Source organism: Bos javanicus, chromosome 21, assembly GCF_032452875.1.
Source record: "Bos javanicus breed banteng chromosome 21, ARS-OSU_banteng_1.0, whole genome shotgun sequence".
NCBI classification, from domain to species: domain Eukaryota; kingdom Metazoa; phylum Chordata; class Mammalia; order Artiodactyla; family Bovidae; genus Bos; species Bos javanicus.
Window position 1 is genome coordinate 27,989,620 of NC_083888.1, and position 521,162 is coordinate 28,510,781.

General features: G+C 43.2%; 4 protein-coding genes, 1 non-coding gene and 1 pseudogene across 17 annotated transcripts; 3 read left to right on the top strand and 3 right to left on the bottom strand.

The window, feature by feature from the left end:
* Positions 1-11,748: 11,748 nt before the first annotated feature.
* TJP1 (tight junction protein 1) lies at positions 11,749-271,062 on the bottom strand. Of its 9 annotated transcripts, none has more exons than XM_061394640.1 (29): positions 270,860-271,044; positions 259,073-259,205; positions 95,887-95,943; positions 70,477-70,601; positions 69,439-69,541; positions 59,042-59,318; positions 55,834-55,937; positions 55,085-55,253; positions 54,735-54,882; positions 42,757-42,896; positions 41,720-41,825; positions 38,818-38,968; positions 36,247-36,355; positions 34,891-35,110; positions 34,495-34,679; positions 34,304-34,399; positions 32,063-32,145; positions 31,112-31,322; positions 30,703-30,803; positions 27,364-27,714; positions 26,798-27,037; positions 25,351-26,208; positions 25,124-25,221; positions 23,683-23,910; positions 21,346-21,521; positions 18,287-18,758; positions 16,848-17,065; positions 15,851-15,934; positions 11,749-13,228 (listed from the first exon to the last, which is right to left on the bottom strand). In XM_061394640.1, exons 1-29 carry the CDS (start codon positions 271,027-271,029, stop codon positions 13,134-13,136), a joined length of 5,508 nt encoding a protein of 1,835 aa, XP_061250624.1. In that variant the 5' UTR covers positions 271,030-271,044; the 3' UTR covers positions 11,749-13,133. The 9 variants fall into 9 exon arrangements, with proteins under 9 accessions (XP_061250624.1, XP_061250623.1, XP_061250622.1 ...); XM_061394639.1 differs by having other exon boundaries at positions 15,830-15,934; XM_061394638.1 differs by having other exon boundaries at positions 15,791-15,934.
* On the bottom strand, positions 141,356-141,434 carry LOC133234843 (U4 spliceosomal RNA; annotated as a pseudogene).
* A 70,017-nt stretch (positions 271,063-341,079) lies between the features above and the next one.
* Positions 341,080-341,152, top strand: TRNAG-GCC (transfer RNA glycine (anticodon GCC)). The gene has a single exon. It is a non-coding gene; the product is annotated as a tRNA-Gly (tRNA).
* A 19,356-nt stretch (positions 341,153-360,508) lies between these two features.
* On the bottom strand, positions 360,509-367,432 carry LOC133234288 (uncharacterized). The gene is made up of 2 exons (XM_061394651.1): positions 364,564-367,432; positions 360,509-360,900 (listed from the first exon to the last, which is right to left on the bottom strand). The coding sequence occupies exons 1-2, from the start codon at positions 365,126-365,128 to the stop codon at positions 360,695-360,697; spliced, it is 771 nt and encodes a 256-aa protein (XP_061250635.1). The 5' UTR covers positions 365,129-367,432; the 3' UTR covers positions 360,509-360,694.
* Positions 367,433-372,516: 5,084 nt separating this feature from the next.
* On the top strand, positions 372,517-416,643 carry TARS3 (threonyl-tRNA synthetase 3). Of its 3 annotated transcripts, XM_061394648.1 has the most exons (19): positions 372,523-372,908; positions 374,056-374,115; positions 375,563-375,759; positions 382,428-382,551; positions 384,069-384,190; positions 385,377-385,494; positions 387,655-387,719; positions 390,654-390,732; positions 391,604-391,750; positions 392,561-392,659; positions 394,364-394,530; positions 395,973-396,135; positions 403,602-403,739; positions 406,041-406,118; positions 406,198-406,298; positions 411,764-411,868; positions 413,995-414,067; positions 414,684-414,798; positions 416,134-416,643. In XM_061394648.1, the coding sequence occupies exons 1-19, from the start codon at positions 372,606-372,608 to the stop codon at positions 416,280-416,282; spliced, it is 2,403 nt and encodes an 800-aa protein (XP_061250632.1). In that variant the 5' UTR covers positions 372,523-372,605; the 3' UTR covers positions 416,283-416,643. The 3 variants fall into 3 exon arrangements, with proteins under 3 accessions (XP_061250634.1, XP_061250633.1, XP_061250632.1); XM_061394649.1 differs by lacking the exon at positions 414,684-414,798 and having other exon boundaries at positions 372,521-372,908; XM_061394650.1 differs by lacking the exons at positions 406,041-406,118; positions 406,198-406,298; positions 411,764-411,868; ... (1 more) ...; positions 414,684-414,798; positions 416,134-416,643 and adding an exon at positions 404,104-404,460 and having other exon boundaries at positions 372,517-372,908.
* Positions 416,644-419,034: 2,391 nt separating this feature from the next.
* TM2D3 (TM2 domain containing 3) lies at positions 419,035-439,432 on the top strand. 3 transcript variants are annotated; one of them, XM_061394658.1, is made up of 6 exons: positions 419,035-419,167; positions 419,510-419,602; positions 423,944-424,101; positions 428,659-428,833; positions 430,432-430,507; positions 436,059-439,432. In XM_061394658.1, the coding sequence occupies exons 1-6, from the start codon at positions 419,077-419,079 to the stop codon at positions 436,120-436,122; spliced, it is 657 nt and encodes a 218-aa protein (XP_061250642.1). In that variant the 5' UTR covers positions 419,035-419,076; the 3' UTR covers positions 436,123-439,432. The 3 variants fall into 3 exon arrangements, with proteins under 3 accessions (XP_061250642.1, XP_061250640.1, XP_061250641.1); XM_061394656.1 differs by lacking the exon at positions 436,059-439,432 and adding an exon at positions 432,592-433,337 and having other exon boundaries at positions 419,036-419,167; XM_061394657.1 differs by lacking the exons at positions 419,510-419,602; positions 436,059-439,432 and adding an exon at positions 432,592-433,337 and having other exon boundaries at positions 419,036-419,167.
* Positions 439,433-521,162: the final 81,730 nt, after the last annotated feature.

Consider the following 521,162-nt stretch of genomic DNA (forward strand, 5'->3'; position numbering starts at 1 on the left):
AATTCTGTCATCATCAAAAAGAGCTTGGGAGTGATCCCTCCTCAGTTTTTTGGAAAGAGTTTGAGAATGTTGGGTGTTGATTATTTTTAATGTTTGGCAGAATTCACCAGTGAATCCTTCTGGATTGGGGCATTTCTTTGTCAGGAAGTTTGTCTTTATTGTTTCAATGTATTCATTTATTATTGGTCTTCAGACTTTCTATTCATGATTCAGTCTTGGTAGGTATCATGCCTACCAATTCTGGGAATTTATTTGTTTATTTATTATAACTTATCTAATTTCTTGCTAATTGTTAAAATATGGGTTCCCAGATGGCACTAGTAGTAAAGAACCCACCTGCCAGTGCAGGAGGCGTAAGAGACATGGGTTCAGTCCTCGGGGTGAGAAGATCCTCTGGAGGAGGGCATGGGAACCCACTCCGTATTCTTGCCTGGAGAATTCCATGAACAGAGGAGCCTGGCCTTTATGGTCCCTTGTATTTCTTTGTCTCCTCTCTCATTTACCAGATATTTTGATTTCTCCTTTTTTCCCCTTTGTTAGTCTAGCTGAAAGTTTATCAGTTTGCTTTATTTTTTAAAACACTAACTCTTAGCTTGATTTTTAACTCTTGTTTTCTAGTCTCTTACTGTTAGTAGCCCCTGTTTGCTGCAATTAGAGAAAGCCCGCTCTGCAACGAAGACCCAGCTCAGTCAAAAATAAATAAAATTTAAAAATTATTTTTAAAAGATTTTTAAAAAGTAGAGCTAATGGATATACACAGAACATTTCATCTAAAGACACCAGAAAACACATTCTTCTTAAGGGCAAAAAAACCATTCCTGAGGATGTATCATTCTTGGGCCACAAAGCCAACCTTAACACATTTAAGATTAGAATCTCATGATTGCTTCCCCTTTACAATGATATAGAACTAGAATTCAGTTGGAGAAAAACGGTAACATTTTGTAAATACATGGAAATGAAACAACGCACTCCTGAATAACCAATGGATGAAAGTAGAAATGAAAGAAATTAGTATTTTTAGAGAAATAAAAATACAAAATACCACAATTTAGAGAGTACATCAAAAGTAGTTCTTATGTGATTACATTAAAAAAAAAAAAGTGAGTTTCCAAAGAAAACAACTAATCTTTACACATCAAGGAAGTAGAAAAAAAGAATTAAACAGAAAATTAGGAGAAAAAAGTAAAGAGCAAAGATTAGGGTTTTTTTTTAAGTTCTAAGTTCTGCTCAAATAGAACTAGAGAGAAGCCCGTGTGCTGCGAGTGAGCCCACACGCTCCAGAGCCCATGCTTCACAGCAGCAGCAGCCTGCACGCCTAACTAGAGAACGCCCCGGTGCCACAGCAAAGGGCCCGTTCACAGCACTGAAGACCTGGCACAGCCCCGCCCCTCCTCAAAAAAGTAAGAGCCACCCATACGCTTTCTGTGAGACATGCCCTTTGGAGTCAAAGACACAAACAGGTTTAAAGTAAAAGGATGGAACAAGAGATGTCACAGGAATAATAAGCAGAAGAGAGCTGGAGTGGCTATACTAATGTTGGTCAAAATAGATTTTCAGACCAAATAATATTGCTAAAGACAAAGGACATTTCATAATGCCCTTGTGTTAGTGTTAGTTGCTCAGTGTATCCAACTCTTTGCCACCCCATGGACTGTAGCCCACCAGGCTCCTCTGTCCACAGGATTCTCCTGGCAAGAATACTGGAAAGTGAAAGTGAAGTCGCTCAGTCGTGTCTGACTCTGTGTGACTCCATGGGCTGTAGTCTGCCAGGCTCCTCCATCCAAGGGATTTTCCAGGCAAGAATACTGGAGTGGGTTGCCATTCCCTTCTCCGGAATCATCTTCACCCATGGAATGATCCCAGGTCCCCTGCATGCAGGCAGACTCTTTACTGCGTGAGCCACCGGGGAAGCCCCTGAAAGTGTTAGTTGCTTAGTCGTGTCTGACTCTTTGTGACCCGTGGACTGTAGCCTGCCAGGCTCCTCTATCCATGGGATTCTCCTGGCAAGAATACTGGAATGGATAGCCATTCCTCCTCCAGGGAATCTTCCCCATCCAGGGATTGAACCCAGGTCTCCAGAATCACAGGCAGATTCTTTACGGTTTGAGCCACCATGGAAGCCGGAGAGACCGCAAGATAAGACTCAAAAAAGTCAAGTTCAAATCACACAAAATGTTCTTTGATCAGAATGGGATTAAGTTAGAAATCAGTAAAACAAAGTGATTGGGGAAAGCCCCAGATATTTAGAAGTTAAAGACGACACCTGTATGTTACATGAGTCACGTTGCTATGCAGCAGAGATTGGCACAATGTTGTAATCAACTATACTTCAGCAAAAAAATTTTTTTGAAATAAAAAAGAATACACTTTTAAATAACTCCAGGGTTAAATCATGGAAAATTAGAAAATATTTTCAGTCAGTCCAGTTGCTCAGTCGTGTCCGACTCTTTGTGACCCCATGGACTGCAGCACGCCAGGCCTCCCTGTCCATCACCAACTCCCGGAGTTTACCCAAACTCATGTCCATTGAGTCGGTGATGCCATCCAACCATGTCATCCTCTGTCGTCCCCTTCTCCTCCTGCCCTCAATCTTTCCCAGCATCAGGGTCTTTTCAAATGAGTCAGCTCTTTGCATCAGGTGGCCAACATATTGGAGTTTCAGCTTCAATATCAGTCCTTCCAGTGAGCACCCAGGACTGATCTCCTTTAGGATGGACTGGTTAGATCAACTGAATATAAATAAAATACAACATATCAAAATTTAAGGAATAAAGCTAAAGCCCTGTATAGAGGGAATTTATAGTTTTTAAATGCTTATATTAGAAAAGACCTCAAATTGATGAACCTCTATCTTCAAAGGCCCAAAAAGAACAAACTGAACCCAGCTAAGCAGAAGGAAAGAATAAAAACTAGAGCAGAAACCCATTTAATGAGAAACAGCTGATAGAGAAAATTCAGTGAAATAGATCAAAATTGATTATTTTACATGTTTTCTGAGGTTGGTAAGTGTACTTCAGTTATGTAGAATAGTTTGTTCTCAGGAAATACGCATCACACCTGCAACCTGTGTTCAGATGACTCAGAAAAAAAATAATCTGTGTGTCTTCTTCCTCCCCATCAATTTATATGTTGAACGCATCACCTCCAGTGTGGTATATTTGCACATGGGGTTTGCATGGGAGTGATTAAAGATTTTTTCCCAGAGAATAAAAGATAAATCCATCTTTATTTACACTTTATAATAGGAGATAATTAAGAAGCAAAAATAGATGACAGAGAACAACTATGTGGAAGAAAAATTTTAGTCATTTTATTTTTTTATATTTGAGTGTAGTGGATTTACAATGCTGTGTTATTTTCAGGTGGACAGCAGAGTGATTCAGTTATATATTTTATATAGACACACATATATCCATTCTTTTTCAGATTCTTTTCCCATATAGTTTATTACAGAGTATTGAGTAGAGTTCCCTGTGCTATACAGTAGGTCTCTTTTGATGATCTGTTTTACATATAGCAGTGTGTATATGTTAATCCCAAACTAGTAAGTTATCCCGCACCCCCTTTCACTTTGGTAACCATAGGTTTGTTTCCAAAGTGTGTGAGTCTGTTTCTGTTTTTAAAATAATTTATTTTGTAACTTTGTTTTAGATTACACATATAAGTGATAGCTATGGTAATTGTCTTTCTCTGAGTTACCTCACTCAGTATGATTATCTCTAGGCCCATCCATATTACTGCAAATGGCATTATTCCATTATTTTTAATGGCTGAGCAATATTCCTTTATATATATATATGTTGTTGTCCAGTCACTCAGTCATGTCCAACTCTGTAACCTCTTGGACTGCAGGACACCAGGCTTCCCTGTCCTTCACTGTCTCCCAGAGTTTGCTCAAACCCATGTCCATTGACTCAGTGATGCCGTCCAACCATCTCATCCTCTGTCATCCCCTTCTCCTGCTCTCAATCTTTCCTAGCATCAGGGTCTTTTCCAATGAGTTGGCTCCCATTTGCAGTCAGTCCAAAGGACTCTCAAGAGTCTTGTCCAGCACCACGTTTGAAGCATTTCTTTGGCACGCAGCCTTCTTTATGGTCCTGTTGTCACATCCATACGTGACTACTGGAAAAACCGTAGTTTCCACTATACAGATCTCTGTTGGCAAAGTGATGTCTACACTTTTTAATACACTGTCGAGGTTTGTGATAGCATTTCTTCCGAGGAGCAAGCGTCTTAATTTCATGGCTGTAGTCACCACCTGCAGTGATTTCGGAGCCCAAGAAAATAAAATCTGCCACTGTTTCCATTGTTTCCCCATCTATTTGCCATAATGTATAGGGAACGGATGCCATGATTTTAGTTTTTTGAATGTTGAATTTTAAGCCAGCTTTGTCACTCTCCACTTTCACCTTCATCAAAAGGCTCTTTAGTTCTTTGTTTTCTGCCATAAAGGTGGTGTCATCTGCATATCTGAGGTTATTGGTATTTCTCCTGGCAATCTTGATTCCAGCTTGTGCTTCATCAAGCCCAGCATTTCTCATGAAGTACTCTGCATACAAGTTAAATAAGCAGGGTGACAATATACAGTCTTGACGTACTCCTTTCCCAGTTTTAAACCAGCCTGTTCCGTGTCCAGTTCTAACTGTTGCTTCTTGACCTGCATATAGGTTTCTCAGGAGGCAGGTCAGGTGGTCTGGTATTCCCATCTCTTTAAGAATTTTCCACAGCTTGTTGTGATCCACACAGTCAAAGGCTTTAGCATAGTCAATGAAGTAGATGTTTTTCTGGAACTCTCTTGCTTTTTCTATGATACAGTGGATGTTGGCAGTTTGATCTCTGGTTCCTCTGCCTTTTCTAAATCCAGCTTGAACATCTGGAAGTTCTCAGTTCACGTACTGTTGAAGCCTGGCTTGTAGGATTTTGAGTATTACTTTGTTAGCATGTGAAATGAGCATAGTTGTGCAGTCTGAACATTTCTGGCATTGCCTTTCTTTGGGATTGGGATGAAAACTGACCTTTTCCAGTCCTGTGGCCATTGCTTATTTTCCAAATTTGCTGGTATATTGAGTGCAGCACTTCAGCAGTAGCATCTTTTAAGATTTGAAATAGTTCAGCTGGAGTTCCATCACCTCCACTAGCTTGGTAGTAATGCTTTCTAAGGCCTACTTGACTTCACGCTCCAGGAATGTCTGGCTGTTACATGTACCACCTCTTCTATATCCATTCTTCTGTCGATGGACACTTTGATCGCTTCCATGTCTTGGCTGTTGTAAATAGTGCTGCTGTGAACACAGAGGTGCATGTATCTTTTCAAATTATACTTTTTCCAGACATATGCCCAGGAGTGGGATTTCAGGATCATTTGGTAGTTTTATTTCTAGTTTTATAAGGAATCTGCCTACTGTTCTCCATAGTGGCTGTATCAATTTACATTCTTGCCTGCAATGTCAGAAGGTTCCCTTTTCTCTACATCTATTCCAGCATTTATTGCTTATAGATATTTTGATGATGGCCATTCCGACCAGTGTTAAGTGATACATCATATACTTCACTGTAGTTTTGATTTATATTTCTCTAAAAATGAACGATGTTAAGCATCTTTTCATGTGTTTATTAGCCATCTGTATGTCTTCTTTGGAGAAATGTCTATTTAGATCTTCTGTCCATTTTTTAAAATATTGACCTGCATTAGTTGGAGATTAATCATTTGGTCCCATTGCTTGCAAATGTCATCTGCAAACAATGGCAGTTTTACTACTACTTTTCCAGTGTGAATTCCTTTTATTTCTTCTGATTGCTGAGGCTAGGACTACCAGAACTATGTTGAATAAAACTGGCTAGAGTGGACATCCTTGACTTGTTCCTGATCTTAGAGGGAATGCTTTCAGTTTTTCACCATTGAGTATGATAATTAGTTGTAGGTTTGCAATATATGCCTTTTTTATTCTATTAAGCTCCCTCTATGCCCAGTTTCTCTAGTTTTTTTCATAAATGGGTGCAAATTTTGTCAAAAGCCTTTTCTGCATCTATTGCAATGATCATACGGTTTTTATTCTTCAATTTGGTTATGTGTTCTATCACACAGATTGATTTGCAGATACTGAAAAACCTTGCATCCCTGGGATAAATCCCAGTGTATCATGGTGTATGATCCTTTTAATGTCTTGCTGGATTCAGTTTGCTGTTATTTTGTTGAGGACTTTTACATTTATGTTCTTCAGTGATATTAGTCTATATTTTTTATGGTGTCTTTGTTGGTTTTGGTATCAGAGTGATGGCTGTTTCATAGAATGAATTTCACAGTGATTCCTTCTCTGCAGTTTTTTGGAATAGTTTCAAAAGGATAGGTGTTAGCTCTTCTCTCAATGTTTGATAGAGTTTGCCTGTGAAGCCACCTGGTCCTGGACTTTTGTTTGTTGGGAGTTTTTCAATCACAGGTACTTAAGATTGGTTTGTTCCTGTTTTCTGTTTCTTCCCTGTTAAGTCTTAGAAGTGTGTACCTTTCTAAGAATTTGTCAGTTTTTTCTAAGTTGTCCAGTTAATTGGCATATAGTTTCTTATAGTAGTCTCTTATAACCGATTGTATTTGTGTGGTATCCATTGTAAACTTCTTTTTTCATTCTAATTTTATTGATTTGAGTCCTCTCCCTTTTTTTAACAGGATGCATTTGGCTGAAAATTTTTCTATTTTATCTTTTCAGAGAACCAGCTTTTAGTTTTGTTGTTTATTTGTCTCTATTTCTGCTCTGCTCTTTATGATTTCTTTCCTTCTACTATGTTGGGTTTTGTTTGTTCTTCCTCTAGTTGCTTTAGGTGTGAGGTTAGATTACTTGAGATATTTCTTGTTTCCTGAGGTAAGATTGTATTGCTGTAACTTTCCTCTTTGAACAGCTTTTGCTTCTTTCTACTGGTTTTGGATAGTCATGCTTTTGTTTTCATTTCTTTGTAGGTAATTTTTTGTTCCCTATTTGATTTCTTTAGTGACATATTGTTTAGCCTCCATGTAATTCTCTTTTTCACATTTTTCTTCTTATACTCGATTTCTAATCTTATGGCATTGTGGTCAGAAAAGATGCTTGATAGGATTTCTGTTTTCTTAAATTTACTGAGGCTGGCTTTGTGGCCCATCATATGACCTCTGCTGGAGAATGTTCCCTGTGTGCTTGAGAAGAATGTGTAGTCTGCTGCTTTTAGATGGAATGCTCTGTAAATGTCAGGTCCATCTGGTCTAATGAGTCATTTAAGGCCTGTGTTTCCTTACTGATTTTCTGTCTGGGTGATCTGTCTGATGATAATAGGGGGGTGGTAAAGTCCCCTACGATTATTGTGTGAAAGCACTTTTTTCTTTTATGGCTATTAGCATTTGCCTTATATATTGATATTGAGGTGCTCCTGTGTTAGGTGCATATGTATTTATAATTGTTGTGTTTCCTTGGATTGATCCCTTGATCATTATAGTGTCCTTGTTTGTGTCTTATAATCAAGTCTTCATTTTAAAGTCTGTTTTGTCTGTTATAACTATTGCTACTCCAACTTTCTTTTGATTTCCATTCTCATGGAATGCCCTTTTCCACTTTCAGCCTGTATGTGTCCCTTTATCTGAAGTGGGTCTCTTAAAGACAGCCTATATAGGGGTCTTGTTATTTGTATCCATTCAGCCAGTCTGTGTCTTTTGATTGGCACATTTAATCCATATACATTTAAGGTAGTTATCAGTATGTTATGTTCTTACTGCAATTTCATTCTTTCAGATTTGGTTTTGCGGGTCTTGTTACTTCCCTTCCTGTTTTGCTCTTTTTTTAGCATTTTGTTTCAATTGCTGTTTCTTTTGTGTGTGTGCATCTGTTGTAGATACTTGGTTTACGGTAAGCATGAGGTTTTGGTACAGCAGTCTATATATGTACAAGATTGGTTTAAATTGCTGATTTATTTCCAGTGTGTTTCCAACATCCTGCATTTTTACTCTACTTTTCTTACAATTGCTGGTTTTGATACCACATCTATGTATGGATGATTTCTTACATTTACTATTTGATTGCATTTACCAGTGAGCTTTCCCATTTGTAATTTTCTAGTTTGTAGTTACAGGTGTTTCTTTTCCACCTAGCCAAGTTCTGTTAGCATTTGTTACAAAGCTGATTTGGTGCTGCTGAATTCTCTTAGCTTTTGCTTGTCCATAAAGCTTTTCATTTGAGTGCCTTGCTGGGTATTCTTTGTTGTAGGTTTTTTTTCATGACTTTAATGTGCCACATACTTCTGGTCTGCAGTTGTTGCTGAAAAATCAGCTGACAACCTTATGGGGATTCTTTATGTATTAGTCTTTCTTTTCTTGCTTGTAATGCTCTGTTTTTCTGTCAATTTGATTAATATGTGTTACCGGGGTCCAGCCCCGGTGGATCCAGGGAATTCGAAGGGGAGATGGCTTCGGCGATCAGGATATGATAGAATTAAAGATATAAAAAGTGGTTAAATAAGGATAGCTCAGTGAGAAAATTCAGTGGAGAAAAGAGGCTGATAACTTGGTTTATGTGGAAAGCTAGTAAAATTCCAAAATAAGGAATTTACGTCACCTACGTAGGCTGCAGGCGTCCTCCCGTTCTCCCGAAGGAGAGGAGACACTAAGGCCTCCCCAGTCAGATCTTAGAAGCCCAGGCATAATTAGTAGGCTTGACGAGCCTCCACGCTCAAGATGGGAATTCAGCCGGAAGGTGAGAGAAAGAACAACATGGGGAAACCAAGTTTCGGTGAACAAGGCCTGCACTTTATTTTCCAAAGTAGTTTTTATACCTTAGGTTGTGTATAGAGGATAATGGGGGAAGGGGTAGAGTCCGCAGTAAGCCAGGCTTTCTTCCTGCAAACTTACATGCAAAAGTTTAGGTGAATTACATCATCTTCTGGCCAAGAGGCCTGTTAACATTTTAAGATCCTTTCTTCAGAAAACTTATTTTTCTCTAAAGGTGATTATTCTAAAGTCAGGTGCCACCCTCCAAAAGCATTAGATAAAGTTGCATTCCTATAGGGCAAAGGTGTGGTGGGCTGTAACAAGCAAAGAATTAACTCAAGGGTCCAAGGTTGCAAACATTAAAGCTACTATTTACATTCCTATACACCAATTATATTAATCAACACACTGCTAGGGACACAGTAGGTAAGGGATACGGAAACTTAGCAGCAACCATTGGCCCAACAAGTGAAAAACCCTTCACCAATACAATTTCTAATCCATCTTTTAACTGCTCAAAGGAATCTGTATTTAGACAGTTTAGAACATCTCATGCCTCTCACAGTTGGGAGGCTGTGAACAATCACATGTGGCCAGAATAACCTTCAGAGGAGTTTGTAGGTTGAAACACTCTTATCACGCCCAGGAACGTTATCAACTGGAGTTATAATTTAACTCTTTTTCAGAGAGAGGTGGTGGGGGACAGCCCCCCGTAAAGTCAGAGGTGTGGGTGAGAGCACAAAGCAGTAAAGTAGGCAGACTCTGGTTTTGGGGGTAGATGCTCGAGAATTTCCAGGGGGACTCCTGAGGCTCGATCCCACCTTTGCGTATGCCGAGCCTCCTTCCTCATGACCTTTGCCACAGGTGGAGTTCCTCACGCTGGCTCCCAGCAATGTGTTATGGCATGTTCCTCCTTGGATTTATTCAGTATGGGACTCTGAACTACCTGGACTTGAGTATTTCTTTTTCCATGTTAGGGAAGTTTTCAGTTAGCATCTCTTCATGTATTTTCTCAGGCTCTTTCTCTCTCTTCTTCCTGAACCCCTGTAATATGAATGTTGCTTTGCTTAATGTTGTCCCAGAGATCTTTTATACTGTCATTTCTTTTTTTTTTTTTTTTTGGTGGTGGTGTTCTTTTGTGTTAGAATATAATTGCTTTAGAGTATTTTGCTAGTTTCTGCTGTACAGTCGAGTGGATTAGCTCTATGTATACATACATCCCCTTCCTCTTGGACTTCCCTCTAACCCACCTGCTCTAGGCCATCAGAGCACCAAGCTGAGCTCCCAGTGCTATAGAGCATCCCCACTAGCTAGCTGTTTTACACGTGGTAGTGTATATGTGTCAATCCTCATCTCCCAACTTGTCCCACCTTCCGCTTCCACCATGTCCACATGTCCATTCTGTTACCTCAAATAGGTTCATCAGAACCAATTTTTACAAATTGCACATATAAGCATTATTTTTCTCTTACTTCACTCTGTATGAGACTCTAGATCTGTCCACATCTCTACAAATAACCCAACTTCATTCTTTTTTAGAACTGAGTAATATTCCATAATACATATATGTACCACAATCTCTTTATGTGTTCATTTGTTGATGGACATCCAGGTTGCTTCCATGTCCTGGCTATTTTAAATAGTGCTGCAGTGAACACTGGGGCACATGTGACTTTTTCAGTTATGGTTTTTCTCAGGGGTAGATGCCCAGTAGTGGGATTGTGCTGTCCATATGGTAGTTTTATCCCTAGTTTTTTTAAGGAATCTCCACAGTGGCTGTTATCAGTTTGCATTCCCACGAAGGCTGCAAGAGGGCTCTCTTTTCTGCACATTCTCTCCAGCATTTGTTTGTAGGTTTTCTGATGATGGCCGTTCTGACTGGTGTGAGGTGATATACTTCACTAGTTTTGATGTGCACTGAATACATGAGAAGATGCTCAGTATTCATTGTTTATTCGCCATCTGTATGTCTTCTTTGTTTAGGTCTTTTGCCCACTTCTTGATTGGGTTATTTTTCTGATATTGAGCTGCATGATCTGCTTTGTGTATTTTGGAGATTAATCTTGTCATTTATTTGATTTGCTATTATTTTCTCCCATTCTGAGGGTTGTCTTTTCACCTTGTTTATAGTTTCCTTTGGCTGTGCAAAAGCTGAGTTTCATTAGGTCCCACTTGTTGTTTTCATTATTGTAGGAGGTATCACACATAGCTGACTATAGGTGCAGGGTTTATCTCTGGGCTTTCTGCACTGTTCGGTGTGTGTGTGTTTGCTTTTGTACCAGCACCATTCCTGTATACAAACAGAAGAAAAGGAGGAGAAATTAAGGAAAGCATCTAATTTACCACTGCAACAAAAAGAACAAAATACCCAGGAATAAATCTACATGGGGTCAGATACCACTGAGCAACTGAAAAAAGGAGGCAAAAGACCTGTATGCAGAAAACTTGTAAGATACTGATGAAAGAAGTCAAAGACAAACGTGTACACCACCCAAAGCAATCTACAGAGTCAGTGCTATTCCTATCAAATTACGAGTGGCACTTTTCACAGAACGAGAACAGAAAATTTTACAATTTGTATGGAAACACAAAAGACCCCAAATAGCCAAAGCAATCTTGAGAAGGAAAATGAGAGCTGAAGGAATCAGGCTCCCCGACTTGATAATGTACTACAAAGCTATAGTAACCAAGACAGTATGGTACTGGCACAAAAGCAATTATGGATGCAGACTGTACCTTAATTTACTTTATCTCCCCCAAAATATAGCAACATCAGAAAATGTCCATGTTATGTTTTTGGTTGGCCCTCAGGAATATGAATAAACTTAACCCATGTAGACTTATGGGCACAGTGGTAAGATGGCCTGTCCTCTGCCAGGCTACAGGGAGTTCCCCCCCCACCCACTCCCACCCAAACAAGGCCCAACAGGGCAGCAGGTGGTGACGGTGGGCTGCAGGGTTTTATATTAGGTTGTGAAGTTGCAGGACACTAGAAACAGTGGGCAAACAGACAAACAAGCACCTTATTTTAAAAAGTTTTATTCTGCAGATTTAGAAATTTGAGTTTTTAATAACTGTAAAAGAAATCCAGTCACACCTAATGATTAACAGAATGTAGTGTATTATCTAAACAGAAATTGTGCTGATGTGCCATAATAAATTGTCTATTAGTAAAAAAATACACTTTAGGGCACAGCATCGTATCACAAATTACAGTAGGGATACTTTGCAAGAATTTATTCAAACTAGAGAATTCTGAGTAACTGTGTCTTCTGAATGCAGCACTTAAAAATGTAACAACTCTGTGCATTCTTTATTCTTAAAAAAAATGACCTTGTGTGTGTCATAGAAATGCTGCTTTATTGCTGCAGAAGTCAAAGTTCAAGGCTCAAGAGGTACAGGAGAGAATACAAAGGTAGCCTTAAGAAACTTGGTTTTGTTTATGTATAAAAAAGGTAAAGTTTATAAAAGTTAATTTACAAACCAAGAACAAAAGTGGTATGCACGCTTTATGTACAAGCATCCTTAAAACATCAAAATTTATCAAATGCATTGCCAAAAGAAAAACAACCACTGCCTCTTGCCGGAAAAAAAAAACACCACCCAAAATCACACCATTATTTTCTTCTGGGTGATCACACATTTCTGAAACCACCAAATCCACAATTTACTCCATCTTTTTCATGATACAGTATCTAGATGCGCACAAAGCCATAAAACTTAGTGATACACAGACAGAATGATCTAACAAAAACATGAGGGTAAGGCATTCCTGCTGGTCAGTATGTCTGTGGTGATATGGTTAATTTATAGATCCAGAAGAGGCCACGGAACCAGTCTCATGCTTTGGTGTCCTTCCCTAAGAAAAGTGAGTTTTCGTATACAGTAAGTCATTGTCTTCACTTGACCCGCACCTCCCCCCCAACACACCACAAAGTCCCCTTGCTGTACATTTCTGTTAAATCCACTACACTGGTTATATATTCGAGGTGCATTTTTAAAATGTGTGCATATTATTTCATGCATAATAAAATAAATGTGTGTGCAGGCCAGGGCCATAAGAAAGTCTGAAACAGTGTACTTTGGAAAGACTAGAACTCAAATGCACCCCGTTCACTGGCTGGTATTTTAACGGAAATCAATTTTAAGTAAGTGACCATATAAAAGTACAAAAGTCATTACAAAGCATCTCTAAGCCTCCAGCCCACACCAGCCCCAAATGGGCAGTGGGCAGCATGTTCCCAGGGGTTGCACACTCAGCCTCCCCCACCCAAACACAGCGTGTAAAACTAACACACTGCAGGATCAACTCCAGGAAAAGGTACTACTTGATAGAGTGGTTCCATTTTAGATTTAGTAAGTTTAACCCAGTTTCACATTATTTAATCAAGTTCATATATTTTAAGGATTAAAAGTGGTCAATCAGGACAGAAACACAGTTTGCTCCAACAAGATAATTTGGATCTCCAGGAAGACACTTGTTTTGCCAGGTTTTAGGATCACCTACAAGAGAAAAAAAGTCCACATCATTTCTGGTTCTTAAACTGCTTGCAATCATGGGGCAAATAAAACACTTAGACACAATTTTCCTCTATTCCTTTAGCATACTGCACTTGCACCAAAGCTCTTAGTGCTTTTTATTTCATCGCAGACCCACTGGAATTGAATGACCCAAAAGCTGTTGCAGATTTCTGTTGTTTTTAAGTCCATGCCTTTTAAAAAATAAATACAAGTCAGGGTGATTATATGCCTGGGACAGTTCCAGTTTGCCCAAGTCCAAACACTCATTAAAAATACTCTTTTACTTTCAAAAGTCTGGATTAATTGTATGATCAGTATTACATTTCTCACACTTGGCACACCAAATGAAACCCTCAACATTCTACAGAATTTGGTTCTTAAAGACTCTCTTCCCTGGGAATTCTGGGGTGGTCCAAGTGGTTGAGACTCTGCTCCTACTGCAGGAAGTATGGATTCCATCCCTGGTCAGAGAACTAGATCCCACAGGGACCCCCCACACACACACCCCACCAAAAGACCCTCTTTCCCTCTACCCAAAATTTAAAAAGTGAGATTGGGCCAGAGTTTCTCAGCCTGCTCTGGCTGTACAGAAAAACCATCATGAAGCTTCCAAGTCAGTGAGCTGTGTGAGCCTGAAGCCAGGCCTGGGCCCTTAACCCGCTGACTTGACAGTCACAGTTGCAGCTAAGCAGCCCTGGCAGTGGACTCGGCATGAAGACGACTTGGGATGGCCTGTTGTCTCCTGTGTCCATGGTAGTGTTGGTGTTAATCACTCAAGTTGTGTCCAACTCTTGGTGACCCCACAGACTGTAGCCCACTGTCTATGGGATTCTCCAGGCAAAAATACTGGAGTGGGTTGCCATCCCCTTCTCCAGGGGATCTCCTGATGTAGGGATCAAACCTGTGTCTCTTACACATTGCAGGCAGATTCTTTAGTCTAAACCACCAGGGAAGCCTACAGTAAGTGCAGGCAGATTCTTTAGTCTAAACCACCAGGGAAGCCTACAGTAAGTCACTGTCAAAAAGTTGCAGTTGTACCCCCAGAGAATGGTGTCCAGAGGCGATTTTGGGGTCCCAGCTGGCATCTAGAAGCCAGGAGACTCTCAAACACCCGATAGAACCTTCAGACAGTAGGCTGTCCATTACCTCAGCAATGTCATGGATCCCATGAGTTCAGAGGGGTTCAATTCAAAGATACATGTAGGTTTATGTAATAGTGCAGACAACAAATTGTTCAGACACTGAGATAAGGTTTTCCTCAGAGTTGTCGTAACTATCTTTAGGTTCAAAAATTCTTTTCAATACGCTCGTTTTTCTTGGATTAAGTCAGTAACTATTGAAATCTACCCTTGAGCTTTTAAAAAAGAAATTTATAGCAGCAAAAGCATTCGAAAGTCATACAGAATTACAAAGAAGCACATTTCTCTTCCAGGTGTTAAGTACTCAAATTTAACACAGGAAAAAGTTTCAATCTAAAAATACGATGTGTTTTATGGCACAAGGCAAACTATTTGAAGCATACTGATTTTCACTTACAGTTAGGGCTCTCAACCTGTTTTGGATTCAAGGACGGTCACAGCCCATACTACAACCTGACTTGCAGGATATACATTTTAAGTGTAATTTTATTATTAATGTCAATTCACTACTTCAAACTAGGCTAATGCAATGTTCTCAGTGGAGGCCCTGAAGAAACAGTTTTAATATTTACTATGTAAAAATTAACTTTCCCTAGAAAATGGGGAACTTGTGAATATATGTAGTATTTTATGTTAGGTAGTATTAAAATATGCTCTTTACACCATAAAACTTTTACTCATACTGTTCCAAAATAAAAGTGCATAATTGGATCATCTGATTTATCAAAAATTCAGAAGGACTTTTAAATTCTAAAGTGATCTATACCAAAAATATAGAAAGTTCTAACTCACGTAGTCACCCAAGGAAGTGAGAAATGTGAAAATGCAATGGAAGCCTTGAAATTCATGATATTGACAGCAAAAAGCCATTTTAAAATAGTGTATTACAGAAGTATTTAGGGTTTTACATGGAAAAACCATGGCCAAGTATGATCACAGTAGGTCTTTTATCTTTCAGGTTTCTCTAGTGTATGTGTATACACACACACTCTCTACAAAGTAATATATACACTTTGTACATTGAGAAATTAAAGAATAGTAACCAGAAACAAGTTATTACATAAATCAAGTCCTTTTGTAAGAAGATGAAAATCCCTATGTATGCAGGACAGTATCAATTCTCCTACCACATCTTAGAAATTTTGACAGATAATTTTGTTGACCACCATGAAACTGTCCACTTTTGGCCAAATCATCCATGTTAAAAGGCAGAGGCTTCCCCACCTTGCCCTTCTCATTTACGACAGATGTGTCACAAGGGAACTCCACAACAGCACCGGTGATGCCTACAAGGCCAGAGGAATGGAGGGCAATTGGCTCACGATCAGTGTGGGTAGCGCCATCAGCCCAGGCTCAATCAATGACAGCACCCAAAGCCCCAAAGGACAGAGAGAAGACAGCGTACCCGACGAGGAGTCGGATGATTTTAGAGCAAAAGACCAACCGTCAGGAGTCATGGACGCACAGTGTGGTAGGCGCAGCTCCACGGGCTTCAGGAACTTGAGGCCATGGGGCCCACACATCACTAGGGGGCTCAGCAGGGTCTCACCTGGGGGAGGGGAGAGCAGGGAAAAGAGGTTAGACAGCTGCCTCCTTCTGGACACAATTCTTCTCACCCTTCTAACCACAGGCCTTAGGGCCAAAAGGGGGTCAGTTCTCTGAGTGGCGCTGACCAAGAGAAACCACAGACTCCAGACATAATTTAACATTTCCCAGTAGCCATGTTACAAAGTAAAAAGAAACAGGTGATGTCAATTTTAGTATTTTATAAAACCTAATATATCCAAAACATTATTTCAAAAAGTGAGCAATTTACTACATCTCCGGAATGTCTTGCCCATCTCAGTTTTAAAGCAGCCACGTGTCAAGTGCTGAAGAGCAGCACACTGCTGGTGGCTACAGGGTCCTGATGGTATGAGACACACGTAAATGTTTTACACAGGTCACTTGTACCTTATGTTTTTAATGTTGTATTTGCTACAGAGTTAAGTGAGTAAACACGACCTATTTAAGGAAACAAGCAAACATTGCTAAAATATTCTAAAATCTAAAAGAAGTTGTAACATGGTTCATTATTGTGTCATCCTGACTGACCCAGGAAGACTGTGACATAAAGAGCATTCCCAGGTTCCTGAACAGCTCAGAGGCACGAGCTGCGGCAGCCAGTGGGGATGCATCCTCCCTGTGCGGGGTCTGGGGGTGATGAGGGCTGATCCAACAGCCTTACCCGCACCAGCAGGCGGCTGCTCCAAGTGAGGCCTTTGGAGTGGGTGTTACCTATTACCTAATCCATCTCTAGAGCTGCCAAGGGTGAGGACTCACAGATGAATCTGGGGGAGGGCAGCCAGGACTGGCTGGCAGGCCCCTCCCCAGCAGAAAGAACCTGAGGGCAGCCCAAGTATCCTGTCTCGTGGCCTGATATGCCTGCAAGAGCATGCAGGCTGCTTGAGGTGCGCACCCACCCTTCTCTTTGTCCAAAGGCGGCAGGATGCTGTTGTCGCGGCAGACCTTGAAGTAGATCTCCTGTTCCACCCCCTCGGGAATGGCTCCCTGGGGGATGATGATGCTGACACCGGTCTCAATGGAGCTCAGCACCCCACCATTGCTGTTAAACACGCCGCGGGCAGTAGCCACCACTGTGTGACCGTCTTCGTCTTCATCTTCCTCCACGGCTGAGGGACTGAGTTCAGAAACAGCCAATGAAGAACACTGCTACTGACACACAGAAGCTCCCACGGCTGTTAATCGAGTGTATTTCTCCACATCATTAAGGTATTTTAGTAAGTAAAGTTTCAGTGACAGATCCTACTCACTGGAATAACTAAGCATGCACTTCTGGGACAAGTTTTGCAACCAGAACACGCAAAGCCTGATACACTGCTCACCCAACATCTTATATCCATGAAACATGTTTTAAAATTGATGGCACATCATGCTTTGATAGCTTATTTTTTCCTTCTTAGTGATAAGTAAGGCAACAGTGGCATCTTAGACATGATAGCATATACACTCACTATGCCTCCTCTCTCTCCACTGAGGATTTCCGGTGTGCACATATTTCCCTTCCCACCCAGAGCACAGACATCCAGCTCCATGAAGTCATGAAGACCCTGGTGCAGGCAGACACATGTGGAGAGGGGCCAGCCTGTTTGCATGGTCACACAAGGTGGAGAGGATGCGGTACCAATTCTCCTTCAAAAGTGCGGGCTTTTGGGATCTCCCAGAGTTAAGTTCTGAGCCAGGACTAAAGGTGAGCAGCAAGATAGCTTGTGGACAAAATGAAGCTAAGCGTGAGGGCCTGCAGCCTCACTCCTGAGCGGCCAGAGGCAGGGGTGGGCCTGCTCCTTCGGGACCCTGACTGTCCCTCTGCTCCAGGGGCAGCCTGCAGGTGGACCTGACTGTCCCTCTGTATCAGCGTCTGAGGGAGGCTGTCACGGTGCAGACAAGGGAGGGGTCCAGGGAGCCGGCCCCAGGCAGGCTGGCTTCTTCTCATCTGCTCACCATCTGACCACACCTGTTAAGAAAGCGTTTCTTTTAACCCTCGCTGAAAATGAACAGTGGGTGAGGAAATAAACTCTTTTGAGACACACTCCAGATGTGCCTCCCCAGCTGGAGGTCAGAGGTCAGACCGGGGCCGTGTCATGCTGAATGAGCTGCAGTGTCCCTCAACCTGGTTCTTACACAGCAGGGACAGTGAGTGAGGACAGCTGAGCCACATGAGCAGTAGCTTCAGGACGGCACTAGCATCATCTCTGCAGAATCCCTGCTATGGCAGTGGTTCCAGCGTTTGGCATGGCACCACTCACCTTCAAGTCTGAGCTGAGATCATCAGGCAAGTACCCCAACTACACCTGACTCACATGAGGCCGATCACCAGGCTGGGCAAAGACAAGACTCTTACCTCACGGGCACTGCTCTCGGCCCCATGCTAACACTGTTTACTTGGTATTTCAGCTTGTTGTCAGTGTGGACAGAGAGGGTCTCCACGCCACTGTCAAACTCAGGAGGCTGTGCAGACTTCAGGAGGGTTTTCGGAGAAGCGGGGGCTTTGGAGGACAGGTCAGGTTTGTGTGTGGTTTCATTCGGCAAGAGATTGTGGTTGAATTTAGGGCTTTCAAACTTGCGTTCAAATGGCCGTGCAGAGCTTGTGTATGGTTTTGGTGTGAATCGATTGTATGCTGGCGTGACGGTTTTCTGCGTCTGCTCGACCCCATTAGCTGGGGCTTTCTCTGGGAAACTCTTTTGTGGGTAGAAGCCAGACTGGACAGCATCCTCTCGAGGGGCTGGTCTGTAAGCTGCTGGCTTATTCTGAGATGGAGGTGGGTCCGGTTTGGACACTAACGAGTTCTGAAAATCCAACGACATGGCATTACCTGAAAAAAACAGTAGAGAAGTATTTCAAAAACTTCCGGAAATACTTAAATCTGTGAATACTGAATTACTATGCTGTACATCTGAAACTAAAGTCAATCAACTATACTTCATAAGAAAAAGTAAAAAGGATATTCAGTGGCATGAATAAAAACAGAATTAGAAATCCATCTCTTACTGACTATAATGGTTGGTGAGATGGAAAAGATGTTACAAGAGGCCAAGCATAAATCCACCTGGATGAACAATCAAAGTATCGACAAGTAATGTTCTGCAGAGACTATGGTATCCGTGATTCTAAACTTGGTCTCTAGGAATAAACCTTGAAACAGTTTTTCATCCAACAGAAAATAGAAACCAAAATGCCTTTCCTTCCTGAAACAAGCTTCAACACCACCACCTGCTTGTCTCTCCCACTGGCCTCAGAGGCAGTGCCAGGGCTTATTGCCAGTCTGAGGACCACATGACCCTGGTGGCCATGTGTGATCCTGAGGGAGTAGGTGAAAGCATGGTGTGATACATGGGACAGCGCTGATGCACCTGGAGTCGGGGCCGTGCCTCCAGAGACTGGCATCGGAGGAACCCGACTCCAGTGTCCGTAACAAAACTGAAGCAGAATGACAAATGTGTCTATGTTAAATCAGTACTACAAAACTTACCATAATTAAAGTCAAAAAAGAAAAGTCAGATTGGGAGAAGCTACTTATAACATGCATAATTGATAAAAATTAGGAGGAAAAAACCTGTATGTCCGTAAGAAAGAATCAATCAACAGGAACAGGCAAAAAACTGAACAGGCAAAAATACAAGTGAAAACGAGACTAAACCAGTAAATCATAGCAACATCACTATTAATTAGGAAAATTAAAAACCAAAACCAAAAAATTACAATTTCACATCTATTGAATTTGTAAAACATTTAAAGTGTGGTGATGCCAAGTCCTGGCAAAGATGTGGACTAACAAGAGTTTGCATGTACAGATCTTCTTTGATTTCCCTGGGAGTGTTACAGCAGCATGGTGAGTATCTCATGTGCTTTACTGAATGCTGTCCTGAGAGTAAAAAACAAACTGGCTGTTTGGGTGCAGGACAGCTGTAATGGTGTCAGCTGTTCACCCCTGTGGTGGGGCAGCTGACTGGGGCTCTGCTCACTGCCACTGCTCAGCATCACGAGGGATTGTACTACTCACTAACCTGGGAAAAGATCAAAATGTAAAGTACAGTTTCTACTGAGCGTGTTTTGCTTTTGCACTGAAGTGAAAGCATCATTAAGTCAGGAACCTTCTCTGCGCCTGGTGGCAGTGTAAAGTAACACCAGCTGCATTCTATGTTAGTATCAGTGTCTGACTCTTCCAGACATGAGAGAAAGAGGAAACCTGTCCCAGCTCTCAGGAGACCAGCACAACTTTGATACCAAAACCAGACAAGGACAAGAAAATTTCTTGTGAGCATAGTAATACAACTTATCATAGAACAGAATAAAGGAAATACATCATAGGATTCTCTACAGTGCATTTGGCCTTCTGTATGCTCGGATGTGCAGCCCGAGCGGAGGGTGGGCGCTGTACGGCACCAGTCCCACCAGGGACTTCTGCTCCATGGATTTCATTCAGTGTGCACACGGAGTGGGGGCGTCCTGCGGATACCGAGGACAACTGCACGTAAAGTCAGTTGATAGAATGTTTTCAGCAAACTAGAAGGAAGGGCACGCAGAGAAGTCACATACTGCCTATCTGCTCTCTCAAACTGGGAGCTGGAGCAAAAGAGGTGTGCCACTATCGCTTCTATTCACACTGCACTGCACATCGCAGCCATTGCAGAGAGGCAAAAAAACAAAAAGGCTAAGGTTTGGAGAGTAAAAAGTTAAACTTTGTCTGCAGACGTGACAGCGTGTAAAGAAAATCCTAGCATACAGTGACATCAAATCACAGCCCTGGGAGTGGACTCCTGTGACCACAGAGCAGCACCATCTGCAGCAGTGGGACGTGAGCTGTGTGTGCCCTGTGAAGGCTCCAGAGGCGGTGGGGGTGGGGCTACAGGCCCTCCCAGGGTGTCTGGGCTGCGGGCTGGAAAGATGGCGTGAGGCTCAGAAGAGGTGTACTTCTGAGATGCAGGAGAAAGCTGAAGGAAGCAGGAGGGCAGGTGGGGGGAGCTGGGAGAGGGGGGGCGGTGCCTTGGGTGAGGGTCGGCATGGGTGAGGGAGACAGTTTACTGATCACAGATGTGGAGGCCAAGACACAGGCAGCCACGCAGGGACACTCCCAAGATGGCCCTGCTGAGAGACCTTGTGTGAGGAGGGATGTCACCGTGATTTTTACAAACCACCCTTCATTTACTTTTGGACATGCTGGTAAACTTCACATATAGAAATTGAGCTGTGTTAGGCAGAATAAAATCTATCTAGCTAAAAGGCAACAGGCATGAAAAAGATGTACTTTTAACAAAATCCTTATTTTTCACTGTCCAAAGCCCATAGGTTTCAAGTGTGTCTTTCTTACATAAACCCACTTTTACTTAGAAAGCACGAGGCTAACTTTAGCCTTGTAAGTCTGACTACAACAGTCGTCTGCCCACTCCTGAGCCGTCTACCTTCACCATGCGCCCCCTTGGTGTGTGCGTGGAGGCCAAGAGCCGTGTTGGGGCTGGGTTGAGCACCCTGGCTGTACTGAACAGGCAGCGGCGGAGGGGGGGGCGTCGCCTGCAGCGGGTCATAGCGCTTCTCCCCAAATGACCTGTCCACAGCTTCGGCCTCAGCAGCCTTCCCCCTGTGAAAAAAGGAGGACAAGTCAACACCTGAAGATGGATGCACGTTACCAAAGAAGCTCCCGTTCTTCTAGGCGTCCCCAAGTTGTTTGCTTTCAATTGAGAATTTCACAATTTACTCCCCACGAGTATGTGTACTCTATCAAAATACACAAACTAAGTTAAGCCATCATCAGCACCAGAGATGTGAAGACAATACAGATACAGCAAGAATATTAATAAGACATCCAGAAGATGGCAACCAAAAGGCAGATGAAATTTCGGGTATACTAGTAATATTGAAGATGGTTGTTCACAAAAAATTGCAATGGTTGGTTAAGTATTTTGGAGAAACATTTATTGGCTCAAATCCTCCTTAGATTCCCATCTGCTTTTGCATCTAAGGCACCAGCTGGGCACTAGAGGATGAGGCAGGGGCTAGCAGGCGTTTTTGCTAAGGGCTGGGCAGGAAATGTTTCGGCTTCTTGGGCCACACACTTTCTGTCACAGCTCTTCAAACTCTGCCCAAAAGCAGCGTTTAAGGGATAGGACTCTGCTGTGTCCAGTAACATGGACACTGTGGTCTTTAAATCTGCCCTTGATTTACCAGATCCAGTCTCTGTTTAGCAATTCCTAGAGGGGCAAACATTACTTGATTTTAAGACTCATTTAAATCAAACTGTGCCGTGTATGCTTTTTTTTTTTCCCAGATTGCCAACTGTTCATATGGGAACATGTAAAATTCACAAAGAAGACATCTTTACAACAGGACCCAGAATTGCAGTGCTGCCACCTGAGCTCTGCAGAGCCCCGCTGCACCTGCTTTACGAGCACACACGGTAGCACAGAACTTGGAATGGTCAGATTCTGGTCATAGTCCAGTCGCATGGTCAGCTCAAAAAACTACACCCTTAGGATGACAGGAAGTCTGCCACATGTGCACTGCAAGGGGCCTGCACGGCATAGCTCACACTAATGTCTTACATGGATGCTCCTGGACCAGCAGTCAGAGCTAGTCCAAGAGCCAAGAAATTCAGGTGATGGCAAAGCCAGCCCAAGAGCAAAGTCAAAGAAAACAGTCAATCTAAGTTTGCCACAAACAGAGCTCTATTACTGCCTCATGTTATGTTAATGTCTCAACTTGGCTACACTGAACCAGTCCTGGTAGTTAATAGTCCTAGTTACGGAATCAAACACTGCTACTGCAGGTGTCCCAAAAGAGACTATCCAGATGGAAGCTTTTCAAGAGGACGTAACAGCCTCTCTGAGCTCAGACACAGCTCCAAATTGCCCTTTCCTGCTGACTTAGGACTTGCTCACCAACACTGTGTAAATGACTTCCTTGTAACACATCTACATCTGTCTTCATTATTGTGAGTCTGTTCTGCTCAGGTATGGGCCCACCTGTGCCTGCGTGGGATCACACTCCATTCTCAGAACCAAGTTCACCACCAGTCAGGGCTCCACCAGAGGCAGAACCAGAACACACACAATATAGGAACCCACACAGGCACAGGTGAGCTTGTAGTTTGTAACCCAGCAAAATCCACAAAAAAGAAAAGCAACCAGAGGCGCAGTAGACAAGCAAACAGAAGGGTGCAGCTCAGAACAGGAAGATGGGCAGGACCTTGGAGCTCAGTCCCCGTGTTGCCCCCTTCACAGCACCCCACGTTCACAAGTGGACCAGAAGTCACCAAGTCCCCTCAAGCTGAAACAACGATAGCAGGCAAGTCTGTTCTGGCCTTGGGAAAATACCAAACAACTCTTCACTCCCTAGAATAGCCTGCTTTTATATTTAAAGAACAAAAAACCAAGAAGAATGACGAGAAGCAGCACTGAGCGTGCCACGTGGGAAGGAGGGACTTCAAGGTCAGTCTCTTAAATGCTCACCCTCTTACCTTTGTCAAAGCACTTGGACCCTTAGAACCCTTTGACATTTAACATCTTTTCTAATATAAGAACCTCACACAGATGACGCCAGGGTCTAAGAACAAAGCTACCCCAGGCTGGATAGCATACATGCTGAACTGCTTACCACCCACAGAAATCAAGTAGGTATGACACAGCTAACATTTCCCTTCAGAACACACTGAACTTTGTGTAACTGACTGCACTTGATTGATGCAAGTGATCCTTTGTTTCATCTTAACTTTGAAAATTTACGTCTGAAATGAAGTGACTCACTTGGAAGAGTAACCGGCAAACTGTGGCTGAGATTGGGGGTGAGCCGGCCTGGTGGGCTCGGAGAGGTGGCTAGTGGGGATGTGGGTGGGGGGCTTGGCCTCAAAGCTTCTCCGATCGAAGTAGGAGAGCTGCTTCCGGTAGTACTCCTCATCCTCCTCGGGGTCATAGTGATTTGCCCGAACAATGTCTTCAGGTGGCTTCATGTGAGGCCTCTGTGGTTCAGGGATCCTGACAATGAATGATAAATGGAACAACTTTTGAGATGTTAACTTGACAGAGAGAACAGAATAGGTACCTCTGACCTTCCACTGGCACCCTGACTACTCGTGACCTAGCTGAGCGGGGCAGCCATCAAGGCCGAAACTTGGGCCCTACGTGCACACACGTCACACTCAAGAGAGCAGCCTTCTCCTAACATAACCCGTCTACTGAGCTTGACAACCAGCTGGTTAGAAGCAGAGACAGAAGGGAAGACAGGCAGTGGGGAGCTCCAGCATGTGCCCCACTGTCAGAACAACAACTGAGAATTCAAGACCTTGATGCCAGGATCAACAGATCCTCAGGTAAGGAAGGAGCTAGACAATGATGAGGGAAGCACGCGGCAAAGGAAGTCAACTATGAGCAAAGTGAAGTATTGTTACTTAGGCCCTGATGGGTAATTCAGAAACTCAGCATCAAAAACAGATAAACTAGGTTTCACACACTAAGAGGGAGGGCTAAGCTTTCAGTTATTACACATTTACTCCATGCAGAAGAGCTTGTCTGCTAATGATCCCAGCTAAAGGAAATACCGTAGTAATTTACATTTGCATGACAGCACTAGGCATCAGGAAAATCATAAGAAATTAGACAGTAGTTCTTTATTACAAGCACAAATATAAGCAAATGAAACAGGCCAGAGAACTGCTCAGATGCAGCCCATCACTCAGCAACAGCAGGGGCAGCCACAGTGAGGAGCGTGCACAGCAGGTCCCCGAAGCCTCGTTCCGCCCAGTCATCCTGGTGCTGACCGCGCTCCTGACCACGGCAGGCACGTCACAGGCTACATGCTCACTAACAGATTATGTTTGGGCTTCCCGGGGTGCAGTGGTTAGGACTCAAGAGTTCCACTGCAGGGGGCATGGACTCTGTCCCTCCTCAGGGAACTAACAGCCTGTGAGCCAACAGCACTATTAAACTAAAAACATCCTTCAGAAGTTAGGGCTCTAAAATTGTATATTAGCATATGTTAGAAATTTGCTAGAAAATTGTTTTCAGATTTGTTTATGGAAAGGATAACAAAGATGTGCTGCAGAAGATAAAATGAAGTTATTTGTCTTTCTAGGACCACCGTTTCAGTGGAGACATGGCAGATTTCAAGTGAAGACCTGCAAACCCCCTGCCTGCCCGCCCCTCCCCAGCTGGGGCTTGTTCCCCATCCACGAGGCTGCAGAGCACCCACCTATGTGCTGCTCTGTCGTGTTCACCGAGCTGACTCGGAGCAGGGGCTTTGGGACCTGGGACAGGAGCACCTGCCGGTTTTGACGTGACTTCTGGGGGCTGCAGAGAAAGAAGATACATATCCTTAGGCAGAGATCAAGAGAAAACAGGTGTTGCTTAGGCATGTTGCATGCTCATCTCTGCATGTGTTCTGCACACAAGGCAGGGAAACAGTGATCACCTCTTTACCTTGAAACTAGTGGAATGGCTCTCATCCTTCCTGTTCTCCATGGAAGCAGACCTCTTATTCTCAAACATCTTCACTCTGGTGAGCACGGATTGTGGCTTCATGGCTGGGTCTTCCTCCTCCTCGGCCGGAGCTGGGGGTGGAGGCAGGGGTTTGGTGCCTGTGGGCGGGACTTCGGGCTTGTGCTGGGACGAGGGGCCAAGTGGTGGAGCGAGCGTGGTGCTGTGAAGAGGCTCGTAGTGGCCTGGGCCTGCCCTGGAGGGGAAGCCCTGGGCTGGCGCTGGCTCGTAACTCCGAGGGTACTGGTCCAAGTACGGCTTGGGCTCAGGGGGCACCTTGGGGCCAGCAGTGGAGTAGGGCTGCACGTCAGGCCGGTACCTTCCGTGCACATCGTACCCAGGGGCAGGGGCGGGAGGCTCTTCGTGCCGCAAGGTGGAGGTCCTGGGCAGTGGGTCGTAGTGCGCTCGGCCTTCATAGGACAGGGGCACTGGCTCCTCAAAACGGGGGAAATACCCTCGTTCTGTTGGCTCCGCGGGAGGCTGACCATCAAGAGGCCGGGGCTGGTAAGGCTGCTTGTCGTCGTAGTAGGGCCACTGCTCCTCATAGGTGAGGAGGCGGTCGTCATAGCGCAGACGATGGTCATAGTTCCGAGCAAACTGCTCCGGGTAGCTAGAGGCATCGTATCTGTATGCAGGCTGCTCCAACTCCCTGCCAGCCTGTCGCTCTGTGTACGGAGGCTGCGGCTCGTAGCTCAGGCCTTGCTCCTTGTCTGGCCTCTGCCCAGGGTGAACCGCAGCCGGCTGCTTCAAGACGTGGTTCTGTCTCATCATCTCCTCAGGGTAGGGGTCCTTCCTGTACACCTGTATAAACAGCCATGCGTAAGGACACAGGCTGGCTTCAAATCCTAGTCTAGTAAGAGACAGAAACGACATGTTCTACCCTTTATTACCAGGACAGAAAGATTAGTGGAGAAAGCAAGTTTAAGTGAAAGCTCAAAATTTATAATGCAAGTAGGGACTTTTATGTTTCAGCACGTAACGACACTAAATGAAGTTTAGTAGAAAATTAATGCATTCAGCTGTTGATTCCACTTGATTTGGACACTGAAAATGAAAATCATAAAGAAAATTTATGGACATGATAGTTTAGAAAACATAAAGCAGTTTACAATGGATCTGAACGATATATTAAGAAATTTTGGAAGATTCTAAAGCCAAACATTAAAAACCTATAAAAGTATTAGGTACCAATCCCAATTAAAAGGCCTATTTAAAGAATCAGGCACCACTGGAAGCCATGCAGACTGCAGAACCAGATGACTTGTAGTGATTTGAGAACATGGTGTTGAGCCCACAGTAAAAGCAGAGGACACTTGAGGGAAAGCAGACGTGCTCATGTGGCAGGCTGACGGGGAGCGGCGGGTGAGGGCAGCCCCCGCGGCACAGGTACCTTTGCTGGGCCCACATGCGACGACAGGGACGGCTCTGGACCTTTGAGCTGCACGTGAGCGGCCTCAGTGCCTGGAGCTCGTAAAGAGTCGGCGTGTGGTGAGTCAGAGGAGGGGGGAGCTGGGCTCGGCTCCTCCAGTCTGACATTAGTTAAGTCTACGTGAGGATTAACAGCAGAGGCTGATGGTGCCGGGTTTGTTTCAGGCGAAAGGTAAGGGCCTGGAGATGAGGCTTCTGCTTTCTGTGAAGTGTTTAAAATATTTTAAATATAATGCTTTTGTTCACTGCTAACTCCCCACTTCCATTTATAGTGGTTGATAGACATACATTTTAAGTGTGCTGAGTAAAAAAACTGTGACCTCATGTCCTGAATTTTTAAATTTCAGTATACTGCTGTGTGAGATTCTAAATACACAAAGTTTAGAATTAAGTCCTTGGTATTCTTAAGTTGAAATTAGACATTAAATTTTAACCTGTGAGAAAGGACACCACATTCTTTAAGTCAGTCACCACATCTAGACTTTGATCAAGTACCTCCACCTGCAGAACATTGATGCTGCTGCTTACCTGTTGAGAGGCTGTTTTAAATCCAGGGGAGTCTATTCTATGGCCTGGCTGTGGCTGCGCTTGTGGTGAGTAGGGAGGATATGCCTGGTGGTCAGGATGCATTCCAGAGGAGTCCTCTCTGACAGGCTCAGAGGACCGGGTAATGGCAGACTCCGGGGGAGTCCCCACCTCATCATTTAGGGTCTCATCTAGTTCTTGATCAGTGTAGGCCCCGCCTTCTGTATCTGTGTCTTCATAGTCAGAAGTGTGTCTACTGTCCGTGCTATACATTGAGTATTCACTACCTGGGGCTGACAGGTAGGACAGACGATCATCATGCAAATCAAGGTCATCACTTGTAGCACCATCCGCCTGGGTCAAATAAAAGTAAATTAAAAATTTTATTCAGTAGTTTTGTAAGAGGTGGCCTTTATTTCACAAGGGGACTGAAAAGGATACTTGTCCTCGGAGAAATCACAGCTAAGTCTAGAGGCTTCTGCTGAGGAAAGGTCATGAAGACTTCACAAGCACACATGCGGACACACAAAGCACCCTCGGATATCTGAAGGGCTTGGATGAGTGAGGTCGGCCAGCCGGCCATGACAACACTGGACCCTGATGCCCAGCCCCAGAAGACAGCAAAGGAGCCCTGGCCCTCCTCTGGCTCGTGGACCCTAGTCACTCGCTAGCCTGTCAGCCCAGAGCAGGGTCAAGAGGGGGATATGGCCAGGCCAAGCTCACAGAAACAGACACACCGACTGACAGAACATCACGCATGAGACTAACTAGGAGATTAACGCCACAGTTCAAGCTGAGTAAGAGACCTTGTGTATATATAAAATCTATATATGAAGATTAAAAGTTGGTATTTGGCCCTACAGTTTTTATAAAACACGTGGAAAAGCATCAGCTAAGTGCTGGCTGCTCACTAGGAACTGCTGTTAAAACATAACTCTGCACAGATGCAGGAATGATGCTCTACGCAGGATTAAGAGCTGAGTCGGCTCCAGGCTCCACCAAGTGTCTCCTGAGCCAGTGAGAGAGAACACACAAGTATCTGAGGGAACAGGAACAACAGGCTGTCGGCGCACACTGACGTGATGCTACTGCCTGGACCACACACAACAGCCACCCCCTACCCTGGAAGACCCAGAGGTGGGGTATGGCTCGAGACCTGCAAGATGTGGAACCCAGAATTCTACCAGCACAGACTGACTGACAGACAAGGCCTGAGCCGCCTGAATGGCAGTTCCCCCCAGTCTTGATTCTGGCTCTGCAGGAGCCTGATCCTGAATGCCTCTTCCACGTGGGAAAAACCACCTGTCCCTGATCAGCGGTTTGGAAAGCCAGGGATGATGGGTGGAGTCTCTCTCACTGCAAAAATCTGCCTGCTCTCTCCACTCTAATCTCCACTCGCAGAGCCTGCAAGACTATATAACCCAGGGGCCAGTCGGGGCAGTGCTTACGGCCCTAGGGACGAGCAACTCAGAACTCTCTGATCTGCTGCAGGGTATGAAATGCAGAAGGAGCAAGAAACAAGCACTTGGAGCCAGAGATGACATATGCCTCCTGTTAAGAAAGCCCCAGGATGACTTTTCTTGGTTCAGTAGGGAACATGTAAGACCATCAGAACTGCCGAGAGGAACTCTTCCTGGAAACCAGGTGGAAGTAATTAACTTAGGGGAGTTCAGGGTGGAAATGAAGAGAAGAATCTATTTAGTTTAATAATCTCTTAACTAAATACAATCTCTTAGTTTAAGAACCTATTTGGAAAAAATATACTATAAGTCAAACGATTTAAATTGTTAACACCTTTTCTGATTTAGAGCATCAACCTATTATTCTAATAGTAAATGACTTATGAGACCTATTAATATAGGTCATTTTAATTAATTTTTATTATTTTCCTCACACAGAAAAATAGTTGGGGAGTTAAGACCTTCATTTTAAAATCCAGGAAGCACACTAATATCAGAGAAATAAAACTAAGATTTGTGGAATAAAAAAACCTCTCAGATAGGTAGGCAAGTATATTTTGTGCATTTATAAACTAATAGCTTTCTTGCTAACAGTCTAGCTGACACAGGCTGCTAGCAGAATTGTGTTGTCCTGGAATGGTTAGTATGGAGTGGAAGTGATCATACTCACCCAAGGCCACAGAGTAAATAAGTTAGTTAAGTATGTTGTGGGAAGTGCTGCAGTGAGTTGCTCCACCTCTGTCTATCAAGTTCCTGGCTGACACGTCAGTGGTCAGGGGGGTCTCATGATCGCATGTGAGTGGTACTGACATGTGACTATGGGTGGAAGCAGCCAACACCACCTCCAGATGTCAGCGTTAGGACATCTCTTCTCACAGAGGTGGTGTCTTCCAGATAGAAGCAGGGGTCCTGAGCATGCAGCATGCACTGCACTGGCCTCAGGGGCCACAGCCAGGCAGGGGAAGGGGGAGCATGCAGGGGAAAACAGCAGAAATGAGCCGACGAGGAAATACCGAAACAAAATAGAACAGACATTCTCAACTTTCCCTAGCAGCGGAAACACACTGACAATGTATTCATCCGAAGGCAAAACGCATTTATAACAAAAGCTTCTTTAACTGTGTATTCTGAGAAAAGTATTAACTCCCAACAAAATCAACATCCTGTGCCATTAAGAACTGCTAGGAGCCCAGACAGGCCAACAGCAAAAGGTAGTACAGAACACCAGAATGCAAAGCCAAAAGTCTGGGCTGCGTAACCTGACTTTTCCAGTGTGTCTCAGGGATGTTAGTTAACAGGTACTGATGCAGAAATCCTTCAGGGAGGGGCTCAGGGCCACGCTTCCAGCAGCAGCAGAGCCAAGCCCCTCACTGCAGCCCCTCCGGCCCCCACCACGCAGCTGTGTGTCCATGCTGCGCCAGGGCTGGGTCTAAGGACAGTGGGCCCTGCCCATTCCCTGCCTTTTCCTCCAGACAAGTCCTGGATCTCACATGCAGAGGACAGCACTTTGGGGACCCTCACCGAGCCCACTCAGCCCCTTATTTCCAGAGGAGGAAGGAAGCAAGGTTCACACTCATTGTCGGTCAGGTGGGTGGAGTTGGAGCTCAGCCCTGCTCTTCCACATCATTCTGAGACAGAGAACACTGCCGGATGGCAGCTCAGTGGGCAGGAAACTTCTAAATCCTTTACTACCAAAATGAATTCATAACCCCACATGCAAATTGTGAATGCCTACGAATTCCATAACCCCACATGCAAATTATGAAGGCCTAGACACTGAAGCCCCCGATTCCTCCAATATGTTGATCCAAGTAGAAAACGGTGTCTCAAAGGCTTCTCTTATGTGAGTTGTCAAATGGGTTAACAATAGGAAACTTCTTACCTTTCCCTCAGAAACCCATACCAACTGGTTCTGTTGTTGTTGGATTGCTTCTTTCAGTGCACCATACCAGCCATCATTCATTGAATTTAAGTTAATTGTAGCTGAAAACAGACAACAAAAGCATTGTTCTCTGGTTAGAACATTGCCACCAAATAAGAATTCACTCAACACTGCTTAGAGCTCAGCCTCCACCACTGAGTTCTCTGACAGATGATATCTGAGGACACACCCCTGGAAATGTCTGTTTTGGCACCAAACCATTTCTTTCCATCAATAGCAGCCATTAACACAAGAGCAAGCAAAATAGGCAAAGGTTATATGAGTTTTAATATTTAAACAACACAACATTTTTGCCCACATATTACTGCACAGAAACTGTAAGATGAAAGAAGGGCTTTCACGTACTCACTTGTAAAAAGATGGTGATTATTTTTACGAAGTTTATGAGAGCGCTCATATAACTTCCTGGCGCTTTTCCGAGATTCTGGACATAACCTCATTCGCATTGTTTTCACACCCTGCTTTGAGTCCGGGTTAAGGAACACCACGATTGGATACCACTGGGCATAGTTCAGACGGTCTACTGCATTGGGCGTTACATCCAGTAAGGCATGTTTGTCCTGAAGACAGAAGGAGAAAGCAGACACAGGTAACTGAGAATCATCACCTTTAGAAGTCCTACCCAAGACTATGTTCCAACAGGAACAGATGTTTAACTCCAAACTGTCTCAGGAGCACGCCAGGAAAAGGTGTACTCTCAAGTTAATGCTATATACTTTCTAGCTCAATATAAGGCAGAAAGTCTTAATGAGCTGTTTTTTTTTGTTTTTTTTTTTTTTTGCTTACTCAAAATGTTTATAAATTGAGTTGCACAAAGATATTTAAAACCACATATAGCAGGAAATACATTAAATTTAGAAAGATTATTCTCTCCCATTTTTATATTTTACACCACCTCTCTTGGCAGCTCACTTTTAAGACAGCCCCAATACTTGCGAGCAGAGAGTGAAAATAAGTGTAACATTGTAATGGTCCTAATAACCCTGTGACTAACACACATTCCTATCATCTGTGACTAACACACATTCCTATCATCTGAGCACCAAAGGGCAACCTGAACTGTCCCACTGGGACAGCCGCAGACTGCCTGTGTGAGGACACTGGATCCCTTTCTGTGGTGATGACAGCTTATCTTCTGAGGCAAGCACTACTTACCGTCCCTGACACCAACCGTTACAATGTCTGGCTTAATTTTCTCATGGTATGCCAGTAACAACTTGAGAAAAAATACCTCCTACTTTCAGTTTAGCCAGACTCATCCCACAGCTTATAATGAACAGGTCAACTTTCAGGAACATACCTGATCTATTATCTGCTTTATTGTGTGGAGGCGAATAATGCCAGAGCTGCGCTGGTCGGTTCCTGCATCCCGAGGTTCACTTTCTAGTCAGGAAATCAGGAGAGAAACAAAACATCAGATTTCCACTGGTGAGACCAGGCCCTCGGCTTCTGGGCACTAACGACACCGTGGGCTCCACTTGCTGGATGTCAGCAGCAGTCCCGTGTCCCTCCTGACCCACAGTGATAGAACTGAAGCCACATGTCCTCTCAGGGCTGCCCTGGCTGAGAGCGCCTGGTGACATCAGTGCTTCATACCATCAGAAGGCAGGTGGGTGCTCACCCACGATCCCAGGGGTGCCCCCACCCAGCAGCTGAGCCACACTGCATGCACTGTGCTCACAACATCAAAGTAATACTTCATAATGAACAACATTTTAATCAGGAAGCAGAACTTCAGCATCCTACTGGTCAAGAGAAATTGCCAAAATGGCAATTCTCTCAATTGAAAATCAGCTTTAAAAAAATATTGATGAACTTCCTTCCATTAAAGTCAACAAAGTAAAATTATAAATTATATGTTTGGTCCAAATATTTAAGTTTAAAGTGATGTGAGTTTTTAAGATGCATATTTTCAAAAATGTTCCAGCTATTCTGAGGCAGAGACATAGAAGTGCGGAGGTCAGGCTGAGGGATAAGGGGGACGAGGCTCTCACAAGACAGAGGGCTAGCTTCCAGTCCGCTGGACACAGGCAATGACGGGAGACCACCTGGGAATTCTGGCTGGAGAAAATGCTACCAGTTTCTAAATTCAAAGACTCTCATTTGATTCAAAGAGGGTATATAACTAAGCGATCTGAACCCCTTTTATAAGACCCTGATTGTGGAATAAACCCAATTAAAGTAACAATCAGTCCTTAAAACAGAACTCTGTAGGTCTTCACTTGTTCTTCCTAAATTTAAAAGATTTAAGCTTGGTTACGGGTGGTATCTATAACCACCAACTTCTTTAGGCAAAGTGCTGTCTATAAGCACAACCAAAAAAAGATCTCTTCTGAAAAGACTAACAAAATGAGTGGAGAATCAGAAGTGAACATTTTCTAAATTGCTCAAATTTTACTATCATTCGTCTGCATCTTCTGAGTTTCAGGACACACGTCTTCATTCAGCTTCACCAGCAAGCAAATGAAAAGTAATGTATACAATACAAATACAAAGGCAACACCCTGTTCATGTAAACCAGCCCCTGGAGCTCACGGCACCACAGGGGCAGTCAGAGCGCTACAGCAGCAGCAGGGAGCGCACCCGTCTCCAGGAATCCTAATGAACCCAGCACACACACACACACAGCTATGTACTGGAGTGTTTACACCCAGCACACAAACCGCACAGATTTATGCAACCTCTGTATTAGTAAAATATAAATTTGAAACAAACTATAAAAACAAAGGCTAATCAAATCACAGATTTTTTATAGAATAGATAATAAAATGAAAACATGAGTTATCCACTAAGAAGGAAAATGGAATATACACTTGGTGGAGGAAAATACAATAAGGTAAAACTGAGGGTGATGATGAGATATGTCAAAACTAATTTTCTAATTTTTTCCAAATACAAAATGGTGTATTTCTAATTAGAAAAAAACGTTTTTAAAGTTTTTACATATAAATTAAAGCAGGCCTAAGGGGTCGTAACTAAGTCTGTGGATTTAAACTACCATGGTAGTTAAAATAAGGAAACTGAAAGAATCTGCAAGCAAAACCTGTAAGGCATTTAGAGCACTACTTCCTCAGTATCTACACGTAACACCAAAACACTATAAATGTCTGCAGTAACCAACAGCATAACCATGCTTCTATTACCTTCTGACATTGATATTTGAGTTCTCTATTTGCTTAATGACTGATAAAGTTGGGCTGGAGCCAGAAAGCTGGGTTCAGAGCCGAGTGAGTGATTTAACCAGTAGTCCTCACGACGCCCCAACGAGGGAGGGAGGCAGTGCACCCAGCTTGCCTCGCTCAGGGTGAACATTCGACAGCTGCCCCGGGATGTTGTCAGGATTAAACGTGACTGTGGGCTGGGGGAGAGGGACCTGGCAGAGTAAGGGCACCATCACTCAGATTTCCCTCCAATTAAACACGTGGGGTCAGCGGCAAAAAGTGTTACTTCTATTAGGTGAATGGGTCAGATCTACCTTTAGAGGGTAACTAGTAAAGAAGCACCCTCAACCCCACTCAAAGTCTGCATCAAGACCACTTACTTGCGATCTGGTAAATATCTGGCTCCTCTCTTGCCAGTTTCTCCCTGGCAACATCAGCTATTGGTCCAAAGATGGTTACAGGCCTCAGGAATCCAGCTGAGAAGATTCAGATGAAAAAAAGCACAGTTTATGCTTTTTTTGTCTTAGGCAAACTGACATTAATATAGGCTGGTTGGCAGGAAATAGACTACCTTCTCGAAGAACCACCCTCTCATACGCCGGGAACTTGGTCTGGACTGGCTGGGCTGAGAGGTCTTCTCGGCTCTTGCGCAGGTTTCTCTTGGAGCTGCGCAGACCGCGGAACCTCCAGAAGTCGGCGCGGTCTCCCCCTGCTGTCTTGGGAAGTGTATACTGCACACTGGCTAACTGCTCAGCTCTACACAAGAGAACACAGAACAAAATGCACAAAGACTTGTGGCAGAACTTCACATGGAATGTAAACCTTAATGCTTAAATTAAAATAAAGGAGTTTATAAAACTAGGTCAGTCTTAGACATGGTGAGTACAGTGAAGACTCCCTGTGGGGCTGAAACCTTTTCCTCATTCCCTAACCCACTCTGCGAGACACATGAGCGGAGCGCTCATACCTGTTTTTGTTTGGGATGATGCCACGTTCCACCTCTTTATGGTTTTTGCCAATCCGAATGGCGAGCCAGGACCCCAGCTTCCCATTGTACAGAGTGTCCACGACACGGAACACCTCTCCTTTGTTAAAACTGAGTCCATAGGGAGATTCCTTCTCATATTCAAAATGGGTTCTGATATAGAAAGAATCACCCACATCGGATTCTACGATGCGACGATAAACTAAACGGAAACAAAATATAATCAATAATGAGTGGAAAAAGAAATTCATATGAATAGAATACATTAGGTGAAGATTCTATTGATAACGTTAGCAATGACAAAAACAACCGTATCCAACTAACAGTAGCTCCTTCCTACATATTCTGTCTCGTGGGCATCACCGTGAGCTCATGACACGGTGACTCGGCACCCCGCCTCCTGGATGAGGAAACTGCTGCAGACACCCAGCAGGCAACTCGTCCAGAGCCACACGTGCTTCCTGCTTCGGTCACCTAACAGTCCTGCCTCAGCCCTGCACAGACGCTCCCGCTCTCTAAACTGTGGCTCTCAAATGAGGGCAACCCCATATCTGTCAGGTGAGAGAGAGGGCTGGCATGCATGGAGACGTTTCTGATAGCAGCAACCATGTGCTGAAAGAAGGTGTGTGTACAGACACCTAGTGAGCAGAGGGAGGACATCTCAAACAGCCTGAAGCATTAATACATGGGACGGCCTTCACCACATTACTTGGTTCAAAACATCAACAGTACCAAGCTTGAGAGACCTTGTCTGTTCTAAATGAAAAGTGCATCTTCTTAATCACAGAAAATTAGTCATTCTCTTGAAATTAATGCCAACAAACATCAGAGCATACTGCTTAGAAAATATCAATACAAAATTCAGAAGCTGCCCATGTACAGTTCTTTGTGGAAGAGTATACAATTCTCCCACAGATGACACTCTAACTTAAACTGAAAGCCAGAAAGACTCTGGCTGGTCCCATTATTGTGCTGTGCTAACAAGCATAGTGTAAGATTGTTGATGTTGTTTAGGCACTAAATCGTGTCCGACTCTTTGCAACCTCATGGACTGTATAGACCACCAGGCTCCTCCATCCATGGGATTCCTTCAAGCAAGAATACCGGAGGGGGTTGCCATTTCCTCCTCCAGGCGATCTTCCTGACCCAGTGATCGAGCCTGCATCTCCCAAATTGGCAGAATTCTTTACTACTGACCCACCAGGGAAGCCCCACAGTGTAAAGGCTGTGTGCCCCTAAATGACAAAATCCGTAGTGTTAACAAGTCATTTATTACTCCCTTTTTAAGTAGTCCAGCATCTCCAGGTTTATTTTCTCAATTTCCTGAGAGTAACTCACCATCTTTCTTCTTCTGAGCCAATATGGTCACTTCTTCTCCTTTTGGGAGGTCAAGCAGGAAGAGGACGGCTTCTTCTCTTATGATATTTGTGAAATCTACATTGTTTACCTGTTAAAATAACATTTCACAAATTACTACTGGCCATATTTTAAGACAATAAAAACATTTAACTGCACAGGAAACAAATATTTCTAGAGTTTATCTACTCTAGAAATATCACATCTCCAAAAGTAAAAATATTTATTTTTGGAGAAAAGACCCTAGTTTGTAACAAGCAGAAACCAAGTAAATAAAGTGAGTTAAAGTATAAATTCCTTTAAACAGTGACAATGCCACACAATATTAGAGATCATACACTGCAAATTCCAACCAGTTCAGACCAAGAAAGCTAACATCTAATTCCAATGACTTATTGTTATAAAATCTCATGATTTAAACTTTGAAATTAAAGTCCAGACTGTACAACAGAGCCAGACTTCTTAGACTCTCTGAGAAGCAATCAGAAGGAAACAGCGTGTGCGCTGTGCCACCTAAGTAAGAGCATGTGTACAACACAGGCTGAGTCTGCCAGGTCAGTACTCACTCTATCAGATACCCCTGAGGACCTAACAGAAATGTCATCAGTGACTGTATGCAGGTAACAGGGAGATTTCCTTCTATTCATCTTCTGGAAATTTTCTACATTAAGAGAAAATGTTTTCAACAGGTACTACCTTAATGATACAATTATGAGAAAATATTTTTACATGACAATGATTACTTCAAACAGCATATGGAGTGGGTAAGAGAATAGGTCTACTTAATTATCAATGTTGTATCTGAGAAAACAGAAATATTGTAAACAAACGTCAAGTGGAAATCAGCCAGGCAGAGCCAATGAATGCCCTGACCTCCTTCCATGCAAGTGTGAAGGGGAAGGGGGACAGAGCGGCCACCACGGCCTGAGGGAGCTCACCCCACACTCAGAGGGTGGTTTCTGACTGCGAGCTGCTGCCTCAAGTGACCAAACCCAACATGAAGACAGGGAAGCAAGAGGAAAGGGGGGGTTGCTGAACATGTGCCAGGTTTTCAGAAGAATGATTAAAGAAGGTGGTGGGAAAAGAACTGAAACATTTATCGACTAGGAGGGCCAGAATGACAGTGTTATGGAATCCAAAGAAGAAAGTAATTGCTTAAGGTAAAACATGAGTAAGAAATACAGAAAAACAAGGGCTGAAGATGCCATCAGGTTGGTGGTGCCCCACGGAAATCCACCCTGAGCCGTGGTGAAGGTGGAAGGCAGGCTGGACGGCCTCATGACACAAGCAGGCAGGGAAGGGCGCCACCTTACCTGCAAGTGCAATAGCCAGAGGAGAAAGACAGACAGCACAAGGCAGATGCGGAGCCAACAGGCAGAGAAAGAGAACTCAGAACAAAGCAGTCAGACTTGGGGCAGGAGGAGAAGGAAGAAGAGAGCAGAGCAAGGTGAGGCGGGAACTCCCACTTGAGAGCTGGTCCTCCGACTAGAATGGGATGTAGTATATCCAGCAGGGGGTAAAGAATACATTTGAATCAGTTCTAATGAGGTGGATGAAACTGGAGCCTATTATACAGAGTGAAGTAAGCCAGAAGGAAAAACACCAATACAGTATACTAACGCATATATATGGAATTTAGAAAGATGATAACAATAACCCTGTGTACGAGACAGCAAAAGAGACACTGATGTATAGAACAGTCTTATGGACTCTGTGGGAGAGGGAGAGGGTGGGAAGATTTGGGAGAATGGCATTGAAACATGTAAAATATCATGTATGAAATGAAATGCCAGTCCAGGTTCGATGCACGACATTGGATGCTTGGGGCTAGTGCACTGGGATGACCCAGAGGGATGGTATGGGGAGGGAGGAGGGAGGAGGGTTCAGGATGGGGAACACATGTATACCTGTGGTGGATTCATTTTGATATATGGCAAAACTAATACAATTATGTAAAGTTTAAAAATAAAATAAAATTTAAAAAAAAAAAAAGAGAGAAGATGAATAAAGATGGTACTATGTTACTAGGTAACACTGCTTATGGAAAACAAAAAAAAAACACAAAGACCCCACTGGTACACTGCATCCAAGCTGGGCTTTCCTGGACTCTCATCTTTGTGGATGTGAAGCTTCAGAACGAGAGCTTACACGTGTACCCGATGGACACCCATCTTGGCACGCCTGAGCCATCACTGGGTAAAGGGGACCCACAGGCTGCGTACCTGATGCTGCCCTGCTGGCAGGCTGGGGCCCACAGCAGAGTCCAGCCAGCAGGAATGCTCAGCTGAACTGGAGATAACTGGGAGACATTGTGAGCTCTAAGACTTGGTTTTTCCACATTCTACAAATGAGTGATTAAAATGAAACCAAAGCCACATACTGTGCAGTCACACCTAACAGACGTGAGCAGAGCAGAGGCAGGGAGGGGAGACCTGATGGAGTCCCATGTTCTTTAACACAGATTACAAGCTCATCATAACACATCTGCTATGTCTGAGGCCTTGCTCTGGAGACCTAAGTATCTGAAACCATGTGAGCTGATCATGGACATACCCTGAGGATCTGGTCGCCCTCCTCCAAGCCTTCTTTGGCAGCAGGGCTATCTTCGAGAACACCAGCTACAAATATGCCAACATCGTTTCCACCAGCTAGTCGAAGACCCACACTATCTCCTTTCCTGAATTTTACTAACTTCATGCTGGGCCTGTTAAAACAAGTATTTCATTTGAATGAGTTAAGAGAAGCTTAAACAGTAACAGCAAACTGCTATAATGAAAACCATATTTAGAATAAAACAAATGACCATCATATCTGAAATTTCCCCCACACCACTAATTTACTTAATAAAATTTAGCATTAGAACTCAAAATCAGATTTAATGGCACTTTCTCTTAATTTCTAATTAACAAAAATAAGTTCTGAAATATCCAAATGTAATATGTTAGTACTGTTTTACATAATAACTGTAAAATTACTTCATGAAAACATGTTTTCCCAACTCTGACTCTTCGATATATATATTAACAATGGCTAAAAACTCTTCCATTTTTCCCACCCCAGTTCACATACCATATCATCTCTACCGAATAACTGAGAAGTCCTATTGTACAAAGGTAGAAACTGAAGTGTAAACTGACAAATTTCCCTAATACCAGGAGTCAAAATCAAGCTCTAGGCACTGTGCCCGACAGACAGTGCTTTTCAAACTCTGCAGCCAGGGGTTCTTGCAGTAGCTCACACAGATTACTTGCTCTGAGGCCCCTTTGAACTTTTAACCAAAAAGCTCACCATCCAGCCTTTCTGGATGAGCCCATGTTAATCTCTTCATGCTGGAAAGAATGGAGAAGAACTAATGAAGACACATTAATTCCTCTACTCTCAGTGCAGGGTCAAAACTCTTGACACTCCTGAAACAAATACTAAGAATGCCACAGAAGAATGGCTATAGTACTACAGATTACCCTTGTGGGTAATTAATAACAAATTACATACATAATTACAAATTACCCTTCTAGGTTTCCATAGCCATCCCACATTCAGAGACAAGAAGACACAAGTCTTTTACACCTATCTGGACATGAAATGAAGAAAGGTTCTTTTAAAGTAACAATGAACAAATAAGTAGAGGTTAGCAATAACTAAAAAACACAAGTCAACCAATGAATGAATGAGTTGAGGGGACACAGACAGATGCCTACTTCTTTAAACCAACTAAAGACCACCTTGGCTTTTAGGACTTATAAGGTAGTCCCACTAGATCTGGTTTCTTCACATGAGCTAACCATGAACTGGGCAGAAACCTGAGAGCATGTAGATCAGACAAGGTCACTTACTGCTGGGGCTGGTCACTTACTACTGGTGGCACAGGAGGTCCCCCGAATCTGTGGATCATAGACGGTAAGCTCCTTGCTCGTGGTGAAATCTACTTTTCCACCTGCATCAAGAGCCTCCTCTCCCAAAAGTCAACTATCCAGAGAGCTCTTTTAAGCACCCCCTTAAAGTCCTTAAGATTCCAGGGCCCTAAAATCCTCTCCTAACACTGACCAACCTAGAGGACCTCAACAGGTAACAACAGTGGACTGCAGTCTGCATCCTTCAGCAAGACCTGGCTTTTAAAAAACATCATTCAAGAACAGCTCCAGGCACCATCTCAGGGTCATGTGACCGAGACAGGTTCCTTTATTCTTGGCCCTCTGTTGTATCGACCGCACACAGCAGCAGAAGCCTCTGCCTCAAACGCATCCACAGAGAATGAACGAAAAACCCCAAATACAAACCCTGCCCACTCCTCAGTTCTCTCCGTATCTGTCCTTCAGGGCTCCTCTGGCAAACAAGTCTCTGGAATCTAACAAAGTTTTGGTAAACCTTAAAGAGTCAGGAAAGTGCTCAGGCAAGTCTTAAGAAAGGAAAAACAAGATAATTCCTTCCCGATTTATAAAATTTTGAATTATCAGTTACCTAATATTAAAATGTGTAATTTTAAACTTGTGACACTCCCACCTGTTTCAGGAGCTGTTTCTACCATGCTGGGTCTCAGGGTAACAACCCAATTTCCTTCAGCACAGAGAACAGATGAGAGCAGGGGTCTGTATCTAACCTACTTTAGGAGATTTGGTAATTTTCTATTATTCACATCCTGTCACCTCTCTTTTACCACAGAGGCATCAAAAAACTAGATGATCATGACTGTTTGAAATCTGGATATAAAATCTACATCTCAGTCTCGGTATATAAGATACAATGTAATGAAATGTTTGGAAATCAAACACTGACTGAGGTGCTGACTGATCTAGAGCAGGTTCTCAGTCAGGGTGATCCTGCCTCTGGGAACATCTGGCAGCATCTGCAGGTGTTTTTAGTTGTCACAACCAGGGTGTGTGTGTGTGCACACGTGCATACTAGCTAGTGACCACTGGTGGCTAGGGATGCTGCTCAGCACCCACAGTGTATAGGACACTCACATGATAAACAGTTATCTGGCTTCAGTCAAGGTGCTGAGAAACACTTTTTTTTTTTTAAGCTAGGGATTGAGAATGTCTGTGAAAATTCTCATGTTTAACTAGAAAGTTTTTCTTCTTTTCAGTCACACCACACAGCATGTGTGAGCTTTGTTAACCAGGGGTTAAACTCATGCTCCCTGAATTGGGAGCGTAGACTCTTAACCACTGGACCACTACGTAAGTCCAGAAAACAATTTTCTAATTTCTGATCCAAAAACTAGGTAGAAAATAGTGGTGAGAAGGAAGTAAACATCCTAAGAAGTATGTTTTCCTCTAATCTCTGATCCTATCATATAAATAATTTAAAAACTAAACAAACAAAAGTCTAATCAGAGCATTATGCAGCACACACTATGTATCAAAAGCATTTGTAATACAGGTCACAACTGAACACTCACTCTAAACCATGATCAGTAACAGGCAGAGAAAACAACACAAGTTTAAAGCCACATTACCGAAGAATGCCATCTTCATGAGTTGAGTTGGGCAGGACGCCATCAGATGGACTGACAGGTAAATCCACGTCTGGCTGTCCTACCTGTGCGTACACAGGCTTTGGTTCTGAAAGAAGAGAAAATCTAAACTGTGCAGGAAACACTGTACAAAATGGAATAACAGTGCAAGCAACCACTGCATAACCAAACAATGAAAAGTCTGCAAAATACAGTGAAAATGGAAGTTCAGAGAACCTGATCAGGGACATATATACTACATATGCATCTATCAGGGTACATTTTATAGTCAGATATTCTGATATCTTTATAACATGTATGCACATCACATGGTCACCTGTGCTTTCCATAGCTCCAGCTGTTGAAGTCTGAAAAAATCTACTTTTTAGGGAAGAATAACAGAAGAATGTATGAAGAGAGAATCCCTACATTTCTCTGCTGGGACTGTCACTTTCTTAACTATTGTAAAATTTATTTTTAAATATACACATTCCTGCGACTAAGCAAGCAGAGCAGAAAAGAGGTTTTGGGAGAAGGACCTGAGGGACAATAGAATCGGAACCTCTAGGCCTTTCAAGCAACCCTTCAGGATTTCAGAACCCTGCAGGTTTTCAGGTCTGGTCTCGTATCCAGCTCGGCAAGGTACACTTCATAAAGGGTTTCTGAAAACACTGTCCACTGGCAAGATAACTTTTAAAAGTATCTGAAGTCAATCTAATGTTTCCCTTTAATGAGCAGTGTTTGAAAAACAACCTCACTCACTGTGAACAGCTGTGAACCATGAATAATTTCTATGTAGAAAATTTGAAAAACATTCAAGAATGCCTACTCATCTACAGTGACCTCCTATCCACATAAAAATGCTGGAAATACAGAAAAATTCCATGGGTAGTTACCTACATGGGTAGTAGGTAACAACAATAGTAGCAGTAGTAATAACTGCATTTTTGTATCTCCTGTAAATATAATTCTATAAACTGTAAAACAGTTTAGTCTGACTGAATGTTTTCTGCACTTCCTATTTCATAGGCGAGGCTTACCTGGAAGATTGGGTGCTTGTTTCTCATTTCGCTCAACTACAACTTCTTCCACTGTTTTAGGTGTATGATCATCTGCATGCTTTACCGGAGTCGAGACAGCCCCTGGTTTAGAAATTCTCTCTTCCTCTCTGCTCCGGAGACTGTACATTAGTAAAACACAAAAGTTATGAGCACATGGTGAAAATCATTTGTAAAGAGCACAAGAACAGCCAAGACAATGTCAGGAAAGGGTGACAAAGGACTTGCTCTAAAAAACACCAAAATACTATAAAAAAACTCAGTAATTAAAACTAGAGTAGCACTGCCACAGATCCATGTAGAAAAACAGAAAATGGAGAGATACTTCTGCAGGACCGAAGTTTATCATGGAAGCATCAGGCCAAAGGTGCTGGAACAAAACAGTGTGTAATAAGCAGTGTCAGAACTGTTCACTAATCTAGAAAACCTAGCTGACTACGTGTATTAATGACATAGAAGTAAATCAATTTCAGATAAAGTCCTAATTTTTATTATCAAAAATACTTTTAAAGTAAGTCTCAATTAACAAAAGCCATAATATATCAAGTAAATACATAAAAAGCTTTAAAAGGTGTGAAAATAATTGGAAAAAATGTCATATGTAGAACCAAATGAATTTTAAGTTCAAACAACTGAATATTAGCAATTTGACCAAACAATATGTAACAGAAGTTCAATTTAAAACTACACATTGACCCAATAATACATATAATAAGGATTTGATATTTAGACTATATGAGAACTATACATCAGTTTAAAAGAGACAATTCAGGAAAAAAATAACTACTAGGAAGAAGAAATTCACCAGTGAAGAGTGAATAAACACAGACAATAAACAAAAAATATTCAACCTCACTAGTAATGAGAAAAATGCAAATACAAAAAACTAGAGCTCTTACTACTTGTGAGAGTTCTCCAATCATATCAAGCCGTAAGAAGGATATGGAGATACAGACATTTGGAAAAGGACAGTGGAAATAAGTGTAAACACAAAAAAAGTGTACTACTACTTGAGCAAAAATTAGGAGTTATTTATCAAAACAACAAAAATGCACATACACAAAAACCTGGAATCCTACTCTTAGATTTATCCTGAAGAAACACACACATACATGTCCAAGAAGATTTTATAAAAACATTTACTCTGATAGCAGCTCAACTAGCAATAAACAAAACTCAGTGCCCATCAACAGTTCCCCCAGAAAAATACAAACTATAAAAAGTGAACTTTATATATATATAAAGGCCAATACATATGCTTCACATAAAAAGATAAATCAAGATCTACCATTTAACGTATTGGTAGAAGATTTTATGGCTGAGTTCTCCCAACTCTGAAAAACCTAATATTTTTCTTCAATCATCCTAGATCGTAGAAAAATATAGAAAGCTCCCTAACTCACTTTTTAAAGACTTTTTATTGTAGAAAATCCCATACATACATACATAGAACAGTATCATAAAAATCTCATGTACCTATCTTTAGTATTTTTCAACTTTCTGTTGATTAGCAATTCAGCCTTAGGCTAACAGAAGCTTAACACCCAAATCTTGACAATTAACAGTACCAAATGAGAAGACAAAAATATTTTAAAAGATAAATGGAGGGGAAAATTCCAAATAAAATACTGTATTAGAGGATTATTATACTGATACAGTAGTCACAGCAGGGCTGTTTCAAGAGTGCAAGACTAGTTCAGCATTAAAAGTCTACCACATAATTCTATTCAAACATTACAGAAAAAGTTAATACTGGTCAAATGAGCATGTGAAAACAATCAACAGCCATTCCTAATAAAAGTCACAAATAAAGCAAAGATCAGGCAACATAATAATGAAATTATTTTCCGAAACCAAGAGCTATTATCATATTATGTAGTGAAACACTGAATCTATTTGCTCTAAAATCAGTAACAGCACAGTGACACCTGCCAACATTACTGTTATTTACCATTATCTGAAGACTCAGATGACAGAATCATGCAATAATGCTCCTGGAAATACTGGCAGAACACTTTAGTGAGTATAAAAGAATATTAAAAATTATTTGAATTAAAATAACTTTAATTACATTGAGAATTAAATATCCTCAATAATCAGATGGAAATGAAAATAGTAAAGTAAGTAAAAATATCTCTACAACAATAGCATTAAAAATTATACATCTATACAAACCTAGACTAGGGGAGATCTCCCTAAAATGCAAGTTAAAAATTCAAAAGCCATAAAAAACAACACCCCAGAAAAATGAGCAACAGAAATGAACCAGAAATATACTAAACAAGAAATTCGACATGGATAATATCACAAAAAGATGGTCAGTTCCACTAGTCAGGAAATCAACCGATAAGAAGAAGTCACCATTTTGCAGCCATTAGACTGGTACACATGGAATTCTGAGAAACAAACGAAAGCACTGCCACGTGTGTATCACTGAATCACTTTCCTACACACTTGAAACTAATATTCTAAATTAAATATACTTCAATTTTAAGAGCAAGAAAAAATGTAAACACTACTTTTGAAAAGTAATCTGGCACTAACCATGAAAAATTTTAAATGCCAACACATGTTTTAAGTATTTTAACAGTTAAAAAAGCCAATATATGAACCCATGGACAAAAATGAAAAAGACCTAGAAACAGACTTTCCATAATATGGAAAATTTCTGATCAAATGAAAAAGCTAAAAGGATGCTTACCTTGTGTTATGTGAAATAAGCTAACAACTGGGGAATAACGTGCAGAGCATGATATTTTAAAATTCTTTGCAAAACACACAGAAACTCTATATATGATGCTAAACATTGACCCAAGTACAGAGAAAAGCTTACTTCAAATCTGAGATCCAGATGTAGTGGAGTTGGTAGCTGTGGCCTGTGTCACTTGTTCTAATAAGCATACAATGCTTTCATAATTGAAGATAAAAAACTAAAATCTTAAACTTACAATGAAACAGTGTTGTAACTAGAGATAGGAAAATAGCCCCCAAACAAAATGTGAAGAACAAATGGCAGAATACATGTGGTGAGACACCACTGAGGTATTAAAGACCACTTTTCCCCACAGCTGCACATGCGTGTGCGCACACACACACACACACCCCATGTGCAGAATTACCAGACAGATGCGGGTGACAGCGGTTCATAAAGGGGGAAGCAGATACAACAGCAGCCCAGAGAAACCTTAGATTTATCTTGACTGTTTCAATTTTCAGGTGGCTCAGACAGTAAAGAATCTGCCTACAATGCAGTAGACATAGGAGACATGCGTTCAATCCCTGGGTGGGGAAGATGCCCTGGAGGAGGTGGCATGGCAGTATTCTTGCCTGGAAATCTCATGGACAGAGGAGACTGGTGGGCTATAGTCCATAAGGTCACATCTTCTTATGAAAGACTGAAAAGTTTTATTTTAAAATAATGATTATTTAAAGATGAAATTAAGTCTAACTTTAAAGAATTCCATAGTCCATATTATTAGCAGTCCCTTACCAGGAAAAACATTTCTTCCTGATGTTCTCCAGAAAGATTAAAACATATGCTTTTTTTTATAAGAAAAGTTTTCAGAGTTCTATTTTTAAGTTAATTTAACTACTCTGGGGAGGGGGTATTCCAGTTTTAAATAATATATATTAAAAGAGCTGCATGTAAGTAAAACAGTCTTTTAGTAAAATATACACACACACACACATGTATGCCAAGATATTTTCTAGCTCAAACCAGAATGAACTACTTTTAAATCATAAAAAGTTAAACTTTTTAGCCACTGCTTATGTAATAATGGGGTGGCTTCCTTGGTGGCTCAGATGGTAAAGAATGTGCCTGCAATATGGGAAACCCAGGTTCAGTCCCTTGGTTGGGAAGATCCCATGGAGAAGGGAATGACTACTCACTCCACTGAGCTACTCACTATTCTTGCCTGGAGAACTCTATGAACAGAGGAGCCTGGTGGGCCACAGTTCATGGGTTGCAAAGACTCAGACACTGGCTGAGGAACTGACACTATGTGTTAGTCTCACATACAATTAGTCTAAGTATAAATAAACACAATTAAGCTATCTGCAAACTGTTCTAGGTGATTCATAATAAAAAGGGCAATACAAAATAGTAAATTCTTCTTGCATTTTTTGCTCTAAAAATACAAATGTACATATGAACATTTTGAAGAGATCAAGGTTAAATAACTACATAATTTTAATAGTTCTACAAATTCTGTTGCTTTGCAACTGGCTTAAAACTATCTGTTTAATAAAGATCACATTTCTGGACTTTCCTGGTGGTCTAGTGGTTAAGAATCTGCCTACCAATGCAGGGTTTGATCCTTGGTCTGGGAAGATCCCATGTGCCACGGGGCAAATAAGCCCGTGTACCACAACTACTGAAGCCTGTACTCCAAACCAGAGAAAACTGCATTGAGAAGCCCACACACCATGACTAGAGAGTAGCTCCCACTCTCTCTAACCAGAGAAAGCTCACACGCACCAACAGATTTTTTTTTTTAAGTTGCAAGTTTAAAAAACAATTTCCAATTCCAATTGATTTTCTTCCTTTCCTTTAACTGAAAAACAAAACAAAACAAAAAAAACTTCCTGAATCTACAACATGACTAAGTAACACTGATGATAACTAAGAATCAAAGATAATATTTTAATGTGACCATCCTCCCCAGTGGTAACCAGGCCTTATAATAGGGCTCCTGCTCCATACAGCACACAAAAATTCCACAAGTATTTCATTTTTGGCTAATTTTCATTCTCTTCTGACTACCACCTTTCATTAATGTAATTACTACACCTTAACACTGCAGATCAGTGGAACTCACATCATTCTATTAAACTGTTCACACGATCAATATTTTAAAAAATCATTGTTCTTTTTAGTGCATTTCCATTATCTACCAAAAGGTGGAGGCATTATTCAATACATATAGATCTAGAGCCATGCTGTTAACAGAATCATGAAGAAAGTCACTTATGTAGCTTGAAATTTTCTAAAACTCATATTAAATAAATGAGGTGAAATCAAATAATACATTTTAACTCAATATACTTAAAATATTAAGAATCATAAACCATAAAGTAATCATAATTACAAACAAATCAGTAAGTAATCATAAATTAGGAGCTTCCCTGGTGGCTCAGATGGTAAAGCGCAGTGCCTGCAATATGGGAGACCAGGGTTCGATGGAGACCAGGGTTCGATCCCTGGGTTGAGAAGATCTCCTGGAGAAGGAAATGGCGACCCACTCCAGTATTCCTGCCTGGAGAATCCCAGGGACGGAGGAGCCTGGTAGGCTTACAGTCCATGGGGTGGCAAAGAGTCGGACACGACTGAGCGACTTCACTTCACTTCACCCATTGTTTTTTGGTGTACTCAGCCATCAAACTCCAGTGTGTATTTGCAAGTGTTAGCTGCTCAGTCGTGTCTGACTCTTTGTGACCCCATGGAGTGCAGCCCGCCAGGCTCCTTTGTCCATGGGATTCTCCAGGCAAGAATGCTGGAGTGGGTTGCCATGCCTTCCTCCAGGGGATCTTCCTGATCCAGGGATGAGAATCTTATGTCTCCTACATTGGCAGGCGGGTTCTTTACCACTAGCGCCACCTGGGAAGCCCCAAAGTTCTGTGGAAGACAACTGTTAAGACAGAGTCTCTGAGAGAGTTTTTAGTCACATAAACAAACTCAATGGAAACAGAGCCTTAAGTCTTATCCCGTCAACTCTGTGTGAGAATAGCAGATATAACACACACTCAACCAGATCAGTAACAGATGGCTTTAAGAGCAAGACTTCAGGTGTGAAGTCACAGCTGTCTGGGGCCATTTAGTGCAGGCAGAGGGCAGGCAGCTGGATCAGAGGGGCATGGAGAAATAGGGACAGGGGAAGGGGTTTTCTCCTCCGGGTCCCTTTAGTAGGCAGGCAGGCCCCAGGTGGCGCATACTGGGAAAGGGCGGCTCAGCGGCAGCAGCTTTCTGACACTTCCGAGGGTGCTCAGGCACTTGGTCTCTGACAAGACAGGTCCTCAAGCACTGCTCTCCCTGGGCCCTCAGAGGGCAGGTTCCCTGTTAAGTCCACCCAGCGACACCCCATAGTGAGCCTCAGGCACGTGGGGCGGGCTCCACCTCAGCACCACTGCTGTTAACCTCCTCACATGTGATCCTCACATTCTTCAGAGTTCTCTTTCGTTTCCTACTGGCTAATCCTCTGTCGCTTCAATCTTGTTATATTTAACCTCTCTATATTAAACCTGTTCTGCTGAAACTGTGCTGTTTCTTGGACCCTGATGAAATATACCAGACTACCAACTCTTCAAATTTTATTTCTGATTTCTAGCTCTCAAACACCTCCCAATGGACTGGTTATATCTTATTTAAAAGTAATCTGAATATAGAAAATAAACTGAGGCTGAATGTTCACTGTAATAAAACATCCTTTTATAAAGCCCATTTCCTGTTACCTAAGAAATGACTCATCCTACGAAAGCAACTTTATACTTTCCTTTCAGAAACATTTATCGCATGCAGGTTGGCAAGAACTACATAGTTTAAAATGAAAACAAAAAACCAGGTGCCCTTACCAGTGGTCTTTAAAGGGCACCTAGTTTTTGTTTTCATTTTAAACTATGTAGTTCTTGCCAACCTGCATGCGATAAATGTTTCTGAAAGGAAAGTATAAAGTTGCTTTCGTAGGATGAGTCGTATCACCGACTCGATGGACACTGAGTTTGAGTGAACTTCAGGAGTTGGTGATGGACAGGGAGGCCTCGCGTGCTGCAATTTACGGGGTCGCAAAGAGCTGGACACACCTGAGCGACTGAACTGAACGACCACTGGAGTATCTCGACCCTAATAGTAAAAAACAGAAACTCAGAAAGTAACTTAAACCAGGCTCCCAAGTTCTTCTCCACTGACAGAGTTCAGCACGGTGGGCCCCTAACACATACGAGGAAGAAAAACCAAGGTGCAATCAAGTCTGATAACTCAGAATGCTCCCACCAGTTAATCCCCTAAGTTATATATGCAAACACACAGATATTACACACTGCAGTTTCTCCTCGACAGCAACTCAAAAATTACAGCATGGCATAGTGGATTAGAGGGTGAGCAAGGCAGAGTGAGCACTATGGAGATTCTGGGTAGGTGCTCAGGCAGAGAAGCAAGAGCTGCCCCTGTGCGTGCTGAGAGAGCAAGGAATGACCACCATACATTCACTGGACTGTATCTGCAAGCTAAGCTCTCACAATTTAAAATCTGTTCTTTATACACTGCAACATTTTCTAGAAATACATGTGGTGTATGCTTTTGAAGAAATAATGCCTGTACTGCTCACTGTGACAAGCAGCTTTCATGATGCCTATCAGTCTGCACAGAGATTCTCCTCCTGCGTGTTTGTTTGGTTTGATGGTGACAACAAAGTAACCTAGCCACCTGAATTAGAAAGAAAACAGACCCATCATTCTGCAAGTGTAATTTCTGAAGAAATGAACAACTTTTAGTAAGGAATGACTGAAGAAAAACTAAGAAGGAAGGGTATCCCTCTGCACCTCGAATACTCTATAGTGATGAGCCAGCCCCCTTACTGACATTCCTGTCAATCAGAACGAGGCAGTGCCCCAGTGAGGCTCCCAGCTCCATCCTGAGCAGAGTCTCAGTCCAGAGCAGGCAGTGGAACGACACTGAATAAAATATACAGAACCTAGCAACAAGCATCAAGTGATTTAACAAAATCACTGTAATAACACTCTCTGCTGCTGCTGCTGCGTCACTTCAGTCGTGTCCGACTGTGTGTGACCCCAGAGACGGCAGCCCACCAGGCTGCCCCGTCCCTGGGATTCTCCAGGCAAGAACACTGGAGTGGGTTGCCATTTCCTTCTCCAATTAACACTCTCTACACACATATTATTTTTTAATTTACAAACAAAACTATTTTAACATCCTAGACCAGGGAGGGACTGGCAGACTTTTTCTGTAAATGGCTCCGTGGGCCAGGCACTCTCTGCCAACTTTTCACGGTTATGACACTGCAGGATGGGTTCCAACAAAACTTTATTTCCAAAACCAGGCAGCAGGCTGGATCTGGCCCACTAGCTGCAGTTTGCCAGCTGCCGTTCTAGACAACGACAAGGGTACACTGTTCATCTGATTATAAGAAGTGAGCACGTGTGCTGTGCTCAGAACTCAGCTCTCTAAGAAAAGAACGTCATGTAGAGGAATCTGGAGAAGGCAATGGCACCCCACTCCAGTACTCTTGCCTGGAAAATCCCATGGACGGAGGACCTTGGTGGGCCGCAGTCCATGGGGTCACTAAGAGTCGGACACGACTGAGCGACTTCACTTTCACTTTTCACTTTCATGCATCGGAGAAGGAAACGGCAACCCACTCCAGTGTTCTTGCCTGGAGAATCCCAGGGACGGGGGAGCCTGGTGGGCTGCTGTCTATGGGGTCACACAGAGTTGGACATGACTGAAGCGACTTAGCAGCAGCAGCAGAGGAACCTACTTAGGTCACAAGGGAAGGCTCTGAAGGTTTCTGTTCCCTTGAGTAACCTTCCCTTTCTTTCTCTACTCCAGGAAGGGCAAACACTTGAGTCTGTTTAAAGGCCAAGAGGCTTTAATTCTCTTGTCAACAACATAACCCTGGACTTTATCCTTAGCTTAAATGACTAGCCTACGGAATGAGGAAATCGTCTTAGAAATGGTCAATGTGAGCACACAGGAAAGCACATGTGGACAGTCTACAGCATGAACTGCTCCTACTACCAATCACTGTAATAAAGGAAGCTGCTAATATCTGGGCCAGGTGTTCCAATCACCTTTCACAACTTTGTGGTGTATGATGCCTTCTTTACATCAAATGAGGAAACTAAAGCTCAGAGAGGGATTCAAGGTGGTGCAAGTAACCAATGACAGGCTGGGGCTCAAACCCAGGAAAACTGGCTTCAAAGTCCAAAGAGATGACTGCATTCTGTTGCTTCTGACAACAGAAGGTTGCTCCATTTCTGACAAAATGAAGGTTACTATTCTCTGCAGGTAACTGCAGTCTTACAAACACAGAGATATTCAGAAATCCAGGGGAGGCAGTAGTGTTTCACACACTAAACAAACTTTTCTCACTTGTCTTTTTCTATCACTTTTTAAACTGCAGAATTATAACATTTGTAAAACAAAAGCATCTGTTTAAACAACACAAGGACATTCCATGGTGTTTTTTATACTAGGATTTTACTCTCATACTATATCTAAAGACGGATGAAACACATGCTGGAATCAAGACTGCCAAGAGAAATATCAATAATCTCATATATGCAGATGACACCACCATTATGTCAGAAAGCAATGAGGAACTAAAGAGCCTCTTGATGAAAGTGAAAGAGGAGAATTACAAAATTGGCTTAAAACTCAACATTCAGAAAACTAGGATCATGGCATCCGGTCCCATCACTTCATGGCCAACAGATGGGGAAACAGTGTCAGACTTTATTTTGGGGGGCTCCAAAATCACTGCAGATGGTGACTGCAACCATGAAATTAAAAGACGCTTGCTCCTTGGAAGAAAAGTTATGACCAACCTAGACAGCATATTAAAATGCAGAGACATTACTTTGCCAACAAAGGTCTGTCTAGACAAAGCTATGGTTTTCCCAATAGTCATGTATGGATGTGAGAGTTGGACTATAAAGACAGCTGAGCACCGAAGAAATGATGCTTTTGAACTGTAGTGTTGGATAAGACTCTTGAGAGTCCCTTGGACTGCAAGGAGATCCAACCAGTCCATCCTAAAGGAAATCTGTCCTGAATCTTCATCAGAAGGACTGATGCTGAAGCTGAAACTCCCAATACTTTGGCCACCAGATGCAAAGAACAGACTCGTTGGAAAAGATGCTGGGAAAGATTGAAGGCAGGAGGAGAAGGGGCCGACAGAGGATGAGATGGTTGGATGTCATCACTGACTGACGGACATGAGTCTGAGCAAACTCTGGGAGCTGGTGATGGACAGGGAAGCCTGGAGTGCTGCAGTCCCTGAGGTCGCAAAGGTCAGACATGACTGAGTGACTGAACTGATATCTAAAGTGTTTCTCAAAATGCAAGGACACTCTAAATTAAAATTGCACAGTTGTTTGGATTTTAATAGTAACTTTATGGAGGAAATAAAACCTTTAAGCAACTGGTACTATTTTTTCATCCTGCCTTTAGGCAGGTTAAAGTTTCAGGAATTATATTATCAGCACAAACATGAAAATAAATCTGCAGACTTTTTGTCTTCTGTAGCCAAAATACTGTCTTCTCCTTAGGATCTGCTATGTGGTAACATGCAGAAGAGAATGCTATTATATTAGAAACTTAAAGTATTATTCCCTGCCTCCATCCCAGATGAACTCAGAAGCAGGCCCAAGATTCTATATTTTTCAAAGATCTCATATAACTGGTGTCACCTATAAGAATACTTGAGGCTCTCAAGAGAAGTAAAACACTCCAATATAATAGGAAGACACCTAAAAAAAATTTTTTTAAACCCTGTTCAACATTTAAAGTTACAGATGCCAAATATTTAGGAAATCTAAATGAAAAAAATGTAGGTACTAAAAAGACCTATCTAAAGTTTAGAATTTGGTTACAATAGATACAAATGGCCAAAATTTTCATGAGTCTTTCTTTCTTTCTTTTTAAAGGAAAATCATGTCCAAACTGCTTGCTGCTAGCCTGGCTTCTAGGAGAGAGAACTGTGTTAGGACTGCACCACGCCCCATGACTCATCTGGGTGTCAGCTCTATTGCTGTGTATGTGCTGCGGGCAGCCGTCCTTTTCCAGGTAAGGGATGCGCCTTGTCAGCAAGACTTTCAGAATTAAGATGTTAATGTACAGCAGTTAAAATTAGTAATCGGTTATTAGTCAGTTTTGCATGTAACGTACTATAATATTCCTTAAAAAATCATTATAATGTTAATTACAAAGATCAGGGTTAATACAATTTATAGATCTAAAATCTGAAATTCAGAAAGAATCAGCTTCACAAATAGCTAAAATCAGCAGTGTGCAACAACTGTGTCAGGGTGATTTCTGAAAGTCTTCAGGAAAGCTCTCTTCCGGGAGGTACTTCTCATTTGTTTCCTCAGCATCCTTGGGAAACACTCGCTGTATCCACTTCTGGGCATTCTATCTCTTGTTTCTCTTGGCAATTTTAGTGATTTCATTGCTTAGGTGAACACCACCTTCATGCAAGTCAGTCACAAACAATCACAGTGAATATTAAACTGGTCAGCTCTGGACTTGACTAAGTGCACACAGAAGAGCTCCACGTGGACTGCTGCTAAAACCTAGGTCCACTGTTGGCCAACAGAGCCCTGAGCACGTCCAGAAATCTTACATAAAATGCTACATGTATCTGTGAATGTGCATCTTTCTGGAGAGAAAGATCATCTTTTTTTTTTTCAGATTCTCAAATGTGCATGTGACCCCCTCAGAACATAAACTCAGGTAAGTCACATAATACTAGCATGGCAGACCCTTTGACGTAAATAAATACCACACAGTGTACTTTAAAGGGAAAAACAAAAGTCCAGGTTAATCTCCACTAAAAGATACTACCATACACATTTAATTTGTCCTAAAACTTGTTAGCATCTTCTAATGCAGTAGCTAAGCAAACTGCAGCCAAGAGCCAACTGTATTTTTAAAAATAAAGTTTTACTGGAAAACAGTCATGTCCATTCATTTACATACTATCTACAGTAGTTTTGAGCCACTAAGACAGAGGTGAGTGGTGAAAAGATTTGGATCACATACCTAAAACATTTTTGACTGACTTCTATTATTCCAGGTAAGAAATACATAAACTGATGGAGAAACACAAAGCAAATTTAAGTAATCAAAAGAAAATCTATCTTCTAGTTTTATTTCTAAGCAAAACCAGAAGCATGCATCAAGCACACACACCACTGTTTTACTTTACACAACAGAGAGTGATTACCTGCCACTGCTGGGCTGCTGTGGAGAGTGTCTAGAATGGTCAGAAGGCTCGGACCGCTGGTCAGGAGACCGAGAGCGGCTGTGACGGGGAGGCCGGTCGTGGGATCGACCTGAATGGTCTGATGCCAGTGACTGGATTTCTGAAATATCTGTTAAACAAAAGGGTGCTGTTTATTTTCCCAAGATTATAGTAAAATATAAGGCACTCCAATGATAAAGGAAATAAATTACTAAATACAATTTCCCATACAATGGTGGATTTAAGCATTAACTTAAACTCAAACATGTCCGACCTTCCCACTTTAAGCAACAGATCACCTTGAGGGTCTCTAGAAACAGAACCACACTCACCGTCCCTCTCGGAGGCGTCAGCAGAGTGGATGCTGTCAGAAAGGTCAGGGACATTCAGCAGGGTAGCCCGCTCATCTCTCTGAACCACCATCTTTAACTTGCCCTTAGACCTCTCGATCAGCGTCTTCGCATCTGTCAGTGACATGTTTTCCGTCACGGTACCATTTATCTGCAACAGAAAAGAAACTGTAGTTTGAAGCTAAATGACAAAAATACAAGCATTAACTTAGACATGGACAGCAATATCTCAGCTGCTCCCAGGCTTGCTCTGAGAGCTAAAATATTCCCTTTACACTTTCCTAAACTATCAAAGTACTCCTTCCCGAAATGATAAACCTTCACTACACTCACTACACAGCTGCTCTGCCAGAGGAGCCCACATCACACCCTCTACCTCTTCCTGGTCACTTTCTGTGACTTATGAGCAAACCAATAAAGCTGACATTTCAGTAACATCTGGAGGAGTCATCAAAACCACTTAAAGTGGAACAACAGGCAAATCTGTCTACAAAGTAACTGTTAGTGAATAATATGCTTCTGGAGCTATTAATTCTCCAGGACAACACAACGCCCAAAGAAAAGCATCAGTCTTGACATGCAGTAACAGTCATGGCAGGTTATACCGTCCCCCAAATACTGATTTCTAATTCTTCTTGGAAAAATCCATTCAAATATGAAAAGGAGCTATGTGGTCACACTAGAACTTGTTTCTATTGCAGTTCATCAAAATGTTAAGAACATGACTATACCTTCAATACAACATCGCCTTCTTGAATATTGCCATCTCTTGCTGCCAAACTATCTTGTGAAATTTCCTTCACAAATATATGGCTGGCCAATCGAAGACCATATTCTGAAATAATATATTTAAATGTCTTTAGTGTAAAATCCCAAGACACTTAAATAGAGTTTAAAAGTATGAAACAAATAATCACTGCGTAAAGAAAGTTTTTAAGTACAATCAATAAGTTATTGGCCTTCCTGCAAAGAAGACATTTCCTCGTGTCATCAGAAGTTGTCACCATCAGTGTGAAAGCACAGGGCAAGTCCGTGGTCCAACAGCAGACTGACACTCATGCCCTCACTGTGCAGAGAGAGAGGACTGAAGAGAAGACCATCCCCTCTGACCTGTCAGGCTGATGCACCAGGTTCTTAGAAAGTTTAATGATAACAATTCTGAAAACAAATACCCTGGGAATCTCAATGATTTTAGTGATGACTTGTATTACCATGTGTATACAATTTTTGTTTCCCCCAGTTCCTACAGAAGAGGATTTTGGGTCCTAAACCCATCCAACTCCGAGAGGCATATGCAGAACATCAGCACGAGCCACTAGAACTAGGGCCTGGAAGGAGCCGAGCAGAGAGGGGAGCAGTTAAGGATGCCAGTCCTTCCAGCAGCCAGCAGAGCACCCAGGATGCAGCAGCAGGAACAGGACCTGTGGGCAGGGGAGCAGTCAGAACTAAAGATATTACCAGCAGAGTCCAAAAACCCATCCAGGGGCCTGCAGAGCGATGGACTATTTTTTTAAAATTAGAACAATATACAATCAGTATAATGTCTATAGGAACAAGATTGCTCCTGGTTGTGTTAGGAATCTAACTGGGAGCAAGAAAAATAGAAGGGAAATAAGTGTTATTTTTAAGGTGGGCTAAGACTTGCTACTCAGGCTTTTAGAAGCTACATCAAAGTTACAGTTTAACTTAAGGTAAATATACAAAGAGTGTTGACAAACAGAAATAACTGGGACAAAAAAAAAAAAAAAAAGACTTTACAGAATCTACACAGTCTACTCTGTGCTTCAGAAACAGTCATCATATCTCTCAGAAATAAAGTGTTGATTAAAAGACTGTCCTTATTTAGGATTTAAAAATTATAAATGGAAAAAAAATTATAAATGGCCCATACAGAGATGACTCTGAAATATTTCCTGTATATGAAAGAATCATTTATCCCAAGTATTTCTCTGGTAAATATGAAGGACGTGGGAGGCTCTACAGAGAAAAGCAGCAAGAGGCAGCCCCGTGCTCTGGCAGCAGGGAAAGGATGTCACCACAGTCCAGCTTCGGTGGAGCTCAGACCAGGCAGTACAGCACTCTGTGCCAGGGGAGGGTCACAGAGGGCACCTCCCCCTTGGCCCCGAGAAGCAAACACTAAAGCTGACGCTCCATCTAAGAAACACTGCCACTAAAGCTGAAGAGTGAGGTTGTGTGGTTGGGGGGGGGGGGCGGGCAGTGGCACAAACAGAATGGCTAAAAACAGACACAGCAGAAGGCATGAAGGAAGACGAGGCAAGTTTGATGAAGCCTAAGTGTAGGTAGAGTCAGGCACAGCAGCGCCCCAGAGGCCCTGTAACCCAAGGAGCAGAACCAACAGGAGCCCCAGGGACGAGCTCACAAGGGTGAGTGAGTCCAGTTAAGAAAGGGCGGTGTGGTGCTCCTCAGTGAGCCCCACCACCCCACCGCCAAAACCCATGTGGGTTGACTTGACAGTAGTGATCATTTTCTAGTGTGTATGCACCTCAAGCATCACACTGCACACCTCAGATATACACAACTTTACATACTAACACATACTGTTTATCACATGTCAGCAACGATGGGAGAAGAGAAGGTGCTGGTGGCCTGGATGAGGGGTGGGGGTGGAGAAGGGAGGAGCAGGACAGCAGGGCGGCTGCACACTCAGCAGACACAGGGAAGCCGAGCAGACAGCGGCGCAGGTAATCATGCCACAGTGAGTGTGGCTGGCCTGAGACACCAGGTGCAGAAGGACAATCAATGGGCTACTGTGTAAGAAACATGAGGAAACATTCCAAGAGGGACACGGGAGTTTTGCTGGAGATGTGCTGAGTCTGAGGGCCATGGAGGACGCTTCAGTGAACAGGTCTGAGCCAGCCGGGACCCTGGGGTGCACACAGGCGTGGGGAAGGAGCTGCACCATCATGAGAGCTCCTCAACACCCCAGGAAAAAATTCACAGAACACTGGAAGGTAGGATGAATATAATGAGCTTGCCAAGGCTACAGAAGGTGGGGGAAGCCCTGACACCCGCAGCATTGCAGAAGCCAAAAGAAAACATGAAAAAATGGAGTGGTGAACTATGAAATGGTGCTGAAAAGGTAAGATACAGACTGGAAATTCCTACTGGATTCAGTGTGACCAGTTCCAGGAGCAGATACCAGAGCACCCACCAGATACTGAAGTGGGGGGCAGTGACTAGTCCTGGGAGCAGGTACAGAGAGGGGGCTGAAGCGTGCGTGGTGAACGAGAAGCAGCATTTCTGAACACAGACCGTCTGACTAAGGAGTCCGTGGACAAGGGAGCAGGAGCTGTGAGGAGGGGATGCTTCAGGTTTTGGGAAAGCAAATCAAAGCCAAGCTGGAGAGACTATTGCGCCTTTTCGTCAAAGCTGTCACACAGTGCTTTCCTGTGTGGGAGAGACACACCCACAGCAGTGCTGCGAGGCCCCCACCAGACTCTTCCGGTATGGACTGTGACTACCTGAGGGCAAGCAGCCAGGCTGCAGCCACAGAGTTTTGACAGCTGCGTCCTTTCCTTAGAGTAGCATCCCAGCTCTCCATCTGGGGCAGCAGGCTGCCCCCCTCCCCAGCCAGCGCTCTCTGCGGGACGCGGATGCAGCCATGACTCAGCCCAACCCGAGCCTGACCACGAAGTCAACACTGCGCTGCAACTGGTGCAAGGACGGCAGGGCACCTCCTACTCACAGAGCTAACCTAACACTCCTACTGGACACGTTATCTGCTACAACAAAAAAGAGGAGGAAACTGACAACCCCTGAGGCCTGCAGTAACAGGATGTGCTTTTAATAAGCAAAAGGACACAAGAACAAAGATAACAAAGGACAACAGAGCAAAGATGTCAAGAGACAGCAAATTTACTTCTCATTAAAATCAGTCTTAAAATTCTCATGTGAAAAGGCTAGATTGGCAGAAAATACCTTCATTCTTCCGGGACTTCACCAGGGTGACTTTGGTGGGTCTAGCAGGCTGACTGGAGGCCACAGACCGCCTGTCAGACCGCGGGGACAGACTCCTCTCCCGACTGGCACTCCTATCTCGGCCCCAGCTCTTCTCGCTCCTCCTGTTTGCCAGGGCCCCACGGCCACTTCTCGGGTCATGCGCTTCCTCGTCGTAACTGTCCTCTTCGTTCTCAGACACAGGCTCAGGATCAGGACGATTTACTGGGATCTGAACTTTCTTCTTCCTTCGAATGGTCTACAAATAAGAAAGGGGACAGTATGAGTTGACAGATGCACCTTCAGTTCTTCGGAGAGGAAAATCACATTTTTCTGGTCTCATATTAATTATGAATAACAGACATAATAGATAAATATAACCAATTACTAAGAAACACATTTCCATACTGGTTATCTTTCCTGCTTTACTGGTAAAAGATCTGGTTAAGAAGCACATTGGAATCGAGGGCTAATAAAGTTTTTATTTAATTCAGAACACCTTCTACGTGTAATCATCACAAGCTTAAAGGGGAACTAGTAACTGCTAGTGGTCTGAATAAAGGCAGGAGTGCTGTACCCTTAACACCACTGAGCATCCCACAGAGCTACCAAACCACTGCAGGCCCAACTCCATTCCTTACAAGCTTCAGAATCCATCAGGACCAAGGACCGCAAGTGTCCTGTGGGAACTCTAAGAGGCAAATTCACTGCACCTCCACACTAACACTGGACGAGTATGCTGGAGCTAATAACTTCATGATACTTTATCAATATAAACTGCTCTCAGATTCTCTCTCCAAAATGTGTACCTTCTGGTCCAGGTATGAACCTCTTTCGGCTTTTTCTCCTGGCTGGCTCTGGTGGTGATTAAGTTTCCCTGTCCATTTCTTTCCCTCACTTTCCAGAAGATCAAGGTCTGTGTGCACTGTCTGCTCACAAAGGGGCCGCCTACTCCCTGGCCTGGACCCTGTCTCCCCACACTGTGTACACGTGCTCTCATCAGAGATCTGCAAGATCTCCTTGGGGAACACTCCTGTCTTCTACTTCTGACACCATCATCTACTAAAACTCTTACCTGTCCATCTTGTTTCTGACTCCTCCATGACCTCCTATTCTCCTAAATCCATCAACTCCCTCCTAGTTTCAACAGCCTTCTTCCCAAGTTTGACAAGATGTCAGGCTTGGGTGTTTGAATGATTTTCTGCAGCCCCAGGACCCCACAGCCCTGAGCCTGCTAAGTCAGGACCTAGCCGCTCCAGAAGGCCAGCACCAGTCCCTGTACTTTCAGGACCCTGTGGCCAGAGACCCCAGGACCAGCCTGGCTACCCTGGGCACTAGTCCTGGACACACAGGATCCTGACTCCATCTACCAGCAGGCCAACACCAGGACCCCTGGCCACACAGCCAGCCACCCAGTTCTACCCACCAGCAGGCTGACACCAGGACCCCTGGCCATGGAGCTTTTTAATAAAATCTGACATCCATGTATGATTGAAAAGAAAAAAAAAAAACAACTCAACTAAGTGCATATAGAGGGAACATAGCTCACATGAAAAAGGTCATATATAAGCTCACAGCTAACATCATATTCAGTGGTGTAAAGCTGAGAGCATTTTCTCTAAGACCAGGATCCCCACTGTCACTCTTTTACTCAAAGTACTACTGGAAGTCCTAGCTACAGTAATCAGACAAGAAAAAGAAATCCAAACTGGAAAGGAAGTAGGAACCTGTTGATGTGTGAGGATGACATGATACCACAAAGAAAATCCTAAAGACACCACCAATAAACTACCAGAGCTCATCAATAAGTTCAGCAAAGTTGCAGAATAAAAAACTAATACACAGAAATCTGTTGCATTTCTATACACTAACAACAAACTATCAGAAAGAGAAATTAAGAAAACAATCCCATTTATAAATTACATCAGAAAATAAAATTCCTGGGAGACAATCTAACTAAGGAGATAAAAGACCTAATTTGGAAAATAGAAAGACACAGATGCAAGAAACTAAAGACAAGAGGCAAACGTGGAAAGCTACAAGTTCATGGGCTGGAAGAATTAATGTTAACACAATCACACCACCCAAAGCAATCTACATACCCAATGTAATCCCTCTCAAAATACCAGTGGCATTTTCCACAGAACAAGTAACTCTAAAATGTGTATGGAAAAACAAAAGACTGAATAGAAAAACAAACCAACCAACCCAGAAATAATCCTGAAAATGAAGAATAAAGCTGGAGGCAACATGTGTCCAGATCTCAAACTACACTACATGGTTACAGCCATCAAAACAGCATGGTATTACCACCAAAACTGACACATTAATCACTAGAACAGAACAGGAAGCCCAGAAGATGAATCCAGACGGACACGGGTGATTCATCCTTGACAAAGGAGGCAAGAATATATAGCCTCCTCCATAAATGGTGCTGGGAAAACAGGACATCTACATGTACAAGGATTCCACTGGACTACTCTTTCACACCACACACAAAAAATAAACTCAAAATGGATATAAGATTTAAATATAAGATCTGAATCCATAAAACTCCTAGAAGAAAACACAGGCAGTACATGTATCTGCCTCTTCAGGCAAGGGAAAGAAGAATAAAAATAAACAAATGGAACTACATCCAACTAAAAAGCTTTTACACAGTGAAGTTAACAATCATCAAAACGAAAAGGCTGCTGACGAAATGGGAGAAGACATTTGCAAATGACATGACCCACAAGGGGTTAATATCCAAAATATACCAAAATCTTACAAAACTCAGTATCAACAAATACATAAATCAGTAACTCGATTGAAAACTGGGCAAAGGATCTGAATAGACATCTTTTGGAAGAAGACATATAGATGGCTAACAGGCACACGAAAACATGCTCAATATTACTAACACTCAGGGAAATGGCAATCAAAACCACAATGGGCTATCATCTCCCACCTGTTAGAATAGCGATTATTAAAAAAACAAGGGCAAATGACAAGCGTTGATGAGGGAGAAACTAGCACGAGTGTGGAGCAAAGGGAAGTACTCGTGGTCTGCTAGTGGGAATGTAACCTGGTGCAGCCACGACAGAAAATAGCATAACCCATCTCAAAAAATTAAAAACAGAACTACCATATGATCCAGCATATTCAACTCCTATTTATCCAAACAAAACACTGAACAGAAAAGATGTTTATGGAAACCCCCTGGTGGTCCAGTGGTTAGGGCTCCACCTTCCACACCAGGAGGCTCAAGTTCAATCCCTGGCCAGGTAACTAAGATCCCACATGCCACAAGGCCAAAATAAAGTAAGAAAAGAGAGAAGACATTTGCACTCCTATGTTCACTGCAGCATTATTTACAATATCTAAGAAACAGAGGCAATGCAAGTATCCATCAATAGATTAACTGATGAAGATTTGATACACACACACACACACACACACACACACACACACACGAATACTACTCAGCCATGAAAATAATGTGCCATTTGCAACAACATGAATGGACCTGGAGGGCATTATATTAAGTGAAATAATATGTGGAATCTAAAAAAACAGATGAACAAACCTAACAAGATAAAGATGGAGTTACAGATACAGTGAAGAAATGGGTGGTTGCCAGAGGAGGAGAGAAACAGAAGAGAGAAACCAAGAGGTACAAACTTCAGTTGCAAAATAAATGGGTCATGGGTGTGAAATGTATGGTGTGGGAAACACAGTAACTGTGCAATCCCTTTGTGCAGTGACATAATGTAGCTAGACTTATCTTGGTGACTTTGAAATGTAGAGAAATACAGAATCACTGTGTTGTTAAACAGGGACTAACACAGTGTTGTAGGTCAATTATACTCCAAAAACAAACAAATTTATAGAAAAAGAGGTCAGACTTGTGGTTATAGAGGTGGTGGGGGTGGGGGATTGGATGAAGAAAATCAGAAAGTGTTAAGCTTCCCTTTATAAGATAAATGAGTAGTAGGGGTGTCATGGACAACATAACAAATATAATTAAAGTTGATAAGACTAAATTGTAAGAGTTTTCACCTCAAAGAAAAAAAATCTTTTCTATTCCTTTAATTTTGTATCTCTATGAGGTGATGGATGCTTACTACACATACCATGGTCATCATTCCGTGAAGCCACATCAGCCTGCTGCACCCCTTCAACTTGCACAGTGTTAGCTGTCACCTGTGTCTCAATAAGGCTTGTCGTGTATGAGGACAAACTCTGATCCTGTGCTAGGTCCCCTCTGGGTGGCCGAACCCCCCCACTCTATGATGACATCATGCTCTACAAATTCATCTTACTTCAGAGAATCCTTTCATTTCTTCTGCAATCCTCTCATCTACCTCTAGCTGCCTTAGATTCTGTGGAATCGACTAACAAGGCTGCCCCAGACCATTCTCTGAGACATCATGCATCTGGACTGATTTGCAGAGATCAGTCACTTCACATCCCCTCCACGCCTACATGTTTTCAGTATTTCATTTATTTAGTCTTCCTTCCTGGTCTCAAAGACAAGTCCATCCTTCCTCCTCATGAGCAACACCCTTTCAGAAGAGCTTATTCTTATCCCTCCCCTCCTGCATGACCTTTCCTCATCATTTACCACTCCCTGCCCCAGGTACCACCCTATTTACCTCCAGCCTGTCCTCTGCCTACTAACTGGCATATGCATGTGCTACTCATTTCCAAGTCATCATCTTTTCTCTTCTTTTTGTGACTAACTTTATTCAAAGGGCTGCTCCACACTTAATACAATACCTTTTGACCACTAAGAGTGATCAGAGAAGGCCTCTCGGAGGGAATAACATTGAAGCTGAAGGTCAGCAAGGAGCAAGATGCTAGCATGCGGAAAGGACAGGCAGCTGAGGCCTGTGCTGAACACAGGAAAGGCGCCAGCACTGCTGCTCCCAGTACCGCCCTGCTGAGCCCTTCTCGGCCACATCTCCTGTAAGGCACCCCTAACGGCCTTCCTGAGTTTCGCCTCTATTTCCATCTCCTACATTTGGTATTAGAAGCTATTCTGTTAGCACTTTGATCGTCAACTGCTCCCTAGTAAGGTATAATCATATCCATCCAGCTTGTGGATGAATCACAAGCTGGAATCAAGATTGCTGGGAGAAATATCAACCACCTCAGATATGCAGATGACACCACCCTAATGACACAAAATGAAGAACTAAAGAGCCTCTTGATGAGGAGAGGAAAAAGAAGAGAGTGAGGAAGTTGGCTTAAAACTCAACATTCAAAAGACTAAGATCATGGAATCCAGTCCCATCACTTCATGGCAAATAGATGGGGAAAAATGGAAACAGTAACAGATTTTATTTTCTTGGGCTCCAAAATCACTGTAGATGGTGACTACAGCCTTGAAATTTAAAAACGTTTGCTCCTCGGAAGAAAAGCTATGGAAAACCTAGACAGCATTATTAAAAAGCAGAGATGTCACCTTGCGGACAAAGGTCCATATTGTCAAAGCTATGGTTTTTCCAGTAGTCGTATGGATGTGCAAGTTGGACCATAAAGAAGGCTGAGCACTGAAGAACTGATGCCTTTACACTGTGGTACTGGAGAAGACTCTTAAGAGTCCCTTGGAAACCAAGGAGATCAAACCAGTCAATCCTAAAGGAAATCAACCCTTAATACTTATTGAAAGGAGTGATACTGAAGCTCCAATAATTTTGCTACCTCATATGAGGAGTTGACTCACTAGAAAAGACTGTGATGCTGGGAAAGATTGAAGGCAGGAGAAAAAGAGGGTGGCAGAGGATGAGATGGTTGGATGGCATCACCGACTGGATGGACATAAGTTTGAGCAAACTCTGGGAGATGGTGAAGGACAGGAAAGCCTAGTGGGCTACAGTCCATGGGGTAGCAAAGGGTCAGACACAACTTAGCAACTGAACAACAACAATAACAAGATATCAACAGGGCTTCCCAGGTGGCTCAGTGGGTAAAGAATCTGCCTGCAATGCAGGAGATGCAGGTTCAAACCGTAGGTTAGACAGATCCCCTGGAGGAGGGCATGGCAATTCACACTAGTATGCATGCTCAGAGAATCCCATGGACAGAGGAACCTGGTGGGCTACATACAGTCCATAGGGTCACAGAGTTGGACAGGACTGAAGTTACAGAGTGCGTGCACACGCGCACACACACACACACACACAATACAAACAAAAACAAAGTAACCAATGGAGTCCTCAAAGCTTTCCCTATCATTCCCCCAGGAGAGTTGAGTGTACACCACTCCTCTGAAATCTGCGCCTGAAGCCCTCTCCATCTCTGGTTATGTGCATTATGCTGATGATTATGTGTACCGCCCCATGGAGCCTGCTGAAATTCAAGTTCCCTGAGAAGTATTTGCACCCAGTAAGTATTTAACTCACTGAAAAATATCCAATCCTGCTATGATTCTCCATTTATACTATGAATAAACCCACAAAGGCTTGCTGATCATGCCTGATTTTAACACAAATATTTTCTCAGGTTTTTTTTTTTTTTTGATGAGGACCATTTTTAAAATCTTTACTGAATTTGTTACAGTCTTGCTTCTGTTTTATGATTTGGTTTCATGGCTTCAAGGCATGTGGCATCTTAGTTCCCTGACCAAGGACTGACCCCTTCCTCACCCCCTGCACTGGAAGGCTAACAAGCCTTAATCACTGAACTGCCAGGAAGTCCCAACTGTGAAAATTTTGACAAAAAAATTGGGGGAAAATGCTTACTTCAAAACAGCCTAGCTGAATAAAAGATTTAAATATAAAATAAAATAATGAAATTTCATAGGTACCAGAATAAAACACAATATATACACTCATAACTCTGCTAAGCACCAAACGCTTAGACTTCCGTAAGCACCAAAGGCAGAGTCAAGTAAAAGTCTGACAGATAGGACCGGATAAAAATGAAAACATTTCCATGACGAAACAAGGTGACAGAAAAACAAACCAAAAAATACCATAAACTTATACACACTGAAAAAATAATTGGAAAAACAATGTATGCTGTATATACAACAAAGGCTAATCACCTTAATATAGAAACACTAGTGTGACAGCATCACGATGGAAGAGCAAAGGATAGGAACAGGCAAAGGAACATTATTGGAAATATACACACCACATGATAATCAAATCCACCTGTAATTTAAAAATCCTCATTTGACACAACGAGAGAAGCCACTGCAATGAGAAAGCTGTGCACCACAACTAGCGAGTAGCTTCCACTCACCCCAACTAGAGAAAAGCCCGCGCAGCAATGAAGATCAGGCACGGCCAAAAAAAAAAAAAAGATAAGACTCCTCATTTGATGGAAGTTTAGTCCATCAGCTTGGCAGAGACGTCAAGGGCTGATGAAACTAGACTCTCAAAACCTTACTGGTTCTCTGACTGGCAAAACAGCAACCCACGTAGCTCAAGTCATTCATGCCACCTGACTCCAAAAAGCCACTCCCAAGAAAAGGAACTGAATAAGCAGGTACAAAATAACAATTCTCAACACAACTTTTAAAAAATACCTGTGGAAAAAAAAAAAAAATACCTGTGGGAGCTGGACACTTAAATGCCCATGAGCAAGCGGGGGAGGAAGAGTAAGGTGTGCATACACTGAGACACTACACAGCCATGCATCCACACACTCGAGCGTTCACATAGCTCATCTCTGGAAAGTTTCTGCCCATTCACTTCATAATGCTTTTTTTTGGTATGTTCAGAATTTCAGTAAAAATTATACATGTTCAGTACACTATAAACACTTTTTCTATCTTCTCTTCACCTACTGTTAAACAAAATGAAGCATATTTATGGTAGTTATATTGTCAAAGGAGTTCTAAGATTTTAATTCAATGGAAAAGAAATTTACTGAGCCTAACACTCAGGGAGGGTTTTAGTTAATGGAAAGATATAAACTGACAACCATAAATATGTAAGAGAACAGGGAAGAAGGAAGACTAGCAGATCAGAAAGCAGGAGGGAAGGAGCCGGTTACTCAGAACTGGGCAAGGGTGGGGAGCATATATCACATCTGAGGTTCTTGCAATGAAAGGCCACATTGTAAGATACTATGGCTTTATCCTCAAACAGTGATGAAAAACTTGGCATCAACAGATGACATGATCCACTCTCTTTAGATGCAGAACTGAACAACTACCCTTTGGTGACTGAACAGAATTCCACCCAACCCTCTACAGCTTCTCCCTGAAGAGCGAAAATATTTGCCCAACATGAGTTCCACCTTCCCAAATGACGCAGACAAGCAGTGAGAGGAGGACTCGGGTTGCTTTGTACATGTGCTGTTTCAAATACATAACAGAAAATCATTGCTTCTTATAAATCACTGCTATGGTGAGAAAGTCTGGAGTACAAATAACAATTTTCCTGGATGTATTATTGATGTGGGGCATATACACTGAACATTCTGCATGAAAAAATAAAACAGTTCCATATTCTAGAAGAATGAAGTTGGAGCTAAAGCCCATAACTTCAGGTACAGGAGGAAAAATTCAATTTATCTAAGGTACTCAACTGGAATATGCAGCAACTCAACCAAAGAACACTTACTCAATTTATAAAAACCAACAATTATAAAAATTAGCCATTTGCTTCTGTAAACATTACAATCTCATGTTGTTATAAAAACTGTGAAAAAACTCTACCATCAACTAGCCAGTCTGCACATGAACCACACGTTAAGACAACATCAGAGTTACAGCTGTAAAAACACAACTACAATGAAAATTCTGAACACACCTACACATTAGAAGCTGCCTGTCATTTGGAATGCGGTAACTGAATACTGGGAGCGCTGCCATGAGAAAAGTAAGGACACTGCTGCAGAGTGTCCATACCAGTGGACATGGCAGCCTGCACCCAGTGACAGGGCCTCCGACTGGGGGTGAGGGCAGTCTCAGGAAGCACCCCTCTGGCTCTCAGCACAGCTCCCAGAGGTCATACCAAGGCAGGCCTCCTCACTGCTGCTCTCTCCACTCTGCTGGGTCCACTGTGGTTCAGCCAGTCTGCTGCAAAGCAGAAGGTTCTCAAGGGACAGGGCAGGACAGTCTCTGCCTTCTGCTCCATACACAGGAGCCAAGGCCTCACAGAACCTCAATCAGGCATTTCAGAGTTTAGATGAAAAAGAAAAGGGTAGCCAAGTGGCTAAGGTGCTCCTCTATGTAGAAATATACATGTATATGTATATATTTTTTTGGCCACATGCGTGCAGGCACCTAGTTCTCAGACCAGGGACTGAACCCATGCCCTGCAGTGAAAGCACAGAGTCCTAACCACTGAACAGCCAGGAAAGTCTCTATGTAGATGTAATTTTTTTAAAGTAGGATTTTAACATTAAATCCATTCTCTGTCACAACTGCCTAGTTTTAACTGTGATTTGAGGCCAGTTACTGAAAGCTGAGCGCTGAAGAATTGATGCTTTTGAACTGTGGTGTTGGAGAAGACTCCTGAGAGTCCCTTGGACTGCAATATCCAACCAGTCCATTCTAAAGGAGATCAACCCTGGGACTTCTTTGGAAGGAATGATGCTAAAGCTGAAACTCCAGTACTTTGGCCCACCTCATGCGAAGAGTTGACTCATTGGAAAAGACTCTGATGCTGAGAGGGATTGGGGGCAGGAGGAAAAGGGGACGACAGAGGATGAGATGGCTGGATGGCATCACCGACTCGATGGACGTGAGTTTGAGTGAACTCCGGGAGATGGTGATGGACAGGGAGGCCTGGCATGCTGCGGTTCAGGGGTTGCAAAGAGTCAGACACGACTGAGTGACTGGACTGACTGACTGAGAGATTACTGAACTTTATTTCTTACTAAAAACAAGAAAAACAGGGGGAAAAAAAAAACTTTAAATATGAAGTAAGAGCATAGCAAACATACGAAAAAACAACAAAAGTACCCTGAACAACTCTAACAAAACAACCCTTACCACTCTCTCTTTCCTCAAACTGTATCACAGTAACAAGGTAGCAACGCTATGTGTTTAAGGGATGACATAAACTTTACCTATTAAACAAATCCTGTAACAGAAAAATACGGCTATAGACTTTAAACGGATTATATGTCAAGATTTCACCTAATTTAAGTGTTTTTTTAAAAAAAGGAAATATTAAGCCATAAAGAAGTAATTATTTAACCAGGAATTCCTTCCTTCCTCTACAATCAAAAAAATCCTGGAATCTGAGCTTTGAGAAAATACACACCAGTAACAAAACGTACCACCAGTATCAGAAGAGGTGCTCTATGTGTAAATAACTTGAACTACTGTCCCAGATTTTATTTTCTTAAATGGGAAGAATGAAATCAAACACCAAAAACATATCAACAGTGCAGCTGGTACCTTTATAAAGTTAGAGGTAAAAAACACTTACAATTTTTGCATTTTTCCCACTTTTCCTTAGTTGCTGAACAGCAAACGCATGCTCAACATTATCCATGGAGACTCCATTAACCATTGCCACCCGGTCATTTTCCCTAAAGAAAAAAAAAGATCAAAACAACATGTTAGACAGAATCACACAGATAAGTTTATAAAGGAGTTTTCAAGATAGGATTTTAAAAAGATATTCCCATTATGGGCTAATTAATCTATCTTCAGATCAATAATTATAAACATGTACAACTATTTTCTTTCAGATCACCCACAAGAAATGTTTAGCAAGTAACTAACCACAGGTCATTTATTATTTACCTATTAATACAAAGGTTCCTGAAAGGATTGAACAGGTATACTGCTGTTGTTGGTCAGTGGCTAAGTCATGTCCAATTCTTTGCAATCCACTGGACTGTAGCACGCCAGGCTCCTCTGTTAATGGGATCTTCCAGGCAAGAATACTGGAGTGGGTTGCCATTCCCATCTCCAGGGGATCTTCCTGATTCACGGATCGAACCTGGGTCTCCTGCATTTGCAGGCAGAATCTTTACCACTTGATCCACCCTTGAAACCCTGATCAGGTACTATAGCACACAAAATGACCTCTGCTGGTACAGTTACATGCATTCAATGATACTAAGTCATAAGCCTGGAAAAAGTTATTCTATCTTTAAAGATAAAGCCTTTCTCCTTCCAGTTTTCTTTCAGTCCTCCTAATCATACTCATGTTTTTGCAAGTGCATTTTTTGCCTCTCTTCAATCTTGCTAATCTTCCTGCTTAACAAGAAATGGTAAGACTCTTAGTGAGCAGCTCCTGAAGGCTAGATTCTACTCCAAACTGAGTAACAAGTTTTATTTTCACTATCTTTATTTTTTACAGCGACCTACTTAAGGTAAGTGAAACTAGCTTTCCATTTATGACAGATAAGCATAAACACATATTAATTTAGAGGAATCACTAGCATGATGTGCTGGTGGCAGAGGGCAGGAGAGTACCTGTGACCTGGTGCCCATGAGGAGAAAGAAGCACACTTACTGCAGCTGTCCTTCCGCAGGCCCCCCCTTCAGCACATCTGAAATCACGATGGAGGTTTCCCCGCTCTGGAAATGTGGATTATCTCTTCCACCAGATATTGCAATTCCAAATCCAAATCCAGGAGCCTGAAGTAACAATTAGAGTAAAATGTCATTATCAGGTCATCGTCTACAGTCAGTCCTACACAAAACACTCCTCACTTGTCCAGACACGCACGAGGATGAGAGATCCCGGTATGGGAACACAGCTCTAATGAATGTAATGCTGGGTGGAACAGAAAACTGAAAACTGCCAACCACGCCAATGTTAAGAACTACCACACACTTAAAAATTCTCAACACTGAAATTCTCAGTTCCTTTTGGCTTATCAGGTTTCTTGAGGGAATTGGCAGTGCCCCAGTATGATCACCACAAACACTGGCAAACAATTCATAAATGACTCTTATCTGCAACAGAAAGGAGTATAGTGTTGGTATGTGCTACAAGATGGGGAACCTGGAAAACAATGCTATCTAAAGGAAGCCAACTACGAAAGACCACACACATATACAATTCCTCTTATACGAGATTCAAGACCAACACGTTTAAGACAAAGTAGACTGGTGATCTGCTGAGGGCCAGGGTGGTGGAAGGAGACCCAACCAGTCCATTCTAAAGGAGATCAACCCTGGGATTTCTTTGGAAGGAATGATGCTAAAGCTGAAACTCCAGTACTTTGGCCACCTCATGCCAAGAGTTGACTCATTGGAAAAGACTCTGATGCTGGGAGGGATTGGGGGCAGGAGGAGAAGGGGATGACAGAGGATGAGATGGTTGGATGGCATCATTGATTCGATGGACGTGAGTTTGAGTGAACTCCGGGAGATGGTGATGGACAGGGAGGCCTGGCGTGCTGCGATTCATGGGGTCGCAAAGAGTCGGACACGACTGAGCAACTGAACTGAACCGAACTGAGGGTGGTGGAGACGGATGGAGAGATGGGGGAGGAATGGTTTATGAGTACATTATTTCTTTTTAGGGTAATGAAATGTTTAAAAAGTGGTGATGGTCCTACAGCTCTGTGACTAAACTAAAAAGTCACTAAATTATACATTTTAAAGGGTGAATTGTATAGTATATGAATTACATTGCAGTAAAGCTACCGCCCACCCTCCCCAAAATAAGGCTAATGTGAAAAACAAACAGAAAAACATCTGGGTGGCCAAAGTAAAGGCAGCTGCCTGAATTTATGTTTCCAAAATAACACAAAGCAAATCACTAGGCAAAACCATACCTTTGGTATAATTCAGAAAAAGAGAATATCCAAATTTCAAAACAGCTAGACACAGGGCTCAAATTTCAAAAATAAATAAAATAGGAAATATTAGAAAGAAAACAACTATTAGTACGCAATGAGAAAACGTAAGAGACTACAGAACAAATTCAAATAAATGGGATAACTCAGATCATGGAAAATTTTGTAAGGAAATACAGATTATTGAAATCGACTCTATTAGAAATTACATTTAAACAACCCAATTTCTGGAGAAGAAACAGAGATAGTTATGAGGAAATTATCTCACAAAAAATACCAGGCACAGATATTTCACAGGGGAATTCCACCAAAACATCGATGTCCAGAGAGCCTTGGAACTCCATGAGTTGTTCCAGAGCATTCTAACATTAAAGGGAGATTTCTGAACTCTTCTCAAGAAGCAATTATAACACTGACATCTAAATGTGATAATGACTCCCCATGATCAAAATAGAGCCCCCTCCAAATAGTACAGCCTAACACCATTTTTAAAGGCCTACATCATATAAATACACCATGACAAGGTGGTTTATTTCCAAAACTGGTGTTATTAGGAAAGCCATTATATAAGAGTTATATACTAGTAAAACTAGTGGGGGGGGGGTGGAAATTCAGAGATTAAATTCATAGGCCCTGAAAAGGCCTTTGACAAAATCCAACATTCACGACCAAGGGGTGGGGTCGGGGGTGGGGGGTGGGGGGTGGCGAATTAAGAAGACGCTTTCAATCTATTTTAATATTTTTTTCCCACACACATTATTTGAAAAGGAAAGGAGTTACTTTAGGAAGTCTCTAAGGTAATGATGGATATTCACATTTCATTTTATATCGGTAAGTGACAGTTTCTTAGGAGGAGGCTGTAGTGTGCAACCTGAAACTGACACAGAGGACCTTCTGTATTTGTTGTTACACGAACACCCGTCCACTGGCCCATTCTGGACTTTGAATGGATACTTTATCCATCGTGATTTTATAATAGCATGAAACTGAAAGTCGTTTTGTCATGTCTGACTCTCTGCAAACCCATAGACTATACATACAGTCCATGGAATTCTCCAGGCCAGAATACTGGAGTGGGTAGCCTTTCCCTTCTCCAGGGGATCTTCCCAACCCAGGGATCGAACCCAGGTCTCCGGCATTGCAGGTGGATTCTTTACCAGCTGAGCCACAAGGGAAGACCAAGAATACTAGAGTGGGTAGCCTATCCCTTTTCCATCTTCCCAACCCAGGAATTGAACCAGGGTCTCCTGAATTGCAGGTAGATTCTTTACCAACTGAGCTATCAGGGAAGCCTTATAAGAGATGTCTTTAGTCATCTGGAAAATACTTCAAATGATGACACATTCCATCATTATATAACACTTTTTAAAGTTATGCTTTAATGAATATCACCACCAATGCAATCACAGTCTTAAAGTACTGCAAAGTATTGAGCTCATCTCATGGTGGCAGATACTCCAAATTTTTGTGAAAAAATTCAATTTTCCTTGCCTGGAAACAAATATTATCAGCTGTCTTCCTTAAAGGAACAAGTAGTTACTGGAGAGAAATACCTGTCAAACATTCCAGTCTGGATAATCATTCCTTCAAATAAAAACAGTGTCACATACACCAATACGCAGCTGGTTGAGCTTGCAATTCAATCAGCACATAAGTACTTCACTATAAAGCAGAAATGCCTTATGCATATTTCCCATTTCAATATATGGTAGCATGCTAGTATCTTTTAATTTTTGTATTTTTTAATACTTTTCTTTACTTTCTGACTATGCTGCATGCGTTTTCATTGCTGTGCCCGGGCTTTGCCTAATTGCAGCAAGGGAGGATTATCTCTAATTGTGTTGCATGGGCTTCTCTTGTTGCAGAGTAGGGGCTCTTGGCCACATGGGCTTCCGTAGTTGCAGCTCCTCTGGCAGATGATTTTTTAAATGTCTTTTCACAAGCTGACATAGTAAAACTAGTAACTTTTACTACTTTCAGTTACTCTGCAGCAGAACTGGAAGCGCTCTTAGGGAGCCCAGGGCTCCCTGAGGGTCTAGTGCCACACTCCTTGATCTGTCAGGGCTGAGGCCAGATTCACCTCATACCTCTGCTGCTGAAACTTCACTACAAGTATCAACACAGTGAAAAAGACAAGTGATCTTTTTGTGTTGTTATGTAAATAGTTTGTACTAAGTACAAAAAGACTTCAGAGACCTTCGGGGTCCTCAGCCCATACTTCTGAAAACACTGACATTAAAAACCACTGAAAAATGTGGGGGGAAAAAAGAGCCAATGAAACACACAATTCAAAGATATGAACTGTTAAAACTCATAATTAGAGAAATACAAATTAAAATCACATAGAGAATGGTAAAAAATTAAAGTATAACAGCACATTTTGTTGAGGAGGCTACAGCAAAAGAGGCCCCACTGCTAATGGTCACGCAAAGTGCTGCAGCTCTGTGGGGAGGAACCTGGCAATCCTAACGAAATCACAAACTGTTTACTCACACAACAGTAAGAAAACACACATGTGCACAGTCATTCACTGCAGACTGTTAGCTGCAAATACTGGAAAAAACTAATGCCCAAGGGTTATCTCCAGGGCAGGGTTGGGAGGGGTGTGTTCAGTTCAGTTCAATTTGCAACCCCATGGACTGCAGCACACCAGGCCCCCCTGTCCATCACCAACTCCCGGAGTTTACTCAAACTCATGTCCATTAAGTTGGTGGTGTCATCCAACCATCTCAATCCTGTCGTCCCCTTCTCCTCCCTCCTTCAATCTTTCCTAGCATCAGGATCTTTTCCAATGAGTCACTTCTTCACATCAGGTGGCCAAAGTATTGGAGTTTCAGCTTCAGCATCAATCCTTCTAATGAATATTCAGGACTGATTTCCTTAACGACGGACTGGCTGGATCTCCTTACCATCCAAGGGACTCTCAAGAGTTTTCTCCAAAACCACAGGTCAAAAGCATCAATTCTTCTGCGCTCAGCTTTCTTTATAGTCCAACTCTCAGATCCATATATGACTACTGAAAGAACCATAGCTTTGACTAGATGGACCTTTGTTTGCAAAGTAATGTCTCTGCTTTTTAATATGCTGTCTAGGTTGCTCATAGGAGTCTTTTAATTTCATGGTTGCATTAACCATCTGCAGTGATTTTGGAGCCCAGGAAATAAAGTCTGTAACTGCTTCCATTGTTTCTCCATCTATTTGTCATGAAGTGACAGGACCGGATGCCATGATCTTCGTTTTTTGTTTAAGACAGCTTTTTCACTCTCCGCTTTCACTTTCATCAAGAGGCTCTTTAGTTCTTTTTTGGTTTCTGCCAGAAGGATGGTATCATCTGTGTCAGTTCAGTTCAGTTGCTCAGTCGTGTCCGACTCTTTGCGACCCCATGAACCGCAGCACAACAAGTCTCCCTGTCCATCATCAACTCCCAGAGTCCACCCAAACCCATGTCCACTGAGTCAGTGACACCATCCAACCATCTCACCCTCTTCTCCTTCTCCTGCTTTCAATCTTTCCCAGCATCAGGGTCTTTTCCAATGAGTCAGCACTTTGCATCAGGTGGCCAAAGTATTGGAGTTTCAGCTTCAACATCAGTCCTTCCAATGAGCACCCAGGACTGATCTCCTTTAGGATGGACTGGTTGGATCTCCTCGCAGTCCAAGGGACTGTCAAGAGTCTTCTCCAACACCACAGTTCAAACGCATCAATTCTGCACTCAGCTTTCTTTAGTCCAACTCTCACATCCATACATGACCACTGGAAAAACCATAGCCTTGACTAGATGGACCTTTGTGGCAAGTAATGTCTCTGCATTTTAATATGCTGTCTAGGTTGGTCATAACTTTCCTTCCAAGGAGTAGGTAAGCGTCTTTTAATTTCATGGTTATAATCACCATCTGCAGTGATTTTGGAGCCCAGAAAAATACAGTCAACCACTGTTTCCCCATCTATTTGCCATGAAGTGATGGGAGCGGATGCCATGATCTTAGTTTTCTGAATGTTGAGCTTTAAGCCAACTTTTTTTACTATCCTCTTTCACTGTCATCAAGAGGCTCTTTAGTTCTTCCTCACTTTCTGCCGTAAGGGTGGTGTCATCTGCATATCTGAGGTTATTGATATTTCTCCTGGCAATCTTGAGGGATGTGTTATTCTTTGGCTTTTTTTCTTCCTTGGGAAGAAGCTAGGAGTAATCTTTTATTCTGTGTGCTTTAATGCTTACATTTATATCTTGCTTGATAGTTCTTCTTTTTCAAAAATTTAAAATGTAACACAAAAATATTAAAGAAATACCCCAAATGAAAATGTCAGGAACTCTCACGGAGAGGAGAGATGAGTAGCTACTTCTGAAGATTTGCTTGTGAACAGTGAGTGCAGTTCTGGCTGCAGGAGACAGGGCCTCAGAGCCAGCAGACCTCACACTGTGGGGCGTCATCCTGCTGTGTCAGCACTCCCTAGGCTACCTTCATGACTACCCAGGAGGTCTTTGATGCTGAGCCCTGGCTGCAGATGAGACTCACTTGGGATCAGTGTCAAAAGTGCTTGACGATTTCCAGCCCCTCAACAGATATCAATTAAACAATACTAGATGAGGGCGATGGCAGGTATTCTTTTAAAAATCTCACATCATGCAAAATGCCAAGCTGGATAATTCCCAAGCTGGAATCAAGATTGCGGGGAGAAATATCAACAACTTCAGATATGAAGATAAAACCACTCTAATGACAGAAAGTGAAGAGGAAATAAAAAGCCTCTTGATGAAGGTGAGAGAGTGAAAAAGCTGGCTTAAAACTCAACATTCAAAAAACTAAGATCATGGCACCTGGTCCCAACACTTCACAGCAGACAAGGGAAAAGTGGAAACAGTGACAGATTTTATTTTCTTGAACTCCAAAATCATTACAGTCGGTGACTGCAGCCACAAAATTAAAAGACACCTGCTCTTTGGAAGGCAAGTCATGACAAACCTAGACATATTAAAAAGCAGAGATGTCACGTTCCTGACAAAATTCCACATAGTCAAAGCCATATTTTTCCAGTAGTCATGTATGGATATGAGAGCTGGCACATAAAGAAGCTGAGCGCAAAGAATTGATGCTTTCAAACTGTGGTGCTGGAGAAGACTCTGAGAGTCCCTTGGGCTGCAAGGAGATCAAACCAGTCAATCCTAAAGGAAATCAACCCTGAACATTCACTGGCAGGACTGATGCTGACGCTCCAATCCTTTGGCCACCTAATTCGAAGAACCAACTCACTGGAAAAGACCTTGATGCTGGGAAAGAATGAGGGGAGGAGGAGGAGGAGGGGATGAGAGAGGATGAGATGGCTAGATGCCATCATTGACTGAATGGATATGAGTCTGAGCAAACTGGGAGATACTGAAGGACAGGGAAGCCTGGCATGCTAACAGCAACAAAGCGATTCTAATGGGCAGTCAGGGCTAAAAATGTCAGTCTTCAACACTGTGAACATCAGACGTGAGAGACACTCACAACTCCACAAGGCTCAGCGACCCCCCTACACTCCCTTCTCCCAGGGAAGGCCCCCTCTGAAACCTGTGCAGACTGACACTGTCACCACGGTTTCATCTGGCCTCTCCTCCATTGCACCACAATCTACTCTCCATTGGGCTGCAAGGATTATTATTCTAGAGCAAATCTGACTCTGCTGTTTCACTACCCTCCACATTTGCAGTATCCTGAAAGGCATGGCCAACACACTTCCCAGCACCGGTCCTGGCTCTGACACTCGTCACCACTGCTCCCACTTCAGTAGTCCACGCACATCAAGCTCTGAGCTTTCACATTCTTCTCTGCTTGGGATTCCTATGGCTCCTCACCCTTTGACATTCAGGTTCACTGCTGTCTCCTTCCTAAAACCATCCCAGCCCTCCACGGGCAGCAGTCCTGTCTTGAAGGCTCCCTGAGCAACCACACCCAGTCCGACCCCACACAAGCACAGTAAGTAGCCTGGATGTCAGAGCTCCACTTGGGAGGGAGCTACACATGCTTCTACAGTCCCAGCTAAGCCCAACCCTGCACCAGCCTAACACAAAGTGGCTGAACAACGTTAGTGCACTAGGGCACTATAAGTATCTGACTGACTATTCCATTTAACTCCATTTCCCTTTAGAGTTGTCTTTTTTACAACTAGCACGAATTTGAGCACTAAATACTCATTAGCAGCCATAGTAGTTTCAAGGATTTAGAATTTTCTGCATCTCCAAATAAAAACCCACAGACATTCACAACAAAACCAGGTAACCAATACACCCCATTGACGACGCAGGTGGAGAGGATCAACACCTGTTTGATGTGCATGCTCCCAACTCGAGAACCACAGGCAGCTGATGTCCCCCAAACTGGAGGAACCCCCAAATAACTGATGTAATAGCAGGTGAAATCAGTCATCAATGAGAGCAAGAGCCTGCAGAGGGCCTGAATGGTGGGAGCGGTGTCACCCCAGGACTTTGCAATACGGACCCTCCAGGCCCTGTGAAGACTGCGGGTTCAGACTCCAGGGGACAGGAGAGCAGAACATACAAGGTGCGGAGGGCACAGACCTAGAAAGCGTCCAAAAACAGTAGCTATGTTTCTTGAGCACGAGCATACACATACAAGAAGACTAAGCCAATTTCTAAAAGCTCAAGAAGGCTAATTTCCCATAAAAATGAACACAAAAGGGATTATGATAAAACCCCCAACAAAATTGCTACAGAAGATGGTGAGCAGCAGAATATCCCTAAGGAAAATGGAAGCATGGCAAAAAGAGTGCTCAAAAGAAAAATAAAGGATCAAAACTGCGACTTTTATGAAGCAAGTGAAAAGACATAAAGAAAACTTACAGGACACAACAGTACAAACAAGAATTTTCAAAAACTAAAAAATGAGGCCGACAGAATTCATACTAATTAGAAAATTTTAAAAGCAATTTTATATAGGGACACAAATAAATATACTACCATGAAAGAAAGTAAAACAGAAATCATTTTTAAAACAGAAATGATTCAGGGATTTTTTTAAAAAAGGATTTGAGAGGAAATGACAAATAATGAAGACAGGCAAAAGAAATACAACATATAAATAAAAGGAGTTCCTAAAGAACAAAACCAAAATAAAAGAAAAAATAAAACAGTAAAACTAGAATTAAATAATATTTCCTTTCCTATATACATTATATAGATAGATAAAAAACTGTACATACTCAAAGGACACAAATCCCTGTACATATCTGAGAATACCAATTCAGAGGAAACACCAAAATATATTCAAGTAAACTGACTAGATTTTAAGGCAGAAGACTCATTTGTATCTAGGAAAAATTTTAAAAGAAATAAAAATCAGATTATCATCACATTAGGGTAGTGACCCATTATGTCAAAAATACTCAAGGGAAACAGTGATTTACGGGGTTTTATGTCCCGTAAAGCTAATCTTCAAGTATAAAAGGACAGAGATAAGCTACTAAACATGTAAAAAAACCCTTAGGGAATATCAGTTTTCATGATCCCTTCCTAATAGAAAATAACTTTCTGACAATCAAAATGACAAGCATCACATGAAAAGGACTGGTGATAAAGATACACCTACTTACAATACTAAGATTAAATGAGGATTAAAGGATGAAAGGGTTAAATTTTATAATAACTATATGATCAAGATAGTTGTAAAATCATTTCTTTAAATGGGGGAGAGGAACAGTGTGAGCATTTGCTAAAAAAAACTTTTAATATTGTTTCCAGTAATCAAAATTGACAGTAGTATAATTATTACTATCCCAAGGCAATTGTATACTCTGTATTGGATTTACAAAAACACTAGCATGGTGCTTTTCAGAGGGATTTTCCAAAGAAATGGAAAATAATCCACTTTTCTCATATATGTTGACCATAAAAAAATTTAGATGCATCAAAATATAGTTGATTTTCATATCTTTACATGAGAAAATGTCCAAGATAATGATTTTTTTATTATGGTGGTGGGAGAATTGGTTTAAAACAGTATATATAATATGATCTCATTTATTTGTATGCACACACACATACATGGCTATAGTTTTTGGATGAATTAAAAGCATCAGAAGAATTTTATTTCCATCATATTTCATTCTTTCAAGACCACAGGCAGCCACAAGCAACACTAACCTGTACTTTTACCTTTGCCTGGTAGTGAAACTAATCTGATGGTAAACAGGAGACCTACAATCTGTTCAGTTACTTTCCCATTTCACTGAACACTAGATATGCCCATTCCTTTACGTTATAATTGCTTCTGCAGAGAGTAGTTACAACAGGGGCCATATGGCCAACAAAGCTGAAACTATTTACTGTCTGACCTTCTGTATCAAGAGGAATGGTTTGCTCACTCATCTGCTGAAATTCTTCTTATTTTTTAGTTGAAGGATAATTGCTTTACAGAATTTTGTTGTTTTCTGTTAAACTTCAACTTGAATCAGCTATAGGTGTACATATGACCCTTCCCTCTTGAACCTCCCTCCCATCTCCCTCCCCATCCCAGCCCTCTAGGTTGATACTGGAACACCTGTTTCAGTTCCCTGAGACCAGGCAAACTCCCACTGGCTATCTATTTTACATATGGTAATGTAAGTTTCCAAGTTACTCTCTCCATACATCTCACCCTTTCCTCCCCTCTAAGTATTTCCTGATCCCTTAAAAGACTTCTTAAAAGGGGGGAAAGAGTCCTGAAAGTTGCTGGCTGCTGAAATAGAACTGCACAATATGAACACACCCTCCTCCAAAGACTCTTCTGTCTCCTTCAAAAAATGCTCAACTCTTTGAAGATTCTTCTTGCCTTTTTTCCCTCCTGTCTTTATGCCAAATTTCTACAACTACATTTCTACACTTATTCTAAAACTTAATTCTAACTTTTCTCACCTTACACACACAGTTTACTTCTACAGTTTCTGTCGTTTGCCTCCTCTTTCCTTCTTCCAATCTACCCTCAACATTCTATGAAAACTGTTTCAGTTATATGTTTCCACAGTGAACACGGGGTCAAAAAATTTTTGGACTAAATGGATCCTTGGCAATCATTTGCTCAAGTTCCTTTTCACCAATGAATTCAGAAAGCCTGGAGTCCTATAGTCACTTCACTAACTGATAAGTAGACCACAGGTAGGAAGAGTCTCTTGACGAAAATGAAAGCAGATAGAGAAAAGGCTGGCTTAAAACTTAAAATTCAGAAAACTAAGATCATGGCATCCAGTCCCATCATTTCATAGCAAATAGATGGGGAAACAATGGAAACAGTGACAGACTTTATTTTGTTGGGTTCCAGAATCATTGCAGATGGTGACTGCAGCCATGAAATTAAAAGACACTTGCTTCTTGGAAGAAAAGCTATGAGCAACCTAGTTCAGTTCAGGCACTCGGTTGTGTCCGACTCCCTGCGACCCCGTGATCTGCAGCACGCCAAGCCTCCCTGTCCATTACCAACTCCCGGAGTTTACCCAAACTCATGTCCATTGAGTCAGTAATGCCATGTAACCATCGCATCCTCTGTTGTCCCCTTCTCCTCCTGCCTTCAATCTTTCCCAACATCAGGGTCTTTTCCAATGAGTCAGCTCTTCACATCAAGTGGCCAAAGTATTGGAGTTTCAGCTTCAACATCAGTCCTTCCAATGAACACCCAGGACTGATCTCCTTTAGGATGGACTGGTTGGATCTCCTTGCAGTCCAAGGGACTCTCAAGAGTCTTCTCCTACACCACAGTTCAAAACCATCAATTCTTCTGAGTTCAGCTTTCTTTATAGTCCAACTCTCACATCCATACATGACCACTGGAAAAACCACAGCCTTGACTAGACCGACCTTTGTTGACAAAGTAATGTCTCTGCTTTTTAATATGCTGTCTGGGTTGGTCATAACTTTCCTTCCAAGGAGTGAGCGTCTTTTAATTTCACGACTGTAATCACCATCTGCAGTGATTTTGGAGCCCAAAACATAAAGTCAGCCACTGTTTCCCCATCTGTTTGCCATGAAGTGATGGGACCAGATGTCATGATCTTAGTTTTCTGAATGTTGAGCTTTAAGCCAACTTTTTCATTCTCCTCTTTCACTTTCATCAAGAGGCTCGTTAGTTCTTCTTCACGTTCTGCCATAAGGGTGGTGTCATCCACATATCTGAGGTTACTGATATTTCTCCTGGCAATTTTGATTCCAAAAATTCCCATTTTGTGCTTCATCCAGCCCAGGGTTTCTCATGATATACTCTGCATATAAGTTAAATAAGCAGCGTGACAATATACAGCACTAACATACTCCTTTTCCTATTTGGAACCAGTCTGTTGTTCCATGTCCAGTTCTAACTGTTGCTTCCTGACCTGCATATAGGTTTCTCAAGAGGCAGGTCAGGTGGTCTGGTATTCCCACCTCTTTCAGAATTTTCCACAGTTTATTGTGATCCACACAGTCAAAGGCTTTGGCATAGTCAATAAAGCAGAAACAGATGTTTTTCTGGAACTCTCTTGCTTTTTCGATGATCCAGCAAATGTTGGCAATTTGATCTCTGGTTCCTCTTCCTTTTCTAAAACCAGCTTGAACATCTGGAAGTTTACGGTTCACGTATTGCTTAAGCCTGGCTTGGAGAATTCTGAGCATTACTTTACTAGCGTGTGAGATGAGCAACCTAGACAGCATATTAAAAAGTAGACTTTGCACAACAAAGGTCAGTCTAGTCAAAACTACGGTTTTTCCAGTAGTCACGTATGGATCTGAGAGCTGGACCATAAAGAAAGCTGAGCACCAAAGAACTGATGCTTTTGAACTGTGGTATTGGAAAAGACTTAATAAGAATCCCTGGGACCACAAAGAGATCAAACCAGTCAATCGTAAAAGAAATCAGTCCTGAATATTCATCGGAAGGACTGATGCTCAGGCTGAAGCTCCAATACTTTGGCCACCTGATGCGAAGAACTGACTCAGTGGAAAAGACCCTGATGCTGTCAAAGATTGAAGGCAGGAGGAGAAGGGGACGACAGAATATGAGATGGCTGGATGGAATCACTGACTCGATGGATATGAGTCTGAGCAAACTCTGGGAGTTGGTGATGGACAGGGAAGCCTGGCATGCTGTAGTCCAGGGAGTCACAGAGTCGGACATGACTGACTGACTGAACAGGACACCTGCAATTGGGGGTGTCCTCCTCCAAAACTGTCCTTTTCTCCACAAAACTGAACTTACCACCAATGTTCTTTAAAAAAAAAAAAAAAAGCCAAACTTTGGCCCCTTTCTTATCAATGTTACTACTTTTTATTTGATTCATTTTATTACATATACATGTAGTTTATGTGCTAGAACTACAAGAGTTTTTAATTTTAGGTATTATATTCCATAAATATCCATTATATTTAAAGTTAAATTTTACATATAAGTGAGAAGAGCATTATATGCTGAGTCCAGAGACCTGCAGTCAAGATGCTCCTCCTTGGGATCATTTCCGTAGACCTTTCTGAGACTTAGGTTTATTCCATGTGGTTACTGACACCTGTCATAATGCTGGGAAAGACTGGGGGCAGAGAGGATTAGATGGTTGGATGCCATCACTGACTCAACGGACATGAATTTGAGCAAACTCTGGGAGATAGCAAAGGACAGGGAAGATTAGCATGCTGCAGTGCATGGGGTCGTGAAGAGTCAGACATGACTCATGACTGAACACCACCACAAAGGCTCTGAAACATTCATAATGCACTCTATCAATTATACACAATGGCATCCAACCAGGTAAAACAAGGCTAGCTTAGCTTATATCCTCACCTCAGTGTAAATGCTTACTTCTACCCATCATACACTAGTTGATGCAGAATTCCACCCTCCTGGCCTCTTTTCTTAGAACAGCTTTATTGACATATAAATTCATGTCACAGCTCGTATCAGTACTTCATTTCTTGTTCAGCAATATTCCATTGCGCGGATATAAGACATTTTGCTTATTCATCATCGGTGAATGGGCATGTGGGCTATTTGTAGTTTCAGGCTACCGTGAATAATGCTGCTATGAACACTGATGTTTAAGCTATTGTGCTGGTATCCATCTTCATTTCTCTTGGGTATATGCCTAGCAGCAGAGCTGCTGGTCACATGTAATTCTGTGTTTACCTCTTGAATATCTTAGTTTATCACAGTTGGCTCCACCAGCCAACATCCACATCTTCATCAACACTTATTACTGTCTGCTTCTGTGATCACAGTCATTCCAGAGGGTGCCACTCTCACTTTTGACGTATGGTTCCCTGATGGTCAGTGCCACTGAGCACCTTTTCATATGTTTATTGAATAGTTCTGTATCTTCTTTGCAGAAATCTTATTAAAATTCTTCAGTCCATTTAAAAAACTGAATTGTCTTTTTACTTCTGAATTTCTGTATTCTGGATACAAGTCCCTTCTCATGCATCCTTTGTGCTCAGTCACTCAGTCATGTCCGAATGTTTGTGATCCCATGGACTGCAGCCCTCCAGGGTCCTCTGTCCATGGAATTCTCCAGGCAAGAATACTGGAGTGGGTTGCCATTTTCTCCTCCAGAGGATCTTCCCAACCCAGGGATCAAACCTGCCATCTCCCTTGTCTTTCTGTACTGCAGGCAGATTCTTTACTGCTGAGCCACCAGGGAAGCCCCTATCAGATACTGGATTTGCAAATATTTTCTTTCTCCCATTCTATGGGTTATCCCTTCACTTTCTTACTGAAAGTTTCTTGGTTTCCTTTGAAACACAAAAAATTTTAATTTTGATGCAGCCTTATTTTACCGGTTTACTCTTTAATTTCCTGTATTTTCATGATCTTATCTAAGAAATCAGTGCCTAATCTGAGGTCATAAAGATTTATTCCTGTGTTTTCTTCTAACTTACATTTAGGTTTTGAGCACGGAGGTTAATTATGTTCTTGGTGTAAAACAGGAGTCAAAATTCACTAGTTTTCACGTGCTCAACCAGTTATCCCAGTACCATCTAGTCAGGACTATTCCTTTTTTCATTGAATTATCCCCGCCCGTTGTTCCAAGGTTATTTATTCAACTACCTCTCTATTTGAAACACTTACCTGCTTGACCTTGTATTATCTATCTCTTAACTAGATTCCTTGCTTTCAACATATTTTCCCCATTTAATTTTTTTAGTTTTAGGTGTACAACATACTGCTTAAATTTTCTTTTTACTTACATAGAGTTGATTTATTTTCAAGTATACAATATCATGATACAAGTTTTTATAGATTATACTCCTTTTATAGTTACTATAAAAATATTGGCTATAATCCCATCCTATATAATATAACCCTATAGCTTATTTTATAAACAGTAGTCTTATCTCTTAACCCCTCTACTCCTATCTTGAACCTCCTGTTTCCTCTCTTCACTGGTAACCACTAGTTTGTTCTCTTTATCTGTGTCTGTTTCTTTTTTGTTATATTCACCAGTTTTATTTTTGATTCTGCATATCACCTAATAAGTGTAATACTCTCTAGGTCCACCCACGTTGTTGCCAATGGCCTTATTTCATTCTTCTTTATGGATGAGGAATATTCCATACTGTCTGGTGGCTCAGACAGTAAAGAATCTGCCACTCGCAATGTGGGAGAGACCTGGGTTTGATCCCTGAATTGGGAAAATCCCCGGGAGGAGAGGACGGCCACCTACTCCAATATTCTTACCTGGAGAATCCCCATGAACAGAGGAGCCTGGCAGGCTACAGTCCATGGGGTCGCTAAGAGTCAGACACAAATGAGTGACTATGCACAGCACAATATTCCACTGTGTTTATGTACCACATCTTCTTTATCCATTCACCTGCTGATGAACACTTAGGTTGCTTTAGTATCTTGGTTATTGTTAACTAGTGCTGCTATGAGCACTGAGGTGCATGTATCTTTACAAATTAGTCTTTGTTTTCTTCGAATATACAACCAAAAGTGGAACTGCCAGATTATATGGTAGCTCTATTTTTGGTTTTCTGAGGAACCGCTGTACTGTTTTCCATAGAAGCTGCACTAGTTTACATTCCCACCAGGGTACTAGGGTTCCCATTTCTCCACATGCTCACCAACACTTGTTATTTGTAGACTTTTTGATGATGGCCATTCTCAAGGTCCCAAGAGGTCCTGGGGCTGGTGTGAGTCTGCTGGCAGGTAGGGATGAGGTCCAGGGGACCATAGGGCTCATGCCCTATGAAAGAAGTAAAAAGAGGTTCTAGGGCTAGTACCAGCCAACTGGTGGGCAGAGGCAGGTCCTGGGGTCCCTGGCTGCAGGGAACCCAGGAACTGCTGGTGAGAGGGGCTGAGGCCCAAAGGGTGCTGGGCTGGTGCCTGCCCACTGGTGTGTGAAGCTGCTCACAGGGCTTGTGCCAATTCACAAGTGGATGCAGCCAGGACTCCGAGTCTCTGGCTGCAGGCCCTGGGGGTCCTGGTGCTAATGAGCTGGAAGGATGATTCCAAAATGATCCCTGCCAGCACCAGGGGCCACAGGTTAGAATGAGCTCCCCAAAATGGGCTCTGCCAGTGTCTGTATCCCCTGGGAGCCCTGTAGTTGCCTCCTGACTCTCTAGGAGGCTCTCCTAGATAAGAAGGTGGATATGATCCAGGTTCCTTTCCAATTACTGCTTGTGCCTTGGGTCCTGGACAGTGTGAGACGTTCTATGCCCCTTTAAGAGTGAAGTCTCTACTTTTCACAACCCTCCTTTAAGAGTGAAGTCTCTACTTTTCACAACCCTACTGGTGTTCAAAGCCAAGGCCTGGGGTTTCTGGGGATTCGTTTTCCTGGTGCAGGACCAGTGGGCTGGGGAGCCTGATGTGGAGCTCACACTCCACGCCTCAGGAGAACCTCTGCATTGTGATCATCCTCCCAATTTGTGGGTTGCCCACCTAAGGGTACGGGTCTTGACTGTGACTCCACCCCTCCTACCCATCTCATGTGGCTCCTTATCATCTTTAGTTGTAGATCTTTATATCCCCAAACTTGGTCATCAGTAACTGCTCTGTAAACAGATGTTCATTCTGGTATACCCACGAGACCAAGTGCGCTCAAGGTCTTTCTTCTCTGCCATCATGGCCAAGCTTCTCTCAAAGTTCTCTCAACCCGTTAATTCTTTAGTATAAAAATATCATTTAATCTTTCACATATTAATAGTACTTTTTCAGAAAATAAAAAAGTAGAGAGAACCAACTCATTCCGGAGCATTTATTCATTTCTCAAAGATCTATAAACATATACGTGTTTTCTAAGGGAGAACATCTGAAAGTAAAGAAAGCCATGGGTACATCATGGGAGGAAAGGGTGGGACACAGGGCCCCCTGGATGCACTACCATCTCAAATGACAGACCTGCACCTGCCAATACTATAGCCATTAATACACAACTACTAAGCACCCAAAACGTGGCTATTCTTACCTGAAATGTGCTGAAATTGCAAGATGTGCATCGGTTTTGTAAGACTCAGTATGGAAAAGAAAAAGCAAAGTACAGTATATCAATTTTTAAATATTAATTACATATTGAAAATGACAATATTTTGGATATACTGAATTAAATAAAGATCTATTATAAAGTCAATTCACACACAGTTTACATTTTTCAATGTTAAGACCAGGAAAATTATAATTACATTGTGGTTTTTATTATATTGCTACTGGGCAATGCTGCTATTTTATCTCTGAAAAGCGATTGTGTTGAATATATAGGCTTCCTAGGAAATTAAGCTTCATTGGGCATAACTAAGTACACCAAGCACTAAAAGGGTAATGCAAGAGGAGATGGGATAAACAACCGCCTGGGGTATATATTCATCTATCACTGAGGATAAAAAAATCCATGAGGCAAGGAATGCTGCCTATTTCTTTTCTGATAAACTTCCCAGAACTACAACAGTGCTTGGCATACACTGGAGCTAAATTACTCAGCTTTGAAGAATGAATAGGATTTCAATGGTTTCTAGTATTCTAAGAAGAGAGTTTCCTCTGAAGATGAAAACAGAAGAAGGAGGAAATACAGAAGCATATCATATATTTTTCTGGACAGTAAACAGCAGAAAATGGTAGCTTAATCCACAGGATTTTTATTCTTTTGAAAAACAAAGTTACCTTCGCTTTTCACATAACTAACATTGGATGTCAAAGAATATGGATTTGCCTTTATCTGTCAAGACACAGTGTCTACAACTCCAGGTTACTGCCAAAAGCATACAGTCTCAAATTATCTCCTTCACACTACTGTTTCAAAGGTTCACTTGACTCACCTCTAGGAGAATGACTGTCTCATTCCTTTGCCAGTGTTTCTTAAATATGTGATGCTAGAGGCCACAGCCCTCCCTTTCAAACATGTGGTTTTAAACATACACATGAGGGGTTCCATCCCAGACAGAAAGAATCCAGATCTTAAGGAGTGGGGATGATCCAGTTACTCTTCTTTACAATAAACCTAGAGGGCTACTGCTCTCCATCAGTGGTCAGCAGACCATGGCCTGCGGGCTAAATCCAGCTAGCTGCCACTGTGTAAATAAAGCTCTCCTGGAACAGAGTGACACCCATCTGTTAACCTACTCTCTATGATTGCTTCTGCAACCATAGCCGTGACAGAGATGCATGGCCTGCAAGGCCTGAAGTATTTATTAGCTGGCTCTTCACAGTAAAAGTTTGCTGACAGTGCTCTAGATAGTCCATATTTTATTCTGGATCAACTCAGAAAACCAAAGGAAAGACATCTGGAAGACAGTTCTGCAGCCTCAGAGAATGAAGTCAACTGAATTATGCTTTCTTTGGTGTTAAGTCTTACAGTGACAGGTCTATTTTTAAAAACCTTCAAAAACGTTTCCTGGAGGGATGGTTGCTGAGGATTTCCATTCTGTCCTAGTCTCTCTCTGATGAGGCCCAGGGGCACACAGCTCTGTGTTCCCAGGACAACAGTAAATGTGTCTGAAAACCAAAGAATTGTGAATTATACACACTCATCTTCTCCCCACGTTATCTTTTGCTGACATTTTTCTGGGCTGGTACCCTCCTTAAAGCAAAAGACACCTGAAGCCCAGGAAGAGAGAGAGAAGGGAATCCACACTGATCTCTCCAGACGGGAGTCCCAGACCTTTTCCTGAGCACCACCACTTCCATGAAGAGCTGGTGGGACACTTTTAAATTAACACATTCAGAAAATCAGACTCTTGTTTCTTCACCATTCAGAATCTTTTCCTACTTGGCCTAAGACAATGAGACACATCTATAGAAAATAAACTAGCATTTGCCCAAAACTGAGAAAACCTGGCAGAACAGTAAAAAAGGAGAAACATCCTTTAGCTAATTTAAGTGTCTTATTTTATTTTACTTATTTAAAAACTAAAAGGTATTAAGGGAGAAAAAATGTAATGTGGTATGTGGTTAAATTACACCCTATGGTCTCAAATGATCTAGCTTCTACCTTAAGAAATTATAAAAAGAACAGCAACTTAAACCCAATATAAGTAGAAGAAACATTAAAATAAGAGTAGAAACCAGTGAAATACAAAGCAGAAAATTTTAAATCACTAAAAAGAAAAGCAGGTATTTTGAAAAATCGATAAAATTGTTTAAACCTACAGCCAGACTGACCAAAAAATGAGAAGGCACAGATTACCAATATCAAAAATGAAAATATTATAGATCCTAAGACATTAAAATAAGGGAGTGTTATGAATAACTTTATGTCTATAAATTTGATAATTCAGATAAAAGGAAAAAAATACTTTGAAAGTTACAAACTACCAAAGCTACAAAAAAAAATCTCCTAAAGCTAACAAAGAAGAAACATATAACCTGAAGAGTCCTATACAAAATCAAAGAAAACAAATGTTTAGTTAAAAGCTTTTTCATGAAGAAAACTCCAGAACCAGACGGCTACACTGAGTCGAGAGAACTTCAGCTGCACACAGAGTCTGCCAGGGAGCACAGAAAGGAGAAAGGCAGGCTTCCTCACTCCTAAACCAGCACACATACAAGAAAAAAGTACTAGCCAATATCCTAAACCAGCACACACGTGAGGCGAAAGTACTAACCAATATCCCACATCAGTACACATACGAGAAAAAAGTACTAACCAATAACCTAAACCAGTACACACACAAGGAGAAAGTACTAACCAGTATCCTTCATGAATGCAGAAACAAGTGTCTCCACAGAACATCAGCAAAGCAATCCAGCCATATATAAAATGAGCAACACATCACAACTAGGCAGAATTTATCCTGGGAATGGAAGGCTGTTCAACTCCAAAAAGCAAGAAACTGAATATATCAACAGACTAAAAGCTTTAGAGTGATAACTTTAATCAATTTAATGATAATTTCCATCAATACTTAGGAAAAAAGCATGGGCAAAAATCCAAAATCTACTCATGACTTTAAAAAAAGGCCTTTTAGCAAAATAAGTATAAAAGGGCACTTCCTCAACCTATTAAATGGCAAAATAGAAACACAAGGCCACTTCTTTAACCTCATAAAAGGCATCTACAAAAACCTTACTGCCAACATCACACACAAGGCTGAAAAAGATGTCTGCTCACAGTACCTATTCAGCAATATCCTGGAAGTCCTAGCTAGTACAGTCAGGCAAGAAAAAGAAATGAATAGATCAAAAAAGATGAAATAAAACTGCCTCTATTCACAAATGACTGCCCACATAGAAAAATGCAAAAGAAATCTACCATGAAAGTTCCTAGAACTTCTAAGTTTAGAAGTTTCAAGTTCACTATTAAAAGAAACAAAAACTGTATTTCTACATATTAATACACAATCAAAAACTGAAATTTAAAAACTACTATTTACAACAGCATAAGGAAACATAAAACATGCTTATCAAGAAATCTTAACAAAGTGTGTGTAGAATCTCTATGCGGAAAACTACAAAACAGTACTAAGGTAAATGGAGAGATATACTACATCCGTAATTTATACTGTTGAAGAATACTCAATACTGTTAAGATACCAATTCTCCCCAAATGGATCTGCAGATTCAATGCAATCCCAATGAGAATCCTAGCAGATTTTTTTGTAATTTGACAAACATTCTAAAATTTACATAGCAAGGCAAAGGAATTAGTTAAAGTAATTAAAAAATAATAGAAAAATAAAAAATTTGGAGGAGTCACACTACCTGATTTCCACACTTAATATAAAGTTACAATTATCAAGGCAGAAACAACAAGCAAAAGGATAGACACACAGCTGAACAGAACAGACTAGGGAAAGACCCACACATACAATGGTCATTGATTTTTTTTTTTAAAAGACTGTTTTTCATGTGGACAGTTTTTAAAGTCTTTATTGCATCTGTTACAATACTGTTTCTGTTTTATGTTTGGGCTTTTTGGCTGTGAGGCACGTGGGATCTTAGTTTCCCAAAAAGGACTGAACCAGCGCTCTCTGTACTGGAAGGCCAAGTCTCAAACACTGCACCCCCAGGAGAGTTCCAGTCAATTGATTTCTGACAAAGGTAGAAAGCAACTAAATGAAGAAAGAATAACCTTTTCATAAGTGGTTGGTCAAAAAAGTGGACATCTGTATTAAAAAAAAAAAAAAATTCCCTTGCCCTTATTTTATAATACATACAAAATTTAATTAATAAAAAAAAAAACACTTCCAGAAAATAACAGGAATAATAATTGGGACCTTGGGTTTGGCAGAATTCTCAAATACAAAACTAAAAGCAAAACTGATAAAAGCAAAAACTAATAAATTAGACTTTATCAAAATTGAAAACGTAAGCTCTACAAAGGGCACTGTTAAGAGCAGGGAAAAGGCAAGTCACAGGGGAAAATATGTGCAAAACAGTATCTAGTAAAGAACTTGTATCTAGAAGATATTAAAACTTTCAAAACTCAGTAACAACTTCTGTGCAGCAAGGGACACAGTCAGCAGAATGCAAAGGTAATCCATGAAATGGGAAAAAAACATTTACAAATCATATATCTACTGATAAGGGATTAATGACCAGAATATAGAAAAACTCCTACAATTCAACAAATAAAACCCCAATTAAAAAATGGACAAAGGAACTAGAAAAAAAAAAAAAGGAACTGAACAGATAGTAAATTGTTATGTGTATTTTACCACAATTTAAAAAAACAGTAAGTGTAAAAATTAATACACAGAAACCTCAAATAAAATAGAGTTAGGTGGCCAGCAGGGGATGCGCTTGTGCACTGTGTTATTAGCAGAGCCCAACAGGAGTAACACTGACTTCCTCTTCCTGCCTGCCAGGAGCTCCACCACTGTCACAACTCAGCCAGGGAACAACCACAATACCCTGGGCTCTCCATTCCTCTGGTGGACTCACTGTTTACTTCAGCCCTCCCAACTTCCTTTTCCCCTCCATGAAAGAGTGCTCTTCTCCATTGTCTGCTGGGGTCCTGCACTGTCTCGTCATGGTTGCAGACCCTCAACTGCAATTCTTTGTTGATCCCCAGCAAACCCACTTCTGCCGGAGAAATAACTGTTACTCTATTTATTTAAGGTCAGTATAAGAAAACAAACAATTTAATTAAAAATAGGCAAAATATGTGAACACATTTTACCAAAGAATACTGGAGTGGGTAGCCTACCCCTTCTCTAGCGGACCTTCCCAACCCAGGAATTGAACTGGGGTCTCCTGCACTGCAGGCGAATTCTTTACCAACTAAGCTATCAGGGAATCCCTAAAGAAGATAGATATATAGATGACAAATAAGCACATAAACAGATATTCAACATCATTAAATCTTTAGAGAATTACAAACTAAAACCACAATGACATACCACAACATACCTATTAGAATAGATAAAAAGGAGGAGGAAAACAACACTCCAGCCCTGATACAATCAACTGTTTGTGAGGATACAAAGTAACTGGAGCCCTTATGAGCTGCTGGCTGAGATGCAGAATAGTACAGAAAGTATGACAGGTCCTTTGAAAGCTAAACATTCTCTTACCATAAAACCCACAACACTGCATTCCCAGGAGTTTACCCAAGAGAAAGGAAAAGGTATAAGCATACAAAAACCTGTGTACCAGAGCAGATTTATTCATAATTACCAAAGGTATCCAGGCTGAAGAATGAATAAGCGAATTATTCTATATTCATACAATGAAATGCTAACTCAGCAATAAGAAGAAACTAACTACTACTGATACAAGTCTATCACAGAGAAATCTCAAGTGCATTAGGTTAAGTATAAGAAGCTAGTCTCAAAAGACTACATACTATATGAGTTCCTCTCATGTCATTCTAGAAAAGGCCAATGTACAGAACAGAAAACACCAGGGGTTGCTAAGTGCTGAAGGTGAGGGCTTGAGGCTGACTACAAGCTGCACGCGGGAGAACCTCAGGGTGACCGACTGTTGTACATTGTCTGCAGTGGTGGTTATGTGACTGTCACAGGGCTAAATGCGTTTGGCAGACTCAGGACTATACGTAAGGATGAATTTTAATGTGTGTAAATTATATCAATAAAAACAATGGAAGTATTAAGAAAATTAATGAAATATGATAAAATACTATCAAATTATTCTATAAACACTAGCCAATTGACTATAAGGCATGATAATATATGTTTAATCTGATTTAAATATGTTATCTATCAGGATATTTCAAACAAATTCAGGCCATACCTTAGCTCTATAAAGTTAAGGTTAGTATTATGATTTTTTTTTTTTTTTACTATTTAGAGAGACACAAAAAAAAATTGAGTATATTTTATCTGAAATCACTGTTTCTTTTCAAAACAATTAATTCACCCGTGAAGTGATGGGACCAGATGCCATGATTTTAGTTTTCTGAGTCTTGAGTTTTAAGCCAATTTTTTCACTATCCTCTTTCGCCTTCATCAAGAGGCTCTTTAGTTCTTCTTCACTTTGTGTCATAAGGGTGGTATCATCTGTGTATCTGAGGTTATTGATATTTCTCCCAGCAATCTTGCTTCCAGCTTGTGCTTCATCCAGCCCGGCATTTTGCATGATGTACTCTGCATACAAGTTGAACAAGCAAGGTGACAATACTTGACATACTTCTTTCCCAATCTGGAACCAGTCTGTTGTTTCATGTCCAGTTCTAACTGTTGCTTCTTGACCTGCATACAGATTTCTCAGGAACCAGGTCAGGTGGTCTGATATTCCCATCTCGAAGAATTTTCCAGTTTGTTGTGATCCACATAGTCAAAGGCTTTGGCGTAGTCAATAAAGCAAAAGTAGATGTTTTTCTGGAACTCTCTTGCTTTTTTGATGATCCAGTGGATGTTGGCAATTTGATCTCTGGTTCCTCTGGCTTTTCTAAATCCAGCTTGAACATCTGGAAGTTCATAGTTCACGTACTGTTGAAGCCTGGCTTGGAGCATTTTGAGCATTACTTTGCTAGCATGTGAGATGAGTGCAGTTGTGCAGTAGTTTGAACATTTAGAAAACTAAGATCATGGCATCCGGTCCATTACTTCATGACAAATAGATGGGGAAACAATGGAAACGGGGAGAGACTATTTTCTTGGGCTTCAAAATCACTACAGATGGTGACTGTAGCCATGAAATTAAAAGACGCTTGCTCCTTGGAAAGAAAAGCTATGACCATCTTAGACAGCATATTAAAAAGCAGAGACATTACTTTATCAACAAAGGTCCATCTAGTCAAAGCTACAGTTTTTCCAGTAGTCATGTATGGATGTGAGAGTTGGGCTATAAAGAAAGCGGACCAAAGAATCGATGCTTTTGAACTGTTAGGGTCCCTAGGACTACAAGGAGATCCAACCAGTCAATCTTAAAGGAAATCAGTCCCAAATATTCATTGGAAGGACTGATGCTGAAGCTGAAACTCCAATATTTTGGCCCCTGATGTGAAGAACCAACTCATTGGAAAAGACCCTGATGCTGGGAAAGATTGAAGGCGGGAGGAGAAGGGGCCAACAGAGGATGAAATGGTTGGATGGTATCACCAACACGACGGACACGAGTTTGAGTAAACTCCGGGAGTTGGTGATGGACAGGGAAGCCCAGCGTGCTGCAGTCCATGGGGTCGCAAAGAGTCAGACATGATTGAGCAACTGAACTGAACTGAATTTACCCATTGCCTATCATGTGCAGATTCAAAGATTCACAAGATCGCAATTTAGGAACATGACTTTCCCCCTCTCTAACTTGCTAGTAATGGACACAGCGGGTAGAAACAGTATGTGTAAAACGTCTGTCTGTTCTCTCATCTCTTTCTGCACGTTCTCCAGGGAGAAGGGGAATCCGCAATCAGCTCTCTTCAGAGGGAGGAAAAGGGAGACCTATGGGCAGCATGACTTTATGCCAAGTACTATTAGGCGGCATCAGCCACATTTTACACCTGTGGAAACCGAAGTTTTAGAAGTGAGTTGGACCATGCGTGCTCATTTCTAAAGGGAAGCAGGCAGTGCTAGAATTCAAATTCCAAACAGGTTCATTTCAGACAAAGCTCTTACTTTTTTCTTTTAACATAAGTATTTTAAAGCTATCATTTACTTAATCCTCATTTCAGAATTTTCCATCTAGTTCTAGAGCCACATGGCATGTGGTATCTTAAGTTCCCTGACCAGGGATTGAACCCATGCCCTCTGCAGTGGAAGTGCAGAGTCTTAACCACTCAACCTCCAGGGAAGTACCACAAAGTTCTTAATCTTACCCAGATCACTGTAATTTGCTCTCTGACCATCTGCAAATGCTTAAGCAACAGCTTGGTTCTACATGTTTCAAAACAAGGAATATCTTTTAAGATTTTATTACTTGCATGACCTTGTTCAATTTTAAACCCCAAGCTTACAATATATACTTATATACTCAGAAACACTAACACAGTTTACACATTTACACCAGCATACGGTGTCTTTTATCTGATCACTCAAAACTTAAAATATAAACCACTTGATTTCTTAAGTCATGACTGAAAACAGCAATATACAAATAACAACCGAAAGGATATATGAAAAAGTAATCATGCTCACTTTTGACCTTAATAAAGAATTTATTGCAACTCTGATTTTAAACAAAGGATTATAGAAAAGTTCTTCCCCTTTCTTCTGGCTTCCTGACATCTGGCTTTCCTCTATTGTTTTCAGAAACTGCCAGGATCCTGAGTTACACGCAGATTATTTACTCAACAGAACTCACCCTGTGAAGTGTCACCGTGTGTTGTTCCCATATAGCTGTTTCCTCCATTGTTGTGTTCTGACAGAGGAAAAGAAAAACAGTTATCTTTTAAGAGAATGTCTTTCATAAAGTAGATGAGAACCTCTAGCAAACAATTTAGCACAGTAAAATACCAAAATCCATACTTTTAATATTAGGTACTCTGAAGAGCACTTAATAATTACAGAAGTTTTTTGCTTGCTTCTGTTTTTGTTGTAAGAGACAGGAAAGTATACACAGGAACTTCCTTTGTTTTAACTTAATTTGGACAAACGCCACTCAACACTCACTTCAGGCCAGCTGAAATCAATGCTCAAGCTAATTCTGCAAGTTAACAGTGACAGAAATTAGAACAGCATTTTTAAAGTATCTAACAACATAAAAACATTTAAAAGCTTTCCTTACACTGTGCAAAGAAAGGAAACAACAAATACCTCTTAACTCAGTACTTATACATATTACAGGAAAACAGATAAGACCATTCGATAGGTTTGGTCAGTGGTTGCTTCAGTATCAGCTGTAACACTACTGCTCAACCTAGTCTCATTTTACTACAGAATTATCTTCACATTTTGTTTATTACTCTAAAGAAAAAAAAGGGTGGGGCTTTTCCAGTATACATATCATGCACACAAGCCCATAACAAAAGAACAAACAATTCCACCCCTCTCAAAGAATCCCTGGGTAAAATAAGTGATGCGAGCGCCCAGAGTTGCTGCTGCTCAAACATCTGTATAATTCAGGTTCTTCTCCTGTCACAGCTTTTACTGAAGAGGGAAATAAATCACTATCTAAAGGATGGGCACTAAGGAATTTAGAGTAAATTTCTTGTAAATTGGGTTCATTGCTCTTGGAAGTTTAAAGTAATTCAATCTCTTTTAGTGTTATCATTCTCTGCAGCTGGGGTTGCTGAACATACACAGACATTGACAATTTGTCTAAAGGCTTTCCAGAGTTATCCAAAGGTAGGGTGGAAGGGAGAACGCTGAGCATGACACTGCCAGGCTGTCGCTGTCACCCAGAGTTATCGACGTCTGTGCCACAGGTGAGCTTTCCTAGCACACTGCTGTCATGAGCATCATGAGAAGATATCCACCATGGGGCTGTGGGCCCACTTCTTTCCACAGCAAATTTAATCGAACATTAATGCCCCCTGAGAAAATGAATCCCTATAAAGAAAGCCCACTTCCCTCAATTCAGAGCCACTAGATTAACTTTCCTGCCAGATGAACAAGAGAGGCAAAGAAAGGATCCCTCTGTCCCCAACCATAGATAAGAACTGTCCACTAACGTTTTGTTTCAATCTTGCAGTCAAGTGCAGCAAAACCTCCTTTTAATGAGACCTCTACTGGAAACAAAGCTGTTTTGTTTTTAAAAAAAATGACAGAGACACATATATTTTTAAAAAATTCCTCCATCAATGTGACACAGTGATGATAGGAGTAATTCTGCTAAACAGAAAGAGTCCTACTAAATTACACATGATAAAAATAATCTGCAACTGCCAGTTTGTCCAAGCTTAGCTGACTTATGAAAAATAAGAATTGCTTGCACGGCTCTAAGCTCATCATGCCTGGATCCACTTCTTTAATCAGCAGCACTGCTTTTAAATCCTTTCCTAACAAGGGCAAACTGAAAGTGATCTTATACCAGGAGAGATCCTCCATAACATAACCTTTGGAATGAAAATTTATTGTCCTGCATATAGTTTGAATGGCACATAGCTTTTCATTTTGTAAAAGAATATAAATCAAATGAGAAAATTCATTTAATGTGAAGGGAGGAAAAGTAAATTCTGAAACAGCTTGTATACTGTTACCTCATTTTTAACAGGATCACTTTCAAATAGAGAAAAGTTTAAACATGAATAGGAAAACAAAGGATATATAAAAGGATATACAGAATGTTAACACGATCATCTTCAAAGTGAGGGGACGATGGGGTATCTCTTCATTACGTTTTTTTTTCCTTTTCTTTCTCCATTCCCAATCAGAATAAATTGCCAAATATTTTAAGACACATTCATTAGATCCCACTTTGAACTTCAAATGTCTATTTTTAACTTTGCTTTTAGGAAAAATCAAGTAATACTCAAAAGATTACGTTACTTATAAAAATTACTGTTAGAAAGGGGTTTATACAATAACGTCTTAATGTACAAGCTGCTGCTGCTAAGTCGCTTCAGTCGTGTCCGACTTTGTGCGACCCCATAGACGGCAGCCCACTAGTCTCCTCTGTCCCTGGGATTTCCAGCCAAGAACACTGGAGCGGGTTGCCATTTCCTTCTCCAATGCATGAAAGTGAAAAGTGAAAGTAAAGTCGCTCAGTCGTGCCCGACTCTTAGCGACCCCATGGACTGTAGCCTACCAGGCTCCTCCATCCATGGGATTTTCCAGGCAAAGTACTGGAGTGGGGTGCCATTGCCTTCTCCGGTACAAGCTTCTAGATGAGTACAATAAGAGAAATTTCGATTATTTCACATAAGGGGAAAAATAAGAATTCTAAAACAATGGTTCTCAGCATTTTAATCAAAATTAGTATGTTTCTTCAGAAAAGCACACGCCTCAACCAACTCAATGGATTCCCCAGAATGGGTAACACAGCAGCTCACTTCTCTGATAAAGCCGAACACAGCTCAATTCACCAGAGGGAGACCAGTGAACAAGACAGGGCCAAGAGAGAATGAAATATGCAAAAGGATGTTCAGTTAGGCTCTTAGCCTACACACTAAACCAAGGATATCTACAACATAGGTTGTTATGCCCAGCTCATCCTTATCGTTTCAAATACACAGAGGCACACGAGCATCCCCAGTTTAAACCACTGACCATGCCACGTTTCTCCACTCTCAGGCCTCTGGCTTCTGTCACTGGCAAAAGCAGCGAAACCATCCACTGCTGTCTGTCTAGGCAGATTTTATGAAGACTTCGGAAGGCACTGAGAGGTGAGTGGATGAGAACACAGATTTGTGAGAATACAAATATAGTGAGTGAAGTACAACGGTAGACTCTTAGCTGATGAGATTCAAGTCCTCACTGTAATTCTTTCCACTTTGCTCTATTTGACCATAAAATGCTGAGGTGTGGGGAGAGCAGATTCTTAAAGTAAGTCACTCAGTTTTATGAAGGCTAAAACTGAAATAAAGCATTTTTAGTACTACTAAATTTGGTACTTCAGAAATTTTGATACTTTAGAAAAAGAAGGAAGGGGATTTTCTCCACTCCAGGATTGTCTCCTCTGGGGTAGAGAAAAAGAAACTGGGGCAGGCAGGCAGGAAAATTTATTTTCACTGTGAGCACTTCTCACTTAACAGTGTTCTGCTAAGTTCATCTACTACTTACTCAAATAAGTAATTTAAAAACATCATCCTTATTATAAAATTGCTTACTACTCATCATTTTTCTTACTGGAAAAAACCAAATGCATAATTGTGTAAGTCGCACAAGGATTTCTGGTAAAGAGTCTCATTCCCCAAATATTCAGGCTTGTGGGGAGACCACAAGTAACAAAGTGTTGCTCCAATAAGAATGATTCCAGTACTATCACCCCTGTAATTCTGAAACATGCTGTTAAACAGAAAATGAAGAGGCCATGAACACCAAGATCAGAACCCAAGTCTGCCATTAAATAGGTAAGTAACCTTAGTGTTCCCCATTTAGGGAATGGGATACATCAACTCAAGGAGAAAGCCCTGTGTAGCTCCAAAATCCTACTAGGCTGTAATTCCAATTCCAAACAAGCTGCAAATTCATTAATTAGGTAACCATGTGGGCATTAAGAACAGCGACACTCTTAGCCCCTGGGCTCTGAGTTCTACACACAACTTCAAAATCAGCATCCACTGACCAGAATTCCAATTTCTGAAGGAGCAAAAAGCTGCTTTTCAGAAAGTGCAAAGAGTTTGTTTGGTTTCTTTGTTCTAAGCTCCAACTGGCAAAGATACTACTCAGATCACCAACTGTGAAGGGCTTCCTGCCAAAACTTCAGATCCTAATTTTAGGCGGCTTCACTGTCCTTTCAGCAGATTCCAAGTGGTGGAAAGACAGGAAGTTACAAGAATGGACAGGACAAGGAGAACCTATATCTGTTGTTGTTGTTCAATCACTAAGTTGTGTCTGACTCTTTGTGATCCCAAGGACTGCAGCACACCAGGCTTCCCTGTCCTTCACAAACTCCCAGAAGATGCCCAAACTCATGTCCACTGAGTCAGTGATGCCATCCAACCATCTCATCCTCTGTCGGCCCCTTCTCCTTCTGCCTTCAATCCTTCCCAGTACCAGGGTCTTTTCCAGTGAGTCAGCTCTTCGCATCAGGTAGCCAAAGTATTGGAGCTTCAGCATCAGTCCTTCCAATGAATATTCAGAGTTGATTTCCTTAGGATGGACTGGTTTGATCTCCTTGCCATCCAAGGTACTCTCAAAGAGTCTTCTCCACCACCAAAGCTCAAAAGCGTCAATTCTTAAGCTCTCAGCCTTCTTTATGGTCCAACTCTCACATCCATACATGACTACTGGAAAAACTGTATCTTTGACTATATAGACCTCTGTTGGTAAAGTAATGTCTCTACTTTTTAACACACTGTCTATGTTTATCATAGCTTTTCTTCCAAGGAGCAAGTGTCTTTTAGCTTCATGGCTACAGTCACCATCTGCAGTGATTTCAGAGCCCAAGAAAATAAAGTCTGTTGCTGTTTCCATTGTTTCCCCATCTATCTGCCACAAAGTGATGGGACCGGATGCCATGATCTTAGTTTTTTGAATGTTGACTTTTAAGCCAGCTTTTTCACTCCCTTCTTTCACCTTCATCAAGAGGCTCTTTAGTTCCTCTTTGCTTTCTGCCATTAAGGGTGGTGTCATCTGCAATCTGAGGTTATTGATATTTCTCCTGGCAATCTTGATTCCAGCCTGAGCTTCATCCAGTCTCACATTTCACATGATGCACTCTGCTATAAGGTAAATAAGCAGGGTGACAATATACAGCCTTGACACACTCTTTTCCCAATTTGGAACCATTTCTTTGTCCAGCTCTAACTGTTGCTTCTTGACCTGCATACAGGTTTGTCAAGAGGCAGGTCAGGTGGTCTGGTATTCCCATCTCTTGAAGAATTTTCCACAGTTTGTTGTGATCCACACAGTCAAAGGTTTTAGCATAGTCAATGAAACAGAAGTAGATGTTTTTCTGGAATTCTCTTGCTTTTTCTATGATCCAACAGATGTTGGCAATTTGATCTCTGGTTTGATTCCTCTGCCTTTTCTAAATCCAGCTTGTACATCTGGAAGTTCTCGGTTCACGTACTATTGAAGCCTAGCTTGAAGGATTTTCAGCATTACCTTGCTAGCTTGTGAAATGAGTGCAATTGTGTGGTAGTTTGAATATTCTTTGGTATTGCCCTTCTTTGGGACTCTAAAGAAAACTGACCTTGTCCAGAACTGTTGTGACTGCTGAGTTTTCCAAATTTGCTGGCACACTGACTGTAGCATTTTAACAGCATCATCTTTTAGGATCTGAAATAGCTCAGCTGGAATTTCATCACCTTCACTCGCATTGTTCATAGTGAGGCTTCTTAAGGCCCACTTGACTTCGCACTCCAGGATGTCTGGTTCTAGGTGAGCGAGCACACCATCGTGGTTATCTGGGTCATTAAGATCTTTTTTGTATAGTTCTTCTGTGTGTTCTTGCCACCACTTCTTAATAACTTCTGCTTTTGTTAGGTCCATACCGTCTCCATCCTTTATTATGCCCAAGGTTGCATGAACTGTTCCCTGAGTATCTCTAATTTTCTTGAGAGATCACTAGTCTTTCCCATTCTATTGTTTTCTTCTATTTCTTTGCATTGTTCACTTAGGAAGGCTTTCTTATCTCTCCTGGCTATTCTATGGAACTCTGCATTCAGATGCTTATATCTTTCCCTTTCGCCTTTGCCTTTCGTGTGTCTTTTCTCAGCTATTTGTAAGGCCTTCTCAGACAACCATTTTGCCTTTTTGCATTTCTTTTTCTTGGGGATGGTTTTGATCACTGCATTCTATACAGTGTCACAAACCTCTGTCCAAAGTTCTTTAGGCACTCTGTCTATAAGATCTAATCCCTTAAGTCTATTTGTCACTTCCACTGTATAATCATAAGGGATTTGATTTAGTTCATACCTGAATGGTTCAGTGGTTTTCCCTACTCTCTTCAATTTAAGTCTGAATTTTGCAATAAGGAGTTTATGTCTGAGCCACAGATCATGACGACCTATATCTGGAAGAAGACCAAATCCAGGATGGACTAAATTAAAAGTCAGTGTTCCCCAAATGTAGGAAAAATCTTAACTCCTTAACATTAACTGAGACATACAACCAGTCAAAACCTACCATCCTTATGGCTGTAATTTTAAAACAATCCATTCATTTATTCAATCCAGACTTTGATGCTAAGTGCTGTGGAGGTCAAGAATAGAATCCTCTCTTCCTGAGGGGCTCAAGGAGAAGGTTTGGAACACTAGATAAATGGTGCATGAGGTGCCACAGCAGGTGGAGAGGACAAGGCTTGACTGAGAAGACAGGAGACTGAGTCCCCAAGAAAACAAAATTTGAGTTTAGGCTTGAAGGATGACCAGGAAAGAAAGTGGGAAAAGATGGTTCCAGAGAGGAATCAGCATGTCAATAGGTTGCTGCTGCTGCACACAGAGCTGCTGCCATGTGGGTAAAAGAGCCACTGGAGCAGTACACCAAAGGTCTTGTAATGTCAGGCTAGCAACAGTGAGCTCAGTGGAAAGATACTAAGGACCCATTCTGACATCGTGACATGGAAGACAGAGTTGAGGCAGGGAGACCAATTAGAAAGTGGAAGTGAAGGAAGAGAAGCTAAAGATGATGGTGAGAGGCTTCTGAATTGGACAGCTGCATGAAAAAACCAGAAGAGATGACGAATTCAGTTTTAGTCGCCTTTAAGTTGAGGTGCCTGTGGAATACTGAAGCAGAGAGACAGGCAGTAGACCGGTGGATACAGGAGATCTGGTGTAGATAAGAATCTAGGAGTAATCTACAAAGTAGTTCTGAACCCAAGGGGAAAGCTCCAATTACCAAAGCACTAAGCTGACCCTGTGCAACATGAGTACTCTAAGGGGAAAAAGCAAGAACCACAGAGACTTGAGAAGGAACAGCCAGCAAGGAACTCACACAAAAATGGCACTTGATAGTGAAGGACAGGGAAGCCTGGAGTGCTGCAGTCCATGGGGTCGCAAAGAGTTGGACACAGCTGAGAGACTGAACAACTGTCCAGAAAAGATGACAAAATAGAAAAATCAAGATATCATAAAAGAATACAATTTTCATGTATTTTTAAACTGTTGGATCTTTCCATGTCAAACATGTATTTAAAATAGTTTATTCAGGGCCATCTCTTAAATAAAGCACACTGAGCATTCTTTGCTGACGACCGTGGTCCTCACTAGGAAAACCAAGCAGTAAACAGAGCAGTCACACTCCGGTGGCTGCTACTGGGCTTCTTCCTCTCTGAGCAGAGCTGCTGCACTCAATTGTTTCTGAATTCTCCTCCCCTATAAAGTGTTGGGTTTCTCTCTCTTTTTTTTTCGGCCTTCCATCCAAAATAAAAATAGGAAGCAAGATCACCTATTGAGATAAGGTGAGCCAGAAACTTATGAAGTACAGCCTAAGTTTTAGTGAATAAAACAGATGCCCCCATCCCTCTTTGACCTTTTCTTGTTGTTGTTCAGTCGAGTCCAACTCTTTGCGACCCCATGGACTGTAGCCTGCCAGGCTCCTCTGTCCTTCGAATGCTCCAGGCAAGCATACTGGAGTGGGTAGCCAGGCCCTCCTCCAGGGGATCTTCTCGCACCAGGGATGGAACCTGTGTCTCCTATCTTGCATGCAGGTTCTTTACTGCTGAGCTACCAGGGAAGCCCCTTTGACCTTCAGTTAAGCATTTAATTTCAAATGTGATCACTGCTACACAAATGAAGTAAAAAGAAAGAGACTAGTGTACACGCTAAAAAGTGGGGAAAATATATATTTGGATTGATCTGAAGGGCTGTTATGCAAACTTTCAAAACAGAGATGTCCTGTTCAAGAGATAATAAAAAAGATAAACCTGAAGTCAAATGAAGAGCATGAGGAATTCAGCAAACCTCACAAATACAAGATAAGAACTCGCTTAAGCGTAAGAACTAAAAATAACGATCCAAGTAACCAGCAGCAACTGAACCTCAACTGAACCTCTCAACCTCAACTGAAAGTAACAAAGCATCCAATTCTGCTATTTCAACTTCAGCTAAATTTTCTAATACATTGTTGTGTACACTCCTTGGCTGAGAATTTAGGAGACATCAGATACTGTTTGATGAGACGGATATGATTAAAAAATATCAAGAGCTAGACAAAAGATGTAAGTGGACCTAGAATTTTTCTAGTTGATCAAAGTTTAAGTAAGTTTACAGATAAATTGCCTATTTGCTGCTGTCCTAAGATCCAAGTGAAAGAATATCAGCTAATTAAGTCACCATTAACCATTATAGGTACACGAAGGGATAGTTACAGCACTCCCCCAAAAATCAGTGCTTTCCAGTTATTGGCAATAAAACTTCTTAGGTTGACATTTTCTAGTGACTGAAGATGGATAAAAGACCTTTCAAACTTTTTCCAGGTAGAAAGGGAAGGGAAAGGGGCCGAAGAGATGGGGAAGTGGTATTTCTGAGTGTTCTCTGTGCACCAGTCCTGCTTTATGGTACATTATCCTCCACACACTCAAGTCCTAGAGAGAGGGATGAGTAAAAAAAGCAAACTGCTTTGTGTGTACACTAGGAGTGAATAAATGCACTGAGGATAATCAGAGGTGGGTTTCTATTGCTATAAATAAGAAAAGGAGGGAGATAAACTGAACTGTATGACGTGAGACCGGACTCTGAGGTATCAGTATAAACCCATGGTTTAAATACACATGTAGACATATACAGAAGAAACAGAGTCCTGTAGATCCACACATACACCCCTACTTCCCAGCTGTCTGCTGAGAGCCTAGCAGCACGAAAAGCCCAACAGCAATGAGCACGGCTAGCACAGAGACTTTAACTTTTAAATACTGGTCTCTAGTAAAACAAACTAGAATTTCTCAGAGAAGGGGTTGGCTGCAGGGTTGGGTCAGAGAAAATTCAGGATGAACCTGGAGTATCATGCAGCATTAGAAATGAAAGGACTGCTCAAAAAGTTATGGGAATTTGTCAAAAGAACACAGGAATCAGCAGCAAAGAGTTTCTAGAGGACAAATCTGGATAACTTGAGCAACAAAATAATGATAATAATAGATTTTTAACCCATAAAATAACCCATGAATCCATATGATGTAATCAAATATGAAAATGGGAAAGGGACAGCTCTTTGTTAAGAGTGGAACTTCAATTAACAAATGTGAAAAAAAAAAAAAGAAAGAAAAAAAAAAATGTGGAAGGAAAGGGGGCTACAGAATTACCATCAAGCAAACTCCACCAATTGCTGCAGATGAAGATCCACCCAGAGAGGATAAAACTGGTGGGTGAGTGCTTGAGGATTAACATGATTAGCACAGCCTCAAATCCTCTCCTCCAAAATATTTATAAATTAGAAATATATTAACTTTTCAGGAGAGAACATCATCGTAACCAAAGTAAACATTACCAACAGTAAGATGTATCACATTATGAACTCCTTGACATGGTGTACAACATGATATCAAGTATTTTATAGTATTCTTGCCAAAAATGCACCATCTCATCCCAGTGATGAAAACACAACAGAAACCAAACTAAAGAACGTGAAAGTCGCTCAGTTGTGTCCAACTCTTTGTGACCGCATGGACTATACAGTCTAAGGAATTCTCCAGGCCAAAATACTGGAGAGGGTAGCCGTTTCCCTTCTCCAGGGGATCTTCCCAATCTGGGATTGAACCCAGGTCTCCCACACTGCAGAGGGCTTCTTTACCAGTTGCGCCACTAGGGAAGCCCAAGAATACTGGAGTGGGTAGCCTATCCCCTCTCCAGGGATCTTCCCAACCCAGGAATTGAACCAGGGTCTCTTGCATTGCAGGGGGATTCTTTACCAACTGGGTTACCAGGGGAGCAAAACCAACCTAAAGGGCAGTCTAAAAAATAATCAGTTCTTTTCAAAAAGTCATTAACAGAGGGAAAACTGAGGATCTGTTACAGATTCAAAGACACCAAAAAGAAGTAACAACTAAACATAAAGTGGAATCCTAGAAGAGAAAAAGGATGAACTAACAAAGTTCAAATGTGGTCTGTCATTTAGTTATTATTGGATCGATGTCAATTTCTTATCCTTGATAGATGTTCTACAGTTACAGTTATGGGAAATGTAGGGTGAGTAGAATGAAAGATACAACTCTAGTATTTTTACAACTTTTCTCTAACATTAACTCAAAAGTTAAAAGTTTTTCCATAAACAGAGACAACTTACAAACCGAGAAAGAATGTACAAGCACTTAATTTCTAAAACATACAAACAACTCATGCAACTCAATATTAAAAAAAAAAAAAAAAATCCAATCAAAAAACAGGCAGAAGACCTAAACAGGCATTTCTCCAAAGACATACAGGTGGGCAACAGACACATGAAAAGATGCTCAACCTCACTAATTGTTAGAGAAATGCAAATCAAAACTACAATGAGGTATCACCTCACACCGTCAGAATGGCCATCATCAAAAAAATCTACAAACAATAATTGCGAGAGGAAGATACCTGCATGAACCCAGACTGTCATACAGTGAGGTCAAAGAAAAACAAATATATAGTATAGCTTATATGCCCAATCTAGAAAAATGATACAAATGAATTTACTCGCAAAGCAGAAATAGAAACAAAGATATAGAAAACAAACCTATGCACAGCAAAGGGGGATAGGGATGGGATGAACTGGGGGATTAGGACTGACATAGATATACTATTGATACTATGTAGATTGGTATAAAAATGACAACCCACTCCAGTGTTCTTGCCTGGAGAATCCCAGGAACAGAGGAGCCTGATGGGCTGCCGTCTATGGGGTCGCACAGAGTCCGACACGACTGAAGCAACTTAGCAGCAGCAGCAGCAGATTGGTATAAAGTAGATAACTAATGAGAACCTATTATATAGCACAGGGAACTCTACTCAATGCTCTGTGGTGACTTAAATGGGAAGGAAATCCAAAAAAGGGATATATGTGTATGTCTAGCTGAGTCACTGCGCTATACAACAGAAAGTAACACATTGTAAAGCAATTATACTCTAATAAAAATCAAACAAACATCACCCTAAAAACAGAGCTACCACATAATCCTGCAACCCCACTCTTGGGCATATATACAGGGATTAAAAGATACATGCCATTATATATTAAACAGGGGCCTACTGTATAGTACAGGGAACTGCAATAGCAGGATCAGCAATAGCTCATAGTAACCTATAATGTAAAAGAATCTGCAGCTAAACACTTGAAACTTGATATTATAAACCACTGTAGTTATATTAAAAGTAAATATTCACAGAGCTGAAAAAAAATAGAAGAAAGAAGAATGATAATGACAAGAGTTAAGGAGCTGAAGATTGCTGGTACCAAAAAAATGTCATCTTGATTACATCTGCTTTGAGCAGAACATCTAAGAAGTCACATTTTGAACTATCATATATAGGCAAATTCATCAAATTCCTAACAAAACCAAAATTATTCTTCCTTTAGATGATAAAGAAAATAATCAACTCACTGAAGGAACCTGAATGGGTAATTAATATATCAGTTTTGTGGAGTTTCTTATTATTCATTCTCCTCACTAAACCACTATTTGATTTTCAAAAAAAAAAAAATCAAAAGGTTTCAGAAAATCTTTTCAATTTCTAAATAATAAAATATATGAAAAACTATGCTATTTTTCTAACAAAGCACTTAATGATAAACAGCAAATTTGTACAAATGTGTACACTACACATTTCTTTAAAAGGTCACATCTTTAAAATCAGCCTCCTTACTCCACCTCAATCCTCAAACTAGACAAATCACAATGTCTGAGGTAAGGTCTCAGCTGCTTAGCCTCATGCAGGCTCACTCCCCTGGGCCAGACAGCTCACTAAAATTAAGGTGGAAGCAGCATATCAGGTTCAGTGAGAAGGAAGTAAATGCACCAGTTAGAATGACAGCCACTGGGTAGCTTAAGACTTCTTCCATACACAACAGAGAAGCAGCATGTTTGTTTTCACATAAAACTGGGCTTTTAAAGTAACCTCTGAAGTTTCATTTTACCTCAGACTTTCCAACCTGTGGAGCCTCTGGGCCTTCTCTTCTGTGTCAGTGGTCCCCTATCAGAAACATCCTGCCATCAAGAAGCTCATTCATCGAGCTGGACTTCCATTCCAGTAAATGCTTCATCCACTCCTTACAATCTTTTCATAACCTTATGCTCCTATTTCCAGGGCAAATCTGTATTACTTTTTAGCTATAGCCACTTGGGGCTCTTATAGGCATAGTGCCTTTTTTTCCTGCTTCACTAAGCTTGTTTCAAATATAAAAGCTTAATAAGCAAGTTTTAAATGTAGAAAAATAATCTGCAAATATCTAACACACACACACACATATATATACATATATATATAATATTCACATTCAGAAAACACAAAAGAATTCCTATCAACAAAGACAGAGCACCTAACAGAGAAGATGGACTGGGGGCTTGAGGGGAGCACGTCAAACAAGGGGACATCAAAATGGTCAGTAAACATGTGGAAAAAGTACTCTACTTCCTTACTCAACAGGGTAATACAAATTGAAAACACAACTAAATGCACACACAACCACACAGGAAGCTTAAAAAAAAAAAAAAAAAGAACAGTAATGAACACTCTAATCAGAACTCAGCACTGGTGGGAGTGCAAACTGGTACCACGGCTTTGGGAAACTGGCAAAACTAAGCATGTTGGATGATCAATCAATAGAAACATGTCCATATATGCACAAGAATTTATGTATAAGGATGTTCATAAAAGCACTATTTTTAACAGTCAAAAACCAGAAACAATCTACAATAATCTAGATGCCCACCAATGATGCAACATTCAGTCAATGGAATATTACAGCCATGAAATGAATAAACTCAACCTACACAATCCCTGGTGGCTTGGACGGTAAAGGATCTGCCTGCAATGAAGGAGACCTGGGTTCTATCCCTGGGCCGGGAAGATCCCCTGGAGAAGGACATGGCTACCCACGCCAGTATTCTTGCCTGGAGAATCCCATGTACAGAGGAGCCTGGCAGGCTACAGTACATGGAGTTGCAAGAGTCACACACAACTGAGCGATTAATACACATAAGTAAATATGGATGAACGCTGCTCAATAATGGACAAAAGAAGCCACACATAAGAACATGTTTCCATTTAAGTTTAATAACAGGTTAAAAAAAAAAAAAAAAAAACACCGCAGAAGAAAAGCTACTGGGGAAAACTATCCCTATCAAGTTATGGCCTCTGAAGTAAGACTCATCATAAGGTGCATCCACAATTAATGGTGTGACACTGAGGCATAAGTAAATAGACCAGTGGAATAATGGAAAAATTCTTAAACAGAAAGTAAAGTCGCTCAGTCGTGTTCGACTCTTTGCAACTCTGTGGACTATAGCCTACCAGGCTCCTCCGTCCATGCAATCTTCCTCCATGGAGTACTGGAGTGGGTTGCCATTTCCTTCTCCAGAGGATCTTCCTGACTCAGGGATCGAACCCAGGTCTCCCACATTGCAGGCAGATGCTTTACCATCTGAGCCACCTGGGAAACCCTACCTTCCAATAAATGGAAAATCAGTGTGTGAAAAAGGTAATGTCTCAAGTCACTGAAATAGAGATGCACTTTTTAATAAATGCTGCTAGAACATCTGGGCTGTCACTTGGAAAAAACATATATTAGATTTATATCTCACCAAGCACAAGAATAACCTTCCAATAAACTTAGAGATCTAAATGTAAAAAATGAAATGAGAGATATACTAGAAGAAAACTTGAGTGGATTCCTCTTTAATGATGGTGTAGGCAAAGGCTTTCTAAGAATAACTCAATACGTAAGGGATATAAAATAAATCTAAGTACACAAAAAATTTTTAAAGTATGCCTGACCAAAATAGAAACATGAATATTTTCATTTCTTTAATTATGACTGAGTCTGAACATTGTTTCAAACCTTAATATCCTTTTTGTGAAATATCTTTTTCCCATTTTTTAATTGAGCTTTTGTTCTTCTCCCTGCAGTTTTGGATTTCTTTATGTATTAGAGCCACTGGCTCTCATACTCGGAAGCATGGTAGCTTCTCACACTTCCAAGTGTGAGAGCCAGTATGAGCCAGTATATCTAATACATAAAGAAATCCAAAACTGCAGGGAGAAGAACAAAAATTCAATTAAAAATGGGAAAAAGGTATTTCACAAAAAGGATATTAAGGTTTGAAAAGATATTCAAACTCAGTCATAATTAGAGAAATGCAAATTAAAATAACACAAAGAATCACAAGCTAAAATCAATGTCACTGGAAGAAATATCAACAACCTCAGATATGTAGATGATACCATTCTAATGACAGAAAAAGAAGAGAAACTAAAGAGCCTCTTGATGAGGGTGAAAGAGGAGATGGAAAAAACTGGCTTAAAAACTCAACTTCAAAAAACTAAGATCATGGCATCCAGTCCAATCACTTCAAGGCAAACAGAAGGAGAAAAAGTAGAAGCAGTGACAGATTTTATTCTCCTGGGATCCCAAATCACTGTGGATGGTGACTGCAGCCATGAAATTAAAAGACACTAGTTCCTTGAAAGAAAAGCTATGACAAACCTAGACAGGGTATTAAGAAGCAGAAACATCACTTTGCTGACAAAGGTATAGTCTGTATAGTCAAAGCTATGATTTTTCCAGTAATTATGTACTGCTGTGAGAGTTGGACCACAAAGGCTGAGTGCCAGAAGAACTGATGGTAACTATCACAGAGAAAATGCAGACCCAGAAATCCTACAGGACAAACAATTCTGTTCCTCACCAGTAAGACTGCACCACAGGCGGGCAGAACAGAGCCAGATGGGGGGAGTCTTACAGTTTAGAGACAGGAGACACACCAACCACAATGGGAGGTGTTTACTTGGATCTGGATTTTTTTTAAATGTTTCAAGAGGAAATTGATACTTCAGACAAAAAAACTGCACAATGACTACATGGTGGATTTTTCTCATTCAGAAGTTATTTTTAAAGTGTGGTAACAATATTAATTTTTTCTTTAAAGAGTTCTTGGACTTCCCTGGTGGTACAGTGGATAGGAATTCTCCTGCAATGTGGGGGACACAGTCCCTGGTCTAGGAAGATCCCACATGCCTCAGGGCAACTAAGCCCATACATCACAACTACTGAGCCTGAGTGCTACAACTACTAAAGCCCACTCACCCTAGAGCCTGTGCTGTGATGAGAAGCCACCACAATGAGAAGCTGACACACCGAGACTAGAGCGTAGCCTGCCCACTGCCACGAGAGAAAGCCTGTGCATACAGTAATGAAGACCCAATGCAGTCAAAAATAATAAGTAATTTTTTTTTTAAAAAACTACCTTTAAACAGAAAGAGTTATCTTTTAGAGATAGATACTCAATGCTTTGGCCACCTGATGCAAAGAGCTGACTCACTAGAAAAGACCCTGATTCTGGGAAAGGTTGAGGGCAGGAGGAGAAGGGGATAACAGAGGATGAGATGGTCGGATGGCATCATCAACTCAATTGACACGAGTTTGAGCAAACTCCAGGAGATAGTGAAGAACAGGGAAGCCTGGTGTGCTGCAGTCAATGGGGTTGCAAAGAGTCAGACAGGACTTAGCAAGTGAACAAATTTAAGTATTAGCAGACGAAAAGACAAGTCTGGTATTTGCTTTGAAATAATGGGGGAGAGACAATACAGTGGGTAGAAGTATAGATGGAACAAGACGGCCATAACTGACAACTAGGCCTGTGATGCTAGTGTGGGGATTCATTATACTCATTTACTTTTGGATGGTCTTGAAATTTTCCACTTAAAAAAAATGGGGGTGAGGGTGGGGTGAGGGGTAATTGAGGGGACTAGAAGTTAATTACTGAATCTAGGAAAGGCCTGACCAAGAATCTTGCGACAAGATGCCAAGCAGGTAAGCCATGCTTCAGGGGGCTGGCTCCTCCAGCAGCTGTCTCCTCTTTTGTAAGGACAGGCGCACACGTTCCGGAGACGCACAGCAACTTCTGCGAGTTTCTAGGCTAAATGTAACCTGGTCTATGAGTAGTAATGAGCACCAGAGAGAAAACTGTGCCCCTGGTCTAGAAGCGGCCTCAGATTCTAATCAAATAGGCAGCAGACAAGAGGTAACACACTGTTGTGCAGGACAGGACAGGGAGAGCACAGGGTGTTTTCTGGGCTCAGAGCAAGGCTCTCGTGGAGAAGAGCTGGGCCAGAGATCTGGCCGCTCCAGCAGAGAAACAGCCACTCCCAGCTGAGGGCACACCCAGAGGAACAAGGTTGTCTGGAAGCCTAGCTTTGACCTTGCTTTTTAAAATGCAGGAAGAACCTGGCAGACTAGAAATGGCAGTTTATCGAATCACAATCATCTTCAGCAACCTCAACACTGACCTGACCAGACACACAAAGGAAAAGCACCTCAAACTGGAAGGACCGGTTTGGGTGCATACCAAGACCCTGAGAACAGCTACAAGGAAACCTGGTGGGGAAGGTCCTAAAATGTGGGGTGGCTTTCAAAAGAGGCTCCGCAGACACTCTTGACCAGCAGGTCCTTCTGAGACATAATTAAGTAGACCACCTCCACCAGGACTGGACCAGGAGTCAGGGATGAAGTCACCAATGCAGATGCTGAAATGGGCTTATTTAATAAGCTGATAATCAGTTGTTTGAAGAAAAATGAATTGGCACAAATGCTGGGTGAACGAGGGATCCTCGTTCCTTCCAGGTGGAGAAAACAGTATGTGCAATAGCCCTAGGGTACGAAAGCACTTTCTGAATTATACTTTCACAATATCTACATTTATTATGTGCTCAACACTGTGTTAAGCTCGGTGATAACGAGACACACCAAGATGACCTTTGTTCTCATGGAGCTTAAAGTCTAATGGGAGAATCGAATGATTAAGAAATGCCACAACTCAACCTATTATCACAGGCTTAAATATTATAAAGGAAAGAATGCAAGCCATGAGACGAACTAAAGACAAACAGGCAGGAAGTTCAGTACCTGCTCAAAAGGACAGCGCAGGTTGAGAACGGAGCCCAAGGTGGGGGAGATGCAAGGTGAGGCTACAGAAGTAGGCAGGGGCCAAATAATCCTGTAGGAGTTTATTGATTTTATTATGAACTTTGGTCTTTACTTGTAAAGGCAATTAAGATGCAGAGGAGTTTTAGGAGGAGCACATGTACTGGGGCCATTTAAAAAGACTCAATGGAAAAGACTCTGATGCTGGGAAAGACTGAGGGCAAAAGGAGAAGGGGTGACAGAATGAGGTGGTTGGATGGCATCACCTACTCAATGGACATAAATCTGAGCAAATTCTGGGAGACAGTGAAGGATAGGGAAGTCTGGAGTACTGCAGTCCATGGGGCTGCAGGGAGTTGGATACGACCTAGCAAGTGAACAAGAACAACAAAGGGAGAAGAGGTGTGATATATATTATATGTGTGTGCGTGCTAAGTGACCCTATGGACTGCAGCCCACCAGGCTTCTCTGTCCATGGGGATTCTCCAGATAAGAACATTGAAGTGGGTTGCCATGCCCTCCTCCAGGGGATCATCCCAATCCAGGGATCAAACCTGCATCTCTGAGGTTTCCTGCATTGCCAGATGGGTTCTTTACCACTAGCGCCATCTGGGAAGCCCCATCATGTGTTCACGTGTGTCTATGTCTGTGTGTTAGAGGAGAGGGATGTGAATGGTAGACAATACAGATGGAACAAGTGGAGAAATACAAGGTGCTCAGGTGAAAAGGAATTTGCTAATTGGTCATTCACCATACTGGACATGTAATCCAACTGGACTGGGTGCACTGAAGTAGGGATAGTTCTTCATCTCTAATCCCTAATTCATCAGAATAAAGACTGCAATTCTTCCTCAGCGTTATTGTAAAAACATTTTCAAAAGCAACTGAGTAACTTCCTCTGGAACCGCAGCACATCTTACTGGTCTGGGGCTCAACCAACCTCCATCCCATATTAAATAAACAAGTACACACACACACGAATATACAGAATAAGTAGATGTTTGTGTGAGTGTACACACACAGAAATATCGTAATTCCCATACGCCTCTTCCCTGCTATTAAGACGGGCTCCACTGAGAATGCCAGCTAACAGGATAGTGCCCCTGCTTCAGGCACTAAGTGGAGTGTCCAGCACCCTGACTGTGCGCACTGGGACCACGCTCTCCCCTATAAGAGGAGAACACAGTGTTAACTGGTGGACTCAAGATGCCGATTCCAGAGCCTGAACTCAGGATACAGGGACAAACACACAAGGTTATTCAATGACAACCTTCTCAGTTCTTACACTGCCTGACCCCTCTCTGCGCAGGTGTGGTCTGGAGACAGATCCCTCTCTGGTCCCCTACTGGTCTCTCTCTGTGCCTCGACTCTCGGACCACATGCAAATTAAGCGCTTCATCAAAAGACCATCAGGAGAACCATCACATTGGAAAATACACCTACAACACATATAATCAACTAGCTTTTACCCAAAAATAAAAAATGAAGCAAGCCAGTAAGAAGATAATTCTAAAGAAAAATAGGCAAAAGACTCAAACAGGCCATTAACATGAAAAGTTGCTCAACTTCATCTCGTCAAAAAAATAAAAAGAAAATGAAAACTTCAGTGAGATTTACTAAAGACCAACCAGAAGGACTAAAATTAAAGTGTCTGATAATACCAAGTCTTTGTGAAAATGCAGAGCAACAGAAAGTCTCATTCACTGATGATGATGAGTATAAACCGGTATAATCTCTCTAGAGAAGACACTGTCTACTAAAATTAAAGACACACTAAACAATCCAGGAGCAATTCCATCTCTAAATACATCTTAGAGAAATATGTTCACATGTTCACCAAGAGAGCGATCCAAGTGTTCATGGGAGCATTATTCTTAATACTCCAAATTAGAAAACACCCCAAATGTCCATCAACAGTAAAATAAACTGTAGTACAGTTACACAATAGAATACTAAACAGATATGAAGATGAATGAATTCATAATGCCACAACACACAAATCTTTAAACCATAGAACACTGCCTGTCTTGGGGAAAGAATGCAGTTGGCAGGAAGAGCCTAACACAGGGGTCTTAGGGTCAGGACAGCAGCTCTGTTGGCAGGATAATGCTGCCAGGTAGGGATGCTGTCAGGTAGGGGCGAGGGAGGAAGTGAGGAGCCTGCAATGTTGTATGCCCTGACCTGGGTGGTGTTTACATGGGCATTCACTTTGTGGTAATTCACTTATGTACACATGCTTTCTGTGCTTTTACTAGATATTAAGTTTCACAATAAAAAAGTATTAAAAAAAAAAAAAAATGAAGTCAGCTGGCAACATGTAAGTCAAAGTAATTTACATAAAATCTGGGTTTCCGACCTGTCCTGAAAAACCAGACAATTTGGGCCTGCCTTCCTCCAGGCCAGTAACAATCTGCTGGGGTTGCGCAAACACCCTTCCTTCAGAGCAGCTCCTGCGGTCTCTGACTGCACTGCACCCTCTCTTCCACCCTCTGGTCCGACTCCTATGAGTCACAATGCACCTAACACCATTCCCTCCTCCTCTCCCTGACACTCCTTACAACACAGGAACGTAATAGCACGTGCATGTGTGAATTACAAAGCCTAGAATCAAGTATGCCATTAGCCAGAGCAGTAAGTTAACCTCAGATTCCTCACCTATGAAACAGAGGTCCTCGGAGTGCCTACAATTGCTAAGATCAGATGAGACAATGCACATAAAACAGTTAGCTTAGTACTGTCATGGAAACAGCACTCAGTATTAGGCGGCTTTTATTTATTATTAATACACATTTCTCATATTTATGCCTAGAATGTAAATCTGCTTGCCATGGCCACTATCTTCTGACTATACAGGAAATACAGTATCAAAATATGGGTTGGTCTATGTTTAATTAAATATCCCTACATGTATCACTATTTAAAAAAGAAAAACAACATATAAATCTTCCAAAGTTCCTTTACATGACACCACTGGGAAAGACTTCCTATGATTATACTTTGAAAAGTACACTTGTGTGTACTTGTTTTTGCCAAAGCACATATTTCTCCCCGTCAGGGCTTTTACTGGTCTCATCTGCGTCAGGTGAATGGATACTTCCAAAAATACACTTTAATGGATTTTAAGACCTAGTCATAAAATGCCCTCAAAATTAAAACTGACTTTTCAAAGTAACATCCTCTGAACACCAAAAGCAGCTTATTTTTCACATACTTTTTGTGTCCTAGCCAAAGTATAGGCAAGTATATTGTGCCTAGCCAATATACTTATCTAATTCTTGCCCTTTAGTAAACTACACATTTTTCTTCAAAACCCCACAGAAGTCGAATTCAAACTGCTCTTTCCAGAAACCAATCTGGCAGTAAGTCCTCCCTAAAAAGGAACACTATGAATTTTATCCACAACTACAATGAAAGCTAATGAACTAGTCACCCTCAACACCCATCAACTAACAGACACCACACTGAGCAAGAGAAGCCATACACAATAGAATCCACACCGGAAGAGTCTGTTTGTATAAAGTTCACAGGCAAAACCACAGTGTTTACAGAATGTTTAAGTGGTAAAATTATAAAGGAAAACTAGAAAATAAGTACTCTGGAAGATTCTTGCGATCTCTGGAGAAAGCAGGTTATGACAGAAATGGCCTGCTGGGGATGCCAGTGCCCACCATCATTTATAGCATTAAAACAGCCCGTTAAGTACAGCACAGTGATGTCACTGCTCTACTTCTACCACTCACAACAGTGCCTGGTACACACTAGGCTAGCAGAGAATACCTGCTGAATATAGAAAACAGTTTCCCAACTCCAAACTGTTAGTATTTCAGAGCTGGCTAGACCCTAAACAACAGTGACAGACAGCTTACTGTCCATTTTCCATTTCAGTACATTCAACATATAAATAAATTAGAATTGCTTTGTAATTCTTAACCTTTTTGTCCTATTCAGACTTTCACCAAATGCATGCATACAATACATACCTGAATGTATCTAGAGTGAACTGAAATTGTTTTTTAATTAACAAAAGAAAATGCAAAAGCTCATGTGTTACACCAAGTCCAAGCTCTAGATAGGATTCCATGATATTCCCCAACCAAAAAAGCACACCAGAGAGCTATGCTATTGTATCAGTAAGAAGACCTCAAGTGTGTTTAGAGAGAAAAACGCAAAATTATTTTGCTCTTAAAAATGACATATTTCACAACTGATTATGACAATATAGACCAACTAGAAACTATAAGCCTTTAGAGGACAGGGATATAAAACAAACTGTGCTCATCTAATGCTCACTGAACTAACAAAAAAGAACACCATTACTGAGGGCCTCCTAAATTTTAGCATTATGTACTGAATTGGAGAAGACTCTTGAGAGTCCCTTGCACTGCAAGGAGATCCAACCAGTCCATCCTAAAGGAGATCAGTCCTGGGTGTTCATTGGTAGGACTGATGTTGAAGCTGAAACTCCAATACTTTGGCCACCTGATGTGAAGAGCTGACTCATTGGAAAAGACCCTGATGCTGGGAAAGACTGAGGGCAGGAGGAGAAGGGGACGACAGAGGATGAGATGGTTGGATGGCATCATCGACTCGATGGACATGGGTTTGGGTGAACTCCGGGAGTTGGTGATGGACAGGGAGAACTGGCATGCTGCAGTTCATGTGGTCGCAAAGAGTCAGACATGACTGGGCGACTGAACTGAACTGAACTGAGAGGACAATCATAAATCAAGTTTAATTCACTTATCAAAACTGTGCACAAATTCAAAAGATCACTAATGACAATTTGAAAAGAGTGAAAATTCCTAAAACAGCCAAGAAATAAAATGAACTTTCACTCTTAGGGATGTAGACTATTTTAAAAAACAAAAAATATTTCACATAATAAAAAAAACAATTTAAAATTAAACCAGATATATGGTAATCTTATGTTCCTAATTAGTATCCAAGTAATATTCATTCCAATTTTCAGCTCCCTCTGGGCACGATACACTAGAATGATTGAGACCACTCATCAATCAACTCATTTCCCAGCATGCTACCAACGTTAAGTGAGTTAGGGTGTTCTGACATATACTGAAATGCACCTACACACAAATAAAAACCTGTCTTCTGATACATCCCAAAGTTAAGGGCTTTCTGAGATTCAGTATTTAACACATTAAATCTCAAATGATATTTTATGGTACATATTTTGGCAACATTGGTTTTATCATGTTAAAACAGTGCTCTGAGTCACTATTTTCATCCACTTCTAGGATATAAAATGGAATTCTCTACCCCTGTAGTCACCACACACATCTTATTACTAAGGATTTGTTTAAGAAGGCATGGAAATCAAGCACCTGGCTAGCCCATCAAGGAGCAACTTGAACCCACTCTTGGCTGCAATAAATAAATTAGGAAGTACTCTAGGTCACGAATAGCAAAAGGCCTGTTTTTATTGCTGACTTGTATTAGAAATACTGTACTGAAACAGGCCCATCTTAGATTCAAAACTTGGTGAACTGTTCTAATGTCTCTTTCTACAAGATTTAAAAGTTAAGCTACAGGGATTTTTCAAGATTACCTTCCAAAATTCAGAGATGCAAAGCAAGTTCAAGGCAAATATTTCAGAAATATCATAATAGAAATTATCTTTTAATCTTAACATTTGATCAAAAACTCTACTAATAAAAAAGAAATCTGCTCGTCCCCCAGCTAGTCTCCAGCCCCAGGAGGCTCAGTAAGTGTTGGCCGTTGAGTGGGTGACCACACAGGGCCTGCGGTGAGCGGTGGCTAGGCAGCCAGGGACCAGTGGCACCACACTTAAGATTTACAGTCCTACTCCGGGTCTTTCATTAGATTTAATTTTTATCATGCCAGAGCTACATCAATAAATAGGATTACATTTCCAAATTTTTCACCAAAATTATTATTTTTAATGACATTTTCCTTAGCAGCATACTGCTGTCTTGTTTATACTCAGTTCTATTCTTAGAATGACACTGAGTTTACATTTGGTCTCTAATAGAAAAAAGATTAAAGAGCAAGTAAAAGTCAGAGCCAGTACATTGTTAACAGGATTGAAAAAAAGAAGTGAAACTACTGTAAACTTTTTCCTTCAAACCAAACAGGAAAGGGGACTCCATCTACTAGCCCACAGCTTTGAGAACTACAGATGGGTCTTAACCGCATGACTTGTAGGTGTGGATGGCTGACTTCTGTCACTTACTGACAGTCACCAAAACACAGCATCGGTCTTTCTTAAATACCAAATTAAAGTTTTCAAGTCCCTAAAATGAAATCATCACCGTTCTCAAAAAGGAAACGAAAAATGGGTCTTTCCTAACAGCACAGAGCAATTTCTGCTACTGAACAATCTGGGGGGGCAGCACTGCGCAATCTGAAAAGCACCTATCTAATGGAACTGTCCTAAAATGAACTGGAGAGCTGTAAATGTGGTCAGGGATTATCAACCAAGGATATAAAGGACAATTCTAACCATAAGCGTCTACAATGTCAAACACACTAACATAAAAATTAAACATCTTTCCCTTAGATACTATAAAAATATTTCTAGTTAAAAACAGGACACATGTATACCTATGGCTGATTCATGTTGGTATTTGATAAAAAACAACAAAATCTTGTAAAGCAATTATCTTTCAATTAAAAATAAATTATACAAACTTGATAGGTACAGAAAAATATTACCACAGTGAAGCTCAATAAACACTGAAAGACACAATCAAGTGAATTTTCATAAAGCAAGGTGCGTTTTCAGTTTACCTTTAAAGTAGCAAGAGGGCTTCCCCAAAGCAAATACACACCAATCACAAAGTACCAAAACTAAAACTATGTCATAACAGCCACTCAAGACAATTCCTATCTACAAGGATTAATTTTGTAATTATTTTCATTCATTTAGCTATATTCTACAGTTTTTAACTTTCAAATGATCAGCTATTAAGGATACAATAAATCAATTCCTACTAAGTGGCGAAAATAATTTCCATAGTAAAGTACACAAAAATTTTGGAAAATTCTGGGAAAAAAATTCTTTTGGAGACAAAATGGAAACTTTTAAGCAGCAAAATCTGTAACAGAACAATGCTACATTTTATTGTTTCCTCTGGAGTGAACAGCTTGAGTCCACAAGCTGAACTTCCTTCACACTCCATGATTCAACCAATAGAAATGTCTCTAACTATTCCTGTCATTTTCTCACATAATTAAACAATTCCTTGGTGAGACAGAACTACCCTCAAATTCCTGGTTTCAACTTTTGAATCATTTGCATCAGGTACACTAGTGATTCTGTTTGCAAATTCAAATATATATCACAGATTAAAACTTTTCCTTTATTTCTGAAGTTAATATGCACAGAGAAGCCCTTTCCACTGAGGGCTTTTTTTAAGCCTCCTACACTTTCTTCTAGTGTTTTATGATTTATCTTCTCTGCATATTTTTCAAACGGATTTTTTTTTGGGGGGGTGGGGATGGCCTAAGGGCAGAAACAACATATATATTTTCAAAGGATAGTCAACAGTCCCAGCACCCTATACTAATCCATCCTTTCTCCAGAAATCTACGATGATATTTTTATCACAGTCTCAATTTCCTCTCCTGTAGGCTAGGTGAATTTAGGGAAGTTACCTTATCTGTTTCAATTTCCACATCCATAAACAGGGGATAACAGCAGTGCTCATTTCATAGGGATACTATGAGAATTAAATCAGTTAATTCATATTAAGCACTTAGAACAATAGCTAACACACAGTAAATGCTGATGACCATAATCACTAAAAACTCGTAAACACACAGATATTTCTGGACTCTGCGATTCCAATGTCCATTCCTGAACTAAAAGACTGCTTCAATGACTCTGAATTTATAACACATTAGATTTTCTAATAAGGCTTCTTTTTTTGAACTTTGACAGTTATTATCCATTTATTTTATCAGATAAACTTTCTCATCAACACATTAAGTTTTCTAGAATACCACACTGGAATTTTATTTGGAATTGTATTAACATTTATATACCAACTCTAGGAAATGTGATCTTTTCTACAATATCCTCCCCATTCAGAGTCCGTATTTTCTCATTTCACTTACTGAAATTTTATGTCCTTTAAAGTTACCAACAATCGCTGTATTTTTCCTAGGTACAACCTTTTTGGAGAAAGATTTAGTGGTATATATCAGAATTTTAAATGCACATACATACCCTTTGATTCAGAAATTCCATTTTTAACAACGTGACACACAGTACTACTACACACATGCAGAAAAATATAAGGCTATTTATTACAAAATCCTGGAAACAAGTTAAATGTGTATCAGTAACCATCTGCAGCCTATTCATGGAATGGAAAAATATTCAATCATTACAAAGAATATAGAATCAAAGATACTGACTGAGAGTTCTACAAACTATTATGCTAAAAGCAAGAAAAGCAAGCTGCAAATTCATGGTTTTTTTTTTTTTTAAACAGAAGTAGGGGAAACAAAAATATCACATGTAAACTACTGAGTACATACACAGCCTGGTTCTTATTAAGCATTTTAATCATCTTAGAAAATTAAATGTGACTTGGTTGGTTATTATTTCATTTCCCCCATCTTTTATGGCCTTTCTCTATATAAGATTTAACGGTGGTCCCAAAACACAGCATTTTAGAAAAATAAGCTTTCAACTGACATTCTACTCAAATATTTAAGAATGCAAACGTCCAAAAACGTAATGTTTAACTAGTGATACTTGTTAATATGCCATAAAATCTCAACACCATAATTCATGAGGAAAAGTATGACTCTTTCTAAAGCATCATTCTACTATGGCAATCCACTGAAAACTTATTTCTCTCCGTAAGTGAAATATCCTTTTTGGATATCAAGTGCCAGAGAGCACACTACAGGAACACAGTGACGTTCTCTATAATATGGCAACAAAGCCTCTCCTCCCCGAAAAGGAAGTCCCAGGAAAGTAAATAGTGTAAGACTATTTTAAAATTATGCGAAAATTTGCCTTTTATTCTAAGTCTTTAGATCAAGTTTTACCTTTAGATTGGTGTTTATCAATGTAGAGCAATAAAAGTACACATAAAAGTTTTCTTAAAGAGAGAACACTAAATTCCTTACAAGAATTTACTCACTGCTAAACGTAACCGCTAACTTCCAGCCAAAAAACAGTCTTGAGTTCAGAAACTTTAGGGCCTCATTATGCCTGGTCCAAGATGCTATGAATAAAACATCTCAAACAGAAAAGAAAAAAACCAAGCAAAAACATGAAGCCAGCACCCGCTTAAGCACCTGATACTACTTAAAGTAATAAACTGATTTTAAGCGAGATTTTTACTCTTCATATTTCTGCATTCCCGCAACCGTTTACGATGGAAAAGATTAAGCTGTACAAAAGGAGAGGAGAATATTAACTGATTTTTAGGAACTTCAGCTTTTTCATGTAACATACGAACTGGCTTGAAAGCAATGAGAAAATGGCACAGTACTTCAAAGGATATGAAAAAACTGACAGGAAAACGTTACTTTTTTAACGAACCCACGGATCTTTGCCAACTTTTATTTTTTAAAGTTCACTGTCCATTTTTAAGTGCAGTGTGCGGTACTTTTGAAAGTGTAACTCGAATTAAACTCTTAAAAAGTGTTAGGAAGTTAGTTTTTCAAATGTCACCTTAAATAAATAAAACAGCGAAAAGAACCAACATACTCCACAGAGGCTGAGTGCCGTCCCAAAGCCGTGTCGCGGGCGCGCGCATACCAGCGACAGTGACATCAGACCGAAACCACACGGTTTCACCAGGGACCAACCACTCCCGCAAAGACTGCAGCCGCCGGGGTGGCCCCGGCCCGCCCGCCGCGCCCCGCGCCCGGCTTCCCGGCGGGACCTGTTGCGCGTCCCCGCCCGCCCTGCTCCCTCCCGCCGCGGGCCGGGGCTGGAGTCGGGACCGGGCAGCGACGCCGCCGCAGTGCACCTGCCCGGGCCCCGGCCGGCCCCGGCCCCGCCGCCCGCCCCCTCCACGCCAGCCCGGCAGCCCGCGGGCAGAGGAAGAAAGGCCCCCAGCGGACGCTCCCCGCGGCGCTCACCTTGGCGGCCGCGGCCCTGGCGGACATCTTGTCTCTCCCGCGCCGCGCAACGATCCTCGGACCCGAGACTCCCCGCCGCCAGCCGCCGGCTCCTCACGCCGCGGCCCAGATAAACATCTCCCGGGAGCGAGCGGGGCGGGGGCTGGGGCGCCGGAGAGGCCCAGCCCACAGGGAGGGGACTGAACTCGGACAAAAGTCCGCGCCGCGCCCGCCCCGCCCGGGGCTCCCCGCGGAGTGCGCCCGGCCGGCGCCTCCTTCCGAGCGCTACGCCCGCAGCCAAGCCGCGGGCACGTCGGCCCACCGCTCGGCCGCCTCTCGGCCGCCGCCGCCACAGCCGCCCGCAATCCGCCCGCCGGCTCTTCGGGGGACGCTTTAGTACGTAACTTTCCGGGTACGAGCCGCAGCAACGGGACGTGGCGTCGGCGGGTTGAGCCGGCGCCGGCAACCGCGGACGACCACGCAAACCTGCCGGCCCGGCCCGGCCCGGCCCACTGAGCATGCCCGGCCTGGGGGTGGGGGCTGGGGCGGTGCGATCGACGGGGGCGGGGCCGTAGCAGGAGGGGCGGGGCCACGAGGGCGCGGGGCGAGCGGCCGGTCCGCTTCCTGTCCGGATGCGACCCCTGTCGCGGAAGGAAAAGCCCAGTTTCCGAAGTAACTTGGAGACGGAGTTTCCTGTTTGTTCGCTGCACGGTCCGGCGGAAAGCGCCCCGGAGGAGCGAGCCCCCCCATACCCAGCCCTTGCGACTTGGAGAGAGACGCCCCTGGCCACGACCCCCGCTGCCCGCCTGCCTGAGCCTCGCTGGGAAGTGCTTCCAGGCTGTCGTAGTGGACGGACCGACTGCCCCGCGAACGCTGGTCACGGGATCATGGGCACCCGAGGGCCCACCCACATGAGGCCTTTATAGAGATCCAGCATCACCTTCAACAGCCCATGTAGACAGGGATCCCAAACGCATATTTTGGGCATCAAAAATCCTAGGATTCTCAGTGGCAAGGGAAGGGGTCGCGCCGGGCAGAGCCGCGAGGACGTTGGGTCCACAGTCCAGGGGACCGGCCCGCAATGCAGACGGCCTCGCTAGACACCAAGGAGTATTTCAGAAACCTCTCCTGCCCTCGTTGTTCTGCACTCTGTAAAACGTGAAGCTCTCAAATGGTAACCTAAAGAACCTAGTATAGTGCCGCAAAAGGTACACAAGAAATGGAAAAAAGCAGAAACGATGGTTTCCTCTTTAGAATTCAACTGTAGGGAAAATCTAACTTAACGAAGAAATACCTGCCTATCATACATAAAAATGAATTAAAATTTCAAACTAAAATACCATACATTTTGCAACCTGAAGCTACAGAACTAAAGTGAAAGTTGTTCAGCCGTGTCTGACTCTTTGCGATCCCATGGACTATACATTCCATGGAATTCTCCAGGCCAGAATACTGGAGTGGGTGACCGTTCCCTTCTCCGGGGGATCTTCCCAACCCAGGGATCGAACCCAGATCTCCCGCTTTTATGGAATTTAAAGCATTCTGCAAATCAAATCCTTTCTCTTTTCTCTTCCTCTCCCTGCCCTCCCCCCACAGAAATGATTACAGTCATTTTTGTTTTAAAGTCATGTTGGATGTGACTTTTGTTTTATTCACTTCAGAACTGTAATGAAAAATTTCTTATGAACATTTTTTCACTGTGGCGTTTCATTTTTTATTTTCAAAGGTGACTGTGGAAAAACCTTCCACATTATTAATCTACCCATTTAATAAGATGTGCAGTCAGCATGACCTGCCCAGAACCAGATACCATTCCTTTAACAGACCTAAACCTGGAAATGTTTAGAATAAACGCAGAGACCTTTCCTCTTTCCTCGTTTGTCACTTTTCACCAGGCCTACTGTACCTAAGTTAAATGCTAGATTACATAATGATATGTCAAAGATCTAATATATCTGATGACAGTTTTAGTTTATTTTATTTTTGCCATGGTTTTAAAAATAATGAAATTAAGCAAGAAATTTAAGCTTGAGAATACTATGCTTTAAAAATTACATTAATAAAAACATTTCAATAATTGTATGCTTTAAAATTTTTTCTAGTGGTATTTATAATATCTAAATTAAGCTGTACAATTTTTTTAATGTATCTCCAATTCTCTAAAGAATGAAGAGAAAGTTTTTGTCATTTGTAAAAATAAAGGTAAAACCTAGTTGTCAATTTAAAACCTATCTCCATTCCTACAGTTTATTTCTTAGAAAATGCTTTGATAAGTGGAAAGCATAAAGCATAATTTCAGATAGTTGCCCCTTTAACAATGAAGAGTTAGTTTATCCACTAAACATCAAAAAAAAAAAAAGTTTCACACTATACCACAACTTTAATGTCTATGTATGGATCTTGTTATAGCTCCTCTGGATCAACTACATAAGAAGAAATACAAGCAAATTTGAGAGTCTCCTTCAGAATTACAATAAGCTTTAACCAAGAATCCCTTTTGACTGCACAGACTATTTCTGGTCATCTAATGCAGACTGAATAGGAAACTAAAAAACCGCAACACTTAAAAGACAACTTCCTGTGGGATTTTTGGTGTCTGTGGCTCAGAGTGAAAAAAAAAAAACTATGTGTACAAAATCTTTATTAATCTTTTAGAACCATTTATTAATACGGCTTTGACCAAGTGAACAACTATATCCATACCCACGTTTTATATATGTGTATTTATGTTTCTATTACCAAAAATAGCCTTAGAAAACTGTTATGTGTTATAGTATGAGCGGTGAGTTTACACATGAAATACAAAAGGAAAATATTATGGCACTGCGGAAGAAAAGGAGACAGTCTTGATGATGTCACAAAAGAGGATATATACACAAAATACTAGAATTAGGAGAACTTTATCAGAGCATCAGAAGAGCAATATAAAATAAATACTTCTACTCTTATTCTTACAGTGTATCTTAAAAATTCTAAAAAGTGCTTCAGAGATTTCCTCCACCAATAAGAGTTGTATAACACTTAACAGAGAAATGCTTTGTGAGGCTCATAGCATTTCTTCATTTCACAGACCAGTAAAATTTCACACCCACACACACACAAAACCACTGGGGTACAATATAGGATGACCAATTTTTAATCTTACTTTATTTTGCAAAGTGAAAACATTTTAAAATAAACATTATGAACTGTACACTTAAAGATGGTTAAAATTGTAAGTTTTATATAGATTTTGCCGCAGTAAAAAAAAAAATACCAAAAGAACATTACATGATATCACCAATACCATTTCATTTTTTAAAAGGACATAGAAACACTAAAAACGGGACTTTTTAAATTCAATTCAGAATAAAGGACAATCCTTCGTAGGAAGAGCTCCTCCTAAGAAAGAGTGGGGCCGTACTTCTCTGAGCAGGACAAGACAGGGTCTCTCTTTTTAGGTTCCTGAATGTCACACAGCCAAGCCCACTGTGCACTCCATAATCCCATGGAGTCCAGGACTACAATCTCTCCTTCACAGCTCAGTTCCCCGCCTTCTACATTCTCCCAGTATCATGATCACTGAAATCCCCGTCCCCTCCAAGCCCAAGCACATATTTCACAGAGAAAACAGAAACAGAGGAATGGAAACTCCCTTATCTTCCTGCCAAATATGACACACCGACCCTAACACCGGGCTTCCCAGGAGGCAATGTGGTAAAGACCCTGCCACCAAATGCAGGAGACACAAGAGATGTGGGTTCAATCACTGGGTAGGGAAGATCCCCCGAGAAGGAAATGGCAACCCACTCCAGTATTCTTGGGCTTCCCTGGTGGCTCAGATGGTAAAGACTCCGCCTACAATGCAGGAGATCTGGGTTCGATTCCTGGGTTGGGAAGATCCCCTGGAGGAGGGTATGACAACCAACTCCTGGTGAGCTACAGTCCATGGGGTCTCAAAGAGTTGGACATGACTGAGCATGTGCGCACGCGCGCACACACACACACACACACACACACACACACACACACACACTCTAACACCTGCTTTTCTCCTCGCTCCCTCCCGATGGGTTAGGAATCCCATTTGGGGGGCTGGCCCTATCAGTTCTCCCACCATCACCTTTGTCCTCCCTCAGCTAAAGGATTCTACCTCTCAAAATTCATGCTTCCCCTAATGTCTCCCATCTTAAAAACAAAACCCTCTGACCCACCCAGGCTACCTTCCTTGGTGTGCCAGCGCTGCAGCTATACAACCCGGCGCTGGGAGGACCCTGCACCTGGGTTTAATGCTCTGACTCTGAACAATTTTCATTTTGGATTTGTGTTTAGTAATTGAAGGTTGAGGGACAATGCAAGGCATACTGGAGACCTGGGGCCTCAGCTCACACTGGCCCTGGCTCCTGTGGCCTCTGGGGAGGGCTTCGCCGGGCAGTCTGTGCCTCCCTGACTGACAGGGATAGGCAAGTGCTGGTATCACAGCATCCTGCGTAAGCAAAGCCATCACTCACCTTGGTGGGAGGGGAGCCTCTTGATCAGCCCCTACTGGGGCTACTGGGGTACCCGGGCTTCCCAGCTTGGAGATTTAAGGATCCTTGCTGGGTGCTGTCTACTGTGGACGTGGCAGCTTGGCTCCCCTAGACTTTGTGACCAGCCCGGCTGTTTCAGTCAGGTGTTTGATGAGAAGGAGGTTCTGGTAGGCCCAGCAGACAAATGGGATCCCCAGGGTCCATGAGGGTCTGTCCTGGCTGTGATTGTCCCCAGGCCCAGGGGTGCCCCCCGGTGCCTGTGAGTGGGGAGTGGGGTCCTCTTTCTCCTCAACCATTCTGACTTGGCTGAGGCTGGTCTCTTCTACTGGCTTGAGAGACAACTCCAGGAACAAGCCCCGACATATCACGTGTGTAATTCAGCTAAGTCCTCATATGAGTTCTGATGTCTGCATCTAAAACCAGCCCAATACAAAGATACATGATAAATCATATGCACCTTTAATGATACTTTGTCCTGCATTTTGAGCAAAGGATCCCACATTTTTACTCTGCACTGGACCCCACAGGGACACAAGCAGCTCAGAGTCCACCCCTGCTAGACAGCATTCTCTCTGTTCACGACAAGCTGCCTGAGACATTCCCCACCCTGCCCCACTCCTGTGTCTCTGTGATCAATTATGTAAAAGCCTTGAGTTATAGACAGATGTTAAAAGTCCATCTGGACCACATTGCCCATTCCCACTACCCAGGAATAACAGTATTTAAATCTAACTAGAGAGTATATACCAGATCGCTTTCTGCATATTTATTTATGCATATACATGGAAAAAGAGAAAGAGAGAAACATGTAGATATATAGCAATGCCTGTTTTCTTTAAACAAATGATAGACTACATTTACTATCTTCCAATTTATTTTTTCACTTAATATTTTTGTCTTGGAGATGATGTCAAACAACAGAAATCTATCTCATGATTTTTAAATGGCTGTGTAGCATTCCACAGTATGGATGTACCATAGTGTATCTAGGGTTTCACCAGTGGCTTAGAGGGTAAAGAATCCACTTGCAATGCGGAGACCCAGGCTTGATCCCCAGGCAGGTAAGATCCTCTAGAGAAGGGAATGACAACTCACTCAAGTATTCATGCCTGGGAAATCCCATGGAAGGAGGGGCCTGGTGGCTAGTCCATGGGGTCGCAAAGAGTCGGACACAACTGAGCACACACATGCACATACTTAGTTAAAATAAACATTTTAAACTGATACTGTCAACTTGCCAACCAAGAATATTAGGTCAACCTATCCTGCCTCCCTGTTAATATCCTGTGAGACAGGATATCAACCTTATATTAACACTTGATATTAACCTTATATATTTTGCCTGTGTGGTAAACAAAAATGGTATATTACTTGGCATGCATTTCATTTAATCCTTTTTTCTGTTGGGTTACTTCTCTTACCACTTTGTTGAAGTTCTCTAAGGATCCCTTTGTATTTCATGCATTCTAAGTCTTTTTGTGTATCTAAGTGTGTGTGTATGTGTGTGTGTGTGAAATAAAATTTCCTTTGGAACAATTTTAGCTTTATATAAGAGTTCAAAAGATGGTACAAAGTATTCCCTTATACCCTTCATCCAAGTTGCCCAATGTCAACATTTTATGTAACTCTGGTATATGTGTTAAAACCAAATAATAACAACAATTTTCTAATATTACTAACAAAAGTGCATTAAGTTCTACCAATTTCAACTCTAATTTATCTGATATTCTCCTAATTTTGCGAAGCCTCCTTCTTTCCAAATGTTATGAACACAATTTTGGCCATGTTCATTTTGAGGCTCTAGAATTTCTCAAGTTCACGCCTATGAGCATGACTATGAAGGAAGCAGAGAATGAATTAAAAAGTCAACAGAGGACAACACACAGGGGACACCTGGAGTTTCATGGTTCTTAATACCTTTTAAAAAAATGTCTTTCTCATCTTGCTGTTTATACACCAGGGCTTCTCTGCTGGCTCAGAAAGTAAAGAATCCGCCTGCAGTGAGGGATACCTGGGTTCAATCCCCAGGTTGGGAAGATCCCCTGGAGAAGGGAATAGCGACCCACGTCAGTATTGTGGCCTGGAGAATTTCATGGAATGCACAGTCCATGGGGTTGCAAAGAGTTGGGGACATGACTGAATGACTTTCACTTCACATAATTAATTTACAGTATTGTGTTAGTTTCTGCTATACAGCAAAGATATTCAGGTATATATAAACACACACATATGTATTCTATTTCATATTATTTTTCATTATGGTTTAATTCAAGGAATTTTTTTCTCAGACTCATCTTTGTAAAATAACTTCTGTTAGATATTTTCTCAGCCTCAGACAACAAATGGAAATTAGAAGAAATCTTTCTATTTCACTTTAGTTTGCAGTCTGTTTCCCGAATGTACCAAACTCATTGAAGAGGGAGATACATTTCTTAAAAGAAGCTAAACAGTGTCATCTGCCAAAGAATGTTTGGATTGTTCTTTTACGCTTGACACAGGTAGGTATGATAAAACCTTTATAATACTAGTCTTTTAAAACAAATAATAACCAAAAAATGTAGAAAAGCTAGTGGAACTTCATTGAAAAAGATGTTAAGTTTTTTTCTATTTAACATAATTTCTAAAAGGAAATATATTTGCAAAAGAAACACTGGAAGGAAAATTAAGAACAAATGAAAGGACTTGCCTTCAGAGAAGGGAGGTAACACGAGACTTTTCTAGGCAGACTCTATACTGTGGTTTTGACTTTGGAAACAAAAATGTTTTACATATTTTTAAAAAATGAAATCAAGAAGAAAAAAGGCATCTGTAAAAACTGAAAACCAACTGGGGTGAGAATATATAGATTAATTTGGTGCCCTAACCATACAAAGAAAAGAATGGTTTTCAGTGACTTGTCCAAAGTACTTTGATGGAATTCTCAGTGGAATATTTTCTAAGGAAAAGGGGACTACAGAGAAAACTTAAATTTCATCCAGTCAGAAAAGACCCTGATGCTGGGAAAGATTGAGGGCAGGAGAAGGGGGCAAAAGAGGACGAGATGGTTGGATGGCATCACCAACTCAACGGACATGAGTTTGAGCAAGCTCTGGGAGATAGTGAAGGACAGGAAAACGTGGTGTGCTGCAGTTCATGGGGTTGCAAAGAGTCAGACAGGACTCAGCAAATGAACAAGTCTGTTACTAATGATATCAGCACTATTATTTCGAAACATTTATGTGTGTGTGTGCATTAACTAATCTAAAACTGTTACAAACTCACTAGTTTACTAATACATGATAATGAGCTGTTTTATTTGTGTATTATCTAATATATTAGTATACTTAATATATCTTAGTTATTATTTACAATTTATATATTAGCATTATCACATTATATATACAGTAGTTCAAAGTTAAATGTAAATACATAACAATTTCAAAGTAATAATGCTGATACAATATATTATTAGCATTAGTGTATGCTAATAATAGTAATATTACATGTTTTCACACATTAGTTAATATATCAATACATATTAGTGTATGTTAACATACACTAACCAAAACTTTTCATTGAAAAAGGAAAGAGTATGAAAAGCAAAGAAGTTAAATGAAAATTCTGCAGTTCTAATTTAAGTTAAAAAATCAATTATACTTGATTTTTAAAACATACTTAAGAGAAAAAGAAACATATATGTATTTATATGTACCAGGACTCCCTGCAGATACCAAAATTCATGGAGGTCCCCTATAAAAAATGGTGCAGTATTTGCATATAAACTGATGCACATCTTCCCATACGCTTTAAATCACCTCTCAGTTCAGTTCAGTTCAGTTGCTCAGTCATGTCCGACTCTTTGAGACCCCATGAACCACAGCAGGCCAGGCCTCCCTGTCCATCACCAACTCCTGGAGTTTATCCAAACTTATGGGATGCCATCCAACCATCTCATCCTCTGTTGTCCTCTTCTCCTCCTACCTTCAATCTTTCCCAACATCAGGGTCTTTTCACATGAGTCACCTGTTCACATCAGGTGGCCAAAATATTGGAGTTTCGGCTTCAACATCAGTCCTTCCAATGAACACCCAGGACTCATTTCCTTTAGGATGAAGTGGTTGGATCTCCTTGCAGTCCAAGGGACTCTCAAGAGTCTTCTCCAACACCACAGTTCAAAAGCATCAATTCTGCAGCACTCAGCTTTCTTTATAGTCCAACTCTCACATCCATACATGACTACTGGAAAAATCCTAGCCTTGACTAGACGGACCTTTGTAGACAAAGTAATGTCTCTGCTTTTTAATATGCCATCTAGGTTGGTCATAACTTTCCTTCCAAGGAGTGTCTTTTAGTTTCATGGCTGCAATCACCATCTGCAGTGATTTTGGAGCCCAGAAAAATAAAATCAGCCACTGTTTCCACTGTTTCCCCATCTATGTGCCAAGAAGTGATGGGACCAGATGCCATAATCTTAGTTTTCTGAATGTTGAGCTTTAAGCCAACTTTTTCACTCTTCAATTTTCATCAAGAGGCTCTTTAGTTCTTCTTCACTTTCTGCCATAAGGGTGGTGTCATCTGCATATCTGAGGTGATTGATATTTCTCCCAGCAATCTTGATTCCAGCTTGTGCTTCCTCCACCCCAGCATCTCTCGTGATGTACTCTGCATATAAGTTAAATAAGCAGGGTGACAATATACAGCCCTGACGTACTCCTTTTCCTATTTGGAACCAGTCTGTTGTTCCATGTCCAGTTCTAACTGTTGCTTCCTGACCTGCATACAGGTTTCTCAGGAGGCAGGTCAGGTGGTCTGGTATTCCCATCTCTTTCAAAATTTTCCACAGTTTATTGTGATCCACACAGTCAAAGGCTTTGGCATAGTCAATAAAGCAGAAATAGATGCTTATAATACCTGATACAATGTAAATGCTATGTAAATAACTGCCAGTGTGCAGCAAATTCAAGTTTTGCTTTTTGGAACTTTCTGGAATTTTTTTCTGAGTATTTTTCATGGTTGGTTGAATACACGAAGAGTCCACAGATACAGAAGGCTGACTATATAGATCTGTCTTCCAGCTCTTGCCAGAGAAAGGACTAAAAACAATAAAAACTCAATAGTAATGAGTCCAACCACTGCCTACACTGTAATCGCCAACCAGGAATGGATGATTACAAGAAACATACAAGATAGGCTTCCCTGGTGGCACAGATGGTAGAGAATCTACCTGCAATTCAGTAGATGTGGGTTCAATCCCTAGGTCAAGAAGATCCCCTGGAGGAGGGTGGCTACCCACTACAATATTCTTGCCTGGAGAATCCCATGGACAGAGGAGCCTGGCAGGCTATGGTCCATGGGGTCGCAGAGTCGGACATGACTGAAAGACTAACGCTTACTTACTCCCCCATATATCCTGAGATATACTGTGCTGGAAAGCAAGGGCACTCTCAAGGGATAATGGTGCCAAGGGAGACAGAAGCCAACAAGTAGCTCCCAAGGCCCAAAGATGAAACAATCTGAGCCTCAAAAAAATGCAAATGATTGAAACACACTGAATATCTAAAACCCATGATGATTTCATAATACAAGCATACCTCATGTTATTGTACTTTGCATTTTCCATAAACTGAAGGCTGTCAAGGATGGCTAGCATTTTTTTAGTAACCAACTACTTTTAAAGTAAGGTATACACATGTTTTTTCAGACACAATGCTATTATTGCACACAGACTACAGTATAGTGTAAACATATCTCTTGTATGCACTGGGAAATAAAATAATTTGTCTGACTCTACTATGATATTCACTTTATTGCAGTGGTGTGGATTAGAACCTTTCATATCTTCGAAGTCTGGCTGTAATATCAAAAACGAGGGGAAAAAAGAAAGAGATACCCCAAACCACTATGAATTGAGTAGCTCTGGATATAACTAGTGCACCAACTCCTTATTCTGTAAGCCATCAATGAAAAGGGTCAGCTGTCCGAACACGCTGCAGATAACTAAATGACTCTAATTGATGAGGGAAAGTTCCTTGTAAAAGAAACTCCAGCTAACAAAATCTGGAAGAAACAGTTAGGAAATCACTGCCTTATAATAATTGAAATAACAGATTCGTGTAATGATCATCAAAGGGTCAGCCCACCCATCAACATTAGCATCAGTGAAAGTAAGACAAGCCTCCGAACGACGAGACTGGAAGCATGGGGGACCTCTTTAAAAAGGACACCTGCTCCAGGAGTGGCACTGAATGAAATTCACCCACTAGGCAACTTTCACAAACAGAAGTACAGGAGCTAGAGATGCATGTCAAATGATCCCAAAAGGAAGCAGCCACACAAATGCAGACTGCGGGAGGTTCTTTGTAGGAAAACAGACCAGTCTTCAAAGCAGATCAATAGGGCAAAAAGAAAAGAAAGGCAAGTTGGGACTGCTATGGACTTTATGTGGGCGGAATCCTTTCCAAATCTACCTGCTGCAAAGAGACAACTGGGAAAATTTAATTATGGACTAAGTGCTGACAATACCACGACATGACCATGGCTGGCAGCTACCTAAGCAAGGTCTCCTTTTTCAGGGGAGGCATATTGAAACATGCAGAGCTGAAACAGCACCATGGGACTTGCTTGAAAATACTTCAGCAAAGAGAAAACTTTTAAAACAGAGGCCAAAAAAAAGGCAGCAAAATACTGAAAATTGTTGAATCCAAATGATGGGCATTTAAGAGGTTTAATGCATTATTCTTTCTACTTCAGGGTAGGTTTGAATGGTGGTATGCATTTGAAATTTGTTATGAAAATACACCCGTCAGCACAGGTAGATACATTGCAAATAACTGTCATAAATTCCCGCAAAACCCCTTTGGATGTCCCACTGCAATGTGATGTGACAGCTCTTCTTGGCATGAGGGAGAGTCCTTCTTTTCCCCTCCTTGAATCTGGGCAGCAGCATGACTTGTTTCAAAGGGCGAACACAGCACAAGCAGAGGCCTGAAAAGCACCTGGCTTGCTCTCTTTCATTGCAGACACCCCTGTGACCCCCAGGAAGGAACCCAGGTTAGCCTGCAGGAGCAGTCACAGGGGAAAGAAATGAGATGCTCGGGCTGACAGTCTGCCGGCCTCCAGACATACGAGCAAGGAAATTCTAGATCCACAGTCCCTGCCAAGTCGCAGGCTGATGGCATCTGTGTGAGTGAGCCCAGGTGAGTCTAGCAAAAGGAACCACTCAGCTCATCTGAGCCCAAACAGCCAGCCCACAGAACCATGATTACGTTTAAAGATGCTAAGTATGGGGGTGCCTGTTACAAAGCAAGGACAAACTGATATGTAAACTAAACCTGTAGGAGTACTACAAAAACATATGCAAAACATCATCAGCTTCTTAGAACTGTGGGGCAAAGGCACGTACCCGGTCAGGGTATCTGAATGGGAGTTTCAGGGCACTGGAAAATGATGCACTGAAACTGCTCTAGAGACAGGGCCGGCTTGAGTAGTCTGCCTCCTTTTGTATGTATAATGAGAGCTAAAAAACCAATCAGTCCCTCCACAGATAGAGGCAAGTATGCCAGATAAACTTAAGGGAACATTTTTTTTTCTTTTCAGAACTAAAAAGGTCTGGCTGTGACCCTGGTCACCGTGATCAGACGTGACACAAAAGCCTTTGGGATGGTTGGTGGATGGCCCTGCCTGTCTCCTCAGACACACCCCAACTAGCCAGTGCTAGAGAGAGCCTGGCTGACCCTCCCTCCCCCTAGGGCCGCACTGGGGCTGCCTGGCACCCAGGAACACATCTGGGCCACCTTCCAACAGGGCAGATTTCACCCTGTGAACCCCAAGAACAAATCATGTCTCCTCTTTACGACAGATGTTCACCAGCGGATGATGGATTCCTGGGATTAGAGAGTGCTCAGGGTGTCACGGATAAACTAGGCAAAGTCACTGAGGTACACAGGGATGCTTCAGCTAAGGTATTTTTACTAAAAGAAAATATGAAAAGATTTTAAACTATGATCAATTTAGCTGATTTACACAGCTTTAAAATGATCTTCGTAAGGACTGTGTAGCTCATCTTAGTGTCATTAGCGAAATATTGTACTTGTAAAAGAAAATTTCAACATAGTTAAATATTTCTCCAAATTATTTCTCCATAATAGCTATTTATTTGGAAATATTTGAAAGTTAATTTGCTCCTTTAATTTTTGATGAATATGACCATTTTCAGTAAACTAGAATTACTTTTCACACCCCTGCCACCACATTTACATGCTAATTTATCCAGTCTCTTCATTTATATTTTTAAAGGTGCAGTATGGTTTTTTGGAAGTACATTTTTTGTTTGTTTGTTTGTTTCCTTTATTTATTTTTGGCTGTGTTGGGTCTTCGTTGCCATGTGGACTTTTCTCTAGTTGCAGTTATCCAGGGCTATTCTCTAGTTGCAGTGCCCAGGTTTCTGATTGCAGTGGGTTCTCTGTTGCTGAACACAGACTCTAGATGCACAGGCTTCAGTAGTTGTGGCACTTGGCCTCAGCAGTTGTGGTTCCCAGGCCCCAGAGTACAGGCTCAATAGTTGTGGCGCACAGGTTTAGTTGCTCCATGGCAAGTGGGATCTTCCTGGATCAGGGATCGAACCCGTGTCTCCTGCATTGGCAGGCAAATTATTTACCACTGAGCCACTAGGGAAGGTCCCTATAAGTACATTTTTTTTAAAGCACAAGAATCTTGAAAGTAAATAACCATATTTTATACTATTTTGAATTAGCAAATTATTATTCAGTAAATGCTATAAACCACGCGGGAGACCTGGGTTCGATTCCTGGGTTGGGAAGATCTCCTGGAGAAGGAAATGGCAACCCACTCCAGAACTCTTGCCTGGAAAATCCCATGGACAGAGGAGCCTGGTAGGCTACAGTCCACTGGGTCGCAAAGAGTTGGACATGACTGAGCAACTTCACTCACTCACTCAAATGCTGTAAAAGCTTTTTTGGACTATGGATTTGGATTAACATTATGCAACAAGGTTTAACAATATTTTGGGGAAGAACGGACTTAAAAAAAATTTTTTTTAAGTGGTGGCTGCTTTGTTATCTGTGAAACTACACTTACAGAGGATACATGGAAATCTGAGGCTGAGCTGAAGGTACACCAGGAACTAAGGGCCCCAGACACATCCCTCACCTGGGAGAGGCTTTGAGCTCCTGGCAGCTCTGCCTTCTCTTCTGGAAAGGGCCACACAAAGGGCTAGGAAAAGCCATTAACTCATTATCTTTCTACTTAAAACTAAAACAAATGTTCTCTTTGGCTAACAAAGTGTGGACACACATGCTGAAAGCATTAAAGAGAACGTGATGGAAATATCTGGAAAAGGTCTTCTGGGACTAAAGTTTCCTTATCTACACAGCAGTGGGGGTGGGAGATGGGGGCTGACTCCGAGGGATTTGTGTGGGTGGGGCCGGGCTGGATTAATTCTAAGACCCTTTCCAGCCGTGACTTTCAGTGATCTGAACAGTCAAAAACTGAAGATCCTTTTCATTCCTGAGGCCATGAGGCCACTGTGGGATGTGGTTATTTGGAGGTCTTACAAGTTTGGGAAATATACATATTATAAAACTATATACTTTGTTTCTATGAAAAGCTAACATTAGACCAGTTCAATCTTAAATGTGATTAATATTTCCACAAGAGAGTACATATTTATATAAAATGAAAAGCTTTATAACAACTGGGCAAATTAAAAAACACATAAAAATCCAACTTAATTTAAATCTGTGTGTGAGAGTTATGTTTTGAAAGGGTGTGGTTTCCTGGCTGGGTTGTTTGGAAACATTCTGACAAAGCCAAATTCACTTTTCTGATATCCTAAATCAGCAAGGAACAGGCACCTAAAATAGCACAGAAATGGATATTCCTATACATATAATTAATTTAAATCAACTAAGAACAGTGATTTTTAAAAGATTTGTAATCTGTATTCTCCTAATTCCCTTTTAGAGATAGTCTACACAATTAGCTGGATTGGAAAATGTAGCAACATTTCGCATACTTTTCACTCATTCACTCATTAATCCTCAGCAAATATTTCTTCCTTGGTGGCTCAGACAGTAAAGAATTGCCTGCAACACAGGAGAGCCAGCCAGGTTCTATCCCTAGGCCACGAAGATTCCCTAGAGAAGGGAATGGCAACCCACTCCAGTATTCCTGCTTGGGAAATCCTATGGACAGATGAACCTGGTGGGGTCGCACGACTGAGTGACTAACACTTAATTTTTTACAAATATTTATATATCTCTTAGTATGTGCCAGAAGTAATGTCTGTTAATTTTTTTTCCAGTTTTTCTTTTTCATACTCCTGCTTTTGCTAGGTATGAGGCCATATTCAGATGACTCAAGCATACTTATAAAATTGAAATATAGTTGATTTACAACACTGTGTTAATTTCTGCTAAATAAATAAATAATTTTAAAAGAATACCTTTAAAATATGGTACTAAAACCAGAATGCTTTCTTACTAAGGGAGAAACACACCCCTCAGGGTCACCCCTCACATTGCAGTGTCAGCAGGAACAAAGAGATATTCAAGTACTTTCTTACTGTTCACCATCCCCATCCCCCACAAGGGAAGCACAGTTCCGGATGGACTTAACTTGTGCTTCTCCGACTATTGTTAAGAGAAGTTATTCTTGTAATGACCAACTTTTAGAGAGTCAATCCAGGACACAGCAATAACAGACAAAAAAACATAATAATATAACATTTAGCAAGTAATTATACACATATTATTGCTTTAACCTAAAAAATAGGTACTGATGGAAATTATATTATTCTGCATTATTTCTCTGTTATATAAATGTTATTATTTAAATAAAACAACAACAGAATTTGTTGAGTGGCAATCAGTAGTAATTAACAGGAGAAAAATGATGCATGAGAAATATATAACAATATTTTTAAATGTTTCTTGTGTCCTCTGATACAGCAATTTAGTTCATTTAAAATCATTTATTAGATATTTAGATTTTGTAGACTGTAATGGTACAACTATTCTGTGTCATACTGTAATGGTGCATACATGACTATGAGCTTGTCAGAACACACAGAACTGTACAACACAAAGAATGAACTCTTAATGTTAGCTATGGGCATTGAGTGAGTGAGTGAAGTGAGTGAAAGTCGCTCAGTTGTGTCTGACCCCTTGCGACCCCATGGACTATACAGTCCATGGAATTCTCCAACCCATAATATTGGAATGGGTAGCCTTTCCCTTCTCCTGGGGATCTTCCCAACCCAGGGATCGAACCCAGGTCTCCCAATTTGCAGGCGAATTCTTTACCCGCTGAGCCACAAGGGAAGCCCAGCTATGGACATTAGTTATTTTAAATGTTAAGTCCCTCTGCATTTAATAACTTTTTTTCCTTCAGCACATTTTGTCTTGTATTAGTATGCCACTGTGGCTCTCTTACAGTCACTGCATGATATGTCTTTCCCATTCTTTTACTTTCAACCCCTGTGAATCTAATGGACTTTTAAAAAAATCCAGCCTGACAATCTGTGAATTTTGATTGGAGTCTTTAATCCATGCACATTTAGTTTTATAACTTATCTAGTTGGAAGTATCTCTACCATCTGGATATTTATTTTCTATACGACTCTGTGTTTTGTTCCTCTATTCCTCCTCTATTGCCTCTTTTTCAGTAAGTAGATGTTTTGTTATGTATCATTTTCATTTTTTCATGGACCTTTGGACTATTTTTGGTTTCAGTTATCTTCCTGCATGCTAGGTCACTTCAGTCATGTCTGACTCTTTGCAATCCCATGGACTGTAGCCCGCCAGGTTCCTCTGTCCATGAGCTTCTCCAGGCAAGAATACTGGAGTGGGTTGCCTTTTCCTTCTGCAGGGGATCTTCCTGACCCAGGAATCAAACCTGGGTCTCCTGCATTGCAGTCAGATACTTTACCGTCTGAGCCACTATTATTTAACTATGATACACACACACACAAATGTCCTGTTCCTTTCTGCTCCACAACACCATAGGGTATTAGTATCATTACTCTGTTTCCTTTCCCTATAATACCTGCCTGCCTTTATCAAGCCCACAGGACAATGATGCCTGGTGTCAGTCCAGTGCGATGACATCAAGCTAAATATCCTCTCAACAAAAATGAGCAGGTTTTCAGACTTGTAGTAATTCATTTCCACCTCTCCAAAAATGTCCACCCACTTCATATCTACAGGCTTGTTAAGCAGGTTGTCTGCATCTATAAATTCATCAAATGAGCTACATCTAAAAGATCCACTGCTTTATAAAAACTCTTCATTTTGAAACAATTACAGATTCAGGAGAAACTGCAAAGCAATGTACAGGGAAGTTGCATGTTGCCTTCACCGTGACTACACTGAGGTCAGCACCAAACACATCCCCAGGACAACGCTGCTACCAAAAATGTACACTGGACAACCAGAGACTGTCTGGATTTCATGAGCTGTCTGTGCATGGGTGCCTGCTCTATGCTGCTCTTTTTAACCACAATCACCACCCCCTCCCAAGACATTCACTCACACTCGGCCTTTCCCACAGGGCTCCCTCCTATCAGCCCCTCATAACCACACCCATCCTGTCCCCCATTCCCTGACCCAGCAACTAGTGATCTGATCTTCATCTCTGTAATTACATTGCTTCACAAATATTACATACATGTAATCACAAGGTATGTAAACTTTCAGAACTGGCTTTTTTCACTTGGCACAGTTTCCCTGAGATTTCCACAAGCTGCTGCACATCCCAGTGGCTCGTTCCCTCTTGGTGCTGAGTGGTGTCCAGGGTACGGATGGATCAAAGTCTGCTCAACCCTCACTCACTGAAGGATACCGTCATGGGCAAACCCTATGAGTGTCTGTGTACCGATCCCAGCATGGAAATAACTCCTTACTTCTCTGGGATAAATGCCCAAGAATTCAAAAGCTGAGTCCCTACAGTGAATCCATGTTTAGTTCTGAAAGGAACTGCCCACCTATTTTCCAGGAAAGCTGTACCACTTTACATCCTCACAGCAAGGACTGAGGGATCCAGATGCTCTGCGTCTTCGGTATTGTCCATAGGTTACCCTTTAGCCACTCTGATGACTAAGTGTGTAATGATATCTGAGATGGTTTTAGTCTGCATTTCCCTAATGGCTAATGATATTGAACAGCTTGCCAGGTGTGGGTTTTCTTTTTTTTTTGGCACACCACAAGATCTTCATCCAGAGCCCAGGAACTGAACCCAGGCTCTTGGCCCTGAAACTGCAAAGTCCTAACCACTGAACTGCCAGGAAATTCCCCCATTTTCCCAACAAATTTTTCTTTACTGTTATTTTGAGAATTCTTTAAACAGTTTAGATATAAGCTGTTTGGATTTGTTGGATTCCTGGTTTGCAAACACTTTTTTCTGGTAAATAGCTTCTCTGAATCCTTTCAATAGACTCTTTCCCAGAGCAAAGGCTGTTTTGATGAATTCGAACTTATCAATTTTTCCCTCTTATGAATCACACTTTTGGTATCAAGTCTAAGAGTTCCCAGCCCTCTTCTAAGTCCTGAAGATCTTTTCATACATTGTTTTCTAGAAGTTCTATAGTTTTACGTTTTACATTTAAGTTTGTCTATCTTTTTTTTTTTTTTCAATTAGCAATAATCACACCTCATAAACCTCACTGGTTATGATACTGCCACTATGCAAAGCTTGTCTATCATTCTTCAGCTCAATTCAGTCCCTCGGTTGTGTCTGACTCTTTGCGAACCCATGGACTGCATCACACCAGGCTTCCCTGTCCACCACCAACTCCCAGAACTGGCTCAAAGTCATGTCCATTGAGTCGGTGATGCCATCCAACCATCTCATCCTCTATTGCCCACTTCTCCTCCTGCCTTCAATCTTTCCCAGCATCAGGGTCTTTTCCAATGAGTCAGTTCTTTGCATCAGTTGGCCAAAGCATTGGAGCTTCAGCTTCAGCTTCGGTCCTTCCAATGAATATTCAGGACTGATTTCCTTTAGGATTGACTGGTTTGATCTCCTTGCTGTCCAAGGGACTCTCAAGAGTCCTCTTCAACACCTCAGTTCAAAAGCATCAATCTTCAGCACTCAGCTTTCTTTATGGTCCAACTTTCATATCCATACATGACTACTGGAAAAACCATGACTTTGACTTTGTGGGCAAAGTAATGTCTCTGATTTTTAATACGCTGAGTTTGTCATAGCCTTTCTTCCAAGGAGCAAGCGTCTTTTAATTTCATGGATGTAATCAGCAGTGATTTTGGAGCCCAAGAAAATAAAATCTGTCACTGTTTCCATTGTTTCCCCATCTATTTGCCATGAAGTGATGGGATCAGATGCCATGATCTTCATTTTTGGAACGCTGAGTTTTATGACAGCTTTTTCACTCTCCGCTTTCACTTTCATCAAGAGGTTCTTTAGTTCCTCTCTGCTTTCTGCCATAAGTGTGGTGTCATCTGCATATCTGAGGCTATTGATATTTTTCCTAGCAATTTTGATTCCAGTTTGTGCTTCATCCAGCCTGGCACTTTGCATGATGTACTCCACATATAAGTTAAATGAGCAGGGTGACAATATACAGCTTTGACATACTCTTTCCCCAATTTGGAATCAGTCTGTTATTCCATGTCCAGTACTAACTGTTGCTTCTTGACCTGCATACAGGTTTCTCAGGAGGCAGGTAATGTGGTCTGGTATTCCCATCTCTTTAAGAATTTTCCACAGTTTGTTGTGATCCACACAATCAAAAGCTTTAGTGTAGTCAATGAAGCAGAAGTAGATGTTTTCCTAGAATTCTCTTGCTTTGTCTATGATCCAACCGATGTTGGCAATTTGATCTCCAGTTCCTCTGCCTTCTCTAAATCCAGCTTGAACATCTGGAAGCTCTCAAGTTTACATACTATTGAAGCCTAGCTGGGAGAATTTTCAGCATTACTTTGTTAGTGTGTGAGATGAGTGCAATTGTGTGGTAGTTTGAACATTCTTTGGCATTGCCTTCCTTTGGGATTGGAATGAAAACTGACCTTTTCCAGTCCTGTGGCCACTGCTGAGTTTTCCAAATTTGCTGGCATATTGAGTACATCATCTTTTAGGATCTGAAATACTCAACTGGAATTCCATCACCTCTGCTAGCTTTGCCTATAGTAATGCTTTCCAAGGCCCATCATCATTTTTAAACTACCCAAATGGATAAGTTACACCTCTCTCAGAGAAAATAGTTTTAAAGCAAAAATATAATTTGAACTTGTGGAAACAAAGTTTTAGTTTAATTGAGAAAGTTGCCCTTATCTGATGACTTAACTTTTAAACAGTCATTAAAAAATGAGTCATCTTCTCACCATATGAGTTTTTGCCTCAACCTAAACATAACAGCAAACAACTTGGGTGCAGTTGCTCCATCTTTTCCTAGGTTTCTTACACATCGTCAAAGACCATCAAGCAGTTCCGAAGAAATAGCATACAAATATTCAGACCTCTTTTCTCCATTCTCATCTTCAGCGTGTATCCACTTCAGAGAAGGACATGCCTTTTATCTGCACTTTGGAAAAAGGATTTGGGGGGTGAGAGTGTAGGGAATACCATTTTATGTCAGGTCAAAGGTTTAATATCACATGATGCCTGAGAACACCACCAGCCACTGGGTCGACAATCTCTTTGCATTTCTATAAATGCAAACATTGCATTAAGTGCTTCTAAACATTCTGAGGGAGAAGGCAATGGCACCCCACTCCAGTACTGCTGCCCGGAAAATTCCATAGATGGAGGAGCCTGGTGGGCTGCAGTCCATGGGGTCGCTAAGAGTCAGACACGACTGACTGACTTCACTTTCACTTTCCACTTTCATGCACTGGAGAAGGAAATGGCAACCCCTCCAGTGTTCTTGCCTGGAGAATCCCATGGACGGAGAAGCCTGGTAGGCTGCAGTCCATGGGGTCGCACAGAGTTGGACACGACTGAAGCGACTTGGCAGCAAACATTCTGAGGAAGCTGAAAAGTAACCAAACACTTACATTAGGAAAGCATCTCAGGTGAATCTTTTTAGGAGTGTTGTGTATGAGGTGTGCAGGCATGTAGCATGTGAGACCAATTCAGTTTCTTCACTCAGACTAACTGGGATTCACATTTGCTCTGTCTGCTAAACAGACAGATAAAGAGAGTAGGACAAGATATCAACAACCTTGCACTGTTTGCTTACTGAGGTATCATTTAAACCTTCACAGAAACGAAAGAAAGTGTTAGTTGCTCAGTCATGCCTGACTCGCCCAGCCCATGGACTATAGTCTGCCAGGCTCCTCCACCTCTGGGATTTTCCAGGCAAGAATATTGGAGTGGGTTGCCATTTCCTTCTCCAGGGAATCTTCCTGACACAGGGCTCAAACCCGGGTCTCCTGCATTGCAGGCAGACTCTTTATGGTTTGAGCCACAGAAATGAAGATGATCTGAAATGTCAATTTACAAATCAAAACACCTCACAGCTGGGTAGAACACTTCTGCTGCCCCGAACTGACGCACCCCTGACCTACTGCAGAAGCAGAATGTTGGACATGCCCTGACAGGATCAGATCTAAGCCACACAGCCCAAAACGTCTGCCAGGGAGATTTCCTCTTTCTTGCCCAGGTGGCACATTACTGCAACTTCTGGATCAGGAAATGTAACCTTCCTCAGTTTCATAGAGTAGTCAAACAATAAGGTCATATTGCATTCCTATGGCCTGCCAGAGATTCTTCCACACCAGCTAGTCTCAATTGCATACTGGTGTCTTTAGCAGAGATAGAGGACTTTTGATCGACTGGGAAATACCTGCCTATCTCAGCCCCAGTTGGTGGGCTCCCCTCTGAACTTCCACAGCCCCCTCCCCATGCCCTGCCCCCGCTCCGTTCTGGGTGCTGCACTCTAGGCTCTGTTTGGGTCACCTGCTCTTCCTGATCCAGTCCTCCTGGTCCCCGTGCATCTTTTTATCTGTTGTTAAAATTTCATGGTCATTCTGCCTTTTTCAGGAGGTCTGGGCGATGCTGCCACTGCTATTGCAATTGTTTTCATTTTAATTATCTGAATCCTTAGAAAGCATGATCAGAATGTTCACAATGTTTAACACTCTAACCAGCACTATCTCAACACAAAGCACACAGTTAACCAACAGTCAACACCGAATTCTTAATACTTGGGTTGCATCACCCTTAATTACACACTTAAACCTCCCCGGCTTGGTGATGCAACAATGGTGCATTTACTGTGACCTGCAAATCGTGGTGCCACCAGCGGTCAGCGCAGAAAGAGTGACAACTGGCACAGAAGGTAAACAACCCACACAGGACCCATGAAACACTAAAATGGTGTTATTTCCAGCCCCTATTTGGGGGGAGGGGACCATCTTATGGGCTGTGTACTCCCCTTCACCCAACCTTCAGTACCCATCACCAGAAGCCAGGGTTTCATGTCCCAGGGTGTGATTTCTTGGGACACAGGATATTGAATGCTAGAATGAGGACACTCCGTGCCAAAGAAGTCAGTGAATCCCTCAGGGACACCACAGAAGAGCCTTCTAGGGGGCTCTGGGCCAGGATGACCCCACTCTCTGGTTCCGGTGGAATCTTTCTGGACAATCGGGGGAGACGGCTCAGAGAGCAGATAAACGGGCACACCTCCCCTCCTTCTCAGCTGCATCCCCACTTCATAACTAGACCAAAAGTTATAACTGTCCACAGCCTCCTCACTCCCCAAAAGGAAGAGGGGCAGGCTCTGAACCGGAGAGCACAGCGTACAGACTTCCTCAGACATCACTACTCAAGGCAAACAAGAGAGCTGCCCGCAGCAGCACCTGCCATGAACACAAAGCACTGGTCTTCACCAACCACTATATTTCTCTATTAGATGCCACACACCATTCTGCATGTTTGGGATACAAGAAAGAATAGAGAGAATGTCTCTCTCCTCAAAGAATCTCTCCTCCTAGAGAAGGAGACGATATATGAAAAAAGAACTAGAGAACGAGGGCTGAGAGCAGGTGGAGACAAGGGAAGCAGAGAACAAGGAGGTTTGCTTGGATGGGGGCTTGGGGAAGGCATGCCCAGGAGGCAGGTCAGTGGGAGGGTAACATCTGACACAGAAAAACATGACCCCGAGAATAAGTCCCTGTATTTCAAAGTTCTTGGACATTTCAAAGGGTGCCACCACTTTGAGGGCAGGAGCTGGCATTTCCCATGAGCAGCAAGGAGACCCCACCAAGGGTGCACGTGACTGCATGCAGTTGACAAGAAGGGGAGGCAAGCCTGGCAGCATTCCTGCCAGCCTAGAGGGCTGGGTTTCTCCGTGATGGGATGGTAGGGGCGCTGATCCCCACACCCCATGCAGTCCTGACTGGAGTCGGGTCTGGCAAGTCCATGACAAAGAGCTGACCAGGCAGAAGGGTAGGCGGAAAATATTTCAGCAAAAATATTTAACCCACTGAAGATAATTTATATCTGTGTACAAACAACCTGCTGGTTAAAATGGATCCTTAACTGCTCATTAAAAGAAGGTCTGTCCTCCAGGACCTATACTTTGGAGCACTTAGTTACCACTGAATTGTAGTCACAGTATCAGCAAAGTAGAGAAAGGCTGCATTTATTTATATGCTATAACTTTACTTCTTTGACTAAGTAAATTTATACCATACACGTCAGTGGAGATGCTGTCCATTGATTCCACGTAGGGTCTGCTGGCAGAGCCCACAGGATGTGCTGAGAGAAGAGACGCCAGAACAGAGCAAGAGAGGAGCCAAGGAAAATGCTAAGATTTTTTTATCTAAGCTACTGAAAGTGTGGAGCCTCCAGCAAATAAGACCATATACTGTGTGGAAAACTAGGTTTTGGTGGCTGACGTCAGCACCTAGTTTTGGCATGTTGTGCAAGAGGCTCGTGTGGATGTCCATGGAGAAACACTGGGTCAGTGTGGGAAATGCGATTGGACTTGAGGTCCAGGGTGAATACAGAGATCATCAGTGTGAGGTTCTCTCTGAAGCCATTGGTGGTGAGCTCACATAGCAGGGGCTGTGAATGCACAGAAGAGACCCAGGATGGAGCATGTCAGGGTCAGAAGTCAGGGAGAAGCGGCCCAGGTGACTACGAATGAGGAACCAACAAGACGGAGGACAGTGTCTTAGAAGTCAAGTGAGGCTGATGTTTGAAGGAGGAGGGACTGATCAACTGTGAACCATGGCAAATGCTGTCACCTGGCTAAGAAGGAGAACTGACCAAATGGACACCCCAAATCCTCACAAAAGGTACGTTAAACCAGTTTGTAATCTTTTAATAAGTCCTTATAATTAAACATGACATTTACAGACATGTTTATCTCCTTTCCTAAATCTCACTGAAATGACACCAAGTTATAAACACACAAGGACAAAGAGACAGCACTGGTCAGGAAGTGTCTCCTTCCTCTACCTCTCCCCTAAAACCTTAATCAGACCCTGGAATCTATTCCAGACAACATCCCAACAGACCCTCAAAATGCATGAAGCAAAAACTGACAAAGATGAAAAGCCCCTCCTTGCAGTTAGGAACTGCAGGCTCCTCTCAGCAGGTCTGATTAAAAGTGTATAGCACTAAATACTTGAATGGAAAATGCTGGAAGGTCTCAAATTAATAACCTAACTTCCTACCTCAACAAACTGGGGGTGGGGGTAGGGAGAGCAAAATCAAGCCAAAGTGAACAGAAGGAAGTAATACAGATAAGACTAAAACCCAGCAAAATTAAAAACAGAAAAATAAAAGATAAAAGCAAAAATCAGAAGGCTGGTTCTTGGGGGAGGAGGATCAATAAAATTGAACAAAAGTCTAATGAGACTGACAAATATAAAAAGAGAGAAAACACAAAAGACCATTATCAGGAATGAAATAAGGGACATCAGTACAAATCCCATAGTCAATGATAAAATAACAAGGAAATCCCATGAACAACCTTTTCAGAAATTTGAAAATTCAAAAGAAATGGACTAAATACCTCAAACCCCACAAACTACCAAAACTCAACCAAGATCAAATAATCAATCTGAATAGTCTTGTCACCTTTAAAAAATGCATATCTAACTTTAAAGCTTCCAAAAGATAAATTTCCAGGGCCAAAAGGATTCACTGGAGAATTCTACCAAGCATTTAAGTGAGAATTAACACTAATCAAGGGCGACCCTGGTGGCTCAGCAGTAAAGAATCCGTCTGCCAATGCAGGAGACAAGGGTTCAACCTCTGGGTCAGCCAGATCCCCTGGAGGAGGAAATGGCAACTCACTCCACTATTCTCGCCTAGAGAATCTCATGAACAGAGAAGCCTGGCAGGCTAAAGTCCATGGATTAGCACAGAGTCAGCTGTGACTGAGTGACTAAACACTACCACCACCACTAACAAAAATCCCTATAAGATATTTATTGATACAATATTATTTCAAAGTATATATAGGAAGAAGTATATATTAAGAAGAGGTGGCAAGAATACATACAACTATACAAAAAAGATCTTCAAGACCCAGATAATTATGATGTGACCCAGATCACTCACCTAGAGCTAGACATTCTGGAGTGCGAAGTCAAATGGGCCTTAGGAAGCATCACTACAAGCAAAGCTAGTGGAGGCAATAGAATTCCAGTTGAGCTATTTCAAATCCTAAAAGCTGATGCTGTGAAATTGCTCCACTCAATATGCCAGCACATTTGGAAAACTCAGCAGTGGCCACAGGACTGGAAAAGGTCAGTTTTCATTCCAATCCCAAAGAAAGGTAATGCCAAAGAATGCTCAAGCTACCACACAATTGCATTCATCTCACATGCTAGCAAAATAATGCCCAAAATTCTCCAAGCCAGGCTTCAACAGTACATCAACCATGAACTTCCAGATGATCAAACTGGATTTAGAAAAGGCAGAGGAACCAGAGATCAAATTGTCAACATCCGCAGGGTCATCAAAAAAGCAAGAGAGTTCCAGAAAAACATCTACTTCTGCTTTATTGACTATGCATGCCAAAGCCTTTGACTGTGTGGATGACAACAAACTGCGGAGAATTCTTAAAGAGATGGGAATATCAGACCACCTTACCTGCCTCCTGAGAAATCTGTATGCAGGTCAGGAAGCAACAGTCAGAACTGGACATGGAACAACAGACTGGTTCCAAACTGGGAAAAAGAGTATGTCAAGGCTGTATATTGTCACCCTGCTTATTTAACTTAGATGCAGAGTACATCATGTGAAATGCCAGGCTGGATGAAGCACAAGCTGGAATCAAAATTGCTGGGAGAAATATCAATAACCTCAGATATACAGATGACACCGTCCTTCTGGCAGGAACAGAAAAAGAACTAAAGAGCCTCTTGATGAAAGTGAAAGTGGAGAGTGAAAAAGCTGTCTTAAAACTCAACATTCAAAAAATGAAGATCATGGTATCTGATCCTTCACTTCATGTCAAATAGATGGAGAAACAATGGTAACAGTGACAGACTTTATTTCCTGGGCTCCAAAATCACTGCAGATGGTTAATGCAGCCATGAAATCAAAGGACTCTCGCTCCTTGGAAGAAAAAATATGACCAACCTAGACAGCATATTAAAAAGCAGAGACATTACTTTGCCCACAAAGGTCTATCTAGTCAAAACTATGGTTTTTCCAGTAGTCATGTATGGATGTGAGAGTTGGACTATAAAGAAAGCTGAATGCTGAAGAATTGATGCTTTTTAACTGTGGTGTTGGAGAAGACTCTCCAGAGTCCCTTGGACTGCAAGGGGATCAAACCTGTCAATCCTAGAGGAAATCAGTCCTGAATATTCATTGGAAGGACTGATGCTGAAGCTAAAGCTCCAATACTTTGGCCATCTGATGCAAAGAACTGACTCACTGGAAAAGACCCTGATGGTGGGAAAGATTGAAGGCAGGAGGAGAAGGGGACGACAGAGGATGAGATGGTTGGATGGCATCACCGACTCAATGGATATGAATTTGAGCCAGCTCTGGGAGTTGGTGATGGACAGGGAAGCCTGGCATGCTACAGTCCATGGGGTTGCAGAGTCGGACATGACTGAGTGACTGAAGTGAACTGAATACATAGGAAGGCAAAGAAATTAGAGTAGGTAGATTCATTTTGAAAAAATAAATTAAATGGGAGGAATCAAGTCTATGTGGTCTCAGGAATCAAGTCTGTGTGGTTTATTACACATCTACAGTAACCAAGACTATGTGGTATGGACAAAGATCGGTATTACCAATACAGACATGCCCGGTTCGTCTTGACAAAGGTGCAATTCCAAGGAAGGACAGCTTTTCGAACAAGCAGTGCTCTAGCAATTAGACATTCATTGGCCAAAAAAAAAAAGAATATGGACCAAAATCTCACATCCTATACATAAACTAATTCAAAACTGATCAGACACTTAAATGCAAAACGTTTAGTGGAAAAAAAGAGAAAATCTTCAGGATCTCAGGTTAGGTAAATATTCATTGGAAGGACTGATGCTAAAGCTGAAGCTCCAATACTTTGGCCACCTGATGCAAAGAACTGACTCATTGGGAAAAACCCTGATGCTGGGAATTATTGAGGGCAAAGGGAGAAGGGGGAGACAGAGGATGAGATGGTTGGATGGCATCACCGACTCAACGAACATGAGCTTGAGCAAACTCCAGAAGATAGTGAAGCACAGGGAAACCTGGCATGCTGCCATTCATGGGGTCAAAAGAGCTGGACATGACTGAGTGAATGAACAACAAGAACAAAGATTTCCGAAACTCAACATCGAAAGGACAACCCACCGGAGGAAATAGTGAAGAACTGCACATCATCAAACTTAAACACTTTTGCTCTGCCAAGGACCCTGTTAAGACGATGGAAAAGACAAGCCACAGACTTGAAGAAAATAATCGCAAACCACATACCTAACAGAGAGACTAAAATATATAAGTAACAGACGTTTCACTGAAGGGAATATTCACATGGTTATTAGCATGAAAAGATGTTCAACGTCCTGAGCCCTCAGGGAAATGCACATGCAGTGAGGTACCACTGCACATATATCAGTCAGAATCTGCTTTGTGACAATACCAAATGCCCAGAAAGGACCTAGGAAAACTGGGTCACTCATACATTGCTGGGCTGCCCAGCTGGTGCTAGTGGTAAAGAACCTGCCTCCAGATGCAGGAGACGCAGGTTCCACCCCTGGGTCCGGAAGATCCCCTGAAGCAGGACATAGCAACCCACTACCATATTCTTGCCTGGAGAATCCACAGAGGATCCTGACGGACTATAGTCCATAGGGTCACAAAGAGCCGGACGTTACTAAAGTGATTTAGTACACACGCATACGTTGTTGGTGGAAACTCGGTTTGGTAAAGCCACTCTAAAAATGTTTGGCAGTTTCTTATGAAAGTAAACATGCAATTAGTACACCCAGAAATTTCATTCTTGGGCATTTATCTCAGCAAAATTAAAACTGATATGCACACAAGAACTTGCACATGAATGTTCACAGTAGCTTTACTTATAAGAGTCCCAGACTAGAGTCAGTCCAGGTGTTCTTCAGCTGGTGAGTTACACTGGGGTCCAGCTATACCAGGGAATACTATTTGTCAATAAAAAGGAAAAACCAAGTTAAATCTGTAACAATTTGGCTGAATCCCCAGGAAATCCTATTGAGTGAAATAAGCCAATCCCAAAAGGTTCAGTCTGCACCGAATGCTTGATTCCATTTATATGACATTTGAAATTATAGTATCTTATAAACAAAGAATTAGCTGTTGTCAGGAGTTAGGGACCTGCCAGGGGAAGGGAAAAAGTTGCACGTGGTTATAAAAAAGCGACATATGAGAGCTTATTGTGGTCTTGGAAATAGTATTTTGACTGTAGTGGGAGATACACACAAACCTACACATGTTGCACAAGTGATGAAACTGTACAGAACTTAACACACACATACAAATAAAACTAAGGAAATATCAATAAGATCAGTGGACTGTATCAATGTCAATAACCTGGTTGTGATATTAAACTGTCCTTCTATAAAATGTTATAAATGGGGAAACTGAACAAAGTATTCAAGGGACTTCTCTGTATTGATTTTCATAACTTCATGTGAAATTACAACTATCTGAATAAAATTTTAATTAAAAATATAAAAGCCTACATAAACAGATATATTCAGATCAAAGTGGTTTCATTTTTTTCTACAAACTTCATATTTAACACAATGGCCACGCTATAAAAACTGAATAAGAGGAACGGATACCCTGTGGTTATTTATCAACATATCAAAACTAAAATAAATACAAGTACATTCTAAAAATATATTCAAAGCTCTGTAAAATGTAATCAGACAAGGTTACTAAATGTTCTTGTTTTCCGGATCATGACAATGATTTCCTTACATCAAAACCTAGAAATGAATATCCTTTGTTGACTGACTTTTGCAATGAATGCTGTTCTACCACGATAACAATACCAAGGCAATGGTGGTTTTTTCATGAGCGGCTCCCTCATGGAGGGAGCAACCGTGCATTTGCATCTCCAGCAGGCGGTTGCAGGACCTTCTCCACATCACCACCAGGCTCCCACGAAGCAGGGAGAAGAAAGTGGATGCATCTCAGTACTTCCCCTCTAATAATACATGGAGACATGACCAGTCAGTCCATTCTTGTGCCATGACATTTTCAAAAGAAATCATGTAATTACTCGGAAAAAAAATACGTATTTACCAAATATGTATTTACCATGTGCAGGAAGTTAGGTGAGCAATGAAAGGTGGCCCCTTTAGCTAACTGACCAATAGCCACCTAATCCCACCGAACAGTTTATCAGTCCCACCCATGATACACCCACCAGTCCTCCAAAAATTGGGGGCCGAAAAGAACCCCTTACTGCCTTGTTGCTGTTCAGCTGCTCAGTCATGTCCGACTCTTTGTGACCCCTTGGACTGCAGCATGCCATATCCTTCTACCATCTCCCAGAGTTTGCTCCATTTTGTCAGTGATGCCATCCAACCAACTCATCCTCTGTCTACTGGTGGGACTATCCCTACTCTGGAACATGTTTTATACTGAAGTAACCTTTGGTGGTCACTGGACTCATTAGCTGCTCATAAATACTCCATGAATACATACATCTAATTAGAGTAGACTGAATTATGAGAAAAACTGGAGGATAGAGAATCTTGTTATATAACCTGCAGCTGTCAATCAACAACCCCCCTGGATTATGCAAATAGCCCTGCCTTAAAAATTCTGTACTGCAGCCCTCTGGGGCCATTGCCTCCCCGGCATGGCCCATCTCTCCCTTGAAGTGTCCTCTCTGTTCTTCCTTTCTGTGTGCTCAGTCATGTCCATCTCTTCAAGACCTGTTCTTTCTTTCCTTATTGTTAATAAGCTTTCTTGCAACAGATAAGAACTTATTCTTCTCTGTGTCCTTACCAGGAACTGAGGTCCACGTGAGGAAGGGTCTCCAGACTCTACTACACTAACATAGATACAAAAAAGATAGAGAAGCACCAAAAAGCTATAAACAAGACAGCCAGCCTCTGTGCTGGCAACTGGGGGGTGGTGTCCACAGTAGGGTGGATGGTGGCCCATGAGACAAGTCCACACCCTGATCCACAGGAGCTGGAAAATGTGACCTTGTTTGGAAAAATGGGTCTTTACAGATAAGGATTCTGAGACAGGCGGCTGTAAATCCCGTAAGCGTCTTTCCTTTCACGAGGGAGGCAGAGGAGTTGTGAGGGAAACAGGGAGAAGGGTGTGAAGCCCAGCAGAGGCTGGAGAGCAGAGGCTGCCAGCCTGGCACATCTAGCACTGCCCAGGAACACCAGGCAGCCACCCAGACTGGAAGGGACAAGGGTCAGTCTCTCCTGGCCTCCTGCAGGGAGCGTGGCCATGCCAAATTCTGGACTTCCAGCCTCCAGGACTGTGTGCTAATTTGTTAGAGCAGTCTCCCTTCAGCAGGAATATAATCCACATACCTGCCAATCAGAGGAAAACATGAAAACCACTATCTTTCAAATTCAGGATAAAATAGTCTCAAGAATACCATAGGGTGGTTTCCTCGGTGGTGAAGAATCTGCCTGCCAATAAAAGAGACATGGGTTTGATCACTAGTCTGGGAAGACCCTACATGCCTTGGAGTGACTAAGCCTGTGGGCCGCAAGTACTGAGCCTGTGCTCTAGAGCCTGGAAGTCACAACTACTGAGCCCACGCACTGCAACTACTGAAACTCGAGCACCTAGAGCCTGTGCTCTGCAACAAGAGAAGCCACCTCAGTGAGAAGACAGCACACCGCAACCAGAGAGTAACCCCTGCTCACTGCAACTACAGAAAAGCCCGCACAGCACAAAGACCCAGCACAGCCAAAACTAGATTTTTTTAAAAAAGAATACCTTAGAGCTCTAGCTCACAAAAGTGTGAAAATATGAAACACAGTATCAAGGAATAACTTTAGCCAACTATGCATGGACCTATATGAAAACAAAGAAAAAAGTTAATTACTATTTTCTTAATTATTATTTATACTTGTTTATTTATTTAAGTCAAGAAGTGGGACATGCCCAGCTGCTGAGCGAAGGACTAAACACTGTAAGATGGAAGTTAGTCTCAAGTTTGTTTGACACAATGAGAAAAAAAAAATCCCAAATATATTTTTCAAAGGAATATAAATGACCCCAAAGTACAAATGATATAAAAATCTAGTGATAAAAAAGATTTATGAGGTAAACTGACAGATATGATGATAACAAGACCTGCTGGATACTAGACATGACATAAAGGTATAACTAATAAAACATAAGGAAGAAGCTAAATGGAGCAGAACAGATAACAGAGAAATAAATCCTGTTATATAAGAGAATTAATCTATGGTAAAGCCAGTAACAGGAAAGAGAGTATCAAATCAGTAAGCTTTACAAGGACGAAGGCTGGACCCAGGTAGGGTAGGGTGGGGATGGGGAAGGATTCCTATCCTTGTATCATACAGTATGTGACAATGAACTACACAGGAATTGAAGACAAATTAAACAAGCCAGAAAGAGTGGGCTTCCTGGGCGGCTCAGCGGCAAAGATTTCGCCTACCAGTGTAGGAGACATAGTCAGACATGAGTGATCCCTGGGTCGGGAAGATCCCCTGGAGAAGGAAATGGCAACTCACTCCAGTATTCTTGCCTGGAGAAACCCACGGACAGAGAAGCCTGGTGGACTACAGTCATTAGGAAAATGCAAATGAAAACCATGATGACACACCCCTTCACAACCACGAGGATGGCTATAATCAAAAAGACCAATAGAAACAAAAGTGGGAGGACACAGAGAAGCTGGACTTCCATGTATCACTGATGGGGATGTAAAATGGCTCAGCTGCTTTAGAGAAAAGTCTAGGAGTTCCTCAAAATGTCAAACACAGAGTTACCAGCAATCCCACGCCCAAGAGAATTGAAAACATACACCTCGATAAAAACTTGTAAACAGTTAGAGCAGCATTATGTCACAATAACTGAAGAGCAGAAACAGCACAAACATCCACCAACTGATGACTGAAAAAACTGTGGTCTGTTCACACAGAGCAGCCCTAAGAAGGAGCAAAGTGTGGCTGCCACACGAATAAGCCTTGACGACATCATGTTAAATGAAAGAAGCATGACATGAAAGGCCACATATTGCATTAGCTCATCTGTATGAAACACTGGGAAAAGGCAAATCCATAGACTGGTGCTGACAGAGGCTCAAGGGAGGGTAACTCGGGGTGACTGCTAATCACCACGAAGTTCTTTTGGAGTGAAGGAATCCTCCTGGTATTATGAAGTTGTATTTTGATCTTAAACCACGTCATGAAATAAATGTGGGAGCAAAAATTTTAAAATAAAAAGAACAGAAGAATATTTCAACAATCTTTCACTAGGAGAGGTCACCCTTCTAAGCATGACATGGATTAAAGAAATTTTAAAGGATAGATGAATTTAAGTTAATAAAATTTACAAACTTTTACAATACAAGAGACTTCCTGAATGGTTACCGTTGGACTGAAAAGAGGTGGTTACAATTAAAGTTTTTAAAAGGCCAGAGCAGGTGACACCTGAAGGTCTGTCTCCTTCACACGTGGACCCACCCTTGGGACCTGGCCGTGTTTTTCTGCCACATGGACAAGAAAAGCAGAGGAGGCCTTTCTTCAGCCAAACAGAATGAAAGATAGAGGACGGTGTTCAAGTGCCCTGCTCCAGGGGCCTCTGGCCAACATACAGCCTGCCTGTGGCAGCTGGGAGATAATTACGACTGTTTTTTTTGTTTGTTTGTTTGTTTTTTTCTTTGGTCACACCACGAAGCCTGTGGGATCTTAACTCCTAACCAGGAATCAAACTCACACCTCCAAGCACCCCCAGCAGCGGAAGCACAGAGTCTTCACCACTAGACTACAAGGGAAGTCCCCATACTGGGTACTCTTAAATAAACAAGCCTGTATTTTCAGTTAGTGGCTTGTAACAAACACTGCCTCATTTCCAAGATTATTATTATTAGAAAGTGTTCTATTATTAAAAGAATGGCCTTATTTCTTTTGTTTATTTTTTGGCTGTGCTGATTCTTAGTCACAGGACACAGAATCTTTAGTTGTGGCATGTGAACTCTTAGTTATGGTGGGGTCTAGTTCCTTGACCAGGAATCAAACCCGGGCCCTCTGCAATGGGAGACTGGAGTCTTAGCCACTGGACCACCAGAAAAATCCTCATTTGTTTTAAAATCTTCTAAGTGTTTACACCTTTGGGGTTTTGTCCAGTGTTTCTGTATTAACATTCCAATTTTAACATTAACAGTGTCATCTTCCTGAAGTCCAACCAGGAAGTCAGCTTTAACATCACACTTGAAAGCACACCAGCTTGCTTCTGGATGGTCTTGTCCGTGGGTCTGTCTTATTTACAGGACCATCTTATTTAGAAAGTCAACTGTTTTGTGCCATACATTTCTCTGTATGGTGGAAATTAATTTTTGGTTGGTTTTTATTTTTACATCTGTGCTCAATCATTTCATGACTTTTTAAAATGTAGTTGAGTTAGTTTCCACTGTACACCAAAGTGATTCAGTTATGTGTGTATGGATATATTTTTTTTGTTCAGTCAGTCGCATCCAAGTCTTTGAGACTCCATGGACTGCAGCACGCCAAGCTTCCCTGTCTTTCACTATCTCCTACAGTTTGCTCAAACTCATGTCCATTGAGCTGATGATACAATCCAATCATCTCATCCTCTGTCATCCCCTTCTCCTCGTGCCCTCAATCTTTCCCAGCATCAGGGTCTTTTCCAGTTAGTCAGCTTTTCACATCAGGTGGCCAAAGGATTGAAGCTTCAGCATCAGTCCCTGCAATGAGTATTCGGGGTTGATTTCCTTTAGGATCGACTGGTTTGATCTCCTTGCAGTCCAAGGGACTCTCAAGAGTTTTCTTCAACACCAGAGTTCGGAGAAGGCATCAGTTCTTCGACGCTCAGCCTTGTTTATGGTCCAACTCTCACATCCATACATGACTACTGGAAAAACCACAGCTTTGACTATATGGACCTTTGTTAGCAAAGTGATGTCTCTGCTTTTTAATACACTGTCTAGGCTTGTCATAGCTCTTCTCCCAAGGAGCAAGCATCTTTTAATTTCATATATATATATATATATACACACACACACACACATATATACACATATGCACATGTATACACACATATACATATATATATACATGCAACATTTATATCTATTCTTTTCCAGATTCTTTTCCTTATATGTAATAACAAAATACTGAGTGCACTTCCCTTTGCTACAATGATTTTATAACTTGACAAGAAAATATCTCGGGGAGAAAAACTGATTGCAGGACCTCTTCAAAGATATGCTGGCCACCACCGGAATGAAACCACAAGGACGTGTGTCCCGCTGACACACCCTCTGTCTCTGCCCTGCCTCCAGACCCCTGTCAAGGAGAGGATGACCTCACACCACATCCCCGCCCTGGGGACTGCATCACTCTCCTGGGGACTGTGTCCCTCCCCTGGAGGATCACATCCCACTTTCTGGCCTCACTCTTCCCGGGAGTCCTTCGTACCCTCAGCTCACTGCCCTCCTCTCCTCCTGTCCCTGTTGCCTGGATCCGGACAGCAGGCTGGAATCACAGGCTCTCCTTTCCACTCATCTTAAGGTCATCCAAGGCACTGTCAGACTTGCACAGCTATACTCACCTACTGAGAGAACATGCCACACTTGCTCCAGGGTAACCCAAGTGTGTGCACTGCAGACAGGACTACTGTTTACTATGAGTCTTGTGGGTGGAACCCTACACATGTTCCAGTCCTGCTGAAGCTGAACCAGGATATGAGAACAGAAGATGCTATATGTACTTTAGAAAAGCTCTCACAGGGATTGAACAAAACAGCTTTCTTGAGATTTGTGTAATTCACATACAAAGACACTGTTTGAAAGTGTACAAACTCGGTGGTTTTTAGTATATTCACAAAGAAGTGCAACTATCACCAGTATCTAATTTCTGAACAATTTCAGGACCCCGTTAAGGACCTCGTTCCAAGTAATCGTCACACCCTACTCTGCTCCCCTTCCCAATCTTCTGCTGCTGCTGCTGCTAAGTCGCTTCAGTCGTGTCCAACTCTGTGCGACCCCATAGACGGCAGCCCACCAGGCTCCCCCATCCCTGGGATTCTCCAGGCAAGAATACTGGAATGGGTTGCCATTTCCTTTTCCATCCCAACCTTCTAGTCCCTGGCAACTACTAATCTATCTTCTGCCTCTGAATTTGCCTACTCTGAGTATTTCATATGCATGGAAGGATAGAATATGTGGCCTTTTGTGACTGGCTTCTTTCTCTCACACACACAATGTTTTCAAGGTTCACCCATGTTGCAGCATGTGTCAGTATTCCATTTATTTTCATGTCTGAGTAATATTTTATCATATGGATGTACCACAATCTGTTTACCCATATATCAGCTGATGGACATTGGGGTTATTATGAAATAAAGTTGCTACATGTCTATGTACAAGTTCTTGAGTGAACGTACATTTTCAACTCTTTTATATACATACCCTTAGGAATGGAATTGTTGGGTCACATGGTGACTCTCCCCTTCACGGATCACAGTCTTGTCATGGTAAAGGGACTTATATAATTCAATGCAGCTATGAGCCACGCCGTGCATGGCTACCCAAGAAAGACGGGTCACAGTAAAGAGTTCTGACAAAACGTGGTCCACTGGAGGAGGGAATGGCAAACCACTTCAGTATTCTTGCCATGACTTAGTGACAGTTTTCAGACACAACTTAGCAACTGAACAACAACAACAAAAAAATGGTAACTATACCATGTGATCTATATTAACATTTTTAGGAACTGTAAACTTTTTTACATAGCAGTTGCACTGTTTTACGTTCATACCAGCATCCACAGGGGTTCCAGTTTCTCCACTTTTTAGTCAACATTTGTGACTATTTATCTTGATTATAGCCGACCCAGTGGTGTGAAGTGGCATCTAATGTGATATTGATTTGTGTTTCCCTGACAGCCAGTAATGCTGAGCGTCACATGCTTGTTGGCCATTTGAATACTTTCCTTGGAGAACTGTTTATTCAAGTCTCCTGTCATTGCTTCTTCATAGCTGACTTGTAAGAGTCTTTTATACTTTCTGGACACCAAGCCCTTAGGAGATGTGTGACATGCACGTATTTCCTTCCATTTCGTGAGTTGTTCTTTCACTTTACTAATGGCGTCCTCTGAAGCACAGAAGTTTATAACACTGATGAGGTCTAACACATCTGTTTTTTCTTTGGTCACTTGTGATTTTGTTGTCGTATCTAAGAATCCACTGCTTGTTCCAATGTCAGAAAGGTTTAGCCTTGGGTTCTCTTCTCATGATTTAGGTCTGTGATCCACTCTGAGTCAATTTTAGTGTCTGGAGCAAAACAGGGGCCCCAGTTCATGACTCTATATGGGACGTCCATGTGTTGTCCAGCACACACATGGGACTCTAGGTGACCTTGATGGGTACCTCCAGTCAAGAACCACGAAATTCTGGTGGTGGTAGACACCTCTAGTACCTTCATTTCATAGATGAGAAATTTTAGGCCCAGACAGACTGAGGTAAAACTGCTCTGTATTTGGAAAAAAGGAAGTTACAGGAAGAAAGAGAACCTGGTTCCCACTGTTTAGAATTTCACAAACATTGCCATGTTGGAATATAAATACAATGAATCAGAAATAAGCACAGAAACAGGAAGAATGGCACGGGATGGCAACAAAGAGACTGAGTTAATGGGTGATGTAAGCTAAGATGCACCATGCGGCAAGGGTCATTCCAGCAGAAGAAAACTCACTCAGGAAACCACTAGGCTGGGCTGTCACAGCACACACACATAGTCACCTGAGAGGTGGGGCCTTAAACCAGGGCCAACAGGACAGGGAGTGAGAGCAGACAGGATGAAGCCCGGGCAGCTGTGGAGCATTGCATGTCCACGCGGAAGAGGCTCCAGCAGACCAGATCAGGAATCAGCGGCTGGCAACAGGGGTGGTGGGTGCCAGGCAACAGTAGTGGTGGGTCCTAGGCAACAGGAGGCCCTGGAACAGCTCCTGACAGGGGCCCAGTGCAGAGTCCTCAGCCCACCCCCAGGTTTCTGATGCAGCTGGCAGAGAAGTGCTGTTTGGCACCTTTAACACATCTTGACCTCAAATGCCTGCTGGGGGTTAAGGGTGAGGAGAAGCTCTCCGTGGGGCGCTAGAAGCCAGCGCTCCCTCCTCAGGCCTGCCTGGCAGGAGAATCAAGGATGCAGCTGGTCAGGCCCTGTGAGCCTTTCAGTTCACCACCTGGGTCTAGTCTAGAGAGAAATAAGCTGAGGTGGCTCTCGGGGGAAAGTGAGAAAGCAGCTGCTGCCAGTCCTCTGGGGGTGTAGAACCGAACAGTAAGGCTGGCCTCAGGACCTGGGTGTGTCCCACCCACCCTCCCACCCACCACCTGCTCTCAGGAGAAGGACAAAACCTTTGTTGAATCTGCTGCTTGCAACAGTTTGCACTGCTGGCTCCCAGCCTCCATGGCCAGTCCTTCAAGATGGCGAGTCAACTGTGGTTTCTATTTTCCTGCTGAAGGAAAGTTTCTGTCGTTTCCTTACGACAGAAAACTGCGGAAAGTTCTTACCTGTCATTCCCTGAGCAGCGCAGGCTCTTTTAAACTACAGGCTTCAGCTTTTCCAAGGCTGCCTGGACATTTCGAGGGGTTGGTCAGTGATACACTGTTCACTTCCTTTGTCTTCAATTGGTACCTCTCCAAAGATTTCTCTCTCAAGATGAGAAGACGTTCTCTTCTGAAGTCTGCTCACCGCTTCCTTCTTTCAGATCTTTCAGAGCGTAAGCTCCTTGAGGGGAGGGACTGTACCCGGCTTAGGTGCTAAGTCGTGAGTTTAGCAAGGTCCCAGTCTCAGGCCGTGGTCACTACTGAGAACTGCACGGGACACCCACTGTCAGGATAGTTATCTGCAAGTTCTTTTCTGGTCCAGTTGCCTGGAGGCCTCTGGGTCAGGTTCAAGTCAACAGAGCTTTCAACCCAAATCAGGGACACAAAAGACAAGCAACCTAGCATCTGACCCTGAGGTCTCCAGGACTGAGGGGCTGAAGCTCCAGCTGGAGGGGCTGGAGTGAGTCCTGCTCCATCATCGCCATCCCCACTGCACTTATCCGCTGGCCACACAGGCGCTTTCTCTTCAGTTTACATCTGGCTTCCTTTTTCTTTGTCTTACTGGGCACTGAGTGGTAAACACGTCTGCTACTTATCATTCCTTTCAACTTTTTGCTTTACAAACACCTGTATTTTGCTTGTAAATCTCTTCTTTAAAATTGAAACAAAAGTTCTATGATAAGAAGCAAACATTAACTAAATTTAGAAGGCTTAAATTTAAGCCTTTTTTCCTCCTCCTCCAGGAGATATAAGATGGCCTGGCCCTTCCAGGTCTGATGTCAACATTCAGGAAACCATGAGAGCTCACATGAGCTAGGATCTTCCTAATTCACTTGAGCTAGAATCTGCAACTGAGTTTTAACAGGATGAGCAAGATGTAACAGGACCAGGAAACTATTCGAGGACAAGATCAGATGGCTGTTCCTGGTTTTAGCTACATAAGTCAATACCAATCCTCCTGACAGGATAAGAACCACTCTTTCTGCAGCTACCGACAGCAGCAAATGGTAAGATGCTAACCAAGGGCATCTGTGTACAGCCCCGGTGCCCGTCAGACGAAGCGGACAAGCTGCGCATGTTAACCTGAGCTCTGCCTCTCACTCTTCTCCATCCTGTTGAAGATTCTACTCTGCCGGGTCTGGTGCAGCCTCAACACACACTTCTCCCCACAGAGTAGGCTGTGGCTTCCCTCAGCTTCAGGGTGACTGTAACATGGAAAGAAACTTGCAATATCCATAAGAACTGGGGGCCTTTCATAATATGATCATCTTTAGCAGTACATCTGTATTTGTAAAAAGTATTGTAATAGATATTTGACAGATGAATGAAGGTACACAGACATGGTGAAGAATCTGGAGCCACGCTGCACACCTAGAGGAAGACCAATCTGCATCTGTCAGTTAGCGGGGCGAGAGAAGATGTACACACACCCGGCAGCACCTCACATGAGGCCTGAGCCAGGTACCATCACCAACACCAGACAAGAGGTGGATCTGGCCCTCCAGAGCCTTAACAGCTGCTGCAGAACGTAGAAGAGGAGTGAAGGAGCAGACAAGAGAGACAAACAGGGAAGCTAAAAAGGCAGAAGCAGCTTGTTGAAGGGGGCCTTCCCACGTAGCCCAGTGGTAAAAACCCACCTGCCAATGCAGGAGACATAGGTTTGATCCCTGGGTCAGGACGATCCCCTGGAGGAGGCAATGGAAATCCACTTCAGTATTTTTGCCTGGGAAATCCCACGGACAGGGGAGCACGGCAGGCCGCAGTCCATGGGGTTGCACAGAGTCGGACACCACCGAGCGTGCACACACACACAGGGATCTAGTCTCATGACCAGGCTCTGCCGAGTGGGAGGCACACACGGTCTCCGAGAGAAGTCCCTGCCCTTGGCTGTTAGTGACACAGAAACAAACCTGCAGATAACAACTGCAGACGCATTCTTCCATCACAGGCCCTCAGAAGAAAGGAAACACAGAGCCGACATAAACTTGATGTAAACACAGCTTTAAGAATTTTTTTCTTCTCCTTTTGGTGATGTGACACCTTCTCCTTTTCAAAAATAGCAGCATATTAATTCTCTGTTACCTCTACTCTGTGGAATCTGCCTGTATGTCTGGCATGACTTTCTCCCATGCACCCGAGTCTTGCCCCCTACCTCCCTGCCCCTTCTGTAACACCCACCTGAATTTCAACACATTTTTCCCTCACAAATGGAGCATTAGCTTAAGTCACTGACTATATTTAGAGCCCATCTTCACCCTCACTGAACATACAGGGTAGTTGCCATAATGGTTCTGGTTGTTTATGAAGAGAAACCATCCATTTCCATCAGTACGTTTAACTACATCATTTGTGTGCTGCAACACGGCTTTGACAGATGCAAGGGGAGGGGGGTGAAATGTCCAGGCCAGTGGGAACACAAATGACCAGCATTCTTCACCTTATTATGTGAACTCCCTGCACAGCAGGCTATGTGGAATTCGTGTGGGATCTTATTTACTATATTACAAAAGCTGCCCTTAGCGTATGTTTTCTGCGGGACAAAAACAAACAGGCTGCTCTCATAGAAGTCAAATGTCAGATTAGAAAATAGTCTGGAATGTTTGGAAAGCATTCCAGTGCTTTGGATCCACTGAAGACTACAGCGTGTCCTTTACGACAATAAACTGATGGAGGGGAAAGGCACGTTCAGTAAACACAGATGCCTCTGGTTGGGAGTGAGCCATCAGGAGGAGAGGTCCAGTGGCTGTCCTCAGCCGAGCCTGCCAGGGAGGCTGTGGGCTGGGGGCATGGGACCTCAGGGAGGCAGCATCAGGAGCCCCCAGCCTCACAAGGAAGGAGAAGAAAAGGGGGAAGGAGGGAGGAGGAGGAGGACAGGTCACTAGGGTCCTGTCCTGTCTGTGTGGGGACCCAGAGTTGCCTGTGTGTCTGTGCTCCCTGAGACCTTCCCAAAAGACCAACCAAACTAGACTCAAGACATTTATTCAGAACACTTAAGATCAATTCTGTGGGGCTTCCCCTGGCTCATCAGTGAAGAATCCACCTGGAATGCAGGCGATTCAGGAGATGTGGGTTTGATCCCTGGGTCAGGCAGATCCTCTGGAGGAGGAAATGGCAACCCACTCCAGTATTCTTACCTGAAGAATCCCACGGACAGAGGAGAGGAGTCTGGCAGGCTACAGACCATGGGGTCACAAAGAGTCAGACATGCCTGAAGCAACTGAACACACACGCACACAAAATCAATCATGTACCACATCAACCGTATGAAGTGGAACGAGTGATTCCTGATGGGCACCAAAGCTGTCCTGGACACAAGAAACCTCTGCCATCTAAGCTGAGCAATGCCCAGATAAGTCGTGCTGGCTGTCTGGCCCATATTAGAACCTGGTCTTTAAGTGTAAAAGCCAAGGGCAACAATGAACAAGAAACCAACTGAAAAAATGAATGACCTACCTGACGACCATCACAAGAGGGGACAAAGGCAAAACTGTAAAGGCACCTGTTGGATGTCCAAGCATGGTCCCTGGAGAAAAGGCCTGCCTGCCTCCACACCCGCTCAGCCCACGCACTTGGGCAGGAGAACAGCACTTCCTTCCCTCCCAAGGTAGGCTCAGAACGCGGCCCTCCACTCCTCCCACAGGAGAAGGAGAGGGCATGTACTCCCTTGAGACTGTCTTAGTGTGTAAAATATGTGTTTTGAAAACATTTCCAAGTAGAATTAGTAGAATTTTTGAGTGCCAGCTCCTAGCTGCTTCTCTGTGATTTTCTAGGCATTCAGCATCAGCGGTCAGTTCTAAGAACCACTGGTCAGTCATAAGGCTGCTAGCCCAGCATGGGGGCTGTACGGAGGCTCAGAACAGGACATAGGAATGGTTGAGGGGAGGCTTCACTCCCTTCTTTGCCTTTCCCGGTGTTCTAGAGTCTACACAAGCTCTGAGACCAGGCCCTGCATGTGTCCAGTCCTGAGGTCGAGGCCCAGCTCCAGGGGCGCCATCAGTGAAACAGAGTCTGGTGCTCCTCTGTGTCTCCCACCAAGTTCAGTGTTCGCACAGACCATCACCCTATAAACACTGAAAGAGAGAAGGAAAGAGGGGAAGAAAATCGAGAGAATGAAACAGCCAATCGAGTCTGGCATCAACAGACAGTAGCTTCCCCAATATTTGTTGAAAAAATGAATCCCCTAATAAGGTAAACAGCCCAAATTCAATTTTTTAAAACTTCCTTTATAGACTGGTTCTGAGGACCTAAGAGAAAGATTTTGCTACTGCTAACAAACTTTGCAAAAAGAAAAGTTTTCACAATGGGAAAACAAAATTTTGGGGGAAAAAAAGTAATGAGTAGGAACTAGCTCTAGCAGATAATAAAACATATTATGAAGTTTCAATATCAATACAGTTTGGAGTTGAAAAAGAAACAAAACAGATGACTGGATCACAAAAAGGATTAACATACATGAGAGAATTTAATTTATGATAAAGGTGCATGCGTACATGTAAGTTGCTTCAGTTGTGTCCAAGTCTTTGCAACCTCATGGACTGTAGCCCACCAGACTCCTCTGTCCATGGGATTCTCCAGGCAAGAATACTGGTGTGGGTTGTCTTGTCCTTCTCTAGGGGATCTGCCTGATCCAGAGGTCAAACCCATGTCTCCTGCGGCTCCTGCACTACAGGCAGATTCTTTACTGCTGAGCTACCAGGGAAGCCCATGATAAGGGTCTATCATTATAAATATAGGATTTCAAGAAAAGAGATCACTTAGGACTTCCGTGGTAGTACAGTGGCTAAGACTCTCACTCCTAATGCAGGGGGCTTGGGTTGACCCCTGGTCAGGGAACTACCACCCACATGCCACAACTAAGACCCCATGCAGTCAAATAAATAAATAAAAGATCACTCAATCAACGTGTGTAAATGTAACCAGGAAGCTATCTGGAAAAAACAAAGCCAGACTCCCTCATGCTTTACACCACAATTAATCTTAGACAAATCAAAGGTTCTAATGATGCAAACACGAAGCATAAGAGGAAGCCTGGGAGAACAGTGAGGATGTGCATCATCTCAAGGCCGGAAGAATGATCTCTTTTTGGGCAGGACATAACCTCAGAACCAAACAACAAACAGGGAAGACATTAGTGACAAGACACAAAGGGTAACTTCCTTATTTTAGAAAGTGCTCATATGGACAAAAATAAATAAAGCAACAGAATAATGGGGAAGGTATCAGAAAATTCATGGGAAGAGAAATACACATCTCAAAAACAAAAATCAGAAGATGCTTGACTTCACACATATTTAAAGAGGTAAAACAAATAATGAGATGCTGTTCATTTTACCCTTCACACTGCAAACAGTGGAGAGGGCCTGGAATGAAGCAGAGAGACACCATGGAGGGGAGTACACATTAAATGCAGTGTTTCTGGGGACTGTGGCAATGTTTACCCAAATGTAGAGAACATCCATCTCAGCACGCCTGGGCCACAAAGAATCTGCCCTACACACACATCCCCTCAGAGAGCTGCTCTAGGGCCAAGGGTGCAGCAGCAGCAGTACTGTCCCCTGGAGACACCCTGCACTCAGGTTCAGCCCCATGACCGCGGACACCGTCGGGGCCCTCCCGACAGTCCCAGACACCCTGTGCAGACAGGTCGCCAGGCTCCAGTGCCCCATCTTTCCTATCTAATATTACACAGCCCACACCAGGCATACAAAGTAACATTTGTTGAATAAATGAACAAACGGGTGAGTGAACGTATCAATAAGGCAAATTAAATTAGCTAGCTAGAAATACAAGTGGGCAGATGAGAGACAGGACTGAAACACAGGGGAGAGGCTAAAAAGTAAGAACTTTACAACAGTTCTCTAACGAATTTAACATGACTGGTGTGTAAAGCAACTTTTATATTAAGGGTGCAAAACCATGTTACAATAATATTCAGAGCAGCAAGAGTAGACAGTAACGGTCTCACACAAGGGGCAGGCTGGGCGAGATGGGGGTGAAAACAGACTCAAGCTCTGGAGACGAGTTTGTTAAATAACCATGTTTCTGTAAACAGGCTGCTAGATTTATCGAGCCCCCGGGAAACTCTCTGGAATGAGCACAGAAAATGCTGCTGCTGATTAGCCCTCCTAGCTGGCGGCGGAATGCTGACCTACAAGGGAAAGGCTTGCCCTCCAGATTTTACATAACATGCCCTTATCAACTCCCAGCCAGGACTGTCCCCCCAGGACATGAGGAAGGGGACCCTCCTTCTGAGCAAAAGCCTGTTCTCTCAGAGCCTGCTGCCCACCAGAAACTGGTCATCCACACTTGCCTGCTGATCAGAACGGATCACTTTACACTGAGGGCAAGGAAAAGGACAAGGAAGGATGGGGAAATTAACACAATAAAGGGAGGAAATCAGGGCCGTGCGTGTGTGACCACCTGCCCCAGGTCACAGGGGACCTCGGGGCAGCAAGGCAGGTCCTCTACCCACAGCAGGGCCTTCTCCAGCCACCTGAGGGCTAGTAGCTCCAGCGGCAGGGAGGCGCCGTGCCCAGCAGGTCCCACTGAATCCTGCTCAGTGTCTTCACTTGACAAAGGAAAGGAAAGCAGTTCCTACAAAGAGGACACTGCCCTCACTCAGAGCTAATAACTGAAGCATCCAGCTACGACTCCAGGCTCAGGTTAACCAGCTCTGGGGCTGTTTCCCTGACAGTTCTGAAAAAGAACTCAAAGCAGGAAATGGAGTCAGAGAGAGATGGAACTTCCAGTCTTGTGAGAGTAACAGTAAAATGAGCAGACTGTAATGACCTTAAGGAGCACTGTGAAATAGGGAAGTGTCTGCCGCTGGTTTTCTGGCTGTGGTGGCCAATCTCCAAGGGCAACACCCACACGACCCCCACGTTCTTCCCACAGGGATACCCCCACCTCCTGAATGCAGTGACGTGGAGCCCTATGACCTCTGAGGCTGAATTCTGAAGAAGCCTGGCAGCTTCCATCTCTGGGGCACCTGCCCTGGGAGGAAGCCTGACACTCAACCCAGAGGGCACTCGAGAGGCATCGTGGACACCCAGCCCAGGTCCACAGGAGCCCTGCCACACCCCAGCTGACCACCAGCCCAGGGCAGACTCTGGGGAGAACCGAGGTGAACAAGAGACAAGTCAGCAAGGTCTGGGGTGGGTTCCTATCCAACAACAATCACACAACGGCAGGTACCCATGGTGTGATAAGCCCAGAAGTAGACTTCATGCTCTAAGACGTGAGAAATGCAAACCAAATAGGTTAATAAACAATGACTGTGCTTTTACACTGCTTCTTTGAATGGAAGACCTCAGAAATGCTTCTCTATTTCTGAGGTCTTTCGAAGGAGCGCAGGTCTGAACACAACAGCAGCACCAAAGCGGGGAGGAAGGCTGGGGGCCGAGTGGACCGCGACAGTGACCACAGGGGACCCAGGAGGCCGCAGCTGAAGGGCACAGGACAACACTTAACTTTCCATCGGAAACACCTCAGCCCTGCTGGTTACTTCTCTTACAAATTCTGGACTGTTCTAGGGTTAGAGAGGAATTTATACTGTGAGCATAAGTGTGCTTGCACTGTCCAACTATGGGACAAAATCTTTTTTTCTGTACTTTCTCAAGAGTTCTACCTCTTTTTTTTAGACTTACACCTTACTGTGTTTCAAAGAGAGATGATTATGAAGGACTGTAAATTCACATTCAGATTTAAAATAGAAAACAAAGATGAAAGCACAGACTAGAACAGAAAAAATAAACAAAGCACAATTCAAGGATAGAGTAACCAAAACACGTTTCAGACCCTGGAGAAAGTAGGTACTTTGGGTCAGGTTCTAGGGGTATCTCACCCTCCATAAGCAATTGAGTCCCCCAGTTCCTGAGCCAAGTCCCTCCTGCCACTCAAACTGAAATGGGCCTCACAGGATGCGTGGGGCCTGGAAGAAAGCTGTGCAAGAGCAGGTGCCCATGAAGCCACAGGCACACACACTTGGGGCCCTGGCAGGGAGGGGCAAGGCCCCAAGCCCAGGAACTTCCAGCAGCTTTGAGTTTTTCTTTTCATGTCTATTTGGCAAAGGAATTTCTTTTACAAACAGACCAACCCACTGTGTTTTTGCCAATGATACTAAACACGTGTGTGACATTTTCTCGGTCTTTCAGGCTTAAAACATTAACTGCGGATATTAGTGGTTCCCAGATTCAAAGGAGACATCATTTGATGTTAAAACCTAATTTAGAAGCTAGAAACACCTAGGGGAAGATCAAACAGGTAGATCCTGCTCCCAGGCCCAGTGGCCACCACCCATCCTGTGTGAAAGCAAACTACTCTGTTTGGGGAGTTGGCCCCTCTCATGAATCAAATTGGGCTTCCCTGGTAGCTCAGCTAGTAAAGAATCTAATGTCAAATTAGAGACAAAGAATCTAATAAATCAAATTAGAGACATAGACAGAATATAGAAGACTATTCACTTATGATGAAGGCAATGTTTGCTAGTCCCGTGGACAGCAAGGAGATCAAACCAGTCAATCCTAAAGGAAAGCAACCCTGAATATTCATTGGAAGGACTGATGCTGAAGCTGAAGCTCCAATGTTTTGGCCACCTGACATGAAGATCCAACTTCTAGAAAAGACCCCGATGTTAGTAAAGACTGAGGGAGGAGGAGGAGAAGGGGACGACAACAGAGGATGAGATGGTTGGTTAGATGTCACAATGGATAAGAGTGTGAGCAAACTCTGAGAGACAGGGAAAGACAGGTAAGCCTGGCATGCTGCAGTCCATGGGATTTCGAAGAGTCAGACATGACTTAGTGAACAACAACATTTGCCATGCTTGGTATGCTTCCTCAGTGTCACGCTTCCATGTTCTCATGGAGCAGATATCAAGCTCGGGTCTCCCTTTCTCTCAGCAGGGTGTAAAGGTGACTCCACCTGCCTAGCGAGACCCTGGCCACTTCCTAGGGGATGGACCACAAAGGTATGCTGCTCCAGATAAACCTAGAAGGCCTGTACCGTAAATGCAACTGCCGATCATCAGAGAATGTTTTGCTGAGAACAGAAATATATCAGTGCTGCACACAGTGCAGCAATGGACAAGCTCCCACCCCTGAGGCTCAAAGTCCATATCAGAACAAAACAAGAGACCGAAAGGAGGGCAGCTTTCCCCGGCCACCTCCTCCTCTCCCCCAAAATGTGCCACCCATAGGGATGTTCTGGTCATGAAGCTTAATGCACAGACAGGGATGACAGGCCACATTCTCCTTGGGTCCCCATCTCAGTGTCACCACCATCACAGCAGTGACAGAGAGGGGGTGCAGCCACATGAATAAAACAAGAAGGGCCTGTTCTGAGGCCACATGGGGCCTGCATCCTGGCTCCTCTCTGGGAAGGAGGGTGATGGGTGAGAATGGCCTGCAGGGTGGGTGGGCCTTGTGTCACCGATGGGGTTGCAGGGCCCAGCGAAGTCCCCACTCTGCGCTGTCGGAACCAATCAGGCCCTCAGCTCACTGGAAGCTGCTCGAAGAGCAGTAGGGGGAGGAGGGGGACCCCACCAGCATGCCCCAGTCACGGGGCGCAATTGTCGACAGCCCTGACACAGCCTGCAGCAGCCAGAGACAATGCCAGGGCATGGCAGGAATGTACCCAATTATGAAAGAGGAGAAACCTCAGCAAATTGTTGTCTATGCTCTTTCTGAGCTGACAGAATGGCGTTACAATGAGCCAGGAATGGCCAGTCTCTCAAAATCCAAGTTAATGAAATTTTCTAAAACCAGTAAAAACTAGTAAAATCATCCTTTTCAACAAATGTAGGATTAAGCATTCTTATTTGTTGGCAAATCTGATCGTTGAGCTTTTGAGGCAAAAAGTCCAATTCAGCTCCTTATTAAATGAGGAATGGCTTTTAAACATGACTGCTTAACGAGCTGCTGTATCAGAAATGGCAACCCACGCCAGTATTCTTGCCTGGAGAACCCGATGCACAGAGGGAGGGCTATAGTCCATGGGCTCACAAAGAGTCGGACACAACACTTTTCACCAGTATTACAGCTATTAATATACTTGCTGCTTCTAACAACATGTGTATGTATTACACACACAAACATCATATAAAAGTACTACCTACTTGATTCTGACATGCATATGTATAAAACAGGACCATTTTACGATCACAAAAAGCAAATACACCCATAAGAACGACATTAAAGGGAGTTGGATTTCCACTCCCTTTCTTGGTGGTAAGCAGCATTCACTGCTGTCTATTCCTCACTGGGGCTGCAGCCCAAAACCTTGTCCAGACTGAAGGGATCTGTTACTTAAGAAACTCTTCCTTAAAGTGGATGCCCCCCAAAGTGCCCACCTGTCAGGCACTCGCAGACCCTCACAAGAGGCAAGGAGTGCCACAACTAAGTCCAGCCAACCACTGTGGAACTGAAGCTGACCTTCCACTCCGGCCCAGTAAGCGTGTGCCCCAGGGGAACTGGGCCTCCAGAGAACTCAGCACAATCCTGACACCCAGCGTACCTGTGGATACAAATGTGAGAACCCCTCATACCTGCTCTGAGGGGTCAGGACCCTGCTAGGGGCAGAGCCACACATTTATGAGGACAGAAACACATGAGAGGCCCAAGGAGCCAGTGCACTCACAAAGCTGGAGTTTCAGTTCATTCAAGTTACCTCACTCATCCCTTCCTTCTGCTGCTTTTCTGTACAGTACATCCATTCCCCCTCTGCTTCAGTGTGGCACACTCAACCCTGACCTTAACTAGCTCAGGACCTTCCTCTCATCAAGGTTCACTGTTTTTACTGTTTCATGTAAAGTAATAACAGGCGTAGAAGATTTTAGAGGATTTGACTTCACATTTGACTCCAGGACATAAAACTGGAAGATCATTTCTTTTAAAAACAAATCCTTTCACTTTTTAAATTAAAATTTGCCTGTTTTACCTAAAAGTATGGTTTCTTAAGAGCCAGTAAATTGTGACTTATTGAGAGCAATGTAAACTGACTTGATCTCCACGGGCAGCCAGGACTTGCCCAGATCCACGAACTCCTGGAAGGAGTTGAGATGGAGGCTCAGATGAGTACTTTGCTCTTAAGGTACTGATACACTCTCATCTCACACAACAGGTCATAGTTGAGTCTACAACCACCACCTGTCCTTAGAGCAGAGATGAGCACTTAGAGGAAGTCTCTGCAGGCATCTTCTGAAAGGTCCCCACAATTACAGAGTCCACAGCATGAGTGATTTCTGATCACGCACGTCAGTGGCTGAAATGAAAAACAGTCTCCCTTTTGTATGTCTCTGTTTCCGCATTTGTTTGCACAACATTCCTGTTCGGCCTGGGCCAGCAGGGAAACTGGTGTGGGAGGAGGGCTGGCTGGGGGTTCGTGCACGCACCGGAGCAAGTGACCTGCACGTTGACTAGTGCCCTGGCCTCCCCAGCACCCTCTCCCCCACACATTCCTACACAAGGGTTACAGCAGGATAAAGAGAACAACAAATACCATGTTAGCAGGCGAGCAGCATCTCAGAAAGGCAGGAAGACAAGCCCTGGGGCTGATCTGTGTCCCCTCCTGCTCTCATGCTGCACACCCGCCGCCCCCCCCCCCCACCTCCTCAAGGTGTCTCCAGGACTCACCACCTCCCCTAGGGCCAACACATTGGGGCCAGATTCTCCACCGCCTTTTTTTCCTCTCTTGAGTATTTTCCTTAGATGTGTATTTCTCATGGGCTTCCCAGGTGTCTCAGTGGTAAAGGATCTGCCTGCCAATGCAGGAAACACTGGAGACATGGGTTTGATCTCTGGTCAAGAAGATCCCCTGGAGAAGGAAATGGCAACCCACTCTCCAGTATTCTTGCCTGGAGAACCTCACAGACAGAGGAGCCTGGTGAGCTACAGTCAACGGGGTCACAAAGAGTTGGACATGACAGAGTGACTAAGTGCACACCCACAGATTTCTAATGCTACATTAATGATTTAATTAGGCCAATCAATTTTCAGTGATTTAAAACTAAATCTTGGTGTTCTAGGAAATGTGTCTCTGGGCAAAGCCATCTGGTCATCAGCATCAACACCAGTCCTCTTCCTACTGGTATTTCAGGGACAGGACCCCAATATCCGCATGTGATCTGGACCAAGTGACAAAGTCAGCCCCTGTATCACAAACACATTCATCTTGTTAGCTACTCTGAAACATGTTAAATATTGTTTTAAGAAAACAATTGTTTCTCATTAATAGAGTTAATTTCAAAATTACACAAGCTTTTACTACAGAGTTACGCTGAAACACATTGTTTATTGTTTTAAGAAAACAATCACATCTCATTAATACAGAGTCAATTTCAAAATTACACAAGCTTTTACTACATTTATTGCTTTCGTCTCCACCACATTCTCAACTATTTCTTTCTTGGTGCAATTAACTGCAACAGTTGATTCAACCATTTCTCTGTGTGTATGTACATTCAGGTTTTTTTGTCTTTAATAACAAAGCAATAATACTAGTTGTAATAATAAAAACAGCAGTGACCTTGTCCATGGTCTTTTGCATCCTTTGCAGCCAGGTAGTCCAATGCAGTGGGTAAGGAGGTAAAGCTTTAGAGCTCCATTACCTGCGCTCACATCCTTCCAGCATCACTGCTGAACCAAGGACAAGCAACAGACTTTCTGCTTGGTTTCCTTCTCTGCTCACCTGCGGTGATACAAACTGACAGACACAGCATCTCATCTACAAAGGCTTTATCCAGCCAGAATTCATCTCCTGTTGTGAGAGCAGATGCAGATTTGACCTACAACTTGCATACCTTTCACCCCTATTCAGGAAGCTTTGGATATTTAGTAGTAATTCCCAGATAAATCAGTGAGATTTAAAAAGTGTTTCTGGACAGTAAAGTCTGACACCCTTGCCTCAGCCCAAGCCGGCCTGAAGCTGCCCCAGAGCACCGACCAACAGACCAAGGAAGTGAGCCCTTGCATCGGGCCAAGTCCCACCATATGCTCTGCTTGTCTGTCTGTGTTGTGGTTTGGGGGAGGGGAAAGAGGTGTCAGCGGACTCACAGATACACCACAGCACAGACCTTGAACATGACATGACTCTCCGGTCCCCATCCCCAGCATTAGCAAGAAAAGACTTCCTGGTCGAACCTGGAGAACCTTTCCAAGCTGACTTTGTGACGTTCATCCTAAATCATTAGGTAACAACGCACTCAACAGGCTGCAGGAAAGGGGCCACACAGTGACCAGGAGGCACGTGGTTATCAGGCACAGAGGATGGGAGGGGGACCACAGTTAAAGTTGTAACTGGGCTTAAATACAAAATCCCCAAGAGATTTAGGTGGTGGATTAAAGCTGAAGAGCAACCATCCACAAAGTTCCACCTCCGCCCCACCCCCCACCCCACCTAACCACCTTCCCCACAATCACAATCACAGGTACAATTCATGTGACCAATAAAGGTTAAAACGCTAACCACAAGGAAACCTGTTGGATCAATCTGGTGGAGGGATTTTAAGTCACTAGGAAAAGCAAACAGACCCAAGATCAGACCAACCTCCTTGTCCAGTGGCGACGTCATCACTGTGGAATGCCTCCTGACTGCTGTCGGGGCTTCTTTCAGCTTTCTGATGCTGCCACTCCTAGGGCTTCAGTGGGAGGAGTGCTCACATGACTAAGGCACTCAAACTCTTTCAAAATGGTTCTGAAAGAACTGATGTAATTAATGAAAAGACATGCCTCTCCTTGAGTTCCAGGACTTCTGCTCCCGCTGGGAAAGACAGTCTGGTAAATCTGCTTCCAATGCTAAGATGCAGAGACCCCAGCATGTGGAATACAGTCTACAGCCCACTGAAGTCTACCTGCTTCCTCCAACTAATGTCAAAGAAATTCAACTTAGAATCTCATAAAAGCAAAAACATCTCTTTCAAGCGGTGGGCTTGCCTGAGGACTTAAGAGAATGCTGGGTCCACTTCCTGTGGCCCTGGACAGCCTGCAAGGGCAACTCTCAGGGCGGGGCTTGAGGCGGCTTGTGCACAATGCCTGAGAATGCAGGGAATGCAGACCGTCCCTCTCTGTGTTCTCTGTCATTCTGAACTGTTCATATTACTAAACAACCTCTATTTTCTTTTCAGTCCAGGACAACTTGTGATTCATGACTGAGGCATAAGATGACACAACAATCTCACACATTCCTTGCAGCAACCCATCTCCTTACAGCCCCCACACACAACTTTTCAGTGGTACAATGGTGGGGTTTTCCCTTTTAATCCTGACATCATTTATTCTATCAGTGCCATTTAATACAATGACCATGTAACACAGAAGAAAAAGAGGTACTTTGAGAAAGGGTTTCATTTCTGCCTCTAAATATAAGGCTTTTTCTTCCTTTCTTTTCCAGAGGAAAAAACCTAGTGATAAAAGAATTGCATTTTAAAGAACAGTGACTATATAAATCTTTTAGAATTTGTGCATATATTCTATTCATCAAATATTTACAGCTCAATGAAATGAAGGACAAGACAAATTATACATGAAGCTTGATTGCCTCATATGTTTGGGGGTGAAATTATTAAAACCGTGGTCCATGGCTATATTTGTAAAGTCCCCTATACGTGAATGAGTTCCATTCTGAGAGCACAATCGTCCTAAGTCCAACAAAGTTAGCCTAGGTACCCAACTAACATAATCGGCTCTATAGTACAGTACTGTAATAGTTTATAATACTTTCCACACAAATAATACATAATAAAGAAACAAACACAAAAAATAAAACATTTTTAATCCTACAGTACAGTACATTGAAAAGTACAGGAGTACAGTACAGCAGCTGGCACACAGGGGCTGGCATTGAGTGAACAGGCAAGAAGAGTTACTGACTGGAGGAGGGAGAGGAGGTAGGAGATGGTGGAGCTGAAGGGTCGTCAGCAACAGGAGATGGAGGGCAAGCTGCAGTTTCACTCACATCTGACACTGATGGAATGCACATTCGCATCTTTCAAAGTTCACAACTTGAAGGTTCATAGGTAGGGGACTTGCTGTAATGTGTTAATAAAGTGAACAGATGATAAATATGGAAACTCTTGAAAGGTAAAGTTCTCGGGAAAAAGCCTTTAGGCCAAAAGCTACATGGGGTTTCCTTGCTGCAACGGCCACCCTACTGACTGCTCCCTCCTTGCAGAGGATCTGAAAACATGCCTTTTCTACTAAATGAGGCACACGCTCATTATCTGTGCTTGTGACTGCACCCAACTCACAAAAGGGAAAGGAAATTAAACATCCGATGATAGAAAGTAACTTCACAGAGCTGTCCATCCTATCTAAGTGTCCTTTAAAAACAGAGCTGGAGACACCACAGAGGTCACCTTGCTCAGTGGTTCTCCTCACATGTGGCTGGGGTGGGGAAGTGGATGTACTTACACGGCTCAGCCCTGTAGCCCGACAAGTCTCAGAGGGCAGAGTCCAGGTGTCCACAATTTTAATAAGTACCTATTTCATTCTTTTCTACACTGAATTTTGAGGACCTTTTCAAACACAGAAACTCCAATCCAGGCTGTCCAAGGTTAGAGTGGTGAGTTGAGCAGAATGTAATCCAATAATCACAACACCACACCAACTCTGAACTAGAACACTCATGTCATGCATACGCCTCTGTGCTCAGTGTCCAACTCTTTGCGACCCCAGGGACTGAGGCCCACCAGGGTCCTCCGTCCATGGAATTCTCCAGGCAAGAATACTAGATTAGGTTACCATTTCCTACTCCAGAGGATCTTTCCAAACCAGGAGTTGAATCCGCGTCTCCTGAGTCTCTTGCATTGGCAGGCGGGCTCTTTACACTAAGTCACCTGGGAAGCCCTACTAGAACACTCACTAAACACCAAACGTAGACAGGAGAACAGACATGTACCTTCTCTTCACTGCCTCACAGGGACATCCAGGCTTTTCTCGTTCCACAAACTTTACTGAATACCCAGATGTTACAGGCACCACTGTCACAGCAGTGCCCTCAAGGAGTTTACAACTGAGCAGAGAGGAGATATTTACACATAGAAGCACAATTCCCATAGCCTGCAATAAACACAGCAGGAGCAGGCTGACTACAGGGACCTAGGGCTTCTAGGCAGCTCGCTCTCCTCCTGATTCAGGTGATCAAGAAAGACTTCACACACGGAGGCCCTGCTGGCCAGGGCAGCAGGATGGCTGGCCAGCAAGGGCAGCGAGAACTCAGCTCACCAGCTCACGCACTGCCCAGTGTGGACATCATGGGGCTGCAGCTTTTGGACAAAGTGAACTGAATGAGAGGTGGGGGTGGGCATCGGGGGACAAGACCCTGCCTGTGAAAAAATACTGAAAAGAGTTTGCTGGATCAGGATTTTCTAAGACTGGATTGAATTCAGTTGGGTAAATGGATTCTGTTGGAAATAAGGTAAAGTAAGACTTCGGTTTGATTTTCTTTCTGGTAAGAGAATAAAGTTTTCTCGGAATGCTGTTTTTGATAACCGATTGTGTGGACTTTCTTTGCCTTTAAATGATCTGAATTTACTTTTGAGATGTCCTGTAACTTTGGTTAAGAAATAAGTATTGTCTCAAAGTGACCGTGGTCTTTGATCAAGTGTTTCAAATTTTTGACAAACTTTCCAAATACAAATTTTATTCAAACTTATTTGACTTTCAACTAACTTTGGGATGCTTCCAAGGGCCCCTGAGGCATCTCAGAGAAATATTTAAGTAGTATTATATTTGGTATGTTAAATTACATGGAGAGCATTATCACAGGAGCGAAAAACCTACCTAAAAATACACTGTAGGAAACAGAGACTCACAGACTTAGAGAATGAACTTATGGTTGCTCAGGAGAAGAATGGGGGAGGAAACAATTAGGGAGTTTAGGATGGACATGTCCACATAGTTATATTTAAAATGGACAATCAACAAGCACCTACAGTGCAGCACAAGGAACTCTGCTCAGTGTTATATGGCAGCCTGGATGGGAGGGGAGTTTGGGGGAGAATGGATACATGTACACATATAGCTGAGTCTCTTTGCTGTCCAACTGAAACTATCATAACACTGTTAATCAGCTATACTCCAACGCAAAATAAAAAGTTCAGAAAAAAATACTGTATGGATGAATATTATTAATATGGTCTTTCCAAAAATTATATGAGGTTTCTAAAATTTGAATATGTCCTGGTATAATGCTAGAGTTCTAGTTGTTATCTTAAAATGCTGTCACATTAGTAATCAGGGTTCTTTATCGATTACACTGTAGTCAAATATTTAATCGTGACTTTTAAGTCTTTTTGTCATTTACAGACAGTTATTGTGCTGTGATGCTGTTACAGAAAGGGCTTCATCATCAAGAAGACCCATAGGAAGGCTACTGAGATAGATAACATCCAGATAACAATGATGTGGGGATTCCAGCCCATATGGATTAAAACAAGGAGCTACCCTGCCCCTAAGGCCCCTAGATCAGACATTCAGATTTTTACTTCCTGACAGGCAGGGTCAACGCTCCTACTCAGCCTGGAAAAAATCTCTGAGTAGAGAATGAGACAGGAAGGGGGCCAAGCAAAACCTTTAAAACGGGTTCCCGACCCCGACCCCACCCTAGGCCTCACAGCAGGAGGTGAGCCTCGGGAAACAGAGCAAAGCTTCATCTGTATGTACAGCTGCCCCCCACCACATTCGAGTTAGTGCCTGAGCCTCCGCCTCCTCTCAGACCAGTGGTGACAGCATTAGGTTCTCCTAGGAGCATGAACTCCACTGCACTTTGGAAAAACTGTCTTACACAAAACTGGTCCCTGTGCCAGAATGGTTGGGGCCTGCTGCTCTAAAAGAATGACATAGCCCAAGGACATGACATAAACGGATTAGAACCTGCTAGGTCCAAGATGGCAGGCCAGCTGACTCTCAGTGTACGCTCACTGTAACACATCAGCTAAGTGACACACGCACCAGCACCATAGTCCATGATAAACAACTAGGATTAGGATGAGGGTTGACTGGTTGGATCTCCTTGGAGCCCAAGGGACTCTCTCCAGCACCACAACTCAAAAGCTCAGTTTTCTTTATGGTCCAACTCTCACATCCATACATGACTATTAGAAAAACCATAGGTTTGACTCTATGGACCTTTGTCAGCAAAGTGATGTCTCTGCTTCTTAATACACTATCTAGATTTGTCATATCTTTCCTTCCAAGGAGCAAGCATCTTTTAATTTCATGGCTGTAGTCACGGTCTGCAATGATTTGGGGGTCCAAGAAAATAAAAAGTCACTACTTCCACTTTTTCCCCTTCTATTTACCATAAAGTGATGGATGCAGATGCCATGATCTTAGTTTTTTGAATGTTGAGTTTCAAGCCAGCTTTTTCACTCTCCTCTTTCACCCTCATCAAGAGGCTCTTTAATTCCTCTTCCCTTTCTGTCATTAGAGTGGTATCATCTGCAAATCTTAGGTTGTTGGTATTTCTTCCAGCATCTTGATTCCAGCTTGTAGCTGATCCAGCCCGGCATTTTGTATGATGTACTCTGCATACAATTTAAATAAGCATGGTAACAATATAAACACTTGATATATTCCTTTCCTAATTTTGAACCAGTCAGTTGTTTCATGTCTGGTTCCAACTGTTGCTTCTTCACTTGCATACAGGTTTCTCAGGAGACGGATAAGATGGTCTGGTATTCTCATCTCTAAGAATTTTCCAGTTTTTTCCACTATCTTCTGCCATTTTTCAAGCAACTTCATAATTCCACCTTCCCCAAACTTTTTATCTTTTTAAGCAAAGAACCATTCCAGGTGATTTACAGTCTTCCAGGGAATTGAAATTTTTTCCATTAGGAGAATTCTGTAAAGACTGAAATTAGTGGGCATCAAAGGTACAACATCTGGTGAATAAGGCAAACGAATCAGAACTTCCCAGTCAAGCTGTAACAGTTTTTGCCTGGTCATCAAAGGAACACATGATCTTGTGTTATCCTGATGGAAGACTATGCATTCTCTGTTGACTAATTCTGGATGCTTTTTGTCCAGTGCTGCTTCCAGTTGGTTTAAGTGGGAGCAGTACTTGTTGGAATTAATCATTTGGTTTTCTAGGAGCTCATAAGAAAACTCCCTCCCAATCCCACCATATACACATCACCTTCTTTGGATGAAGACTGGCCTTGTTGTGGTTGGTGGTGGTTCATTTCACTTGCCCCACAATCTCTTCCATTCCACATTATTGTACAGTATCCACTTTCTATTGCCTGTGACAATTTGTTTTTTAAAATGGAACGGTTTCGTTAAGTTTAAGCAGAGAATTGCATGTAGAAATATGGTCAAGGGTTTTTCCTGCTTATGTGGAAATCAAACATCAAAGTGATAAACATAACCAAGCTGGTGCGAGTAATTTTTAACATTTAATTTGAGTATTTTGAGTATGTCAACTATCTCCTCTGTGGTATAATGTTGATTGTTCTCAATTAATGTCTCAATTTGATCTCTATCAACTTCAATCGGTCTACCTGACCATGGAGTATCACCCACGAGCAGTCTCCAGCATGAAACTTCACAAACCACTTTGGACACTTTCTCCACACACTGCACATTTGTTTTTTGTGTTTACCTTTTTGTTTTTAATTACTTACTTAATTTTTGACTGAGCTGGGTCTTTGCTGCTACACACAGGCTTTCTTTACTTACAGCAATCAGGGGCTGTTCATTGCAGTGTACAGGCTTCTCAGTGCAGAGGATATGGGAAATAGTGCACTTATGCTTCAATAGTTGCACCTCATGGGCTCCAGAGTTCAGGCTCAGTAGTTGTGGCACACAGGCTTAGCTGTTTCAAGGCATGTGGGATCTTCCCGGACCAGGGATCAAACCCATGTCCCTTGCATTGGTAGGTAAACTCTTAACCACTGGACCACCAGGGAAGTCCTATACCTCTCTTGAAATAATTAAGCATAATATGCTGAAAATGTTGCTTTTTTCTTCCATTTTCACTATTAAAATGGTTACACAAAAATTCACCAATTTTGATAAGTTTTTTAAAAAATGCATATTAATATGACAGCTCACAGAATACAATCTAAAAAACTATTTCAAATGAAGTTAAAGACAAAAGCACTACTAGAGCACCTCATGGAAAAAATGGAACCTTTTGGCCCACCCAATACATTCCATAACGAACTATTCTAGTCCAGCGTGCCCAGAATTCCAACACCACCTGTGTGCGTTTTCACTCCTGTCATTAGAGTGACACCCCGACAGAAACACTAGAAGAAGATCAAATGCAATGGGATGCTACTGAAAGGACTAAACATGGGGCTAAAAGCCTGACAAGAAAGCAGGAGAATGGGGAAGCCAGGGAGGGAGCAGAAGGAACTGAAAAATGGCCAGAAAACGTGCTCACCAAAGCCAAGCACTCCTGCTCCTTGGGACCAAGAGGGAGCAAATCCACTTCTCGGGCTAGGTAATCAGTCCCAAGAAAGAAATGAGATTTGGCGACAATGGCCATTCTGACTGGTGTGAGTTGATTCCTCACTGTAGTATTGACTTGCATTTCTCTAATAATGAGCAAGGTTGAGTACCTTTTCATGTGTTTATTGGCCATCTGTATGTCTTCTTTGGAAAAATGTCTGTTCAGGTCTTCCGCCTGTTTTTTTTTAAATTGAGAAAATCTAGAAACAATAATGGAGAAGGAAATGGCAACCCACTCCAGTATTCTTGCCTAAAGAATCCTGTGGACAGAGGAACCTGATGGGCTGCTGTCCATAGGGTCACACAGAGTCGGACACGACTGAAGCGACTTAGCATGTGTGCATGCATTGGAGAAGGAAATGGCAACCCATTCCATTGTTCTTGCCTGGAGAATCCCAGGGACAGGGGAGCCTGGTGGGCTGCCGTCTATGGGGTCGCACAGAGTCGGACACGACTGAAGTGACTTAGCAGCAGCAGCAGCAGCAGCAGAAACAATAAATGCTGGAGAGGATGTGGAGAAAGGGGACCTGTTTGCATTGTTGGTAGGAATGTAAATTGATACAGACATTATGGAGAACACTATGGAGATTCCTTAAAAAACTAGGAATAAAACTACCATATGACCCAGCAATCCCACTACTGGGCATATACTCTGAGAAAATCATAATCAGAAAAGATACATGTACTCCAATGTTCACTGCAGAAGTATTTATAATAGTTAGAACATGGACGCAAGCTAGATGTCCATCAACAGATGAATGGATAAAGATGTGGTACATACAATGGAATATTACTCGGTCATAAAAGGGAACAAGTCTGAATCAGCTGAACTGAGGTGAATGAACCCAGAACTTGTTACACAGAATGAACTAAGAAAGAGAAAAACAAACATTTTATATTCATACCTATATATAGAATCTAGAAAAGTGGTACTGATGAACCCACTGGGAAAATTGTAACAAACTAGACAGCATATTAAAAAGCAGAGACGTCAGTCTGCCGACAAAGTGACACAGAGCCAAAGCTATGGCTTTTCCAGTAGTCATATGCAGATGTGAGAGTTGGACCATACAGAAGGCTGAGTGTTGAAGAAATGATGCTTTCAAACTGTGATGCTAGAAAAGACTCTTGAGAGTCCCTGGGACAGCAACGACATCAAACCAGTCAATCCTAAAGAAAATCAACCCTGAATATTCGTTGGAAGGACTGATGCTGAAGCTAAAGCTCCAATACTTTGACCATGTTATGTGAAGAGCCAACTCATTGGAAAAGACCCTGATGCTGGGAAAGATTGAGGGCAAAAGAAGAGGGCAGCAGAGGATGAGATGGTTAGATAGTACCACCAACTCAATGGACATGAATTTGAGCAATCTCCAGGAGATAGTAAAGGACAGGGATGCCAGGCATGCTACAGTCCACGGGGTCACAAAGTGTCAGGTATGACTTGGCAAGTGAACAACACCACAATGAGTAAGAATCCACCTGTCAATTCAAGGGGCATGGGTTCAATCTCTGGTCTGGGAAAATTCCACATACCATGGGGCAAGTAAGCCTGTGTGTCACAATGACTGAGCCCATGTGTTGCAATTACTGAAGCCCACATGCCTAAGGCTGGTACTCTGCAACAAGAGAAGCCACTGCAATGAGAAGCCTGCACACTGCAACTTGAGATTAGTCTCCTCTTTCCAACTAGAGAAAGCCTGCACAGCAATAAAGATCCAGCACAGCCAAAATAAATAAATAATTTTTAAATGTTTGATATTTTAGAAGACCTGTCAAATGGTCTTGTCATCTGTAAACTATTAGGTTTATAAATAACACTGTTATGTTTGAGATAACCTGATTACTGCACTAATAGTTTATCATATTATGTTAGCTTGAGATTTGTTTTTCTATTGGGATTGTAAATTTGCCTGTCACACATTTTAAAGGCTTAAAAATAAAATATACTAAACCCACAAATGTAGTATAAAATACTGGAGGGAAAGACCATTTAACGAAAATTAATTGAAAGGTGAAAGTGTTAGTCCTTCAGTCATGCCCGACTCTTTGCGACCCCATGGACTGCAGCCCACCAGGCTCCCCTGTGCATGGGATTTTCCAGGCAAGGATACTGGAGTGGGTTGCTATGTCCTTCTCCAGGGGATCTTCCCGACCCAGGGACAGAACATGGGTCTCCTGCACTGCAGGCAGATTCCTGACTGACTAAGCTACGAGGGAAGCCCTAAAAAATTAATTGACAACTAGTCTAATGTTATGCAAAATACTGAGTTCATTAATGAAATAAGATTTTTAAACTGAAAAGGAAAAGGAAAACTAGCTTTTAAAAGTATAACCTCCATAAACTGGATGTCATCTATAAACACAAGTAACTGCAAAAGTCCCGTGAGGACAGCAGTCCCTCTGGACATGGGGACTCTCACTGTCTACTCTCTCCCCAGGCCCTCCTGCAGCTGCAGCCACGGAGGCTTTCTGGGAAAGCAGCCAGGCCAGCCCCTCCTGCTCTGAGGTGACACAGAGTAACTCATCTCATCCTCCAGGGAGACCTGGCACCACAAGGCATTATCAAGTCATAGTCATTTTACCAAAGATTTCACAGGGAAAAGGTCAGCAAAATTAACACTTTTTCCATATACCGTGTAGCACAAAATTTTAATTTCTTCTGTTAAATATCTCCTTCTCCTCAAAAGTTCCTGCCAATTTCATTATCTCTTTTGGCCTCTCCCATGACGTCTCTTCACATACATTTCTCTTTTTTTCCCTAAATATTTATTTGGCTGCAGTGGCTCTTTGTTGTGGCACTTGGGCTCTCTAGTTGTGGCATGCAAGCTTAGTTGCCCCACAGAATGTGGGATCTTGGTTCCTCAACCAGGGATCAAGCCTGTGCACCCTGCATTGGAAGGTGGTTCTTAACCACTGGACCACCAGCAAAGTCCCTAGACATACCTGCATTCCCTATTTAGGAGAACAAAAGCTCCACAGTGGGTTACACAGTGGCCCTGATCCCCTGCCCACCCTGAGTCCCCCACTCCATGTAAAAACCAACAACACGACAGCATTCTACTGCCAAGGAAATGAAACCTTTCTCATATCATTTAAAATAAAATAACTGTGACAAGCCAGCTGAGACAAAATGAGAATTAAGGAGAACAGGCCATCATAAGGGGCTTCCCTGGGTGCAAGGACAGTAAAGAATCTGCCTGCAATGTGGAGACCCAGTTTCGATCCCTGTGTGGGAAAGATCCCCTGGAGAGGGAATTAGCAACCCACTCCAGTATTCTTGCCTGGGAAATCCCATGAAGAGAGGAGCTTGGAGGGCTACAGTCCATGGGGTTGCAAAAGAGTCAGATACGACTGAGCAACTAACACTTTCACAGGCCATCATAAAGGAATACAAGTACAGCCTCTCCACTATTTGCTTACTTTTTAATGCCATCAGTTAGATCTTTGTGCCACTGAAAGCAATCTATTAACATTACCAATGCATTGTTCACACAACTAGAACAAAACATTTTTTTCTTTGTATGGAAACACAAGGACCCCCAAATAGCCAAAACAATCTTGAGGAAGAAAAACAGAGCTGCAGGAATCAAGCTCCCTGACTTCAGTCTATACTGCAAAGCTACAGTCATCAAAACAGTATGGTACTGGCACAAAAGCAGACACATAGATCAATGGAACAGGACAGAAAGCCTAGAAATAAACCCATGCATCTAGCATCCTTTCAAACTACAATTAAAAGAATTAAACTGGTCAATTAAACTACAAAAAGGAGGCAAGAATATACAGTGGAGAAAAGACAGTCTCTTCAATAAGTGGTGCTGGGAGAACTCGACAGCTACATGTAAAAGAATGGAATTAGAACAATCTCTAACACTATACACAAAAATAAACTCAAAATGGATTAAAGTCCTAAATGTAAGATGAGACACATCTTATGAGATACTATAAAATTCCTAGAGAAAAACATAGGCAGAACATTCTTTGACATAAACTGCAGCAATATTATTTTTGGATCTGTCTCCTAGATTAATGGAAAGAATAATAAAAGTAAACAAATGAACTAATTGAACTTACAAGCTTCTGTACAGCACAGGAAACCATAAACAAAATGAAAAGAGAACCTACAACCTGGAAGAAAATATTTGTAAATTATGTGACCAAAAAGGGCTTAATTTCTAAAATATATCAATGGGCTTCCCTAGTGGCTCAGAGGTTAAAGCATCTGCCTCCAATGCAGGAGACCGGGGTTCGATCCCTGGGTCGGGAAGATCCCCTGGAGAAGGAAATGGTAACCCACTCCGGTATTCTTGCCTGGAGAATCCCATGGACGGAGAAGCCTGGTAGGCTACAGTCCATGGGGTCGCAAAGAGTCAGACATGACTGAGCGATATATCAATGTTCAGTATGAAAAGAACAAACAGTCCAATGAAAAAAAAATGGGCAGAAGACCTAAGTAGACATTCTCCAAAGAAGACATACAGATGGCTGGCAGGCAAATAAAACATGCTTAACTTCGCTAATCATTAGTGAAACGCAAATCAAAACTATAATGAGGTATCACCTCACATTGTTCAAAATGGCTACCATCAAAAAATCTACAAATAATAAATGCTGGAGAGGGTGTGGAGAAAAGGGAACCTCCCACACTACTGGTGGGAGTGTAAGTTGGTACAACCACTATGGAGAAGAGTATGAAGGCTCCACAGAAAACTAAAAACAGAATTACCATGTGATCCAGCAATCCCACTCCTGGGCATATATCCAGAAAAGACTACTGCTGCTGCTGCTGCTGCTAAGTTGCTACAGTCATATCTGACCCCATAGATGGCAGCCCACCAGGCTCCCCCGTCCCTGGGATTCTCCAGGCAAGAACACTGGAGTGGGTTGCCATTTCCTTCTCCAATGCATGAAAGTGAAAAGTGAAGTCGCTCAGTCATGTCCGACTCCTATCAAACCCCATGGACTGCAGCCCACCAGGCTCCTCTGCCCATGGGATTTTCCAGGCAAGAGCACTGGAGTGGGGCGCCATTGCCTTCTTCACCAGAAAAGACTAAACTCTAATTTTATTTTATTTTTTTAAACTCTAATTTTAAAAGACACACGTACCCCAATGTTTACAGCAGCATTATTTACAATAGCCAAGACATGGAAGCAACCTCAGAGTCCATCAACAGGTGAACGGATAAAGAAGATGTGGTACATATATACTATGGAGTATTACCTATAAGAAAAGAGAGAAAGAAGTCATTTGCAACCAACTTGGTTGGTTGTCCATCACCAATTCCTGGAGTCTACCCAAACCCACGTCCATTGAGTCAGTGATGCCATCCAATCATCTCATCCTCCGTCATCCCCTTCTCCTTCTGCCCTCAATCTTTCCCAGCATCAGGGTCTTTTCAAATGAGTCAGCTCTTCACATCAGGTGGCCAAAGTATTGGAGTTTCAGCTTCAGCATCAGTCCTTCCAATGAACACCCAGGACTGATCTCCTTTAGGATGGACTGCTTGGATCTCCTTGCAGTCCAAGGGACTCTCAAGAGTCTTCTCCAACACCACAGTTCAAAAGCATCAATTCTTCAGCACTCAGCTTTCTTTATAGTCCAGCTCTCACATCTATACATGACCACTGGAAAAACCATAGCCTTAACTAGACAGACCTTTGTTGACTAAGTAATGTCTCTGCTTTTTAATATGCTGTCTAGGTTGGTCATAACTTTCCTTCCAAGGAGTAAGCGTCTTTTAACTTCATGGCTGCAATCACCATTTGGAGTGATTCTGGAGCCCAGAAAAATAAAGTCAGCCACTGTTTCCCCATCTATCTGCCATGAAGTGATGGGACCGGATGCCATGATCTTAGTTTTCTGAATGTTGAGCTTTAAGTCAACTTTTTCACTCTCCTCTTTCACTTTCATCAAGAGGCTCTTTAGTTCTTCTTCACTTTCTGCCATAAGGGTGGTGTTGCCTACATATCTGACAGTGAAAGTGAAGTCACTCAGTCATGTCCAACTAGTTGCGACCTGTGGGCTGTAGCCCACCAAGCCCCTCTGTTCATGGGATTCTCCAGGCAAGAATACTGGAGTGGGTTGCCATTTTGGTTATTGATATTTCTTCTGGCAATCTTGATTCCAGCTTGTGCTTCATCCAGCCCAGTGTTTCTCATGATGTACTCTGCCGCTAAGTCACTTCAGTCGTGTCCGACTCTGTGTGACCCCATAGACGGCAGCCCACCAGGCTCCCCTGTCCCTGGGATTCTCCAGGCAAGAACACTGGAGTGGGTTGCCATTTCCTTCTCCAATGCATGAAAGTGAAAAGTGAAAGTGAAGTTGCTCAGTCGTGTCCGACTCTTAGCGACCCCATGGACTGCAGCCTACCAGGCTCCTCCATCCATGGGATTTTCCAGGCAGGAGTACTGGAGTGGGGTGCCATTGCCTTCTCCGATGTACTCTGCATATAAGTTAAATAAGCAGGGTGACAATATATAGCCTTGACATACTCCTTTTCCTATTTGGAACCAGTCTGTTGTTCCATGTCCAGTTCTAACTGGTGCTTCCTGACCTGCATACAGAGAAAATACTGCTCCATTAATATGAAATGCTGCTGCTGCTGCTAAGTCACTTCAGTCGTGTCTGACTCTGTGCGACCCCATAGATGGCAGCCCACCAGGCTCCCCCATCCCTGGGATTCTCCAGGCAAGAGTACTGGAGTGGTGGAAACCAATAAATCTACAGAGATGGAAAATAGATTAATGGTTCTGCAGGGTAAAGTCAGACATGAGCGATTAAGTACAGCACAGCAAGTAACGTCTCACCTTCTCTGAAGGTTGTTTTTGGGCTTCCCAGGTGGTGGTAAAGAATCCATCTGCCAATCCAGGAGACAAGAGATTCGGGTTGGATTCCTAAATTGGAAAGATGCCTGGAGGAGGAAATGGCAACCCACTCCAGTACTCTTCCTAGGGAAATCCCATGGACAGAGAAGTCTAGTGGGCTACAGTCCATGGTGTCACAAGTGGAGGGCACAACTGAGCAGTATTTGGGGGGCTGGCAGAGGCAAACAGGGAGGTTAGTGGGTAGTGACTACTGATGAGGCAGGTGATGAAAAAGATTTTAAAATCAGACTGAAGTGGGAGCTGCATAACTCTGTCAGAATGTTAAAAACCACTGAAATGTATACTTTAAACAGGTGAACTGTATTTTATGTCAATATCGCAATAAAGTTGCCATATAAAAAAACAATAATCATCTCTAACCTACTCTACATTAAATAATCCTAATTTTTTAAAACTTTAATTACTACTTGTTAGTTTCTATGATCCATTTTTCTTTTTTTTTTCTTCATATTCTTTAAGAGATGATAGCTGAATTACAGAACTCTTTTAATCTAGAACAGGGGGTCAGCAAACTACAAGCTGAGAACCAGAGCTCAGAATGGTGTTTTATTATTTTAAAGGGTTAATTAAAAAAAAGAATATACTACAGACACCATGCTTGGTTCACAAAGCCTAAAGTATATGCTGTCTGTTCGTTACAGAGGTTTGCTGACGCGTGACCTAGAACAACAGTGAATCTGCACAGTACGCTCATCATAAAACATACAGAAACATGTTCACTTTGATCCACATTAATGTTGTGATTATGTTTAATGGGCAGAGGAAGAATAAAGGGACTGTTGTTAAACTCCTAATACACTAATATAACCCATTTTAAATGCTTGTATTCCAGGGTATGAATCACCATAGGTGACCTGGCAAAACTGGTGACTACATACACAACTGCCTCGTCCTGAAGGGGGAAGAGGTGCTGACTCAGGCAGGTGCTCCACTCAGAGTCTCTTAGAGGTTATTTTGCGAAATCCGTCAGGTTTTGGCCAAATCATTTCACAGCAATAGAGTCAAGGATTTACCATCAGGACTGTGAACATGTGTAAAGGAAATCTTACTCAGAACTGCAGTCAGGAAACCAGGAAGGAGGGCGCTGGCCCAGCCCGCAAGGTCCCCGGCCTGTGGCCCTGGGGAAGCCCCTCACGCTGCACTCCGGTTTCCCTGCAGTGACCTCTGTTTCAAACAGCCCCTCCCAGCCTCCTCCTTTCCTCCACAGAGAACACTCTCCTCCTCTGCTCCCTGCACTTGTCTCAGGGCCACCAGGGTGCTTGTTGCAAAAGGTGATTCCACTGCTGTTTTGAATAACCTCATCTCTGCTGAAATAAAATGGCTCTTTGCTCTGCTGCTGCTGCTAAGTCGCTTCAGTCATGTCGGACTCTGTGTGACCCTATAGACGGCAACCCACCAGGGTCCCCCATCCCTGGGATTCTCCAGGCAAGAACACTGGACTGGAGTGGGTTGCCATTTCCTTCTCCAATGCATCAAAGTGAAAAGGGAAAGTGAAGTCGCTCAGTCATGTCCAATTCTTTGTGACCCCATGGACTGCAGCCTACCAGGCTCCTCTGTCCATGGGATTTTCTAGGCAAGAGTACTGGAGTGGGGTGCCATCACCTTCTCCGCTTTGCTCTGCTAGAGGCTGACAATACCTGAACCGTGCAAGTCCTCATCATTCCATCCCCACCCGTTAGTCCCCACCCATCCTTCTATCCCCATCCTACTAGCAGAGGCAGACAGAACTCGGGCTCTGCTGACGAGCCACCCAGCCTGCACCTGTGACGTCATTCCTGACCCTGGGATCAGATGAGCAGTGAACACAGATAAGCACACAGCCCGATGCCGGAACAGAAGGCCCTCAGGTTACATTTGGAGCCAAGACATTCAACAAGCCCTGCTGAATGTCTGCTCTGGGCCTAGTCCAGAGATACAAATGGGGAAGGTGTGGAACCCCCTCCAGAAGTTCAGGATCTAGAGAGAGAAAGAAGCCTTCCTCGGCAGCGCAAGGGTCCACAGGAGTGCAAGTAAGACAAGAAGACAGGATGGGCAGGTGGGGGTGTCTCAGACAGCTTCTAAGAGGAGGTGTCAGCAGAGGAGAGGGATGAGAGCTAGCACACCCAGGAAATGGCTGGAGAGAGGAGGGACAGGGCACCGAGCGCCCACCACTGAGAACCTGAGAACAGGCGGCTCCCCTCTACGCTCCACAGTGTGGTGGGGTCAGTCACCCATCCTGGAGATCACAACATGAACACGGATCCCTCTGAACAACCCCTGACCGGCAGGAGGTTGCCATTTGGTTTGGCCATTCTTGCTTTCATAATCACATCATGTCCTCTTGACCATTACAGTCAGATCTTTTTTTTTTAAGTTGACATGTTGTATTTTCATTTTTATTCAGTTCAAGAAATTTTCTTTTCCTTTTTTTTTTTTTCGGCCATGAGGCATGTACGATCTTACTTCCTCAACCGGGGAGCAAGGGTTCGAACCCTGCAGTGGAAACATGCAGTCTTACCACCTGACCACCAGGGAAGTCCCAGTCAGATCCTCTTATACTGTTCACATATTAAGTACCAGCCTATAAGTCCATATTTAATTTGATTTTTCTTAATAACATGAAATTTAAAAAAAACTATAAACATCTTAAATAATATGGGAAAATAAGCGATGAGTTTCTGATGGAACCCCCGAGTTCACATTATCAATTCCAAAAACAACTCCACTTTCAAGAGTTAGAAGATAAATAGGAAAAAAATCCAAATGGTAAATAAAAATTTTTAACTGTCACATTGGATTCTTTAATTAAATCATTGAGATCTTTGAAATTTTATTTTGTAAGAAAATCAGAAAATGGGAAACAAATAGGCCATTAAAAAATGCAATTTAAAAAACCTTTTCACTGAAAGAAATGCAACATTTTATTTTTTTCCCTTGCTGGGCATTTGACAGTTATAGGTGCAACTGAGTGAGAAAATGTGAATTAATACTTCAACGTCATTAGTTTGTATTTGGTTCTAACAGTCCAAATGGTAGAAGCAATCATTAGTAAAGTAAGGATAAAACAAACTCAGTTAATTACATGGAAACAATCAAGAGTCAGGTTTAATTTAATTTTATCTAATAAAAATTTACAATGCAGCTCTACCAATACTAAACTTTTAAAAACATTAATTTATCTATTTAGTTTTGGCTGAGCTGGGTCTTCGTTGCTACATGCAAGCGCTTTCTTTGCAGTGGTGGCTTCTTTGGTGAAAAGAGCACGGGCGCTAGAGCATGGGCTCAGTAGTTGCATTTCACAGGTTTAGCTGCCCCATGGCATGTGGAGTCTTCCTGGACCAGGGATCCAACATGTGTCCCCTACACTGGCAGGTGAATTATTAATCATTGAAATACCAGGGAAGTCCCGGGTCAGGCTTGATTTTTAAAAGAACCTTTCTAGAATATTAAAAATCAATGTTACTTAAATTAAAAAATGTTCTTAATAAAAAATAAAGAAAAAGAAACTTTCTATACATTCACAGTACTCGTGTAGGTCAGATGCCTAGTCCCATATACAAACACCTTTGAAAACTGCTGAGGACCAAGGGAACTGTTTTTCATTAGTGCTTCTTTTTGGCCATAAAACAGTTCTGTTAAGACAGAAATCCTCCACTCAATAAATTATACTAATGTACCACTTGCCCTGCCCTAGAGGAATTAGTTTGATCCAAAGGAAACTGATAAGAAACAGAGCATGTGAAAACCAACAGTTTAACAAGTTAACATCGGTGACATGCCCTTCATTCACATCCAAGGAATAAAACAACACACTGCCAACCCTATCTACGAAAAGTACCTGCTGCATCTTACAGGCCTAGTTTTGACCTGAGTGATTCACAGGCAAACCAAGCCTCAGTGAACACGTCCAGGCTTCTCACAGACACACCTGTCCAGTCCCTAGTACCTTTCACACTCGTCTCCTGGTGACCTCTGATTCCGGGAAGGGTGAGTCTGAATGAAGCAAAACTTTTCAACTTGTGTACTGTCCTCCCCACGCTGTGAACTTTTTACAAAGGCACAGAACACGCATACCAAAAAAATGTTTAGTTTCCTTCCATGGTGATCAAATGTACCTATTGTGTAATATTAGTAGTTACTTAGAAATATCTCCGTGACATCTGGCAAAAGAGTAGATAAAGATTAAGGCCTTAATCATTGAGAAATTATTAAGTGTTCACTCTTACATGTTTAATCCTACCAAGTTTCAAAACACTAAAAAATCAGAAAACTTCCTTCTGCAGTCTTCAAGACATTTGTTCTTTCTTTTTCAGACACCAGAGGAGAGCTTTCATGAAAAGCATCAATCTCAGCAGGTCATCTGAAGAAGAGCATGGCAACCCACTCCGATATTCTTGCCTGGAGAATCCCATGGACAAAGGAGACTAGAGGGCTACAGTCCATGGGTTTGTGAAGAGTCAGACACAACTGAGCGACAGCACTAGCAAGAAGCAGATCATAGCAATGGGAAATTCCTCTATGGGAATTTAAACACTCCAAATAAAAATATGTATTTGTAGTAGGCAACTTGAAGACAAAACACCACACTCAAACTGCAGAGCGGGTGAAGGATGAGCTGGCGGGGGGGGGGGGGGGGGGGGGGCGACCCCAGGTGTTATCAAGTTTTGACCTCTCTGAGCCTAAAATAAGCAGGCGGATTTCAGCAGAGTTGCCTGAAGGCCTGTCTGGATAAACCAGAGGGAGGGAGCGGCAAGGGGCAGGGGGTGGGGGGGTGGGGGGATGGGGGGGGGGAGCGGCAGGAGAGGAGGTGGGGAAGGCGCAGGCCCAGCGCCACAAGCAGGCCTCAGGCTTTTGTTCAGAAGTGAGCAGAGCCACTGAAGGGCTTTGAGCTGCAGGGTCTGATTTACATTTGAAAAGGGCTGTTCTGGCTGCTGGTTGAGATCAAACTGGGTGGAGCCAGAGAAAGCACTGCCAGGCCCCTGCAAGGATCCCTGAGAAACAAAGGATGGCTCTGGCCTCGCAGGCGGTAGAGGAGGAGGTGAGACGTGATGGAATACAGGATGTATTCAGAAGGAAGACACGAGATCTAAGAAGGCAAAGGTCCCTCTCTGCCTCTTTTCATAAATAAAAATAAATTCCAGATTGTTTGATGAGTTAAGATGAACCACTGAATTGAAAACTAAGAGCTGATTCATTGGAAAAGACCCTGATGCTGGGAAAGATTGAGGGCAGAAGGGGACGACAGAGGATGAGATGGTTGGATGGCATCACCGACTCAATGGACATGAGTTTGAGCAAACTCCAGGAGATAGTGAAGGACAGAGAAACCTGGCATGCTGCAATCCATGGGGTCGCAAAGAGTCAGACATGACTGAGCAAACTGAACAACAAGAAATTGAACTGAAAACCAGGTAAGGGCTACAAACAAGAAATACACACAAACAACCACATCAAAAGATTTCAACACCACTAGTAAAGCGAATTACATTACATAAATACAAACTAAAACAAAACCAGGATGCTTTCCCCTCTGTTTCGATTAGAAAAAAAATTTAAAGGTAACTGTGGTGGCTTCCCTGGTAGCTCAGATGGTAAAGCGTCTGCCCGAAATGCGGGAGACCCGGGTTCAATTCCTGGGTCGGGAAGATCCCCTGGAGAAGGAAATGGCAATCCACTCCAGCACTCTTGCCTGGAAAATCCCACGGATGGAGGAGCCTGATAGGCTACAGTCCATGGGGTCGCAAAGAGTTGGACACGACTGAGTGACTTCACTTCAGGTGGTGGTTTGGATGGTTTCCCAAAGTCTCATTCACCAGGAGCCTCAAGGAAGGAACTTGTTTGGAAATAGGGTCTTGGAGTGTGTGATAATGAGTTAGGATGAGATCATACTGGACTAGGTGGGCCCTAGACCCAGTGGCTGGGGTCCTTCTAGGAAAAGGAGATACATGCAGAGACACAGGCCTGGGACGAGGCCGTATGAGATGGAGGCAAGACTGCAATGATGCAGCCATCAGTCAGTGGATATCCCGGATGACAGAGCCATAGATGCTGAGGAAGTCTGGAGGCTCCTTCCCAGAGCTCTTGGGAGGCAGCGCGGCCTGCTGACACCTGACTCTGACTTCTGGGCCCCGAATGGAGAGAATACATTTCTGGGTTGTTGTGTATGTGTGTGTGTGTGTGTGTGTGTTTGTGTTTAAATTATTTATTTATTTATTTGGCTGCACCAGGTCTTAATTGTAGCATGTGGGATCTTTAGCTGGGGCATGTGGGATCTAGTTCCCTGACCAGGGATTGAACATAGGACCACTGCACTGGGAGCTCAGAATCTTAGACACTAGACCATCAGGAAAGTCTCAGTTTCTGTTGTTTTTAAGCCACCAAATCTGCGTTTATTTGTTACGGCAGCCCTGGAAAACGAATACAATAACTGATGATGTTACCAAGAACATGAGAGGTGGTCAGTCTCGCTCCCTGCTGGCAGAGCCTGTCAGTGGCACAACCTTTGGGAGACACGATGTCACAGAACTTACACAATTCTAAAAAACCATATCCCTGGGACTAGGAATTCCAATCTGAGCAATATATATTCAGAAAATAATTAGAAATGTGTGCAAAGACTGGAAATGAAGAATGTTCATCCTAGGATTACAATGGGAAAGACTATAATGTTGTTGTAAACTTTGCATTGGGATGAGAGTGAGGTGGATATCAGTTCACCAGTTTTAAGAAATGCAGTGCCCTGAGGGGACGCTGAAAATGGGGGATGAACATGCATGAGGACGGGGTACACGGAACTGCACTTCCTGCTGTGTCACTGTGAACCCAACACAGCTCTAAAAAATAAAGTCTATTCATTTTTTTAAAGTTCAAAAGAAAAAAATGATCTTGAAAAAATATTTAGAGCTAAAAATATTCAAAACATGTGATGCATTGTTAACTGGAAAATGAATATAAAAGCAACCTATAGTAGGATTCTATTTGTTTTTAAGAAGGAATACATATTCATATATTCATGTACTATTAGAGACAGCACAGAAAACACTCAAATATTAATCATGGTTATCTCTGAGTGGTGGGATTCACACAATCTTTATGTTTTTCTTTGTGAGTTCTTGTTATTTTCCAAATTTCTACAATAAACATGTATTACTTTTGTAGTCAGGAATGTAGTTAATGTCATTTAAAAGTAATAATAAATGTAAGGGTCTGAGAAACCTAAGAACATTAATCTGAGAAAAAACAAACCTCCTTCAAATTCCTTTTCTTTTACTAAGCAACCTGCCCACTTCTTCATAGATACTGAAATGCACGGAATATGAACAACCTCTGACTCCCTCGCTCACACAAAGAAGCTTCCTAGAGTATTCTTCCCCTGCATCTCCCACTCCTCTGTCACTCTGCTCTTTAAAAACAGAACGGGGAACGAACATGCTCTTGAAAACTAAAAATATGAGAGAAGGGGGAGAAAAAAATCAATGGAAATTTGGAAGATAAAGTTGTGAAATTATCTCATAAAGCAGGATTAAAAGCGGGAGTTAAAGGAGGTAAACAGGAGGATAAATAGAGGTAAAAAGAGATGGAAATTAAAAAACAGTCCCACGGTCCCAACTAGAGAGGAAGAAAATGCCACTTAACAACTTCCCAAAGTCTAGAAGATATTTCTGGTTTCAAGCTTCTACTTGTAAGTTGCAAGTGCCCATCACAACGAATAAGAAAAGACCCACTTCACAGCACATTGGAACACCAGGGATAAAGAGGATTTCCTAAAAATGTCCACAGAGGGAGGGAGGAACAGGAGCACACAAAGGGCTGAGGATGAAAACGCCCTATAGGGAAACTGGAAGGCAATTAAGTGGCAGCTGCAGAAAGAGGAGAATGTGGTCTCTACCCTGGAATCCTACCCCAGCCACCTGTCCAGCACATGGGCCACGCAAAGATGCCCTGGACATTCCACGTACGAATCCTTCGACACCACAGTGGCCACTGCTGACAGGCAACCCAACAGCCACCCTCTTCCTCTCACTGAGAAACCCTGACTTTATTCTTCTGTTATGTGGTCATCCATGTTGTGGGGGTGGGGGCGTGGGGGGAGGGTGTTAATCCTTTCTAGAATCCAGTTACAGCCCCTTCAACTCTGGTCCTGGGGCCTGAGGGGGATGTGAACTGAGGCTGGCAGAAAGGTCTCGACAAGAGCATCTTCTGGCCTTTGAAGAGAGCCTCACCAGAGAGGACGGTTCACCTTTTGTTCCTGGATATTGCTGCCTGAACAGGGCACCCAAAACACAGCAGCCACCTCACACACAGCCTGTGAGTCCAGACCCTACGTGGAAGCCCAAGGGGTCGAAAGTGAAAGAATCTATGTTTGAAGATGTCAGTAAGCCAGCCCTGTACCATCCTAGCTCCTGATTTCCCTAATATGATAAAGTCCTTTCTGTTTAAGTCACTATTAGCTGGCTCCTACCTGTAGGTGAAAGCACCATAAACTGAGATGTCCCCATTCTCAGAACACCAATAGAGGCGGCTTTGCTGGAGCCATGGAACAGGAGCATAAGGGAAGCCCTGGGATGACAATGAACTGATGCCCAAGGAAAACAGCCATGTGAAGGCTGAGGGACACACGTGTGCCTGGTGCCAGAGGACGGGCCACAGGAGGGTCTCCAGGAAAAACCAGCAGATGTGTGGCTAGTCACCAAATGGAGAATAACACGAAGAAGGGCTCCACAAATTGATAGTTTAAGAAGACATAATAATAGCTGCTTAGAAAATAAGCAAATAGATGAGGCAAGTTTTAAGTCCAAGGAAAATGAAAATTTGCACAAGAAAGGAGAAAATGGTCATAATATATACTCTTTGGCTCAGCAGAGAATAATATTTATACAGTCACACTACCTCAGCTCTGAATTCTGAGATGGGGGGAAGGAGAGGGAGGGGGTCCAGGGAGTGAGCTTTCCCCCTCATCTTCAGCAACAAGAAGTCAATGGGGAAAGCTTCACGTGGTCACACCAAGAGACTTTGGAGAAGGTCTGTTACCTAGCAATGAGGAGGTAAGCAAGAGCTGCAGAGGAGTCTCTGAGTGCTTCTGAAAGCTGGAGAAACTCAATCTCTGAGAACCATGTGTCACATTAACCACGTGACTGCGCTGCTGTGGTATACCAAAGAACCCATCTGGGCTCCTGGTCTCTGGCGGAGCACCTACAGCCTAAGCTTTCCTGAGTGACAGGAGCATTTCTGTTACCTAACAAGAAAACTCCCCCGTTGGCTTCCCACCGAGGGCCGGGCCTTGGGAGGACCAGGAGGACCTATTCTGTGAGAGCGGAGCTAGGGGGCTTTCTACTGCCTGACCTCCATGGAGAGGCTCCATGGAGGGAGACAGGGGTGAAGGCCGACTTCAATCACATGCCTGTGACTCAGTGAATCCCCAGTAAAATCCCTGGACTACAGAGTTCAGTGGAGCTTCCTGGCTGTGAGCACAGGGCGATGCTCCTGGCTCTGGGGCGGGGTGGGGTGGGAAGGAGGGGAGACAGGGAGCAGAAATCCCATAGTCCCCCTAGAGCGCACCCTCTGTGTCTCCTCATTGGCTTCTCCTCCTGATCTGTGTCCTTTTATAGGAATAAGACTGCAACTGTAAGTACAGAGCATTCTGGGTGTTGAGCATTGTTCTGGTTAGTTCTCTAGCCTGAGAGGATCAGGGGAAGTCCCTCATTAACAGCTGCTTGGTCAGAAGTGAAAGAAGTCCTGTTGGGACCCAGCCTAATAACTTGTGGGGTCTGAGCTAATGCTAGGTGGTTAATGCCTAAATGGAAAAGCAGGAGACCCAGTTGGGGTTGGCACAGAATAGCTACTTTGCTAAATTAATTTTAACAAGAAAGAGAGAGTAAACCTCATCACCTTAACCATGGGAGGGTGCTGAGGCACAGGTCTGAGGGCCCCCGAGGAGGAGCACAGCTGGGAGAGCGCAGCCCACTATGGCCTGTGAGGGCCCCTGGGGGGTGGGGGGGTGCTTCCTTCCTCCTGCCTTCGGAGACCCTGGCATCGTCTGCGCGGAGCCTCTCTGGGTACCCCCGAGCTGCTTTCTCTCTCTTCCAGGGTCTCCCCTCCCCTGCCATCCTGCTCCCATTAAACCTCAGAGGCCTGGTTTTGACGACTTCGAGAAACAGATTCATTAATTCACAAATGAAAGCAAGTGACTGCTTTGTATAGGAGTGAAGTTTTTAAAGGAGAAGACTGGATAATTTAAAAGTGAAATTTCAATGTGATAAACCACAGAAAAGGGATTGTGAAGATGGACAAGCTGCTTAGGAGCTAACAGCAAAGTCACCCTTCCTGGTTTGACAATCACAGCAGCTTTGGGGCAAGTCTGGCTGCGGCTCCCAGGACACTGTGCCCATGGGGTCTCTGCTCATGCACCATGCACACACAAGGTTCTGAGGGCAGCCGAGCACCCCTTCTCCCCAAACACGACATCTCTGCACTGGTGCTGAACTGAGGTCTGCAGACTAGAACCCAGGTCCCCGGGCCGCAGGGCAGCCATGGCTGTCAGGGGCCTGGGAGGCCTCAGCATCACATGGAAGCCATCCTCGGGGTACGCCGCAGCAGGCAAAGGTGGGAAATGTACGCTGCAACAGGCAGAGGTAGGAAATGGTCAGCTCTTTGACAGTTCTTCATGTCTCCATTGCTGATCTGGTCAAAGCAGAGTTTCCAGAAGGATCCAGTTCATGCTCCACAAAGGGCTAAGATATGGGCACTGAAATCGGAAAATACTCTGAGAGGCAACGTGATATTTGCTTGTTTGTACTGCTAGAAACCACTGGAGAAAACGCCTTATTTATCTGCAGAAACAATCTGAACCTTTACTCACCTCCCCATATCTAGATTAATATCTAACACCCACTTTCCTCCCAAAACAATGGCAGGCAGTGGGGGCAGAGCCTTCATACTGAGAAAGGTTACAATGTCATAGAAACCTGATACGATATAAATAACGGGACTTATTTTCTGCCCACTCACTTTCTCCCTCATATACAAGCCCCTGTTGTCAACAGCACAGTGGAAAGAGTGATCATAGATGTCCAGGACACCCAGGTCCACTGCTACAATGCCTGAACCTCTGCCAAAGCGCCCGCCCATCGCTAGGGAGCCACACACACAGCCTGTTGTGAACACTTCACCACTCCCTTAACCTTTCCACTTTCAAAATATTTTCCGATATTTTGTTTACTTTTCTATTCCAAACACTGTTTATCTGAAGCAAAGTATTTTAATTAAATCGAGCAACAGAGCTTATGCTTACCACCTGCATGCAGATGATTCTACAGTATGTTGTTAAAGTTGAAAAGAGTTACATATACTCTAACAGCTCTGCTAATAATGCTAGTGACGCAAACGGACTTACGAGTTCGTTTTCAAGAAGCCCTGCTATGCAGAGTGACCAATGGCAACCCCACCCACCCCAACAGCTCTGAAGACATGAGGCTCAGCAGCCCCTCTCCTGCAAACAGAAGCACAGAAGGCACATCCCCTGTGACACGTAAGGGCTGCATGGAAGGAGACAGGACGTGCCCTGCACCAAGGGAGGAGGGTGAGGAGGCACATCTGGGCCGGGGGAGGGACACCTGAGAGCAGGGGTGCCCAGCACTGGTCACCAGCTGCCCCCTGCCGTCCCAGGTGGCTCTGCTGTTCTCAGAGCACGTGAGGCAAGGAAGCACGCCATGAGCAACTCAAGGAGTGCTGAGGCAAACAGACTGAAGAGAGGGGACACACTCTCAGTCCTTTACCTACAGAGGTGTCTCCTGAAATCCAGCAGGTACCTGCCGCCTCCAAGAAGCTGACTCCACATCCAGTGCACCTGACCCACCTGCCCACATAGCTCAATTCCAAAACCCAAAACTGGGCAGGGCACGGGGAACCTGGGAGGAGATTCAGCTGAAGGAGGAAAAGGCAGGAAAATGAGGGTGAGGGAAGTTCAATCTCATAATTAACGCAAGCCTTATAATTAGTTGTGTCAACCATGATTTCACATGTTAACTCAGCTAAGACTCACGCCCCGGGAACGTAAAACACACCAGGTTCTGTGGTAGCAACAACTGGGAAACCGAAAAATGAGATGGGGTTTCGTTACAGCCTGATGAGGAGAAACAAACAACTATTTAGTTATAAATTAAATATGAGATTGAACCACACAAAATTACATTAAAAAACAGAACCCTACAGAGGGTAGCATGAAGGAACGTACTGGGGCAGGGGAGGTGATGGAACTGTCCCATATCTTGAGCATGGCGGTGGTGACACCACTCAAAGCACCTGTGAAGGTTCTCAGAATGGGACACCAAGAAGAGGGAACTCAACTTTTCTAAATTAAATGACACATTTTACAAGCAATGGATATCAGCAGTTGCATGTAGTGCAACCCCATGTACGCTCCAGTGCAGGAGCACAGGGCACAGAGATGAGCAGAGACTAACAGTCATCTCACCAGAGCTCTGAACAAGCAGAGGCTGTAGACAGACAGACACAGAAGGAAGGGGCGCTGGTGAGCACTGTAGGTACAGGAACAGAATGAGCAGGCAAAAAGTTACGCAAACTCAGCATGTCAGGCAGGAGAAAGTTCCTGAAAGTGGGGAAACAACAACAGCAAAAAAAAAAAAATGGGGTAGAATTAGATGATGGAGGGCCTTCTAGACAATTCAGAAGAGATCAGAATTTATTCTACAGAGACAATCAAATTATGGGAGGGATATTATTACATCTAGTTTGGAAAGAAAACCTCGGTGAAGATGTGGAGAATATGTATTGCAGGAGCTATTAGAGACCAGAAAATGGCCCTGATGAGGTTTTCTGTACCAGGATCTGCAAATCTCTCCAGATGATTGTGTGTGGTTGTGAGTGTGTTGTGTGTGTGCTGTGTGTATCTGTGGGGTGTGTGTGTGCACGCGTATGTGCCCATGAGCACAAGCACTTTCTCAGCAAGAGGGCCTATGCCTTCATCAGACACCCAAGGGTTCGTAACCTCAAAAAAGAATTGCACGGGTAACGCTCCGTGCACAGAGTGGGGCATGGGCCATGCGTGTGCAGAGAACCGCGTACTTCATGAGACCCTTGGTGATGACTGCATTTCTGGACCTGCAGTCAGCCAGTGAGCGAGAGTGAGAGGAGAGTGGAACGATGACAGCAGAGATTCTAGCTTGGTGATCCGGAACGTACGAGGAGGAGAGAGACAGGGGGGTATCCTTACACCAAAAGCAAAAATAATAACAACTGCACTTCAAAGAATCAAATATTTAACCTTTTCACTTCGCTGGTGGGTTTGGCCCATTTTTATGGGCACAAGTATTTCTGGCTGAAGGCAAAGATAAGGTGAACTACAGAGGATCCTGTTTGCATATAAAAATAAAAGGCAGATGAGAAAACAATCTTCAAAGTCTTTGTCAGGGAGGTTTCTCTTTCCACATTCTCAAGGCATCAGCAAACCTCAGGGAAACAGCAAGGAATTTAACACACATAAGTAAAGCAAGCTGAAGACAGCAATGCAGAGTGTTATTTTTTTATGTATAGAACATTTCATATTATCTGAGGTTTTCACAAATTAGGGACTAGACGCTCTAGGGTGGATTATCCCTTAGATGGACATAGCTTCACCCTTCCTGTTCTTACACACACACACAACATGTAACGGACAACTCACACATTTTCAGCACAACTTTCTTAAGAGGAGCCTGAAGGCCCTTTTCAGCATCCCCTTCTCCACATCCTGACCTCCAAAGTCAAAACAGTGACTGACACAGAGCAGGTGTTCAGAGCTGGGTCCAGAACAATGTGACTGCTCACCTCTAGCTTTCCAATTTTTAAGTAAAACAAAAATTTCTGTGGATTTAGAAACCAACTGCAAAAATATTTGCTTTTATTACATGCTGCTGCTGCTGCTGCTGCTAAGTCACTTCAGTAGTGTCCGACTCTGTGCGATCCCATAGACGGCGGCCCACCAGGCTCCCCGTCCCTGGGATTCTCCAGGCAAGAACACTGGAGTGGGTTGCCATTTCCTTCTCCAATGCATGAAAGGGAAAAGTGAAAGTGAAGTCGCTCAGTCGTATCTGACTCTTCTCGACCCCATGGTCTGCAGCCTACCAGCCTCCTCCGTCCATGGGATTTTCCAGGCAAGAGTACTGGAGTGAGGTGCCATTGCCTTCTCCATTTATTACATAAACAAGACATGAAAGAACTCCAACTGTGAAATAAACCCCCATTAGCCAGTATGGGTTCGATTACAAGAGCCAGAAAAGTGGTCCATAGACCATGGAGGCACACTGTCCAGGTGCATGTGTTAAAATCCAGGTTCCCAGGCCCCACTAGCCAACTAAGTCAAACTCCCCGCCGTGGGGTGGGGTGTGAACATTTCAGTCCTTGCTCATAGTCTGAAAGCCACTGGCCTGAGAAACTAGTGGTGGGGAGAGAGAGATGGGGGTGAGGATCAGCAGGACAAACCAGAATGTCTAGGGAAGAGATAGAAAGACCACAGAGAAAATCCGCCTGTGTGTCTCGAAGGAGGTGCTGGGACTGGAGCGCTACGAACTTCGACCTTGGCAAATGTCAAGGCAACTGGTCCCACAGATTTCCTTTCCGGCTGTTCTTAAAAGAAACAACTTGTCTGTCACTTTCTCTGATTCCACCACCCTTGAACCAGCTCTGATGTCCGAAAACCTGTGAGTTGAGGGCTGTAAGGGCCCCACCCCCCCACCCCCATGGAGCCCAAGCCAGTACGTCTCCCCCGTCCCCTGATAGGCTGGGGGCTAGAAATGCACGCACCTCCTGCCCTGCACCCGCTGAACCAGGGCCCCAGCTTCTCCTGCAGAGGCCCGCAGGGGCCACATGTCTGGCTAGAAAGGGGCTTGAAGCCGAGCGTACCAAGAACTTCACATGGTCTGGGAAACACTAATTAAAACCAGGAGAGTAGAGCCCTCATCCCCTCTGCCAGTGGTTCTCAAACTTCAGCCTTGGGGCTCAGCAGGTCTGGGTGGGCCAGGACCCTGTGTTTCCGACCAGCTCCAATGTGGTCGGTGCCACTGGAGCAGGGCTGGCCGGCTGAGAACTGCTGGGTCACACTGTCATCTCTGCCGCCACCTCCCCTTCACCACCGAGCAGCCTGTGTAACAGGCAGATTTCTGGCACACTCAGGGAAAATGCAGATCAAGAGCCAAAACCACTCTTCAGCCCTCGGGCTGGAGGAGTGAGCAGGGGTCTCCAGGCACAGGAAAGAGGGAAAAAGACGAGGGGTACAGGTGTGCAGGTCCAAAAGGGAGAAGGCGGATTCCAGAAGAGGAGGATGAGCCCCGGACAAGCCTGAACTGCACAGACCTGCATAGATGGCTTCAGGTTTCTGTGTACCTTCCCTGAAAGGTGCATGGACTCTCCAGGTCTGCCCCCAGAGTGGCCTGTGATCTTGTGCCCTGAGCCGAGTGTTCCCAGCACGGGCCAAAAACTGACTCAGTCCAGCAGTCGGCCAGTGAGCCATCTGCCTGCCCTCGCTCTGGGCAAACCAGACCACCCCAGCAGAGAGGGAGGCCCATCAGAGACCCACCACTGTGGCCCTCAGAGGCACTGATGTAATGTGTGGCCAGCCTTGCTTTTCAGAGCTCTGCCAGCCCTCAGGGATTCACAGGCCCCAAGGGCGCTCTACAGAGAGCTCTCAATCGCTCTGTCTGCTGTCTGACCCTGGGTCCAGGGAGCCAAGACACAGCCTCAGGAAGCCTGGAGAGAGTCAGACAGCGAAGGCCGGCGAGTCCGCGTGCAGCAGGCAGGACGATGCCATGACCATATCGAGATGCACGGCCATGCGGGGCTCACTGCTGGTGGAGCCAGCTCAGCCATGAAGGGCAGCCCCAGAGGAGGAGCTTGCTTGGCTGGGAGGCTGGAAAGGCTGCTGCTGCAAGAAGCCAGTTGCCACACGGCCCTGAGTGGGGCACCTGATGCCCCTGTCCACACTGGACAGCAGGGCACTCTGACCCAGACTCCATGCCACAGCTCCACTGGGTCAACCACTGCCCTCGCTTCCTCAGTGAAGCATCACAGATACCAGGGCCATGAGGTATGGGGCCTTCAGGCCTCCTGGCTGCCCACAACACACGCAAGCCAAGGATGCTCACACATGCAGACAAAGGCACCCGCACACTCGCAACTTATGCTCTCACCAACTGAGCTCTGTGAACAATACAACCTCAGCCTATTCACTGTTACAGTTGTACTTATTATTGTAACTGGTGAATGGGTTCAGTGAATGCTTTGAAAGCACCTCATAAAGGCAAATTACTATAAAAAATAGCTGGAAAATTTAGCATGGAAGAGATTAACTGTAAAAAGGAGGAAGGGAAATTATTAAAACCCATGGGGGCTTCCCAAGTGGTCCAGTGGTAAAGAATCTCCTTGCCAATATAGGAGAGGCAGGTTCGATCCCTGGTCTGGGAAGATCTGACATACCACAGGCCAACCAAGCCCGTGTGCCATAACTACTTAAGCTCAAAGCCTAGAGCCCATGCTCCACAATAAGAGAAGCCACTGCAATGAGAAGCCCACGCACCACAACTAAAGAGCAGCCACTGTTAACTGAAACTAAAGGGAATCCTGGGTAGCAGCGAAGACCCAGCTCAGTCATAAATAAATAAAATTATAAAAAAGATAACAGTAAAAAAATTACATTTACTTCATGTGATAGGCAGCCAAAATGGAATCTACAGACTGCTGTGAATTTTAAACCATACACAAACGCAGTCACACAAACTCACTTTCTTCTGTTCTTCACAGTGTTGCCCAAGCTCACAAGTCAGCTCCTGCACACCTAGGTTCTGCTCTACAATGGCTGCTGTCAATTCAAAGAGGGGATCCCTGTCTAAGGACCACAATTAAAAGGGCAGATGTCCCTAAAAAGTGTTACTATATGGCTGTCACAAGTTAGTTTGGAAATGAACTCACTGAATTTTAGTGTATCAGTCTACAGAATCCATTGAGCAATTGGTATCAAGCATTTTAAAAGCAATTCATGGCGTCACATGCCTTAACAACTGAACAACAATTTTGAAACCAACAACAAACCAGTAAGTGGTGATGTCACAGACACATTCCTTTAAGCCCTCCCCTCTAATCCACTTTTCCAACAGCCACTACAACACACACACAGTGTACACATACACCTCAAAGTTTTGTGGCAACACATGCCAATCTTTCATGGATATATTTATGTTTTTAGTTGTAGAGTCATGTCTGACTCTTTGCAACCCCATGGACTACAGCATGCCACGCTTCCCTGTCCTTCACCATCTCCCAGAGTTTGCTCAAACCATGCCCACTGAGTCAGTGATGCTATCTAACCATCTCATTCTCTATCACTCCCTTTTCCTCTTGCCCTCAATCTTTCCCAGCATCAGAGTCTTTTTCAATGAGTTGGCTCTTTGCCATCAGGTGGCCAAAGTATTGGAGCTTCAGCTTCAGCCTCAGTCTTTCCAGTGAATATTCAGGGTTGATCTCCGTTAGGATGAACTGGTTTGATCTCCTTGCAGCCCAAAGGACTCTCAAGAGTCTTCTCCAGCACCACAATTCAAAAGCATCAATTCTTTGGTGTTCTGCCTTCTTTATGTTATGGTTCAACTCTCACATCCATACATGACTACTGGAAAAACCATAGCTTCGACTAGATGGACCTTTATGAGTGGACTTCCCTGGTGGCTCAGACGGTAAAGCGTCTGCCTATAACCTGGGAGACCCGAGTTCAATCCCTGGGTCAGGAAGATCTCCTGGAGAAGGAAATGGCAACCCACTCCAGTATTCTTGCCTGGAAAATCCCATGGACAGAGGAGCCTGGTAGGCTACAGTCCATGGGGTTGCAAAGAGTCAGACACGACTGAGCGACTTCACTTACACTTGCTTACACCTTTATGAGCAAAGTGATTTATGGTTTAACTTCAGCCAATCTTTAAAAATTTTTTATTGAAGTATAGTTGATTTGCAATGTTGTGTTAATTTCTTCTGTACAGCAAAGAAATTTAGCCCAATTAATATTAATTTCTTCTGAAAGCTTTCAAGTATTTTTCAACCCTGTTTAGACAAATGACAATAAGACTTTTAGGACTCAGCTCTATGAAGGTATCTTTGTTATTACCACTGTTTTCTGTCCTCTCTGGGGAACGTCTCATGCTATCGGGCACAGAGCTGTCACTCAGCCATGAGGAATGGATGTTGCCTCGCGGGGCCTGTCAATCAGCAGAGCCTGGGTTTAGAAGCTGACTCTGCACTGTGACCCCAGCTCCCAGAGGACGGCCGTCCTGATGTGGACAATGACAACTGAAGAGCTGGCTGAAATAGTACTTTCAGTTTTCATTTGTATGTGAGAAGATTAAAGAGATTAAAGTGGTATATCCATAATTATATGATTAGAGCTATTAAAAAATAGCTATGCCGACTTCTGATTAAAAAGGTAGATAGTACATGTATGATATGTTATTTCCTCTCTCCCCTGAATCATAGCCCCTCCATAAAAAAAGATATAAAGCCGCAGGATAAAGATCCAAGTGAACGGGAGCTGGCAACATGCTGTGAAAGAGGGAAAGGGGTGCAGGAGCGGTTTCGAACTAGAAGGAGCAAAGGCCATAGCCCAGCCTGCAGAGCACAAAGCACAGAGAAACTGAATTGTTCTGAGACCTCAAGAGGGCTCCTGGAGCAATTACCCAGGGCAGGGGCACAGGGAAGCCTTGTGGCTCAGGGAGCAGCCACACAGGGCAGGGCTGGGCAAGAGGGGTGACAAGGCTGAAGACAGGCCCCTGAAGGCCAAGATGCAAGGACTTCATCCCCAGGTCTGCCCTGCTGCCGTTCAGCCTGCTCAACCACTTCAAGTGCTTGTCAGTGAGTCACTCCTTCATATAAACTGATAACTAAAGATTAGAGAGCTTTCAGGAAAACTTTCCAACGTTAATGAGAGAAAACCAACAGAAATGAGGACGGAGTCTTGAGCATTTAAAATAGCACAATAAACAGTTTTTAGAAGAGTTGTGCAAAAAGAGAGATCAGACGCTGCAGACGAAAGAGAAGAATCAATATTGTCTAACATCAAACTAATAGAGAAGAAAGGTGTTTATCAAGAAACAAAAGAAGACATTTCCAGTTACATGTTGTTAATTCCTGTAAAGATGTTCATCTCAGTTACTGTTGATCTATTAGGAAATGTTACGTTGAGTTACATTAGATTTCCTACATCTTTAAAGACAGTATTCACATGTTGGTTAATGTAAGTTTCATTATTAAAACTTTAGCAATTAAAAAAAAAATTAAAAATGCCAAAGGGCTTTCCAGGCTTCCTAGGTGGTGCTAGTGTTAGAGAGCTTGCTAAGTCACTTCAGTCATGTCTGACTCTTTGCAAACCCATAGACTGTAGCCCACCAAACTCCTCTCTCCACAGGATTCTCCAGGCAAGAATACTGGAGTGGGTTGCCATGCTCTCCTCCAGGGGATCTTCCCGACCCAGGGAACGAACCCATGTCTCTTATGTCTCCTGCATTGGCAGGCGCGTTCTTTACCACTAGTGCCATCTGGCAAGCCCTAACCCATGTGTTAATGCAGGAGATGTGAGAGATGCAGGTTCGATCCCTGGGTAGGGAAGATCCCCTACTGAAGAGCAGGGCAACCCATTCCAGTATTCCTGCCTGGAGAATTCCATAGACATAGTAGCCTGGCAGGCTACAGTCCATAGGGTTGCAAAGAGTTGGACATGACTGAAGTGACTTACCAAGCAAAAGGCCTTCTGAGAGCTGGGAAAAGATGAAAACAGACCGTTTAGGGCACATCATAGTGGAACTGCAATACAAACAAAGATGCTAGAAAGCTTTCATGGAAAACAGCAGATCACTTCAAGGCTTAGGAAACGGAATGGCACCACTTGAGCTGGGCCAGAGAAGAACAATGGTTTTCAAGTTAGGAGGAAAACAGTTTTCAAGCTAGAATTCTGTAACTAAGCAAACCATCAATCAGGAAAGAGGCATGAAGGGCCTGGTTCCCATCAGAGTGGCAGAGGAGCTGGCCATCAGGAGCTCGGTGGTTAGGCCTGAGCATGGAACAGTCCCACAACCCGGAGTGTGGGGGTCGGGGCTGGACATGGAGGCCTCCCCGGTGCCCTGGCCATGTTCCTGAGGGTCTCCTCCATCAGGGCTGTTGGTCTGTTCAGAGATGGCCAGAGCTCTGGTTCGCACCAAGTGTTCCTTCCACGGCTGGAAGGACAGCTAAAAAACAAACATACCCAGTGAGCTAAAGAACTGAGGAAAATGAGCCGGGTGAGGGTCAGAGTGTGGCCAGTGGACAGAGCCCTGGGGGTCAACAAGCAGCAAGGAAGGGGGATGCCGGGACTCTGTCCCCATCAAGGACGAGGTTTCCACGAGTCTCCAGCCATCTCAGCTCTTTTCACTCCTCTAGGAAGCTTGGCCTGGAGCCCAGCAGCCAGGTCAGGCGGCCACAGTCACCCCACATCCGGGCCCTGCCAGGCCGACCCTCTGTCCCTGCCCTGGGCAGTGGGGACCTTGCAAGGGAGACGGAGCCCAGACAGAAAGGGCACAGTACTTGAGTCTGAAGCAGGAAGTCCAGGCCTACATGGGTTCAGGCGACAGGCCACTCTCTACTTCTGCAGCTCTTTCTGTGTGTCTCCACAGGCAGGTATCCTCCTTGACATTGAGACCAGAGACCAAGGCCCCCAGGCAAGGAGTTTGTCCTGGGTCACAGATCACACCTACAGGCCCCAAACTACAGCCTGGACCTGCTTCAGAGACCAGTCAACACCAGGTGTAAAAACGTTTTCCCCATCACTTTTCACTTTCTTCATACAGGTAAAAAACAAAGCTCAAGCTGTAGGTGGTTTGTAAGACCAACAGAACTCCCCATTCATTGCTGAATAAACTATAAATCTGCTCCTCCAGTCACTTCTCCTGGAGCTACCATGGTAAGAGATAGCAACCAGAACCAGGTGAGACTTACTCCACCTCAGATCAGAAATAACTGCTAAATTCAGGAGGAAAAACTGCTAAGGGCTGGAAAAAAGACAGCCTGGAAGAAAGGTGTGTCCATGTTTGTTCCTTCACCTGAGTCCCCCCTGGAGCCCATGACCTTGGCCTTCCAAACCTCCCACGTCCTTCTCTCCCTGCCTGTGGGCTGCAGCCAAACCCTGTCCAGCGTCCTGTGAGCATCAGAGGGTACAGGGTGGGAGGGGGTGCAGGAAACTCCAAGCAGCCCCCATCTTTGGGGAGCTTATTCCAGATGTCCAGCAACTGTGTTACCTAGGGGACGGGGCAGCCTGGCTCCCCCTCACCCCACAGGCCCCAGCCACACACGCCCCTCTGGTGGTGAATCTCCTCTCTCCTCCACGGTCCAGATCTTACCAGAGAGCTCAGTTTACTCTCATTTTGACGCAGCATGCCTTTCAACAGCTTAAATACTTCTTTAAAAGAAATTTTTAAAATATACTCAAAAGTAGAAAGAAATGTATAATAAACCCATCCCTCACACTCAACGTCATCAAGATTTTGACATATCTGCTTTACTATTCCTTTTTTTCTTTTTATTTTCTTTGCTGAGTACTTTAGAGGAACTCTCAGTTCTTTAATACACCTCTCTAAAAATGTGGAATTGGAAAACCAATACCCCAATGTCACTAACACATATAACAAAATTAAATATAACTTCTCGCTAGCATGTAATAACTTAGTCCACAATAAAAATATCCTGATTGTCTGAAAATGACTTTTAATCAAACAAGTTTTAATCAGGATCCACGCAGGGGGCCCGTACCTGCTCCCTGTAGATACATGTCTCCTGGGGCCTCGGAATCCAGAAGTCAACCCCCGGCCCCCACCTTTGTTTATTTAACACCATTAACTCGTTGTGTTTGTTCCAGCTGACCCACATTTTGGACTTGTCTGCTTGTTTCCTCATGGTGTTATTTGTTTCATTTCTTCCTTTCTCTCTCACAACAGAATTTAGCTCCAGCAGCATGATTATTCTCAGGCTATGGTCTTCAGCAGGCAGGATTCCAGGAGCGCTCTTTGCTTCCTATTGCGTCTAGCTGGGAGCCCCGGGTTGTGGCGGGCGCCTGTCTCAGGACCGGGCAGTAGATGAGCAGGTGACCACCTGAATGCTTTACTGTGAAGTCCCTTCAACTTGTCACCCAGTGCTCTCACCACCTCCATCGGTCTCCTCACCAAGGGCGGTGTCAATACAAGGACCATCTTCTAAGTCTAGCATCCTTCCACAGCTCCTAGCTGGAATTTTCTATAAAGAACAACTTGTCCTTATTAGTTACAGCTGTGAGTTCACCTGTATTACAGTTCATAACACAAAAGGCAGGACAACGGAATAATTCTTTCCTTTTAACTGCTAACTTTCAGAGGAGGACTCCGGCCCTAATTCTGAAATAATCCAATAGGGCCCAAAGAATTGTTTGTTTGACTTTCTCTTTTAAAGTTTTCTTATGAACTCACAGGATTTTACAAGTTCTTTGTGTTTTAATTAACTGCATTTTTCCTCCTGTGTTTGACTTTCCCCATCTCTCCCATCTCTCTCCAGTGAGAGTTCTTTCACATTGGGTAGAGGGTGTATTGACACGCCCCATTAGCCTTGAGTAACTTCTTTGCTTTCTGGCACAATAAAATGTTCCAGGCTCATTATGAATATTTCCTGCCTAAACAGGAACTGGCCATTTCTCAAGAAGTCAGGGCTAGATGCTACAGTCTGTGTGCTGGATGTGTTCCCTGCTACAGTCATCATCGCCCCTAGAACTTACCATCTAAAGAGAGCTGGGAGAACAATTTTAACTTTTTAAAAAAATCAGTTCATACTGATATTCCCAATTAAGATTCCACATCACAGATTTTTTACTTAAGATCTACCAACAGAGAAGATTTTTAACTCTCTTTCCAGGTTGCAGGCCTCTAACTTTCCTGACTTTAAAAGGAAGGCCTCTGCAAGAGTACACAATGTTGGAAAGACAGTCTCTTCAACAAATGGTGCTCGGAAAACTGGACAACCACATATAAAGAAAAGAAATTAGATCATTCTTAACTCCACACACAAAAATAAGCTCAAAATGGATTAAAGATTTAAATATGAGATCAGATATTATAAAACTGCTAGAGGAAAACATAGGCAGAATACTCTCTGAAATAAACTGCAGCAATATCTTTTTCAATCTGTATTCCAGAATGGAAATAAAAACAAAAATAAACAAATGGACTTAAACTTGTAAGCTTTTGTACAGCAAGGGAAACAATAAAGAAAACAAAAAGACAACCCACAGACTGGGAGAAAAGATTTGCAAATGTTATTGATCATTGCAAATGACTGATAAGGGATTAGTCTCCAAAATTTACAAACAGCTCATAATGCTTAACAGCACCAAAACAAACAACCCACTCAAAAAATGGGCAGAAGCCCTGAATAGACATTTCTCCAAAGAAGACATAGAGATGGCCAAGATGCACATGAAAAGATGTTCAACACTGCTAATTATTAGAAAAATGTAAATCAAAACCACAGTGAGATATCACCTCATACCATCCAGAATGGTCATCATCAAATAATCCACAAACAACAAATGCTGGAGAGAGTGTGGAGAGAAGGGAATCCTCCTATACTGTTGGTGGGAATGTAAACTGGTTCAGCCACTATGAAGAGCAGTATGGAGTTTCCTTAAAAAACTAAAAACAGAGCTACCATATGACCCTGTAATCCCACTCCAGGGCATATATCCAGAGAAACACATGATCTAAAAAGATACATGCACCCCAATGTTCACTGCAGCACTGTTTACAATAACCAAGATACGGAAGCAACCTAAATGTCCATCGACAGAGGGATGGATAAAGAAGATGTGGTACATACATAAGTGTGTCCGTGTGTGTGTGTGTGTGTGTGTGTGTGTGTGCGCGCGCGCGCGCATGCTCATTAGCTCAGTCATATCTGACTCTTTGAGGCACCATGGACTGTAGCCCACTGGACTCCTCTGTTCATGTGACTTCCCAGGCAAAAATTCTAGAGTGGGTTGCCATTTCCTTCTCCAAGGGATCTTCCTAACCCAGGGGTCAAACCTGCATCTCTTGCATCTCCTGCATTGGCTGCCAGATTCCTTACTACTGTGTCACCTGCAAAGCCCCCATGGTACACACACACAATGGAATTATTACTCAGCCATTAAAAAGAATGACATAATGTCATTTGAAGCAACATGAATGGACCTAGAGATTGTTATACTGGGTGAAGTAAGTCAGACAGAGAAGGAGAAATATCATATGTCATCCCTTAAATGTGAAATCTAAAAAGAAATGATACAAATGAACTTACAAAATAGAGACTCACAGACTTAGAGAATGAGCTTAACGGCTGCTGGGGGAAGGGATAGTTAGGGAATTGGGGAAGGACATGTACACAGTGTTGTATTTAAAATGGATAACCAACAAGGATCTACTCTATAGCACATGGAACTCTGCTTAATGTATTGTGGCAGCCTGGGTGGGAGGGGAGTTTGGGGGAGAATGGACACGTGTATATATATATGGCTGAGTCCCTTTGCTGTGCACCCTAAACTGTCACACTTTGTTAATTGGCAATACCCCAATATAAAATAAAAATTTTTTAAAAAGGAAGGCCTCTAGCGTCCCTCCACTATATAAGGTGCTGACTTTGGGGGGTGTGTATATGTCTTCATGTGAAAATGTTTCAGGCCAGCTTATACACACTGAGTCCTGTTTTATTGAGCATTTTTTTAAAGGGTGACTGTTCAATGTTGTTAATGCCCTGTGGTATCTATGGAGATGACCACATAATTTTTTTCCTTAAATCTACTGACCTAATCTGACAAACTATATAAATGGATTCATCAATCACATTTGAATTCCTGGAGTAAACTTTACTTGATCATGATCTTTTTTATGTACCATGAGATTGTTATATTTGTCAGCATTCTACTTAACATTTTTACATAAATCTTACCAGATTTTATTATTAGTTATATTCACTTCATTAAAAGAGTTCAGACTTACCCTTCTTTTTCTGTGCTCTAGAACAGGTTAAGAAGTACTGAGATTATCAGGGTTTGAAGCTTTGACAAAATTCCCCTGTGAGACCATCAGGGCGTGGTAGTTAAGTTCTGCAATTTTTCCAACCTCCAGATAATCACGATGGTGTGATCACTCACCTAGAGCCAGACATCCTGGAATTCAAAGCCAAGTGGGCCTTAGGAAACATCACTATGAACAAAGCTAGTGGAGGTGATGGAATTCCAGTTGAGCTATTTCAAAACCTGAAAGATGATGCTGTGAAAGTGCTGCACTCAATATGCCAGCAAATTTGGAAAGCTCAGCAGTAGCCACAGGATGGAAAAGATCAGTTTTCATTCTAATCCCAAAGAAAGGCAATGCCAAAGAATGCTCAAACTACCGCACAATTGCACTCATCTCACATGATAGTAAAGTAATGCTGAAAATTCTCCAAGCCAGGCTTCAGCAGTACATGAACCATGAACTTCCAGATGTTCAAGTTTGTTTTAGAAAAGGCAGAGGAACCAGAGATCAAATTGCCAACATCCACCAAATCATGGAAAAAGCAAGGGAATTCCAGAAAAACATCTATTTCTGCTTTATTGACTATGCCAAAGCCTTTGACTATGCAGATCACAATAAACTGTGGAAAATTCTGAAAGAGATGGGAATATCGGACCACCTGACCTTCCTCTTGAGAAACCTGTATGCAGGTCAGGAAGCAACAGTTAGAACTGGACATGGAACAACAGACTGGTTCCAAATAGGAAAAGGAGTACGTCAAGGCCGTATATTGTCACTCTGCTTATTTAACTTATATGCAGAGTACATCATGGGAAACGCTGGGCTGAAGGAAGCACAAGCTGGAATCAAAATTGCCGGGAGAAATATCAATAACCTCAGATATGTACATGATGCCACCCTTATGGCAGAAAGTGAAGAACTAAAGAGCCTCTTGATGAAAGTGAAAGAGGAGAGTGAAAAAGTTGGCTTAAAGCTCAACATTCAGAAAACTAAGATCATGGCATCCGGTCCCATCACTTCATGGCAAATAGATGGAGAAACAATGGCTGACTTTATTTTTCTGGGCTCCAGAATCACTGCAGATGGTGATTGCAGCCATGAAATTAAAAGACGCTTACTCTTTGGAAGGAAAGTTATGACCAACCTAGACAGCATATTAAAAAGCAGAGACATTACTTAGTCAACAAAGGTCCGTCTAGTCAAGGCTATAGTTTTTCCAGTGGTCATGCATGGATGTGAGAGCAGGACTATAAAGAAAGCTGAGCGCCAAAGAATTGATGCTTTTGAACTCTGGTGTTGGAGAAGACTCTTGAGAGTCCCTTGGACTGCAAGGAGATCCAAGCAGTCCATCCTAAAGGAGATCAGTCCTGGGTGTTCATTGGTAGGACTGATGCTGAAGCTGAAACTCCAATACTTTGGCCACCTGATATGAAGAGCTGATGCTGGGAAAGATTGAGGGCAGGAGGAGAAGGGGATGACAGAGGATGAGATGGTTGGATGGCATCACTGACTCAATGGACATGGGTTTGGGTGGACTCCAGGAGTTGGTGATGGACAAGGAGGCCTGGCGTGCTACAGTTCATGGGGTCTCAAAGAGTTGGATACGACTGAGTGACTGAACTGAACATGTATCCTGGGCCCTTGAGCTTCTCTGTTTCTACTGGTAAAGTTTATCTTCATAACACACTGCCCATTTTATCTAGGGTTTCAAATATATTTGGATGGATCTGTGCAAAGTAATCTCTTGTTTCAGTTTAAATTTCTTCAGTTTGATGGTTATTTCTCCCTTGTTCTATCTTATTTGACATATATGGTTTTCTTATACAACTTTTTTTTTAATTAGGAGTGGCTAGTGGTTTTTATCTTTTCTTGATTTTTATCTTAAGAACCAGATTCTTGATTTAGTAATTACTCTGTTTTTCTATGTACTAACCAGTTAATTTCGGAGAAGGCAATGGCGACCCACTCCAGTACTCTTGCCTGGAAAATCCCATGGACGGAGGAGCCTGGTAGGCTGCGGTCCATGGGGTCGCGAAGAGTTGGACATGACTGATCGACTTCACTTTCACTTTTCACTTTCATGCACTGGAGAATGAAATGGCAACCCACTCCAGTATTCTTGCTTGGAGAATCCCAGGGACAGAGAAGCCTGTCTGTGGGGTCACACAGAATTGGACACGACTGAAGTGACTTAGCAGCAGCAGCAACCAGTTAATTTCAGTTTTTATATTTATTAATGCCTTCTTCCCATTTTTTTTACTTTGTCATTTATTGCCCCAGAGTTTTTCTCAGTTCATTGTAGTCATTTTATGTTTTGATTTTTATTTATGTAGACATTTACGCTATGAATCTTCCTAAGCATTGCTTCATTCACACTGACCCTGATACAGCATGGTTTTAATATTGCTACTTTCTCAGCACTCTGTTCATGTTTCCCTTGTGATCCAAGAATTACTGAATAGAGCTTTAAGTGTTCCAGACTAAAGAGCCTTCATTTTAAATGAATAGAACAACTGTTATTTAAAACTGCACCTTGGAGCAGATGGGCATTTTTACTCCACCCTAAAAATTTCCACATAAAGCAGGTTTTATTTTTATTTGTACTTGCATTACTTTTTTGTGTGTTGTTATCCCTCTTCTTCTGGCCCTATTAGTTTTACTCCAAAGATGTGCTTCCAGTGTACACTCCCAACACAAAACGAAGTCAGACCCTGGGTCCACCACTAACCACTAAAGGAGACACTAAAGGAAGCAACGAACCTCTGTGGGCTTCACTATCACCCCCTGTTTAGGTACAGTGCCCTTGCTTCCAAGGCTTGTTCTGGGTCTAAGTTCTTGGTAAGTACTTCCATTTTCTATCTGGAATAAACCAGCGGTCCAGTAAAACACTCCTCCTCACCTGTCCATGAACTTTAAAGCAGTGGGAGTTGGAGATTCGTGTGATCACTTTCTGGATTTTCCTCTGACAATCAGGTCCAGTATCTTCTCTAAATGTTAACGGAAGTAATGAGTTCACATCGAGACTGCTAATCATTAGTTCACTTCACGGGAACTATTTTAATGCCAAAAACTCTAAAGGAAGAACACCATCACTTTTTAAAAAACTTGAATTTGTCAGGAATTCATCACAAATTTTAAGTAAATCTTCACGCTAAAGGTAAGTGATATTACCTAGTTGAAAACTGGGGAAGCAACTTGCCAAGCTGACTGTTTTTCTTGGACCTCAAGATGCTGGAAGGTCCCTGAATTGAACCTAGCTCTATGGGATGGCAGAGTCTCCCCCATTTCATACTCATCTGCTCTAGGTCAACCATGTGTTCTTTCTGGTTCTATCAAGTCACTGGGTGTTTTTGTTTTTAGGCTTTAAAGAAACTGTGGTAAAATACACATAACACAAAAATTACCATAATAACCATTTTAAGGGTATAATTCAGTAGCATTAAGTACATTCACACTGCTGTGAAACTATACTTTTGTTTTCATTACTTTCTAACTTTCTTTGGAACCAGTCTGTTGTTCCATGTCCAGTTCTAACTGTTGCTTCCTGACCTGCATACAAATTTCTCAAGAGGCAGATTAGGTGGTCTGGTATTCCCATCTCTTTCAGAATTTTCCACAGTTTATTGTGATCCACACAGTCAAAGGCTTTGGCATAGTCAATAAGGCAGAAATAGATGTTTTTCTGGAACTCTCGCTTTTTCCATGATCCAGGGGATGTTGGCAATTTGGTCTCTGGTTCCTCTGACTTTTCTAAAACCAGCTTGAACATCAGGAAGTTCACGGTTCACATATTGCTGAAGCCTGGCTTGGAGAATTTTGAGCATTACTTTACTAGCATGTGAGATGAGTGCAATTGTGCGGTAGTTTGAGCATGCTTTGGCATTGCCTTTCTTTGGGATTGGAATGAAAACTGACCTTTTCCAGTCCTGTGGCCACTGCTGAGTTTTCCAAATTTGCTGGCATTTTGAGTGCAGCACTTTCACAGCATCATCTTTCAGGATTTGAAATAGCTCAACTGGCATTCCATCACCTCCACTAGCTTTGTTCATAGTGATGCTTTCTAAGGCCCACTTGACTTCACATTCCAGGATGTCTGGCTCTAGGTGAGTGAGCACACCATCGTGATTATCTGGGTCGTGAAGATTTTTTTTGTACAGTTCTGTGTATTCTTGCCATCTCTTCTTAATATCTTCTGCTTCCGTTAGGTCCATACCATTTCTGTCCTTTATCGAGCCCATCTTTGCACAAAATGTTCCCTTGGTATCTCTAATTTTCTTGAAGAGATCTCTAGTCTTTTCCATTCTGTTGTTTTCCTTCATTTCTTTGCACTGATCGCTGAAGAAGGCTTTCTTATCTCTTCTTGCTATTCTTTGGAACTTTGCATTCAGATGCTTATATCTTTCCTTTGCTTTTCGCTTCTCTTCATTGTCACCCTGCTTATTTAACTTATATGCAGAGTACATCATGAGAAATGCTGGACTGGAAGAAACACAAGCTGGAATCAAGATTGCTGGGAGAAATATCAATAACCTCAGATATGCAGATGACACCACCCTTATGGCAGAAAGTGAAGAAGAACTAAAAAGCCTCTTGATGAAAGTGAAAGTGGAGAGTGAAAAAGTTGGCTTAAAGCTCAACATTCAGAAAACGAAGATCATGGCATCGGTCCCATCACTTCATGGGAAATAGATGGGGAAACAGTGGAAACAGTGTCAGACTTTATTTTTTGGGGCTCCAAAGGAGTAAGCGTCTTTTAATTTTATGGCTGCAGTCATGCAGATGGTGACTGCAGCCATGAAATTAAAAGACGCTTACTCCTTGGAAGGAAAGTTATGACCAAACTAGATAGCATATTCAAAAGCAGAGATATTACTTTGCCAACAAAGGTTCGTCTAGTCAAGGCTATGGTTTTTCCTGTGGTCATGTATGGATGTGAGAGTTGGACTGTGAAGAAGGCTGAGAGCCGAAGAATTGATGCTTTTGAACTGTGGTGTTGGAGAAGACTCTTGAGAGTCCCTTGGACTGCAAGGAGATCTAACCAGTCCATTCTGAAGGAGATCAGCGCTGGGATTTCTTTGGAAGGAATGATGCTAAAGGTGAAACTCCAGTACGTTGGCCACCTCATGCGAAGAGTTGACTCACTGGAAAAGACTCTGATGCTGGGAGGGATTGGGGGCAGGAGGAGAAGGGGACAACAGAGGATGAGATGGCTGGATGGCATCACTGACTCGATGGACGTGAGTCTGGGTGAACTCCGGGAGTTGGTGATGGACAGGGAGGCCTGGCGTGCTGTGATTCATGGGGTTGCAACGAGTCGGACACGACTGAGTGACTGAACTGAACTGAACTTTATTTGGAATATGTTGATTTATTTCTCTTTTTCAAAATTATTTGAACTTTTTTTACAATCAGCTGATATAAGGCCAGCTGGTATCAGTGGTACAGTCTCTGTCCAGGGGTACATAGTTCAGCGAGTGTCAGGTCTCTTTGCTGGTCACTTCCTTGGGCATCTAGGCCCCCACGCACATCTGCACCTCATCTGTGTCATCAGAGAGCACGTCAGAAGTCCCTACTTAGTGGTATGTGCTACTCCTCCTCACAGCTACAGTTTCTGCTTTAGGAACATTGTTCCTGTGTTAATAAAAGCACAGATATTAAAAACTGTCATTTTTTAAAATCTGAAATCATAGCCTTTAGCATTAGATAGTATCTGTGTCTTAAATCTTCTCTCCACCATCCCCCCACCGCCCCCAGTATTTATGTCTTTATTTGGCTGCACTGGGTCTTAGTTGCAACATGTGGGATCCAGTTCCCCAACCAGGGACTGAGCCCAGGCCCCCATATTTGGTGCAGAGTCTTAGCCACTGGACCACCAGATTACAAGTCACTCATATAATCTTTTTTAGCCTAAATTCTACTTCATCTGATATCGAGACTTTCCTTTTTGTTTATTTATTTTGGTTGGGCTGGGTCTTGGTTGCTGTGAGTGGGGGCCACTCGCTAGTTGTGCTGCACAGGCTTCTCACTGTGGTGGCTTCTCTTGTTGCAGAGTGTGGGCTCTAGGGTGTGTGGGCTTCAGTCGCTGCAGCTCCTGGGCTCTAGAGGACAGGCTCAGTAGTTTCAGCACATGAGCTTAGTTGTCCTGTAGAATGTGGGATCTTTCCAGATCAGGGATCAAATTCGTGAACCTTGCATTGCCATTCGATTCCTATCCACTGGACTATCAGAGAAGTCCCTCATGTAATCTTTTTTGGCCTAAATTCTACTTTGTCTCATATCAAGACTTTCTTTTTATACACATTTTTCTGGCACATCTTTCTCAATCCTTTATTTCTCATATGTCTCAGTTGCTCTAAGTGTATCTCTGCACACAGCACAGAGTTAGGTTTTACTTTACCAACTGGAGACTCTTTAACTTTTAATAATCATTTAGATCTGCTTACATTTATCAATATGAATAATTTCTATAATATATAAAAATATATATTATGAGGTCCAATTTCTTTGCTCTGTTATTCCTTTTCCAGCATTTCTTTTGGTACTTAAGAGTGTTTTGTATTTTCTACTAGCTTCTCTATCCTAAACTTTTAAGTAACATTCTCACAGTCATCTCTTTATTCAGCTATTACCTACTGGTTTCATAATCCAGAATTGTCATTCAGAGCTAGTGATAAGCTATTTCCACTGTGATTACTCAGGACACAGTAATGCATGGAATGAAAAGTAAGATTTTCTAGGGTGCATTAAAGAATGAAGTTTTCCCTCATTCCAAAGGGAAAGGAGGGAGATTAGGAAAAATGAAGAGAGCAGTAGAGAAATTAAAAAAAAAAAGAAGCTGTATAGAAATAAAGGAAAATTAATGCAAAAAGTCAGCATAAATTAAGCCTATTAATATGATATTCAGTAACTTTGCTTTATAAATGAGCAGATTAACCCTGAGGCTACACATATACGGTATATTTGTGAAGGGCCATGCTTTTAAGTTTCTAAGAAAATCTTTAGTTAGCAGTTTAGAGTCTTCTAAAATTAAAGTAAAAAGAATTAACTGGTGTGAAAATACAAGGGTTAGCTGTGTGGGAAAATGTCTAATTGAGGGTTGTAAGTGTGTTTCATCTTGAGAAGAATAAATATTTTGAAGAGTAACACTGAAGGTGGCATTTTAAAAGACATTAAATGCTTATTAAAAACCATAGGAGAAGTAGTGGAAAGGAAACGGTAACAGAACAGTCAAAGAAAAGGATAATGGAATAATAAACAGGTTAACAGTAGAATAACGATAATTAACAGTAATAAAAAGATACTATTATAGTCTCAATGAAACATAAAGCAGTAGAAGGAAATATTGAAAATACTCAACTATATAAAAATTCTAAACTTTTACTCATAAGCTTCCAACCTTGTATGTTTTAAATGAAAAAACACAAATGGCCAAAATGTAAAGTGGCCATATCCTTTCAATCACCAAATATACTTCTAGAAATTTATCCATAGAAGATAATAGCAGAAATATCCAAAGATTTATCTGAAACAGTGTTCAGAAGAGTGAAAACTAGGAAATACTCAACTATCCACAAACAATGGCTAGGGCAAATAAACTACGGTACATCCTCAAAAAGGATTCCTGCTACAGCCACGAAAACCTAAGGGTGCTGGAGAAAGTCACGTAACAAGGAAACTTGTGTCAGCGTACATTCATGACACTGCTCCCAAACGGGCCCTGCACACTGTCTCTAACCACACTCGAGGGCCCTTCTGTGAACAGCCACAGCTCTCCTACCCACAACAGGAAGGAGTGAGTACTGACACACACTGAAGCATCGAAGACCCCTGAAAGCATCATGTGAACTGAGAAAAGTCAAGCACAAAGGACCACATGGTGTATGAAATGTACGGGGTTGGGGAGGCTGGAGTGGGGGGCAAAAGGGAGTAGGTCTGGGGCCTAATGAAAGCAATCAAAAATTGATTATGATGATGGGTGTGCAACTCCGTAAATAGATTACAAGGTGCTGAATGGTACACTTTAAATGGTAATTTGTGTGGCATGTGTATTATAGCTCAATAAATGTATTAAAAAACAGCTCTCCCATACTTTGAGTATCTCTGTGATGCCCCTATACCACCTCGGTGCTCTTACCCTTTTTTTTTTTTGAAATGGGTAAAGTGGATTAAGAGATACATATTTCCAGCCAGAAAATAAACAAATCACAGGAATGTAGTGTACACACAAGGAATAAGTCACTAATACTCTAACAAGTCTGTGTGCTGACGGATGACAACCGGACTTATCTTGGTAATCATTTCATAACATATACATACACTGAGTCACTATGCAGTACACCTGAAATGAATATAATATTTTAGGTTAATTATAAGAACAACAACAAAAAAACTGAGAAACTACTACCATACAAAGTAAAACATAGCAGGATTTCCCCAAGCGTAATGGCCAGTGGAGGGCCGAGAGGAGCTACTCCACGTTCAAGGTCAGGAGGGGTGGCTGTGAGGAGATACCCCTAGTCCAAGCTAAGGAGCAGGGGCTGTGCTTTGCTGGAGCAGCCATGAAGAGATACCCAATGTCCAAGGTAAGAGAAACCCAAGTAAGATGGTAGGTGCTGCGAGAGGGCATCAGAGGGCAGAAACACTGAAACCATAATCACAGAAAAGTAGCCAATCTGATCACACAGACCACAGCCTTGTCTAACTCAATGAAACTAAGCCATGCTGTGTGGGGCCACCCAAGACGGGCAGGTCATGGTGGAGAGGTCTGACAGAATGTGGTCCACTGGAGAAGGGAATGGCAAACCACTTGAGCATTCTTGCCTTGAGAACACCATAAACAGTATGAAAAGGCAAAATGATAGGATACTGAAAGGCGAACTCCCCAGGTCAGTAGGGGCCCAATATGCTACTGGAGATCATGGAGAAATAACTCCAGAAAGAATGAAGGGATGGAGCCAAAGCAAAAACAATACCCAGTTGTGGATGTAACTGGTGATAGAAGCAAGGTCCGATGCTGTAAAGAGCAATATTGCATAGGAACCTGGAATGTCAGGTCCATGAATCAAGGCAAATTGGAAGTGGTCAAACAGGAGATGGCAAGACTGAACGTCGACAGTCTAGGAATCAGCGAACTAAAATGGACTGGAATGGGTGAATTTACCTCAGATGACCATTATATCTACTACCGTGGGCAGGAATCCCTTAGAAGAAATGGAATAGCCAGCATGGTGAACAAAAGAGTCCGAAATGCAGTACTTGGATGCAATCTCAAAAACGACAGAATGATTTCTGTTCATTTCCAAGGTAAACCATTCAATATCACTGTTAAGTTCAGTTCAGTCACTCAGTTGTGTCCGACTCTTTGCAACCCCAAGAATCGCAGCACACCAGGCCTCCCTGTTCATCACCAACTCCCGGAGTTCACCCAAACTCATGTCCATTGAGTGAGTGATGCCATCCAGCCATCTCATCCTCTGTTGTCCCCTTCTCCTCCCACCCCCAATCCCTTCCAGCATCAGAGTCTTTTCCAATGAGTCAATTATTCGCATGAGGTGGCCAAAGTACTGGAGTTTCAGCTTTAGCATCATTCCTTCCAAAGAACAACCAGGACTGATCCTTGACTGGTTGGATCTCCTTGCAGTCCAAGGGACTCTCAAGAGTCTTCTCCAACACCACAGTTCAAAAGCATCAATTCTTTGGCGCTCAGCTTTCTTCACAGTCCAATTCTCACATCCATACATGACCACAGGAAAAACCATAGCCTTGACTAGATGGACCTTTGTTGGCAAAGTAATATCATGGTAATTCAAGCCTATGCCCCAACCAGTAACACTGAAGAAGCTCAAGTTGAATGATTCTATGAAGACCTACAAGACCTTTTAGAACTAACACCCAAAAAAGATGTCCTTTTCACTATAGGGGACTGGAAAGCAAAAGTAGGAAGTCAAGAAACACCTGGAGTAACAGGCAAATTTGGCCTTGGAGTACGGAACGAAGCAGGGCAAAGGCTAATAGAGTTTTGCTGAGAGAACACACTGGTCATAGCCAACACCCTCTTCCAACAACACAAGAGAAGACTCTACACATGGACATCACCATATGGTCAACACCAAAATCAGATTGATTATATTCTTTGCAGTCAAAGATGGAGAAGCTCTATACAGTCAGCAAAAACAAGACTGGGAGCTGACTGCCAAATTCAGACTTAAATGGAAGAAAGCAGGGAAAACCACTAGACCATTTAGGTATGACCTAAATCAAATCCCTTATGATTATACGGTGGAAGTGAGATATAGATTTAAGGGACTAGATCTGACAGAGTGCCTGATGAACTATGAACGGAGGTTCGTGACATTCTACGGGAGACAAGGATCAAGACCATCCCCATGGAAAAGAAATGCAAAAAAGCAAAATGGTTGTCTGAGGAGGCCTTCAAATAGCTGTGAAAAGAAGAAAAGTGAAAAGCAAAGGAGAAAAGGAAAGATATAAGCATCTGAATGCAGAGTTCCAAAAAATAGCAAGAAGAGATAAGAAAGCCTTCCTCAGTGATCAGTGCAAAGAAACAGAGGAAAACAACAGAATGGGAAAGACTAGAGATCTCTTCAAGAAAATTAGAGATACCAAGGGAACATTTCATGCAAAGATGGGCTCAATAAAGGACAGAAATGGTATGGACCTAACGGAAGCAGAACGGATTAAGAAGAGGTAGCAAGAATACACAGAAGAACTGTACAAAAAAGAGCTTCATGACCCAGATAATCACCATGGTATGATCACTGACCTAGAGCCAAACATCCTGGAATGTGAAGTCAAGTGGGCCTTAGAAAGCATCACTATGAACAAAGCTAGTGGAGGTGATGGAATTCCAGTTGAGCTATTTCAAATCCTGAAAGATGATGCTGTGAAAGTGCTGCACTCAATATGCCAGCAAATTTGGAAAACTCAGCAGTGGCCACAGGACTGGAAAAGGTCAGTTTTCATTCCAATCCCAAAGAAAGGCAATGCCAAAGAATGCTCAAACTACCACATAATTGCACTCATCTCACACACTAGTAAAGTAATGCTCAAAATTCTCCAAGCCAGGCTTCAGCAATATGTGAACCGTGAACTTGCTGATGTTCAAGCTGGTTTTAGAAAAGGCAGAGGAACCAGAGATCAAATTGCCAACATCTGCTGGATCATCAAAAAAGGAAGAGAGTTCCATAAAAACATCTATTTCTGCTTTATTGACTATGCCAAAGCCTTTAACTATGTGGATCACAATAAACTGTGGAAAATTCCGAAAGAGATGGGAATACCAAACACCCGACCTGCCTTTTGAGAAACCTGTATGCAGGTCAGGAAGCAACAGTTAGAACTGGACATGGAACAACAGACTGGTTCCAAATAGGAAAAGGAGTATGTCAAGGCCGTATATTGTCACCCTGCTTATTTAACTTATACGCAGAGTACATCATGAGAAATGCTGGACTGGAAGAAGCACAAGCTGGAATCAAGATTGCCAGGAGAAATATCAATAACCTCAGATACGTAGATGACACCACCCTTATGGCAGAAAGTGAAAAGGAACTAAAAAGCTTCTAGATGAAAGTGAAAGAGGAGAGTGAAAAAGTTGGCTTAAAGTTCAACATTCAGAAAACGAAGATCATGGCATCCGGTCCCATCACTTCATGGCAAATAGATGGGGAAACAGTGGAAACAGTATCAGACTTTATTTTTGGGGGGCTCCAAAATCACTGCAGATGGTGATTGCAGCCATGAAATTAAAAGACGCTTACTCCTTGGAAGGAAAGTTATGACCAACCTAGACAGCATATTAAAAAGCAGAGACATTACTTTGCCCACAAAGGTCTGTCTAGTCAAGGCTATGGTTTTCCAGTCGTCATGTATATATGTGAGTGTTAGACTGTGAAGAAAGCTGAGCGCCAAAGAATTGATGCTTTTGAACTGTGGTGTTGGAGAAGACTCTTGGGAGTCCCTTGGACTGCAATGAGGTCCAACCAGTCCATTCTGAAGGAGATCAGCACTGGGTGTTCATTGGAAGGACTGACACTAAAGCTGAAACTCCAATACTTCGGCCACCTCATGCGAAGAGCTGACTCATTGGAAAAGACTCTGATGCTGGGAGGGATTGGAGGCAGGAGAAGGGGACGACAGAGGATGAGATGGCTGGATGGCATCACTGACTCGATGGATGTGAGTTTGAGTGAACTCCGGGAGTTGGTGATGGACAGGGAGGCCTGGCGTGCTGCGATTCATGGGGTCGCAAAGAGTTGGACATGACTGAGTGACTGAACTGAACTGAACTGAATGGCCAGCAGACCTTGGGAGGTACACAGAAGAATCTATTTTTTTTTAACTTTTTATTTTGTATTGGGGTATAGCCCATTAACAATGTTGTGCTAGTTTCAGGTGAACAGCAAAGGGACCAGCCATACATACACATATATCCATTCTCCTCCAAACTCCCCTCCTATCCAGGATGGCACAAAACATTAAGCAAAGTTCCATATGATGTATAGTAGGTCCTTGCTGGTTATCCATTTAAAGTACAGCAGTGTGCACATGTCTATCCCAATCTCCCCAACTATCCCAATGCCCAGCAATCATAAGTTCGTTCTCTAAGCCTGTGAGTCTCTTTCTGTTTTGTCATTAAGTTCATATAAGGGGTGTCATGTATTTCTTCTTCTTTGTCTGACTTACTTCACTCAGTATGACAATCTTTAGGCCCATCCATGTTGCTGCTAATGGCACAAATTTTGTTCCTTTTTTGACGGTTGAGTAATATTCCATTGTATATATGTACCACATCTTCTTTATCCATTCCTCTGTGGATGGACATTTAGGTTACTACCATGTCTTGAGTGCTCTTATCCTTAAAGCTGGATATGCCTTACTTGTTTATTCCAGCATGTCTCTGTCATCATCTGTATGCACCCAGCCAGCTCTACATGCATCAGTCACTCCACTGTTCCAGAAAGCCATCTGATGACACATGCCAACAGCTAACATAACAATTCTCATCCATTGGTTCTAAGATTCTCCTTCAGAAACCTATCATAAGGAAATGTAAACTTAAGAGACTTATATTCAAAGCAGTAATTTTTTAATTTGGGGGAAAAAATGCAAGCAATCTGAATGTTTAACAATTGAGGAATCAATCAGCTGCAACATGTCCATGTAAGAAATTAAAATATCTAATTTTAAATTAAATCAAAAAGTCATTAAAATATCTCCAAAGAATATAGAATATTAAAAATGAGCAGAGCACAAATAGTACAGGCAGTAAGTATGGTTGCTCTTACGTACATGACACAGGCCTGCAACATGAACGTGGGGGATGTCCACTGTGTTTCGAGACCCCAGGCCCGCAGCCCACATCACCGTGCTAGTGCACTGTGACCTCACTGCCCGACACTGGGCCTGCGGTTATCTGAGGCATGCTGCTGGGTCCCTGCCTCAGTCCTGACACGTTGCACATGCATTCCACGTTCCTGGTGTTCACTGGGATGCAGGCTCAGGAGTGCCCAGCACACACTGGCTGGTAGGGACAGCAGAGCTCATCCCCTGGAGCACCGCTGGCCGCAGTCCACCTGTGCCAGCAGCTTCCGGCAGCTCCAGCCCACATGCTCCAACCACAGAAAGGAATCCAAGAGCCAATTCGGCTTAATCAGCAAGGGGAGTTGCGAAGAGTGAAGCTCTCTTAACCTCTCAAGTACTGTGTGGGCTGAGAGGACTGCACACTTTCGCTGGGGTCATGGTGGGACGTCATCCCAGGCTGTACTATCTCCCTTCAGTTTCCTCCTGTTCTGCGACGAGACAGCAGAAACAGCGAGAGCAGCACAGCATGAACTATGCAGGAGACCTCTCAGCCCACCCCCACTCAGCCCCCCAAGCTGAGCATTCTTCTCCAAGAGCACCAGGATCTCTGAGAACAGAGCAGCCATCCAGCCCCTGAGACCAGGCTCTGTCCTCCCCTGTGCTGGTCACTAGAGCCCCATGGTTGGCGACTCACTGGAGGCTCTTGTCAAACTGTATGCTCGTTCCTCCTCTGTGCTACCTCCTTTTCTATATATAAAAAAATTTACAAACAGAGATACCGACTTGCTGCTGTGGACATAGTAATTACAACCTGTAAATGATGGCATTCACCAAGAGCTCAGGAAGTCATTCCTGTAAACACACACACCCCTTCCCGCCTGTGTGCATGGTACTTGGAAATATCTGTCACACTGAGTCAGCAGACTTGTGGAATTCATGAGCAGGTCAGCAGTTTCTGATACATTCTCCCTTATCTCTCTGATGGCAGATCTTCCCTTTTACAGCTTGATTAAAGTATGTATCACACATCATAAAATTCACCCACTGAAAGGGTAAAGTTCGGTGGTTTTTTATTATTTGCAGGCAGATCCTGACCAGCATAGAGCAGAAGATAAAAGATATGTGTTCTCTACCACATCTTGGTCTTCTCTCCTACTCTGTTTTCATGGGCACTCTGTCTAACCAGGGCTGTCTTCAGCCCCCTGGGGGCTGGCAAGCCTGGGAGGGAGCCTGACCCAGGGCTGTGGGCTAGACTCAGCATGTCATGACCCCAAAATCCCCAAAAAGGAAACAAACTCTCAACTCAGACTGCTTGATCTTACTGAAAACCAAAGGAAAAAGGATAAAAAGGAGGTGAAAGAAACACATTTTTGTGTACTTTTAAAGTACAAAGTGCAAATTGAGAGTTTATAAATAAAAACTGAGTTTTTTTAAAAGAGGTTTTTGCATAATCTTTGTCTTTATCCCCACAAATAATTAAAATCTCACAAACAATCAGAGAGACCCATCAAATGGTAAAGAATTATTTGGTGTAACGAACAAATTCACACACGTGATGGACAAGAAAAGGCCCAAGAGAGTGAAAATCCCAGAAGAAGTAGGGTAAAGACAAAGCACAGAAAGACATGATAGAAATCCATCTAAATATATCATAAATCACAGTAAGAATACATAGAGGCAATGTGTCTAAGTAGATAAAAACTTAAGATTGTGTAAAAAAGAAAAATAAACTCTACAAAATCCACAGAGACACATAAAGAAAGGTTAAGAATAACAGGAGGAAAAAACATATCTATGGGAGGAGTTGAGACTCTGGGAGAGGTAGCCTAGTAATTGAGACTAAACCTCCACCTGAACACAACTGGAAAAACACAAATGATATTTTCTTGAAGAAATCACAGAACCAGTAAGAGAGCACAGACCTTCTAAGTAAGATCCTGGGAAAATGGAGGGCTGGGGGCATGAGTCAAGCACATGGGGGTCGCTCCCCCTGAGGGTGCCTTCTGACTCTAGAATATGGCCAAGCAGCTCTGACTCCATCATGGGTCCAAGGGACAGAAACTGGAATCCAGGCCCACCAAGTGAGAGTGCCTGGGAAATGCTCCTTAGTTTGGGATAGGTTCTGGAAAGCGTGCTCCCTTCAAATAAAGAGACCACCAGGTCTTCACAGACACCTCACAGGCTCACTTCTGAACCATCCAAGTCCTTGCAACTGGACTAAGGTGGGACAAAGATTCCAAGTGCCTGCCAGAAACAAACATAACCCATTTTGGAAGAAGACTGGACTTTAATTTCTTGTTAATTCATTTCATCTTTTGGGCACTTAGTCAATAAATATAAACAGACATACAAAAAGACAAGACTCTATGGAAAAAGCTCACAAGCAATAGAATACTGACAATCATTCTGAATATTAGAGAGTGAGACACAAAGTATAAAATAACTTGTGGTCGACAAGATAAAACACAGGATTGTTGAGACAGAGAGCCAGAAACTGCAAAGAAGAATCAAGAACCATGAAAAATGGCTCAAACTCTTTAGTTATTACAGAAATGCACACTAAAACCACAATGTGCTACTATTATACCCCAGCTTGTTGATCAGTTGCTGTACTGTGTCTGACTTTTTGTGATCCCATGAACTGTAGCACGCCAGGCTTACCTGTCCTTCACTATCTCCCAGAGTTTGCTCAAACTCATGTCCATTGAGTCGGTGATGCCACCCAACCATCTCATCCTCTGTCATCCCCTTCTTCTCCTGCGTTCAATCTTTCCTAGCATCAGGGTCTTTTTCAATGAGTCTGCTCTTCGCATCAAGTGGCCAAAGTAACAGGGCTTCAGCTTCACTATCAGTCCTTCCAATGAATATTCAGGACTGATTTCCTTTAGGATTAACTGGTTTGATCTCCTTGCAGTCCAAGGGACTCTCAAGAGCCTTCTCCAACACCACAGCTCAAAGGCATTAGTTATTTGGCGTTTAGCCGTGTCTATTGTCCAACTCTCACATCTGTACATGACCTTTGTCTGAAAAGTGATGTCTCTGCTTTTTATATACTGTCTAGGCTTGTTATAGCTTTTCTTCCAAGGAGCAAGGGTCTTTTAATTTCGTGGCTGTAGTCACTATCCACAGTCATTTTGGAGCCCAAGAAAATAAAATCTGTCACTGTTTCCACATTTTCCCCATCTATTTGCCATGAAATGATGGGACCTGATGCCATGATATTTGTTTCTCTGAATGTTGAGTTTCAAGCCAGCTTTTTCACTCTCCTCTTTTACTTTCATCAAGAGGCTCTTTAACTCCTCTTCACTTTCTGCCATTAAAGTGGTATCATCTACATATCTGAGGTTGCTGATGTGTCTCCCGGCAATCTTGATTTCAGCTTCTGCTTCATCCAGTCTGGCATTTCTCATGATGTACTCTGCATATAAGTTAAATAAGCAGGGTGACAGTATACGGCCTTGTTGTACTTCTTTCCCAATTTTGAATCAGTCCATTGTTCCATGTCTGGTTCTAACTGTTGGTTCCGTCCTGCATACAGGTTTCTCAGGAGATGGTATGGTAGTCTGATATTCCCTTCTCTTTAAGAATTTTCCAGTTTGTGGTGATCCACACAGTCAAAGGCTTTAGCATAGTCAATGAAGCAGAAGTAAAACTTCTTGGAATTCTCTTGCTTTTTCTATGATCCAACAGATATTGGCAATTTGATCTCTGGTTCCTCTGCATTTTCTAAATCCAGCTTGTACATGATAAATTCTCAGTTCATGTATTGCTAAAGCCTGGCTTGAAGGATTTTGAGCATAATCTTCCTAGCATGTGAAATGAGTGCTGCTGCTGCTGCTGCTAGGTCGCTCCAGTCGTGTCTGACTCCGCACGACGCCATAGACGGCAGCCCACCAGGCTCCCCGTCCCTGGGATTTTCCAGGCAAGAACACTGGAGCGGGTTGCCATTTCCTTCTCCAATGCACGAAAGTGAAAAGTGAGAGTGAAGTCGCTCAGTCCTGTCCGACTCTTAGCAACCCCATGGACTGCAGCCTACCAGGCTCCTCCGTCCATGGGATCTTCCAGGCAAGAGTACTGGAGTGGGTTGCTGTTGCCTTCTCCAGAAATGAGTGCAACTGTACAATAATTTGAACATTCTTTGGCATTGCCTTTCTTTGGGATTGGAATGAAAACTGACCTTTTCCAGTCCTATAGCCAATGCTGAGTCTTCCAAATTTGCTGGCATATTGAGTGCAGCACTGTTTAACAGCATCATCCTTTTGGATTTGAAATAGCTCAATTGGAAATCCATCACCTCCACTAGCTTTGTTTGTAGTAATGCTTCCTAAGGGCCACTTGACTTTACACTCCAGGACTTCACACTTACCATACTACCATCCAGGTCATTAAGACCTTTATTGTACAGTTCTGTGTATTCTTGCCATGTCTTCTAAATCTTTTTTGCTACTGTTAGGTCCTTATCGTTTCTGTCCTTTATTGTGCCCATCTTTGCATGAAATGTTTCCTTGGTATCTCCAATTTTCTTGAAGAGATCGCTAGTCTTTCCGGTTGTATTTATTTTCCTCTATTTCTTTGCACTGTTCACTAATGACGGCTTTCTTATTTCTCTTTGCTGTTCTTTGGAACTCTGCATTTAGTTGGTTATATCTTTCCCTTTCTCCTTTGCCTTTCACTTCTTTCCTTTTCTTAGCTATTTTTAAGACCTCCTTAGACAACCATTTTGTCTTTTTGCACTTCTTTTTCTTGGGGATGGTTTTGGTATTACCTCCTGTACAGTGTTATGAACCTCCATCCAGAGTTCTTCAGACACTCTTGTCTACCAAATCTAATTGCTTGAATCTATTCATCACCTCCACTGTATAATCATAAGGGATTTGATTTAGGTAATATGTAAATGGCCTAGCAGTTTTCCCTACTTCCTTCAATTTGAGCCTGAACTTTGCAGTAAGGAGTTGATCTGAGCCACACTCAGTCTCAGGTCTGTTTTTGCTGACTGTACAGAGATTCTCCATCTTCAGTAGCAAAGGATATAATCTGATTTCAGTATTGACCATCTGGTGATGTCCACATGTAGAGTCGTCTTTTGTGTTCTTGGAAGAGTGTTTGCTATGACCAGCATGTTCTCTTGGCAAAACTCTGTTAGCTTTTGCCCTGCTTTATTTTGTACTCCAAGGCCAAACTTCCTGTTACTCCAGGTATCTCCTGACTTCCTACTTGTGCATTCCAATCCCCTATGATGAAAAGGACATCTTTTTTTGGTGTTAGTTCTAGAAGGTCTTATAGGTCCTTCACAGAATCATTCAACTTCATCTTCATCTGCATTTGCGCTTAGGGCATAGGCTTGGGTTACTGTGATACTGAAAGTTTTGCCTTGGAAATGAACCAAGATCACTCTGTTGTTTTTGAGATTGCACCCAAGTACTGCATTTCAGACTCTTGTTGACTATGAGGGCTACTCCATTCCTTCTAAGGGATTCTTGTCCACAGTAGTAGATATAATGGTCATCTGAATTAAATTTGCCTATTTCCATCCATTTTAGTTCACTGATTCCTCAAATGTCGATGTTCACTCTTACCATCTCCTGCTTGACCACATTCAATTTACCTTGATTCATGGATCTAACATTCCAGGTTCCTATGCAATATTGTTCTTTACAGCATCAGACTTTACTTTCATTATCAGACACAGCCACTACTGGGCACTGTTTCAGCCTCTTTGTTCCTTCTAGAGCTATTTCACCATTCTTCTCCAGTAGCATATTAGACACCTACCAACGTGAAGGTGCATCTTCCGGTATCATATGTTTTTGCCTTTTCATTGTGTTCATGGGGTTCTCAAGACAAGAATACTGAAGTGGTTTGCCATTCCCTTCTCCAGCAGATCACGCTTTGTCAGGCCCTGACCAGGGACATGCCCTTCAGCTGGCACACCCCAGCTACAATGGCTAAAATTTAAAAAACTGACAACACCAAGTGCTGCTAAAATAGTGTAAAGGGAACTCTCATGCAGTACTCATAAGATTATAAATCATTTAAATCACTTTAGAAAACTGTGTAGTGTCATCTAATAAAACTGAACATATCTCTTTTACAAGTGGTGCTGGGAAATCTGGTCAACCACTTGTAAAAGAATGAAACTAGAACACTTTCTAACACCATACACAAAAATAAACTCAAAATGGATTAAAGATCTAAATGTAAGACCAGAAACTATAAAACTCCTAGAGGAGAACATAGGCAAAACACTCTATGACATACATCACAGCAGGATCCTCTATGACCCACCTCCCAGAATATTGGAAATAAAAGCAAAAATAAACAAATGGGACCTAATTAAGCTTAAAAGCTTCTGCACATCAAAGGAAACTATTAGCAAGGTGAAAAGACAGCCTTCAGAATGGGAGAAAATAGCAAATGAAGCAACTGACAAACAACTAATCTCAAAAATATACAAGCAACTCCTACAGCTCAACTCCAGAAAAATAAACGACCCAATCAAAAAATGGGCCAAAGAACTAAATAGACATTTCTCCAAAGAAGACATACAGATGGCTAACAAACACATGAAAAGATGCTCAACATCACTCATTATCAGAGAAATGCAAATCAAAACCACTATGAGGTACCATTTCACACCAGTCAGAATGGCTGCGATCCAAAAGTCTGCAAATAATAAATGCTGGAGAGGGTGTGGAGAAAAGGGAACCCTCTTACACTGTTGGTGGGAATGCAAACTAGTACAGCCACTATGGAGAACAGTGTGGAGATGCCTTAAAAAACTGGAAATAGAACTGCCTTATGATCCAGCAATCCCACTGCTAGGCATACACACTGAGGAAACCAGAAGGGAAAGAGACACGTGTACCCCAATGTTCATCGCAGCACTGTTTATAATAGCCAGGACATGGAAGCAACCTAGATGTCCATCAGCAGATGAATGGATAAGAAAGCTGTGGTACATATACACAATGGAGTATTACTCAGCCATTAAAAAGAATACATTTGAATCAGTTCTAATGAGGTGGATGAAACTGGAGCCTATTATACAGAGTGAAGTAAGCCAGAAGGAAAAACATCAATACAGTATACTAACGCATATATATGGAATTTAGAAAGATGGTAACAATAACCCTGTGTACAAGACAGCAAAAGAGACACTGATGTATAGAACAGTCTTATGGACTCTGTGGGAGAGGGAGAGGGTGGGAAGATTTGGGAGAATGACATTGAAACATGTAAAATATCATGTAAGAAACGAGTTGCCAGTCCAGGTTCGATGCACGATACTGGATGCTTTGGGGCTGAGCACTGGGACGACCCAGAGGGATGGTGTGGGGAGGGAGGAGGGAGGAGGGTTCAGGATGGGGAACACATGTATACCTGTGGCGGATTCATTTTGATATTTGGCAAAACTAATACAATTATGTAAAGTTTAAAAATAAAATAAAAACAAAACTGAACATATGCACAAGCTTTTTCAGTAAACCAGTCATGTCTGACTTTGCAAGCCCACGGACTGCAGCACGTCAGGCCTCGCTGTCCCTCACCACCTCCAAAGTTTGTCCAACTTCATGTCTACTGCATCAGTGATGCCATCCAGCCATCTCATCCTCTGATGCCCTCTTCTCCCTTCTGCCCTCAATCTTTCCCAGCATCAGGGACTTTTCCAATGAGTCAGCTGTTTGCATCAGGTGATCAAAATACTGGAGTATCAGCATCAGTCCTTCCAATGAGTATTCAGAGTTGATTTCTCTTAAGATTGACTGGTTTTATCTCCTTGCTGTCCAAGGGATTCTCAGAAGACTTCTCCAGCACCACAGTTCAAAGACATCAATTCTTTGGTGCTCTGCCTTCTTTGCGGTCCAGCTCTCACTATTGTACATGACCACTGGGAAAACTACAGCCTTGACTATATGGACCTTTGTCGGCAAGTAATGTTTCTGCTTTTCAACACACTGTCTAGGTCTGTCATAGCTTTCCTGCCGAGAAAGCTTTCCTTTCCTTTGATTTCAGGGCTGCAGTCACAGTCCACAGTGATTTCAAAGTCCAAAAAGAGGAACTCTGGCACTTCTTCCACCTTTTCTCCTTCTATTTGCCATGCAGTAATGTGGCCGGATGCCATGATCTTAGTTTTTTTAATATTTAGTTTTAAGCCTGCTCTTTACTCTCCTCCTTCACCCTCATCAAGCAGCTCTGAGTTCCTCTTCACTTTCTACCATTAGAGTGGTATCAACCGCATATCTGAGGTTGTTAATGTTTCTCCTGCCTATCTTGATTCCAGCTTGTAACTCATCCAGCCTAGCATTCTCATGATGTGCTCAGCACATAGGTTAAATAAACATGGTGACAGCAGACAGCCCTGTCGTATTCCTCTCTTAATCCTGAACCAATGAGTTGTTCTATACAGGGTTCTAACTGTTACTTCTTGACCTGCATCCAGGTTTCTCAGGAGATAGGTAAGATAGCCTGGTATTCCCATCTCTCTAAAAGCTTTCCACAGTTTGCTACGATCCATACAGTCCAAGGCTTTAGCACAGTCAATGAAACAGAGGTTGATGTTTTTCTGGAATTCCCTTGCTTTTTCTATGATCCAGAGAACTGTTGGCAATTTGATGCACAAGCTAATATGTAGCAATTCTACATCTAGGTTATACAACCAGCAGAAACAAATGTGCATGTACACCAAAGGACTTACACAAGTAAACATCCAACAGCAAAATTTGATCACTAGAAGGAAAAATGGAGAACTCCACTATCACAGTTGTAGGAGTGAACACATTTATTTCAGTAAATTAACTGATAAAATAGAGAAAATCGAAATAACTAGTAAGTCTAATCTAAAGTGACTGGGCTTCCCTGGTGGCTCAGATGGTAAAGAATCTGCCTGCAATGCAGGAGACCCAGGTTTAATTCCTGGGTGGGGATGATCCCCTGGAGGAGGAAATGGCAACTCAGTCCAGTAATCTTGCCTGGAGAATTCCATGGACAGAGGAGACTGGCAGGCTACAAAGAGTCGGACATGACCAAGCAACTCACGCAAAGTGACTGGAGAACTCATTGTTTTCAACCCATTGGCATCTTAAAGAAACTGACTTTATCAGGCAATATGCACATTTCAACAATTATCAAAGAAACATCATCACACAGACTGCATTATCTTACAAAAATGAAATCAGAAATCAAGGGCAGAAAGGTAACCATTTTGTGTCCTTCTTAGAAATTTATGAACACAGGTAGAAACAATCGTAGGTCAGAGAAGAAACCATAAAGGATATTAGAAAATACTTATAACTAATGACAATGAAAGCTCTAGATATTGCAATAGGACTCATCTATACCACTACTTAGACAGAAATCTGGTATTGTAAGCGTATATTAGAAAAGCAGAAAGACTGAAAAACACTAAGCTAAATGTGCAACTCAAAGATGAGGGGAAGAATGAGCAGAAGTTAAGAGTGTGTGAGGAGAATGATGAAATTAAAAACAAACGATGACAAGAAGCAACACAATCAAAAGCTGACTCCTTGACTAAAAGAAAAATACAGAAGGTACAAAGAAGAAATACTGGGATGAAAAAGAGAGTCACAGTGCAGAGATAGCTGACACTAAGAAAAAGACAGAATATAGTGAACAACTTTATGCAAATAAAAGTGAACTTTTGATGGAGAATGAAAAGTTTTTAAAAAACTGTAATGAGACCCCACTCATGATCCAGTGGTTAAGACTCCATGCCCCCAAAGCTCGGGACCCAGGTTCGATCCCTGGCCAGGGAACTAGATCTCACATGTCACAACTAAAGATCCCATGTGCCACAACAAAGACCTGGCACAAACAAATAAATAAATACTTTCTTAAAAAAGAGAGGAAAATATAACATCAAAATTAACTCAAGAAGAAATGTAAAACTTGAATAAACCTAGAAGCACTGAAGAAACTGAATCAGTAGTTCAATATCTACCCTTCAAAACATATTATTAATAGCAACAAACAAAAATCAGCCTTCAATGATACTTTTGGCAAGTTATATCAAACATCGAGATATGGATAAATTTTTGCTTACACAAACTGCCCCAGAGAACAAGAAGGGAAGGAATCAATGCCAGCTCATACCATGAAGACAGGAAAGCCCAGAAACCCAAGTAAGTAGGAACAGCACCCACACTCGGTTTCTAAGTAGATGCAAAAATCTTTCTAAAAATAACATCAACATTGTCAAGTACAATTTAAGTGACACAAAAACAGTTTTACACTATTAATAGAAAATACAACAGTAGAACTTTGTAACTCACCACATTGACATGAAGATGTCAATTAAAATTAAAAGAGAAACACTGGATTAGCTTAATAGGTATAGGAAAGGCACTCTTCAAAACTGAACACTAATGATACAAATTATTAGTAAACTGAGTCTAGGAGTTCTCTAACCTAATAAAGGTGACCTACAAAAATATGCAGCAAATACCACCCCTAAGGGCAAAGCATCACAAGCTAAGAGGACCACTATCACGGCCCTCATCCGGCCATGCACGGGGGTGGCCTGCACAGATGGAAGATGAGCAGGGTGGCATGAGGGCCCAGACAAATCCATCACAACTCGCAGGGACCAGCAGAGTCTACAGAGAATTTCCAGGAAATCTAGACACTATGAGAATTAAAATGGCAGGCTGCTGGTTCTAACACCAAAATACAAAAGTCAATTACACATCTACATATCAGCAGTTAGAAAGCAAAAATAAAATTTAAGCCATTTACAATGACAAAAAACTAACAAATCTTACAAGTCATATAAGATGCAACTTTACTTAAAGCAATTTTAGAATAGAGAGACATGCTTTGTTCAAGTATAAGGAGTACAAACTATAAAGAGATTAATTCTCCCCCATTCTAATTCTACACGTTCAATGTCATCCCAATCAAACTCCCACGGGTGTTTTGTGTGGAATCTGATGACTGATTATAAAATGCGGAAGGAAGATAGAAGGGCCAAGTGTAGTCCAGGCAGCCTTCAACAATCAGGGTGAGATGGGAAGGCACTTTTCCCACCAGCTTTCATGATTTGTTTGTGAGTTACAGTAATTAACACCACATGGTCTCAACATAGGACTAGGTAAACAGATCAGTGGAAAAGAAAACACATAAGAACCTTCTATTTGACAGATAAGGTATTACAGATCAGTACAGCAAAGATGAAACTTTTCATGAATAGCATCCATGGTGAAAATAACAAAGCAATCTCTACCTCTCACAACACCCAAAAATAAATTTCAGGATTAAAGACTCAAACGTGAAAAGCAAACGCTAAAACATTTTTTTAAATGTAAGGGAGAACATTCTCTTTATGACTTGGAGAAAGAAAGGGCTTTTTAAATAAGACATTAAGAGAATAAAAACCATAAAGAAAAAGACCAATAAACATTAAAATTAGGGTCACAAAGTAGCAAGTGAAAGGTAAATCATGGATGAGAAGACCTCTGCAATGAATATTGCCATTAGAGGACTAACAACTACAATGTATAAAAAGTTCCTACAAATCAATAACCAATCTTCTCTGCAAACAAATCAGCTCATTCTTACAACTGCAAAAAGTCTCCATTTTTGTTTCCATTTTGCAAAAGGAATATTTAGCTTCTCTGAGAGTTATTCTTCTCTTATAATTTTCAACATAGAATTCTAAAACTGATTTGAATAGTATTAGAACTATTAAAGAATATATTAAAACTAGGACTGGACTCCCCCAATGAAGGGGGTCTGAGTTGGATTCCTGGTCAGGGAACCAGATCCCACATGCCACAACTAAAGATAAAAGATCCAGATCCCAGGTGCCACAACTAACATCCAGTGCAGCCAAATAAATAAATACAATTTTAATACTAATGTATTTTAACTATTTTTATGATTAAAAATAATTCATAATTGTACAAACTTTATAAAGACATTAAAATATACATTTGAAATATTAAATACTTAAAATGTTGAAGTTAAATGGAAAAGAAACAAATTTAAAAAATTAAAATCATTAATAATCCTTGATGCATACACACACCCCTGTGAATATTTTAGAATTTTTCTCTAGACTTTCTATTAATACCTACAGACATGTCCATGTACCTTGAATACATTAACAAAACACATGCATGACCATTTCAGTTGGGTCTGAAATAAGGGCAGGTTGTTCACATGCCGACACCGTCCATCAACAGGAGATGCCAGCCCACAAGTGAGGCTCAGAGCAACAACAGTTAATGTCACTCCTAGAGGAGGAACCGTCACAGGAGCGACAGCTAAGCACCAGTTAAGGACCACATGAAGATGGTGGGTTAAAGAAGTCTTGGAAAAACAGGACGCAAAATTGGAGGGGTTAAGACGAGAATCAGTACACTGTGAAAGGACTTCAGGAAGATGATACTGTCAACTGATGGATCCTGCAAAGAAGTCAGGACAATGGCTGAAGAAAAGGCATCTGAGAAAAGGCATTTCACCTGGTGAAATATCAGATTACGAGGAACGGGAAGAATAGGAGACAAAGCTGTGTGTGGACCTCACAGTCAGCAAACTTGGCAGGAAGAGAGGGTGACACACCAGCGGAAGTTCAGCCTGGTCCACTGAGAGATGGGGATGCGGGAAGAGACAGGAAAGGAGGGCGTGGCGGCCTGTTGACAGCATCCCCACAGGGACCGGCCCAAGCTGAGGACGGACAGGTGGAGGGCCTCCAGCCAGTAACTACGGTCAGCTTCCTACCAGGGCCTAGCACTGGACAGAAGCCTAAAGCAAGACGCATCCCGGCAAGTTGTATCTGACAGCACACAGAATACAAAAAAGAGAAAAGTCTCTCATTCTGTCTTTGCTTCAAGTCACTCATGGCAGGAGAACCAAGATTTGAGAGAAATGTCACAAAAACTGATGCTGAGGGAAATTTTTATAACTAGGTATCTGATGACACAAAGGACAGATAAGCACTTGTTTCCTTAAAAGAAAGAAAGTCCTGACTTCTTCCATATTATCTTTGACTGTGTCAATCTACACTACTGGTGAATGCCATATGTAATGAATGTCTCTGTGCTATGTGGGCAACTGCATAAGTGCTAATTTAAGACACAAAATTCAAAGCCAAATAACTCACGGTGAAGCAACCCAACCCGTGTTTTCTTAAACATCTGTGATTAAAGCAGGAATGTGGTGATTCACAATCCTCTCCAGGTTACCCTGGGGCGGCGCCCAGTGGTGAGAGGGGTGCAGGCCAGCTGTGATCTCCCAGCCCCTTTGGCATCCCCTACACTCCTCCTCGAAGTGCCCTGACTGATGCTAAATGGAGATACCCCTATGCCAAGCCCCAAAACTGGAGAGACAAGGACGGTGACTGGCCGCTTTAATTACTCCTTAAAACAGATCTAAAATTCATGAGTAATAAATTTTTTTTCAAACTTTAAACTTTTTATCTTATATCAGGTATAGCCCATTAACAAACAATGCTGTGACAGTTTCAGGTAAACAGCGAAAGGACTCAGCCATACACATATATGTATCCATTCTCCTCCAAACTCCCCTCCCACCCAGGTTGCCACATAACATTGAGCAGAGTTCTCTGTGCTATACAGGAGGTCCTTGTTGGTTATCCATTTTAAATATAACACTGTGTACATGTCCATCCCAAACTCCTTAACTATCCCTTCCCCCTGGCAACCATAAGTTCATTCTCTAAGTCTGTGAGTCTCTTTCTGTTTTGAAAGTTCATTTATATCATTTCTTTTTGATTGCATATATATGGGATGTCATAAGATATTTTTCCTTCTCTGACTTACCCCAATGAGTAATACAATTTTTAAAAGAACGCTTATCTTCTAAGTGTACACATGACTGAAGCTTATGGCTGAAGTGTTTGGAACTTCTAACATGGTTTTCAGCTTCAAATACAAATATTAGAGGCAAAAGCTAATCAGCTTTATTACAGGAAGGGTGTGAAGAGCTGATGTGATTTGAGGAAGTAAATAACGCTTGCAAAGACTGTCATTTGACTGAATTTACAAAATGTTCGATAATTCTAATTTCTGAAATAGCTGTGACCTTCCTAGAAATCATTCAGCTAAGGGTGGATGTCTCAGAGGTGGTTCAAATCCACGTACGAGAGGCAAACTCTCAGAAGTACCTGGAGAGTGACCATCAGAAATGAAGTCAAAGCACCACATCCTCCCTGCTTCCAGGCACGCTTCTTCTGTTTATTACATTAATACCCTACAATACACCTGTATGTCTCCCAACACTCGGCATTTAACTCTATTAGCTGAAACCACACCATAAACCATTTCTTCTCTCTCTCTTCAGAGGGTCCTTATTCTCAAATTTCTCCTCAAATTCCACTCTTCATATTTACCTTCTCAACCTCCTCTGCTCCAGTCATCAAAAGTACTCGACTCTGCTAGCCCCCGTCACTTTTGGCATTACTGGCAGGAATTTTCTTAAAATTCTGGCATCTCGCCTGAAGTGCGGGTAGCTTTACAAGAGCCACCCAGAGCAGTGTTAACACGACCAGGAGAGAACAATTAGGAATGGGCCAAACTAGCTCCCTTTACGGAGGAAAGACCCTGGCCCCGACTCCATTCCAACTGTCCCTCCTAGAGCCACACCTGGTCTCAGTGCCACTGCTCCCCTGACAACTTCTTAAACTTCCACGCCCAGCACTCCAGCCAAAGCTCCTGAATTCTGCACTAGGCCCACCGACACTCTCTCTTCTGACTTCATGTCCTTGCATTATCACTTTGGCCCCAGGGGCCATCATCTCCATCATCCTCTCATCTAGAACTTCAATTCTCCCCACTCGATCTCTTCTGGACCGGCTAGCCTGCTGCGCCAGGCTGCAGAGCCTGTCTGGAGAGCATCACAAAGGCCCGCAGTCCCCTGCAGTCATGGTCTCTGACCTCAGGGTCCCTCAACCATGCCTGCAATCCCTGCCCACAGTCCCAGTCACTTCCCTCTCCTTTCGTCCCTCAGCAGCAACCCTGCATCATCACCTCTCCTCGGAAGCTCACCCAATCCTTCCTCCTGACTGGTGCTTTCCATGCCCTTCCAGCCCACCTTACTCTGTGCACACTATTCAGTTCTCCTCGCTGGGGCGGGGCTCCTTACTCTGTGCTGTGAATCCCACCCACCTGACCTCACCCCCTGCAGCAGCAGAGCCCTCTATCTCTGTCCCTGCTCCCCTCTCCCACCCCAATAACTCCAAAGGATCCCCCAGGCATAGAAAGATGCTCAACACTCTCCCATTTCTACAAAATGGCATATATTGAAAATGACAAACTTCCGTAGACTAGGTTTAACACTCACCAAGTGCTAACACAGCGGTATGCTCAACCTTCACCATATCGTTTTACCTGTGCTGTCAGTAGATGGCTCCCCTGCTCTTTCCTGTAGACGCTGACTATTCTCATCCCTGAGCTGCTGATCAAGCCTCCAGCCATCCTGTGGGATCAAAGGGACCATCCAGTGGCTCCCCAAATTGAGGCTTTCTTTCTCACATCAGCAGCTCTGATCACCCCACCCCCAACCTGGTTTCAGCTGGGACTTGGGCACCTGCTGGGACGGCAGGTGACCCTGGACGCCCACTGACTCCATTTGCTTCCAACCAATCTCCTGACAAAGAACCAGCTTTTTCTGCTGAGGGTCCTGACTCCATCTTAACCCTAGGAATTACTAGGGGTCCCTTCACCTCAACTTCACATCACTATACTTGGGAGCTGAATAAAAGCCTGGCCTTTAGGCAGCTCCTCCTAGGTGGACAGTTAAGACTCTGCACATGGGACATGGGCTGTCCTGCTGCAGCTCAGCTGGTCTCCTCACCCCTGGCTCCCTTGTTCCTCTTATTTTCTACCATCTCCAAGCCATCTCTCATTAAATCTATGGCAAACACCCATGCCACAACAGACAGGCATTTCATTCACTACATATTTTAAGTTCTGGTAAGTGTTACAACCAGGGCTTCCCTGGTGGCTCAGTGGTAGAGAACCCACCTGCCAATGAAGGAGACTTGGGTTCAATCCCTGGGTCGGGAAGATCCCCTGGAGCAGGGAATGGTAACCAACTCCAGTATTCTTGCCTGGGAAATTTCATGGACAGAGGAGCCTGATGGGCTATAGTCCATGGGGTCACAGAGAGTCGGACATGACTGAGCGACTACATAACAACAAAAGTGGTATAACCAGATTCTGAAATCTACACGACTCATCAGCGGTGAGCAAACGACACTATTACAGACCCCATTACATTTCATTATCATATATTATATATAACAATGAGTGCTCTATGGTTTATGCTCAGAGAAGAGCATCATTTTAAGAGCACAGAATATGTGAAACTGTTCAGCCAAAAACAAATAAGAAAAGGTTACTATCAGGTGGTCATAAACTGGAAAGTCAGATTCTGAACAAAGATTTAGGAAGTCTTAGGCTTACAAGGGGTTAACTGGTGGCTCAGCAAATTAAGAATCACCTGCAATGCAGGAGATTTAGGAGACTCGGGTTCAATCCCTGGGTTGGGAAGATCCCCTACAGAAGGAAATGGCAACTTACTCCAGTATTTTTGCCTGGGAAATTCCACGGACAGAGGAGCCTGGCGGGCTATAGTCCAATGGGGTCACAAAAGAGTTGGACATGAATGAGTACATACACACACATACACACAAACACAGGCTTACAAATATACTGGTTTCCACTGGATAAATTCTCTATTGTCTCATTTTTTACCATCCAAACAAAGGAACTGATAATGTTTTTTAAAAAAAAATGATCCAAAATAAATCTGAGAAAACACAGAGGAAGTTAGCTATAACTTTATATATTGTATCTTATGAAATTAAAATGAAGAAAAACCCAGCATGCTAAAACCCACAGGCACTATTGTACTTCATGACAGCACCACAAAGCAGAATTTAATAACTTCAAAAAGCAGGTATCTAGGACTTCCCTGGTGGTCCAGCGGTTAAGAATCTGCCTGCCAATGCAGGGACCATGGGTTCAATCCCAGTTTGGTAGGATCCCACTGACCGCAGGGCAACTAAGACCTTGCACCACAACCACTAAAGCCCACATGCCCCAGAGCCCGTGCTCCATCACAAGAAAAGCCACTGCAATGAAGAGCCTGGAACTGCAACTAGAGAACAGTCCTCACTCCCCACAACTAGAGAAAAGTCCATGCAGCAACAAAGACCTAGTGCAGCCAAAAACTTTTTTAAAAAACTAAAAAAGCAGTTATCAGATACCATCTGCATGTGATGTGCAAAGGAAACAATAAGTATATATCCTAAAACAGACAATGCTAATGCCTGACACAGTCCAAGATACAAAATGACAGAGAGAGACATGCTAAACACGCTATCATCTGGAGAGTAAGTCAGGAAACAGGACAGCCCAACTCTGTCCTCTCCTACAGGACGGTCTTGGGAATGCTACTTCTTCAGCAAGGCTGTCCTTGTGCCCTGCTCAAAATGCACCTAAACATGAGAAAGTGCACGGAAGAGCATGTCTCTTCACTAGGAAGAAATCTAATTATCAGATGCTAAATCCAAGTGTTACGCAAAAACAAAATTTAGATGAAATAAAATACGGCTGCCTCAAAGCATTAGCAGGTCTTGCCAATCTCACTGTACCTCACTAACAATTTCAAGGAGGAAAACATAAACATTTGAACCATTTAAAATTACACAGTCCACTAAACATTCTGCTGTGAACACAGAACACATGGTGTGCTTGTTTTATAGGACATGTACAAAGAACCACATTTATGTGGAAGCCAAGGTTAAGACTTTAAAAATACGAACAGTAGCAATAAGAACATGCTGAATTATATAATTTCTAAAATGTTGAAAATGAAGTCTCATGCCAAAATAGTAGGAAGATGCCAGTGATTATGAGTTATTGAAATAAGATGCAGTAACTCAAAGTATACAGTAAGAGGAAAAGGGAAAAACTAAAATATTTTAAAATCTAGTTCATGATTTTCATTTTCTAATTATAATACATCTTTAAAAATTTAATACATGATAGAGAATGGAAAAACAAAGTTAATAAATGCTTACAAAGATGGTTCCTATAATAAATGCTTACAAAAATGGAAATGACTATCAAAATATGATTTTTAAAACAACGGAAAGCTAAAATCATGTTTGGAGTACAGGTATATAGCTAGTTTCAAAGAATTTCAACTAAGTTGCTTTTTTAAAAGCAATCAAGAAAATAGTTGACTTCTTCCAGACAGCAGAGTCCCTAAAGCACTTTCAGTTTTCATCCCAAAGAAGAAAACAGAGCCACTGCTGTCATCCTGATGCTGCTGCTGCTAAGTCACTTCAGTCATCTCCGACTCTGTGCGACCCCATAGAAGGCAGCCCACCAGGCTCCCCCGTCCCTGGGATTCTCCAGGCAAGAACACTGGAGTGGGTTGCCATTTCCTTCTCCAATGCATGAAAGTGAAAAGTCAAAGTGAAGTCACTCAGTCGTGTCCGACTCTTAGCGACCTCATGGACTGCAGCCTACCAGGCTCCTCTGTCCATGGGATTCCCCAGGCAAGAGTACTGGAGTGGGTGCCATTGCCTTCTCCACATCATGCTGCAGCTATCCTCAATTATCAGAGTCCCCAGCATGTAAGTCACCTTTAGACAAGCACAGGGTGGCCCCGTACACTTCTCTGCCCTCAGCAGCACCTTCTAAATACCAAGAGCTTCCAGAGAGTCAAACAACCAAACACCTTCCAGGTGGAAAGGCCTTCCACTTTCATTTCCATCTTAAAGTCCACCAGTCACAAATTTAAGCAGAGGTGCGACAGGCAGGAAGTAGGAAGAAGGAAGCTTTCAGGCAGCAAGGCCCCAGTGGCTGGTCCTCTTGGGTGGCAGGTCACTTGCTGGGAAGCCCTGCCCCCAAGTGGCCACCAGCTATCCTGCCCAGGCAGCAGGGAGAAGGCCATGTGTTCTGTAGAGATCCGGGAATAGTCTCCTACCAGACTCTCTCTCTGCCCAGCCTCAGGCCCAGTGTCCTGGACCAGGTGACCACATGCAGGTAGCTTCCCCAAAGGGAAACAGCTGCCAGGCCCACGGCTGCCTCACGGAGAAGCCCTTGGGGGCTTCAGCCAAAGCTGACTTTCAAGATCTGAGCCCCAGTTAATGGATATCTGCCCTGCTCACACCTGTATTTCACTGCCAGTGCAATACAGAAAAGGTTGTGTGTGATATCTATGACCTTTTCATTAACAGTAAAGTTGTATGTAAAGGTCATGGATGGCTTCCTCTGATTCTGGGGCCTACAGGACGTCCCAGTGTCCTGGCCCTGCTGTGTTCCTCCTCTGCCCTGGACCAGGTCTGTGGGCTGGGACCTGCTCTTCCAGCTGCCTGGGCCTCTCCTGTCAGGCTTCAGCCTCCTCCCAAGGCAGAGCCCTCAGCCACCAACCTCTGCCCACCAGCCCCACTTCCCATCTGTCCTGTGCCTCTGTCCACCTCGGGGGCAGGCTCTCAACACCTCTGAAGGTGAGAGCCAGTTCCAAGCCGATGGGGGACTCTCAGAGCAGGGGTGGTTTCCAGAAAAACCAGGCCACGTAGAGATCAGGGAGGACTGGGTCTTGTATCTGCACCCAGACAGGCTCTGAAGAACAAGCGCTCCTATGATCTATGAAGTTACCACTGAAGAGAAGTGGCGTTACCCTCCCCCACCCGCCACCAGAAAGGACACAGTGAAAAAGCACCGAGGACATCAAAGCCCTTCTCTCCGCCTGCTGTCCTCTTAGGGCCGCCCCAGCTCAGGCCAAGAGTTGGCACCTCCTATACCAGGCCCACAGTCAACAGCCCTCACTACTGACTATCGAGTGACCACAAATGTGGGCATCCCAAAGACAGCAAACAGCAGAGACAGCAAACTACACATTCTGAATCTTTCATTTCCCCTCCTAACACTCAGCAGCTGTTGGTTGCATGCAACAAATTTGGGTAATTTCTCTTCCTTTTTATTCAGTTACAAATATTTTCTAATTTTCCTTGTTATGGTTTCTTAGACACATCCATCATTTAAAAGTAGACAATTTCCAAATATATGGGTTTTTTAAGTCTCTTTGATATTAATTTCTTATCTTAAAATGAGAAATTTTGAAATTTCAATTGAAAATGTTGCAATCTACGGGGTCACAGTAAGCAGCACACCACTTAGCAACTGAAGAACAACAGCAGCAACTCTGCAATCACTCCCTGCGCTTTTTCAGTCTTTTAATTTTACTGAAGTCTTTTGCACTTCGATGGTGGCTCAGATGGTAAAAGGTCTGCCCACAACACAGGAGACCTGGGTTCGATCCCTGGGTCGGAAAGATCCTCTGGAGAAGGAAATGGCAACCCACTCCAGTATTCTTGCCTGAAAAACCCCATGGACAGAGGAGACTTGTGGGCTACAGTCCATGGGGTTGCAAAGAATTAGACATGACTAAGTGACTAACATTCACAATTTTACTGAGGCTTTCAATGGCTAAGTCAAAGATCTCTCTTGGTAGATGTCACATTGCCCTTGAAAATATGTGGGGTATTTTCAAATAGCTTTTGATATGATTTCTAACCTAATTCCACAGTGATAAGAGAACAGATTCTGTATGATTTCAATACCTTTAGACCATGAAATTTTGGCACCTAGATTTATGTCCAGTTTCTCCTGGTTTTATAGTCTATGGGAACTTGAACAGAATTTATATCCTACTGTTGCATGAAAATCATATAAACCCTAATTACACTGAATTGGTTCATAGTGCTTTTCAGGTCTACTATAACCTTCTACTTTTCTGTCTACTTATTTTATTAATTTTTGAGAGTTTGATATTGAAACTTCAATTAAATATCTTATCTACTTAAAAAATTATTGTTATAGTAGAACTATATGTAACCTTGTTCTGTATTTTCCAAGTCTCCTGTAAATGGGTTATCATACTTTCATAATTTAAAAAATAAAAAAGAGAAAAAAAGGTCACATAATAACCAGGTAACCAATTTCTACATATCCTTGAAATTACAGTGTGTGTGCACACAGACACAGGTATACTATGTTATTATTTTTTTTCAGAGATTATTTATTCTGTTCAGCGACAAATATGGAAATCAAATGACTCAGTTACTTGAGTTAAAAGTAATAAAACAAGATCCTTTCTAAAAACCTGAAACAGATCCATTTCAGGTCAATCAGTTCAGTCACTCAGTCATGTCCAACTCTTTTCGACTCCATGGACTGCAGCACGCCAGGTTTCCCTGTCCATCACCAATTTCTAGAGCTGGCTCAAACTCATGTCCATCAAGTCATCTCAATGCCATCCAGCCATCTCATCTTCTGTCATCCCCTTCTCCTCCTGCCTTCAATCTTTCCCACCATCAGGGTCTTTTCTAACAAGTCAGTTCTTCACTTCAGGTGGCCAAAGGACTAGAAATTCAGCTTCAGCATCAGTCCTTCCAATGAATATTCAGGACTGATTTCCTTTAGGAGGGACTGGTTGGATCTCCTTGCAGACCAAGAGACTCTTGAGAGTCTTGGACTCTCTTGGACTCTTCTCCAACACCACAGTTCAAAAGCATCAATTTTTCGGTGCTCAGCTTTCTTTATGGTCCAACTCTCACATCCATACATGACTACTGGAAAAACCATAGCTTTGACTAGATGAACCTGTATCAGCAAAGTAATGTCTCTGCTTTTTAATATGCTGTCTAGGTTTATCATTGCTTTTCTTCCATTTTAGGTAAAAAAGTATTATTTCCAAAAATTTACTCATTTAGCAGACATGAAAATAATCTTTTTATTTCTATAATTTTTTCAACCTCTTTTGCCCTGCCTGCCTGTCATCCCACTGTCCTCGGCTAATGTCACTAGCAACCCCCAAACGCTCCCCTCCCTATCCTACCCGCCACTGTAAGTATAGAACCTGGAGGCTGAGTTCACTGCCCTGGGCCCTCTCATAGCCCTGGAGGAGGTGCTGTCAAGAAGATGGTACAACTGTCAGCGTCCATGACATGGCTCTTTGTTCTGTGACTATACAAAATAATTACACTGTTTCTCTTCTCAAGATAAAAAGTAAAAAAGACAAATTCTGGTTCCCACTCCTTAAATGACCCTCTCTGACCACAGGCAGGTCCTTTCCCCTCCTCCACACACCTGCAAGTCATTCACTCCTTTCTGGAAACTGTCCTCCTCAGCTAACACCCATCCACAAATGTCCTCTCCTCGCTCGCCTCCTATGCCCCACCTTTGACCTGGCCATGCTCTCTGGTTCACGCTTTAGTTCTCTTAGTTCCCAGAAGCATCCTCATAACAGAATCCTTTTCCCCCAATGAAATGGAGCCTGTTCTCCTGCCCTCCTGAAGTAGAATAGGTGAACATGGAGCTCCAGGCTGGCGGGGAGGGTAGAGCTCTGCAGAGCTCCAGGCTCAGAACAACCTGCGGTCCCTTACAGGGCCCTGGCAGCTCCCAGCTCATCCCCATACCCTAGCTCCCTCAACCTGGGGACACCCCTCACCTTCCCCCTTACAAAGTCAGATGCCTCCTTCAGGTCCAGTTCCAGGTCAGTTCTTGGTGATTCTCTTTGGCACCAGGCAGGGATGAGCATGGCCTCTACTACTGTCTGTGGTGAAGTGATGTTGTTGACATTTCTGCCTTTTCTATTAAATCAAGACCATTTAAAGGCAGACGAGATGGTGGTGGTGGTAATGGTGTGTGTGTGTGAGAGAAAGAGAGAGAGAAAGAGAAAGGTGTGGGAGAGAGGGATTCCAGATGAACCGAACACAAGGCTCAGGAGTGTTCTGCAGTGGGCTACTGTCTTGCTCTGCATGAACAGAAGTGAGGCTATGGGGCGGGCAGTGACTAGAGAGCTGGAGGGGAAAGTGGCCACAGACCTCCAGTCCTGCCCACAAAAGGAACCGGAGCCCTTGAGGGAGATGGTCAGACAAAATCCAGGAGCAGCTTTCCTGAGACTGAAATACAAACTAATGCAGAAAACTAAACTAAAGGCTTCTCCACGCTTCCCAGGTGGCACTAGTGGTAAAGAACCCGCCTGTCAAAGCACAAAACAGAACAGACAAGATTTCAATCCCTGGGTCGAGACGATCCCCTAGAAGAGGGCATGGCAACCCACAGTATTCTTGCCTGGAAAATCCCATGGACAGAGGAGCCTGGCGGGCTACAGTCCATGGCGATGCGGAAAGTTGGACATGAATGAAGAGACTTAGCATGCACATGGTCAACTCACCAGTTGGGAGTTTCTCACTGGCCAATTTCTCTGAGTCTCTGGCTTCTACCCAGTTTGCTCAAATATATACACTGTGTTCCGCTTCCCTCCATCCAAAGGTTTCTCATGCAGTGCTTGTAAATGGTATTTTTTATATATTTTCCTTAAGACCTAAATTTCTAAAAGGACCGTTTTCTCCTCAGTTCTGACAAATAAAATCCTGCCTAAAACTAGAGCCAACAAACTTTGTAACTAGCAGTTGTTAGTGAAAAGAAACTCTGAAGAGATCAGAGATATCAGCAAAGGTCCAAGATGGAGACAAAATTCTGAGTTCCAAAAGCAATCCAAAAAGCCTGCTGGATAAAGACAGGCTGACAATGTTACAAGAACAAGAGTGATTAGAGCCGCTGTGTTTATTAACCATTTACAAAGTCCTTGTAAGACTGTCTGTAAGAGTCCCTTAGAAACATCTGGACATTCATAGTTTAATGGAGAAGTGACCATTACAGACAATGCAGCTCCCACTAACTGGCTGTCAACTGACAACTGCATTCAGACTGGTCTATGGAAGTCATGAAATCACATCGGCAACCTGATTCTTTTTTTTTATTTCAATATTGAATTGGCTGTACTGGGTCTTAGTTATAGCATGGGGATCTTTAGCTGGGGCATGTGGGATCTAGTTCCCTAATCAGAGATTGAACCTGATTGAATCAGAGGGTCCCCTGCATTGGGGGCACAGAGTCTCAGCCACTGGACCACCAGGGAAGTTCCATCAGCCAGACCCTTCTGTTCCCCAAGCTGAATCCTGTGACTCTGGGAAACTGCTTTGGGTGGTGATTCTGGTGGATCTCTGTACCCTCCAGCCACGTTCCTTCCACAGAGGGCCGGGACTGGCCACAGCACATAGGCACCCAGCGATGCGGCCACTCAGGGAGCCTGGACTGGTGAGGACAGACTATTTCTGCTTGAGCACAGAACCTGAGGTTGGTCGTGAGGAAACACGGAACAGACCCCGGATGAGGATCTGTTCAAACCGCCAATAAGAGATACGACACCCAGAAACGATGCATGCTTGGATGGGAGATGTGGACTGGACAGAACTGCCCTGACAGTGCTGACTTCCTGCCTTGGTTCAATGGGCTGCATCGTGATTAGGCAGAGAAAGGCCTAGTGTGAGGGAACTAAACCCAAAAGAGTTTAGAGGCCGTGGGACATCTTATCTACAGCTTGCTCTCAAGCAGTTCAAGGGACTCTCAAGAGTCTTCTCCAACACCACAGTTCAAAAGCATCAATTCTTCGGCAGTCAGCTTTCTTTATGGTCCAACTCTCACATCTATACATGACTACTGGAAAAACCATAGCTTTGACTAGATGGACCTGTGTTGGCAAAGTAATGTCTCTGCTTTTTAATATGCTGTCTAGGTTTGTCATAGCTTTTTTACCAAGGAGCAAGTGTCTTTTAATTTCATGGCTGCAGTCACCATCGGCAGATATTTTGGAGCCCAAGAAAATAAAGTCTGTCACTGTTTCCATTGTTTCCCCATCTATTTGCCATGAAGTGATGAGACCGGATGCCATGATCTTAGTTTTTTGAATGCTGAGTTTTAGACCAGCTTTTTCACTCTCTTCTTTCACTTTCATCCAGAGTCTCTTTAGTTCCTCCTCACTTTTTGTCATAAGGGTGGTGTCACTACATATCTGAGGTTATTGATATTTCTCCTGGTCTTGATTCCAGCTTGAGCTTCACCCATTCTCACATTTTGCATGATGTACTCTGCATATAAGTTAAATAAGCAGGGTGATAATATAGAGCCTTGACATACTCCTTTCTCAATTTAGAACCAGTTCCTTGTTCCACATCTGGTTCTAACTATTGCTTCTGGATCTGCATATAGGTTTCTCAGGAGGCAAGTAAGGCAGTCTGGTATTCGCATCTCTTTAAGAATTCTCCACAGTTTGTTGTGATCCACACAGTCAAAAGGTTTAGCGTACTCAATGAAGCAGATGCATTTCTGGAACTCTCTTGCTTTTTCTATGACCCAACTGATGTTGGCAATTTGATCTCTGGCTCCTCTGCCTTTTCTAAAACCAGCTTGAACATCAGGAAGTTCTTGGTTCATGTACTGTTGAAGCTTAGCTTGGTGAATTTTGAGCATTACTTTGCTAGCATGTGAAATAAGTGCAACTGTGTGGTAGTTTGAACATTCTTTGGCATTGCCGTTCTTTGGGATTGTAATGAAAACTGACCTTTTCCAGTCCTGTGGCCACTGCTGAGTTTTCCAAATTTGCTGGCATTTTGAGTGCAGCACTTTCACAGCATCACCTTTCAGGATTTCAAATAGCTCAGCTGGAATTCCATCACCTCCACTAGCTTTGCCCATAGTGATGCTTCCTAAGGCCCAATTGACTTTGCACTCCAGGATGTCAGGCTCTAGGTGAATGATCACACCACAGTGGTTATCCGGGTTATAAAGATCTTTTTTGTACAGCTTTTCTGTGTATTCTTGCCACCTCTTCTTAGTATCTTCTGTTTTTGTTAGGTCCATACTGTCTGTCCTTTATTGTGCCCATCTTTGCATGAAATGTTCCCTTGGTATCTAATTTTCTTAAAGAGATCTCTAGTCTTTCTCATTCTATTGTTTTCCTCTATTTCTTTGCACTGATTCACTTAGGAAGGCTTTCTTATCTCTCTTGCTATTCTTTGGAATTCTGCATTCAGATGGGTGTATCTTTCCTTTTCTCCTTTGCCTGTTGTGTCTCTTCTTTTCTCAGCTACTTGTAAGGCCTCCTCAGACAGCCAGTTTGCCTTTTGCAATTTTCTTGGGGATGGTTTTGATCACCACCTCCTGTACAATGTCACGAACCGTACAGGTTTTGATTATGCTTCTCCTGGGACATCATACTGATGCTGGGGCACACACACCTTTCACAGAGCACCAGATCCATCGTAACTTAACCCCTTCAGATTTGGCTTGAATTAAGCATTAACTATCTGGTCTGTACAGTGGTGAGCTCCAGACCTGCAAGGGTATATAAGTGGATCTTGCCAGTTACTGACACAATACCCACTTCCTCCTTCTTCCTCACCAGCAGAACCTTACTTTATCCCCTATAGCCCTGTGCTACCAACACTTCCCACTTCTTCTCCTTCCTCAGAACTGGGGAGGACAACATGACACAGTTGCTGCCAAAGAGATATAGGAGGGCATCCCTAAGAGAACATGATCTCCTCTGAAATAACTGGACAAGGCTTCCTGGGGACAAAGTCTCCCCTTTAGGCTGGCTCGTGCTTCTCAAGGAAACACAAGATATGAGGGCAGTCCTGCAGCAGCCATGTGGAGGCCACAGGAGACAGGCCTGAGGACCCAGGCCTACAGACTGAGGGGGCGTGCACAGGTGGAGAGAGCTGGGTCTCATCACAGCAGAGGGCTGCTGGGCCCATGACTGCCTATCCTAGAAGCCTACTGAGAAAAATCCTTGGCAGCTGATTTTATTACTATTATAAATAACATTAATAAATTACTGTAATTCAATCACCCAACTCTTACATACATATAGCTGTTGTTTGTTTATGGATTTTTTTTTTTTTTTGCACTTCTTTGGTCAAAGAGCCCAAGCTAAGCAAATGAATACACATCATTTGCCAAATCCTGGTCCAGGAAAAGGCCTGATGAAAAAAATGGGAAGGGGTAAAGGGAGCTCCAGGGGAGGGTTTCCATGCTTGTAGGAGAGACTCCCCTCCTTCCAGACCTCATCCATGTGGATGTGAGGCCTGTGCCACACTCATCATGTGACAATCCTACTGATGAAGTCCACTGGATTCAGTGAGTTCTGAAGATCACCCCACTAGATTCTGCACCTCTAGGAATGTGACCTGATAAGCATCCTGAAAGTTCAGGCCACTCTGAGTCAGTGTTTAACATGCAATCAGGAACATTTTCACTGCCTCAAAATGTGAAGGGCATGGCAATTTTGAGAACAGAAGCTGCCATAATCATCTCTTCCACCATCATCACCACCACCACCACCACCACCACCATCTTTACCACTACCATCATCTCCATCACAATTACTGCCACCACCATTATTACCACCATCATGTCCATCACCTCTACCACCATCACACCTCCATTCCACTGCCACAACTATCGCAGCACCACCACCACAATCATCCCCATCACCACCTCCATCACCATAACACCACCTCCATCACCACACCAGTACCATCTCCACCACTGCCACGTCCACTATCACTACCAACTCCATCTCCACCACCACCTCCACTATCACTACCATCGCCACCACACCATGACCATCACCACCGTTACCATCACCTCTGCCACCACCACCACTATCACTTTCACCTCCACTATCACCAATACTACTCCACCATCTTAATCACCATGACCCTCACCACCACCTCCACCTCCAACACTTACCTCCTCTACCTCCATCAGTACCGCCACATCTACTTTGGTTATTCAAACAAAATGTTCCCCTTATTGCTTCATGTTCAGGCATATCCCCCGTAACAGGAGCCAATATATGAAGCTGCTTCCTTTTCCTGTATGTCACACGAGTGCCATTATTTTCCATGTCCTTTTGCTCCTCAGCCTCACCACTTTAACATTTAGTGGTCTCTCAGCTTTCCTCTACTCAGCTACCATAGCTATTGAAGCAAAGAGTTAACCAACACAATCAACCAACAAACACTGAATGAGCACAGACCTGTCACGCTCAGCATCTGGGGAATACAAAAGACATGCTCCCTGCCTTTGAGAAGCTGAGGCACATCATCAGTGGGGAGTAGACCATGCACTGAGAGGCGAGAATGCAGTGAGATGTGCAGATGGCCTGGGGTCAGCATCCCCAACTACACAGAGATACCCAAAGAGAAGAGAAAGATGCCACATCATTAGAGCTCAGGGTGAGAGGAGCGGAGAGGACCCACGAGGCTCACTGCTGTTTCTTCTAAACTCTTCTCGGATGAGGCAGGTGTGGGGGTCAGCAGGGAACAGGGAGCAGCAGACTCCTCCCACCAAACCAGGAAGCAGGGTTAGCTGGTGTTCAGTGTCCCGTGCATCTTCTCCCTCCACAGACTTTGCACCTTAACTGCCAGCTTGTCATTCATCTGTCAGGCACCAGTAAAGCAAACCTGACATACGGCCAAGGTCAAAGGGACATTTAGTTTCAAAATCAGGCTTCAGCATGCTGCACATCTCACAGGAGGAGGTCGTGGGGAAGGGAAGAAGGAGAAAATTTCGTCACTGAAATTCCCACAGGGGTATACAGATCCTCCAAGAGCCTACACAGATGCCCCTTTACCAGGAGAAAATGTTTCTTTTCAAATGTGAAAACTGCTGATCATTACAAAACCACAGAACTATTATTCATGCAGCAGTGAAATGTGACTTATTGGCCCCAAAATGTAACACTCCAAATAATATCTTCACATATAAATACTCCTGGAAGGGTTTGAAACATGTATCATTTTGCCTAAGGGTTCTCAGTGATGACTGAATCCTTCTTTCACTCAAGGCTAAGTGAACAGAGACATAAGTTTTTAATTAGTTCACTGTTTCCATTTATTGTGCAGAGTTTTTGTAGTATTTCTCTGTTGGAAGAAAGAGAAATTAGCAATCAAGGTTTACACCCACAAAGTAGGAAATAAATTCCTTAAGTTCACATTCAGAACAGCTTCCCAAATGGAAGAAGTCCCACCCAGCTGGCTCCTATTTTAGAGGGGAGGAATAATTAAGAAAAGCCATCAAATTCCAAGCAGTCTGTTGAATTTTTAAAGTATCACTTAAGACTCTTTGACAATACACTTCAGGATCCGAGAGGGAGGAAGGGACAGAAGTGAAAATGCAACTCGATGGCTCTAAAGTTGATGCAAGGACACTACAGTGGCATGGAAGAGCTAAGAACAGAAACACCATTAGCTAGATCTCAAGACTTCTCTTCTTCATATGGATCATCAATACATCACTCCATCACCCCAAGGGAGAAAAGGAACTTGTCACGTCGTTTATATAGCATTTTACACATGAAAGTGTTGAAGAACGGCTCAGGTTTTCTAGGTGTAACACATCTTCATAACAGACTCGTCCATTCCAGGCCTCGCCTGAGACAACTGTACCAACATCCCCGGGAGCTGTCTGAGGACCTCGGCAGACTGGATGGATTCCAGTCCCCTCAGGAAAATGGGATGTCAATCTATGATGCTGCAGGGTTTACCAAATGAACTGGGAAGACCATCTCATTAAATCCCCACAGAGAAAGCTGAAACAATCACCTCTCCCCAGGGGTGAAACGGCATCTCTCTGACGCCAGAACCAAAGCCAATGGTCTCAGCTGGAACTTGAAGCCTCTCAGCCAGAAATCAGGACCTTGACACCATGGCAAGTGGACCTGCTGCTCCACTTGCCAAGTTCTTCCAAAATCAATAAAGATTGCCTTTTTTCTCAGGCAAAGTTAAAAGCAAAGTGTAAAAATACTACATGTTCTTCTGCTGGTCACACAAATTTGATATATATCCACATGAAGTTTTAGTTCATGACCATGAACTTAGACCATGAACTAAGTTTTAGTCTTTCAATTTCAAGGCTCTCTGTTTACTATGGCAGCTGACAAAGGAAGCCATAGAGTTAATAAAAATTTTTACAATTTAAAAATTACCGTACAGTATGACAAATTTTCCAGTCTGCTTGAACTAGAAGAACATCTCTAAAGAGAGTCCTGCAATGGCTGAGCTATATCCTGACGAGAGTGAGGGTGTGTGCTCCTGTCCCATTGGAAGTCATCGTGGACCCTTTCCCAGGGAGCATCTACCTGTTAAGACTTTGTGGCAAAGGTTTTAAAATCTGGTTCTCCACAATTATATGGTAGAGCCAACTGCATTAGAGAATCAAATCTAAATACTTTTTGCCTCCCATGAAATCCTTTTCTAAACTGTTTTTTAAAAGGGTAACACTCCTTTAAAAAAAAAAAAAGATAAAATTTGAAAGTGGGGGGATAAAGTCCTTTTTCAGCCCCAGGCCAAAGAAACTCCATGTCCTAATATCTTCTGGATACTACAGTATTATCTGGCTGCAGCTTGTGGTAGAAAGTGGGAATAGCCAAGCTGGGAGAGTGTTCTTTCTATTATTTTATTGTTCAGAAAATCATCAGTTCATTGCTTTGCTAAAAATGTTACATTATGTTCATTTTAAAATTTTCTGACAATCTAAAAATGTTAAACAACAAAATATAAAATTGCTGCCCCACCAACCATAACTGCAAAAACCTGAGACAGAAAATCAAATTGCAAAAAATGCAAACTGATTGTGGTAATTACATTTCATTAATACATTCCCATCGCTGACAAGTAGATGAACTGTCAGAATGTGGCCTTTCAATGCACTCTGCAGAAAGTAGAACACCAAAGTCAGAGCCAGGACAGTGTGTGCGGCCAAGTACATCCCATACCAGTACCCACAGCTCCTCCCCAGAATCCACTTTCCTGAACTCAGCTGTAGCTCTCCTTGAACCTAATGTCAGAATCTTTCCCCAGAGAGATGTTAAAACGTTTCACCTTTGAGATAAAGTCAAACAAGAAAGATCATCACAAAGAAATAAACTAAGTCTGCACCTGGCCAGTGCTATTTTTCCCATGCTTAGACTGTAAACTATCTTCAGCCAAATCAGCTCTTTCATACACAGAATGAGACAGGAAATCTACCATCAATAATTTGTAATCATGATCATGACAATAAAAAGATAACTATTAACCAACTTTTCCTCACAGATGAAATAATCTATTATTTGAGAAACTGAAGTTACCCTTATAAGAAGTTAAGCTTTTCTCCTGTCACATTCCAGAAAAATTTTAACATCTTCCCCAACCACAAAAAATTGTTTAAGCAAGTAAGCATACTTTATGACATGCCAAATTAATCAGTTAGCTGATTATGCTTCAGTAATGATAATAACAATAAGATTTTACATCATATAAAATAATGTGATGGAATTTCAACTCTCATTTGTATATTATTCTCAAATTTGAATTAACAAATAATTAAAATTTGTTTCTCAGTTCGCTTTATTTTAGACAGACTTCTATTTTCCTCTGTCACTCTGGTAGGTCTACTCAGCAAGAATTTACCATCTTTTTACCTTTTTCAGTTATTGTTTGAACATCTTCTGATAGGTCACATTTTACCTTCTTAAGACTGACATGGTCAAGTGTACTTTTAAGTAAAATAGTTGGGTAAAATTATTTTAATGAAGATGTTGGAAAATGAAGGAAAAAAACCCAAAACATCCATTATTACTAAAACTTTTCATCAATTATAGGTAAAAGATGTTCCAGTTCTATCCTCAAAAAAGACAGGCTTTACTTCTATACTTTCTAACTGCTTTTTGAAACAATAATGGTAAGTGGTATTTTCATAATTCTGAATTTCTCAGAGCTCAAAAAGGGGAGATATTAACATATCTAGTCTAATCATCCCAAACATCCATTAATTTGCCAATGAATCCTACAGCACATACATATGAAAAAAAATCTCACAGCTGGTTTTCTCATAGAGAAAACCCTAGTGTTTCCTTTATGGCATTAAGTAGCTCTTCTAGACCAGGACAACACAATTAACAGGAAAGGACAATGGGGCCTGAACGTGGCGGTGTTCTCTAAAGACATCACAAATTTACCATATGCCTTGTGAAAACCTGTTACCTTGCCTGGTGAAAAAAGACCACTAATGTTAACCACCAAGAACGAAAAGAAATCACCACCGTTAACTGAACCAGGATCTGTCCTAATATAATAATAGCAGTGCACCTCTATTTTCCAGAACTACCAGGAAGTTGGGTGTTTGGGGTTCATCAAATACTTAGGTCTGTACCTACATTAACATGTGGATTTGTGATTTTCCAAGAAATTTACTTCATCCACTGACCTTAACTCAGTTTTTATTGTAGAGTTCAGGAAACACATCTTTATCTTGGTCTGTGAACCAGAATCATCATTATGAACCACTTATCATAAACGTAACTATGGGTACTGGTTAAGAAAGTTACACCGCTTGGTAATCTGTTGGGTAAACCAGTTTTTACTGAAAAATGCTTAACACAAAATAAGCCTGTTGCCTTTTAATGAAATTTTTTAAAATTCAATTTTTTCATATGCTTTGAAAAGGAATAAAAGTCTTAAACCATCCACTCACAGTGAGTTCACAGAAATCGATGCTATCGAGGCTCTTGCTCCTGTGCAGTCTCCCTTTAATTCGTCTTAAAGAAGGCTTTCCTTGGCTGACACTAGAAGTAGCACCACTGGGGTTTTCAGAGGACGGCGTTACCCTGCAAGAAGAGGAAAGCACTTAAGACAACAGGCTCGCAGATGAGCACATTTCTCAGTACGAGGTAGACATTTACTCGAGAACAGCTGTGGAAAAGCCATTCTTTTCCAGCTAGAGAGCTAAGAACCACAGTGGAGCTGCCTTCTATCCGGCACCTTTGTAGGTATTTCTCAGCAGCTTCTGAGTTTAGAGATCTCTAGCGACAGTTCAAATATTACAACATAGGATCCACTGAGAGTCAGTTCTGTGACCATGAGAGAAGCAATCAAGACTGGACTGAAGTTTCCTAGGTGACTGAGAAGCGCCGTTCCCTGCGGTAGTTATTCATCAAGTGCTCAGCTGGGTGCCTGGCACACCAGTGCACCAGCCGTCACGTGCACCAACACAGACACTGTTCAGGAGGCTTTTGTTAAGCATGACAATAGCCTTTAAAAATCTAACCATGACAGCTGACACTTAATTCAGTATTACTATGGAACTAAGAAAATACAGATAAGAAGAAACGGCACATGAACTAAGCCATCTACAGAACACACACTGGGCTATGTGTTCACACATACAAACACACACTCAAGACTGCCACGTGTTCTTCCATGTCTGTGCCACTGCTGGTGGCAGTCCTAAACAAGATGCCTTGGGAATCTGGGAGGAAACTGCTCAGTGGATTATGGTCTCAGCAATAATAAAGATTATAAGGTAATGAGACTGATTTGTAAGTGAGGTCTGGGAAAAACAGCATTCTAATTATACTCAGAGCTTCTATTTGTAATACATTTCATGTTCATGAATTTATCAACCTTCACAACATATTTAACTTTTGATATTTAAAATGCTGTTTTCTGGGACTTCTCTGGGTGTCCAGGCTTTATGACTCCATGCTTCCACTGGAAAGGCCATGAGTTCAATCCCTGGTTGCGGAACTAAGATTCCATATGCCTCTTGGCCCAAAAATCAAAACACAAAATATAAGCAATATTGTAACAAATTCAATAAAGACTACAAATGGTCCACATTAAAAAGAAAAAAACTTAAAAAAAATAAAATGTTTTCTGAAAAGGATAAGCTATGTCTGCTACTGCTTGAAAAGGACACAAGGATGACTACTAGCAAAACAAATTGAACTTAATAAAAATACGATAGGAGTAAATACCATAAAAGAGACTTGTTTAGGTACACCTACAGTGGGCTGGAGGAAGCACAAGCTGGAATCAAGATTGCCGGGAGAAATATCAATAACCTCAGATATGTAGATGACACCACCCTTATGGCAGAAAGTGAAGAAGAACTAAAGAGCCTCTTGATGAAAGTGAGAGAGTGAAAAAGTTGGCTTAAAGCTCAACATTCAGAAAACTAAGATCATGGCATCTGGTCCCATCATTTCATGGGAAATAGATGGGGAAACAGTAGAAACAGTGGCTGACTTTATTTTTGGGGGCTCCAAAATCACTGCAGATGGTGACTGCAGCCATGAAATTAGAAGATGCTTACTCCTTGGAAGGAAAGTTATGACTAACTAGACAGCATATTAAAAAGCAGAGACATTAATTTGTCAACAAAGGTCTGTCTAGTCAAGGCTATGGTTTTTCCTGTGGTCATGTATGGATGTGAAAGTTGGACTATAAAGAAAGCTGAGCGCCAAAGAATTGATGCTTTTGAACTGTGGTGTTGGAGAAGACTCTTGAGAGTCCCTTGGACTGCAAGGAGAGCCAACCAGTCCATCCTAAAGGAAATGAGTCCTGGGTGTTCATTGGAAGGACTGACATTGAAGCTGAAACTCCAATACTCTGGCCACCTGATGCGAAGAGCTGACTCATTTGAAAAGACCCTGATGCAGGAGGAGAAGGGGACGACAGAGGATGGGATGTTTGGATGGCATCACCAACACAATAGACATGAGTTTGGGTGGACTCCGGGAGTTGGTGATGGACAGGGAGGCCTGGCATGCTGCAGTTCACGGGGTCACAAAGAGTTGGACATGACTGAGCGACTGAACTGAACAGTTTAAAAGTACTCCGTCCACACAGTTAGAATATTTGAACAGTACAGAAAGACACAAAAATGACAAATAAAAGCCTGGTGCTTCCCTGGAAGTCCAGCAGTTAGGACTCCAAGCTTCTACTGCAGGGGTGGGAGTTCAATCCCTGGTTGGGGAACTAAGATCCAGTGTCCAGCATGGAGAGGCACAGATCAAAAAAAGGAAAAAAAAAAAAAGGCCTCCCTTATCACCCTCATGCCAAATCTCTACCATTTTTCTTAAGGACAATCATTACCAACAGTTTTCTGGAAAACCTCTCAGATGATCACATTTATCTATGTATGTTTTAATCTCCTTTTGAAAATTTTAAGGAACCAAATTGTTTATATTGCCCTGTATCTTATATTTTTCACTTAATTACCTATCTTGACACTCTTCCCATTGTAACCCATACAGATCTATTTCATTCTTTTTTAATGGTTAACCATAGCATTGTCATTGCTGTTTAGCCGCTAAGTTGTGTCCAACTCCTTGCAACCTCATGGACTGTAGCCCACCAGGCTCCTCTGTTCATGGGGATTCTCCAGGTAAGAATACTGGAGTGGGTTGCCTTTTCTTCATCCTGGGGATCTTCCCAATCCAGGGACCAAACCTGAGTCTCCTGCGTTGCAGGCAGATTCTTTACCACTGAGCTATAAGGGAAGCCCCACTTTATAGTAAAAGTATACCATATTTATTTAAACATTTCCCTGTGATGGGCATTCAGTTTAGGTTTCAAATGTTTGCTCCAAAAAAGAAGAAAAAAGAAGCTCCAATTAAGCGACTATGAAAGTGAAGTTGCTCAGTCATGTCCGACTCTTGGTGACCCCATGGACTACAGCTTACCAGGCTCCTCTGTCCATGGGATTCTCCAGGCACGAGTACTGGAGTGGGTTGCCATTTCCTTCTCCAGGGGATCTTCCCATCCCAGGGATTGAAGCCGGGTCTCCCACATTGTAGGCAGACGTTTTACCGTCTGAGCCACCAGGGAAGTGCTATCAAACCAAAAATCAATAGTTTTAGGAGCTCCTAACTTCTCTCTCTTCATCCCTTTCTTTTGTGACTCTTCAGCTTACTCCTCCAGATTTCTAATTTGCTTTTTAGTTCTGTCAATTTGTCCATTCTTTCACTTCAATGAGTAAATTTTACATTTCTAGTGTCCAGTATGTTTTTATTAACAGAATTCTCTCCTGTATCTTTCTGAAAAACATGTAGATCCAATGTTTTTTTTTCCTTCAGAGACTATAGTTTCTCTGCCTGTTGAAGATGCTAAGTAAGTCTCTAAAGACTGGCTTTTCCCAACTGCTGTGTGATCTGTACAGTCTACATCTATCTCCACTGGAGAACTTCTGTATCCCCACAGGAGCGCTTACCAGGCCTGCCCGCAGCAGCTTTGGCAGACAGGACATGCTGCCAGAAGGCATATGAGGCCATGTCTCTTCTGGTTCAGGGCACGCAGTGGCCATCTCAGGTCCAGCCCCAGTGCCCACAGTACCGCCACAGTGAGAAAGCAACATGGCTGTCCCCTCGGCGTCACATCTCAGTGAGGACAAGCGGTGTATCCGATGAACTCCCCCCATGCCCTCAGCTCCTTCCAGTCCTTGAAGCTGCCTTAAGCCATCCACCCTTAACTTTGCAGCAATCTTCTGCATTTTCTGGACAATGGTTTCAGCGAGGCTGTTCTCTCTATAGAACTACCCCTGCCTACTAACTACTCCTCAGTTGTTGTTGTTGTTCAGTTGCTAAGTCGTGTCTAACTCTTTGCACCCCCAGGACTGCAGCAAACCATGCTCCTCTGTCCTTCACTATCTCCCAGAGTTCGCTCAAATTCATATCCATTGAGTCAGTGATGTTACCCAATCATCTCAACCTCTGTCGCCCCCTTCTGCCCTCAATCTTTCCCAGCCTCAGGGTCTTTTCCAATGAGTCAGCTTTTCCCATCAGGTGGCTAAACTATTGGAGCTTCAGCTACATCTCTACTTCTCAGAGATCCCTCAAAAATGCTGGGCCATTGATGGTATTCTTCATTGTTTACCCAGACTGTTATTATTAATGCTGCAGCTTTTTTTCATTTATATTTTTGTTATTTCATTGGGTTCCAATGAGGACACCTTTCAAGTCACCTCCCAGAGTAAAATCCTGCTGATGTCCTTTTCACATGTTTGATTCTCAATACAAAGAGCAGCACCTTGTACAGTTTTGTTCTCCTTTCTGCAGGGAAGAGCTTCCACAAACACAGTGAAGAACTGCTCCAGAAGAGGGCATATGGTAAACAGAAACCGAATGGCACAATACAAGTCTTAGGATGTGGAGAAAGGGAACCCTCTTGCACCGCTGGTGAAAAAGTAAATTGGTACAGCTGCTATGGAGAACAGCATGGAGGTTTCTTAGAAAACTAAAAATAGAGCTACCATATGATTCAGCAATACCTCTCCTAGACATATACCCTGAGAAAATCACAATTCAAAAAGGCACAAGTACCCCAATGTCCACTGCAGCACTGTTTACAACAGCCAGGACATGGAAGCAACCTAAATGTCCACCAATAGAGGAATGGATAAAGAAGATGTGGTACCTATACAATGGAATATTGCTCAGCCATAAAAAGGAATGGAATTGAGTCATTTGTAGTGATGTGGATGAACCTAGAATTTGTCATACCAAGTGAAGTCAGAAAGGGAAAAACAAGTATCATATATTAATGCATATGTATGGAATCTGGAATAAGGGTACTGACAAATCTATCTGCAGGGCAGGAATAGAGACGCAGACATAAAGAATGAACTTGTAGACATAGCAGGGGAAAGGGAGGGTGGGACAACTTAAGAGAGCAGCAGTGACATATATATACTACCATGTGTAAAACAGATAGCTAGTGGGAAAGTGCTAAACAGTAAAAGCTCAGCTCAGTGTTCTGTGATGACCAAAAGGAATGTGATGGGGGGTGGGGTGGGAGGTCCAAGACGGAGGGGATATAGCTGATCCACTGTGTTGTACAGCAGAAACCAACACAAAATCATAAAGCAATTATATTCCAATTAAAAGAAATATATGTACAAGTCTTGAATTCTCTTTATTTCCTCTCTCTCACTTCATGTTGACAGCCCTGGTTAGGTGGTATGATAATATTAGAAATTAATACAAATGGAATATAAACTTTTTGACAGAAGAATATTTCCGAAAGTTTTTCTCCATCTGACTTAGAGATGCATCACTAATTTCCTCTTTTCCAAACTAAAAGCCTAAAACCTAAAGTCTTCAGTAAGAATTTATGTCCACCAAATTTTGAAAATGACTAAGAGCCAAAGGAGAAGGCAATGGCACCCCACTCCAGTACTCTTGCCTGGAAAATCCCATGGACGGAGGAGGCTGGTAGGCTGCAGTCCATGGGGTCACTAAGAGTCGGACACGACTGAGCGATTTCACTTTAACTTTTCACTTTCATGCATTGGAGAAGGAAATGGCAACCCACTCCAGTGTTCTTGCCTGGAGAATCCCAGGGATGGGGGAGCCTGGTGGGCTGCTGTCTATGGGGTCGCACAGAGTCGTACACGACTGAAGCGACTTAGCAGCAGCAGCAGCAGTAGCAGCAAGAGCCAAAAAATATATCAGGATCGCAATAAAAATCTTCAATTACCAGGAGGGCTGAGCTGGCATCCACCAGGGGAATATTGGGTAGGGCAGAACCCACCTACCCACACATTCAGCAGGAGGAGGAAGGGGTCTTATCCCAAGACTGAACCAGCTCCTGGGGAGAAATCTCAGTAACTTCACAGCTCAGACCAGATCTTTGCGAAGCTAAGAGACCAGCCATTAACAAGCACATCATTCAGTCATGGCCCCCTTTCTCTGGTGAGAGATGAAGAAAAGGAATAAAGAGGTCCAGATAAATATGTAGAATATTTATACTCTTATTTAAGTAGGAGGAGCCTTGAGATATAAGATAATTTAAAATGTTGCTTCTCTTTCATTTTAATGTTATTTTGAGAATTAATTCCAGATACAGTCATATATGGACGTGAGAGTTGAACCATAAAAAAGGCTGAGCGCCGAATACAATGCTCTTGAACTGTGGTGCTGGAAAAGACTTTTAAGAATCTCTTGGACAGCAAGGAGATCAAACCAGTCAATCCTAGAGGAAATCAACCCTGAATACTCATTGGGAGGACTGATGCTGAAGCTCCAATACTTTGGCCACCTGATGAGAAGAGCTGATTCACTGGAAAAGACCCTGATGCTGGGAAAGATTGAGGGCAGGAGGAGAAGGGGACGACAGAGGATGAAATGGCTGGATGGCATCACCAACTCAAAGGATGTGTGTTTGAACAAACTCCGGGAGTTATTGAAGGACAGGGAAGCCTGAAGTCTGCAGTCCATGGGGTTGCAAAGAGTTGGACATGACTTAGCAACTGAACAACAAACAATATTTGTGGAGATATGTGGGTCTGATAGTTCTGTGCTGGACACGCAAACACACACAAGAACACTGAGGTGCATCCACAGTTCAGGAGGGAAGCCCTGTCCACAGTGCTCCTGATGTGGAGAAGACAGCATCTGTGTTGCCCAAGGCACCCCTCTCACCCAGTCTGACCTGAATGCCTCAGACTATGGAGATGACTCCCTGAATATCAGCAGCATGGCCTCTGATGACAGGGAAGTAAAGTCAGGAACTGAGCTGTAAGCACCCTTCAACTCTGGAGTGCTTTCCCTTCAACTCTGGAAAAATCAACACTTGGCTTAAAAGGAAGTTTTTCTTTTCCTACCTCTTAATTCTATTGAATCGTCCCTAGAGGGCAATTTGGGAGAAAATGTCTGCCTCTTTCCATTCCCTTCATAACTTCTTTAACAGGGTCATGTTCTCATTTGGCTGATAGGCTTAAAAGGCATAAACTCGGGGTCCACCCTCTCATTTTGTTATAACACAGGAGATTTGGCTCACGACCACTTCTGACCACAGTTCACTTAGGACAAATAATTCCCAAGCTCATCTGCTGCTCCCACTGCTAAGAACTCAACAATAACACAGAATTGGGCAAAAACAATCGAGATGGTAAAAACAAAGCAGTTCCATCAGGACAAAACTAACAATGCTTCTACAATATACTAATTCTAAAATGTCAGCAACTGATGGCTTCAACCAAGTCAAGCTAACATGGATGAGTTAACAAGGTACCCTTTCCCGAATGTGGGTGTGAGAACAGGAGCCTTGAGGCACTGCCAAGCACAGCAGGCAGCTGACTTCAGAAGGACACTGGGTACTGTGGAAGGGTTCCTCGATAAATGCTAGTAAAATGCTAGTTTTTGTTTACAAGTATCAGACTTCAGAAACCTTACTTACTCACTGAACTGCTGTTGTCATTCAGTTGCTAAGTCATGTTCAGCTCTTTGGGACCCCAGACTGCAGCATGCCAGGATCCTCCATCCTTCATGGAGGATCACTTCTCCTCCTATCTTCTGGAGTTTGCTCAAACTCATGCCCATTGAGTCACTGATGTTATCCAACTACCTCATCCTCTGTTGCCCCCTTCTCCTCCTGCCCTCAATCTTTCCCAGTATCAAGTTTCTTAGATCACTGAAAAAGTCTGTATTAAATGGCCCTTAGTTGTACTTATAAACAATAATGTGTGTCACTGCCTATAATTTGCTCATTAAAGAAACCAAGGGGACATCCCTGGTAGTCCAGTGGCTATGACTCCACACTCCCAATGCAGGGGCGTGGGTTCCATCCCTGATTGGGGAATTAAAGCCAGAACTAAGAGTTCATGTGTTGCAACTAAGACCCACTGCAGCCAAATAAATTTTTTTTTTTTTTTTAAAGGAAAGAAACCAAGGGAGGACCTGGATATGGTCCTATCCCATCAGGGACCTCTGTGAGCCATGAAGGGGCCATGGGCCACCTGGCAGAAACAATATCATGTAAGACATGTTCCTGCCCTTTGGTTCCTGTCTTCAGTCCATCTCTCTTTTCAGACCTGCATATCCTTGCTCAAATGTGATTTTAATCCTAAGAACTGGCATAAAGCTGAGGTGTGACTCTGGACAGGCCAATGCTCTCATTTGTAAAGCTGGGGGAGACACAGCCCCCACCTTGAGGGAGATGGAGGGCCCAGCAGGGAGCAAGCTCAGTGAACGGCAGCTCTTCTTACTTTCAAAATCTGATTATGAGACGACAACTTCAGTGGTTGAATGGATACTGCGTGATCTACAATAATTATAGTCTCAACAGGGAGAAACAGACTTAGAAATATAAGAAAATGATACGACACTCTTTTCCCCTAAGATCCATGTAAATGCTCCTGAAAGCACTCAATGCAAAAATCAAAACTCTGACAACAATAAACTTATTATGAAAATACTTTTCACATTTCATCTAAAACAGACAAGAGTAACAACTCTCTGGGCCTCACACCTGCTGAGCAGATGTGGTTCCTGTGCTGGACTGAGCCTTGCCCCTCCCTGCCGCACACCCTCTAACCGAATGAATGTGATCCTGGCTAGAGAAAGAGTCTTTGCAGAGGTCACTGACTACCTAACTCTGACGACAGGTGTTCTCATAAGAGACAGAAGAGACAAGACACACAGGGAAGACCACGTGAAGGGGCGGAGACAGACTGAAGAGGTGTGTCCCACAAAGGTGCCCTGGAGCCACAGACGCAAGGGGCGACAGGAAGGCTTCTCCCCAGGGTATTTGGGGAACACAGCCCTGCCAACACTGACTTCAGACTCTGGGCCCAGAACTGGGAGAAAATAAACTTCTGTTGCTTTTGGAGATTTGCTACAGTCTTTAGGAAGCACTGTGTTCCATGGCTTCTGATCATCACTGACCTTTCACTGGAGGCCCTAGGGCAGGCAGCAGCCACACGAACTCATGTCTCCTTCGGGTAACAAGCCTGAGTCCCAGCTTTGTGAACAGTAATGATTCAGAACCAAACACTGCAAACACTCCCATGTACTAAACTTCTTGGAGAAGGAACCTCAAGAAGTAGGCTCCTGCAGGCTCCACTGACGCAGTGGAGTGTGTCCCCTTCAGGTTCCATGTAAAAGTGTCTGCAAGTGTGTACTCCTTTAAGGATGTGCAGAGCCAATCAGAAGGACAGAAGGACACTGCAGAGAGGAAAGCAGATGTGCACAAATGGCCAGACCAGAGAGGAGAGTGGGGCCAAAGCATTGGCCCTCTCAAGCCTAAGCTTTACTTGGACAGGCGTAAGCTTTGTGAGCGAGCAGTCTTCCCACATAGACTGTAAGAGTTAAGACAGAGGAATGCAGGGAGCATACATATCTTTCTAAACGTCCTCACATAAAGCTTCACACAAGCCATGATCAATGACCATGCTATGACCTCACATTTCATAAACAGACACAAGCTGGTGCATCCCAAGGTCTGAATGCACTGTCGATGTCGAATACTAGTTTCCACTCACCATTCTGAGGTCAGAACCCATATACACATCTAGACAAATAACACTGCTTTTGCCTTTCATCTCCAATTCTCCACATGCAGTTGTTAGGATACTGGCAAAACAAAATGCCATCTAGAAAATAAAATGTTACCTAGAAAATGAATTCCATAAGACATAGAGACAGAGGAACCAGATGGCACAATATTCTCTGACTTAATAAAAGATTACGCATCTGTGTTCAAAAGTACCACCCACTCCAGAGTTTCATAGAGCGTGCTCTTCACTTTGCCACTGGAGAAACTAGATGAACATTCGCAAATCCACTTAACACTAGATAGAAATTCTCAAATGCTCATTTAAGACTGGGGAAAGCTCAACAAAATCTCCCTGATCTTTTCAGGCTGTCTCTTCGTAAGACGGATTTTAATGTTGGTCCCAGGTCACTGCCTGCCTCAAATATGAATCTCTAGAGTACAAACATTACCTGGATTTCATTTTCTTTGTTCTGTCTTCACAAACTATACTCGGGACAGCAGTTTCAGAAGCAGTACTCCAGTGATGAGAAGGAATAAACCTAGTTTCCTGACCTTGTGACCAATCACTGCTAATATTCATGCAGAACAGCTCCTCAAACATTGTATCCACATCTTGGTTTTTAAATGTAACATCAAGAAAATTTCCTTGGGACTTTCCAGAGGGTCCAGTGGGTAGACTCTGTGCTTTCACTGCTGAGGGCCTGGGTTCAGTCCCTGGTCAGGGAACTAAGGTCCTGCAAGCCACTCAGAACAGCTGTAAAAAAAAAAATTTCCTCAACTTTCTTTCCCAGTTATGCATTATGAAGAATTCACCAATTCAACAAACACACATCTTCTGAGAATCTATTTGTACTGGAAACTAGTTGTAGGGAATTTAGTAATCAACTAAACAGACAAATGCCCTGGCCCCATACTACTTACATTGCGGGGGGCGGGAAGAGGGATAAAATACGCAGCATGTTCCATACTGGTAAGCACTCAGGAGGAAAGCTGAGTTGAGGGTAAGACTGTTGGTGCCAACTTTGGCTTTGTTTTCTCTTTTTCTGTAACCCATCCATCTGGAAAGTCATCTTCAAACGTTATTGCTTGTCGCTCCAGAATAATGACATATTGTTGATACATATGCTAAAGTCTTCTTCCATGGACATTTCTTAATTCAGTGACTGTCGATTTTTACCAGCCTAGTCTTCCAGGTGTTGTCACTTGCTGTTCTTCAAATTAAAATACCTTTTGCAAAAATAAACTTCTCTTTTTCTGAACAACTGGGGGCGGGGGAAGGGGTTTCACGGGAAGAAAGAGTAATATTTACTCAGCACCTACTATGCAGCTGGGAGAGTGGCACTATGCACGGACCATGGCAATTCATCTACCCACGACCCCACAAGGTAGAGAGTATCATTTCCATTTTACAGAAAAAACAGACTCTCCACTAACTTGTCTACAGTCACACAGTAAGTGGCACAGCAGAAATGTAAACTTCGCTGCTCATGTATTTTGGTCTTACCTTCAAAATTCTCCACTATTGGGACTGTTTTTCTAAGCTCTTCTTTTTTCCTGACCGCTCAATCTTTGTGTTCTTTGGATGGTTATTCCATTTTGTTTTACAAAGCTGATATGAGTTTTCTACATTGCCTAAAAGCAGCCTCTTTTCCTTTCTCTATCACCTTCAAATTAAACTGAACTATGTTCAATTGAATTGAATCAAACTCTATGGGACTGTATTAAGCACGCATTTTTTAACTGAAATGACCACCGAATCCCATGATCATCACACCTTTTTTCTACATCATCATTCTTTCTACTGAACCGTTTCCCTTGTGACAGAACCAGGCATCCAACTCTCAAGTGGATGGAACATCAGGGTGACCACCGGGATTCTTGTGACATGTTTACATGCTAACAAAACGGGATACAATCCGACGGATGATCCCGTGTGTACACGGTTCCGGGTGATCCCGGACACCTTTCTCTAGCGGCTTCCAGGTGGGCGGACCGCCCCCCTCCACCGACGATGACCCCGACCTGCAGCCGATAGATGGGAGGCGCCGCAGGAAACGCAGCGCGAGAGCTGCTGGACTTTTCAGCCAGACCCGCCGGCGCAGCCCCTCCGTCTGCAGCGGTCCGGGCCCCTCCCGGTCGCGCGGTCCGGGGGTCCCTGAGCGGACAAGCGCGCCCCCCGCCCGCGCGCGCCGGCCCCCGCCCTCACCACAGCCTCCTCTTGAGCGGCAGCAGGCTGCCGCGGTTGGACGGCGTGACGCCGATGGCCATCTGCAGCACCGTCAGGTACTTCTGGTACTTCATCTTGTCCCCGCTCCGCTCGCGGCCAGGGCCCCGCCGCCGCCGCCGCCGCAGACACAGCCCCTCCAGGCGCCGCATAAGTCAGCCCTGGGCCATCCGCCGCCGCCGCGCCCGCCGCCCGCGCCCCCTGCTGCCGCCGCCGCCGCCGCCGTGCGTCCGGCCGTGCGTGCCGCCCCGCGCCCGCGTGCGTGCGTGCCCGCCGCTCCAGCCGCCGCCGTGCGTGGCCCGCGCCCCACCGCCCCCGCGCCGCGCACCGGCCCGCGGCGTCCGCGCGCCTCCGGGCGGCCAGCTGGCAGGGCTGCGGTACCGAGCGGCGGGAGAACCCAGCGCCCGCGCCATCCGCACCGCCTCCCGCTTCACGCACCGCCCCACCCCTTGCTCTCTCCCCCACTGCCCCCGCGGCCTCGCCCCCTCCCCGCAGTGCCCCGCTCCCTCCCCGCACCGCACCGCCCCCTTTCTGCGGCCTCGTCTCCCTCAGCTCTTGGCGGGAGCTCACTCCCCACTGCCTCCCGCAGAAGCCCAATCACAACCATCCAGAGAGGAAAAGGACTATTCTGCATTTATAATCTCCCCCAGTAGCTGTCGCCGTGACTTGGGCTCCACCTTGCAGTGTGTGGACGCTCGCTGTGTAAATTGCACGCGTGTCCGTGTGCTGTACGTATGGGTGGTGCGTGTGCACACAAGCCGGCTTCGCCGGCCGTGGACAGAACCCTGAAGTACGAAACTATCTTCATCGCACGTGAGGAAAACTAGCATTGTTCCACGAGACATTCCTAACTCTTCACTGATGATTAGGAATGTGTAGAGAAATGAGAAAAATAGCAAAACTAATCACTGCTTATACTGTAAACCGTCACACACACGAAGACTTGAACTGTTTTCTTTCTGTGCAGGAAAAGCTTAACAGGAGTGGCTTGAACGGGGCTTGTCTTCTCGTGGACGTGTCGTTTTGTGCACAGAGAGCATCTTTTCCGTGTCTTGGCAGAACGTCCTGTTTGTATCACTTTCAACACGTTATCCTCTGGGCGTTCCCTGTCACAGTGCCTTGAATGCCTTGTCTGTCCTCTGGGACGTTGTACAATCCTTTTATCCAAGCCTCTTTCCTCTTTTCATTCGTGCATTCCCCTGGGGGCAAATCTGGCATCTTTGGAAAGGTGTCGAGGTCAGCATTCCCACAGTTGCCTTTTTTTAAATATAACTCCTGTTACATTGAATGCATATTTCATGTCATTTCCACCTTTATCATTTTTTTTTGTTTCTTTGCTGCACTTCCATCTTTGTCGCCCAATTCTATCTTTCAGTTACCTATTTTTGTTTTTTGCTTGTGGGGCGGGTAGGGGCGGATGGTGGGTGGAGGTTGGGTGTTCTTTTAACAAGGCTGCGTGGGTTTATCACTAGGAGAAAAGAAGGCAACACAATGACACACTTTGCTGACAGTGTCTGAGCTTAAAAATGCTCAAAATTTGTACTTGGATGAACCTAGAGAGTGTCATTCAGAGTGAAGTATGCAAGAAAGAGAAAAATATCATGTATTAACGCACGTGTGGAATCTAGGAAAACGGTACAGTGAACCTACATGCAGGGCAGGAATAGAGATGCAGATGTAGAGAAAAATGTATGGATACCAAGGGGAGGAGGGTGGGTTGAATTAGGAGATGGGGACTGATATATACACACTGTGCTTATTTGCTTAATCTGTTTGACTATTTGCCACCGCATGGACTGTAGTCTGCCAGTCTCCTCTGTTCATGGGATTTCCCAGGCAAGAATACTGGAGTGGGTTGCCATGCCCTCCTCCAGGGGATCTTCCCAACCCAGGGATTGAACCCAGATCTCCTGCATTGCAGGCAGATTCTTCACCCTGTGAGCCAGGAGGGAAGCCCAGAAGAAAGGCTTACTACTATGTATAAAACAGGTAACTAATGAGAACATATTGTACAGCACAGGGAACTCTACTTAATACACTGTGGTGACCTGAAAGGGAAGAAAGTCCAAAAAAGCGTGGCTGTACAATAGAAACTATCATAACATTGTAAAGTAAATTCAGTAAAAGTTAATTTAAAAAAAATGTTCAGAGACCAAATACTGACAGCTCTGAAGAATTGCTTCAGTTGCTCTCTGGCCATGATGTACCTGTTGTGTAGTGATTTCTGGACTAAAAAGCTGGTGTCAGCTTGGTACTAGATGAGCTGGTACTACACACATTTACTCACAGTATGCCGTGATAACTGAAATTTGAACCATATCATTGATCCGCTGGTATTATTGAATTAAACTATGGTAGCTGACTTCAGGCATATCTGAACCCTCAAAGCAAGGATTGCCTGGAAGCAGTCTATTATATGTCTGTCTATGTATATGAAGAGCACAGATAACAAGTTCACCCACCAGGCAGAATGATCAAATGTCATCCCACTGTCTCTGCAATGTCTCTCTCATGTATCTCTGCTTAAATGCTTTATTTCCAAAATAATTAGCACATAGGAAAATTAGAACAAAACAATCTCCTAGTTTAGGCTCTTAACTTAATTTCACAGCCACTTTGGTGGAAAACTAGGTCTGAATCTATTTCACTTTTGTTTATTCAGACGTTTTAGCTCTCACATAAAATGAGGGATTGGAAGATCTTTCACACTTCAAATGTATATACTAGGGAGAAGACCTTTTAAAAGACATCAGGACCTGCACTTATCTATTTACCATTTCTTACATGTGCTCGGTCTTTTGTACCACCCTGCTATATTGTTGTAAGATATTTGATGAAAATGTAAGATATAAGATATTTGATGAAAATGTAAGATGTAAGATATCTGATGAAGATACTGCACTATCAAGGATTTAGAGAACTGGAGGTTGAGGGGATCTATTCAGGATAAAGAGAGATAAAAATAAATCTGGCAGAAGCACTTCCAGAATGGCAAAAAAATCTGATTCTCTGTAAAAAAAAAAAAAAGAATACTGGCTTAAATGATCAAACCAACCTTTTCAGAACTCCGGACATTAACCAAAGGCTTCCAACCATCCAAAGACTGTTTTTCAATAAAAATGACTGAAGCCTGATAGGAACAATGACCCTGATGGCATTGTAACTTGCCCAATTCCCAACCCCTCCTATCCGGTTCTGTGGTAGCCTGGGCAACTAATAGCCTCGGCAACTAATAGCCTCATAACAATAGTAGCTTTGAAACCCAGTAGACTCGCAGCCACTGGATGGGAAGAATGGATTTAGATATTCCTAAAACCGCATCCCTGGAGAGTTGTCATTATTTGACCTGTTGGCAGCTCCATTCACAGGGCTCATCTTTATTTGACCTGCTTCAGAATTCACTGTGTGCAAACAGTCCTATCCCTAGGGCATTTGTCAAAAAATAATCAACAGCAGTTGTTCAACATCACAGCTGCCTGAGGTGGTAAAACCAATTGGGGCTAACAAGAGGTTAATCAAAAAATGAAAACAAAAATGGGGAATGAGAGTCCATAGGGTGCCTTGAAAGCTAGCTCTGACATATTTCTGGGAATCCAGAATGCCATGCACAGTGAAAGACTGTGCACACTCTTGAAATATCTGAGAAGGCCCTAATCTCTCACTTCATGTTGACTTAAAGGCTCCGAGCCAGCAGAAAGTGAAGGCAAAGGAAGAGTTGTAAGTTACCTACCAGAATATTGAAGGCATAAAAAAAAGAAAATAAACTCTGTCCCTGCTTCCACTTTTTCCCCTTCTATTTGGCATGAAGTGATGGGACCAGATGCTATGATCTTAGTTTTTTGAATGTTGAGTTTTAAGCCAGTTTTTTCACTCTCACCCTCATCAAGAGGCTCTTTAGTTCCTCTTCACTTTCTGCCATTAGAGTGGTATCATCTGCGTATCTGAGGTTGTTAATATTTCTCCCAGAAATCTTGATTCCAGCTTGTGATTCATCCAACCTGGCATTTCACATGATGTACTCTGAATATAAGTTAAATAAACAGTGTACATTTATATATGTGTACTTATATGTAATTGGAATGATAATAATACTAATAGCACAAAGGAGAAGAGCGAGAATGGAGCACAACTGGAGCTTAATTTGGGTGTACTACTGAAATTAAGCTACTATGAATAATCAGATCAGATCAGATCAGATCAGTCGCTCAGTCGTGTCCGACTCTTTGCGACCCCATGAATTGCAGCACGCCAGGCCTCCCTGTCCATCACCAACTCCCGGAGTTCACTCAGACTCATGTCCATCGAGTCAGTAATGCCATCCAGCCATCTCATCCTCTGTCGTCCCCTTCTCCTCTTGCCCTCAATCCCTCCCAGCATCAGAGTCTTTTCCAATGAGTCAACTCTTCGCATGAGGTGGCCAAAGTACTGGAGTTTCAGCTTTAGCATCATTCCTTCCAAAGAAATCCCAGGGCTGATCTCCTTCAGAATGGACTGATTAGATCTCCTTGCAGTCCAAGGGACTCTCAAGAGTCTTCTCCAACACCACAGTTCAAAAGCATCAATTCTTCAGCGCTCAGCTTTCTTCACAGTCCAACTCTCACATCCATACATGACCACAGGAAAAACCATAGCCTTGACTAGATGAACCTTTGTTGGCAAAGTAATGTCTCTGCTTTTTAATATGCTGTCTAGGCTGGTCATAACCTTCCTTCCAAGGACTAAGCGTCTTTTAATTTCATGGCTGCAGTCACCATCTGCAGTGATTTTGGAGCCCAGAAAAATAAAGTCTGACACTGTTTCCACTGTTTCTCCATCTATTTCCCATGAAGTGATGGGACCGGATGCCATGATCTTCATTTTCTGAATGTTGAACTTTAAGCCAACTTTTTCACTCTCCACTTTCACCTTCATCAAGAGACTTTTTAGTTCCTCTTCACTTTCTGCCATAAGGGTGGTGTCATCTGCATATCTGAGGTGATTGATATTTCTCCCGGCAGTCTTGATTCCAGCTTGTGTTTCTTCCAGTCCAGCGTTTCTCATGATGTACTCTGCATATAATTTAAATAAGCAGGGTGACAATATACAGCCTTGACGAACTCCTTTTCCTATTTGGAACCAGTCTGTTGTTCCATGTCCAGTTCTAACTGTTAATAATATTAAAACTGTTACTATAATATATATTAAATATATTAAACATTTATTAAAACTGTTAGTATAATATATATATAATATAATAATAATAAAACTGTTAGTATTGATAATAAATAATAATAAATAAGCTAATTCTACCTAGGTTATTTTAAGTTAATTGTAATCCCCAACACAACCATTAAAAATGACTCTTTAAAATACAGTAAAAGAAACAACAAAGAAATTAAAATACTACAGTAGAAAATATATAACACAAAAGAAGGCAATAATAAGGAAAAAGACAAACAAAAAGACATATATAGAGAACAAATAGCAAAATGGCAATCATAAATCCTGCCTTATCAGTAATTTCATTAAATGTAAATATACTAAATACTCCAATCAAAAGAGAAATTGACAAAATATATATAAAAACACGATCCAACTATATACCATCTATGAGACACTTTAAAGTCACAAATTGGTTGAAAGTAAAAGAACAGACATATACCATGTAAAAAGAAAGAAAAAAAAAAGTGGCTGTAATAATATCAGACAAACTAGACTTTCAGCTATAAATTGTTCCTAGAAATAAAGAACATTTTATACATTTATACATTTATACATTTTATACATTTATACATTTATACATGTATACATTATACATGTATACAATTTATACATTTATACAGGTCAATCCATCAAGAAAACATAACATTTAAGAAATGCCTGTGTGGCTTCCCTGCTGGCTCAGTGGTAAAGAATCTGCCTACCAATGCAGGAGACACAGGTTGGATCCCTCTCCAGGAAGATCCCACATGCCACTGGGCAACTGTTGAGCCTGTGCTCTAGAGCCTGGAAACTGCTGCTGCTGCTGCTAAGTCACTTCAGTCGTGTCCGACTCTGTGTGACCCCATAGGCGGCAGCCCATCAGGCTCCCCCATCCCTGGGATTCTCCAGGCAAGAACACTGGAGTGGGTTGCCATTTCCTTCCCCAGTGCATGAAAGTGAAAAGTGAAAGTGAAGTCGCTCAGTTGTGTTGGACTCATAGCGACCTCATGGACTGCAGCCTACCAGGCTCCTCCGTCCATGGGATTTTCCAGGCAAGAGTACTGGAGTGGGGTGCCATCACCTTCTCCGAGCCTGGAAGCTACAAGTACTGAATCCCCAGTGCCCTAGAGCCTGTGCTCCACAAGAGAAGCCACCACAATGAGAAGCCTGCAACTAGAGAAAGCCCCAAGGTGCAGCAGTGAAGACCCAGCATGGCCAAAAAGAAAGAAACATTTAAAAAAAAAGTAAATACTGATATATTTTTAAAAAGGGAAGCACTTGTGTGCATAACAGCTGAACCCCAAAATAGCAAAAACTGACAGAATCAAAGGAGAAAACTAAACAATTTAACAATAATAATTGGAGATTTCAACACCCTCACTTTCCGTAATGGATAGAATAAGGCAGATGATCAACAAGGAAAAAGAAGTCGAGAACAACACCAGTATTTAACTAGACCTAACACATCTGTGGAACATTTGTACTCAACATGGTCAAATACACATTCTTTCCAAATGCACATGGAACATTTTTCAGGATAAATCATACATTAGGCCACAAAGCAAGCTCTCAATAAATTTAAAAGTAATAAAATCATACAAAGTATGTTCTCCAACCACAATGGAATCAAATTAGGAACCAGTAATAGAAGGAAATTTGGGGAATTCAAAAACATGGAAATTAAAGCACCCCCAAACCAAATAACCCATGGAGCAAAGAAGAAATCATAAGAAAAATTAGAAAAAATTATGACTGAGATAAAAAGTATAACATAGGGCTTGGATGCAGCTAAAGCAGTGCTCTGAAGAAAATTTAAAATTGTGATCTCAATAGTTTAAAAGATGAGAGAGTTGAAATTTATAGCCTAACCTTCCATCTTAACAAATTAGAAGAGTACAGTAAACCTAAAGCAAGCAAAAGGAAAAAAAATAATATAGAGTGGAAAGAACCAAAATAGAGGATAGAAAAACAATAGAGAAAAATTAGCAAAAGGAAAAGTTGGTTCTTAGAAGAAATCGATAAAATTGACAAACCTTTAGCTAAACGCCAAGGGGGCAAAAGAGAGGAAAACGCAAATTACTGATATTTGGGATGAAAGAAAGGAAATCACTACCAATCTTATGGGAATAAAAAAGATTTGAATGGAATACTATAGTAATTGTATGCCAACAAATTAAATAACCTGGATGAAATGGGAAAGGGTCCAGAAAGACCAAACTACTGAAACTGACTCGAGAACAAACAGAAAATCTGAACAGAACTAAATCAAGTAAAGAAGTTGAATTCTAAAACTTAACCACCATTCAAAGCCCAAGTCCAGGGGAAAGGGTTTACTACTATACCTCCAAGACAAAAAGAACTGGGTCTGGTATATAGCAGGCACTCAATAAATATTTGTTGAATTTGCATGAGGGCACAAATGCAAAATGAAAGACTATGACTTTTCATAAAGTATTTCATTATCCTAGCAAATGAGGAAAAACTACCTGTGGAGTTTTGCATGCAGTGTAGATAAATACTACCGCTGGAAAACTGACATCATTCTACAAAGTCAAAGACATTAAAATGTGCTGCAGATTCTCAGAGGATAGCCAGTGCTTCAGAGGAAAATGACTTCTCCTTTCCAGTGTAGTTTTAAAAGACTTCAATGTGTCTTGCCTCTCAGTCCCCTGAGACGTGTCTTGCCTCTCAGTGCCCTGGCCTCATCTCTTCCAGTGACTTTTCCCTGTCACGTGTCACTCCTTGGGCCTGGACTCACATATCCAAAGCCAGTGGGGTGAGGCAGTCACAGCCTGAAGGTGGCTGGGGTTTGTCCACAAGGAGTGGTGGGAGCTGTGACTCACTCGCCAGGTGCTAAGGTCCTTTTGGGAAGGGACCTGTCCACAGTCATGTGGAGACGCTAGATTGTATTCCCATCCCTCCAGTTCATGTCAACAGTGATTTTCCTGGGCTGTCGCCCACGTGTTAAGTGTTACCAACAACGTGGACTTTCAGTTTTAAGGTGGTGACATTCTTTCCTCCTTTCTCTTCTCTCTTGAAAATCAGCTCAGAAGGATAAGCACAGGGACTTTTCTGGTAGTCCATAGCTAAGACTCCCATACTCTCAATGCAGGGGCTGGGTTCGATCCCTGGTCAGAAGAACTAGATCCCACATGTGGCAACTAAGAGTTCACATGCTGCAACTAAAGATTCCACATGTATACTCCAATGTAAAACAAATAAGTTTAAAAGATCCCGCATGCCTCAGTGAACACCTGGCACAGACAAAAAGAAAAAAAAGGACAAGCATAAGAAAGGGAAATAAAAATTCCATCTTCCTTGAAACCTGGAGATACCTAAAACCCCATTTCAGAAGCTGAAAGCAGGGACTTTCTTGGCAGTCCAGTGGTTAAGACTCAGCCTTTCAATCCAGGGGATACAGGTTTGATTCCTGGTTGGGGAGCTAAGATCCCACATGTCTTGGGGCCAAAAAACCTAAACAAAAACATAAGCAGTATTATAACAAATTTAGTATTAGTCCCTCAGTTGTGTCCGACTCTGCGACCCCATGGACTGTAGCCCGCCAGACTCTTCTGTCCATGGAATTCTCAAAGGCAAGATTACTGGAGTGGGTTGCCATTCCCTTCTCCAGGGGATCTTCCCAACCCAGGGATCCAACCCAGGTCTCCTATATTGCAGGCTGATTGTTTACAGTCTAAGCCACCAGGGAAGCCCAGCAAATTCAATAAGGACTTTAAAAGTGGCCCACATTAAAAAAAAAAGAAAAGGAAATCAATAACAGTGTTTTGTTCTTTTTTTTTTTTTAAAGAAGAAATTGAAAGCAGCATAAAAGCAGTAAACGTTTCAGCAGAAGGAAGGGGTTCACCCAAGAACCTACCCAGGGTGGTGTCATGAAGCAGGCTCTCTTCCCCTGCAGAGATGCTAAAGAATACCGGGGAGGCACCAGGTACCACGGAAGATGGACGAAGATGAGGGAGACAAGAAGCATGGAACACAGGGACTTCATTCAAAAGATCAAATAAGAAATGTCATTTCTTTTGGTATCCCCTCCCACCCCATCTGTTAGGCAACACTCTTCCTCTGTCCTGCAGAAATGGAGGAATGGTCCCAGGAGAGAAACTAGAGTGGAATCAGTACAGTAGGGTGGGCTGTCAGGCTGAAAGGGGGAGGAATGTGGGAAAGCCTGTACACTGAGTGCTGAGCCACTAAGCTGTCCTCCCCACCAGGCTCCTTATTACAGTGACCTCAGGCAGGAGACTCACACATCCTGCCATGTGGATCATCAACACTACTGGTTAATCTATATACTTACTTATTGGGACTATTTAAGATTGTTTAGTGGGGCTTCCCTTGGTGGCTCAGTGGTAAAAAAAAAAACCTGTTTGCAATTCAAGAGATGCAAGTTCAATCCCTGGGTTGGGAAGATCCTTTGGAGAAGGGAATGGCAACCCACTCCAGTATTCTTCCCTGGAGAATTCCAGGGACAGAGGAGCCTAGTGGACTACAGTCCATGGGGTCTGAGAGTCAGACACAACTGAGTGACTAAGCACATAAGATTGCTTAGTACTGACCATAGTATTGTACCATGATTATATTTCCTTTCTTATACAACTTTTAATTTTACCCAGAGTTGATACTTGCCTAGCTTTTCAATTTATTTAATTTTGCTAAGCATTCTTACATCTCCAGTGGGAATCTGAGATGCCTTGCAATACAGCTTTCCATGCTGTAAACCAGTGAGGCCAAAATAAATAAATATTAAAAAAAAAAAAAGTTGCTGGTGCACACCAAATTCAAGTTAAAAAAAAAAAAAAAGAAAGAACAGGATTCCCTGGTGGTCTAGCGGTTAAGAATCCTCCTTCCAGTGTAGGGGACAAGGGTTCGATCCCTGATCTGGAAAGATCCCATGTGCCATGGAGCAATAAGCCCTTGCAACAGAACAAGAGAAGCCACTGCAATAAGAAGCTGCCCCACAGCAACGAGAGAGTAGTCCCCCATCACCGCAACTAGAAAAAGCCCACACACTGCAACGGAAGACCCAGCGCAGCCAAAAATAAATAATTTTTCTTTTTTAAGAAAGGAAGCAGCAGCAGTGATTACACTGACAAGCTGGTCTATCAGGAGCAGTAACAGGAGCCAGGAGCCAGAAGCACTGAAGGAAAATAAGAGTCAGAGTTGAATTCTACAGCCACTGAAAATATCTTTTAAGAATGATGGTGAAACAAAGACATTTTCAGTCAAACAAAAATTTGTCTTGAAATTTTAGTTTGTCTTCAGCAGACTTTCAATAGAGAAAATTTGAAATAACACGTTTGTCAGAAGGAAAGTTTTCCTAGATGGTAGGTTTAAGACACAGGGATAAACAGTAAAGTGAATCTAAGCAGGTACTGATTAATAAAAGAATAATAATAATGTCTTCAAGGGTTAAACAAGAATAGCTAAAATTCATGGAAAAATGATTGTAAGTTGGGAACTGTTCTAAATTTCTTTTATTATGCAGGAAGAAATTAAGGGATTTATTCAGACTTCATTAACTTAAGTAAGCGTATTATAATTTCAAGGACAACTACTAAAAGAAATTAACAGAATGTATAACTTCTTAAACTACTTAACCAGGTGACTGTTGTTTAGTTGCTAGACTCTTTATGACCCCATAGACTGCAGCATGCCAGGCTCCCCTGTCCCTCACTATCTCTCAGAGTTTGGTAAATTCATGTCCACTGAGTTGGTGATGCTATCTAACCAACTCATCCTCTGCCACTCCCTTCTCCTTTTGCCTTCAATCTTTCCCAGCATCAGGGTCTTTCTAGTGAGTCAGCTCTTTGCATCAGGTGGCCAAAGTATTGGAGCTTCAGCTTCAGCACCAGTCCTTCCAATGAATATTCAGGACTGTTTCCTTTAGGATTGACCGGTTTGATCTCCTTGCAGTCCAAAGGACTCTCAAGAGTTTTCTCCAGCACCACAATTCAAAAGCATCAATTTTTTGGCACTCAGCCTTCTTTATGGTGCAACTCTCACATCTGTACATGACTACTAGAAAAACCACACCTTTGACTCTTCGGACCTTTGTTGTCAAAGTAATGTCTCTGTATTTAATACATTGTCTAGGTTTGCCATAGCTTTCTTTCCAAGGAGCAACATTAGAGGGGACAACATTGGAATAACTGAAATACTCAGTAAATTCAAAATAAGGTAAAAAAAAAAAAAGGACAAAAAAGTGCAACAGGTATGACAAGTAGAAAGCACAAAATAAGTTTTCAGTGCAAATATATGTACGAAGTGAACTGTGCCTTTAGGAGTGGTGCAATATCATGGCATTCATGATGTAGTACTAATTAAATTTTATATAAATGAAATAAATGCCCCAGTCAAAAAGCAAAGATTTTCAGACTTCATAAAGACAAATTCTACCTGTGTGTTATTTACAAGAAAAGTATCTTAGAAGTATAAGGATTAAGGATAGAGAAAATTTGGAAGTGACGTTATTAAATAAGACTTCCCGATACATTCTACACCAAAGAAAAATAGTATAGCTATATTAAGGGGGAAAATATTTTTAAAGAAAATAAAATTGCAGCAGTAAAGGAGGTCAAGGTTTTCCCAGGTGGTGCTAGTGGTAAAGAACCTGACTGCCAATGCAGGAGACATAAGACACGTGGGTTCCATCCCTGGGTCAGGAAGATCCCCTGGAGGATGGCATGGCTACCCACTCATGGACAGAGGATCCTAGCAAGCTCCAGTTCATAGTGTCGTAAAGAGTCGGACACAACTGAAGCAACTTAGCATGCATAGCATGCATACATACAAAGAATATTGATTCATGGTTAATAAAAGGTTCCATTGCTGAAACTATAGGACAATCTTCAATTTGTATATTTTTCAACATATACCCTCAGGATATGCAAAGAAATAGAAAAAAAAAAAAAAAACAACAATAGAATGGGAAAGACTAGAGATCTCTTCAAGAAAATTAGAGAAAAATTCCAAGGAAACATTTCATGCAATGATGGCCACAATAAAGGAGAGAAACAGTATGGACCTAAGAGAAGCAGAAGATATTAAGAAGAGGTGTCAAGAATACACAGAACTATACAAAAAAGATCTTAATAACCCAGAAAACCATGGTGTGATCACTCACCTAGAGCCAGACATCCTGGAATTCGAAGCCAAGTGGGCCTTAGGAAGCATCACTACAAAAAAGCTAGTGGAGGTGATGGAATTCCAGTTGAGCTATTTCAACTCCTAAAAGATGATGCTGTGAAAGGGCTGCACGCAATATGCCAGAAACTTTGGAAAACTCAGCAGTGGCCATAGGACTGGAAAAGGTCAGTTTTCATTCCAATCCCAAAGGAAGGCAATGCCAAAGAATGTTCAGACTACTGCACAATTGCACTCATCTCACACACTAGCAAAGTAATGCTCAAAATTCTCCAAGCGAAGCTCCAACAGTACATGAACCAAGCACTTCCAAATGTTCAATCTGGATTTAGAGAAGGAAGAGGAAGCAGAGATCAAATTGCCAACATTCTTTGGATCATAGGAAAAGCAAGACAGTTTCAGAAAAACACATATTTCTGTTTTATTGACTACACCAAAGCTTTTGTATGGATCACACAAAAACTGTGGAAAATTCTTAAAGAGATAGGAATACCAGACCACCTTACCTGCCTCCTGAGAAATCTGTGTTTAGGTCAAGAAGCAACCATTAGAACCAGACATGGAGCAATAGACTGGTTCCAAATTGGGAAAGGAGTATGTCAAGGCTGTATATATGTCACCTTACTTATTTAACTTATATGCAGAGTACATCATGCAAAATGCCAAGCTGGATGAAGCACAAGCTGGAATCAAGATTGCTGGGAGAAATATCAATAACCTCAGATATGCAGATGACACCACCCTAATGGCAGAAAGGAAAGAGAGACTAAAGAGCCTCTTAATGAAAGTGAAAGAGGAGAGTGAAAAAGCTAGCTTAAAACTCAACATTAAAAAAAGGCACATCATGGCATCCAGTCCCATCACTTCATGGCAAATAGATGGAGAAACAATGAAAACCGTGAGAGACTTTATTTTCTTGGGCTCCAAAATAAATGACAACCCACTCCAGTATTCTTGCCTGGAGAATCCCATGGACAGAGGAGCCTGGCGGGCTACAGTCCACCGGGTTGAAAAGAGTCGGACATGACTGAGCTACAGTCCAAGTCCAAAATCACTGCAAATGGTGACGTCAGCCATGAAATTAAGACACTTGCTCCTTGGAAGAAAAACTATGACTAACCCAGCATATTAAAAAGCATATCAGAAAGCAGAGACATTACTTTGCCAACAAAGGCCCGTCTAGTCAAAGCTATATGGTTTTTCCAGTAGTCATGTACTGATATGAGAGTTGGACCACAAAGAAAGCTGAGTGCCGAAGAATTGATGCTTTTGAACTGTGGTGTCGGAGAAGGCTCTTGAGAGTCTCTTGGACTGCAAGGAGATCCAAACAGTCCATCCTGAAGGAAATCAGTCCTGAATATTCATTGGAAGGACTGATGCTGAAGCTGAAGCTCTAATACTGTGGCCACCTGATACGAAGAACTGACTCATTGGAAAAGTCCCTGGTGATGGGAAAGATTGAAGGCAGGAGGAGAAGGGGGTGACAGAGGATGAGACGGTTGGATGGTATCACTGACTCGATGGATATGAGTTTGAGCAAGCTCTGGGAGTTGGTGATGGACAGGGAAGCCTGGTGTGCTGCAGTCCATGGAGTTGCAACAAGTTGGACATGACTGAGTTACTGAACTGAACTGAATTCAGGATATGTAACACTGACAGAACTTCGAGGCTGCTGCTGCTAAGTTGCTTCAGTCGTGTCCGACTCTGTGCGACCCCATAGACAGCAGCCCACCAGGCTCCTCTGTCCATGGGATTCTCTAGGCAAGAACACTGGAGTGGGTTGCCATTTCCTCCTCCAATGCATGAAAGTGAAAAGTCAAAGTGAAGTCGCTCAGTCATGTCCGACTCCGAGTGACCCCACGGACTGCAGCCCACCAGGCTCCTCCGTCCATGGGATTTTCCAGGCAAGAGTACTGGAGTGGGGTGCCATCGCTTGCTCCAAGAACTTCGAGGAGAAACAGACAAATCTATAAGGATAGAAGGAGTGCTGCTTTTGGCACTACATCTCTTAGTTACTAACAGAAAAAACAAACAAAAATGAGTAGACACGAAAAAGTTTGAATAAAATAATAAAATTGACATACTGAGATCTCTACATAACTACTGTAGAATACATTATTTTTTCGTGCATACAGAACATTTACAAAACATAAATATTTCAACAGTTCAAAACCATACAGAGCATGGTTGTACCATAAGACAAACTAAAAATCAGAAAAATTAGAAAGAGGAAAAAACAAACCCCAGATGCTAGAGACCTAAAATGACCATGCATCAAAACAAAATTAAGAAAACATTAGAAAATATGTTGAGCAGAATAATAAAATATTTCATGTCAAAATTTATGAATGCAGTACAGAAAGAGTAACACACAATCCCAAAGTGAGTTGCCTTCAGACGGTCTGAAACCTAAGTAATAAATACTCATCTGAAGAAGTTAGAGCTGTATCAGCAAGAAAGAAGTAATGAAGATAAAAAGGAGACACTTTAAAAACAGAAAACAATTACATAGCAGAGATGTTCAACAAAGCCAAAAGTTGCTTGTTGATTTTCACAAATAACAGTATCTCTATCAAGAGTGATCAAGAAACTAAGGCACAAATAAGCATATCCAGAAGCAAAAAAGAGACACACTTATAGATGTCACAAATATAAATAAGACAATGTAAGATTAACATGGTCCTCAGTAAAGCTGGTATGTGTGTGTTGGGGGAGGAACATGTTAAATAAAAAGAAGATTGATATGAAATCTCTGTACCAATACACTTGAAAAATTTAGACAAATTGGACAGTTTTTGAAAAAAAATACTTAACTTATTTTTTTCAGAAAGAAATAGGAAACATATAAGAAGAAATAGGAAATCTTACTATTGTGATATCCATAAATCTCACTTTGCCCAAAACAGTCCCAGTTTATGCCCATCATTGATTAATATCTATTCATTGTTTTAATAACCCTTTTAATTCTCAGAAGTGTTACATTTTGGAGGATAAGCCATATGTTCATCCTTCCTACTTCTAATAATTAAGAGAAATGAAATCCATAGCCCAAAATGCTCATCCTGAAAGAGTTCCAGGCTCAAATTCACCAGCAAGTTCTACCGAACACTCATGAAAAAAATACTATTAATCTTAAATTCTTTCAGAAAATAGAAAAAGAGGAATCACCAGCTCTTGAGACTAGTATAACCTTGATACTAAAACCTGGCAAACACAGTTCATGAAAAGAAAATTATAGGCAATCTCCTAGATGAACATAGGCACAAAAATCTTAAATATCTGCAAGGTGAATCTAGCAGTATATAAAAAGGATAACACATCATTATCAAGTTGGTTATATCCCAGGCATTCAAGGTCGTTTTACACTAGAAGATGAAATAATATAATCTACCGTGCTACCATATTAAAGAAGAAAATCATAACATCTTCTCAGTAAATGTAGAAAAATCATTTAATAAAATCCAACATACTTTCATGATTAAAAAAAATTCTTCTCAAAGTGAGAATGAAAGGGTACATTCTTGAAAGTTATCTTCAAAAATCATACAGCAAATATTCTTAATGGTGATATTTTGAGAACAGGACAAGACAAGAATTTCTACTATCCTCATCACTATTTGCATTGTAGCAGTGGTCCTAGCCAATGAAGTAAGTAAGTATAAGAAAAAAAAAAGTTGTGTAAGAACTATAAAGGAAAGAACAAAACTATTATTATTAGAATATAATGTTCATATGTAATAGATAATTCAAAATAAAACTAAAGATATATTTTATTAGACTTAATAAAAGAGTTAAACAAGTTTACTGGATACAAAAAAATCAATTGCATTTCTATATATTAGCATCAAAAATTTGCAAAATGAAAGAAAGTAAAGGATACTATTTACAATGGTACCAAAATATACAAAGGATCTAGGAAGAAAATCTAACAACAGATGTTATAGAGAAAATTATAAAATCTTATTGAGAGATATCAAAGAAGATATAGAGAAGTATAATAAATAATTGATGCTTTTGAACTGTGGTATTGGAGAAGACTCTTGAGAGTCCCTTGGACTGCAAGGAGATCCAACCAGTCCATTCTAAAGGAGATCAGTTCTGGGTGTTCTTTGGAAGGACTGATGCTAAAGCTGAAACTCCAGTACTTTGGCCACCTCATGCGAGGAGTTGACTCATTGGAAAAGACTCTGAATCTGGGAGGGATTGGGGGCAGGAGGAGAAGGGGACGATAGAGGATGAGATGGCTGGATGGCATCACCAACTTGATGGACATGAGTTTGCGTGAACTCCAGGAGTTGGTGATGGACAGGGAAGCCTGGCGTGCTGCAACTCATGGTGTTGCAAAGAGTTGGACACAACTGAGTGACTGAACTGAACTGAACTGAACTGAATTGATGGGTTAGAAGGTTGACTATTATATATATATCAGTTTTCCTCAAATTAATATATGGATACAATGTAATCACAATAAAAACAATAGTTTATGTGGTTGTTACACTAGGCTAACATTTTAAAGTTTATATGGAACTGGAAAGGGTTTACAAAACTGTAACAAACTAGATGGGCATATTTGCCCCCTAAGATGTCAAGACTTAAAACAACACTGTAATAACTAAGAAGCTGTTTATTGGTTCAGGGACAGACAATTAGATCAGTGGGCCAGAGGGAGCACACAAACATAAACCTACACACCTACGGACACTTGATAAGTCAACGGAGCTGCCATTGCAAGTAAGTGACAAAAGGATGGCTTTTCATTAACCAGTCCCAGAACAATTGGGATTTCATATGAGAAAAACCCTGAATATGATGGTCCTGTATCTTTCATTACACATAAAAATCAGTTATAAGCAAATATACATGAAAACCAAAACTATAGTACTTTAAATAGATCAGGTGCTAAGCCACTTTAGTCGTGTCCAACTCTGTGCGACCCTTTGGACTGTAGCCTGCCAGGCTCCTCTGTCCATGGGATTCTCCAGGCAAGAATACTGGAGTGGGCTGCCATGCCCTCTTCAGAGGATCTTCCCAACCCAAGAATTGAACCTGGATCTCTTACATCTACCTGCATTGGCAGGCAGATACTTTACCACTAGCGCCACCTGGGAAGACCTCAACAGAATATACAGGAGGATATCTTCAAGACCTGGGAGTAAGGAAAGCTTTCTTAAATATTACATAAAATGTATTTCAACATAAAGAAAAAGATGAATAAGTAAGACAACATTAAAATTAAGAGCTCATCAATAAGACATCTTCCCCATCATCATAAGGCTGAAGACTAGAGACATTTGTAATGAAATAACTGACAAAGGATTCATATCAAGAATATATAAAATTTTTAATGCCTACCAGTGAGAAAAAGGCAGATAACTCATTAGAAAAATGCACAAAGGACTTGAACAGGAAGCTGCTCCAAATGGGTAATTGTTGGTGTTGTTCAGTTACTCAGTCATGTCCGACTCTTCGCAACCCCATGGACTGCAGCACACCAGGCTTCCCTGTCCTTCACCATCTCCCAGAGCTTGCTCAGACTCATGTCCATTGAGTAGGTGATGCCAACCAACAATCTTGTCCTCTGTTGTCCTCTTCACCTCCTGCCTTCAATCTTTCCCAGCATCAGGGTCTTTTTTAATGAGTCAGTCTTTGCATCAGGTGGCCAAAGGATTGGAGCTTTGGCCAAAGAATTGGCCAAAGAATCAGCCCTTCCAATGAATATTCAGGATTGATTTCCTTTAGGATTGACTGGTTGTATCTCCTTGCAGTCCAAGGGACTCTCAAGAGTCTTCTCCAACACCACAGTTCAAAAGCAGCAATTCTTCGGCACTCAGCCTTCTTTATGGTCCAACTCTCACATCCATACATGACTACTGGAAAAACCAAAAAAATGTGTAATAAACACATCAAAGATGTTTAGCCTGCTTTGTATTCATGGAAATGCACCTTAAAACCACAATGAGACCCTCTACAGTCCTATCAGACTGGTCAAAATTATAAATGTAAAATAAGTGAGAAATCTGTATGCAGGTCAGGAAGCAACAGTTAGAACTGGACATGGAACAACAGACTGGTTCTAAATCAGGAAAGGAGTACGTCAAGGCTGTATATTGTCACCCTGCTTATTTAATTTATATGCAGAGTACATCATGAGAAACCCTGGACTGGAAGAAGCACAAGCTGGAATCAAGATTGCCGGGAGAAATATCAATAACCTCAGATATGCAGATGACACCACCCTTATGGCAGAAAGTGAAGAGGAACTAAAAAGCCCCTTGATGAAAGTGAAAGTGGAGAGTGAAAAAGTTGGCTTAAAGCTCAACATTCAGAAAATGAAGATCATGGCATCCGGTCCCATCACTTCATGGGAAATAGATGGAGAAACAGTGGAAACAGTGTCAGACTTTATTTTTCTGGGCTCCAAAATCACTGCAGATGGTGACTGCAGCCATGAAATTAAAAGACGCTTACTCCTTGGAAGGAAGGTTATGACCAACCTAGATAGCATATTAAAAAGCAGAGACATTACTTTGCCAACAAAGGTTCATCTAGTCAAGGCTATGGTTTTTCCCGTGTTCATGTATGGATGTGAGAGTTGGACTGTGAAGAAACCTGAGTGCCGAAGAATTGATGCTTTTGAACTGTGGTATTGGAGAAGACTCCTGAGAGTCCTTTGGACTGCAAGGAGATCCAACCAGTCCATTCTGAAGGAGATCAGCCCTGGGATTTCTTTGGAAGGAATGATGCTAAAGCTGAAACTCCAGTACTTTGGCCACCTCATGTGAAGAGTTGACTCATTGGAAAAGACTCGGATGCTGGGAGGGATTGGGGGTAGGAGATGAAGGGGATGACAGAGGATGAGATGGCTGAATGGTATCACTGACTGGATGGATGTGAGTCTGAGTGAACTCCGGGAGTTGGTGATGGACAGGGAGGCCTGGCGTGCTGCGATTCATGGGGTCGCAAAGAGTCGGACATGACTGAGTGACTCAACTGAACTGAACTGAAGTTTGGTAGAGGCTATGAAGACTATTTTCATACACAGTAACAGGAGGAAGGCAATGGCAACTGCTGGGGTCCAGCCCCGGTGGATCCAGGGAATTCAAAGGGGAGACGGCATCGGTGATCAGGAAACAACAGCTTATTTAAATGTTAATTAAAGATATAAAGAGTGGTTAAATAAGGATAGCTCAGTGAGAAAATTTAGTGGAGAAAAGCAGCTGAATAATTCAGCCAAAAGGTGAGAGAAAGAACGACATGGGGAGACCAAGCTTTGGTGAACAAGGCCCGCACTTTATTTTCCAAAGTAGTTTTTATACCTTAAGTTATGCATAGAGGATAATGGGGGAAGGGGTAGAGTAATGCAGTAAGCCAGGTTTTCTTCCTGCAAACTTATCATATGCAAAAGTTTAGGTGATTTGCATCATCTTCTGGCCCCAAGGCCTGTTAACATTTAAGACACTTTCTTCAGAAAACTTATTTTTCTCTAAAGGTGATTAGTCAGGCGCCACCCTCCAAAAGCATTAGATAACGTTGCATTCCTATAGGGCAAAGGTGTGGTGGGCTTTAACAAGAAAAGAATTAACTCAAGGGTCCAACGTTACAAACATTAAAGCTACTACTTACACCAATTATATTAATCAATACACTGCCAGAGACACAGCAGGTAAGGGATATGGAAACTTAGCAGCAAACACTGGCCCAACAAGTGAAAAACCCTTCACCAATACAATTTCTAATCAATCTTAACTGCTCAAAGGAATCTGTATTTAGACAGTTTAGAACATCTCATGCCTCTCACAGTTGGGAGGCTCTGAGCAATCACATGTGGCCGGAAAAACCTATTCAGGCAGGCTAGAGGACTTCCAATCAGAGAAGGCAACGGCACCCTACTCCAGTACTTTTGCCTGGAAAATCCCATGGACAAAGGAGCCTGGTAGGCTGCAATCCATGGGGTCGCTAAGAGTTGGGCACGACTGAGCGATTTCACTTTCACTTTTTACTTTCATGCATTAGAGAAGGAGATGGCAACCCACTCCAGTGTTCTTGCCTGGAGAATCCCAGGGACAGAGGAGCCTGGTGGGCTGCCATCTATGGGGTCGCACAGAGTCGGACACGACTGAAGCGACTTAGCAGCAGCAGCAGCAGCAGCAGAGGACTTCCAAAGGAGTTTGTAGGTTGAAACACTATCACACCCAGGAACTTTATTAACTGGAGCTGTAAGTTAACTCTTTTTTCAGAGAGAGGTAGTAGGGGACAGCCCCCCATAAAGTCAGAGGTGTAGGTGAGAGCACAAAGCAGAAAGTAGGCAGACTGGTTTTGGGGGTAGATGCTCGAGAATTTCCAGGGGGACTCCTGAGGCTCAATCCTGCCTTTGCATATGCTGAGCCTCCTTCCTCATGACCTTTGCCACGGGCAGAGCTCCTGCTCCCGGCAGGCAACACAATCCAGTACTCTTGCCTGGAAAATACCATGGACCGAGGAGCCTGGTAGGCTGAGGTCCATGGGGTTGCTAAGAGTCTGATAGGACTGAGAGACTTCACTTTCAATTTTCACTTTCATGCATTGGAGAAGAAATGGCAACCCACTCCAGTGTTCTTGCCTGGAAAATCCCAGGGACGGGGGAGCCTGTTGGGCTGCCATCTATGAGGTCGCACAGAGTCGGACACGACTGAAGCGATTCAGCAGCAGCAGCAACAGGGGGAAATGCTCTCTGTATTATAAAAACAGCAACTGAGTGTAGGAGAAGAACCCAGGGACTCTGGGGAGTGCCAGGATGCACACCTGCTCACTTCCTGCATTGTTGGATTTGATGAACGGCCAGGCAATCAATTCTGGCTCTTGTCAGTCCCAGGGCTAAATGGTTCAGCTACCACTTAGTGGAAGTAACAGCTGTCATATTGCTTCAATAGTTTCCTTCCTCTGACATGAGATGAGGAATTTCTTCCACGGGAATGCTCAAGAGTTGGCAAAACTCCTAATGGCATTCTTGTTTTGACCTCTACTGGCTCTTATATTCAACTAAATTGTGTAGAAAATAGTTAGAAAGAAGGAATTATCAATCATATTCCTCTCTTAAGGAAATGAGACATTTTCTTCTTCTCTTCTGTAGTCTGATGGCATTTTTTTTTTCAAGCTTGCTTTGTTTGAAACCTACATACCTCACCTTCTTCAGGATGTTCTTCTAAACTGATGTCTTATTGCCAGCTCCCCTTTCATCCTCTTCAGTCTCTATTAATCTCTTGTATCACTACTGTAGGGAGGACATGCCTTAGCTGTTTTAGTAGACAGCAACTTTGTGACAGACAGGATCTTTGTCTGATCCATTTTTGAGCTCCCTACAGAGAAACTTTCCCAGTTTACTACACATAGTAGGTGGTTAGTAAAAGTCTGTCTTATGATCTTCAGATTGTTAGGTAGTAAACATGCAGAGTTATAGGATGTATCAGTTAGGAAGGGTGTTGGTGTTAGTACTGAGAACATGTTGCAGCGGCTTGAACAAATGAAAACTTAAAAATCCATTGGGCTGCAGTATGGAGTTGGTAAGGTGGTTCCACAAAGTTATGAGAGATCCAGGCACTTTAAAATTTCTGCTCTGCATTCTTTAGTATATTGCTTCCATTTTCAAAGTCACAAGATGGCTGCCAGGGCTCCATCCAGTACATCTGCATTTTGGGAAAATAGGGAAACAAGGGACAAAACAGGCTCTTCTCTCATCCAGGACAGGCCCTCTTTAAAGAGAATTTCAGAAAACATGAACCAAAGACTTCTACGTAAATTTCAATGAATACTCCCTTAACTGCAAGGGAGGCTGGGAAAAAAATGTTTTAGCTTGGCACACTGACCTTCTGAACAAAATCTGAGTTATGTTGTTGTTGTTACTTAGTAACTTTAGTCATGTCCGCCTCTTTTGCGACTCCATGCACCGCAGCCCACCAGGCTCCTCTGTCTATGGGATTCTCCAGGCAAGAATACTGGAGTGGGTTGCCATTTCCTTCTCCAAGAGTTATGTTACTAAGGAAGAAAGAGAGTTTACATATTGGGCAAGCAGCCTGCAATCTTTGCCATAGGAGTCTTAATCACTCATCCATAAGTGTTATCATTTTTTCCATAAGTATTAATTGTTTCCTCAGGATTTTTAAGTTTCTCTTCAAAATCTGTAGGTAAGTTATTGAAATTTATCCAGACTCCATCATTCACACTCAGAGTTTTAATGTCATACAACCTGCTTGATATTCTCCCCTCCTCAAATTAACCTTGTTTTTCCTATATCCCCAGGTAGACATGATACAATCTGGTGTTTTCTGCTTTTGACCCAAAGCCACAGCTGGTATCATCTAATTAATCAGGAGCTGGGAAGGGACAGTGTCAGGAAGGGGTTAGTCTCACAAATCACTTGGTAATTTAAAAACCCTTGGTTATAATGTTTGCTCTCCATAATAAAATATACATTGCAGGATTTTGATAAAATTGTTTTATATTAAATGAGAAACTGAAAGGTCAAGGTATAAGTCTAATTGATGCCACAGCTGATATGAAGTATTAAGTTTCAAAAACACAAATGGAGAGGCAGTTAAACATTTCTTGCAGACTTCCCTGGTGGTCCAGTGGTTAAGACTTCGCCTTCCAGTGCAAGGGGTGTGGGTTTGATCCCTGGTCAAGGAGCTAAGATCCCATAGGCCTCAGTTGCCCAAAATACCAAAACATAAAATGGAAGCAATATTGTAACAAATTCAATAAAGACTTTTTAAAAGGTCCACATCAAAAAAAAATCTTTTTTAAAAAAGAGAAACATTTCATATGTGTTAAATTTCTCCTAAAAGTAACCTGGATGACTGAGGTACAAGTGACTAAAGATAATAGTTGATCTACTTATCATCCATTTCATTCAATCAATAATTGTTCAGTACACACTATTTGATAAGCATTGTGCTAGTTCCTAGATTTTTTAATGTAGACATTTCAGAGATAAAGATATGTAGAAAGACTGTAATAGACAGCAGAAAACTGAAATAAGTAATCTGAAATCAGCTTCCACAGACTAGCATTAATAATTCCAGAAAGCCTACCAGGAAATTAATAGCAGAAACCGAGCTTGGACATTTTGTAATTCTTTTTTAGCCACATGAAATTAAATTAGAAATTCTCAGAAGACTCAGGCACAAATTGCTAATGTAAGATTTTGACGCCTACAAATCAGTCTACCTTAATGAATAAAGAAAAGAAATGCAGCTGCTTATATGGCATAATATAGGGGGGAAAAAAGAGGTGTCCTAGATTGTCTTTTCAAAGAATGTGTACTCCACTGTTATTGATTGGAGGGGTCTATAACTGTCTATTCAGAGAAGGCATGGCACGCCACTCCAGTACTCTTGCCTGGAAAATCCCATGGACGGAGGAGCCTGGTAGGCTGCAGTCCATGAGGTCGCTAAGAGTCGGACACGAATGAGCAAATTCACTTTGACTTTTCACTTTCATGCATTGGAGAAGGAAATGGCAACCCACTCCAGTATTCTTGCCTGGAGAATCCCAGGGATGGGGGAGCCTGGTGGGCTGCCATCTATGGGGTTGCACAGAGTTGGACACAACTGAAGCAACTTAGCAGCAGCAGCAGTAGATTGCCAACTATTCTGCTTGAAAGATAAAAAGAAGTTCTAAAAGGTTACAGCTGAGTGAGTGGCTCAACATTCCATTAGAGTATTCTTAGCTTTAGTATCAAAGTTTACACAAGAATTACAGAAAATGGAATTTAAAACCAAGACCTGGAAAGCACTCATTAACTTAAGGGCAGGTTGCTTTTTGAGGAGAAAAATCACTGGGTTGTCAAAAATTGAAATAGGTTAATTTCAGTTGCATACAGTTGGTCAAATCTTTGAAAGTCATGAACTGAGAAGCTGCTGATGCTATGGAAGACCAAATCTGTCCATAAGAAGGTGTTCAAACAGTAGCTGCTAGGTGTCCTCCGGTTTCCAGTATATTTCACTTGGAACTCAGGCCACTGTCTTAAGTTTTTGACCTTGGGACATCAGTTGGTCTGACATGCTTGTTTTGTTCCTGTTAGTAGTATGAATAATTTATAATCTCTAAAACTCAGTGTACTCTTATATAAGTTGTGTTTAAATATAACCATTATGATGTCCTGTACATACTCTTGTTAATTTTCTTAATGATTTTTGAAAGGCTTGAAAGGATTTTATCCACAAAATTTATAAGGCTGATTTCATAGATTGATAAGAGTGGCTTAAACGCTTAGGAAGATTTTGTTTCTTATATTTTTAATCCTCTTGGTATATCTGAAATGTTTGAGAGGGTCAATTGTATTAAAACTGTACTTTGAAGCAGCCAAGGGAATTTGATTAAAGTTAAATACCTAAATATGTTAAGTGTATGAATTAACTGAAAAAGCACAAGTGAAAAATGACTTATTTTTTATTAAAATTATAAAATTTGTAAATGAAAAAGAAGTTGTAAATGTTTAAGGAAAACAAGGTTTTTACCTTTATAGCTATAATAATATAATACAGATTAAAACAAGTTAATTATAAGGATTCTTTTCTGTGCACAAGAGCCCAACTAGGAAAGTAAAAGCCCCAAACTCAGAGATTACCAAGAAGAGAAATGGGAGTAGGCCATGGGTGTGGGCTGTGGATCAGTCATTTAAGACTCCCATTCCTAGCAGCAGGGTCAGTGGGCTCCGCAGCTCATACACAGGTTCCAAGTGAAAGGATGAAAGAAGGTATTCCATGCCAGTGGAATTTAAAAGAGATAAGGGTAACTATACTTATATCAGACAAAATAGATTATAACTCAAAAGCTGTAACAAGAGACAAAGAAAGTTATTACATAATGATAAAGAATTCAGCATGGAGAGGATATGTGCTGGGGCTTCCCAGGTGGCACTAGGGTAAAGAACCTGGCTGCCAGTGAATGAGAGGCAAGAGATGAGAGGGTCACAGAGAGTCAGACTTGACTGAGCAGCTGAGCACACTGATAAAGAATTAAATGCTTCAAGACAATACAACAATCGTAAATATACATGCACCTATTTGGAGATCTGATGAGGGTCCAGAAATAAACCTTCATATTTATAGTCAACTAATATTTGATAATGGAGTCAAGAATACCCAGTGGGGAAAAGACAGTCTCTTCAGTAAATGGTGCTGGGGAAAGTGGATATGCACATGAAAGGGAATGAAACTAGCAACTCACAAAAATTAACTTGAAATGGATTAAAGACCTAATGTGAGACCTGCAGCCATAGAACTCCAATGATTGTTTATGTATGTCACCTAAAAAACAAGTAACAGGAACAAAAATAAACAAATAGGACCACAACAAACTAAAAAGCTCTTCAGAGCAAAAGAAACCATCAATGAAATGAAAAGGCAACCTATGATGTGGGGAAAAATACTTTCAAATCATCTGTGTAATAGAGCTTAATATCTAAAATATATGCAATTTGGGACTTCCCTGGTAGTCCAGTGGCTGGGACTTCACCTTCCAATGAAGGGGGTGCATGTTCTACCCCTGGTTTGGGAAGCTGGGATCCCACATGCCTTGAGGTGGAAAAACCAAAAGATGAAACAGGAACAATCTGCAATATATTCAATAAAGACTTTAAAATATATGCAACTCAATGCAAAAAAAAAAAAAAAAATCCAATATAAAAATGGGCAGAAGATCTGTACAGACATTTTTTTCCCCAAAGAAGCTATTCAGATGGCCAGCAGATACACAAAAAGGGTCCTCAATATCACTAATCATCAGGGGAATGCAAATCCAAATCACAATAAATTATCACCTCATACCTGTCAGAATGGCTATTATCAAAAAGATAAGAAATAACTGCTGGTGAGGATGAGGAGAAAAGAGAATGCTTTGGTATGCTATTGGTTTTTGTTGTTCAATCACCAAGTCTTATCCAACTCTTTGTGACCCCATGGACTGCAGCACACCAGGCTTCCCTCTCTAACACCAACTCCTGGAGCTTGCTCAAACTCCTGTCCACTGAGTAGGTGATGCCATCCAACCACCTCATCCTTTGTTGCCCCCTTCTCCTGTCTTCAATCTTTCCCAGCATCAGGGTCTTTTCCAATGAGTCAGTTCTTTGCATCAGGTGGCCAAAGGACTGGAGCTTCAGCTTCAGCATCAGTCCTTCCAATGAATTATCAGGGTTGATGTCCCTTAGGATTGACTGGTTTAATCACCTGCTATCCAAGGGACTCTCAAGAGTCTTCTCCACTACCATAGTTCAAAAGCATATCAATTCTGCAGCACTGAGCCTTCTTTACCGTTCAACACTCACATCCATACATGACTACTGGAAAAATCATAGCTTTGAGTATATGGATCTTTTTTATCAAAGTGATATGACTGCTTTTTAAATATGCTGTGTAGGTTTGTCATACCTTTTTTTCCAAGGAACAAACATCTTTTAATTTCATGGTTGCAGTCACCATCTGCAGTGATTCTGGAGCCCAAGAAAATAGTTGTCACTGTTTCCATTTTTTCCCTTCTATTTGCTATGAAGTGATAGGACCAGATCCCATGATCTTTATTTTTTGAATGTTGAGTTTTAAGCCAGCTTTTTCACTCTTCTCTTTCACCTTCATCAAGAGGCTCTTTAATTCCTCTTGCTTTCTGCCATTAGGGTGGTATCATCTGCATATCTGAGGTTATTGATATTCCTCCCAGCAATCTTGATTCCAGCTTGTGCTTCATCCAGCCCAGCATTTCACAGGATATACAGTGCATATAAATTAAATAAGCAGAGTGACAATATACAGCCCTGACATATTGCTTTCCTAATTTGGAACCAGTCCATTGTTCCATGTGCAGTTCTAACTGTTGCTTCTTGACCTGCATACAGATTTCTCAGGAGGCAGGTAAGGTGGTCTGGTATTCCCATCTCTTTAAGAATTTTCCACAGTTTACTGTGAGCCACACAGTCAAAGTGAGGTCAATAAAGCAGAAGTAGATGTTTTTCTGAAATTCCTTTGCTTTTTCTATAATCCAGTGGATGTTGGCAATTTGATATCTGTTTCCTCTGCCTTTTCTAAATTCAGCCTCTACATCTGGAAGTTTTCACTTCATGCACTCTGAAGCCTAACTTGAAGGATTTTGAGCATTACCTCGCTAGCATGGGAAATGAGTACAATTGTGTGGTAATTTGAACATTCTTCAGCATTGCCCTTCTTTGGGATTGGAATGAAAACTGACCTTTTCCAGTCCTGTGGCCACTGCTGAGTTTTCCAAATTTGCTGGCATATTGAGTACAGCACTCTAATAGCATCATCTTTTAGGATTTGATATAGCTCAGCTGGAATTCTATCAGCTCCACTAGCTTTATTGGTAGTAATGCTTCCTAAGGCCTAATGACTTCACATTCCAAGATGTGTGGCTGTAGGTGACTGACCACATTATCATGGTTATCTGGGTCATTAAGACCTTTATGTACAGTTCTTCTGTGAATGCTATTGGTGAGAATGTAAATCGGTGCAGACACTACAGAAAACAGTGTGGAGGTTCCTGAAAATACTAGAACCGGAAACAATATGATCCAGTAGTTCCACTTCTGGGGAGGTTCCTGAAGGAAATTCAATCATGATCTTCAAGAGATGCCTACACCTGTATGTTCACTGCAGCATTTTTTACAACAGTCAAGACATGAAAACAACCTGTGTCCATCAACAAATGAATGTATAAAGAAGATGAAATATATATATACTTATTTATACATATATACACACAATGGGATATTATTATTTCACCCATGAGAAAGAAGGAAATTCTGTCATTTATGACAACATGGATGGACCCGGAGGGTATTATGCTAAATGAAGTAAGTCGGACAAAGATAAATACTGTATGATTGTGGAATCTAAAAAAAAACCAAAAAGTACAACTTTCCAAAACTGAACCAGGAAGAAATAGAAAATCTTAACAGACCCATCACAAGCATGGAAATTGAAACTGTAATCAGAAATCTTCCAACAAATAAAAGCCCAGGTCCAGACGGCTTCACAGCTGAATTCTACCAAAAATTTAGAGAAGAGCTAACACCTATCCTACTCAAACGCTTCCAGAAAATTGCAGAGGAAGGTAAACTTCCAAACTCATTCTATGAGGCCACCATCACCCTAATACCAAAACCTGATAAAGATGCCACAAAAAAAGAAAACTACAGGCCAATATCACTGATGAACATAGATGCAAAAACCCTTAACAAAATTCTAGCAATCAGAATCCAACAACACATTAAAAAGATCATACACCATGACCAAGTGGGCTTTATCCCAGGGATGCAAGGATTCTTCAATATCCACAAGTCAATCAATGTAATACACCACATTAACAAATTGAAAAATAAAAACCATATGATTATCTCAATAGATGCAGAGAAAGCCTTTGACAAAATTCAACACCCATTTATGATAAAAACTCTCCAGAAAGCAGGAATAGAAGGAACATACCTCAACATAATAAAAGCTATATATGACAAACCCACAGCAAACATTATCCTCAATGGTGAAAAATTGAAAGCATTTCCCCTAAAGTCAGGAACAAGACAAGGGTGCCCACTTTCACCATTACTATTCAACATAGTTTTGGAAGTTTTAGCCACAGCAATCAGAGCAGAAAAAGAAATAAAAGGAATCCAAATTGGAAAAGAAGAAGTAAAACTCTCACTGTTTGCAGATGACATGATCCTCTACATAGAAAACCCTAAAGACTCCACCAGAAAATTACTAGAACTAATCAATGATTATAGTAAAGTTGCAGGATATAAAATCAACACACAGAAATCCCTTGCATTCCTATACACTAATAATGAGAAACTAGAAAGAGAAATTAAGGAAACAATTCCATTCACCATTGCAACGAAAAGAATAAAATACTTAGAAATATATCTACCTAAAGAAACTAAAGACCTATATATAGAAAACTATAAAACACTGGTGAAAGAAATCAAAGAGGACACTAATAGATGGAGAAACATACCATGTTCATGGATTGGAAGAATCAATATAGTGAAAATGAGTATACTACCCAAAGCAATTTATAGATTCAATGCAATCCCTATCAAGCTACCAACGGTATTCTTCACAGAGCTAGAACAAATAATTTCACAATTTGTATGGAAATACAAAAACCTCGAATAGCCAAAGCAATCTTGAGAAAGAAGAATGGAACTGGAGGAATCAACCTGCCTGACTTCAGGCTCTACTACAAAGCCACAGTCATCAAGACAGTATGGTACTGGCACAAAGACAGAAATATAGATCAATGGAACAAAATAGAAAGCCCAGAGATAAATCCACACACCTATGGACACCTTATCTTTGACAAAGGAAGCAAGAATATACAATGGATTAAAGACAATCTCTTCAACAAGTGCTGCTGGGAAAACTGGTCAACCACTTGTAAAAGAATGAAACTAGAACACTTTCTAACACCATACACAAAAATAAACTCAAAATGGATTAAAGATCTAAATGTAAGACCAGAAACTATAAAACTCCTAGAGGAGAATATAGACAAAACACTCTCCGACATACATCACAGCAGGATCCTCTATGACCCGCCTCCCAGAATATTGGAAATAAAAGCAAAAATAAACAAATGGGACCCAATTAAGCTTAAAAGCTTCTGCACAACAAAGGAAACTATAAGCAAGGTGAAAAGACAGCCTTCAGAATGGGAGAAAATAATAGCAAATGAAGCAACTGACAAACAACTAATCTCAAAAATATACAAGCAACTCCTACAGCTCAATTCCAGAAAAATAAATGATCCAATCAAAAAATGGGCCAAAGAACTAAACAGACATTTCTCCAAAGAAGACACAGATGGCTAACAAACACATGAAAAGATGCTCAACATCACTCATTATCAGAGAAATGCAAATCAAAACCACTATGAGGTACCATTTCACACCAGTCAGAATGGCTGCGATCCAAAAGTCTACAAGCAATAAATGCTGGAGAGGGTGTGGAGAAAAGGGAACCCTCTTACACTGTTGGTGGGAATGCACACTAGTACAGCCACTGTGGAGAACAGTGTGGAGATTCCTTAAAAAACTGGAAATAGAACTGCCATATGACCCAGCAATCCCACTGCTGGGCACACACACCGAGGAAACCAGAATTGAAAGAGACACGTGTACCCCAATGTTCATTGCAGCACTGTTTACAATAGCCAGGACATGGAAGCAACCTAGATGTCCATCAGCAGATGAATGGATAAGAAAGCTGTGGTACATATACACAATGGAGTGTTACTCAGCCATTAAAAAGAATACATTTGAATCAGTTCTAATGAGGTGGATGAAACTGGAGCCTATTATACAGAGTGAAGTAAGCCAGAAAGAAAAACACCAATACAGTATACTAATGCATATATATGGAATTTAGAAAGATGTTAACAATAACCCTGTATATGAGACAGCAAAAGAGACACTGATGTATAGAACAGTCTTTTGGACTCTGTGGGAGAGGGAGAGGGTGGGATGATTTGGGAGAATGGCATTGAAACATGTATAATATCATATATGAAATGAGTCACCAGTCCAGGTTCGATGCACGATACTGGATGCTTGGGGCTGAGCACTGGGACGACCCAGAGGGATGGTACGGGGAGGGAGGAGGGTGGAGGGTTCAGGATGGGGAACATATGTATACCTGTGGCGGATTCATGTTGATATATGGCAAAACCAATACAATATGTAAAGTTAAAAAATAAAATAAATTTAAAAAAAAACAAACAAACTTACAGAAACAGAGAACAGATTAGATTGGTAGTTACTAGAAGTGTGAATTGTGGGGTGAGGGAATGGGTGAAGATGGTCAAAAGGTGAAACTTCCAGTTATGAGATAAATTAGTTCTGGGATGAAATGTACAGTATGATAACTATAGTTAAGAATACTGTGTTGTGTATTTGAAAGTTTTTAAGAGAGTAGATCTTAAAAGTTCTCATCACAATAAAAATGTTAACTATGTGAGGTTATTCAGTCTTGAATATTCAATGGAGGGACTAATGCTGAAGCTGAAGCTCCAATCCTTTGGCCACCTGATGCAAAGAACTGACTCCTTGGAAAAGACCCTGATGCTGGGAAAGATTGAAGGCAGGAGGAGAAGGGGGTGACAGAGGATGAGATGGTTGGATGGCATCATCAACTCAATGGACATGAGTTTCAGCAAGCTCCGGGAGTTGGTGATAGACAGGGAGGCTAGTGAGCTGCAGTCCATGGGGTCACAAAGAGTGGGACACGACTGAGTGACTGAACTGCTGATGTGAGGTTATAAATTTTAACTAAATATATTGTAGTAATTATTTTGTAATATATACTTATATCAAATCATGTTGTATGCCCTAAACTCATATATTTCAATAAAACTGGGAAAAAGAAAATTTTAATTTACTGAATCCATATTTTCCTCTACATTCTTTAACATATTCATACTAATGATTTGAAGTCCGTTTTTGGCCAACTCAAATATAGGATATTTGTGGATCTATTTCTTTATCTATTTTTTCACCTCAGTCAGTCATGTTTCTCTGTTTTTTCTTATGTCTCTTACTTTTATTCTGTGCTGGATATTGTGTATAAAATAACCACAGAGACTGAAGTTGACGTTTATTTTTTTCAGGAGGCGGTCCCCACTGCCTCCATGAGTCAGAGGGCTGAGAGGCCCAACACTTCACTCTGCTCAGGGAGTGTGCTGGTCTGGGCTACACAGGTTTGCTCTTGTGGGTGTCTGAGTCACTAGGGTTCTTTTAGAGACAATACCTAGCACATACAATCATGGCTGGTCTTCCATACTGCATGATATTGATATTACATAACTTGCAACAACAGTCATTGGAAAATGGATTTGACCACGTTTGTCCTGTCTGCTCTCTAAGCATAATATTTGCTGTTAACCTTGAGACCATCCTTGGAAATACAGTGATCTGTCCCAGTTTTTACAGGATGCTGTGATGTTCTTTAGTTTTACCTTTTCTCCTTTAGAGGCAGTTTGTCAAGTTTGTGCTGAAAAGCATTATTTGTTTTGTAAAACTTTCATTGCTCAGGCAGAAGCTCACTGTGCTGTCCTTGAAAATTACATAAAACATTGATGGATTGTGCCGTTATTTGTCAAATTTATATAACGGGGAATTATTAGAGGAATAGGTTGCTGGTCCTCAAATCCTCAGTTTTCAGAAATTGATCTTTGTGCTTCCTATTCAGTGGTTCATATATTTATATTTATTTTAGACACTTATTTGAATTATCTACCCTGGTAGATATCTAGCCTGAGCATACGTTGATTTCTGATCTAATTTACACAGGAGTCCTATTCAACATTTAACCTTACATTTTAAAGGTATATATTTTTTTCTATCTCAAAACTACTTTGAAGCTTAATTAACAACCCTGAGCAACTGGTCCACTTGGAGAATTAAGGTTGTATTACAATACAATAATAGTAAGAAGAAAAACATAGAAAAATGTTCAGTGTAAAAATTAGCAAAATTGGGAATGTTAATAAGACAAATTATCCAATGAAGAAATACCAACAAAATTAAAATAAACAAGGAATGCTTATTTTTGGATACTAAACAGTCATTGGAGTGATTTAATGATTCCTGCAAACTCATGTGTGTGTTAAGTCGCTTCAGTCATGTCTGACTCTTTGTGACCCTGGTGGACTGTAGCCTGCCAGGCTCTTCTATCCATTGGATTCTCCAGGCAAAAATACTGGAGTGGGTTGCCATGCCCTCCTTCAGGGAATCTTCCCAACCCAGGGATTGAATCCATGTCTCCTGCATCTCCTGCATTGCAGGTGGATTCTTTACCACTGAGCTACCTGCGAAGCCCTGCAACCTCACAGAAGGAGAGAACTGAAAACCCTGCAGCACAGTAATGGGCTCATTCTCCTTTAGGAACAGGAATAGAGCCTTGCTCATGGAGGAAACATTTTTCTTCCAATTTGGCAAATTCATGGCCTAGGATCTATATTAGATCACAGACATCTTTGTTTGGCCTGCATAGTACTTTTTAAATCAGGAATTCCCTATAAAGATCTGGCACCTCTGGAACAATCAGCCCTTTAGTCAGCAGCTGGAGCTGATTAGAGGTGGTTCTCTGTTGACACGTGCATCTCTGATTTGCTCCAGTTGCCATCACTTCCTGTTTTGAAACACTTGCCTTGCATTACCTGCCTGGCTTCCGTAAACATTTTCGTTTTCGACTATTGACTAAACTATTCCCAAAGTGGGGGAAATATGTCTTATAGGGAAGGAAGGATGCAGCAGACCAGGCTCCTGCTGCAGGAAAGACTAGAAAAGAAACCCAAGGCCAGGATTTCGAAAGCCTAGACTTTCTCTCTAGACTGCAGAACTCAGAAAGCCTGAGAGAGCTGTACCTCTTCTTTGGAAACTGATGAATATTTCAGTTTCTAGGGAGAGGAAAGTGGAATTGTGGATTGAAAAACTTGAGAAAAGGAGGTAATTACTTATTCACTGTAGGCATAAATCTGAGGGTGGGTAAATCCCATTCGGGCTAGATGGAGCCCCAGTCAGATAACAAGTAATTAAAAATTTTTTTCAAACTTCAAAAATATACTGACTGTACTAGTTTTTTTTTTTTCTTTCATTAAAGTAAATTTTTTACAAAGGTTAAAAGGACCCTTATGTCTGAGTCTAGGAGTAAAATTGCTGGGTCATGAAATGTGTATGTCTCCAAAGTTGGACGGAAAGTTTCAAACTGTTCTGCACATGCTCCCACTGGAATGAACCCAAACACACATTGTTCTGCAGCTAGCCAGTCCTTGATGGTGTGATGCTCTCTCTGTACTTGGTGCCAGTCTGATGATTATAAAATTATATCTTTTTGTGGTTTTAACCTGCATTTTCCCGATTATTACTGGAAGTGAGCCGTTCCCATTTTCTTCTGTCTGAATTGTCTATTTGTCTAATAATTTTCCTATTGTGTTGTCTCTTTCTTTTTGATATACATATATTCTGAATTAATCCCTTGAGGGTGATGTGTATTGCAAATGTTTTCTCCCAGTTTACACTGACCTTTCTTTTCTTTTTTTTTTTAGTGTGTCTTTCACTGAGCAGTTTTATATTCTCATTTAGTTCGGTCTGTTAATCTTCGCTTTTATAGTTTTATAGTTGGTGCTTAGTTTTTGAAAATCAAAATCAATTCTGGCAATATTTCAACAGTTTTGCCTATAAGACACAATGTATTTTATATGTACATACACAAATATGCCAAAATAACAGCTCTGCCTAAATTATACAGCTCTAACTAGCTTTAAATATTATAATTAAAAGTGTATTATTAAAATAAGCAAGGCAGCCAATGGTTTAAAAAAAGTTTCACTCCAATTTGGTATTTATTTAGCTTTTGAGCTGCTGTAATCAATGGCCAGAGAAAAGCAATTATCTGATGCTTGTGGGTGGCAACCTTGGAGAATCTCAGCCTCTTCTTCCATCTCATCCTATTTTCGTCCTTAATAGTAGGTATTTACCTCAATTTTAGATTCTATTATTTTTTATAATCATAATCTAAAAATGTTTAAATGGTACTAAATTTCATGTGGAATGAAACTTCAGATTCTCAGCAATTTATCTTTCTTAGTGATTTCTACTCTAGCCCCCAATATTATTATATACTAACTCTTACATAAACTGTGGCTTTTATTTAGTATTATCTAAAAGAAAGGGGAATTGGAGAAGGAAATGGCAACCCACTCCAGTGTTCTTTCCTGGAGAATCCCAGTGATGGTAGAGCCTGGTGGGCTGCCGTCTATGGGGTCGCACAGTCAGACAGTACTGAAGCAACTTAGCAGCAGCAGCAGCAAAAGAAAGGGGAAAGGGAAACATAGAAATTATTTTTATCCATTATTTCCTCTGCCTTCTAAGGAAGGCAACATAATTTATACCACTGAAGAGAGAAATCTCTTTGTGGCTTTATTCTCCTGACATGAACCAGTCGGAGAAAAGAAGACATGAGACCCCAGTTCAGTAGAGCCTTTGGGTATTGAGTGGAGACTCAGAGCTGAGTTCTCCACAGGAATGGACTGAAATGGAGGTGAACAGAGAAGGATGGGGAGGGAAAGAGAGGGCTCAATATGTTAGTGAAAGGCTGGATCCTGAGCTGGCAGATATGGTCAAAAAAGAGTTAATTAAGTATACAAATTAGAGATTTGAGGTGACCCCACTTTCCCTATTTACCTTAGGTTCTTCATCTAGTCTACTTTATTATTTTTTTAAGTATTTATTTGGCTGTACCAGGCCTTAGTTGAGGCATGTGAACTCTTTAGTTGTGGCACATGGAATTTAGTTCCCTGAGCAGGGATTGAACCCACACCCCTTCCATTGGGAATGTGGGGTCTGAGCCACTGGACCACCAGGGAAGTCCCTAGTCTACTTTATATGTTGTGTGAACAATGCTTTTGAGGAAAGGTAATCTATGTTTTACGTGATGCAAAGTATGAAAGGAACAGGATGTATGGATGGTGAGATTATCTCCTGTTTAACCGACTCAGCCATGGAAGATGATCAGAGCAGAAAGAACCGGGCTGCTTTCTGGTCCTCAAAAATGTTAAAAAGGATGTATGTCTTTGATCACCCACAGCAAGGGAATCAGGCAATTTTATTAGTATCTCCTGTCATCTCAGTTATACAAACTAAGAAGAATGAGACATACATAGCAGTCACTGGTCCATTATAATTCCAAAGTCCAGCCAGGCACATATGTACCAGCGGCAAAAAACGTTCCTTAATTAGGGTCCATTTTCTGCTCCCTGGCAGTGGTTCCCTGGTCATTATGTTTTGGGGCTCCTGAATTCATCCTCTCTGCTCATGGCTCTGCCTTCTTAATTGTCCTTCCTTTTCTTTGGGAGCTTCTCTCTCAATCCTCTTCTTGCCTTCCCAAAACTGGGGGCCTGCTGAGCTCTTTTCATCTTGAATTGTCTCTGCTCCTTTTAGTGAAAGCTCATGGTGCTTTCACAAGTATAATCTTCTTTAAAGCATTTTGGGTTCCCTATGGATTTTATTGGAGACCACACCATGACCAACAAAAAAAAGCATCCATAATTATTTCTAAGTTAGGCTTCTTTTTATTTGGGGCTACATGGGAGGCAGCTATGGGAAAATACGGCCTTAATATTCTTAGCAGTCCAGTGTCTAGTTGAGAGGCTCTGCAGCCTTAAGTTTTAATGGGGTTTTAACCAGGGATCTTACAGCCAAGCCCGTGATTTAATCTTTGCTGCTGCTGCTAAGTTGCTTCAGTCGTGTCCAACACTGTTCAACCCCCTTGACGGCAGCCCACCAGGCTCCGCCATCCCTGGGATTCTCCAGGCAAGAACACTGGAGTGGGTTGCCATTTCCTTCTCCAATGCATGAAAGTGAAAAGTGAAAGTGAAGTCGCTCAGTTGAATCCGACTCTGTGTGACCCCATGAACTGCAGCCCACCAGGCTCCTCCGTCCATGGGATTTTCCAGGCAAGAGTACTGGAGTGGGTTGCCATTGCCTTCTCCAATGCATGAAAGTGAAAAGTGAAAGTGAAGCCGCTCAGTTGAATCCAACTCTGTGTGACCCCATGAACTGCAGCCCACCAGGCTCCTCCGTCCATGGGATTTTCCAGGCAAGAGTACTGGAGTGGGTTGCCATTGCCTTCTCCAATTTAATCTTTACTCCAAGGCTATTTCTTTTTCTTTTATTTATTTATTTAATTTTTATTAAACTTTTTATTTTATATTGGACTATAATGGCACCCCACTCCAGTACTCTTGCCTGGAAAATCCCAGGGACGGGGGAGACTGGTGGGCTGCCATCTCTGGGGTCGCACAGAGTCGGACACGACTGAAGCAACTTAGCAGCAGTAGCAGCATAGCCGAGAAAAATATTGTGATACTTTCAGGTGAACAGTGAAGGGACTCAGCCATACATATACATGTATCCATTCTCCCCCAAACTCCTCTCCCATCCAGGCTGCCACGTAATATTGAGCAGAGTTCCCTGTGCTGTACAGTAGATCCTTGTTGGTGACCCATTTTAAATATGCAGTGTAAGGCTATTTCTTATTTTGAGAATGTTTTGCTGGCCAGAGAGGCTATGTGAGGCCCTCTGTATTTCTTCGTTATCCCACCTAAGAGCTAAATACCTCCTTCGTTAGTTAATCGCTCTCTTCCTGCATTTTATAAATGCAGCTAAAAGAAGCCAGTTGCATTTTCTTTTCCTTTTTATAATACTGAGTTGGCCAACAGGTTCATTCGGGTTGAAAAACCTGTAAGAACCTGTTGGTCAACCCAATATGTGCACACATTTAGTTTATTTTTAAAAATTGCGGTGTAATTGACATATAACATTAGCTTCAGATGTATTAATATGACATAATGATTTGATATTTGTATAACTGTAAAATTATCCCAATTAGTTAACATCCATCACTATAGTTACATAATCTTTTTTCCCTGTGATAAGTTTTAAGATTTATTCTCTCAGCAACTTTCAAGCATGCAATACAGTATTATTAACTATAGTCACCATGCTATACATTACATCACTTGGACTTACTTATAACAGGAATTTGTACCTATTTATCCCCTTTATCCTTTTCTTTCACCCACACCTTCTACCCTCTGTTGGCCTTCAATCTGTTCTCTGTATCTATGAGTTTTGGGTTTTTTTTTTTTATTCCACATAAAAAGTAAGATTACACAGTATTTGTCTTTCTCTGTTTGGCTTATTTCACTCAGCATAACATCCTCTAGGTCCATCTATGTTGTTGCAAATGGCAAGATTTCCTTCTCTTTTACTGCTGCTACTGCTAAGTCTCGTCAGTCATGTCCAACTCTGTGTGACCCCATAGAAGGCAGCCCAACAGGCTCCCCCGTCCCTGGGACTCTCCAGGCAAGAATACTGGAGTGGGTTGCCATTTCCTTCTCCAATGCATGAAAGTGAAAAGTGAAAGTGAAGTTGCTCAGTCGTGTCCGACTCTTAGCGACCCCATGGACTGCAGCCTACCAGGCTCCTCTGTCCATGGGATTCTCCAGGCAAGAGTACTGGAGTGGGGTGCCATTGCCTTCTCCGCTGGTTGAGTGATATTCCATTGTGTATAGACTATATTTTAAAGTCGACCCACTCATTGATGGACCCTTAGGATGTTTCCATGTCTTGCCTATTGCAAATAATGATGCAATGAACATGGAAGAATAACTTTTCAAATTAGTGTTTTGGTTTTCTTCAGATACCACGAAGTGAAATTGCTGGATTATATAGTCCAAAAAAGGGCTTCCCTGGTGGCTCAGATGGTTAAAAAAAAATCTGCCTGCGATACAGGATACCTGGGTTCGAACCCTAAGTCAGGAACATCTCCTGGAGAAGGGAATGGTTACCCACTCCAGTATTCTTGTCTGGAGAATTCCATGGACAGAGGAGCCTGGCAAGTTATAGTCCATAGGATCACAAAGAGTCAGACACACATGAGCAACTAACTCCCTTTGGACTTTAAGATATAAGAATATGGTAGTTCTAGCTCTAATTTTTTCTTGCATCTCTATACCTCATTTTCCATATCAGTCAGTCAGTTCAGTCACTCAGTCATGTCCGACTCTTTGCGACCCCATGAACTGCAGCACACCAGGCTTCCCTGTCCATCACCAACTCCCAGAGTTCACCCAAACTCATGTTCATCGTGTCGGTGGTGCCATCCAGCCATCTCATCCTCTGTCGTCCCCTTCTCCTCCTGCCCCCAATCCCTCCCAGCATCCGAGTCTTTTCCAGTGAGTCAACTCTTCTCATGAGGTGGCCAAAGTACTGGAGTTTCAGCTTCAGCATCAGTCTTTTCAATGAACACCCAGGACTGATCTCCTTTAGAATGGACTGGTTGGATCTCCTTGCAATCCAAGGGATTCTCAAGAGACTTCTCCGGCACCACAGTTCAACAGCATCAATTCTTCAGCACTCACCTTTCTTCACAGTCCAACTTTCACATCCATACATGACCACTGGAAAAACCATAGCCTTGACTAGACGGACCTTTGTTGGCAAAGTAATGTCTCTGTTTTCGAATATGCTATCTAGGTTGGTCATAACTTTCCTTCCAAGGAGTAAGCATCTTTTAATTTCATGGCTGCAATCACCATCTGCAGTGATTTTGGAGCCCAGAAAAATAAAGTCTGTCACTGTTTCCACTGTTTCCCCATCTATTTCCCATGAAGTGATGGGACCAGATGCCATGATCTTCATTTTCTGAATGTTGAGCTTTAAGCCAACTTTTTCACTCTCCACTTTCACTTTCATCAAGGGGCTTTTGAGTTCCTCTTCACTTTCTGCCATAAGAGTGGTGTCATCTGCATATCTGAGGTGATTGATATTTCTCCCGGCAATCCTGATTCCAGCTTGTGCTTCTTCCAGCCCAGTGTTTCTCATGATGTACTCTGCATAGAAATTAAATAAGCAGGGTGACAGTATACAGCCTTGACGTACTCCTTTTCCTATTTGGAACCAGTCTGTTGTTCCATGTTCAGTTCTAACTGTTGCTTCCTGACCTGCATATAGGTTTCTCAAGAGGAAGGTCAGGTGGTCTGGTATTCCCATCTCTTTCAGAATTTTCCACAGTTTATTGTGATCCACACAGTCAAAGGCTTTGGCCTAGTCAGTAAAGCAGAAATAGATGTTTTTCTGGAACTGTCTTGCTTTTTCCATGATCCAGCCGATGTTGGCAATTTGATCTCTGGTGCCTCTGCCTTTTCTAAATCCAGCTTGAACATCTGGAATTTCACAGTTCACGTATTGCTGAAGCCTGGCTTGGAGAATTTTGAGCATTACTTTACTAGCATGTGAGATGAGTGCAATTGTGCAGTAGTTTGAGCATTCTTTGGCATTGCCTTTCTTTGGGATTGGAATGAAAACTGACCTTTTCCAGTCCTGTGGCCACTGCTGAGTTTTCCAAATTTGCTGGCCTATTGAGTGCAGCACTTTCACAGCATCATCTTTCAGGATTTGAAATAGCTCAACTGGAATTCTATCACCTCCACTAGCTTTATCCATAGTGATGCTTTCTAAGGCCCACTTGACTTCACATTCCAGGATGTCTGGCTCTAGGTCAGTGATCACACCATTGTGATTATCTGGGTCATGAAGATCTTTTTTGTACAGTTCTTCTGTGTATTCTTGCCACCTCTTCTTAATATCTTCTGCTTCTGTTAGGTCCATACCATTTCTGTCCTTTATCGAGACCATCTTTGCATGAAATGTTCCCTTGGTATCTCTGATTTTCTTGAAGAGATCTCTAGTTTTTCCCATTCTGTTGTTTTCCTCTATTTCTTTGCATTGATCACTGAGGAAGGCTTTCTTATCTCTCCTTGCTATTCTTTGTAACTCTGCATTCAGATGCTTATATCTTTCCTTTTCTCCTTTGCTTTTTGCTTCTCTTCTTTTCAGAGCTATTTGTACGGCCTCCCCAGACAGCCATTTTCCTTTTTTGCATTTCTTTTCCATGGGGATGGTCTTGATCCCTGTCTCCTGTACAATGTCACGAACCTCCGTCCATAGTTCATCAGGCACTCTATCTATCAGATCTAGTCCCTTAAATCTATTTTCCATATAGATTGCACCTATTAACATTCCCACCAACAGTGCCCAAGTGTTCCCTTTTCTTCACTTTCTCACCAATGCTTGTTATTTTTTTTTAAACACTTGATCTATATTTTATTTGTAAATCAATAAATACATATGCTACACCAAAATATCAAGACAATTAAGACTGCATTAGTAATGCATGTGTATGGTGAATGAAACTCTATTTGAACCAGTTTCAGTGTTTTGTAAATAGCATAATCACTGAAAAATATATTGTGAATGCAGAGCTGTCCCTCAGTATCCATGGGGGATTAGTCCCAAGATGCTCCCCGACTCCTGGGATACCAGAATCTGTGGATACTCAAGTCCCTTATACTAGATGGTATGGTTTTGCATATAACCTATGCACACCCTCCCATAGACTTTAAATCTCTAGATTACTTTTAATACCTAATACAATGCAAATACTATGTAGCTGACAGTGCACAACAAATTCAAGGTTTTTTGAAACTTCCTGGAATCTCTTTTTTCCTGAATATTTCCAAACCAACAGTTGAATTCAAAGATGTGGAACTCACAGGTACAGAAGGCTGACTGTACAGTGTTTATAATCTCATTTGTACTTTTCTCTCCTCACAATAGCCAGTCTCACTGTGGCTTTGATTTGCATTTCCCTGATGATGAGTGATGTTGAGCATCTTCTCATGTACCTGTTGGCCTATCTGTATACTTCTTTGTGTAAAGTGTTTATTCAGATCCTTTGCCCACTTTTTCACCAGAATTGTTGTGTTTGTTTTTTGTTTTTTTTTTTGCTACTGAATTGTATGAGTCTCTGACACATTTTCAACACTAATCACTTATTAGATAGACGGTTTGAAAACACTTTCTCCCACTCATTCAAGTTGCCTGCACTTTCAGTATTTTGCCTGGAAATCTTCTTATCCAGATCAGCAAGTTCATTAGCTGCAAATTTTCTATCTTCCATGATATAATGTGGCCAAAAATTCCACCAGATGTAACACAGCTAACCCTTTTCTTGAGCATCCACTAGCAATTTTCTTGCCCCTGTTCCCGGCTTCCCTAACAGTTTTCTCACTCATTCTTCAGCCTCTTCCACCCAGTATCAAAACTCATGATGTTACCAAGTGCAAGTCTGTGCACCTAACACACAGTGAGGCCAACACCACCAAAATGTCAAAGTTTGGAGCAGAGAAAGGTTTATGGCAGGGTCATGTAAAGAGATGGGTGGCTTATACCATAAAGACTCCAAATTTCCCCAAAGCTTCAGCAAAAACCCTCTTACAGGAAGGGTGAGGGAAGGGGGTGGTTAGCTGTTGCAAACTTCTTGGTGTCAGATCCTTTGCTCTTGAGGTCAGTTCACAGGTCACCATATTCCTGTAAACCTCCACAAAAACAAATGTTATTCTCTGTTCTGACAAAAGGGGACAAGGGCCCAAGTCTCAACTCTCACCCTCCAAGGTCCAGGCCAGGCTACCAGGAGGGGAAGAAGGGTACCAGCCTAGAAGCACTCACCCAGCACCTGGTCTGGGTCTTCCTAAGCACCCAGGCCCACTGGGAGAGGCCTATCTTAGTTGGTGGTACCCTCAGGGCCGGATCCCTAGACCCTGCCTGGCCATCATCCCTGAGGGCACTGGGCACCCAGCCAACTCTCAGGATTTTCACTGAAACTGGAGAGAATCGTTTGTACAGGATTACTAGGAAGGCAAACTGCAGCAAACACTCACCAGGTTAAGCTCCCACTCGCCACAACTGCTCCTCTTTGAGAACAGCCCCAACCACAGAGGTGGGCCTCAAGTAACTGAATTCAAGGCCCTTACAACTTAACCTCTGGCCATCTCCTAAAGGCAGACAACTGAGCTAAGCTGGACCAAGTACTGAAACATGAATGGAGAAACCAATGCTAGTTGACGCTCTTACCTGCCTATGGCAGTGTCCACATACTCCTGTTGGTGAGGTCTCCGTGGACGATGACCCATAGAGACTGGTGCTGCTATTAGGTTGTGGGAAGGAGGGAGCGGCTCATGGCTGCCTCAGGGCCTAGGCTCAGCTAGTGGGTGGCTGTGGTGAGGGCTCTGGGCCTCTATAGACACAGCTCCCAGCCTGTACCCAGGACTCAGCTTATCCACCAGCTGTAGGTTGGAGAGTCTGGAGAACCCAGGCAGACAGCCAAAGTCCACCTTGCACCATAGTCTTGCGGGAGAACCACTGTCCACTAACAGTTGATCCAAAGGGAACTCTGGCTGCCAGGCTATACATCTTGTACCAAGTGTCTTATGGTATCCGGAATTCTTGCAGTAACTAAGGGTCTCAGGGTAAATGATGGTCTCACAGTAACCAAAGATCTCGTGGTAATTAACAGTCTTGTGGTAACAAATGGTCTTGCGGTAACCAAAGGTCTCGTGATAACAGTCTCCTAACTAATGGTCTTCTGGTAACTAACAGCCTTGCGGTAGCCAAAAGTCTCACGATAACTAACAGTCTCGTGGTAATTTACTGTCTCACAGTAGCCAAAGGTCTCGCGGTAACTAACACTCTCAAGGTAACTCATGGTCTCACGATAACTAACAGTCTAGTAGTAACAATAGGTCTCATGGTAATTAACGGTCTCGCAGTACCAGCTGTGCGCCTGCTCTGCCAATAATGGATGTTTTTGGTTTTTGCAGTGGCAGCACCAATGTCTGTTTCACTTATCTGTTTCTGTGTGATAATGCAGCCCTGCATTTAGTAGCTTAAGTCAGTATCAGTTTTACTGCTCAGAGTGTGTGGGCCAGGACCTTGGGTGGGGATGGTGGGAGCAGCTCTTCTGGGCTGCAGTGTGGTCAGCTTGGGCAGAAGAGGTTGGATGATCCCAGCTTCTGCTCATGGCATTGGTTGGCTTGGGTTCCTTGGTTCTCCTCTTATCGTCTGGACCCTCTTTCCTTCCATGTCACTTTGCTATCAGCGTCCTGTGGACTTGCATACACGCCAGCTGGCTTCCAAAGTGCAGAAACAGAAGCTACAAGACCTCTGGAGGCCCTAGCTGAAAACACAGACAGTGTCACTTGCACTGCATCCCATGGTCAGAAAAAGTCAGAGCCAGTCCAGAATCAAAGGAAGAAAGAAGGAATGTCAGTTCTGAGTTGGAAAAGTCACATTGCAGAAGGGCATACAGAATGGGACAAATTGCTGTGACCATCCTTAGGAACAACCTACCCCACGGACAGATGGAGAAAGGTCACGAGCCCACATGCTCTCTGAGGCCGCTTCTATTCCTATCCAGCAGTGAACCTGAGGTTCAAACCATCTCCTTAGCAAAGTGGCAAATTAATCTAAGGTAGGTCAGAAGGGAGTTAAGCCAACAAGGAATCAATACAAGGCTGCTTTTATGACATTCCCATCTGTATTTTCTTGGGCATTTTGAGAGACAAGCCACCTCTGAGAACAACCTGTGAATGACTGTAAATTCCAAAAAGTGTTAGTCGCTCAGTTGTGACTCATTGCGACCCCATGGACTGTAGCCTTCCAGGCTCTTTTGTCCATGGAATTATCCAGTCAGGAATACTGGAGTGGGTAGCCATTTCCTTCTCCAGGGGATGTCCTGACCCAGGGAGTAAACCCAGGTCTCCTGCATTGCGGGTAGACTCTTTACCATGTGAGCCAATGGGAAGCCCTAAATTCCAAAGCAGTGTCTGTCTGTGAGGCTGACCCTGCCTTTCCATGATTCCTCCTGGGGTCAGAGATACACCCTCTGGAACAAGCTCTCTTCCAAATATGGCTTTCTTTTTTCATAATTATTCTTTTTTCAAAAAGTTAAAAGAAAATAACCTTTCTTTGGTGTGGGGGGAAGTGGACCATTTTTAAAATCTTGACTGAATTTGTTACAATATTATCTCTGTTTTATGATTTGCTTTTTTGGCCCCCAGTCATGTGAGATCTTGGAGAAGGTAATGGCACCTCACTCCTGTACTCTTGCCTGGAAAATCCCATGGATGGAGGAGCCTAGTAGGCTGCAGTCCATGGGGTCGCTAAGAGTCGGACACGACTGAGCGACTTCACTTTCACTTTTCACTTTCATGCATTGGAGAAGGAAATGGCAACCCACTCCAGTGTTCTTGCCTGGAGAATCCCAGGGATGGGGGAGCCTGTTGGGCTGCCTTCTATGGGATCGCACAGAGTCGGACACGACTGAAGTGACTTAGCAGTAGCAGCATGTGAGATCTTAGCTCCACAATCAGGGATCAAACCTTCACCTCCTGCTCTGGAAGGTGAAGTCCTAGCCATTGGACCACCAGGGAAGTCCCTACTTGTTATTTTTTTTTTTTAATTTTATATAGGAGTAAGTTGATTTCTTGGAGATAATGAGGGACAGGGAGGTCTGGCTTGCTGCAGTACATGGGGTCGCAAAGTGTCGGACACGACCAGGTGACAACAACGAAAGAGTTGATTTACAATGTTGTATTAGTTTCAGATATCCAGCAAACTGATTCAGTATACATATACATATATCCACTCTTTTTCAGATACTTTTTATATATAGGTTATTAGAGTATACAGAGTTCTCTGTGCTCTACAGTAGGTCCTTGTTGATGACCTGTTTTATATATAGTAATGTTTGTATGTTAATCCCAAACTCCTACTGAATATGGCTTTTATTCAGATTTAGATATTCTTGACTCAAGGCTCAACACCTCCCAGCTATTTTTACTTGTCTATCCTAAGTCATGATTTCCCAAACATGTGTTTGTGTGTATAATCTATACTCATACCATGAATTTTTGCCCAGTTAGTATTTAAGAAGAAAGGAAAGTAACAGATTATTCAAAGTACTAAAATATCTGACAGTGCAAACAAATGGGATATTTACTGTAAATGTATTTGTTGCACAGCTTCCCTGGTGGCTCAGTTAATAAAGAGTCTGTCTGCAGTCCGGGAAACCCAGGTTTGATCCCTGGGTGAGGAAGATCCCCTGGGGAAGAAAATGGCAACCCACTCTAGTATTCTTGCCTGGAGAATTCCATGGACAGAGGAGCCTGGTGGACTACAGTCCATGGGGTCACAAAGAGTTGGACATGACTGAGTGACTAACACTTTCTTTCTTTCTGGCTTAAACATTCATTTTCATCTTGTGGAAAACCAGTGCTTGATCTTTTCCCAGTTTTTTCATAATCTATTCACTCTTAACCAAAATAATTATCTAAATGGAGCATTTTCTATAATTAGTATTCAGTGGGTGATACAAGTGGGGAGCAGTAATATACAAATTCTGAGAAGAGCTGCACGCAAAGTTTACTGTTAGGTTACAACTGACAAAACGAAACAAAAAAATTGCCCAGGTAAGACAAACTCTGCTTGATGCTTTTTGTGCCAAATGAAAAATAGGATCATATATCACTGGCCAAGAATCATTTCTCCCCATGGATGGTGCTTATGTAAGAAAATGCATCAGACCCAAAATTGTTACTGAAAGGTATGTGTGGGGGTCTGGCTGCTTGCCGGTTAAAAGCCAATAAGCAGGGCAGGGTGGTGGGAAGGAAAGTTTGCTTTATTTCAGATGCCGGTAACTGGCAGGGGCGGCAGGGAGAGTGGCAGACATCTGTCCAAAGGCGGACTCCCCTGCTGGCAAGCAAGGGGTGAGAGCATTTATAGACAGAGTAGGGGAGGGTGGTTACATGCAGAAACAGCATAGTCATCTCTGTCATCTTCAATTGATCATCAGTGGTCTGACTAGCATCATCTTGGTTCCAGAATGGTTCATTTGCCTGCTCTGGGTCCATCCATGTCCCTCAGTGCTAGGCCTCCTTTTTATTTATATATTTGCCTAGTTGTCCACACTGGGGGAAAACTAATCAGATATCATGAACAGGCTGAGAGGTACATGAATAGGAAAATGCTTTACAGGCCATACATTTTATCATTCATACCCAGTTGTCATGCAAACATTGTACGTACACTTTAAGTGGTACACTTAAAGCCAGCACTGTTACACAGTATGAGCAGTTATACTTTACTGGACAATTTTTCCATCCTGAACATTGAGGTCAAAAGTATGGTTAGAAATAAAACAGTTACTTTCCATTTGAAGTCTCTGTTATCAAATCAGATCAATATTCCAGGAGAACTTTTCTTAACAGAAAAACCAACTTCAGTCTTGCATCAATTTCACATAGAGTCGGACATGACTGAAGTGACTTAGCAGCAGCAGCAGCACTGTTAATAAAAGTCATATACCTAATTAAATTTAGTCTAATCTTAATCCTGACAATGTACACAATTCTTTATTTTTTCAAAATTCCTTTTTCACAAACCTTTGTCACTTTCTAGATCCAAACAAATTTGTCCTGTATTTCTTCATCCAGAAACAAACAACTGTAGGACAAAATTATTATCATCATTTTTCCTCAACAAAAATATTTCCGTTCTTTATACCTTTTCTTTGTCGACAATGTATATCCTACTTCCTTTACATACCAAAATGTTTCACTTATCATTTTTACATATCACAATTTCTAAGAAGGACTGATATTGAAGCTGAAACTCCAATACTTTGGCCACCTGATGCGAAGAGCTGACTCATTGGAAAAGACCCTGATGCTGGGAAAGATTGAGGGCAGGAGGAGAAGGGGACAACAGAGGATAAGATGGTTGGATGGCATTACTGACTCAATGGACATGAGTTTGGGTAAACCCCAGGAGTTGGTGATGGACAGGGAGGCCTGGCATGCTGCAGTCCATGGGATCACAAAGAGTCAGACATGACTGAGCAACTGAACTGAACTGAACTGAACCCTTGAAAGTTTTAACAGAACCAAGAAACAAGTGACTGAAATGTTACACCATCATTTTCTGATTGGCAAACTTAAGAACATACTTCATAACCTCAAAAACATACATTTTTTTTCATAGTGTAATTTTTCTTCAGCGTTACAACATGTATGTTTAATAAACCCAAACATCTTTAGTTTCTGTCTTGGTCTTACAAGAATGCAAAAATAGGTAATCAATTTATGGATTATAGCCAGAATAGCCAAATTACACATTCAATTTTAAAGCCTTTTTTCCTTTGCATAGTTAAACCAAGGCTGAAGATCCAGGCAAAGTGAACTGTGTTTATATTTCAAGGACATGATGAACGTCAACCTCAAACTTTTTCCCAGGCATAATTTTGTTTTCTCAGGGTCTGAAAAAAATGTTTTAGTAAGTTAGCTTTCCCTAACTGCATATGCAAAAATAACCAGGTTTTTTTTTAATTTCAAGAGTTTCATCTTAACCAATCTTCCCTGTAGTCTGAAGAATACTATAGCTATACATTGTCCAAAAGAAAATCATCTTTCTTTTTTAGTCATAAATTCACAGTTAAGATTTTTCTTAATCAACTGAACCTGAATTTCCCATTTTACATAAGGCAATAAGAGTACCAATCATACAAATGGAATACATGCCCACACACCAAATGACAGATATGTCATAAACCCTCTCCTACTTGGGGCCTGAGTGCATGCCAAGGGTGACTAGTACAGAATCCCAGGCAAACATTTTCCTGATTCAAATGGTCCTCATTGGTAGTCAAATGTAAGAACCAATTGCAAATTACCCAAATGACACTCACTGGTCATAAATGGTCCTCAACAATAGTCAGATGTCAGAACCAATTGCAAAGAATGCCCCAAAGCACTTCATGCTCACAAACAGTCCTCAGTGGCAGACAGACATCAGAACCAATTGGCAAAAATGCCCAAATAGCAGTCAGTGCTCATAAACAATCCTCAACATCAGACACATGTCAGAACCAACTGGCAAAGTGCCCAAAAAGCACCTCGTGTGTCTCAAGCAGTTCTCAACATCAGACACTCATCAGAATCAACAGGCAAGAATGTCCAAATAGCCCTAGCATTCACAAATGGGAAGGCACACCGGTGGACTTACCCTGTCTTGGAGCTTGTCAGCTCATCCCAAATGCAAGTTTCCATTCCACCAAGAAAAGTGTAAGTTGACAGCCAGGGCCAGGCAGGGGAAAAACAGGGAGGATCCTCAAAACAAATGGTTTCAGTGACTGCTAGGAATGTCCCCCAAATCTACCTGGGGTTAGCTAGCTTACAGTAGCAGGCTAATACATTGTCATAGCCACAGCTCTTCCCTGGAAGACTCAGGAGAGCCAGGTGCCATGAACGCTCAGGAGTCAGCCATAGCCAGCCCCGCTCCGGGTGCCAAAATCTGTTACTGAAAGGTATGTGTGGGAGGTCCAGCTGCTCACCGCTCAAAAGTCAATAAGCAGGCCAGGTTTGTGGAAGGGAAAGTTTGCTTTATTTCAGATGCCCGCAACTGGGGGGTAGGGTGGCAGATATCTGTCCAAAGGCCGACTCCCCCCACCATCCTGACAAGCAGCGGGTAAGAGTATTTATGGACAGAGTTGGTGGGTGGGGGGTGGTGTTAGATGCAGAAACAACATAGTCATCTCTAACAGTCATCTTCAATTGGTCATCAGTGGTCTGACTAGCATCATCTTGGTTGTTTTAAGTAAAGTTAATCTTCAATTCCGGGAGCACTTGTTCCCATTTCTTTGCGGTCAGTTCTCAGAATTATGGCAGCTCAAGTCCTGGGTACAGTCTGGTCATCATGTAGTTAACTTCTCCACCTGAGGTTTTGATATCTATAAGACAGCTCACAGGATATGGCTCAGAATATTATCTACAGCCCTTGAGAAAGAACTAAAGATCCTTGACTATACTTAATGACTACATTATTATTATTTATTCTCCTTAGACTGTTTTCCTTTGTTTCAGCATTTCTCACTTCTCTGATTAAATTTATTCTTTGACTCAGGCAGAAGACACGGTAGGGGGACAAGGATCATAGAATCCTGCTCCATTTCAAAATCAGGGTGAAGCTTTCACTAGTCGGGGAAGGTGACTGGAGAAAGATGAGAATAAAGAAGATCTATGACCAATAAAAAGAACAAGAATTTAATCACAGTCATATCAGCCCCCAACCAGGGATTTCAGAAAGCCTTAATCATGTCCTGTGGTGTTAAGACAACAACCCTACATTTTCCTGACAACAGATGTTGGTGCTTGTATTTTGGTCTTGCCTCCAAGCACTGGCCTCCTCATAAAGTCAGACAGCTTTAAAAATGTATGTGTGTATGTATTTGTTTTATAAATAGAAATATATTTGAGGTTATATGAAAGGAGCAAAGTATTTATCTCATCACCCAGTTAAGGACTTTAAAAATATTCATGCCCTATAATGTCCTTTACAACAGTAAAGTAAGTGGGAGTGTTGCTTTGAATTTATGAAGAATAACATATATAATTAATGACTTTCCCCTTCTGTCTGCATTGTACTTGCTCAGTTTTTTTCAGACTTTGTGAAAAGGCTATATATAGGGAAAAACAACGTGTATACGTAATAATAAAGAAATACCCGTGCTCCGTGACAGAGGGGTGGGAGGTGGGAGGGAGGTTCAAGAGGGAGGGGACATACATATACCTATGGCTGATCATGTTGATGGATGGCAGAAACCAACACTGTTCTGTAAAGCAATTATCCTCCAATTAAAAATAAAATATATTTTCTAATGAAAGAAATAATGTGGACTATCAATGAGACGAAAAATGACACATTTGGATACACTTATTAATAGTTTGAAGATAGTTCCAGATATTCTCTCTACATTCACCTTTCATATTTAGTGCATAACTGGCATAAGAAGATCTTCAAAATTAGGTAACTCAGATGTATCCTCAGATCAGATCAGATCAGTCACTCAGTCGTGTCCGACTCTTTGCGACCCCATGAAACGCAGCACGCCAGGCCTCCCTATCCAACACCAACTCACGTTCATCCAGACTCACGTCCATCGAGTCAGTGATGCCATCCAGCCATCTCATCCTCTGATGTATCCTAGTTGAACACAAAAAAGTGAGAAAAAACTAATTTTGCTAAATATATAATAGAGAGTAGAAGACTGTTGGAACTGTAGAAATCTTCAAGATTGATTCTGAAAAAAAAAATTTAATTCTGAAACTAGTGGCAATGGTTGTTCGACAATGTGATAGGACTAAATGCCTCTGAATCGTACACGTTAACATGACTGAAGTGGAAAATTTTGCTATATGGATTTTACCATAATAATAATAAAGAAATGACCTTTCTGGACTTCCCTGGTGGCCAGTGGTTAAGAATCAACCTGCCGATGCAAGGGACTCTAGTTTGATCCCTGATCCAGGAAAATCCCACATGCCAAGGGTCAACTAACCCTATGCATCATAATACTGAAGCCTGCATGCCCTCGAGCCTGTGCTCTGCAACACGAAGCCACTGCAATGAGAAGCCTGCATGCCACAACTAGAGAGTAGCCCCCACCTGCCACAACTAGAGAAAGCCTGCACAGCAACAAAGACCCAGCACAACCAAAAATAAATAAATATTTTTTTTAAGGATGACCTTTAAAAAAAACAACAACCATAATTCATCTAAATAGGCCTGGAAATCTACTCTGCTAGGAAGCTAAGATCTGAGACTTGAAGGAGAAAAGAACAAACCTGGATTGAATTTGCTAGGATTGCCCATCATTGTTTTTGTTGACAACCTGCGAAATGTTTACAAACTTCAAGGCAAACCCGAGTTCAGTCAGTACAATCAGGAAAGACGTGACATGCACTTGGGCCCAGGCAGATGGTACCCAGGTGTCTCTGGATGTTGAATTGGCCCAGTTCCCTACTGAGCCCGTAGCAGAGAGGAGCTGGTTTGAGAGCTACTGATCCTAAGAGTGTGCAGCAGAGTCAGCTGGCCATGAACCGGGCCAGCACAAGTGGCCTTTCATGCCAGAGCCCTGCTGGTCGCCAAGAGGACAATCCCTCCATTCATTTCTTCTCTTTGGACACTTGTAGTCTTGGGGCCTTTTGGATGTTTGTTGTTGCAGATGACAGAAAATAGGGGTGGATCAGTCTTATAATAGGATTTTCTTTCTTTTAAAAAATTTTTTTTTCTTTTTAAAATACATTTATTTTTTATTGAAGGATAATTGCTTTACAGAATTTTGCTGTTTCCTGTCATGAATCATGAATCAACATGAATCAGCCGTGGGTATACATATATCCCCTCCCTTTTGAACCTCTCTCCCATCTCCCTCCCTATCCCAACCCTCTAGGTTGATACAGAGCCCCTGTTTGAGTTTCCTGAGCCATACAAAAAAATTCCTGTTGGCTATCTATTTTACATATGGTAATGTAAGTTTCCATGTTACTCTTTCCATATATCTCACCCTTTCCTCCCCTCTCCCCGTGTCCATAAGTCTATTCTCTATGTCTGTTTCTCCACTGTTGTCCTGTAAGTAACACATGAAAAGATGGTCAACATCGCTCATTATTAGAGAAATGCAAATCAAAACTGCAATGAGATATCACATCACACTGGTCAGAATGGCCCTCATCAAAATATCTACAAACAATAAATGCTGGAGAGGGTGTGGAGAAAAGGGAACGCTCTTGCACTGTTGGTGGGAATGTAAAGTGATACAGCCACTATGGAAGACGGTATGGAGATTCCTTAAAAAACTAGGAATAAAACTACCATATGACCCAGAAATACCACTCCTAGGCATATACCCTGAGGAAACCAAATTGAAAGAGAAATATATATCCTATTGTTCATTGCAGCACTATTTACAATAGTTAGAACATGAAAGCAACCTAGATGTCCACCATCAGATGAATGGATAAGGAAGCTGTGGTACATATACACAATGGAATATTACTCAGCCAAAAAAGGAACACATTTGAGTCAGTTCTAAAGAGGTGGATGAACCTAGAACTTATTATGCAGAGTGAAGTGTGTCAGAAAGAGAAAGATCTATACCATATTCTAATGCATAAATATGGAATCTAGAAAAATGGTACTGAAGAATTTATTTACAGGGCAACAATGGAACATTTTATTTATTTATTTATTTGGTTGTGCCAGGTCTTAGTTGTGGCACTCAGGACCCTCCATCTTCATTATACCGTGTAGGATCTAGTTCCCTGACCAAGGATCAAACCTTGGTGCCCTACATTGGAAATACAGAGTCTTAACCACTTGGCCACCAGGGAAGTCCAAGTAGGATTTTCTTTAGACTAGGAAAATCCCTGATTAGAAATAAAACAATAGAAAATGGGGAAGGTGAACAACACCAGGCAGCATAGCTCCTGAGAAAATGACTTTATCCTAAAATATAAGGTGGCCCAGCACAATTCTAGGCCAGGTCATGGATTATTAAAGTGTCATACATCAGATGGCCAACAGGGACATGATGAGATGCTCATCATTGCTAATTATTGGAGAAATGCAAATCAAAATTACAATGAGGTATCACCTCACCAGGTCTGAATGGTCATCATCAAAAAGTCTACAAATAAAAAATGCTGGAGAAGATGTGTAAATTGGTGCAGCCACTATGGAGAACAGAATGGGTTCCTTAAAAAACTAAAAATAGAACTACCATATGATCCGGCAATCTTACTCCTGGGCAAACAATAATTTGAGAATGTATATATACCCCAGTGTTCACTGCAGCATTGTTTAGAATAGCCAGGACATGGAAGCAATCTAAATGTCCATTGACAGATGACTTGATAAAGATGTGGTACATATATGTGATGGAATATTACTTGACCATAAAAAAATAATGCTATTCGCAGCAACATGGATGAACCTAGAGATGATCATACTAAGTGAAGTCAGTCAGAGAAAGACAAATATCATACGATATCGCTTATATGTGGAATCTTAAAAAGAGTATAAAGGAACTTATCTACAAAATAGAAACAGGCCCACAGACATGGAAAATAAACTTATGGTTACCAACAGGGAAAGGGCGGGACAGTGGTAAATTAGAAATTTGGGATTAACAGACAGACCTTACTACATATAAAAAAGATAACCAACAAGGACCTACTGTACAGCACAGGAAACTATACTCAATATTTTCCGATAACTTATATGGGAAAAGAATCTGAAAAAGAATAGATATATCTATATGTATAACTGAATCACTGTCCTTGTTATACACCTGAAACTAACACAACATTGTAAATCAACTACAATAAAATAAAATTTTAAAAGAGATGTATCCAGACGAAAATAAATAAATATATTTTTTAACAAAAGAAATGAAAAAAGAAAATTAAGGTTTTTTTCTGGAGGGCCCAGCAAACTTCTCAGCTTGCTCACTGATCCGATTTGGGTCTCATGCCAATTTCTGAACTGATTTAGGGCCATGAATATGGGTCATTCTCTGACCAACCACCTCCCAGGTCTGGAGGTGAAATTTACCTTCACTAAGGCACATGAGGGGTCCCATGGGTGGGCTTGGGGAAAAGAACCACACAAAATTGGAGCTCTGTTAGCAAGGAGGAAGCAGTGAGTGAGTGCTGTGTAAGCACAGAAAATGCAGAAGGAGGAAGGTGCAGGACGGTATACACAGAAGGCTGACAGTTTTTGCTAAAAAAGAGAGAGCTGGAGAGAAAGATAAATATATATATATTCATGTACTCATAAAATAATTTAGATGGGAAACACCCAGGTGTCAGGTGAACTGTTCACTCTACACTTATTTATACTGTAAAAGAAATTTTATTTTGGCCACATAGTTTGTGCATCTTAGTTCCCTGACCAGGAATCAAGCTTACCCCCTGCATTGAAAGTGTGGAGTCCCTATACCTTTAAAATTTTGAACCATGTGAATATATTAGTGATTAGAAAAAAAAAAGAAATTAAAAAAAGTGGACCTTCAGAAGCATGAGAGTGTGAAGGGGCTTGGGGACTCCAGATCTGAACACTTTCAAGGGCTTTGCTGCAGATTAAGTGGATGCTATGCTTACATATTCACCCAGGGTCCCAGAGGGTGATTGTTGGGTCAGATAATCACACACATACACACACACCAAACATAAACTATCAGAAGCAGTGCAGTCTGCATTCATCCTTAGGAAGGATGTCTCTACAGTTACTGCCTCCAATGGGAGGGTCATTTTAGTGACTGTGCGGGGGAGTGGCAGGCCCTTTCTTCTGTTACCAACCTCTGAAGCAGTGGTCCTCAACCAAGGGTGATTTCACAGCTCTCACAGAGGGATCTCTGACAATATCCACAGGCATTTTTGGTTGTCAGGACTTGGGGGTGGGTGCTACAGGTATTTAGTGGTTATTATAAGGGTACTGCTAAACAAGCTGGAGAAGGCAATGATACCCCACTCCAGTACTCTTGCCTGGAAAATCCCATGGATAGAGGACCCTGGTAGGCTGCAGTCCATGGGGTCGCTAGAGTCGGACATGACTGAGCGACTTCACTTTCACTTTTCACTCTCATGCATTGGAGAAGGAAATGGCAACCCACTCCAGTGTTCTTGCCTGGAGAATCCCAGGGATGGGGGAGCCTGGTGAGCTGCCGTCTATGGGGTCGCACAGAGTCGGACACAACTGAAGCGACTTAGCAGCAGCAGCAAACAAGCTAAAATGGGGGCTTCCCTGGTGGTCCAGTGGCTAAGATTCCATGCTCCCAATCCAAGGGCCCAGGTTCACTTCCTGGTTGAGGAACCAGATCCCACGTGCCACAATTACAGATCCCAAGTGTCCCAACTAAGACCTGGCACAGCCAAATAAATAAGTAAGGCATGTTAAAATGGACAGGACAGGCAGCCACCCCCCTCCCCAATAAAAAACAATCCCTTCCAAAAGGTCAACAGTGCCACTGTTGAGAAACCCAGCTCTAAGGAAGGAAGTATAAGCCGAGCTCTCCATGGCCACCACGTAAGAAGATACCTGTCTTGGTAATTGCCACTTGTCTTACTCCCAGATGAGAGGTCTTACTAGAATCCTGCCATGAAAAGGAAGTGATGTGGGAAGCTGTGATATCCAGGCTTTAATGGAGTGCAGACACAACCCTCCCAGTCAGAGTTGGTTTGCTCCGTCTGAGAATGGGATATGGTGCCCATGGAGCTGCTGTGCTGCACTTGTCTTCAGCAGCTCACAGCTGAGAAGCAGTCGGACATTCTCCTTACAGGAATGTTGTGATGACCGCCTCCCATGTGCTGCTGCTGCTGCTGCTGCTAAGTCGCTTCAGTCGTGTACGACTCTGTGCGACCCCAGAGACGGCAGCCCACCAGACTTCCCCGCCCCTGGGATTCTCCAGGCAAGAACACCAGAGTGGGTTGCCATTTCCTTCTCCAATGCATGAAATTGAAAAGTGAAAGTGAAGTTGCTCAGTCGTGCCCGACTCTTAGCGACCCCATGGACTGCAGCCCACCAGGCTCCTCCGTCCATGGGATTTTCCAGGCAAGAGTACTGGAGTGGGGTGCCATTGCCTTCTCTGTCCCATGTGCTGAGCCTTCTTCTAATCTGTACAAATGAAACGGAGCAGGACCCTACGGTCCGTCCCCCCATGTCCTCTGCCTGCCTTTTATCTGTGGAAAACTTTAGTCAAAGAGTAAGTTTAATCAGAGAAATGAGAACATGAAGAAACAAAGGAAAACAATCAAAGGTGACCAAATAATAATAAGGTAGTCATTAAGCACAGGCAAGGACCTTTTATTTCTCCTCAAGGGCTATAGATAATATTCTGAGCCATATCCTGTGAGCTGTCTTGTAATACTGAAAGCCCCACCAGGTGGAGAAGTGAACTACATGATGACCAGACTGTAGCCATGACATAAGCTGTCACAATAGTGAGAACTGGTCTCAAAGAAATGGAAACAAACTGACCTTGGAACTGAAGATAACTGTACCTGAAACAACCAAGATGATGCTGGTCAGACCAACGATGACCAACCTCAAGACGACTGTCAGAGCTGCCTGTACTGTTTCTGCACTGAGCCCTCTCCCTCAGCCTATATAAGCTCTTGCCCCCTGATTGTCAGTGAGGGAGTCAGCCGTTGGACAGATGTCTGCCTTTCCCCACCTCAGTTGCCAGTATCTAAATAAAGTAAACTTTCTTTTCCACCAACCTGGGCTGTTTATTGGCTTTTGAGTGGCGAGGGCCCAGACCCCACACAACTTTCGGAAACGGAAATACACCTAATCTTCGTCAACTCCACCTCACAGATGAGGCCCAGGTAGGCTAAGGTCACTTGTCACAGTCAGACAGCTGGAGACTTGCTGAGGTGACCTCTGACCCCTGGCAGTCTGGTTTCAGAGCCTGACCAATCACATAACACACCCCTGTCCTGCTCCTGCACACCGAACCATCCTGCCTCTCTGCATACTCTTGGGAGAAGGAAACTCTCCTCCATGAAGGTCATTCTGACATACTTTCCAATGAATAATACACAGGAGTGACTATTTTCCCTCATCCTCACCAACAAACAGCGGGTATAGTGAAGTTTTAAAGCCTTGTCATCAACCCTTATTATTTGTTTTTCACCTCCCACCTTAAAATGAAATTAAGAATCTTTCCATGAATTTACATTTGTGTTTTGTGTTTCTTTTTCTATGAGAAATTTGCCTGTTTTTCTATTGGGATGTTTATTCTTTTCTTGCAGATTTAAAACACTTTGTTTATTAGGAACATGTAACAATTGACCATCCTGTATCATCAGTTTTTTGCCGAAATTTATCTTTTATAGCTTTTACTGTATTTTTCTCTTCCTGTGCAAAGGAGCTTCATTTTTTCTGTCCTTGGATGTATCAGTCTTTTCCTACTTGGCTTCTTGGGTCTGATGTCACCCTGGGAAACTTCTTACCTGTAATATATTGGGTTGGCCGTGTCAACTTAAAGAAGATACACAATGTGAGAGTTGTGAGTTAAAAGCTTTATTTGGGGCAAAATGAGGACTGCAGCCTGGGGGACAGCACCTCGGATAGCTCTGAGAGACTGCTTCACAGAGGCAGGGGGGAAGCTCAATATATAAGATTTTGGTGAAGTGGAGGGGGTTCAATGCAATCAAGCGCTTATTTTACAAAAGGTTTTCTGTTACTCTCGAGGAGCTGATGTCACCATAAGGGATTTAGTGCTCTTTTAGATATGAAGAGATGCAAGGATTGGGGTCATGCAGTCAGTTTCTGAAAATTAAAGACCTGTTCCATCAGTTTCCCTAGAGCACAGAGTGCCTCACTCCGTCCTGAACTCTCTGGGGTGTTGAAGGTCAACAGTTGCAACAGCACAGGGTTCAATCTCTGCAGAGGCAGATGGCAAATGCCCTTGGCAAGCGCCAATTTGCAGTTGACAGCCAAAAGTTCCTTTGGCTTTTTTTCCATAAGATGTTATGGGAAAACATGAACAAACTTTTTAGCCAAAACAAAATTATTCAAAATATTTACCCCTGTTTCCTTTTTACAGATTCTCACTGTAGAACTCTAATCTTTGAGTCCATCTGAAGTTAATACACTAAATTTGAATGTGCTTGTGTATTTTAACATGGGAAGAATCACAAATAGATCATCTATAATCTTAACATAATGCAGATTTCAGTTGAGTCACTCTGTCTTTTGAGATTTACCGAAAAATCAACCCAAATCCCCGTTGCACACCTGAAGGGAAGCCCAACCCTGTTTCCAAGGCTTCTGTCGGACCCACAGTCAAGTCCTGATTCTCTGCTCTGGCTGAACTGTTGAGCTCGTTTGTTCCCCGACCCTCACCACAGTCTGCTCTCTGTTCCCTCAGCCAGATGAAAACTCCACCTACTGTTTTCATCTGGTTTCAACTTTATTTTCTTGGCCTCCAAAATCACTGTGGACAGTGACTGCAGCTGTCAGTTAAAAGACAGTTGCTCCTTGAAAGAAAAGCTATGACAAACCCAGACAACATATTAAAAAGCAGAGACATCACTTTTCCAACAAAGGTCCGTATAGTCAAAGCTATGGTTTTCCCATAGTCACATACAGATCTAAGAATTGGACCATAAAGAGGGCTGAGCACCAAAGTATTGATGCTTTCGAACTGTGGGCTGGAGAAGACTCTTGAGAGTCCCTTGGACAGCAGGGAGATCAAACCTGTCAATCAACCCTGAATAGTCATTGGAAGGACTGATGTTGAAGCTAAAGCTCCAATACTTTGGCCACCTGAGGCAAAGAGCTGACTCATTGGAAAAGACCCTGATGCTGGGAAGGGCCGATGACAGGAGGAGAAGGGGCCAGCAGAAGATGAGACGGTTGGATGGCATCATCAACTCAATGGACGTGAGTTTGAGCAAACCTTGGAAGATGGTGAAGGACAGGAAAGCCTGGAGTGCTGCAGTCCATGGGGTTGCAAAGAGTTGGACATGACTGAGTGACTGAACAACAAACCATTAAAGCCCTTCCCAGCAGACTTTTCTATGGGGGTGGGGGAATGGTGTAGCTTTCCTGCTGCTACACCAACAGTAAACTGGACATTAAAGTTCTTTGGTCAATTCATGCTTCTCAAGTGGCACTAGTGGTAAAGAATCTGCCTGCCAATGCAGGAGACATAAGAGATGCGGATTCCATCCCTGGGTCAGGAAGATGGACAGAGAAGCCTGGTGGGCTACAGTCCATGGGGATGCAAAGCATTGGATGCGATGAAGCTACTGAGCTTGCACATGGTCAGCTCACCAGTTTTGAAATCAAGCAGGACTGTATGGTCCTTGCCCCCACCACCATGTTCTTTCCCTGCCTTTTGCCTGTGGAAAACTTTAGTCAAAAAATAAGTTTAATCAGAGAAGTGAAAAATGCTGAAACACAGGAAAACAGTCTACAGAGAATAAATAACAATAATGTAGTCATTAAGCATAGTCAAGGACCTTGAGTTCTTTCTCAAGGGCTGTAGATAATATTCTGAGCCATATCCTGTGAGCTGTCTTATAGATACCAAAACCTCAGGTGGAGAAGTTAACTACATGATGACCAGACTGTACCCAGGACTTGAGCTGCCACAATTCTGAGAATTAACTGCAAAGAAATGGGAACAAGTGCACTCCAGAACTGAAGATTAACTGTAAACAACTAAGATGGTGCTAGTCAGACCAGTGATGATCAATTGACGATGACTGTTAGAGATGACTGTGCTGCTTCTGCATGTAACCTCCCCCTACTCTTGTCTATAAAAGCTCTCATCCCCTGCTTGTCAGGGGAGGGGGAGAGTCGGCCTTTGGACGGATGTCTGCCCCCCCACCCCCCCCCCCCGCCCCAGTTGCCGGCATCTGAAATAAAGCAAACTTTCCTTTCCACCAATCTGGTCTGTTTACCCGCTTCTGAGCAGCGAGCAACGGGAACCCGCACACAAACCTTTCAGTAACAGTTTGGAGTTTCTCAATGACAAATTTCTCTAAGAGTCTTAGGCTTCCACCCATTTTGCTCAAACAGATACACTGTATTCTGCTTCCCTCCCACCTTTCTTCCCCTTCCAAACTTCTGTTTGTTTTTGTACTAGGTGTCACAATTTTCTTGTTGAGCATTCCAGGACAAACCACTCCCTCAGGATTTTGTCTTCCAATCAAAATATTTTCAAAAACAAAAAGAGCATTCTATCATTAAACATACCTTGGTATTATCTATTTAAAAACAAATTTCTCTTTCTGTTACAGTATTTTGAAAGTCTTGTCAGTAACACAAAATTTTCAAATGGCTTGTAAGGCTTTCATTTTTTAAAAATCAGGCTTTCATTATTACTTATTAATGAATGAAGTTCATACATCAAAGGATTCTTTCATTCTTAAATTAAGCCTTGCTTAGTAATACTGTGTGTTTCTTGTAAAACATGCTCTTAAGTGTGTATCAGGGATGTGTAACTTCATAAGTAAGTTCATAAGTAAGACTTTAAAATAGGGATGCTCTGTGAGTGTGTGTATCTGTATGGGAGCCACCTGCAGGATGGTTTTAGAAGTCATAATGCACTAACTCAAGAATACATTAAGAAGACTTCCTTTCTCCTCTGTGCTTTAAAACAGTTTAAATGTCATTGGAATCATCTTTCCCTAAAATGGCTTTATTTATATAAGACAGACTTCAGAACAAAGAAAATTACCAGAGACAAGAGGAAAAACACTGTTTTTGGTTGCACCACACATCTTGTAGAATCTTAATTCCCCAACCAGGGAACAAACCTATGCTCCCTGCAGTGAAAGTGCAGAGTCCTAACCATTGGACCACCAGGGAAGTCCCAAAACACTTTTAACTGTAGATGAACAAAGATGAGAATTCATCTAGCTTTTTCTCAAAAACCATGCAAGCAAAAAGATAACAGAGTAAAACATTTAAAGTACAGAAAGAACAATACCAATCTAGAATATCATATCAGTGAAGCTATCCTTGAAAAGTGAAGAAGGAAGAAAGAGTTTCGCAGAAGACAAAAAATCCAGGTAATTTATTACCAGGAGACATACTTCGTAAGATGTTAGAAAAAAAGATCTTCAGAGATAAGAAAATTGATATTGATCAGAAATTTGATCTATATAAAGAAAGAAAGAACAGTATATATGCAACCAAGAGATAAGATACACAGACATAAAAACACCAAGTTAGGTAAAGAGGCCAGAGGAATATATTCCAAATGAAGAAACAAGATAAAGCCCCAGAAGAACTAAATGAAGTGGAGACAAACAGTCTACCTAAGAAAGAGTTCAAGGTTATTATCATAAGGATGTTCAAAGAACTCAAGAAAACAATAGATGTTCAGAGCAGGAAGTTAGAGGCTTTTAACCAAGACTTAGAAACTATAAAGAGAGACAGTAAAAAGATCAGTCATTGCCAGGGGTTCAGCAGAAGAGGGGAGAGAGATTAATAGGTGGAATACTGGAGTTTTTTAAAGAAAATTTTTTGGCCACACAGCATGTGGGGATTTTAGTTCCCCAACCAGGGACTGAACCAGCACTCCTTGCATTGGCAGCTCAAAGTCTTAACCACTGGACCACCAGGGTAGTCCCAAGTATTGGAATTCTCTGGGGTGGTATAACTATTCTGTGTCATACTATAAGGGTGCATACAAGACTATGAGCTTGTGAGAACACACAAAACTGTACAACACAAAGAATTAACTCTAATGTTAGCTATGCACATTGTTTTTTTAAAATGTTAAGCCCCTCTGCATTTAATAACTTTTTTCCTTCAGCATATTTTGTCTTGTATTAATATGCCACTGTGGTTCTCTTACAGTCACTATTTGCATAATATGTCTTTCCCATCCTTTATTTTCAACCTCTTTGAATCTAATGGATTTTTTAAAAAATCCAGGCTGACAATCTGTGAATTCTGATTGGAGTGTTTAATCCATGCACATTTGGTGTTTTAATTTATCTAGTTGGAAGTATCTTTGCCATCTGGACATTTGTTTTCTATATGACTCTTGGTTCCTCTATTCCTCCTCTATAGCCTCTTTTTTAGTAAATGGATATTTTTTTGTGTATCATTTTCATTCTTGACTTTTGGACTATTTCTGGTTTTAGTTATCTTCCTGCATGCTAGCTCACTTCAGCCGTGTCTGACTCTGAAATCCCATGGACTGTAGCCTGACAGGCTCCTCTGTCCATGAGATTCTCCAGGCAAGAATCCTGGAGCGGGTAGCCATTTCCTTCTCTAGGGGATCTTCCAGACCCAGGGATCAAACCCTCACCTTTTACATCTCTGGCATTGGAAGGCAGGTTCTATACCACAAGTGCCACCTAGTTGCTCCAAGTCTGAAGCACCGAGGAGGGGTAGAATTGGAATCAGGAGAACCGGTAAGAGTCACCATGTGGGTACAAACTGCTGACCACACTCTCTCCTGGCTTCTGGAAGCTGATTTGGTCCCGTCTTCCTCTCAGGGGACTGATTTGGCCTTTGGTCCCTATCTGGCTTGCTGCTAAGTCCTTGACTTCAGTCTGAGCCTGAGGAATCAGTCCTTCCAACCTGGATCTTCTTACAGTCACTGGCTGTGATTCCAAGGTTTTCTGATCTCTGAGCAGCCCTGCACACCTGCCAGAATTCAGGAAGGAAGCTCCTGTCTAGGTGCTGAAACCTTGGATCTCAATCAGCTAACACTGAAAGGTTCTTTCCAATTCTTTTACTTCCTAATTGCCTTAAAATAGTACTGGAAACATTTCTCACCTTCTGCTCTTCCCATGTGTTATCTCATTGAATCTCTACAAGGCATTTGTTCCATGCTTTTAACACCTTTTTGCCCGAGTTCAGACAAACAATACCTGAAATTGTAACCCTTTTATGATAGGATGAGTTAACTTTAGTTTTTCATATTATGAAACTACAGAATATCTTAAATATGTTTCCTGATAGATTTAGGGCAGCAAATCCCTTCTGGATATTTTTCTCTGAAATTACACTGAAAGAAATAAACAGCTGTCAGGCGGATGCAGGCTAAATCATTAGATTGCTGACTCAGTGCTCTGGAAGTTACAGTGTGTCCTGGAATGCAAGTCACTTGCTCTGACATTCAAGTACTCTCTTTTGGGGGGAAAGTTAACATAAATTAGTTGACAGAGGCTGAAAAGAGGACAGGAGAATAACTAGCAAATGCATGTACTACTAACAACCAGGATTCTAGCTGTACAGGCAGATAGTCAAACAGATCACATGCAAAATATGAGTCATGCCTCATTTAGGATGGCAAAAGCCTGGTGTTAACAATGGTTCTCTTTATAGGCTTCTCTCTCCATGGGATTCTCCAGGCAAGAATACTAGTGTGGGTCGCCATACCTTTCTCCAGGAGATCTTCCCAACCAAGGGATCGAACCCATGTCTCCCGTGTCTCCTGCATTGGCAGACAGGTTCTTTACCGCTAGTGCCACCTGGGAAATCCCCATTAAAGTTACTGAATTATATTTCTTTGTTGCTTGGTCTTGTTTTCCCCTTCAAGACCCTATAAAACAGTTGTAATGAAAACAGTATTTTACAAACACAAAACCAGTGCATTTTATCCTTAAGTCATATTTCATTTCAACCTCTCTCAATGCAGAGTCAAGAGGCTTACTGGCCAGGGTAGAGAGCTCACATGCACCCTCTTTGGCTTGATGCTAGGCTTGAAATAAGGCTTTGTGCATTTGGTTGACTCATTGAGTAGCCATTCGAATGGCCTAGTCCCGACTTGGAACTTAAACCATCTCCCAGAGTGATGAGAGAAGAGGGTCCTTCTGTCTGTCTCTGCTGGGCCTCGGGGCTTTCTTCAGTCCAGTGAGAGAAAGCTCTCAAAGAGGAGATGTGAAGGGAGCTCCTCCTTTCTGAAGGAGGGTGCTACAAGAGAGCAAGAAGGGTCCAGCCACGTGGTCAGTGTGATGTGGGTGTCAAGCTCCAGCAAGAAGGGGTGCAGAATACAGGGGATCTACAAGGGGGCTGCTGGGTGGGGTCCTATGAGTCCATGTGAGGGGACCTAGCTTCCTGAGGAGCCCTGAGCCCAGAGCTCAGCTGAAGAGTTTACCGGTCCCCACCAGCACTGCCCTGAGCTGGGAGCCACCCAGAGTCTTGGTGGTGGGATGAGGCCAGGCTGCAAGGGCCCTGAAGGCGTCACAGGGAGGATAATGCAGGCTCTTGGAGGAGCTTAGCCAGAGAGATGGGGGAGAAGCTGGGCCTACCGGGGCCATGCCTTCGGAGAGCTGCAGGCTCCCCGAGGCCTCAGCTCTCAAGCCATCAGGGAGCTTAGTGCCCACACAGCCAGGAGTGCCCCTGGGACCCAGAGGAGGACCGTCTCACACTCAGACACTTGGACAGATGGAACTGGGAGGCTGGCCCATGCCCAGTAACAGACAAAAGAACCATTTGTCTCTGAACTTTAAACCTGATGGGCCATTTAGTTGGGTCTGTTGGTGTGTTTGCTCTGTTGCCCTGAGAGGTACTTGAGGAAGGTGGGAAGTTATGAAAACACAACGAGAAACAACGTTTTCTCTGTACATCCCAGCTGTGGCCTGCATCTCTGCAGGTAGGCTACAGGTTGAGGGGAAGCACAAATGTGTGCACACACTCACACCTGGTGTAACAGAGCATGTGGGAGTGAGTCTGAGCAGCAGAGCAAAGCATACACAGCCTTCTCCACGTGGCTCTCTCCTGCCTGATGGTTCCTCCCGGGTCTCATAGTGGCCTTCTGCAGAAGGGGGCCTGGACATCCTGCCTACATCCCTTACATTGGAGCTTGTGGCACCACTGCAGAAGAACCTCCACACAACATGCCTTTTCTTTCTTTTTAAACCACTTTATTGATGTATGATTGATATGCCAAAAGCTGTATATTTAATATATGCAAATTGATGAAATGGAGATAGCTCTATATCTATTAAACTATCACCACAATCAAGGCCTTTAAGTCCTCTTTTTTAATTAATTAATTACGTATGTATTTTTTGCTGTGCTGGGTCTTCATTGCTGTGCAAAGGCTTTCTCTAGCTGCAGCAAGTGGGAGGTCCTCTTTATTGTAGTATGTGGCCTTGTTGTCGTGGCTTTTCTTGTTGTGGCACGTGGGCTCAGTAGTTGTGGCACAAGGCTTGGCTGACCAGGGATGGAACTCAGGTCCCCTGCGTTAGCAGGCGGATTCTTAACCACTGGACCACCAGGGAAGTTTCCTTTTTAAAAAATGTTTATTTTATATTGAAGTATAGTTGATTGACAATGATGTGTTAGTTTCAGGTGCACAGCAAACTGATTGAGTTCTAATAAACAGGTATCTATTGTTCCTGGTGGCTCAGAGGTTAAAGCGTCTGCCTCCAATGTGGGAGACCCGGGTTCGATCCCTGGGTCGGGAAGATCCCCTGGAGAAGGAAATGGCAACCCACTCCAGTATTCTTGCCTGGAGAATCCCATGGACGGAGAAGCCTGGTAGGCTACAGTCCACGGGGTCGCAAAGAGACACAACTGAGCGACTTTACTTACTTACTTATTCTTTTTAAAGTTATTTCCCCATTTAGGTTATTACAAAATATTGAGCAGTTCCCCACACACCACTTTATAAGAAGGTTCACCAGGGCAGGGAGCTTCTGGTTCTTGAAGCCAAGTTGGCCTCAGTGCGGCCAGTTCTCACCCAGAGGAAGAGAGCCCTGCCAGGCCTGGGGCCCTGAACCATCACCTGCCTCCAGCGTGCGGGTAGTCTTGTGTTAGGGGGACTGGTCAGCCACCCGCAAGTGAGCATCTTCACGTGAACACATGATTATGGGCTCTTCACACACATGATGTTAATTTTGTAGCTAACTTTTTATCAGATGAAGTGTTTACCCATCTTAGAGTTGTTGGAGGATAGCTATCCCAATGTGGTGAGGGGGGAATTGAGGTGTGAACGCAGTGAAACTGCCCCTCTTGGGCACTGGAGATTGTTCCCATCTTCTTGGCTCCCCCAGACTCCCCAGGATGAACAAACCTTCCCCAGACTGAATGGCACTGGCCTTTCAAAACCTCTCCAGGAGTTTCCCAACTCAAACTTAATACGGAAACTTGAAAAGCTACACATTATTGTCATAATTATATTGTGTTGAATATACTTATCTCTGTATCCAATAGTTCATCCTTTTGTTTTCAACTAGTCTCTGAAACCATAGTTGTGAAGGCCTCTTTTCTACCACACTGAGTTGATTCGAGTTTTCCTTATCTTCAAAAATGTCTTGGGTCTTCCCTGCTGGTCCAGCTAAGATTCCGAGCTCCTAATGCAGAGGGCCCAGGTTTGATCCCTGGAGAGGGAAATGGCAGTATTCTTGCCTAGAGAACATGGACAGAGAAGCCTGATAGGCTACAGTCCTTGGGGTCTCAAAGAGTCAGACACGACTGAGCGACTGAGCACGAGGAACTAGATTCCACATGCTGCAACTAAGAGTTCGCATGCCACAACAAAGATCGGAGATCCTGTGTGCCCTCACCAAGACCTGGTGCAGACAAATACATAAATAAATACTTTTAAAAAATAGAAATTCAAAAAATCCCTTTAAAAATGTCTCACTTCATCATCTTTCTCTTTTCTGATTTTTCTTTCGAATATTGATGGATACAGACTCTGCAGGACTTCCTGAATTCTTCCCCATTGAGCTCATCCTCTGTTGAGAGAATGGCCACAACTTGATGAAATATGGTACCAGTGTCGGCCTCTCTTTCCTCTGGAAAATTCCAGAGGCAGCCAAAATTCTGAAAAGATGTGCTAAAACACACAGGCAAGGCCAACTGTTCCAGACTACAAACTAAAAAAGATCAAAGAACTGATCGCCTGAGGTCCCTGGCATGGGCTCAGCATCTGTCTCCACTGGGGTTGGCCATGTATCTTCATGGGGCTCTCTTGGCATTTTGGGTGGGACAATTCTTTGCTCAGAAATATTGCACACATTATCAGATAGCATCCTGGGCCTTCAGGCACCAAATGGTGGTAGAATTTCCCTGTTGTCATGACAACCATGCTGACCCTAAATGTTTCTGAATCCCCCTTGAAGGAAGTCTCTCCTCCAACTGAGATCCATTAGCTCTTCCTAAAAAGTATGTGCAAATGATTCTCGAGTTCTTCGTTTAGATAGAATTTCATGTTTGCAATCAAGTCTTTAAAAACATGAAATTCTAATTAAACAAAGGGCTCTGGAATCATCATTGGTACTTCTTAGAGCTAATGGATCTCAGTTGGAGAACAGTCTTTGGGCCTCCCAGGTGGCATTAGTGGAAAATAAACCACCTGCCAATGCAGGAGACATGAGATGTGGGTTCTATCCCTGAATCGGGAAGATCTCCTAGAGGAGGGCACAGCAACCCACTCCAGTATTCTTGCCTGGAGAATCCCATGGACAGAGGAGCTTGGAGGTCTACAGTCTATGGGATCACAAAGAGTCAGACACAACTAAAGCGAATCAGCACACATGCAATCAAGTCCTTAGATCAAAATCTACATTTTAAAACTCAATGAACTAGCAGAACGAAGGGCTCTAGTGGGAATCATGTTTGTCTCCCACTGCCCTTAGTTTTTCAGTCTTTCTAAGTTAAGTGCGTCCTCACAGAAGCAGCACTGGCATCATCTGAGAGCTTGTGAGAAATATAAACTCTCTTGAATCAAAATCTGTATTTTTGACAAAATCCCCATTTAATCCATATGCACTTTAAATTCTGAGACACAGTGCTTTTTAGCGAATGCCCTGGACAGTCTTGTGACAGCTCTTGTAATTAGACTTTTCCCCACTCAGGGGCACAAATGATTTGGATCCCAACCTTCAGTGTTATAAATGCTTCCCATTTGCACTTTGATGTTATGATGGGACCAGCCACGTCTTTACCAAAAAACCACTGTGCTCCTCACCAGCGTGGTCTCCAACCACATCAACTAAGCACTCTCTCTCTTTTTTAAAAGATTTATTTATTTAGTTTTCTATTTTGGCTGTGGTGGGTCTTCGTTGCTGTACAAGGGCTTTCTCTGGTTGCCACCAGTGGGGGCTACTCTTCCCTGTGGTTCTTGGACTTCTTGTTGCCATGGCTTCTCTTGTCGCAGCACAGACTTCGTAAAGGCTCACAGATGATCTAGAGCCTGGGCTTGGTACTTGTGACATACAGGCTTAGTTGCTCTGTGGCATATGGGATCTTCCCAGACCAGGGATCCAACCAGTGTCCCTTGCATTGCAAGGCGGGTTCTTAACCACTGGACCACTAGGGAAGTCCTAAACTGTCTTATAATTATGAGAAAGCCAGAATATCAGGTGATCTCAAATATTCCTCTTGCAGTCTATGATAATGTGTTTCTTTTCCATTATGGTTTCTTGTTTTGTTTTTTTTTTTTAACATTTATTGGGCTATGCCTGGTCTTGGTTGCAGCACATAGAAATCTTCAATCTTTGTTGTGGCATGTGGAGTCTTTAGTTGCCGCACACAGGATCTTCTTTTAGTTGAGGTATGTGAAGTTTAGTTGTGGTATGTGGAATCTAGTTCCCTAACCAGGGATTGAACCCCGCCCCCTGCACTGGAAGTGCAGGGTCTTAGCTGCTGGACCACGAGGGAAATTCCTCCACTTATTTATTATAGGATATTGAATACAGTTCCCTGTGCTATACAGTAGGTCTTTGTCCTTTACCTATTATATATATAGTAGTATGTATCTGCTAATCACCAGCCTCCTAATTTATCCCTCCCCTACTTCCCCCTTGGCAACCACAAGTCTGTTCTCTGTTTGTGAATGTTTCTGTTTTGTAAATACGTTCATTTGTGTCATATTTTAGATTTTGCACGTAAGTGATATCATATACTATCTGTCTGCTGTTGACCATCTGTATGCCTTCTTTAGAGAAATATCTGTTTAGATCTTCTGCCCATTTTTGATAGGATTGTTTGGATTTTTTTTTTTATATTGAGTTGTGTGACCTGCTTGTTTATTTTGGAAATTAATCCCTTCTCTGTAGAATAATTTGAAAATATTTTCTCCCATTTAGTAGGTTGTCTTTTCATTTTGTTGATGGCTTCTGTTGCTGTTCAAAAGCTTTTAAGTTTAATTAGGTACCATGCACAAATTTTTGCTTTTATTTCCATTACTCTAGGAGAGGGATCTATAAAAAATACTGCTGCAATGTCAAAGAGTGTTATGCCTCTGTTTTCCTGTAGGTTCATTTCCTTTTTGTTACACTATGGTTTTTTCCTTAAGTGTTAAGATCCATTTGTTTTATTTTAAGTTAGAGTATAGTTGACTATTAATAACAATGCTGTGTTAGTTTCATATATACAGCAAAGTGATTCAGTTATTCATATACATGTATCTATTCTTTTTCTAATTCTTTTCCCATTTAGGTTATTACAGAATATTGAGCAGAGTTCCCTGTGCGGTACAGTAAGTCTTTATTGGTTACCCATTTTAAATATAGTATCACGTACATGTCATTTCCTTTTGAGAGAGCTATGGAACAGACTCCTGCTTGCTTCCCTTGGACACCTCTGTGTTGGGTAATAAACATGAGGCAGACACTACAGGCACAGCACTGGAGGACTGGAATCCTGGACTAAGCCAACCCTGAAGCCTGAAGCAGTCCTTCCAGGAATAGGACAGACGTATCTAGCAGATGAGGTTAGGGTCAGGAGGCTGTGACATGAGAGCTGTAACTATAAACACAAAGCCATTTCAATCCAACTCTAGTGGGCTTGCAGGCTTCTGGTTAACAAAAGTGAAGCCATTTCTAATGTATAATAAGTTATAGTTTTAAAAGTACTCTCACATTCAGGTCTTGTTTGACAGTGACTGTGCAAGGCAAACCCTCCACCCCACTGCACAGTGAGGAACGGAAAACATCATGGGGGAAGCTCTGGTCCAAGGCCACGAATCTTGTAAGAGGCAGTAGTGGCACCTGACCTAAGTGTGCTTCCGGACCAAGGTTACATTCCCTGACTTTCCTGTGAACCCTAGGCTGCTGGTCTTCAGGCATTTGTACCCACAAACATTCAGGGGACATCCCTGGTGGTCCAGTGGTTAGAACTCCATGCTGCCAACGCAGGGGGCCCAGGTTCAATCCCTGGTCAGGGAACTAGATCCCTTACTACAGCTAAGATCTGGCGCAGTCAAGAAGGTAAATAAAAATAAATAAATATATATATATATTAAAAAAAAACTAACAAACATGTACTGAGGGCCCCTGCTGCCTCCAGATCAGTGGGACCAGAAATCCCTGGAGAGGCAGGAAGTAGAAAGCGGCAGGAAGAGGACCATTGGGATACAGCTGCTGCCAGCAGGACAGCATGACCTTTAATCCCTGCCCCTGCCCCCTACCCTTGCATCCAGTCCTCAAGACTCAGTGTTAACATGTAGCCTCCAGGCTGCGCTGAGGCAGGAGAGAAGGACCTAGTGCCCCTTATCTGATGGAAGACCCCCCAAGACAGACATTAGGGTGTGATGCTAGGGAGCCCCAAATGGCCTATGTCCCACTAATCGCTAAGGCTCCTGCCATCCCCAAAACTCTGGTGGCAAATAACAATGAATACACTTTAGCAATCTCCTTCCTCTGGAGAGTTCTCTTTCTTTTAAAAATAATACTTCAACTGATTTAAAGAGAATTCAGTCTGAAATATGAGAGCACAGTTGACAATGGGTTCAGAGAGCTGACCTCAATCAAAAGTTAGGAGAAAGACACGTGTGACAGCATCCTTGGGCTCAAACTTAGTCCCAGAGCTTCGGCTGAGTCTGGGAATGTGTCATTTAGAAGCAGAGTAGGCATTGCACACATCCTTTTGCTTCTGCACAAGCACAGGCACGCCACAATGGTGGTGTCGCCTTTGTTTTTAATCCTTCGTTCATTTTTAGCTCCTAAAGCACAAAACAGAACTCAAGAAGTGTGAATTTACTTGAACCAAACTGTAAAAAGGTTTTCTCAACCTCTGAAAAATGCGGCTACAGAATTCACAACAGTTTTAATTATAACACACTAAATTAATACATTAAAGCAACTCCACTCTGAGGCTGAAATCTCTATTTTTATCTCCAAGCAAATAACAGACCAGAAGGGAAAGTTACTACATCGTGAGTGGATTGTTGAATCTAAGCACTAACAACTTCTTTGACATTATTTTGTACTCCAGTGCAGAAGAAAATCATTTACCTGAAAATATACTGTAAATAGACCGAGTAAAAAATGTAAGATATTTTAGAAGCGCTTTTCTTCCCACAGGCAAAGAAAGAATGAGCACATAAAAAACACTGCTATGCAAATTGTGGTCTCTCTATACAATCTTCCATACAATGGAAGATTATTCAGCCTTTAAAAAGGAAGCAAATTCTGACACAAGCAACCACATGGATGAACCTAAGGAACAGTATGCTGAGAAAAACAAGCCAGTAAAAAGACAATCACTGAAGCCCATGTGCCCCAGAACCTGTGCTTCACAACAAGAGACACCCCTGCAGTGGGAAGCCCGCACACCGCAACTAGCCAGCAGCCCCTGCTCTCTGCAACTAGAGAAAAGTCCGCATAGCGATGAAAACCCAACACAGCCAAAACTAAATAAACAAATAAAATTATTTTTTAAAAGACAACCTACTGAATGAGAAAAAATAATTGCAGATGATATGATTAACAAGGGGTTAATATCCAAAATTTACAAACAGTTCCCACAGCTCAATATAAAACAAACAAACAAACAAACAAACCCGAAGAACCCAATTAAAAAATGAGTTGAAGGCCTGAACAGACATTTTCCCAAAGAAGACAGATGGCCAACAGGCACAGGAAAAGATACTTAACATCACCAATCATCAGAGAAATGCACATCAAAACCACAATGTGATGTCACCACACATCTGTCAGAATGACCATCATCAAAAAGACCACACATAACAAGTGCTGGTGAGGATGTGGAGAAAACCCTACACTCTTGGTGGGGCTGTAAACTGGTGCAGTCACTATGGAAAACAGTATGGAATTTCCTCAAAAAGCTAAAACTACCATGTGACCCAGCAATTCCACCTTGGCCATACATTGGAAGAAAATGAAAACACTAATTTAAAAAGATCCATACACCCCAATGTTCATTGCAACACTATTTACAATAGCCAAGATTTGGAAGCAACCTAAGTGTCCATCAACAGATGAGTGGATAAAGAAGATGTGATTTATATATATTTATATATATTTGGCCTTCCCAGGTGTCTAAGCAGCAAAGAATCTGCCTGAAATGCAGGAAATGCGGGTTCGATCCCTGGGTTGGGAAGATCCCCTGGAGAAGGAAATAGCAACCCATTCCTGTATTCTTGCCTGGGAAATCCCATGGACAGAGGAGCCTGGCGGGCCATGGTCCATGGGGTCACAGAGTCAGACACGACTGGGTGACTAAACAACAACAAAATGCATGTATGTGTATATGTAGTGGGATACTGCTGCTGCTAAGTCTCTTCAGTTGTGGCCGACTCTGTGGGACCCCATAGACGGCAGCCCACCAGACTCCCCCGTCCGTGGGATTCTCTAGGCAAGAATACTGGAGTGGGTTGCCATTTCCTTCTCCAATGCATGAAAGTGAAAAGTCAAAGTGAAGTCGATTAGTCGTGTCCAACTCTTAGCGACTCCATGGACTGCAGCCTACCAGCTCCTCCGTCCGTGGGATTTTCCAGGCAAGAGTACTGGAGTGGGTTGCCATCGCCTTCTCCAATAGCCATTAAAAAAAAAGAAATCTTACCATTTATAAACTTGGATCGACTTGGAGCATATTATGCTTAGTAAAATGTCAGACAAAGAAAGATAAATACAGTATGTTATCACTTATATGTGGAATCCAAAAAATAAATAAATGAATGTAACAAAAGAGAAATAAACTCATGGACATAGGGAACAAACTAGCAGTTACCAGTGGGAAAAAGAAAGAGGGGAGGGGCAAAGTTGGGGAACAGCTACCAACTGCTGCTGCTGCTGCTGCTAAGTCGCTTCAGTCGTGTTCGACCTTGTGCGACCCCGTAGACGGAAGCCCACGAGGTTCCCCTGTCCCTGGGATTCTCCAGGCAAGAACACTGGAGTGGGTTGCTATTTCCTTCTCCAATGCATGAAAGTGAAAAGTGAAAGGGAAGCCGCTCAGTCGTGTCCGACTCTCAGCGATCCCACGGACTACAGCCTACCAGGCTCCTCCATCCATGGGATTTTCCAAGCAAGAGTACTGGAGTGGTGCCATTGCCTTCTCCAACTACTGTGTACAAAATAAATGAGGACTTCTCTTGCAGTCCAGTGGATAAGACTCTGCTCCCAATGCAGAGAGCCTGAGTTCAATCCCTGGTCAGGGAACTAGATCCAGCATGCTGTAATTAAACATCCCATGTGCCACAACAAATACCCAGTTCAGTCAAATAAATAAATATTAAAAAACAAAACAAAATTTCTCTTTCAAAAATAAAATAATATAAAGTACAAGGCTATATTGTATGGCACAGAGACTATAGCTAATATTTTATAACAACTTTAAATGGTACATCATCTATAAAAAATATTGAACTAATATATTATACACCTGAAACTAATATAATGTTGTAAATCAACTATACTGCAGTTAAAAAAGTGATTAAAATGGTAATTTTTTTCTTTTTGTCAGAGTACTCTTTATTTTTATTTTATTGAAGTATCTATTGTGCAGCAAAATGATACCGTTATACATACATATACATTCTTTTTCATTGTGGTGTATCTAGAATATTGAGTATAGTTCCCTGTGCTCTATAGTAGGTCCTTGTTGTTTATTCATCCTGTATTTAATAGTTCGAATCTGCTAATCCCAAACTCCCAGTCCATCCCTCCCCACACCCTCCCCCTTGGCAACCGCAAGCTGTTCTCTATGGTTGTGAGTCTTTCTGTTTCATAGATAAGTTCATTCGTGTCGTATTTTAGATTCCACATATAGGTGATATTTGTATTTCCTTACTATACTTCACTTAGTATGATAATCTCTAGATCCATCCATGTTGCTGCAGATGGCCTTATTTCATTCTTTTTTATGGCTGAGGAGTATTCCATTGAAGATACGTACCACATGAGATGGCAAATTTTCTGTTACATACATTTTTACCACAATAGAAATTTGAAAACAAAAGCCCTATACTGCTCTGAAGTATTTTTAAAGTACAATTCTCCTCTTGATTTTCAGAGGAGCCCTTAGAGACTCTTCCTTTCTCCCGCTCCACAGTCACCTGAGGGCCTAGCGCTCAGGTCCCTCTAGTCACCGCTGCAGCTGGGCTCTGGGGACCGTGGGATCCAGGAAGACAGTGCCCTGGGCATGGTGGGCTGGGGCCATGGTGGGGGCTGCCGGTTAGAAAAGCCTAGGGCATGCCGCCCCACATACCTGCCCTTGACCTCACTTCCCTGCTCCTTCCACATCAGAAATGTTTGTGGGCTGAATGCCTTCTCCGTACATGAGGTCACATCATAGAACCCTTGTAAGAAAGGGACAGCAAAGCGAGGAGAAGGCAACAAATGTTGAGGTTCACTCACTTCACTTTCAAAGCAGCCCCCACTGCAGATGAGGAAACAGGTGCACAGAGGTGGTGAAGAGCCTTGCATGGGACCATGTTTCACCCCAGCTCTGTCTGACTTGAAACTTTGAATTACATCATAATTACTTCTGAAAGAAAGGGTTAGAGAACCACTGATAGAAAACACCCACCTTGACCAGGCAGAAGGATAACCACTTGCCTGAAGTGTCTTACAATAGGACATCTGGATAAAGAATGCTCGATGCCGCTACGAAAACTAACCTGGAAGAATTTGGGAGGGGCTGAAAGGAGGAGGACACGCTAGCCCATAATATATCCTACCAACCTCCCAGAATCTTTTGTGCTTGAATTCATCTTGGCCGAGAGACATCCACATCACTAGGAAGGACCCTGAATCACCAAGTATGGTCCAAGCAAGATGACTGGCCGAGACAACCCCAAATCTAACCCGTCGCCATGAGACTGCAAGCCTTGTGGCAGAGCAGTTGTCCTGGATTCCCTGACTTGCTGCTCTCCTCCCAGGCGCCCCTTCCCAATAAAGTCTCTTACTCTATCAGCATGTGTGTCTCCTAGGACAATTCATTTCCGAGTGTTAGAGGAGAGCCCACTCTTGGGCCCTGGAAGTGGTCCCCCTCCTGCAACAAAAGAGTTGATCCTCAAATTTACAAAAAAATATAACAAGCCACCCAAAGGACTTGTTTGGGAGATTTAGTGAAATGACTACACAAGAAGTTTTCCATCAAAGGCAGCCTCGTTGAACGCTTAAATTATGTTTTAACGTAAGTGAAGTGAAGTCACTCAGTCGTGTCTGACTCTGTGCGACCCCACGGACTGTAGCCTACCAGGCTTCTCAGTCCATGGGATTTTCCAGGCAAGAGTACTGGAGTGGGTTGCCATTGCCTTCTCCAGGGGATCTTCCCAACCCAGGGATCTGTAGGCAGACGCTTTACACTCTGAGCCACTAGGGAAGCCCCATGTAAACGGTTATTAAATTGTTTAAAGATGTTTTAGGGCTGAATGGGTTAATTCTATATGATGCATTCCTAATGAAAGGAAACATGGACTATTATTATTCATTATAAAGTGTAAAATAGGAGATTTCACAGCCAGTCAAACCAGAGTTTCGAACTGGGTCCTCCTGCACATTCCCCACCTACATGTGGGTCACAGGCATTCCCTTCTGCAGGTTTCTGCTGGTCTCTGAGCACCCTGGACCACCAGCTACACGGTGCTGCCTGCCTGATCCAGCCAGGAACACCTCTGGGGGAGAAGCATCATCTTCCATGGAGCTTCCAAAACCCTGGGGCTTATTGCCACGCCCGGCTTCACTTACTCTAAAGATTTATCAAGTCAACAAAAATACAGTAGAATCTCAGTGCTTGGCTTGGGGTTTGAAGATCAATGGCATCTACTATTGGAATGACCTTGGGGCTTTCCAGCTGATTGATGGACTGACTGTGGTGTGGATGCCCAAGGGTCCTCAACTTGGCTCTGCTGCTAATTCCACCCCTAGACTCTTGGCTGCCTCCCTGGTCCTTGCCTCTCCATTCACACCATCTGGGACCTGAAGCTTGTCTGTTCTGCAGCCCTGGGACCTTGGCTTGGTAGCCTTCCTGTTGTCTCCTAGGGAGGTCCGGCTGCCTTTTCTGGGTCAGGGCTGCACAAGAAACCACACAAAGTTGCCAGTTTTGTTGGCTACTTTTGTTCTATAAAGAGGACAGTGTCACATCCTTCAGTTTCATACTTCTGGAGGAGTAGATGACCTGCTTTTGTTGCCCGATTCAGGGAAGGGAATGGCAACCCACTCCAGTATTCTTCCCTGGGAAATCCCATGGACAGCAGAGCCTGGTGGACTCCAGTCCAAGAGCTCGCAAAGAGTCGGACATGACTGTGTAACTAACCACAATAATCATGGAACAGACAGTTTCTGCCTCAAAGACTTTTTTGAGCCAAACCACCCTTGTTTGATGCCTGTTTCCTCTGCAATGCCACGGGTGGCACCATCACAGGAGGCCTGGATTCCTTCCTGCTTCCTAGCGAGCTCATTGCCCTTTGCCTGATAAGTATCCTTCTTAGGATGGCTCCACTGTGATCATCTTCTGAGGGTGCAGTGACAGGAAGAACATGAAATACTGATCCTGTTCCATTAAGTAATAAATTACAGTTTCTTCCACGTTCTCTTTGGCTGGAAGCTGTACCCAACTTTAGACCTCTTTCTCCACTATTTAAAGAGCAAAGAGGATGTGACGGATCCATCCAAATTAGCCTGCTTTGAGCTGGAAACATCAGTGACCCCTCTGTTTACTGTCTTATAAAGCTTAGTAGCTGATAAATGTTTCTTCGTCAAATGAACTGGAACACATGTGATCCCATAAAACCTGGGCCTGGGCTCATCATACGAGAATGTGGAGCTTCTCCATGTGTGGTGCTGGCCTGTCTCGTAGAAGCTCAGAGTCAGGGGTGGGGTGATGAGGAGAGGCCCAGCCAGGGTGGCTGGTTTCAGGAGAGGACACTTGTCAGCTCCATATATGACATCTCACTGCCAGAGGGGGCTGGGGTGCATTAGAGGAGTGCATACATACAATAAGATCAAAATACAATGAGCAAAGAAATGGAGACAGAGGAGGATGAAGGTAAAAAGTTAAGATGAAGCCACATTTTTCTTTTTGCCTTTTCATATTTTGAGTTTTCTCTCTTTCCTTATTGGCCTGTAGGAGTTTCTTGAATATTCCAGGTCTGTGCTGCCCAGTAGGGTCGTCACAGGCCCAGTGGGGTCATCACAGGTCCTGTGCGCCTGTTAGAATGACAATTAATTAAAGTACAGCTACTCAGGCACACTGGCCTCATTTCAAGTGCTCAGTAGCCGTTCGTGGCTCTCAGCCAGAGCAAACCTGGAACATTCTCATTGCATGAAAAATCCTCTCAGATAGAGTTATTCTGTCTATGAGCCCCTTGTCAATCTTATTCATTTCAAACCTTTTTCCAGATTCTTGTTTTCTGCTAACTTTGACTAAGACACTTTCAGAGAGTCACACATAGAGTTTTTATGTGGTCTTATCCATCCTCCTTTGCCCTTTACTTTGGTAAATTGAGGATCTTGTATGATCAGTCTTCTCCCTGAGGTCTCCAAGATATTTCCTTTGACCTTTTTGCATCCACTTCATGGTTTTACTTTTTCTTGTCTTTAACAAAAAATTTTATTGGCATATAGTTGCTTTACAATGTAGTGTTAGATTCAGGTGTACAGCAAAGTGAATCAGTTATACATATGCATATATAGTGGAGGACAGGGGAGCCTGGCGTGCCGCAGCCCATGGGATCGCAAAGAGCTGGACACTACTCAGCTCTACTGAACAACAGCATAGATATATCTATTCTTTTTTTTAAGATTCTTTCCCCATATATGTCATTACAGAGTATTGAGTAGAGTTCCACATGCTATTCAGCAGGTCCTTGTTGTTTATCTATTTTATATATAATGTTTGTCTGTCAATCCCAATCTCCCAATTTATCCCTCCCTCCCTTCCCCTCTGGTAATCATTAAATTTGTTTTCTACATCTGCGACTCTATTTTTGTTTTATAGATAAGTTCATTTGTACCCTTTTTTAAGATTCTACATTTAAGTGATATCATATGATATTTGTCTTTCTCTGTCTGACTTACTTCACTCAGTATGACAATCTCTAGGGCCATTCATACTTTTCCTGTTTAGGTATTGATTCTAACAGGACATTGCTTACTTTGAGAGGGGTGGGTAGGGAGGAATCCATTTACTGAGACAGGTGTCCCAATCGCTGCTGCTAACACATGGGCTTCTCCCCACTGGTCTGGGGGGGCTGCTGCTCTCCCAAGCTAGTCCCAAGCCTTTGTGTGGCTTGTGGGTCCATGGATCTCTCAGCGGCTACATTCACCTTTGTTTTTCCAGAGCACACTGCCTTCTTGCTACGACTCTGTAGTGTAACTTCATGTGGGGAGTGTGCCCTGCAACCCCTAGATCTTCTTTTGCCAAAGTATCATAGCTATTCATGGACCCTACCCATCTACCCATGCACTTTAAAATTCATTTTTTTAGGTTCCTCAAATATATTTATGTGTGTACATGCTCAGTTGTGTCCAATTCTTTGTGACCCCATGGACTGTAGCCCACCAGGATCTTCTGTCCGTAAGATTCTCCAGGCAAGAGTACTGGAGTGGGTTGCCATTTCCTACTCCAGGGGGATCTTCCCGACCCAGGAATCGAACCAGAGTCTCCTGTAGCACCTGCACTGGTAGGCAGATTTTTTACCACGAGCCACCTGGGAAGCCCTCAAATACATATGTATATAATATTACATATAAAAACCAGCATCCACTAGTGAAATGCTCTCCTTTGATTTTCAGAGTGTATGTATGGGGCAAGCTCTGAGATTTCCTTCTGAACCTCAGAACAGAGCTGTAAGTGTGAACAGTGATTCAAAGTCTACCCCTGGAGTCTCGGTAGCCCTGGTGCGCCTCGTTTCCAGAGCACTCTGCCTTTGGAGGCTCCTGATGCAGGCAGTGTGTTGCCATGGTAACGGTTACTTTTAGTTAGTACTTTTTATAGATTAAAGGGTTACACCCTGGAGTCTATGCCTGCAAAGGAATAAATCCTAAGGCTGTGTGGTACTTCGTCTAATGCAGATATTTACCAGCACAGAGACCTAACCCACCAGCAATGGGAAATTTCAACCTTTGTATTTGATGTGGATATACACTGTTACCAGGGCTACATTTTCTTCAAACTTTTTTTTTTTTTTTACAAAATACAAGTTACTCTTTTTTTTAACCCAATGAAATATATCCATATTTAATAAGTTGTGGCAGAAATACATGTGTGTCAGGAGTTTGCCCAGATGGCTGTTTTTCTACCTGGGGCAGAATCCCCAGTTACTGGGGGAAATCTGAAGACATGAAGAAGAGTGTCTCTTGACCTGATTGGGGGACCTCAGGGGCTCCAGGGGGAGAAGGGAGCAGATGGGCCTAGGTCTGGACACAGCTCAGCCCTTTACTGCCTGTGTAGGGTTGAGCTTCAGAAGATGGGGTTTCCCTATCTACAATGCAGAGAGACATAATGCCTCAAAGAGATCCATGTCAAAGTTGCATGATATTTATATGAGGAATCTGAAAATACAACAAAGTAGTGAACACAATATACAGCCTTGACGTACTCCTTTTCCTATTTGGAACCAGTCTGTTGTTCCATGTCCAGTTCTAACTGTTGCTTCCTGACCTGCATACAGATTTCTCAAGAAACAGGTCAGGCGGTCTAGAGTTGGACTGTGAAGAAGGCTGAGCGCCGAAGAATTGATGCTTTTGAACTGTGGTGTTGGAGAAGACTCCTGAGAGTCCCTTGGACTGCAAGGAGATCCAAGCAGTCCATTCTGAAGGAGATCAGCCCCGGGATTTCTTTGGAAGGAATGATGCTAAAGCTGAAACTCCAGTACTTCGGCCACCTCATGTGAAGAGTTGACTCATTGGAAAAGACCCTGATGTTGGGAGGGATTGGGGGCAGGAGGAGAAGGGGACGACAGAGGATGAGATGGCTGGATGGCATCACCAACTCGATGGACATGAGTCTGAGTGAACTCCAGGAGTTGGTGATGGACAGGGAAGCCTGGCGTGCTGCGATTCATGGGGTCGAAAAGAGTTGGACACGACTGAGCGACTGAACTGAACTGAACTGAGTGAACACAACAAAAAAGAAGACTCACGGACACACAGAACAAACTAATGGTTCCCAGGAAGGTGGGGAAGAGGGAGGGGGGAGGGGCAGCTCAAGCGTAGGGCGTTAGCAGGTACAAACTTTCAGATATAAAATAAGCTATAAGAATGTATTGTACAACATGGGGAATACAGCCAATATTTTAATAACTATAAGTAGAATGTGATCTTTATAATAACTCTAAAATTGTGAATGACTATATGATACATCTGGAACATATAATATTGTATAGCTATGTGGGTTTCCCTTGTGGCTCAGATGGTAAAGAATCTGTTTACAATATTGCTTCTATTGAACATTTTGGTGTTTTGGCCCCTGGCATATGGAATCTTAGTTCCCATAAGAGTGATAAAACCCACACTGCTTGCATTGGAAAGTGAAGTCTTAACCACTGGACCACCAGGGAAGTCCCTTCAAAGTGCATTTATGAACCTTATCTCACTTGGATCCTGGAAGAACTTTGTGAACTAGAACCAGCAGGCATTAGTTACATCCTTGTCTAAAATCAGAAGAGACCCTTTCCAGAAAAGTAACAATCGCAGTGAAGGTGAAACAATTTTTAGGCCTTATTCTGTCTCAAAAAAAAAAAAGAAAAGAAAGTGGCTTCTTTTGCCTCTGTGGTTCAACAACACCGCCAAGGTCAGGCTTATGTTGGTTCTCTGGGTATCAGGAGGAGATCGCTGATAAACACATTCCCAGGAAGGGTCTCTTAGACCTCTCAAGGACAGTTGTGATTGTCTACAATACAGATCAGTTTACTCTGCAATGAAATGAACATGTCGTGGGCAAGGTCAAAACAGGGTACTTCCCAATCTATGAGCCCTCCCAGGCCTCAGATGGGCATGGGCTGAGGGACACCTACCATGAATACAGCTCAGCCCATCATCTAGATCTTCCCTGGTGGCTCAGATGTTAAAGAATCTGCCTGCCAATGCAGGAGACCTGGGTTGGACCCCTGGCTTGGGAAGATACCCTGAAGAAGGGAATGGCAACCCATTCCAGTATTCTTGCCTGGGAAATCCCATGGACAGAGGAGCCTGGCGGGCTATAGTCCAGGGGGTCGTAAAGAGTCAGACACGACTGAGCAACTAAACAATATCGTTATCTGGGTCCCTGTGATCTCCATCTCAACTGTCCTATTGTGGCCCATGGTATTTCCATTCTTCGAGTCCGCTAGGGAGGAAGAGCTTCCCAAATGGCCCTCAACAATCTCCACCTCCTGGTATTCATGGCTTTGTGTGTATGGGCTGGACCACTGACTTAACTTTAATGAAACAAAATACAGCAGAAGGGATGGGTTATCACTTTTGAGAAGAGGCTATAAAAGACTTCCCTCTTTTTCATATACTCTGTCTTTCTGATGTCTTCACCTGATGTGAAGAGCTGAGTCATCGGAAAAGATCCTGATGCTGGGAAAGACTGAGGGCAGGAGGAGAAGGGGATGACAGAGGATGAGATGGTTGGATGGTATCACCGACTCGATGTACATGAGTTTGGGTAAGGAGCATTGGCTGCGCTTTGCTAGAGCAGCCGTGAAGAGATACCCCACGCCCAAGGTAAGAGAAACCCAAGTAAGACGGTAGGTGTTGCAAGAGGGCATCAGAGGGCAGACACACTGAAACCATACTCACAGAAAACTAGTCAATCTAATCACACTAGGTCCACAGCCTTGTCTAACTCAATGAAACTAAGCTATGCCCGTGGGGCAACCCAAGATGGGTGGGTCATGGCGGAGATATCTGACAGAATGTGGTCCACTGGAGAAAGGAATGGCAAACCACTTCAGTATTCTTGCCTTGAGAACCCCATGAACAGTATGAAAAGGCAAAATGATAGGATACTGAAAGAGAAACTCCCCAGGTCAGTAGGTGCCCAATATGCTACTGGAGATCAGTGGAGAAATAACTCCAGAAAGAATGAAGGGATGGAGCCAAAGCAAAAACAATACGCAGGTGTGGATGTGACTGGTGATAGAAGCAAGGTCCGATGCTGTAAAGAGCAATATTGCATAGGAACCTGGAATGTCAGGTCCATGAATCAAGGCAAATTGGAAGTGGTCAAACAAGAGATGGCAAGAGTGAATGTCGACATTCTAGGAATCAGTGAACTGAAATGGACTGGAATGGATTAATTTAACTCAGATGACCATTATATCTACTACTGTGGGCAGGAATCCCTCAGAAGAAATGGAGTGGCCATTATGGTCAACAAAAGAATCCGAAATGCAGTACTTGGATGCAATCTCAAAAACGACAGAATAATCTCTGTTCGTTTCCAAGGCAAACCATTCAATAGCACAGTAATCCAAGTCTATGCCCCAACCAGTAACGCTGAAGAAGCTGAAGTTCAATGGTTCTATGAAGACCTACAAGACCTTTTAGAACTAACACCCCAAAAAGATGTCCTTTTCATTATAGGGGACTGGAAAGCAAAAGTAGGAAGTCAAGAAACACCTGGAGTAAAAAATTTGGCCTTGGAATACGGAATGAAGCAGGGCAAAGACTAATAGAGTTTTGCCAAGAAAATGCACTGGTCATAACAAACACCCTCTTCCAACAACACAAGAGAAGACTCTACACATGGACATCACCAGATGGTCAACACCAAAATCAGACTGATTATATTCTTTGCAGCCAAAGATGGAGAAGCTCTATACAGTCAGCAAAAACAAGACCAGGACCTGACTGTGGCTCAGACCATGAACTCCTTATTGCCAAATTCAGACTTAAATTGAAGAAAGTAGGGAAAACCACTAGACCATTTAGGTATGACCTAAATAAAATCCCTTATGATTATACAGTGGAAGTGAGAAATAGATTTAAGGGCCTAGATCTGATACATAGAGTGCCTGATGAATTATGGAATGAGGTTCGTGACATTGTACAGGAGACAGGGATCAAGACCATCCCCATGGAAAAGAAATGCAAAAAAGCAAAATGGCTGTCTGGGGAGGCCTTACAAATAGCTATGAAAAGAAGAGAAGTGAAAAGCAAAGGAGAAATGGAAAGATATAAACATCTGAATGCAGAATTCCAAAGAATAGCAAGAAGAGATAAGAAAGCCTTCTTCAGCGATCAATGCAAAGAAATAGAGGAAAACAACAGAATGGGAAAGACTAGGGATCTCTTCAAGAAAATCAGAGATACCAAAGGAACATTTCATGCAAAGATGGGCTCAATAAAGGACAGAAATGGTATGGACCTAACAGAAGCAGAAGATATTAAGAAGAGATGGCAAGAATACACAGAAGAACTGTACAAAAAGATCTTCACCACCCAGATAATCACGATGGTGTGATCACTGACCTAGAGCCAGACATCCAGGAATGTGAAGTCAAGTGGGCCTTAGAAAGCATCACTACGAACAAAGCTAGTGGAGGTGATGGAATTCCAGTTGAGCTATTCCAAATCCTGAAAGATGATGCTGTGAAAGTGCTGCACTCAATAGGCCAGCAAATTTGGAAAACTCAGCAGTGGCCACAGGACTGGAAAAGGTCAGTTTTCATTCCAATCCCAAAGAAAGGCAATGCCAAAGAATGCTCAAACTACCGCACAATTGCACTCATCTCACACGCTAGTAAAGAAATGCTCAAAATTCTCCAAGCCAGGCTTCAGCAATATGTGAACCGTGAACTTCCTGATGTTCAAGCTGGTTTTAGAAAAGGCAGAGGAACCAGAAATCCAATTGCCAACATCTGCTGGATCATCGAAAAAGCAAGAGAGTTCCAGAAAAACATCTATTTCTGCTTTATTGACTATGCCAAAGCCTTTGACTGTGGGGATCACAATAAACTGTGGAAAATTCTGAAAGAGATGGGAATACCAGACCACCTGATCTGCCTCTTGAGAAATTTGTATGCAGGTCAGGAAGCAACAGTTAGAACTGGACATGGAACAACAGACTGGTTCCAAATAGGAAAAGGAGTTCGTCAAGGCTGTATATTGTCACCCTGTTTATTTAACTTATATGCAGAGTACATAATGAGAAATGCTGGACTGGAAGAAACACAAGCTGGAATCAAGATTGCTGGGAGAAATATCAATAACCTCAGATATGCAGATGACAAGTCCCTTATGGCCGAAAGTGAAGAGGAACTCAAAAGCCTCTTGATGAAAGTGAGGGTGGAGAGTGAAAAAGCTGGCTTAAAGCTCAACATTCAGAAAACGAAGATCATGGCATCCGGTCCCATCACTTCATGGGAAATAGATGGGGAAACAGTGGAAACAGTGTCAGACTTTATTTTTGGGGGCTCCAAAATCACTGCAGATGGTGATTGCAGCCATGAAATTAAAAGATGCTTACTCCTTGGAAGGAAAGTTATGACCACCCTAGATAGCATATTCAAAAGCAGAGACATTACTTTGCCAACAAAGGTTCGTCTAGTCAAGGCTATGGTTTTTCCTGTGGTCATGTATGGACGTGAGAGTTGGACTGTGAAGAAACCTGAGTGCCGAAGAATTGATGCTTTTGAACTGTGGTGTTGGAGAAGACTCCTGAGAGTCCCTTGGACTGCAAGGAGATCCAAGCAGTCCATTCTGAAGGAGATCAGCCCCGGGATTTCTTTGGAAGGAATGATGCTAAAGCTGAAACTCCAATACTTTGGCCACCTCATGCGAAGAGTTGACTCATTGGAAAAGACTCTGATGCTGGGAGGGATTGGGGGCAGGAGGAGAAGGGGACGACAGAGGATGAGATGGCTGGATGGCATCACCGACTCGATGGACATGAGTCTGAGTGAACTCCAGGAGTTGGTGATGGACAGGGAAGCCTGGCGTGCTGCGATTCATGGGGTCGCAAAGAGTCAGACATGACTGAATGACTGATCTGATCTGGTCTGTCTTTCTGACTCTTCTCAAGTGTCTGCTCTGATAGAGTAAGAGGAAAATCCACATTGTGAGAAACTCTGGGATGCTTCCAACTGTGTTGGTCACTCAGTTGTGTCTGACTCTTTGCGACCCTGTGGACTGTAGCCCACCAGGCTCCTCTGTCCATGGGATTCTCTAGGTAAGAATACTAGAGTGATTGCCATTCCCTTCTTTAGGGAATCTTCCTGACCCAAGGATCGAACCCAGGTCTTCTGCATTGCAGGCAGATTCTTTACCATCTGAAGCTTCCAACTACCTGCCAGTAGATTCAAGAGCTTGGTCCTAACATCTCAGAGGGAACTGAATCCTGCCAACAACCATGGGAGGGAGCCTGGAAGTGGGTCCTTCTCCCATGAAGCCTTCAGATGAGACCCCAGCCCTGGCAAACACCCTAATAGTGATGGCCTGTGAGAACCCCTGAGCTGTGTAAACCAGCTAAATTGTGCCTGGATTCCTGACCCACAGAAATGATGAGATGATAACTGTGGGATTTTCTGCTTTTGTTTTTGTCTTCTCGACACATGGGGATATTAGTTCCCTGACTAGGAATTGAACCTGCGCCTCCTGCCATGAAAGTGCAGCGTCTTAACCACTGGATCACCGGGAAGTCCCTCAAAACTGTGTTTTTTAAGCTACACATACTGGGGTGATTTGAGGATAATTTATTATTTAGCAAGCGATAATTAACACACCCAGATTCCAACACCTGGGGCTATCTTTGCTCCTATTGATTATGACAAGGCACCTTGAAGTTCTCCTGCCCTTTTCTCAAGGCCTTTAAATTTACACTTCTTTAGGAAGGAAAGATGGAGAAGGCAATGGCACGCCAGTCCAGTACTCTTGCCTGGAAAAGCCCATGGACGGAGGAGCCTGGAAGGCTGCGGTCCATGGGGTCGCTGAGGTTCGGACATGACTGAGCGACTTCACTTTCACGCATTGGAGAAGGAAATGGCAACCCACTCCAGTGTTCTTGCCTGGAGAATCCCAGGGACAGAGGAGCCTGGTAGGCTGCCGTCTATGGGGTTGCACAGAGTTGGACACGACTGAAGTGACTTAGCAGCAGCAGCAGTAGGAAGGAAAGATCTCCAGTATCAGCCTCCTGGCACCCCTTCTTCTGCTGGACAACACCTCTCCAGCTTCTTGTCGGAAAACAACACCTTCCTCGCCTTGGACTCGCTTCGTCCCAACGCTTAGCTTGAGTCCAGACTGTCTTCGTCGTTGATGGATTCCAATCCCAGAGCCCGATGCTGGGGTTCTGAGCCTGACCCAGGCAGCAGACCTTTTGTCACTGCTGTGTTTGATGGTTGGTCTGTGACATTCTTGACCCCATATGACATCCACTCAGATCAAACCATCTTAGTAGCCTTGTCGGATGGCCCGACTCCCTCCTTGACCAGTACACAGCCAGGTTCACAATTGGATCCTGGTGGCCAGCCCTGGCTGTGGCTCCCCAACTGCTCTGCTCAGGCTTTTTATGTCACTGACCTTTCCAACGCTACCCCCTGAGGAGGCACGCACCATCTCTCAAAGGCCTGTGCCAAATTCTGAGCTCCTTCTATCTTTCCAGGGGACAAGGGTTGCAGAGTAGGGGGGGACTTGCAAACAGGCCAGTTCTTCAGGGGAGATGTGAGCACAGTGGGTCCAAGAAGAGTCTGGCATCAGAACCCCCCTCAGTGGCTCTGCAGTGACTCAAGGCAGTGGGGCATGGAACATGGGTCAGAACCAGCTCTCAGGCTCTTTCAGCAAGGATGAAGCAGACTGTTGACTTGGAGCTAGGAAAAAGAGTAAAAGTACCTTTCTCTGGCTTCCAGGGAAAGTCATAGACAGACACTAACCCACTCATCCAATCTGTCCTCATCTCACGCTCTCTGCTCCCACCACTTTCTATTCCAGAATTCTTTACTTGAAAAAATATTTATTGAATGGATGAACCCCCTCACACGTTATGTGAAGCAAAAGAATCTATACACAAAAGAGAAAATGCTGTGTACCTCCTTTAGATGGCTTTTTAGAATAGACGGAGCTCGGCTAATGTGAAAAAAAGAAAAAATCCTACTAGTCACCTCTGGTTGGTGAGGGATTGCCTGACAAGAGATGAGGAACTTTCTGGACTAATGGAGACGTTCTCTGTCCTGAGTGTATGTATTTGCTAAAATGATAAGCCAACTCTGTGGTTCTGTCACTATGCCATTTTCACATATGTAAATTTTATCTCCAATAAAACTAAAAAAAAAAAAAAAATTAAACCAGGGGCAGGGAGTGGGTGAGGTTACAGAAGAAGCAGAAATGGCAGAACAGTAATGAAGGTGTGCAGATAAGTGTTTTTTAGGGGAGGAACCACCTTTTACTTCTTTGCATTCCTCCCAAAACTTAGCCCTATGGTGCTCAGTAAACATTTGTTCAAAGTATTTATTTAGAAAGTAAGTATCTCCTTATAAAACTTGCCTGTGTTATATATGTATTTATAGTCTGAATGCTTGTGTCTACTCCTGTGTTTAGTTGCTCAGTCATGTCTGACTCTTTGTGACCTCACAGACTGTAGCTTGTCAGGCTCCTCTGTCCATAGGATTCTCCAGGCAAGAACACTGGAGTTGGTTGCCATTTCCTACTCCAGAGGATCTTCCTGACCCAGTGATGGAACTTGAGTCTCTTGTGTCTCCTGCACAGGTAGGTACTCTTTACCACTAGCACCACCTAGGAAGCCCCCCTGCCCACCCCGCCCCTCCGCCCGCTCCAAATTCTATGTTTAGATTGTAACTTGCAATATTGAGGGTGTTAGGAGAAGTCTTTGGAAGGTGGTTAGGTCATGAGGGTGGAGCCCTCACAGGTAGGATTAGTGCCCTTATAAAAGGGGCCCCAGAGAGCCCCCTTGCTTCTTCTGCCAAGTGAGAAAACAGAGAGAAAGCAGCCATATATGAATCAAGAAGCTCTCGCCAGACACTGAATCTGCCAGCACCTTGATCTTGGATGTCTCAGGATCCAGAACTGTGAGAAATAAATATTTGTCTTTAAATGCCACCTAGTTGAAGCTATTTTGTTGTAACAACTCAAATGTATAAAGATATATGCAGATTTTAAATATCAAGAATTCTTTCTCAAAATATTGAACTAAATGATTAATTGTTACTGAGACATGCTCTTTTATGAAAGGAAATTAAAAAATAGGTAAAATTTGAACATAACTTTTCAGTTATTTAATTTTGTGACATGCCAATTCAGTGTATTTCCTGTTTGACAGATTCTGTCTGTATTATTTTTGGTATCTGTCCTCATGCAAACCATCCATATGCTGAGTTGGTTGTAGGGGAAACATTTGTTCTAACAGAGTTCTTGGGACTTGAACTGAATCTGAACCCACTCAGGCATTTGGAGAACCATCATTTTTAGGAGCTGACCGCAAATAAGAGGAACTATATGTATCTATTGGGCTTGTCCGGTGGCTCAGTGGTAAAGAATCCACCTGCCAATGCAGGGGATGTGGGCCCAATCCTTGGGTTGGGGAGATCCCCTGGAGAAGGACTGGCAACCCACTCTTGCCTGGGAAATTCCACAGACAGAGAAGCCTGGCAGGCTACATTCCAGGAGCTTGCAAAGAGCTGGCCATAGCTGAGCACACAAAGAAGCATTAGAATACATTTTAGGGGTCAATACATGATTCTTAACCTCCATTGAAATGTTAGAATTTTACCACTGAAATGCAGAGTTACCTGGGAGGCTCCAAAAGTGCAGAGCTGGGGCTCCAATAAAGAATGAAACCCCATTACAGATGAACCTATTTCCAAGGCATAGAGACACAAATTTAGAGAAAGGACTTGTAGACGCAGGAGGGGAAGGAGAAGGTAGGATGAACTGAGAAAGTAGCACTAACATATATACACCACCACGTGTAAAACAGCACAGGAAGCTCAGCTCAGTGCTCTGTGATGATTAGGAGGGGTGGGATGGGGCAGAGATGGGAGGAGGCTCAAGAGGGAAGGGATATATTTTATACATATATATATATATACACACACATATATATATATGATTCACTTTGTTGTACAGCACAAATTGACACAACATTGCAAAGCAATTATCCTCCAATTTAAAAGAAGAACAAAACCCCAGGAAAGTCGGGAGTGTGCTTCCACAGCATCAAGGGATAACTGTGTTCTCCAAGAACTGTTCTTTCTATACTATGAAACAACCCAAGAAGCCACACAGCAACCTAGGTATGTCCTCGGAAATATGGGCATCAGCATGACAATTTGTAAAGGGCTTCCCCAGTGGCTCAGCAGTAAAGAATCTGTCTACCATCAGGAGGCACAGGAGACCTAGGTTTGATCCATGGATTGGGAAGATGCCCTGGAAAAGGGAATGGCAACCCATTCCAGTATTCTTGCCTGGAGAATCCCATGGACAAAGGAACCTGGCAGGCTACAGCCAATGGGGTCGCAAAGAGTCGGACATGACTGAGAACACAAGATGATTTCTAAAGGCCCAGGGGTCAGGGTGGAATCAGATCTACACAGGAGGAAGAAATCTAAAAAGAAAAAGGCAGGACTTTTGAAAGGCTGCAAACATACTGGGAATGTGAACATACTTGTTAAATAATTGAAGACTTTCCAGATCCTCCAGCTCAAGGACTCTGTGAAGTTTTTCAGGCTGAGCTCCAGCCTTTGCCTTCTGCTCTGCGGCAGCTGAGTCTTGCAGGGCCCCACGGGTCCTCTCTGAGTCGGAACAGAACCAGGAGTCAAAAAGTCTGGCGAGACACTGGCTCACCTGTCGCTGCCCATTTCCCTTGCCTTAAGTCATCTGTCGCTGGAGATGTGGCCATTTAAGTGGCACACAAAAGGACAAACAGGGTTCGGGCCAGATTTTGCTGATTAGATACCTGTTAGTTCACTGAAACATGATTCATGGTTAGTCCTTCAAAAGAAACAGTCTCTCACCTGCTGGGGCTGGGAAGAGATGGGCTGGCATTCAGAAGCCCATGTTGCTCTCTTTCTGGGTACAGAACTCTGGAGTCAGTATTTACATTTCCTATGATATGGAATGTTTGTTTCATGAAAACAGGGAAGGAAGAAGAGGAAGGAGGAACGGGAATCCCTTTCTCAGGTGGCTTCCTGCGACCCGCTGACCCAGGACAGGCACAGCCTGGTGGGCCTGGGAGGCACAGTCATGTGAGGTTCACCAGGGAAGCTCGTCTTCTCCCCCTCCAGTGCCTGGTTCAAATCGTTACGTCTGATCAAACCATCTGAGACTTTGTTCTTGGCCAGCGTCTTCGTCCCGCCTCCCATCTGTCATAAGAGGCCACCTTCCCAGGCAAAGAGCTGATGGCACCCACTTAAACCTTCTGTGGGGGCCCTTCAGCATCCGAGGCCACTCGCCAACCTCTCTGCCTACCCCTGCCTGCCCTGGCCCTCAGCTCTCATGCCCCTCCTGCTCACATGCCCACTCACGTGCACCTTCCCCACCCTCCCAGCACGGTCTCAAACCTACCAGGTGCTGACGTGCTGTGGTCTGTGTGGCTACAGGGAATCCCATCATCCTGGAAGAGCTCCCTTAGGAGCTGGGCTGAGGGAGAGGCCCACTTATGTGGTCTTTTCAGCTCTAGGGCCTGCCTCTCTGGCCTGTGCACAAGGATGGGAACAGGAGAAATGGGGCGGCCACCTTAAGGGGCCATAGGGATGAGTTTCTCACCCTATGTGGGGGCCTCTCTCCTGTGATTAAGGGTGTCAGGCACTCTTCATTTCTATGGGCACAAATGACTGTTACAACAAGTCCTTCTGCAAACATTACAATGTGGACAGAGGACTTCCCTGGTGGCACAGTGGATAAGAACCTGCCTGCCAATGCAGGGGACGTGCGTTCGATCCCTGGTCCAGGAAGATTCCACATGCCAAGGAGCAACTAAGCCCATGTGTCACAACTACTGAGCCCATGCTCTGGAGCCTGTGCTCTGCAACAAGAGAAGCCACCACACTGAGACTTCTGTGTACAGCAACAAAGAGTAGCCCCCACTCACTGCAAGTAGAGAAAGCCCATGCACAGCAATGAAGAACCAGCACAGCCAAAAATAAATAAATAAAAATTATTTTTAAAATGTGGGCATAAAACACCATCATGCTCTTGGGCCCCACATCACACTAGCTGCTGATATGGAGCAAAATACAATAACTTCTCGCCTTCACCTTTATACTGATTAAGTCATTTTTCCTTTGCATTTGCTCTGAAGCATAACTGGTAACTGAGATGCTTTTTTGCGTGGTCATGCTGGGACATGTTTGTTTATGGTATGTATGTCTAATGATGGCAGCTGGCCCTGTGTATATAAGAAGAATGGAAAGGCCTCCTAGGCGTTTGCACAAGCTCATTCTACTCGCACCTGAGGAGACCAGTTACTTCTGAAGGGAGATGTCATAATGGGCCATCATAAAGCAGCTCCTTCTCGGGACCCACGGAGAGTGAGCCCCACAGTTGGGTCACCCCATACTGGAAGAAAGTAAACCTCTGTAAAGAACTTGAAGAAGAACTTGAAATTGTTAACTAGGGAACCAGCTACAGAGGTTACTTTAAAACTCTTAAATCCTGACCATCCATATGAAATTCAGTTAGCAAAAGACATTGAACATTTTAGAATTTGATTTTTGAAAAGTAATCCCTCCAGTTAAATTCTTGATAATGCATTGCTGTGTTTGTATGTATATATATATATACACACACACAGATTTAAATTTTTGAGGAGTTTTAGGCTCATATAGAAGTTGCAAAAATAATACAGACAGCTCCCATGTATCTTTCACTCTACTTCCTCCAATATATTGTTTTGCATAATCCTAGTTATGATATCAAATAGTCAACCATCTAAACCAGAAAGCTGATATTGGCACTGTGCTAATCCATAGATGTTATTCAGATTGTACTAGTTTTTACATGCACTGTTTTTGTGTGTGTTTTTGGTTTTTTGCTTTTTGTGGTTGTTGTATAGTTCTATGGCTTCCCTGGCAGCACTAGTGGTAAAGAACCTGCCTGCCACTGCAGGAGACAGAAGAGGCGGCAGTTTGATCCCTAGGTCAGGAAGATCCCCTGGAAAAGGAAATGGCAACCCACTCCACTATTCTTGCCTGGAGATTCCATGGACAGAGGAGCCTGGTGGGCTAGGATCCATGGGGTTGAAGGGACTTAGCACGCAAACAGGCATATAGTTGTGTAAAATGTTATCACTAATACAGATTTGCATAACCACAGTTACTCCTATTCCCTTTACTTGCAGCCCTGGACAATCACAAATCTATTTTCTGTCTCTATGGATTTATCTCTTTTGGACCTTTCATACGACTGGAATCATACAATATGTGGCATTTTGTAACTGGCTTATTTCTTTCAGCATAAAGTTTTCAAGGTCCATCCATGTTGCAGCATCTTTTAGGCCTTCATTACTTTTTATGTCACAGTAATATTTCATTGTACAAGTATACCATATTTTGCTTATTCACTCATCAGTTGATGGTCATTTGGATCATTGCTTCTTGGCTATCATGAATAATGCTGTTGTGAACATTCTCACACAGGTTTTTTCTGTGGACATATGTTTTTACTTCTCGTGGGAATATACCAAGCAGTAGAATCCTGGTCACATGGTAACTCTTACATTTTGAGGAACCATTGCAACTTGTGTGCCTTCATGTGTAGAATGAAAGCTCAGGCCAGCTTCCATGAACAGAACCTTAATCTATTAATGTTTTGGTGGTGGTTTAGTCACTAAGTCATGTCCAACACATGACCCTCATGGACTGCAGCCTGCCAGGTTCCTCTGTCCATGGGATTTCTCAGGCAAGAATCCTGGAGTGGGCTGCCATTTCCTTCTCCAGGGGAATCTTCCCCACCCAGGGATTAAACCCACATCTCCTACATTGCAGGTGGATTCTTTACTGATTGAGCCACCAGAGAAGTCCAATTAATACTTTATGCTTCGCAATTAAAAGTCCTTGTTAAAATCAGAAAGGTGAAAATCTATCAGACAACCGAAATCACCCTCTAGGCTGTGTCCTGGAAGGTTTTATGTGATGCCACAGACATTTATTTCTGTGTCATCAGTACTGGAAAGGAATACTGAAAGAAGTTCTGGATCTTTTTATTAAAACAAAAATCAATGCTGTCTTGAAGTTCCTTTTTTTTTGGCCGTGCAGTAGGGCATGTGGGATCTTGTTCCCTGCCTGACAAGGGATCTAACACACGTCCCTTTCAGTGGAAGCACAGGGTCTTCATCACTGGACCACCAGGAAAGCCCCTGAAACTCATTCTTAAAGAGTGTGGTTGTGGTACCAGATATTTTGATTAGACCATTATTCATCCTTCTTACCACTGCTCAGAGCAAAGCGTGTTCTTACCTTGGAAGTAAAGAAAAAGGCAGGTAAGCAGGTAAGGGCAGAATTCCTCCAGATGAGAGCAAAAAGCACAGAACGCCTCCGGCCCTTTGGAGCCCAGCTTCAGGAAGAAAGCGTCCACTTTCTGCTGAGAGCCAGCCCGGGAGAGGATCTGGGTGCCCTCCTGCAGGGAGAACAGGCCATCGTACACCAGATGTGGAAGCACCGAGCCCACGTCCAGGGCCCGCAGCGCCCTCTCTTGGTAACTCCCGGGGATCTCCGCGAGCAGCTGGGCCCGCCTCTCCCTTTCTCTCCGCGCCCTCGGCTCGCAGTGGTAGAACCAAGAGTCGGCGCCTCTCTCTGCTGCCCTGGCACGCGGAGGGCCCAAGAAACCGCTCCCCCCCGGGCCTGGCGGCTCCTCGACCTCCGCGGGCACCGTCCACACCGCGCGGGCATCTGCAGGCCGACTCATCCTGCCGTCCGGAGAGACTGCAGTTCTGCGGGGAGGTCTGAGATTAAACCTGCAGTGCTGGCGGTCGTGCCCTAAGAGGATTGCGCTGCACTGTGAACCCCTTGTGGGGGTGAACATGAAAAGACGAGCCAGAGGCAGCCTGACTGAATCCCCTCCCGCTGAAATTCCTCCTCCGGTTCCCAGGTGAGCACTCTCATCCCATCCCAGGTGACCCCTACATCACTCCACGCCCCCCACCATAACACATTTACAGGTGACTTGGAAAATACAGAACGAAGCTACATACAGTTCAAGTATTGTTGTTCATTGTTCAGTCGTTTCAGGCTCTCTGCGACCCCACGGACTGCAGTTCACCAGGCTTCCATGCCCTCCACTATCTCCTGGAGTTTACTCCAATTCATGTCCAACGAGTTGGTCATGCTATCTAACCATTTCATCCGCTGCCACCCCCTTCTCCTCCTGCCCTCAATCTTTCCTAGCATCAGGGTCTTTTCCAATGAGTCAGCTCTTCACATCAGGTGACCAAAGTATTGTAGCTTAAGCTTTAGCATCAGTTCTTCCAATGAATATCCAGGGTTGATTTCCTTTAGGATTGACTGGTTTGATCTTGCTGCCTTCTCCAACACCACAGTTTGAAAGTATCAGTTCTTCAGCACTCAGCCTTCTTTATGGTCCTTGTTTATGGTCTCTCACATCCTCACATGGCTACTGGAAAAACCATAGCTTTGACTACATACACTTTTGTTGGCAAAGTGATGTCTCTGCTTTTTGATATGCTGTCTAGTCTTGTCATAGCTTTTCTTCCAAGGAGCAAGCATCTTTTAATTTCTTTTAATTTCCTGGCTACAGTCACCAATTTGCCTTGATTCATGGACCTAACATTCCAGGTTCCTATGAAACACTGTTCTTTACAGGATCTGTAAAGTTCTTTACAGGACTTTACCTCCATCACCAGTCACATCCACAACTGGGTATTGTTATATTGTCACTCTGCTTATCTAACATATGCAGAATACATCATGCGAAATGCCAGGCTGCATGAAGCACAGCTGGAATCAAGATTCCTGGGAGAAATATCAATAACCTCAGATATGTAGATGACACCACCCTTATGGCAGAAAGTGAAGAAGAACTAAAGAGCCTCTTGATGAAAGTGAAAGAGGAGCGTGAAAAAGTTGGCTTAAAACTCAACATTCAGAAAACTAAGATCATGGCATCCGATCCCATCACTTCATGGCAAATAGATGGGAAAATAATGGAAACAGTGAGAGACTATTTTTTTGGACTGCAGATGATGACTGCAGCCATAAAATTAAAAGATGCTTACTCCTTGGAAGAAAAGTTATGACCAACCTAGACAGCATATTAAAAAGCAGAGACATTACTTGGCCAACAAAAGTCCGTCTAGTCAAAGGTATAGTTTTTCCAGTAGTCATGTATGGTTGTGAGAGTTCGACTATAAAGAAAGCTGAGCACTGAAGAATTGTTGCTTTTGAACTATGGTGTTGGAGAAAACTCTTACAAGTCCCTTGGATTGCAGGGAGATCCAACCAGTCCATCCTAAAGGAAATCAGGCCTGAGTATTCATTGGAAGGACTGATGCTGAAGCTGAAACTCCAATACTTTGGCCATCTGATGTGAAGAGCTGACTCATTGGAAAGGCCCCTGATGCTGGGAATGATTGAAGGTGGGAGGAGAAGGGGGCAACAGAGGATGACATGGTTGGGTGGCATCACCAACCCAATGGACATGAGTTTGAGCAAGCTTCAGGAGTTGGTGATGGACAGGGAGGCCTGGCATGCTGCAGTCCATGGGGTAGCAAAGAGTAGGAAACGACTGAGCAACTGAACTGAACTATAGTCACCATCCACAGTAATTTTGGAGCTCAAGAAAATAAAATCTGCCACTGTTTCCATTTTTTCCCAATCTGTTTGTCATGAAGTGATGGGACTTGATGCCATGATCTTAATTCCACTATATATTACAAGTATTTTTTAAATAGATAAATTAAGATTTTTAGTTGGAGTTTCAATATCAAACCCTCAAAAATTAATAGAATGAGTAGACAGAAAAGTAGAAGGATATAGCCGAACTGGAGGGCACTGTGGACCAATTCATCATAATAAAGATGTATACAGTTTTCACACAACAGTAGGATACAAATTCCATTCAAGTTCCCATATACTATAAACCAGGAGGTACTGGTACATATCCAGAGACATAAAAGAAGGTGCAAAAATTTCATGGTCTAAAGGTATTGAAATCACACAGAGTCTGTTCTCTTATCATTGTGGAATTATGTTAGAAATCAATATCAAAAGATATCTGAAAATAATCCACACATTTACAACTGCAATGTGACATTTACCAAGAGAGATCTTTGACTTAGCCATTGAAAGCCTCAATAAAGTTAAAGACTGAAAAAACACAGGTGATTGTGAGAAGAAAGCATTTAAATGAGAAATTAACATCAAAGATACTTTAAAAACCCAAGTCCAAATGATTATTTTGAACATCACAAATGTAACAGGCTCATGGTCTGTACTGAAGGGTCTCCTTGTGACACTGGAAGCTGTGTCAGGACCTGGCTACTGATCTCTCTGGCCTTCTCTGTGCCCTTGTGAAGTGAAGTGAAGAAGAACTAAAGAGCCTCTTGATAAAAGTGAAAGAGGAGAGTGAAAAAGTTGGCTTAAAGTTCAACATTCAGAAAACTAAGATCATGGCATCTGGTTCCATCACTTCATGGCAAATAGATGGGGAAAGAGTGGAAACAGTGGTTGACTTTATTTTTCTGGGCTCCAAAGTCACTGCAGATGTTGATTGCAGCCATGAAACTAAAAGACGCTTACTCCTTGGAAGAAAAGTTATGACCAACCTAGACAGCATATTAAAAAGCAGAGACATTACTTTGCCAACAAAGGTCTGTCTAGTCAGGCTATGGTTTTTCCAGTGGTCATGTATGGATGTGAGAGTTGGACTATAAAGAAAGCTGAGCACCAAAGAATTGATGCTTTTGAACTGTGGTGTTGGAGAAGACTCTTGAGAGTCCCTTGGACTGCAAGGAGATCCAACCAGTCCATTCTGAAGGAGATCAGTCCTGGGTGTTCATTGGAAGGACTGATGTTGAAGCTGAAACTCCAATACTTTGGCCACCTGTTGTGAAGAGCTGACTCATTGGAAAGGACCCTGATGCTGGGAGGGATTGAGGGCAGGAGGAGAAGGGGACGACAGAGGATGAGATGATTAGATGGCATCACCGACTCAATGGACATGGGTTTGTGTGGACTCCGGGAGTTGGTGATGGACAGGGAGGTCTGGCATGCTGCAGTTCATGGAGTCGCAAAGAGTCAGACACAACTGAGCAACTGAACTGAACTGAACTGAATACATTGTATGTATAGCTGATTCCCTTCTCCATTTACCTGAAACTATCACATTGTTAATCTAGTATAATCCAATACAAAATAAAAAGTTCAAAAGAAAAAAAAAAAAGAAATTGGGACACTTCTGTGTGATGACTTGGTTAAATGATCCGGTCTCATAGATTATCCCTCCCCTCTGATCCAGCCCTGGTGTTCAATTAATGGATCAGATTAGAAGGGATTATTGCCGGGTTGGGAGAGTGCACAGTCACAAGCCATGCCTCATTTAGGATCGTATAATATGATTACTCCACCTGCTGGGGCCCCCAGGCCCTAGTGACCTCAGGATGCTCCCTGGTTGTGTCTGAAGGGGACCTGTTCTTCTCTGGCCTGTCCCGCTTCCTTTGCCCGTGATATGAAGTATGGCCTCAGGGCCCTTCTCCTGTTCACATCACCCATCTTTTCTCTAAAAGTCACTCTAAGATCATTCACCCAAGAAGAACCTACTTATAGCACAGGGAACTCTACTCAATACTCTGTAATGACAATACTCTGTAATAACCTGTACAGGAAAAGAGTCTGAAAAAGTGGATGCATGTATATGCATAACTGAATCGCTTTGCTGCACACCTGAAACTAATACAACATTGTAAATCAACTATACTCCAATACATTTTTTTTTAACAAAGCAGATAATTTCCAGTTGAAAAGAAAAGATTTAAAGAAGCCTGATTTTCTAAAACTTCTTTTTCCGGTTAGGAAATTGATAAAAAGGTCTACTATTCTCTAATATCCCTGCCAGTTCTGTTTACAGAAGCAAATAGATATTTTTCTACAATATCTGTGTGGAAGAGTTACTTTTCATAAATCCAAACACCCTTGCGGTTGTCTGGTGGTAGTGTCACAGAAAAGATTTCCTGGCTTTGCTTCTGACCTCATGTGTGACCTTGAGAACATAATTCTGTGTCATCATATTCGTTTATGTTAATGATGTTTTCCTGATGTTTTGCTATCTTGGGGCCTTGCTGACTCTGAAGAGATGGCCTCCTTCCCCCTGAGGGCTGGCCAGGTCCTAGAGACAGAAGAGGACTTGCCTGCAAGCATGCCTTTTATAGGCAAGTTACCAATCTAGAAGCTACACCCCCACACACCTGGGATCCTGACACCTGGGGCCACACTCCACCTGCCCCAATCACTGCAGGGCCAGAAAACTAGGGACAGACCATCAGCCCCGCAGGCTGCTGAATGTATTCAAACTAGCCCATCGTAACCCTGCTTACCCCACCTCACCCATTCCTCCCTGCAGAAACCACATAAAGGCTCTTATCCACATCTGCTTCCTGCTCCTCCAGTCTCCTGAGGGACCCCATGATTCCCCACGTGGCCCTGCCTGGAACAGAGCACCCTCTCCTCTTGGGAACTGTAGGTGACAGACCATCTTTTCAATGGCAGGGGTCTCCTGATCTGTTGGCCTCACCCTGCCTGAGTAACAGTAAACTCCATATTTTAAAACATTTATTGAAAGTACAAAGCTGGGGCTGAATTGTGACGACTGTAAAGCATTTTGAGTGTCGTTAGAACCGGACCAGATGACATAGAATCTGACTACTTTCTACCAGCAGTGAAGGTCATGTGCCCCACGCTGAAACTTCTAAGGGAACCAGTGCCATCTTGTGGTATTTGGTAGTCTCTCAGGTGATTTCTTTTCCTTCACACAGCGGTCCCCAATCTTTTTGACACCAGGAACAGGTTTCATAGGGCTACCCTGGTGGCTCAGATGGTAAAGAATCTGCATGCAATGCAGGTGACCCCGGTTCAATCCCTGGGTCGGGAAGATTCCCTGGAGAAAGGAAAGGCAACTCATTCCAGTATTCTTGCCTGGAGAATCCCATGGACAGAGGAGCCTGGGGGGCTACAGCCCATGGGGTTGCAAAGAGTTGGATATGACTAAACGACTTTCACCGGTTTCATGGAAGACAATTTTTCCACTGAACAGAGAGTGGGGCTGGTTTTTGGATGATTCAGGTGCATCACATTTATTGTGCACTTTGTTTCTATTATTATTACATTGTGATATAGAATGAAATAATTGTACCACTCACCATAGTGTGGAATCAATGAGAGCCCTGAGCTTCTTTCCTGCAACTGGAGGGTCCCATCTAGGGGTGATGGGAGACAGTGACACCCCGAGTGTGTTGCTTATGTCCAGTCTACTCTGGAATCTCATGTTGGTTGCTGTCACTGCAGAAAACTGTGCTTCACAAAGATGGGATATTGGAAATGGAAGTGGGCTTTTCAGTACTTTTGTGGTAATCTCAGGATATTCTGCCTTGACTTTAATCCAGAATGTATGAAGATTTGAAGCCGTCTCAAACATGCGTGTTGCCTGCTAAGTCGCTTCAGTCATATCTGACTCTTTGTGACCCCATGGACTGTAGCCTGCCAGGCTCCTCTGTCCATGAGATTCTACAGGCAAGAATACTAGAGTGTGTTGCCATGCCCTCCACAAGGGGATCTTCCCTGATCCAGGGATTGATCCTATTTTTCCTATGGCTCCCGCATTGTGGGCGGATTCTTTACTGCTGAGTCATCAGGGAAGCCCCGTTTCAAACATACCCTGACCTTAACCCTAACGCTTACCTACTGTGCAGCCTGGTTCCTAACAGGGCACAGGGACCCCTGTCTTAACAGATCTTATTTTTTAGAGCAGTTCTAGGTTCACAGCAAAGTTGAACAGAAAGTAGAGAGCATCCCCATGTACCTGCTGCCCCCCCCACAGCCTCCCCCTCGCCCATTATCAACATCCCCCACCAGAGGGGTACTTTGGTTACAAGGATGACTCTACATTGACATGTAATTATCACCCAGAGCGCGCATAGTTCACTCTTGGTGTTTCAGATCCTGTGGGTTTGGAAAATGCATAGTAACATGTGTCCGTCATTACAGGATCAGATGGAGCTTCATCGCCCTAACATCCTCTGTGCTCCACCTGCTCATTCCTTCCTCCACTCTTAATCATGTAACCTCTCTTTGCTTCAGTTTCTCCACCTATAAACGGCTGTGTCTCTCAATATGAGTATCTATTAAAGGAGTTTATACTTGTGTAAAGACCTTAGAACAAGGTTTGCCACGTCCCAAGCCTTAAGAATGTTAATAAAAATCCATTTGTGTTGCTTCTATGGGAGGGTGTGTACTCATGGTTATGAGGGACACAAAGACCTATGTGGCATTAGCCCTATCCTCAAGGCGCTAGCAATTTTGTGCCATCAGATGTAAATCTTCGTAGTGATCTGAATGCCCTGGTGCCTTGGCCTCTGCACTTGGCCAGCCTTGGCATGAGGCCAAAGAAGGTCAGTTCTCAATGGCCACTTTTTAGTGGGGGCAAGTTAAAAGAATGGTGACTGCCAGCATTTGAGAGGGGAAAGCCAAGAACCATTCTGGGAAGGGAGATGTTCCCAAGGTTTTGGACAATTTGCATTTTGGCAACATACTAGTGTGCTGCAGTCCATGGGGTTGCAAAGAGTTGGACACGACTAAGTGACTGAATTGAACTGAACATACTGGTAGCTCTGAAGGTACTTTGTACCTGTTCAGGGTCAACACCGCTGTACAGGCCAGTCTGCCTGTACCTAGTGCTCTCCAGCCCCAAAGAGTGCCCAACCTGGGTCCACCTGCCCCGCCCCTCCCTGGCTCCTGGCCCCCGGCCCCTCTCCACCGCCCCACCCCTCGTTCCATAGCCCCGCCCCGCAGTGTACAACCGGCCCCACCCCTCCCATTGCCCCGCCTTCCTTACAGTACCTTTCGCTCCGCCTCTTCTCTTCGCCCCGCCCCCTACAGGTCCTATGGCACCGCCTCTCCAGCTCCTACCCTCCCACCCCGGCTGTGCACAGCCGGCCCCACCTTTCCACATGGCCCCGCCCTTACAATTCCTAGAGCCCCGCCTCATATCTCCGCCCCCCTCAGCTACTATCGCCCCGCCCCTGCGCTGCACGGCCGGCCCCACCCTTCCACATCGCCCCGCCCCTACAGTTCCTATAGCCCCGCCCAGTATCTGCCTCCCCGTCAGCTTCTATCGCCCCGCCTCTGCAGTGTACAACCAGCCCCACCCTGCCCTGGCGCCCCGCCCCCCCCTATTTATATACCGCCAGCCGTGCCCCGCCCCCGCAGTGCGCCCCTTCTCTGCTGGCTGTCCACGCGTGGCGTCGGTGCGTGTGGGAGGCAAGGTTGCCGCCATGGCGGCCGAGGCCCTTGCGGCTGAGGCGGTGGCGTCGCGCCTGGCGCGGCAGGAGGAGGACATCCGCTGGCTGTGGGCGGAGGTCCACCGTCTGAGGGACGAGCAGCTGAACGCGCCGGACCGCTGCCAGGCCGAGGGGCCGTGCCTCACGCGCGAGGTAGCGCAGTTGCGGGCAGAGAACCGCGAGCTGCGCCACTGCCTGTACCGTCTGCGGCTGTGCCTTGCGGAGGAGCTGAGCCACCAAGCTCGGCTGGAGAGCGCGGCGCGGGCAGAGGCGGGGCGCGCGGCCGCAGGCGCGCAGGTACGGAGGAGGCGGCTGTCTGTCGGGCGGGGCGGTTCGCCGCTGGCCGGGGGTTGGGGGGGCGGCAGGTGCGGATGCGCTGAGGACCGAGGGGCGGCAGGAAGGTGCTGAGACCGGACCTCCTCCCCGTTCCCCCCACGACCCCGCTCGGGCCCAGAGCCCACCGCAGGCCAGACACCCCAGGGCCGCTGCGTTTGCAGCGACTTCCAGGCTGACCTAAGGCAGTGAAGCCTCAGCTTTTCTAAATTGTCCGCTACTCATTTTCTTCGGTGGCAGAAATAGGGTTCTCCTTTCTTTGAAAAAAAAAAAAAATGTTGCGGTGTTTAAAACTCAGTGTTCTTTGCTTGAGCGGAAGACCAGCAGCTCCCTATAGAAACCCTTCCCTTCGTTCTGATGAATGGCTTGTCTGACCTGTTGACGACAGGTGGCTTGAGGTGTTTGGTCCTTGCCTTGTTTCCGGGGCGGGGATGGGGGGAGGTCTGTTTTGAGATTTGCGTATTTAACCTTGTCACTTAATAGTGTTCTGATGATTGAGGGCACGAGGAGAAGGGGGCGACAGAGGGTGAGATGATTGGATGACATCATCGACTCAATGGACATAAGATTGAGTGAGCTCCTGGAGATGGTGAAGGACAGGGAAGCTTGCCGTGCTGCAGTCCTTGGGGTCGCAAAGAGTCAGACATGACTGAGCGACTAAGCACGCATGCATTTTATTGTTTTGATTCACTTACCTTCCAGTGGTGTAGGGTATTTTAAGTTCTTGCTGTGGCTCAGACTGTGGATGCTCCTCACTTTTTTGCCAGGGGACTGTGGTGCTCCTAGGTAACACCTTCCTGAAATAGTGCATTTAAAGTCGCTGGTGACAGCTCTGTAACCGACTTCCAGGGACATTGTTTAAGATTTGGGGTGGGGAGAATCATTAAAGAGCAAAATACATTAAGTACACTTAGCAAGAATGTATGAAAGTGCACAGACAGGAAGGACCGAACCCCAGAAAACCACTTAACTGTTGAGGGTTGAAGGTGGTGGTCAGGAGAGCCTCTCATATGGGATGCATGCTGCCTTCCCCTGTCCCTGTTCCTTAGGCTTCAAACCTGTTGCTCTTTGTGGTCATTGGTATGAGTTGTTTATTATTTCCGTTTGTCAGCCTCCTCCTAGTCAAAGCCCAGAAGAGGACGTTAAAAAGGAGATCGACCCTGACAATGAGGTAAGTCATTGCTGTGGAAATAATAGGTAATTTTATTGTGTATATAATAATAATACATATAAATAATAATATAAATATTAAAATAATATTATATATGGAAATAACCTGTAATTTAAATATGCTTAATAGTTAATTGCCCAGGGGGGTGTGTGTGTGTGTGTGTGTTTGTGCTCAGTCGTGTCCAGCTCTTTGTGACTCCATGAACTGTAGCTCTAGAGCCTGAGAGCCACAACTATTGAGCCTGCACACCTACAGCCCATGCTCCACAACAAGAGAAGCCACTGTAATGAGAATCCCATGCACCTCTATTAGAGAGTAGCCCCCACTCACCAGAACTAGAGAAAAGCCTGTGCAGCAAAAAAGACACAGCACAGCCAAAAATAAAGATTAAAAAAAAAAAAAAAGCTATCTTATCTTAGAGATGAGACAGCCACACAGCCATAAAGCACTGCTTAGTCTAAGTTGAGACAGCAGAGCTTTTCTTTTGTGTTAAGGAAACTGGCTTTGTTGCTTTTTTAATATAAGTCATTACAGCAACTGGAGAGAACTGATAAAGCACATCAACATTTGGTAGCAGCAGAGGAGGAGTACTTGGCCTCACAGAGATCCCTGGGGTTGAGGAGTTAAGACAAATAGGAGAAACAACTAGAGAACAAATTCAGATAGTGTATCAGTTAAGGGCTGAGTTGTGTGGCTCTGTGCACACACTTGCTAAGTGTGCAGAGAAGGGCGATGCCAGTGGGTATAGCAGTTGGAAGAGGAGGGCTTTGCATGGCTTGGTGAGACCTGGGCTTCCCTGGTGGCTCAGTGGTAAAGAACCTGCCTGCCAATGCAGGAGCCTCAGCTTCAATCCTTGGATTGGGAAGATCCCCTGGAAAAGGAAATCCAGTATTCTTGCCCAGAGAATCCCAGGGGTAGAGGAGCCTGGTGGACTGCAGGCCATGGAGTCACAGTCAGACAGGAGCACACAGGAACTTAGTTGGGAGGGGGTCAGCCCTGTAGAGGGGAGTCTCTAGAGGGTGGGAGTTAAAGCAGAGCCTAGGAGAAGGCAATGGCACCCCACTCCAGTACTCTTGCCTGGAGAGTCCCATGGACGGAGGAGCCTGGTGGGCTGCGGTCCATGGGGTCGCTGGGAATCGGACGCGACTGAGTGACTTCGCTTTCACTTTTCACTTTCATGCATTGGAGAAGGAAATGGCAACCAACTCCAGTGTTCTTGCCTGGAGAATCCCAGGGACGGGGAAGCCTGCTGCACTGCCGTCTCTGGGGTCGCACAGAGTCGGACACGACTGAAGCGACTTAGCAGCAGCAGCAGCAGCAGGGGCTGGTGCAGGGGGATGCCGTGGGCCTACTGAGGAGGGTGGGGCTTATTTAAAGCTGAGCAGTTAGAAAAAAAGTGGGCTGTGTGTGTTAACCTTACAATATTCTGTATTCTGATGGCTTTCAGGTGAAGAATCCACCAAATTTTATGAAGGAAAGATTGAAGTTTTTTGAAATACTGAAGAAAGATCATCAGCTCTTACTTGCCATTTATGAAAAGAAGGGAGATTCAAGCAATGTGATCACAGTAAGAGTGGCTGATGGGAGAACAGTGAAAGGGGAAGCTTGGAAAACAACGCCTTACCAGTTGGCTGCAGAGATTAGGTAAACTGTAGTGTGGAGCAGATAGTGTTAAGTGCTGTGCCAGAGTTTGGTGGGAGTGTGTTCTTGGGGCTGCTGAAGTATTTTTTTCTTAATTGAATAAATTAAATGTAATCAGTTTATTTATTCCCTCTTGGCTTCTAAAGAGGCCATTTAATAAGTAATTTAATATCAGAATACAGTCTCTACCTCTTTAAAGTGTCCAACTTTTAGAGTTCTAATAAAAATAGGTAGTAGAGAAAAGTGCCTATAATCCTTGACAGGCGACATGATATTGACTTGGTTTATCATCAAGATACTTCCGTGAGATTTTACAGGTCTTTTGTCAGACTTGACTCCAAGCCATTCTTCTGCCAGTAGATAACCATGGGTGAGTCTTTGGACCAGTGTGGGCAGATCCCTCCAGCTGTCCAAGCCTGTTTTCTTATACCTTAAGTGGAAATGATAATACTTTCATCATTTACCTTATAAGGTTGTAAATATTAAATGAAATAATGTATATGGAAGATACTCTGAAAATTAAAACCTCTCTAGAAATGTACAAATAAGGCTTACTAATTATAAATTGAAGATGTATGTGTTAGACCTATGATCAGCCCTAGAATAGGTGCTTTGATCTTCCTAGACTTTAGACACTTCAGTGAAGTTACATTGTTCTGACTAATGTTAATTCCTGGCATTAAATAAAATTCTGTGGAAGCTGTAGCTTAGAACTGCCATGTAAATAAACTTATTATTTAAAAAGCAAACTTTTCAACAATTCAGATCCTCAAATTCCTTTGAAAGCTGTGGTTAAGATTGTGTTTTTTTATCCTATTACATCATATACCCTCGAGGGCCCTCCCATCTGTTCCTGTGCTTTCCTGGAAAGATGGATAGATGCATGGGGAAAATGGGCTTTGAGGCAAAAGTAAACTTCTGTTTCTTCGTGGAGAGTCATATGCATGTTAGTGAATTGAAGTCTGAGCTACCCTGCACTGAAGAGACGGTCCAAGCTCGGGAAACAAGGTCATTTCATCCTAGGCCGTGTTCTTCGTTGCACTGTCAGTGACATTCATTTCCACAGGCACCAGGTTAAAACCACCCTAGAGTTTGATGACAGAGGGGTTGCAGGAGTTGTCTACAAAGTAAAATTGTCCAGAGCTAAAGGATGGGCCTAGCCACATCAGACATACCTGATAAGAAGAAAGCAGAGGTCATGATATTACCTTCAGGTGGCAGAACTCAGGGATACAGTCACTGAGTGGCAGACCGGGGCTTATTTTTAAAATAGAAGAACAGTGTAATCCCCAACTTTTTACACCCCTTTATGGATTATATAATGTAGCATCACACCAGAAATGCAAAATTATAAGAACTCAAGAGTAGCAGGCTTTAATATACCTGTCTCAGTTCTTGATCAAATAGGCCAAAGTTAAGATGACATGGTCTGAATGGTAACATTTAAGGTAGGCTTCATGGCTACTCCCTAGTCTCTGTTCTGTGGCCCACACGGTGCCTTCTTTCTTGGGACATGTGGTTGTGCTTTCAGCTCCTCAGAATAAGATGCAGAAACATACAGTTAGCATTCTGTGAACAAAATGAAATCCATTGTGAACTCAGTAAACATTAAATGGCAACAAGACAAAACAAAACTAGGAAATTAAAAACTTAAAGATACTCAGGTGAAGGGAAATAAAAACAAGTATTCTTAGGAATAGAAAGGAATATGCTTAGAAAATACTTCTTTTTAAAAAACTATTTATTTATTTGACTGTGACGTGTCTTGGTGGCAAACAAACTCTCAGTTGCAGCATGTGGGATCTAGCTTCCCAACCAGGGATCAAACCCTCTGCACTGGGAGCTCAGAGTCTTAACCACTGGACCACCAAGGAAGTCTCAGAAAATACTTATTATAGGAGAATACATTTCAGCATCTGTGGAATAAATCTGAAGTGGTGATCAAAAACAGATTTGTCTTGCTTGAAGGCTTTTATTATCGAATAAGAAAAAAGTGAAATGACTGAGAATTCAACTCAGGCAGTTAGGACAATTAAACAAGGAGGAAACTCTAAAAATGTGACTTAGAGAAGTAACTGAAAAACTCTTGGTAAGGGTGCAGTGAGGTGGCTGGATACAAAAATAAAGTTAAAAATAATAGTTTTATTAAGTTATTCTGCCTGTTGCCTTGGTTTCCTGAGAGTGGATTGCATAGATGATTCTTCCTGCTCTGAAGGAGCGTAGTAGGCCTTCCGAAGTGCAGTGCTTAAGGTCCAGATCATTCAGGCAAGGATGGGAAGATTTGAAATCACTTTGGAGAAATAGCTGTGCATAAGAATGACACCACAGAAAGGGAAATGACAGATGTGAGAAAAATGCGCCATATAAAACAAATGATTTCTCCTTACATAGTTTTTCACATTAATAGGAAAAAGATGAAAACTTCAGAAGAAAAAAATAGTCTTAGGAATGCAAATTAATTGTGTATTATATCTATTGGTCTATCAAAGGTTTATTACTAACAGTTAATATTGATAGAGTTTGAGGGGAGTGGCCCTGCTAGAGGGGGGGACGCAGAGGTGCTGTGTCTTTTTTAAATGTTTGAACCCCAGTCCTGACCCAGTCATCCTATACATAGCCAATTATCCTCAGAAAACACCCCCACAGAAAAAAATGGGCAAAGGACACTTGATAGCTCAGTGATGAGTAGCTCTTGGCTTGTGGTCCCCACACCAGCAGCACTGGCGTCACCTGGGAGCTTGATAGAAGAGCAGTGCTCCGGGCCCCTCGGGAATCAGTCAGTCACCTGTGCTGCCAGTGCCCTTGGGGCTCCTGACTAAACTGCTGCCGGAAGAAGCCCCTCAGAGACCGCAGCTTAGATAAGACAGATGCCACATTCTCCCCTTACAGTGTGGCGGAGGCCTCCTGGCGGGTATCTCTGGTCCAGGCCGTTATCTATGGACCCTGGTCTGCCCTTCACCATCTTGTCACTCAGCCGTCCCTTAGGTGGGGTTTGTCTGCGTCTGGGGTATAGGCTGGGTGTCACCCATGGACCAGCTCACAGGCTAGGGGAGGAGCAGCTGAAGAATGAGGGTGCTTTGAGTCCAAGACCCCAGAGTGGCACACTTTAATCCCCTAGGGGCTGTGAGCTCATATGAAGTCACAGGCCCTGCTGAGCTGTGGGAGAACGGAGACACAGCTCCTACTGACCTAACGCATTTCCAGTCCAGGTACTCTTGTCACGGGAGAAAAGGCTCTTGGCATCAGGGACAGTGTCTCCCAGCCGTGTCCCTTGATGTCCACACCCCTGTGAGTAGCCCCCTGTCTCATGCCCCACCGTCCCTCCTCTCTCCCCTGTGAGTCAACTCCAGGCACCCCCAGCGGCAGCAGAAAGCCCGGGACTGAGTTTAGACACAACCGCCTTCCCCCCTCCACCCATCAGCCGGCGGCAAGCAAACTAACAGACAATGGGTTACAGTGAGGAATCAATGCAGTCACGGTCATTTGGGACACACAGGAGCAGTGCAGCTGGCACCGAGGCAGTGTTCAGGAGCCCTCGGGTCCTGTTGGCTTGGGTTGGCCTGTCTGGCCACCCTTTGTTCTCTGGGAGTAGCTTGGTTGCCCATTGTCCTCTGTTGGGCCTGGTTTTGCAGTTTGGAAGGTCCATCATCATCCTTTGCCCTCACCTGCCACGTCTCAAGTGCGGACAGCCACTGGGTATGGAGGCTGCGTGTTTGGTGCCGCTCCCCTGGTGTACATGGTGAAGCTGGGGGTGGGGGTCTCCGGGCTCCTCTGAGGGTCAGTCACAGGTGTCTGTGAGTGGGGCTTATGGTTTGTTCTGCAAAACAGTTCCCTCAAGCAGTTAACTGAAGTAGGCCTTTCACCAGAACCTTCTAATCAGTCTCACATGAGCGTAATCTTCCTAAAGAGTTCTCCTAGACCGGGACTTCTCACCCTTTTATTCCTTGGCTTTGTACTTGACTCATTTGTCTCTTCCTCCATTTAATGGACCAAGATTAGACATACCATAGGCCGGGGGAGAGTGGCTCCCTTACTCTGACCTGTGCAGTTGGACGGGCCCATCTTGTCTGTCCCTGTGTGGACTCTGAGAAGGGCTGTCACTGCCTTGCCACCTCTGCTGCAAGCAGAACAGGTCTCACCTGAGCATCCCATGGTCTGGTGTGTGCATGCTCATTTGCTTCAGTCATGTCTGACTCTCTGTGACGCCATGGACTGTGGCCCACGAGGCTCCTCTGTCCATGGGATTCTCCAGGCATGAATACTGGAGTGGGTTGCCATACCCTCCTTCAGGGGATCTTTCTGACCCAGGGATCAAACTCACATCTCTTAAGTCTCCCGCATTGGCAGGCAGGTTCTTTACCATTAGCGCCACCTGGGAAGCCCTCTTGGTCTGGTTGTCCTTGTTGTTTAGTCAGTCAGTTGTATCCCACTCTTTGTGTCCCCATGGACTGCAGCACGCCAGGCTTCCCTGTCCTTATTTATCTTCCAGAGTTTTACTCGAACTCATGTCCATTGAGTTGATGATGCCATCCAACCATCTCATCCTCTGTAGTTTTTTGCTATAAGTCACAGGAGTTCCCTGGCATATCCCAACATTCTGCCTTTTCATTACCTGTTTGCTCATGTGCTACAGGCGTTGTGAGCAGATCTTTTGCCTGCAAGTCTTACAAGATACTTCATTTCGCTGTAACAAGAGTTGTTAGCTCTGCGCATCTTAGTATCTCTCCTTGTAACCGCTGCCCATCTGCTAAGCCAGTGCCATATAATTTGTCTTATTACTTCCAGGTCCTTGTTTCTGTGTTAGTTAAGACGCAGGCTAAACTGCTGCAGTGGAGGCCACAGAAAACTCCATGGCTTAAATGTGGTCAGCATCTCTCAGAGCAGTCGGGGGGTGCAGGGTCCAGGCTGGGAGGCAGTGCTTCTCCATACCCTCATTTGGGGACCTGAAGTCCTTCCGTGTGGCTACTGGGTGGTCTGGTACAGTGTTGCCTTGTCTGTGTAGTCCAAAGGTTGTAGCTCACTTGTGTTCCATCCACAGAGGGCCGGGAGGGGGTGGATTGGTGCCCTGCATAGTCTAAAGGCAGAGATGTGGCAGTGTTTCTGCCCATCTCCTCCACCTTAGCCACACAGCCCCCTCCTGCTGCAGGGCCGGCCAGACGCTGACTGTAGAGTATGGAAATGATGGACTGGAGGGGCCCTGAGCTGCCTGGCCTGGCCAGCAGAGAGGAAAACGAGATTCTACTCCTTTGACAGTAATACTGAACATCTATTAAGTTCTGATTATGAGTACACCTTGTTTTTGTTGTTGTTTAGTTGCTCAGTTGAGTCTGAATCTTTGCGACCCTGTGAACTCTAGTCCGCTGGGGCCCTTCTGTCCATGGAATTCTCCAGGCAACAATACTGGAGTGGGTTGCCATTTCTTTCTCCAGGGTATCTTTCCGATCCAGGGATCGAACCCCCATCTCCTGCCATCTCCTGCATTGCAGGCAGTCTTTACCACTGAGCCTCCTGGGAAGCCCACACCTTATTTTATCCTCAGAATAAATATATGAAGAAGGTCCTGTAATTCCCGTTTTACTGATAAGGAAAGCAAGGCTTAGAAAAACTGAGTAAATTGTTTAGGGTTCAACCTGAGGTTGGCCTGACCCCAGAGTGTGTGCTCTTAACCACAGGGGTGTGCCCCGGCTCAGGGCACTCACAGAAATACAAATGAAAACATTACATTGCCAAGAAGACATAATTTTGTACTCCCTGAGATCACAGAGAAAGGTATTCTTGGGCCCTCTCCAGGTAGGAAAATTTGGCAATGTAGTCCAGTTAAGCTGTTAAAAGTTCAAAGCCCAGGTTTACTTATAGAATTTTCCTGAGAAAATAGTCAGGAACTAAGATATATTTAATATTCAATGAATATTCAGGAATATTCACTGCAGCATTATTTGTCACTGCCAAAATAAAACAAGAAAAGCAAAACCCTCAAATTATAACCGAAATGCCCAGAAATAGTGGGTGCATTAGGCAAATCTTAGTTCTACTACAGCTGTCAGGTAGCATGTTTTACAAGTCTGTCTGCTGTTGGAGAAAATGTCATGGTTTACTGTTATGTTTAAAAAGTGAATGCAAGTCACTCAGTCATGTCCAACTCTCTTGCAACCCCATGGGTCACAGTCCATGGAACAGTCCATGGAACAGTTCTGTACAGTCCATGGAACTCTCCAGGCCAGAATACTGGAGTGGGTAACCTTTCCCTTCTCCAGGGGATCTTTCTAACCCATGGATTGAACCCAAGTCTCCCGCATTGCAAGTGGATTCTTTACCAGCTGAGCTACCAGGGAAGCCAAAGTTTAAAAAATAGGTTATCAGATAGCATAAGCAGAATAATACTTTCAAAGTTTTTATATTGATGTATAAATGTTGTGAGTACTTATCTCTGGGTGGTAAGATGTATGTGATTTTGTTTCTGTGCATTCTGTTTTCTGAATTTTTACAGTGAACAAATCATATTCCTTTTGTACTTAAATGTCACAAAATTTTTTAAAAAATTATCCTATTAGTTTACATTTGTACTTTCCACTTAAGAAAGAAACAAACCCTGGAAATTAATTTCATGTTTTGTTTTAAGGAATAGCTTTAGTCTGTTATGGGTTAACCCCACATGACTGTCCTTTCCCCAGTCAGGAGCTAGCGGAAACCACCGTGGTGGCTAAAGTGAATGGGGAGCTGTGGGACCTGGACCGCCCGCTGGAAGGGGACGCCACTGTGGAGCTCCTCACCTTCGAGGATGAGGAGGCCCGGGCCGTAAGTGTCTGAAAACCAGCCGACCACACTTTGGGTGTTTATGTTGTCAGATACACCTTGTACAAAGTCACACACTAAAGGGTAGAACAGTGGGTTTTGTGATCTTCTAAGTTTGATGTTTAATAAATCTAACATTCATGACACTGTATTTAAAAGTGATTCATAAAGAGCATAAACAAAATAAGTAATGAAATATATAGCTTGCATATGTGTGTTAGTTTTTCTCACTTAAGGAGTAACAACTGTCACCTAGCTTCATACCAGATGCCACCCTGGAACTTGTAAACCTGTGTTGATTTCCTTGGTCAGCTGACTAGCGTCCAAGGTGCTGGGTGCATGTGCCCATCCTGTGGGCGGCAGAGTTCATGACAGGTGGAAGGGATAGTAAGCAAATCAAACAGCTAGATGCTTTCAGGTTGTGTCAGCCTCTGGAGAAGGTCAACTAGGAGCCAGTCCGGAGCAGCTGTGGTGGCTGGCTTGGCAGGTGGTTTTAACCTTTTCCTGAGGTCAGAATCCTGCTGAGACCTGAGCAGTTTCCCACACAGGTGGGCTTTTGGTTGACCTGCAGACATGTTCTTTAACAGTGGGCTGCTAAGTGCCTTCAGTCTGTCAGGAATATGGGTAGTGGGGACAGGGGACCACCAAACTTAATGTTCCACAGAGGGGTCAGCCTCCTTGACGTTCTCTCCCCCGGTGTTCAGTGACACCATGAAAGATAAAGCATTTATCATATTATCACGGGAAATCTTCCTAGAGTGCCTGATCAGTCCACCCCTGGCACTTGGTGTCATGCTGTAGGGCTTCCAGAATAGTTGTGGTTGCTCATGAAAATGAGAGTTACCTTCCAGGCTCCAGCCCTAGCCCTGGTGTACATTATCTAGGTGAGACCCAGTGACATTGTCACAAAGGTACCATGTTAATAGTATGCAGAGCCCAAATGATTAAGTAACTTTTCCTTCCAAGAGACTCCTCTGCCTTCCTGAGTCCTCTTTCAAACTTCCACAGCCATGTGTTGTTTAGCATGTGAAGACTGCTGTGTAGACGTAAAACCTTGTTAATGTGAGCGATGTCAGGAAAGCCACTGTGGCTGCATCTCTGACTCAGAAAGGTTGGCCAGAGGAGGAGGAGGAAGGGAGCCAGTGCTCACACTCACAGGTGGCCCTCTACATTGGGCCTGAACCAGCTCTGGGTGGCTGCTTCATGGTCCAGCTCTCTTCTACTCATGGTTGAGGCTGAGAAGAAAATGGTTTAGGAGCCGGGGTCAGCGCTGCTCAGAGAAAAGCTGCAGGAGAAGCACACAGCTGGCCGGTGGGGCAGCGGTGGGGTGGGGTGGGGTGGGGACACAGTGGGCTCCAAGGAGGGCTCAGAAACAGGTGGGTCTCAGCAGTCTGCAGAGACGACACTGCCTGTGTCCTGGGGTCTGTCACCTAGTGCTGTACCCACATGCTCACTCTTTCCTGCATCTGCCTGGTGGCTTCCCATGATGCAGCTATGGCCTGGCCTCTGTCCCACCACAGGTATACTGGCACTCCAGTGCCCACGTACTCGGGGAAGCCCTGGAGCTCCACTATGGGGGCCTCCTATGCTGCAGCCCACCCGGCGACGGCAGCTTTCACTACGACGTGTACCTGGAAGACAGGTAACCCTGAGAGCCTACTTGTCAGTGCATTCTATCTGATACAGGACATGATTACAGATGGGCTAACCATTTGTGAAAATTACTATTTTTTATGAGTGTAGATTTGAGGGTAACTTCTCAAGTGGTTTTCTTTCTTTCCTCAAGAAAGACATGATGCACTATTTATCTAACCTGAGGCTCGTTAGGGCAGACTATTGATTCGGACCAGAGTGGTCAGGTTAATCCCCGGAGAGCAGGTAGACCTCGTTGTGATGGTCAAGGGCGACGTGTCCCCCCAGCCACACATCCTGTGGCTGGTGCCAGAAGGGCCAGTCTCTGGAGGTTTCACATTCCCTATGTCTGTGCATGAACTTCCAAGCCACAGGTCCCACCTCAGCCCTCCTTACCTGTCATGACTGTATATGGAAACCTTCTCAGCTGTCAAACTGAAACCCAAGGGTCCTCCCTACCCCTGGCCCTCATCCCCCACCCTGTCACTCCATCCAGTTCTGCCCATTTTGTCCCTTCAGTAGTTCTCCCCGACCCCGCTTCTCGCTCCTTCTGCCTTAGCGTAGACCCCTGGCATCTGTAGCCTGGTTGCCTGTGGTTCATTCTACCTCTAGCTGTTACCTCCACGCTGCCTGAGCGCCCAGTGCTCTGTAGCTCCTAGCCCAGCCAGCTCATCCCCTGTGAGCACCCCTCCCCATCAGAGTCATCTCAGAATGTGTAGATGCCTATGTGCCAGGCTTGAGCTGCTGGCTCCCCAGTGGAGATCAGCCTGTCCTCATGGGCTCAGCCATCCAGTCGGGGGAGACAGACAGAAACAGATGCACCACCGTTTGCTGTGGGAGGTGACAGAGCTGTGGGACAAGCAGGTGGGCACTCAGCCAAGAGCTCAGTGACCTGGAAGTAGGGTGGGATGGAGGATGGTAGGAGCTGTCCCAGAGCATCCTAGGCCTCTGTGGGGCAGCTCTGGGCCTGGCAGTGGGGGGGTGCGGCTCACGAGACTGGAGGAACCTGAGCACAGACAGTGGAGGAGGGAAGGAAGTGGGAGTTAGGGGGAACATGTTGAGTCTCTGAAGTCCTGGACCATAGAACACCATGTTCCTCTGGGGAGAAAATTGATCTGCTGATGATTAGGGTCTCAGGTCACAGGTTCTGTCCCAGTGGTCTGTCGCTTCTGGCGACTGTCGCTTCTTCCCTGCAGGGCCGTGTCCAGCGCAGAGCTGCCGGTGCTGGAGAGCATGTGCCAGGCCATCATCAAAGAGCAGCAGCCATTTGAGAGACTGGAAGTCAGCACGAAGGTCCTCCTAGACCTATTCAAGGTGATTACGGGGGGACTTGAGCAGTGATAGCACACTACTGCTTTAAACAAATGGTCAGTCCCTGCTCACCACATTGTTCCTAACGCTTGGTTCAAATTTGTAATGCAGATAGAAGTAGATGAAGGGCCGGGAGAATAGTGTTAATTTGTGTGTTTTATAAATCTGATTAATCTTGAGTTTTGTTAGTACTCCAGCTATTGAATATCAACAATGTTAATAATACCATATAAAACTCTGGCTTTTCCCCTTTTCTTTGGGGTTTTCTGCTAATTTTTCAAATAGATTCTAGCCTGGAGTAACCTGTGTAAAACTTCAACTTTCTCTTTTTATTGTTCAAACTAATTTACTTAAATATCTTCTAAGTTTTATTTTTAAAATCATAAATATCAAAGAAAACATAATTTGAGAGTGTGTGCAATATTGTTAGTTTTGTGGGCTTGAATTAAAAAGTAGATTTGGATTTGGTAAAAGTTGCAGCTGCTTTTTTTCTGTGTGTGGTAAACTATCCAAAATATAAAAATTACCATTTGAATCCCGTTCTAAGTGGACAGTTCTGGGGTGTTAAGTACTCGCACGCTGTTGTGCAGCCACTGTCAGCGCCCATCTCCAGAGCTCTGCACCTCCCAGCAGTTACGCCAAATCCCCTTTTCCCACCCCTTCTGTCTCCTTGAGAGTGACTGCTCTAGGGCCTCATCAGGTGGAATCACACAGTAATTGTCCTTCTGAGTGGCCTGTCTCAGTGTTGTTTGCTCAAGGTTCATCCATGTCACAGCAAGTGTCAGAATTGCCTTCCTCTTTGAGGCTGAATAATACTCATTTCACTGTATGGATGGACTGCCTTTTATTTATTCACTCTTTGCCAATGGACATCTCTTGATTACTAATAAAAATGTTACTACGTGGGTGTACTCGTATCTGTTCAGGTCCCCACTTTCAGTTCTTCAGTGTATACCTGGAAGTGGAGTTGCTGAATTATATGGAAATCTTATGTTTAATTTTTTGAGCAATTGCTATGCTGTTTGCCACAGTGGTTGTACTGTTTTACATTCCTACCAGTGTGAGCGTTCCAGCTTCTCTGTATTCTTGCCAATTTGACTTTTTCTTTCTCTCCCTTCCCTTCCCTTTCCCTTCAAAAAAATAAAATAACTGTTCCAGTGGGTGTGAGGAGGTACCCTATTCTGGTCTTTATTTGTATTTCTCTAATGGCTGGTGAGAACATCTTTCCACATGCCTGTTGCCATTTGTAGATCTTCTTTGGAGAAATGTCTGTTCAATCCTCTGCCCACTTTTGAATTGGGTTGTTTGTTTTTTGGTGTTGAGCTGTAGGAGTTCTTGATATATTCTGGATATCAATCTCATATTAGATATGTGATTTGCAATTATTTTCTCGCATTCTTTGGGTTGAGAACTAAACTCCATCAAAACTTTGTGAAGAAAAATGACTTGATTTTAACGTGTAAGTACACAACAGTTAAATCATACAAATCTATTTTTTTATCCTAACAATTACCTCCTTTAAGTAGTTATTTAATACAAAGTATCTGGCACAACAGTAATAATGATGAAAGTAGAAAAGTGCTAAATTTTTTAATGTAATAATATCATTTACCATAGACTTTGTTTTAATTTTTTGTTCAGATTCATAATGTAGCTGTGTCTTCAGAATTTTATTTATTTCGTGTAGTTAAAGCTGAAATCTTCTAGAACAGTCCAGTCTAATAATGCCATTCCCAAATCTGAGCCATGTATGTCATCTGAAATTTTCTGGTAGTCACATTTTAAAAGTAAAAGAAAGGTGAAATTTATCTTTATAACATTTTATTTAACCCAACAAATCAAAAAATATTACTTCAACATGTAACCAACATAAAAAGTGATTTTATGTTCTTTTTTTTCACATTGTGCTTCTAGAATCCAGTGTGTTTTGGCCTGGCGGTGCCCCTCAGTTCAGATCAGTTACGTGTCAAATGCTCAGGGCCCACACAGGCTCTGGGCACCCATCCTGGACGGCACAGAACCAGGTGCTGAGCTCCATGTGTCCCCAGGGTCTCAGCACCTAGAACATAGCAGACACCCATTCAGTGTTTGTTGGGAAAAGGGAACATCTTTTCCCACTTAAACATTTTATGCAATACTATTTGGGTGTGTTTTTCTTTGTAGTACAATAAATTTAAATGCCGCATCCTGAAGGAGAAGGTGGCCACGCCAACGACCACAGTTTACAGGTAACGTGTGTGTGTGAATTGTAAACTCTGCTCAGTTATGCATCTGAAGGCGTTAGCAGAAGCAAGTTTGTCTTTGAGTGGGAGGCCTGATTGTAAGTTTGCATGGTTGACAGAGTACTCCTTTGTGTAGGGACTCTGAAATGTCACCACAAAGGGAGGTAATGATTTTCTCATTTGTATTTATCAGGATGGTACTAAAAAGCCACAGGATTCCGTGGTGGCTCAGGGATAAAGAACCCTCTTCCCAAAGCAGGAGACATGGGTTTGATCCTGCTTTGGAAAGATGCCCTGGAGGAGGAAATGGCAACCCACTCCAGTATTCTTGCCTGGAGAATTCCATGGGCAGAGGAGCCTGGTGGGCTACAAGTCTATGGGGTCACAAAGAGTCAGACACAACTTAGCAACTAAACAATAACAAACCCACATTCTGTTTTGGGGATGTTAGCTATAGAGTGCTTCTCTCCTTGCAAGTGAACTGTGTTCTCAGGGCCTCATGTTTTGGGGGGCTGTTCAGGAAAGGAATTCTGTCCACCCTCCCATGTTCATATTGGAGGGCAGTGGAGCTGTAGTGGGCCATCTCCTCAGCTATGATTCTCTGCCTCTCACCACACTCTCCACTATCTGGGGGCCAAGAGCATCACCCTCTATGCATCAGTAAGGCAGAATAGAAGTGGTGGATAGCAATGACCATGGGAGCCCAAACCCAAACCCTTAGTTCTACTATACGTCAGGCTCCCAGCCCCCCTTATTGTCCGCTTGTTCAGCTGCCTTATGGGTACCGCTTGTCCACACTCCTGGTGTCCCCTTCTTTGGCTGCCTGTGACCTTCTCAGTCCCATCAGAGAAGACTTGTCCCTGTAATAAATATGACCACAGATGTCCTGTATAGGGCACTTCCTTTCCACACTCAAGTGCTGTGGTTCTGTGGCTTACCTGTACCGTAAGTAAAGTCACACCCCCTTCATGCACAGCTGTGCACAGTGTGTTTCCTGAAGAGTCATGTGAACACGTGGCCACTTTATGCTGCAGGTGGATACCATGCTTGTTTTTACCACTCTCCAGTGACCTGATAAGATTTTATTATTTATTACCTGTAATACAAATAAATGTTAGCATACCATTTCAGAGTTTAAAAACAAATGAGGAAATTGACAAGATATGGTGAGTTTTAAATTTCTGACTTTTAATACTTGATCTTCTGTGGTTTTTAAATATAATTTTATTTCTTTATGGCTGTGCTGGGTTGTCATTGATGTGCGAGGGCTTTGTCTAGTTGTGGAGAGTGGGGGCTACTCTTTGTTGCAGGCCCTAGAGCACCCAGATTTCAGTAGTAGTGGCACACGGGCTTAGTTGCTCTGCAGCATGTGGAATCTTCCCGGACCAGGGCTTGAACCCATGTCCTCTGCATTGGCAGGTGGATTCTTATCCACTGCACCACCTGGAGACTCCCTTTTTGTTTTTTTTTTTTAAACATTTCTTAGGTCAGCATTAACACTTATTTTATCAATTGGAATGGCTTGTGTCTAATTTTTTGAACATAAATGACTTTTTTCCCTATGGGGTTATTTAAAGATTGACTTATTTAAGTCTTTCTTACTAATCAGGCATTTTTTTTCCATTTCTCTTGAGCATTAACTTACAATCTCCTTTTTGGACAGAGAACAGTACATAAATCCCAGTCATTCAAAGAAATGGTGTTTTCATGATTAAAACTTCATTCTACTTTGAATAATCCAGTCCCTTTATGTGTTCATTATAATTTTTAACTTTTTAACTAGTGAACTTTAAAAATATTTAAAATTTGTTGGAATAGTTCTTTCTTTACTAAATTTCTCTTGAATTGGTTGACGTTAAGTCACCTTTTCTCTGACCTGCATTGTTGCTGTCTTAACTCTGTTCATGTTTCTGTACATGGAGAAAAGTCTACTCTTGTTAGGGTTTTATGACCCCTTGTTCATTACAGGTGCAGGCAAATGCTTTATAGTGGTTTCATCTCTGATCTAAACTTTTGCATCATATAATAAACCAAAATACAAGTAGGCATTTTGTTATAAAACCAGAGGGCCTGAAAACAAGCAAAGAAAACCCTTGCATTTATATATTTATTTAATAGAGTTTATTTTTTGGAGCAGTTTTAGGTTTGCTGCAGAATTTAGAGGATGGACAGCGAGTTCCCATACACCCCTGCCCCTGTGTGCATGTGGCTTCCCCATGGTCAAGATCCGCTCCCCCCATCCGGAGTGTGACATGAGTTATATAGTCCATCTACACTGCCATGTCTCTGTCACCCAAATCCAGCATTTACATAGGTTTCAAGCTTGGTGTTGTGTGTTCTGTGCATCTGGTGAAGTTTATTTTTGACTTAAATTATCAAGTGAATGTATTTTTTATATCTTTCATGTAATTTTGGTTTTGAAAATGAGTGTAGAGGGGGAAAGTGGATTTTTGATTTTCCAACAGTGAAGATTAAGAGCCTTGTGTGTGTCCAGCTGTTTGCGACTCTATGTACTAAAGCCCTCCAGTCACCTCTGCTCATGAAATTTCCCAGGTAAGAATACTGGAATGGGTTGCCATGTTCTCCTCCAGTAGATCTTCCTAATCCAGGGATTGAACCCATGTCTCTTGCATCTCCTGCATTGGCAGGCAGGTTCTCTACCGCTGAGTGACCTGGGAAGCCCTTTAAGAGCCTCAGGATGTGTGTCTGTCTGCAAAGTTTCTTTCCAAAGATTCTGTGGCTTCTGTATGCGACCTGAAGGGGGAAGATTGGGATCTAAGACCGGGTGACTCGCCTCTTTCCTGCACCCTAAATTAAAAATGGATTCACACTAAGTTGTTCCTGAATTAAACACTGCCCCAGAACATAGAACATGGTTTCCAACCAATAGTCCCCAAAGCTGTAACTGTGTCTGGACATGTTTTAAATATTTCACCACAGGTGCGGTCCACTAGTTGAACTTTGTAAAGGGCCTCACGTAAGACACACTGGAACTATTAAGGTCATAAAAATTTTCAAGGTAAGGATTGATTTTTTTCTGATATAGTCAACTTTAAGTGAACTAGATAAGATAGTAGTTCAATAATATCTTGTATAATATGAGCACTGTGCCACTTTCAAACACCACATGTGTATTTGACTTTTGTATAGGCTTCTAAAAATAATACGGTGTTTTAGGATTGATAATTAGAACATTTTACATAGCCTTTGATTTTCTGTCATTTAACCTTACTGTAAGTTTCACAGTACATTTCATTTTTATCTGTAAAAATATTCTGCATACTCTTGTTTTCTTGAGTTGTTCTAATGTGAACAAGAGTGTTTATCTTCCATGAGAATAATATAATGTAGGAAAAGGAGGGAAAACAAAGATGGAGTGGTATGATGCCGAAAACGCTCTGTGGGAGCGAGAGGCCTGGGACTGATGGAGCTTTCCTGACCTGTCTTGGTTTTCTCAAGGCGGGAGGAGGCGGGTGGAGGAGGGGGCCGGCTACCACACCCCTTTCTCCTTTACTGCCCTCTTCTGGGTAATGCACTTGGTGCTTGCCTTCTCTCATTTTCACACTTTCTCACTTTTCACTCCTAGAACCCACAGCAGACTGACTATGTAATTTACTGATTAATGATGTAATTTGGAGTGGGAAGATTTAATTAGAAACAATCTAAGATTCTAAGTCTACAAGAAGTCTCCTGTGAGTCAGCTGTGCTGATGTTTGGGTAGGAAGTTGTGTATAGTCCCTCATCCCTTGGTGTCCAGGATGCTTGGCTTATATCCAAGTCCAAGGCAGTTCAGCCCCTGGTATGAACCACCTGCACATATTAGTATTTCAGAGCGGTTTACTGCTCACCAAGAGTTTGACGTATTTACCCGAATCTTGTCTGATGTCTAGAATTCCTTGGCATACTGGGCGGACAACCCTGAGATGGAAATGCTGCAGAGGGTCTACGGGGTGTCCTTTCCTGATGAGCAGCGGATGGCTGCCTGGGAGGAGCTCCAGGAGGAGGCCAGGGCCCGGGACCACAGGACGATTGGGAAGGTGCGCCCGCCAAGTGCTGCTGAGCTGCTCTGTGACCAAAGCTTGGAACCAGACTGTCCTAATGCTGACATTTCTTCTCCCCTCCTGTCTTCTGTTTCCCTGGCACTCATGGTTTACTGCTGAGTTCTTTCACACTCCTACCCCCAGTGTCTACTAACCTTTTTCCTTCTTGTATTTCCATTAGATTTAAAAAATTGCACTTCTCTCTTGTTTTTATAATGACACAAAAATTTTTAAAGAAAAAAGAGTGTGTACCTGATAGTATAATTGTATTTGGGAAGCAGAGCAAGAACAAGACTTGCAAGCAGGTGGACCTGGTTTAACTCTCAGTCCTCCACGTGGGAGCTGTGATGTGAGGGGCCGGCGCTCACTGTGGAGCTCCATGTCCTTTGCTCTGCTGGGTAGTGTGTGGGGTGGCAGGGGACGGACACTGGAGGGTGGTGGCCACCCGGGCGGGCTCTCAGCATGACGGCCATGCAGAGGTCACTGCCACTCAGAGTCCACCTCCAGCAGTGAACTTTCCTGACCTTTTGCCGTGTCGTCTCCTCGTGAGGTCCATACCCCAAGGTGCCAAGTAAGAAATTGGCAGTAAATCCCAGGTGAAATAAGAGTTAAGTTCAAAGCTGAGTAATCATAAATATGAGTTGTAACTTCACATGCACTTTTACATAAGTCAGATTCATGTATTTGGAATGTCAGCTATTAGAACTTGGAAATAACTGAGTGTATGTTTTATTCTAGCATATCATATGTGTACAGTAAATATGCAACAGCAGTGGAATTTGAGACACAATTACTTTTTCAACCTAGGAACAGGAGCTTTTCTTTTTCCATGATCTGAGCCCCGGAAGCTGTTTCTTTCTTCCTAGAGGAGCCTGCATTTATAACACACTGATAGACTTCATACGAGTAAGTAATTTTTAAATATTCTATGCTTATTCAACTCCATTTTGTATTTTACCATTTTCTCTCATCATAACATAGCCAAGCATTTCCATTGATTTAATTTTAATAATATTCAGAATTTTGAACCTCCAAGAGAAATGCTGCATTGTGCCTTCAACTAAAAACAATGAGACAATTTGTATTTTCCTTGAATTTCATTAAATGTGTCTCTTGTCCGTGTGAGTTTCTAGAGCACATATGGTACAAAGATAAACTTTAGACCAACTGTGGAACTCCCTGTGAGAGAGGAAGGAGGAAATGTTCTGTGTGACACATTACCACCTGAGATTGCAAATGATGGTGGCCTTAAGAGGATGTTTGACACAACTCCAGATCTCTGTACGTTTTAGATTAAGGTTTAAGAGGAATATCCTGAGATTGCCACAAAAGCACTGAAAAGCCTGCTTCCATTTCCAGTATCCCATCTTTGTGAAGCAGGGTTTTTTTGCAGTGAAAGTGAAAGGCATTCAGTCATGTCCAACTCTTTGCAACCCCATGGACTGTACAGGCCATGGAAATCTCCAGGCCAGAATACTGGAGTGGGTAGCCTTTCCCTTCTCCAGGGGATCTTCCCAACCCAGGAGTGATCAAACCCAGGTCTCCTGCATTGCAGGTGGATTCTTTACCAGCTAAGCCACAAAGGAAGCCCAAGAATGCTGGAGTGGGTAGCCTATCCCTTCTCCAGCAGATCCTCCCGAACCAGAAATCAAACCAGGGTCTCCCGCATTGCAGGTGGCTTCTGCAGTGACAGCAGCCAAAATGGGATCATGGAGTAAGCTGGACATACGCAACGCACTCCAGGTGTCACTGTTTTCCAGCGCCCCTAGATGGGACCATCCAGGCACAGGAAAACAGGCTCAGGGCTCCCACTGATTCTGCATTATGGTCAGTTGTATAATTATTTCATTATATATGACAGTGTAATAACAATGGAAACAAAGTGCACAATAATTGTGGGCTTCCCAGGTGGGACTAATGGTAAAGAACCCGCCTGCCAATGCAGGAGACCTGGGTTTGATCCCTGGGTTGGGAATATCCCCTGGAGGAGGGCATGGCAACCCACTCTAGTATTCTTGCCTGGAGAATCCCATGGACAGAGGAGCCTGGTGGGCTAGAGTCTGTCCATGCAGTCCCAAAGAGTCGGACACGACTGAAGCGACTTCACACACATGGACACACACAATAAATGTAATACACTTGAATCATCCCAACCTCCCCCACCCCTGCCGCCAGTCATTGGAAAAATTGTCTGCGCCCAAACTGGTCCTGGTGCCAAAAATGTTGGTGACTGGTGTTATATACTACGTACAATTATATTATGAAATGAATATGTGCGTGTATGCTTGCATGCTAAGTCGCTTCAGTTGTGCCCAACTCTTTGCGGCTATGGACTGGAGCCTACTAGGCTCCTTTTTCTGTGGGATTCTCCAGGCAAGAATACTGGAGTGGGTTGCCGTATAAGATGAATATACTTAATGTGAAAAGTATACTGGGCATACATGAATCTTTCTTTTATGATCCATAAGGTACCACGCTTAAAACCAAGGGCATATTAGCTGTGAACTGATGTAAGGCATGATCCTGAATTTAGCAGTCCTTGTCTGGGTTATGCCCTGCAGCTATGCCCTGCCCCAGCAGATTTCAGCTCTGTGCGCCTGTCTCCTTTAGGAGCAGCACCACCAGCGCAACTTCACGGAGGTCCTGTCCCCCAACATGTACAGCTGCAAGCTCTGGGAGGCTTCTGGACACTGGCAGCATTACAGTGAGAACATGTTCACCTTTGACATCGACAAGGACACTTTCGCCCTTAAGCCCATGAATTGTCCAGGGCACTGGTGAGTATGAAAAATGAAGCAGATCTGTACCTAGCAGGTACTTCACTACAGTTAGTTTTTAATGTTATTTTGCTTTTTAGAGTTAAGAGGGTCCTTTAACATGAAGAGCGGTGTTTAGAAATCATCTTTACCAAGTTGTTTCATTCTGAAGGATGAATTTACTTTTAAAATATGTTTGCTCTTTGCCAGATGTAGGCTGTTGGCTGGAAAACATTTAGTATTTTGTGCTTCTCAGAGGATAATATTACCCATCAATTTTATAAATTATTACATTTCTCTTCCCAGTGGTAATATACTTCAGATATACATATTTGCAGAACATTTAGTTCTTACATGCTATTTGGGTTGATTATAACAAACCAGTGAGCTCACAATCAGTGACTGGATTTCATTGATTCTAAGATGCATTCCCCCCTGTATTTCAACATCCCTGAAATTGAGACGTGTCTTATAGTTGGTATCTTAGCATTATGCCATAATTTAACTCATAGTTGTTTTCTTTCTTGGTTGTACATAATGTAATGGTCCATCTTACAGCCAAGGTTGTCTTAGAGTCTATGAAAGAATGTAATTATCATAAAGCTGCATAGGATGCGAATGCAACCTTGTCAGAGAAGTAGATTTTACGACTGGAAGTGAACACGTACAATTTTCCACCAAAAAATATCCCACCTATTGTAGCTTCATATCAACATACACAGTTTCAGTAAATTGACCTTAGAAGGTAACTACTTGAAAGAAACCTCTGAATACTGAAAAAAACTCTTTGCCCTTTTCAGTAAAGACTAAAGGAAGTTAAACTCTGTGGTAACTGCATATAAAAGATATGTATTTATCTTTAATTTTATGAAAACTGATATGTAAATATTCTATGGCCTCTTTTTTTAAACAAAGGTGGAGGCTAAAACCTAGTGCTTTGCCTTCTCCAAACACCTGTGTTAACTACTTCTTATCTCAGTTTCCCATTGGGTACCAGTTGAAGCTGTGATTTCAGTATTATTACAAGAAAGCTGAACACAAGCAGAGAGTGTAATTTTGTATTTTCTTATATCAGAACAAGGAATCAAGATCACAGTAGCTTAGTGGTGATGGGCTGATTCTGGGTGTTCTTGGAGCCTGAGGCTCAACTGACCAGCCCCTCTGGGGAGTGTCCAGGGCTGCCTCACTTAGGAAGTAGCCTTTGAAATGGATTATAGATGGTTGAGAATAGGAAGCAGTATTTCTGGAGGAGATGATTGGGTTCTTCCTCAGAGTGTGCAGTGGTGTAAATACAGCGTTCAGTAATTCATGGGAGAAGAAATTTCTTTTAATTGGTGATCTAAGAACCAGAATCAGGTGTTTACAAATCCCAAGTCATTTAATTGTTAACTTACTAACATTCAGATGGTTACTGCATCTCTTCTGCAGTAAGGAAACACTGTGTGCCCCTGTGTCTTTTCTAGTCTGATGTTTGCCCATCGTCCACGGTCTTGGAGGGAAATGCCGATCAGACTTGCTGACTTCGGGGTTCTTCACAGGAATGAGCCATCAGGAGCTCTGAGTGGCTTGACCTGCGTCAGGCGCTTCCAGCAGGATGACGCTCACATCTTCTGCACAGTCGGGCAGGTAGACGGGAACTCAGGGACGCATTGTCAGCACAGGTCCACGGTGGAGTAGGTAAACGGGGACTAAGGGAGGCATGGTCAGCATGGGTCCATGTTAGGGCAGGTAAACAGGGACTCAGGGAGGCGTGGTCAGCATGGGTCCAGTGTGGCTGCCTTAGACGCATTGCTGGGTCTTTCAGAGTTGCTGTGAACTGAGTTGTTCAGTCTAGTCTCTGAGGTCCCATCAGTTCCAACACATTCTTTTGTATTGTTTTTTTTAGATTCCACATATAAATGATCTCATATGAATTTTGTCTTTCTCTGTCTGACTTACTGCACTTAGTATGATGATCTCTAGGTTTATCCATGATTGCTGCAAATGACATCATTTCTTTCTTTTTCTGGCTGAGTAATACTCCATTGTAGATACGCACCATATCTTCTTTATCTGTTCCTCTGTCAGTGGTCATTTAGTTTGCCTCCATGTGTTGGCTATTGTGAATAGTGCTGCGGTGAACACTGGGGTGCATGTATCTTTTCAAATTAGAGTTTTCATCTTCTGGATATATGTCCAGGAGTGGAATTGCTAGATCATATGACAACTCTATTTTTAGACTTCTAAGGATGCTCCATACTGTTCCTCATAGTGACTGTGCCAATTTATATTCCAGCACCAGTGTAGGAGGGTTCCCTTTTATCCATACACTCTCCAGCATTTATTATAGACATTTTGATGATGGCCATTCTGACTAGTATGAGTGATACTTCATTGCAGTTTTCATTTGCATTTCTCTAATAATTATTGATGTTGAGCATCTTTTCATGTGCCTGTTGGCCATTTTTACATCTTCTTTGGAGAAATGTCTGTTTAGGTCTTCTGCCCATTTTTTGATTGGGTTGTTTGTTTTTCTTGACCTGAAGTCTATTTTTTTTTCTTTTAAGCTTCTTCCAACTTTAATATTAATTATTAAGTAACATTATTTTAAGGGTATTGGTGAAATGTTGGATGTGTTTGTTTTTCAGTTTTGCCTGGAAGTTAGAATTTACTTTTTCAGGTTTTTATCTAAATTCAAATTCAAATTGCCATGCAAAGGGCCACTATTAAACGGTTTGACCTAATAGACAGTTACCCCTCCAATCAATAACAATGGAGTACACATTCTTTGAAAGTGCCCACGGGACATTTTCCAAGATAGACCATATTCTGGGCCATAAAATGAGTCTCAATAAATTTAAAGGGATTCATTTCATGCAGAATATGTTCTCTGGGGCTTCCCTGGTGGCTAAGTGGTAAAGAATCTGCATGCCAATGCAGGAGACATGGGTTTGATCCCTGGTCTGAGAACTAAGATCCCACATGCTGTAGGCAGCTAACCTTGTGTGCCACAGCTAGAGCTTGTGCTCTGAAGCTTGTAAGCCCCAACTACTGAGTCCATACACCCTAGAGCCCGTGCTCCACGAGAGAAGTGACTGAAATGAGAAGCCCATGCACTGCAACTAGAGAGTGGGCCCTGCTCACCACTAGGGAAAAAGCCTGTGCAGCGATGAAGACCCAGCACAGGCAAAAAAAAAAAAAAATTTAATAAGTAAATTGTTTTTTTTTTAAGTTCTCTGGCTGCTTTGAAATTGAGGTAGAACTCAATAACAGAAAACTATCTGGAAAATCCCCAAGTATTTGGAAAGTGAGTCATATACTTCGAAATAACCATTTGTCAAATAGGAAATCAAAGGGAAATTAGAAAATATTGTACACTAACTTGTGCACAACATGAGTTTGAACTGCCCCTGTCTATTTCTACACAGAAGTTTTTATGAATACATACAACACTGCTCCGTGAGTCACAGTTAGCTAAATCTGCAGGTGTACAACTGCAAACCGAGAGCCAACTATACAGTTATGCATGGGTTTTTCATTGTGTGAGGGGCCAGGACTCCTAACCCCAGCTGTGTTCCAGGGTCAGCTCTATACCAAATGAAATGTAAAAGAAACACAATATATCAGGATTTTTGGGATGCCATTAAAATGGTACTTTAGAGGAAAACCCACATTAGAAAAGAAGAATGTTTTCAAAGAGATAGCCTCAACTTCTACTTAATAGACTAGCGAAAGGAGAGCAAATTACATTAGAGATGAGCAGAAAAAAGAAAATAATAGCACAAAAAAAACCAGTGAAATAGAAAAAAGAAAAACAATATGCAATATCAACCCAGAGGCTGGGTCTCCTGGATCAATAAAGTTCATAAACCTTTAGTTTTGTCAGAGAGAAAACTAATTAAGAATATCAAGCCTGGAAAATTCCCTGGCAGTCTAGTGGTTAGATCTCCATGCTCTTATTGCCTGGGGCCTGGGTTTGATCCCTGGTTGGGGAACCAGGATCCCACAGTCAACAATGTATAGCAAAAACAGAAGAAAAAAACTTATGACTCAGAGATGTGACATTCCTGCAGATTCCACAGATATTGAAAGGATAATAAGGTAATAGAATGAACGTGCTTACACCAGTAGATTTGACAAATTAAATTAAATGAACAAATTCTTTGAAAAACACAAGCTACCAAATTTTACTCAGGAAGAGATAGATTATCTGAGAAGTCCTTTGTTTATGAAAGAAGTTGAGTTGGTAGTTAGCAACCCTTCCACAAAGGAAACTCCAGGCCCAGAAGGAATCACTAGGGAATTCTACCAAACACTTAGGGAAGGAGTCATGCCAAATTCTGCTCATTCCTGGCAGGCATTAACGGGGACCCCTACACCCACCCTGTAATGTCAGTGGAGACTAAGTGGCGCCTGGACTTCTTCACCTGGCAGTCACACGTTGCCTCCTCCACTGCCTGCTTGAGTGGGGAGATGAGACTCCTGCCAGAACTTCTCAGTGATGAGGCCGCACCCTGGGGTCAGTAGAAGCCACATGAGGAGTGGCACCAGGACACTCCGGCCACTCCTAACCAGAGGGTCATTGGAGAAGCCTACCAGGGTGTAGAACTCCTGCAGTCACCCAGCAGTAACAGGGAGCCCCTGCCCTCCTCACAGTCCCCGGTGGAAAACCCTGACATGTGCTCCCACTCTGCCAGGCCGTCATCCCTCCCTGTTGGAGCAGAGTCCATGGAAGACAGTGAAAATAGGTCATTTAAATAAAATCCGAAGTCTTATAATAGCCAAAATGTCCAGATTTCAGAAAGCAGTCATCATGTCAAGAAGAAGAAAAATCTCAACTTGGATGAAAAAAGGTAGTGTAGGCACCCTGCTGTGGAGATAATAGGATTGTTCGAATTATCTGATGAGGCCACCATAAAAATGCTTCAATAAACATTTACAAACACACTTGGAACAAATGCAAAATTAAAAAAATCTCAGAAAAATATAAAGAAGAACCAAATGGAGATTTTAGAACTGAAAAGTGTAATAACCAAAATGAAATATTCAGTGGATGGATTCATGAGAAGAATGGAGGGGACAGAGAAAAGAATCAGTGAACCTGAATACACCAATAGAATTGACACCAGCTGAAAAAACAGAAAAGAGACTGAGAGAAAAATGAACAGACCCTCAGAGACCGGTGGGACTATAACAAATGCCTAATATATATGTCACCTCCCTGATGGCGCAGATGGTAAAAGCGTTTGCCTACAATGCGGGAGACATACATATGTCACCAGAGTTCTGGAAAAATAGAGTAGGGTGGAAGTGAAGAAGTACTCAAAGAGGTAATGGCTGAAAACTGGCCAAATTTAGCAAATGCCATAAGCTTACAGATTCAAGTAGCTGAGAAAGTTCAAGGAGGATAAACCCAAACCAGGTGGCGCAGTGATAAAGAACCCACCTGCCAATGCAGTAGACATGGATTCCATCCCTGGGTCAGGAAGATCCCCTGGAGAAGAAAATGGCTACGCACTCCAGTATTCTTGCCTGGGAAATCCCATGGACAGAGGAGGAGCCTGGCAGGCTACAGTCCGTGTGGTCACCAAAGATCAGACACGACTTAGTGACTAAACAACAACAAAGAAACAGTAGATACATTAGAGCCAAACTTACGAAAACTATAAAGAAAAAAATGAAAACAGAAAGAAGTGATACCTTCAAGAAAAAAATTAAAAATGAAATAACAGCAGATTTCTCAGCAAAATGAAATATAACCTACTGTATAGCGTGGGGCACTCAATGCTCTGTGGTGGCAAAGAGGGGATATATGTATACATGTTACTGAATCACTTTGCTGTAGAGCAGAAACTAACACAACACTGTAAAGCAGCTATATTCCAATAAAAATTTAAAAAACAAAATTCAGAGGCCGGAAGGAAGAGTCACAGCATTTTCCAAATGCTGATATAACTGTTAAACCAGAATTCTATATCCCCCCCCCAAAATCTTTCAGTATGAAGGTGAAATCAAGACATTAGATCTACCTTAAAAAATTGCTACAGGAATTTCTCTAAAGAGAAAAGAAATTATAAAAGTATCAGAACATTCTGAATGAAGAAAGAACTATAAAAATGAAACATGTTAAGTACAATTTGTTGCTGTTGTTTAGTTGCTTAGTTGTGTCCGACTCGTTTGCAACTTGCATGGACTGTAGCCGACCAGGCACCTCTGTCCATGGGATTTCCCAGGCGAGAATATTGGAATGGGTTCCTTCTCTAGAGGATCTTTCTGGACCAGGAATTGAACTCACGTCTCCTGCATTGGCGGAGAAGGCAATGGCACCCCACTCCAGCACTCTTGCCTGGAAAATCCCATGAACGGAGGAGCCTGGTGGGCTGCAGTCCATGGGGTCTCGAAGAGTCGGACACGACTGAGCGACTTCCCTTTCACTTTTCACTTTCATGCATTGGAGAAGGAAATGGCAACCCACTCCAGTGTTCTTGCCTGGAGAATCCCGGGGATGGTGGAGCCTGGTGGGCTGCCGTCTATGGGGTCGCACAGAGTTGGACACGACTGAAGCGACTTAGCAGCAGCTCCTGCATTGGCAGGCAGATTTCTTTACTGCTGAGCCACCAGGGAAGCTCAGTTAACTACAATAAATATTGCGTTTCCTTTTTCTTTTGAGTTTTCTGTGTTATATCTGATGATTAAAGCAAAAATTATATCATCATTGGGGACACTGAGTAAATGGCTCAAGGATCCCTGTCTTATTTCTTGAAATGGCATGTGAACCTCAAAATAAAAAGTTTAACTTTAAAAAATGGGCAAAAAGATGTGACCTTTCAGTTTATCTAAGAATATGTACAAGAGAAGATACACATCTAAGGAACTAAGTGGATGGCAAAGAAGCATGTGAATGAAGTGTTAAGGATCATCGGTTATTGAGGAAATGGAGATTGATGCCCTATGAGCTGTCTCTGTGCCTACAGAATGGCTGACATTTCAGAGACAGACTCTGACATGTGTTGAGTGTGATGAGGCACTAGATCTCCCTCACCCTCCAGTTGTGGAGGTTGAAGATGGTACAGTTCCTCTAAGAAATAGTTTGGCAGTTTCTTAAAGTGAAACACGCACCTACCATATGCCCCAGCCATCTTACTCCTTTTCTTTTCCCAAGAGAAAAACAAAGCACATGTCCATACAAAGACCTGTACACACGTGTTCAGAGCAGCTTTATTTGAAGTCATCGAAATGTAGAAACAGCCCACTGACTGCTGAGTGTGTAAATGAACAGTGGTGCATCCACAGAGTGAACAGCTGCTCAGCAGGAAAAAGAGTGATCTGCTACTGACACTGCAGCATGGATGGATCTTGAAATAATCATTTACTGTTAGTTTCAGTCTCTCAGTCGTGTCCAACTCTTTGTGACCCCATGGACTCTAGCACACCAGGCTCCTCTGTCGATGGAATTTCTCCAGGTAAGAACACTGGAGTGAGTTGCCATTTCCTTCTCCAGGGGATCTTCCTGAGGGATCAAACCATGTCTCTTGTGTCTGCTGCATTGGCAGGTGGATTCTTTACCACTAGTGCCACCTGGGAAGCCCTTGAAATAATTAAATGCTATGTGTGCGAAGTCACTTCAGTCATGTCTGACTCTGCGACCCCATGGACTGTAGCCCACCAGTCTCTTCTGTCCATGGGATTCTCCAGGCAAGAATACTGGAGTAGGTTGTCATTTCCTTCTCCAGGGGATCATCCAAACCCAGAGATCATACCACATCTCTTCTGTATCCTGCATTGGCAGGCAGCTTCTTTACCACTAGCATCACCTGGGAAGCACTGAGTGTAAAAACTGAAAGAAAATAGCATGGACATGTGGTTCCACTGATGAAAATCTGCAAACCTAATCCACAGTGACAGGACAGAAGCAGACCCTTGCTGGTACTCTTTGTCTGCATCTATGTTTTTGCTGCCCCATCTTGCTCACACCTAGTGCTCGTCTTCCTCCTCTTTTGGCCTCTCAGCTCAGCCCTGCTTTCCTCACCCTGCGCTCACTCTCTGTCTTCAGTCCCTCTGCTAACCTCAGCTGTGTGTCTCAGCTGTCCCTGTGAGCTCCAGACCCCAGCCCTCCAGGGGACGTGTCTGCTTGGCCATCACATGCACCCTCACGTAGGCCAGGTCCAGTGCCAGCCCTTTTTCTGCCTCTCTCCCCACGTCTTCACTTCTCCTTTCAGCGACACACTAGCACCCTCCCATGGCCCCGGCCAGGAACCCAGGCCGGGTTTTCAAGTCTCATGTCCAGTTTATCACAAGCCCTGTCAATCGCTCTTCCTAAGCATGTTATTCCTGAATAATTTCATTCATTCCTCATTTCCCTGCATCCGGCACAGTGCTGACTTCGCAGGCAATCACTGTCTGTTAGTGAACAAGGACAGGTGTCCTGCAGATACAGCCCACCCCTGTTTCGGTCACTTGTTTCCAGCACCAGCCTCCTGCTCCTGAAGGATCCCAGCAACTCCCAGATGGGCTGCTCTTCTCATCTTGCTGGTCAGTTTCCCAGAGTCAAACAACCATGGTGACCTGTGTTGTTCCTTTGCACCACTTCTCACTGCTTGCTGGCTCAAAAGTACAGCCTTCAGCCTGGCTCTGGAAGCGCTGGGTTTCCTCCAGCCCTGGCCTGCCTCTGTTCTGTGTACTCCCTCTCTGCCTTCTGCCCGGTCACAGGCAGCTCCCACGGCTGGCCCGCCCTCACCCACTCCTCTGTCCTCTGGGCCTTCACCCTCCGTGTTCCCTGTGCTCAAGAGGGTTCCCGCCCTGACTCTCACCTCTCCTCTGGGTGCAGCTTGGCCATCACATCCTCCGGCCAGCTGCTTTTCCTCCTGGGTGTCATGTGCACGGAGAGGCACCCTCACCTATGTCTTTGCCCAGTCCTATGCTGGACCAGCAGCCTGGAGGTACATATGGGCATCTGGCAGGTGTCCTGTGAATATTCCGGTGAGAAAAAGACAACAAGGCGAACAGTGCCATGGACTGTCCTCCACAGTAAAAGTGCACTTTATTTCTAGCTGACAGGAAGAATTTTTTTAATGCTGTAAATGGATTTAATTTCTCATTTGCTCTAATTTCAGCTTGAAGAGGAGATAAAAGGGTGTTTGCAGTTTCTGCAGTCTGTTTACTCAACGTTTGGCTTCTCCTTTCAATTAAATTTGTCAACAAGACCTGAAAACTTCCTGGGAAAGATTGAGTTATGGGATGAAGCTGAAAAGGTAGGGAGAAGCAAAGTGTTACCTTTCATTTTACCTTTCATGAAGTTGTGATGCTTTGCGGTGGAAATTAAAGACTGGGAAGTTTGGGATAAATGTGCTAATTGTAGAACACAGTTAATCCAGTTTTCTTCAAACACCGATAAGAACGATACTTAACATTTGTTTCACACTTTAGTTTATATCAGGTTTCTGTTTGTAGTCTTTTCAGTGCTGCTTCCTAATAACCAATTTCATAAGTTTTTCAAGAAATCCTCTGGCTCATTTTTTAGCAGCTCTGGTCAGACCCCTGCCTGTGGGACCAATGTAGGTCCCTCAGCTCTTCAGAGCCAGATTAACCCCAGCCTTTCTCTGTCCTACTTTACAGAGTAATGGGTCATTAAGAGCACTCCAGCCCCCCACACACACCACAAGCAGACAACTGTTTCCGGAGCCCAGAGAGTACTGCAGTCTGGACCCCAGCGCTCCTGGGAACCAGAGGTGTGGCGAATGTGGGACAGGACAGATAGACGGCAGGGAGAAGGGGTGCTGGGCAGGGTATATGGCCAGGCCTAGGAGCAGTGGTTCCAGCCCTGGCCTGACATTGCATAAACCTGAAGCTTTCTGACCCGCAGCCTCTCCAGCTGGGCCTCCCAATCCCTGTGTCCTCAGAGGTTTCTGCTGTATGCTCTTAGCCCAAACCTGGCTTTAAAAATTTTTTTTAATTCCCTGAAACTCCTCCCCTCCCTCAGCTGCTATAGCTGGGCCTCACTTTGTCTGAGAACATGCACCAGAGTCCCTTCAGAAACGCGCCATCCCCAGAGTCACCTCCTCAGGGCGCTCCACCCCCAGGGTCACCCCTTCAGGGTTCTTCACCCCAAGGGTCACCTCCTCAGGGCACTCTACCCCCAGGGTCACCCCTTCAGGGTTCTTCATCCCAAGGGTCATCTCCTCAGGGCACTCCACCCCCAGGGTCACCCCCTCTAGTTGCTCCACCCCCAGGGTCGCCCCTTCAGGGTTCTTCACCCCAAGGGTCACCTCCTCAGGGCCCTCCACCCCCAGGGTCACCCCCTCTGGTTGCTCCACCTCCAGGGTCACACCCTCAGGGTGCTCCACCCCCAGGGTCACCCCTTCGGGGCACTCCACCCGCAGGGTCACCCCCTTGGGGCCCTCCACCCCCAGGGTCATCCCTTCGGGGCGCTCCACCCACAGGGTCACCCCCTCGGGGCACTCCACCCCCAGGGTCACCCCCTCGGGGTGCTCCACCCCCAGGGTCACCCCCTTGGGCCCCTCCACCCCCGGAGTCACCCCCTCGGGGCCCTCCACCCCTGGTGTCACCCCCTTGGGGCCCTCCACCCCCAGGGTCACCCCCTCGGGGCCCTCCACTCCCAGGGTCATCCCCTCGGGGCCCTCCACCCCAGGGGTCACCCCACCCCTGGCGTCACCCCCTCGGGGCCCTCCACCCCCAGGGTCAGGGCACTCCACCCCCACAGTTACCCCCTCGGGGCGCTCCACCCCCAGGGTCAGCCCCTCGGGGCACTCCACCCCCGGTGTCACCCCCTAGGGGCACTCCACCCCCGGCATCACCATTCGGGTCCCAGTGCTTGGGGGCAGTGACAGGAGTCTGGCTGCTGCTCTGACGGAAGCCTGGCTGCCGCCCAGAGAAGCTGCCTTCATGGGGCAGGAGTGTGCAGAAGACCCAGCGTGCCCTGAGCCTGCTGCCGTGTGCACGCCCGGCCCCGCCAGCAGCACGGCTGTCTCCACTGCCTGCTTGTCGGAAGGGTAGCGTGCAGCTCAGTCTGCAGACCATGGAGGGCCTCCCTCTTCCACACCCCATGGGCCACCAGGGGTGCTGCCCACCAGCCGCAGGCACAGAGATGGGGGAGAGCAAAAGAGGGTGCACAACCTGCCCCCACCTCAGGTCTTACACCTGCACACGGAGTGCATGAGGGGCAGGGCAGAGCCTGCTTGCCCTTCACCATGCAGGGTCCCTCCTGAGGGGCTGGGAGTGTGAGGTCGGGGGGCTGCAGGGCCAGATAAGCCCAAGTTCACCCCCACCTCTCACTGGGATTCACTGGACATGTCAGTGAGTGATCCTTTCTCCTCCAGTTAAAGTGTCTGTTTCCTGAGAGCAGGCACCATCTTAGTCATCTTCCTGTGTCCTCACCCAGAGTTTACTGACTGTGAGAGGCTCAGTAAGAACAAGTGGAACTAACATGGAATGTAGTGAAGATTGACACTGACTTACTATTTTGAGCTATAGGACAAAAAGAAAATGTACAATGAAGTGGAAGTTATTAATGTTCTCTTCTTATTAAAAAATAGCAACTACAGAATAGCTTGATGGAATTTGGGAAACCATGGAAGATAAACCCTGGAGAAGGAGCATTTTATGGTCCTAAAGTAAGTAGGCAATATGCCTCAAAAAGAGTAAAACTGGAAAGTAAAAACTGTGTTTAAGCAAACGTCTTTGAATTTACAGATTGATTTAGAAATCAAGGATGCTCTTGGCAGATACCATCAATGTGCTACAATCCAGCTGGACTTTCAACTGCCTATAAGATTTAACCTTACATATGTGAGGTAAGTGACTGTGATGAATAAGTCAGGACTGATGTCTTAAATACTGTCACTCACACCTTAGCAACGTAAGAACAAGCATCAGTGAATGTCTGTCTGTGTACAGTGCACTCAGTATTTGTTCAGCTGCTGCTTATCTTGCTGGAGGTCAGCCTTAGTTTCCTCAAGCCCTGGTCAGTGGGATGGTGAAGATTAGAAACAGGTACAGAAACACACCCCAGACGGTGACATCTCCCTGAGGTGGAGAAGGGGGCTTTGTACAGGCTGATCCTGGATCTGTGTCTCCAGGACAAGGTGGTTGCCCAGGAGAGCAGACAGAAAAGGCTGTTTCATCACTGCAAACAAGCAATTTTAAAATTTTTTTCTCAATATAAAGTCAACTTTGTGTATATGTGTGTGTGTGTGTCTCTGTGTCTCTGTGTGTATGTGTATAGTTGTATAAGTTTTAACATTGTGTGGAGCAATGCCCACCACCCCATTGTGATCCATCAGACCAGCACACTCCTGTTCCTCTGTGGTCACACCATCCCCTCCAGCCCCCAGCAGCCACTGGCCTGCTCTTTTTCACTTACCAGAAGGTCACACACATGGGGTCATGCTGTATGTCACCTTTGAGGGCGGCATTTCCTGTCAAGGGTGTGCGTGGCAGCAAGGTGACTTGTCACCAGTGATGTTAACCTCCATTGCTCAGGTAAAATAGAATTTGCCAAGTCTCTCCACTGCAAAGTTACTCTTACTCCCTTTCCCTAATCTGTTCAGAATTGTGACTTTCCTGGTGATGCATATGCTGAGTGGTTTTGGACTGCATCCCATATATTGTTAATATTATACTATGAGATGGCGGTTTTGTTTCTTTTTTCTATAGCAATTTTTTAATTGATTTATTTTGGCTGTTCTGGGTCTTCATTGCCGTGCCAGCTTTCCTGTAGTTGCAGCAAGCGAAGGCTACTCTCCGTCATGGTGCATGTGCTTCTCATTGTGATGGCCTCTCTTGTTGTGGAACACAGGCTCTAGGGTGTGTGGGCTTCAGTAGTTGCAGCTCCCCAGGCTCTAGAGCACAGGCTCAGTAGTTGTGGTTCATGGGCTTAGTTGCTCCGCGGCATGTGGGATCTTCCCAAACCAGGAATCAAACCCGTGTCTCCTGCCTTGGCAGGCAGATTCTTCACCACTGAGCCGCCAGGGAAGCCCTGGGTTTCGTTTCAGTCCTAAGCAGATTATTGATTTTTTAGCAGTTATTGTGCCTGGGCAGGTTCAGGCTGTAATTTCCAGCCTGCCTTCTGTGGCTGTGGTGTCAGCTTAGTTCGCCAGGCCTATGTACTATGTACTCAGCCCTCTGTATCCATATCCAACACCTGCAGGGGCCCGTGGTACCCATCGCTGCATAGGAAGGACTCGAGCATTCCTGGATCTCAGCATCGGTGGGGCCTCCTGTCCTGTGTGCTCCACCGCAGGTCCAGGTCCCACAGCTCGGTTCTCGAGGTTTCTGTGTGCTGTTGGGTCAGGTCCCTATACACACGGTGAGTGGTGAGGCCGGGCAGCTCTCCCATGCCCCCTGCTGTCTGATTTTCCTGAAATCCTTTCTGCAGTCCGTGGCCAGAAGGCTGGGCTTTAGCTTCCCTGCCCCTCATGCTCTTCCCAGACTCTCTATCACAGAGATCTATCACCATGCATTAGGGGGCCAGAGTGAGTGCAGGGACTCACCCCGTGCACCTGGGCTCAAGGCTGTCTGGTCAAACAGAAGGGTCCCTGCCTCAGAGCTTTAGGTGCCTGTTTATTCTCTGTGTACCATGGGAATACTGGGGGCTGGAGGAAGAGAGCAGGAAAAATAAGCAGAAGGAAACCCCAGGACCCCCCACTCCACTCTTTCTGAGATTTAGTGGTTTTTTTTTGGCTCCTGGCCAGAAAGCAAGGATTTCTCCCAAAGCTTTCCCTGTCTGCACCTGGTATGTATTCTTGGTTGTGGACTGTCTTTATGTCCAGGCCTTACAAAAGGGAAGACAAAATTACAAGAACCTAAGTGCTGGTTTGGTGGCACTTGAGAGTTGGGTCTTCTTGGGCATAACTCAGTTCTCCCAGCCCTTTCGTTCTCTCCTGGGTCCATGTCTGTGTCCAATGAGAGTGCTGGGTGTGTCGTGCTTACTTCATTCCACCTGGAGCCAGCTTGTTTTCAAAGACATTCCCCTGACTTGAATTAGACAAAATCACAACATCCTTTCTTTAAATGCTCCTCTTCTCACCATGTCCAATTTTAGATGCAGTGTTGATTAGACAATGTGTTGAGATCTCTTTCATTCAAAAGTTACTAAGGCAAGAAAGGAAAAATTATTGGCATATTTTAAATCTAATAATTTTTATTAGACTATTTTCCTGATAAGATTCTTATAATAAATGAACAACCACCAGTTCCCCAGAGCATATGATATTATGGGTTGATCTCAGTTTGTGTTCAACCAACAGTAATTTCATTTTGGATTCCCTGTGTTGTGTTTTAATTAATAGTTATAGAACTACACTCAGAGTTAAGTCCTGGGAGAAAGTAAAGAGCTGAAGGAATGCTTGCAGTGTTCATATGGAGTTACACCAGGACATGAGAAGAGTAAAAATTATCTGAGTGTAAAGGGGAAAGCACAGAAACTTCAAGAATAAATTTGGACATTTGGAAAAGATTGTGTCTGGAGTTTATATTTTCAAAACCATCTTTCCCCAATAACCTACTATTAATAAAATTAGTAGGGAGTTTTATTTATGCTGAAATGGCCCAACTAGTTTAACAAAAGTTCAATACTACTGGCCATCTAAAGGGGATGTGGAGAAGAAGCAGATCAGGCAAGCCAGCATCCATCCATCCATCCATCCACCCATCTATCCATCCATCCGTCCATCATCCTAGGTGTGTGGATGACAGGGACTGGAGAGCATAAGTGGAAGCAGTGGTCTGTAGACCAGGTAAGAGATGACAGTTATAACAAGGTGGCTGTAATAGTAGAAATGAGAAAAGTAGAGGTATACAGGATTTATTTTGGAGGCCAAACCCGTGTGATCTGTTGTGGCTTAAATATGAGGAGAGAAGAATGGAGGAGCAATGAGGTCATTATCTTGATCAAGTTTTCTACCCAAGAAAGCAAGGTTTAACATGAAAAGGCATATTGCCAACCATTACCTTCAATAGTGCTGAAAGGCACTGGGTAAAATGTAATTCATTCCAGTGAGAGGAAAGGAAATAAATTTTCCTATTACTGTAAAAAAAAATCTATTTAGAAAACAATGACAACATATTGACTTATTTGAGAATAAGGCAAATAGCCTGTTTGTACTTTTACTCACAGTTGTGCTGGGATATGTAGACACATTGAAAAAAGAGACAAATCATCACTATATATAGATGCTAAGATGTCAAGAAATCCAACAGGATCAGATGGAGGGAAAATTAAAACTGATAATAGAGTTAAGTAGGGTACCTAGCAATAAGGTCAATGCAAACATCAGTTTGCTTTCATATACATATTAAAAACAACCCACTGGGAAATGCAATGGAAAACAAGTTTCAGAAAGAACAACAACAAAAACCAAGCAAATGTCTAGGAATGCATATAACTATAAATATATAATATATATATGAAGTATATACTATAAAACTTAATTAAAGGCCAAAAAGTTACTTAAATGAAGATTCATACACATTATTGGAATGGGAAGAATAATATTGTGAAGATACTGATTCTCTTCAAGGGTGTCTTTGAATCTAATGTAATTTCAGCTGAATCCACTGGGATTATTTGGGGGAACTTGACATTGATTTTAATGTTTACCTGAAAGTGTGCCTATGTAAGCATAGTTTAGGTCATTATTTGCCCTTCTTAAGGCTAGACCCAGTTTTAGTTCTTTTAAAATAAATGACAGGACAGCAATTTCTGGTACCCAGAGGCCTGTGAAAGGATTGTGTGGCTTCTCTTTCATTCCCTCCACAAAACAACATTATACGACATCCAGAAATATCCACACTGGTTCCAGGTTGTGGAGTGAATCATTTCTTCACGTATCTGAGCAGGACTGACCTGGGCCCCCCACCCCACCCGGAAGTCCTCTTAGCTCTGAAAGAGGACATGGCCTGCAGTCAGTCTGCCATGACCCGCAGCAGAGGTGACTGGCAGGGATGAGATCCAGACTCATCTGAAGTGAGTTCAGTGAATGACTCTCTGTTTTTGTTTGCTTGTGCGTACATGAGTTTTAGTAGTAACTATCTGGTATAACCCTATAGATAAAAATTCCTCCTAAGAACTTTGTAAGCATTGCAAAGACATTTATCTTCCTGGGAAGAGTGTACACAGATCTTGAAGTGAGTTACTACATTATAGTTAACAGTCATAATTTGCTTTTTACATCTTTTTTGAAAGAGGGGAGAGAATCCTCCAATGTAAGGAGCATGTCATGAAGGTTTCAGGTCTGTAAAGGGAATTAGACCAGGAACATTTTGAAATGTAATGTGGGGGCATAGCATTTACAGGGTGGCACGGCAGTGTTCACAGTGGGTGGTGTCAGGAGTGGGCAGGTTTGGACCATACAAGGTGGATTGTGAGCTGATGTTTGCTGATCCTGAGAAAGGGTTATATGTGAGTTCGTTATACAATGCTCTGTAGTTTTGTATATGTTCTCAATATTCTCTAATAACTAATGACTGCTGCTGCTGCTAAGTCGCTTCAGTTGTGTCCGACTCTGTGTGACCCCATAGACGGCAGCCCACCAGACTCCCCTGTCCCTGGGATTCTCCAGGCAAGAATACTGGAGTGGGTTGCCATTTCCTTCTCCAATGCATGAAAGTGAAAAGTGAAAGTGAAGTTGCTCAGTTGTTCCCGACTCTTATCGACCCCATGGACTGGAGCCTACCAGGCTCCTCTGTCCATGGGATTTTCCAGGCAAGAGTACTGGAGTGGGGTGCCATTGCCTTCTCCAAGGTTGGTAAATTTTTTGCCAGCCACAGTGGTCATACCATTAACCCAAATTAATAGAATACCAATGTATTCTAACCGAATACAGAAACATTTTATTTTTTCAATGTCTTTGGTAATTGTTCAATAAATTACTGGTGGAGTAAGCCATAGTTCAAAATAACATTAATTTTAAAATGTAATTTGTTAGAGTGCCTCTTGGTATGGGGTAAACTGGTAACTTAGATTAAAGCTGGTGTTTAAAATAATCAGTAGACTTGTGATAGAAATAGTGATCTAATATTACCTTGCTTTTTCCTAGATGATATATTTCATTTCCCTTTGGTTTATTAAAGATACTATAATTTGAAAGAAAAAAACCCTTTATTTCTAATTAATGCATGGCACATTTATGTTTAAAGATAGTTCATGAGGAATCTTGTTTTACCTAGTTTGGAAAAATAACTTTTAAATATAAGGTAAGAAGATAAAGTTATTCCTGAGTCTGAAGAGAACATTACATGTGCAATTTTAATTTTTCAGTAAGGATGGGGACGATAAGAAGAACCCTGTGATCATTCACCAAGCCATTTTGGGGTCAGTGGAAAGAATGATAGCCATTCTCTCTGAAAACTATGGGGGAAAATGGTGAGTGATGTGGGAAAGCTACATGTTTCTTGTTCTTTAAAGTCGTGTCTAAAGATAAAATTAATATGAAAAAAAATGATGGCTCCTACCTTATAATTAGCAAGTGTCCAAACAGCAAATAAAAAATTCTTGTGGCATCTGCCAGACCAGGAAACAAAACAAAGAAAACAAAGGCAGAATGGCATAACCCTGTCATTTACTTTTTTGGGAACTTGGTGAAATGAGAAAGTAGCCTTTTCACGTGTATGTCTAACTTTCAAAGATCTGGTCTCTGGAATGCATGTGGGCCACACTCCAGGGCACGCCCCCACCCCCATCCCCACCCCACCCCCAGCTGGCTGTCATGCTCTCCTTTCTTCCACTCACAGCCCTGTGACCACTGACTTGAGGGTCACACGTGGCCCCAAAGTCAGAGGCCGTCTGCAGTGGCAGCCCCACCTGGGGATGGAGGGGCAGGTGAACTCCCTGAGGGCAGCTTTGAGTGGTTCATCTGGTCACCTTCTGTGCCCCCAGGGAAGAATGGCTAGAGGTATGAGTTACACTGATGTGTGGGCTCTAGTTATTGCTTTGGCTGCAAGGTCAGACTTAGAGATAATTAGGCTAGAAAATGTAGATTTGATCACTCAAAACGGTCCACAAGGATGGTGTTGCCTGAGTCTGTGTCTGTCTCCGAGATTTTATTTGTGATCGTAAAGAAACATACTGAGGTGTCACAGGGTGTCCAGGCCATTACAGGTACAGGTATAGATATGAAGGTGTGTGCCTCCTAAGCGTGAGTTAACTTGTTTGTATTTCTCTTCAGTTGATTCCGCTGTAAGTAGTTAGCACAGTGAGAGATGGTGGGTCTTTCACAGGAGCAGTAGGGCTAGGGGATCTGGAGATGGGGTGGTGCACTTCCCCATGGAGCTGCCGTGCACACCCTCCACAGTTTACGCTGCAAGCTTTTGGACATCTGCTGAGTACTGGCAGAAGACCCTGAGATGTGTGTAGAGTTCGGCTTTCTGGGGCTGGTGGCTGGGTCTAGGGAGAGGGCAGAGCTCAGAAGGAAGCATTTACTGTATTTCTCTGTTTCATCATGTATATAATTAGATTTGTCACATGTATTATTTTGGTTTGTAATTTAAGAATAAGTATATAAAAACGTGCATTCACAGAATGCCATCCACAATAATCTCCATGCATTTCCCTACACCTTCAAACGAAATCCATGTGATGAAGAAAAAAGCAGCCATTTCCCACATCAAACATTGCTTATCCCCACCTTTCCATCTCGAAAAACATTTCATTCTGAAAATAACTGTAGAATCATATAAACAGAGGTCTAGCACACTTGTTATCAGTTTCCCCAGTGGTGACATCCTGTAGAACTACATACAGCATGACCAGGAAGTGACTCTGATACACTTACCAGCCTCGTTCAGATCTCACAATTGTGCACACAAGTGAATTTGTGTACCCGCTGGTCAGGGTATAGCACAGGTCCGTTACTTTCAAGGATCCCACACACCTCCTGCTCTACTCTGTCCCTATCCCCAGAAGCCACTAATCTGATCTCCACCTTCATAATTCTGTCATTTCCAGAGTCATACAGGCGTGGAATCTCAGTGCACAGCCGTCGAGACTGGCTTTTCCACTCCTTGGATGGAATTGCCTTGGGATCCGTCCGAGGTGTCTCTAGCCCTAGTCCTCGGCCCCCTCTCACTTCTGTCAGTGTGTTTGTATGCGGTGACAGTTGAGCGCTCACTCGCTGAAGGGCACTGGGGCATTTGGTGCTCTGATACAGAACACTGCTATAAATTTTAGCGTGCAGGGCTAAACACATTCATGCAAACACGTTTCCACTTCCCTGGGGTGGATGCTCAGGAGAGCAGTTGCTGGGTCAGATGGCCAGTGATGTTTAGCTCTTTCACCTGGCTGCCAGCCTGTCTTCCCCACCCCTTCCAATCAGAAGGCCCCGTCTCCCCTTTTGTCTCCTTGACTGCTTTTCCATATAGTTTGCTTGACTTACACCCCTCTCTTCTGAACCTGCTCTCATGTGAAGTCTTATTTAAAAAAAGTCTTCGGTTAGTTTTTAATCATGTAATAAATGGTCATTTTGAAACATACATATTACTTACATTTTTCAGGCCTTTCTGGCTGTCTCCTCGTCAGGTGATGGTCATCCCTGTGGGGCCAACTTGTGAAAAATACGCACTTCAGGTAACATCAGAGATGTTTAAAGTACATAATCTTGGCATGTGGCCAGTGAATGTCATTGACTTGGAATGTTATTCATGCCTTTAAACATTGCGTAACTAATACATTTATTTACCGTCCCATGTTTTCAGTAACACCTGAGTCAAGTCTGTGTAGTTGTATAAGAGTTACTTTATATCTTGTTTTTGAGAAATTGGTGTTTTAAAACATCTCATAGTTATTCTTTTCCTTGCGGCTCTATTAGGGAAGAATACTTGTATTATCTGTTGCTGTGTAACTTGGCACCTTAGAGCAAAGAAACAGGCATGTATTATCTCACAGTTTCTGTGGGGCAGGATCTGAGCCATCATGGTTGGTGGGCTCTGGCCCAGATGCGTGGTGAGGCCACAGCCCTTGGGACCTCAAAGGTCCCAGCTAGGGGAGTGGTCTCAGCCCTTTAAGCTCATCTCAGAACTTATGCGCCATCACTCCCTCTGCACTGTGGTCAAATGGACCAACCTGGAACCACACCAGGGTATGAATACTGGGCAGAGGGGATGCTGGGCTTATCTTGGAGGCTGCCTACCACACTACCCTACCCTATACAGAGTACTAATGAAAGTGTCTCATTGTCTTGTAGATATCCAGTGACTTCTTTGAGGAAGGATTCATGGCTGATGTTGACTTAGATCGTGGTTGTACACTAAATAACAAAATACAAAATGCACAGCTGGCTCAGTATAATTTTATTTTTGGTAATCTAAATTTATATATATTTTCCCAAATGCTTTTTTCCGCTTAAATTCCAAAAAAAAAAAAAAAAAACCTCACCAAAAAAGAAAGAATATGGTATAACTGCTTGATTATGACAAATAACTGTTGAATACTTAAACACAAAGAAAAGCCTGTGGTGTTCCTGGCTAGATACTCTGTAATTTTCTGGAAGAAGACTTAGGAAATTTCATGTGCATCCTGTGGTGTAGTATTACTAGAAATAATTAATATCTCAAACCAACAGTGGAAAAACTATGTAAATGATCTTATCAGTAGAATTATACTCCTCATGTTTCAGCCATGTGACAGGCCTAAAGTAATATCCTTTGCTTTTCTGGTTTATTAGAACTCGTTAGGATTCAAGTAATGAGTAGGGAAAGTTCCAAATTTAAGAAGATAAAAAGAAAAGAATTAAGTGAAAAAATAAAATGTCCCTGAAGAACAGGAGCAATTAGATGTCGAATCTAAAATTTTGACTGTAAGAGTATTTTAAAACCAAGGGAGATGGATATTGACATGCCTGTGGGCACAATGTGGTTATCTCCTTTTAAGTTGAAAGTTTCTGTAGAAGGCAAAATAAATATGCAGGGGGCGGTCCTGTGGGCAGTTTGTCATCAAAAGTGTTTATAATGGGTATTGGTGATGGTTCAGTCAGACTTCTTGTGGTGACAGAGACTTCACATTAGCTTAGACATGATGAAATGTATTGGGAGTCAGTGTCTCACGCTATGGAAGGTAGAATTCGATAACCGAACCATTAGAGAAGTAACTGGGACAGGAGGGAACTCCACCCTGACCAGGACCATTTCTTCCCATTTCTGTTCCCTTTTGGTCTGGTTCTTTATGCTTCCTTGACCTACTTTATTCCCCCCTCCTTGATGGCCAGTGTCTTCCTTCCAGGTGGCAAGACACATGACTGCAGAATTCTGCATCATCTCACAGTATGGGTTGCGAGAACAGACCTTTTACTTATATTCTAGAACATTCTGTCAGCTGGTTGACCTGTGTCTGGTGCCCACCCTAATTCATCAAGTGTGCCAGGTGGAGTTGGGGAGTTTGTAGGAGCTCTCTGCTCCTATTGGTACCCCACAAACACCACAGGTGTTCTCCAAAATAGACAACAGACCAATGGGATTAGAAGTCATTCCTTGTCTCCAGAAACTTACTCTCAGTGGATGACTCAATGGACATTAGATTGATATTTGGTGATTAGTGCTAAGAAGGAAACTCAATGCAACACAGGCCATGTGACTGCTGACTTAATATTTAGTAAAGTATTGATTTAAAATAGATTTATTTCCCTTTGTTTTCTACAGTGGTTGGAGAAAAGGAAGAGACAAATAATGCTGTAAATGTTCAAACAAGAGACAACAAAATTTATGGGGAGATCTCAGTAACTTCCACCATTGATAAATTGAAGAATCTCAAGCAGTCACGTACCCTGAATGCTGAGGAAGAATTCTGAAGTCCTTTCCCTGTGCTCAGTCTGTATAAGCTCATTTTGACCCCTGAGCTTGCATTTTCCCTAATTACTATTAGTACTTCTAAGAACTTGGGACCCACTGTCAGCTCTGCTGCTGGGCACAGTGAGAAGCGAGACAGGAACTGAGTGGTCGATACCCACAAAATCTGATTCACTCATGTGTCTACAGACAAAGGACAAGAGCAGGAAGTTTTCAATTTCCTAAATGTCTTGAGAAACTTAAATGGGAAAATATTCATCAAAAGAGGGAAACACTAGGAAATGAACAATATGAGATGTTACTGTTAAGACCTGTGATTTTCAAAAGATAAATCTCAAATAAAAGTCTGCAAAGCTTTTTGAATGGGGGAAAATCTTATTTAATAACATTATGTCTCAGGTATTTTTTTAACTAAAGTTTTACTAAAGTTCACACTGAAACTTTATTTTCAAAATCAGAATCAATTTGTTTCAGCTAACCTACAATCACAACAGAAGCTAGTACTGCTGCTGCTGCTGCTGCTAAGTCGCTTCAGTCGTGTCCAACTCTGTGCGACCCCATAGACGGCAGCCCACCAGGCTCCCCCGTCACTGGGATTCTCCAGGCAAGAACACTGGAGTGGGTTGCCATTTCCTTCTCCAATGCATGAAAGTGAAGTGGCTCAGTTGTGTCCGACTCCTAGCGACTCCATGGACTGCAGCCTACCAGCTCCTCCGTCCATGGGATTTTCCAGGCAAGAGTACTGGAGTGGGGTGCCATTGCCTTCTCTGAAGCTAGTACTAAATACTGGATTACTAAAAAAGGATTCTAAAGTCAAAGAAATTCAGTGTTGTGTAATCTTTTGTAGTTTCCACTGTAGGATGAGTTGCTATTTTAATGCTTCTAAGTGACAACTGAACCTTTCTTATCTTTAGGAAAAAAAAATTCAAAATGTATTACATAGTACCTATGGCTTCCCTCTATGGGGTCGCACAGAGTCGGACACGACTGATGCGACTTAGCAGCAGAATGGGTTTTTACCATAATAATTTGCTCCCCTACAATTAAATTGCTCTTTTGATGAGATCACATTCCACTTACACACTCAAATGGCTTTCTGATTTTAACTGAGAGGAATACCTTGCTTCCCAGAACCGTATTAAAATGGCTTTGTCAATAGTGAATTTAGCTTGCATTCCATCAGTCTTTATTTGCTATGTGCTCTGGAATTCGAAATAGATTTAAAACCTGCTTTCTTCTGTACACACTGGTCATTTAGCTTCCTGACGAGGTGGTGGACAGAACAGTCGACCATGAATGACAGCAAATTGATCTGTATGGGTCTACAATCCTGTGGGTGTTTTTCAATAGTAGGCTTCCCTGGTGGCTCAGCGGTAAAGAACCCACCTGGGACGCAGGAGATGTGGGTTGGATCCCTGGGTTGGGAAGATCCCCTGGAGAATGGCATGGCAACCCGCTCCAGTATTCTTGCTTGGGAAATCCCACGGACAGAGGAGCCTGGCAGCTACCGTTCGTGGGGTCGCAAAGAGTCGGACACGATTGAACAACTAACACACTTTTTCAATAGTAAATACTAGAGTATACAGGATCCTACCCGCGACAGGTGGAAGAACCAGACTTGGAGGGCCTGCTCTAAGTTATATGTGAGTTTCCCCCTGCACCCCTCTCCCCGAGGTGGTTCAAGGGTCACACCTGTGCGATGCTAGAAGCTGCAGGTTGTGTAATGTAACTTTTTAAGTTACAACTTTTATTGAAGCCAAGAACTATTCGATAGATTTCTTTATTCACCAAATGTACTTGTGAGGGAAGGGGTGTGAGAGGACTACCCACCCGGACGGTCTTGTGGAGGATGGAGGCGAAGAGGGAGGCCTATGCGCGGCCCAGGACGAAGGATGCTGCGGCAGGAACACGTGTGGGTTGCCGTGTGGGCCTCAGGGGGCCGCGGCCTGCGAGCACCTCCCTTCCGGAGCTGGGCCTCCTCCAGACGGTCTGGGGGCCGGAGACGTGCGCCACCAGGCATTCTCTCTGTCCTCGAGGAGTGTCTTAGGGACTGGCTAGACTTCGGGGCGGGACGCTGGCCGGGGCCCGGGGTGGTGCGGAGTGGGGCCTCGGATCCCCGGGGCACACCTGGAGTCCTTCCCGAGCAGTCTGGGCCGCATCTGTACACAAGCGCCTTTTCAGTCAGACTAACCGTAACTTCGTCAGATCTCTGCACGGTGCCGAGCGCACAGCAGCAGTTTTTGTTTGTCACTAAACGTACAGATCCAGTCACAGGTAAACAGTGGCCAACTTCCCAAACTTGCCAGCCTCTGCCCTCAATCCCTCAGGAAGGAGAAAGTGAAGTAAAAGTCGCTCAGTCTTGTCCGACTCTTTGCGACCCCACGGACAATACATGGAATTGTCCAGGCTAGAACACTGGAGTGGGTAGCCTTTCCCTTCTCCAGGGCATCTTCCTAACTCAGGGGTCGAACCCAGGTCTCCTGCATTGCGGGCACTTTCTTTACCAGCTGAGACACAAGGGAGAAAGGTGAGCCTCTTATTCCAGGGGCAGGCGGCGCCGGGGGTGGGATGGGGGGGGTGGGGGGATGGGGGAGTGGGGGGATGGGGGGGTAGGGGGGTTGGGGGGCGGTGGAGGTGGGTACCTTGCAGCCTTAGCCGGCTGAGCACGGGGAACACCCGCAGGGCTGCCGCGCCTGCGCCGGCGCTGTGGCCCCGTCCGGACCCGCCCCCTCGGCGCGCGCCGGCGCCCCGCCCCTCGCGCGTCCCCGCGCGGCCGGAAGAGAGCGCGCCGGCAAGATGGCGGCTGCGGTGGTCTTGCTGCGGCCTCTTTGCCGACTGTGTCGTGTGGTGCTGTTCCTCTCACAGTTCTACATCCTGTCGGGCGGCGGTGAGTTGAGGGCTGGGGCCCCGGGACCGCAGGCGGAGGCAGAGTGCGGGAGGAGGGCGCGGGTCGCCGTGGCCGAGTCCGGCACGGTTTGCCTCCGCCCCTCGGCTAGCTCAGGGACCCGAAGCCGCGAGCCTGGAATGGGAGGGCCCGGGGTCTCGGCCGGAGGCGTGGGGCTGTGTCCCGGCCCCGCGCTTGGTCCCAGGTGCTCGCAGACCGGGACGAATGTCGACCTCGTTGGGTTTCCCCTTCAGTTCGTGGGCGATCAGGCCTCCAGGTTTGCCCAGGCAGCTGAAGCCTGGAGCGCAGCCGCACCGCCTGAGGTCTCCGTCTCTCCGGTCGCAGGGTCCTTCAGCGAGGAGCCCTCGCAGCCACTGCCGCAGGCCATCAAGGACCCGGGCCCCACACGGACCTTCACAGCGGTGCCCAGGGCGGCAGGTACCGGGCGTTTTCCGTGCTCGTAAATGTGTGTGTTTATATCTAGTGGTCTCTCCCTTTTTGGTGAACATTTCCTGTAGAATATGAAATCATTTCCCTGGTGGTTCAGATGATAAAGAGTCTGCCTGCAATGCAGGAGACCCGGGATCAATCCTTGGGTCGGGAAGATTCCCTGGAGAAGGGAATGGCAACCCACACCAGTATTCTTGCCCGGAGAATCCCATGGACAGAGGAGCTTGGCGGGCTACAGTCCGTGGGATCGCGAAAAGAGTCGGACACGACTGAGCGAGTTTCACTTTCCATGTTTTGAACATTTTATTGATTGCATTTTAGGTTATGTGAACTAAAGACAGATGCACAGACCTTTTCTGTAGACAGCCTCGGTATTTCAATACCTTTCTACATTCCTGCTTCATCTCTTTCCAGTCCCAGGCTCCTCATTCACATATCTTTTATTTCTAGTATTTTTTCACCTCACCCATGAAGATTCAGATCAGATCAGATAGATCAGTCGCTCAGTCGTGTCCGACTCTTTGCGGCCCCATGAATCGCAGCACACCAGGCCTCCCTGTCCATCACCAACTCCCGCAGTTCACTCAGACTCACATCCCTCAAGTCAGTGATGCCATCCAGCCATCTCATCCTCTGTTGTCCCCTTCTTCTCCTATCCCCAATCCCTCCCAGCATCAGAGTCTTTTCCAGTGAGTCAGCTCTTCACATCAGGTGGCCAAAGTACTGGAGTCTCAGCTTTAGCATCATTCCTTCCAAAGAAATACCAGGGCTGATCTCCTTCAGAATGGACTGCTTGGATCTCCTTGCAGTCCAAGGGACTCTCGAGTCTTCTCCAACACCACAGTTCAAAAGCATCAATTCTTCGGCTCTCAGCCTTCTTCACAGTCCAACTCTCACATCCATACATGACCACAGGAAAAACCATAGCCTTGACTAGACGGATCTTTGTTGGCAAAGTAATGTCTCTGCTTTTGAATATGCTATCTAGGGTGGTCATAACTTTCCTTCCAAGGAGTAAGCGTCTTTTAATTTCATGGCTGCAGTCACCATCTGTAGTGATTTTGGAGCCCAGAAAAATAAAGTCTGACACTGTTTCCACTGTTTCCCCATCTATTTCCCATAAAGTGATGGGACCGGATGCCATGATCTTCGTTTTCTGAATGTTGAGCTTTAAGCCAGCTTTTTCACTCTCCACTTTCACTTTCATCAAGAGGCTTTTTAGTTCCTCTTCACTTTCTGCCATAAGGGTCTTGTCATCTGCATATCTGAGGTTATTGATATTTCTCCCAGCAATCTTGATTCCAGCTTGTGTTTCTTCCAGTCCAGTGTTTCTCATGATGTACTCTGCATATAAGTTAAATAAACAGGGTGACAATATACAGCCTTGACGAACTCCTTTTCCTATTTGGAACCAGTCTGTTGTTCCATGTCCAGTTCTAACTGTTGCTTCCTGACCTGCATACAGATTTCTCAAGAGGCAGATCAGGTGGTCTGGTATTCCCATCTCTTGCAGAATTTTCCACAGTTTATTGTGATCCACACAGTCAAAGGCTTTGGCATAGTCAGAAAAGCAGAAATAGATGTTTTTCTGGAACTCTCTTGCTTTTTCCATGATCCAGCGATGTTGGCAATTTGATCTCTGGTTCCTCTGCCTTTTCTAAAACCAGCTTGAACATCAGGAAGTTCACGGTTCACATATTGCTGAAGCCTGGCTTGGAGAATTTTGAGCATTACTTTACTAGCGTGTGAGATGAGTGCAATTGTGCAGTAGTTTGAGCATTCTTTGGCATTGCCTTTCTTTGGGATTGGAATGAAAACTGACCTTTTCCAGTCCTGTGGCCACTGCTGAGTTTTCCAAATTTGCTGGCCTATTGAGTGCAGCACTTTCACAGCATCATCTTTCAGGATTTGAGATAGCTTAACTGGAATTCCATCACCTCCACTAGCTTTTTCGTAGTGATGCTTTCTAAGGCCCACTTGACTTCACATTCCAGGACGTCTGGCTCTAGGTCAGTGATCACACCATCGTGATTATCTTGGTCATGAAGATCTTTTTTGTACAGTTCTTCTGTGTATTCTTGCCACCTCTTCTTAATATCTTCTGCTTCTGTTAGGTCCATACCATTTCTGTCCTTTATCGAGCCCATCTTTGCATGAAATGTTCCTTTGGTATCTCTGATTTTCTTGAAAAGATCCCTAGTCTTTCCCATTCTGTTGTTTTCCTCTATTTCTTTGCATTGATCGCTGAAGAAGGCTTTCGTATTTCCTCTTGCTATTCTTTGGAACTCTGCATTCAGATGTTTATATCTTTCCTTTTCTCCTTTGCCTGTCACAGATTACCTTCAACCAATGTTCCTTTCTCTTCAGAAAATTTCTTGTGCCTCTTGACCCTGATCCTGATGTTGAGTATTAAAAGGCACCCCCTTAAAAGGGCTGTGTGAAATGGGGCAGGGAGGGGAGGGGATGGTGGGGGTGCGGGAAATCCCAAAGGGACTGGTTGAGACTTGGCTTTAAGTTTGGTGATGCCGCTGGAAGCTGGAGCAAATTACCAACCTTTCAGGCTTCAGAAACATTTTGGTTTTGTGATTCTAAGTGTCCATCCTCCAGCCTCAGTAGTAATAGGAACAAAACAATAAAGGAAAAAGTGATATTTGGCATCAGTTCAGTTCAGTTGCTCAGTCGTGTCCAACTCTGACCCCATGGACTGCAGCATGCCAGGCTTCCCTGTCCATCACCAACTCCCAGAGCTTGCTCAAACTTATGTCCATCGAGTCAGTGATGGCATCCTCTGTCATCCTCTTTTCCTCCTGCCTTCAATCTTTCCCAGCATCAGGATCTTTTCCAGTGAGTCAGTTCTTCTCATCAGGTGGCCAAAGTATTGGAGTTTCAGCTTCAGCATCAGTCCTTCCAATGAATATTAAGCGTTGATTTCCTTTAGGATTGACTGGTTGGATCTCCTTGCAGTCCAAGGGACTCTCAAGAGTCTTATCCAGTACCATAGTTCAAAAGCAACAATTCTTCCGCGCTCAGCTTTCTTTATAGTCCAACTCTCACATCCATACGTGACTACTGGAAAAACCATACCTTTGGCTAGACAGACCTTTGTTGGCAAAGTAATGTCTCTGCTTTTTGATATGCTGTGTAGGTTGGTCATAGCTTTTCTTCTAAGGAGCAAGCGTCTTTTAATTTCATGGCTGCAGTTACCATCTGTAGTGATTTCGGAGCTTCCCAGGATAAAGTCTCTCACTGTTTTCCATTGTTTCCTCATCTGTTTGCCATGAAGTGACCCAGATGCCATGACCTTCGTTTTTTGAATGTTGAGTTTTAAGCCAGGTTTTTCACTCTCCTCTTTAACTTTCAACAAGAGGCTTTTTAGTTCATCTTTGCTTTCTGCCATAAGAGTGGTGTCATCTGAGAATCTGAGGTTATTGATATTTCTCCCGGCAATCTTGATTTCAGCTTGTGCTTCATCCAGCCCGGCATTTTGCATGATGTACTCTGATATTTTGCATAATTGCCCACTTAATAGTGACTTTAAGTAGGACCAGTTTTAAATGAGTGTCAATGTGCTTTGCTGAACGAAACCTTGTTCTCCGTAGTTTCATCCCTGTAGAGTTCCATTATTTCAGTGAAGTGAAATTAGCATCCATATATTATTCCTTCTATTAAAGTCTGCTAAAAGACATCAACATACTTGTGTTTAAAACATAGATTATTTTATAGAGAAAGCACTAGAATTTTTGACTCTTTCAGACGTTTTTTGAGAGCTTTTCTTCCTTCCTGAGAATAGTGTTTACAGTTTTGGTAATCTCTTAACTCATAGTAATATATTATACTCCTGGGTAGGTTGGCTGGAAAAAAAGAACTGTAACCCACTGAATAAGTTGCTAATATTAAGAACTGTTTGTACTTTGGTAGTGTAAAACTGAATATTCCTTGCAGATTGTGGCTTGTGGAAGTACCATTGTGTAACAATGACAGTATATCTTCTGGGGGTGGTTCCTTGTTGTACTGATTGTGTTAGAGGGTCAGTGGCTTCACTTAAAAATTAGTGAATTCAAGTGAAAAGCACAGTGGATTGGAAACGGAGAAATTTGGATTCTGATTCCAGTTCTACCCTCCCTCTGTGATCTTGAACAAACTTTATCATCTATAAGCCTTTGTTTTTTCATCTTGTAACACAATAAACTTTTTGCAGTCCTAATTTATTACTAGAACCATATATGTATGTTATGCTCATGATTGTGTTCCTTAACCTTGGAAAATTGCTTTTATCTGTTATTCTAATCCATATTCTAAGAGAATAAGCTTCTCTCTCGCCCCTTGCAGAAAGTACCGATATCCCACCTTATGTGATGAAATGTCCGAGCAATGGCCTGTGTAGCAGACTTCCTGCAGACTGTATAGATTGCAAGACCAATTTTTCCTGTGTCTATGGGAAGCCTGTCACTTTTGACTGCACAGTCAAACCTTCTGTTACCTGTGTTGTAAGTACTGCAACTTACGAATTCTTAAACTCACTGTAAAGCTTGAGTTATAAATAGAGTTTAGACGCGAACATGGGGAAAATTGAGAAAGTGCTCTACATTTTAAAAGTAAGATTTGAGGAGTAAAGTCCACTTTATCAGATGAAACTTTTGTCTCCTAGCAAGGTTTGGTGTAAGGATTCAGATAGCAATTTTCTGACATAAGACTAAACTGAAGTAATTGTCAGACTGCTTATAACAAGTAGGGCATAGAACAGGCTCAAGGGCACCCACTGTTGTGCATCAGCAATGACCCTGCTAGAGTTGTCACACTGCAGCCTGTCTCTAATATGTTTACAGCTCTCAGGACACCTGCTTCAGAGCTCGGTTCCTGGAGGCAGCCCTACACCTGCTGAGTGTGACCAGGTCAGGGAGATTCACATATGTGCATTCTTGAATGGTTGGACCAGGGAAATTACTGCACACTTCATTGTAGTCCCAGCATCTGGGCAAGACAGAGAGTAGAAATGAATAACAAAGCAGTGTCTACTCCTGGCCTTGCCAAGGCCAGCTCTGAGATTTATTCCTCTGTCTCCTGTTTAATCAGGAGATGGACCTAGAGCAACTTTTCCTAAAGTGTTTCTGTGGAGCCCTTGTTGTGGGAGGTGGTCAAGAAAACACAGATTCTAGGTCATGTTCTCTTTAGCGGGTTTCCATTGACCCAGTGATTCTCACTTGAACAAGATACCTTTCCGCATCTGTCCTTTGGAGCCTGGTCTGGAGAGGGCTAGATTAGAAAGTTTCTGCCCTCCCCTCCACCCAGGCTCTTTCTGTTTCTCCTGAAGTCCAGTATCAGGAGAGGGCCTGAGGGAGGCTTCACTCCAAGGGGGCATGAAATTTTATGTGGCCTCAGCATCTGGATGTAGTGTTGGTAAACTTCAATATTTGTCATTTTCGTGTATCAGTGTTGCTCTTGAAAGTGCGCTGGAAAACTGAGCTAGTTGGCAGGTAGTCTTCATGACTGCCCTAGGATAATCAGTTAGTCTTGGTTGCTTCATCTTAAATAGAATTTTCTCCCTACTCACCTAATAACAAAACCTGTTTGATGGCTTTTGAAATCACATGCTTCGTAAGTCTGGCACATAGTAGGTACCTTGTGGAAAATGAGAAAACCCTGATGGCTTAGGGGAGCTTTTCCCAGAATGAGCCTACTTTGTTTGCCTTAGTGTCTTGGACATATATCTCTCACAACTGGTTCCTGAGTGAAACTTAGTTTTCAATTTCTTCCTCCTTTAGGTGATCCAAAAAAACAGGTGGTTTCATTTTTCAGAAAATAGCAGAGGACAGGAGAAATGACAAAGGTAGAAAAATGACAAAACTTAGGGAGGGACTTTCCTAGCTGATCCTGTCCCTGGTCCGTCCTTAACCCTTGGCTGAGACACGCCCTGGAAGCACTCTTTCCCTCTTCACACCTCAAGTGCTTTCATCTCACCTGCTTCGTGACTAGCCAGTCATCACAAATCCTGTACAGTAGCAGGTGCCTGGCCCCCAGAGGTGGCTTTTGAAGGTAATCTCAAGAGCATCTGGTGGTGTTTCTTCTTAGAAACGAAGAGCAGTCAAACAGTTGGCTGTCAGGAGCCGCGGGTCCCAGGAGTGCTGCGGCTGTGATTTGGGGCCGGCCCCGTATTCTTGCCTTGGTGTTTAAGACCATTGCAGGTGTATACGCAAGTATTCGTCCTCTCGCCTGTTGCATTCACCCCCTTCCCTCCCCTCACCTTATGTTGAACTTCAGATTAATAGAAGGAAATAAACTCTTCTCATCCTTCTCATGTGCACTCATAGGGACTCAGGCCAAGGGAATCTCACCTGGATTACACTAGTCAAAGAAATTGTTTTATAATGTATATAAATAGAAGTAAGTGCAGAAATCCAGCTGTAATGGAAACTGCCAGCCCAGCTGACATCAGCTGGAGATGTGCTTGACAGAAATGGTTTTTGTTTCTGTTACTTGGAGGAGAGCTTAGTCTGCTAGTGTAAGTGAGGCAAGTTTAATTCCTTTAGGTAGGTTCTGTATTCTCAGTAATGACAGTTGTGTCACAGAGGGAAAGGTATTTACCACATATGAGCTCTTGTTGGGTTCTGCAGTTTTTTGTGGTGTGAAAGTGGACTTAGTGAATGCTAGGGTGCCCAGGTGCCCATGGAAAAAAAGTAGAATCCCTATTTTGTCCAAAGGAAATTCCAGATAGATGCCAGACTTTACGTGAGAAGATGAAACCTCAAAGTACCAGAGAAAGCGTGAGAGTTCTGTTATCATCTCAAAGTGGGAAATATTTTTCTAAGTATGAAATAAAGTTTAAAAGTTATACAAGAAAGAATTTATACATTTGACTACTAAAGGTGAGGGGTTTCTGCATGACCTTAAAAAGCATAAAGGCCAGAGATAAATGACAAACGATGAAAAAGTTTTTTTTAACACACGTGACAAATAATATACTAATACCTATAATATATCAATACATCCAAAAAGCCAATGAGAAAAAGACGACAGTCCTGTAGAAAAATGGTGCTAGAGCATGAGTACATGGTTCGTAGCAAAGGAAATACAGGTGGACTTTGAACTTGTATTTGAAAGGTGCTTAATTTTCTCATAGTTTAATACAAATTAATGCATTTTTTTAACCTGTCAGATTGGCAAAACAGAGTTTGATAACACTTTTCTTGAAGGTGTAAGAGACAAACATTGCTGTGTCTTGTCAGTAGATGTGTGGATTAGTCAGCCTGTGGTAGACAGTTTGTCTCATCTCTGAAACCTGTGGGCTTCCCTGGTGGCTCAGAAGGTAAAGCATCTGCCTGCAATGTGGGAGATCCAGGTTCTATCCCTGAATCAGGAAGATCCCCTGGAGAAGGAAATGACAACCCCCTCCAGTACTCTTGCCTTGAAAATTCCATGGATGGAGGAGCCTGGTAGGCTACAGTCCATGGGGTCGCAAAGAGTTGGACACGACTGAGTGACTTCACTTTCTTTCTTTCTGAAATGTACAGATGCATGTAAGCTTTGACCTGGCAGTTCCATATCTAGGAATTCATCTAACAGGTGTTACTTACTGCACATTGATACACATAAGTATGCCTAAGAATATTCTTAGCTGCATTGTTCACCCGGCAAGGTTGGAAGCAAGCTGAATGTCCAAGAAAGAGCAGTTCACTTTGCAGCTCACTGTGTAGTGAAATAAATACATTGCAGCTGTTGAGAACTAGGCAGCTCCAGAGATGTTTACTGATACCTCAGAATTAAGTGAAAGTAATTATCAGTGGGAACATTAAATTAGAAAAAGAAGAAGCATATCTGTCGTAAGCGTGCCCATGCATAGAACAGACTCCCTGGAAGACCAGCATGGATGAGCTGTGCTCAGTGCTGAGGGCCCGGCAGGGCCAGCCATCTCTTTACTCTCTTCTTGTCTCCCAGAGTTTGTACCATGTACACTGTCTGCCCAGTGTTGCAAAAAAACAGGTTGAGAAACGTGTGTTACAGATGGATCACTAGAAATATGCAGACATTTACAATAATAATGTTTAAATCAAGCAGTGCCTTACTCGTGAATACTGCCCTTATAAGTGGTTTTTGCATTAATAAAAAAAAAATTAGTAAATATGATACTTCCAGAGGTGATTGTGTTACCATTTAAATACAGTTTTGAAAAGTATGTTTTATAGCATAATATCAAGTGGTGGTGAAAGGATACAAAATGTTTTCAGTATAATTCCATGAATGTAAAACTGTATCACAGGAAGCAAAAATGAAAGAAGGTTAGACAGTGCTTCTCTCTGGAGAGGTTACCAGTTTTCCTGTAATTTCCAAATGTGTAACATATAAGCACATGGGGTGCTCTTACAGGCAGAAAACAAATTTAAAATTGAAATGGACTCTTGTTTCGAGGCTCAGGGCCACAATAGCACTGGCTGAACCTCTCCAAGGGGTTCTTTCTAAGATGGGGATGGTCTCCTGGGGCTGCCTCTGGGTGGGTCCTGTCAGGTACTCCTGGGAGTGTAACAGCAGTGACTGCCCTGGGTCTTAGGACCTCAGGGACTCCTAGGAAGAGTTGAGACCCGGTAGGCAGGCTGTTCCTCTAGGAGTGTCCAGCTGGGCCCCGACTCCCACGTACTGCACAGTACTTTGAGCAGAGGGACTCATCTGCCCTGTCAGCTCTCTTGTGTCTCTGGGGCTTCATAAAGTGCCTTTTCCTTTCTTCTTTGTCATATAAGTATGCATGTGTGTTATTAAAAATTTAGCCAAAGTAACAGTGATGAAGTAATCTTATCCTGATAACCTTTGATAATTTGATGTGCATTTATCTAGGTATTTTTTCTTAGGTGTATATTTTGGGGTATATACTTATGATCCTAGATCATGGTATATACATTTGTTTTGCATACATATTGGCTTGGTACCTGTTTGTCTGCCACTTCCTCCTAGATCATAAATAGAAGTGTTTTTGACACTTGTGCCTTGTAACTGTGTAGTTTTAGTGACATATTGACAAGCTGGATTATGACCGAATAGCTCTGTGTCCTTTGTAGGATCCAGACTTCAAATCCCAGAAGAGTTTCGTCCTCAACATGACCTGCAGGTTCTGCTGGCAGCTCCCGGAGGCTGACTACGAGTGCTTCAGCTCCAGCGACTGCAGGGCGGTGTCCTGCCCTCGGCAGCGCTATCCAACCAACTGCACTGTGCGGGACCACGTCCACTGCCTGGGTGAGTCGGCTGAGGGAGCTTCTAGGTAGAGTGCTCTTCTTCAGGCGTACTTGCAGAACCATCACAGACGTTTGAGAATTAGGTTTCAATTGTGTAGTCAGAAATGTTTATCAGCACCTTTTAGTTATGCCAGTTCCTTATCTTTTAAAACGTAGTACTTCATAAAATAAAAATGTATAAGGTATAGAGCATAATGTGTGATTGAGTCTCCCCCAGGTTAACAGCCAAAGCATCTGATGCCATCGAAACTGCCAGAGTGTTTCCTGCCTCTTCTTTAGGGGTGATACCCTTTTGAGGTTTCTTATGATCCCAATCCCTTCCTTTAAGTTTTTTATAATTGTCCCATGTATGTGCTAGAATACAGTGTGGTGAATTATTCAGTAATGCATGTCTCAGAACTGTGTGAAGTAGTAGCAGGCTGTTTATGGTCTCCTGGGACTTGTTTCTTTTCATCATTATGGCTCTAAGATTCTTCAGCTTGTCTTCTTCTTTTTTCATTTCTTTATAATAACCTGTTGTAAGACTGTATCATAGTTTTTCTGCTCTCCAATGTATTTGGACTGTTTACCTTTTTTTTTTTCTTTTTTACAAATTGTGCTGCTCTTAAACTTCTGTCTGTGTCTCTTGTCACGTGTACAGGGGTGTGTCTGGCATGCACTCTCTGGCATGTGTTCTTTTCCAGGTGGTTGTGTTTGTTCACACTCCCGCCAGTGGTGCACAGCTGTTACTGAGGATCCACATCCTCTCCAATACTCGTCCCTAAGTTTTGTTTTTTCTTGCAGACTTCTATGAATTCTTTTGTATTTTGGATAGTAACCTTTGATGGCCCTAAAATCCTCTCCTGAATTTTAACTTTTTCCCCCACTTTCTTTTGGTCTCTTTTGAACACAACTTTAAAATTTTAGTTAGTTGGTTTTTCATCTTTCATAGTTAGCCCTTTTTTGTTGCAAAAAGCCTTTCCCTGCTCCAGATTCACAGAGATAATTTTCTGTACTTTCTTTTAAAAGTTGTAACTGTGGCCTTTCAGATTTAGGTCTTTAGTTCCCCAGGATTGGTTTGGTGTATGGTGTGAGGTGGAGTCAGACTCACTTTCTCCAGTTTGAACAGCCAGATGTCCCAGGACCCCTGGACCATCTGTGGCCTGCGTCCACGGGATGTGTCAGTCCTGCGTGGGCTTTTCCCCTCCCTGTGCCTGGTTTATCTGTCTCGTTTTTCTCCAGTTTGAACAGCCATTTGTCCCAGGACTCCTGGACCATCTGTGGCCTGCGTCCATAGGATGTGTCGGTCCTGCGTGGCCTTCTCCCCTCCTGGTGCCTGGTTTGTCTGTCTCGTTCACCCCCACATCATCCACACCTTGACATCACGTAGGGTGGTTCACCTTCTTCAAGCTGTGGTCCTCATGAACCTGTGCTCCTCACAAGCCTGTGCTCGTGGACAGTTAGGGCTTTCTGTTTAGCCTTCAAGGGTAGTGAACACTTATTTTTGTGAAGAGAGTTGTCTTTTTAGATTATAAATCATAAGACCACCACCTATAATTTAGTCTCTTGCCAGAGTACTTTCATACCCGTGTTTCATTGTGGAGTGTTTCCCTTTCTTAGGTAACCGCACTTTTCCAAAGATGCTCTACTGCAACTGGACCGGGGGATACAAGTGGTCCACAGCCTTGGCTCTGAGGTAAGCGCTGTTCCCAGTGAGCAGAGACACCACTGGGCATTTGCTGTGGCTGCTGGGCTCTTCTGCGTTCCTCTCTTGCTCCCTCAGGCCCTGCCATGGGCTGGGTAAACCACGGGGACTGTGCTGCTGGGGGCTGTTGAGGTGGCCAGACCACTATCTTTGTGGAACTTGGTGGCTTGTTGCTGGCTTTCCTCCCAAGATGCCTGCATGTTCTGGAGGTGACTCGAGTCATTATTGGAGCTCACTAGAACCAGTCAGTCTTCCCACTCTGAGCGTACTGTGAGTCAGTGAAGTGCTGCCTACTATTTAAAGTAGCTAGACTTATGACTGTCTTTAATTTTCAGTAATTTTCTTCTAAATCATAAAAAAAATAATACATGCTCAGTATTGAAAACTAGAAAAAACAAAAATGACAAAGATAAATGTTGAAAATCACCTGTAATACACTATTCAAGCATAATTATAGACTTAATTTTTACATAAAAATATACTTGTATTTGTTAAACTTTTTAGCAGTTTGAAAAGGAAATTGTAGCAGTCCTCCCCACCCCCACCAGAGGGAAGGGCAGGTAGGCTGCTGGCTAAATCCTGATTCAGCAGGTAGGCCGCTGTTGGAGGTTTGCGGTGAGAGCCCAGGGACTGTATGGTGGGATGTGGGCAGGGCTTCTCAGCCTTGTCGTTGTGGATGTTTGGGCCAAGAATTCTTGGTTGTGGGGCATCCTGTGCAGAGTAGGGTGTGTAGCATCCTCTCCGGACTCCATTTATTGGGTGTTGTTTACAAGTCTCCCTACCCCAGTGGTGACAGTCAGTAGCACCTCCAGGTATTGCCTCTGTCTGGGGACCACTGCTTGAGGGTCTGGCTAGGAAGGTGGAGGGTCCTGTCTGGCAGGAAGGCTCCCCTGGTAAATGAAAAGAGGGGGCCACGACAGAAAGTCAGACATAGCGAAGGTGAGATTGCCCAGCGTCTTTGACACAGTAGTTCACATTGAGAATAACACCTGGCTTTCTGCTTTCCAACAAACTTTTTATTTTGGATTCATTTTAGACTTACAGAAAAGTAAAAGCAAAGCTAGAGTGTTCTGTACACCCCTCACCCAGTCTCCCCATCATTGTGAACATAAATTACTATGACACATTTCACAGGTGGCTTTTAAACAGTAAGAATAGAGTTCTTCTCTGGGCTCAACATGGTTTCTTGCCGAATATTGAATGTGATGATGCCTGGCAGTTGCTTCATGGTTCTCGGGTTGGGGTGGGAAGGAAAGGGTGTGATGAATTGGGGTGTGTACATGGTGATAATTATTGGGGCTGGGTTGTGGACTTCCCAGGTGACTCAGCGGTAAAGAAACCAATGCAGGAGATATAGGCTCGATTCCTGGGTTGGGAAGATCCCCTGGAGAAGGAAATGGCAACCCACTCCAGTATTCTTGCCTGGAGAATCCCATGGACAGAGGAGCCTGGTGGGCTACAGTCTATGGGGTCACAAAGTGTCAGACACAACTGAGTGACTAAACAACGATAAACATGGGTGCTGTTCGCTTTCTTTTAACTTGTGTAAGTTTTAGAATTTTCCATAATAAAAATTTTAAAAGAAAAACAATGAGAAGTTGTCTGAATATTGTTAGATGTTAGAATTTGAAGGAACCTTAAAAGTCAATTTTTCCTAACACAGAGCTTTTCTACATGGGTTGATTGACAAAGGTCAAGACCTGATGAGGCGGCCAGCTGGCTGACTGCCTTGAGATGCTCCTGCAGCCTCCACATTGCTGGTCTGTCTGTTAGACTAACCGTGTTTTGCCCTCCCAGATGCACGGTTTTTTTGCTACCTAAAAAAGTAGCAAGCTAGATTTTCTTCAAAAGAGAAGGATTAGATTTCATTACAGCTCGTGTGTGTTCATTGTTGACATGTGAGCAGTCTTCTTGCCTGTGATTGTTTGGTGGTGTGCATTTGTGAGATGATCGCTGTGTCCTCATCCAGGGTCTGCTGATCTGAGGCCCTTTCACATGTGAGTCAGCACGGTTACTGAGCCCCAGCTGGCAGTTGGGGGGCTGTTGATGCATTGCAGGCCTGTTTGCTGTTGCAGCATCACCCTCGGTGGGTTTGGAGCAGATCGCTTCTACCTGGGCCAGTGGCGAGAAGGCCTCGGCAAGCTCTTCAGCTTCGGGGGCCTGGGAATATGGACGCTGATCGACGTCCTGCTCATTGGAGTTGGCTACGTGGGACCAGCGGACGGCTCTTTGTATATTTAGCTGCAGTCACACGCTTCTGAGAGGAGCGGAGCTTAGCAAGTGTGCTTTGCCTGTGGGAATCCACGTGCTTTGAGGGGCTTGTATATGTGTTTAATGTACAGCATCTGTACTTTGCCTGCCTTGATGAAGGTAAAATAAAAAACAGTGAACCATGCTTATATGGAATTTGGTTTTCTTTGCCTGCGATCTATTTTTTTTTTTCTGTGAAAAAATTTAAACTGGAAGAACAACCTGTGCAGCTGAAAATCTGTTTAGTTCCTAGACTTGAGTTTTATGTTACTTACTTCAGAGTGTATCATTTGTATCTCCAACTTGAATGTCATCTGCCGTAAAAAACATTTGAGCTATAATTGCAGAGAGTGGAAAATCTTTTCATTCTTCAGCTAAATAAAATTATCTATCTAAACTTCAGTCATCTCTGACTTTTGCAGTATAATAATGTCTGTGTAGTATGGTCTTTCTGTATGATTGTTTGAAATAAATGCAGAAATTTTGTGTCTGATTCCTGTGATTGCAGTTTTGTTAGTAATGTAAAAGATTGCAAGAGTACTGGAAAATAAAACTACAAGTTACTTTAAAATTTTTGTAGACTTCTGTTATGTTTTTTATATTAAAACATAATCTTGAATAATCATAGCAACTTTCTTTTATTATTAAGAAGTGAAATGTTTCTTTTTCAGGATATTAGTCCATTCTAATAGATTTATTCATAATTGCCTGGTTCATTAACACACAGTGGAAATGTTTAAAAATGTATCAGTGTGATAAATGCTTTTGAGTCTTTATAAGATCCCTTGTAGACCCTTTCTTGGAAAGAAAAACATTTATTAATCCAAAAACTTTTTTTCAAAAACATTTTTAGTTATAACTTCTTGAATTCAAGTATAGTCAATATACAGTGTTTCAAGTGTACAGCAGAGTGATTCAGTTATATATGTTGTTGAGTCACTCAGTTGTTTCTGTCTCTTTGCGACCCTTAGACTGTAGCCCACCAGGCTTCTCTGTTCATGGAATTTTCCAGACAAGGATACTATAGTGAGTTGCTACTTCCTTATAGTTGTGTGTGTGTATATATGTGTATGTGTGTGCATGTTTTCAGATTTTTTTCCATTATAGGTTATTACAAATATTGACTGTCATTCCTGTGCTATACAGTAGGACCTTGTTGGTTATCTGTTTTATTTAGAGTACTGTGAGTATGTTAATCCCCAACTCCCAATTTATCTATCCTAGCCTTTCTGCTCTGGTAACCATAAATTTATTTTCTGTGTCTGCAAGTCTATTTCTATTTTGTAAATAAGTTCATGCTCAAATTCATGTCTGTTGAGTTGGTGATGCCATCCAACCATCACATCCACTGTCGTCCCCTTCTCCTGCCTTCAGTCTTACCCAGCATCAGGGTCTTTTCCGATGAGTCAACTCTTTATATCAGGTGACCAAAGTATTGAAGCTACAGCTTCAGCATCAGTCCTTCCAGTGAAGGACTGAGTAATTTTCCATTGTATGTATATATATACCACATCTTCTTTATCCATTCCTCTGTGGATGGACATTTAGGTTGCTTCCACACCTTGGCTGTTGTAAATAGTGCTGCTGTGAACATTGGGGTGTTTGTATCTTTCCGAGTTAAGAATTTTCATCTTTTCTGGATATATGCCCGAGAAGTAAGATTGCTGAATCATATGGTAGTTCTGTTTTTGGTTTTTGAAGGAGTGTCCATACTTTTCTCCATAGTGGCTGAACAAATTCACATTCCTGTCAAGAGCATAGAAGGGTTACTTTTTCTCCACACCTTCTCCAGCATTTTTTTTGATAACTTAGACTTTTTGATAATAGCCATTTTGACTTGTGTGAGGTGATGCTTCATGATAGTTTTCATTTGCATTTCTCTAATAATTAATGATGTGAGAGTCTTTTTATATGCCTGTTGGCCATCTGTATGTCTTCTTTGGAGAAATGTCTATTTAGAACTTCTGCCCATTATTTGATTGTTTTGTTTTTTTTTTTTATTGAGCTGTACAAGTTGTTTGTATATTTTGGGGATTAAGTCTTGTTGGTTGCCTCTTTTACAAATATTTTCTCCAAGTTGGTATGTTGTCTTTTTGTTTTGCTTGTGATTTCCTTTCCTGTGTAAAAGTTTTTAAGTTCAATTAGGTCTTTTTGTTTTTGCTTTGCTTCTGTTAGACTCTAGAGGTAATTCCAAAAAAATGTTGCTGCAATTTATGTCAAAGAGTGTTGTGTTCTGCTTTTGTTTTCCTCTAGGAATTTCATAGTATCTGGTATTTAATCCATTTTGAGCTTATTTTATATATGTTGTTGCTGCTGCTAAGTCTCTTCAGTCGTGTCCAACTCTGTGCGACCCTGTAGACGGCAGCCCATCAGGTTCCCCCGTCCCTGGGATTCTCCAGGCAAGAACACTGGAGTGGGTTGCCATTTCCTTCTCCAAAGCATGAAAGTGAAAAGTGAAAGGGAAGTTGCTCAGTCGTGTCTGACTCTTCACGACCCCATGGACTGCAGCCTACCAGGCTCCTCCGTCCATGGGATTTTCTAGGCAAAAGTACTGGAGTGGGGTGCCGTCGCCTTCTCTGTATTTTATATATAGTGTTAGAGAATATTCTAGTTTCATTCTTTTACATGTAGCTGTCCAGTTTTCCCGGGACCACTTATTGAAGAGACTCTTTTCTTCTCTTGTATGTTTTTGCCTCCTGTGTCATAAATTAATTGACCCATTGAACTTTATGTCTGCTTTTGTGTCAGTACCATACTGTTTTAATAACTGTAACTTTTAGTATAGTCTGAAGCCAGGGAGTATGGTTCCTCTAGCTCCATTCTTCTTTCTCAAGATTGTTTTGGCTACTTGTTCAAGTTCTGTGAAAAATACCACTGGTATTTTTGTTAGGGATTGCATTGAATCAATAGACTGCCTTGGGTAGTATAGTCATTTTGACATTATTGATTCTTCCGGTCCAAGAATGTGGCATATCTTTTCATTTGTGTTTGTGGTTTTTAGTTTCTTTCATCAGCATCTTACAGTTCTTGGAGTATGGGCGTTCTGCCTCCTTAGGTAGGTTTATTTCGATGTATTTTTTTTGATGCAGTGGTAAATGGGATTGTTTCCTTAATTTCTCTGATATTTCACTCATAGTGTATAGAGATGCAAGAGATTTTTATATGTTAATTTTGTATCCTTCAAATTTACCAAATTCATTGATGAGCCCTAGTAGTTTTATGGTAGTGCCTTTAGAATTTTCTGCTTATAGTATCACATCTACAAACAGTGACAGTTTTACTTCTTTTCCAGTTTGGAAGTGGAAGTGAAGTTGCTCAGTCGTGTCCTACTTTTTGCAACCCCATGGACTGTATAGTCCACCAGGCTCCTCCGTCCATGGAATTTTCCAGGCAAGAATACTGGCGTGGATTGCGATTTCCTTCTCCAGGGGATCTTCCTGACCCAGGGATCAAACCCAGGTCTCCCGCATTGCAAGCAGACGCTTTACCATCTGAGCCACCAGGGAAGTCCTTATTATTTCTTTTTTTCCTCTGACTACTGTGACAAGAACTTCCAAAACTGTTGAATAAAAGTGGTGAGAGAGGGCGTCTTTGTCTTGTTCCTGATCTTGGAGACAGTGCTTTCAGCTTTTCACCGTTAAGTATGATGTTGGCTCTGGGCTTGTTATGTATGGCCTTTTTTATGCTGAGGTAGGTTCCCTCTATGGCCACTTTCTGGAGAGTTATTATCAGAAATGTTAGATTTTATCAAACGCTTTTCTACATCTATTGTGATAATCATATGTTTTATCCTGAAGTCTCTTAATATGGTGCATCATATTGACTGATTTGTGGATATTGAAAAATCCTTGAATCCCTAGGATGAATCCCACTTGATCATGCACGGTGTGGGATCCTTTTACTGTACTGTTGGATTCGATTTACCACTATTTTGCTGAGGATTTTTGCTTCTCTGGTCGTCAGTGATAATCGGCCTTTAATTTTCTATTTTTTGTGATATCTCTGTCTGGTTTTGGGATCAGGATGTTGCTGGCCTCGTAAGAGTTTTGGAGTGTTCCCTTTCTCTCCAGTTTTTGGGAAGAGTTTCAGAATGATAAGTATTATTTCTTCTGTAAATGTTAGATAGACTCCACCTGTGAAGCCATTTGGTCCTGGACTTTGGTTTGTTGGAAGTTTTTAAATCACAGATTCAGTTTGATTGCTTGTGCTTGATCTGTCTATATTTTCTGTTTCTTTCTGGTTCTGTTTTGGAAGGTTGTGTTTTTCTAAGAATTTGTTTCTTCCAGGTTGTCCATTTTTTTGGCATATAGTTGTGTGTAATAGTCTCATATGATTCTTTGTATTTCTCTGGTGTCAGTTGTAGTTTTCTCCTTTTTCACTTTTGATTTTATTGATGGGGGCCCCTTACCTCATTTTCTTTATGAATCAAGCTAAAGGTTCATCAATCTTGTTTATCTTTTCAAAGAACCAGCTTTTAGTTTTGTTAACTTTTCTATTTTTTTAAATTTGTATTTCACTTATTTATGCTCTGATCTTTATGATTTCTTTTCTTCTACTTTGTTTTGTTGTGTGTGTGTGTTTTTTGTTTTTTTTTTGTCTGTTTTTGTTTTTTGTATTTTCTCTTGTTGCTTTAGATGTAAGTTTAGGTTGTTTATTTGAGATTTTTCTTGTTTGCTGAGGTAAGCTTGTGTCACTATATACTTCCCTGTTAGAAATGCTTTTGTTGCATTCCATAGATTTTGGATTGTTGTGGTTTTGTTTTCATTTATCTTTAGGTACTTTTGATTTCCTGTTTGATTTCTTCAGTGATCCATTGGTTGTTTAGTAGCATATTGTTTTGTCTCCACTTGTTTGTGGGTTTTTCCTGGTAGTTGAGTTCTAGCCTCGTGGCATTGTGGTCACAAAATATGCTTGATAGTCAATTTTCTTGAATTTATTGAGGCTTGCTTTGTGACGCAGCATGTGATCAGTCGTGGAGGGTGTTCTGAGTGCACTTGAAAAGAATGTATATTCTGCTGCTTTTGGGTGGAATTTTTAATTAAGTCCATCTCACCTAATATGTCATTTAAGGCCTGTGTTTCCTTACTGATTTTCTATCTGGATGATCTGTCCATTGATGTAAGTAGGGTGTTAAAGTTTCCCACTATTTCTATGTTACTGTTGATTTCTTCTGTCATTGCTATTAGTGTTTGCCTTATATGTTGAAGTGCTGTCGTGTTGGTTGGATCTGTATATGCAGTCATTAATCATTGTTTTAGACCGATCCCTTGATCATTATGTAGTGTCCTTCTTTGTCTCTTGTAGCAGTCTTTATTTTAAATTCTATTTTGTCTGATAAAGACTATCTCTTGATTTCCATTTGCATGAAATATTTTTTCTGTCTACTCGCTTTCAGTCTTTATGTGTCCCTAAGTCTGAAGTGGGTATCCTGCAGACACCATATATACAGGTCTTGTTTCTGTATCCATTCAGTCTGTTTCTTTTGGTTAGAGCATTTAATTCCTTTATATTCTGGGTTATTATTGATATGTATATTTTTATTTCCATTTTATTAATTGTTTCACGTTTGTTTTTATAGGTCTTTTTGGGTTTTAATAACTTTCTTTAAAAACATTTACAGGCTTTTTAGCATTTTTCCCTTTAAATTGGGTTCAGTTCAGTTCAGTCGCTCAGTCATGTCTGACTCTTTGCGACCCCATGAATCACAGCACGCCAGGCCTCCCTGTCCATCACCAACTCTTGGAGTTCTCTCAAACTCATGTCCATCGAGTTAGTGATGCCATCCAGCCATCTCATCCTCTGTCGTCCCCTTCTCCTCCTGCCCCCAATCCCTCCCAGCATCAGAGTCTTTTCCAGTGAGTCAACTCTTCGCATGAGGTGGCCAAAGTATTGGAGTTTCAGCTTCAGCGTCAGTCCTTCCAGTGAACACCCCGGACTGATCTCCTTTAGAATGGACTGGTCGAATCTCCTTGCAGTCCAAGGGACTCTCAAGAGTCTTCTCCAACACCACAGTTCAAAAGCATCAATTCTTTGGCGCTCAGCTTTCTTCACAGTCCAACTCTCACATCCATTCATGACCACAGGAAAAACCATAGCCTTGACTAGACAGACCTTTGTTGGCAAAGTAATGTCTCTGCTTTTCAATATGCTATCTAGGTTAGTCTTAATTTCCTTCCAAGGAGTAAGCGTCTTTTAATTTCATGGCTGCAATCACCATCTGCAGTGATCTTGGAGCCCCCCAAAATAAAGTCTGACACTGTTTCCACTGTTTCCCCATCTATTTCCCATGATGTGATGGGACCAGATGCCATGATCTTAGTTTTCTGAATGTTGAGCTTTAAATTGGGTATGTGTTGCTATTTTCCTGATAAAACAATATTTATTTACATCTGTTTCCCATCAACACACAAGTCATTTAATGATATTTATGTTAACCATTTCCACTGGTTGGCAGGAGGCTCTTCCACTAAAGACTCCTGTGATTTCCACCGAACCATTTTTCTTCCCAGACTTAGTTTATTTTCAGCCTGAAGAATTACCTCTTCTATTTGGCCTCTGTGAAGTTGCTCTTCTAGTGTCTTAACATCTGGTTTGGCTTTAACCATACTCAGCTTCTCATTTGTAATCTGTTCTGTATGCTTTTCTAAATTAAAAAGATAATTTTTTTGGCTGTGCCATGTCCTCATTTTTGCATGGGCTTTTCTCTAGTTGCAGAGAGCAGGGGCTAGTGCAGTGGCTTCTCTTATTGCAGAGCACAGGCTGTAGGGCTCTTGGGTTTAAGTAGTTGTGGCTCCTAGGCTCTAGAGTACAGGCTCAGTGATTATGGTGCATGGGTTAAGTTGTCCCACGTCATGTGGGATCTTCCAAGACAAGGAATTGAACCTGTGTCCACTACATTGGCAGGTGACTCTTCACCACTGAGTCACCAGGGAAGCCCTGTATACTTTCTGTATGCTTCATTTTTAGGGATTTGTGTAAGAACATCAAGAATCTGTGTATAGTATTTTTAGCCTCTCATGTAGACTCTCACATACAGCCAGTTCCAAAAGGCCAGTGATCTTTAGCAAGCCCACCATGACAGCAGAGTGTTACTTTTTAAACATCTGTGTCAATAGCCAGACGATGTAATTAACCTGGTTATCAGATATTTAGCTATAAAATATTTTTGAGAATATCTGCATAAACCTCGGGTGACAAAAACATGTTTCTTTGCCAGAATAAATTACAGTTTACCTGAAAGGGTATAACACCCTTTCGTGGTGGTGGTTTAGTTGCTTAGTCATGTCCAACTCTCTGCCTGCCAGGCTCCTCTGTCCATGGGATTTCCCAGGCAAGAATACCGGAGTGAGTTGCCATTTCCTCCTCCAGGGAATATTCCTGACCCAGGGATCGAACCCACTCTGCTGCATTGCAGGTGGATTCTTTACCACTGAAACCACCAGGGAAGGTCCTACCAGGAGTTATGTCTGGGCAGGTGTGTGTTGGTCTGGTCAAGTAGCAGTTCCAGCCCTGGGCACTAGGTGGGGCTTCCCCATTACAGTTGCTTTCCCATGAAGCAGCCAGTCTTGACTTGGTTTTTCCTGGGACCATGAGACTGGGCACGGAACAGGCAGCACTTCAGGTGGGCAGCCTGGGTTGCATGAGACTTTCTTTTCTAGAGACAGGACACTTTCTTACCCGACCTGGGTACTTGAGACTGGGCTGAGCAGGTATTTCAAGGAGAACCTGTCCTGCCAGGAAGCAGGGCCTTTGTTAATTATGGTAAAGATTCCCAAGAATCTGCTCCATATTCAGCTCTGCATAGAAGAGAATCTCCACTGCTGTTACTCCCACATGAGGAGGAACAGGGAGGTGACAGGAACTCCTGGCAGTATGCAGTGTGTATCCTGACCGCTGGCCATCTGTATGGCTTTGGGGTCTTGAGTTAAATGACCAGTGTCCAGTGTTTGAAAGGTGAAAACTGAAAAGACACTGAATGTACAAGAGACAATGGATGAACTTCTTCCTAAGCCGTTTTACATGCAGACCTCAGCTTCCTTGGTCACCCAGTGGTAAAGAGTCTGCCTGCCAATGCAGAAGATGTGGGTTTGATCCCTGAGTTGGGAAGATCCCCTGGAGAACGGAATGGCTGCCCACTCCAGGATCCTTGCTGGAGAATCCCATGGACAGAGGAGCCTGGTGGGTTAGACCATGGGGTCTCAAAAGTGTTGGATGTGACTTAGTGACTAAAAACAACACCTAAAGGAACCTAAAGAATATAAGCAAATTGGGGATAGTTCCTATCAAGGATTTGATGGAGCCAGTGGCCTCAGAGAATTAGTGGGAAGATGAAGAGGTTCTCAAAAGTTATGAATGAGGAACTCATGTGAAAGTGAGAGTCGCTCAGTTGTGTTTGATTCTGCGACCCCATGGACTATATATAGTCCATGGAATTCATGCATTGGCCTTATTTTGCCAGTAGTTCTAATTGTGAAGGATTAATTTCGAACCTAGGTTTGAAGGGTTTGTTAGCAAAACAAACCACTCATTACACACATAAATAATTTCAAATTTTTTATAGATTTTTTTTAACTTAATTTCAATGTACAGTCATTAAAAATATAAATAGAAACAATAGAAATAATAGCATACTCATCACTAGATTGGGCTGACCTACAACCAAACTTAACAGTTGTGGGAAATTCCTTGTTACAGCAATCTGGAGTCCCAGGTGGGAGAGGGTCTTGGGCAGTGTGTTCACTCCGTGGGTAAGATAGTTCCAGGGCTGTCACATGTGATCCCAGGCTGCAAAGTGATTTCATCAGTTTGTGCACAAAAATGCAGCTCTGGTTAACTTTAACCTTTTTACAGTGTTGTTCTTTTCATAGGATTTTGTTAGATTCTGGGGCGGGGGATAGGGAGGTGGGGGGTGGTTGACCAGATCCTCGGGGACTCAAAAATTCAAGACCTACTCCATTCCTTATCTAAAGTGCTGCCTGACTTGCTACACATGCCAGCAGACGCAGAATCCAGGTGTTACCAAAATTCCAAGTCCGTGTGCACAATGCTCAGTGAGATCAAACAATACTAAAACATTGGAGTTTGGAACAGAGAAAGGTTTAATACAGGTTCATGCAAGGAGATGGGTGGCTTACGCCCTAAGAACCCCAAAGTTACTGAAAACTTAGCAGAGCCCTTTATAAAGCAAAGGGGGAGGGAGGGGCATGGTTAGCTGTTGAAGATTTCTTGGTGTCAGATCCTTTGTTCTTGAGGTCCAGTGATGGTCAGGTAGTGATATTCCTGTAAATCTCCACCAAACAAATGTTACTGTCTGTCCCGACAAGAAAGAGCAAGATCCCAAGGCATAGCTGTTACCCTCCAGGGTCTCCATCCTGGCTAAGAGGCACTGACCAATAGCTAAGCAGGGCCCATTGCCTGGTAACAGGGTGCAGAATAATGATGCACAGCAATGGCTGCCAAAATCTGCGCTTGCTGTGCTGTCACAGAGGCAGAATCCAGGCAGGTCAGAGGCAGGTTAGAGGTATGCTCTCCTGCTTCTGAAGCCTAAATAAGACTTCCTCCATTTTGGTTTGCCTAACTTGAAGGAAGTCTAATAGAGCGGCACATTCAAAGGGCAGCAGAGAGGGTGGGGGTGATCTCTAGTCAGTTGCAGGAGCCTCAGCTGGCAGCCAACTGTCTTGTTTGGGTCTGACCTTTAGACTCTGTTCCCCTGTTGTGGGAACTCCGATCAGAGGCTGTCACATGGGGAAGCTCATCACAGGCTGGGCACCATGTTGGTCACCACCTTTAGATGACGGTTCTCTAGAAATTCAGAATTTATCACTGCAGCACGCCATGTGTCATTACTTTGAAGAACGTCTGTCTTGCTTTGTCAGCGTTCTTCCACTCACCTCAGTAACTCCTGGTGGGCAGGTGTTGTGTTATTTATTGCTCTCTCCACATCACATGCTGTCCCCAGCACAGCATCATGCAGACAGTGGCCCTCATATTCGCTCCTGAATGAATGCCATAGGTGTCTTGCAGGTATTGAAGCACCTGAGTAGGATTCTGGACTCTGGCAGGTGAGATGGTTGCAGGGTGGTGACATAGAGAAATTGGCTCTAAATAAATATTGGCCACAGCACCATGTGAATCTGATTCCTGCAAATTGCTGAGGAGCATTGGTTTATGGTGCCTATAAAATTTTTTAGAGGATTTTATGTTTCAAGGGACCTCTCTGGCCGTCCAGTTGTTAAGATTCCATGCTTCCACCACGGGGGGTGTGGGTTTGATCCCTGGTTGGGGAACTAAGATCCCACATGCTTCACTGTGCAGCCAAAAAGGAATAGATTTTTACACTTCAAGATTTAAAATGTAAAGATGTCTTCTGTATGCCACATAACTTTGCTTTCTTCACTTTTAAAGTACTTTGTGCCAGAATTGCATTTGTTTTTGGCACATGATCAGGTAAGGAATTTGCAGATAGTTCTGATTCACTCTGTTAGCAGTGAATGGAAAGCACTTTGTAACTGATGCTGCTTTTCAGATACGTCAGGAGAGCTTGCAAAGGCAGGCAGGTTCCTTCATGTGTGCTCTCAAGTTTCCCGCTGTCCAAGCCAGAGTGTGTGAACTGTCATGAGAAGGTTAGAGGGTATGCGGTTTGGTATAAATTCTTGGATTTGAAGTATGGACATTATCCTTTATAAACGTGCTTTTACGCAGGAGGAGACAGCTTTGATTAAGACACTGGATGTTGTTTACTGAGACTGCAGGAGAGCAGGGCTCAGGGTCTGTGTTGTGGCCCAGCATCTCAGGAGTAAGCTAAAGAGTAAGGTGGAGACCTAAACGCATCGCCAAAAACCTTCTGGAGAGAGCAGCTGGATCAGAGCATCTCCCTTTGCAAATACTAAGGGAGACGAACAGGTGGTTAAACTGGCACCTGCTTGCCACAAAGAACAAACCAACAAATAAACCTGGCAGGAAACAAGGAAAAAGACAACCACCCCCTACCCCAAAAAGTCCAGAAATGGTAAGAGAAGAAAAAGTTATTGCTCGTGTGTGCCAGATTACTCCTGCGAGTGGTATTGGTGGTGAATCACCACAATCTGGGGACTCTGCCTCAGGAGAGAGGCTAGCTGGGAGTGGGTTGGGGATCCTTATCATTCCCTGTCTGTGGGGGAGGGATGTGGTGAACAGGGCGGCTGGGGAGCAACCAGGATGGACTCTGATGGAGCTGGGGGTTCCACGTTGAGCCAGACAATGGATCCAGAGCCTGGGATGTTCCCCAGGGGTTATGGCATCACTTCCTACGCAGGGGGCAGGAAATGCTGCCAGGGACATTTAGAAAACCTTGGTGAAGAGATTAGAGATAGATACTCCAGGAAAAACAGTCTCGGCTGAGCTCTTCCTGCATCGCCTCTGGCAGTCAGGCTCCAGAGCATTACGTGGAACACAAAATATGGCTTTCACACTGCTCAGAGAGGAAACAAGCAGGGTGATCTGTTCACTCCATACCATGAGGCTGCCCACATCATACAGTGAAGTTGCTCAGTCGTGCCCGACTCTTTGCGACCCCAAGGATAGTAACCTGCACCATGCTCCTCTGTCCATGGGATTTTCAAGGCAAGAGTATTGGAGTGGACTGCCATTTCCTTCTCCAGGGAATCTTCCCAACCCAGGGATTGAACCCAGGTCTCTCACATTGTAGACAGACGCTTTACCATCTGAGCCACCAGGGAAGTCCCACATAATACAAGAGCATGATAAAAAGGAACAACATAGCTTCATATCCACTGGAATAACTGCAATAGGAAGGATAGTCAAACAAGAATTAGGATGGGGAGAAATTGGAACCATCATATATTGCTGGTGGGAATGGAAAACGATTGTAGCCACTTGGTAAAACAGTCTGGCAGTTCTTAAAAAATTTCAACCATGGAGTTAACTGTTTTTGACTCATGAATTCTACCTCTAAATACATGCCCCCCCCAAAAGAAGATATAGGTATATGCAAAAACTTGCTCATAACAGCAATATCCATAATAGTCAAAAGTAGAAACAAGCCTAATGTCCATCAAGTGATCACGTGGTGTGCTTAGTCGCTCAGTCGTGCCCAACTCTCTGTGACCCCATGGACTGCAGCCCACCAGGCTCCTCTGTTCATGGGATTTCCCAGACAAGAATACTGGAGTGGGTTGCTATTTCCTACTCCAGGAGATCTTCCCTACCCAGGAATTGAACCCCTATCTCTTGCATCTCCTGAATTGGCAGGTGGATTCTTTACCACTGTTGCCACCTGGGGAGCCCCCAGTGATGGGTAACACATTAAGAAAATGTCGTCTATCCGTACAATACAACAGTGTTCAGTCATGGAACATGCTAAAACATGTTTTGGAGGTGGTTAAACCTCCAAAACATGATACCAAATGAAAGTGTCAGGTATATTTTAGGCTGATTAACTTTATGTCATATTATCTCAGTAAAGCTAAAAAATGGTGCAGCAACTGTATATACTATAGCAGGGGGAACAGGAGAACTCAGAAGAAAGAAAAAGGAGGAAGGAACATCTTGGAAAGAAAGAGGAAGAGCTCATCTTGCAGAAAATGTGACTCAGGAAATAGAAGACAAACTCTGCTTTGTGTGTGTGTGTGTGTGTGTGTGTGTGTGTGTGTGTGCTGTAGAGCACATGAGTGTATTCATTCAGCGAATAGATACTGAGGTCCTGATATGTGTCAGGCACCCTCCTGGGCACTGGAGATAGAGCAGAGGGCAAGTGCTTCCTGTCCTAGAGCTTCTGTTGTTGTATGCAGATATGAGAAAGTGAAAGTGTTCGTTGCTCAGTCATGTCACATTCTTTGCAACCCCATGGACTATAGCCCGCCAGGCTCCTCTGCCCATGGGATTTCCCAGGCAAGAATACTGGAGTGGGTTGCCATTTCCTGCTTGAGGAGAATCTTCCTGACCCAGGGATTGAACCTGCGTCTCCTGCACTGCAGGTAGATTCTTTACCTCTGAGCCACCAGGGAAGAACACATCTATGAGCACAAGGTTGTTGATTCCATTGGACCACTCGTGTCCAATTGACTTATTGGACAGGGGTATTGATTTATCCTCGTGGAATAGACACATTCTGTGTGTGGATTTGTCTTCCTAGCCTTCTTTGCTGATTCACACAAGATGGCTTTTGCTTAAAGAACTAATTTCACAGCAAACTACCTGTAGCTCCAAGAGTGAGGTGTTGCTCAGAAAGGGGAAAATGGCCCCAATGGTAGCCAGGTTGTGATTTTTAACCTCTGAATTTTTTTTTTTTTTTTTTTAATGCTCAGAATAGTGCTTTAGTTGTAATGAGTAGAGGCTACTCTGTTTCTGTTCGCTAAGTTGTGTGTGGTACACAGGCTTCTCATTGCAGTGGCTTCTCTAGTTGAGGAGCACAGGCTCTAGGGTGCATGGGTTTCAGTTGTTGTGGCACATAAGCTCAGTAATTGCGGCTCCCAGGCTCTAGAGCACAGGCTTTATAGCTGTAGCTCATGGACCTATTTGCTCCTTGGAATGTGGGATCTTCCTGGATTCTATTGAACTTGTGTCTCCTGCATTGGCAGATGGATCCTTCACCATTGAGCCACCAGGGCAGCCCCAGAATTCAGTCCTTTTAAAGGTTGTATAACATTCCACTGGTTGTCCATTCATCTGTTGATGGAAATTTGGGTTGTTTATGCCTTTTGGCTACCGTGAATAATGCTGCTATGAACACTGGTGTGCAGATACCTGTTTGAATCCCTGTTTGAATTATTTTGGGTATATGCTCAGAAGTGGAATTCCTGGATCATATAGTAATTCTTTTTAGCTTTTTGAGGGATATATGATGTTTTCTTGATGAATTGACCTGTTCATTATCCTGTAATGTTCATCTTTATCACTGGAATATTCCTTCTTCTGAAGTCTACTTTTCTGAGATTAATATAACCACTATTATAGTGATGTTATACTATTTATTAGTGTTTGCCTGGTGGTGTATCTTCTTCTATCCTTTTACTTTTATAACATATAAAAGTTTTTATATTTAATTTTTATGTTTATATTGAGTTTATATGTCTTTATATTTAATTGAGTTTCTTTTAGATGCATATATTGGGTTTTGATTTTTCATCTAATCTGACAATCTCTGCCTTTTTAATTAGGTATTTTAGACTATTTACATTTAACATCACTAGTGATAGAATTGGATTTAAGTCTACCAGGTTGTTATTTATTTTCTGTTTGTTCCATCTGTTCCTTGTCCTTTTTCATCTTTTCCTGCCTACTTTTGGATTAGTTGAACTAAAAAAAATTATTTTCAGTCATTTTTATTCAAATATTTTTTTGAGCTTCACACTCTTTCTCCTTTTTCCCCAAGACTCCAATGATACAATTGTTAGATGTTTTGGTAATCGTCTCACAAGTTCCCAAGGTGCTGTTTTTCTTCTTCTTTTTTAAAGTCTATATTCTCTCTGTTGTTCAGATTGGAAATTTCTATTGATTGGTCTTTGCATTCACTGATTCTTTCCTCTACTATCTCCAATTTACTTCTGAACAACTGTCCAGAGAGTTTTAATTTCAATTATGACGTTTTTTTAGTTCTATAATTTCCCTTCTGTTCTGTTTTTATGTCTTCTGTTTATTTGCTGATGTTTTCCTGTTTTTTATTTAAGTGTGTACGTAATTGCTCACTGAAGCATCTTTATTATGACTGCTTTAAATCCTTGTCAGATTAATTCCAACCTCCAAGTAATCTCAGCACTGGTGCCTTTTGTTTATCTTTTTTCATTTAGGTTGTTGGTTTATGGTGTGGCAAGTAGCTTTGTGCCCTGGCCACCTCTCTGGCATTGTGTTGCAAGACCTGTTTGATATTACTCCCATTTAAATCCTTTTTCTGTTTGGGTGTAGTGTAAGTCCAGCCTGGGGTGCATGCAGAGCTCCTGTGGGGTTTCACTGACTCCACCCTGACAGTGGCGCAGGGACTCATGCCTTGGTGCAGGTGGTGTAACCTGGTCACAGGAGCCCTGGTAGGACAGGCTGCTGTGATGTGAACTGTCCGTAGAGGGCCAGGGGGCAGGGAGCATGTGGCTGACTGCAGGAGCTGGGGGCTGCAGGCCTACAACTTTGAGGAATTCAGTTCTTTCCACAACCATGTGAGTTTGGAGGGAGACCTCAAGATCCCAAAAGGAGCACAGCCCCATGGCACTTGAGTGCAGCTTGGTGAGATGCTGAGACAGAGAACCTGCTAAGCCACTCAGATCTAGATCCACAGGTGTCCTTCTGAACCATCCACATTTTACAACTGTGGAAGATTGACATGCCCTTTCTGCTGCTCTTCCTCCTTCCTCATGTTCCAGGTTTCCTTCCATTGTCATTTCCTTTCCATCTAAAGAACTTGCTGTAGCATTTTTTTGTTTTTACTAGAGCAGGTCTGCTAACAACAAGTTCCTTAGATTCTCTTCTTATGAGAATACCTTTATTTCACCTTTGTCCCTGAAACACAGTTTTGCTAAATATAGACTTCTTGGTGACAGCTTTTTTTTCTCTCAGCACTTGAAAAATGCTTCTTTCTGGAGTTCATGATTTTTAATGAAAAACATGCTGTCACAGTAATAGTTTTACTGTTCACACCAAGTAACACATCATTTGTTTCTGGTGGCTTTCAAGATTTTTCTTTGTGTTTCTTTTTCAGGGATTTGATTATGATGTATCCAGGCATGAGTTTGTTTCAGCTTATCCTGTTTAGGGTTTGCTTAACTTCTTGAATGTGTAAGTTTCTTTTTCAAATTTGCTAAGTTTTCAGTCATTATTTCTTTATTTTTTCGGCATTACACTCATTCTGTCCTGCTGGGTCTCTGATGACAAGAATATTAGATCATTTTGTTGTCCCACATATTGTTACTGAGGTTCTGTTCATTTTCAAAATCTATTCTCTCCCTGTTGAAATTGGATAATTTCTGTTTTTCTGTCTTCCGGCTCACGGATTCTTTCTAATGTCACCTCCACCTGCTGTTCAGCCCATTCAGCGAGTTTTACATTTTCTTTTTTTTTTTTTTCAGTTCTCAAGTTTTTATTGGGTTCTTCTTAAATCTTCATTTTCTTCACCAAATTTCTATTTTTTTCCTCTTTTCCCAGATTTAGTGTATGTGCCTTGGAACATTTTTATGATAGTGCCTGTAAAATTCTTGTCAGGTAATTACAGCATCTGTATCATCTTGGTGTTGGCTCTGCTACTAGCTTTTTCCCATTCGAGTTGAGATTTTCCGGATCTTACTATGATGAGTAATTGTAGGATGTGCCAGGACAAATTGAGTGTTAGTTTATGAGATCCCAGTTTCCATTTCAGGCTGCTTTTAGCAGGCACTCAACCAGCTGGGGTCAGAATGCGTGTTCTGGCACACCCCTGCGGGCTGTGGTGCAGAGGCCAGTGGGATCACAACGCTGTCCTGCTCAGCTGCATGCTCCCCAGAGGCCAGCATTTGACATGGAGTGCAGTTCTTCAGTCCTTTGATGTGCTCGTTCTGGCTCGTCATGTCCGGCTGTTTGGGGGTCTGCCCAGGACTCCATGCACAGATTTAATGTCCCTGTCTCGAGCTCTTTCCTGTCTGTCATCCTCAACCCTCCCCCCGATGGGGAGGGAGCGGGTGCTGCCTCCTTGTTCCTGTTTGCCGAGTGAGTGTGTCTGCCACAGTCTCCGCAATAGTACTGCCTGGTGATGGGGAGACAGAAATGGTAGCCGGGACCCCTCCATAGTTAGTGTGGGGTGAGATGTGAAGCGAGTCTATGCCTCTGCTCACATTAGTGTAGGCTAGAACAGTCGACAGGTCACCTCTGCCGGCAGGCAGGGGTTGTCACAGAGCTTTTCCCAGTCTCCACGGCCCTGCTCCAGTATGGGGAGACCCTTGTCAGCATAGGGCACCAAGGCTCTGCCTACTGTCCATCCCTCTGGCTGCAGTGTTGGGTGGGGTGGGGTGGAGTGGCTGTTTTGAGGTTTCCTCTGCAGTGAGTGGGTTCTATTCTGCAGGACTGCCCTTTGTCAAGGCTTTGGGGCAGAGAGAAGAGGCTCCCCTTAGAGGCTGTTGGCCTGTTCAGGGCATGCTGGCATTTTTTTTTCCTCTAGTTTTACTGAAATATAATAGACACAAAGCACTGTATAAGTTTAAGGTATATGGAATGATTGGACTTAAATCATGACTTGATTATTACAGTAAGTTTAGTGAATATGCATCATATCACACACACACATATATATATATATATATATATATATACACACACACATACAGAATTAAAGAAAAGGAAAAGTTTTTCCTTGTAGTTTATGACTCTTAGGATGTAATCTCTCAGCAGCTTTTATAGTTAACATGAGTGCACGGTGCTCAGTCGATCAGTCGTGTCCGACTCTTTGTGACCTCATGGACTGTAGCCCACCAGGCTTCTCTGTCCATGGGATTCTCCAGGGAAGAATGCTGGAGTGGGTAGCCATTCCCTTCTCCAGCGGATCTTCCTGACCCAGGGATCAAACCCAAGTCTCCTGTGACTCCTGCATTGCAAGCAGATTCTTTCCTGCTGAGTCACCAGGAAGCCCCATTTGTAACATAAGCAGTATGAATTATTTTCATCACATTGTACAGCTTTTCATCTCTCAGCAGTGTAACTATGATGTCTATAGGTGTATGTGGGCTTCTTTTTGTGGTGTTGTCTGTTTTTGGTATTTATTCTTTTTAGTGTTCTCTGAATTCTTGGATCTGTGGTTTAGTGTTTATTCTTATTTTTGGAAAATTCTTCTTTAAAAAAAATTTACTTCTTTGGCCACTCCAGGTCTCAGTTGTGGCACCCAGGGTCCTCGATCTTTGTTGTGGCATGCAGGATCTTTTAATTTCCGCACGCAAACTCTTAGTTGTGGGATCTAGTTCCCTGACCAGGGATTGAACCCAGGCCCCTGCATTGGGATCCCAGAGTCCTTAGACCACCAGGGAAGTCCCTGGAAAATTCTTGACTAAGATTATCTTCCTCAAATAGTTCTTCTCTTTCAATTCTCAGTTTTCTTCCGTCATTCCAAGTACATATATGTTAGACTGTCTGGTGGTTCCTATAGCCCTGGAGTGCTCTGACTCGCTTTTGCCACTTTATTATCCTTGTGTTTGAAGTCATATGATTTCCATTGACCCATCCTCAGGTTTGTTGAATTTCCAAAGCTATGTTCATTCTATTCATACTGGTCTGTCACAAGAATTTTCCATTTGTGACATCATATAGTTTATTCTTAGCATTTCTCTTTTACGCCTTCTCATAGTTTGCATCTCGCTGGTGAAATTTCCTACCTATTCATGCTTGTTGCCTCCTTTTCCACTAGATGCACCAACATATTTATTACAGTTATTTTAAAATTCCTGTTTGACAGTTTCAACTGTTTGGGCCAGCAAATCTATTTCCATTGATTGCTTTATCTCTAGATTGCTTTCTCTTAGTTCTTTTTGGAAATTATAATTTTTTTTTTAATTGTATGCCAAACATTGTGTATACAAGGATAGTACAGAAGACTGAGGTAAACTATATTTTCACCTGCTCATTAGCACGCCTCTTCTGTCTGGCGTTTAATGTGTGATGCTGAGTCCGTATAGTTAGGGGTTGAGCAGCATTTGGGCCTTACTGTTTCACTGCTGCTGTCTGTGTAGCTAAGGCATCTGCTCTTTCTGAATGTGGGTGCGTCTCCCTTGTGCTTACTGGGGTGGGGGTGCCAGGTGGTTCCATCAGTGATTCTGGTGTTCCCTTCACCTGCAGCTGCCCCTGCGTTTCTGTGCAGCCGAGGAGCTTCTTCTAGACTCTTGCCCCTGCGGCAGGGGTGGAGGGTTACTGTCTGGTCCTCAGCACAGGGCTTATGGTGACACGAGGGTTCCTGTGCTGACCTGCTCCTGAATCTCAGTGAGGGACTCCCCTCCCCTCCTTCCCGCACAGTGTACATCTGCCTTGTGTCTGTGTTTATTCCGGACAAGGATCCCCGCCCCCTTCCTCTGCCTGGTGTTGGTCTTGGGTCCCAGGCCCACATGGTTTCCCGTTTTTCCGCGGTAGTAGACCCTTTTACTCCTACAGCAGTGATGAGTCTTCCCCTTTTCTCCCCGAGGCAGATGGATTTTGCTTTTCTTTCTTCAGACGAGATGGATTTTCACCTGTGCCCATGGGTGGGAGGACCTGGGGCCCTTCCCTCAGCCCATAGGACGGATGATTCTGGGTAGGGGCATCATGCCAGTCCCCCCTGGCTCCTGCCTTGCTCTGTATTTCCCTCGAGAGCACGCTCACTAGGTTCCTCCTCAGCTGTTCCCAGTGTCCCCGCAGGCCCACGTTTGGCCTCTAAAGACCTTTCTTTCCTTTTAACTTTATTTTTTTCGAGACATGATCGACATAAAACAGTATTAGTTTCAGGCATAGAACATAATGATTCTATATATATATATAATGCAAACTTGCAAAATGATCACCATAGTACGTCTAGTTAACACCACCTATAGATACAATATTTTATCGTGGAATGAGAACTTTTTTTTTAAAGAGTGCTGTGTCTTTTTTTTTTTTAATTTCTTTTAATTGGAGGCTAATTACTTTTCAATATTGTGGTAGTTTTTGCCATACACTGACATAAATCAGCCACAGGTGTACATGTGTCCCCCCATGCCAAACTCCGCTCCTCCCTCCCTCCCCATCCCACCCCTCTGGGTTGTCCCAGTGCACTGGCTTTGAGTGCCCTGTTTCATGCATTGAACTTGGACTGGTCATCTATTTCACATATGGTAATATACATATTTTAATGCTGTTTTCTCAAATCATCCCACCCTTGCCTTCTCCCAGAGTCCAGAAGTCTCTTCTTTACATCTGTGTCTCTTTTGCTGTCTTGCATATAGGGTCGTCATTACCATTTTTCTAAATTCCATATATATGCATTAATATACTGTATTGGTGTTTTTATTTCTGACTTACTTCACTCTGTATAATAGGCTCCAGCTTCATCCATCTCATTAGAACTGACTCAAATGCATTCTTTTTTATAGCTGAATAATATTCCATTGTGTATATGTACCACAGCTTTCTTATCCATTTGTCTGCCAGTGGACATCTAGGTTGCTTCCATGTCCTGGCTATTGTAAACAGTGCTGCAGTGAACATTGGGATACATGTGTCTCTTTCAATTCTGGTTTCCTCGGTATGTATGCCCAGCAGTGGGATTGCTGGGTCGTATGGCAGTTCTGTTTCCAGTTTTGTAAGGAATCTCCACACTGTTCTTCATAGTGGCTGTACTAGTTTGAATTCCCACCAACAGTGTAAGAGGGTTCCCTTTTCTCCACATCCTCTCCAGCATTTATTGTTTGTAGATATAGCAGCCATTCTGACTGGAGTGAGATGATACCTCATTGTTGTTTTGATTTGCATTTCTTTGATAATGAGTGATGTTGAGCATCTTTTCATGTGTTTGTTAGCCATCTGTATGTCTTCTTTGGAGAAATGTCTGTTTAGTTCTTTGGCCCATTTTTTGATTGTGTCATTTATTTTATGGTATTGAGCTGCATGAGCTGCTTGTATGTTTTGGAGATTAATTCTTTGTCAGTTGTTTCAGTTGTTATTATTTTCTCCCATTCTGAAGGCTGCCTTTTCACCTTGCTTATAGTTTCCTTCACTGAAGGAATTTCCTTTGTTCGGGGCCAGAGTGAGGCACTCGGCCCCTGGCAAAGGTCATGAGGAAGGAGGCTCGACATACGCAAAGGCGGGATTCAGCCTCAGGAGTCCCCCTGGAAATCCTCGAGCATCTACCCCCATAACCAGAGCCTGCCTACTTTACTACTTTGTGCTCTCACCTACACCTCTGACTTTATGGGGGGCTGTCCCCCACCACCTCTTTCAGAGAAGGAGTTAACTTAGAGCTCCAGTTAATAAAAACTCCTGGGCGTGACAAGAGTGTTTCAACCTACAAACTCCTCTGAAGGTTCTCTAGCCTGCCTGACAGGCTTGTCCGGCCACATGTGATTGCTCACAGCCTCCCAACCGTGAGAGGCACGAGATGCTTTAAACCTTCTAAAAACAGGTTCCTTAGAAAAGTTAGAAAATCATTAGTATAAGTATAATGGGCTGATTAGAAATTGTATTGATGAAGGGTTTTTCATTTGTTGAGCCAATGTTTGTTGCTGAGTCTCCACATCCCCGCCCTTACACACATTAATGAATATATAGAAGAAATAAGTATTAACCTTTGATATAAATCACATTAGACCTTAGGCTAAGTAAATTCTTTCCTTAACTAAAACCCACTATACCCTCACTCTATAGGAATGTAACTTTATTTGGGTGGCGTCTGTTTTAAGAATAATCACCCCTGGAGAAATAAGTGTCCTGGTTGACTGACCGCTGTCACAAGGAGAGGGTCATAAATTGTCAGCAGGCCCCCTGGCCAGAAGATGATGTAACACCCCTAAGACCTCTGTATACATTTGTATGAAGCACCTGACTTTGATAAAAGTCAGGACTGCTGACCCTGCGTGACTTTTGCACAACATCTCAGTGTATAAAAGTAGACCATGGAAAATAAAGAATTGGGATCAGTTTCTCAAAGTACTGGTCTCCCCTTGTCGCTGTCTCTCTTACACTCTGGCTGAGTCTCCATCTGGAGTGCGGAACCCACCAAGCTTACTAATTTTGCCTGGGCCTCTAAGATCTGACCGGGGAGGCCTCAGTGTCTCCTCTCCTTCGGGAGAACGGAAGGACGCCTGCGGCCTACGTAAGTGGTGCAAACTTCTTGTCTTGAAGTTTTATTGGTCTCCCGCGTAAACCAAGCTACTCAGCCTCTTTTCTCCACTGAATTTTCCTACTGAGCTATCCTCATTCTATTACTCTTTACATCTTTAATTAATATCTAATTGAAGCTATTGTATCCTGACCCTCGCCGACGCCGTCCCCGCTTCGAACTCCCTGGATCAGCCGCAGCTGGACTCCCGCATTCCTTCATTTCTTAAAAGCAAAAGCTTTTAAGTTTAATTAGGTCCCATTTATTGGAGAAGGAAATGGCAACCCCCTCCAGTGTTTTTGCCTGGAGAATCCCAGGGACGGGGGAGCCTGGTGGGCTGCTGTCTATGGGTCGCACAGAGTCGGACATGACTGAAGTGACTTAGCAGCAGGTCCCATTTGTTTATTTTTTTCTTTTATTTCCATTACTGTGGGAGGTAGGTCACAGAGGATCTTGCTGTGATTTATGTCAGAGAGTGTTCTGCCTATGTTTTCCTCTAGAAGTTTTATAGTTTCTGGTCTTAAATTTAGATCTTTAATCCATTTTGAGTTTATTTTTATATATGGTGTTAGAAAGTGTTCTAGTTTCATTCTTTTACAAGTGGTTGACCAGTTTTCCCAGCATCACTTGTTAAAGAGATTGTTTTTTCTCCATTGGACATTTTTGTCTCCTTTTCAAAGATAAGGTGTCTGTAGGTGCGTGGATTCATCCCTGGGCTTTCTATTTTGTTCCATTGATCTATATTTCTTAAAGTCCTTTTAAAAATATGTATTTATTTATTTTTATTTATTTGATTGTGCTGGGTCTTAGTTGTGGCATATAAGATCTAGTTCCCTGACCAGGGATTGAACCTGGGCCCCCTGCACTGGGAGTCACTGGACCACCAGGGACCATCCCTCGGCCTCTTATGATTTGCTAACATGTTATCTGAGGTCTCCAGCCACCATTAGGGGCAGCCCCTTGTTTCTCCTGGCTTGACCCTAAAGGAACGAATTAAAGCCAGGTTTCTCCAGGAGGTTCTGGCCCTCCTTTGGAAATCTGCTTATTTGGTAGCTGTGGAGTCTCACACCTCTAATCAGTCAGATCACTTCAGTCGCTCAGTCATGTCCAACTCTTTGTGACCCCATGGACTGCAGCACTCCAGGCTTCCCTCTAATAGACCCAAGAAAAATGACAATTTGTTCAGACTATCCAGATTTTTCTCATTGTTCTTTGCAGCATTCTGCTTCCTATGTGGAAGCAGAAATTATGTTTTAAATAAAAATTACAAACTTACTTTCATTTATCTGCATTTATCAAGAACATTGCATGGATTTTTTTTTCCAATTATAAAATGACTTTCAAAGAGTTTCCCAGCCATATATAAAAGCTAAGAGCTGTGTATGATCTGCTTTTCTTCTTATTTTGTAACTTGGTGACCAAGGTTATTAAATGAACATCAAAGGTAAGATTTTTTTCCCTTTGAAAAAATTTGAGTCAACATATGATCAGAAAGTTAACTTTTTTCTTTGGAAGTTATTGAATTACAGGCAGACCTCATTTTATTGGGCTTTGCTTTAGTGCACTTTTTGTTGTTAAAAAATTGAAGGTTTTTGGCAACCCTGCATCATCAGATGATGGTGAGCATTTTTTAGCAATAAGGTATATTTAGTTAGGTGTGTACATTGTGTTTTCAGGCATAATGCTATTGCATACTTAAGAGACTACAGTAGTGAGAACATAAATTCTGTGTGCACTGGGAATCCAAAATATTCACATAACTCACCTTATTGTGATATTTGCTTGATTGCAATGGTCTGGAAACAAATCCAGGATGTCTCTTAGGTCATATCCCAGCATCTTTCTTTTAAGTTTATGTAAAGTTTCTGTAACCACTTAGGACAGTATCTCCTGTGGACTTCAGTGGGCCTTATGATCTGGTTTATTTTTCCTTTGTGTCAGGTCTTTTTATCTGGGATTGTTAGCTCTGCAGGGTGGACATAATGGCATGCATGGACCTGGGTTCCACATTCTGACATGGCTCCAGAGCCATCAGCATCGTGTCTTAGTTGTGGGTCTGACTTAGTTGTGGACCACAGTCCACTCACCAAGTCAGCAACAGGCTCCTCAGGACCTTAGGGACAGACACATAAACACAGCTCTTACTGGGGAGTGGGAAGATTCAGAAGAAAAGCATGTGAAGCTAGAAGAATGGAGCTAGAAGAATCACACTCCCTGACTTGAGACTATACTAAAAGCTACAGCTGTCAAAACAGTACAGTCCTGGGCACTGCCAGCCTCAGTGGAGCTGTTCCCTCAGGGACATCACCTTTTCACGTCTGTGCCCCAGCCCTGGATCACTACAATTAGTCTAGTTATCACTTGTCACTGAATAAACTTAACAACTTTTGCTTCTTCTGATGAGAACATTTAGAATTTGCTCTCTTGGTGGATGTCAAGTGTGCATGGCAATGTTATGCCTGTAGTTGCCATGACTTACTTATTTTATAAGTGGAAGTGTGTACCTCTTGACACCCTTCACCCATTTCCCCCGACACCTCCGCAACCCTTCTTTCCCTGTAGCAACTATTATGTTCTTTGTATCAATGACTTTTGTTTTGTCTGTTCGTTTTCTAAATTACACATATAAGTGAAATCATATAGTATTTTATTTTTCTGCCTACTTTTTTTACTTAGTGTGATTCCTTTGAGATCCATCCATGTTATTGCAAATGGCAAGATTTTTTTTTCTTTCTTTCTTTCTCCATTTTTCTGGCTAGGTAGTTTTCCATTCACTTTGCTGACAAAGGTCTTTATAGTCAAAGCTGTGGTTTTTCCAGTAGTCATATATGGATATGAGACATCTTTATGGCCCATAAAGACAGCTGAGTGCCAAAGAATTGATACTTTCAAACTGTGGTGCTGGAGAAGACTCTTGAGAGTCCCTTGGGCTGCAAGGAGATCAAACCAGTCTATCCTAAAGGAAATCAACCCTGAATATTCATTGGAAGGACTGATGCTGAAGCTGAAGCTTCAGTACTTTGGCCACCTGATGCAAAGAGCTGACTCACTGGAAAAGACCCTGATGCTGGGAAAGACTGAGGGCAAAAGGAGAAGGGGATGACAGAGGATGAGATGGTTGGATGGTATCAGTGACTCAGTGGACATGAGTTTGAGCAAACTCAGGGAGATAGTGAAGGACAGGGAAGCCTGGCATGCTGCAGTTGATGGAGTTGAAAAGAGTTGAACACGACTTAGCAGCTGAACAACAACGGCATTTATTCCATTACATATATATACCACATCTTTATTCATTCATCCATCAATGAATAGTTAGATTTCCATATCTTGGTTATTATAAAAAATGCTGCAATAAACGTAAGGGTGAATGTATCTTTTTGAACTAGTATTTTCATTTTCTTTAGATAAATACCTAGTAGTGGGATTTCTGGATTATATAGTAGTTCTGTTTTTAATAATTTGAGAAACCTCCAAACTGTTTTCCATAGTGGCTGTACCAATTTACATTCCCACCAACGGTGCACAAGGGTTCCCTTTTATCCATATCCTCACCAGCACCTGTTATTTCTTGTCTTTTGGATGATAGCCATTCTGACAGTTGGTGATACTGATTGTGATTTTAATATGCGTTTCCCTATTGATTAATGATGTTGAGCACCTTTTCATGTGCCTGTTGCCATCTGTATGTCTTCTCTTGAAAAATATCTATTCAGATCCTCTGGGGAGCCTGGTGGGCTGCTGTCTATGGGGTCACACAGAGTCGGACACGACTGAAGTGACTTAGCAGTAGCAGCAGCAGCCCATTTTTAAAATGGATTGTTTGCTTTTTGGCTATTGAAATGTTGCAATTGATTTCTAGTTTCATACCATTACTTGATATGATTTCAGTGTTCTTAAATATATTTAGATTTGTTTTGTGGCCTAACATAAAATCTATCCTGAAGAATGTTCCATATGTACTTAAGAAGAATATATATTCTACTGTTTTGGGATGAAATATTCTATGTTTATCTGTTAAGTCCATTTGGTCTACTGTGTCATTTAAGACCAGTGTTTCCTTGTCTGGATGATATACCATTGTTATAAGTGGGGAGTATTAAAGTCTCTTACTATTATTGTGTTACTGTCAGTTTCTCTCTTTAGTTCTGTTCATATTTGCTCTATATTTAGGTGCTCCTCTGTTGAGTGCATAAACATTTACAAATTTTGTATCATCTTATTGGATTGAACACTGTATCATTATATAATACCTTTATTTGTCTTTTAGTAAAGTCTTTGTTTTAAAGTGTATTTTGTCAGGTATAAGTATATTTATGTATTTATAAATATATATATTTATTTATCATTCTATTTCAAATTGGTAGCAACTTAAATTTGAACATGTTATAAAACCCCTCTACATTTTATCAGTATGTTTTTGATGTCACATTTTACATTTTTTTATTTTGTGTATTCCTTAACTAATTGTGTGGTTATGATAATTTTTACTACTTTGTCTTTTTACCATCCTGCTAGCTTTGTAAGTGATCAATTCACTGCCTTTTCTCTATACTGAATATTTACCTTTACTAGTGATATTTATGCTTTCAAGTTTTTGTTACTATTCAGTGCTCCTTTTTTAAGATTAAAAAAGTCCCTTTATCATTTCTTGTAGGGCTGGTTTAGGTGATGAACTTCCTTAGATTTTGCTTGTTTGGAAATTGTTTCTTTCTCTTAATTCCAAGTAATAACCCTTGCTGGGTGAAATCTTCTTAGTTGGAAGTTTCAACAGTTTAAATGTATCATGCTCTCCCTCTGGCCTGCAAAGTTTCTGCTGAAACATATGCAGATAGTCTTATTCAGTTCCCCTTGTATGTAGCAAGTTGTTTTCCCGTTTAACTTTTGATGTTTTAATTGTGTGTCCTAGTGTGGATCTCTTTGGTTTCATCTTCTCTAGAACTCTCTGGGTTCCTGGACCTGGATGTCTGTTTCCTTTCTTTCTAAGACAGAAGAGTTTTCAGCCATTATTTCTTAAAATAAGTTTTCTGTTCCTTTCTCCTTCCCTTCTTCAGGACCCCTGTAATGTGAATATTAGTGTGTTTGATGTTGTCCTATAGGTTCCTTAAGCTGTCTTCCCTTTTAAAAAGTTTTCTCTTTGCTTCTCTGGGTGAGTTCCACTACCCTGTCTGCTCACAGATCCTTTCTTTGCTTCATCTAGTCTGCTTTTGAACCCCTTGAGGGTACTTTTCAGGTAAGTAGTTGTGTTCTTCAGTGTTGTGACTTCTGCTTGGTAGTTTCTTACATTCCCTGTCTCTGTTGAAGTTCTCACTGTGATCATCCATTGTTTTCCTAAGTTTGGTGAGAATGTTTATGACCATGGCTTTGAATCTTTATCAAGTAAATTATTTATCTCTGTTTCATTAAAGTTTTTCCCTGAGGTTTTGTCTTGCTGTTTTATTTGGGACATATTCCTCTGTTTGCTCATTTTGCTTGAATCTCAGTGTTTATGTGTTCACTGGAGCAGCCACTCTGTCCCAGTCTTGAAGGACTGGCCTCTGTAGGAGATGAACAGCTCAGTCTGTAAAGAATCTGCCTACAATGCAGGAGACTCCAGTTCAATTCCTGTGTTGTGAAGATCCCCTGGAGAAGGAAATAGCAATAGTCTTGCCTGGAGAATCCAATGGACAGAGGAGCCTGGCAGGCTATGGTCCATGGGGTAGCAAGAGTCAGACATGCGTTAGTGACTTAACCGCCACCACAGCAGCCTGATCCATCCATGACAGGTTCCAGTCACTGGGGGAGTGCTGAGACCTGCCCGCATTCCAGAGAGAAGGATCTTGGTCAGCACCAGGTTTCAGGCTGACTGGAAGCCAGACTCCCAGGCTGTGGTTTTTTTTTTTTTTTCTGTTTATTTATTTTGCTTTACAATATTGTATTGGTTTTGCCATACATTGACTTGAATCCACCATGGGTGTACATGTGTTCCCCATCCTGAACCCCCCTCCCACCTCCCTCCCCATTCCGTCCCTCTGGGTCATCCCAGTGCACCAGCCCCGAGCACCCTGTATCATGCATCGAACCTGGACTGGTGATTTGTTTCACATATAATATACATGTTTCAATGCCATTCTCCCAAATTATCCCACCCTCTCCCTCTCCCACAGAGTCCAAGACTGTTCTATACATCTGTGTCTCTTTTGCTGTCTTGCATACAGCGTTATCGTTACCATCTTTCTAAATTCCATATATATGCGTTAGTATACTGTATTGGTATTTTTCTTTCTGGCTTACTTCACTCTGTATAATAGGCTCCAGTTTCATCCACCTCATTAGAACTGATTCAAATGTATTCTTTTTAATGGATGAGTAATATTCCATTATGTATATGTACCACAGCTTTCTTATCCATTCGTCTGCTGATGGACATCTAGGTTGCTTCCATGTCCTGGCTATTATAAATAGTGCTTCAATGAACATAGGGGTACACATGTCTCTTTCAGTTTGGTTTCCTCGGTGTGTATGCCCAGCAGTGGGATTGCTAGGTCGTATGGCAAACTATTTCCAGTTTTTTAAGGAATGCACATGTGTACAGTCCTATGGGACAGCAGCTGTAAACCCGTAAACCTGCTGGCCTGAAGACCAGGTGATCTGGAGCTGTCCTCTGGGTGACAGTGCAAAAACTGGGGCTCCAGCCAAGTGAGCGTTGGGCAGCACCCCACACCCCTACAAGGCCTGCACTTGCCCAGCTACAAGGCTGAAGAAAGAGCTGGAGCCAGCAAAAGAGACATCAGTGGTTTAATGGACCAGGGAGTGTACATGTCTGAAGTGGGTCCTGGAGTGACACGACAAGCCAGCATGGTGTGGCGTTAGTCTTCACTCCAGGGAGGAGGTAGTGTTGTCAATTATAGAGGAAACCATGTTGTTAGGTTGGCTCATTAGTTACTGGTGAAACCAGAGCATGAAGATGGGGCCCCCGCCTGTTTGGGACCCTGCCTTCAGGCTGAGGTTCCAGAACAAGTGCACAGGCTTTTTCCGCAGGAAGATGGGGTATGTCTTAGTCTGCCATCCATATGCTGCTCTGGGGAGGAAGCCTGCAGTGAAGCATCTCCCTGATTTTTACAGTCCCACGGGACCCAGGGGCGCAAGTGCCCTGCTACCAGAGACAGACAGTCTGGAGTCACCTGTGTTGTCTGTGCGTGGCTGCCAGCTTTAGTGGGGCAGCTGGAAGGTCCAGGGCTGGGTGTTTGGCTCTTTTTCAGAGGACGCTGTCCCACTTCTGGCTGTGCCTCTGGGAGGAGGTGGGTTCAGGATCTTCCTGTGCTGTCTTTGTGGGCCTCCTTGTGGTCTTTGTATATGAAATAATTGTTACTGTTGTCTATCCTCAGGACACCTTTCCCCATACTGGATTACAAAAGTAGTGTTCCTAACAAATAGTTTACATTTCATCTACTAGAGGATTATGTTTTGAAATAGTAGTTACCCTTTCTTTCTTTTTTGATCCTGTTGATACATACAAATTTAGAAACTAAACATCTTAATTTACATTCTGTGACTATGTGGGTGAGGGAAGAAGAAACTGTTCGGCATATACTATATTTTTAGGTTGTTAAACTCCCCTTCTCTTTTTTGCTAATGTGATGAGACTTACCCAGAGACTCAGAATTCCTGAGGCAGCAGCAGGGGATTGTCCCTCACAGGGCCCCAGGGTCAGCCTTGGTACTGCTTCCTATGAACAAGCCAGTTAAGGGGGTCAGGGCCCCTCCCTTCTCAGGAGACTCAGTCCCAGAACTGTTCAGGGCACCTGTGAGCAGAGCCTTCCTTACACTCTCCTTTTGGTGTTTAGACACAAGACTCCCAGGGAGTCCTGGGCCTGGTGTTTATTACCTGTCTGCACCTGGAGCCTCGAGGATCCTTGTCCTGCAGCAGGTGTAGTGGACATTGGTCACTGTGGATGCCCACAGTCTTTTCGGCACCTCCTGGCACTCTCACCATCCCCTGCATCGTGAATCCTACCTTCCACACTGACTTTCTCTCCCATAAGACACCACATGCGTGTGACTGAGGCAAGGAGGTGCCTGGGTGAAGTGTGTCTGGGGCAGGGTAAGGCAGTGGAGGTGCCTCCTCCCCAGGGCTGTTGGGGCAGGGCAGCGTTGCGTCGGCAAGTCCAGTTCTCAGGTTCTGGGAGCTCAGCCAGAGCAGAATTCTTCACTTTTCTTGAAGAATCTGTGAGACTTAGATCCACGAGTAAGCCCTGGCCCACCTGAGCCAAATATCATGGTTCTGTGGGAGTTCATGAATCAGAAGCATGACTCATTTATCTAATTGTGAGTCCCCTTTATGAAGAAGAACATAGAATTATGTGAACAAAACTAAGTACTCAGTTTGAAAATTTAATGAGAAAAAAAGAAGAAATACAAGAAAATACAAAATTTAAACCTCAAACATATTCTGAAAAATAACAATTAAAAAAAATGATTTTATATCCTAGAATACCTCTGGGCTTCCCTGGTGGCTCAGATGGTAAAGAACCTGCCTACCAATGCAGCAGATATAAGAGACTGGGTTCAATCCCTGGGTCAGGAAGAACCCCTGGAAGAAGAAATGGCAACCCACTCCAGTATTCTTGCCTGGGAAATTCCCTAGACAGAGGAGCCTGGCACGCCACAGTCCATGGGGTCACAAAGAGTTGTACACGACTGAGCAACTAACACTTTCACTTTCAACATACCTCTAGGATTCTTCTTTATTATAAATGTTTTTTACAGTAGCTTTGCAATGGCATTTTCTTAAAGAGAATTGAAAGATAAATGAAGCTTTCCTTTAGCACTGTTGATTAAAATTTTATTTTCTTATTGAGAATTTAGAAAAGTTATTTTTCAACTTTACAGCTTGTCATTAATGAAATCTCATGTAAAATTCTGGGTTATTTCCAATTTGAGAAAATCTTTATCAAGTACCTGTCATGTGAGCTGTGAGATTACAAGGCATTTCAAGTTTTATTGTGCCGTGGATAATCTGAAGTATTCTTTCGATTGATGACATTTGTTATTCAATTAGTATTTTCTTGTCACTTGTCAGGTGAGTTGACACAGTGGGCAGTAAGCAAATTTTTGGAAGACATTACTATACCAGATGACTTCCAATAACTTAATTATACATGGAAGTCATGAGGAATCACATAAATATTTATTACAGGACTCAATGTATCCCCAGCTCACTTTCTCTTCAGATCTGTAGCTACCCCAAAATGTCTACAGCCACTGCCAAACCACCCAGGAATGGAGGGAAAATCAGAGTGGAAAAAGAAACTGCTCAAAGCAATTCCAATTAAAATCCCTTAGTCTTGAAAATTTTATAAAATGTGAAACCATGTGACCATGGCTATGATCCCTTCTATGGACTCAGAAGGACCCATGCTAGTGGGGATCCTGATATGCAGGGTGACTGACATTGCTTCAGTCTAGAATAATAATAATCAGATCAGATCAGATCAGTCACTCAGTCGTGTCCAACTCTTTGCGACCCCATGAATCGCAGCACGCCAGGCCTCCCTGTCCATCACCAACTCCCGGAGTTCACCCAGACTCACGTCCATCGAGTCAGTGATGCCATCCAGCCATCTCATCCTCTGTCGTCCCCTTCTCCTCTTGCCCCCAATCCCTCCCAGCATCAGAGTCTTTTCCAGTGAGTCAACTCTTCGCATGAGGTGGCCAAAGTACTGGAGTTTCAGCTTTAGCATCATTCCTTCCAAAGAAATCCCAGGGCTGATCTCCTTCAGAATGGACTGCTTGGATCTCCTTGCAGTCCAAAGGACTCTCAAGAGTCTTCTCCAACACCACAGTTCTAAAGCATCAATTCTTCGGCGCTCAGCCTTCTTCACAGTCCAACTCTCACATCCATACATGACCACAGGAAAAACCATAGCCTTGACTAGACAGACCTTTGTTGGCAAAGTAATGTCTCTGCTTTTCAATATGCTATCTAGATTGTCATAACTTTCCTTCCAAGGAGTAAGCGTCTTTTAATTTCATGGCTGCAGTCATCATCTGTAGTGATTTTGGAACCCAGAAAAATAAAGTCTGACACTGTTTCCACTGTTTCCCCATCTATTTCCCATGAAGTGATGGGACCGGATGCCATGATCTTCGTTTTCTGAATGTTGACTTTAAGCCAGCTTTTTCACTCTCCACTTTCACTTTCATCAAGAGGCTTTTTAGTTCCTCTTCACTTTCTGCCATAAGGGTGGTGTCATCTGCATATCTGAGGTGTCATATGCATATCTGCATATCTGACAATCTTGATTCCAGCTTGTGTTTCTTCCAGTCCAGCGTTTCTCATGATGTACTCTGCATATAAGTTAAATAAACAGGATGACAATATACAGCCTTGACGAACTCCTTTTCCTATTTGGAACCAGTCTGTTGTTCCATGTCCAGTTCTAACTGTTGCTTCCTGACCTGCATACAAATTTCTCAAGAGGCAGATCAGGTGGTCTGGTATTCTCATCTCTTTCAGAATTTTCCACAGTTTATTGTGATCCACACAGTCAAAGGCTTTGGCATAGTCAATAAAGAAGAAATGCTTTTCTGGAACTCTCTTGCTTTTTCCATGATCCAGCAGATGTTGGCAATTTGATCTCTGGTTCCTCTGCCTTTTCTAAAACCAGCTTGAACATCAGGAAGTTCACGGTTCACATATTTGTGAAGCCTGGCTTGGAGAATTTTGAGCATTACTTTGCTAGCGTGTGAGATGAATGCAATTGTGTGGTAGTTTGAGCATTCTTTGGCATTGCCTTTCTTAGGGATTGGAATGAAAACTCACCTTTTCCAGTCCTGTGGCCACTGCTGAGTTTTCCACATTTGCTGGCATATTGAGTGCAGCACTTTCACAGCATCATCTTTCAGGATTTGGAATAGCTTAACTGGAATTCCATCACCTCCACTAGCTTTGTTCATAGTGATGCTTTCTAAGGCCCACTTGACTTCACATTCCAGGACATCTGGCTCTAGGTCAGTGATCACACCATCGTGATTATCTGGGTTGTGAAGATCTTTTTTGTACAGTTCTTCTGTGTATTCTTGCCATCTCTTCTTAATATCTTCTGCTTCTGATAGGTCCATACCATTTCTGTCCTTTATTGAGCCCATCTTTGCATGAAATGTTCCTTTGGTATCTCTGAGTTTCTTGAAGAGATCCCTAGTCTTTCCCATTCTGTTTTTTCCTCTATTTCTTTGAAGGCTTTCTTAATAGTAATAAAGTAAAGCTCTTTGGCCTCAGATTTGTGTAAGGACCAAGTCACCAAGTCACAAAAAGCTAATTAATATCCTGAAATCCTCAGTAAATTGTCTTAACCTTTCCATGGGCTTTATGCCACAGTGTTGCATCCGAACTCCACGATAGAATTAGGACTGTTTCTGTTTTGCACATTTGGCTTGGAATGTGTGAGACACATTCACCTTGGAAGCAGAACAATAATATATGCTCTTGGAGACTTGCATCATATGTAAAGAGTAGCCCCCTCCCTTTTTAAATTGAAGTACAGTTGATTTGCAGTGTCATGTTAGTTTCATGTGTAGAGCATAGTGATTCAATTATATATATATATATATATTCTTTTAAAATTCTTTTCTGTATTAGGTTATTACAAGATATTGAATGCAGTTTCCTGTATTGTACAGTAGGTTCTTGTTGGTTATCTGTTTTTTTAAATGTATTTATCTGGCTGTACCAGGTCTTACTTGCAGCACATGGAATCTAGTTCCCAGAGTCTTAGCCACTGGATCACCAGGTAACTCCTGGTTGTCTGTTTTATATATGGTAGTGCATACCTGTTAATCCTAAACTCCTAATTTATCCCTCCTTATTAGCAAAACAAAAATAGATTCACAGACATAGAAAACAAACTTATGATTACCAGAGGGAAAGAGGGGCAGGGTATCGTGTTTCTACAGTGATAAATAACCTCAGTTCCCGATCATAACTTGGAGCACAGAGAACTTTTAGGGCAGTGAGACTATTCTGTATGGTATTGTAATGAGGATACATGTCACGATACATTTGTCCAAACCCATGGAATGTACTAGCCAAGAGTGAACCTTAATGTAAATGATGGACTTTGGATGATAATAATGCATCAGTGTAGGTTCATCATAACAAATGTACCACTCTGGTGTGAGGTGTTCATGGTGGGGAAACTGAGTGTGTGTGAGAAGGTCCTGTATGGAAACTCTATACTTTGTGCTCTGTGGATCTAAAACTGATCTAAAGATAAAAGTATATTTTTTAAAAGGCATAGTTTTGCCTTTTCCAAAATATTATACGCTTGTAATCATACAGTATGTAGCCTTTTCAGATTAGCTTCTTTCACTTAGTGCAATGTGCATTTACATTTCCTCCATATCTTTTCATTCTTGATAGCTCATTTATTTTTAGTGGTGAGTAATATTTCATTATATGGATGTACCACTATTGATATATCCATTGATGTACTACTGAAGGAAACTTAGTTGTTTCTAAGTCTTGGCAATTATGAATGAAGCTTCCAAAGACACCTGTATGCAGGTTTTCATGTGGAAAGAAAGTAGTGTTGGTCGTGTCTGACTCTTTGTGACCCCATGGACTGTAGCCCATCAGGCTTCTCTGTTCATGGGATTCTCCAGGCAAGACTACTAGAGTGGGTTGCCATTTCCTTCTCCATGAAATTTTATAAGAGATTTAAAATAAAATACTCATCTTCGTTGCAGCTGTTCCACAATTCCTGTTGTTGTTGTTTAGTTACTAAATTGTGTCCCCATGGACTGTAGCCCACCAGGCTCCTCTGCCCATAGGATTTCCAAGGCCAGAATACTGGAGTGGGTTGCCATTTCCATCTCTAGGGGATTTTTTCCAACCCAGAGATTGAACTCGTGCATTGCAGGCACATTCTTAACCATCTGAGCCACCAGGGAATCCCATTTCATGTGGAGATCCTTTCAGTTTATTTGGGTAAATACCAAGAGGTGTAACTGCTGGATTGAATGATAAGACTGTTGAGTTTCCTAAGAAATTGCCAACCTGCCTTCCAAAATGCCTGTGCCGGTTTGCATACCACCAGCAACGAATGAGACTTCTCTGTGTTCCACATCCCCATCAGCATTTGATATTGTCAGTGTTTTGGAATTGGGCCATTCTTATAGGTGTGTAGTCGTACCTCACTGTCATTTTAATTTGAAATTAATTAATCATATGTGATGATGAGCATCTTTACATATGCTTATTTGCTGTAAGTATACCTTCTTTTGTGAGGTGCTTATTCTAATTTGTTTTTTGCCCCCTTTTTGGCAAACAATTTGGTTGTTTTCTTTTTGTTGAGTTTGAAGAATGCTTTGTATATTTTAGATACAATTCTCTTATGTTATATTTTACAAATATTTTCTCCTAGTCTCCAGCTTATCTTTTTGTTCTCTTAATAATGCCATTCACAGACATTTTCTCTCATGTTATAGCATAGAAGTTTTATGTTGTGTTGTTGTGCTTAGTCATTCAGTCATGTCTGACTCTTTGCAACCCCATGGACTGTTGCCCACCAGAAATTTCATAGTTTTGTGTTTTACATTTAAGTCAGATTATTTTGAGTTAATTTTTATTAAGGATATAAGGTCTATGTCTAGATTCTTTTATTTATTTGCATGTATCTAGTTTACCTAACACTATTTGTTGAAAAGACTTTCCCTTCTTCACTGAATTGCCTTTACTACTCTTTGTCAAGAACAGTTGGACTATATTTGTATGTATTTGTTTCTGAGTTCTTTATTCTGTTCCATTGATTTATTTGCCTCTTCTTTCATCAGTACTATACTATGTTGACAATATAGCCTGAGAGTAAATCTTGAAATTGGATAGTGGCAGTCCTTTGACTCTGTTCGTTTTCTTCAATATTTTACTGGCTATTCTAGACCCTTTGCTTTCTGTATAAACGTTCACAAAATACCTCACTAGGATTTTGATTGGGATTTGTGTTGTATCTACACATCAGCTATAATTGAAACGAATTAACATCTTAACAACATTTGTTGTTGTTGTTGAGCCACTCAGTCGTGTCCAACTCTGTGACCCCGTGGACACTTTCTTCCCTGTCCTTCATTGTTTCCCGAAGTTTGCTCAAACTCATGTTCATTGAGTCGGTGATGCTATTTAACCGTCTTGTCCTCTGCCACCCTCTTTTCCTCCTGCCTTCAATCTTTCCCAGCATCAGGGTCTTTTCCAATGAGTTGGCTGTTTACATCAGGTGGCCAAAGTATTGGAGCTTCAGCTTCAGCATCAGTCCTTCCAATGAATATTCAGCACTGATTTCCTTTACGATTGACTAGTTTGATCTCCTTGCTATCCAAGGGACTCTCACAGTCTTCTCCAGCACCACAATTCAAAAGCATCGATTCTCTGGCATAGAGCCTTCTTTTGGTCCAGCATTCACATCTGTACGTGACTACTGGGAAAACCATAGCTTTGACTATATGGAACTTTGTTGGCAAAGTGATGTCTGCTTTTTAATATGCTGTCTAGGTTTGTCATAGCTTTTCTTCCAAGGAGAACGTCTTCTAATATCATGGCTGCAGTCACTGTTCACAGTGATTTTGGAGCCCAAGAAAATAAAATCTGTCACTGTTTCCATTTTTTCCCATCTATTTGCCATGAAGTGATGGAACTGGATGCCGTGATCTTAGTTTTTTGAATGTTTTGAGTTTTAAACCAGCTTTTTCACTCTACTCTTTAATCCTCATCAAGAGCCTCTTTTTAGTTCCTCTTCACCTTCTGCCATTAGAGTGGTATCATCTGTGTATCTGAGGTTATTGATATTTCTCCCAGCAATCTTGATTCTAGCTTGTGCTTCATCCAGCCCAGCATTTCACATGATGCACTCTGCATATAAGTTAAATAAGCAGGGTGACAATATACAGCCTTGAAGTACTCCTTTCCCAATTTTGAACCAGTCTGTTGTTCCATGTTCAGTTCTAATTGTTGCTTCTTGACCTAGATACAGGTTTCTCTGGAGGCAGATAAGGTGGTCTGGTATTCCCATCTCTTTCAGAATTTTCCACAGTTTGTTGTGTCCACACAGTCAAAGGCTTTACCATGGTCAATGGAGCAGAAGTAGATATTTTTCTGGAATTCTCTTGCTTTCTCTATGAACCATTGAATGTTGGCAATTTGATCTGTGATTCCTCCTCCTTTTCTAAACCCAGCTTGTACACCTGGAAGTTCTCAGTTCACGTACTGCCGAAACCTAGCTTTTGAAGGATTTTGAGTATAACCTTGCTAGCATGTGAATTGAGTGCAATTGTACGGTAATTTGAACATTCTTTGGTGTTACCTTTCTTTAGGATTGGAATGAAAATTGACCTTTTCTAGTCCTGTGGCCACTACTGAGTTTTCCAAATTTGCTGACATATTGCATGAAATACTAGAACAGTGTCATCTTTTAGGATTTTGAATAGCTCAGCTGGAGTTCTATCACCTCCATTTCATTTTCCCTTGGTATCTCCACAATTTTCTCCATTCTATTGTTTTCCTCCTTTTCTTTGTATTGTACGTTTAAAAAGGCCTTCTCACCTCTCTTTGCTATTCTTTGGAACTCTGCATTTAGTTGAGTATATTTTTGCCTTTCTCCCTTACCTTTCACTTCTCTTCTTGTCTCAGCTATTTGTGAGGCTTCCTCAGAGAACCACTTTGCCTTCTTGAATTTCTTTTTCTTTGGGATGGTTTTGGTCACCACCTCCTGTACAGTATTACAAACTTCTATCCATAGTTCTTCCTTCAAGTTAAGTCTTCCTATACATGAACATGGAATACCTCTCCCTTTATTTAGTCTTCTTTTATTTCTTTCATTGTGCGTGTATGCTAAGTTGCTACAGTCATGTCTCATTCTTTGCTACCTCATGGACTGTAGCCCACCAGGCAACTCTGTCCATGGGATTCTCCAGGCAAGACTACTGGAGTGGGTTGCCATGCTCTGATCCAGGAGATCTTCCCAATGCAGGGACTGAACCTGGGTCTCTTATGTCTCCTGCATTGGCAGGTGGGCTCTTTAATTACCACTAGTGCCATCTGAGAAGCCCTTCTTACATTAAAGATGTGTAATTTTCCACTTATATATCTTGTACATATTTTGTTAGATATATGTCTGAGTACTGTATTTCATTTTTTGGTGCTAATGTGTTTCATTTTGAATTCTAATTTCAATAGTTTATCACTTGTATATAAGAAAGCAATTGATTTTTTGTATATTAATATTGTATCTTGAACCTTGCTCTAATTGCTTTTCAGTTCCAGGCATTTTTGTTTATTTAAAAATTTCCAAGAAAGAAATGACAGGAATAGATGGTTTCATTATAAAGACTCTACCAAGTGTTTAAAGAATAAACATTCTACATAAATCTTTCCAAATATAGAAGCAGAGGGAACACATCCCAACTCATTGTATGAAGCCAATATTACCCTAATAGCAAAAGCAGACTAAGATAATACAAAAACGGGGAAATTGCAGACTCATATCCCTTTTTAATATAGATACAAAAATTCTTAACAAAGTATTAGCAAATAGAATTCAGCAGTATATAAAAAGGCAACTGTAAATTGTGACCAAATAGTGTTTAGTCCAAGGATAGAAGACTGGTTCAGTATTAAAAATTCAATCAATGTAATGCCCAATATGGGCTTCCCTTGTGGCTCAGCTGGTAAAGAATCTGCCTGCAGTGTAGGAGACCTGGGTTCGATCCCTGGGTTGGGAAGATCCCCTGGAGAAGGGAAAGGCTGCCCACTCCAGTATTCTGGCCTGGAGAATTCTGTGGACTGTATAGTCCATGGTGTTGCAAAGAGTTGGACAGGACTGAGTGACTTTCACTTTCAATGCCCAATATAAACAGGCTGAGAGAGAAAAATGATCATATCAATTGATGCAGAAAAGCATTTGACACAATGCAGCACACATTTGTGATTTTAAAACTCTCAGAAAACAAAGAACATTCTCTGCTGGGTAGAGACCATTTACAAAACCATACAACTAATACCAATCACAATATTTAATTGAAACCCTGGATACAGCCCTTCAAAGGAAATTAACCTATAATTTCTCCTGTAATAAGGCAAGAATGCCCATTTCACCACTCATTCAGCACAGTAATGAAGTTCTAGCCAGTGCAATGGAAGGAAGTAAAAATTATACACATCTAAAAGGAAGAACTGGAAATTTCCCTATTTGTAGATGCTATGCTTATCTATGTAAAAAAAAACCCCAAGAAATGTACCCCTCAAATGATAGAATAAATGCATCCTTCAAACCCACAAGAAGATCAGCATACAAAAATCAATTGTATTTCTTTATAATATTAATAAACACATGGATGCCAACATTGAAAATACAATATCATTTGCTATACTGAAAAACTTAAGTGTATATTTAACAAAACATGTACAGGACTTGTATGCAGAAAACTACAAAACACCAGTAATAGATTCTAGAGAAGCTCTGCATAAATGGTGAGATATACCATACTCATGGATTGGAAGATGCAATATGGTAAAGATACCAGTTCTCTCCAAATTGATGTATTGGTTAAATGTAATTCCTATCCAAATTTCTGGAGGTTTTTGTATTTATAGATATTCTAAGATTTATGGAAAGATGACAGAACTAGGAGAGCTGAAAGAATTTTAAGAAGTAAATAAATTGGGAGGAATCAGTCTATCCTGTGTCAAGACATTATACAGCTAAAGTAGTCAAGACCCTGTGGTATTGGTGTTGGGACAGACACACGGATCAGCGGAACGGAAGAAGAGAACCTAGAAATAGACCCACACAGATAGCCAAACTGAGTTTTTCAAAAGTGCTGAGGAATTCAATGGAGGGAGAATAGCCTTTTCAATAAAAGTTCCAGAGGAACTAGACATCCGTCAGGGAGAAAATATGCACCTGGACCTAAACTTTATATATATATGAAAGAAAAAAAGTGAAAATCTCTCAGTTGTGTTCGACTCTTTGTGACACCATGGACTATATGAATTCTCCAGGCCAGAATACTGGAGTGGGTAGCTGTTCCCTTCTCCAGGGGTCCCAACCCAGGAAGCGAACCCAGGTCTCCTGCATTGTAGGTGGATTCTTTACCAGCTGAACCACCAGGGAAACCCATATATACGTACATATATATAAATCAGAATAGCTCATCTATAAATGTAAACTATATTTTTTTAAAATGTAAAGTGTAAAACTAAATATTTAAGAAAAAATTATAATAGAAAATCTTCAGGATTTAGAGCTAGGCAAAGAGAGCTTGAACTTAATACCAAAAGCACAATCCATAAAGGAAAAATCAATAAATTTGACTTTATCAAAATTTAAGCCTTTTGTTCTATGAAAGACCTTGTTAAGAGATGGAAGCTTCTACAGAGTGGAGGAAAACACTGCAAACCACATAATTGGCAAAGAATTAGTATCTACAATATATAAACAACTTTTGAAACTTAACAGTGAAAAATAAACAATTAGACAGTAGGCTAAAGGCATGAACAGACATTCCACCAAAGGAGGTATACAGGTAGCAAATAAATATATCAAAAGATGTTCAGTATCATTAGCCACTAGGGAAATGCAGGTTGAAACTACAAAGAGATACTCCTGCAAACCTATCAGAATGACTGAAATGGAAAACAGTGACAACACCAGGTGTTATTAGGAAGGATGCAGAGAAATTGGATCATTTATATATTGCTGACAGAAATGTAGATGGAACAGCCCCTCTGAAACATTTGGTAGTTTCTTAAGGAGATAAACAGGCAGCTGCCATACAACTCAGTAATTATGTTCCTAGGCAATTATCCTGGAAAAATCAAGACTTAGGTTCACACAGTAACTTGTACAAGAATGTTCACAGCAGCTTTATTCACAGTAGCCAAAAGTGAAAAACACCCAGATGTTCCTGAGCAGCAGGTAAACAGAGCATGCGCACTGTGGAATTTCCTTGGCAACAGAATGAATAAACGACTGATACATGTGCAACTAGGATGAATCTCCAGGGAATGATGCCAAGTGGGAAAAAGCTCTGGTTATCTACCTACTATATGAGTTCATTTACATGACATTCTTGACAACAACATTATAGGAATGGAGAACAAACAGTGGATTAGCAACTGCCCCAGGTGAAGGACTGGGCGTGGGAGGTTCGGTAAGTAAAGGGCCATGGAAGCAGCCTTGCAGTAATGGAGAGGTTCTGAGTCTTAAATGGATTGATGTTGGTTTACTGGGTGTGATATTTTACTGTTTGGGGAAACCGTTTAAAGGGTACATTGTTTCTCCATATTATTATTATTATTTTGGAGGATGGCTGACAGGGTCTCAGTATTTATTAACTCAGTGTTTATTTTTTTGATTGAAGTATAGTTGGTTTATTCAAAAGCAGAGACATTACTTTGCCAACAAAGGTTCGTCTAGTCAAGGCTATGGTTTTTCCTGTGGTCATGTATGGATGTGAGAATTGGACTGTGAAGAAGGCTGAGCGCCAAAGAATTGATGCTTTTGAACTGTGGTGTTGGAGAAGACTCTTGAGAGTCCCTTGGACTGCAAGGAGATCCAACCAGTCCATTCTGAAGGAGATCAGCCCTGGCATTTCTTTGGAAGGAATGATGCTAAAGCTGAAACTCCAGTACTTTGGCCACCTCATGCAAAGAGTTGACTATTGGAAAAGACTCTGATGCTGGGAGGGATTGGGGTCAGGAGGAGAAGGGGATGACAGAGGATGAGATGGCTGGATGGCATCACTGACTGGATGGACATGAGTCTGAGTGAACTCCGGGAGTTGGTGATGGACAGGGAGGCCTGGCATGCTGCAATTCATGGGGTCGCAAAGAGTCGGACACGACTGAGTGACTGATCTGATCTGATCTGATGATAGTTGGTTTACAATGTTGTGTTAGTTTATGATGTACAGCAAAGTTACTCACTTATATACATACTCTTTTTCATATTTATGATTTATTACAGGATATTGAATATAGTTCTCTGTGCATTACAGTACACAAGGCTGTGATCCATGTGATCAGTTTGGTTAGTTTTCTGTGATTGTGGTTTAAACTGGGGTAAAACTGGGTCTTGCTCTGGTGGGCGGGGCCATGCTCAGTAAATCTTTAATCTGATTTTCTGCTGATGGCTGTGTTCCTTCCCTGTAGTTTGGCCTGAGGTCAAACTATAGTAGGGGTAATGGCAACCTTGGAAACGAACAGAGATCATTCTGTCCTTTTTGAGATTGCATCCAAGTACTGCATTTCGGACTCTCTTGTTGACCATGATGGCTACTCCATTTCTTCTAAGGGATTCCTGGCTGCAGTAGTAGATATAATGGTCATCTGAGTTAAATTCACAAATAACCAAGTAATGTCCAAATCACAGTAATCCAAGTCTATGCCCCAACCAGTGACGCTGAAGAAGCTGAAGTTGAATGGTTCTATGAAGACCTACAAGACCTTTTAGAACTAACACCCCAAAAAGATGTCCTTTTCATTATAGGGGACTGGAATGCAAAAGTAGGAAGTCAAGAAACACCTGGAGTAACAGGCAAATTTGGCCTTGGAATACGTAATGAAGCAGGGCAAAGGCTAATAGAATTTTGCCAAGAGAACGCACTGGTTATAGCAAACACCCTCTTCCAACAACACAAGAGAAGACTCTATACACGGACATCACCAGATGGTCAACAGCGAAATCAGATTGATTATATTCTTTGCAGCCAAAGATGGAGACGCTCTATACAGTCAGCAAAAACAAGACCAGAAGCTGACTGTGGCTCAGATCATGAACTCCTTATTGCCAAATTCAGACTTAAATTGAAGAAAGTAGGGAAAACCACTAGACCATTCAGGTATGACCTAAATCAAATCCCTTATGATTATACAGTGGAAGTGAGAAATAGATTTAAGGGACTAGATCTGATAGATAGAGTGCCTGATGAACTATGGAATGAAGTTCGTGACATTGTACAGGAGACAGGGATCAAGACCATCCTCATGGAAAAGAAATGCAAAAAAGAAAAATGGCTGTCTGGGGAGGCCTTACAAATAGCTGAGAAAAGAAGAGAAGCAAAAAGCAAAGGAGAAAAGGAAAGATATAAGCATCTGAATGCAGAGTTCCAAAGAATAGCAAGAAGAGATAAGAAAGCCTTCCTCAGCAATCAATGCAAAGAAATAGAGGAAAACAACAGAATGGGAAAGACTAGAGATCTCTTCAAGAAAATTAGAGATACCAAGGGAACATTTCATGCAAAGATGGGCTCGATAAAGGACAGAAATGGTATGGACCTAACAGAAGCAGAAGATATTAAGAAGAGGTGGCAATAATACATGGAAGAACTGTACAAAAAAGATCTTCATGACTCAGATAATCACGATGGTGTGATCACTGACCTAGAGCCAGACATCCTGGAATGTGAAGTCAAGTGGGCCTTAGAAAGCATCACTACGAAAAAAGCTAGTGGAGGTGATGGAATTCCAGTTAAGCTATCTCAAATCCTGAAAGATGATGCTGTGAAAGTGCTGCACTCAATATGCCAGCAAATTTGGAAAACTCAGCAGTGGCCACAGGACTGGAAAAGGTGAGTTTTCATTCCAATCCCTAAGAAAGGCAATGCCAAAGAATGCTCAAACTACTGCACAATTGCACTCATCTCACATGCTAGTAAAGTAATGTTCAAAATTCTCCCAGCCAGGCTTCAGCAATACGTGAACCATGAACTTCCTGATGTTCAAGCTGATTTTAGAAAAGGCAGAGGAACCAGAGATCAAATTGCCAACATCCGCTGGATCATGGAAAAAGGAAGAAAGTTCCAGAAAAACATCTATTTCTGTTTTATTGACTATGCCAAAGCCTTTGACTGTGTGGATCACAATAAACTGTGGAAAATTCTGAAAGAGATGGGAATACCAGACCACCTGACCTGCCTCTTGAGAAACCTATATGCAGGTCAGGAAGCAACGGTTAGAACTGGACATGGACCAACAGACTGGTTCCAGATAGGAAAAGGAGTACGTCAAGGCTGTATATTGTCACCCTGCTTATTTAACTTCTATGCAGAGTACATTATGAGAAACGCTGGGCTGCAAGAAGCACAAGCTGGAATTAAGATTGCTGGGAGAAATATCAATAACCTCAGATATGCAGATGATACCACCCTTATGGCAAAAAGTGAAGAGGAACTAAAAAGCCTCTTGATGGAAGTGAAAGAGGAGAGTGAAAAAGTTGGCTTAAAGGTCAACATTCAGAAAACGAAGATCATGGTATCTGGTCCCATCACTTCATGGGAAATACATGAGGAAACAGTGGAAACAGTGGCTGCTTTATTTTTTTGGGCTCCAAAATCACTGCAGATGGTGATTGCAGCCATGAAATTAAAAGATGCTTACTCCTTGGAAGGATAGTTATGACCAACCTAGATAGCATATTCAAAACCAGAGACATTACTTTGCCAACAAGGGTCCGTCTAGTCAAGGCTATGGTTTTTCCAGTGGTCACATATGGATGTGAGAGTTGGACTGTGAAGAAAGCTGAGTGCTGAAGAATTGATGCTTTTGAACTGTGGTGTTGGAGAAGACTCTTGAGAGTCCCTTGGACTGCAAGGAGATCCATCCAGTCCATTCTGGAGGAGATCAGCCAGGGATTTCTTTGGAAGGAATGATGTTGAAGCTGAAACTCCAGTACTTTGGCCACCTCATGCGAAGAGTTGACTCACTGGAAAAGACTGTGATGCTGGGAGGGATTGGGGGCAGGAATAGAAGGGGACAACAGAGGATGAGATGGCTGAATGGCATCATCGACTCGATGGACATGAGTCTGAGTGAACTCCTGGAGTTGGTGTTGGACAGGGATGCCTGGCGTGCTGCAGTTCATGGGGTCGCAAAGAGTCAAACATGACTGAGCGACTTAACTGAACTGAATGGCAACCTCCTTCAGAAGGACTTATGCCAGCACACTGAGGCTCCCAAGACTGTTGTATTCAGTGCCCCTGACTGTTGACCCACACCTCCACCGGAGACTTCTGGACACTCACAGGCTAGCCTGGCTCAGTCTCTTGTAGGGTCACTGTCCCTCTCTCTCCTGGGTCCTGGTGTGCACAAGGTTTTGTTTGTGCTGTCCAAGAGTCATTTCCCCGGTACTATGGAAGTTCTGTAATCAAATCCCACTTGTCTTCAAAGTCAAATTTTCTGGGGGTTCTCAGTCCCTTTGCCAGATCTCCAGGTTGGGAAATCTATTGTGGGCCCTAGAACTTTTGCAGAAGTGCGAGAACTTCTTCGGTATAATTGTTCTTCAGTTTGTGGGTCATTTACTTGGCAGCTCTATAGTGACACTAATGGCGACCCCGCCAAGAGAACTTAAGCCACATGCTGCACTTCCCAGGTCTGCTCCAGCCAGAGCCCCTGTCCCCATGGCAGGCCACTGCTGACCCATGCCTCAAACACCCAAAGGCAAGTCTGGCCCAGTCTCTTATAGGTGTCACTGTTCATTTCCCTGGGTTCTGGTGTGCACAAGGGTTTTGTTTGTGCACACATACTCTCTGAGTGTCTCTGGCAGGTATGAGGTTTGATTCGAAACACTATTTTGCCCTTCCTACTGTCTTGTTGGGGCTTCTCCTTTACCTTTGGATGCGGGATATCTTTTTTTTGGTGGGATCCAACAATGGCACCCCACTCCAGTACTCTTGCCTGGAAAATCCCATGGACGGAGGAGCCTGGTAGGCTGCCTTCCATGGGGTCGCTAAGAGTCGGGCATGACTGAGTGACTTCACTTTCATTTTTCACTTTCATGCATTGGAGAAGGAAATGGCAACCCGCTCCAGTGTTCTTGCCTAGAGAATCCCAGGGACGGTGGAGCCTGATGGGCTGCTGTCTATGGGGTCGCACAGAGTCGAACATGACTGAAGCGACTTAGCAGCAGCAGCAACATTCTCCTGCTGTTCAGCAGCTAGTTGTGATTTTGATGTTCTCACAGAAGATGAGCGCACGTCCTTCTACTCTGACGTCTTGCCTACAGTAGGACCTTGTTGTTTATCTATTTTATATATAATAGTTTGCATCTGCTGGTCCCAAAGTCCTGATTTATGCCTTTCCCAGCCCATTTCCTCATTGGTAATTGTAAGTTTGTTTTCTATTTCTGAGTCTGTTTGAAATGAAACAAATGAAAGAAGTCCATTTGTGTCTTTTCTTTTTTTTCAGATTTGACATATAAGCAATATCATATGATACTTGTTTTTCTCTGTCTGGCTTACTTAACTTAGTGTGATCATCTCTAGGTCCATCCACGTTGTTGCAGATGGCATTATTTCATTCTTTTCATGGCTGAGTAGTATTCCATGGTATACGTATCACACCTTCTTTGTCCATTCCTCTGTCAGTGGACACTTAGTTTGTTTCCACGTCTTGGCTGTTGTGAATAGTGCTGCAGCGAACACTGGGGCACAGGTATCTTTTCACACTGCTTTTCTCCTTTCTTCATTCTTATGCTGTGTCAACATTCAGGGAGGAGGAGTATTTTTAAGGCTGAAGACAGCAAGCCTTCAGCTTGCTGCAGCTCTTTAATAGGCAGCTGGGAAGAGAGAACCTGCCCAGCCTGGACTGTGTTGCTTCAAGTCTGAAAGGACCCCGCACCCCCTACCTTTGCCAGAACTAAAGCTTTCCGTGTGTAGTTGAGGACCTGGCATCCATTCGTCAGCCCAGCGACCACTGAGACAGGGAGAAGATGCTGCCCCTGAAAGAGGCATCCACTCAGAACCCAGATGGCAGGGCTGGGCACGTGAATGGACCTCCTGCATCTCGGGAAGTAACAAGGCTTTTCCTCAGGAAGACCTTTTTGAATTATAGATTTGTCCAGATGTACATCCAAGAGTCAGACTGCTGGATCATACAGTAACTCCGCTTTTAGTCTTTAAAGAAAAACCTCCATACTGTTCTCCATAGTGGCTGTATCAATTTACATTCCCACCATCTCTCTATATTATTCTTAAAGTGGCAACTGAACCTGGGATCATTAATATCTAAAAAAGTTTAATTTTTAAAAAGCAAGTAAAATGCTATAATTAGTAGGGCTCAACCACGTTCGCCATGAGGCTCCAGCAGCTGACAGTAGGAATTCTCCCTGAGAGTTCCAGAGGTGAGCAGAGGTGGGGCCCAGTGTGTGTGTTAGTTACCTGGTGCCTGCTCCAGACAGGTGTGGGGAACCTTGAAAAGTGGGATTTCAAGTCAGTAGGAGAGTCACTGGCCTGGCGTCATACCCGATTCTGACTCTAGTATGCTGACGACGGTGGAATGTGGTAGTTGGTTGCTTTGAGAGCAAGTGGCAGAAGGTCACACTGTCTCACGCACACAGGTATCACCTAGCCCAGCAGGAAGCAGCAGGTGGGCAGCTGCAGGGCAGGTCAGTGGCTCTCAGTTGACTTTTCTGAAATTCCCTAGGTCAGTCCAGCAGCCCAAGGCAGCACTACCCAATAGCACATGTGCAGAGTAGAAAAGGGAACCCCAGGAAAGGGTCTTCTCTGGTTGTGAAGGAAATGGTTGCACAGTTTCCTAGTGGATTTGTTTCACTGCCAAAACTGCCAGTCACGTGCCCGCCTCTACTACAGATGACCAGCAGCCAGAGTCATGATTCATTCCTCTAGTTCCTGGACCCATCTCTGCCCAGAATAACTGGAGCTCTAGTAGCAAGGAATGGTGACCCAACTGTGGGGTAGGCTAGCAGCAGACTGCCGTGGGGAACCAGTTGGCCCCTGCCCCATGGAATGTTCTGGCTCCAGTACTGCTCAGGTCTTGGCTCTGTGATCTGGGAGAGGCTCTTCATGGGGTGAGGGGGAGTCCTGGGCCTTGTGGGCAGTCCCAACCCCAGCCCTTTATCCATCTAGCCACTTAGAGCATTCACTGAGACCAGGGCATCCTTGGCCCTGCATCTGGCTGGATATTTGCCGACAGCCTGCATCTCTCAGCTGGGGAAGCATGCTTTCCAGCTCCTCAGAATGACAGTGCAACAACAAGGGGCCTGTGAGGTGACCCGAGGACCAGGAGACAGATGAGCATTTGCAAGATGAGCAGAATGAGGCGGACGTGAGCTGACTGCTGCCAAGTCTGCCCTCTCTCTCCATCCTTCATCTGTCCCCTGAGGAGCTAGAAGGCGGTCAGGTTCACCCCGTGCCTGTGCGTTTAATGTAAATGCCCGTTAGATTTCTCCTGCAATCCAGGGCCCTTGTCTGGTTGGCTATCTCGGTCAGCTTTAGGATATTGGCTTGAAAAAGGGTCATAAATTTTATTTTCATTTTGTTTCTGTGGCATTTATACTGTAATGTGCCCCCGCGGACTTGCTGGGCCTGATGGTCAGGTCACAGGGATCCTCCACCCTATGGGGGGATTTGCAGCCTCGGAAAGAGCCCTTCCCATGTGGTATCGCCTAGTGGGGGTCTCAGCTGGTGTGTGGGCTGGGGTGGCCCCGTGTAGGTGCTGCATGATCCTCCTCAGAGGTGGAGTGGACCCAAGGTGGAGCCGTGGACCCCACCCTGTGACCCACATCCAGCCAATCAGAGGTCTGAGTCCTGTGTACAAGTTGGGGAGTCCAGGCCTTGGCAGGAGCCTGGGGGCTGCAAGCTGCCCACCCCTGGTTCAGTTGTGCCCGAAGCCAGATGTCCCGCAGAAGCCCCATTACACAGACCAGTGAGTGCCCCACCTACACGCCCCTCCTCTAATCTTATCAGATATTTGAAGCTGGTATTGCCTCTTGCAAAGGCAGAGACATTACTTTGCTGACAAAGGTCTGTCTAGTCAAAGCTATGGTTTTTCCAGTAGTCATGTATGGATGTGAGAACTGGACAGTAAAAAAAAACTGAGTGCCAAAAAGTTGATGCTTTTGAACTGTGGTATTGGAGAAGACTCTTGAGAGTCCCTTGGACAGCAAGGAAATCAAACCAGTCAATCCTAAAAGAAATCAAACCTGAATATTCATTGGAAGGACTGGTGCTGAAGCTGAAACTCCAATACTTTGTCTACCTAATTAAAGAGCTGACTCATTGGAAAAAACCTTGATGCTGGGAAAGATTGAAGGAAGGAGGACAACTGGATGGTAGAGAACGAGATGGTTAGACGGCATCACGAAGTCAATGAACATGAGTTTGAGCAAACTCCAGGAGATAATGAAGGACAGGGAAGCTTGGCATGCTACAGTCCATGGAGTCTCAAAGAGCTGGACACGACTGAGCAATGAAGAACAACAATTTGCTATCATATTAAGGGGAGGATACATATTTATCTTGTTATATATCTTAAAAACTCTGACACCCAGCCTTATTGAGGATCAAAATCCTCAATAAGCTAATAATATAAGTAAACTTTCTCAACCTAAAAAAAATAAGCCACCCCAATTGTCATAGGTATTCCCCACAATAATGCAAGATGTTAAAAACAGGGAAGTTAGTGGGAGGTGAGGCTTTGTAGGAACTCTCTGAAGTTCCACTCAATTTTTTCCCTGAAAACATAAATCCACTTAAAAATCTTAAAACATATAAAATAAAAAAAACAACCCACAACAAACATATTTAATGGTGAAACTCTGTAAGCACTGTGATTAAAATAAGAATGAAAAATGTAAATGCTATCAATAAGTTCTAGTTGCTCAGCTATGTCTGACTCTGCAACCCCATGGATGCCCGCCAGGCTCCTCTGTCCATGGGATTCTCCAGACAAGAATACTGCTGTGGGATGCCATGCCCTCCTCTGGGGAATCTTCCTGATCCAGGGACAGAACCCATGTCTCCTGCATTGCAGGCAGGTTCTTTACCATCTGAGCAACCAGGGAAGCCCTAAATGCTACCAGTACTTGTCTGCATTACTGCTCTCTCTAGCAAACATCATCCGTTTCTGGATCCCTTTGTCTGTGACTTGAGGCACCTTTGCTCACTCCCAGTTCTGCTTCCCAGCCTCTGTCAGCTCATCTCCCCTCATCCCCCGCCTTACACTGTTAAGATGGATACAGATTATCATTGCTTTGTTTGTGGATGGATTCTCAGAGGTGGAAACAACAGACAACAGAACAACTAAGTCCAGAGTTACACTTCCTTCTTTATGAGTCCATGGTCAGTGTCCTCGGGTCCCTGAAAGGAAAATTTCACGTGGACTGTTTCCTGCTCCCAGCTACTTGAAACTGTGACAGAATGTTTGGTCTGTTTCATATTCAGGTCACATCTTTTATGTCCAGTTTGATTTTCTTTTGGAGAGAAGACACATCTGGTCTTATTCTACAAATGCTTGCAGCTTCTGCCTTCCTACACCTCTGTGTGACCCTACACCTCGGTGTGACTCAAGGTCTGTGTCATCCTTACTCTTGAGTCCTGCCTGAATCCTCTACTAGTCTGAATCAGGTGCTGTGGCCTTCTGTGGAGCTCCTGGGTGCCCCGCAGCCCGTGTCTCACACACTCTGTCCTTGACATGGCTCCAGGGTCTGGGCATGCAGTGCTCAGAAGCCCATTCTTCCAGGCCCTCGCTCCCAGAGCCTCTGACCTGCTGCAGCCTAGAGCTCTCTGCTCAGGTGTGGTCTTGCGGCTCTCCTGACTGCAATTCTGGGTTTGGACCCACTGTTTCCTGAAGTCTCTGATTCTCCTTTTCTTGGTTCCTTATCTTATTTTGCTGGAGGATTCTCTGTTTCCTAAGAAAATATGCATGAGAGGTTAACTTTCTGAATTCATGGGTATCCAGAAATTTCTTTGGTGCACCTCCTGCTGGAGGTCTCTGTGGCTGGACCTTTAGCCAGAAGTCTTTTCCCTGGGGGTCAAGAGGCTCTGCCCTGTGGTGCCCAGCGTCCTGCAGGTTGCTGGTCTGCTGCTTATTAGGCTGTCATTCCACTGAAAACCATCTTTCTCTTTGGCCTCTGGAAATTTTCAGGGATTTTCTCTTGATTCTGGCTATTCTGAAAATTCATCAAGCGTGGTTAGATATGGATCTTCGCGTCTTTCAGGATGCTTTCAACTGCAGTAGAGCTCCCAACATGTGACAACATGAAGGTAAGGAGCTTGGTGGCTTGTACCGTGAGTCCCAGAGTAGGGCCATTCCAGAGTAGGCTCACTGGGGCCCCAACTTCTCCCCATCTTCTCTCTCTACCGACCTCGACATGTCACAGGGCAGTAGGGACCCCAGGCCTCCCCTTGCCCTGCAGTGTTTAGAGTAGAAGAGAAACACTCTTGTCCTTGTGTCTTATTTTAGGAAATAAGAAATCTGTCATGGACTTCCTCCTGGGAGACTTTTTCTGTGTCTCCCTGGCTCAAACCGGATCACAGGCCTCTCCCAGTCCCTGTGACGAGAATTACCAGGATTGCACCAGACCAGTGTAGAGCCAGTCTCTGGGTCCGCCCAGAGGAACATGAAGACAAAAAAAAAAAAAAAAAAAGGAATCATGATTAGGTTATAAAGAAGAAAGAGGGAGGAATGGCTGTTGAGTAGTGGTCCAGTCCTTTATTTTTCTATTTTTATTTCAGACTTTCAAGTACAAAAATTTAAAATTCTGACACTTGTCATCTCAGAACCATGCAAAGCAACTCAAAATGTTTTACTCAAGAATTTCTATTGAGTTTTTCTTTTTTATACAATATTTACACAAGTTTCTTCTTTACACAAACCATGTGATTCATGTAACATGGTTTTCCTGGGTGGGGAGAATGTGTAGACAGACAGATAATAGAGAGCCAGATCAGTTCACTGGTAAGCGGATCACTGTCAATTCATGGCACCCTTATAGGAGAAGGGAGTGGCACTGCCCAGCGGGAAGAGTTTTTCTTCTCAGACTATGCAGAGACAAAGGCCCGCCCATTGCGCTGTGACCAGGACACTGGGCTCACGGTCTTGCTGCCCGCCTATGTCTTCTCTTGTTCTGAAAGCTCCACCCAGCTCCTCCACCCCTTCCACCCAGGAGGGGACATTGAACTTGACCTCCATACAGCACATCTGCACCTGCCACTGCCCTGGGGCAGAGAAAAGCCCTGCCATGCACACATCCTTGAGGGTGAAGGGACACCCTTTTCCTTGTTATTGTTCAGTCATTAAGTCATGTCCAACTCTTTGTGACCCCATGGACTGCAGCACACTAGGCCTTCCCTGTCCCTCACCATCTCCCAGAATTTGCCCAAGTTCATGTTCATTGCATGTATTACCTGTATACTAACACCAAAACGATTATAAAATTCTTTTGAGTTATGTTCAGACCACCAGCACCAGCTCCACTCTTGAACTGGTAACATCTTTCTTAGAGGCCCAGTCTGCTCTGATCTGGCCTTGTTACCTCACCGCCAACCCCCCAGCAGCTGCACAGCTGTTGTCCTGGGACTTTAATATCATCCTTGGGGTTCCTATCGCCCCTCATTTATGTTGAAGCTCCTGTTTTCTGAATCTCCAGAAATCTATGTTCTCAGTTTACATATTCATTTTAAATTGGAATATAGTTCATACACCATAAAATTCACCCATTTGAAGTATACAGTTCAGTGGTTGTATTATATTCACAGCACTGTGGCTCTGTCTAATTTAAGAAGATTTTCATCACCGCTACAAAAAATCCCAAGCCCGTCAGAAGTCTCTCCCTTTCTTTTCTCCCCCAGACCTGGAAACTGCTAACCTACTCTCTTCTGTAGATTTGCCTACTCTGGGCCTTGCAAAGAAACAGAGTCGCACAATAGGTGGCTTCTTCCACTTAGCATGTTTTTGAGGCTCCTCTGTGCTGTATGCTGTATGGGTGTCAGTGTCTCATTCCTCACATACTGAGCTGAATGATACCCACTGAATGGATGTAATGCATCCATTTAATCCGTTCATCAGTGGAAAAGTGTGAGTTGCTCAGTCATGTCTGACTCTTTGTGACCCCATGGACTATAGCCAGCCAGGCTCCACTGTCCACAGGATTCTCCAGGCAAGAATACTGGAATGGGTTGCTATGCCCTTCTCCAGGGGATCTTCCTGACTCAGGGATTGACCCTGGGTCTTCTGCATTGCAGATAGATTCTTTACTGTCTGAGCCACCAGGGAAACCCCCATCAGGGGATAGGCATGGGATTGTTCCAGTTTTTGAGTGTTATGAATAACATTGCTAGGAGGTTTGTGTGCAGATTTATGTGTGGCTGTGTGTTTTTTATTCTTTTGGGCAAGTGTAAGTATACCACCCCAAAGTGTACTTGAGCTGCAAGGAAGCATAAATACTCATTCTGATAAGGTGCATCCTTTAGCAGCTCCCTGAGGCAGGACGCCTGGCCACACACCACTGGGACCTTGAATGTTTCCAGATATCTTATTTCATCCTCACCCTCATCCTGGGCTGATAGTCTGAGTACAGACTTGTTAGGTGGATGCTGATACCTCAGAATCATGAAGGCATTTTCTCCTCTGCCTTCTGGCTCCCAGTGCTGCCACTGAGAAGTCTAATGTCATGTTTATTCCAGATTCTTTTTTTTTTTTCTTAACAATATTTTTAAAATATTTATTTATATATATATTTTTTGTTTGGCTGCACTGGGCTCAGTTGTGGCACACAGGATCTTCTGTCTTAGTTGCAGCATGCGGATTCTAGTTCCCTTACCAGGAATCAAACCTGGGCCCCTGCATTGGGAGTGCAGAGTTTTAGCCACTGGACTACCACAGAAGGACCCAAGATTCTTTTTATATGACTTTTGTTTCATCTTTGAAAGTTTATAGAAGCTTTGCTTTTCTCCTAGTATTCTGATATTTCCCCATAATGTCCCTCGTGTAGGATTTTTCCCATTTATTATAGTGGAGATGAAGTAGGACCTTTTCATCTGGAAAGAAAGTGAAAATGAAGTTGCTCAGTTGTGTCCGACCCTTTGCGATCCCATGGACTGTAGCCTACCAGGCTCCTCAGTCCATGGAATATTCCAGGCAACAGTATTGGAGTGGATTGCCATTTCCTTCTCTTCTTTCTCATTTCCATTTCCTTTCTCATTTCCATTTCCTTCTCTTCTTTTCATCTGGAAACTCATCTTTTAAGTCTGGGAAACTTTTCTGTACTGTGTCTTTGGCAATTTCCTTCTCTTTCTCTTCTTTGCTCTTTTTTCTTAATGTGTTAACTACTGAGATTGTGTACTTCCTGCACTGGTGCTCTGTGTCAGTTAACTGTGCAGTAAACCACCCCTAAATGGAGTGACCTGAAGCAGCCACCACTTGTTTATTTGGAGACTGGAGGTCAGCAGTCAGGTGTGGGCCTGGTCAGGCTCATTCACACATCCATGATCTGCTGCTGGGCTTGCGGGTGGCTGACTGGTGTCACATGGTCTCAGCTAGGACAGCCCCTCCCTCTCCACAAATTCCCTGACCTTCCAGCCAGTAAATGTGGGGTCAGTTCTCATGGTGGCCACATGTGTGTTCCCATGGCAAGAGTCCAGGGAGACACACAGGAGTGTTCCAGGCTCGGAGCCTTGGCTTGTATGTCACTTCCTCCACATTCTGTTGACTGAAGCAAACCCCCAGGCCAGCCGGGCTCAAGAGAAGGGGAGGAGATGCTGCCTTCTCTCGCAGGACCTGCAGAGTCACATCCACAAAGGGTGTGTGCTATTCCCTGAATTCATACATGGAAACCCTAATCCCCTAATCCCCAAAGTAATGGTGTTTAAAAATGGAACTTTGAGGAGGAGATTAGGTCATGAGGGTGGAGGTCTCATGGGGGGGTCAGGGCCCTTATGAAAGGAGACAGGAGGAATCTTGATTCAGCGCCATCACTGCCACATGATGATACAAAAAGACTTCGGTCTAGGAGACCCTGGAAGCAGCCCTCCCTAGGCGCCAGATCTGCTGGGCCCTTGGTGCTGGGCGTCCAGCCTTTGTAACTGCAGAAAGCAGGCGTTAGTCATCCGGCTGCCTGATCTCAGCATCATGGCTACTGCGGCCATGCTGACCAGGCGGCGGGGGCGCAGGAAGGGAGGGCCCTTGGCCGTCTTTGCGATAAGCCCCACATTTCCGTGAGCCACCTCTCTACTTTTAATATCTTCATCTTTTATTTGACTCCTCAAGCCTCTTGTTTTTAATTTCTACTACTGTATTTGTAATTTCCAAGAGTTTTTTCTCATTTTTTAATCATTAAAAAAAAGCAGTAGTGTGATGATTCCGGCCTAGAACAGACCCATCCCTGTGTCATTTGGAAGGAGCCCACCCTACTGACACTTGGATGTCCAGCCCAGCCTCCAGACTGTGAGAAAGTCCACTTCTGCTGTTGAAGCCACCCTGCGTGGAGTATTTTGTTCTGGCAGCAACCCCCCCATTACCTGAGGCACGCAGTGGCCTGCCTCTTCCAAGACTATCCGGCAACCTCTCTGTAGTTCTCTGCTGAGCACCGCCGTCCCCCTCCAAGGACTGGTCCCCACCCCCTCCATCAGCGGGAGGCCTAGGCACAGGGAGAACCCAAGTCCCTGGGAGGCTGCACACCCACTTCCACCCCTCCACCCCCATCCGAGGTCATCACCCTCCCTGTCCTTCCCCTGGCTCCTCTGTGTGTGCTTTAAATTGGTTCAGCACCAGAAGGATTTGAGAAACACTGCTGTCAGCGAGCCTTTCTGCTCTGAGTTGGCTGTGCTGCCCCCACTGCCGGGAGCCTGCAGCTCCGGCCCTCTCGCCCTGACCTCCCCGACCCCCTACTCTCCCCCACCCCCCACTCTCCCCTACCCCCACTCTCCCCCACCCTCTCCCACCTTCTCCCACCCTCCTCCACCCTCTCCCACCTTCCCCCACCCTCCTCCACCCTCCAACCCTCCTCCACCCTCTCCCACCTTCTCCCACCCTCCTCCACCCTCCTCCACTCTCCTCCACCTTCCCCTACCCTCCCACCCTCCTCCACCCTCCCCCACCCCCCACTCTCTCCCACCCTCCCACCTTCCCCTACCTTTCCCCCTCCCCACTTCTCCCCACGCCCCACACTCCCCCCAACCCTGCTCCCGCTCTTACCAGTCTTGTTTCTCTGCTTTGCTTTCCTCCCATTCTTCTGTCTTCAGACAGCAAATCCTGCTGCTGTTGTTCTGTGTTGTTACTAACCCCAGGCTCCCTCTGACTTCTGAAGCAGTATTGACCTTGCAGAGGCCTAGGGTCTGTTTGCTGGTGACCTGTGATGGCTCCCCCAATGCCCCCGCTTTCCTGCCCAACATGCTGCACCTTCTTTCTCTGCTGGCGGAGGGTGGGGTCCAGTCCCAGGGGAAGTCGCTCTATCCTCTGGGCCAGAGACCAGTGAATCCCATCCTCTCACGGGGGAGAAGTGGTCTGACCAGGCTGCTGGCATCCAGTTGAGGAGGACTTTCCAGGCAAAGCCTTTAGTCTCTGAAACCCTGGGTCTTTCTGACAAAGAGGAAAGAGTGGTGGTGGCTTTCATCCAGCTGTGAGATCCACTGCTGTTAAGGTATCCCGTCCCACGGCCCCACCGCAGGCTAACTTGGTGTGATTCCTCACACAGCCAAGAGCTTCCATCTCCCGGATGCTGACGTGGTTACTGTTCTCCATGTGGAGAGAAGGAAGAAGAATCCTTCCACACACGACTTCATTTCCTGTTTGGTTGACTTTATGTACTGTCTGTCTCCAGAAGAATGCTCTTCTCATTTCCCAATGGTTTACCCATGACAAAGTCCTTGTTTCTTTTATTCCTTTTTCTCTGAGGAAGGCTCTTACCTCTCTTCCAAGTGAATTTTCAGGGGCGTTTGTACCAGAAATGGTCACTCTTCCTGGCTGGTGGCTGACCTCCTTATACTGAAGTTCCTGGAAGTGCCTGGCAGGTGCCCAGAGGCAGGCTTCTCCTTTCTGTCTGTACTGCTTCCCAGAGGCTGCATGGTGAGGCAGGGGTCACTTCAGCCTGCTCCTTCATTTCAGCAGCCACTTTACTACCATGAAAAAGGGCTCGATTTATGACAGTAACTGCAGACTGTCCCTGTGCTTTGAGAGAAGGGGATGGGGAGAAGGAAAGAGAGAAGCCTCTCTTGGAATGAGTGTCTTTAGGAGAAGCAAAACTTCTTTTGGCAGAAACTTCCTGAGTCAATTAGACACATTAGTCCAGTCTGTGTGGAGGCTGCTTGAAATATCAGGGAGGGCATTGCGGGCAGTGGGCCACGGTGTGTGGGGAGGGTGGTGAGGGGGGACGGGAAGCCACGCTTCCCCTGTGAATGGTAGCTCCCTGTAGAGAAGGAATCACAAACAAGGATTTAGCCAAGTACATCTCTCATGGCACTGTTCTTCCAACTTCTTATAATGCTGGCATGGTCATAAATAAAAAATATGTGATGCGGCCCTGTCCTCCTTTTTTTTCTGTTGTTTCTGGCCAAGTCACAAGGTCTGAAATCTTTGCCTCCAGAGATACTGTGCTGGGAGCAGAGACCAGACCAATGTGCAGGGATGTGGCTTTTGGTTCCTACACTGTAACTCAAGTGTCTGCTGAGTGACACTCTGACCTCATGTCCTCAGCACTCAAGGAGGAATTAGAACCAACAGCCATTCAACGGAGATGAACATTAACATGAACTAATTTAAGTTATTAATGTAAATTATTAATGGTGTAAATTAAGTTATTAATGGTGATCTTCAGTATGGCCACTTAGAAAGTAGCTCAAAGTATGTAGTAAATAACACAAAAAATGGCACATTATAAGACTTATATTTAACACAAAAGAAGGCAGTAACACTTCCCAGTTGGCTCAGGCATAAAGAATCCTTCTTTACCTAGCAGGAGACACAGGTTCAATCCCTGGGTTGGGAGGATACCCTGGAGAAGGAAATGGCAACCCACTCCAGTATTCTTGCCTGGAAAATCCCATGGGCAGAGGAGCCTAGCGGGCTACAGTCCATGGGGATACAGTTTAGCAACCAAACAACAATAATAACAGGAACTGTGGAACAGCTGCAACAAAGATGAGTATTTTATTTTAAATCTCTTATAAGATAAAGTTACAACTGTACAGTATTCTCCACATTTCCCATTCCTTAAAAATGAAATTTCATGTCTTGATGTCTCATTCTTGAGGGTACTGTCAGAACTGCCTGAAAATGGAGACAGCTATTATTTGGATAAAAGAGAGTTTTTAAAATCCATTTCAAAGTTGTATTTTTTTAAACAGACGATTTAGATGATCAGTTTGGCTATTATATTGATTAAGACTATTTTGCTTGCAAGTGACAGACACCCAGGTGAAACCTTCCACAAAAGGATGTATTGTCATTTGCATAAACTTAATTTATCGTCATGTGTATAAATTAGGATTCTTAATTGCAGACTACAGAATCCACTCCAGTTTGTTTCAGAGAAAGGAGTTTATTACAGCATATTATGTTGTTTATAGAATTTCTGGGCAGGTCAAGAGCACACGCTTAGATCCTACAGCCAGAGAGATTTCTGTCCAGACCCCAGGACTCATCTTCTGAAAACCCCACAGTGACATCTGCCCCTGCCCATGGCTTAGGGCTGGGACAATGGACGCTGCCTCTCAGCTCCCTTTCGGCTGTGCAGGTGGGAGAGCTAAGCACCAGGTCCACCCTGCCTGGAGAAGATCTGACCTCCATCCTATGGGCTCGCTTCCACCTCCCAGTGTCCTGAGGTGTATGGCCGTGGGCCACACCTGGTGTGGGCCTCAGTCACAGGTGAAGACTTTGCTACAAGGTTTCTGGGAGACGTAGACTTTAGCTTCCCATCATTACTGGACTGGAGTAGGTGCCAGTCTGCAGGCATTCCTGGGCAGAAGAGAGCTGGCCTTGGGAAAAGGCCTGGGCGCTAGGCACTGGAGAAGTGAGATAATTCCATCTTCATGTTTCCTCTGCCTCTCTGCCCAGCCGCTACCTGCAGGTGACACAGCCTCCAGAAGGTTCAGAATTGTCCTCAGAGTTCGGGCCCAGAGGGGTCTGAGTCCCACTTACAGCCCCCTCAGGAAAGGGAGGACCTAGGTAGAGGCAACCACACACTGCCGACAGGAGCAGAGCCACAGTGCATCAAACAGCCATTCGCTTGAAAGTAAAGGAAATATTTTTCAGAGAAAGAGTAGCAAAGGGGAGAAGTGGGTGCCTGGGCGAGCCGACTGTATCAAGAAGGCAAAAGTTGTCACTGAAGCTGCCTCCTCCCTATTGACTGGGCCTAGCTCTGGCTTCTTACCCAATGGGGGTGGGGCTTTCTTGGACTGTTGTGTGTTCACTGTTCTGTATCAGAGCTGCTGGGAGCAAAGCAGGTGGTGAGAGCACGTCAGCGGGGCAGGGCGAGCTGACCCTTAGCTCCACTGTCACCTAAATTAGTAGCCTTGGGTAACCCCTGCAGCCCTCTCTCTGTTCCCCTGTGTGCAAGACGAGCTGGCAATCAAGGCTGTGAAATTTACACTACAGATGTGGCAGGTCCCTCTGTGGCATCCTGAGAGGGGCCTGTTGAAAAGACAGCAGTGAATGACTCTAGTCAGGCACCCAGTTAGTAGCTTAAAAGAGGAAAGGATGGGACGTTCTTTGTGGTACAGTGGATAAGAATCTGCCTGCCAATGCAGGGGACACAGTTTCAATCCCTGGTCCAGAAAAATCCCACGTGTCCTAGAGCAACTAAGCCGGTGCACCACAACTACTGAGACCATGCACCCTAGAGCCCATGCTCCCCAAGAAGAGAGAAGTCATTGCAAGAGAAGCCCATGCACTGCAACTAGAGAAAGCCCATGCAGCAGTGAAGACCCAGCACAGCCAAAAAACTAAATTAAAATTTTTCTTCAGGAGGAAAGAGTGGTAAGGAACTCCTCGAAGTTCTCTTGGATCTGTACCTATGCATGGTATCGGGCTCTGGGTTGAAGATGGGGTAGAGTGGTAGGAAGTCATCCCAGGATGTCTTGGGAGACTGGCTGCCCAGAGATGACCTAGCTGCATGAGGCGATTTGGTTGATTGGGACTGGATTCAGAAAGGGACAGTCATGGTCCAGAGTAGAGGCTCTCTGAGTGAATGGCCCCTTGGGTATAAGAAAACTTGCCTATTTAGTGGAGGTCTGGCCCACATGAGTAGAGGATGTGATGTGGTCTCAAGGTGGTAATCTAAGTGATAAAGCCATAGTGGACATCTCCCGCTAGGGTGGGGCTCTGCGCCATCAGATGACACCATCCTAAGGAAGGGAGACCTGGGGCGGCGAAGCAAACAGCACCTCGAAACTAGTGAGGGGGCATGTGACCCCTACCCAATTGCGGTGAGGGCCCCCACTGTGTGCACTGCTCCTCTGCCCTCCAGTTCACCCACCACCCGCCTCTCTTGCTCCTACCATCATGTCTGGTTTCACATTCTGATTTCTTTGCAGTGAAGCCTCTCCAGTCTAAGCATCTAACAATAATTCCTCCCTTTGTTCTCCCATCCCTGACACTGGGCGTACAACGCTAGAGCTTTTTGCACCTGGTCCCTGTCCTGCCCTGCAGTATCTCCAGGCAGAGCCTGCACAACAGTGGTCCAGGGCCAGTCCCTGGGGCTTCTGGAAGCCAAGGGGGTGTCTGGGTGGTAATGCTGGTGGAGGGGTGGTTCTGCTCCTGTGGAGATGGTTGTATCAAGAGGCCGCTGTCCATCTTCCCTCCCAGAGTCCCTGGACATGTGGGGCCTCCCCTGCCCCTCAGTCAGCTCAGGTCCAATGCATGCCCAGCTGCTCCCGCAGCCTAAAAGAACCTTGGAGACCAGCCCAGCCTGTGGGGCTTCTAACCAGATAGACTAACCCTCTCAGGCTGCTGAATGAGGCACAGAGTTTAGCGTAGGGGATTTTCCAGTTCTGCACGTAAGGAGCTTGGAAGTTGCCACTCTGTCCTAACAAGTAAAAAACTGCACATACTGAGAAATCGATGTCTCCTTGGGTCCCTAGGAGAGGCGAGGGCACATGGCCAACTGCTGCTCTGAGACTGGAGACACGGACCACTTCCTGGGGCAGAGACTAGGGGCTGGAAGCTGCCACAGAGCCCAGTCAGGGTGGGAAACCTGGACTGTAATTGATGAACTGTGGGAGGCTCACTGCTGACAGCCCTGAGTGTTGGAAACTCCAGGGCTGCAGTCACAGGAGAGTCTCCACAATTCTGTGGAGATTTGCCACAAGGAACTTGAACAGGTTCTTACAGTAAATGTCAGAGCAATATCCCCTCATGCTTCTGGAGGGGGAGGGGAAAGGAATTATTATGAAATATGTGCAGAGCAGTTTGCTCTTAACAAAACCTGCTCTCAGGGGAACTAGTTAGCAGAGCTTAATCTGCTGTAGTGTTGCTTCCAGGGCCTTGCTGACCAAATGGAGGGAGACACTCAATTCCAGGCCACTCTCGCCACCTCGTCCCACATCAGGGGGAGAAAAGTCCAAAACATTTATGAAGGTCATAGTCCAGAGGCACAGGCTCACAGAGTCCTGAGATCTGATCACAGGCTGTAGAGCACCACCTCCCCCTCCCCCGCCCCAGGTCGCCACCTAGTTACTCAAGGCCAGTTTATAACAGTTTTTTTCACCTGGTACTGAGGAAGGCTTTCTTATCTCTCCTTGCTAGTCTTTGAAACTCTGCATTCAAATGGGTATATCCTTCCTTTTCTCCTTTGTTTTTCGCTTCTCTTTTCATAGCTGTTTGTAAGGCCTCCTCAGACAACCATTGTGCCCTTTTGCGTTTCTTTTTCTTGGGGATGGTCTTGATTCCTGCCTCCTGTACAATGTCATGAACCTCCATCCATAGTTCTTCAGGCAGTCTGTCTATCAGATCTAATCCCTTGAATTTATTTGTCACTTGCACTGTATGTCTCAGATGGTAAACTGTCTGCCTACAATGTAGGAGACCCAGGTTCAATCCCTGGGTCGGGAAGATCTCCTGGAGAAGGAAATGGCAACCCACTCCAGTACTCTTGCCTGGAAAATCCCATGGACGGAGGAGCCCGGTAGGCTATAGGCCATGGGGTCGCAAAGAGTCGGACACGACTGAGCGATTTCACTTTGCACTGAATAGTTGTAAGGGATTTGATTTAGGTCATACCTGAATGGTTTAGTGGTTTTCCCTACTTTCTTCAATTTAAGTCTCAATTTGGCAATAAGCAGTTCATGATCTGAGCCACAGTCAGCTCCCGGTCTTGTTTTTGCTAACTGTATGGAGCTTTTCCATCTTTGGCTGCAAAGAAAATAATCAATCTGATTTTGGTATTGACCATCTGGTGATGTCCAAGTGTAGAGTCTTCTCTTGTGTTGTTGGAAGAGGGTGTTTGCTATGACCAGTGCGTTCTCTTGGTAAAATTCTATTAGCCTTTGCCCTGCTGCATTCCGTATTCCAAGGCCAAATTTGCCTGTTACTCCAGGTGTTTCTTGACTTCCTACTTTTGCATTCCAGTCCCCTTATAATGAAAAGGACATCTTTTTTGGGTGTTAGTTCTAAAAGATCTTGTGGGTCTTCATAGAACCGTTCAACTTCAGCTTCTTCAGCATTACTGGGCATAGACTTAGATTACTGTGATAATGAATGGTTTGCCTTGGAAACGAACAGAGATCGTTCTGTTGTTTTTGAGATTGCATCCAAATACTGCATTTCAGACTCTTTTGTTGACTATGATGGCTACTCCATTTCTTCTAAGGGATTTTTGCCCACAGTACCAAGGGAACTTTTCATGCAAAGATGGGCACAGTAAAGGATAGAAATGGTATGGACCTAACAGAAGCAAAAGATATTAAGAAGAGGTGGCAAGAATACACAGAAGAACTGTACAAAAAAGATCTTCATGACCCAATTAATCATGATGGTTTGATCACTCATCTAGAGCCAGACATCCTGGAATGCAAAGTCAAGTGGTTCTTAGGACGGATCAGTACAAACAAAGCTAGTGGAGGTGATGGAATTCCAACTTGAGCTATTTCAAGTTCTACAAGATGATGCTGTGAAAATGCTGCACTCAGTATGCCAGCAATATTGGAAAGCTCAGCAGGGGCCACAGGACTGGAAAAAGTAATTTTTCATTACAATTCCAAAGAAAGGCAATGCCAAAGAATGCTCAAACTACCACACGATTGCACTCATCTCACACACTAGCAAAGTAATGCTCAAAATTCTCTAAGCAAGGCTTCAACAGTATGTGAACTGCGAACTTACAGAGATGTTCAAGCTCTATTTAGAAAACACAGAGGAATCAGAGATCAAGTTGCCAACATCCATTGGATCATCAAAAAAGCAAGAGAGTTCCAGAAAAACATCTACTTCTGCTTTATTGACTATGCCAAAGCCTTTGACTGTGTGGATCACAACAAACTGTGGAAAATTCTTAAAGAAATGGAAATACCAGATCACCTGACTTGTCTCCTGAGAAATCTATATTCAGGTTCGAGAAGCAACAGTTAAAAATGGACATGGAACAATAGACTGTTTCCAAATTGGGAAAGAAATACGTCAAGGTTGTATATTGTTACCCTGCTTATTAGTTAACTTATATGCAGAGTACATCATGAGAAATGCTGGACTGAATGAAGCACAAGTCGGAATCAAGATTGGTGGGAGAAATATCAATAACCTCAGATATGCAGATGACACCACCCTTATGGCAGAAAGTGAAGAAGAACTAAAGAGCCTCTTGATGAAAGTAAAAGAGGAGAGTGAAAACGTCGGCTTAAAACTCAACATTCAGAAAACTAATATCATGGCATCTGGTCCCATCAGTTCATGGCAAATAGATGAGAAAACAGTGGAAACAGTGGCAGACTTTATTTTGGGGGGCTCCAAAATCACTGCAGATGGTGACTCCAGCCATGAAATTAAAAGACGCTTACTCCTTGGAAGGAAAGTTATGACCAACCTAGACAACATATTAAAAAGCAGAGACATTACTTTGCCAACAAAGGTCCGACAAGTCAAAGCTATGGTTTTTCCAATAGTCATGTATAGATGTGAGAGTTGGACTATAAACAAAGCTGAGCACCAAAGAATTGATGCTTTTGAACTGTGGTGTAGAAGACTCTTGAGAGTCCCTTGGACAGCAAGGAGATCCAACCAGTCCATCCTAAAGGAGATCAGTCCTGAGTGTTCATTGAAAAGACTGATGCTGAAGCTGAAACTCCAATACTTTGGCCACCTGATGTGAAGAACTGATTCATTTGAAAAGACCTTGATACTGGGAAAGATTGAAGGCAAGAGAATAAGGGAACAACAGAGGATGAGATGGTTGAATGGCATTACCGTGTCAATGGACATGAGTTTGAGTAAACTCCAGGAGCTGGTGATGGACAGGGAGGCCTGGCATGCTTCAGTCCATGAGGTCGTGAACAGTCGGACATGACTGAGTGACTGAGCTGAACTGAACTTACCTGGTACATCACAGCTGGGCATCACAACAACAACAAAATTACAAGGCATATCAGGGACTTGCTGGTGGTCCAGTGATTATGATTTCGCCTCCCAATGCAGGCAGTGTGGTTTTGATCCCTGGTTAGGTAGCTAAGATCCCATATGCCTCTTGGAAAAAAAAAAAAAAACACAAAACATAAAACAGAAGCAATATTGTAACAAATTCAGTAAAGACTGAAAATGGTCCACTTAAAAAATCTTTTATAAAAAAAAGGCATATCAAAAAACAAAGCAAAAAAAAATTGAAAACACACAAACAAACCATCATTTGAAGAGACAGAGCAAGCTTCAGCATGAAACGTGGCAAGAATGTTGAAATTATTAGACTGAGAATTTAAAGCAGCTATGAATAATATGCTAAGGGCTCTAATGGATATAGTAGGCAGCTTGCAGAAAAGATAGGCAGAGAAAGCAGAGAGATGGAGATCCCAAGAAAGAACCAAAAAAAAAGAAAAAAGCTAGAGATCAGGAGTACTATAACAGGAAAGAAGGATACTTTTGGATACTTTGATGGGCTTGTTAGTAAACTGGACACAGCTGCTGAAAGAATCTGTAAACTAGAGGATATTATCAATAGAATCCTCAAAAAGCAAAGAGAACAAAGACTGAAAAAGGAAAACAATATAAAAAACCATGGAATAAGTACAAAAAGTTTAATATATAAATAATGGGAACACCAGAAAGAGAAGAAAGAATAGAAGAAATATTTGAAACAGTCATGATGGAGAAATTCCCCAAGTTAATGTCGAACACCAAACCACAGATCCAAGAACTCAGAGAATGCTGATCAGGAAAATACTAAAACATCCCAAAACAAAAACATCTCCCACCTTACACAAAAACACCCCAAAACAAAACTTCAGTCCTCCCCTCCAAAACAAGACAAAGCCAAAACTATACCTCTATAGAGTATTATTTTCAAACTATAGAAAATCAAAGATAAAAATAAAATCCTGAAAGAAGCCAGAGGGGAAAAAACATGTCTGTAGAGCAGCAAAAATTAGAATATTGCCTGACTTCTCCATGCAAGCAAGAAGAGAGTAGAGTGAAATATTTAAAGTGTTCAGAGAAAAAAATACAAAGGAGCACTGAAGTGAAGATAAATAAGTGAAGGTAAAATAAACATTTTTATTAACTCTTAATTGATTTGATAGATAACAGTTCAAAATAATAATAAAAACAATTGTATTGGATACATATGCCTGTGTATAAGTGAGAAGAAGGACAGCGATGATATAAGGGAAGAATTAGGGAGATTTTGTTATTAGAAGGTACGGCACCTGTGAAGAGGTATAGTGTTGTTTGAAACTGGAATTAGATTAGTTGTAAAGATATATTGCAAACTCTAGGGCAGCCACTAAAAAGAGTAAATAAAGAGAAAAGAAAGTGAAAATGAAGTCGCTCAATTGTGTCCAACTCTTTGCGACCCCGTGGACTGTAGCCTACTAGGCTCCTCCATCCATGGGAGTGAATGCGGCTCAGTCGTATCTGACTCTACAACCCCATGGACTATACAGTCCATGGAATTCTCCAGGCCAGAATATTGGAGTGGGTAGCCTTTCCCTTCTCAAGGGTATCTTCCCAACCCAGGGATTGAACCCAGGTCTCCTGCATTGCAGGCAGATTCTTTACCAGCTGAGCCACGAGGGAAGCCCAATTTAAAAGTAGTTTGAACTAAATGAGAATGAAAACAAAACTTTTTAAAATCTGTGGGTTTCAACAAAAGCAGTACTTAGGGGAGATCTTACAGCATTGAATGCATCTAAAATCAATAATCTTTCACCTTAGCAAACTAGAAACTGAGCAAGTTAAATTGAAAATAAGCAGAAGAAAGGAAATAATTCAAGGAGAAATCATTGATATTGGAAATAAAAATTCAATAGAGAAAATCAATGAAATCAAATGCTAGTTCTTTGAAAAAATCAGTAAAATTGATGAGCCTCTAGCCAGGCTAACCACAAGAGAGAGATAGGAGACAAAGTACCAGTATCAGAAATGAAAGAAGGAATATCACTGTAGATCTTATAGACATTAAAAGGTTAATAAAGGAGTACTGTGAACAACTCTATGCCCACAAACTTGATAACCTAGGTAAAATGGATCAATTCCTTAAAATAAAAAATCTATCAAAACTCACTCAAGAAGAAATAGTCCAAATAGGCCTATATCTATTAAAGAAATTGGATCAGTAGTTAATAACCTTCCAAAGAGAAAGCAGCGAATCCAGATGGGTTCAATGGTGAATTCTATCAAACATTTAAGGAAGAAATTATACCAATTCTCTACAGTTTATTTCAGAGGACAGAAGCAGAAGAAATACATTCTAAATCATTTTATAAGGCCAGTATTTCTCTACCATTAAAACCAGACAAGAAAACTATAGATCAATACTTCTCATGAACATAGATGCAAAATTGTCAACAAAATGTTAGCAAATTGAATCGAGCAATGTTCAAAAATAATTATATATTAATACCTCAACCAGTTGGGATTTATCCCAGGTATGGAAGCCTCAGTATTTGAAAATTAATTAATGTAACCCGCCACATCAACAGACTATGTATGTTGTATCACTAGATGCAGGGAAACCTTTGACAAAACCCAACACCCATTAATGATAATCACTGAACAAATGGAATTTGAAATTGAAAATGCAATATAATCTAAAAATGAAGTACTTATGTATAAAGCTAACAAAATTATGTATAAGACATATATGAAGAAAACTAAAATGTTGATGAATGAAATCAAAGAACTAAATAAATGGAGAGATGTGCCATGTTCATGGATAGGAAGACTCAATACTGTCAAGATGTCAGTTCTTCCCAATTTGATCTATAGATTCAATATAGTTCTAATCAAAACCCCAGCAAGTTATTTTATAGATATTTACAAACTGATTCTAAATTTTAAATGGAGAGGCAAAAGGACAGACTAACCAATAAAATATTGTAGAACAAATCTGGAAGACTGACGCCACCCAACTTTAAGACTTAATATAAGCTATAGTAATCAAGACAGCATGGTACCTGTGGGATAATAGATGATTAGGTCAGTGAACAGAATAGAGTGCCCAGAAATATAGCTACATAAATATGGGCAACTGATCTTCAACAAAAGAAAAAGGCAATACAATAGAGCAAAGGCAGTCTTTTCAAAGAATGGTGCTGGAACAACTGTACCTCCACATGTGAAAAATGAATCCCAACCCACTTCATAAAGATTAACTCAAAATGGATCATAAACCTAAATGTAAAACATAAAACTCCTGGAAGAGAGCATAGGATGACATTGCATATGGTGAATACTTTTTAGATACAGCATCAAAGGCATGGTCAATGAAAAAAATAATTGATAAGCCAGACTTCGTTGCATTGAAGACTTCTGCTCTGTGAAAGACAGTGTCAAGAGAATGAGAACACAAGCCATTAACTGGAAGGAAATATTTGCAAAAGTCACATCTGATAGGTGAACTCTTCAAACTTAACTGTAAGAAACTCAAATAACTCTTCAAACTCAACAATAAGAAAAGAACCAAATGAAAAACTGGACCAAAGACCTTAAGACCTCACCAAAAAAGATATACAGATGGCAAAGAAATATAAGGAAAGATGTTCCATTCACATGCCATTGGGGAAATGCAAATTTAAACAACAGTGAGCTATCACTCTATAGCAATTCAGATGGCTGAGCTTGAGAACACTGACAATACCAGTACTGGAAAGGATGTGGAGAGACGGGAACTCTCCTTCATTGCTGGTGGGGATGCGAAATGGTGCAGCTACTTGGGAAGACATACTGTTAACATACAATCCAGCAGCCATCTTTGGTATTTGTTTACTCAAATGAGATGAAATTTTATGTCCATACAAATACACACACATTTATAGCAGCTTTATTCATAACTTGGAAGCAATTAAGGTGTCCTTTAATAGGTGAATGGCTAAACAAACTCTGGAAGAACCAGACAATGGAATACTAACTCAGTGCTAAAAAAGAAATGATCCATCAAGTCATGAAAAGACATGGAAGAATCTTAGAAATTAATGATTAAGAGAAAAGAAACCAATCTGGAAAGGCTGCATACTGTGTGAGTCCAACCTCATGACATTTTGGAAGAGGCAAAACTATGGAGAAAGTAAAAGGGCCGGTTGCTAGGGATTGAGGTGAGAGAGGGATGAACAGGTGGAGCATAGAGGACTTTAGGGTAGTGAAGCTACTCTGTATGAATCTGTAATGGTGGACACATGTCATTCTACGTTTGTCCAAGTCCATGGAGTGTACTTTGCCGACAAAGGTACATATAGTCAAAGCTATGGTTTTTCCATAGTTGTGTATGAATGTGACAGTTGGACCATAAAGAAGGCTGAGTGCTGAAGACTTGATGTTTTCGAACTGTGGTGCTGAAGAAGACTCTTGAGAATCCCTTGGACTGCAAGGATATCAAACCAGTCAATCCTAAAGAAAATCAAACCTGAATCTTCATTGGAAGGACTGATGCCGAAGCTGAAGCTCCAATACTTTGGCCACCTGATGTGAAGACCTGACTTATTGGAAAAGATCCTGATGCTGGGAAAGATTGAAGGCAAGAGGAGACAGGGACGACAGAGGATGAGATGGTTGGATGGCATCACCGACTCAATGGACGTGAGTTTGAGCAAACTCAGGGAGAGGGTGAAGAACAAGGAAACCTCATGTGCTGCAGTCTATGGGGTCAAAAAGAGTTGGACATGACTGAGTGGCTGGACAACAAGAACAATGGAATGTACAACACCAAGAGTGACCCTGATGAACTTTGGGTGGTAATAATGTGTCAGTATAGGTCCATCAGTTGTAAGGACTGTTCCAGTGCAGTGGGGGATGTTAACAGTGAGGTAGACAGGGGTACATAGAACTCTCTATACCGTCTTAATTTGTTGAGACGTTGAAACCACTCTTTGGGAAAAAAAAAGTTTGTGTTAAAAAAATTCTCGCTTGGACTATGCGATCAGATTTGCTGAACTTGAAACCCGGCTCGTGTGGCCTCTGACAAGCTGCTTAACCTGTCTGTGCCTCAGTTTCCCCACCTGTAAAGCAGCTATAGTAACAGTCCTGACCCTTAGAGTGACTGTGAGAGTTAATAATGCATGAAAAGCATGTAGTCCCGTGTCTGCTAAGAGTGAAAGTGAAAGTCACTCAGTCGTGTCCGACTCTTTGCGACCCCATGGACTATACAGTCCATGGAATTCTCCAGTCCATGGAATGGCTACCCATTCCATTCTCTAGGGTATCTTCCCAACCCAGGGATTGAACCCAGATCTTCCTCACATTGCAGGCAGATTCTTTACCAGCTGGACCACCAGGGAAGCCCAATAATACTGGAATGGGTAGCCTATCCCTTCTGCAGGGTCTTCCTGACCCAGGAATTGAACCGGGTTCTCCTTCCTTGCAGGAGGATTCTTTACCAGCTGAGCTACCAAGGAAGCCCAGAGACAGAGAGAGAGAGAGAGATTTATTATTTACAACTGGTTTGTTGAATGGTCTGAACCAGTGAGGAACACACAGGAAGTGGCTTGATCTTCCTCCAACCCTGGGATTCTTTCAAATGAATTCTTTCCCATCTTCCTTCTCTGCCCCTTGACAACATCTCAGCAAGCCAGCTGCCTTCAGCATGCCCAGCAGTTTGTTTGTTTGTTTTTATGGCTGTGCTGGGTCTTCATTGCTGTGCCTAGTTGTGTCAAGTGGGGACTACTCTGCAGTGCATGGGCTTCTTACTGTGGTGGCTTCTCTTGTGAGAAGGCTCTAGGGTACATGGGCCTCAGTAGTTGCAGCAGGAAGGTTCAGTAGTCATGGTTCCCGGGCTCTGGAGCTCAGGCTCAGTAATTGTGGCACACAGGCTTAGCTGCTCCACAGCATATGGGATCCTCCTGGACCAGAGATTAAACTTGTCTCCTGCATTTGCAGGCGGATTCTTTACCACTGAGCCACGAGGGAAGCCCTCGCCCAGCAGTTTTAATTAGAAGAACAAGCTCTGTTTCTATAAAAATGACTTACTTCCAGGCATGAAGGAATCTAGTCCAGTATCAATCAAAATTCAAGTCTCACATCCAAGCCAGACTCCTGGGCAGGCCCTGTGACCAGGCCAGCAATGGGAGAGGAGCACCATGCCCCTCTCCTATTCCTCGCTCTTCCCCTTCCTCTCTAGGAGATTAGAGAAAGGGAGCAAAACAGCTTTTTTCTTTTTAACTCAAATAGCTCTGTGGTGGCTGTCCCCACTTGGTGGTTCTCCAGCGCTACCTCTCTCGAGGGCCACGTTCGGTGGTTTCCTTGGAGGCCCCCGGGCCCATGCAGACTACAGTTTCTTAACCTGGGAGATGCCATCTTTAGATAATCTCTTGCAACCCATTTTAGTAGGTTCATTTCCTCTGTGTCCCCTCTCCCCACCCTGACGCATACCCCCCTTCTCTTTCTCTGTGCCCCCAGAGCCTGAACCCTGAGCTTCTGGGCTTCCTCACTCACTCACCTGTGGTTCAGCCCATGGAGGCTTCAGCAGGAAAGAGGAGGGTAAACACCGGCCCACTCTGCCTCCCAGCACCAGCCCTCTCTGGGCTCAGGGAACACCATCGGTGCTCTTGACCTCTGTCCCTGGAGTGGGAGTGGCTCTCTATTGTCACCAGTCCTTGAGTCTAACATCCACCAGAAGGGGCACCTTCAGAGAAATTCCGGGAATTCCCTGGTTGGTCTTTCCAGTGTTTTGGACTTGGCACTCCCATGGCCGGGGCCTGGATTCAGTGCCTGACTGGGGAACTGAGATCCTGCAAGCCTCACAGCATGGCCATGAAGGAAAAAAAAAAAAATGAAAGAAAAATTCTTCAAAAGACATCACATGGTGTTTCATATCAGAAACAGTTATCAGCAACATGCAGGTCGACAAAGGACTTGCACATGTACATAGGACTCCTGCGCACCAACAAGAGAAAGAAAACGTGAACATGGACAAAGACTTGAGTAGGCATGTCACAAAAGAATGAATCGAAATATCCTCTTTCATGTGTTTCATAAACAGACAAAACGGTTCAACTTTGTTGGTCATCAGGAAGATGAGAGTGCGGTATGGGTGCACACTCACTTGAGTGGTGGAAATGAGAGTGGTGGAAAATGCCAAGAGCTGGTGAGGCTGCGGAGCAGCTGGGACACCCCACACACTCTGGGGGCGGGGGGAGAGTGTGAGCGTTTTGGAGAGGTCCTTGGTGTGTCCACTGACGTTGCGCATACACACACCCTACTCCCTGGCAGCTCCATTCTCAGGAGAACTCCCAATAGAAGTGTGCAGTGGTCATTAAAAGACGTGTAGCAGCACTACTTTTTTTTTTTTTTTCAATTAAAAGAAGTATTTATTTGCTTGTTTTTGGCTGCCCTGTCTTCATTGCTTCACAAGCTTTCTCTGGCTGTGGTGTGTGGACTTCTCATTGCTGTGGCTTCTCTTGTTGCAAAGTGTGGGCTTAGTTGCTCCGAACCACGTGGGATCCTCCCGGACCAAGAATCACGCCCATGTCCCCTGCATTGGCAGGTGGATCCCTAACCTCTGGATCACCAGGGAAGCCCCTAGCAGCACTACTGTTAACCACCCTAAACTAGATACCAGGCACCTGTGTGTTGACCGCTGAACGTGCCCATGAATTGTGGTGCAGCCACTCAGCGGAGGACAGCACAGCAATGAGAATCAGTGATCTTCACGGACAGGCGACACAGGTATGACTTACAAATATGCTAATGAGTGAAAGAACAGAGATTCAGAAGAAGACACTGTGTGTGATTCCACTTAGAGAAAGTTTAAAAGCAGGCAGGACTCCTCCCAGCTGTTGGAGTGCCAGAAGTGGTTGTCACGGCTGGGTCCGGCTGAGGGGCAGTTTAAATGTCTGGTCAGCAGGAAATGGTCCACTTCTCTGTCTGGGCTCATAACACAGAGGTGCTCAGTTTGCAAACCTGCTTGAGCTGTACTCAGACCTGCACTTTTCTGCGAGTACTTTATACTCAAGTTAAAAAGGTCTTTTTGTCCTTATCAACAAGCAGGCTGTAACACTTAGACCTCTGTGTGGAATGACCCTCAGCCCTCAGCTCACACCACATTTTAGCATTAACTAGCTGTGGATCACAGTCCTCAGAGTAAGAGCTAAACTATGCAACTTTGAGAAGAAAAGATAGGAGAATGTGTATCTATAGGCACATGTGTTAGGAAAAGGTTTACCCGCTACAACACAAGAAGCACCCAGTATAAGAGAAAAAGAATTAATAAATGGGACCTCATCAAAGTTTTAAAACTTTTGTTCTTCAAAAGATGGTTTAGGGACTTCCCTCTCGGTTCAGTGGTTAAGACTTCAGCTTCCAGTGCAGAGGGCACCAGTTTGATCCCTGGTAGGAGAACTAAGATCCCACATGCCACTGGGCAGCTAAGCCTGTGCACCACAAAGAAAGATCCTCTACACTACAACTAAGACCCATTGCCCCCAAAATAAATAAATAAATACTTGTTTTAATTTTAAGAAGACTGTTTTTTTATTTTTAAAAAAGCAAAGACACACTGCAGACTAGGAGAAAATACTTGCAAAGTCGTATCTGACAAATCACTTGTATTGTTCAGATTACACAAAGAGTGAGCTGTTCTTATGCCTCATAAGAAGAAGATAAAAAACTCAAAAGTCAGAAAAATTTGAGGCTTGAAACTTCTAATCCAATTTGAAGAATATAAAGAAATAGTATGTTGTAAAAAGAAAACAAATCAAGAAATTAACATGATACAGTATCATTAAACTACAGATTTTGTTCAAATTTCACAAAGTTTTAGGATAATGTCCATTATTTGTTTTTGTACCTTATTCAAGACTCCACATTGTATTTAATTGCATTTAATAGCTTAAGCTGCATGCAAAAAATTCTGGTAAATTCTCTTTTCATTTTTATTCTATTACAAGTATTTTCTAAAAAAAAAAAAAAAGATAGGCAAAATATTTGAATAGACACTTCACCAAATATATGTAGAAGGCAAATGAGCATGTGAAAAGACTCTCAGTAGTAGCATCAGTTGTTAGGAAAATGAAATTAAAACCCCATGAGACACCTCTACACCCCTAATAGGTTGGCTGCAATTCCAAAAGAGTTCCTATACCAAGTCCTGGCAAGAATTTGGAGGAAATGGGAGCTGCATACACTGCCGACGAGAATGCACAATGATACAGGCACTTTTGGAAGGTCTGCCAGCTTTCTTTAATGTTAAACACACACTTAACATGTGATATGTGCCTCAGAGAAATGAAAACATATGTCCACACAAAGATATGTATATGAATATTTATAGCCCATTTTTCATAATCACCCCAAAACAGAAACAAAATGTCCTTCCACAGAGAACAGATGAACAAAGGGTACCCTATGCAGAAATAAAAACAAACAAGCCACAGGCTCATGCAGTCGACATGGGTGAATCTGAAAAACATGCCAAGTGAAGAAGGTCAGACACAGAAGGCTTCTCACCCTGTGATCCCATCACAGGACCTTCTATAAAAGGCACAGAGGACGCAGTGGAGGCAGGAAGCGGGACTGGCTGCAGAAGAGCACAGGGGCTTTGGGGGGTCATGTATTAATAAATCTTGTACTTCTCATTTGTGGTGGTGGTTACACAGCTGTAAACATTTAGCGAAACTCATTAAATGGTGCATCCAGTGAGAATGAATTTCATTTTATGTAAATTTCATCTCAATAATTGAATTGAGGGCAGGAGGAGGAGGGGGCGGCAGAGGATGAGATGGTTGGATGGCATCATCGACTCAGTGAACATGAGTTTGAGCAAACTCCGGGAGACAGTGGGGCTTCCCAGGTGGCTCAGTAGTAAAGAACCCACCTGTGAATACAGGCGACACAGAGATGCGAGCTCCATCCCTGGGTCGGAAAGATCACCTAGAAAAGCAAGTGGCAACTCACTCCAGTATTCTTGCCTGGAAAATTCTATGGACAGAGGAGCCTGGCAGGCTACAGTCCATGTGGCTGCAAAGAGTCAGACACGACTTAGCAACTGAACAGCAACACCTCAACAAACAGGATTCTATAAATCTCTTCGTTTTAACCACCTGGGGTAAGTTTCTGGGGGGAACTTGGCCAGAACAACGCCTCCCCCTGGTAAGCCAGCCTCTGGGGAAGGGCTCGAGCCACCCACCAAAGGCCTGAGTGAGGGCCGTGCCCCTGCCACCCCTGGCCTCGCCTGCAGTCTCATACTGTTCAAGCGCTTGGACTTATCTAGGAGCAAGGTTGTCCTCTGCACTTTTCCACCAGGGAGCATTCACCAGGTATCTCCCAAGGAAACCTGCTCATTGTAGGCAGTGTGCCAATGTACCCTGGAAACATGATGCCCATCTTTCTTCCATGGGGCGCCCCATTTCTGAAGGGCCCTCCCTCACCTGGCCTGAGGGACACCCCCTGCCAGGTTTCCCAATAGGCAGTCACCTCACTTGACCCCACTCCTCTCTCAAGTTTCCACAAGGGGTTGGCAGATCCCCCCAAAGTAAGCGCCACAGGATCAGTTTCACCTTTTTAGCAAAGCCCAGAATGGGAGCTTCTGGCACTCAGGTGACAACATGGAAGGTGCTTCTTTGCTGTCGTCCTCAGCTTTGGGGTCTCAGCCAGAGCTCAGGCACCTCAGGGACATTTCCCCAGAGCTGGATGGGAAGCCTCATCCATGCACCCACAGGAACAAGTGACACAGCCATCACCCATGCAGCGATCTTCAAAAACAGCTGATTGACTGGTTAGTTGAATCAGAGCAGATGGCTTTTTCTGGAGAGCTGCAGCAAATACATAAAAACTGCAGTAAAGCCTCACCACATCCTGCCACATCAGGGGTTTCCACTCAGGTGAAAGAGTCTGTGTCTGCAGCAGTGTCCCTGGTGTGCCGCCTGATTCCTGCAGAGAATGCTTCCCCAACCATGTTCATCCTTGGTGGCTGTGAGTGTATGCCTGGAGGGTTGGCTTCTTGTGCTGTTCAGGGAGGATGGACATGTTTCTATTGATGTATAGTTGATTTACAATGTCGTGTAAGCCTCAGATGTGTAGCACAGTGATTCAGCTATACACACACACACACACACACACACACACACACATATATAACTTTAAATATATGTTTATATGTATATGTTATATGAGCTTCCCAGGTGGTGCTAGTGGTAAAGAATCTGTCTGCCAATGCAGGAGATATAGGAGACGTGGGTTTGATCCCTGGGTCAGGAGGATCCCCTGGAGGAGGGCATGGCAACCCATTCCAGTATTCTTGCCTAGAGAATCCCATGAACAGAGGAGCCTGGCAGGGTACAGTTCATGGGTCACAAAGAGTCAGATACTATTGAAACAACTTAGCACCAGCACCCCCATATAAAAAAATATATATATATAGCTCTTATATCATGTGTGCGTGTGTGTATTCTTTTTCAGATTCCTTTCCCTTATAGGTCATTACAAAACATTGAGTATAGTTCCCTGTGCTATATAGCAGGTCCTTATTGGTTACCTATTTATATATCATAATGTGTGTCTGTTAATTCCAAACTCCTAATTTATCCCTCCCCCTGTTCCTCTTTGGTAAGCATAAATTTGTTCTCTGCATCTGTGAGTCTGTTTCTGTTTCATAGATGAGTTCATTTGTGTCATATTTTAGATGCCACATGTAAGTGATATCATATGGTATTTGTCCTTCTTTGTCTGACTTAGTGTGATAACCTCTAGGTCCATCCACGTTGTTGCAGATGGCATTATTTCATTCTTTTCATGGCTGAGTAGTATTCCGTGGTATATGTACCACACCTTCTCTGTCCATTCCTCTGTCAGTGGACACTTGGTTTGTTGCCACGTCTTGGCTGTTGTGAATAGTGCTGCAGTGAACACTGGGGCACAGGTATCTTTTCACACTGTGCTTTTCTCCTTTCTTCTTTCTTGTGCTGTGGCAACATTCAGGGAGGAGGAGTATTTTTAAGGCTGAAGACATCTGGCCACTGGTTCCTCAGTGGATGTTGCTGCAGCTCTTTAATAGGCAGCTGGGGAGAGAGAACCTGCCCAGCCTGGACTCTGTTGCTTCAAGTCTGAAAGGAACCCCCTGCCCCTGACCTTTGCTAGAACTAAAACTTTCTTTTCTGTGTAGTTGAGGACCTGGCATCCAGTTGTGAGCCAAGCGACCACAGAAGCAGGGAGAAGATGCTGCCCCTGAAAGAGGCATCCGCTCAGAACCCAGATGGCAGCGCTGGGCACGTAAATGGACCTCCTGCATCTTGGGGAGCAGCACAGGCTGTTACAGGAAGGACGACCCCATCCAGGCTCAAGAGTGGGCTCTCCTCTAACACTTGGAAATGAACTGTCCAGCGAGACACACGTGCTGACAGAGCAAGAGACTTTATTGGGATGGGGGGCCCGTACGGGTAGCAGCAAGTCAGGGAACCCAGGAGAACTGCTCTGCCATGAGGCTTACAGTCTCAGGTTTCATAGTGATAGGTTAGATTCCAGGTTGTCTCGGCCAGTCATCTTGCTTGGTCCATACTTGGTGACTCAGGGTCCTTCCTGGTGGTGCAGGCATCTCTCAGCCAAGAGGAATTTTAGCACCTCCTGAATTTTCCCAGTTAGTTTTCACTGCAGTACTGTTGTGTGACAGCTCATGCAGGTGGTTTTCCTCATGCCTGGCCAAAGCAGGCAGTCTTGGTCAATGGTTCTCTAACCCCTAACAGAATAACACACTGACAGGGTGACCCATCTACCCAGGGAACTGGAGAGGCTTCAAGGTGAGTGGCTTTAGCTTCACGCGTCCTGCGCTCTGCTTCCATGTACTGGACAGGCGCCCCCCACAGCTGAGATGTTCTTTCCAAGTATGAACTGGCCTTTTCCAGCTTTGAGAGTCTGTCCACACCCTGTTCTTATGGCCCCTCTCCCACTTCAAAGACAGCAGGCTTCATTTCTCTGCCCCCCACCCACAACCACCTGTTCCTCTGACTACAAGTAGGGAAGGGTCTTTTTATTTCTTTTCCATTTTGGTTTGTTACAGGATATCGAGTATAGTTCCCTGTGCTGTACACATGGGGAACTTGTTTATTTTATACATAGTATGGGTGGTGATTTAGTCACTCAGTTGTGTCTGACTCTTTGTGACCCTATGGACTGTAGCCCACCAGCCTCCTCTGTCCATGGGATTCTCCAGGCATGAATAGTCGAGTGGGTTGCCATGCCTTCCTCCAGGAGATCTTCCCAACCCAGGGACTGAACCTTCATCTCCTGCATTGCAGGCAGATTCTTTAACACTGAACCACCTGGGAAGCTCCCAGTAATGAAAGGTATGGATGCCAAGTGTGCTGATGAGGAAAACCAATATGTAGCAGTGTGTACATGTTCATCCCAATCTCTCGATTTCTCTTCTCTTCCTCCCCACCCTACCCCCTGCTTTCCCCTTTAGTAACTACAAGTCTGTTCTCCATGTCTGTGAGTCTGTTTCATAGATAAGCTTATTTGTGTCATATTTTAGATTCCGCATACAAGTGATATCATATGGTAGTTGTCTTTCTCTTTCTGAGTTACTACACTAAGTATGATAATCTCTAGGTCCATCCATGTTGCTGCAAATGTCATTATTTTGTTCTTCTTAACAACTGAGTAATATTCCATTGTGTATACATACTACATCTTCTTTATTCATTCATCTGTTGATGAATATTAAGATGGTTTCCATGTCCTGGCTGTTTTAAAAAGCACTGCAAGGAACATAGATGTGAATGTATCTTTTCTAATTATAGTTTTTACTGATACATACCCAGCAGTGGGATTGCTGGATTATATGGTAATTTTATTTTTAGTTTTCTGAGAAACCTCCATTCTGTTCTCCACAGTGGCTACACCAATTTACATTGGGAAAGGTTCTTTGATTCTAAAGATTTGTGTGATTACATTGGGTCCCCCTGAAAAATTCAGGATAATCCCCCCATCTCAAGGTCTTTCACCTTAATCACATCTGCAAAATCCTGTTTGCCTTGTGATATACCATGAAAGTTCCAGGAACAGGGGTGTGGACATCTCTGCAGGGAGGCATTACTCAGTCCACCACACAACAATAGCTACCATTTGTCGAGTAGTGGTGATTGTCAGTTTGAGTGAAGCACTTTACAGATGTTACCTCATGTAACACAGCCCTGAGTTCATGAGTCAGGCACTTACTGGACAGATGAAGAAACTGAGGCTGAGAACAGACATTTAAAAGTCAAGGCCAATTCTTATGAGTAACGCAGATTATTGAGACCCATGAGCCTTTTCAATGTATTTGTTTGTTTGTTTGTTTGTTTGAAGATAATATCAAAAAACCTTAACAGAGACCCAGAACTTTCTGGGGAACTGTTTATAACACTGAGCTGTTTAATCCACAGTATTTGTGAAGGTTAGGGGACAGTCTGTTGAAAGCCATCAAGTTGGGTTGGGCATGGATACCCCATCCGTGGAGGCAGGGGCCTAGGCCACCATTTCACCAAGCTTGGCCCATCTTCCATGGAATAAGGTGGGGCTCCATGAACTTAGAAACCCAAACTGCACTTATGCCCAGTTACGTTTGCTTTGGATTGAATTTCAGATAGATGAATAATTTTTTAGTGTAACCACGGTCCAAATAGAGCTTCCCAGGTGGTACTAGTGGTAGAGAACCCACCTGCTAATGCAGGAGACATAAGAGACAGGTTTGATCCCTGGGTGGGGAAGGTACCCTGGAGGAGGGCATGACAACCCACTCCAGTATTCTTGCCTGGAGAATCCCATGGACAGAGGAGCCTAGTGGGCTACAGTCCATAGGGTCACAAAGAGTCAGACATGACTGAAGCAACTTAGCATGCATGCATGGTCCAAATAATGCATGTTTATATACTTACTTTGATCCCTGGGTTGGGAAGATCCCCTGAGGAAGGAAATGGCAACCCACTCCAGTATTCTTGCCTGAGAATCCCATGGACAGAAGAGCCTGGCGGGCCACAGTCCATAGGGTCACAAAGAGTCAGACATGACTGAAGCAACTTAGCATGCATTTACTTAAACACACAAAAATTTGTTGTTTATCTGAAATTCAAATTTACTCAGGCATCCTGTGTCTTACATGGCTGCATGGGAGACACATTTCTGGCTTAGGCACCAAACTTGGTGAATCCAAGCCTCATCTTACAGTCTTTAACGACTGCTTTTCAGATATTCTCTTTGGTCTTCAGCAGTTTCAGGTTCATGTCCAGGTGTAGTTTTCATTTGTACCACTTGGGCTTTATGACTCTTCTTCAATCTGTGGCTTTCTGTCTTTCATCATTTTTGGACAACTCTTGGCTATTGTCTCTTTAAATGTTACTTCTTGCCCCCATTCCCTCTCTCTTCTCCTTCTGGGACTTGGATTACATACATTTCTCTTAAATTCTTTTTGTATTTTTAATTTTTTTCTCTTCTTGCTTCAGTCTGGATATATTTTTCTAATCTGCCTTCACCGTTACTTACTTTCTTCAGTTATTTACTTTCCTCACTTTGTGTAATTTGTAGTTAAACTTAATTTTAGTTAAAAATCAGTGCCTTAATTTTAGTCACCATATTTTAAAGTTCTATAATGTCCATTTATTGCTTCCAGGATGCTAGTGAGAATATCCATCTTGTCATTTAATCTCTGGAACACATGATTATAGTGTCTCAAAGTTCTTAAGAGCCTGACAACAATAATATCAGAATCTCCGCTACAAATTGATTTTATTGTCCAGTTTTTTCTTTTGGTCCAACCTTGTCATTTTTCAAACCTGGTAATTTTTTACTGAATGTTGGACATTGTGAAGAAAAATACTGAGAAACCTTTGCCGTCCTTCTCAGAAAGGTGGCGCCCTTTGCTCTCAGTTGTGGACAAAACAGCCTGCGTCCCCGTCACACAGCACTTGGTATCACCATCTCTACCACAGACACCTTCTCTTTTTATCTCTGCAGAGCAAACCTTCTGACCAGCGTGGAGTTTGAAACTTCACCTTTCTCTGACCCCAAGTGTGGTAGAGCCTTATTTCTTGTACTTATTGGCCATTTGTATTTACTCAGAGGACTGTTTTCTGTGTAAACCTTCACTCGGGTCGTGAATATTGAACATCACTGAGCAGAACTGATGGTGGAAAAGGAAAACACAGCTGTGCATGAGTTTGTGACCCCAGTGACCTGATCAATGAAAACAGCCCCAAACCATCAGCACTGACTCATTCGTAAAGACTCCAATATCAGTTTCCCAACTGGAGCCACTTCCTCCTCAAGCCATTTGGGCTGATGAACTCCTGACCACAGGGGCTGTGCCCCGTTGAGAGTGGGTGAAGGTCTCTGGAACAGACACCGTCATGAAGGGAGAGGCAGGGTCAGAGTTCACAGTGCTGTGGAGAAGAGAGCTGCCTGGGCTTAGAATGAACATAGACTCTGGTGTCCACTGCTCTTTCCATTTCAGTGGCCATCCTCACAAGGGGCAAAGGAAACTGCCACTCGCTTTCGCAAATCCCTGTGACCCTGGTTGCATCCTGTGCCAGGCAGCCCTCCTGGATTCCACCATCTCAGAAACCCCATCCATCTTGACTGTGTGTGTGTGTGTGTGTGTGTGTGTGCGCGTGCGCACGTGTGCGCACCCGCCAGGCTCCTCTGTTCACAGAATTCTCCAGGCAAGAATACTGGAGTGGGTTGCCATTTCCTCCTCCAGTGGATCTTCCTGACCCAGGGATTGAACCCGGGTCTGCTGCATTGCTGGCAGATTCTTTACCATCTGAGCCACTGGGGAAGCCCATTCCTTCTTGGTTGTGCTCCTGCACAGGGCTCATGGGAAGCCCCTCCAGCAGTAGAGAAGAGTTTGTGTTTAGGCTTATTTTAGGTGTTTGCGTTCTAAATAACTCCCCTGCCATGTGCCAGAGCAGCCAGACCCAGGCATTTAGCTAGTCATTTTTAAAGTCAGGGGTGGGCCAAGCCTGCTTCATGTAGGAGGGAAAATGAGGCCTCCATGTTCTCCTCAGTCCCCCACCAGGGCTCCCTGGGCTCCCTTGTGGTCACACTGGCAGCAGCTCCCAGGCAGGTCTGGGCGGCCCACGAGGCTGGCTTCCAGGAGGGCTTTTCACAGTAATGACCCCCCAGGTAGCCCTCATATGTCCATCCTGTCATTGAGTAATCAGGAGTTCCTGCTTGGGGACTGGACTTTCCGACGACAAGAACTGGAGACCAGCTTCCCACCAGTTCTCAATGAGCTTTTATGGCCGAGACCCCAGATCCAGGGCTTTTCTCAAGAGCTTTATGTGGCAATTAACAGCTTCAAGCAAACCCCCAAACCCCCGAACCTGACCCAGTGCCAGAGTGTTCACCGCTGCGGAGGCTCCAGGAGCCACATTTGTTCTCTGAAGTTGCTCTGAACAGGGAGTGTTCTACAGCCATAAATAACTGCTTTTCTTGGGGCGGGGGTGGGGACAGGTGAACCACAGCTAGATATTTTTTTAAAGAAGAGAAACAGTAAACTTACTATGCCTCAAGAAATTTCCATGGATGTCCCGTTTATTCCTTGCAGGAAATACCCTGTAATTTTCCTGACTTTCATGCCAGTTTTCCTTATTTTTTACTTTAATGAACGAGGCTTGCAGCCATCCCACACTAGCTCCATCTCTGTAACATTTTTTCCATATTGTTATTTGGAGGCTACCTTTCCCCACAGGTTCCTTTCCACCCACACGTGGTCGCCGGAAACAAGCCGTCCAGACGGTCCCAGGGAGCAGGGGTGTCCTCTAGCCCCTGTGGCCAAGCCCCGTAGAGCAGCACAGATGCCCGAGGGTCCATGGACAGGGAAGGGTGGGGTGGAGGATGTGGAGAAGGTTCTGTGTCCCCCTTCCTCACCCCACACAAGCAAGGGGTTTCAGAAGGGCCTGGAGTGTGCAGGGGAGACAGTGATTGAAGGAGCAAGGCCTGATGAGCCTGAACGTGGCTGCCCACCTCAGCCTGCCCTGCACCTGGCCCAGATGTGCTGTGCTACACCCCCAAAGTGCTTCTCCTTCCCACCCGTGCAGACCCTCCTTAGAGACCAGATGACCCAGCAGGGACTCCTCACGCCCCTCAGTGCTACTGACTGTTGTCTATGCATGGCGCCCAGCCCTTTGGGGCTCTTGTGACTGTGCACGGTTCATCAGAATCCCCAGCACCCACCCCACAACAGGGAGCCTGGGTCACTCACTCGCTCCCCTGCCCCCTGAACACTGGTGGCCTGAACCCTGCCAGGCTGCAGGTTCTGGGCCTAATGGGCAGGCAGTGGCCCTGCCGACAGGTCCCTGTCTTTGCCAACCTGAGGTCTCAGAGGGGAGATGGCTGATAGTGGACTCATGGACCAGATAGGGGGACTGGAGAATTCCAGCACGTGGGAAGAACCACGAGAATGAGAAACGACAGAAAACTAGACAGTCAGGTGGGGCTGACTTTGGCCTGAGTGGCCAGGTTTGTCCAAAGCTAAGCCCGGCCTGGTAGACAGGTGGAGAAGGTGCTGCATAAACAAACATGAAGGAACCAGGAGCAACGGGCAGGACATGGAGCCTCCACCCTTTGGTTGGAGACCAGCCTCCTCCTGCACCTGCCAGGTGCTCCTCACAGGGGGCAGGATGCCGTAACCCCAAGCAAAGGGGAGGCCGGTGTTCTCAGGAAAGGGCACTTACCCCTGGAGAGCGGGCCTTAGGCCACACTGAGCCCAGTGGTCCCACCCATGGGGACTAGGGTGGGGCTGGTGGGGCTGATGGCGGGTGGAGGGGTCCCTGAGGCCCCACTTGCCTCCACCCAGGTCCTCAGACCTGTGCCCAACAGGGACAAGATGCCTGGGACAAGGTGCAGCCGCCCCCAGGGGCCTCAGTGCTTCTGGAAGGGGCCTCCCAATACCATAGGTGTCCCTACAGTGGCAGGGGAAGCCTGCCCAGTCCCGTCCTGGGGGGCTCCAGCGCACCTCGGTGGTCCTGTCTTGGAGATGCCCAGCCCTGCACCTACCCACCTCTTCCTGTCCTGCTCTGTCTTCACCCAGGAAGGTCTCCCAGACTCCAACTCTACCAGCACCTTGACCTTGGACTTCCCAGCCTCCAGAGATGGAAAGTAGATGTTGTTTATAAGCCTCCCAGTTAATGTCACTTTTTGTTACACCAGGCTGAATGGACTGAAACAGCTGTGTAACAATTATCCCAAAACTTAATGACAACCCTTAGTAAAGCAGTGCTTGTCCTGAGAGGTAGAGGGGTCCAGGCGAGAGCTGCTTTTCTGACCACTTCCTCCCCCACCACCACACCCCTGGAGCTCCACGCATCACCTCCACTACATACCAACAGTGGGCTCAGTCACAAAGCCTGCCATCCTCACGGACGTGGAGCCTGACTCCTCCTCTTTATGGGCTTCCAGGAGAGCCTGCTACGTTCATTGTCACCCTGACCCACCTCGGGAAGACAAAAGGTGCCTGCACCCCAGCCTGGACTTCTCGAGGGACCATCACAGGGCACCCAGACAGCCGCAGGCTGAGCAGGTTATGAGTGGAGGAAGGTCCCTCAGCCACATGAGTACCATCCTCGGTCTCAAAGCCCTTGGAAAGAGGATCTAGGTCTCTGTTATCATGTGAACGATGTGTGACAGCGTGCTGGAGGCTGAGCCCCGTGCCGGCTGCTCCTTTTTCATGCTCGATCTTCTGCGTTGCTCTGTCTGCATCTGTTTGCATCACTGTTGGAAGCTTCTGCCGAATTAGGCTTCTAGTGATGTAGCAGTGAAAGTGAAAGTGACGTCGCTCAGTCATGCCTGACTCTTTGCGACCCCATGGGCAGTAGCCTGCACCAAGATTTTCCAGGCAAGAGTACTGGAGTGGGTTGCCATTTCCTTCTCCAGGGAATCTTCCCGACCCAGGGATCGAACCCAGGTCTCCCGCATTGTAGACAGATGCTTTACCGTCTGAGCCACCAGGGAAGTCCCAGCTTGTTTTATTTGATTCTCCATGTCTGGGAGCTTTGTCTTCTAGGGGGTGTCATCTTATTTGTCCACAATCATCCAAGAAGATAAAGGAGAGGGAAGGAAATGGAGGAGGGGGAGGGTGGTTTGATTGTTATGATTTTGCTGGGAGGGAGGTGGTTTATGGAGTCCTGTATCACTGTGTTAGGTTTACAAATAAAGACCCCAGAGGCCAGGGGTGTGAAAACACAGGAAGCAGACTCTGTCTGCAGGATGTTTTCTTTTTTTTTCCTCAGGAAAATTAAATTCCAAAAATATTTGCACTGACTTAAAAAAATGTTTCTCTTCATGACTCTCATTTTTAGCTACATTCCTCATGTGTATGTCAAAAAGTTTAAATAGGATCGGAAGATATTCGCTAAAGATAAAGCCAAGCTTAGAGAAACAGCCGGTAAACAGAAAGAACACCATAAATTTGACAGTGGAGAGGAAACTCCTTCCCGCATTTAGACGGCATGGAAGGCAGCCCCTCAGAGCCCCTCCTAGTCGTCAGGCTCCCCTGGGGTGGGGATGGAGGGACTCTATGGGGGTCATGTCTCTGGGGCACAGGTCCGGCCAGCTTGAACGAGTCCCGGATGGTGGAATGTTTCGGAAAGAACCAGCAGTTCTGCGGGTTTCAGTCCTGACCCCGGCCGGTGCAGATATGCAGGCAGGGCGTCAACTGGCAGAGCCTCTATCTCCTGCCAGAGCTCGGGGAGGGGCTGGAGGCGAGGGCTTCCGGATCCAGTGACTGGAGCGCACTGCAAGCCTGGCGGCCCCAGGCCCCACCCCAGAGCCCGGTCCTGTCCAGTCGTCCGGGCATCCGCTGGACCGCCGCCCATTCAGGGACCCACTACCCCTCCCACCGCCACCGCGACACCTGCTGTCACTGCATCCCGGTCCCCTGCAGGAGACCCCGCGAGGGCACCACCTGTCCCTTCCTCCCCGGCTCAGCGTGGGGGTCTGTGCACTCACAGAGCAGCTCCGGGGGCAGCTTAGACGGGGGAGGGGGACAGTGAAGGGTGGGGGTAGTGAAAGCCGGGATGCTGGGCCAGGACCCCCATTCAGAGTCCGGGAGTTGCACAGCCCCGCCCTCCGTCCACCCCCCACTCCCCGCTCCCCCCGACTGCGGCTGTTCGGACACTACCCATCCCTGCCCCACCCCCTTCCCCGCCGCCCCCTCGGTCCACTCTCAGCAGTATTACCTCCCTCCTAGGTCACATTCTCCAGCACGTGGGTGTTTCTCTTTCTTCACATCCTAAAGGCCAACACCGAACAAAAAGTCCTCCTGTGACCGACTTTCCTCCGTTCACTGCTCTCCATCCTCTTCCAAGAAACTTCTCAGCGAGCCGTCTACACTCGCTTGTCTCCAGTACCTCTGCCATTCTCTCTCTAAGGCTGTCCGGCTCTCAAGCTCGCACTCCATCCTGCGGCTCCGGACAGGGGGGTGCTACCCTCAAGCCACTGACCCCTCCACCCCCAACACCACCTCCTGGGCAGCCCAGTCCTCAGACGCCCTCTGCGTGCACTGGACGGAGAGAATCATGCGATTCCCAGCGCCTTCCTTACGGTCTCGCCTGGGCCTCCTGCCCTGCCTCTGCTGCTGGACACCCTCACCTCCCCCTGCTTAAATGTCATGACCCCCGAGCCCATGTCTCTCACCAGTCTCTGTCCTGCTTGTCCCCTGCCCCCAACACAGAGACAGAGCCAAAGCCCCCTCAGTGGAGTGAGGCTGCTCCCTCCTCCCAGTCTGATTGCCCCCGCCCCTGACCTCTGCCCTTCCTGATCTCAGGGCCCTGGGGACCATCCCTCCCTCTCACCATGTCAGAGACCCCTCCTCACCCCACACTTACTTAAATTGCAGCTTCCCTAGGGACCACTTCCTGTCCTCTTTTCCTGCTCCATTTTCCTCCTTATTATGGGTATTTTATTTAACTGTCCTGTTTATGTTTCCCCTCCCCATTAGACTGTAACAGAATGTCCACTCCATAAAAACAGAGCAGGCACTGTGTCTGTTTTGTCTACCCAGGGCCCAAATGAGGGCTGGACACAAGGCCTCCCTTAGCCAGTGAATGAACAGCCAAGAACATCAGCCTCTCCTGTAGCATCGAGGGCCTCCCCAGCCCAGCCAGGTGGAATGAGCTGTAGGGTCCCACACATGGGAAAGTACCATGGGGCTCAGGGTAGACCCACTGAAGAGCTGACCTCCTGAGTTACATAGCACCATCCACGGTGAGGGCTTTGAGGTGGGTCCCTCTCAGGGACCAGGACAGGACTGCCGAACACCACCGACAGCCAACAACCACTTCCAAAGAGAAAAGCTCCAAAGACGCAGGAGGCCCTTGGGGTTTTGCAAGGCTGACCCTCCTCCTAACCAGGATACAGTCATCATACAGGAAGTGAGCCATACATGCCACTGACCCAGGGTGAGGGGCTGGGTCCGTGGCCCCCCAGCATCAGCTGTGTGGCTGGCAAGTTGCTTCAACTATCTGCACTTCAGTCTTCTTATCTGTAAAATGGGGATAATAATGATGCTTTTTCTCACGATTGAGAATGTTAAATATATTAAACACATACAGACATCTATAGTTTAGAACTGTGCCTGGCACTTAGTAAATACTATAGGAATGTTTACTATTAAAGTCGTCAGGCATATGAAATATGCCAAAAGACTAATTAACAATAGGTTCCTGCATTTTTTATTGTAAGAGGCAGATCATAGTTCTGTATCTGGTAATTTTTTTTTTTTTTAATTTGTAAGACAAAATGAACTCCTATGTGAATTTTTACTCATTTTCACAATTTGGTTTCATTTTTAAAGAAAGTTCTAGCCAAGCCCCTTTTTTCACTATTGCCTGTGAAATGTGCTCAGTGGATCAGAAGTGACTTTATCCAGGTCCAAAGAGACTGATGGGCACAGGGTGCTCACTGGAGAGGGTGAGGCCTGGGCTGGGGGAGGGCAGAGGCCTGGTTACCAGTTAGCCTCCAGTGAGCACTGAAGGTGGGCTCCAGGGGGTCCATCACCATCTCATCCATGAATTCACCCAACTATGTTTGCAAGCATCCACCAGGGCTTTAAATCCATCTGGACTTGGGGGAGGGTAGAAGGAGGGTCTGGACGAGATAGAAAACAAGCAAGGGCTTCCCAGGTGGTGCTAGTGGTAAAGAATCCTCCTGGGGAGAGATGTAGGTTCCATCCCTGGGTCAGGAAGATCCCCTGGAGGAGGGCATGGCAACCCACTCCAGTATTCTTGTCTGGAGAACTGCATGGACAGAGGAGCCTGGTGGGCTATATAGTCCATGGGGTCGGATGGAGTTGGACACGATTGAAGCGACTTAACACTTAGCAGAAGGAGGGGTCTGGACGAGATGGAGAACAAGCAGGGGCTGTCCTCACCCCCACCAGCATCAACCTTGGAAAGCCCTCAGGAGAGGGAGGAGACACACAACTGGAAAGCCCTGGGGAGACCTGAGGCTGGTGGGAACCCTGGGGGTGGTGATGGGGATTCTGGGGGGCGGGGAGGGGATGGCCTCCAGGGCAGAGGAGAGCTGGGTGGTTCTGTTTCTGTCTCTGCCCCATTCATCTGAGACAGAGACCAGCAGCTCAGGCAGCAGCCTCAAATCAGGCAGGGTTTGATTGGGGTGGCCCCGTCCTGCCAGGTGAGGAGCTGTGGAAGCTGGCACCTCCAGATCAACTTCTCTCCCCTTCCTCACCTCCCCCTCTGAGACTCGGAAAGCCAGCCTCCTCCCAGGATCCCTAGCATCTATCAGTTTAATGAAAATTCTGGTGGAGCAACAGCAAAGAAGGGAGGTGGGCAGGAATTCTGTGGTCTTGGGGCTTGTCAGTCTCTTGAAACCCCTCCAGGAGGGACACCAAGACTCAGATCCAACCTGGGCTTCACTTTGTCTCCCATTATCTGTCCCCAGACAGGGTGACAACACCCTGGGGAGGCAGGAGCCCACAGGTACAGCAGCTCACATAGAGACTACACCTTGGACCGCAGTCACCCCAGGGAGCAGCATTTTCAGGCAGATCCAGAATTTAAAATAAGTATAATAAATATTCTCAGGCAAAGGAGGGTATTAATAATTAAAAAACAGAAACAAGGAGTCATAAAAAAGAACCAAAGGGTGGAAACTACAACTATGGAAAGAAGGGTAATGATAGGTGGGACCTGCACATGGATGGTTTTGGCAGGGTTGTGTGCTGAAGGGAGGGGCTGGCCTGGGGGCAGGGGAGCCTGGGACTCTCAGCCCCTGTTAGAAGCCAAGGCCTGGATGTGCACACAGAACAGGAGTGAATCATGGTCA

Bases quoted from the DNA above. Each gene is read 5' to 3' on its own strand.
- LOC133234288 (XM_061394651.1), bottom strand. From the start codon at position 365,128: ATGTTCACCCCCACAAGGGGTTCACAGTGCAGCGCAATCCTCTTAGGG. The intron at 360,901-364,563 runs GTAAGAACACGC...GTTCCGACTCAG, and splicing joins CCTTTTTCTTTACTTCCAAG to AGAGGACCCGTGGGGCCCTG.
- TM2D3 (XM_061394656.1), top strand. From the start codon at position 419,077: ATGGCGGCTGCGGTGGTCTTGCTGCGGCCTCTTTGCCGACTGTGTCGT. The intron at 428,834-430,431 runs GTGAGTCGGCTG...TCCCTTTCTTAG, and splicing joins GGACCACGTCCACTGCCTGG to GTAACCGCACTTTTCCAAAG. The intron at 430,508-432,591 runs GTAAGCGCTGTT...TTGCTGTTGCAG, and splicing joins TCCACAGCCTTGGCTCTGAG to CATCACCCTCGGTGGGTTTG.
- TJP1 (XM_061394638.1), bottom strand. From the start codon at position 271,029: ATGCGGCGCCTGGAGGGGCTGTGTCTGCGGCGGCGGCGGCGGCGGGGC. The intron at 55,938-59,041 runs GTATTTTCTGCC...ATATTATTTCAG, and splicing joins GAAGTCCCGGAAGAATGAAG to AATATGGTCTTCGATTGGCC. The intron at 32,146-34,303 runs GTAAGTGGTCTT...TTTCCTGACTAG, and splicing joins AGATATTTACCAGATCGCAA to AAAGTGAACCTCGGGATGCA.
- TARS3 (XM_061394648.1), top strand. From the start codon at position 372,606: ATGGCGGCCGAGGCCCTTGCGGCTGAGGCGGTGGCGTCGCGCCTGGCG. The intron at 406,119-406,197 runs GTAAGTAGGCAA...TTGAATTTACAG, and splicing joins GAGCATTTTATGGTCCTAAA to ATTGATTTAGAAATCAAGGA. The intron at 414,068-414,683 runs GTAACATCAGAG...ATTGTCTTGTAG, and splicing joins GTGAAAAATACGCACTTCAG to ATATCCAGTGACTTCTTTGA.